The 576716-nt window shown below is 44.1% G+C and overlaps 12 protein-coding genes across 27 annotated transcripts; 7 read left to right on the top strand and 5 right to left on the bottom strand.

Moving 5' to 3' along the window:
* Positions 1-17450: 17450 nt before the first annotated feature.
* On the bottom strand, positions 17451-43050 carry LOC106731910 (NF-kappa-B inhibitor delta-like). 2 transcript variants are annotated; one of them, XM_089773300.1, is made up of 6 exons: positions 42928-43050; positions 36153-36204; positions 32806-32975; positions 30888-31004; positions 24774-24938; positions 17451-22604 (listed from the first exon to the last, which is right to left on the bottom strand). In XM_089773300.1, the coding sequence occupies exons 2-6, from the start codon at positions 36196-36198 to the stop codon at positions 22533-22535; spliced, it is 570 nt and encodes a 189-aa protein (XP_089629426.1). In that variant the 5' UTR covers positions 36199-36204; positions 42928-43050; the 3' UTR covers positions 17451-22532. The 2 variants fall into 2 exon arrangements, with proteins under 2 accessions (XP_089629426.1, XP_089629427.1); XM_089773301.1 differs by lacking the exon at positions 42928-43050 and adding an exon at positions 36644-37803.
* On the bottom strand, positions 40454-68633 carry POU2AF1 (POU class 2 homeobox associating factor 1). 2 transcript variants are annotated; one of them, XM_075909304.2, is made up of 7 exons: positions 68477-68633; positions 52193-52320; positions 50893-50935; positions 50524-50795; positions 48075-48346; positions 43768-43873; positions 40454-43074 (listed from the first exon to the last, which is right to left on the bottom strand). In XM_075909304.2, the coding sequence occupies exons 1-7, from the start codon at positions 68490-68492 to the stop codon at positions 42904-42906; spliced, it is 1008 nt and encodes a 335-aa protein (XP_075765419.2). In that variant the 5' UTR covers positions 68493-68633; the 3' UTR covers positions 40454-42903. The 2 variants fall into 2 exon arrangements, with proteins under 2 accessions (XP_075765419.2, XP_006111265.1); XM_006111203.5 differs by lacking the exons at positions 40454-43074; positions 43768-43873 and having other exon boundaries at positions 47893-48346.
* Positions 68634-149492: 80859 nt separating this feature from the next.
* LOC102452017 (uncharacterized) lies at positions 149493-165037 on the top strand. Its single transcript, XM_075909675.2, has 11 exons — positions 149493-149949; positions 153172-153293; positions 153715-153766; positions 154646-154689; positions 154808-155469; positions 159047-159152; positions 160385-160531; positions 160780-160840; positions 161564-161730; positions 163246-163354; positions 163813-165037. Exons 1-11 carry the CDS (start codon positions 149700-149702, stop codon positions 163824-163826), a joined length of 1734 nt encoding a protein of 577 aa, XP_075765790.2. The 5' UTR covers positions 149493-149699; the 3' UTR covers positions 163827-165037.
* Positions 165038-175990: 10953 nt separating this feature from the next.
* On the top strand, positions 175991-240984 carry LOC142820515 (uncharacterized). Its single transcript, XM_089773282.1, has 31 exons — positions 175991-176024; positions 178907-178996; positions 180002-180225; positions 181924-182088; positions 183618-183800; positions 185029-185149; positions 185718-185831; positions 186828-186996; positions 189166-189322; positions 189690-189878; positions 191192-191384; positions 191618-191757; positions 193391-193528; positions 195501-195721; positions 196297-196454; positions 198057-198284; positions 198860-199195; positions 202114-202512; positions 203600-203770; positions 205626-205783; positions 206767-206907; positions 208801-208939; positions 210405-210595; positions 212082-212207; positions 214773-214950; positions 231355-231509; positions 232450-232536; positions 233814-233960; positions 237515-237712; positions 239238-239347; positions 239841-240984. The coding sequence occupies exons 1-31, from the start codon at positions 175991-175993 to the stop codon at positions 240076-240078; spliced, it is 5298 nt and encodes a 1765-aa protein (XP_089629408.1). The 3' UTR covers positions 240079-240984.
* Positions 240985-248019: 7035 nt separating this feature from the next.
* On the bottom strand, positions 248020-251424 carry BTG4 (BTG anti-proliferation factor 4). Its single transcript, XM_075909642.2, has 5 exons — positions 251238-251424; positions 250106-250328; positions 249419-249556; positions 248728-248926; positions 248020-248488 (listed from the first exon to the last, which is right to left on the bottom strand). The coding sequence occupies exons 2-5, from the start codon at positions 250276-250278 to the stop codon at positions 248297-248299; spliced, it is 702 nt and encodes a 233-aa protein (XP_075765757.2). The 5' UTR covers positions 250279-250328; positions 251238-251424; the 3' UTR covers positions 248020-248296.
* A 19701-nt stretch (positions 251425-271125) lies between these two features.
* HOATZ (HOATZ cilia and flagella associated protein) lies at positions 271126-287788 on the top strand. Of its 3 annotated transcripts, none has more exons than XM_075909375.2 (6): positions 271171-271437; positions 273112-273150; positions 274879-274949; positions 280904-280963; positions 282782-282834; positions 287181-287457. In XM_075909375.2, the coding sequence occupies exons 1-6, from the start codon at positions 271290-271292 to the stop codon at positions 287194-287196; spliced, it is 387 nt and encodes a 128-aa protein (XP_075765490.2). In that variant the 5' UTR covers positions 271171-271289; the 3' UTR covers positions 287197-287457. The 3 variants fall into 3 exon arrangements, with proteins under 3 accessions (XP_089629438.1, XP_075765490.2, XP_075765489.2); XM_075909374.2 differs by lacking the exon at positions 287181-287457 and adding an exon at positions 287489-287788 and having other exon boundaries at positions 271180-271437; XM_089773312.1 differs by lacking the exons at positions 273112-273150; positions 274879-274949; positions 280904-280963; positions 282782-282834; positions 287181-287457 and adding an exon at positions 271498-273105 and having other exon boundaries at positions 271126-271465.
* Positions 287789-294251: 6463 nt separating this feature from the next.
* Positions 294252-312567, top strand: LAYN (layilin). 4 transcript variants are annotated; one of them, XR_012897694.2, is made up of 10 exons: positions 294282-294413; positions 297880-297925; positions 298496-298793; positions 301784-301941; positions 303113-303151; positions 303498-303581; positions 304819-304921; positions 307708-308363; positions 310014-310137; positions 311182-312567. XR_012897694.2 is itself a non-coding variant. In XM_075909352.2 (7 exons), the coding sequence occupies exons 1-7, from the start codon at positions 294332-294334 to the stop codon at positions 308066-308068; spliced, it is 1125 nt and encodes a 374-aa protein (XP_075765467.2). In that variant the 5' UTR covers positions 294252-294331; the 3' UTR covers positions 308069-312567. The 4 variants fall into 4 exon arrangements, 1 of the variants encoding a protein (XP_075765467.2); XR_012897695.2 differs by having other exon boundaries at positions 297880-298024; XR_012897692.2 differs by lacking the exon at positions 297880-297925 and having other exon boundaries at positions 294252-294413.
* Positions 312568-321119: 8552 nt separating this feature from the next.
* SIK2 (salt inducible kinase 2) lies at positions 321120-441761 on the top strand. 3 transcript variants are annotated; one of them, XM_025183679.3, is made up of 16 exons: positions 321404-321425; positions 338752-338868; positions 346597-346639; positions 348511-348574; positions 383639-383800; positions 406175-406299; positions 408598-408721; positions 409343-409563; positions 411156-411308; positions 417442-417606; positions 429756-429984; positions 430644-430928; positions 431081-431226; positions 433603-433716; positions 435336-435427; positions 437669-441761. In XM_025183679.3, exons 4-16 carry the CDS (start codon positions 348514-348516, stop codon positions 438249-438251), a joined length of 2460 nt encoding a protein of 819 aa, XP_025039464.1. In that variant the 5' UTR covers positions 321404-321425; positions 338752-338868; positions 346597-346639; positions 348511-348513; the 3' UTR covers positions 438252-441761. The 3 variants fall into 3 exon arrangements, with proteins under 3 accessions (XP_075765538.1, XP_025039464.1, XP_089629516.1); XM_075909423.2 differs by lacking the exon at positions 346597-346639 and having other exon boundaries at positions 321120-321425; XM_089773390.1 differs by lacking the exons at positions 321404-321425; positions 338752-338868; positions 346597-346639; positions 348511-348574; positions 383639-383800 and adding exons at positions 396608-397326; positions 397360-403066.
* ALG9 (ALG9 alpha-1,2-mannosyltransferase) lies at positions 435427-549340 on the bottom strand. Of its 4 annotated transcripts, XR_012897711.2 has the most exons (16): positions 549211-549340; positions 546123-546261; positions 545788-545922; positions 544759-544829; positions 543195-543283; positions 541888-542023; positions 541282-541369; positions 540101-540206; positions 531141-531263; positions 528644-528798; positions 525822-525951; positions 524404-524551; positions 519785-519914; positions 508655-508785; positions 436906-437024; positions 435427-436825 (listed from the first exon to the last, which is right to left on the bottom strand). XR_012897711.2 is itself a non-coding variant. In XM_075909429.2 (15 exons), exons 1-15 carry the CDS (start codon positions 549306-549308, stop codon positions 436994-436996), a joined length of 1710 nt encoding a protein of 569 aa, XP_075765544.2. In that variant the 5' UTR covers positions 549309-549340; the 3' UTR covers positions 435427-436993. The 4 variants fall into 4 exon arrangements, 3 of the variants coding, with proteins under 3 accessions (XP_075765544.2, XP_075765543.2, XP_075765545.2); XM_075909429.2 differs by having other exon boundaries at positions 435427-437024; XM_075909428.2 differs by lacking the exons at positions 435427-436825; positions 436906-437024 and adding an exon at positions 493934-495017.
* Positions 549250-558295, top strand: CFAP68 (cilia and flagella associated protein 68). Of its 4 annotated transcripts, none has more exons than XM_075909438.2 (5): positions 549250-549389; positions 550622-550689; positions 555056-555283; positions 556824-556890; positions 557962-558295. In XM_075909438.2, the coding sequence occupies exons 3-5, from the start codon at positions 555056-555058 to the stop codon at positions 558138-558140; spliced, it is 474 nt and encodes a 157-aa protein (XP_075765553.2). In that variant the 5' UTR covers positions 549250-549389; positions 550622-550689; the 3' UTR covers positions 558141-558295. The 4 variants fall into 4 exon arrangements, with proteins under 4 accessions (XP_075765553.2, XP_075765554.2, XP_025039469.2 ...); XM_075909439.2 differs by having other exon boundaries at positions 550622-550693; XM_025183684.3 differs by lacking the exons at positions 549250-549389; positions 550622-550689 and adding an exon at positions 552536-552691.
* A 2172-nt stretch (positions 558296-560467) lies between these two features.
* Positions 560468-568117, bottom strand: CRYAB (crystallin alpha B). Its single transcript, XM_006111206.5, has 3 exons — positions 567781-568117; positions 562175-562297; positions 560468-560818 (listed from the first exon to the last, which is right to left on the bottom strand). The coding sequence occupies exons 1-3, from the start codon at positions 567976-567978 to the stop codon at positions 560615-560617; spliced, it is 525 nt and encodes a 174-aa protein (XP_006111268.2). The 5' UTR covers positions 567979-568117; the 3' UTR covers positions 560468-560614.
* Positions 568118-573285: 5168 nt separating this feature from the next.
* On the top strand, positions 573286-576008 carry HSPB2 (heat shock protein family B (small) member 2). Its single transcript, XM_006111207.5, has 2 exons — positions 573286-573471; positions 575100-576008. The coding sequence occupies exons 1-2, from the start codon at positions 573378-573380 to the stop codon at positions 575549-575551; spliced, it is 546 nt and encodes a 181-aa protein (XP_006111269.3). The 5' UTR covers positions 573286-573377; the 3' UTR covers positions 575552-576008.
* The last annotated feature ends 708 nt before the right edge of the window (positions 576009-576716 follow it).

Here is a 576716-nt window from a genome sequence, read left to right as displayed (position 1 = left end):
ACCTTCACTGGGATGCTCAGAGAGTATTATATCCTTTCCTTTACAGATGGGGAGCTAAGCCCCAGAGACAACAAGGGGCTGTTTAGATATGTGCTTCCTTTTTAAGAGCAGAGACCTAAATCCTGATCTCCTTGGTCCAGGATAAAGCCATGACCTTCATTCATTCTCAAAAGTTCCTCAGCAGGACTGTGTCCTTCCCAAACATTTGGGCTGTGTCTAGACTGGCAAGTTTTCCCACAAAAGCACCTGCTTTTGCAGAAAAACTTGCCAGCTGTTTACACTGGCCACTTGAATTTCCTCAAGAACACTGACGATCTCATATAAGAAATCAGTGCTTCTTGTGGAAATACTATGCTGCTCCTGTTCGGGCAAAAGTCCTTTTGCGCAAAAGGGCCAGTGTAGACAGCTCAGACTTGTTTTGTGCAAAAAAGCCCCGATTGCGAAAATGGCGATCGGGGCTTTTTTGCACAAAAGCGTGTCTAGATTGGCCACAGATGCTTTTGCGCAAAAGTGCTTTTGTGGAAAAGCATCCGCGCCAATCGAGATGCTCTTTTCCGTAAATGCTTTTAACGGAAAACTTTTCCGTTAAAAGCATTTGTGGAAAATCATGCCAGTCTAGACGCAGCCTTGGATTATAGTGAGTATTTAGGGTCATTGTTAACAAGTAAAAAAACCAACCCTCCCCCCGCTCCGGCCCAAGATCTCCTTCCTGTATCTGTTAAAATATCACTAGAAAGCATGTGGCTACTTGGGCTGCGTTGACCAAGTTTTTGCCAAGTCCCCACATGAAGACACAATATTTGGTGTCATTTTTGAATGTGGCCATTTGCCAGAGAAAGCAAAGCTGGAGTCAGGTAACCTGCATTGCTACTGGGGTTCCTGGTCGCCATTTACTGAGATTATTAGTGAGTCCAAAGGAAGGGGATATGCTGTACTGTACACAGTTGAGTAACTGATAAGCTTTACTAGAATGTACCTTACTCAACGTAGTTAAGTGCCTACACTCAAGCCTTGTCTCCACTACCACAGGCCATCGACCTAAGTTGCACAACTTCTGTGACATGAGTAACGTAGCTGAATTTGATGTACTTTAGTCTGCTTAATGAGGTACCTTCACCACTGTAAGTCGACAGCTGACACTGACCAGGTCTACACTGACAAGAGAGGAAAAAAAATCTATGCAAGACATGTGACCCTTGCACTGATATTCTGGGGCAGCCCCACAGCAGGAGTTAAATGCTCCCATCGACTTCCTTTGCTCCTCGTGATAGCAAGATGTACCAGTGCTGACTGGGGCACCCTCAGCATTTGATTCAGCATGTCTGCATTAGACCTGCTAAATTGAGCCCCGGAGGATCAATCACCAGAGTGTCCATCCTCCAGCAAATGGAGACATGGCCTCTCTTCCATCAATTCCTCTTACTCTTCTCATTTTGGTGGAGTACCGAGTAGATGGGAGAGCACTCGCAGTAAACTGACTCCCTCTGGATCAATCACTGCGCCTTAATCCAACTTGTATTCACCATGACCTCACTGTGTAGCTCCTTTTTCCTCAGTCCCAGCGCCGGCCTCTCAGGGGCTCCACATGCATAACTGTAATACTTGTAAGTGAATACAACAATGTCAGCAACCCATATGAATCCAGCTGGCTCCCATTATTAAACAGCTGTGTTAGCTATAACTTTAATAGTGCTTCCTTCTGCCTCCTTTCACTTTTAATTGAATAAGTTTACAGTTGAGCATTAAAAAATTCCCCATAGCTTTTTTTGAATGCAAAGATTGAAAGTGCCGGTGTACAAATGTTCCCTCTAATTTTTTCCATCTATGTGTGGAATCAATTTTTTTATGTGCACTAAGGCGTGTCCGGATGTGTACCACTAGTAGTAGTGCTGGCTGTGGGAGCTCTGTTAACTCCCTAGCGTGGAGTAGGGCTATTTCAAAAAAGCATCCACAGTACCAAGCCCGTTATTTCAAAATAATAACCCCTGCTTTTCACGAGGAATAATGCTTATTTCAAAATAGCTATTTCGAAACAGCAGTAGTGTGGACGCTCCATTGCTACTCTTTTGAAATAACTCCTCCCCAGAGTCATTCAAAGTAATTACTCCCCAGCACTTCCTGGGGCTCTAAGCTGATGTAGTGCATCCACATTAAAGGCATATCTATACACCGGGGCTAAACTCAAAATAAGCTATGCAACTTGAGCTATGCTAATTGCATAGCCGAAGTCGAAATAGCTGATTTCGACTTTTGGCCTGCCTATATAGCAGTTATTTCCAAATAGAGCCCTCTTCCCCCAACTTCCCTTACTCCTCATACAATGAGGGTTACAGAGGTCGGAGTAAGAAACCCATTATTTCAAATTTATTTCAAAATAACGGGTTTGCTGTGTAGACACGCACTGCACCGAAATAACGCTGCTGGGTAAACATAGCCTAAGGGAGCCTGCCTCGGACTAATTTCGAGGCTTTCCTGTAGCTATTTTGAAATAGTTATTTTGGGAGTTAACTTATTTGGGAGTTAACTTATTTTGAAATAATTTCCTAGTGTATACATGCCCTTAAATAGCTTGGTAGCATTTGAATCTCTTCTGGATGGCTGCCCAAGTCCTCATTTTACAGGGAATACTGCTGGGTACCCTCAGTTTGCTTGGCAGATGATGTATGGCAACAGAGAGCTAGTTTCTGGAGATGTCCTTTTTCTCCCTGCTAAACTAACTAACTAACTAAATACACCAGCTTTGTTATTGCTTCACCCCCTAAAACCTATTGAGAGGGTTAAAACATTTTCAACAAAGCTGTTATCTGATAAAAAATGCTGCTCATGCAATGGAATTTTTCACTCATCAGTCATAGAATACACTGTCCATAGACTTTTCACAGACTGGGGTGGGGTGGGGAGGAGGGAGCGCACATTTTCCTGTCCTGGGGACTGGAATAGATTGATTTGTTACTGCTCGGATTTGCAGTGAGGTAAAGTTACATAGTGATAACCAAGATTCTAATATAATGAACGGCTGCTCCTTCTGCTGGCTGGTCTACCAAATTCAGTAGCACCTTTCCTAAACCTTGGCTTGAAAATGTTTGCAGTTTAGGCTAAAAATCTACACTTCTGTCTATGCAAGATTTTTATCCTTTGCCCATCACCATATTTCTGGAGCACCTCCTTTTAAGTATGTTTGCTGTTCCTGGCTCCACACACTTCCTCATGGACATTTGTTAGATTTGGGTCACAGAGGCTTGTTGAAATTAATAGTTTTAGGGATGAGTTGACAGTGTCAAAGCCAACAAAGGACGGAGATGCCCAATCGCCATTAAAATTAATTGGAATAAGGTGACCCAATCTGCTACTTGGTTTTGAAAGCGTTTGCCTGAATTAGTGATAGAAATGTAGCCGTGTTAGTCTGGTGTAGCTGAAACATAGTCCTGTTTTGCCTGAATTAGTGAAGATTAGTCTAATGGTCTTTATTATAGCCAATAAAATAATGCACAAAAACTTAAGAAAATGTAAAAATTCAGGGACTTAGTTATACTTCATTGAATCGTCTTCCTGGAATGGGATTAATAATTACTGACAATTTGTAATCCACTTACTTCAAGTCAAATTCCAGATAATTAGCGTCTGCCAGGAAATCAGCTTTTCTGTTCCAGTGCTACGGTGTGACAGGTGTGCTGTAGCACATCAATATATTGTCCTAGCAGTAGGCATCTGCCCCAGGGCTACACACTGCCATAATATTACATGTTTATTTTATACGGTGCATATCTCCTATCTGATTGCAGTTACACGGAATTTAAATAATAAAGATTAATTACTTTCCCCTCAGCAAAGGAATGGCTGTGTGCTGCCGGTAAATTATGTTTCTTGGTTATTCTATTATACACTACACTTTAGGAGTGCTGCTTTATACTTGCATGGCAGTGAGTGAAATCATTCCTGCCGATAAGCACTACAGCTAATAACAAGGATTTGTAGGATCAAGAGCCCCTTGTTATTAATTAATAGACATTCGTTATTTGCACGACATTAGAGCCTAGAGGTCCCAGTGGAGCTATGTATTGTACAAGAATAAGGTGAGGGACAGTTCCCGTCCTTAAGAGTTTACACTCTTAGCCCTGTTCTACACTAGGACTTTATTTTGAAATAACCCCCTTTAGGTTGAATTTATAAGCAGAGTGGCCACACTATCAAGCCCATTATTTCAAAATAACGGGCTACTTCATTCGAAATCTGTACTCCTGCTTTTCATCAGGAGTAACGCTACCTCTGAAATAGTTATTTTGAAATAACAGGAGTGTGGATGCGCTGGTGCTTCTAGTTCAAAATAATTACTCCCTGGAGTAATTCAAACTAATTACTCCCCACAGGGCCGGATTGAGGCCCTAAGCAATTATGGTGCCCCCACATATGTAATTCAAAATAAAAACAATACTATACTGTAAAATCTCATTGGGGGGGGGGGCGCTGCTTTGCTGGTGCCCTAAGCACGTGCTTAGTCTGCCTATTGGGTAATCCAGCCCTGACTCCCCAGTGATTCCTGGCTCTAAGGCCGAGGTAGCATGTTCATATTAACAGACCCAGCCTTGGACTAATTTTGAGGCTTCCCCATAGTGTGGGCATGCTCGTTAGTCAAATTGGTCGTTAAATTGAATTTAGTAATTTCGACATAATGTCCTATTGTAGACATGGCCTTAGGAAAGAAGACAAAGGGAATATTATCCCCATTTTACAGATGAGGAATTGAGTCAAGGGGGCTTTGCTGATATAGCAATTCTAGTTTAGCTCATCAGTGGAGACCAGGCCTAAGACAACAGAAGTTCTCCCCACTAAAAATCCCCAGCTTTGTTTCAGGGCAACTGAAAGATTTTGTTTCCGTAAAACCAAAGTCATTCATTCCAGTTTCTATTTACTTTACATTATATCCAACTTTAAACATTGGAATGAAAGGTCGTGAAACAGGAAATCAAAGTGTGTGTTCCAAAATGGACCTTAGCAAAGCCCTTTTTAAAATTTCTCTTTCCAAAGGAACTTCTGCTGAAATCAACATGTTTCTACAAAGTGTTTCGTTTCCAGCCGATAGGCATTGTCCAACAGAAAAAACCCTTTCAGGAGTCTAATTTGTCTTGTGTACCCCCAAATTTAACCTCACTTGAGCTTCTGGCTTACAAAAATCAGACATAAGAATACAAACAAGTGCTACAGCACATTATTACTGAAAATTGCTTACTTTATCATTTTACCAAATAATTGTACAAGTAAATACTTTGGAGGATAAATATTGTACTTACATTTCAGATTATATGCAGAGCGGCATAAACGTGTTATCGGATGACAATTTAGTTTGTCCTGACATCGCTAGTGCTTTTAATGTAGCCTGTGGTAACATTAGGCAAATAGCTAGAGGAGTTGCTATATCCTTAGCGATATGCAAACTACTGCTTGAAGGCACCTTTATGCTGCCCAAGTGGTGTAATGGAGACTTAGTGGAAATAAGAATCAGGCCCTGGATAAATACCTCTCAGTGGGTGAAATTCATCCTTTGTGCAGGGAGTTGGCATGAGGCCCAAGCTGCGAGGCAACGGGCCCAATTCTGATTCCTGCTGCTTTGCATCTTGTGCAAAGCGAATGCACTGGGGTGTAGGGCTGGAAACAATTGCACAAGTAGAGGGCAGTAGGGAACCAGGCCCTATGGGGCCATTAATGATGCATTATTAGGACTGATAGTCATTTATACTTGTGCCCTGTTAGGGTATGTCTAGACTACAGGGTTTTGTCGACAGAAGTTTTGTTGACAGATACTGTCGACAAATCTTCTGTCGACAAAGAGCGTCTAGACGACATCCAGTTCTGTCGACAAAGCAAGCCACTTTGTCGACATAACAGTGTGGACGCAAAGGACAGTGTAGATGCAATAACGCCTTCTATCGACAGAACTCTGTCGACAAAAGGCGTTATTCCTCGTAGAATGAGGTTTACATACGTCAACAAAACTGCTGAGTTTTGTCGATGTTATGTCGACATAACTCAAAGGCAGTGTGGACGCAGGTATAGTTTTGGCGACAAAACCCTGTAGTCTAGACACACCCTTACATTGTTCAACAAACACGGCAGGCCCTTGAAGTGGGGGGAAATTGCAAATAATATTCACTTCAAGGTGCCTTTCCCCTCCCCAGCTTGGGTCTCCTCATCTCCCCACACACTGGAGATGTGGTTCAGCTGGGACTCAGGCACAAGCCAGACAATCCCTTTTGAGATAGTGTGGGGAAATTCCAATAACTCCAATTGTGTCTAAAGGGGGGACTGTGAAAAAATCATAACTTTCTAAAAGAAAACTGCTGTAAGGGTTAAAAAGTTTTCCAGGCCTCTCTCCCTGTAACAGAGAGAAATCAAATTAGCTCTAATCAAAGACCCTTACAAATGACTATCTCAAATTCATGGATACTCCTAGTCTGTCACAATTTGTCATGTAAACCCTTATCTTTGTCACAGTTTGCCTTGTAGACTCCTCCACTCAAGTTCTCATGTGGCTTTGTGTACTGTAAAAACTTACTTCTAGCACTCCTGGGGTGAACAGAAGTCTCAGAGTACTTCTGCTGAGACTTTGATATGTTAAAGAAGAACAATCCACAACTGAACTGTCTAAGCATTCTGTATAAAGACTCCCTGAATCTGTCTGTCAGGGCTGCTGCTTCACTCTTGGAAGTGACAGCCTGCATGCATGCATCATAAAGTTTTCTCTTCTAAGTTTCTCTCCTGCCTCACTGATTTGACCTCCGGCCTCGGACCCTTCTGGGGTCTCTGTACCCCAGGGGAGCGAGATTTCCCCCTCAATTTGGTGTCAGAAGTGGGATGGCTTGGAACTCCAGTTGGAAAGGCTGATGATGGGGAATGGGAACGGACTACAGCGCGCATCTGGAGGGTAAGGGATCCATTTAAAATCCCCCGGTCCGCCTCCCTGTTCTCGTCACCAGCTGGACCGGCTGGCGGTAAGAGTCATCTTTTACTTAAAAATTTTTGTCAAGAGGCTTGAGGGAAACTTAAAACGAAAACACTGGGTATAGCCAAATAGGGGTTGGATTTTGTTGTTGTTGTTGTTGTTGTTGCTGACTGATTGGTGGCGAGTCCAAGCACATGGTTTTGAGTGAGTGAAGTCCGGAGTGGGACCGCAGCCGCACCAGTGCTGTCAGTGTCACTGCACAGCTGCTGAAAGCAAGGGCGGTTTCCCCCGGCACATAAGGAGTGTGAGTGAAGCTGACAGTTTGTGTGGACTCCCACACTATCCTTGGAGAGGGTAGTGCTGCTGGACGCCTGTACTATCCTTGGGGAGGGTAGTACTGTTGGGCTCCTGCGCTGTCCTTGGACAAGACAGTGCTAACATGGATAAGATTGCTCTCTCAAGTCTGTCTCCTACTGAGGGGAAAGGTTTCTCACAGCCTGGGACTCCCTTGTCTCAGATGATCAGTCAGCTAGGTATTGCCTGCAGGTTTGAAACTAAGGAGACTTAAGGAATTATTGAGCATTTGGAATGGCTATACTCAGGGGAATTCCCAGAATACATGACAATTAGAACTTTGACTTACAAAAGCTTGCTTATCTTAGAGTTTTCCTCGAGGAAAAACATCCTAACCAGATGGAATATTGGTGCCTCTGGGAGGATGTGGCAGTAAAAAAAAAAAAAAGAATCAGAGCATTATGGCTAGCCAAAAAGGAATTCTATTGAATAGCTGCAGCAAGAATTGGCTACTCTAAAGAAACAGCTTGATTCCCCAGATGTGCCATCTGCACCCCCACCCGCTTTGGACCCTTGTCAGCTGAACATTCTTTCCTGTTATCTCCCTGTTCTCTTGTAAACCTTATGGGACGTGACTTGTTGTGTAAATTGGGTGCAAACCTTCTCTGTAGAGAGGAAGGGATATTTGTTGACCTTTCCCCCTATCAGACCCCAAAATTTGATGGCATTACTACTCTCAGAGGAATCTGATGAGACCTCAGGACATACACCCCTCCTGGACCTCTCAGATGTCCCAGAGACATTGTGGGCAGCCCATGTGAATGAAGTGGGGTTGCTAGCCTCTGCAACACCAGTGCAAACAACATACAGACACAACAAGCCTTTCCCAAGGGTACCCCTGTATCTATTGGCTAGGGAGGCACAAGAGGGCATTAAGCCTGTAATCTCTCCCTCCTTAAACAAGGGATACATGTTTATACAACTTCACCATGTAATACACCTATACTACCTGTGAAAAAGCAAATCTATAGATTTGTAGAAGACTTAAGAGCCATTAATAAGTTTGTAATCCCTAGATTTCCAGTAGTAACTAACCTGGTTTTCTGTAATAGATTTATGTTCTGCCTTCTTTTCTATTCTAGTGCATAAGAATTCCCAATTTCTCTTTGCCTTTTCCTTTCAGAGTCATCAATTAACCTGGACATGTTTTTGTAAAGTTATTGTAAAAGCCCTACTCTGTTTTCTCAGTTTTTTAAAAAAAAGCTGACCTTAATTCTCTCTCTCTTCCCTACAGTTCTGTGTTAGTTCAGTATGTTGATGATGTGTTAATTGCTAGTAAAACTGAGGAAAGATGTAAAACTGATACCTCATATGTGTTAGTGTCTTGCTAAAAAGAGTCACAAGGCTTCCAAAGCCAAATTGTAGTTTGTAAAACAAAGAGTTCAGTACTTAGAACATTTACTTTCAGGAGATGGCCGCCAGTTAACACCTGAGTGAATCTCACAAGTTTTTTCCATTCCTCACCCTTTCACCAAAGTCAGGTTTACAAATTTCTGGGTACTGCAGGATATTGCAGACAATGGATTCCTAACTTTTCTGGACTCATCAGGCCCCTTACTATTCTACTCTTAATCTTAGCTCCTGACCCAGTGACCTGGTCCCCAGAATGTGAATCTGCTTTCCTTTCCCTTAAAAATCTTCTGCACAGTGGGCTTACCTAAATATAGCAAGCCTTTTACTCTGTTTTGTCATGAACAGGATAAAATTGCAGCTGGAGCTCTCTGTCAACCACTTGGACCCACACCTCGTCCAGTAGCTTATTTTTCTGCAACACTGGACTCAGTAGCCCGTGGGTTCCCACTTTGTCTGAAGGCAGTTGCAGCTGCTGCTGAATTACTTTAAAAAGGCCCAACCTGTCATATTAGGCCACAGCATTATCTTACAGGTCCCTCATGCTGTCTCTGCTCTCTTACAGCGACACCGCACTCAGCACCTATCTGTTCAGAGACAAACCCTGTATGAGAATGTTATCCTCTCTTCCCCAAATGTGGTAATTCAAAGATGTAATGTACTTAACCCAGCTACTTTTTCTCCTTTACCCTCTACTGGTAAAGCACATACCCATAACTGTGAAGAATTGCTTGAGCACTGTGTAAAACCTCCCCAAAAATTTGTCTGATCAACCGCTGGAAAATGCAAATCTTGTATTGTACACTGATGGCTCATATAAAAGAAATTCAGTTGGTAAACTAAAGGCTGGATATGCAGTGGTCTCAGATAATAATGTTTTAGAGGTTTTTTCTCTTCCAGGAATCAAATCAGCTCAGGCTGCTGAGCTCATCGCTTTAATTCGTGCTTGCCGTTAGCTTCCGGACAGTCTGCTGCCATTTATACTAACTCAAAGTATGCTTTCTCTGTCTGTCATGCCACAGGACAAATTTGGAAACAACGAGGTTTCCTTACCTCTTCTGGCTCTGCTATCTCTCATGGTCCCCTTATCTCCCAACTCCTTGATGCTATTCAGCTACCCACATCCCTCTCTATTACCCATTGCCCGGCCCGCACAGGTGCCACTGATCCTGTTTCTCTGGGTAATGGGAGTGCTGATGCAACCGCCAGACATGCAGCAGCACATGGACCTCTGACTCCCTTTCAGATTCTGGTCTCTCTTTCCCTCCCTGTTTCTTTGCAGGACCTGATAGAACTACAGCAAGCTGCTCAACCTGCAGAGAAAAACCTTTGGGAGAAAGCAGGCTGCTCCTTATCCCCAGCTGGGATAATGGTTGCACCTGATGGCTGCCCAGTCGCCCCAAAAATCTCTCACACGGCAGCTTGCTCAGGTGTCTCATCAAATGACACACATGAGCAAAAGGGGGGTGGCCTCACAAATCCCAAAACAATGGTACGCCCCAGGCGTGCACCTAGAAGCTGTCTAATTCATATCTAATTCATGTGTGATTTGTAAGCAGTTTAATGTTGCAGGAGGCCCACAGTCTAGCAGCCACACAGAAAAAAAAAACCTAGACATAAAATGACGGTTAGAAGAGCTTGCATCTGCAGGTAAAGGAAGCCCTCCCAGTACCTACTGATGTACCGTGCCACAACATCCAACCAGGCGACTACGTGTTCGTGAAGGAACATCGCAGAAAGAATTCCCTGACAGCCCGGTGGGAAGGACCGTTCCAAGTGCTGCTCATCACCCACACAGCAGTAAAGGTGAAGGAGGGCCCCTCGTGGATCCACGCAAGTCATGTATGCCGAACTGCAGATCCAACAGAGCTGATTGACCCCGTCACCCAGGACCCCTCCCTGGAGGAATCACCTGAGGACGAGGTTCAGCGGACCGAGGTGGCACTCTCAAACCAGACTGTTACCAAACCGGCCTCCACCAGGAGCTTCGAGGTACAACCTGAGAGGTAGGACTGTGCCAGAAAAGACCTACAGGTGAGCCTGGCGCCCTGTAGCTCTCACAAAGGGAAATCCATTCCAGTATTGAGTGAACTAAGAGACTACGAAATCTCGAAGAGTGCCTGCAGAGGCAAGCCAAACAATACTAACTGATTAAGTTTAGTTAAAAGACTGCTTTGCTAGTTGCTAGATAATTACTATATTATTATTATTATTATTATCCTTTCTACTTTAGAAATTTAAGATACTATACTAGGATGAGGATTGTTTTCCTTCTTTTAGTAGTCAGAATAGCCTTAGTATATAACTTTCCCCACCCTTTTTGGGAAGCCCTGCAAAAGGTTGTGTCCCTCACCAATACAAGTGACTGTTGGATATGTGAACAGCTTATAATAGGCTCTGAAGGCCTTTTACCATTACAGTTTATCCCAACTCCTGCCTCCCTGTGGACCAGACCCCTAAAATTCAGATTTACTGGTAGTCAGTACTCTACAGGAGAGCGGGAGTGGGTAAATGCCCAGAATGATAACACTGTGCCAAAAGTACATAGTCATGGGGGGGAACAGGCAGATTTGGCATAAAAATCTAATTGCCTCAGAGATTCCCCTTACTCAAGCATTACATCCATCAGGGAATGCTTCCCTTATGTTTCCCTTATGTTTTAAAAGCAATATTGGCACTGGTAAAGATCTGGGGGTGAATGGGCAGTGGATCATTTACCCAACTGATAAAGAAAACCTCCCTCTAAGATAAGAATTCATCCCAGCAAAAGAAAAATACCTAAGAATGTCTAGAATAACTTTGAGTAATACTCCAATAGGAGTATTAAAGGGGGGAATTGTGGGGAAATTCCAATAACTCCAATTGTGTCTAAAGGGGGGACTGTGAAAAAATCATAACTTTCTAAAAGAAAACTGCTGTAAGGGTTAAAAAGTTTTCCAGGCCTCTCTCCCTGTAACAGAGAGAAATCAAATTAGCTCTAATCAAAGACCCTTACAAATGACTATCTCAAATTCATGGATACTCCTAGTCTGTCACAATTTGTCATGTAAACCCTTATCTTTGTCACAGTTTGCCTTGTAGACTCCTCCACTCAAGTTCTCATGTGGCTTTGTGTACTGTAAAAACTTACTTCTAGCACTCCTGGGGTGAACAGAAGTCTCAGAGTACTTCTGCTGAGACTTTGATATGTTAAAGAAGAACAATCCACAACTGAACTGTCTAAGCATTCTGTATAAAGACTCCCTGAATCTGTCTGTCAGGGCTGCTGCTTCACTCTTGGAAGTGACAGCCTGCATGCATGCATCATAAAGTTTTCTCTTCTAAGTTTCTCTCCTGCCTCACTGATTTGACCTCCGGCCTCGGACCCTTCTGGGGTCTCTGTACCCCAGGGGAGCGAGATTTCCCCCTCAATAGCAACAGAGCAACTAAAACAGTCCCAACAAGCCAAAGGTCCTTCTGGCCTTCAGGGGCTTCTCTTCAGCCTACCCTCAGGGCCCTGTTCCCCGCCCCTTCCTGGGTTACCTTGAGAAGCTTCTGGCTCTGAGATAAAGCAGTCAGCTGCCAGGTGTGTTCCTCTGGAGTCCTGTTCACAGCCTCTTCTGGCCTCTGCTCCTTGCGACCTTCCCCACGCTGACATGAAGCACAAGGTTCCTGAAGAACTGAGCCCCTGAAGCACCCAGCCTGCTATAGACCCTGGCTCAGGGTCTTCCACAGAAGCCTGCTCATTCCCTGTGGTTCCGCTTCCCCTGGAGCTCCAGCCTCTTTTAGGCCCTAACTCAAGGCCTTCCACAGGGACCTTCCCATGCACTGTGGTTCCCACTCCCAGACTGAGCTCTCAGCCCAGTAAGCTATGACCTGCCCCCCCCTCCCCCCCTTAGCCCTGTTCCTCAGGCTGGAAACAGGGAATTAATAGTGGCACGGAGGTGGCTGGTTTCCTCTCCCCTTAAAGGAGCCAGTCACCCTATGACGGTTGTAAAAAGGCCGTAGTGTAACTGAGACACATAGCGCCTTAGACTGCAAGGCCAGAACGGACCACTGTGCTCATCTAGTCTGGCATAACACAGCCCAGAGAATTGCCCCAAAATAATTCCTAGAGCTGATCTTTTAGCCCAACATTGGTGTGAGTTAGGGAGAAGGATTCCGGAGTAGCCAGCAATGGGAAAGGGAAAGTTAGCTCCACAGTTAATCAGGGCTGTGCTCTAATGTTCCCTCTAATTTTTTTTTTGCATCCATGTGTGGAATAACTTTTGTTCTGTGCACTGAGGCATATGCAATTGTGCACTACCAGTAGAAACACCTGTTGCCAGCTGTTGGCGCTCTGCCAATCAGCCAGGTGGCATTTGAATCTCTCCTGAGTGGCCACCCACGCATTCAGCTTACAGGGAACGCTGCTCTGTTCTGCTCTCCCCTAGTCTCAAGAACCAGAGTATGCAGGCTCACTCCTCCACGAGGCAGCCTTTGGAGGAAGAATCTAGTACGTTACTCCTCCCTGTCGGGGAGTTATGCCCCTTCCACAGGGGTCCCTCTGGGTGGAATGTGGTGTTGGAGCCTGGATGAGCTCTAGAAGAATTGCAATCACAGGCCATGTCTCTGTTCCTGTCCGTTACAAATCCAGGGCTTAGAACTGACACCATCCATCATGTGTTTCTGCAATTCTGTGTATAATTTTTTAGTCCAAGCCTCGGATGGCAAACATGTTGCAGATTTTTGTTTGTGTTTTGGGTTGTTACATCTCCAGGTGCTCAGGTCTTTCATTTGTTGCAGGTGACTCATTCAGAGCAAGTGAAAACTTGCCGATTATTGACCTGCAGATGGACTGTCTAATAACATCAGTGTGACGGGCCGCCAGCAGCCCGCACGCCAGACGGCCCGAGCCGCCGGGAGCTGAGCGGGACACCGCTTCATCCTGGTGGTCATTGACTATGCCACGAGGTTCCCCAAGGCGGTACCGCTGCATAACACCAAAGCCCCCACCCTGGCCTCAGAACTGCTTAAAATGTTCGCGCGGGTGGGGTTCCCAAAAGTCATTTTAACCGACCAAGGTACCAGTGTTACCTTCGGCTGATGAACTATGCGTGTTGTTGCGGATAAAAACCCTCTGAACATCGGTGTACCATCCTGAGTCAGATGGGCTGGTGGAAAGGTTTAATCGCACATTGAAGGATATTTTAAGGCGAGTGGTACAGAAGGGCCCCCGGGATTGGGACCAGATGTTACCGGCCCTCTTGTTTGCCATCCAGGAAGTGCCCCAAGCGTCCACCGAATTCTCCCCGTTTGAACTATTACATAGACACCAGCCGCGGGGGATATTAGATATCTTAAGGGAGGACTGGGAAGCCCAAACCACCCGGTGCCAGGGTACAGTGCAGTATATTTTGCAGCTACGTGAGCAGCTACGGTGGGTTGGGGGCTATGCCAAACGAAACCTATTGAAGGCCCAAACCAGACAGGCACATTACTACAATTGTACGGCAGAGGCCCGCCGCTTTGATCCAGGAGACCAGGTGCTGTTGCTCCTCACCACCAAGGAGTCCAAGCTCTTCGCAAAATGGCAGGGGCCGTATGAGGTGATCGGCAAGGTTCGGGACGTGGACTATGAGATCCGTCTCTCGGGGAAACGGCGGAATACGCAAATCTTCCATGTCAACCTCCTCAAGAAATGGGTGGCGTGGGAAGGCCTCTTGGTGGCCCCCTGGGAACCCGAAGAAGATCTAGGGCCTTCCGGCAAAGACTGCACGACCGATGGGACAGTGTCACTGGGGCTGGACCTCTTGGAAGAGCAGCAGCAGCACATAAGAGAACTCCTGCGGGGATTCTGGCTCGTCTTGACGGCAGTACCGGGACAAACTGAGGTAGGGGTACACCGCATACAGCACCGAACCCAGGCGGGTTGTACGGGAGGCCTGCCGATAACTCCCGAGGAAAGTGTGGGGTATCGTACAACAAGAGGTGCAGGCAAAGAAACAGTGGGGAGTCATTGAAGAAGCCCAATCGTACTAGTCCCTAAGAGCGATGGGTCCGTGCGATTTTGTATTGATTTTCGGCAGGTCAATGCCATCTCTCAATTTGACGCCTATCCTATGCCTCCGGTGGAGGAGTTGTTAGAGTGACTAGGGCGGGCATGGTATATATCCACCCTGGACCTATCGAAAGGATATTGGCAGATCCCGCTGGACCCCCGAGACCGGGAGAAGACCGCCTTCGCGACCCCATTTGGACTCTATCAGTTCTATTGCACGGGGCTGCTGCGACCTTCCAACGGGTTATGGATAGAGTATTAGAGCCCCACAGGGGGTACACTGCTGCCTACATTGATGACATCGTGGTCTACAGCCTAACCTGGCAGGAGCACTTGGCACATCTAAAGTCGGTAATGCGGGCCCTACAGGCGGCGGGTCTCACGGCCAACCCCAAGAAGTGTCACTGCGCACAAAGGGAAGTGTCCTACCTCGGCTACACGGTGTGGGGAGGCCAGCTGAAGCCTCTGCTGGACAAAGTCGAAGCCCTACGAAATTACCCAGCTCCCAGGCCCAAAAAGCAGGTGCGGCAATTTTTGGGACTTGCGGGGTATTCCCGTAAGTTTGTTCCAGACTTTGAGACAATAGCCGCCCCCTTAACTGAATTGACTAAGAATGCAAACCCCACCAAGGTCCAATGGTCGGCCCAAACGGACCAGGCCTTTCGGGAGCTGAAGCTCAGATTAACCCGAGCCCCGGTTTTAAGGCAACCGGATTTTGAAAGACCTTTTCTTTTATGTACAGATGCATCCGAATGCGGACTAGGAGCTGTCCTGGCCCAGGAACACCTCGGTGAGGAACACCCGGTTTTGTACCCCAGCCGGAAGTTACTGCCCCGAGAAAAGAACTACACGACAATTGAGAAAGAGGCCCTGGCTGTAAAATGGGCCGTGGAATTGTTAAGGTATTATTTATGGGGTAATAAATTCAAATTAATTACAGATCATGCATCATTAGTCTGGCTGAATTCAATGAAGGATTCCAACCCCCGCATTATGCGGTGGTATCTGTCACTACAGCCGTGCCAGTTCGAGGTGGTGTACCGGGCAGGGACAAAACACCAGAACGCTGATTTCTTTTCCAGAGTGTTCAAACAAGATGGGGATGGGGGCGACCCCTCTGTAAGGGGGAGGTGGGTGTGACGGGCGGCCAGCAGCCCTCACGCCAGACGGCTCGAGCCGCCGGGAGCCGAGCGAGGCCGCGGGCAGAACACCCCCGCGGCGCAGGGCCACCGGAGAATGGCGGCAGGGCCGGAACCTACCGCCACACCTGAGCCAGCGGGGGGTCACCGGCCCCTCCCACGGGAGTGCTCAGGGAGGGGCCGTGGTGGAGAGTGACCACCGGGACGTGGCCGGGGAAGCCGCCTCGTCACCGGAGGGGTGAGGCCTCCAGAGTGCGTCTGGCCAGGCGGGCCATTTCAAAAGGGTCCGCCGGCAGAGAGGGAGGGGGCAGCCTCCTCTCAGGGAGGTAACTACGGACCGAGGCCCAGGACAGACCGGATGCATGCCTGAGACCGGCAGGCGGCCCGTCCCCGTCCCAGAGACTCCCGAGACGGCCCCCGCGGCTGGCGGTCAACGAGTCCCGGATCAGAGGATGACCAGGACAAACCCCACCCCCCGTGGCGAGAGCGACTCGGCCGGGACAAGACCCGCGGAAACCGGACAACCCACGGGACTTACGCGGAACAACCCCGGACCCGGACCTCAGAATCCCGGTAGGTGTTGAGGAACAGCAGGGGTGCTCCAGGGGCTGGGGGAAGGGAGGAAGCAGCCCGGGGCGGGGGCCTTCTGGCGACCATGGGCAGACGTGTTACAGGAGGAAACACCCTCCATCTTCCGCGTAGGGGCGACAGTGAGCCCCTGCACTTAGGGCCCCGGGCTGGGACCCGGAGAGAGGGTGGGCCCGGGTCCCCCTTTAGAGCACCTGACCCCTTTCAGAACCAGAACTGATGTGCGAACTGGGGCGGCCGGACGGCAGGGCCGGCCAGGGTATCACCCTTCTGAGGGGCAAGACTCGGGGCGCAAGCCCCCTCGCCCCCGCTAAGGCGGGGTATAGACACGGGGTCCGCTGAACCCCCCTCTCCTGCCCTGCAGGGAGGGGGTGATCGCACCCACCTTATGGGATGTACGACCAGGAATCCCGGCCGGGGCCTGGGTTAGAGGACGAAGGGGTTCACTGAGCTCCCTGCCCACCCGGTAGGGGGTGATCGCATCCCACGACTCGTCCACAATCAGAAAGAAATGACAGGAGGAGTCAGTTTATCCAACAGCTGCTGCTGGGCTTTTTTCAACAATAAGGAATGCTGGACTTCTTTTGCAAGGGCGGCAGGGGTGGGGGTGGGGGTTGCTTTTCAAATTTGTTTTAAAGAAACCACTATCGGCCAGATTCTCAGTTGGTATAAACTGGCGGAGCACCACTGGAGTTGCACCAGCTGAGAATTTGGAAAAATACAGAGGGCCAAATTCTACCATCCTTTCCCATGGTGCTCAGTGCCTTTACTGCTTGAAGTTATCAATTGCATTGAAATCAACAGGAACCTCTTAGGGTATGTCTACACTGCCACCCTAGTTCGAACTAGGGTGGCTAATGTAGGCATTCGAAGTTGCAGATGAAGCCCAGGATATTTAAATCTTGCCGGGCGCCGCCATTTTTAAATCCCCGTTAGTTCGAATTAAAGAGCCTAATTCGAACTACCTACTCCGTGCGCACGGAGTCCGCACTAAGGGGGATTTAAAAATGGCAGCTCCCGGCAAGATGCAAATGAAGCCCAGGATATTTAAATCCCGGGCTTCATTTACAACTTCGAATGCCTACATTAGCCACCCTAGTTCGAACTAGGGTAGCAGTGTAGACATACCCTTACAGAGTAATGTACTACTCAGGGAAGTTCAGACCTATGCAATCAGCAAAAGCCCCTAAGTATGTAAGACCTATTTTGAGGGCATCTGAAAGACTTAAATGTTGCACAGGTATAGTCCTGGCTCTCTGCACAGGCACCATTTTCACCCTAGAAGAGGAAAAATTGCTTTATTTTCAAATGGTTTCTTTACCTGTTATCTGGACAGCGGTGTTGCCAAACGGCTCGGGCTGTGATCCAAGTCCACGGATATCAATGGAATCACTCCCATTGATTTTAATAGGATTTGTTTCAGATTTTCCAATGTACGTGTATCAGACACCTATGACATGTCTATATTCCTAGAGGGACTGCCACTTTGCACCCATTTGTCCATCTAAAGTGACCTTAACATGGATATAAATGATAGTTTTGCTTATTTTAAAGCTTCTATTCAATGCCAGAATGGTGTAAAAGGGCCTGAGTGTAATTAAGAAGCCGGCCAGTTTTACATGATGGTGTTCTTAGTAGCCATCATGTTATGCACATACTCCAATGTTTAGCTTTCAGCAACTAGTAATGATTTCCAATAACATCATCATTCAAGAGGGACAAATAGTGCGCTAATGTTCAGAAAAGAAGGGCAGAAAGAGGCACTTTGAGAGCAACATGCTCTAAAAAATAAGATTCTGGCCTGAAAGGCTGCAAACCTATGTTCTGTTCCCAGCTGTTGCACTGTAACACCGCCTTGTGCCTCAGTTTCCCCACCTGTAAAATGGAGCCAGTGAAACTTTCCCTCAATTGTAAAGATGTTTGAATTACACAGATGGAGAGTACTATTGATATAAGAGCGATGTTTTCTTGTTTTTAAGAGTTAAACATTAAACATGTCAAAAATAAATAGGGGAGTTAATAATTTATACACTCATTAATTCAACAATAGTTTATTCCATGTATTGTATGATGGTACTCAATTCATTTCACAAATAAGAGTTTCCACATAAAAATCTGCAGGAGTGGTTGCCTTAAAGTGTGTTAAATGCAGTGTATTCACATATTTCTGATGGTAGCAAGTTAAATAACTACATTTATTTATTTATTTGCATTTACATAAGTATCACTTATCAAACACCCACACGTACATGCATTCATTCCCATGCTGGAGTTTGTTACAGCATAGCTTCAAAATGAGAAGGCATGCGCTTTGGCTGGTTTGTGCCTGAAATTATGCAAATATACGCAAATATACAAATTACTTTGTTTTTGTTTTTGGTCAGAGGATGTTGGCAGGTATGTGGACATGCTGCAGTGAAAGAATGTAACCAAGGAGTAGGAGGGAAAAAGTCTGAGGAAAGCTAAGAGTTACCGCAATCTGTAATCACAATCTCCATAGCTGTGTTTCTTAAAAGAGCTTTAATCTAAACCTGCTAAATATTTGGCCAATTGTTCTTTTTCAGACTCCTAAGCAACATATGTCCCAGTGCAAATCACAAGTGATTCCCAATATAACAGCATCATTCAAGAGGAACATGCCAATTGCTAATGTTCAAAAAGCAGAGGCTGAAAAAGTTTCTTTCAGAGATACATGCTCCAATAGCTAAGATACTGGGACTTCTAAGTAGATGCTTTAAAAAAAAAGTTACCTTTTTGTTTACGCGTGTTAAAAAATTACGCTACCCTGAGAAGATAGCGAGGTACAATCAAAATGCTTTGCAGTCAACTTATTAAATATATAATGAATGAAAACTACCATTTGTGGTATTGATTGTCAGAACGTCACCTTTACTCCCCCCTCATTTCTATTGACTCATGAGAGTCATAAGGTTCAGTCTACGATTGCATAGCAACCCATAAATCTTTCCATCGAAAGAATAGAAAGGATCCACTACAACACACATTCTGCTAAGAATGTTACTATGAATAGCCTCCATTCATGCTTTGGGCCTTGTTCCAGCAGTGAATGGGGCTACCCTATATTCTGTTCATTCCCCGCTGCCATGTTTGTCCTTTGGGTCCATTGGTAACCCTCAGACTGTTCTACGTTATACCATGGGACTGGAATGACACAGCATAAGCTGAGGATTTGAGAGACTATCGAGATAAGCCTTGTGTCAGCTTTTCACCCTCCACCGGGACCTATGCTGTGTGTTCTTTGGCTGCAGCTGAGATGACTCCAGCTTCTTGTATTTTAATACCTTCAGGACCATAATTCTTGCTCTGATAGTGTAAGAAATTTTGACTGAGCTTCCTAAATGTTGCTCACTATTCTGGGTAATTTGCTTGGTTTAGGTCACTGGTGGGCAACCTGGGCCACAAGGGCTGCACGTGGCCCTTTGGGATTCTACATGTGGCCCACGAAGCTGTGTGTTTACCAATGCCCAGGCACAAGATGCCAGATTCTGCTGGGTTTGGTCCATGCCGTTTTTTTCCCCTATTACAAAAGTGACATGCACTTAAACCAACGGTACTTGAAGTGAGGTGCCTGCTGATTGCTGAGAGCCATGCGCTCCCTCTGTATCCCATCAAAGCACTGCTCCAACCAAATCGGCACACCTGCAAGTTCTAAGTACGCAGGCCTGGCGAGCAAAACTATCCTGGGAGACCATCTTTTTTATGACAATCTTGCGGCCCACTGAGATGAAGGAGGGCCACTCACTCGCCTAGATTGCCTCTCGCTGGTTTAAGTAGATTGTTTTGTAAATAAGGTTTTAAACGAAATAAATCCCTGAATACAAAACCCAATGGGTCTTTCTTCCGACTCTTTGATTTGCTTTTAGAATCAGTTGAGGCATGGGAGTGACAGTCTCAGTTGGATGCTGATGATTTTGCCTTGGTGATTTATCTAGCCCATGAGTTAACATGTCATGATGTTTGCTAGCAATCATTACCTGTCTTCTGTAGGACAAAATGATTTCCTGCACTCTTTTAGCTGCGTGATTAGAGCTGCAAAATTCCATTAGTCATTGCACATACTGTAGTAGGATAATCCTAAGAGAAGATAAGGACTCAAATGTTCAGACAGCTCTGTTATATCTATAACCAGGGAAGAGTTGCTAAAATAAGTTTTCTGAATGCTAAAGAGAGCATGTGGGTTAGATCCTCAGCTAGCATAAATGCTAAGCTACACGAATCTGGCCTCCTGTGTTTGTTTTTGAGTTCGGCTTTGTCTGGACTTCCAGGCTATGTCTAAAATAGAAGGTTTTTGTGAAAAAACGGCTGGTTTTTTTTGCAAAAACCAATGGGAGCATCCACACCTCAAGCACGTTTTTGCATTAAAAAAAAATGCAGGACAGAGGGCTTTTGCCACTAGAGTTATTCCTCTCTCTATGAGGCAGAACTCCTTTTTGCACTACAGCTCTTGTGCAAAAAGGCAGGTGTGGATGCTTCGCAGAGGTCTCTTGCGCAAAAAGAGCCTATCAGAAGAAGCACAGGTGCTCTGATGGCCATTCTGTGAACAGCCATCAGAGCGATCTTGCTCAAGAGCGTCCATGCAGTGTGGACACTCTCTTGCACAAAAGCACATCACTTTTGTGATGCGCTTTTGAGGTGTGGCCGCACTTTTGCGCCAGAAGTTTTTGCAGAAGATCTCTTGTGCAAAAACCCTGCAGTGTAGACAGAGTCCCAAGTTTAAAGTGCTATTGCAGCAGCACTTTAATGCAGCAGTGTGGTCACGGTACCAGAGCTGGGAGAGAGATCTCCTGGTGCTCTAGATCAGTGTTGCTCAACCAGTGGTACGAGTACCTTTAGGGGTACTTGAGAGAAGTCTGGGGGGTACGTCAACACAACTGAAATTTGGAGAAAATGGAATGTTTGTTTTAAGTTTTACAGTGTTTTTTTACACCCAAATATTTCATCACCCGCTGGGCTACGATTAAGTTGTTTAAACAAATGTGTTGCAATGGTAGAAAAAAAAATGTGTCTGAAAGGGTTTTATAAAAAAAAAAAAGGTTGAGAAACACCGCTCTAGATAAACTATATCCGTGAAGGGAGTACATCTGCCTACGCGGGTGCTTTACAGTGCTCTAACTTGCTGTGCTCAGAGGTGTGTGTGTGTTTTGTCACATTCCTGAGCAAGGAAGTTATAGTGCAATAATTTCCCAGTGTAGACAAGCCCTCAGAGGCACACAGCAGAGCCAACAGCTTCTGAGGATCTCAGGGTAAGAGGGGGAGAGCCCAGTTCTGTGCTCCCACAAGGGGTGGGGCCAAGGGTGGAAGGGGCGGGGCCAAGGGTAACCAGCCCTCAGCACTGCCCGGAGCTCACCCTTAGCCTTTAGCACTGCTCAAAACACAGCGCGCCCCCCCCACACATACTCCACCGCTTAGCACTGCCTGGCGCTCACGGCCCAGCACTCCAGCAGCGGTTTAAAGGGTTACTACCACTACTCCTTCAAATCCCTTCCTGCCCCCCACCGGCTGGTCTGGAGGCACAATATCCCAGCTTCCAAGTGTGACTACTTTCATGTTCCCATGCAAAATACCGAGGACCAGAACTGACAGTAGCCTCATGACCAAGAGGCATTTTCACTTCAGATGTCTTAGGTTCAGATGTACTGTTGGTCAGACCGGTGAACTACGACAATGCCACGGAGTCATAGACTTTAAGGCCAGAAGGGTTTGTCACAATTATCTAGTCTGGCCTCTTGCACATGGCAAGCCACAAAATTCCCACCGACTCCTGTACCAAACCCATAACCTCTAGCTGAGTTACCGAAGTCCTCAAATCGCAACGTAAATTCTTCAAGTGACAGAGGATCCAACATTTAAACTAGACCTGCAAGTGATTCGTACCACGGTGAGCTCTGCTTAGTGACCGCAGCACATTTGCACCGGTGTTTGGTTTTTCATAGATTTCAAGACCAGAAAGGACAGTTTGTATTGACTTGCTGCATGACAACCCGTGAACCCTGTCACTGAGCCCAACAACTTGTGGCACAACAAGAGCGTATCTTTTAGAAAGTCATTCAGTCTTGACTTAAAGACTCCACCTTTTTCTGAAAGGAGGTGCATTAGCAGGAAACCAAGACAAAAGCCAGGAGATCTAGGATCTGGCGTTGCGACGGCAGGAAACAAACGCTGATGGGACCCGCCCTTTCTTCAGCAAATGCCTGACCTGCCACAAATATAAAGACTTAAAATACGTCATGTGCACTTGTGGATGGATGCGTATGTGGCAGATGCATGAGCCCACAGTCAATTAGAATTAGTTCCAGGAGACTTTTCACATAACCTAATCTTCTGTCAGCATTTGTTCTCATCACACAAGAGTTATGACAGTTTTCTAAGATCTTCAGAGCATCCATTAATACTGCTGTTATGCTCCCTGGGTCTGGAATTGCCAAATTAGGCATATGCTCTTTATGTGCACCCATGGTACACTGGAGACCCAAAGTCGCAATAACAAAGGAGTGCCTTCCTGGCATAATAGCTAGTTCTATTCACTCGGGAATGGAGACAGGCTTTCTTCACCTCCTACAACTATTGGGGGAAATGTGTGGCTGTGTCTAGACTGCCAGCTGTCTACACTGGCCGCTTGAATTTCTGCAAAAGCACTAACGATCTCATGTAAGATTGTCAGTGCTTTTGCGGAACTACTATGCGGCTCCCGTTCGGGCAAAAGTCTTTTTCCGAAAATCTTGCGCAAAAGGGCCAGTATAGACAGCAGAGATTTGTTTTCCACAAAAAAGCCCCGATCACGAAAATGGCGATTGGGGCTTTTTTGCAGAAAAGCACGTCTAGATTGGCCACAGACGCTTTTCCGCAAAATGTGCTTTTGCGGAAAAGCATCCTGCCAATCTAGACACTTTTTTCCGAAAATGCTTTTAACAGAAAACTTTTCCGTTAAAAGCATTTCCAGAAAATCATGCCAGTCTCGACGTAGCCTGTGTGTGTGTGTTAGAGAGAGAGGGGATAGTGTCTTGTGGTAACCCCCATTGATTTCAATAGACCACGGATCAAGATCTAAGGGTATGTCTACACTTGCACCTTCTTTTGAGAGAGGGATGCAAATGAAGACATTCAAAATTGCAAATGAAGCCAGGATTTAAATATCCTGTGCTTCATTTGCATATTTGTGTTATGGCGCTTTTTCGAAATAGCGCTATTTCGAAATAACAGACGCTATTAAGACGTGGTTATTTCAAGAGAAAACCCTTCTCTCGAAATAACCCTTATTCCTCATACAATGAGGTTTACCAGTTATTTTGAGAGAGGGGTTTTCTCTCAAAATAACCACGTCTTAACAGTGTTTGTTATTTTGGAATAGCGCCATAACGCGAATATGCAAACAAAGCGCGGGATATTTAAATCCTGGCTTCATTTGCAATTTCGAATGTCTGCATTTGCATCCCTCTCTCGAAACATACCCTAACTCTGGGAAGCCACTGCTGCAAGATTAGTTGTTCTTTATTCCGGCTGGAAACAACTATGACAACAGCGGAGTTGGAAGTCTCTCTACTCCTTGTGGAGTGGTGACAGTTTCTCTCCTCCTCCCCTGCTCCCATAGAACAAAGGTGGAAGGGGATGGGAGAGTTCCATTGGAATGCTGCATTTAGAATGCTAAGACTTTCAAAAGTGATTAGTGATTTAGAGTGACATTCCTAAAGGAAAAAACAGGATTATGTAGCACTTTAAAGACTAATAAACCATCTTGTTAGACTTTAAAGTGCTACATACTCCTGTTTTTTGTTTCATCTAGACTAGACTAACATGGCTACAGCTCTATTACTATTCCTTAAAGGAGCCTGATTTCCAGAGGGTAGTTGCTCAGCATTGACTGAAAATCAGGGCCCTTTAAAAGGTCTCAAGTTGAAACCCTGCAGATAGAAGTACCCCAAATCAACAGTCACTTTTGAAAATCTGGGTCTTAAAGCCTAGCTGATGGGTGGTAATTGCCAGGGATCTGGAGGATCAGCCTAGTGGACCACTCCACCAAAATTCCCTCTAATTTTTCCCTTCATGTGCAGAATAAGTTTTATTATGTGCACCAAGTCATGGTTAGATGTGCACCACCAGAACAAACACATACTGCTAGCTGTGGGCACTCTGCTAATCAGCAGAGCAGCATTTGAACCTCTCGTGGGTAGCCGCCCAAGCAGTCAGCATATAGGGAACACTGCACTCCACTCAGAATTGAATGAAAATCCATTGTTTCAGAGCCTTTCAATCTGGGAATTTTAGCAGTGAAATTTCACTTTAACCAGATTCTTTCTATATCGATGCATAATGTCTATGTTTCATAGGCAGGTAAAATTATAAAGTAGAAAGCATCTGTAATGTTTACCCGATCACCAGCCTTTCCTGACTGCGCCATGTGAATTGCCTGGTCGTTGTCTAAGTTTCGAACGCTTGGGTCTGCCCCATGGTCCAGAAGCAATTTGATAATTTCTTCCTGGTTTTTGTCGTGATGAAGAGCAGCTGCCATGTGCAAAGCTGTGTTACCATGAGCCTAGCACAGAGAAAAAAGAAAACACCTGGTAAGTCTGTTGTTTGGTTGTACCTTACATGTCCCTGCAAAAATATTTCCAGTTTCATAAAGGTACAAAAAAATGGAAAACTGTCAATTAGAGATGAAGAGGGCAGAGAATATTGGTTATCGTCAGGTATTCCCCCTTATCCACTAATTATATATGCGAACCAAAACACCACAGCTCAACAGGCCAGCTACGAAGCAGGACTCCGGCGGGAACCCTCCCAGCTGGTGGCTTTTGATACTTTGAGAACAGATACCTGATGGCAACAGACACCAGCAAAAGACACTGGACTAACTATGTGCCCGACAAGCCTGCAAACTTCTGCAGAACTGTCTTTTTGGCCAGATTAGCTGTTTACAAAAAGAGAAGGGTTTGTTCATATAAAGTGTTTTGTAGAAGGAAGCTGACTGGCTAAAGAAAAGTCATTTATCAAGAAACTCATTTTATGTAGACAAACTAAAATCTGGTGCCATGTGGATGCCCTGCATACAATTATGCTATCATTGTGCTTGTAGCATTCGTGGGCAGTAGCATAACAAAATAATGAGTCCGATTTCCATTTGCACTAACTCCTCTCCCCAGGATGTTGACTTGCACATTAAAAGCCTCCATCGGAAGAATGTAAAAGGGCTGTGTTGTAAGTGAGGATCAGGAACAATATTTAATAGGTTCTATTTGTGGCTAAAAACGTTGATCTGTCCACTGGGCCTTTCCAGTTTCAAGAAAAAGCAAGTCATAGGCTAGCCACTGGTTACTGCTAGTGCTCTTCCAAGTTCCGTAACACTGAGCAAATATCCTTAGCGGAGCTTACTGCAAAACTTTCAAATAAAAAGTGATCCATCTGGAAAGTGGCCCGTTTTCAAAGGGTTATGTCTGACCCTGTATCTCTATGTAACATTAAGAATGTATGGGGCTTAGGTACTGCAGCAATGGAACAATATCGCACTTGTTTTCTGCCCCGACTCTGGAAAGCACACTCTTCACTTAAGCATGCACTTAATTTTAAGCATTTGCTTAAGCCCCATGAAAAGCAATGGAATTTAGGAACAAGAGCTTTCTTGAATTGGACCCTTCAACATAAGCATTCTTAAAAATAAAAATAAAATAGTAATTCCTTGCCAGTTATTTAAATGGATTTTCCTGAAAAATGAAAGTAATTCCTTGCTGGGTTGGTAGCTGTCATGAGGATGAGTTTTGTAACAGGAGTGGAACTTCATCAGTTACCTAACAAGACAGGACAAGATGTGTAACACTGCATAGCCAGAAGAGAAATGTTAGTGTGACATTTAAAGGGTTAATAAAAAACTACATATGGCCAGGGATTGATTTATTTAAGATTCTACGATACTGTTAATAGGCTTAACTAGTCACATAACTTTTATTTTTCAAATCATGTAATCATGACAGGTGGCGGTTTGTTGAGCTTTGTATTATCATTTTCCCTGTTTATGCTTCTAATTCATTTCCCTCTGTTCTATTTATTAATTGCTGAAACAATAAATAATCATACTTAGCTCTGATTCCTTAATATGCAATTGCAAGTTATTTTATGAGCCCATTTAGAAATTTCAAGGTAATGAAATTGAAAAAAAAACCAACCACTGGCTATACATTATAACTGATTTTAGAATGAATAGTTAATATTTTTTGTTCTATTTGAACCACTGATGTAGAAGATACTTGGAAACACTCTTCTAAGTAGCAAACAAATGTGAAATTCTTAAAAGTTTTTCATAGGGAAGCCAGGTGTTTTTACAAGCTCTGAATCACCAGATCTGTTATGTCAACTTTACCAACCTATAAAGCAAAATGATTGCTCCTTAGCTATTTATCTGGTTTTTCCTGAAAAATGAAACATCTCTGTTTATATGCTGTAACTTTGACTACAATCTTGAGGCAAAAACATTGGTATCTTCAGAAACCAAGTATTAAGTCAGGCAAATAAGCATCTTAATCTTCTAAAGCCTGAGCTAACTCTCACTGGAGCCTTTGCATTTGCTGTAATGGAAAGTTGGATGAGGGACATTATAGGCCAAACGATGCCCACTCCTGAAGGGGCAAAAGGGATAAAGAACACAGGGAGCCTTCTCTCATATTGCACAAGGGCCTGATCTTATGGATTTGTGGAGCCAGCATTCCTCTTCACTTCAATGTGTGCACAGGAGACTGGAGACTCTAATGCACAGGTTCCCAAACGGGGGAGCGCCCCTCTGAGGAGGTATGAAGAAATTCCAGGGTGTGTGTGAAATGACCTAGCCCTTCCTCCCCCAAGAAAGAGCCCTGTCCATCCAGTAAAAAAATTCAGAAAATACTATGTGAAATTTCCGGTATTTTCTGTTTTTCCTAGCTTGGGCATCCTCCGGAACACGGACAGCTCGGTCTGGCTGGGGTGGGGGGAAGGATGGAGCCGTCCCGGGCAGACTTCAAAATGGCCACCTTAAAAGGGCAATGCCTGATCTCTTAAAAGGCCAACTTTTTTTTTTTTGCTCTTTTTTTTTTTTGCTCAAGACGTTTTGCTGCTTCTTCTGGGAGTGGGGGGGAGGGCATGAGCATTTCTCATAAATCAAAAAGGGGGCATGATGCTGAAAAGTTTGGGAACCACTGCTCTAATGCCAGCTGTTGCACTAGATTTCCCTCATGAAGTGAGGTGGGCTGGGAGGAGGCAGGATGATACCCCACAACACTCCTCACATCTTTGCATTAGCAGGGCTCCTGTCGAGTGCAAGAACTTGTTATACCTTGTAACAAGATGCACCAGGAATTGGTGCCATGTGCCGTTTCCCCAGCATTCCCAGAGGCATTCCATTAGCTCTCCTAGGGTATGTCTAAACTACATGGCTCCATCTAAAGCCTGCTAAACCCAGGGTTGTGAGTTCAATCCTTGAGGAGGCCATTTAGGGATCTGGGGCCAAATCTGTCAGTGATGGTACTTGGTCCTGCTGTGAAGACAGGGGAGTGGACTCAATGACATTTCAAGGTCCCTTCCAGTTCTAGGAGCTAGGCATCTCCATTGTTATCTTATTTATTCCCTGATTCAAGACCTTCATCCTAGGCCTCTGACTCCCATCTATCTAACTACCTACTCCTCTACTGCCCCATCCACCCACCCACAGTTAAGCCAGGACCCAGTAGAGTCTACGGAAACATTCCCATTTCTTCCACTAAGCTTTGGATCTGGCCTCTAGCCTATAGTATTTGAGTATTCACTTAAGAAGTCTTGTCCTGGATCTCATTGGCTAGTAAATTTTGTCCGCATATTTCTTTAGTAAACTGCTAAGATAAATGGGAGAAGGTCAAACAGAAGTCTAATGGGATGCTCTACACCCATGGTGGGCATCCGGCAGCCCAAGGACCACATGCAGCCCATCGGGGTTCTAATTGGGATTCTAGGTGTGACTCACAAGACATTTTGTTTACCATTGGTCAAGTACAGGGTTGCCAGACTCTGCTGGTTTCGGAGTAGTTTTCTTTCTACCAGTATTGCTAAAGTGGCATGCACGTAAAGCCAGGGCACATGACATGACGTACATTCTGATTGCACACAGCATTTCCTGCCTTGAGGGCGGGGGGCTGGACTCGATGACCTCTCGAGGTCCCTTCCAGTCCTATTATTCTATGACTGTGAAAGCCGGGTGTTCCCTCTGCATCCAGTCAAAGCCTTGCTACACTTCAGTTGGCACAGCCCTGCAAATTCTAGGTACGCCAGCGCAGTTCACAAAACTACCCTGTCCCGGGAGACCACCTTGGTCATGACAATCTTGCAAACCACTGAGATGAAGAAGGGCCACTCCTGTGGCCCACTCACTAGCCTCGGTTGCCTGTTGCTGCTCTACACTCTCACTTGGGTGCTTTAGAAAGAATGCAGGAGGCCCTGCCGGCACCATGAAGCAATAAGAGCCAAAGCTGAACAGCACCTGGAAACTTCTGAAACTCCCTGAAAAGAAATTAGAGCAAAATGAGGGCCAGGTGCAGGCTCAGATTCTTCACATTCTTCAGCTGCAGGAAAGGCAAGAGGACAACAATCTAATCTCTTTTTCTTGGAAGTAATGGTTGCCAGAGACACAGTGGAGCAGCTGAAGACTCCAGATGATCCTATCTACATAGAAAGAGCCCACAGGGATATTATCAGGAGTCAGTGTGAAATACCAGAATTGCATGGACAAGTTATTGACAGTGCAATGGGTTCTAGAGAGATAAAGACCGGGTGCATGAAGGGTAGAGGGAGAGACTGCTCTATACAGACCTTTGTCCCATCACACAGAGCAAAAGCATTTGCCACTGCCTGTCAAATAGAACCTGACAAGTAGAAACATGCAGATGTCCCTTGTACATCCACAAAGCAGAGTGCTTGAATGGACTGAACCGAATAACCTCTTCTCTCATGCTGAATCATATGGAGAACTGTTCAGTAAACTTGACAGGGAGGATTCCTCCATAAATCCACTTTAAAAACGCAGAGGCTGTTATGCTGGTAGATCACTCAAGATATGGCCGTGAACTTTTGCTGTTGGTTATAGAAATGTGCATTTTTCTGCCTGTCTGACTCATCCATCTATGAATCCATTTGTTTAAGAACTCCTCCTAAACAATAAGAGCTAGGACCACCACATTGGATATGCAGTCTCCTCTTATCATAACTTAAAGCAAGGTAAGTGTTTGGTTGCACCAGGACAATGGGATGTGCCTGGAATTCAATTGTTTCTCATAAAATGTCAAATGACCACAGGGGGGCAGCAAAGGCCAGAGATGGGGACCAGGACAGCTTTAACCCCATTTGACCAGCAGGGGGCAGATGTGGAGTAAGGGAACAGCTATCTACTATATATTTCAGATAGTTTGTCTGTTTGTTGTGTGTCTTGCTGGCTTAAGCTTGTGGAGCTCGCACAATGGGCTAAATATACTAGTGCCCAGCCTATGAGACTTTCCCCCACTGTCAGGTTTCAGAGTCCAGTTTCTAGCCCAAGCAGGAAGAGCTATGCTGCTGGTTTTAATCCTGTAGTGTGAACCTCAGACAACTGACCCAGGCTCAAGACGCCCACAAAAACCTGTCTGCTGGTCATGCCTCAGAAGGTGATGTACTACAATTGTTCCTCTTCCCCTTCCTTCTCTCTCTACTCCCTTGCTCTTCTAACTCCCCTGTTCCTGCCACCCGACCTCCTTCCCAATTTACAAAAAGACACAGCAAAACACACAGCTAACAAAGCAGAGGCACTTCCTCCCTGTATACCTCTGCTTCTCTGTTATATCCTCATCCCCATACCCTGTAGGTGCACTTTTACTGCAGTTCCAAAAGCAACATTTGCTGAATTTCCTAAAGTTCTGGCCTCATCCTCATGCCATTCATCTGCTTTGTGTCTTCTAGGCTCAGACTCCCAAAGTACTGAGGCATGTGCTTAACATTTAGCACATACCTTAATGCCCTTGGCGTCAAAAGAATTTAAGCAGGTGCTTAAAATTAGGCATGCGCTTAAGAGCTTTCTCTGATTAGGCTGCTCTTCCTGACTCAGAGAGTCTTAGCTTGTAAGCAGGGTGTATCTCTTCTCTTTGTTGGCACAGTTCATAGCACAATGAGATCCAAATCCCCATCCGGATATGTGACTTACAACAGCAATACAAATGATGTTATTATATTCATAGTGAAATGTAAAGCTTCCTATTCTGTTTCTCTCATTAGCTTCCGGCACGGTGCTTCTAGAAAATATTACCTGCAATGTGTTTTATAAATGGAAATGGGAAACACAGGTTCAAGTTAGCTTTGGAAAGTTGCATAGTCCATTGATTTCCTGTGTTTGGTTTGGATAGTTTGCTATGTTTGCATGCAAAAACCTTCTCCTGTGAAATCCAATTGGTGTATTGATTTTCAATTGAACACCCTGTGCATTGTGGTTCATGCAAATTATTCATCAAAGCCAGCCATAACTCACCTTACTATTGACAAAATCTTCAGACATGAAAGCATTTAGCTCTAAGAAATACTTGAGCAGAGCGATGTTCCCATCCTGTACTGTGTAATGAAGTACCGTCTTGTTGCTTTTAACATCCTGTTAAAAAACAACAACAAAGCTTTTGCAAAAGAGCATGTTATGTAAGTAAGTAGGCCAGAAAAGACAAAGGGCTAGCTTCTCAATTGAGGTAAATCAGAAGATCTCCACTAACTTCTGGAGAATTATACTGATTCAGGGATTTGGCCCTGACTATGCAACAGTAACGTACTTGTAGAATAAAGTATCTGAAAGCCCCCGGATTCTTATCCCATGCATCACTGGACAACATTTCAAGATTGTGAGGTTCCTTATTTCACTTGGTAATATAGCAACAGCACATCTCTGCTACAATTACTGTGATATCAACTCAGTACTGACATCCCATTCAGCTTATATATACAAAAATCTCTTTCACAAAAGGGTCCTGTAAGAATTACCTCTGTTATCATGTAATACTTTGTGTACCATGAAAGGAGGAGACGAATGCAGAGAGGAAAAGTGAGGGACTAGGAAATTCCCCCTCAAATAAATAAACAAAAACAATACCGATTGTTTATATACTATTTGAAATAGGGTTTTTGTGGTGTGTAAGTGATGCAAAGCACTCATGTTGGACAGGCGTAAATTTTGCTCTGCTTTAAGATTGTGAAGAGAAGATTTTAATAAATAATAAAAGAAAGACAAGAAGAATGCAGCCACAAATGTGTGCCTTTTGCTATAGCACAGCCTGGTTAGGAATACTTTAAGGCTACGTCTACACTGCAGGGTTTATGCACAAGAAGTCTTTTGCGGAAGAGATCTTGTGCAAAAACTTCTTGCGCAAATGTGCATCTAGACCTCAAAGTGCATTGCTTTTGTGATGCACTTTTGTGCAAGAGAGCGTCCACACTACATGGACGCTCTTGAATAAGAAAGCTCTGGTGGCCATTCACAGAAAGGCCATCAGAGCACCTGTGCTTTTTCAGATAGGCTCTATTTGTGCAAGAAACCCCTGCAGAACGTCCAGACATGCCTTTTTGTGCAAGAGCTGTAGTGCAAAAAGGGGTTATGCCTCGTGGGGAGAGGAATAACTATACCGCAAAACCCCTTCTTTTCTGCTGATTTATTTGCACAAAAGCACACTTGAGGTGTAAACGCTCCACCGGTTTTTGCACAAAAATGGTAATTTTTGCACAAAAACCTTGTAGTGTAGATGTCTCCGAAATACTGCACGTGACATGGCTGCATCACACTCTATGAAATCTCTGATACTGATTTGCAAAATTTTGCGCTTACATCTCAACTTGTTGGTATCTGGGCATCTCGTAACCATCCCAGTCTTCCCTACTTTTATTACTATTTGCTTTAAGTATGTGAAGTAGAGTTTGTTGAAAAACAGGTTGTTGGCGCTGCAATCATTTAATGCCCGAGCTTTTTCAGGGACAATTTTCAGCCAGCTCTAGCAAAACATAACCAGAACCTTCTGAGGCATGATCAGCAGACAAGTTTTTGTGGACATCCCCACAGAGGAATACCCTAAAGAGGGATTTATTTGAAGGAGGATCGCACACTGGCTGCATGGATAATATTCAGAATTTTTTTTGCATTGGGGTTCAGTGCCCCATTTACACACACACTAAAATGGCATTAACGGCTAGAACTGACAGAATTGTTACATTAAAACAAGTCCTGCTGTGAGTGCAGGAGACTGGTCTAGATGACCTCTCAAGGTCCCTTCTAGTCCTATGATTCTGTGATTCTAGAATGGGACTCCACTTTTGGAGACATCCATTCTGCCTCTGTTTCCTCCTCTCCTCCCCCTCCTCCATCCTGCTGCCACATTACTGCGTAACTAAAAACAAAAATGTTCACTCCTTACTCGGCTGTAGATAGAGGCTCCCATCTGCACCAGAAGGTGAATACATGATAGCACCTCTCCGCTTTGGTACTGAAGTTCTTTCTTCCGTTCTTCTGTTAGTGTAAGGTGACATTGCTGCTCTCGGAACAGGGAATTATGGGACAGAACAGCGCAGTGAAGGGGAGTGTGGCCTTAAAAAAACAAAGAAAAGAGGTTGAAATGGTTTCAATAAAATGTTGGTTTAAATAATGGGGAAAATAAATAAATAAGGTGGCTTTGGCCCTGTTAATCCTCCATGACATCACAGTTATGAGAAAAGCGGTTTCCTGAAACACACAAATAACCTGAGGTGCCCCAAAGACATACTGGCCTCAAGGAAGGGGGAACCAACAGAATGAGTCTCTAACCCAGATTTGAAATGCCTGTTGCACCAGGAAGCCAAAGTGAATCTGTATATGTTGAGAAGTGTTAACTCCACAAGTTGTTCTGGGAGACCAGGTAGGTAAGCGAATATCTTCATTAGATCAACTTCCGCTGGCGAAAGAGAAAATCTTTCGAGATCTCCAGAACTCTTCGTCAGGTCTTTGCGTAAGCTTGAAAGTTTGTCTCTCTCTCTCTCTAACAGAAATTGGTTCAATAAAATATATTGCCTCACTCAACCTGGTCTCTTTAAAATTCTGGGACCAACACTGCAGAGTATTGTATCCTGGCTACAATACTACCAACAACAATGTAAGTTGTTCTGTTAACTCAGAGCTCCCTCTTTTGTCTGTTTCATCTATGTGCAGCATCTTCTCTTAAAGCAGACTGAGTCTTTAGACTGTCTTATAACTGGCTTATACAGCATCTGGCACACGGGGCCTTGAACTGTGACTGGGCTTTTCGGCATTACCATTGTACATAAATAGTTATCATTGTCAGTCATGTGCACTGTCTCTGAATCTATGCCTCATTCATGGAGATTAGGTCCATCAATGGCTATTAGCCAGGATGGGTAGGAATGGTGTTCGTAGCCTCTGTTTCTCTGGAGGTGGGTGACAGGGGAGGGATCACGTTAGGATTACCTGTTGTGTTCCCTCTCTCTGGGGCATCTGGCATTGGCCACTGTCGGCAGACAGGATACTGGGCTGGATGGACTTTTGGTCTGACCCAGTATGGTCGTTTTTATGATCTTATTCTTAACTTTTTCCCCAATGTCATTACCTCTATTCTGAGAGAATTCAGGGCATATTTTCGAACATAAGAACGGCCGTACTGGGTCAGACCAAAGGTCCATCTAGCCCAGTATCCTGTCTTCCGACAGTGGCCAGCACCAGGTGTCCCAGAGAGGGTGGACCGAAGACAATGATCAAGCGATTTGTCTCCTGCCATCCCTCTCCAGCCTCTGACAGAGGCCAGGGACACCATTCCTACCCCCTGGCTAATAGCCTTTTATGGACCTAACCTCCATGAAATTATCTAGCTTCTTTTTAAACTCTATAATAGTCCTAGCCTTCACAGCCTCCTCTGGCAAGGAGTTCCACAGGTTGACTACACGCTGTGTGAAGAACTTTCTTTTATTAGTTTTAAACCTGCTACCCATTAATTTCATTTGGTGTCTCTAGTTCTTCTATTATGGGAACTAATAAATAACTTTTCTTTATCCACCCTCTCCACACCACTCATGATTTTATATACCTCTATCATATCCCCCCTCAGTCTTCTCTTTTCTAAACTGAAGAGTCCCAGTCGCTTTAACCTCTCTTCATATGGGACCCGTTCCAAACCTTTAATCATTTTAGTTGCCCTTTTCTGAACCCTTTCCAAGGCTAAAATATCTTTTTTGAGGTGAAGAGACCACATCTGTACACAGTATTCAAGATGTGGGCGTACCATAGTTTTATACAGGGGCAGTAAGATATTCTGTGTCTTATTTTCTATCCCTTTCTTAATAATTCCTAGCATCCTATTTGCCTTTTTGACCGCCGCTGTACTCTGTGTGGAAGTTTTCAGAGAACTGTCCACGATAACTCCAAGAGCTCTTTCCTGATTTGTCATAGCTATATTAGCCCCCATCATACTGTACCTATAGTTGGGGTTATTTTTCCCGATGTGCATTACTTTACACTTATCCACATTAAATTTCATTTGCCATTTTGTTGTCCAATCACTCAGTTTGCTTCTGTCTTGACTACCCTAAGCAGTTTTGTATCATCTGCAAACTTTACCACCTCACTGCTTACCCCTTTTCTCCAGATCATTTATGAATAAGTTGAAAAGGATTGGATTTTCTGTGTACATTTAACTCAAAGAAATGAATCGCAAATTGGTTGCGAGCATGATTCATGATTAGAGACTCTAAACCTTAGAACCCCGTTATGTTATATATTATACAGGATTTTGCTCTCCATTATGGTCCCAATTCAGGAAAACATCCCTATTCAGGAAGGGGACATAAGCATGTGCCTAGCGTTAAGCACGTATTTAGGTACCATTGAATTCAATAGCTTAAGTGCTTTCCTGAAACAGAGCCTATGAAGCCAACACTCTTCTTGATAGGCTGTGTCTACACTGGCGCATTCTTATGCGAAAACGGCCGCTCTTGCGCAAAAACATGCCACCTGTCTACACTGGCCGTGCGTTCTTACGCAAGTAAACTGACATTGTACTGTAGAAAATCAGGGCTTCTTGTGCGAGAACTCTGACTCTCCCTCTCAGGAAGAAGCCATCTTGCGCAAGAGCTCTTCCAGAAGAGGCCAGTGTAGACAGGCAACATGAATTTCTTGCACAAGAAGCCCCTATGGTTAAAATGGCCATCAGAGCTTTCTTGCGCAATAGAGCATCTACACTGGCATGGATGCTCTTGCGCAAAAGCACATGCCAGTGTAGACGCTCTCTTGTGGAAGAGTTTTTGCACAAGAACTCTTCCGCAAAAGAGTTCTTGTGCAAGAAGCTGCCAATGTAGACGTAGGCATAGAGTTTTGGGTGTACAAGACTTTGAATTTAAATATCTGGCCTCTAATTATATATTATAATTATTATTTGCTGTATTATGGTAGCCATGTTGGTCCCAGATCTTAGAGATACAAGGTGAGTGAGTTAATATCTTTTATTGGCCTAACCTCTCTCTGGGGGCGAAGGAGACAAAGTTTTCAAGCTTACACAGAGCTTTTCTTTAAGTCAGAAACTTTCAAGGTTTTCTTTTTCTGACCTAAACAGCTCTTCATGAGATTGAAAGCTTCTCTCTTTCACCAATAGAGATTGGTCCAGGAAAAAATATTACCTCATCCACCATGTCTCTCTGTTATAATTATTAGTCATTATTATGATGCCACCATAAAAATATGTAAAACCAAAATATGAAAGGGTTAAAACTCAAACCATCTTACCTTCAAAATCCTTCATTTCTAAATCGTGGGGGAAATCTAATGACATTAGAACCTAGAGGTGACAAAAACACAGGCGAATTTAAATTCAACAGAACAACAAAACATTGTAAGCAAAAACCACTCAAAGCATCCATAAACATTTGTAACATTCCCTTTGTCAACCGATTGGCAGGACTCTTTGTTGATGCCAGAATACAGAGTAATCCAATTATGCGTTCATGCACTGAGTTTCCAGATTGGAGTTAGCAATCTTTTCAAACTTCTCAATGTCCCAACTGTAAAACTATAGTTGGTTCTTTATTTCATCTTGTGTAGGAATTTTTTTCAGGTGCTAAAGGTGGCTGGAGTAAGAGAAAAAACAGCATTGTGCACATTTTCTGTTTCTTTATGATGGATACAGAAGGCCTGACTTGCTTTTTGTGCAGCATAAGGGCTTCTTACTGCTTGTGTTTTAATTGGTAATATCAGTACTTTTGATGATCAGAACTTACCCATTTTTGATGGATGTTTGGTTGGAGATTGCAGAATTGTGGATTGGCAGTTTTCTCAATCCTTAATTGAAGGGATACTGTTTGGGTTGAATCATTAACACATAGAGTTCTTCTTTTTGTCACATATAAGGAATTTGTGTTTAAAATATGTTTAATTCAAATAACTTTACATAGTAATAATTATAATGATAACCTGTACAGCAGGAGCAATGAAAAGCTGCAGGCAGATAGATAGGGGCCCTTTCAGACTATGCGCTGTATGTACACATAATGGCTGTGTCTACACTGGCCACTTATTCCAGAAAATCAGCTGCTTTTCTGGAATAACTTGCCAGCTGTCTACACTGGCCCCTTGAATTTCCGGAAAAGCACTGACGATCTACTGTAAGAAATCAGCCGCTTTTCCAGAAATACTATGCTGCTCCCGTTCGGGCAAAAGTCCTTTTTTCGGAAAACTGTTCTGGAAAAGGGCCAGTGTAGACAGCACAGTAGTGTTTTCTGCAAAAAAGCCCCAATTGCGAAAATGGTGATCGGGGCTTTTTTGCGGAAAAGCGCATCTAGATTAGCCACGGACGCTTTTCCAGAAAAAGTGCTTTTCCGGAAAAGCATCCTGCCAATGTAGACAAGCTTTTTCCAGAAATACTTATAACAGAAAACTGTTCCATTTTAAGCATTTCCGGAAAAGGGTGCCAGTGTAGACGTAGCCAATGGGTTTACTCTGCAGGAAGAGAGATTTAGGTTATATGTTCAAAAAAACTTTCTAACTTCAATAAGCTCTGGAGTAGGCTTCCAAGGGAGGTCGTGGATGCCCAATCACTGGAAGTTTTCAAGAACAGGCCTGACAATCACCTGTCCGGGATGGTCTAGGTTTACTTGGTCCAGCTAGTGCAGGGAGCTGACTTGAAGACCTTCTAAGGTCCGTGCCAGCCTCATACATTTCTATGAGTCTATGATACTAGAAAGAAAAATCTTTCCCCTAAAGGGCTTGCAGCCTGAAAGTCACTATTGGGAATGACTGTCTGACCAGTTAGCTCCTCAAATCACCTGGGTAAATATGGGTTCCCTTCAAATCGTGGTGATATCACAATCCCACTGGATCATAGAATTTATCAGAAAAAAACAAAGAGAAAAGATTTAATTTCTGGGGGTGTGTCTAGACTACATGCCTCCTTCGACGGAGGCATGTAGATTAGCCAGATCGGAAGAGGGAAATGAAGCCGCGTTTAAAATAATCACGGCTTCATTTAAATTTAAATGGCTGCCCCGATCTGCCGATCAGCTGTTTGTCGGCAGATCGGGGCAGTCTGGACGCGACGCGCCGACAAAGAAGCCTTTCTTCATCGGCACAGGTAAGCCTCGTGAAACCAGGTTTACCTGTGCCGATGAAGAAAGGCTTCTTTGTCGGTGCGTCGCGTCCAGACTGCCCCGATCTGCCGACAAACAGCTGATCGGCAGATCGGGGCAGCCATTTAAATTTAAATGAAGCCGCGATTATTTTAATCGCGGCTTCATTTCCCTCTTCCGATCTGGCTAATCTACATGCCTCCGTCGAAGGAGGCATGTAGTCTAGACACACCCTAAGGGAAAAACACATAGAACACTTCTGCTCCCTTTAATATTAGCCAACCTTACAGATCTTCTTTATCCATCATAAAGAGGCAAAGGGCATTTTTTCCCCTTTGCACGTCACCTCATCCATACCTTGAACTTTGGTAACTGACCTACCGAACCAGGATAACTACCGTTCGGTTTCAAACTTTCCCATCTACACACACATCATGTTAACCCAGAGCTTGGGCCTACGTTCTCGGAACCCCACTGTGGTGCAGAATCTAAGCCTCCATCAAGCTGATACTTTATTGCTTTGCAATGTAGATGCAGCCCACAAGATTCATGCTCCAGGAGTCCACCAAAAGTACCCTATAATCCCAGAAGCTGGCCTTCTTTGTCCTTAGCACAATCAAGTTTTGTGAACAAAGTTTCTCCGTCCTGCACCATGAACTAAGGGTTAGTGGGGAGGGTGCTGGGAAGTCTAGGTTATGGATGGTTGGATTTGGACCTACAAAACGCAGTGGAGATGCTGGAATACCAGGCTGTGATACTAAAGTTGCATTAAGCCCTTAGCACAGTCTTTAATACTAACTCTGTTGGGTTCTATTTTAGCAGCTATATATTTTAGTCAGCGCATCCATGTCAAAGTTGGCCAAGTGCTTCAGCCAATTTCCTTTAGCACACTCGGCACTGGGTTAACAAACAATATAAACTCAGGCCTTTTAACTGCCCTTCCCCGCCCCTAATGTGAACACCTGTTTATTTAGAGCTATGTGAGAAAAAGATAAATAAGAAGCTTTCTCCATATTATCCTTTACAGCATAACTTCATTTCCTAAAGGTCTGTTGACATTGGAAATGTTCATATTGTAAAATTTTCATGGTTAGCAATATAGCAAGCTAAAGCAAACATGCTTGCTTGTAATATCTGCAGCAGTATGCAAATGAAACTAGTAAAAGCAGTTAAGAATTTCTATGGAAATGAGGATCGTTTGGATTTAATGAGGAGTGCTATGTTTGACGACACTCAGCTCTGTTTACCTCTGTTACAGATAGTGGCGATTTGAAATGATGTTTCATACAGGCTCTTCATCTTACTGGAAAGTAACATTTTCCCTCCTTTGTTGGATAACTTCCCCATAGCTTCACATCTTAGCTGAGATTTTCAAATGTAAATACATGTACTGTCATGACTCATTCAGAACCCTCACCACTTAACATACAGGCATGAGACACTAAGTCTTTTATTGAATTTGGCCCCAATTTCAGTGACACCCAGAATCAGTGCCAGCGTTTCATAATGTGAATGTGATTTATCCAGATTAAATATTGACAAATAGCTCTGAGTTTCCTTATTATTAATCTCAGTTCTTTAAGGGAAAGGAAAATAAAGTTCAGAATGAAATCTTAAAAAAAAAAAGATTCAAGGATTTGCTAGCTTGAATGTATTTTGCAGCATTTATTTTAAGTGAAAAAAGATGCATTTCCACAAAAAAGGATTCTGTAGGTTTTACAGTTGCCTCAGAAACATTCTCTTCAGTGGAATCTTCTCCATCATATTCAGCACTTTATGAGACTGAGTGATAAGAATGTCGTCTGAAGCACTCTTTCAGTTACATATTAACTTCCTACTCGTGGATTAGGAGTAGGAAGTTAATATGGCTGTATTCGAGGGATGGCTAACCAGTGCTGGAATTCAAACCGACAGAACTAAAGTGATCCTGCAACATTCTTTCACTTACAAAGCCACGTCGTTAGAGGAACAGCCCTAGCTTAATCCTAGCATTGTGAGTCCCAAGACTTTGTCAGAGAAGCTACCTGGAGCGTCCGTTGGTGTGAATAGAAAAGGAGGTGACGGTTTCTTTCCAGTTCAGGTGCAACTGATGATCTACTAGCGGGCCACATTCCAATACACTCACCCATGTTGAGGAGTACATTGCTCTGTGAGAAATCCTGTTCAAGTCAATAGGATTTCTGGCAGCATAAAGCTGGTGATGTCCCAAAAGTCCTGAGATCTCCCACCCCGTGTCAGGTTGTCGCCCAATCACTGGATGCAAGCCCACCGAAAGTGTAAGGTGGGAGACAAAGGAACACCTATAAAACAGCGCTGGAGAATGGCGTAATCCAAGCACCATTGAGGAAGGGTGTACCACAGTCTTGGCGTCATTGAGGGCTTGCTGCCCCCGGCCTTTGCTCTTCTGCTTGAGGCCCTGTCTCTTCTAGGAGCACAGCGCCCTACCCCCCGCCCCTCCCCCCCACACACTTTTCCCAGGGGTCCAGCAAGGCTGTTGGTTCCCCTGACTGGAAGCCTGCTAGCTCCCCAACTGGTGGAACATGGTCTCTCCCGTGTGTAGCACCGGCATCTCTGCTTGTCTCTCCCCCCTCCCATCTTCTTCCATGGTGCAGCCACTTTTTGACAAGAGTCAAAAATTGATTGAGTCAGCCAAGAGCAAATGGGACAAATGCCCTCTTTTGCAAATGAAAAAGTTGGAATGGCTGGGACTGGGCTTAAAAAAGTGTCTGTCTGGGCCAAAATGGGTTATATGGTCACCCTCAATAAAGCACGACTCGGTTATCCGAATCTGGCCATACAACAAAACAGACAGAAACACAAAGGAAATAATGGCTCGGCAGGTGGCCCATGAAGTTTACTGCTGTCATTAACTGAGAAGATATTCAAAAGCACAAAGGGCAGTCAGGTGTCGTTGACTTTCAGTAAGAGTTGGGACAAAGAAGTGGCTCAAACTGATGTCAGTGGAGCTAGGGCAATTTACACCAGCTGAGGATCTGCCATGACTGCCAACCTCCTCTTTGTGCCTTTGAACAGCCACATCAGTAGCTCTTGTCCTTAGTTACAATTTTTAAAAATATAGCTGATTTTGCAAGCTGTATGTAGCATCTATGTATCCACGTGCCAAACCCTGCTCTAATTCAAAAAGACATGTATCTGGAGTAACTCTGCTGAGTTCAGTAGAGTTACTCCAGATTTACACTTGTGTAAATAATAGTGTAATTTGACCCAATGGGCTCCTATCATTGTTACATTCTCCCTCCCTGGGACGCCTCCTATTTGTTACAACCACTTGTTCCGTGAGGAATTGCAAACTCTACAGGGCAGGAGCTGACCCCAACCGTGTGTTAGTACAATGGGGCCCACATCTGACTGGGGGCCCTGGCACTATTGCAGTGCAAATAACAAACAGTAACAACAGTAATATGCCTAGATTTCCTCTATAGGTTTGGAGGTAGCAGCCAGAACATGAGTAGCAAGACAGTGACATGGTGCTGCCATCTCCTTTGAAATGAAGGGCTGACATATGTGTGGCAAATGGGAAGAAGACTCCTAATATGGGACTGGAAAGAATGAAATCAAGCCAAAAGATTTTTACCTAAGAATATTTTTACATGTCTCCATTTGTGGGAAGATCAATGCTACAGCAATTGACCTTCCAGCATGCGATTTATCGGGTCTAGTAAAGACCCACTAAATCAAACTCCGAGGGTGCCCCTGTCAGCACCAGGACATCTATTCCTCCTAAGGAGTAAGGGAAATTGATGGGAGCATTTCTCCTATCATCCTCCTGCTGCGAGGGAAGTGCCAAAGCTTAGCTTAAGGTATGTTGACACCACCTATGTTTTTTATTTAGCTGGGTAACACGGCAGGCCTCACTGCCCCAGCACCTCCTGCTGGTCACTCTGGGAATAAGCTCTTCAGCTCTGGAGCACCCCCTTTTGGCTGGTGTCACATCTGCTGTTACTTTTTGTCCTCCACCTCTGTGTTAGGACCCATGTCCCTCCCAGGCTGTGGCATCCTCCCCTCTGGGTACTGCCCTACCACAGTGCCCCCACACGCTGGGGCCTTTCCCTTCTGGGAATCCGCAACCCCTTATGCCCACCTTGTCTCAGTGACCCACTGCCGGTCTTCATCTAACCCCTGCCACAGAGGCAAACAACAGTATGAAATGGCCACTCATCATGGACAAGGGGGTGTGGACCAGCTGCCTTTGCCTACCCTGGCTGCCTCTCTACAGCCCTAGTAGCCTCAGGCCTTGCTTCAGGCCCTGAAGTCTGGGAGCTTGCCTGGCCAGAACTTCTCTAGCAGCCAGGTCCCTCCTGCTCCCCAGTGAGTCTGTGTCTCTCCTGCCCTCCAGGAGCCTTTATTTACACTGCCCTCAGCTGGACTCTAATTGGCTAATACCTGCCACAGCTGTTGGCTCCACAGCTCCACCCCTCTTCCAGGGCTGGGTTTTAACCCTTAAAGGGCCAGTGCAAGGAAGATGCCCCATCACAAGCTGGAACTGCAAACCTTAAGCCAGCCTTTCCCCGTAGTGTGGACCTGGCCTGAGAGGTTCATTTTGGAAACATCTCTCTCAGTTGTGTTCACAGCAGAGATGTTGGCTAAAAACAAAATACTCTTTCTAGGAGGTTGCAGTATAACACTACTACTTAAAGTCCAAATCGTCACAACATGAGACCCAAAAACCAGAGAGACAATGCAGGCTGCTCCTAAGACACAGAGCCACAACTCACCTGCTTGCTTTAGGCTGGGCTCTTTGCAGACTGATCGCTGCTAGACCCAGATCACATATTAAACTACAGAGCCTCTTAACCTGCAAACAGGATCATGAAACCCTGAAAATTGAAATTAGCATGGTTTTCCATATCCCATCCCAATACTGTGATTTCTTTGCACTTTTATATTGCTTGCAATTAAAATACGGAAGCTGTTCCTACCTGGATGACTTGTGGGTAACCATATGTGGCTGCAAGATGTAACGCAGATTGTCCTTTATCGTCCACGGCGTTGACATCAGCCCCTGTCAGTATCAAATCATAGACTATGGCTGGTTGCCTGGCAGTTACTGCAACCAACAGGGGAGTCTGAAAATAGCAGCAAAACAAATATAATACAAGACTCTGACAACAGTGAAACTAACAAACAAGAAATGGCTGTGGAGAGGAAGAGGGGGTCCATGCAGATCACATGGGAAGACTGAGCCCTCATGTTACCCAAAGATCTCCTGTTGGAAAGACACAAAGCTAGAGCTCTGTGTGGATATAAAATTTGTATAGTTATCTGCATCCATATCCACAAAGAATGAACTGTGGATATCTGCATCCATAGCCGCAAATGTGGATAGAAGCAGATATCTGCAAATTTGCAGGGTTCTAGATATAAAATTTGTGTCTGCATCCACATCCGTATCTGCACTCATGACCCATGGATATCCACATCTACATCCACAGATGCCTTTACCCGTGGATATAAAGCAGATATCCACAGATGTTCAGGGCTCTATGTGTAGCTCTAGCCATTGGCAGTGTTATGAGAAACATCGTGCTCCCATCCAAGCACTGAAAGAGGCAGGAACATGCTTGCATAAGGCATTTGCATGAAACAGTGACTAAATCCTGTACTGTCCACTATGAAATTCACCCTTGTTCACAAGGTTTATGACTCAAGTATGGTATATGCATTTTGCAGTGGGACTAAAACGATGCACAGGTTTAGTGCTGACACAGGCAAATTCAAGGCTGCTATTCGGGTTTAATGGGTTGCAGTGTCTGCATTACCTTTCCTCTGTGCTCCTTGGCATCTAGTCTTCTCAGCTCTCTCATACGCTCAGCGGCTGCCAGTGTATATTCCCTCATACCTTTAGCTGCATAAATATGTAGAATTCTAAGACAGTAAATAAAGACACTGATCATTGCCCATCCTCGAAGCACTCTGGCGATTAACAGTTTTACGGAACGGCCCTACCTGATCGGTAGTTTTATGCTGCGAATGCTGGACTCTACCGTAAGGGCATATTGTGTGCACCGAGAAGCCATTTAAAGATCTGATCTTGAAAACAGGCAAAGGGCTTGCTATCATGAGTTAAATCTATAGATTTCGATAGCAAGCCATTTTACTAAATGCTTACTGGCTCTCTTTCAGATGAATGCATTCGACTGGGACCAAGATTCACCCCTGTGCAGTACTTAAGTCCTATGTAATGGAACCTCAGTGTTACACGTAGTAATTCAATATTACATCGTATGCAGTAAATGCAGAGTAACAAAGAGCTTTTTTTAAATTATTTCATCTCATGGATAAATCCAGAATTTCTTGTCAACGTGGCTCTACATGTTTTTCAAAGCAAGTGGCTTGAAGGAAAGAGGGAAAGGGTGTTGTGCTGATTCTATTAAATCCACAGTACAATCAATGTACAAAACAACAGCCATATTCCTTACAGATCAGGGCTCGTTGGAGCAGACGTCGCTGATGGTGGGGGAAATGCTACACTTAGGCTGCAATTATTCTGCAGACTGGATGAAACTCCCCTCTGAAGCAGGCTAGCACAGACCGATGCACTAGTTGAGCCGCAGCTTTGAGGTTCTGTATCAGGTTGGGGAGAGGGGAGAGGATTTGGCCCTGTCTGTATTAGCGCTGTGACGTCAGTTAACTGGGCCTCCTTCTTCTTATGAAATATTGTTCTACATTTTTCATTGAGAAGAATATGTTGATGGACAAATGCTTGTTTGCTGAGGCGACTCTGTTCTCTCCAGCATAACTGCCACACATTTACTGCAACAAAAGACAGGACTATTGAACACTTTAAAGACTAACAAGATGCCTTAGGGTCATCGTCGGATTTGCAGTCAGCTTCAGTAGTTCCTGCAGTCCTCTTACCCTGCCTTTAGTCTAGATTGTTTGGGCCAAAAGAAGGACAAATGTGCATAGACTGAAGCTTTGTGGGCCCTGGGAGGCAACTCATGAACTGAAGCAAGTGGATCACCCCCCGGACCTCAAGAAAAAAAATATATTAAAAGGTGCTGACACATTAATTAACAGTCATAACGCCCATATGGGTTAGAGGTCCTGTTAGCTCAGCCAAAGGAATGAACTAACTGCATCTGCTTTCTGAAAATGCAGATGCACAGCTGTGGAAACAATCACAGAAACCAGCATCTGACGCACATGCAAATATATAGGCCCACATTCTCCGCTGATATAAGTGAGCACAGCTCCACTGACTTCTGGGATGGCAGCCTTTTACACCAGCAGAGAATTTGGTGCATTGATCATCGTCATAGATGTCTTTGTTACTTTTATTGAGAAGTGATGTGATCTAGTAGATAGGGCACTGGGCTGGGAGTCAGGAGATCTCAGCTCTATTCCTGGCTCTGCCACTGGCTTAGTCTGTAACCTTGGACAAGTCACCTTGTCTTGTCTATGCAGACTGAAAGCTGCTCAGGTCAGGGGTTGTCTCCTGCTATGTGCAGGTGTAATGTTTGGCATAATGTGTCATCACTCTCAGTTAGACCCTACTTTAGCACAAATAAAGAACAACCCAACTGCAGGAGCAGTTGCATAAGTAAGAATTACTTGAGAGAGGAAGGTTTTGAACCCATATTTGGCTCATGGGAGTCTCTTTTAGCATACAGTTAATCAACACAAAGCCATGTAATTAATTTCTGGATGTAGTCTTGCAAGCATCCTATCAAATTAACATTATTGATTTCCAAGCCACTATATTTATATTGTGTCAAATGCCATGGAGTACCTCTCTGAGCATGAAAAAAAAAACCACTCTAGTCGTATGAAAGTTACTGCAGATCTTTATTGAAAATGTGTTTTAATCTAACAGAACAACCCAGAAAGAAATTCATAGACAATACATCATCAGTTTATATACAACCAGGAGATTTTTTTACATACAGTGAAATGAAAAAAAGTTCCAAATAAATGCTGGCCACCAAAGACCTGATTCACAACTGCATCACCCCAGTGTTCTGCAGAGGTCACACTATTGCAACTGGAGTAACACAGTGGCAGATCAAGCCTTAGCTAATTAATTTCTTTGCTGGGTTTTTCTGCAAATCTAAGCCACCAAGATCAGTAAGCCTAAAGCTTCTGCATTTTTTGGATAACTTTATGACCATTTGCATGGTCTCTTGTTTAAGTCTTTAGATGTGTCAATAGTGAAACCTGCTTTGAAAGTCTTATAGACATTGGACCCAATTTTGCAGTCCTTACCCAGGCACAAATTGTAAAATTATTTGGAATATAGCCTGGATAGAAGAAGGAGTAGCGGGCACCAATTCTCTAACTGATGTAAGGTAACAACCCTTTGAATACCTTCATTCCAAAAACACTTCTAAATTCTATTATCATCTAAGGTTCCTGGGCTTTATGAAGCAGAAAAACCCAGAGAAATTGTGTTCATCGTCTAGGAGTTCCTTGTTTATTAAGGAAACAATTAACAAAATGTTAAAAATGGATACATCTTCCCACGAATACCTTTGGCTGTGGCAAGATGCCATGGAACACCAACAGTGATATTTACAATTGTTTAGAAAGGGCAGTATATGCTATTCAATTTCCAATAAATATAAACAAAAGGCAATAATGATGCTGTGTACAGCTGTGACTCTAAACCACTGAAATACAGAGAAACTTTCAATGTTAATAAGGTACGTTACAGGTCTCCTATTTCACATGGACTCTCTCCCATTTTAGGATTGTTTATCATCATTGTCAACTGAACTACTTGCTAAGGCTCAAGAACAAGAGACTGAATACAGCAGTGCTCATATTGACAGACACTCATCCTAATTTTGGAAGGCCCAGTCTTCTCATTGATATCCTGACTGAGGCCCATATCTTGTAATCCCATTGGGACTAGGTTCTGTCTCGTAGTGCAACACACAATATCATGGAGAAGTCATAAAATACAACTTTACCAGTTTTAAAAGGGAACATTTCACATACTGACTGCAGAAAACGCCTCAATCCAATTACCCCTCCCACATGCAGTAAGAACTCTGCATGAAGACCAGTCTGTCAATTTTGCAAGAATAAGTCAAATGAAATTAAGACGCAACAGTACAATTCTTTGCCTAAATAATGTTGTGTTCCTCTGTGGCAGATGGCCAATGTTCCCTCTAATTTTTTCTATCCATGTGCAGAACAAAATTTTGGCATGTGCACCAAGGCATATGCAGATGTGCACCACCAGTAGAAACACCTGCTGCCAGCTTTGGGCTGCTGTGGGATCTCTGCTAATCAGCTGGGAGGCATTGGAATTTCTTCAGGGGGGCCGCCCAAATGCTCATCTTATGGGGAACATTGCTGATGGCCTATTTTCACACTTGTACATATCTCACCTGTTCTGTTTACATTACTGGCTTTCAGACTGGCTACAAATAGGTGCCACCACCAGAGCAAACATATTCATAATCATACAATGACATTTTTCAATGATATTACCAATTAAAGGGCCATTCATTCAAGGCCCCACATTTTAGGTGGCCGTGTTCAAGAAGATGTACTGGGGTAGTTTCCTTTAACTGAACAAAGCAAAGATATATCTGTGACACAGATATACAGAGCTCTAGAAAATATGGCTTGCAATGTAAACCCTCTAAGACATCCTTATGATATGTGTAACCGTACCAAATGCTATAGTCAGACACAAAGGAGTTAGCAAATGTTACTAAAAAATCCATGTCAGTTTCAGCCCATGTTCCATATCGGAAGGTGAAATTCATTCCTTCCAAAAGGCCAGCACAAGAACAATGCGCTGCAAAGTTTCTACTAGGAAGAACTAAAAGCAACTTTGGCAGCATGTGAGTCTTATGCTAGTCCTGTGCACACAGGTACACTTCACCCAGAGTGCAAATCTCACATTCAGGGACCATTAGTGGTGGTTGACCAAAAAAAAAAAAAAAAAAAAAAAATCTTAAGAAGAAAATAAATAGCCCAGATCTGTTTTCTCTTGGACACTCAAAACTCATTGATTTCGCCTAGAGGTCTGGGTGAACAAGAAATGTAGTATCGGGCCCCATATACATGACTTTAAAGCCCTTCAACAGAGAGAGTGTGATTTAAAACATACGTATCATTGTCTTCATCTTCTAGAAGTAGCTTTTCAATGGGCACAGTGCTGATCACTCTCCGAGCATCCTCCAGTTCCTGTGGGGCTGGCTCTGGAATTGAAATGGGAAGTGGGACGAACTGTGGCCCAGGGAGGGAGGTGGAAGCTGGCTGGTACTGCAGGGTAGATGCTGGTAATGCAGAAATAGGTTGAGCCCATGGAAAGTAGGTAAGAGGGGCTTGCTGGTCTGTCGCCTCCAGCTGTGGCATGACAGCTGGAGTGGTGCTTCTTGGCTGTTAAGTACAAAGATACCAGAATCAGGACACTTGCAGTCACAGATAAAACCCCTTTTCCTGGCCCTGTAAAGTTTCGAGTTCAGTATGGAAACTTTCACAAGCTCACCAGAAAGAGGGGATGCAACTCGGTTAAAACCCCAGCTGCCAGCCAGCGCAATCTCAAAAGTTTTTCACCTGGTAAATGTACTTGTACATGCCACATTCCAATTACCTTTCCAGCCTCCCTTCCCTTTCGTAAGCATCCAAGTCGTCCTTTCAAGATGATTATGAATTGTGTTTTTTGATCTGCTACCCTCAACTGTGGGTCTCTGATGGTATTTCCTCATGACTGGAATGTGCCAAGGAAGTTGATGTGATGCTGAACATGTCCTTGTTTACACTGACTCATGGTCAGTGTCATGTCAGCTAAGTCAAGGTCACGTTTAAACACCATAAGATTTCCCCAGTGGAAGCAAGTTCCCTGGAGGCCTTTATGTAATAACAAAACAAAGCAAAGCAAAGAAACAAAAAACCTCCATACCCTTACTGGAAAAACTATGTTGAAATAAACAGAGGAAACAGCAGCTGAAAGACTCTGTCCAGACTCTCAAGGGGAGAATCTGTCCTAGCGGTTTGTTCAAATGACAGAGACTATTGCAGGAGTGGCCAACCTACAGCTTGTGAGCCGCATGCGGCTCTTCAAAGGAAAACTTGTGGCTCCCGCACCCCTGGCTCAGCTCCCACTCCCGTGGCTGTTCTGTGTTCCCCTGCTTTGACCTTTTTTCCTTGTCTGGTCAGGGCACCGCTTGGGGCAGCAAGATCTGATGCTGGGGCCAGTGGAAGCCTGTGTGGGCCAAACGTGGCTCTTAAAGAGGCAGTGGTTTTTTTTTTTTTTTTTTTGCTCAACAACTTATTTCCCTTGGATCTTTGCACTTTATCCACAACTATTTTAGCTTTTTGTCTGTAATGGGTTGGCCACCCCTGGTCTATTGCATAGGCGATATCTGATAATCTGTGCATCCAGACAGAATATTTTAATGTATGATCCACTGTAATTGAAACTTCGTGAGCACCATGCATTGAAGCTATAAGATTCCTTGTTAAGTTGGAGCCAATGGTAACATGACTTTCGTACTCTGCATAATTTTTCCTGAGCTGCAAATATTCTCCTATGGTAAAATCTGCCAACTGGCTTGGTCCAGCTCTCTCTGAAATCTATAGCAGTCTTACTACTGGCTTCAGTGAGAGTTGGAGGGGGTATCCTGAGAACAATGCTGAATGGTTGACAAGTTAATTAGGCAGTGAGTGCAGGAGGGCGTGAGAGAGCTTGGCAAAGGCGAGCTTTGTTAAGAAAACTGGATTCACTCCGATGTCAATATAGTCAAATTTTTTAATCCCTCTCAAACCACAATGATTCTCAGAACAGTCTCCCTAATTTCCAAGTCCAGGCAAAGAGTAAATCAGGACATCACATTAGACGGGTTATGAGGAATCAATCCTGTCCAGGTTAGACGAGAATTTGTAGCTCATAAAGAAACCGTATGAGAGACTCACACCAAGAAGAGACAGTTGCATGACCATTATAGGGAAGGTCACTAAGTCCAGGTGCACATTACAGTGAAAGGTCACCTTAAGGTATGCAATTCCAGCTACGTAAAAAACATAGCTGGAGTTGACGTACCTTGAATGAAGCTTCAGTGCCATCCTCACAGTGGAAGGTTGATGGGAGAAACAGTCTCATCAACTTCCCTTACTCTTTGCAAAGAGCAGGAGTTCCAGCATCAATGGGAGTGCCCTCAGCATTTGATTTAGTGGGTCTTTACTAGACCCACTAAATCAAATCCTGGAAGATTAACCGCCACAGCATCGATCTTCCGGGAAGTGAAGACATAGCCTAAAGCATGTTTCTCTACTCAATCTCACTTCTCGGTTCTGTTTTCCTTGAATATGAAATTATGGTAGAGGGAACTACTTCTGATTTTTCAGCACTTGTATAACTTTTTACTGACATCATCCTTGGCAATATAACATGAAGCAGGGATGTCAAGCGATATAAAGTATAATGCAAAAACAATGAGGAGTCCTGTGGCACCTTAAAGACTAACAGTTTTAGTTGAGCATAAGCTTTCCTGAGGATTCTCACAGTTACTTTTGGAAAGCAGTTTTGCCTTTGTTTCTAGGTATCTTTAGCTTACCGCAAAATTGGTGATCAGCGGCTGGGATGCATAAGTCAGAACCGAAGAGGGTCCAACAAGTGTATAACTTGGACACATTGGCTGAACATACATGTCTGCTGTGTACGGACAGCTGACTGCTTCATGTGACATATAATCTGGGTACGTTGTCCACTGTGTTAAGGGCTGTAGGGTAGCAGGAGAAGGCTGAGAGAGCCAACCAGAACACAAAGCTCCTTCATCAGTGAGTGGCAATGAAGAGGCAGCAATGTCCATATCAATGCAAGGCTGGCCTGCAAAATAAGAAGAGAATTGTACCACAATGTCAGCCAAAACATTGGCTTAAACCGAGCTGATGAACAAATGAAAATAAATATTGAGAAGCATTACCAATTGGTGAATAGGACGGAAGTGGCTGATGGGGCAAAACAACCTGGAGGACAAAGAAAAATATTCAAATATCAGTTATTCATGAAAGATTTGAATTCAGCATATTCTGGGAAACTCTTGCTGAGACTGAAGTAGTAATAAACACATCGTCCATTGCATCTTAAGACTTTGCTTGGTTGAAGGTACCGTGTGCCTTGTTATATGGGTATGACAGCAATTATTGAAAACTGTTTCAGGGTAAAATACACCTTTCCGCAGTGGGTCAGCACAAGAACCAGGCTCCATAGATGCTTGAGTGTCATTTAAAAGATACACGAGACTTTCTGTGGTTCCACAGGGTGAATTTCAGTGTCAGTGAAGATACAGTCAAACTGCTTCCCTCCAGGAGTTTAAATACCAGAATAAAGGAACCTAGGATAAGATTAGGACCGTGTTTCTCAAAGTGGTCTTTAGACCCACTCTGAGAAAGCTGCTACTAGGCCTCTCCGGTTTGTTTACTTACCGGCTCTGCAGCAACGGAGCCTCGCAGCTCCCATTGGCTGCAAACGGTGAACTGCAGCCAATGGGAGTCATGAGGCTCCATGGCTGCAGAGACAGTAAGTAAACTGGAGCAGCCTGGTAGCAGCTTTCTCAGAGTGGGTCTATGGACCACTTTAAGGCACACTGATTTAGCAAGTGGAGGGCCAGCGTTATTCTGGTCTGCTCTGGTAGCTTTTAAGGTTGTATTGCATGTATTATTTGGTACAGTATATATGACAGGTCACCTATATAACAAAGAGTTTTCAGCACATCACAAAATAGGACATTAATCTCCTTGGGGAAATCGCTCCTCAAGGTTTTAGTAGTTTTTTAAACACTAGATATTTCTGTGTCTCAGATGATACAAAGTACATTTGCATAAGGCAACTATCTTGAATCCTATCACATTTTAAGATGGGGTTTTCAAAGGATCCTAAAGGAGATAGGTGCCCAAATGCCAATGTCTTGAATAAGCTGATTACGCTAGTATAACTGGCTGTCTTGATAAAGAAGCATGAGAGACATAAGTGATCTAAGCACCGCACTGGGAACCACTCTACAGAGCGTGAGTCCTGGTTCTGACACTGAACTCCCTGGTGGCCTTGAGCACATCACTTAACTTCTCGGCCCCCTTTGTTCCCGTCTAAGGGCTTGAACCTGCATTAAAATAATTAAAAGTCTATTCAAATCAAGGGGAGCACAATATGAAGACAAGGGCTGAATGCCTATTCAGTCAAAAAAAGAAAGTGCTTTCCTTGTGCATTCTGTGGCTTTTTCTTACCGTGGTCGCTGCAGCTGCATTAGCACTATGGATGTTCCCACGTTTCCTCTTCAGTAGCTCCTTCACCGGCTCTTTGACACGGACACCTTGATAAGGTCGTGGCTCCTGCCGCTGCTCTGAAGCAGAAGCTGAGAAATATATTTTGGTCACTTATTTTTCTTCACCCCTCCACCAAATACCATGGCAGGACCATAATCTCTAGGAAAATTCCTTCCATGCAAACTATCTTATCAGTAAGACTCTTCGAGCCTCCTAGAGCAGGTTCTCCTAGGCTCAGAGTTAATATTGCTCCTTGATACTTGAAAGGAACAGTCTGCTTCCAGGCTTGTGCTCCTTATGAGTTGTACACATCCCGCTGGCAAAGCACTCATTCCCCAGCAACTCATGCAATGGAGGCCCTGAGTTTCCTCCTTAGCAAGGTCATCTGCATAGCATCAGGGCAAGCTAAAATGAAATGAGCAGGTCTGCATGCAGAATTCCCATTTGGCTACAATTGCTAGCAGAGAAGGGACAGGATCAGGCCCAAATATTTGTACATTGGTAAGAAAATTCTCTTAAAAATGCATGTCCGAGAAACTTGAGCAGAACACAGCAGACTGGGCAGGTTCTGAAGCCAGATCCAGCTATTCCTCCTACTTCCTCCCAAGGCAAACCCTCCATCCCCTGGCTCCCAAACTAGGATTGTTAGCAACCTGAGCAGGCTGGTGTATTATATCAGACTGAGCAGATATTAAATAAACTGTGATATCAGTCCAGTCATATTTAAAGCGTGTGCGGATGTGGTTACTCATAGAAAGTGACCATCACTCTAGAGTCCAATATGTCCTACCTGAAATATCAACAGTTGTTGCAGAATTATGCAGAGTTTGATAAGGGCCTGCATATTAGCAGAACTCTGACACTATTTCTTTTTCATATATATATTGGCATCCACGTATAAACACACAATGAGAAAATACCAGTAGACTTGTAGGCATTTTACAGACAGAGCATTCAAGCTCTGGGCGGGTGGGGAAGGAGTGGGAATGGGGTGCAAATCAGCCGATTCATTGCATCCCAGAAATGCCAGGAGAGAGAGGGAAGAGGAGAAGGAATAGGGGACACTCTGGGGAGGAGGCAGGGAAGAGGCTGGGTGTGGGTTTAAGGGAAGGGGAGGAATGGGGGCACTAGAGGGGAAAGTCAAAAGGAGAAAAGTCACACAAACAAAAGCAAGCACTGGTGAGGTGCATGCTGATTTCACACAACACCGCGAGAGCTGTGTGCTCTCTCTGCTACTTTTGCTGGCGATTTAAATTTGCTACTCATAATGGACCACTTGGGGTATGTCTAGACTGCATCCCTCTGTCGGCAGAGGGATGCAGATTAGGCAGGTCGTCATTGCAAATGAAGCGGGGATTTAAATATCCCGCGCTTAATTTGAATAAAAATGGCCACCATTTTTGGCGACTCAGTACTTTGTCTGCAAAAAGAGGCAGTCTAGAGGGGGATCTGTCGAGAAAGAAAGCCTTTTTCGACAGATCCCTTATGCCTCCTTTGAGCTAAAAGCCTTCAAGGTGTCAAAAAAGGCACAATAAAGAAGGAGAATCAAGTGCAATGTATTTAATCTTATTCTTGGGGTTATGGTTAGTGCACGTGCCTGACTGCAATCTTGCAGCCCACTGAGATGAAGGAGGTCCCCTCAGGTAGCCCACTCACCAGCCTAGGTTGCCTATCACTACTCTACAACATGAGCTAAAAGCCAACTGGCTATTAGCTAAGACTGTAGATCAGGGCTACTCAACTTTGGAAGCCCTGGGGGCCACAATGATACTCACAGCACATGCCGAGGGCTGCAACTTAAGTGTGGTTGCATATACATGCAAATATACATGCAAATATATGCAAATAGCTTCATTCACACTGACAGGCATGAATGCAAAGATTAAGGCAAGACTACACAACATGCAGGCCCCATTTAAGTCAGTTCTGCTGATATTTATAAAATGCAGTATTTACCTGAATTCCACCCATATGACAGCACTTTTAAGGTGCGTCTACATTGCAGGGCTAACTTGAAATAAGCTACGCAAATTGAGCTACATCAATTGTGTAGCTTATTTTGAAATAGGGAGCGTCTACACAGCACTTATTTCGAAACAGACCACTCTTCCTCTGACTTCCCTTACTCCTTGTAAAATGAGGGTTACAGGAGTCGGAGTAAGAAGTCCTCCAGCTTGACAGTATTTTGACACTATTTTGAAATAACTGCAGATGGAATGCCTCCAGGTGGATTTGAACCTGGGACCTCTGGAGCTTAGGAGCCTCTACCCTTTGAGCTAAAAGCCAGCTGGCTCTCAGCTGCTGATGTAGAGGTCTCTTGTTCTCATCTGTTGCTGTGGTCTAGGTGCCACCAGATGGGATAGTGAGTCACACTAGGTGTGTGGGTTACACAGACACGGACTAAGTTATTTCGGCACGGAGCTAGTTATTTCCAAATAGCGTTGTAGTGTAGACGTTCCCTTAATGAGCAATGATAGTCCAGGAATTTAACTACTAAAATGCATATCAATGGAAGACCATTATATTGACTGGCCGTTGTGGAGTGCGTTCCTTGTGGAGGCCATATTCAAAGGATCTCACCTGAGGGCCACGTGTTGAGCCCCACATAAACCCAAACCGCACTGCAGGCCACAAACAGATGGGTTGCGTGTGGCCCGCGGGCCACCTGTTGAGTCGCCCTGCTGTAGAGCAGACTTATTCTCTCTGCAAGTGGTCTCAATGCCACTCGATGGGACTGTACACCACATTCAGGAGGTGCATGGGTTACAGCTTCACAAATTAGATGGCTTTTAGCTACTAGGATCCTATTATATATCTAATTTATATCTATTAAATATACAATAACATTCCTATAAATGTAACAAATACATATAAGCCTCTATAGATCTATATTTAGACAGAGCCAAAATGTATAGTAGGAACATGTTATATCTATTATTGCACATGTACACTGCAAGCACAGACACCAATTCAGGAAAGCATCTCACTTCAGAAACACATTTAAGCAAATTCTTTATTTGAAGCATATGCTAAAGTACCCCTCCGCATCAGTTTTAAATCCAGCATTGTGCATTGCATTGTGAGGAGCAGGCCTGGCCAAAGGGTTTGCGGGGCCCAAGGCAGGATGCTGGAAGCGGGGTCCCAGGCCTGGCCAGTGGATGGTGAAAACTCAGCAGCGCGGGGGCCCCAAAAGCATGGGGCTCAAGGCATTTGCCTGGCTCGCTTTGCCTTAGGGCCAGGCCTGCTAAGGAGGTTAGCAGGAGTGTGAGATATGGTAGCTAACTGCTTCCACAATTTATTTACTTAAACAACGGTGTTTTTCCTTTGAACATTCCTGCTTCTCAATATGCTCCTTTGATTTTTTTTTTGTGCTTTGTAGCCAATACAATAGGGAGGGATCCCAGGATGTAAGCCAATAAATTGCTAAGATCCACTTTGAAAAGCAAAGCTAAAATGCCTATTACATTGTGTGGCTGAGTCAGAGGGAAGTACAATACTTCAGTAGCTGATATTATTGAGCCTTATCTTACATGAAGTATCTAGGGGCAATTAGTGGCAGAAGGAGTCTGTGGCGTATCAAAGCTCAGGAAGCTCTGATCGTTACAAAACTATTTGATATCAACTTCTTTAGCTGCCATATTTTTACTGAACTTTGATTTGTAAATACGCCAGTTGATAAATTCCCATTTCTAAAGAACCCGGCTGGTCCTCTCTTTGTTATGTATAACTAAATATGACTTGAAACCACATCAAATATTGAATTTAAAAATGCAGTTAAACTTAGAGGTCATGTATTTAGAGAGAGAACAAATTCTTCGTATGACAAAATGTTCATTATGTTTTTGTTCATCTCTGCTATATATATATGGTCATAATATTTGAGTATTTTAATTTGTGTGTGCACTAGAGATTTTTAAAATACAGATCTACTCTAGATTAGCAGTCAGTGTCCAGATAGGCTGTTCAACATCCTTATGTTTTAAGACCTTAAAGAGATTTAATGGTTATAGATGTTTTATATGTTAATACTTCCCGTCTCCCCCACGCTTTAAGATTAGCTAGGTGATGCTGGGATATTCATTGTAGATGAAATGCTCCCCCACTTGAGGGCCACCAAGAGATTTTTGCACCACTTAAACTCTGAAAATAAGGCTTACATGGGGACTTAAACTATGTACATATCTAATCCTTGTGTAGGTCTTCATCTAGCAACCAACATTCGTGAATCACAGCCTCAGTTGTACTAGTGAATCTAAGCACAATTTTCTTTCTTGCTAATTTCTGTTATTGGATATTTGTATCAAGAGTATCTAATTATTAATTGCTTGCAAAAAAAAAATAGATGAGAGAAAACATCAATGATTTGTTCTAAGGTCTGACACCCCTTAAAAAAGAATAGCACATCATAACTCCATTAAAATATAGTAGTATTTTTACTTATCCAAAATAAGTAACACATTTTAATTTATATTTCTCTCATCTCTTTGCTTCCTTTGGACAGGTTGTTGTGAATAAGTATAATTTCCACTATATAGGTATGGACCCAAGGTCAGATTCGCAGCTCAAGTTCTAAATGTCCATTGAATTCAAAGGAGTTATACTAATTTACACCTGCAAAGAATCTGGTACGTCTAATACATGTCACTGTATTTCCTCTATTAGTCCTAAAAAGAATCAGGAAAGGCCAGATTCCCACTGGTGTAAATTGTCCACTGACAACCCTTGCAAAGCTTGACAACAAAGTAATGAATTGACACATGATGGACCCGTGCTTTTAAATTTCAAAGTGAAGCAACTTTTCCAATTATTTATCTTTTGTAAAGCTACCTACATAAAGGCCTTGCAAGTTAATGTCAAGCAATATTTTTCAAATCTCTAAGCTTGTTATAAAACCATATTCAAGCCTTACTCGTGGATCTTCTGTATGTTATTAATGTCTTACCCCCTTAAAAAAAGGGAATCTAATCCAGCTGTTGCATTTCAGTGTGACTATTAACTGCATAGTTATAAACCACTCAATCATGCAATGCTAAAAGGCCCTTACAAATAGTGTGGTACCAGACATGGCTATAAATAAGTGCTTAAAATAGTCTCATTCTTAACTGGAAAGTAAGGACCAGAGTCTGATCTCATTTACATCAGTTTACTATTGGTGTAACTGCAGTCACTCACTAAGAAGAGACTAGGAGTGTATTAATACTGCATCATTATTCTTAGTACTAATAAAAGTGCATGGGATTCCCACACAGGGATCAGAACCTGGCTCAGGGACTTTACAAATAATTAAAGAAAACAGCCCTGGCCACTGACAACTGAGGAGTCAGTAGCTATAATCTGAAGAACCATCTGAATATTAAATAATATATTTGAAACTAAGAGCATTAAAAGAGCACTTTCTATTTTATATAGTTCTTTACATTTGAAAGTTATTTATTTTGTGCTTTAATGAATTTTCATTACAGACCAGACTGTGCTGCCATTATTCATGCTGTGTGAAATTCTGGCTCCCCCAAAGCCAGTGAAAGTGTTACAGATTTCAGTGAAGCCCCTTGAGTAGTATACTAGCTAATCCTTGAATAAGTGCAACGATTTCAATGGGACTACTTGAAAAGTAGGTTAATATGCTGCTTGACCAAGCTTTTTAGATGGGGTTGAAGGGCGAAGATGAGATTTACTGTAAAAGCTGATAAATATACCTATTCACAGTTTCCGGTGTCAGTGGGGTAACCAAAAACCTGAAAAATATATCAAAGTCTGCAGAACATATTTCAGTTCCCCCAGAGCCGAAACAAAAATAATGTTAGTGCAGCTGCTTTTCCACTACTCAAATGTATATACCATGTCTGAGCTTTATAGTGATACCCACAGAAAATGACTTTCTGCTTTGGTGCACACACCCTTGCGGATGGGGTGAGGGGGGATATCTGACCATTACACATTAAAAGTGACAGAAGGAATAATGACATTCCCCAAATTCAGGTAAGTTCCTGATTCAAGGAAACCTAGGTATTTCATTCTTCACCTTTTGGTGCAAGGTTTGTCTTAAAACAAATGTTCCCCATTGTGCAGTGTTCAGACAAAGCAACATTTTAATTGTTTGCTTATGACATGTGCTGTGAATGAACAAAGACACACATGAACAATTTCTATTAAAACAAATAAAAATACTTCAACAAGAGGAGGGCAAACAATGAGCCAGATTGACTGTGTGTTCCAGCTGCTTTGCACAACTCCTGTAATAAAAACAGCCATAAATCCTGCTTATATGGGCACTGACACCAGTTTTGCAGCTGCTTTGTGTGGTCAGAGCAGTGCAAACCAGCTGGGGTCAATCGAGAGCCCATCAAAATCAATGGGAACCTTTCCATTTGAATCAGAGCCAAATATCTTTGCAAGATATCCCAGTATAAATATATTTCAGTTCATTACAATTCTTCATTGACTATTCTTACACTAGGCACTATGTGTTTGTATATGACTTCTCCTTTCATCAAAGTCATTACCATTTTGTTGAACATTTGGTATTAATACGGACATGCACACACACAGGTGTTCTGGACTGCCACTCAGAATGACTGACTGTTACATCAACCTGAGCTAATGAGAATATTTACTAAGCCTGCAGGATCTTTGTGCAGAATGACAATAGAAAACAATGATCATACTGTTTCACTACAGATCTCTGAAGAATCTTCCCAGACTGGTTTTCAAAAGAATAAACAATCAAGCACCTTGAAGTCAGTTAAAATACAGTGACTTTAATGAACTTTGGATCAGGTCCCTTTACTGGTTCTCTACTAATTCCTCTCCTTTTCTGGATTTATGTTTTGGGGGGGAATCAGATCTGCTTTCTGAGTTGGGTTGTATCTGGCTCTCCTATTAGTCTTGGTATTGAAATCAGTAGGAATCTTGCCAATGGAGTTCTTTCAGATCAGGATCAAGTCTTGGATTGTGGGGTTACAAGAGCTCAGAGAACATACCGTGCAAGGTAGGTTGGCAAAGAAGGGAGAAATGTTGAGCAGATTAATAGTTCAAGAAGTGATATTGTAAAATTCTGGGCTTTCAATTCATTTGGCTCCCTGTCCTTTGGAATATTTATCTCAAGTATTTCCTTAGCTCCTAGCACCACATTATCGAAGTGCTGAATAAGAGGTCATAAAACTTTCCTTTGAATAAGAGCCAAGTTAACTCTGCAGTGAAGAATATGCTATGGTTTGGTCTATGCCACAGCAACAGCAAGGTTTTCTGTGCAGTCAATTCTGCTTCTTAGCAATCTACATATGCTAAATGCTGACATGCATTTTGGTGCTTTGAACCAGCTCTGAGAACATGATTGTTTAAAATATTCTTTAAGAATTACAACAAAACTAATTTTCCAGCATCTTGTGTCAAATCAGTCCTGATCTGGGAAGGCAATTAACAACACGCACCCGCCAAAAAATTTCAAAGCTCAAAACGCATGAAAAGTTTCAGCTCACTGAACTTCAGACTAATATTATTGCCCTGCACACACACATAAACTACCGATTAATTTAAACCTGTGTCCTTTTAGACTACTCAATATGATTTCCCATCAAGTCAACTTCCACTTTGAAATACACTGCATGCCTGACTGACTGCAGCAGCAAATGACACATGTCTCAGTTTCAGAAGATTTAGTGTTTCTTTACTTACACTCTGGCATGTGACAAGCTTATCAATTTATCAGAGCAACCAGTGTAAATATTTTTCTTCTCTCCTGTTACCTCTCCAATATAATCAAAAAACTACAGAGAAATACAATGGAAATCTTTTCTTATTTGCAGTAATATAGAAGAGCAAACAATAACTCAATAACCAAGAATTCCAGGCTTTCAAGTAACAAACTAGTCTTGAGTTTTTGGCTTGAATCTTGAAAACTGCATTGCACAAGGCAGGCTGCTGACACCTTTATTCTACATTGTGAACTTCGAACTTCAATTTTTTAAAAGAGATCACGCTTAGCCTTGGATACACAACTTTCATGCTCTGGCTGCAACCGTGATCTGCTTAAAATACTATAGTGAAGTGTCACCAGTAGTACCCATGTGGGTGAATAGTGTATCACAGTTGTTCATATCCATGCTTTATGTTGATTTTGAATATTTTTTAAAATATTAAGTATTCAAACTAATAATATTTGTGTATTTGTCACTTCTTTAATCTACTTTTACCTATCATGCAGTATTTCTGTCAGAGTTGAATTTTTTCGCGAGTTATCAATATATATTTCACAATATGTCTGCTTTAACAATAGACCGTACTGTTCCAATGGAGCTCAGGGAAAAGATTGACAAAAATATATCTCCTAAAAATTTAACAGCTAGGCAGAGGGCCCTTTTTTTTTTTTAAACAAGGCTTTATTTAACCAATTCCCCTTGTATTTAAATAGTCTTCCTAACCATTCAAAATTATTGATCATTAAGGAACTAGTGGTTAAGATTCTGGACTTAGATTCTTGAGATTGAGATTCAATTCCCAGCCACGCTACGAATTGTCTGTGTGACACAGAGCACGTCAACAAAGGCCAAATTTTCAAATGATATTTACATGGCTAATGATGCAGATCGGCATCTAGTGAGATTTTCAAAAGCATCAAAGCAGGTTAGTCCCTTAGCTCCCATTGGTCTGTGCCTCCCTGCATCGTTAGACCCATTTGAATGCACATAAAATAATACAAATAAATGGAACATCAGCTAAAGAGACGTTAAATTCCATCAGGTCCTCCCCACAATGTAGCTGTCAGCCTGAGAATTCCTACCAAGGAACCTCATCCTGGTGGCATGCCAATTAGCCCAGCTTTTATCAAGATTCACTTCCAAGTTCTCTGGCCCCAACCTTAATTCTGTCATCTCCCGGGTCAGCTGGTTTGTGGTGTTACTGAAGCCCCAGAAATGCAGTTCTCTCTACAAGCCATGAGAGGGCAACCCACGGAGGGGCTTTCACTTCTCTCTTTTCTTCTGCCCCATGTCCCACCAGGAATAGTCAGGAGTGAGGAACTAATAAGCACCTTCTACTCTTTGCTCCCAGAATCAGAGGTGATCAGGATTATGTCCTTTGAGACTGTAATAGTACAAGTAGGGTATCCGGTCAGCGAGATTCCCTCTAAGCTGCGCAGCAGCCCGGCCCCACAGCTGCCTAATCAGCCCTGCTCAGTCAGGCAACCCCATGCATAGAGCCCTGAGCCCCTGACTGGGTGGGGCTTATTAAGCAGCTGCAGAGACATGCTGAAGGAACCTTGCTGGCCAGCGTCTAGTTCCTTGCACAGCTCCAAGCCAGATTCTTTGGAGGAAGGTGTAAACCCCCAGGCTGTGCTGGAAGATTTTCTGACTGACCTCAGCAGACAACATCAGGCTCCTTTGTTGACGTGCTACTGGATAACAGCAAGTTTCAAGCAGAAATCCTCCCCCATTGTGTTGTCCTGACCCGCAGAACTGTATAGTGTCATCTGATAAATCATGAAGACTCTCAGAGGAGAACTCGCCCATACTGCATTAGATGGTCAATTTGTGGTCTCATTAATGGGCTTTCTGTCCGAAATTCGACGTTTTTACTTCTCCTGGAATGCTGGGGTGCTGAGACTGTCATAGCTGCAGCCTTGCATGTTGCGGCCTGTCTGCAGGACTCAACACACGGCACTTTCTGTGCTTCTGACACATTCCCGCTTTCCCACGAAGCATTACAATTATTGTTGTAAGTCACGCTGACAATTAGAGCTGGATCAGAGTGGATTATACCATGTGCTGCTTGCCACATTAGGGGCGGATATTTCAATTAAAAAAAAAAAGTAGTTTAAATGCGAAGTGCTAAGCAAACATCTGGGTAGATTGTTTGCTCTACAATCAAAAAACCCTAAGCAAGAGCAAAGGAACCAGAGTGCTGGTTCATTGCACAGTATAAGGAAACAAACTATTGAGACTTCTGAGCATAATTAGCACCGTAAATCAATGGGCCAAATATCTGACCTCTCTTAAAAGCAACAGTGTACTTACTAACAGTTTTTGCTTGGGTCTGTTCTTATCTCTTATAAAATGGTGTAAATCAGGAGTAAAACTAGTAAAGTTGGTGGAGTTATATTAGTGTAAAGCCATTGTAAGTGATACCAGAATCATGGCCAATCATAGAAATGTAGGGCTGGAAAGAACCTCAAGAAGTCATCAAGACCAGATCCCTGTGCTGTGGCAGGATCAAGTAGCTACACCATACCTGACAGGTGTTTTTCCAACTTATTTTTAAAAACTTCCCATGATGGGAACTCCATTACCTCCCTGAGAAGCCTATTCCAGAACATAGCTACCCTTAGAGTTGGAAGTTTTTCTGAATATCTAACTTAAATGCAGATATGGCCCATTACATCTTGTGCTACAATGAGTGGACATGGACAACAATTGATCACCATCATCTTTATGAGATCCCTTAACATATTCAAAGACTTATTAGATCTCCCTTCAGTCTTCTTTTCTCAAGACTCAACATGCCCGTTGGGTTTTTTTTAACCTTTCCTCATAAGTCAGGTTTTCTAAGCTTTTATCATTTGTGTTGCTCCCCTCTGGATTCTCAAATTTGTCTACATCTTCCCTAAATTGTGGTGTCCGGAATTGGACACTACTTCAGCTGGGGCCTCCCCAGTGCCGAATAAAGTGGATGGTTCCATCATGTGTTTTACATACAACACTCCAGTTAATAAACCCTAGAACCATATCAGTCTTTTTTGCAGCTGCATTGATGACTCGTATTCTGTTGGGGTGTGTCTACACAGCGGGACTATTTCAGAATACCAGAAGTATCCCAAAATAGCTACTCTGTGTCTTTTGAGCGCGCCCGCTATTTCGAGGTCTATCTCGAACTAGCAGACGCGCTGGTTCATCATCCCTGTAACCCTCATTCCATGAGGGTTAAGGGATGTCTTGAAATAGCACATTATTTTGAAATTTGGCGCTGTTCAGATGTGCAAATTTTTGAAATACACAATTTCAAAATTCAATCGAAATAAGATACACAGTTTGCATAGCACAAATTGCATATCTTATTTTGAGTTCAAGGTGCTTTGGTGATTCGGTATAACCCCCGATCCTATTCAGCAGTGCTATTATTTAGCCTCTTATTCCCCATTTTGTAGTCACACATGTGACTTTTTCTTCTTAAGCTAAGTACATTAACAAAGACAAATGTAAAATTTCATTTTATTGAATTTAGAGCAATTCTCCAAATTTTCAAGGTCATTTTGAATTTTTGACCTGTCCTCCAAATTGTTTGCCACTCATCCTAGCTCGGTGTCTGCAAGATCTTGGTTTTCTTGTGGTTTTAATGAAGGCACTGTGAAAATGGGTAAAAATAAAGTTCGGTCTATTCAAGATGGACTTTGAATTTTAGAGGAATTTTATACCACTGTTTCCTATCTGCGCTAGGCTGGTGTATTCTAGTGAACATGCTGATTACTCTTGATTTGCAAGAATCCTGTGTGATAACAATTAACTTGGATACCAGGAACATGACCCAGAGTAACAAAAGTAATCTTCACTTTTCTTTTACACTGAGAGCATCTAAGGCCACATGAAACTCTGAAGAGATTTAGGAAGCAACGTGTCGAGCTTGTTAAAGAGGTCCGCTGTTTCAATGGCTGCAAAGGGCAGCAATGTCATGTTTGAGTTGTTAAAGGTCTAAGCCAGTGCATGCTGAAGTCAATGGGAACTGGCAAAAAAACAAGTTCAATTTTCCAGAACACGGTAGCGTATATTACTGATGGGGAAACTGAGATACACTGATGGGAAGAAATTTACCCCTGGGTCTCACCCTCCCAATCTAATCCTTAGCTACAGCCCATACTACTGATTCTATTTTAGTAAAACAAGCTTTCCATTTCATGTCTAATGTGGTCATTCATAGAGCTCAACACCTGGTTTGTAAAGCACTGAAGTGCTTGATTCTGGTGCTATCCACCTTTCCCAGACTGGTGTTACCAAAAGTGGGACTCACAAGATTCAACACATTGTAGTTTCAGCTTTCAGAATCATCATATGCTACTTTCAGAATGGGTGCTAAAAACATCACATCTGTGGCTGTGTATGGCAAAGGGCTTTTAGTGGAGGCAAGATTGCCAAAGGTGCAAAGTAGAGTTGAACATAAAAATCGAGGGTGCTAAAGTGACTTAGGAGCCTAAGCAGTCTGTGGGACTTAGTGTCTCAAGTCACATAGGTGCTTTTGAAATTTTAAACTTGTGTGCCTAAATACCATTTTCTTTCAACTGGGGTTGAGTTCCTAATTTTCTCAGGCATCTTTGAAAATCTCACCCCTAAATCAAATAATAAACTAGTTGGGAGGGTCAAAAAAGGTCATCAAAATGTCAAATGTTTGAAACATTTCAATCAGCTCTGGTCTCACGGAAATCAGTTGTATGAAGGGCATGTTCATTGGGCCATAAAAGTCAGTTATCATTTCAAATGCACGTGACAACATGGTGTTTAATGCTGCATTTCAACAACCCGCAGTTGTCATTAACAGACAAGAAATAGTTGCAATGAAGGCTGGATTCCATTAAAATCTTTCAAAGATGTGGGAATCCCCTAGCAGTCATTTATCTTCTGCCATGAGATGGGCAATGGGTGAAGGAAGGACTTTCATACTAAATACCAGAGTTTTGACTCGAGTCCTACGACTTGAACTCGAGTTCGACTTACGTCGCCTAGGTGACTCGACTTGACTCCAGTTCATTGTTTGTGACTTGAGACTTGCTAATTTTGTTAAATCGACTTGATGAAAAAACTGTCCGAAAATGCTGATATTGATGGCTTGTACAAAAGTGACTTGACATTTTTAAAATTAAGACTTGAGATTCGACTTGGGACTTGACTCGAAAGTGACTTAAGGGACTCGAGACCCGACTTGAGACTTGAACTGTAGTGACTTGAGACTTGACTTGGACTTGACAAGGATGACTTGAGGACAACACTGCTAAATGCAATGCTGAAAACGTCTTTGTAGCATTGATGCACTGCAATCCCAATTCAGAAAAGATTTTTTTTCCCCATGCAGAGTGTAGTGACTTCAGAGAAACTGCTCCTAGCACATGCACAAGTCTTTGGAGGACCAAGGTTTAGATTGCAAGCTGTTTGGGGCAAGGTTAATCATTTTTGTTTGTACTGTGCCTAGCAGGAAGACTTCCTGAGTAGATTAAGTCTCCTCCTGAGTGGATTGGGATATAAAGTAATAACAAACAACTTCCCTCCACTCAGGCTGTGTGTCTTGTGTCATTCTTGCATTCTTTTCTTACTTCTAACTGCCTCTTTTACTTGGCTGTTTAGACACATCGACATTTTTAGTTCTCTTGTTTAAAAAAAAAGTGGGGTAAACAGTTTGAGCCTCTGTTATGGTGTGTGCAGGCATTTTGTTCTTGTTGTTATTTCTTTTAGTTTTCCATTAACACAGCTTCCTCATTTTTGTGTAGTTCCCCTTTTTTAAATTAAATGCTCCCATGGTGGGTGTCTTTGGCCTTTCCCCCCCTACAAGGATGTTAAAGCTTATTGCATTATGGTTGCTATTGCCAAGCAGGGTAGCTATGCTCACCTCTTAGATCAGAACTTGTACTCCACTCAGGAATAAATCAAGAATTGCCTCTTCCCTTGTGGGTTTAAAGATAAGTTGCTCCAATAATAAGCGAACCAAAGAATGCCACTGTAGCTAAACGGCCGAGTAAAAGAGGCAGTTATTCATGGTGTCTAGAAATAATTATCTCTGCATCCAAGGAAGCTGACAAATTGCTGGTCAAGGTGTGAGCAAGGTGTGTGTAGGGCCTGGAAGGGGCGGGGCCCCATGGAAAGGGCGGGTCCTTGTGTGGAAGGGCTGGGGCTGGGACCGACCAGCCGTCAGTGCTATGCGGACAGTGCCACCTCCCCACAGCCAGCTCCCAGTCACCCATAGTGCATTGCCTGGGGTCCTAGCAGTGATTGAAAGGGCTCAGAGCTCTAGTTACCTCTGAAATTACCAGGGCCTGGGGCAACTACCCTCTTTGCCCTCCACCTCCATCCATCCCAGCAGTGGGCCTGTCTGCATCCCTTCTTGAGGTGACATATCCTGCTCTCCTGAGTGCCAATCTCGTGCCCTAACCAGTAGATCATTCTAGTTAATTGCTAAAGCAATTAACTAGTTATCAAAATGACTTAGGGAAAAAGCAAGTTTAAGAATGTTGCAATGGTGCTAATATTTAGAAAGTATTGATTTCAATAAAAATTAAAACTGATACCGAGGTCTAACCTCAGCACCAAAAATAATCATTTCAAACATGTCGGCCATTTACAAAAATCTTTGTTGCCCCTTCCTTGTTCTAAGAGGCATCCCTTCAATCTGGCCCCCAAATCCTCTTGAGCAGAAGTCAAACAGAGATACATCTGCACTACCAACTCTTTGCTGGGTTTTAAAAACCTCCGCACTGAGGAAGCCAATTAAGGCAATTGCTGTTTCTTGTAATATGTTTTGAAATGTCCAATAAGAATTGCTATCACAGATTCTTGCATTGAGAACTGGAGGGGGTGCTCTGCAGATAGGAAGGCATTGCACAAGCATTGTAGTGCTTTGAAGTTGTCAAATGGGAGCTACATATTCACATTGTGGGACAATCAACCTCTAGTACAGCAGCCTGGCCACTTTCAACACAGGCCTGTAATTCCTATGAATCTTTAAAGCATTTGTGTATATACAAGGGAAGAACATACCCCAGCAATATTCAGTATGAATATCATTCCAACTCTGCTAAAGACAGCAAATTTTGATCATAGACCTATGTCTGTGCAATGGACATCTAAGATTTCCTAGCTACTAAATTACATTTGACTCTGATCTTGCTGCAGTTTTTTAGATTGCACATTCTGTGCAATATGCACTATTGATTCTGAAAAGAGAAAAAGATAATGAGAAGAAAAATGTTGCTGCAGTAGCTACCATAGTCTACTATATATTGTGTTACAATACAAACTCAAGCTGCACGAAAAAAAATATAGCTGGAGCTTCTTGCTATTTGATTTTGCAGTCCGTAATATACATTTTAAAAATCCATATTTTTACCTAAAGAAAAAATGACTATGCAATTGTCAAATAAAACAAACGAAAATATTCGAATGTGTTACAAAGAAAACATGATTGACTGTTGATTATCTCAGAATGATAGATACAAACAAAAGTCATCGTTGTTTACTCTTTGATCTCTAACCTAATGGAAAAGAAGATTCAACTTTGTTCCATGTTAGTCAACTCACTGGAAAACATTTAAGAAATTAACCTTTTCCGTTCAGGTATGTTGTATTATAGGTTAAGTGAATAGTTTAGTGAAAGATAGAGGATGTTCCTATGGTTGCAAAAAAACAAACATCATCTTCAGAAATATGCTTGCAGAAAATAAAAGAATTAAAAGAAACAGTACAAATTTATATGTTTGTTAGAAAAAGGACTGAACTACTTGAGGAAAGATGGGACAAAACAGAACAAAATTATTAAAAAAAAAATGCCTGGGTATAACGACGTCTATACATATAGCAACTTAGAGCCCATACTGCCTCAGCTCTGCTCTGTTCCCTTATCATTTATATCTGTCACTCTCTCTTTCAATACTTATGTAAGAAGTGAACTCATACAGTCAACAATTGTGTTTATCTTTAATAAAAGTTTAGTAACTAACGGCCAGATCCTCAACTGGTGTAAATCAGCATGGCTCCCATTGGAATGCCAATAGCTCCATTTACAATGGAGTTACGTTGTTTTACACTTGGCGAGGCTGTGACCCTTAATGTATGACTCATAAGCGGAGAGGTAAAGGAAGTTGTAACACTCCTTTTCCTGCCCAAAATCATTTTTGGTAAAAGTTGTGTCCATATGAAGTTAGATTAAAAAAAAAGTTATATCAGCCTTTACTTTAAAAAATGAAAACTGGCAAGTAACAACTGTTACCTTTGATACCGTGCAGCCCTGTGACTGTTTTTATGAACCACTCTGCCATTTGATTCAAAGTGATGAATGCCAAAACAGTGTTGCTGTCTTGTGTTAATATCCATGCTGGAATATTAGCATCACACATTTTAGTAACTGTCTCTCTCAAACTAGGTACTTCTTCGGAAGTAAAAATCTGCCATGCCATTCTAATAGTGACTTAGAGCTATTATTCTTATATCTACTGTAGCTACTGTATCTTCTTATATCTACTGTAATTATGAAAAACGAAGGCAATCAGAACTCACTTACATTTTTGCCAGTGCATATTCTGTGGCAGAACGGAGGCTTTTCTCTTTGAAGAGGAGAGTTTGGCTTTTTAAATCGCTAACTGTGTTTACTCCTTTTACAAGTGATGTGATAACTGGCTGTCAGGATGTTTCCTTCAGCTTTTTAAAAGCCCTACGTTCCCGCTGAGCAACGTGATGTCATCACATCCTCCAACCACACATACTTTATATTTTCCTTTGCTATGTGTTGTTCTTCACCACATTATGCAGTTTCTCCAAGACTAGAGTGCACTGGAAGATATTATGCATAAAAGACACGTTACATCACCTAAACATTTTTTAAACAAACACTAAGGTCCGGAACCTATAGTCAATAGGATTTTTGCCTTAGCAAGGTCTATAAGATTATCCCATAAGATACTAAAGCAGAAACATACGAGAATCTTTTAATACGGTTTTTGATCTTCTGTTGTGTTGAGAGGAGCATATGTAGGGACAGATTCCAGCTGGTCTAAATTAACATGGCACCATTGACTTCAACAGAGCTGCACCAGTTTACACCGGGAGTAGGATCAGGCCCTTCAGTGCTTAACAGTTTTAAAATACAAGCCTGAGCAATGTTTTCTCCGGTCTTCCGAGAATCTCAACTCCCCAGGGTCACTAAATCTGAACTCATGAGGAAACACCTGTAAACACTTCAAGCCTCATTAAACGACGACATCCTTCATTTAAAAAAGAAACTCTGTTTTTTCTGTTTTGTTTTTGTTGAAATACATCATTTCCTATTAAAAAAGGGATGGCTGCAGAAATGAGTTACTAACTACCCCAAGTGAATTGGGGTCTTAGAGTATAATGCATGAGTTAAGGAAGCGAGGCACCTCTCAGAATCAGGACCCTATGTTGTACTACTTTACGTGTGTAGAATTTGTTTAAAATTTAACAAGAAAAGATGATCAAATCACATGCAGATTATAAAGTTAAAATGTATCTACCTCCTTCAAATATTTTCTCAGACCTCTCAGTATTAAATAAAATAAATAAATACAATAAAAATTTTGTATTTGCTTAATGAAGAATAGCATCTACCACATTTTCTGTATCCCATAGCTCATGGTGGCATTATTTAGCCATATTTTGCATAGCTATATTAGTGTTCAACTCGCAATCATGCAATGTAGTATCCTCTTTACTGTTAATGCTTAGTAACAGTAGGCATTCGATTACCTAACACTGCATAAGTAGACATGTAAGATAGGGACTGGTCCAATGCTCATTCAAGTCAGGCTACATCTACACCAAGTCAGAAAACCGATGTAAGCTATGCAAATCTACCTATGTGAATAGGTTGAGATACCACAGGCTCTGCACTGCAGAAGGGTCGATGGCAAAAACTCCCCCGTTGACTTTCTTGACTCTTCTTCTCCTGGGTAGAGTAACATGGTAGATGGGAGAGTAATCTGTGATCAATTTGGCAGGTCTCCACCAGACCTGCTAAATCAACTGCCGGTGGTTCAATCTCAGAGTCTTGATCTGAGCTATAGTGTAGATGTAGCCTCAATGAGAGTCCCTGAATTTCAATGGGGTTTTGATTATGCCCATAGTAAGAAAAATTCCCACACTCTTGTTATGTTTCAGTTACCAAAAATGTATTGCAATTTCCCCTTCAGCTAATGGAATTTTGTATAGCATTGTAACAGCACTTAACTCTGTATTATATATCAAATATATATATATTGATAACAACACTAACCATTTTCCTAACAAGCCAAGCCCTTTCAAAACCAGGGCCAGATTATTCCTGCACAAGCTAATAAGAGTTCAGTTTAAAACCAGATCCTAAAATATGGTCTCAAGGAGTTGCAAGGAGAAGTCAACTATGGTTTTGCTTGAGTAAGGTATAGTCTGAGCAAGAGTAAAAAAAATGCAGAGTACTTTAAAGAAATATATTCTTGACCAATCCTTATAAGGAAATTACATTCTGATATTGCTGTTTTAAATATCATGTTCAGAAGCTTCAGGGGGTAGCCAAGTTAGTCTGTACAGGTAAACTGAAAAAACAACAAATAGTCTGGTAGCACTTTATAGACTAACAAAACATGCAGATGGTAGCACAAGCTTTTGTGGGCATAGCCCACTTCTTCAGATGACTCATCTGAAGAAGTGGTAGAAATGTAGCCGTGTTAGTCTGGTGTAGCTGAAACAAAACACAGGACTATGTATGTATGTATCTCAATCCATTAAGATCAACATACTATACTCTACATAGTCCTGTATTTTGCTGAAGAAGTGGGTTATGCCCAGGAAAGCTCATAATACCATCTACATGTTTTCTTAGTCTATAAAGTGTTACCAGACTATTTGTTGTTTTTTCAGTTTAAATATCATGGTAACTGAAATTCATATTCAGGTTTCTTTCAAGGAATAAATCAAGGATGGCCCAAATTTTCAAAAGTAGGCATGTAAGATGTACATGTATATCTGCACACATTCAAATTACTTGCACAATATCTATTGTGTATGATTAATTCTGAGATTTCCACACAGACATACGTGCTTATGCAACTTGCACAAGTGTATAGCATAGTACATATGTGTAAATTATATATTATGCACTCACACAAAGTTCACACCTACAGGTGTAATGTAATTTTTAAATCTTATTAAACTATATCAACCAAAGTTAAATACTTTAAAAACATCTTTATATTGATACTTTCATTATCTGAAATTGTACAGTTAAAGTCTTGTTGTAGTAAATATCTCAAATGAGGAAGTTGCAAAGAGCATGTTATCCACAGATAAAAACAGCCCAAACTATTTTGGGGTTTGATAGTCAGTCATCCATTTCCATGTTTTAACACAGTTATAAGATAAGCCTTTGATGTATTACTGAAGAGCCACGCCTCAAAACACAACCCCATACATTATCACCGAGACTTTATTTGAGTTTGATAGAAAAAACACAGTACAAAGCAAACTAAAGGATCTTCCAATTTACTACATGTAATAAAAATAGCTTTGCTTCACATGATGAATATTATTACTCAGTGTTTGGTAGCAAGTAGAGCTTGGATAAGGACTAGTTAACTGACCAGACAAAATGAAAGTAACACAGGTAGCACGAGGGAAGCAACCAGAAAATATGGCAAGGATTATATCTTCCGTTAAAACGGAAGACGTGTCTACTGCTTCCTATTCAAGTTCACGGTCTATGAGTATACCATCAGTTGATCCCACAGCAGCAATGACCCGAAGGCAGGAGCCATTTCTTTTGGATGCGCTCTCTTGAGCAGGCCTTTGCTCAATATTCAACTACTGCAAGGAGCGCCACATGGAGCCACACTATAAATCAACCAAATTATGAAAGTTGGTGGCTCACTTGCAAAGTGGACTTTCTCATTCTGTTAATGAGAACCACCTTGGAGTCACATATTCAGAGACTAAAAGGTTTACAAGCTCCACAATAATTAGATATTATAGACACAAAGCAGCCTAAGCAATAATCATTTGCATATTTTAGATTAATAATGTACCATATACAGAGCAAGGATGCCACTTTCCGATGGGCTGAGAATAACATTCCTATACAGCATATGTAATTGCTCTGTACACACCAAGAACCCATCACAGGCTTAAAATCAGGTCCACCTGGACAGTTCCTTGAACTTGTACAGAATCTTATTGTCTTCAGTGGGGCTCTGCATGGGTCCAGGGATACAACTACACAGACATGATAGGTCTCAGCTTCAAAGATCCCAACCAAGGGTATACAGAGGAAGTACTTGTGTGCAAACAGAATGATATGGCGCGGGGAGTAGGGGGAGGGGTGAGAAAAGAAAAGCGTGCAGTCACTACTTGGAAGCCCCATCTGACAAGACAACAAATTCTTTACTATGACAGAGACTCTAATATTCTACTACTAAGTCTATGGACAGCACAAGAACTACGTCAGTGCTTTCCCCAAATTAGTTCAGAATGGCTGGGTTGCAGTCCCACAAAACTTCATACAGTATCCCCAACTCTAAAAGGACCACTATACCGGAGAGATTACAATAAAATATTGTAAAAAATCATGCAAGCAGGATAAAATGACATGAGATAAGGCAGAAGTGGTATGATCTCAGATCAAAACACATCAGGAAATATGTACCCATAGCCTAGACTTCTGCTAGCCTGCTACTGTACCAGGTGCCAAGAGAATAGAAAAACAAGAGGAACTAAAAAGCTAAAATTGTACATGCTACACCAGTCCAATATATAGCAAAATAGCCTTGTGAAAATGTTGGCTACATCCCTGTTTTATGGGATCTACTATTTTCAGCTTTTGTTCTGCCCTTTGAACCTGAGCATTATTCCAAAGTTTATGAAGTAAAGGCAAAAACATGTTTAATTACTATTGTATTCCCTGGAAGATAGCTGAGTTCATTAATCCATTTTTGACATAATAAATTTGCCAGTCCAGTTGACAGATGTTCTGATTTTTTAAATCACATGTAAGTGTTAATCACTCTATCCCAGACGTACTATACAAAAAAGCATGAATGCAAAAATAGTAGTTTAATATTTCAAAATGTCTTGTGAACTAAAAACACAAACAGCTGCCTCCTATGATGTGATAACTAATTTAATAAAAGAACACCCATTTATTAGCTCACGTGTGTATTTTAAGGACTGTTACACTTAGAAAAAGGTCATTCCTTTTCATCAGTCATAGATGATTGAAAAAAATGACAACTTGACCATAGTTTGAACAAAATAAATGCAAAAATCTGACTGAACAATAATAGACATTCAGATGGCATATTATATGATTTGCGTGTCTATTATTTCTATAACAGTAGCACCTAAATGTTTCATAATATACTAAGAGACAGTCCAGGCTCCAGACAGCTTGTAATCTAAATAAACAGGACCAAACTTACTGCCCCCATTTTATAAAAGCGGAATCAAAGCACAGAGAGATTGAGAAAATCCAGTTTTCTGGAATCCCATACCAGAGCCAGCAGGCAATCCTCCCTCAAAGTCACTTTCGACAGGTGTATGTAGAGTCAATGGAGCCTTACAAACAGGTGAAGGGAAATCTGGTTCACAGATAGTGAAGAGCTATTTTGAATATACAAAAGTGGGGAAGAGCTTAAAGAAGTGATCTGGACAGTACTTTACAAGTTTTCGCACAGGGCCCTGCCTTGGATTCCTGCATTAAAAGGTACAGACAACCCAATAACCAGAAGCACAATGTGAAGGGCACGGCAAAGCAGCTTGTCCAGTATATAGTTAATTTGGTTCACGCTATTTGCACTGTGCAGAAAAAATGCATTTCCAAACAGGAGCTATCAATCTTCCAAAAATGCTCTTGTTCTCGAAACAAAGCAAAGGTCTAAGTGACGGGGCAACAAAATGGCAAATTGGAAAAAGTAATCCCGACTATATATACAATATGATGGGGATTAATTTGGCCACAACTACTCAAGAGAGAGCTCTTGGAGACATTGTGGATAGTTCTCTGAAAACATCCACTCAGTGTGCAGTGGAAGTCAAAAAAGCGAATGGAGTGCTAGGAATCATTAAAAAAGGGATAGGGTATGTCTACACTTGCACCTTTTTTGAGAGAGGGATGTAAATGCAGCCATTGGAAATTGCAAATGAAGCCGGGATTTAAATATCCTGTGCTTCATTTGCATATTTGCGTTATGGCGCTATTTCAAAATAACAGACGCTGTTAAAACACGGTTATTTCGAGAGAAAACGCTTCTCTTTAAATAGCTGGTAAACCTCATTGTATGAGGAATAAGGGTTATTTCAAGAGAAGGGTTTTCTCTTGAAATAACCACGTCTTAACAGCTTCTGTTATTTCAAAATAGTGTTATTTCGCCATAATGCAAATATGCAAATAAGGTGTGGGATATTTAAATCCCGGCTTCATTTGCAATTTTGAATGTCTTCATTTGCATCCCTCTCTCAAAAGAGGGTGCAAGTGTAGACATACCCTAAGGGGAGAGATGATAGAGGTCTATAAAATTATGACTGATATGGAAAAAGTGAATAAGGAAAAGTTGTTTACTTATTCTCACAATATAAGAACTAGGGGGAGGGGGGATCACCAAATGAAATGAATAGGCAGCCAAATGAAATGAATAGGTTTAAAACAAACAAAAGGAAGTTTTTCTTCACTCAGTGCACAGTTAACCCATGGAACTCCTTGCCAGAGGATGTGGTGAAGGCTAGAACTGTAACAGGGTTCAAAAAAGAGCTAGATAGAGTCATGGAGGTTAGGTCCATCAATGGCTATTATCCAGGATGGCTAGGAATGGTGTCCCTGGCCTCTGTTTGTCTGGAAATGGATGACAGGAGGGGGATCACGTGAGGATTACCTGTTGTGATCCCTCTCCCTGGGGCATCTGGTATTGGCCACTGTTGGAAGACAGGATACTGGGCTAGATGGACCTTTGATCTGACCCAGTATGGCCATTCTAATGTTCTTATATAAAGGTCTAATTCCAGCAGGAGCATGATCAAACCATTGTTCAGAATGATTTGAAACACAAAGTTATCAGGCAGTTTAAAGGGGTAAGTGATTTTTCAGGCTCCATTAAGTGATAGTTTAACAGATAATGCTGGCACGACTCCAGACAGATGTATAAGCATTGAAAGCAAAATATTACTTACAACAAAATTCTAAAACGAAATGTTTAGTTTCATCAGAAGCCTGGTGTAGGGAAAGTTGCTATGAGTCAAGGTAAGAGCCAAATCATCACACCCAACTCAGAAAGATTCATTATACGGGGAAAGAGAGACTTGTTTTGAGAGTGGTAATAAATTGCATGACTGTCTGGATAGTGCCAGAATTTACTGTGTGCTGAATGCCATCCCCGCTATGAGAAATACCAGCTCATGGCAAAATTTCCAGAAAAGGGACCTAGAAATGGCAAGAAAGGTATCACATTCCATCCAACCTGCATACAGCAGGAAGAAAAAGACGAATGAATTCTGCAGTCCATATTCCCAGAGTCCTGTGTGGATACAAAATTGGTATCTGCATCCACATCTGCATCTGCACAAATGATCCATGGATATCCACATCGCGCATCCACCAAAATGAGCTGCGGATACTTGCATTCACATTTGTGGATGTGGATACCTGCTTTTATGAAGCAGATATCTGCGGATTTGCAGGGCTCTACATATTCAGTCAATAGTCCTCTTTTTTTCTTGGAAGATTTTTCCTGCATAAAGGAGCAAGTGTGAACTGCAGGATTTAAATGAGAAATATTTTTTTTTAAAGTGTCTCACTCCTCCCCCCCCCCATTTTAATCTAGAGGCTCTAATTACAGTCAAGGTCCACTGCATTAGGCACTGCTCAAACACACAGTAATAAGTAGATATTCCTTCTAGGAGGCAGCTGTTTGCGTTTTTTAGCTCACAAGACTTTCTATATGGGTAAAACAGTGTGGCTAAGCACAAAGAAAATATTATTATCCTCATTTTAAGAGGGAAAAATGAAACAGGGAAATTAGGTGACTTATTCCAGGTCATACAAGAAAGCTGCAACTGAGTTAGGAACTACCGCCAGGTCTCTGGAGTCCTCTACATCTAGACTGCAGGCTTCTTGCACAAGAAGCTTTTATCGGAAGAGATCTTTGCATCCACACTGCAAAAGCGCATGGAAAAAGCGATGGGCTTTTGCGAAAGAGAGCGTCCAGACTTCATCAGTAAACTCTGATTGCTACGCACAGAGTGGCTACCAGAGCACCTGTGCTTTTTCCTCTTCCCTCTTCTTGCGCAAAAAACCCCCTCTTCCCTGTCCACACACGCCTTTTTGCGCAAGAGCTCTTGCACAAAAAAGCATTCTTCCTCGTTGAATGAGAATTACCAATTGCGCAAAAACCCCTCCAATCTTTTGATTTACTTGCACAAAAACGCACTTGAAGTGTGGATGCTCCATGAGTTTTTCTGGAAAAATGGCTGTTTTTCTGCAAAAACTCTGTAGCGTAGACATAGCCCCAGTCCAGTTCCTTAACCACAAAGTCATCCCTTCTTCCTGCCTATGATTTAGATAATATTCTGCCCCACCTTGTATTTTTACATCCATCATGCATTTTAGCACACAGTTTGTTTGAAAAACTCTATGAAGACCTAGACGTTGCAAATGTTTTTGATTTAATGAACACAAGTAATGTATCAAATCTTTTAAGTGCTAATGTAAAAAAAAAAAGATAGGTTGAAGCAAAATATCAGGTTGAAACAGAACTTAAATAAAATAGGAAAATCATTAAGAGTCAGGAAAAAAACGCAAGGGCAGGCTTTGGCGGGTGTTTTCCCATCACAGTAAAAAGCACTGAGGCAAAATCAACATTGTGATGTCCACACAAAAAAGACCTTTTAGTAGAGGCCAAATTAGTAGAATCTTACAGAATGTACAACTGCTGATGGAGATTAGCAAGAGAAGGCAAAACACAATCTTACTGATTTTCACATTTATTTAGGTGCATGTTGTGCCTTAAATTCATACAAAAAAACCCAAAAACAAGGTCACACCCATTAGCAGGCACATAAAGACCTGATCATGGACATTCTTCAGAGAATGCCTAGACCTCTGTGTAAGCAGATAACATAATGGCAACTGACCACAGAAATGAGGTGGCTTTGCAGGCCCAGGGCAAGCTGCCTGTGCTGCCCCAGGGGGAAGAAGGGGTGTTCGTGGCAGCCACCTGGCTCCTCCTGGGGTAGGAAGGTGGGGGACTCCAACCTACAACCCCTGCAGCTGATGCCTTATCCAGTTGGCCACATGAGGACCCAAGCCACTTCCCTACCTTCAGCTGCTGCCTTATCCTCCCTACCTTCACCTCCCCCACACACTCTACACTCCAGCCAGTGCCCATCATACACTCACACCCCCTGCCCTGAACCTCTCATATACCAAACCCAGACTCCTGCACCCTCACATCCCCAGCCCCCTACCATAACACTCCTACACCCCAACAGTGTGCCCTGAGCCCATCATATACCCAAATCCCCTGCTCTGGGCCCCTCATATATTCCAACCAAGACTCCTGCACCCCCACCACCCCACCCCTCGCCATAAGATTGACAGAAGACAGCCTGAATGTGTGCATGAAGCTGGATTTAACCGGTTATGATGTAAACATCAAAGAAATGTGTAAAAAGATGCAGCAGCAGAAGTCCCATTAAATCAAGTCTGTGAGTATGTTTTATTTTTGCTATTATTAATCATCATGTCAATTAGCAATAACATGAAGTTGTATGTTTTTAACCATGCAAATTGGCATTCCTATATGGTTCTTTGCTGACCACTTGTTCTGAATTTTGATATAGTTTGGCTCTTTGGTTTGAAAAGGTTGTGATCTCGACCTACAGTACCGTACAAAATCTCACTCACCCCAATTTAACTCTCTGAAACAATCAATTCTGATTCACATGCCAGCTTTCATGAATAACAAATGACGCATGCGAAGTCTATGTCTATTCAGCTCGAGGGTCCTAGTTCTTCAGATGGTACAAATCAGCACAGTGCTACTGATTTCAATGGGCCTATACCAGCAGAGGATCTGAGCCTAGACGGTTAGGGAACATCCGCTCCAATGCTGCTGCATACCAGCACACACTGAGAGCTGCTGCTCTTGAGTTCTTTGCCCAGCAAACTGATTTTACACTGAGAGAAGGGGGTGTTTTCCCATATGATTTAGGATGAGATTACTCACTGGTGAGCTACTGTTCACACAAGGAACTTTGTCTTTATTGAGGCTAGGTCCACATTAGGGGATAAGTTCAAGTTAAGACATGCAACTCCAGCTACTGTAATTGCATAGCTAGAGTTGACGTACTTTGATTTGAACTTTGGCGCCGTCCCCGCAGTGGGAGGTCAATGGGAGAAACACTCCCATTGAATTCCCTTACTCCTTGTGATGAGTAGGAGTACCAGTGCCGATAGGGGCGCCCTCAGCATTTGATCTTTATTATATAGCTAGGTAGATAGATTTAGTGGGTCCCTACTAGACCCACTAAATCAAACACCAGAAGATCAACCTCTGGATCTTCCATTATGTATAAATATGCCCTAAGAAGCCCTGTATGGACTGGAGACAGGTCACAATTCAATGAGCCCACTGGTACTGGATAACATGAAACACTGCTGGGATCCCCTAAGCAAGCAGCTTGTCTGGAGGCTATTTGCCAGCACCTCAAAAAATTCCCATGTAGGGGTCTGAGACAGATAAAGTTGGCAAAACAACTTTTGACTCTGAGACAATTTTGTCTGGTGCCTTTACACACCCACATGCTGAAATGAAAATTTCCCATGAAGGTGAAAGCAGATGCTGAGGCAGGGATTCCATGACCGAACCACACCCTTATGTGTCACTCTGCAGAGGAAGAAGAAATTACACAGTGCTCTGCTCACGCATACTTCCTAAGCCTCTGAAGCCATGAAGCAATGCACCATTCAGGGTTTATTTGTACTTGGATATTTCTGGATTCTGGAAGAAGGTAAAGTTACACACTCTGTGCAGGGACCCTGCTCCACACGGTGAAGTACTGCAGAACAGCGCTTGCGAGTGTTCAGTCAAATCCGCACTGCTGTCCTATTCTGCCACGTTCATGACCTTTTCATATATGCTGCTCACAAACATCAGTTTGAACATGTTATTGTTGATATGAATGTTTAGGGAAGAGCAGTCCTCTTCCTGGGTATTCATGAACAAACAAGAGTATTTGTTATTTGCTCCCTATAAGTTTCTGTCAATGTATTAGGCCTTGTTCGCACTCACCCCTGCTGCTGATCTAATCTATTGGAAGTTGACTGACTTACCCCTGCATCTTGTAGATGCTGTGGCTGCTCTACCATTGATGCTGGCTACTCTTCTTGTCCTAGTGGAGTACCAGCATTGACAGGAGAGAGTTCAGAGATTGATTTATTGCATCTGAAGCAGATACGATAAATCGACGGCCGGTGGATCAATCACAGCAGCATTGATCCCTGATGTTGTAGAGACAAGCCCCCAGTGAGCTGAAGCAACACCATTTAACTTAACTTAAATGGCCAATCACACACCTTGCTGATTTGCACAATTTGCAAACAACTGACAGAATGAAATAGTGCTATTTCGAAATAACAGACGCTGTTAAGATGCGGGTATTTCAAGAGAAAACCCTTTTCTCGAAATAACTGGTAAACCTCATTGTATGAGGAATAAGGGTTATTTCGAGAGAAGGGTTTTCTCTCTAAATAACTGCATCTTAACAGCGTCTGTTATTTCGAAATAGCGCTATTTCAGAATAGAGCCATAACAGAAATATGCAAATGAAGCACGGGATATCTAAATTCTGGCTTCATTTGCAATTTCGAATGTCTTCATTTGCATCCGTCTCTCGTAAGAGGGTGCAAGTGTAGACATACCGACAGTGATGTATTAGAGAGCTCTATTGTTAATTTAATTAATTCATCAGCAACGAGCAGTGGCTGCAGTATCGGTGGCAGAATCTCCCCCCCTGATATAGTGGTGTTTGCACTGGCGCTTCTTAGATTGGTGTAACTTACATTGTTCAGTGTGTTATGTTTTTAATAAACATGGATTTTTTGCTAGCATACAAGTAGAACATTGAAGACATGAAAGTAAGTGGACTACGTTACATGAAAACAAAGTGTTCTTCATCCAAAATTCATCCTACTATTCACATGAAGTTTGAGTGAAAACCATTTTGTGGAAAAATACCTCCTGAGGCAAATCCCAGAATTGTGTGTCCCTAATAACACATGCACTGACCTGTAACTGATACAGTGGAAACAACCCACATTAATGCAGAATGAACCATGCATACAAAAGTTACATTCATCCAAGACACTTGCCCGAGTTGTCACTATAGCTGTGTGGACCAGGCATGGCGGCAGTATCTTTCCACATTCATGCACATGCCCATCTTGGAGACCGGCACTGAGTTACGTTCAAGCTAGGCTTAAATAGGAAATATAGCAACTAGCACATTTTGAGTGGGTACCTGATGTGCTGCTAATAGTAAATCCTATGGTTTGTTCTTCCAGATACCACCCGTATTCCTTAGAGGGCTGTTTCTTACTTGCTCAGAATTAAGATGCATCTTTGTCACACACACGCTGCTCCTCCTAGAGGGATTACTGAGAGAATCACAAGAACCAAGCCTTTCTTTTGAGAAACTCTGACCCCAATTGTATGTTGAAGAGCTGCCTGGCAGCTTCCAAGGCAATGTGAGGACAGAAAGCCTGTGGCTGCAACTCAGCAAGAGTGTACAGTATCTGAGGCAGAAGAGCGAGAGAGACAGGGGTTGGTGGTGTCATGGAGGATCCACCATAAAGTTCATAGAATCATAGAACCATAGTATGTCTAGACCACATGCTTCTGGCGACAGAGGCATGTAGATTAGGCTACCCGGCATAGGAAAATGAAGCGGCGACTTAAATAATCGCCGCTTCATTTAAATTTAAATGGCTGCCACGCTGAGGCGATCAGCTGTTTTGTTGGCTCAACGCGGTAGTCTGGATGCTCCGCGGTCAACATCAAAGGCATTCGAGACCTCAGAAGGTCATCAAGTCCAGCCCCCTGCCCTAGGCAGGACCAATCCCAACTAAATCATCAAGTTGGAACCAACCTTTAAAGCTCTGAAGTCCTTGGAGTCTTGTAGCCCAGCCATGAGGGAGGAAGCATGGGTGTCCATGTAACAGCTTAGTAATCTTCAGCTCTTGGACTAGCCATTTATTTATAGAGCTATTTTGTGCCTTATTTAAACCGAATGAAGCTTTGAGGCAGGGTTGCGCCTACTCTTTTCTCATCCTTGCGCAACAATACCCCTCGCTGGGTCTTTGGCAAGGACTGAGCATGGGACTGTTTGTATTTAAAGGCGGAGTGTTTCTGGGGAGTAGGTTATTCCATAACCGGGTGAGCCAACAAACTCGCCAGACCCCTAAGGTAGAGGGAGAGTGGGGGCCGCACTCCCAGAAGGGATAGGGCCTTGGGTGGAAGGAGTGGAGCTGGGGAAGCCCCTCAGAACTGCCTGGAGTGTGCTCCCCCCGACCAGCACCATCTGGAACGTACCGCCTGAGGTTTTGCAGTACGCTGTGTGGTGTTCCCATGGCGATTTAAAGGGCCCAGGGCTCCAGCCACTGCCGCAGTAGCAGCAGCTGGGAGCCCCACGTCCCTTTGAATTATTGGGACCTGGGGAAGTTGACCCCTTTGACAGGCCTGCATGTAACTCTCTTCTGGGGGATCTCTTGTCTTGTACCTCCTCTGAAACAACTGGCGCTGGCCACTATCAGAGATTAGATGCACTTGGGGTCTGGATCATCCAATATAGTAAATCTTACATTACCATTAACCATGCTTCCATGAACAACGAGTTACATTAAAAAAAAAAGCTGATTAAATGCACAAAGTCTGTGGCTGATTCTGGAACAGAGCGGCAGAAATCCCTGAGGTCCAAACATGGGTAGCAAATGAAGTGTTCTGAAAATAACACGGCTCTAATTTCTTCCTACCAAGCATAAGTAATAGTTGGATTCATCTCTGTAAATTTTTTTTTCTGGTCGTGTTTTTTAACCCCTTTAATTGAAATTCATAGACTCATACAATACTAGAACTAGAAAGGACCTCTGTTTTCTCTATATTAATATGTTACCAAGCATTATTTTAACCCATTTAGCAAAGGGGCGTTGCTGGCGTTAAAAAAAAAAATCAGTGATCAGAAAAGCTTCAGTGTGCCAAATTTTCCTCCAGATGTTGGTGTAAGCATGGTAGAGGACCTGCATCATGCAAGAAAGGAAGCAGAAATGACTGTAAATATTGTCTATTTAAAAAGTGGTTGTATTTAGGGAAAATGTTAGTTTCAGTTGTCTTTTGATAATTAGGGCCTGACAAAGCCCACAGCTGTCAGAAGAAGGGATCCTAGACCTCAATTTAGTACATGCTTGATTTTAAACCTAAGTAATTCCACCGATTTAAATGGCACTACTCATTTGCTTAAAGTTAGGCAGGTACTTAAGTTCCTTGCTGAATCAAGCTCCTAGTACTGATTTAGGGTACCACTGCCAGCATTGACTTCAATGGAAGGCCCTTAATGATCATTATACAGAGTATTAATTTAGCAACGAGCAGTGAAGCATGGCTCCAGCTGTGCTCAAGAGCCCAACGGAGTAAAAGGAAAGGCTGTATTTAAGCACAAACTTCTACAGTTATTGCTTATAAACATATTTTTAATATATTTCTATTTGTGTGGATACAGGTGCCACCTGCTGGTCTCCTTCCATGGCCCCATTAACATTCTCTGGGTTTGATTGAATAAGGCATATTATTAAAAATAGACTGGACAAAGCATATACGGGGACATTTTCAAAGGTGCGAATGCCTCCCTTCCAGAGTTCAGCCTGTAAAAGTCTCCTAGACAGTGTACTATAGCAAAAGTCCTAAAATGTCCAGGAGGACAATGGATGACATAACTTAAAAGTATCTTTTACATCTCTAAGTTGTATGAACTTCTGCTTCAAGACAGTGACTGTCTGATAATAAAGAAGACATAGGCAAAAGCTTAAGTACCGGTAAGGCAGTCATACACAAGAGCCGAGTGGAAGAATGCCAAAGTACGAGTGAAGCCACTCACTGCCTTGGTGTTTGAATCTCAGAATTCAGTATGTTACTTCATGTGTTTCTACGAAAGTAAATTGTGATGAAGGTGGTTAGGATGATGTAAACCTTAACACAACATTTTTCATGCCTGTCCTTGAACAGAGATCTTATTTTTCTTACCTAATAGTTTAAAAAAAAAAAAAGACTGCTCCTAGGTGGATGGAGACTCTCTGTCTCCAGATCTATTGTGAATAAAATAACAATCTACCATAGAAAGACACTTTCATTAGACTCCTTATCTATGTTTACTGTAACTGTGATCAAATAGATTCAGTATGCTGACTGCAGCATTAGTTCCCCCTAGAGCAGGGGTTCTCAAACTTCCTTGCACCATGATCCCCTTCTACCAACAAAAATTATTACACAACCCCAGAAGTGGGGACCAAAGACAGAGCTCACCAAAGCCCCACCACCTGAGCCCTAGGCCGAGGGGGGAGGGGGGAGTCGGGCGGGGAACAAAGCTGAAGCCCAAGGGCTTCTGCTTTTTGGGGGGACATGTAACCTTAGTCCTGGGCAGGGAGGAATGGGGGGGAGGCTTGTGCTTCAGACATTCTGGGGCCCAGAGCCAACACCAGCCTTGGTGACCCCATTAAAATAGGCTCGTGACCCACTTTGTGGTTCTGAGCCATGGTTTGAGAACCGCGGTCCTCCCTAAAAGGTAGTCACATGGTACATGACAAGAATATAGCTGCACTGAACCTGGATGATATTTGCTTGGCCTTAAGAGATTGTGACTTATGGAAGACTGAAGAGATCTGAAATGGCTGCCCTAGGCAACTATTGCAAGAAAAGAAACTGAAACTAAGGGTCTCAAAGACTGTGGGAACATGCTTTCACTTATACCATGCTCAGAGCCAACTTCTCCTTAACATTTAATTGAACGGTCAAGCAGTTGGCGCACAGTCCAAAACTAGTGTCTCTCACTACAGTAACTCAGCCATGCCCCAGTTTGATTTAACTCCTCCCACACTACACTAGCAGATACACAGGTGAAAGAATGTCACAGGCACACTGAAGCCAACAACTTTCGTAGGGTTACCAATCCTACCCAATATTTCTCCAGATGAAATGCAGCCAATACATTGATCCACAAGATACAGCAAACGCCACACTTACCACTGTTTAGGGATCTATAGGATGCGCTCCACCACCATCTGTGTCATAGAAATCCTCTCTGGACAGTGCTGTAACTTGCCATCCAGCTGTGTGTATCAGCACGTTGTGAGAGACACAATGGGACTAGGAACTTCCACATCGTCACCATGCCCGATGAATGGCTACCTGACTTTGGGCTCTCCCACTGCCTTCGGAGCCAGTTTAACAGGTTCAGAGCCACGTGATGTATTGTGCTAAGACCAGGGCATCCAGGACAATCTACTGTGTAGCAGTGGTATTGTGAAGGTGCTGCATACATGCTGGGAGCTGCTTTTTGTGTGTTGGACTCCTCGGAGGTCTTCTCCAGCTGCATGCTGCTGATTCAGAGGCTGACTAGCTTAACACACTTTAGCTAAGAGTTGCTCCCCTCCCCAAATATAGCCTTCTTTGTCTTCTCTACATGGCTTGCTCTCTGCGTATACACCATTTGGGCTGTTCCCCAGGGCATAAGAAACTTTAGAAAAAGGAAAAGGCCTTCCAGCCCAGCAAGTTAATTGAACTTATGTGTCCTCTCTGCTTCAATTCATTTTACTAATAATTTATATTCCAGTTGTTAGGCACATGTTATGTGATGTAGTTCTACTAAAAAAGTGTGGAGTACTGTCAATTCCTATTGGTCATTGCCTTATGGGATCAAGCACATGGTTCCTTTTTTCACTCCACTTCCATTCAAAATGTTGGAAGGATGCCGGTTGAGGGATCTGACGAAAAACAATTAACATGGGTTTGTTTAAGGCCCATTAGAAAGGTCCAGTAAGTGGCACTGAGTTCCATTTCGATCAGTCTATTGTATTTCTCTGCAGCTGAACGTGCTATTTAAGGTGGGCTTCCAAATATAATGCAGATTGGACTCTGCTCTTGCCATTTCAGGATCCAGTTGTTTATCTTTGGAGAGATTTGGGGGTTTTTTTTCCTGTCACTAACCCTACCTGGAGTCTTCTTTGTCCTTCAGCTTTTCTTTCCCTGTTCCTGTCCTTCTCTTAAATTGTTTATTTAAAAAAAATGTTGTGCACTCAAATGGCAGACATCAGAACCGCAGCCCAAAGCCACACCTGCCTGCCAGAGCTGACTGCACTGCTAGCCTTAAAATATGACTCACAGGGAAGGGCAGGTCTTTATGAGGTCATGTACAGTTCACGGAGAGACTTAGGATGGATCCCATGAGTCCTCATCCATGTTCTCGCCAAGATGGCATTGCCCTATGGCTACATGTGTTTGCTCAGGTTCATCAGAAGCACCATCCAGTCTGACCCTTCCTGTATATTGTTGAAAACTCTTACAGTGCCCCTTCTACAGAAATTTAAGCAAGATACCACAAAGTCAGTGATACATCACCTGACTTCTAAGCATGTCACACACGGCCCGCTCTATAATACCTGTTTGATCCCTCTGATCCTGGCTGTCCCCTGATTTCTTCATGCCAGTCTGCACTTCCAGTACCCCCTCTATGCCCCTTTCCTGGTTTCACACAAATCTGCACAGTTTTCTCTCCCAAAAGTCTCTTTTATGCGATAACCTTCATCACGCTCACTAGCTGACCGCAGCCACTGCACAACATCATCGTATGTTTTGGGGGCCACATTCTTTGTGAGGCACGATAGCAGGGGGAGTGCAGCCAAGAGACACAGGCCCTTATGGAACCCAGTAAACTGGGAGAGTCTCAGATGGTTGGCGGTTGTGTAGGCATAGCAAGGGAGGACATTGCTGGCAGTATGTCTTGGAGCTGACCATGGTGCATTTTTCTGAGATCTACACAGCTTAATCCACCTGCTCCCACTGATCTCTGACCTTTTGTGGCATGCCACCATCTGTCTGACATAAACAGGGAGAGAATGCGCCCTTTATCTGCTTCATGGAAGCCACTGGCTTTCTTCTCTGTACATTTTTGCCTTGAAAGAGCCAGTATATCCTCCTACTTCCTGAACTGCAAACTGTTTACCCGAAAATTAAATGAAGAGCCTGAGTCCATGGCTGTCAAGATTATTTGTGACTGTTGGATCTCTATTGAAAAAAAATGACACTTTAATTAGCTGCAGCTGCCATAAGTTCCTACCAATGTAAAGTATCCCTTAGGGCAATCACTGAGCTGATCAACAGCAAGTCTTAGGGAGAAGGATATACATTACTATTACAACAGCTACCGCAATACCACACAGACAGTGTTCTTCTTCACACAGCGCATAGTCAACCTGTGGAACTCCTTGCCAGAGGAGGCTGTGAAGGCTAGGACTATAACAGTTTAAAGAGAAGCTAGATAATTTCATGGAGGTTAGGTCCATAAAATACTATTAGCCAGGGGATAGAAATGGTGTCTCTGGCCTCTGTTTGTCAGAGGCTGGAGATGGGTGGCACGAGACAAATCGCTGATCATTGTCTTCAGTCCACCCCCTCTGGGGCCCCTGGTGCTGGCCACTGTTGGCAGACAGGATACTGGGCTAGATGGACCTTTGGTCTGACCCAGTATGGCCATTCTTATGTTTTTATGTTCTTATGTTCTTACGGTGCAAGGATACCATGATAGCTCATGCCATTGGATTGTTGATACCGAATGTGGTATTAGAGGGGTAGCTCTAGAACAGGCAATGGAAATGACAGAGATCCATCATAAAAATGACAGCTTCCTCCTTTTTTTTTTTTTTTTTTTTTTTAAGATATTTCTTATTCAGGAAGCATAGAATGGAAAAGAATCATTAAGGGTAAAAAATTCTTCCTTCAGCAGCATTTAGCATGGTCCCTTATTGATTTCAGTGAGAGCCCTATAAGTGCATCCAAGAAAACTAACCCCTGGACTAAAAGTGGAGTGGGAAGCAAAGCCAAAGCAAAGGAATGTGTTACATACTAGATCAGAAGGGAAGAGAGGAGAAGGAGGGAGAGAGAGAAGGATCATTGACTGGTCTCAGGATAAAGTAAGGAACAGAGAGGTCTTGGGCAACCTGGACTTCTGCACAGCCCCCCCAAACCTCTTCTTGATTAGTGTGTTGAGAACAGGAGCCAAATCTCCTGTTTCACTCTGCTTTAAGCACTAACCTTAGGGAACAATCAGATATAAAGAATATTTAAGTGGGACTGAAATGGTGTCTTGAGCTAGTCTTCAGCAGATGAGGTGAATTTCACTCTACCAGCCATCAGCCACTTCAGTTCAAAGCATGTCACTTGGCTATCACTGCACTTCCCAAGTGGCAAGAGGTACTCACCCAGCTTTTTAGCCTCAATGTCTCACCATACAGGGAAGGCATAAGCACCACCCCACAGGTTACTGCAAAGAGCAACACGTACTTTGCACTGAAAAAAAGGCTTTTTTGAAAGTAAGTGGTCTGAGAATGCAGCGGAAACAGTTTGCAATTGTCAAAGAGTTAGGCTCTTATTACGGAAGACACAGATTTGTAGTTCATAACTCCTTCAGGCAGTCTCGTTAGCCTCCCTGCCTTTGCCAGGCTTTCTGCAGGGGAAAACAATAAGCCCTATTGCAAAGGCACTGAAACCATGGAACAACTTCAAAAAATTAAGTTAGAGACATTCTCTTTTGTTCTCCAAACTCCTGTAGAGGATACTGTACATCCGTTAAGGGTTTAGAGTCATCAATTTTACAAGGAAGCTAAGAACAGGTATTGCTGAATGTTGATATAAAAACAGTTACCCATTCTGTCAGAAACATCTTCCAGGTGATAACATTCTGCTCTCAGTTAAACTAATTCATCTCCAGGCCCATTATGTTTACGATCCTCTGCTATCTGGGTCAGTTTGAGAAAATATTTGTTAATCTGCTTTTTCAGAAATATATCTAAGTTTAAGCCTCTTATTTAACCCTGATAAATATTTAAATTAAATTTATATAATAGGTGTAAAAGACCTCCCAGAATGAATCATGTATGTAAAAGACAGGGCTTAAAGGAAACATCTACTCTGTATTTGAGCAAGTCCATGCATCTGTCTGTGTTCCATCCATCTGTGGGTCCATTTGTTAAAGAATTCCTAGACACCGTGGAGGGGCCGGACAGCTAACACAGGCTCCCCAGGAATGGAGCTGTCGCCCACATTAGAAAGGCAAGATAAGGGTCCCACTGGAGACAGAGCGGTGAGGTGGGTGTTGGTGTGGCTTAGGCGATTGGCCCTTTGCCTAAGAAGCATAGTGTGGTGGGTTTAATTCCCATTTTCTCTGCCCAGCCAGACAGCCAACATGGGCCACCCCAGGGATGGCATTGCCTTCCACAGAGCTAGGACCACCATGTTTGGTATACAGCTTCCTCTTAGTACCACTTTAGGAGTTGGCTGTGTCGGGCTATTTGACTATTTCACATGAAAGGGAGGGGTCAGTTATTCTGTAGAATGACCACAGGAGGGCAGCAAGAGGCCAGACATGGGGACCAGGACAGTCTTAACCCCATTGGGCCAGCAGGGGACAGGAGTGGAGAAAGGGACATCAATCTACTATATAGATTTGAGAGAGTTTATCTGTCTGTGTATCTCTCTGTCCCCCAGTTGCAGGACATGCATCCCTCCCCTGGCTGTGCCCGCTGCAGCAACCATGGACAGGCACTTCTCACCATTAAGTACTGACCTTAGGGCCAAGTCAGACATAAAGAATATTTAAGTGGGACAGAAACACCCTGAGCTTTTGTGATGAGAGGGCTAGGGTAGTCCTCTTTCCCCAGGGCAGCTTGCATACTGAACCCCCCATCCCCATCCCCACCCAGAAAAATGATTTCAATGTAGAAAAACAAAACTCATTTAAGTTAAGGATCCAAGCAATTCCTGGTAAATCTTCTAGATGGTATATAAAGACAGTGGTTTGTATGATTATATCAGCCTCTGAGCCACGTGGTATGTATAGCAAATGCTGATACACTTTTAATAGTCATAATTGAAATGGATATTTCCAGTTTCTATAGTTTCCAAAGCAGGATTCCTTAAGTTTATATTATATATTTCTCTCCGGCTGCACAAAGTGATCTATCTAAAGTTGTGAAATACTGTTTGGGATGAAATTTGCCTCTGTGCAGATGAACATATGCCAAGGCATATGTTGACCTTTGTTGTACACAGGTGAATTGCATGCCTAGTTCACAGAAACAGGTATAACATGTAGGAGCTATAGTTAATAGCTAGAAATATTTACAGTTCATGATTAGGGGTTATGTTCAAATGTGTCTGCATTTGTCTTAATTCTGGCTAGATACCATGGAGTATGAGACACTTAAGTTTGATATTCATAAAAAAAATCTGAAATAAGTATTGTAATTCTGACATTTTACATACAGAGCTGCTTTGAGGTTATCTGTATGACAGCAAGCCAGTGTTAAGACTGTAAGTGGACTTTTACAATATTGTTCAGAAACATTTATTTTTAAGGGGATTGTGCTGGTGATCAACAGGGATGTTTTGAGTTGAAAATTGGCATAGATGTCTATTCATACTTCCTCGGATACTGCACACAATCAGACACTCAGACCACAATGGGGGGGAGATGAGGGTCTATTTTTTACTCTAGGTTCATAGAATTTATTTGATAAATATTTATTGGCTAAGTTCCTTGGGAAGTTAGGGACTTTCCTTTTATAGGAATCAGTTGCAAGAAACTGTCTGATCTTTTCTTTTCCTTAGTGGATTCCTTATTGTGTAACATTTACATTGGAAGATGTTCAGGTGCATAGACTGCCTTTATATTATTGTGCCTGAGGATTATGGTGCTAATGCCATTTAAGTAACTTCATTATCATTTTATTTGACATTCTTATTAGCTGTCAATGTCTTTACGTACTTTGCCTTTTTAGATTAATGTGTTACCATGCATTATTCCAATTTATGTCATTTTAATGAGGGGCAGAACAATATTTAAATTGTGCTGTGCAAAGATTGCATGGACCAACAATCCTCATATTGCAGCAATTAGTCTGGATCTTCCAAATAATTACGTTTTATTTCTCTTGGGCTTAAGGACTGTGGTTTAACCCTTAGCACCCTGGAATCCTACATAGTTGAGTCCTCTAGACACTATAATAAATAATTATCATAACAATTCAATTTTATAGTCATTACCATAGAATAGCTACTGAATTATTGGAACTATTGTTCAAATAAGGACCCTCAGTATTCAGGTCACTAGGTAAATTCCTGAAGACCATATTCAGTCCTTACTCAGAGGATGATCTGGAATTAACCCATGGATATAAGGGTAATGGGTGTATCTATTGTTATGACACGACACAATAAACTATTGTCACTATAGATGTGGCAAGAAGCAATGGACAGACTGCACCAAAGGAGGTTTCTAGGATGCCCGGATGGTTAAGCATGGAATATATTGCCTAGCTGAAGAATCTCTATCATTAGAGGTTTTTAAGAGCAAGTTAGATAAACACCTGTCAGGGATGGTCTAGATAATATTTAGTCCTGCGATGAGTTCAGGGGACTGGACTAGATGCCTCATCGAGGTCTGTTCCGGTCCTACAATTCTACATCATCTGAAATTCACATCCTCTTCTATCGCAAAAGCCCCAGCATGAGATATGGAGAGTGCAGGTATAATGGTACAACATATATTCTTTTTTCTCTACTTATTTTTTCCCATAGTTAGGGAGAAATTTTAGTGGTGAATAGGCATACACAACTACATTTCTGTGAAAGTTCACTACAAAAGGCTTAAAGATGCAGGCCAATATTTTACAAAAAGTGATTAGTGCTTTCCAGTGCCCAACTCAAGATACCTAAAAGGGACCTTATTCCAAGAAAAAGGGCGTGCCTCACTTTCCAAAAAAACTAGGCTCCTTCAAGATAATAAATTAATTAAAACCTTCATTGGCTCAATTCTCAATATAGTAAATATAATACAGGAAAACAGTGTCCAAAAGACCTGACTGCATGGAAGTGAGCCAAGCAGCGAATGTGCATTACCATTTTGATGTTGATTTCTGGCCAAATACATTAGATTATCTGGCAATAACTATGGCATTACAAGCAAAGATGTTTCATGTAAACAAACAAAACAAAACACCCCCCAATGTCTCCCAAAAACCCAGTGTCCCAACGCAGCACCCACCTGGAGCACCTGCCAGTGGAGGCCACACAACCATAGGAGTTCCTGACTCAGTTTACCTGTCCCCAAAGCCATGCATATTTATCCTCTATTCCAACAACATGGCTTACCACCAGACTATAGTTCAAAGCAATTCATAAAAAGAGTCCCAAACATATCATTAAATTTTCACACCACTGCAGTGATTTAGACCACCAACATTTTGTCCCACAATGCCCCATGTATCACACTTTGGTGCCTTCAACCACTCTTGGACTCTGTCAGTCCTGCCCTGTCCTTGTACCAGGACAGCCACACCGCTGCTTCTAAATGGAGGGAGACCCCATTCTTCCCAGGGACAATCCTCAGGGCCTCTCGGCTAGGGAACCCCCTTACCAGGTAAACATCCTTCATTCCCCCCTGGCCTCCTGTGGTTCCCTGGTTCCACTGCTTCCATGCCTTCATCCCTTGGCTCTAGCGTGGAATCTGCAGGCATCTCCCCATGCTGCTCCTCATCCCCACAAACCGCTTGTCCTGGGATTTTCTGACTTGGGGATGCCAGCTAGCCGACACAGATGCACCATTCTAAAGTAGACATTTTGCCATTTCTCCCCTTCTCTCTTTCCCAGCCATGACTTGGTTTTTCACCCTATGGAAATGATTCACACACTATGTTTTTGCACATATGGTGGCTTTTTGGGAATAAGATTTTTATGCTGTTGACAGCAGTAAGCCTCAGAAAAGAGGATCTGCAGTATTACTGGAAGCTTCAGGGGGTAGCCGAGTTAGTCTGTACAGAATAAAGTTAAAACACAACAAATGGTCGGGTAGCACTTTATAGACTAACAAAACATGTAGATGGGATCATGAGCTTTTGTGGGCACAGCCCATTTCTTCAGATAACCAGAGTTTTGAGTTTAGGATGTGCAGACCCAAAATAAATAAGGGAAAAGGAAGAGGGGGAGGAAAAAAAGGAGGGGGTGGGAAACAAGAGGCAGAGGGTATGAAAATATCAAAGGGAAAAACAAGTAAGCAGAATTGGCAGGTATTAATTCGTCAATAACACAAAGCTAGGCTCCACACTCATTTGCAGGAGCCAGTATTTCTGGCTGATCAAATGTAACAGGATCTCAGAAACAAAAATAGGAAAAGACATTGGTATTTAGCTGTTCAGTTTACAGAGGAATAATGCAGAACCATTTTCCTGCAGGACATTTTCTCCCAACACAGAAAGGAATACTTGAAAAAAGTTCTGGCATTAGTTCTGAGTCTGTAGATTTCTAAAAATTTCTTTGTAATTTCATCTGATGTTGCACCCAGTAATGTTACCAGGAGGTGGGTAAGCAAACAACATGCATCTCCCTGATAATATCATCTGGATTTCTAATTCATATCTTCAGAGAATCAGATAGCCACCATAGTAAATCATATATTGCAATTTCTTTGTGCAATGGTCCCAAGGATGCATGCTTACTCTTCTAAAGCCAGAAAAGGTGCAATTCTCCGCGCTGCAGAGGACCGACCTAATTGCTGCACACCACTTAAATTGGATTTAAACCCCCACTCATTAAGTGAGTATAGTGGCTGCCATCTAACAGGAGTTTGATGTTGTATGTGAATTAAGGTGTTGGAGATGTCAAGCCACATCAAATGACTGCCTGACTGAGCCATATATATGACTCCAAAGTACTTTCACTTCCTCCAGCCCCCGCCACCTCCCCATGGAATTGCTGTGTCACCACATAGTGTTGTTGGTTTTGCTTTTCCGGCATTGGACAATAAACAGGTATTTTTCATGAAAATTCACCAATGTAGGCCAGGGTAAAGTTTCCTTCTCACCACAACACCAAGGTCTCGGTTGGCACACAGTTTCTGTCTCATTAATTCCCCTTTGAGTCATATCGCAGAACTGGTGTGTGTTCTCCACCTTTGCATTAGCCTTTGTCTCTAACTGAAATAATAATTATTTGAAAGATCGAAAACTGAATATTAAAGCGTCCATTGTGTTTTCTAAGATTAGACCAAGCCAGGTGATTTCCAAAGAAAGAATTTGAAGTTGCACTTATGTTTACAGAAGGGCAGGATTTCCATATTGCATAGTGCCCAGCACAGTTTGGATTACACATTAAACAATGGCATAATCATTTATGTTTTACCAATTGCAGGGGATGAGGGTTCAGAGCCTACGTTTTCTTAGTGTTCAAGTGCATAGCACAGAAATTGAAAAATAACAAATTCACACATGGCTCGACAAATAACCTAATATGTTCATCTGTATATCACAGCACCGAAGCTAAAGAGAAAGCTTTGGAAAGCATACATTTGATAGAACACATGTTTCCTGTACTTGTTTTCTTCTTGCTAAACCTGGTTCTCAGCACAGAGACTGAAGGCTGGCATCCTCCTTAACAGTGAGTGCCCCTGTTGCAACACCAAACACACCAACATTGCACGCCAAAAGGTTCTCTGGAATTCTGTGCCCAGTACTAGATTTTGCACGTACACCATCGGCACAATTCTGTGCTGGTAGAAACAGAGAGAGAAAAAAAAAACAACGACCCTGAGATTGATGGAGCTCTGCCCATTTAAACCAGCACAGATTTTTGATCTTATATCATGCTCCGGTTCCTCAAGATTATACCATGGCACCACACGTAATATCATAATTAACATATCGTTTATCTCAGATTCCCATCATCTTTTGGCATATTCCTCAATGCTTTTATACTTGATATGAGCTGAGGAACACAAATGAAACAAAACCGGCCTTTACCAGACTTTCATGGCTCCGTTTAATATTTTACAGTATGACGAAGAGTCCCCGCTGTCTGCAGAAAAGGGTTGATATTCAGACTAAGCCTGCATAACAGAGGACACATGCTCTTGTTTGTGTTTTCATTCATGACACAGGTTTCTCCTTTCACCCCATTCAGTTACAGGGACAGAGAGAAACAGAAAACATAAAAATGGGACCACATTACCAGAGGTAAGTCCTAGAGATAGGGCCAGTCTGGAACCTTACATCTGAACTATACAAAGTCTAGAATCATTTGGATTTAGAGCTGAACAGCATGGCTCAGGCCAAATTTACTTATGATCCTAAATAGTCTGCATCATTCCTGAACAATGAAAAACATCCGATCCAGATCCAAAGTATTAGCCCATCTGTAGCATGCACAAAAAGCTTTACATGGAGCAGAGGAAAAGTCTAGAAACAAAGGACCTCTCAAAATGGGTAATACAGCAGGGAGAAATAATGCATTACCCCACAGAAAGATAGTCTGTAAGAACTAAATGTATAGATGTGCACACAAGTGAGAACCCACGTATCAGAAACAGGAAAGAAACCTGCTATTTTTGGACTGCAGCAGTGCCAGAATTTTTTCCTGCTTATCAGTGATGACTATCATTTTGAATAAAGATTCTATACAATGATCCAGAAGTCATAAAGTAATGAATAAAATACAGTTGAAATGTTTCCACCTTATTGATATGAAACACTGACAATTTCCCATTGAAAACTTTAACAAAATAGACTCATTTCTGTAAGGTGTTTAGATTTAGATGGAAAAAACCCACCCGTTCCACTTAACATTTTTCAAATAGCTGTAATATTAAGCAATACTGAAGGCCGTGCTGTTTGATATGAAACAGCTTTAGTTTCAAGCATTTTTGTTTCATTTTTAAAGGCAAGATTAAAGGAATTTTCTAAATGAAAAGTCATTTCAAGTAAAAAGTCAAAATGTTTCATTTCAAAAAAGGCAAAAACAAAGCATTTTGAGTATTTGGAATTTTATAGTGTTTTTCCCCAACCAAAACAATATAGCAAAATTGACAAATCCACAAAACGTTTTGATGTCACAGAATTTGCATTTTTCACTGAAAGAATTGTCATTGAAAAAAAAATCCACCCAGCCTCTAGAAAAGGGGTCATTCCAAAAAGGAGATAAATGTTAATCCAATACAGCACTTAAAAACATGCTTAATTTTAAGCATGTAAATAATCTTAGTGATGTCAGTGGGATTTTACCTATATGCAAGAAGGTAAGCACATGCTTAAGTGCTTTGCTGGATGTTGTTGTCCGGACTGCAGTCAGACAATGAGTATAACTACATATAGTCTACGCTATCATACAAGTTTAATTAAGCAAAGCCTCTTTATCGGTGTGTATTTGATTTCCATTGTATAATCCAACTAGCAGATTCAACAGTATCTCTAATTATCTTTAATTCTTGGCCATTGGATGCATACTTTGTACTCTACCACCTGTAATGATTACAAATGACTGTGTCTTGACCATTTAGGATGATCCTACCTGTTAAAGCGAATGTAGATAAGAATAGTTCAGAAAAGTACGAAAGTGTACAAAAACCAGCAAGGGATAGCACCCGAAGAGATGGCCTTCTGTCTTCTTCCTGCCAATGGCAGGCGGAAAAGAAGCTAGAGAGCGCCATCTGTTGAATACTCCCAAATATCTGCAGTTGCTATTCCCTTTTATGCTGTGTGTAGTGTCCAGTACGTTTTATCAGTGGTAATGCCAATACTCGGCATTACCGTTCACAAAACATTAATCTAGTTTAATGTTTTACTACCACTCCCAAAATGACAGCATCTAAGAATCTTGCAGATTGATTGGACTGGTGTAGCGAGATTCCTGTTGGACTTCTTGGAATTATATGTTTGTCTCTCTTCTCTGGTGGTAGCAAGCTCTGCTCTGATTAGGTGTATGTTTGTATGTTTGTTTGGGTACGGGGGAACATTGGTAATGGTGGTGAATATTCTGGCTTTGGAAAAAAGATTTGTTGCAAAGTTCTTGAGGATTTTCTTTGTTTTTACAAAACTCCACTAGTTTTTAAATTTATAGAGCATCCATGAAAACACAATACATTCTGTGAAGAAACTCACTGGAAATAAAAATATGAAATGAGGTTGACAAAAACAAGCCCAAAAGTCCTAAATTCTAGTCACTGCCCACCTGCTGATGGGATTTGACTCTTCGGCCCAATTTTGTGCTTTCAGGCTAAGCTTTTTTAAAAAGCCTAAGGGAGTGACTAGGAGCTGAACAATCCCAGTGCTGTTTAATTAGGCTTCAATAAACCACTGCAATGCTTCCTCTAAACCACTGCATGTATCATTGCAAAGGATTCTGGGCGTTAATAGTAATTAAATGTGATAGCTGAATACAGGCATGGGAAATAGTGAAATTCTTTAACAAGTAGAAACTACGTATGGTAGACAGGAGGTTGTGCATAGAGGTTAGGATCATGGTGACGCAGTGGTGCCAACATACTGTTTCTGTCAAGACAGATTTGTACCTGCCTCCCTTCCTGAGCCTCTCCAAGGCTTTTCATAGTTAATCCTGGCTACTTTCAAGGACCAATGTTATGCTTCTGACTAAAGTGCTACTGGATATGGCAAGTGGGCATGCATACCCCAAAGACAGAAACTTATCTGAAGCCTACTCCGAGTGCTTTCTGCTTGCCCCTGCCCCATTTCAGCCATGGCATTCATCAGGCTAGAAGATTAGCAGTATTAAAATGCCTGTAAGGCAAGACAGGGCATGTTTTATGAGGCAGTGACATATTCCTGACTGGCTGAACTGGGTCTAACCTCGCAGTGCACTTCAGGCATAAATGGCCTAATGAAACAGTCTATCATGACTTACTGTGGACTTATGTTTGAAATATTTTCTGACCTCACAGTGCCCAAAAGCTTGTGAATAACTCAGCTTGTACATTGCAACATCCTCCACTGCCTCGGGTAACAATTCCTTATCCCTCAGTAAAAACACAAAACAGTTAAATATTCCATGACCAAAACACCTCCTCAAGGAGCAAAGCAGGTAAAAATGGCACAGCTTTGGGGGATATCACAATTCCAGGCTCTCAGTGACAAAGGTTGGACATTTTTCTCTCCATGTGAAATTCACCCCTGAACACCACACACCTTTGGCATCAAGGTGCCTGATTCCCACCTGAGTCAAACCCTTTGGAATCATTCCTACCCTCCAGCATAACCAAATTGTGTGAAAACCCAGCAAATTCAGGGTAGCCAACCATTGTGATTTTATTATGAAACTTGTGGAATCTGTCGTATTTCTGAAAGCCCCAGTGCCTGGACTCAGATGACAGGCGAGATTCTCAACCATTTTTTTAAAAAGAACATTTCTAGCTGTTACGGTTGCAGAGAAAAGCCTGAAAATGTGAAGTGAGCATATACTAAAGGGTCAAAACCTGAAAGCAAATTACAAGCACCCCAAACTGTAAAAGATCTTGTGATTTCAGATGCATTATTTGTGAATGTTTGTGGCTGGCAACATTGAATAATGCAAGTACCTTACTGGGCTTAGAATGAACCTGTCAAGCCAAGTGGAAAATTCCCATTGGAGGGGGTCTTATAATCTAGTCCTTCTTGTTTATAGCAATTCACATTACAAATCATAATAGCCTCTACCCACGGGGCAGCAACAGCAGCAGGAAAAGTGCTGAAAACCAGTAGTTAGTAGCCAGGAACTGAAGACTGGGGTGAGAGCCAGTATCAGGGTCAAGCTGATGGGCAAGCCAGAGTCAGGAGTCAAACTAACGGTCAAAGACAGGGAGAGAGGCAAGTTTTCCACTAGGGGGGAAAGCGGAAACTCCAGTTACGTGAAGAGTGTAGCTGGAGTTGACGTACCTTAGTTCGACTTACCGTGACATCCCCATTGCAGGGTGATTGATGGGAGAAACTCTCCTATTGATTCCCCTTACTCCTCGCGACCCAGTGGAGTATCAGAGCTGCTTGGAGCATGGGCTTCAGTCAATTTGGCGGATCTCCACAGTGTCGATCTCGCAGTAAGTGTAGACAAGACTAGAGTCAGGAATCAGGCCAAATAATCAGGGTCAGTGGTGGAATTACAGGGGTTGATTAGGAGTCAGAACCTAAGTCAGAGTGAAGGCCAGTCCCAGAAATTCAGAAGCAAGGCAATCACCGATACTATCTACAAAATCACACTGTTTCTGGATCTTTCCCGCTACACCCTATATAGGCTCAAGGAGGGATAGTTAAAATGATGGTCAGATTACTCAGAGTGGATCTTCCCAGAGTGGATTGTGGGGTCACAGGAAGTAACTAGATTAAAGTTACCTTTCAGCAGGAGTGGAGGAGGGAGAGCTGTGGTTGTTTACTAGCCCTGCAGTTTTGGGTTCAAGTCCACCAACCCTTATAACTGGTCCTAGAAGCAAAAACTCCCAGGTCACTTTGCCATTTTCACTATTTTGCTTTGTTTTTCTCGCTTGGTGCAGATGCAGGGTAACAAATCTGAAGCAAGATAGCCAGCATATAAACACAATAATAATATGAGAGGGGCATGTCTGGGGCCAAAGAAGTGACCCCTTTCCAGTCATTTCTGCTTTCTCCCCACAGACATTCATTTCAAATTACAAAGGAACAATTCTTCATTATTCTATTCCTGCATCTGAAGAGAGAGAGAGAGAAAGTGAGTGTGTGTGCGTGTTGTGCATACACACCATTAAGCCACCTTTGCATTTTTCCCATTCTGTATTTCCAGGCGCTGCTGTAAGCAACACCAATCTCAGCACTGCTCTAATTTATGTTCTGCTTCCTTAAGGCCCAAATGAGAAGAAGAAAATAGAGGCAGTACAAAGCAGTCTAGTCTTGCACCCATCATGCCAAGGATGAGGAGCAGGGATAACATGAAGCCTTTACACCAGCTCTATGCAAAGGCTGGGGAGGCCCTCCTTATGGGTGAGCATCTCCACAGCCTGGTTCTGCCCACTTTAAAACCTCTCCCATGATGCCAGAGTAACTGAGAATCGGGTCCACAAGGAAACATAGTGCAGGGTTTACCAAAGTGCTAAGGGATTTAGGAACAAAAGTCCCAGTGGAAGTTAAGATCCCACCCTTAGGCTTGTACCTACCTCTCCATTAGTATGAAGTACTTTGTAACCATGCATCTACCCCATCTGCATATTATTTAATAATCATTCACATCAGACCTAGCTGAGGATTAAAGGGCTTTTTCTGTTCAAAATAATATTGTTTCACTGCTAATACGCCCTTTGTAACTGTCAAGAGGTACAACGCTGGCCCTTTGCCAATCAGATAATGGTACAGCTGTGGCCAGAGAGGGAGAGAGAGAGATAAACCTGAGTAGGGGAGCAGGCTGGAAGAGAGCAGAAAAACATGCCTGGTAAGTGAGCTAGAATGGAAGAGGAGTAAGCCACTAAAGCCTGCAGTGACCCATGTAGGCACTGGGTGGAAATAAATGCCAGTCCCTTTAATATCTGCAATGCAACACTCTGTAGGTATCACTAGGAGTGGCCCTGGATGAGCTGCCAGTAATTGGCACCCTAGGTGAAATGCGCGATCGGCGCCTCCGCCTCCAAAGCCCTCAACAGCCGGTTATCTCGGTGCCCTAGATAACCGCCTAGGTCACCTGTATTGACGGTCCGCCACTGGGTATGACAAGAAAACCAGTGACAAGCACACAACCTATGTACACCAATTACATGTTCACTGTATCAGAGGAGTAGCCATGTTAGTCTGAATCTGCAAAAGCGGTGAGGAGTCCTGTGGCACCTTATAGACTAACTGAAGTGTTGGAGCATAAGCTTTCATGGGCAAAGACCCACTTCGTCAGATGCATGCATGCTTTGCCCACGAAAGCTTATGCTCCAACACTTTAGTTAGTCTATAAGGTGTCACAGAACTCCATGGTCACTGTAGTTATCCTGGGCCACCACTCCTCCTTTCAGGCACATTAGTCCCTTCTGGTGTCTCCTCATCCTGTGTGACACACAGGGACTTCCTTAGGATTGATGGGGTGCTACACAGTACTATTAAACTGGTGTTGGGATGATATTTTTAAAGAGGTGATTTTATAATCTTCAGCAACGCACTAATGAAGCATTTGTAAAGCAAATTGTAAACTAAGGTCCTGTCGACTAACACAATAAATTCAGAAACTCAGAAGATAGACCTGGGGTTTGCAAATGTCTGTTAAATGGCTTCATTACCCCGTGAATAGCTCTTTCACAGGTTCAGTGTTCTGCTAATAGTTCTGGCAGGCTTTTTCACTTTAAAGTGACCTAGAGCCTCTCTAGAGGAAGTGAAGCCACAGAACAGGGAGAGAAAGAGGGGGGTGGATGGACATTAAGACCCAGTGCCCCAAATTTTCAGGTGCCCTACACAGCTGCATATTCTGCATAAGGTTGGCCCTGGTGACACACTCCTGTGCAAAGGATGTGGACATGATAAACCAGCCCCCACTTCAATCCTCAAAATAGTGTAAAGAAAATGCCAAATCAGGTCAGACTTCTGCCCCCTTCTAGTCCAATGTTCAATCTCTCTCAGAGGCCAGTACCACCTACTTCAGAGCTTCACAAAAAAAACCTATTAATGGACAATAAAGGAGATGGGAGAAGTTTCCTCTTAACTTCAAGCAGTTAATGGCTGGATTGTGGCTTGAACCATGAAGGTTAATACCCTATGCAATGTAACCGTGGGCCTCATATCCACATTACTGGTGAATCAGTGTTTGAATCTTGCCAAGCTTTTGAGCTCAATGATCTCATGCCAATAAGCTCCACTCACATTTTGTGAATCACAGTCCAGTGCCCCACCTATAAGACTATTAGTGGGAAAAAAACTCTCTTAACCCAGGGGTAAGATATGCTGGTTTGCACCCTTCCAGAACATTCAAGTTCAACTTCAAAAACAACAAATGGTCTGGTAGCACTTTAAAGACTAACAAAACATGTAGATGGTGTTATGATCTTTCATGGGCACAGCCCACTTCTTCAGATGACCCGAGTTTTGAGTTTAGGATGCGCAGACCCAAAATAAATAGGGGAGAAGGGAAAGGGGGAAAGGAAAAAGAAGAAGGGGTTGGGAAACAAGGAGCAGAGGGTATGAAAATATCAAAGGGGAAAACAAGTAGGCAGAGCTGGTAATCTATAAGCACCTAAAGATTGGATAGTTAAAAGAAGCAGATAAGGATCATAGAATAGCAATTAGATAGGAAGGGTACTAACACAAGAATCTACACAGACAAAGAGCTGTTGGCACCTTCATTGAATGTTAGGTTGATAATGTCCCAGCCATCCGTTATCTCGATTGAGACCATCAGTGTGAGAATTGAATTTGTGGATGAATTGTAAATCCAACACCTCTCTGTGTATTTGGCTTGTAGAATTGGTTTGGACAAGGCAGCCACTGGGAGATCTTTTAAAGAGTGATTAGGTAGATTGAAGTGCTTTCCAATAGGTTTCTGTATGTTCCCTTTACATATATCTGATTTGTGTCCATTGATTCTTTTCTGTAGGGACTGTCCAATTTGTCCAATATATATAGCAATGGGGCATTGCTGGCATTTGATGGCATAGATCAAATTACTGGATGTGCAATTAAAGGAGTCTTTGATTTGATAGAGTATGTTGTTGGCTCCAGTGATGAATTCGCTTGTATAGATGTGTGGGCAGAGCTGGCACCATGGCTGATCGCAGGGCTGGGTTCCTGGATGCTTATGATGTGGTTGTGTAGCATGGTTACCAGAAAGAATTTGTTTCAAGTTGGGGGTTGTCTGTAAGTGAGAAGAGGCTTTTCCCCCAAGCCCTCTGAGAGTGAGGGACCATTTTCCAAGATTGTGTATAATGCGTTGGAGGGTTTTGAGTTGTGGACTGTAGGTAATGACAAGTGGAATTCTGTTATTTTTTCTTTTGGGTCTGTCTTGAAGTAGTTCATGTCTGGGTACTTTTTTGGCCCTGTCAATCTGTTTTTTCACTTCTCCAGGTGGGTATTTAGGAATGCTAACGTTCAACACAACTCAAACTTCTGAAATGCAAAATTAATGCTCAGAGAGCCGATAAGTCGAGCGTTCATCTCAATTAGAAGTCCTAATTGAAAAGAGAATACGTGATCATGAGGAATACAGGCTATACCTTGGGAGTCCCTGGGTCAAATGGCTCCATAACTGGACAATTAACAAAACCCTGCACCCCTTTCCCCCAAACATACAACATTTCAAAGGACACTGGTTTTAGAGCACTTAGAACCAAGCTTTGAACAGAAAAGCTTAAGACCTTCTTAGCTATAATCCTCCCTGTCCTAGACCAGTCTTCTACTCCTGCAGGTTTTTTTCCTGCAGGAGGGAGCAATCTAAATAAAAGGAAATTCTATGGTCTCTATTCACTCCAAACCACATTTTGATGTAGGGACAATAGTGTTCCTTGAAACATGCAGAGTAAATGCTTATGGCAGTTTCTAAAGCCATGCTATCCCATGCTGACATTTTAAGGAACTACAGGTTTTGGAAGGAAGCCATGTGATGGTGTCACATGTGCTTTTCTTTTCAGTTTGTAAACTGAGAGACAGAGAAGGGCTCTTATTGAGTAACACAATACGGCACAGTCTACCTCATAGTGTCAAGCCCTTCTCTCCCTGGGAAGAACAAACAAGCCAGCAGATGCAGGTTACAGCGCTGCAGAGTTATGGCTCCTGGTATTAGCAATTGTATCCGCTGCCATTCAGCTCGCTGGAACAAAAACAATTTGTTCCAGGGAAAAGCAATGCGTGTAGGACGCCGCAGCATGCAGCTCCCTTCTTAGCTGGAGGAGGTAATGCTGCACTGATCCTTTGCTAACAGGATTTTCTCAGTCCAGATCCCAGTGGAAAAATGTTCACATCACTGAAACCACCATCCAAACTTGGCTCCTATTGGGCCCTTGTTTCCAGCCTTACAAAGATTGTATAGGCCAGATAGACTGCAGTCCCCTTTCACTCCTAGAAGTGATCTCTCCAAACAGGGCCAGATTAAGATCTTTAGAGGCCCTAAGCACTGAAAAGATTATGGTGCCTCCCCCACCCCATATGCAATTCAAAATAAAAACAATACTATACTGTAAAATAAAATTTTATTTTTCAAAATGACACAAAACTGACATGTCTGCTGAAATTAAAATAGCTTCTTTCTAGATTTTCTGATTGCAAAATTCTGGAGAAGTTCATCGAAGCTGACTCGATGAAGCATGTCCGCTTCCATACACAATAGGGAAAGTGAATCAAGTCTGTCCTGACACATTGTTGTTCTCTGAGGGTTTTTTATTCTTTGCAACTGAGAAAAAGAGTGTTCTGTGAAGTTCTGATTTTTCCCATGACGACTACTTCAATGCTTCTTTTGAAATATCAAATATCAAAATTTTTCCCAAAAAAATCTCATTTTTTTTGGTGCCCCTGCTTTGCTGGTGCTCTAAGCATGTGCTTAGTCTTCCCATTGGGTAATCCAGCCCTGTTTCCAAAGTAGAGGTGAGGCTCATGCTGCATCTTCTGTGGCTAGACAGAAAATTTCCATCCAGCGATCTTCAGATATACAGGGAACCATATCTTTTCACCCTGAGATCCCCTGCTCAAATCCAGGCCAGGATGGCAGCGAAAGAGTTTTTAACCACATGAAGACTACTGCCATCCAAAGTTCAATGACTTTGACTGTCCTCAGCTCTGGAGTTGCATTAGTGAGGCTGGTTTAGAGACATGTACACTGTAGGAGTGTGTGCTGGGCTAGGAATGAATACGTTCCCAAGACTGCCAGCCTGCTCCTTTCACAAGCACTACAGTTATGTATGCACAGATGTGTTCTTATTTATATTACAGTCAGGACTGGCCTTATCATGAGGCAAACTGAGGCAGCCACCTCAGGTGCCAGACATTGGGGGGGTGCCACTAGGACTCAGAGTGTAGAAAATTGTGTCTGCTGCTGGTGCATATGTATTCTCTCTGTTCTAGAGAGGGTGTCATTTGAGGTCCTTGCCCAAAATGTTGTGGGCTGGCCCAGATTACAATAATGCCTAAAAGCTGCCAATAAGAGTAGGTGCCTGATATGCTAGGCACTGTACAGACACGTTGTAAGAGACAGTTCCTGTCCCAAGGAGTTTCCTGTCTGGGATGAAAAAAACAGTTATTATGTCCATTTTACAGGCAGAGAACTGAGGCATAGACAGATAAACAAAGAAGCCAGCAGATGATTACAAGCCAGGATTAGTGCTTTGCAATTCAGCCAGAGTAAGGGGCAGCATGTGATTGCACAGTCCCAGGAGCATACAGCAGAGAGGAAGAGAATCCAATTAGAAATAAGTGTCACAATTCAGTCTCGCCATGCCCCCGTTTGGGAAGTAAATTCGACTAGCCCCTTAAAGTTTCATTCCCCCTCCAAGTGGACAGCTAGAACAAGTCTCGGCCCATGGCCCAGTCAGTTGCACGGAAGAGGTCTAGCAGCCTAGCAGCTGCTCTTGTTTGGCCTCTTCTCAGGTTACAGAAATGTGGGGCTCTTAAACGGGGCAATAAAAGGGCCCTTATGAGCGGTCTCTGACTTGCACATACAGTCAAGCTTATGATTAAGCCCTAAATGGCTCAGCCAAAGTCACTTCAGAAGGGGACAGCTAACCTGGGACTTAAACTCCAAACCCCTGAATCTCAGCTCTGTGCCTCACCCATAAGGCCCTCCTTCCTCTTTGTATTACGCCACCTCTTTCTTTTGGTGCCCATGTCACACTCCCAACAACCGTGGAGCCTGTCTGCTGAATGGTGGCAGAATTCTGCGGCCTTGCAAGTTGCCTTCCAGATGGAGGAGAAATAATTTTTTATATGGAGGCTGGGTTTGTCATTAGCATGCTACTGTTTTATGGGTAAATAAAACAAAGTAATCACAGCATGCAGGGAGATCTCTCTTCTAGGGCCTTCAAGCCAAACACCAATGCCAATTGTTCCCAGGGATCAACTTCTGCCCCCAAAACTGACTTTCCTTAGGCTATGTTGACACCGGCAGGCTTACAGTAGTACAGCCGTACCAACACCTAACTTGTTCGCACATGGGGGGAAAAGAGCTTGTAAGATTACCTGCAACAGAACCATCTAGAAGTGACCCCATTCCATAACAATGCGCTTTTCTTTTCCTAGGAAGGGGAAGTCTGCCAGCACCAGAGACAGCAGCCTTGTGTTTCCACTTCCTCTTTGTCCATGCATTGCTCTGATCAAGAAGGCCAAGCTATTAAACACACGGAGCATAATAAAGAACGATGCTGGCCTTAAACAATAACTGCTTTTTGGTGAAATTTCAATGTGGAAGGAGTAAATCTTCTTATTATTTGCATATAATTATGCACAATGCCAGAGGACAACAAAAGCCACTGTGAATTCAAGATTTCTCAGTTAAAAGTTTAATCTGCTGAGTATAAAAGTTTTCCCTTCGCTTTTGATCAATGAAATGTCCAGCTTACGATGCTAAACAAATAGCTGTCCTTTATTCAAGATGAAAAGGATTCAGTGTCACCTGATGTGTTTATTACATATCTATTATCTCCAGCACAGGTCTCTGGTTGTTGTGGTTTACTGGGTTACAAATGCACCTGCAGTTTGTTTGTGTGATATTGTCTATATTTCCAACAGAATTCTTTAAAAAGAGAAAAAACAAAACCTGTACACTAGCAAAGAACAGCAAATAAAAGGAGCTAAAAAGACCTATCAAATCCTTCTTTTTTGAAGCATTACAAAGATTATTAAAATAATTGCTTTGGAAGACTGCATAAAGAACTTCTTCCCATTTTACAGGTTAATTGTCAGGGTTTTGCAATGAAACTACAAAAGGGTGAGAGTCCTGTCCAATCGAATATTCCCAAAACTTTGAATACGGCAAAACAGTCACCACCTAGTATCTAAATGAGCCAATAAGATCACAGCCAATAAGATACATTGGCACCACATCCATCCAAAGAGCACTTTACTAGTATAGGAATACTGGTATATCATACCAACAAAGTGCTGCTACTGTGTATGCACATTGTATTGGCAAAGTTGTTTGTTGTACCAGTATAGTAAACCCCTCTGACATTATATCGGTAAAAGTGAAGGTTAGCCAGTATAACTATGTCTAGATTAGGGACATCTGCTAATACCATTAGGTCAGTCCAGGATCACAGCACTTTACACACCAACTGACATAACTAAGGGTACTACTACACTGCACAGCTATTTTGAAATAAGCTATTCCAGGGAAGCCGCAAAATGAGTCCGAGGCAGGCTTCCCTAATGTAGACGTGCCATCTCGATTTAGAACCGCAGGAGGCACTGGGAAGGAATAACTTAGAATGGCCCTGGTGAGGGGCTATTTTGAAATAGCAGCAGTGGAGCATCTACATTAGGGAAGCCTGCCTCGGACTCATATTGAGGCTTCCCTGAAATAGCTTATTTCAAAATAAGCTTGGGCAGGGGGCTGGACTTGATGACCTCCTGAGGTCTCTTCCAGCCCTATGATTCTAGGGCCTTATTTCAAAAGAGCTATTTCAGAATAAGCATTATTGCTCATGGAATGAGGCTTACAAAAGTCAGAATAAACCATCTGTTATTTTGAATATTTTGAATGGCTGTGTAGACACTCACAGTTTTTTTGAAATAATGCTAGTTATCTTGGAATAACAGTGCAGTGTAGACATGCCCTAAGTTGGCAGAACTTTAGATGAGAAGTTCACTTTAGCCTTACCTATGCTCAAAAATAACTATTGCTTTATTTATACTAATAAAGAAAAAATGGGCTGATATTAGTGGAAGGGAAATAAGTTTTGCCGCTATAGGCAACTTTATATTGAAATAACTGTGTCCCCGTTAGATATTGTACAGGTATACCTCTATGAGCTGGAAAACAAAAACCAACCCAAACCAATATGTATGGTACAAAAATATGTGTGGTTCAAGCCTATACTTTTTTAAATTGAAGGACAGATACTGGAGCTCTTTTAGAAGTGGTGCAATTTAAATCCACTGGAGGAAAGCACTTTCAATGAGTGAAACTTACCCCTTCTTCAAAGCAATTGAATCAAGCTTTTGGCCCCCCCTGGGACTTAGTAAAGGTATGTCTACACAGCAAAGTTATTTCGGGATACCAGAAATAGCTACCCCGCGTCTTTTGAACGCGTCCGTTATTTCGAAATACAGCAGACGCGCTATTTCACCAACCCTGTAAACCTCATTGTACGAGGAGTAAGGGATGGCTCAAAATAGTGCTGTATTTAGAAATTCGGCACCGTGTAGACAGCACCAAAGGACGAAATAAGCTATTTCAAAATAGACTCTAAATAAGCTACGCAATTTGAATATCTTATTTTGAGTTTCAGGTACTGTGTAGACGCACCCTAAGGCTACGTCTACACTGGCAAGATTTTGCGCAAATACTTTTAACGCAAGAGTTTTTCCGTTAAAAGTATTTGTGCAAGAGAGCGTCTACACTGGCATGTGCTTTTGCACAAGAGATGTGCTTTTGTGCAAAAGCTTTTGTGCAAAAGTCGTTTTAGCCATCGGGCTTTCTTGCTCAATAAATTAACGTTGCCTGTCTACACTGGCCTTTCGCTCAAGAATACTTGCGCAAGAGGGCTTATCCCTGAGGGAGCATCAGAGTATTTGCGCAAGAAGCACTGATTTCATACATTAGAACGTCAGTGTTCTTGCGCAAATACTCGCAGCCAGTGTCAACAGGTGGCAAGATTTTTGTGCAAAATCATTTGCTTTTGCGCAAAATCTTGCCAATGTAGACACAGCCTAAGAGAAAGAGCTATGGATGTAAACCTCAGGCTGGAAATTTCACCCTTTGGCAAGGAGTGTGGAAGCTAGAGCACAGAGCCCCAAGGAGGTGTGCAGTTATGTTCCTTAGTTCAGGCCAAAGCTGAAGTTAAGACCATTATAACTAACCTCTGCTCTTACTGCAGTAAAAGGGTCAGATTTCCCACTGGTAGGCATCATTATTGAAATCAATAGAGCTATGTGGACTTATACTAGCTGAGGCTGTTGCCCTAGATTTTATTTATTTATTTTTCTGTTAATTTTACAACTTGAGTGGGTCAGGAATTTTCTAACAAACTGGGGAAAATGCCAGTTTGTCAAAACTGAACCTTGTTGTGGAAACATATCAGTTCTGACGGAATTGTTGTCAGGAAGGTTTCTCAGGGCCAGGGAGGGAATTTCTGGTCAAAATCAGAAAGAGAGAGCGCTATAAATCAGATAGAAACATAACTTGATCAGTGGCTCCTCCTCCAGTTTTTTGTGAACAATTTCAAAGGGTCTTGGGTCCATCCCAAAACAGAGCAGGAAAACAAAACTGAAATCTCAAAAACGTTCACTTAAAAGGTAAACCATTTCATGCCCAGTTCTATTTAAAAAGTGCACTAAGAGGAAAAAAGGTCCTGAAAGACTGAGAAATAATTGTGATACTTCAAGGAGGTCAGCCTCTGGAGAATTACAGATGGTAAGTCTCTCTGCTTTGCACAGGTGTGTACCAGATTTTTAGTGCCCCGTCTGCTTTAAGTAATTGTTATGGAATTATTGGAATGATAACATTGAGTGAACTGCATATTTATTCTGCAGACCAGCATTTTTTTTAACTGGGTAAATATTTAATCATTTTTGCGAACTCCTTACTCGAGTTAGATGTCAATTAGCCCCTTGACCCTGAATAAAGAGGAGTTAATTCCAAGTAACACCTGTGTTTTTGCATTCTCTCATTTCCCTACTCAAACTCACTTTTGGTGAAGTTAAACACCTTGCTGAACTGCAGCATCTTTAGACTCTGGTCCTAGATGGTCAAATGTGTATTTCTGAAGTATGCTGCGTGATCTGTAGCATGCGTACACCACATGCATAATTTGCATCTGCCTGGCTAGTGTGATTGTACGGAAGACAATACAGCTGCATTGATTTACTCCAGCTGAGGGTGTGGCTGAACATCTTTAACAAGAAGCAGGGTTCAGGGGAGCAGCAGGCTGGGGCCAGGACATGCTCTTTTCCCTTGCCATGGTGAAGCAGAGAACAGCAGGCTGGAGGGTAGGTGACAGGGCAGAGTGTAACAGGTTCTGGGCCATTCTAGCTCCCACTGCTGTGGTGAATGCAGGGGGGCCCAGGCCTGTGCTGGCCCTGTGTGTCTCTTCCATAGGACTGTTGAAATGGCCATCCCAAACTGTCCTACAGATAGGAGGGCTTTGCCTGAAATGCTTAGGAGGATTAACGTACTTGTTGATGAAGATGGGAGATATGCCTCGGAAGAATGAAAGAAGTGTTTAAAAAGTTCCGTTTACATGAAAATAACTGCAGCAACAAGGAAGTGGTACCAGAATTTGTTTGGCTGTGCAAATTACAAAGAAGGGTTACATGAAGGTTTATATTTCATGCAGAAGAATCGAGGCCATGCCCTGAAAGACATGGAATGATTTATGTTAATGCAGCATTAACTTACAGTAATGGGGAGATGTTGGCATTTTCATGGGAACAGATTGTTCAGAAAAAAAAAATGTGGCAAGAAACCAATCTAAACAATCACCAAGTTAAACTGGTTTGGCCTTAGAATCTAATCCTCAGAAAGTGACATAACCACTTATCTGTGCAAATTATATGATATGTAGAGAAAAAAACTCAAAGTAAAGATCTCTTAATATTACCAGTGAATATAGGTCTGTAAAACATGCCTATTTAAGAGAAACAGCTTCCAAATTTGTCATATAAATTATATTTCCAGTTGGCCAGTGTTGCATTGGGTGCAGGTGCAGTCATGGACTCTGTCTGGAGAGGGATGTGTACTAGATCATACATATTGTACCCTGCTTACTCTAAGCACTGTGTGTAGAATAGTTTCCATTAAAAAAAAAGTTTACCATGCAAGAAAGTGTAGCAGAAAACCTGGTGTAAATAGGGAAATTAAAGCTGAAAACAGTGTCCCCTAGAGAAATGAACACAGGATGAGATAAAAAAAGAACAAGTTAAAAATCACCTAGAAAAGTTAGTGATAGAAATGTAGCCGTGTTAGTCTGGTGTAGCTGAAACAAAATACAGGACTATGTAGCACTTTTAAAAATTAACAAGATGGTTTATTAGATGATGAGCTTTTGTGGGCCAGACCACTTCCTCAGATCTAGAAAAGTTAGGTGACTGCAAGACACCAGGGCCTGATGAAATGCATCCTAGAATACTCAAGGAGCTGATAGAGGAGGTATCTGAGCCTCTAGCTATCATCTTTGGAACATCATGGGAGACAGGAGAGATTCCAGAAGACTGGAAAAGGGCAAATATAGTGCCCATCTATAAAAAGGGAAATAAGAACAACCCAGGAAACTACAAAGCAGTTTGTTTAACTTCTGTGCCAGGGAAGATAATGGAGCAAGTAATTAAGGAAATCATCTGTAAACACTTGGAAGGTGGCAAGGTGATAGGGAACAGCCAGCATGGATTTGTAAAGAACAAATCATGTCAAACCAATCTGATAGCTTTCTTTGATAGGATAACGAGTCTTGTGGAAAAGGGAGAAGCGGTGGATGTGGTATACCTAGACTTTAGTAAGGCGTTTAATACGGTCTCTCATGATATTCTTATCAATAAACTAGGCAAATACAACTTAGATGGGGCTATTATAAGGTGGGTGCATAACTGGCTGGATAACCGCACTCAGGGAGTAGTTATTAATGGTTCTCAATCCTGCAGGAAAGGTATAACAAGTGGGGTTCCGCAGGGGTCTGTTTTGGGACCAGTTCTGTTCAATATCTTCATCAACAATTTAGATATTGGCATAGAAAGTACACTTATTAAAAGCGGCGAGGAGTCCTGTGGCACCTTATAGACTAACTGAGGTGTAGGAGCATAAGCTTTCGTGGGCAAAGACCCACTTCGTCAGATGCATGCATCTGACGAAGTGGGTCTTTGCCCACGAAAGCTTATGCTCCTACACCTCAGTTAGTCTATAAGGTGCCACAGGACTCCTCGCCGCTTTTCAAGATTCAGACTAACACGGCTACCCCTCTGATACACTTATTAAGTTTGCAGATGATACCAAGCTGGAGGGGTTGCGACTGCTCTGGAGGATAGGGTCAGAATTCAAGATGATCTGGACAAATTGGAGAAATGGTCTGAGGTAAACAGGATGAAGTTTAATAAAGACAAATGCACAATGCTCCACTTAGGAAGGAACAATCCGTTTTACACATACAGAATGAGAAGCGACTGTCTAGGAAGGAGTATGGCAGAAAGAGATCTAGGGGTTATAGTGGACCACAAGCTGAATATGAGTCAGCAGTGTGATGCTGTTGCAAAAAAAGCAAACATGATTCTGGGATGCATTAACAGGTGTGTTGTGAGCAAGACACGAGAAGTCATTCTTCCGCTCTACTTGGCGCTGGTTAGGCCTCAGTTGGAGTATTGTGTCCAGTTCTGGGCACCGCATTTCAAGAAAGATATGGAGAAATTGGAGAGGGTCCAGAGAAGAGCAACAAGAATGATTAAAGGTCTAGAGAACATGACCTATGAAGGAAGGCTGAAAGAATTGGGTTTGTTTAGTTCAGAAAAGAGAAGATTGAGGGGGGACATGATAGCCGTTTTCAGGTATCTAAAAGGGTGTCGTAAGGAGGAGGGAGAAAACTTGTTCATCTTGGCCTCTGAGGATAGAACAAGAAGCAATGGGCTTAAACTGAAGCAAGAGAGGTTTAGGTTAGACATTAGGAAAAAGTTCCTAACTATCAGGGTGGTTAAACACTGGAATAAATTGCCCAGGGAGGTTGTGGAATCTCCATCTCTGGGGATATTTAAGAGTAGGTTAGATAAATGTCTATCAGGGATAGTCTAGACAATATTTGGTCCCGCCATGAGGGCAGGGGACTGGACTCAATGACCTCTCGAGGTCCCTTCCAGTCCTAGTGTTCTATGATTCTCTGATCAAGGTCCTGAATTCTAATCCTGGTTCTGTGACTTACTCCATTCACAGAAAGGCAACGTGTCTTGCCCAAGGCTGTTTTTCCCTATCCAGGGGTGCTAGAAATATTTGGAGGGTGGGGGTACTGAGCTTCACCCTCCCCCCTTTTAGACTTGTGAGATTGGGTTGCCAACTCTCCAGGTTCTCATTCCATTGCTACAAAGAGCAACTGATCTGTCTGGTCTGGGAGAGTTGGCAACTCTTACCCCCACGGGCTGAGGCCACAGCTGGGGAAAACTGCGAAGCCCTAACCTTGCGGAGGGACCCTGGGGCTGGTAGGGCTGGCAGGTTGCAGAGCCCATGGCAGGGCCAGTGGCCAGTGGGACTCTGAGGGCCAACAGAGCTTGTGGGGCTGACAGGTGATGATGGGACTCCACGGGTCGGTGGGACACTGGAGAGGTCAGCAAAATCCATGGTGGCAGGACCTCAGGGAGCCAGCAAAGCATGTGGGGCTGGGAGGACCTTGTGGGGGTCACTCAGAGGCCAGGACTCAGGGCTGGAGAAGCCAGCAGTGGGGCTGGTCGCAGGCAAAGGGAAGCTGGGTGCAAAGCTTGCTACAGCCCCCCTATTTCCTGCATCCATGTCCCCATCTTCAAAATGCAGGCAATATTTGCCCACCAACACCCTGTGCATATGTGTGGTTGTGAGGATTAATTAGCCAATGCCTGCACAGTAGTTTGAACATGTAAAATGCTGTAAGGTTATGTCTACATCGTGTTATTTTGGAACAACATCAGTTATTCTGAAATAACATAGTGCACGTCTACACAGCAAGCCCATTATTTCAAAATGAATCCGAAATAATGGGTTTCTTACTCCGACTTCTGTACACCTCATTGCATAAGGAGAAAGGGAAGATGGGGGAAGAATGCTCTATTTCGAAGTAAGTGCTGTGGGGACAGCACCAAAAATCAAAATAAGCATAGCTCAAGTTGAGTTGCTTATTTCGAATTTAGCCCTGCTGTGTAGTCGTGCCCTAAAAGTGCTAAATGTTATTATTCCTACTAAATGCTTTATCAACATCATGCAAAGGCTGTCACGCTAAGCTGACGATGGTTATATCTTCTTTAGTTTGTAGTGACTGCCTTCTACCCAGTTAAGCCCTTCTTTTTCCTAAGCCAAAAAAGACCCTCATTCTAAAGCAATCACAAGGATAACTGACTAATAAGCATGATGCTACAAAAAGTGGAATCTACAAAAAGTGGACACTAGGTCACATTGCAAAGGATGGATATAAACAAATAATGCAAGTATTCAGGGACAAAATTATAAAGACCAAGGCACAAAACAATAGAGACCAGAGGTAGGTACCCTAGGTAAGCACTTGACCCACCACCTCCCACTTTTCTTCCTGCAAACCCCTCCCCCCTTAACTCCCAAACTTGCTCTTGGAACCTGCATCCCTCACCTGCACCCCCACGCCCTGCCCCAGCCCAGCGTCTGCACCCAGACTTCATCCCTGAGCATGCACTCACCCCTCGTGCACCTAAACTACCTCCTATAGCCTTCACCCTGCACCTCGTCTCCTGCTCCAGCCCAGAGCCTGTACCCAGCAACCAAACTCTCTCCCAGAGCCTGACCTTCATCTCATCTGCACCCAAACTCCCTGCCAGAGCTTGCACGCTGAACCCCTTCTGCACCCCAAGCTTCTACCCCAGCCCAGAGCCTGAACCCAAACTCTCTCCCACAGTCTGACCCCTCATGCCGCCTGCACCCAAACTCTCTCCCAGAGCTTTAGGCAGATGAGAGCAGAGAAGGAGTTGGCCTCATTCTGGGCACCACCAAAATCTCCACAAACCTCCTGGTCCATCCGTCACTGGAGATTGTTAAGAGCAGGTTAAACAAACACCTGCAAGGGATGGTCTAAATAATTTAGTCTTGCCATGAGGGCAGGGGACTGGACTAAATGGCCTCTTGAGGTTCCTTGCAGTCCTATGATTCTGTATTTTTAAAACACTGCAACTAATTAATAAATCATAATTGCACTGAGGCCTGGTGTTTCTCCACTAACTCCAATCCGACAAAACATTTAAGTACAGGTGCAGCTCTCAGCATGTGAGCAGTTCCACTGAAGTCCAGGGTAGTATCCGCATGCTTAAAGTGAAGTGTGTGTTTAAGTGCTGTAGTGCATTTCAGCCCTAATCAGGATCCCTGTGTAATTCACCCCTCTCTTGCCCCACAAAGTCCCCTTGCACAACCAACCATTCTTGTAACGGTATTTTAGAATAAATAAATTTGGTCCCTGGTTTTAAAAGTAGGTCTGAGCTTTGTTGTTAATGCTCTATTATCATTGAGCTTTGCATACACAAAACTCTCAGGGATTAGTTTATTCTACTACAAAAGAACTGAGTAAGTTTCTCAGCCTTGTTGATTAATAGGGTTTACTTCCTTATTTTTATATAAATACCAGATGTCACAATTATTTTTTTTAAAAACACAACCTTGAACAAATAAAGTGGCTGAGTCTCCTGCATGAAATCTTATGCAGATCATTTTCACGGTAATATAGAAACTCATTGTATTAGTAAACGGGAATGGTTTGGCCAAATATGTATCAAACCTCATAATGCAGTTTTAATCTCCTATGTAATGAGCCTCATCCTGCAGGATAACAGAGCCATTTTGTGACTGTGGGAAACCATAGTCATAACTGAGGCTAGGTCTACACTGCAGTGGTAAGTCGGAAAAAGAAACGCAATTTGCAGGACGCAAATTGCGTATCTTCTTCCACTTCACTGTTAAAAGAGGCTTTTCCGAAATTTGGAGCATCTACATACCAAATTTCAGAATAAAATGCTCTTTTAACACATCCCTTATTCCTCATAAAACAAGGTTTATAGGGATGGGGAAAGAGCACGTCTGCTTTTTCGAAAAATTGTCCGAAAAAGTGGGACACATTCCTTAGACACTGGCATCGCTTTTCCGAGATACCAGAGGTATCCCGGAAAAGCAGTGAAATCTAGACATAGCCTAAGTATCCTAGGTAGATTTCAACCAAAATTATATGAAATTTTTTGTTTTAATTTTTTAGTAAACAATACAGTACATCCGTAAAATGGGAACAATGTCTCCATTTGTAAAGAGCTTTGAGATGTATCAATCATAAGCACTATTCAGAACCTAGGAATTATTATTATCTGACTGTTAGGCTATGTCTACACTACAGAGTTTTTTCAGAAAAACATCCGTTTTTCTGAAAAAACTTCACTTACGTTCACACTGCAATCACATTCTTTTGAAAAAAAAATCAAAAGAACAGAGGTTTTTTTCTGACATTGATAAACCTCTTTCTACGAAGAAAAAGCCGTTTTCCAAAAGAACTCTTTCAGAAAAAGGCGTGTGTGGACAGGGAAAAGGGAGTTCTTTCGTAAGAAGAGGAAAGAGGGAAAAGCACAGGTGCCTTGGTGGCCACTCCACCCATAGTAATCACAGATTAAATGCGAGACAGTGTCCATTCAGCATGGATGCTGTCTTTCAAAAAAGCAGATCACTTTTTCAATGCGCTTTGGCAGTGCGGACGCTCTCTTTTGGAAGAAGATTTTTCAGAAGATCTCTTCTGGAAAAGCTCCTTCCAAAAGAAGCCTGCAGCCTAGACATAGCCTTAGAGTTAAGCTAATTCAGCAGGTAAGGCACTGGTTTCTCATTTGGGTAACTACAGGAATATAATAGCAGCCTCCAGGGGTGGACTGGCCCAGTGGGATACCAGGAATTTCCGGTGGGCCATCATCCGGTGGGCCGTCATGTCTGTATGCCATTGCCCCTCACTCGGAGCGGCTCCGCATCCATGCTGCATGCGGCACGCAGAGCCCGACCCGACACCTGCACTGCATGTCAGACATGACGCAGGGGGAGGGGCTTGAGGGCATGCAGGGGTGACATCATGGGGAGGGCCATTCTGAACCCATTTCCCAGGCCTATTTTGATTGCCAGTATGCTCCTGGCAGCCTCTGATCTTTTCCTGTGCTGGCATTATTTTAGTGCATGCTCAGGGTAAGCTTTTTGTTCGTATCTTAGAATATGATATGTTTTGAGAGATGGCCAATAGAAACTACACATCTTAGTGAATGGGTCAGGTCCACAATAAGCATTATAGACCCTGTCCAGATTTACCTAATGGCAGGGTTGTACTGCGGCCCTACACAGCCCATATAAGGGAGTAAGAGGGAATGAGAAGCCTTTAATGACCTGGATGAGAGGATGGATTGCACCCTCAGCAAGTTAGCAGATTACACTACACAAGGGGGAGAGGTAGATAAGCTGGAGTGCAGGGACAGGGTCCAGAGTGACCTGGACAGATTAAAGGATTGGGCCAAAAGAAACCTGATGAGGTTCAACAAGGACAAGTGTAGACTCCTGCACTTGGGACGGAAGAATCCCAAGCATTGTTACAGGCTGGGGACTGAATGGCTACGTAGCAGTTCAGCAGAAAAGGACCTGGGGATGACAGTGGATGAGAAGCTGGATATGAGTCAGCAGTGCGCCCTTGTAGCCAAGAAGGCTAATGGCATATTATGGTTCATTAGGAGCAGCATTGCCAGCAGATCCAGAGAAGTGATTATTCCCCTTTATTCAGCTCTGGGGAGGCCACATCTGGAATATTATGTCCAGTTCTGGGCTCCCCACTATAGAAAGGATGTGGACACATTGGAGAGGGTTCAACCAAAATAATGAGGGGGCTGGAGCACATGACCTATAAGGAGAGACTGAGGGATTTGGGTCTGTTTAGTCTGCAGAAGCGAAGAGTAAGGGGGTTTGATAGCAGCCTTCAACTTCCTGAAGGGAGGTTCCAAAGAGGATGGAGAGAGGCTGTTCTCAGTAGTGACAGATGACAGAACAAAGAGCAATGGTCTCAAGTTACAGTGGGGGAGGTCTAGGTTGTATATTAGGAAAAACTATTTCACTAGGAGGATGGTGAAGCACTGGAATGGGTTCCCTAGAGAAGCAGTGGAGTCTCCATCCCTAGAGGTTTTTAAGTCTCGGCTTGACAAAGTCTTGGCTGGGTTGATTTAGCTGGGATTGGTCCTACCTTGGGCAGGGGGCTGGACTTAATGACCTCCTGAGGTCTCTTCCAGCTCTATGATTCTCTTCCGACACCCATTCTCACAGCTCTCAGCCAGGCTATGGGGATCTTGACTTTCAGGAGAATGTTATGACTATATCCTGTATGTTTCCCACCTAGAGCAATAGGGCAGAGAGCAAATGGAACCATGGCCACTGCACATGCAGGATGGAATATCATGAACATTTTCCAGTGCTACAGTAAATTATTTTCCCTAATCTCTGTGCAACTGGGGAGATATTGAGGAATTGCAGGAGAACAGTGTCTTTGAGACACATTCCGTTCTGACGCTGCTTCTGGGGACAACATGCAAATGCCATTACTCCTGTATAGGGCTATGCCTAAAAGTGACAGTCGAGTCAAAATGAGTTTGTTTTTTCCTTTACTCTATTTTCATAGGCCTGACTCAGTGCCCACTAGCTTCCATGGGAGTCTGCCCTTTGACTTCATCAAGAGTAGAATATAAAGTGTGGGAAAAAGTCTGAAACCTAACCTCAGATTGCAGACTATTGTTCCCTGTGACTTTCATTATATTTGTTCAGGAGAAGAAAGATGGATTTAGGAACTTTATTTTCTTTTCCTCACATATCGATTGCTTTAATTATTAACTTTAAATATGCAAATAGCTAAAAGTCACGTCGCTCCGTTGCAGTTAATAGGAGTAGTTTTTTATAATTTGGTTCATCTTAATATTTTTATTGCAATTACTGGAATTTTATGTACTTTTTTAAAGCAAAGCTAGAATGTAAGGGTAAACAGATGTAGCTGTTGACCTTTGTCAAGTGAGAAAATGTACTTTAACTTTCTTCTCAAGCACACACACTTATTTGAGAGTAATGTTTAGGCCAAGGCTTTTCTTGGCACTGTGACCCCCTTCTGACAACAAAAATTGCTACGAGACCCCAGGAGGAGGACCGAAGCCTGAGTCCACCCAGGCCCCGTGCTATGGATGGTGGAGGCAAAGCGACAGCCTGAACCCCACTGCCCCAGCTCAGAGGCCAGCTCTAGACGGGGAGCCTAACTTGAGCTCAGCCGCTCAGAGTGTTGCGACTGGGCTCCATCCTAGGCAGTGAGGCTCCGGTTATGGCTTTCCCCGGGCCACAGAAAATGTGAGCTAGGCCTGGTGGCTCTATTAAAATGGGGCCGAGACCCACTTTGAGGTTATAACCCACAAATGAAGAACTGTGGCTCTACAGGGAGCATTGTCTGAATTCTCTGCTTAGCAGTGTGCAGATACAGTTTTGAAGCATTCTCTAGGGCTACGTCTACACGACAGGTTTTGCCAAAAGAGGCAATGCAAATGAAGAGCTGATTAGCATTTTCTCGTGCTTCATCTGCATAATCTCTTCCGATCCATTTTTGCGCAAGGGGTTTGCTCGTGGGGGGGGAGGCACTTCATTTGCATTGCCTCTTCCGGCAAAACCAGTAGTGTAGACGTAGCCTAGGGGTACTGGAAGCAAAGGCCTGGAGATTCTTGCCATTGGTAGCAGGGATTCAATGGAAGATACAGATATTGGGGGACACTTTCTGTAGTATTGTGTATACAGATCTTGTGGGACTGCAGCATTTTCTACAGCTGCAAAATCATGATATAGCAGACCCAGGCACAAACATCTTAAATGCCAAGCTAATTTTCATTTCTAAGGACCAAATATCAGCTTGGTTTAAGCTATCCTTAAAAGATCTTCAACGTCAAAATCTAGGGTATGTCTAGACTACATGGCTCCATCGATGGAGCCATGTAAAATAGTTTGTCCGACATAGTCAATGAAGCGGGGATTTAAATAACCCCCGCTTCATTAAAATAAAAATGGTCTCCACGCTGTGCCGACAATCAGCTGACCTGCCACAACTTGGCAGTCTAGACGTGGATCGGTCGACAAGGGAAGTCTTTGTTGACTGCTCCCTTATGCCTCAGGGCAGTTACCCTCTTTATGTCCCTCTCCCCTGCATCAGCCAGTCTGACTCTCATTGAAAAGCACATGCTTAAGTGATTTTTTGAATCATAGCTAGAAAGAGGGGCTGGAGAAATCAAGTAACTTTACTGACTGACAGCAATTCAATCTCATTGTAACAAATACTGACCAGAGTCACTTGTTTATTTTACTTTTTAAATTATCAGGTCAAATAGCTAGTTCAAAGAGGAATACACTAAATAGCAAGCTTAGTATTCAGCAGTTTTCATCCCTGGGAAACAATCACCAACTTAATAAGTATTTGGGTACAAAGGCCAAAGTCAGTTTGCAGTTGTCAGCATAGAATGATAAATCTGAATTTTACTACAGCAACAGAAAATACTAACCCTTGTTCGGCAGGTTAGAGTGAAGTTCATGCCAAAAGAAGCCTCACAATGCTGAGGTAACTGTGTAAGTCCCACTTAGTTCATATTTTGTGAGTTTCAGTGTGCATCAGCTTTGGGCTGAGCTTCTTCACAGAGGTGACATTCATCCCTAATACGTACCACTGCAGAATACTGATAGAAATGTAGCCGTGTTAGTCTGGTGTAGCTGATGAGCTTTTGTGGGCCAGACTATCTTTGTAATGGGTAAGATAGCCAGAGTCTTTGTTGAGCCCCTGCCGTAGAGTGTCGAATTTTAGCATGAATGCGAGGGGCTCAACAAAGACTCCGGCTAGTTTACCCGTTACAAAGATAGCCTCCCCAGTTATCACCTCTAATACCATTAGCTCACAGACATTTACCTTCCCCCCCTCCCCCCCGCATCCCCCTTCTGTTCTGAAATGTGATTTGTCCTTTTCATATGTGTTCATTTTTTTAACTGTATTCTTTGGTATATATGGTTGTGACAATTTTCTTCCACTATTTGATCTGAGGAAGTGGGTCTGGCCCAAGAAAGCTCATCATCTAATAAACCATCTTGTTAGTCTTTAAAGTGCTACATAGTCCTGTATTTTGTTTCAGGTACCACTGCAGGCAGTCACTAAAGAAAGGCTGGATTTTCAAATGGAAGAGAGCAGCCTGATCCCCCTCAGGTGCATTTTTTTTTTCAAATCTTGAAATTCCAGGAGGCAGAATAATTCAATTTGGAGATTAAGAAATGCAAGAAATTACAGAAATAAGAGTGACAATTATATTTATAGCAAGATACTACACACACATCTACTTACAACTGAACACCTCCTCCAGATAATCCTGTACGCTCTGCAGTATTCACCTTTTTTAACTTACTGCCTTTTAACATACCAGCTGGATTACTTTACCTAGAACTAGTGCCTGATGTTACGACCAATATCCATGAAGCACTATACCAACATTTCTCATAATACACTTTCCCTCCCCATTGCCAGTTCTCATCACATCGAAGGGAGAAACACTAAACCAAATATTGCAGAACGTTAAAAAAAATCAATTCAAGTTTGTTTCTTAAATTGTATAGTAGAGATCAGTGAAACTGTTATTTCTGCACTACAATAGATAAGTGGACACTTTATAACAATACTGGGAAAGAACAAGAAAATATCATCAGTAAAAAAAAATGCCAAATAGCTTTTCATTCAGAAAGAAATGGACATCTGAACTCAGTCATTCAATCAGTCCTATCAAAGACCTGTTCAGTTTTTCACAAAATTGGGCTTACTATGTAGGTACTGTAACTTTATCATCTCCTGCAATTTTATCATGGCTCTCCTGACATTTGGGCTATGTCTACACTGGCGGGTTCTAGTGCCAGAAATATGCAAATGAGGCTAAGCGTGGAATATCGCTGAGCCTCATTTGCATATCTAATGAGCCGCCATTTTTGCGGAAGAGGCTCTTGAGCCAGAAGGAGCGTCTACACTGCCCCTTCTTGAGCAAGAAAAACCCTCTTGCGCAACGCCGTTATTCCTGAAAATAATCAGTGTAGCGGCATTGCGCAAGAGGGTTTTTCTTGCGCAAGAAGGGGCAGTGTAGACAGCTCCTTCTAGCGCAAGAGCCTCTTCTGCAAAAATGGCGGCTCATTAGATATGCAAATGAGGCTCAGCGATATTCCACACAGCCTCATTTGCATATTTCTGGCACAAGAACCCGCCAGTGTAGACATAGCCTTGGTGTTTTTCTGAAATCCCCCCCCAGCTCCTTGAATTGTGTTAGTACATGAGACTCTCAGGAAGCAAGGGACACAGGTTGCAGGGTTTTAATAAGTTTCTAGCTCTCATAGTTATGGAGAACAGCTTGAAAACATGACCCCTAAAGACCTAAAAAAACTCAGGCTAAGAAGATGACTTTCTAATGTATTGAAAAAGCCAATCTCATTATGTTTGGGGGCCTGACTCATGATTTTTGAATGCTTGCGGCAATACTGAGCACATGCTATAACTGCTATTATTATAATACTGGTTGAACTGCCCAAAACTGGGACTTCCTGCTTGAGCAACATCTGTGGTACAGCAAGACCATGGATGTTCCTGGACCAGAGAGCCCTGGGCCGGGAACTCAGTCACAAGAGGGCAAGTGTCTCCAAGTGGGGCTGAGGCTGTCTGGCACCAGAGCTGTCCAGTATCAGGGCCGGGGCTGGCAGCCCAGATAGCGGCAGTGGGGCCAAGGCCAGCTGGCAACCAGGCCAGGGCTGGCAAAAGCAGGGCCAGAGCTGGTAGTCTGGCCTGGCAGCAATGAGGCTAAAGCAAACCAGCCGGCTGGCCGGCAGCAGCAGGGCCAGATGGCAGCCCAGTGGGGCTGGCGGTAGAAGGACTGGCCATGACTTGTCAGAGCCAAAGCACAGCTGGTGGCAGGGAGGGGCAGTGGTTTCAGGGGCCTGGGGCAGGGGACCTTCCCTGTTCCAGCAAATTCCTTTGTTCAGGACCAATCAGGTCCTAAGGGTGTTGGAGCAGGGAGGTGCAACCTATATTATGAATTTGTCTGGCAGTAGCACTTCAAGTACTAACAAACGTTCCCTCTAATCTTTTCCATCCAAGTGCAGATTTTTTTCCATCTACATGTGGAATATTTTTTTCTGTGCACCGAGGCCTGTGTGAAGGTGCACCACCAGTAGAAACAACAAACCCTGCTGTGGATGCTCTGCTAATCATCTGGGCAGCATTTTAATCTCTCTTGAGTAGCTGCACAGGAGCACAGTTTATAGGGAATACAGTCTCCTACCAGGGATCAATCAGAGCTTCACTATACGAGACACTGTGCAGATACAAAAAGATGGTCTCTGCCCATAAATCTTATACACCTCCATTTAGACCATCCTCTTATCTTTATTCTTCCAAAGGAAAAGAAAAAGTTCCTCTCATATCTTTATGTTAGTAATCCCTGCAGAACCAGTGTTCTTATTCACTGTGTCCAAAGCCCATCTACTCATTTTATTTCTTACAGGTTTCCTTTGATTGAATACACAGCACCATCTAGTGGTGAATTATTAAGGATGGGTAAAGTAAAGGTCCTGGAGTCCAAACTGTATTTCACATTTCTCACTTAGAAAACAAAAACACAGCACTGAAATCAAAGTCACCGGGAAAAAAAGCTAAAAAATGAAATCTACATAAGTCATCAATGAGCTGGTGGAGGAATTTAGTTGGGAGAGGAGTCCCTACTTGTCCCTTCCTGCCTTGAATATATCTTATATTTTACCTTGAATTATTTACCCCTGAACTAAATTCATTCACTTGCTGCCATGGAATAAATTTCCCCTTGACAGTGAGGGATAGTAAAGTTAGTATTCACTGCACCCTCCCTTTGAATCCTATTTCCAGCTGCCAGGTGACCACAGTCTCTTTGGTTGTGTCTACACTGGCCAGTTATTCCGGAAAATCAGCCGCTTTTCCAGAAAAACTTGCCAGCTGTCTACACTGGCCGCTTGAATTTCCGGAAAAGCACTGACGATCTAATGTAAAATCATCAGTGCTTTTACGGAAAAACTATGCTGCTCCCGTTCAGGCAAAAGTCTTTTTCTGGAAAACTGTTCCGGAAAAGGGCCAGTGTAGACAGCAGAGATTTCTTTTCCGCAAAAAAGCCCCGATCGCGAAAATGACGATCGGGGCTTTTTTGCGGAAAAGCGCGTCTAGATTGGCATGGACGCTTTTCCGCAAAATGTGCTTTTCCGGAAAAGCATCCTGCCAATCTAGATGCGCTTTTTCTGAAAATACTTTTAACGGAAAACTTTTCCGTTAAAAGCATTTTCGGAAAATCATGCCAGTGTAGACGTAGCCTTTGTGTTCCTTTCCATGCACCCCAATGGGTCATGTGGAAGACACCAAAATTATTTCGCATGTCAAGGTATTTTGGCAATGCTTCATTTCTCATTGAAGAAATTGAGTGCGACCAGGGGAGCGAAGCGGACAGGGGACTGCAGACAGGGGAGTTGAAGAGGGAGAGCAAAGCGACCCCACCGCCGAAGAGGCTACCCGGTGAGAGTACAAGCTGTGGTGTGAGTGTGTGTGTGCCTGACTGTTTGAATTTTACAGTTTGAAGTGTGAATTGAGTCTGATTCCAGGTGAGTGCTAGCAGTTTCAGTTTCAGCTTCTGTGGCAGTTGGGACTGAGAGCCTGCCATTGTTCCCTTGATTGCCTCTGATTAGCCTCAGGCTCAGCCTTCCCCTGTGTGACTCAGAAGGGGGCAGGCCTGACCTAGGCAAGCAGGCTTTAAAAAGCCAGAGCAGTGCGACCAGGGGAGCGAAGCGGACAGGGGACTGCAGACAGGGGAGTTGAAGAGGGAGAGCAAAGCGACCCCACCGCCGAAGAGGCTACCCGGTGAGAGTACAAGCTGTGGTGTGAGTGTGTGTGTGTGCCTGACTGTTTGAATTTTACAGTTTGAAGTGTGAATTGAGTCTGATTCCAGGTGAGTGCTAGCAGTTTCAGTTTCAGCTTCTGTGGCAGTTGGGACTGAGAGCCTGCCATTGTTCCCTTGATTGCCTCTGATTAGCCTCAGGCTCAGCCTTCCCCTGTGTGACTCAGAAGGGGGCAGGCCTGACCTAGGCAAGCAGGCTTTAAAAAGCCAGAGCAGTGCGACCAGGGGAGCGAAGCGGACAGGGGACTGCAGACAGGGGAGTTGAAGAGGGAGAGCAAAGCGACCCCACCGCCGAAGAGGCTACCCGGTGAGAGTACAAGCTGTGGTGTGAGTGTGTGTGTGTGCCTGACTGTTTGAATTTTACAGTTTGAAGTGTGAATTGAGTCTGATTCCAGGTGAGTGCTAGCAGTTTCAGTTTCAGCTTCTGTGGCAGTTGGGACTGAGAGCCTGCCATTGTTCCCTTGATTGCCTCTGATTAGCCTCAGGCTCAGCCTTCCCCTGTGTGACTCAGAAGGGGGCAGGCCTGACCTAGGCAAGCAGGCTTTAAAAAGCCAGAGCAGTGCGACCAGGGGAGCGAAGCGGACAGGGGACTGCAGACAGGGGAGTTGAAGAGGGAGAGCAAAGCGACCCCACCGCCGAAGAGGCTACCCGGTGAGAGTACAAGCTGTGGTGTGAGTGTGTGTGTGTGCCTGACTGTTTGAATTTTACAGTTTGAAGTGTGAATTGAGTCTGATTCCAGGTGAGTGCTAGCAGTTTCAGTTTCAGCTTCTGTGGCAGTTGGGACTGAGAGCCTGCCATTGTTCCCTTGATTGCCTCTGATTAGCCTCAGGCTCAGCCTTCCCCTGTGTGACTCAGAAGGGGGCAGGCCTGACCTAGGCAAGCAGGCTTTAAAAAGCCAGAGCAGTGCGACCAGGGGAGCGAAGCGGACAGGGGACTGCAGACAGGGGAGTTGAAGAGGGAGAGCAAAGCGACCCCACCGCCGAAGAGGCTACCCGGTGAGAGTACAAGCTGTGGTGTGAGTGTGTGTGTGTGTGCCTGACTGTTTGAATTTTACAGTTTGAAGTGTGAATTGAGTCTGATTCCAGGTGAGTGCTAGCAGTTTCAGTTTCAGCTTCTGTGGCAGTTGGGACTGAGAGCCTGCCATTGTTCCCTTGATTGCCTCTGATTAGCCTCAGGCTCAGCCTTCCCCTGTGTGACTCAGAAGGGGGCAGGCCTGACCTAGGCAAGCAGGCTTTAAAAAGCCAGAGCAGTGCGACCAGGGGAGCGAAGCGGACAGGGGACTGCAGACAGGGGAGTTGAAGAGGGAGAGCAAAGCGACCCCACCGCCGAAGAGGCTACCCGGTGAGAGTACAAGCTGTGGTGTGAGTGTGTGTGTGTGCCTGACTGTTTGAATTTTACAGTTTGAAGTGTGAATTGAGTCTGATTCCAGGTGAGTGCTAGCAGTTTCAGTTTCAGCTTCTGTGGCAGTTGGGACTGAGAGCCTGCCATTGTTCCCTTGATTGCCTCTGATTAGCCTCAGGCTCAGCCTTCCCCTGTGTGACTCAGAAGGGGGCAGGCCTGACCTAGGCAAGCAGGCTTTAAAAAGCCAGAGCAGTGCGACCAGGGGAGCGAAGCGGACAGGGGACTGCAGACAGGGGAGTTGAAGAGGGAGAGCAAAGCGACCCCACCGCCGAAGAGGCTACCCGGTGAGAGTACAAGCTGTGGTGTGAGTGTGTGTGTGTGCCTGACTGTTTGAATTTTACAGTTTGAAGTGTGAATTGAGTCTGATTCCAGGTGAGTGCTAGCAGTTTCAGTTTCAGCTTCTGTGGCAGTTGGGACTGAGAGCCTGCCATTGTTCCCTTGATTGCCTCTGATTAGCCTCAGGCTCAGCCTTCCCCTGTGTGACTCAGAAGGGGGCAGGCCTGACCTAGGCAAGCAGGCTTTAAAAAGCCAGAGCAGTGCGACCAGGGGAGCGAAGCGGACAGGGGACTGCAGACAGGGGAGTTGAAGAGGGAGAGCAAAGCGACCCCACCGCCGAAGAGGCTACCCGGTGAGAGTACAAGCTGTGGTGTGAGTGTGTGTGTGTGCCTGACTGTTTGAATTTTACAGTTTGAAGTGTGAATTGAGTCTGATTCCAGGTGAGTGCTAGCAGTTTCAGTTTCAGCTTCTGTGGCAGTTGGGACTGAGAGCCTGCCATTGTTCCCTTGATTGCCTCTGATTAGCCTCAGGCTCAGCCTTCCCCTGTGTGACTCAGAAGGGGGCAGGCCTGACCTAGGCAAGCAGGCTTTAAAAAGCCAGAGCAGTGCGACCAGGGGAGCGAAGCGGACAGGGGACTGCAGACAGGGGAGTTGAAGAGGGAGAGCAAAGCGACCCCACCGCCGAAGAGGCTACCCGGTGAGAGTACAAGCTGTGGTGTGAGTGTGTGTGTGTGCCTGACTGTTTGAATTTTACAGTTTGAAGTGTGAATTGAGTCTGATTCCAGGTGAGTGCTAGCAGTTTCAGTTTCAGCTTCTGTGGCAGTTGGGACTGAGAGCCTGCCATTGTTCCCTTGATTGCCTCTGATTAGCCTCAGGCTCAGCCTTCCCCTGTGTGACTCAGAAGGGGGCAGGCCTGACCTAGGCAAGCAGGCTTTAAAAAGCCAGAGCAGTGCGACCAGGGGAGCGAAGCGGACAGGGGACTGCAGACAGGGGAGTTGAAGAGGGAGAGCAAAGCGACCCCACCGCCGAAGAGGCTACCCGGTGAGAGTACAAGCTGTGGTGTGAGTGTGTGTGTGTGTGCCTGACTGTTTGAATTTTACAGTTTGAAGTGTGAATTGAGTCTGATTCCAGGTGAGTGCTAGCAGTTTCAGTTTCAGCTTCTGTGGCAGTTGGGACTGAGAGCCTGCCATTGTTCCCTTGATTGCCTCTGATTAGCCTCAGGCTCAGCCTTCCCCTGTGTGACTCAGAAGGGGGCAGGCCTGACCTAGGCAAGCAGGCTTTAAAAAGCCAGAGCAGTGCGACCAGGGGAGCGAAGCGGACAGGGGACTGCAGACAGGGGAGTTGAAGAGGGAGTTGGGCAGAGGGAGTGACTGATGGTGATGAAGACCCGAAGCGCTTGTGCCAGTACTTCTCCTGTCTCCTCCACCTGTGCCTGTATCCAGACAGAGAACCTGAGCATGGATGCCTCTACCCAGGTCCTGGTGTGGTCTTGCTGTAGTTGTGGCTTGCAATTCCCACTGAGTGATCTCCAGGCTGGGGGAGACAACCGTTGTGAAAGGTGCCTGCTGGTGGAATCTCTCAGGCAGCAGGTGGGAGAGCTACAGGAGGAGGTGGCCAGGCTGAGGAGCATTCGAAGCCATGAGGAATTCCTGGACAGTATTCCTGTGGAGTCCACGGAGGTCACTGTCGTAGGATGTGGGACTGTTGACCAGCCACTTATGGAGGAGGCAGTGGTGCAGGGTGAGCACTGGCAGCTGGTTACTTCTGGCAGCGGGCAGTGTTCCACCCCTGCTCCTAACCCTCCCACTGTGTTACATAACCGTTACACTTTACTTTCAGCAGGAGACAAGGAGTCACCCCCCACAGTGGAGGAGACCAGGCCTTGCACCACCAAGGTTGAGCAGTCTCCTGCCACCACTGCGAGGAGGAAACGTAGGGTAGTGGTGGTTGGAGACTCTCTTCTGAGGGGAATGGAGGCACCCATCTGTCGCCCTGACAGCTCATCTCGAGAGGTATGCTGTCTGCCAGGGGCCCGTATCCGAGATGTTACGGAGGCATTGTCGAGGATTATCCGGCCCTCTGACTACTACCCCATGCTACTCATCCACGTGGGCACAAATGATACTGCCAGGTGTGACACTGAGCGGATCAAGTGTGACTACAGGGCTTTGGGAGTACGGGTGAAGGAGTTTGGAGCGCAGGTGGTATTCTCTTCTATCCTTCCTGTCAAAGGTAGGGGCCCGGGCAGAGAGAGGTGCATTCTGGAGGTGAATGCCTGGCTGCGACGATGGTGTCACCAGGAGGGATTCGGCTTCCTTGATCACGGGGTGCTCTTCCAGGAAGGACTGCTTGGCGGAGATGGAGTTCACCTTTCCAGGAGCGGGAAGGCCTTGTTTGGACACAGACTGGCTAACCTTGTGAGGAGGGCTTTAAACTAGGTTTGTCGGGGGCAGGTGAGCAAAGCCCACAGGTAAGTGCTGAATGTGCGGTACTGGGAGATGGGTTGGAAATGGGGGGGACTACGGCCTATAATGGCAAGGAGAAAGGAGGGTCAGGGCACAACAGGGAGGCAAGATCAAATCAGTATCTTAGATGCCTATATACAAATGCGAGAAGTATGGGTAATAAGCAGGAAGAACTGGAATTGCTAACCAATAAATACAACTATGATATCATTGGTATTACAGAAACCTGGTGGGATGGGACGCATGATTGGAATGTTGGTATGGAAGGGTATGGCTTGCTCAGGAAGGACAGACAGGGAAAAAAGGGAGGAGGGGTTGCCTTGTATATTAAAAATGTACACACTTGGACTGAAGTGGAGATGAATGTAGGAGATAGCTGTGTAGAGAGTCTCTGGGTTAAGCTAAAAGGGGTAAAAAACGAGGGTGATATCATGCTAGGAGTCTACTACAGGCCACCTAGCCAGGTGGAAGAGGTGGATGAGGCCTTTTTTAAACAATTAACAAAACTATCCAAAGCCCAAGATTTGGTGGTGATGGGGGACTTCAACTATCCAGACATATGTTGGGAAACTAACACAGCGAGGCACAGGCTATCCAATAAGTTTCTGGACTGCATTGGAGACAACTTTCTGTTTCAGAAGGTTGAAAAAGCTACCAGAGGAGAAGCTGTTCTGGATTTGGTTTTAACAAATAGGGAGGAACTAGTTGAGAACTTGAAAGTGGAAGACAGTATAGGGGACAGTGATCACGAAATAATAGAGTTCATGATCTTAAGGAAAGGTAGAAGGGAGACCAGCACAATTGAGGTTATGGATTTCAGGAAGGCAGATTTTGATAAGCTCAGAGAACTTGTAGGTAAGGTCCCATGGGAAGCAAGACTGAAGGGAAAAACAACTGAGGAGAGTTGGAAGTATTTCAAAGGGACGTTGTTAAGGGCCCAAAAGCAAACAATTCCGCTGTGTAGGAAAGATAGAAAATATGGCAAAAGACCAGCTTGGCTTAACAAGGAGATCTTGCACAATCTCAAAATAAAAAAGGAGTCTCATAAAAAATGGAAACTAGGACAAATAACAAAGGATGAATATAGGCAAGCAACACGGGAATGCAGGGGCAAGATTAGAAAGGCAAAGGCACAAAATGAGATCAAATTAGCTACAGGCATAAAGGGAAACAAGAAGACCTTTTATAAATACATTAAAAGCAAGAGGAAGACCAAGGACAGGGTAGGCCCACTGCTTAGTGAGGAGGGAGAAGCAGTAACAGGAAACTTGGAAATGGCGGAGATGCTCAATGACTTCTTTGTTTCGGTCTTCACCGAGAAGTCTGGAGGTGTGCCTAACGTAGTGAATACAAGCAGAGAGAGGGTAAGTTTAGAAGATAGGATACACAAAGAACAAGTTAAAAATCACTTAGGAAAGTTAGATGTCAGCAAGTCACCAGGTCCTGATGAAATGCATCCCAGGATACTCAAGGAGCTGATAGAGGAGGTATCTGAGCCTTTAGCTATGATCTTTGAAAAATCATGGCAGACAGGGGAGATTCCAGAAGACTGGAAAAGGGCAAATATTGTGCCCATCTATAAAAACGGGAATAAGAACAACCCAGGAAACTATAGACCGGTCAGTTTAACGTCTGTCCCAGGGAAGATAATGGAGCAGGTAATTAAGGAAATCATATGCAAACACTTGGAAGGTAATAAAGTGATAGGGAATAGCCAGCATGGGTTTGTGAAGAACAAGTCATGCCAAACTAATCTGATAGCTTTCTTTGATAAGATAACGAGCCTTGTGGATAAGGGAGAAGCGGTGGATGTCATATACCTAGACTTTAGTAAGGCATTTGATATGGTCTCGCATGATATTCTTATTGATAAACTAGGCAAATATAACTTAGATAGGGCCACGATAAGGTGGGTGCATAATTGGCTGGATAACCGTAGTCAGAGAGTGGTTGTTAACGGTTCTAAATCCTGCTGGAAAGGGATAACAAGTGGAGTTCCTCAAGGGTCTGTTTTGGGACCCATACTGTTCAATATCTTCATCAATGATGTAGATATTGGGATAGAGAGTACGCTTATTAAGTTTGCAGATGATACCAAACTGGGTGGGGTTGCGACTTCTTTGGAGGATAGGGACATAATTCAGAATGACCTTAGCAAGTTAGAGAAATGGTCGGAGGTAAACAGGATGAGGTTTAATAAAGAGAAATGCAAAGTGCTCCACTTAGGAAGGAACAATCCGTTCCATACATACAAGATGGGAAGCGACTGTCTAGGAAGGAGCATGGCGGAAAGGGATCTAGGGGTCATAGTGGACCACAAGTTGAATATGAGTCAACAGTGTGATGCTGTTGCAAAAAAAGCAAATATGATTCTAGGTTGTATCAACAGGTGTGTTGTAAGCAAAACTCGTGAAGTCATTCTGCCGCTCTACTCTGCACTAGTTAGGCCTCAGCTGGAGTACTGTGTCCAGTTCTGGGCGCCACATTTCAAGAAAGATGTGGAGAAATTGGAAAGGGTACAGAGAAGAGCGACAAGAATGATTAAAGGTTTAGAGAACATGACCTATGAAGCCAGGCTTCATGAACTGGGCTTGTTTAGTTTGGAAAAAAGAAGATTAAGGGGGGACATGATAGCGGCTTTCAAATATCTAAAAGGGTGTCACAAGGAGGAAGGAGAAAATTTGTTCCTCTTGGTTTCTGAGGACAGGACAAGGAGTAATGGGCTTAAAGTGCAGCAGGGGAGGTTTAGATTGGACATTAGGAAAAAATTCCTAACTGTCAGGGTGGTCAAATATTGGAATAAATTGCCAAGGGAGGTGGTGGAATCTCCCTCTCTGGAGATATTTAAGAACAGGTTAGATAGACATCTGTCAGGGATGGTGTAGACGGAGCTTGATCCTGCCTTGAGGGCGGGGGGCTGGACTCGATGACCTCTCGAGGTCCCTTCCAGTCCTATGATTCTATGATTCTATGATTCATGGTCATACCAGCACCTGACTCAGCATCCAAACTGGGGTTGGGGTAAGGTCTGATCTGTGTGCTCAGAGGCTGCAGTCTGGAACAGGTCCATTCAAAATCCAGCCATGCACAATCCTGGCACCCACTTGTAGTAAGTTGAGGGTCAGTAACATGGAGTCAGCAGGCCTAAATAGAAGCCTGTAACATGAAAACAGCAACAGGCCTGCAATCTAATGAGCAAGACTTTGGTTCAGTAACAGGAGCCAAGAAAGAGGCCCTATTGATAACTGTGCGATTGTGTAAGTTAGGTCGAGCATGGAAGGACACAGGGAGGCACTGGGTACAGACTGTAAGCCAAAGGGGAGTATTGGAACATCTTAATAAGAAATGTCTTGGTACAAAAACTCCCTAAAAACTAATGCACAGACCGACCTAGGTTCAGGACCAGGTCGAAATTGACAGCATAAAGGATAGTAAGTAAGCCCCCCTTCCATAAGGTGAGGGGTGGTAACTAGGCAACAGAGGGTGGTAACCTGGTACATAAAGAAATGATGTAAGTTGTTTGTACCTGTCTATAAAAGGACACCGCAGAGGGTGCTCTCCGGCCGACCTTGGGGGGGGGGCGCACTAGGCGCCTGAACGGCAGGTGTCATTGCCTAAACTTACAGAGTGCGCAGTAGCTTCACTTTGACTAACTGCTGTTAATATCTGTTATATGGCAATAGGCCTGCCCGGTGTTGGTACCTTGTCAACACGGGCCATAGTGCCCAGTGGTGTCACATTGTACTGATCTCTGTTACCAACTGGTAGAGCTTCGCATTTGACAATAAACCTGCTCGACTGATTTCAAACCTTGCCTGCATCTGTCATTTCCGGGGCCTCTCAGAGATCTCTTGTGTTGACCCAAGTGCACGGGGTCTAACGCTCTAGATAAAGGGAGTACCGATTGTTACGCACGCAGCCGAAAGTTTAACAACGGAGTAGAGGTCCTGTCAGGAGCACGCCAGGACAACCCTGACCAGACGACGCTGACACTGACAGTCCAGACCACCGAAGGTACCGAGGTACGAAAACACCGAGGTACGACACCACTTTACAACTTTTAGCCCAGTAGTTAGAGCAAGGGATGTAGGAGACCCAGCTCAATTCCCCCCCCCCCCCCACCAGCAAGAAAAAGGATTTTAATGAGTGTTTCTCGCCTCTCAGGAGATTATGCTAACCACTGAGCTCTCAGTGTGAGACTCCTGCCATCTCTCCCTTTGAAGCTGTTCTATTATGAATAAATAATGAAAGAATGAGGATCAGGAGGACTGTACCTGGGCCTTCCACTTCCCAGATGGGGGCTCTAACCCAAGGCCTGCCCAAGTACATACCGTGCTAATATAGCAACATTTGATCAGGGAAAGATTTCGTAACCTAGCTGATGTGCTTCATGGACAAGCTAGATAAGCAGATACATTTTATTTGAGGATCACGTAGTGCATTGGGTGATTTATACTGATGACCATTCATAGAAAAATGGATGGTTCAGGGGACTGGCAATGGGATTTCGCAAGAGCGTTCTTGCCTACGGATGTTCAGTTCCAAGCTTGCTCAGCTCAATGATCAGAAGGTGCTGGTTCTGGACAGCAATCAGGTGCTGTCTCTGTCTAGTTCTTTGTCTCCAGCACAAAGCCCTCCAGTGCTATAGGGAGTTTCAACCAAGTGATCAGGGGCCAAATGGATAACCACTACATCTGTCCGCTTGTGCTGCTGTTGCCCATGCTGACCTATTCTGTGGGCAGAGGGCTTCTGTCAGCAGCGCAGTCAACACAGCATCTTTCACCAGCCAGCACCTTGGTATATAGGTGCTGCATTACAGGAAGCAGGCTACTGCTCTCCAAAAACCAGTCAGCCTAAGCTATATGTTTGATTTACGTTCTTACAGTAATCTGACTCTAAGAAACACATGCCTATTTTTGCCTGCACATTTGCAAAACAACCAAGCGGGCTTTCCCCTCAACTCTTTCCAACAAAATACCTGGCCACCTCTGACTGATTCATTCACAAACACACAGACAAGTTCTATGGCAAAGCCAGCAACTGAGCCTTTATTCTATGGCTTTGTCTACACTACAAGGTTTTTGTGCAAGAGCTCTTCTTCAAAAATTTCTTGCGCAAAAGCAGGCCCACACCTCAAAAGCACATCGCAAAAGCCATGTGCTCTTGCGCAAGAGAGCATCCACACTGCATGGACACTCTTGAACAAGGAAGTTCTGATTGCCATTCACAGAATGCTTTTTCTGATAGGCTCTTTTTGCACAAAAACCCCCGTTGAGCGTCCACACACACCTTTTTGTGCAAGAACTCTTGTGCAAAAAGGAGTTATTCCTCGTACAAAGAGGTATATCTACACTGTAAAAAGCCCTCTGTTCTGCCATTCTAATGCGTTCTACAGCTGGTTTTGCGCAATACCCTGTAGTGTAGACATAGAAAATAACAATGGTCCTGCAGCACTGGTATGTCTACACAACAGAGATGATTGAAGCTGCCGATCTTCCAGGGTTCAAATTCGCGGGTCTAGTGAAGACTCGTTAATTTGAACTGAGAGGGTGCTCCTGTCGATGCCGGTAGTCCTGCTTCCATGAGGAGTAAGGGAAGTCGAAGGGAGAGTGTTATCCTTTTAACTTCCTGCAGTGTGGATAGTCAAAAGTCAAGTTAAGGTACTTCAACCTCAGCTATGCAATTAACATGTCTTAACCTTATACTGTAGTGTAGACATATCCTCAGGGCAAATCTACACTACAGCATTATTTTGAAATAACTAATGTTATTTCGAAATAACAAAGTGAGTGTTCACACAGCAACTCTGTTATTTTGAAATTATTTCGAAATAACAGGGCTTTTTATTCTGGAAAAATAAACTCTCATTTCACAAGGAATAATGCTTATTTTGAAATTGCCATTTCAAAATAGCTGTAGTGTGGACGTGCCACTGCTGCTATTATGAAATAGCTCCTCCCAGGGCTATTCAAAGTAATTACTTCTCGGTGCTTCCTGGGGCTCTAAATTGAAGTAGCGTATCCACATTAGGGGAGCTGCCTTGGACTAATTTCGAGGCTTCCCTGTAGTGTAAACATGCTATTTTAAAATAGTTATTTCAGGAGTTGTTATTCCAAAATAACTTATTTCAAAATACCCTTATAGTGTAGACGTATGTCTGGACTACATGGCTCCATCAACGGAGCCATGTAGATGAGTTTACTAGACATAGCAAAATGAAGCGGCGATTTCAATAATTGCTGCTTCGTTTACATCAAAATGGCCGCCGTACTGTGCCAATGATCAGCTGATTGGCACAGCGAGGCAGTCTAGATGCGCCGTGGTTGACAAGGGAAGTCTTTGTCAACCTCTCCGGTATGCCTCGTGAAACGGAGCAGTCAAAAAAGACTTCCCTTGCCAACCGTGGCGCGTCTAGACTGCCCTGCTGTGCCAATCAGCTGATCGTCAGCACAGCGTGGCAGCCATTTTAATGTAAATGAAGCGGCGATTATTGAAATCACTGCTTCATTTTGCTATGTCTAGTAAACTCATCTACATGGCTCCATCGACGGAGCCATGTAGTCTAGTGTCATGGGGTACGTCCCTGGCATAGGCTGTGTCCCCTCCCTTATGGGCCTGTTGCCCGCTCTATCAGGGTGAATATCACCCTAGTAGTCCCTACACGAAAGTCCAGGTCCCTCTTTCAGGGTAAATACGACCGTACCAGTCTCACTGTAAAGTTCATGCTCCTCTACCAGAGTACCTATCACATTAACAGTTCCACATAAAGGTCATGGCCCTCTATCAGGGTACATACGGCGGCTGCTCGCTCTGTCTCCGGGTCAGGTACGGGCGGCAACTCCGGTCTCAGCTGCTGCAGAAACACTGACCCGGCCTGGACTGCTCCCGCCTCCTGCCGTCTCCCTGGCTGCAGGGCTCCCTCTGCTTTTATACCCAGCCTCTGCAGGAAGCATGCCCAGCAGGGCCAGAGGGGCGGGGCTTTCTCTGCCAGCTGGGACTGGGCTACCCCCTGTCCGTCAGTGCAGGGCCTGTCCGCCCCGTCACATCTAGACATACCCTTAGAGACTAACAAAAAAAAATACATGATATGAGCTTTCGTGGGCACAACCCACTTCATCTGAAGAAGTCGGTGGTGCCCATGAAAGCTCATGATACCATCTATATTTTTTGGTAATTTAGGTGTACTAGGAATCCCAAAACGTGTCAGCTACAAGTAACACCAGAACATGGTGCATGTGACCCTGCAAATGCACTTTTAGCTTTCCATAGAAACCATTTCTACTTTGTCGAACCTGTACCCTGAATCACCTTTTCTCTGGAATATTCATTACACAGACTTTTTTCCTTTGCATCCTAGGCTTAGAGTACAGATCCATTCAGATCCACTCCACAGAATATTTTCTTTAACATAAATCAGAGAAGAAAATTATTTGGAAGAAATGGTCAGAAGCATAGGTGTGCCTTACTAGTGATAGAAATGTAGCCGTGTTAGTCTGGGGTAGCTGAAGCAAAATGCAGGACAATGTAGCACTTTAAAGACTAACAAGATGGTTTATTAGGTGATGAGCTTTCGTGGGCCAGACCCACTTCCTCAGATCAAATAGTGGAAGAAAATAGTCACAACCATATATACCAAAGGATACAATTAAAAAAAAATGAACACATATGAAAAGGACAAATCACATTTCAGAACAGGAGAGGGATGCGGGTGGGGGGGGAAGGAAGGAAGGTAAGTGTCTGTGAATTGATGATATTAGAGGTGGGGAGAGTGGGATGTTTGTGAGTTAATGGTATTAGAGGTGATAATTGGGGAAGCTATCTTGGTAATGGGTAATGCCTTACTAGGTTTGTTTGCAATAAATTCTGAGCCAAACAATTCTCACTGGTGGCTTGGGCGAACAATCATGATTAGAGTCCTGCACGTTATACAAACTTTGTATCTGCATCTGGAAAAATGATCCACATCTGTGAATATGGATTCTGGTGGATATAAGGAAGAGAACTGCAGATTAACAGGGCCCTAATTATGGTCAGTGCTCGCTTCCATTGAGTGAACAGTCAGAGTTTGAAGGTGTTAAGATTTTCCCTAATCTATCTAAGCAGATAACCAAGCTCATGAGTTTATTCTTTCACATGTGTGCGAGAGTACATCTACACAGCAGGGCTAAAGTTGAATTAAACTACGCAACTTCAGCTATGTCAATTACTTAGCGCCAAAAGCTGACTTAAGCTATCTTTACAACAGGAAGTCAAAGGAAGAAAGAACACTCTTCCTTCAACTTTTCTTACTCACTTGTGAAATGAAGGTTACCAGGAGTCAGAGTAAGAAGTCTTCCAGCTCGACATTATTTCGAAATAAAGACTTGTAGTGTAGACATGCACTATGTCATTTCAGAATAACATCAGTTAGTCCAAAATAATACTGCTGTGTAGATGTACCCCTAGGATGTCACCAACATCACCTGTGAATTATAACTTTTGCAAATGTATAATATAAAGTGGATGTGTAAGAGTCTGTCTTCACTGCAAAAAAGATGTGTCCTTGACTTGGGTTGGCTAACTCATGTTAAAAAGTAGTGAAGAGGACAGCAATTCAGTTTTAATTCAGATTAACAGTTCAAGTGAAACCTTGTACATGACCCTGAGGTTAAACTCAAGTTAAAGCCAAGTTGCCATGTGTTCTTTACTATTTTAATCTGGGTTAGCTAACCCAAGTTCAAATACTTTTTTTTGCTATCTAGATATATCCTGAATGACCTTTTTAACATATGTAACACTTGTCCAGCTGTCTATACTAAACTCTTTAGGTTTAAGTCATTTTTGCCATACCAGATTCTGTGAGCTCACTAGAATGGAGCAAGTATGTGGTGAGCAAATTAGCTCATCTATGAGATACAGGGAAGAATCTTACCTACCCAGAGGAGGTCGCTGTTGCTTTACAGAAGATGCCTACAAACTCTAAAACATAGGATTCTTGTACAAGTGATTATTTTAGGGACAACACGGCATGATTGATCTGTGGAATTCTAACATTCTGCTACATCTACATTGGCCCAAAGGATCGCTTCATCGTTTGGTATTCCTGGCAAATGCAATCAAGAACACAAAAAGGAATCAGAGTGAAGACTGCTACTTTACATCATTAAATCAGGAAACAAAATGTGCCTACGGAGAATGCCACTGAAGGCACTGTAAAATTACGAGAAGTCTGTGGCACTTTATAGACTATATTATTTGGGCATCAGCTTGCAGAGGCTGGAGCCCATTTCGTCAGATGGATGAAGTGGAAACATATTCCCAGTTCATGCATCTGACAAAGTGGGCTGTAGCCCATTACATTTCTGCCCAAATACATCTGTTATTTTCTAAGGTTCCACAGGACTCCGCATAATATGTGCACTGTTACACACACAGAAAGGGGCAGGGCCGCCTGAGGGGGGGAGCAAGTGGGGCAATTTGCCCCAGGCCCCACAGGGGCCCCCACGAGAATGTCTGAAGTCTGAGGTCTGAGATAGGGCATGCCAGGAATTTCCCCCGAAATTGCTTTGCCCCAGGCACCCTGAATCCTCTGGGTGGCCCTGGAAAGGGGCCATTCTAAGAGACAAGACACAAGTCTTTGCTCCCTGTGCTGCACTAGGCATATTATTTTGCCTTTCTCTGAAGTATTAGATTTTGGCTACTGGCAGAACAGACCCCAGATGGGAATCACACAGTGGTCTGTCCCAGTGACACAAACCACATATTCCTGCTTGCTATGACAACCTGAGCCTGGTACTGGATAGTCACAAACCAGCACTGATGCAAAATCTGGGGTAGGACAGAATACACATAAGAATAATAAAAGCATTTTAGAATCCTACCGGCATGCAAACTGAAGAAAATGGGATCACCACGCTGGCATTATGATGCTGTTCACTCTGGGGAGCTACTCTAGAGCAGTGTTTCTCAACCAGTGGTATGAGTATCCTTGGGGTCCTTGAGAGACGTTTGGGGGAGGGGTACGTCAAGACAACTGATATTTCGAGAAAACTGAATTTTTGTTTTAAGTTTTCCAGCGCTTTATTATTTTTGTACTTTTACCACCCAAAAATTTCATTGCCCACCCAGCTACGATTAAGTTGTTTAAACAAATGTGTTGCAATGGTAGAAAAAGAATTGTGTGTGTCTGAAAACTGTAGGTATTGGGGGTACTTATTTTTTTTTTTTAAAAGGTACTTATATATATATATTTTTAAAAGGGGTACTTTAGAGCAGTGTTTCTCAACCTTTTTTTTAATAAAGTACCTTTCTGGTACATCAGTCATACAGGAGATATGATCATTGTTCAGTGCCAACCTTTTAAATCTGTAAACATCCACTTGCTTAAGATTTTAGTCCACAGCATGAAATGCATGTCTGTGCAGAGAGTCCAAAGAAGGCTTATGCATAGCTTATGTTGTAATTAAATACTGAGAGTTTAAATAGAGAACAGGTCTCTCTGCATGGGGGCAAATTTCACCCGCAGTCCCCACCCACAGTCTAAATCATAGAATCATAGAATACTAGGACTGGAAGGGACCTCGCGAGGTCATCAAGTCCAGTCCCCTGCCCTCATGGCAGGACCAAATACTGTCTAGACCATCCCTGATAAATGAGGAAGACTCTTAAGAAATCTTCACAAGGAGGCACTTTATACTCAGCTGCATTAAATTATTGGCAAAGCAACAACATTTATCAGGGAAATCCCATGGAAAGTCCAGCATGTACCATAAATGTGGGTGTGTGCAGTAGGGAAATTTGTACCAACAAGGAGCAAAGGAAATGACAGAAAATTTATTTTGCCTTAAATAATACAACTGCACCCTTCAGCAGCATAATTCAGCAATTCACATGGAGAGTTCTTGATGGGATCAACCATGAAATATATTACAGAGGAAAGATCTAAATTACAATTATTCACACTGGGACTCCATTCCTGAATGTGTAAGATGTTAGTCATGCCATTTAACGCTCCCAGACACAACGCTGAAGAACGCAGTATAAAAATCTATTTTAGAATACAGGCAGTCCCCGACTTACGCGGATCCGACTTATGTCGGATCCGCACTTACGAACGGAGCTTTCTCGCCCCGGAAGTCGGGGCGAGAAAGCCCCGTTCGTAAGCTGCTCCGATGCCCCTGGTCTGCTGGAGACCGTCTCCAGCAGACCAGGGGCACCGGGCGGGTTCCCGCGCTTCTGAGGCTTTGCCAGAGCAAAGCCTCAGAAGCGCGGAAACCACTGCTGCTGCCCCTTGAGACCCGGTGCCTGTGGTCTGCTGGGGACGGTCCCCAGCAGACCACAGGCACCCGGACTGAAGCCGCAGCCGCGGGGGGGTCCCTCGCCTCTGAGGCATTGCCAGAGCAAAGCCTCAGAGGCGCGGTACCCCGCTGCCGCTGCGGCTCTGCTCCCCGTGTCCCTGGTCTGCTGGGGGGGGGGGGCGCAGCTAGTGTGCCCCCTCCCCCCAGCAGACCAGGCTTTTGTTTTGGACTCTGGGGCAGAGCAGCTGGGGCGCTGCCAATTGGTCCTGCAGCGCCCGTGGGCACTACTGGACCAACCCGGCAGCACCCCAGCTGCTCTGCCCCAGGTCCTGATTCAGCCGCTGCTGGTCAGTTTCAGCAGCGGCTGAATCAGGATGTCTGGGGCAGAGCAGATGGGGTGCTGCTGGGTTGGTCCAGTAGCACCCCAGCTGCTCTGCCCCAGGCGTACCCAAGTCAGCTTCTGCTGAAACTGACCAGCGCTGACTACAGGAAGCCCCAGGCAGAGTTGCTCTGCCCTGGGCTTCCTGGAATCAGCTGCTGATCAGTTTCAGCAGCAGCTGACTTGTGGACGCCTGGGGTTCTTAAGTTGATTCTGTATGTAAGTCAGAACTGGCGGTCAGTTTCAGCAGTGTCTGAATCTGGACGCCAGTTCCGACTTACATACAGATTCAACTTAAGAACAAACCTACAGTCCCTATCTTGTACGTAACCCGGGGACTGCCTGTAGATTATGAAACACAGACAATGATGGGAGGAACCTGAAATCAGAGAATGAAAATGGATATCTACCTGGGTCAGATATTAATTTAATGAGCAAAGGAAGTTTTCTGTGTTTCATTATTTTTTAAAGTGAACAAAGATTTAATAATAAATAACAACAATACCTTAACACACTAAAAAAGCCAAAATTTTCATAAGTGACAAGGGGTTCAGAATGCCTCAGTTCTTGAGTGCTCAACTTGAGACTTCTTATAAAAGGACCATAATTTTCAGAGTGGGTTCTTTTCACTTTCTGAAAATCAGATCCCTTCATAAGGGGTCTCCACCTGGGTGCCCCAAACAGAGGCACTCAACATAATAAGTTCCTGGAAAATATCTTGATCCAAAATTCTTCCTCACATAATAAGTTCCTGGAAAATATCTTGATCCAAAATTCTTCCTCTAAACTTGAAACCAGCATTGAAGCATAGAAAAGAAAACAGTTCAGAAATTTCAGCCAGAGGCTTTGAAGGCCACATACTGCCTTCAGTTACACCCAATCAATCCCAGTGCAGATAATGTAATCACACCAATAATGAAGTAGCTGCAGTTGCCCAGGTATAGCTAATTAATTCTTTTCAGCAAGACAACGTCCATCAGCAGTAGCTTCAGAAATGACCTTTGCTGAAAGGCCATACCATGCGCAGATCTAAATTGGCATAGCTCTACTGTATTTTGCAAAGATGGATCAAACTTCTTTCTGATGAGAAAAGTTCCTTTCTCTGGGCAATTTCTTCTACAGCCTTCTCTGAAGTGTGTGTGGGGTGAATGTATGCCATTGACAGGATGCCAAAGGCAGGAGATGCTGGAGCATAATCAAGTGACTCACCTTTTCCGGCAAATCCTTTTGCAGAAATTCCTTCCTCATAGTTTAATCAAATGTGTAAAAATTAAAAGTTTACCAGATATGTGTAAAAAGATTTTGGTTCTCCTGGGTAAAGTATTATATCTCTAAAAGCAGAGGTGTAAGATAAGTATATAATCTTAGGAATAGGAAACCTGACTCAACATGCCTGCTTTTTTAAATGATTTTTTCTCTCAGTTACTTTTTATGTCGTGCCTAGTTAGTATATAAGCTCTTGAGAACAGGGACTGTCTCTTGCTATGTGTTCATATACCACCTATCTGGAAGAGGCTTTCTGTTACTATAACAAACAAACTTTTCTAATTTTCATTATACTCTCCCCAAGTCCACTCAATCTATAGAAAGAAAATTTACAGTGCTACCAACATCTGAATTCCTGTCTACTCTTCCTTTAACCTCCTTCCTTCATTACGTCCTTTCTAAGCTCCTGAACAATGATGGTCCTGCCTAAATCTCTGATGTCACTCTCATACAACCCACCTCATTGCCAAAGATTTTCTGAAGCTAACTTCCTGAATTCCCAATAGTATCCTTGACCCAGACTTTAGGAATGCTTGGAATTTTCTACCTTTCCTGGAGCACACAGTATACGGCAGTTTAAACAGGCAGAAAGCCATTCCAAGTTGTGGGACAATGCTGAAATACCCTATGCCTTTGAGCAGGGAATTTTTTTTCCTACCCCTGAGGTTCCCTTGGGCAAGTGTTTGGCTAAATGATTCTGACTGGCTGTGGAAACCAAATGTTGCCAACTGAAGTAGCTTGTGCAACTCCTAGAAAGCATTATACATGGCCTGTTTGCTCATTTTGCATGCTCAAACTTGCCTTCATAACAGATGGTGCATTATAACACTCCCTGTAAATTTAAATTAAAGCTGCGATTGATGCGTTAGTGGGCTTCCATGTACATCTCACCTCCTATAGTAAACATCTCTAATAATACATCATTGTGGGACCAAATGTATTGGAGATATGAGACTGTTTGCATAAAATATCATGCATCTGTTGGGGTAATGGGTGGCAGAAGCCATAAGTGGCTATATGCACAGTTACTTTGGTGCCTCAAAACCCACCTTTCAGATGCTGCCTAAAACTGTAGGTGCCTATAGTCCCCATGGCAAAGCATAGGCAAAACTGCCCGAGTCCTGATAAGTCCTCACTAATAAGCTCTGCAGAACCCTCAGAGCGTGCTTACAGTATTGGGCTCGCACAAGAGACAGCCTAAGGGAAGCACATCTGGAATTTTTCAGATTCAGGAAGGCATTTGTCTCCAGGTTCCACAGTCAGCCAGTCGGTAGGCCCTCCGTTGGGATGTGGGCAATCCAAGTTCACATTCTTCCTCTGATAGATTAAAGGCAGGAACTTGAAACCTCATGGCAGGTGAGTCTCCTCTATATACCGTAAAATCTCAAGTATAATGCGCACTTTTCCCCCCGGTTTTTAAGGGTTAAAACCGGGGTGCGAATTATATATAGGAGGTTATTTGTAAAGTTTTTACCTAACCATCCCCGCCAGGCTCCTGAACAAGACACCGCATGCAGGCAGCTAGACAGGAGGCCCCACGGCAGCCGCGAGCTCAGATGCCCTGCCCGCTGGCTCTTCACCTTGTCTGGGAGCCTGGCTGAGCTCGTGCCTGCTGTGGGGACCCCCTGCTCAGCAGCAGGATGCACCAGCAGCTGAGCAGGGGGCCCCCGCGGCAGGCATGAGCTCAGCCAGGCTCCTGGACAAGGTGAGGAGCCAGCAGGCAGAGCAGCTGGGCAGGGGGGGAAGGGGCCCCGTGGCAGGCGCGAGCTCAGTCCGGTGCACGAGCAGCTGGGCAGGGAGCAGGTTTCAAACTCTGCTGCTGGCTCCCCTGTGCTGTGCGCTTTTCCCGGGCGAGCCTGTAGGTGAGAGCGGGACCGTAAAATCACAAGTATAATGGGGGTGCACATTATAGATAAGAGCTCAGTTTATTCCAGAATTCTGACATTTAAAAGGTAGGTGCGCATTATACATAGGTGCGCATTATACTTGAGATTTTACGGTATCTGCTTTGATATTCTGGGTTAGGTTCCTTCTCTCTGCTTTTGGAGCTGTTCCTCTTTTTATAAATATGGAATTCAATATTCAAAAAACAGTTTAAGGAGAGACTTGAACTGGAATCTCTCCTACATCAGTGCCCGATTTGCTCCTAGAACCTGGAAAAACACTTCCTTTCTCTCCCTCTAGCCCAGTGGTTTTCAACTTGTTTCAGTCCACCGACCACCAGGCCAATCAAAAAATGTTCGTGGACCACCTCCAGCACATGTAGCACAGGACGAACACTGCAGCAACTGCTCAGCACAACGGCGGCAGCTACACTGACGCTCAGAGCCTCAGACAGAAGTTACTGGCAACACAACGCGGTTGCGTTCTAGATGACGCACCGTGTGCTTGTGAACACGGTGTAAAACAGCCTAACAGCGGCACCTGCTCACACCGTCTGACTTTGGACCAGAATGTTCCTGTGGACCACCAAAAAAGTAACCATGGACCACCAGTTGAGAACCACAGCTCTAGCCCAATGAACAGTAAATTATTCAATGAAAAACGGAATCGCTCCAATGGCAAGGACCAAGAGAGCCTGCCCACTCTGGAACATTTACGGAGAGTGCTTCAGATCCGCATTTAAGCCAAGCCCTGCTTCAAATCAGGCAGAATTTGAATTTGAATCCATCTCTCCACATTCCAGGTGAGTGCCCTAACCACAAAGCTATGGACTATTAAAGAGTGGAACGGGTCTGTCCATTACTATAGCCTCTTTTGACCAACACTGAGTGGCTCTGCCTTCAAAGCTCTTTACAAATATTATCCAATGAATATCCCACAAGGCTGGAATCATTATCCCTATTGTACAGAAACTCAGGTAGAGAGAAGTAAGGTGACTTCCCCCAGGCCACAGAGGAGTCAATGCCAAGACTGGAATTAAGATACAGGACTTCTGGGTATAGAATTCTGTGACACTGGGGTTCAGTGGGGGTGAGAAGAGCCGTTGAATAAAAATGGAAACTCTGTATATAATAGAAATCACATCAAGCCGGGAGGTTCTGCTCCACCCCTAGGAACACCTACTTTCAGTGCCTCTATGCTCAGTCTAATAGACCACATCTCTTTCTGTTCAGGTTTGACCTACTTATAATCTACCTGCAATACAATCCAGTTGCTCAGTCACACTAATATGGCTGATCTCTCTCTCAGTGAAATCGCTTTGTAAATATACTGGGCCAGGGGAAGCCTGTGAGTCAGCACTCACTTTGTTTTGTTAGTCCCTCTCGAGTTATAAGCTTGTGGAGCTCTATTTGTATCAAACATTGCGGTTTCACGGCAAACCGACAAGCAAGGCAGGCACTGCTCTGACATGTGGCTTTGAGCAAAGGTTTACCTGACTGTTCCTCAGTTTTCTCATATGTCAAATGAGGATAATGATTCATGCTTCTTTTGTAAAGAGCCTGGAGTTTAATGGATGAAAGGCAGTGTGTAAGAACTAGGTATTATTGTTATAAGCATAAAGGGCTAGATATTCAGGCTGGCTGTGTCTACATTGGCATCCCTTTCCGGAAAAGGGATGCTAATGAGACACATCGCAATTGCAAATCCGCGGGGGATATTTAAATATCCCCCGCGGCATTTGCATTTACATGGCTGCTGCTTTTTTCCGGCTTGGGAATAAGCCGGAGAAAAGCGCCAGTCTAGACGTGATTCTCCGGAAAATAAGCCCTTTTCCAGAGGATCTCTTATTCCTACTTGAAAGCTTGAAAGTAGGAATAAGAGATCCTCCAGAAAAGGGCTTATTTTCTGGAGAATCACGTCTAGACTGGCGCTTTTCTCCAGCTTATCCCCAAGCCGCAAAAAAGCGGCAGCCATGTAAATGCAAATGCCGCGGGGGATATTTAAATCCCCCACGGATTTGCAATTGCGATGTGTCTCCTTAGCATCCCTTTTCCGGAAAGGGATGCCAATGTAGACACAGCCCCTATGTCTAGACTACAGCCTTCTTTCGGAAGAAGCTTTTTTCGGAAGATCTACTTCTTCTGAAAGGCTGTGTCTAGACTGCAGGGTTTTTTAGAAAAAAGTAGCTTTTTTTCGTAAAAACTTCACCTGTGTCTAGACTACAGCCGCGTTCTTTCGAAATTAAATTGAAAGAACGCGGCTTTTCTTTCGATGGCAGTACTCCTCATTTCACGAGGAAGAACGCCTTTTTTCGAAAGTGCTCTTTCAAAAAAAGGCGTTCTTGAATGCAAACAGGGCTTTTTCGAAAGAGAGCATCCAGACTGCCTGGGTGCTCTCTTTCAAAAAAGCGGCTTGCTTTTGTAAAAGTACTGCTTGCAGTCTAGACACTCTTTTTCGAAACAGGCTTTTTCGAAAGTATCTTTCGAAAAAGCCTCTTTCGAAAGAGGCTTGCAGTCTAGACGTAGCCAAAGAGAGTGTCCACACTGCAAAAGTGCATCGAAAAAGCAATCTGCTTTTTTGAAAGAGAGCATCCAGACTGAATGGACACTCTCTCACATGTAAGCTGTGATTGCTATGGATGGAATGGCCACCAGGGTACCTGTGCTTGTTCCTCTTTCTTTTTCTTCCAAAAGAACTCCCTCTTCCCCAGCCTTTTTGCAAAGGAGCACTTTCGTAAAAAGGCTTCTTCCTCATAGAATGAGGATTACCAATGCTAGAAAAAAAAACCTCTGTTCTTCTGATTTTCCTGCAGAAGAACGCAATTGCAATGTCGACATTCCTCAAGTTGTGTCAGAAAAACTGCCATTTTTCCAACAAAGCTCTGTAGCATAAACATACTCAGTGGCTATAAATGCACTTAGTCTGATTTACATCACTTGGGATTTTGGACCCAGTGCTGAGTCCTAGTTTGCAATAAATCATGTTTATGCTGCACCAGCAAGCTGAGGATTCCCCCAATGGGATGTGGCAAGGCTGGGGGAAAGCCAACAGGTGCGGAGGAGCACGTGGATCGGACAGAGACATCCCAGAGGGGGAAGGTCTATTAATAGAGATTCTCTGTGTTCTAGTAAAAAGGAGAGGATGGAAGAGGATAAAACATGGGTAAGATCTAATGAGAAACAGTGTAATGAAAAAAAAAAGAGTCCCATTCCAGCACATCATGTAATGGCAGACAGCTAAATAGAGACAAATATTTAAAGTGCTTTTATACCAATGCTAGAAGTCTAAATAATATGATGGGTGAACTAGAGTGCTTTGTATTGAATAAGAACATTGATATAATGGGCACCATAGAAATTTGGTGGAATGAAGATTATCAGTGGGACACAGTCATACCAGAGTACAAAATATATTGAAGGACAGAATAGTGCAATGCTGGTGTGTGAGTGGCATTGTATGTGAAAGAAAGCATAGAATTAAATGAAGTAAAATCTTAAGTGAACCAAACTATTCCATAGACTCTTTATGGTTAGTAATTCCATGCTCCAATAATATGACTATAGCAGTAGAATAAAAGTGCTATCAGGCTTAACAACCAAGTAAAAGAACCAGTGAAAGAGAAAAAGACATCATTTAAGAAGTGAAAGTTAAAATCTAGTGAGGAAAATAGAAAGGAGCATAAACTCTGTCAAATGAAGTGTAAAAATATAATTAGGAAGGCCAAAAAAAGGAATTTGAAGAACATCTAGACAAAAAAAGTCAAAAGTTAATAGCAAAATATTTACTCCTTCCCAGAACACTAGAACGCCAAAATGAAATTAATAGTAGCAGATTTAAAACACAAAAAAATGGACATGGGTCTTCACACAACACACAGTCAACCGGTGGAACTCCTTGCCAGAGAACGTTGTGAAGGCCAGGTTTTTAACAGGGTTAAAAAAAAAAGAGCTAGATAAATCCATGGCTATTAGCAGGAATGGGGTCCCTAGTCTCTGTCAGAAACTGGGAATGGGTGACAAGGAATGGATCTCTTGATGATTATCTGGTCTGTTCATTACCTCTGGGGCACCTGGCATTGGCCACTGTCACACAGAATACTGAGCTACGTGGACCCGTACTCAATGGGGACCACAACCTGGAAGAAATCTTAACTGAACCAGGAATAACGGAAGTCTCTAAAGTGGGGATCCCCCCACAGGTGCCCAAACTGTAACTCTGCCCCGTGAATTCCCTTCCCCTGAGGCCCTGTTGCTACCCTCTGAGCTCCTGTCTGCCATCTGCCCTTTCCCTCCAAGGCTCTGCCCCCAGGCTGTCCCTTATCACCAAATCCCTAACCTTAGTCACACCACCCAAAGCCTCACTCCTGCATCACCTCTTTATTTGCTCTTAGAGCCAGTACAAAAAGTGATGGAGGCATGTGCCCTCTTCTGGCCTTCAAATAACCCCCAAACCTCACCAAGCAAACTCTCCACAGACCAGGCCACACCAACGCAAAGCAGCACCAGACCCTGCCAGAACAACAAATGTGAAACCTGCAGGCATATCTCCACTGTACTAGTGATCAGTATTTCCCACAACACATCTTTCAAGATCAATAAGTCCGACACATGCGAGGCACCTCACCCACTGTAGTAAATGCTCCAGTGGTTGAAACCAGACAGTAACTATGCTCTTGAATGAATTCACACAAAATAATGACCAAAAAAACCCATTCCATCTGCCATGGGTGAAGACTATTCACAAAACGATCATGCCACCTGTGACCTCGTAAATCCCAACCCTCAAATCCCACAACCTGCTTCAAAAGGTGAGCCTGGGTGCTTAAATTCATAACTTTGCTAAAAAAAAAAATCATGAATTTAAAAAAGACGCTGGATTTATGACTTACGTCAGCAATCTGTAACCAACTAACCTTTTTTTCCCCTCCAACTTCAGTGGTGTTTGTGGGTCACTTCGTCTTGAATGGACCCTTACAATATGTGTTAGCCAGTTATGCTAAACAATCTGTTCCATCTTGTATCTAGCAGTGATATTCTGCGTACCTTTCCCAGCCCTGAAGGAAAGCTCTGTGTAGCTCTAAAGCTTGTCTCTTTTACCCGCAGAAGCTGATCCAATAAAATGTATTACATCACCCTTCTTACCACCCTCAGGATATGTCTACACTATGCAGCTTTTAGCAACAAGGCTGGGTCAACACAGCCCTCTCACTAAGGGTGTGTCTAAACTACATGCCTCTGTCGACGGAGGCATGTAGATTAGACAGATCGGCAGAGGGAAATGAAGCCGCGATTAAAATAATCGCGGCTTCATTTAAATTTAAATGGCTGCCCCGCTCTGCCGATCAGCTGTTTGTCGGCAGATCGGGGCAGTCTGGACGCGCCGCGCCGACAAAGAAGCCTTTCTTGATTGGCACAGGTAAACCTGGTTTCACGAGGCATACCTGTGCCGATCAAGAAAGGCTTCTTTGTCGGCGCGGCGCGTCCAGACTGCCCCGATCTGCCGACAAACAGCTGATCGGCAGAGCGGGGCAGCCATTTAAATTTAAATGAAGCCGCGATTATTTTAATCGTGGCTTCATTTCCCTCTGCCGATCTGTCTAATCTACATGCCTCCGTCGACGGAGCCATGTAGTTTAGACACACCCTAAACGATGACACATGTAAATGCTTTTTGTCGGCACTTTTGCCGACAAAATACTTTTGGTCCCAAGTAGCAGGTTTTAGTTTCTTGGCAGGAGAGTGGCCCTGCCAATAAAGCCGCAAGTGCAAATGTAGACACGGCCTGTTTGACACAAAGGTATATTGTTCCCACCCGCAAAAAAAAAAAAAAAGAGTTGTAAGAAGGGTCTTACCTCATCTTTACCTGTGAAAGCTCTTGCTAGAAAGTTTAACAGCTACTGTGCCTTGATGTTCTTGTTCTACGTTTTGCTCCTTGATCTGCCCTTGCAATATTGGAGATAGAGACACATCTTCAAATATCTTCCCTAGAGAACAAAGATGGATTTTTGTTCCTGCACTGACTGGAATGTTCTGTCAAAAACGTAAAGAATAATATTAGCTACAGATATAATTTTATTTTCATAGATAAACAATGACAGAATGTCATTACGGTTTCATACCACTACCCATCATCACAGAATTGGATCGCCTTTAAGGTAAAATCAATAGCAATAACAAAGTCCCTGGTGGACTTCAGAGATGCTCTGGCATGTCTCTCTTTATGGAATCAAACCTCTGACTGGATAGAGTTTTTTTGTCATTTTTCTCTCCAGAGAGACTTAAAGGAACAAAGTTGTGTCAATGTTTGCTATTTTTTTCAGAGCTGAATGTCATACCGGTTAGATTACTTTTTGTGAAACATTAGAAAAAGGGTTAATAGAAATGTTTAGATTTAGGGTCAGATTTTCTTGTTCTTCTGTGTGCAGTTTAATCCTTTGGGCAAACTACCTGAAATCCTGGGAAACCATTTTTCCCTTCGATATTCTTTTAAAATCAACCACTCATTTTATTTTTATTTTTTATGTTGGGAGAAACATTTTTCAGTTTTGTATTTACACCTCTTCCTGCTCAGTCTGAATGAGCACTTCTTAGGAAAAGTCATTTCTTCATCAGCTGCAGTGATAGCTTGCTAGAGGGTGTGGTATTTTCATGCTGACGTCTTTCAAACCATACCTGTCTATAAAGGAGGCAGGGAGATACTAAGCTATGCAATACTCAAAAGTAGTTTCCACAGACTGTTGAGATTTGAAGACTGATTTTTATTCTCTCTCTTCCTTTTAAAGATAATAGGGAAGTTGGATTCAGCTACTGATGGCTAATTGCATTGGAGAATAACAGACTGTGTTATCAAACTCTCGATGCAAAACTTGGATTTACAGATTTCCTTAAAATCAAATAAGCACTTTTTTTCACATGCATGGTGGAAATGCTGCAAAAACTCAAAATGAGTTCTGAATTACTCACCAATCAAAACATCAGTGAAAGTGAAATCGAAGGTTTTAGCATGAGCCAAGGATCTCCATTACCTGGGGAAACTGCTAGCCCCGAAAACTATTCTCAACAGAGCCCATCTTTGCCAGCTTCTGGATTAACCGAATTTAATGTTGTGGGTCCCAAGAGCTGTCATATTCCCCGAGTAAAAACCCAAGTGATGTCTGCTCTCACTGGTAAGAATTAACATTTTTTCACATACTTTTAACTATTTTGTGTTCAGTATTGCATTTCTTTGCAAAGCAATACAGTAAGTTGTTATAAGATTAGTGGATTTTCGGTATGTGCAGTAAAAATGCCAAATGGAGAAATATGATCAGTTTATGTAGTTAGCTTATTTTTTGGTTTTGATGTGGCTCATTCCTAAAGGCAAAAGTACTTCAGTTTCTTGCAGACAGTTGCAGTAATATTCCATGATTTGTTTATCCGTCATATTTACTGCTCACTTATTTATTTTTTAATTATGTTTTGTTCTGCATGTAATAGTAATATAGGTCTTGGTGAATAGTTACAGAATTGCATACCAATATTTATAATGAATTACTGCCTTAACGAAATACTTAAGTTTCAAGGCTGCACCTGGGCAAGTAACTTGATGCCTCATCCAGCATTTTTAATACCTTGGAAGAGAACAATAAAATTAATATCAACTTTGCACTTCTCTAGTACTTTCATCCAGGCTGGCAAAGTGTTTTACAAAAGCATTTAATTAAGCCCTAAAATATCTGCCAGAAGCAAGTATGAGTCTCCCTGCTAGAGCTGTTTGAATACTAAACAACTGACTTGTAAGGACATTTTAATCACAGCTAATCTGTCACCTGCTAAGCATTCAGGCATTTTAAAGGAGTCACAAGTTTTAGCCAAAATCAACAATTCATCCCAAAGCATCTACATGCAACTTTCGTTACCTGATGTTCATTATTCTCCTGCTGAACATATTTCACCCTCTTAAACAAGGAGCAGAAACAGGCCACGTGACCAAGTCCTTAGCTTGTATAGCCAATTCCCAGGCCACTCCCCATCCCCCGTAGCCTCTGATCTGGTGGCATGTCAAGGGCAGGCAGGAGGTTATTCAGAGCTTACTGAACTCTAGCTATTCTCAGCTAGAGGCAATGGCCAGCCAGAGTAGAGCAGTGATTATAGGATGCACCTGAAAATCTAGTCCTTAAGATAAACTTAGTAGTGCAACCACCAGGTTTTATCAGATATGGCTCCTAATGCCACAGGATCACCTGAGTTACCGATGTCCCTGTCATTCTAGGCCACCATAGTCTTGAGGTTTAATCATGCCTCCTCTTCGGCTTTAGCCTCACATGCACCACAATGAGGTGCCCTTGGAGCCCCAGTAGCATCACCTCTCTCAAATCCCCAGTTTTTAGCAGCCCATGCAGTAAGTCTTGATATAAGAGGGTCATTCTGAACCTAGGCCTTCCATGTGGCACTGTGTTCTCTTTTGATTGGCCCACAAGCCAGAAAAACAATGGACCCTGCATATGGACAAGTATATGTAACAAAATATGATACTTTAAAGATTTTGATAAATGCTGGAGAAATAAGGGTCACTCGAAGGAGGGAAGGGTCCAGCAATGCCTCTCTCGTTGACATCGTTCACCATTGTTACTATTGTCTCTGCCTTTGCTTGCCTCTCCCTCTGCTGCTGCTTGTCACTGTCACTGCTGCCTTTGGGCTGCTTACCACTGTCCTTGCATTGTAACTAGAGGCCTCTTCCTCTAGTTACAATGCTGTGTTCTAAGGTTTCACCATTTAGCCCCGTTTCTGGTGATTTCACTGGGTACAGGGAGCACAATAACAAGTCATTTCCCCTGTATTCAAGATTAAAGTGAACTTTAATTCAAATGAAACCCAAAAGCACTGAGATCATTGATAAGGAAGCATGAAGTATGTTCTACAGCCTTAGCTAAGGGTACATCTAGACTACCGGGTTTTGTCGACAGAAGTTTTGTCGACAGTATCTGTCGACAAAACTTCTGTCGACAAAGAGTGTCCAGACACATTGAGTTCTGTCGACAAAGCAAGCTGCTTTGTTGACAGAATCCTGTAGTCTAGACGCAACCCTACAGGCAATAACACCTTCTGTCGACAGAACTCTGTCGACAGAAGGTGTTATGCCTCGTAAAATGAGGTTTACCAGCGTCGACAAAACTGCTGAGTTCTGTCGACGTTATGTCCACTTTTGTCGACAAAACTCAGTCGTCTAGACACACCCTAAGAGTCAGCATGGTAGAGGTACGTCTCTTTTGTCCTTAAGGTTGCAGGTTCAAACCCACCTGCTGATGATCGGCATCCATCAGCTTTACAGAAAGAAGCCAAAACTGATCACTTTGGCAAAGCAATTCTCTCTGCTGATCAGCTAGGTAAAGTAGATTTGTTGATGCAAATATGGCCTGCTCCTGACATCAGCCCCCTGAAGAACAGAGTTCATGCAGACCCTGTTTACAAGTGTACGCTCTCCATTTATGCCTTTAAGTTGTAAGCTCTTCAGTCAGATTTTTATTTTATTGATCGTCTCTCATTTACTGAGAGCACCCCTGAACTGTTAGTTAGAGCATGTTTATCAATACTAAATAAGGGTAATTCCCTGGCTGCTAAATTATTGAAAACTAGCTGGAGTTACCCGGCATTGCTCGGGAAACCCGAGGAACAAGATGTAGAAAAACAGTTGTCCATTATCTTTTTTTTTATGGTAGAAAAGTTGCACTGATTTCTATAGGGATTAAAATATAGGTCCACGTCATCCCGGGGGTGGGGAGGGTGCGACGTCATCCATGGGTGGAGGGGAGGTTATACGTGAGAAGGACAGCCCAGCTCGCGCCCAGGCCTGCAGGTGCTGTGGGGGGCAGGGCGGGTGCCCGAACCGTTGTGCGCATGGGGGTCGGGGCATTGAGTGCTGGCGCAGGGGAAGGGGAAAGGGTCACTTTTGTAACCTCGTGGGCGGGAGGGGGTGAGTCCCGGACGGCGCTGGGGGCTGCAGGCGGTGGGCACGGGACCTAGGGTGGGTGGGGTGGTCCCTGCAGCGAAGCACGGCAGGTTACTTTTTTATTTTTATAGCTTGAGCTCAGGCCTGATCGGGTCCAAAAGTACTTTAAAACCTTCTCCTGGAGAAAAGGTTATCCCATGCAAAGATTGGTTGTGGTAGCTCTTATAGTGTCCAAGTTATTAGCGCACAAACTTACAAACATTCTCCTTTATATATTCGATTCATAACTTCAGACTATATAGAACAAAATGGGAATTTTCCCCAGCTAACAAACCACCTGAAACCACGCATCTGAGCATCTCCTATAGGGCAGAACTACCTCCTACTGTCTCTACTGCCTTGTAGATTTTATTTTGTGACCATTTCTTTTTCAAATAATGTATATTGATTTTATTTCTAGACTCCTCACTTAGCACCATTCCTTCTCACAAGCAGTATGTTGGTGTGAGGGTGAAAATGCCAGTGCGGGAGCTGCTTAGAAAAGTCCGGCTTTCCAAAGGGATGGACCCCAGTGACATAGAGGTAAGAATCAGTGGGAGTTTGTAGAAGACACTACCCAGGAGTGTAACATGATGGTGAAGTATGTTATATCTCTCCTATCCATGGCTGGTATGCAGTGATACCAGCATGGCATTGCTTCCATCCAACGGAGTCACTCCTTTAGGTGAAGTGGGAAAAGATCTGCAGTTTGGTGCTATACATCTGAAATGCAAACATTACTGAGGGACCGGAATGGAGATTTTCCCAGGATTATGGTAATAAGGATCCTTCTCATCCAAAAGAGATCCCCATGTCCATGCTTGGCAAATTTTTTTATCCGCTGAAAGTTGTTAGTATCAGAACTATTTTGCTGATGTCACATTCTGTGAACTAGTTACATTTTTGTAGTGAATGTTACCATCTCAAAATATATTAATTTTTGTTTATTTGCTTATGTCCTTAGGAAGCACAATCGTTAAGAGCAACTGCAGGCAAAGGATCTTTTGCAACATCAGGTACAGAATACTGCTTGGGAGATTGGAAAGTCCACTTCCTTTAGAACGATGCCCTCTCACAAGCACAAGTACCCAAAGAATTGGGTCACAAGCAATGTTCCTGCTAATCTTTTCCATCCATGTGCTGATTTTTTCCATCTATGTGAGGAATAATTTTTCTATGTGCACCAAAGCATATACAAATGTGCACCACCAGAAGAAACATACAGCCCTGCTGCGGGTGGCATCTGAATCTCTGCTGAACAGCTGCACAAGTACACAACTTACAGGGAACACTGGTCACAAGGCTCCCATTCTCAGAAACTTCCGCTGGCTGCCTATTATTGTAAGGATATAAGGCCAGATTCTTATGTGGAATAAACTGTCATAACTTTTTTTTGATAGAGCTATGCTGACATGATGCTGTTGAAGTTATGGCTCTATATAATTCAAAGTTATATTCTTTAAAAAAACAAATAAAAACCCTCTCTAGACTTTGATCCAGTAAGTTTTATGGAGTGTTTCTCTCCTTCCACTTCCAAAACTCACCCAGCAACAGCTTACTTACTGTCCCTTAAAGCACACCTCATATACATCCACCCTCATATACACCCTCAAATACATCTATGGAAACTCAAATACACATTAATGTGCACACTTTTGTGTTCTCCAAAGTTCTTGTCAGAACTAGCTTTGTTTCTTATTCTCCATGGTTGCACCAGAATCACTGCAACTCTAGCAAGGGAGCAAATATGAGAGACACACTGCTATGAATGAAGCATGAGGCATTTTCACTCTGATATTTCCTCTCAGCCATGTATCCTGTGGGGAGAAAGATTTAACTGAATATTATATGCATTTTTTATAATGTAAAATGTTTTTTATTTTTATTTCCAATAGCAAGAAGAAGAGCTCACCCATATTCAGAAAAACAGCTTGGACAGGTATGCATGACACCTTTTATTTTGTGTTCTTTGACTCTCCAGGCAAATCACTTGTTAGTTTCTGAGGCAGAACAGGACAGCCGATGACTGAATTTTGCTTTTATTCTTGGTGTTTTAGAAAAAACAATGTCCCGAGCAAGCACTAAAAGGCTTGGAGGACCTTGATATCCTGGTTGAGGTATTGGAAGAAGATTTGAACAAGAGCCACTCTAAGCGAGAGTCTGAGAGTCCTCTGCTAGCTTGCTGCTCGCACAAATTCTCCCCTAATCTTCCGTCCTCTGGGTGGGAAGCTAAAGGCAACAAACAAACAGCTGTCAGTTCACTGGAAAGGAGCCAGAACCTGACCAAATTACAGCCACGCTGCCCATTTCCTGATTGCAACCCACAACTATGTGGTCAGGCAGAGAATTCATATTTGTCCAATTATAAAATAATGCAAAACCTGGGCACTCTGGACACTTCACTTCAGAGTAAAAGCGAGGAAGAGAACAGCTGGCCGATGCAGGATGCTTTTATGAGTCCCCACAGACATTTCCCGGGGCCTTCGGCACAGGACAGATCTTTCTGCCATAATCCATCTGGATACCATCCAGAGGAGTTCATGGAAGTTGGTGTAAACTCCCGGGACTGTGTGGGACATTTGAAGTCAACTTCTGTTTCCTTCGAACAGCAGGACCTTTCTGCCCTCTCTTTCTTCCAGTTCCAACTACACTGGGAGGAAAGTCTCCTGAGAAATATCCCAGTTGACAAGCTGCTTGCACTTGATCAAAATGGGAGCAGGTCTGTGACTGCTATCTACTATATATTTTAAAGAGTTTGTGTGTCTGTGTGTCCATCCATCTGTGAATCCATTTGTTCAAGGACTCCTCCTAAATGGTAAGAACTAGGACCACCAAATTCAGCAGGCAGCTTTCTCTTAACATAACTTAAAGCAAAGTCAGGGTTTGGTTGTGCCAGGACAATGACGTGTGTGTGGAATGAGATTGCTTTCTATTAAAGGGAAGAGAAAGGGTGGGAAAGCAGGGACAGTTATACTCATGAATGATCAAAGGAGGTAGCACACGCCCAAGCCCTGGGAAACAACTGCCAATCAGGGTGCATGGCCCCTGCTGCCCCAAGCCAGCCTGGGGAAAAGAAGGTGGGTGACCTCCACATCTGTTGCTGCCCCCAGGCAAAAGCCAGAGGGTGGTTTGTATGGTCTGGGGCCGGACGTAGGGAGAAGCCAATGGGCACCCTACACAGCCCCGGCTTGGTCCCAGGAAGAAGTAAGTGGGCTGCTGGCTCAGCCCACACTCACCCCCACCCCAGGCCAGCACCGGGGAGAAGCTGGGTAAGTCTTCTAAGATCTAGATCTAGATAGATAAATATCTTGCTTTCTCTTTTCTGAAACCTTGCCAACACTAGGGAGCCAATCCAATTTCAGTCACTGGTGTTATGCAAACCTTTCAGTTTGGTCTACTCCTGAACGAGGTTGACCTAAGGTTGTCACACAGAATGTGAAAAATTCACTCCCTTAGGAGACATAGTTGAGCCAAACTAAGCCGTGGTATAAATGCCAGTTTTCTTTTGAGAGGGTGGATGTACCAAAACAATGGAAAAACATTTGGGATGCTGTCCTGATTTCATCAGTCAGGGTATGTCTACACTACAGACTTTTGTTGGAAAAACGGCCTTTTTTCCGACAAAACTTGAGGAATGTCCACCCTGCAATTCCGTTCTTTTGCAAGAAAACCGAAAGAACAGAGGGTTTTCCAGCATTGGTAATCCTCATTCTATGGGGAAGAAGCCTTTCTGTGAAAGAGCTCTTTCACAAAAAGGCGTGTGTGGATGGGGAAGACCAAGTTCTTTCGGAAGAAGAGGAAATTGCGGAACTACTAACTGTGGTGTGTAACCTATCCTTTAAATCAGCTTCTGTACCTAATGACTGGAGGATAGCTAATGTGATGTCAATGTTTTAAAAGGGCTAGGGGTGATCCTGGCAATTAAGTCTAACCTCAGTACTGGGCAAATTGGTTGAAACTATAATAAAGAGTCGAATTGTCAGACACATAGATGAACATAATTTGTAGGGGAAAAGTCAACATGGTTTCTTTATGGATTGCTAAGTGGTTAAAAGTTAGGAAACAAAGGGTAGGAATAAATGTTCAGGTTTCAGAATGGAGAGAGAGTGGTGTCCCTCGGGGGTCTGTACGGGGACCAGTCTTATTCAACATATTCATAAATGATGTGGAGAAAAGGGTGAATAGTAAATTAGCAAAATTTGAAGATGATATTAAACTGCTCAAGTTAAGTCCAAAACAAACTGCAAAGAGCTTCAAAAGGATCTCACAAAACTAGGTGATTGGACAACAAACAGGCACATGAATTTTAATGTTGATAAATGCAAAGTAATGCACATTGGAAAAAATAATTCCAACTATATGTATAAAATTAACTGTTAACAAGAGAGAGACCTTGGAGTCACTGTGGATAGTTCTCTGAAAACATCAGCTCAATGTGCAGCAGCAGTTAAAAAAAAAAAAGCAAATAGAATGTTAGGAATAATATAAAAAGGGATTGAGAATAAGACAGAGAATATCTTATTGCCTTGATATAAATTTATGGTACGCCCACATCTTGAATACAGCATGCAGATATGGTCACCTCATCTCAAAAGAGATATCTTGCCACTGGAAAAAGTTCAGGAAACATTTCTTCATGCAATGCACAATCAGCCTTCATTACTCCTTGCCATAGGATGTTGTGAAGGCCAGGACTTTATCAGGGTTCAGCAAAGAACTAGATAAATTCATGGAGATTAGGTCCATCAATGGCAATGAGCCAGGACGGGTACAAATGGTGTCCATAGCCTTTTTGTCAGAAGCTGGTAATGTGTGTGGCAGGAAAGGATCACTTGATGAATCCCTGTCCTGTTCATTTCTTCTGGGGCACTTGTCGGAAGACAGGATACCAGGCTAGATGGACCTTCGGTTAGATCCAATATAGCCGTTCTTATGTTCTTACTTTATGCCCCTGAGAAATTGATATGCAATAATAACCCTTCTTAACATTAACAGGCTGTAAATACTCTATGAATAGATACTTTTTTTATTAACTGGCAATAAAAATGGGTGAAGAGATTACACCAAAACTAAGTGAACTGCTAGTGTGAGGGCAACAGATTTCCAAAGAATCGGGAGTGGCTGCGGTACTGGAACTGATTTGAAGGAAACAAGGTTATTGATCCTATTTCATTAGAACATGTGTTTAAAGAGCAAATGTTTGTTTACCTCTAAAAAAACAAAAACCAATCAGCCACAACCACTTGATTTCCTTCTCAGCTCAGCCAGTTCAAGATCGCTGATGTAAAACAGATGAGACCTTCTTTAAAAATCACCCAAACTCTGGAAGGATCTGACATCCTGATTGTCTTTAAATTCAGCCAAAGGGATCCAAACTCAATCTCGTTTTACAGGATTGCAACATTACATGAAACAAAATGTAGTAAGTGGACCAAGGGCTGCGCCGTAGATTAATCTTGAATACAGCAGGAAAATGATAGAAATTGCTCTTTACCTTTGTTACAATAATTGCACTGCCATTAGTTATAAACTACCCACTCTTGAATTTCTGACATCTTCTGTACTGCTTTTTTTTTACATTCCCCCCAAACACATGCACAAAATGTCCCATGACCAGGAAGTTAAAATCCTCATCCATTCCTATTCATGTGGGACTGAAAGGGCCAGATTCTCAGCTGTAATCTTTAATTGTGTCCACAAAAGGTGCAAAAGCAAGGTTGGGTAGGCTAATAACGATATGCATGTACTAGTCCATTCTAATCTAAAGCATAATTTTACACTGAATACTAGGGGTGTGATTCCATTCCCATCTTGCTTCTGCAGAGAGTTGAATTTCACTCAAGAGAAAAACATGTTGCAGTTGGAATTAGGGACTATCTTTCAGTTTTGACATGGAGGGTTTCTACACCACCCCCACCCCCACCCCGCATGGGAGGATGGGGATATGGGGTGCACACACAACCCCTGGCAGGGTGGAAGTTAGGGGAGATTTTCAGGGAATCTCTGAAATAGAGAGGATGGGAGACAGGTGCACAGGGAGCTTTTGGGATGAAATGGAAGTATGCAACTAGTCTCTGGTATGTACAGTGATCTTCACCTGTACACCTACAATGTTTATGTGCCCGCTCTCACTCCCTCAGTTAATAGAGAATAAAGAATAAATGACTAAAATACTGAACTGTCCCTGAAAAATAATTGTTCCTTTTGCTTTAAGATACCATTTCTCTGGTTCTTTTAGAAACCTCACCCCCATTGGCCGAATGTTCTAATGCATCATGAACCCTGTCCTATTGCAGGCTCCTGCACAAAGCTGTCACTCAAGGAAGGAGAGCACTGGCTTATGGACTTGCATGGAGATTTGCATCTCTAAACAAAATTGATGAGAAGGATGCAGCAAAACGGGTATGGCACCAACAGGGAAAGAAAACCAGGCACTACTTTAGCACATTAAAGGCTCTCTAAGCAATCGCCAAACATTGATTTTATAGTCCTGCACCCCCATCAGCAAAGTATAACCACTGTCACTTTACAGATGAGGGAAACTGAGGTGCAGCGAGGTGACATGATTGGCACAAGATCACACAGCAAAGCAGTGGTAGAGACAGGAATAGAACCCAGGAGTCCAGGCAACGTACCCCACCACTAGCAGACCACACTTCCTTCCCAGAGCCAGGAATAGACCCTAGAACAGTAGTTCTCTAATTTTATTTTTGCAGACCATTTAAAAATTGCTGAAGGTCTTGATGATCTTTCCAAATGTTGTTTGTACCATTAGCTAACTGGCGTAAAGGCTTTGGATAGAAGTGTTATATTCAAACACAACGGCTATGTCTAGACTGGCATGATTTTCCACAAATGGAAAAGTTTTCCGTTAAAAGCGTTTGCGGAAAAGAGCGTCTAGATTGGCACGGACACTTTTCCGCAAAAGCCCTTTTTCGCGATCAGGGCTTTTTTGTGCAAAACAAATCTGAGCAGTCTACACTGGCCCTTTTTCCCGAATGGGAGCAGCATAGTATTTCCGCAAGAAGCACTGATTTCTTACATGAGATCGTCAGTGTTCTTGCGGAAATTCAAGCGGCCAGTGTAGACAGCTGGCAAGTTTTTCCGCCAAAGCAGTTGCTTTGGCGGAAAAACTTGCCAGACTAGACACAGCCAACTTGTCTGGGCAAATGATTTCTATTACATGTTAGCAGTAGTGTGGGGAGAGTTGCCTCTTCCACTCTGCAGCAGCTACCAAGCTGGGGCTGGGAAGGTGGGGGTGTTTTTCCCCTGCTGCAGCAGCTGAGCTCTGCTGGGCAGGAGATAGAGAGCTCTCTCTCCCCTATGCCATCTGTCAGTGATATGGAGCTGGAAAGGAAAGGGCTTTTCCCTCTCTCCCCCTCTGCAACAGCTGCCATCATCTCACTGCCCTTTCCACCTGCCCCTATTCCCCACAATACCACAACCTCCCCTCACATGTGCTTCTTCTCCAGGGTCCAGGTTCCTAATTAGTAGAATCACAACTGTGCAGCTCCACTAATTAGATGGGTGGCCCTTCAAGAAGTCCTGACTCCCAGTGCTCTCCTCTAAATGCTAACCCATGCTGCTTAAAGACTTTTCATTTTCCCACTGTAAATTTTATTTTATTTTATTAGACAGCATTACATCTAGCTGCTGCAAAGAACCAGCACCTGATAGTCAATGATTTGGTTGCTCTGGGAGCCAATGTCAATGAACAGGACAGTTCAGGGAAAACACCACTCCACCTATGTGCAGAGAACGGGTACTTACGCGTTTTAGAAGTAAGTAAAACTTTAATTAGAGACACAATATAATTACACTATACTATGCACTGGATTTTTCTGTCTGCATTTTGCAAGAGACACATGCATATTCTGCCATGCAAAATGTGAGAAGTCTCTCTGTACATGAGAAATTATGCCACCAGAAATGAACTGGTGTCACTATTATTACTGTTTCATTGTACTGTAGCAGGACCCAGAGGCCACAATCACTAATTACAATCTCTGCATCGTCCTCATCATTTCAGGTTCTGAAAAAATGCAAAGAAAGCGGCATACACGTGGAAGTGGATATAACTGACCATTACGGTAAGAGATGTGATTTTAACTACAGTGAAGCTTACTGTAGACTCCACTGAGGCTCCAAATTCGGCTTTACTCTAGACTAAGTAATTTTAAACCCCAGAAGTTAGGTAGGAAAATTCTGTCAAGTTGGCAATATTTGCCAGCAACATCCCATTTTGTTGATCCTGCTGGGAAAGGGTGAATTCTTCCCATTCACTGACGTTGGTGCTTTACTATGCCACAGGGATTTAAAAAATGTAGAAGTGGTTCTTAACAGGTAGACACTCTAGGGCAGTGTTTCTTAAACTTTTTAAGACCAAGGAACACCAAACAATAATTTTTTTTATGGGGAACAAGGATTTTTTGTTGAGAAAAAAAAAGCTGGGGAGAAAAAGGGTCAGGAGGAAAGTTATCGAGGGGAAAAAAGGGTTGCGGGAAAGTTATTGAGGAAAAAAAAGGTCACCTGCCCCTTTAAGGGTGGCCATTTTGAATTCTGTTGTTCTCCGCGGCACATGTCCGACTGTCTCGTGGCACACCTGTGTGCCGTGGAACACAGATTAAGAAACCCTGCTCTAGGGAATAGGTAGACAGCCCTGAGGGAAGAGCCTTGGGAATAGCTAAGCCTGGGAAGAAAGCTTGCATTGAATGTTATCTAATTGTTGGTGGTTTTGTGAAAACCATTATACCCAAGCATTTGGATTTAGTGCCAAGAAAGTGACTGATGTCACACTGGTTCTTCCTATTCAGGTTTAACACCATTTCACTGTGCAGTTGTTGCTCACACGACATTAGCGAGGGAGTCTCAAAAAACCATCATCCACAGTGACATGCGCAAGTTTCTGCAGCTGCGCAAAGATCAAATTCTTGAGGGGATTCATATTTTGTTGCAAATGGGAGCAAGCCCTTGGCTGCAGGTGAGTCTCAATATCAGGTTAAATGACTCATTCACAGTGACGGCGGTGTGTATGTGTCAGAGGGGTGATTTCTCTCCTCAATTTTAGATTCTTTTATTTCATAGGAACCAAAATCATGTCAAACTGCCACTCATTTTGTAAAAATCCAGGGAAGTCAGGAGGTGATGTGTTTCCTCCAACCACATGCTACCAAAAGGAAGGACTTACCTCAGGAAGTAATGCCATTAATTTGGTATAAAGATAATTGCACAGGCTATATAGGCTTAATATCCATAGAGAAAACAAGATAGTTTAAGCTACGTCTATAAGCACAAAGGCTGAAGTTTCAGCTATGCATGGAGGTGGTCCAACCAAAAACGCACAATTTGGGGGAAGGACACGATGGTTGCTTTAATTTACCTTTGTACCCTCCCTATTCTGGGTTATTATGAGGGCTACTCTAATTTACAAAATTCCCCTTCATCACCAGGAATGCTTCCCTTACTGCAAAAGAGTCTCCATCTCCTCCTCTTACCCACACTCAATATCTGGGCTTTAGAAGTCTCCAGTTGAAGGAAGCTGCTGAATTTCATGGCCCTGTAAGCTGCCATAAACATACAGTTATATATAAGAGCTTAATGAAGACAAGGTGTTATTTTACTATTATTTATTCTAACCCATGCCAATGAAATATCAGCACCTCCCAAAGGCCACGCTACAAAAACAGAAAATATTTGAAATGAGGAAGAAGGGTTCTACACTATGTTTTTTCCCGCAAAAACCTCTTCCTCAAAAAGGATTAGAAGATAATATGCAAATGAGAGCACAAGAAATGCTAATGAGTGCTTAATTTGCATTTCCTCTTCCGCAAAAACGATGCAATGTAGACGAAGCCTTAGTGCATCTTGTCAAATTTTTGCGTGGGGTGGGAACCAAGTTTCTCCCCACTGCAAACACTTACTCAGCTGCTTAACTGTCTGCAGAATTGGGTCCAAGGATGAACTCCTGTCCCACTAAAGACAATGGGAGTTTGGCCATTGACTTCAATAGGGTCAGAATTTCACCCTGTCTATTTTTATCTTGCCAAGGACTAAACAACAAACCACTTGTACTTAGAAATAATAATCTTCCTCTGTCCTTCTCAGTCCCTTTTTGACCTCTTCCTTGACTGAATATGCCTCATAAGAGCCTCTTAGCTGCAAAGGTTCCTGGAAAGCTAGCAAGACAATTAATATACTAACAGTGTGAAGCCAATACAAATGATTATTCATTGTATGTGTATGCACAACAGTAAACGTGCCTCCTCAACACTTGTGTTTCTGAGGAAATCAACATGGTGGGGCGCAATAAAAATAATTACAATCCAGATTTTGATGTACCCCATTATTTTTTAATTAAGAGATGACTACACTTGCCATCTTCTGTCCCCTGAAAGTGGCCCCTACACATCAGGACCTGAATGTACCCATAGTGAGGAAATTAGTTTATGGCGATGAGGGAAAATGCTTAACTGTTTTGGATGCTTCATTTGTACAGGACTGTAGCTTGCTGAATGTACTAAGCGGAGTGACACTTCAATGTTTACAAGAAATTTCTGAGCTTCTTTCCTCTTCATCTTCAAATGGCTTTGGCCATGTTGTTAAAGGTAAATTGTGAGGAAGGCAACTGCACTGCAAAGTTAAGGGCTTCCTACCTCATCAGCAATAGCGTGAAAGCTGTTCATCTGTAGGATGGTATCTGCCCCTCAGCATCTCTGCTTATGGCCCTCTAACTCTCCTGTTCGATTGTCCCCTTACCTCCAAATTTAATAGAACCCTAATCTTAGTGACTTCTCCCCTCAGGCTGGGAGGAGGAGTGTTAAACTGTGGGTGGGTTAGTGCCCACCCACCTTCCTAAGACTCCAGTAGATTGCATGCCTTTATCCAGAGCCAATGTAGTCAAAGAGAAAGATGCCTACTAATTTCAAAAGACTTTGGATTGGGTCCAGAGTTTTGCACTGAAATCACCTTTGCCTGCAGAGACAAGTCAATGTACACTGTAGAATAAACAAAACAAGATTGCTACAATGGAACTGAATGCTTTGTTTGTTTGTTTGCCTTCTAGGGACATGCCTGTAGGCTCATTATCCCTGTCTTGTGTTCCAGGCTCCGCAGCTGTTGCTGAGGAACAGCCAGAGAACAGACAGTAAAAGTCTTAAATTTGTTAAAGCTTGAACTACTGATGAAAACACCTCCTCAGAGCCCAGGGCTGGATTAGTAGAAATTAGAGGGAAACGCTCCAAAGACATTTTAAAATTCAGGCATCTAACGTTAGGTGCCTGAAATACATGGCTTAGTTTTCCAGGGAGTTAAACACTCTCCACTCCTGGTGAAGCCAGTTCAAGTTCGGGAAGCTCAGAACTCCAAAAATTGGGCCATTACAATATAAGTGTCTAATTCTGAAAATGGCGACCATAGATCTCTGGAGTCCAAATCCCTCAATGCCAGTAGAAGATTATTCCCTACCATATGTGTTTAACTTTCAAAGGTGAGCACATGCCATGACATTTAAAGTCAATGGAAACTCCAAGAATAGGGACATCACATATTTTTAAGGCACGTGCTGAAAATTTTTTACATCTGAGCATGCGTTTTCAGCTAAGGGCAAGTTTTTTATAGATACAATCAGAGTTTATGACAGTAAAAGACTATAATATTTAATTAGTCTGGATCAACGAAATAAAAATTTCTTCCATATAACTTTATATATTTACTCACAATATTAAATGTCATCATTATACCAGGTACTTTTCAGATTAAAACAAATCAAACTGGTTATCACTGAATAATTGGGGATGTTAGTAACTCCTTCCTGAAAACCTCAAATCCTGTCTTCAGAGTTAGTCTCATTTTATTATAAACTCTGATTATGAATTAGCTGGTTTCTATGAAACTTCCTTGTTTGCTTCAACTGGAGCAATATATAACTCAGAAAAGGACTGATCACAGCAGTCAATTCATCTCTTTCTCTCTCTCATTGAAATAAACCGGAGAGTTTTTATTCATGCGTAACCATTGTAGGATCAGGGTTACAGATAACAAGTTATTGTTAATGTGATCTATGTTCTCCTATCTCAGTTATGTCTTTTGCCTTTTGTTCTTAATAAAGGGTTTCATTCCTCTCATTGAATATTTTTGAGTATTAAGCTCTGAGAGCTACAGTTCAATAGATGATGGATCAATCCCATGAAAATAATAATAATTTCAATTAGTTTAATAGTGATAGAGATGTAGCCGTGTTAGTCTGGTGTAGCTGAAACAAAATACAGGTCTATGTAGCACTTTAAAGACTAACAAGATGGTTTATTAGATGATGAGCTTTCGTGGGCCAGTCCCACTTCCTCAGATCATTTTCTTCCATTATTTGATCTGAGGAAGTGGGTCTGGCCCACGAAAGCTCATCATCTAATAAACCATCTTGTTAGTCTTTAAAGTGCTACATAGACCTGTAATTAGTTTAATAGGCTTTGGATGAGGCCTAACTTACCTTTAAATCATCTAAACAATGTTCTTATATCAGGATTTTATTATATTCGGATTTTATTTTACCCCAGAGTGAAGAACAGTCTGGAAAAGAATTAAAAGCTATACACCAGAACTCTTGACTACAGGCAGTCCCCAGGTTACGTACAAGATAGGGACTGTAGGTTTGTTCTTAAGTTGAATCTGTATGTAAGTCGGAACTGGCGTCCAGATTCAGCCGCTGCTGAAACTGACCGCCAGTTATGACTTACATACAGATTCAACTTAAGAAACCCAGGCGTCCCCAAGTCAGCTGCTGCTGAAACTGATCAGCGGCTGATTCCAGGACGCCTGGGGCAGAGCAGCTGGGGTGCTGCCGGGTTGGTCCAGAGCAGCGCTGCGGGACCAACCCGGCAGCCCCCAGCTGCTCTACCCCAGGGGTAGGCAAGAAAAGCCTGGTCTGCTGGGGGGGAGCACTAGCTGCACCCCCTCCCCCCCAGCAGACCAGGGAGACGGGGGTGGCGGGACCAGGGAGACAGAGAGCAAAGCCGCGGAGCACGCCCACAGCAGGACAGCCCAAGCGCACATGGGCTGTCCCACTGCGGGCGTGCTCCAAGGCTTTGCTCCCCGTTTCCCTGCAGACCAGGGAGACGGAGAGCAAAGCCGCGGAGCACGCCCACAGCGGGACAGCCCAAGCGTGCCTTGGCTGTCCCGCTGCAGGCGTGCTCCAAGGCTTCGCTCCCCATCTCCCTGCAGATCAGGGAGATGGGGAGCAAAGCCGTGGAGCACGCCCGCAGCGGGACAGCCTGGGCGCGCTTGGGCTGTCCCCCTGCGGGCATGCTCTGCGGCTTTTCTCCTGTCCCCCTGGTCTGCTGGGGGGGTACAGCGGCTTTGCTGGACCCCCCCCCAGCAGACCAGGGAGACCAGGAGAAGCTTTTCTCACCCCGGAGGACACAGGTGGCGACCCGCCGCCCGTGAGCTCCGGGGTGAGAAAAGCCCCGTTTGTAAGTGTGGATCGCACATAAGTCGGATCTGCGTAAATCGGGGACTGCCTGTATGTTTAAAATAAATTATTCTGTATAGTCAAACTCCCATTTCAATATATCCCCTAAGTGTTGGATACTGGTTGAGGTCTTCTTTCATCGTTTTACCCAAAATATTTTTTTTCCTTAATTTGATTTCTTTTCTGTTTCTTTTCTGATTTCTTTTCTGTTTCTATCCATCTTTACTATTGTTTGCACTTTAATGCTAGCGTGAATGAAGGATGTTAGGGACAGAGAAACCTGAATTTACCAGTGGAATTAGGTTCTTCTAGGGATTTGTAATATTTTGGAATTGTAGTTTGTTTTTAAAACGAAAAGATCATAGCAACTATTTTAAAAACCACTATATACAATAAATAGTCTTGATTTCTTTTATCATATGAATGATAGGATTCAGGAATATTCTGTGTCCCTTTATTAAACTGAGAAGTAAGAATTAAGGCCTGGATCTAACCCCCACTGAAATCAATAGAAAGACTTTCAACTGACTTCAATTGACTTTAAATCCTGGAAGACAAGTTAAAAAGTACAAATGAGAGCAGCATAACAACAGAGTGAGATTAGAATGTATGTTAGCAGTCCTTTGTACTGAACTCAAATTACTTGTGGACTTCACAGATGGAAATGTAAAGAGTACAGAATAAAGATGCACAATGAGAACATACTATGGTTCTTATCTCTATGGGATCTATTTATGTCAGGACAGAACTTGTACCATGAACTTTTGATTTGTATCACTTCTTAAATATTATTCTCAAAACTAAATTAACAATTGTACAATGTATAATTTATCGGCTGTATTTCAATTGCATGAAGATTCAGTGAGAATTGTCTAATGTGAACTGAATTATGTTTGACTATTTCTTGCTCAATAAATACTGATTATTTCACATTCATGTACTCACTGCATAACTATTGGTATCAGTGTTGTAATACATTATAAAGTAAAAGACAGGTAGGAACTAGGAAATAAGAGCATTTTATGCCCTAACGATCTGCTTAAATTAGGCATTATTTAGAAAGGGGTAATAACATTTGAATGCAAAAATCAAATAGTACTATAGATAAAGAGAAAACAAGCACCTGGATCAGATGTAATGCTTTAAATGCCTTTTGGGGAATTTTTGTATTAGGAGAGAGGATGTTCATTACGGAACTATTGCAGACATGCTATGACTTGAAGAAGGGTAGGATGAACAGCTGCATTCTGTGCACAGAGGCTTTATCTACCTACAGAACAGTGTTATGATGTACTGGACATATTTGCATTAGGCTTGGACAAAAAAACTGGCAGTATATATAAAAGCAAGGGTGAGCATCGTCCCCTTTGATTTACAGAATCCTATAGTAATTTTGAGTCAGTTCACTGGGTGTCTCCTTTCATAGAGATTTCCATTAATTAGAACTGGATTCAGTGTTAATTTCTTTCCTGTAAGAACAATATGTTGTGGTTCTCTAGGGATGTGGTAGAGTAGTCGACTGGTTGATTAACTGATTAGCAAAAGTTTATCAGTTAATGCTATCGACTACATGCATTTAAATGTAGAGTTGCAGCAGCAAACCTACCCTCCCCCCCACCGCTGCCGTTCTGTATTTAAAATACAGTAGAAGCCAGGCAGGCAGACAGCCCAGCTCAGTTTCAACTTGCACCGGGTCCAGGACCTACCCCCGCTGCGGCTCTGCATTTTAAATGTAGTAAGAACAGGGTGGGCAGGCAGCCCTGCTCAGGCCCAGTTTGAGCTGGTCCAGGATCAAAGTTTGGACTCGGACCCAGTGCGCACTGGAACTGCCTGCCCACCCAGCTACCTGCCCACCCGGCTCTTACTACATTTAAACTGCCGATCCGCCGCAGGGGTAGCTCTTGAACCCAGCACATGCCAAGACTGAGCACTTTCACTTCCCTTATCAACTAATCATGCAATTGATAAATATTCTATCCACTACACGATTAGTGAATTATCTGTTTCTGAACATCCCTGCGGAAATTGTAGGAGGAGTCTGCCAGGTTGCCCGAGGTCAGAAACTTGCCCTTCCTCCCTTCTCCTTTTCCACCACTTATTTTTTCACACTTGCTAACTGATCACCATAGGTTGGAAGGATAATAGGTGCCTATATAAGACAAAGCCCCAAATATTGGGACTGTCCCTATAAAATCAGGACATCTGGTCACCCTATCCTATGGACATAGCGCAGGGGTCACTTGTGTCTGTGTGAGAAAGGAACATCAGGGAGGGCCACCCAGAGTGGCAGGGAGGTAGCATGTGAGGGCACCCCATTCGGCAATTAAAATGTTGATGAGGGCACATGAGTGGCTGTGCACCTCCCAAGTGCTACCACAGATCTGCCCCCCCTCCACCCCAGCAGGAGGCGGGATGAAGGGCGCCCTAAGAGTAAGGTGGTGGGGCAGATACTGGCATGGCCTAGGGGATAGGGCATGGTAGCAGGTTCTAGTCCCAGCACCCCCTCCCTCTCCCCCCAGCAGGAGGCAGGGTAAGGGGCACTCTGAGTGCAGGGCTGGCCTTACCATGAGGCGAACTGAGGCAGCTGCCTCAGGTACCAGACTGTGGGGGCACCACTAGGACCCAGAGTGTAGAAAATTGTGTCTGCTGCTGGTGCACGTGTATTCTCTCTGCTCTAGATGCACAGAGATGGTGGTGTGCCATGAGAGGAGTAGAACAGGAAGAAGGCAGAATTGAGACTTTTCAAAATTTTGGCCCGGGTAAAGGGGCGTCATTTGAGCTCCCTGCCTCAGGGGCCAAAATGTTGTGGGCCAACATCGTGCAAAGAGATAAGGCACATTCTTGGCTCCCCAAACAGCTTGCCGTCTTCTTACGACTTTGAGACAAATACTCACAAGTTACGAAACAATTATGCAGGAAAGGGAAGTTGAGACGAATCGAGGGATTTCATGGAGGAGCGAGAGGGTGGTTGGCAAACAATAGAGACCTTATTCCAGGTATTAGATTCAGCATGATGGAAGATGCAATCTGGTGAATGAAACCAAGAAATGTCAGAGAAGAGATTCTGACCCCTATTCTCAGCAGCATGCAGCTCTGTTCAGCAACGAAGAAACCAGGCGGTTCCTTGATTTTTTAATCTACAGCAGCTGATTCTCTCCCCGCCATCCATATGGAACTGCTCACTATTTGGGACTAGCCAGAGTGCCATGTGCTCTGGCAAACCTTTTTCCCAGGCTCTTGGCAAAGAGTGTGGGAAGTGGTCATAGCGGAACAGGAACTAGCTATACCAGTGCTATGCCTGCTGGGGAATTCCTCATTGGGGAGATCTGGCAGCTTTCTGCCCCTTTTAAACTCTTCTCAGAAGAGATTCCAGATCCCTGTCTCTGTTTATCCTAAGGAATATTCTACGATTAGAACATCTCTAGTCCAACACTCTTTGATCTGGCAACATCCATGCTCCGGTATGATTTTAGTTATCCATATATCTAATTATCATGGGTGTGACCAAGTTTCCCATGGTCCCATAAAGTTTTACAGCCACCAGTCCTGGATGTCATTATTCTGTGCTGCCATTCAGCTCTATTGTACTGTCTTCTGAGAGCCTAGTGAGCAGTGGAAGTCTTGGAAATGCTGCTGGACAATATTGACCTCCTGTGGTCCGGCAAATTCTCTGGTTCAGCACTGGTCAGGTCCCAAGCATGCCAGACTAGAGAAGTTCAGCCAATAAAAGGAATATGTTCTGGAAAGCATGCATTGCAATGTATACAAAACAAGTGGCATGCAAAGCACTATGTGACAAGTGACCAGTGCCAAAACAAACAGCATCTCCTTGCCCTAACCAACTACAGTTGAAAAATCCCATATCCTAAATAAACAGCAGCAAAGCAAACATCTGTAGTTTGATTTTATTTTAACAATTTCCCGACTAGCACAGAGGCTTTACTTTTTTCAGCTCACAGGCAAGTCAGGAAAAAGGAGAAATTACATTACTTTAGCAAACCTTTTGCATAATGGAAAGTCACATTAATGATAACAAAACCTTCTCTTTGACACTTCTAAAATAACAAGCAACAGCTTTCTTTGAGGAGGAACAGTCTACCCATGGATTTCGGTGAGAAGACAGCCCAAGCATAAGCTCCCCCTATTCACTACTTTTCCACCCCAGAGCTAGCTGCACTGGAAGAGGACGGGTGGGATCATCTGCATGGAGAGTAAGAGGAGATAAGTTTCTGACCCAGTGAGCAGCCTGAGATCTAGGCTGAAACCCGTTCTGTTGAAACTGTCTCCCCCATCATCCCTAATATTTGTTTTTTACTTTCTTTGTGATTCAGGAAACTTGGAAACCAAAAGATTCCATTGAAGCAAAGTGTGTTTCTGCGGCTCCACAGAAGGAGCTGGAAGAAATGCACTGGGAATGGAACTGGCTGGCAGGAGGCATTTGGGATGTAATTTCAATTTCCTGAGCAAAGCTGAGACCTCTGAAGGGGGAACAATGCAAATGTTAGGAGGAAAGTCTCTTCTACCCAGAACAGAAAGCAAGTCTCTGGGCTTGAAGGAATGGCTAGGATATGATGGACCTTACTACAATCCCACACACACTCTGTCATGATCCAGTGCTTCCACATAGTTGATAGCCCACTGGCCATTCCCTCCCAAATCTCCCACAAGCCCTCCTTCAAGAATTCCTGAGGAGAGAGACGCTGCCCGGCTTGGTTCCATGGCACTCGAGATCCTGGCCTTTGTGACTAGGCGCTAGGATTCGACATGCAAATGCAAACTAGCTGCCTTAGTTACCAGCAGCTTCTCTGTGCCTTTAGCCGTTTAGGTACCACAGCCTCCCACTGAGATTTTTCCCACCTTTTTTTTTTTAATCACATTCTGAGCTGTGCCTCTAAGGGGGCAGTGGGCAGCAGTGTGGGTCTATCTGGAAGAGAGCTGGGAGCAGTTGCTGAAGAAAAGTGAGGGTGTTTTTACTTTCTAAACTAGGAGTCTCAAATTCAATTTACCTTGGGGCCAGTGCCAGTCCTCAACTCCTCCTACAGATTGGACGTCCCTGGTCCAGCACCCTCAGGACCTGACTGGTCCCAGATGAGGGATTTTGCCGGACCAGAGGAGGTCATAGCTGGCTCCCCTGTTACCTGCTCCTCTCAGCCCCAGACCAGCCGCTGGCCTCCTGGCTGGCTCCCCCTTGACACCAGCCTCACAGCCCTGCCGGTCCCCCCACCTCCTTCCCTACTATGCTGGGCAGCCCCGCTCCTTGTGCTCTGGGGTTCTGGCCTGCCAGGCAGCCCTCTGCAGTACGCTGAGCTCCTGGCCCTGCCTAACGGCCGCATTGGGAGTGCAGAGCGCCTGGCCCCACCAGGCAGCCCTGCTGGGTTGTGCCTGGCTGCCTAGTTGCGTTAAACTGGGCAGCCCAGCAGCGGGGAGCCCAGCCGCAAGCCCTCCACTGCGACTCTCTGGTCCTGAAATATCTGTGGTCCCGCCGGATGATGGATGTTGCTGGACCAGGAAGTCCTGGATTATAGAGGTTCAGCTTGTAGTAGGCCTGTGGGCACCCCCTCTGGCAGCAGCTTCAGGAGTGGGGGGTGGGTCTCTGTGCATCTTCCCCCCTCACACACACATCTCCCAGCACCACCTGCCGGCCCATGCACACACCTACATTCCCCTCCCCTGCCTGCCGCCCTCAGGCGATTTAAAACAGCCATCACCAGCAGCACAGCAGGTTATGTCCCTATGGCCTGGGGAAGGTGTGTGCAGAGTCCATAGGCCGCCACATGAACCCCCAGACTGGCCTCGGGTGGCAGAACGAAGCATGCTGCTGCGTCACTCCACTTCTCCATGGCAACCATCACCATGATGAGGGTGGGAGGCTGAGCCCTGCTATTGCCCCGTGCCAGCCTCCGGTAATCCCTAAGGCCGCATCTCATGGGGGAGGGAGCAGCTTGGGAGAAGAGGTGCAGTGCGGGGGAGTGGGCAGGGCAGCGGCAGAGCCACGGCTGGGCTTTGGGCAAGGTACAGACACCCCCATCCCAGGGACTCACGTTCCACCAGCAGTGCAGGCCAGATTTACTTTACGTGTCGACCAGCCAGGCAGTACGCAACTACGTACTGATACTCATGATAATAATAAAACGTACTTAATTAGAAAATACCGGACATTTATATGTCTGGTATTTTCTCAATTTGTTTCCTGGACAGAAAGCTCAAATACCAGACTGTCCAGTTTAAAACTGGACACCTGGTAACCCTAAATGAATTTGAGTCCACTGTTCTAAACTCTCTGTGATGCCTGAAATATGAAGATTATTTCTTCTTGCCTTGATTTTCCAGTCACCCAATTTGTCCACATTTTCATTTTCTGAGCAAACATTTCCCCCTTTTTCTCCTTTGTTTCAATGGCTATTCTCCTGCACTCACCTTCTGAGTCAGCCATTTGGGATGTGATGTCAGAGATATCATTTCTCAGGAGAGGAGGGTCTTGAAAATATTGTCCAATTTCTCTACCATGAAGGCTCTTTGGCATTTCTCTAGGCCCTGGGTGTCCTACCAGTTCTGAAGCAGTGGCTACTGCAATAATGAACTAGCCACACTCAACCAGCCAAATAGCCACATATGTTGGACACCACGGCCTAGGCCTTGTTTTGGGGTCACTTTGAGGAGAAGTCTGTTTGGGTGGGTCAACTCCAGTCTCTACTTTATGCCTTTGTTTGTCATTCATATACAACTATGAGGATCCTATAAGTCTCCGTGGAACTTTAATTTTTGAAAGCTGGAATGCAATGATGTATCCATAGTAACCACTACATTTCATGTGACAAGATAGCAATATGGGAACCCAGATGCCATTGTCTCCTAGTTGCTGTATGACCTCACCCAAACATTCACTAGGCTCAAAGATCTAAGCACAGAAAAGTATGTGTCACCAATGAATATGAAGTTTTTAATTTTAGGTATCATTCATTGTGAATATGTATATTTTATGGAAACAGCCAGTTCCCACTGCTGCTTACTAATGAGTTGTGTGTGAGCCCTTCTTCACACTGGTGAACACAAGTAACTGTCCTCCAATGGAAAAAAGCAATTTACAAATCTGACCTTAAACTACACATAGCTGGAAAATTTCTGGAACATCAAAAGAGTGAGACTAAACCACAGTTTTTACACTGCTTTACATACACAATTACATGGAAACTGAGAGTTAAATCTGCCACAGCTCCCTTAACTTAGCCTGTTTGTTTCTACCCATTACACTCAAGGGCTAAAGTTATGCCTGCTGTTCAGATCTCTCTTATATAATACTTTATAAGAAAGGCGGGTATATATACAGATATACATCTTTCCACAGTCTGTGATGAAGTCCCACTTTAAGCAAGCAAGAAATACCTGGCTATGAGTTGTTTGGCTCACATGCTAGGAAGACACTAAAAAACTCAGATTTTGAGATGAACAGAAATTAGACCCATGCACCCTAAAGGCTTTGTAAGTACTTCGGCAACCAGCTGAGGTTGAAAAATCGTTTTCTACTGCCTGCAGGTGTACGTGTTTGAGTCACCAGTAACGTGACCTTTTCATTTCTCTGGAACTGTTACTCACCCATAAAGGCATTCCTTCTACTGATCGAATGCCAGATAATCAGCTTCGCTGGAACCCTGCAATTCTTAGAACTCTCAGCCAGACATGTTGCCGCCTATGCTAAAACACACAGACACAGTTAAAGTCCATCTCAAGTATATTTACATAATAATGGACTTTCATTTCCCTGGTATATGAACTGTTGTGTGAAAAGAATGTTTCTGAAGTTTGCTGATATTATCAGATGCACTTTAGCACAGAAACTCAATGGCAAAACAGTGTACTGTGTATTGTAATTATAATCATGTAGCCATCACAAATGCATGTAGCCTTTACACCTCTGCATGAGCTAACCAGACACACAGGAGTAAAGAGGGCTATGCACCCACTTACAGTACTTCTTTTTCAGAGTAGGTGGGCAGTGAGCTCATAGAACAATGACTCCGCCTCCTCCAATGCCATGGCACACACAACTGAACCAAAAAAATGAGGGAGAGTAGTAATTTAACAGATAACTTCAATCCCAGGAATAGGAGAAGCAAGGAGGGGAGAGAATTGTGAATCGGAGTCATTATGCCATCCAGTGCTATTGTTTAGTGGTGCAACTTACACGCCATCCATGGCTCAGTGCTGTGCATAATGTGACAGTCAAGCCTTTAAACTTGTAAATTTGTAAAATATTTAAGCTTCTCCTAAATATTCCATCAGTTAATGTTTGCACTGCAAACAGAGTAGAGTCTAGCAGTAATTGGCCTCCTTTACTAAAGCCAGGGCCCTTGTAAACATTATATGGAAAATATAATTTACATAGTAAAATAATAATGTGTGTCAACATGGCTCAGAGATAGATCTCCATATGTGTCTCTTGAAGAGGCTTTTATCCTACCTGGAGCTATGTGAACAAATTCTCTCCTTTCTTTAGTAATCCTAATTAACCTTTTATATGGAAACTAGACCCTTACAAGCATGCTGACAGTCATTCTGTCTTACAGTTAGAATTACAAATTATTCTTGAACGATAATTCCCAGAAATGTAATAAGAATATTGCAGAAGTCATCTTTCTTTATATTTCACTCACATCACAACCTTACAGACACACTTCATCTTTCAGTTACTTGCCTTAGGGCTTGTCTACACACATCACTTCTACTGTTTTAATTATGCCAATATAATTAAAAGGGTCCTGTCCCCTCTAATGTGGACACAGATATCCATATAATGGTGTTTTTTATTACTAATGTCATATTCATAAAGGGAAGAGAATAAGCTACACCAGTACAAGATATTTTCGTATTAATACAACTATGTCTGTGTTAGAGATTGTGCCCAGTATAACTATTTTGGTTTAAAAAAAATCACACCCTAACCCAAATAGTTAACCCAAAGCAACAACTGTATTAAGAACAGGTCTTAATTATCAGCTCCACAGTTGAATAGAGTGGGCTAGTCCCATCAAAGTTATTTGCTCTACCCATTAAGAGATAAATAGAGCAGGTTTTAAAAATGTAATTAGTTATAGGTTCTCTCTTTTTTGCAATAACATATTGCATGTAAACATCTGTTCTGCTATCCTTTCCAAGGCTGGCCTTACCATGAGGCAAACTGAGGTGGCCACCTCAGGTGCCAAACTGTGAGAGGGCGCCACTAGGACCCAGAGGGTAGAAAATTGTGTCTACTGCTGGTGCATATGTATTCTCTCTGCTTTAGATGCACAGAGATGGGGGAGTGCTGTGCTGGAGGAAGGAGGGCACAAGAGACATAACAGGCAGGCAGGAGAAAAAGTGGCATAGGGGCGTCATGTGCCTAAATTTTGTGGGACGGCCCCGATCCTATCCATTTTCCTCTCCTATACTTTTTTTAAATGAAAAGGAAGTAATGGAACTTGAGCTCCTTGGATTGCATTAGGTGAGCTCTCTCATTTTATTTCTGTAAAGTATAAAGTCAAGAAAAATAATAATTAGAAATCTGCCTTTCTGTCGTTGAGAGAAATGTGCACAGTGTTGTAGCTAGGTTGATCCCAGGATATTAGACAAATAAGAAGGGTGAGGTAATAACTTTCACTGGACCAACTTCTGTTTGTGTGCGATACAAGCTTTCGAGTTTAGACACAGCTCTTTTTCAGATCTGGAAGAGTGTCTCTTCAAGAATAATTTAAATTCTAGTTGCACCCTGTTCCCAATTTAAACCAAGAAAGCAGGCGTCATGATGGTTATGTTACAGGGTACCTGTAGTCCTAAGAGTAAGAAAGCTGTATAAAGGTAGGGCCTTTTCCTCAGCGTGGGAGGGAAATGAAGCAGGGATAATCTGATGATAGCTGCTTCTTACTTAAGGCCCCAAGCCTGGAGCTCATAGAATAGGAAGTGTGTGAACTTCTGTATCTGGCCACCACAGGGTATTTTCATTAAAGGAGAGGAGACCAACAAGTTCTCAAAAGGAAAAGAGATGGGATAGAAATTTTGGACTGCTGATCTTTTTTAACATTGGTTGCCCCAGAAGGGATAGAATTTAGCAGGAGGATATTACCCAACCAGCAAGGAGAAACTGAGGCAGTAACTGCTCCCAACATGTGGCCGAGTGCTGTGGTGTCCCAAGTGCAGGCACTCAGGGCACTCCAAGACAGGACTGCTTTGCTGTCCCTCATCGAGGTAGACAAGCAAGCAGGGAACCCTGATTTTGGAATATTTTGGTTCATTTAAGATTTTTATTTCATTTGATTATACATTTTCTTTCATGTATAGCACCACTCCCCCATCAGCATAACATGTTCTGTCCTTCTGATATATTTTGTACCCTGGTATGACTGTGTCCCATTGATTGTCCTCATTCCATTCAATTTCTGTGATGCCTATTATATCAATATCCTCCTTAAATACAAGGCAGTTTAGTTCACCCATCTTATTTTTTAGACTTCTAACATTTGTGTATAAGCATTTTAAAAAGTTGGGACTATTTAGCTGTCTGCCATTTCCTGATGGCTACGTCTAGACAGGCATGATTTTCCGCAAATGCTTTTAACGGAAAAGTTTTCCATTAAAAGCATTTGTGGAAAAGAGCGTCTAGATTGGCACGGACGCTTTTCCACAAAAACACTTTTTGCGGAAAAGTGTCTGTGCCAATCTAGACGCGCTTTTGCGCAAAAAAGCCCTGATCACCATTTTCGTGATCAGGGCTTTTTTGCGCAAAACACTTCTGAGCTGTCTACACTGGCCCTTTTGCGCAAAAGCTTTTGCCCGAAAGGGAGCAGCATAGTATTTCCACAAGAAGCACTGATTTCTTACATGAGATCGTCAGTGTTCTTGTGGAAATTCGAGCGGCCAGTGTAGACAGCTGGCAAGTTTTTCCGCAAAAGCAATTGCTTTTGCGGAAAAACTTGTCAGTCTAGACATAGCCCATGTGTTTGAATGGCACTCTTTTTCATTTGACTGTTTCTTATCTGACCTTACCCATATTTTATCATCTTCCATCCTGTCCTCGTTACTAGAACATAGAGAATCTCTGTTAATAGACTATACCCTAAGCCTCATGTAGATAATGGGAATAATATTTCCTTTTTCTTCCTTCTCTGCTGTGGCCTTGTCTTGCTTTGCAATATAGTGATGTTGGCATAAGCATATTGGAAAAGCCCCATGTTAGACACAGCTTATGCAGACAGGAGTAGTTTTTCTGTCAGTACCACCACTTCCGTGAATGACTTTAGCTATGCTAATAGAATCATTCTTTTGTCTACCATGTCTATTTTGGGAGTTTTATTGGCATAGCTATCTCAGCAGTATGTATCTTTTTGTCACACTCCTGACTGACAACTATGTTGACAAAACTTTGTAATAGAGACCTGACTTTAGATTATAAGTTTCAGGGGCAAACGCTATCTCTTCCTATGTACACATATGACAAAGGGGCACTGTAGACACTACTGAATAAAAATGAATAATTTTAATCTGGGTAAGTAAGCCAAAAGCACTAACAGCACCAGAAGTCATTTTTCTCATCACTGCAATCAATCAATCAATATGTCACAATTGCTGTAAAAAGGCTAGTTGTCATATATCAAACATTTTAGAATAAAAGGGCTGTTTTCAGTTTCAATGTACATGGGATTTATTTGCTCAGATGCATTTGAAAATCCCTGTAGGTGCCCATCTGCATCTTTAGGCACATAAATACCTTTGAAAATCTGGCCCTTAGATTTGTCATGGCCAAAAGGAAGAGAATCCATTATCTCGTTCCGCTTGTTGCAATAAACAACAGAAATAAAACGTAAGGATGAACCATCCAAATTGTTTTGACAGTGTTTACAGCAATTAAATTATCACTAATTATAGTAAGTATGCAGTTGTTACTTAATTTTGTGGTGCAGGTGATCTTTTACCAGCCTATACAAGAGGCAATACTGCCACCTGTCGTGGAATCTTACTTACCAGATTAAAATCCAGTTTTTTCTGGACAATTGGTTCTGTAAAGTTGTCCATGCTGCTGTTTAAAAAAATGTAAAAGGATGCAAAAAGGCAAAGAATTGGGAGACAGCCTCCTGTACTGTGTTCAGATCAATGACAATGACTAGCCAAGGTGGAGGGGGAAGAAAGAGAAAGTAAGATAATAATGAATTATTGGTGTAAACAAGGTAGCCTTCCCTCAAACCAAACCATAAAGTTCATCTCTTGCTTAAATTTATAGTAGTTCATGTTGAATCCAGACTTATTTAAAATGGGGATTTATAGATTAAGGTTAAGAGGACAGTTATGAGTATCCGTATCCCTATAAAGTTCAGTTTGTAGTCACAAAGTTCAGCAACTAGGAATAAGAACCTTGGTTAGAATGGCGAGCAATTGCAAATAAAACAACTTAATGTTTGTCCCCAGTTCTTTGCATTGGACAGAATCCTGTTTCTGTTATATGACCCTGAGATCAGATACCTTCTTCCACGGATGTTTTATATTAATACATTAATGTGTCTTAAGTTTCAATCCCTATAAAATATTCAGTGGCTGAAGTGAAAGCTTTCCATAGTGTGTGCATGTTAGTAACCAAGAAGAAGGACAGATTATTTGTCTGCTCTGTGCCACAGAAAGATGGCCTGTCTCATTTTTATTTTATCCATATTCCTGAGCTTGTCTCTTGCAGAGGATCTGCAACTTCTTCAAAACAATGAGAATTGTGAAAGTGGAATCTACTGTGCAAGAAGAGAACAGAATCAGTCAGTCTGTCCAGCAGGTATTTCGAAATAGGCTAATATCCATTTGCTAGAAATCATTTAAATGCTCTCACAATCTGGCTTCTTGAATTTTTAAAAAATACCCTTCAAGCAAGTGAAATTCTTCTGATGTAGCATCTGATTTTTATCATGATGATTAGATAACAGAATCCATGATAATTACTGCAGGAATAAGTAAAACTCTCTACCTTGTATTCAATATTTCAGATCTCATTGGAAAGTCATCCCTTGTGGTCTACCAGGGTAGCTGGGCATGCACAAGATTTTAGAATGAGAAATTAAGTGCCTGTTAATTTGTTATAAAAAGACATGTGTGACTGTTTTAACATAGAGAAAGAGGCCTGCAAGAGCGGAGGTGGGGTATGCCAAGGATCTTTCTGTCATGTGGGGGAATAACAGATCTTTGACTTATCCCTATATTAGTGCAATTATTAAAGTGTTACAAGAGCATACATTATTCCCTAGCCTTTTATTGGGCCACATGGTAGCTGTAAATTTATGTAGTCAGTGGATTCAATGGAACTGACTGTGTAGGTTGTTTCTAGTCGTACAAGTATGTAACATACTTTTAAATGAAATCAATATTTTTAGATTTTTTTGGCTTCTTCAGAATATTCTTTCACGTATAGCATGTGCATTGAGAGTACTGGACAATGAGGAGTTTATTTTGTTGAATACTATGAGAATTTGGGGGTAATAAGTAGTTTTGAGGATGAGGAGTGTGAGCTGTGATCTGAGGGATAATTAGGTGTAAATGAGAAATGTGTAACATCCTGGCTTTTTCTGTAATAACAGCATTTGCCAATGAGAAAATTTCATATTGCATTGCAATAGTATACAGTTGTTAACACTGTAAAATGCAATGGACAAGCATTGTAAGTTGAACTGGGATATACTCAATTACATAAAAAATTAGAAATATAAAGCAATTACATTTACACTGTAACTACACTCTAATTAATATACCTTCACGATGAAGTTTTAATCTTTGTTTTTTTCTGAAGGTTTTTTCTGCCCTGAAGGCAGCATGCTACCAGTCCCATGCCCCGCTGGGACCTTCCGTTCTGCAGAAGGAACTCTGACTTCAGACACTTGCCTGAACTGCCCAGTGAATTTCTTTAATCCCACACCTGGCCAAGCATCATGTCTTCCATGTGGCTCAGAAGCTGTGCAACCCAAAGAGGGTCAAGAAACATGTGTCTGCCTTGAGGAAGGGCGTGTGTTTCAGGTAAAGGACCTGCCTCTTCTGATTGTGAAAGAACATTTTAAAGTAGAAGGGTTGAACTTTAGTCTTATTTCTAATAAAGGAGTCTACCGCCTTCTTAAATAACTAAATTATTATTTATCTACTGTATATTTTAGAGAGTTTGTCTGTCTGTGTGTTTGTCTGTTTGTTCAAGAACTCTTCCTAAATGGTAAGAGCTAGGATCACAAAATGTGGTATATAGCTTCCTCTTATTATAACTTAAAGCAAAGTAAAGGGTTGGTTGTCCCAGGAAAATGGGATTACCTCCCATAAAACCAAACAGAGAAGAGACAGAATCACCAAGCAGGTGAAAGGGGCTAGTAAAGGTTATTGGAAACCAAATTGACTATAGCCCTGTTTTGTTAAAACATAGCGAATGATAAGAGTTTACAGGGATGAAGAAAAAAATACACTTGATGGAATTCCCATTTTAAAAAATTACTAAAAAAATTAAATGGAAAAATTTTACATCCCTTTTTTAAAGAAATCTGAAATAAAAATACTTAATAAACTTAATAAAATAACACTATTTTTTACAAATACCATCATTTAAATAAAGCATCTATAGATTCCATTAATTTAAAAAAAATGTAATTGAGTTAAGGATGCGAGCAATGCCTGCTAGTTATAATTATAATTTATTATGTATTATATCATTTGATATTTTATTATTATATTGTACTTATTCTTTATTACAACTAAATTATTGTTATTTGAGTTCCTGCATCACTTGCAAGACCGTGTCAGACACTGAAGCCCTATGTGCTATGCACGCTACCCTCAAATAAGGAAAAGACAGACCCTATCCCCAAAAAGCTTACACTTTAAAACAATACAGTTTGGGATTCAATTTTATTTACAAATAACCTGCTGTGACCAAGCCACACTGAGAATTTTGACCACATCATGCTTAATCATAGTAACACTTTATGAAATACTACAACATGAAGGGGGCTTTGTTTTGTTTTGTTACTTTGAGCTGTAGAATTTTAATACTTGTGGAAGTGAGAAAATGGCAGTACTGGCTAGATCCGAGCATTGAGCATAAACTGTGCAAACTTCTAGACAGAAGATCTGCCAAAGCACACTAGGACCTCAGTTGTTTTGGTCCTGAGTGCTCTCACACACACACCTACGAATGCAAAAGCGGCGAGGAGTCCTGTGGCACCTTATAGACTAACTGAAGTGTTGGAGCATAAGCTTTCGTGGGCAAAGACCCACTTCATCAGATGACATGTCTCTCCTCGCCGCTTTTGCAGATTCAGACTAACACGGCTACCCCTCTGATACTTGACACCTATGAATGCAATTCAACCCTGCCTATAGCACCATCTGTTATTTCAGCTTTGGGCTCTCACATGACCCTGCCAATATAAGTAGTATGTGCTACTGGACAACATAATTCTCCTTCTTTATTGGCTGTACCCTTCAATCCTATATCTGACTGCTCATATGCAGTCCTCTTGTTTCCCTGTTCACATTCTAGAACTCTGCATTGTTCGGAGTTTCTCTTGGCTCCATTGTTCTGTCTCCTCTGATGGGGGATAAAGAGCATGTATTTGAAACCCAAAGTTTGCGTTTACCTCTGTCCAATAAAGTAGGATCCTGATATACATAGTTGGTGGAAGCAGTTTTGCCTAGAAGACCATGGATGCTGACTAAATGCCTTGCTTCTTACAGCTCAGTGATGCTCACTGTCCATGTGCTCCAGGTTATAAGACCTTAGTGGATGGGATGAGACATTGTGTTAGACAAGTGTATGACATTTGTAGAGATGCATCTTCCCGAAACCAGGAAGGACAGTGCTTTACTAAGAAAGAATGGATGCATTACTGTACAAATAAGGTATTATGCTTTTTATATTCGCTAAATCCTGGAATCTTGCATATCTTGGCTTACAGTTTTGGGCCTATCGAGGGGCGACCTTCCCCTTGAGCTTAGTCCTTCCCTACGACTTGTCAACTGGGTTCTTTAAGCAGGTCCCTCTCTAGGGGACATAATAGGGTGTCACTGCGGAAACCACTCTGGGTGTCCTTATATTAGCAAATAAGGTCTGCTGTCCAGTGTCTCTTCCTCTGCCCTCCTCCCCCCACTAGAGACAATACGGCCCCTGGTCCAAGTCAGTTCCCCAGTCTCTTTTACCAGGGTTATTACGGCCTGCCACTGGCCAAAGTCAATCCCTCAGTCCCTTATATCAGGGTCGATACGACCTTGAGGCCTAGTTTGCAGGGGTATAGGCCCCTCAAGCCCGCTACAGGAGGCAGTGGGAGGACCCGGGCCCTCCCACTCCTCTAGGTCCCAGCCCAGGGCCCTGTAGGCAGGGTCAGAGGCCGCTGCCACGCTCAGCGGGGAATCTACCTGCAACATGCTGAGTACCCTGGGGGGTTACTCCCCACCCTGGAAAACTTCCTACTGGGATTCACTGGCTGTCTCTCCCGTCGCTTCTCTGCCATCCACTGGCCCTCTTGTTGGAAGTTCTGGTCGCTCCTTCTCCCTGGAGATAGTACAGAGGCTCCTTCCCTGTCAGAGGTCTGCCCCGACTGAGCTGTCCCAGGGCTTTTTATAGTCAGGTTCCCCTGTGAGCATGCCCAGCAGGGCTGTAGGGAGGGGCTCTTTCACCCAGTAGAGCAGAGCTACCCTCCTGTTCCTCAGTGTGGGGTTGATGTACCCCAGGGGTGGGCAAAAGGGCTTCGCGGGCTGGATCCAACCAAGCGGGATGGACCGCAGAGGCCCGCCCTGTCAGGACGGGAGGAGGCTTCGCGCACTCCCCCACCCCCAGGCCAATCAGGGCCTGGGAGCAGTGGGAGCGTGCGAAGTTTCCTCCGCCCTGCCCCCTCCCTACAAACATGCTAATTGGTCTGGGAGCATCCTGATTGGCCTAGAGGCGGAGGAACGCAGGATGACTCCTCCCACTCCAGGAGCATGGGCAGCTCGCGGGAACCTGGGGAACAGCAAAGACACTCCTCCACCCCCAAACCAATCATGGTCTGGGGGTGGGGAACCTGGAAGTATCCTGGCTCCACCCCTTCCAGAGCAGCTTGGGGCCACTTCAAAAATTTCAGAAATTTTTGAAGTGGCCCCTGGAAAAAAATTAACACCCATCCCGATATACCCTGTCACAGGGCCCTAACCCTCTGACCATTCCCACACTGTGCATGAACAAAGCATCACGGGAGTTTTGATAGCATGATCTGAATCATTGCATGTTGCTCCTGTACAATCTGAAATAAGAAGTTCAGATTTCTTCATCATGACAAACCATAGGACAAAACTGCCCAATTTCCTTCAGCTCTTTTCTGTTTTTTTCCCAGGAAGTTATAATTAGTGTCCCAACATTCAGGCAGGTTTCATTCTTCTTCTTCATTTCTCTGCAGGTTTGTGCCCTTCCTGAAGACTATCAAGGCTATGACAAGGTTCTTGGCCTCTGCGTTTGTCGAGCAGACAATCTGAACAGTGTGTGTAACTCTCAGTGTAGAAGACAACAAAGAGACATTCTGCAGTTTGTCTGTAAGGAGGAAAATGCTCAGCTTTCTATCACTTACAGAAATGGCAGCCAGGTAAATGTGCTGCTCTTGTAACTTTTCCATTTAATCTATTTATATTAATTTTTAAATAATCAATCATCCTAATAATTAAAGAGCTTCCTCCTTTTTTTAAGGTGTGATGTCTTAAAATGTAAGAACTAACAAAAATATATTTTTCTTTAGATGTCAGATGTAGATTTTCATTTGGCCCTGTATAGCTGCTGTAGCTCATATGTGAAATTCATGTCACCCAAACTTATGAACTTTTTAGTGTTTGGATTTTTTTGAAAAGCCTGATGGAAGAGGGGGCTGTAAGTTTCCATTTCCAATCTATGCAGACAGTCGATTTGGCAAGGAGTATGCCTGCACTGAGAGACAAGTCTGGCCACTGAAAGACTTAACATGCTTGTGCCATCTGAAAACACATGCTACACTGCAGAGTTTTTACTCAAAAATGTCCGGTTTTGCGCAAAAACTCACAGAGCGTCCACACTACAAGTGCGTTTTTGTGCAAGAAAAAGTACAGTAGATCGTCAGAACACAGGGCTTTTTGTGCAAGAGTTATTCCTCTTTCTATGAGGAATAAGCCTTTTTGCACAAGAGCTCTTGTGCAAAATGGTGTGTGTGGATGGACAAGAGGGGTTTCCTATTGGGAAAAGCACAGGTGTTCTGAAGGCCATTCTGTGAATGGCCATCAGAGCTTTCTTGCGCAAGAGTGTCCATGGCAGTGTGGACGCTTTCTTGCACAAAAGCACATGGCGGTGTGGGCGCACTCTTGCGCAAGAACTTTTTGCAGATGATCTCTTCTGCAAAAAGTTGTTACACAAGAAGCCGTCAGTACAGATGTAGCCCCTGTTATGTCTCGTCCTTGGCTTGGTGTCTTTTACCACAGCACCTCAGATTTCAGAATATTTGCTACCTCTAGAAAATATTTTGGTTGGATGGGCGGTTACCAGTTTTGCCTGGTGGGCCATAAATGTGAGAATAAAGTATGTGAAAGGGAGGCTCCCTTTGACTTAAATGATACAATGTAGTCCTAATTTTTCTAAATCTTATTTTCATATATCATTTTAGGGGTGATGATTTTAAAGATGTAACTGATTTTATGGAAGGGCTAATTTTATTTCTTTAATGCATGTTTTTATATATATATTTGGATTTGTGTCGATATGCAATCTGTAATTATTTATTGTACTATGAGGACTGGCGTATGACTAAGACACTATACTAGTAAACCTCAAACTTCAACTTTTATTTGCAGATTGCCATTTCTTTAGAACAAATACAGGCAGTTCGACAAGTACTGCTTTTCCCTCTTAAGAACCCCTGCCTTACAGAGCACAGCAAGTCTTCCTATCCTGTGTATATGGTGGAAACAAGTGGTAAGGAAGGGGACGGCAGAATTCACAGTATTAAATGGGCGCTGATTCTGAATGGCCTTCATAAATGTAATGTTGACATAATATACCAAATGCACACAAATAATGCAAATGTACAAAATGCATCTGATTCTTTGTGCACCAAATATATATTTGATGCATAATGTACCAATTGCATTATTTGTGCAACCAAACACAGCTCCATTAGCATTATTAGAACTCTATCCATTCACTCAGGGGGTACATTTGAGCATTTGGGCCAGATCCTCAATTGGTGTAAATCAGCATGGCTCCTTTGATTTCAACTTAGTTGAATCAATTACCACTTGAAGACCTGGCCCATAATGCCAAAGAGAACCTGATGTCCATGGATGTGGCACATGCATTTTAGAGCATGGGCCCTGAATGAAATCACAGGCCCTAAAAGCAGTGCACTCCGAATACAGGTCTATTTCAATTTTTCTAAGCTTGATTTTTGAGATGAGATAAATTGGTCCTCCCCAGAGGGGGAGGAAATGAGGGTTCTGGTATGATACAAATGTAAATGACTGATGCTTTCATATCATTTTAGGAAAAGGGTTTTGGGGTGTGTACAATCCTGACCCTGAACTTCTGCACAATCTCATTGTGCCACTCAAAATTTCTTCTCTGTACGAAAGTGCACCATTGTCAACAGCAGCTTCAGGTGAGGCTATGCAGCAAGGCTGCAAAAAAAGTAGTTTCTGTAGGATTTGCCTTTTGGTTACCATCAATTCCCTGCTATTCTGAACTGCGTCCAAAGTGAATAAATTATATTTATATTCAAACTGAACAGAACTTATCATCATCACCACCACATTTCCTCGGATATTCCCTCATTCTAGGCCTAATCTAAAGCTTATTGAACTCAATGAAAAAAGTCTTCAGTTGACATCAAGGGGCTCTGAATCAGACCCCCTCTCCACTAGGGTATTGCCAAGCTGTTCTTTCCAGAGTCAAAGCCCACAGCTTTGTTCCTTACAGTAATTCTGATCTATGCTTTCCCTTTCTCACCCTTCAATTGTTACTCTTTTAAGTAACTTCTTTACTGGTTCCTCAAGCCTCTTGCAGAATTGATATAGGAGTCTCTGTCTCATAAATCTTATTTCAGCTGGAACTATTATTATTTTCAAAATATTAAGGTCAACATTTTCTAACTTGGGTGCCTGAAGTAAAGCATCTATACCCTTAGTTAGGCACTTAAGTAACAAGCCTTTATTGTCTAAGCACTACAAAACTCCAATTGCAGTTGAATGAGTCCTGCATCCCCACAAGAGGTGTGCCCACAGTCAGTTTTACAAATGAATACATATCCTCAAAATGTTGGATGACCCAGGTGCAGTAAAATACAAGAGAGTAGTTTTGTTACACAGTGAAATGCTGTAAGTGTTGAAAATCACACAGCTACTGCCTCACCTTTAGAATAACCATTTTTTAAAAGGCTGAAAGGAGAATGCATAGTTTCACTAAGTCAAAGAGCCGGAGTGCGGATCAACATTTATCTGGCACCCTGGCTGTGAATTTGGTTTGATCTGAAAACAAGATTTGGCTCTGTAAAGTTTAATTGTAAAACAATCAGGAGATTCCATATCCTGTGGCTATTATGTGTACAGAGAATCATGAGGATTAAGATCCTAGGCCACTGAGATCTGTGTTTTCACAGGAAAGCCTGGCAAGGAAGATGATCAATTTTATTGGAATCAAAGCCAAAGATCTTCAAACTCTACGATGAAAACCACATTTATGGGCATCTTAAATCCCACTACATGCATTGATATTAACGTTATCATCATGTTTATTGTTTCAAAAGAACATTATCCAGTGTACGAGGTGTAAGTACAAATGTTAAACCCAACCAAAGTTTGCTAATCCACATTTATTTAATCCATAGAAAATATGCTTGTTTTTTCCCCATATCTTTTTAAACAGATTTAAGGGCAGAAAAGTAGATGGCTGGGAGTGGAGTCAATTATTATTAAATCTGTATTATTTTTATAAAACTTGCTGCAGAATATATACTGGTATTTTAGGAAATATCTACACAAGTAATTAAAACTAAAGTGCAACTATAAAAGTGAGCAACGTGCATTTTGTGATGCAGTCTCTTTGCTTTTTGATTGGTGTGTTTGTTCACTTCACTACTGCGCAGCAAGCCAACACAAGTTTTGTGCACACTTGAGTACCAGGTAAGCCCTGCTTTGGCTTGGTGCTGGCCCTCTGCGTGGGTATGAATTTCACAGTCAGTGTTACAAGACTCACCATCCCGGAGTACCCCCTTGCAGCAAAAACTGGGATTGCAGACATCTGCTGCAGTTTAACCACCACAATCTTGCTGCAGTGACTTGTCCTCTGGCTGAGCCTTAAAGAGAGCTCTACCCTTTCACGCCCGGGTATGCAAGTCCAAACCAAACAAGACATGAAGTCATTGCCCCACTCTCCAACTGGCCCCATTCATCCTTCCCCAGGTTCTATCTTCTCTTCTACTCACCCTCTGGGCTCAGCTTCTCCAACCTTTCTCTCCCTGAAACCCCTCCTGGGCTCCGTTTGGTTGCTCCCTACTCCTGAGCAAGATTCTCTCAATTGCTTAATCAGCCTCGCCCAGTGCAGGACTCAGGACTCCACTCACAGAGCTGCATGACTGGGTGGGGTTGACTACGCAGCTGCGGGGCCGTGCTGCTGCACAGCTTAGAGGGAACCTTGCTCCCTCTGACCTTCTTACCTGGAGTCTTTCACATGCCTATGCCTGCTTTGTGCTCGTTGCTCCAGCCAGGAGAGGTGTAGCAGGGCAGGGTTAACTGATCAGAGCTGACAGGCCCAAACAGGCAGGCTGCCCTGTTACACATGGTTACAAGATGAACAGCACTGTAGACCCCTTTTAGTTCCTCTCAACTACACCCTTTAGATGACAGTACTGGTGTCCTGCGCCTCACCCTGGGAGGATCCACTCTTAGACTAGATCTCTGTGCTGCAGCCCCCTGATTCCCAACAGCGGTTAGGAACCTTTTTTGGGTCAGGGGCTGCTGACCCACAGAAAAATCAGTCGGGAGCTGAACACAAGTGAGAAACAAAAAACAAAAGTCCCTCACTGGTGTGGCCCCTGACTGAGAAGGAGAAAGACACTCCCTGCATTCGTAGGGCTAGTAGATTTTGTGTTCTCCAGCCCCATGGTGGGGCGGCAGGGGGGCTGGAGCACCAGCGCAGACTCCCCAATGCTGGGGGGGCCCCTGAGCCTCAGGGGCCAAATCCAGGCAAGCTAGGGCCCACATCCTGCCCACGGGCCTGAGGTTCCCCACGCCTGCTCTACAAGCTGCCCTTCCAGAGCCCGTGACAATGTAAGTTTATAGTAGCATGGATACTGTCTTCAAAACAAAGCATTAGTGACCCACTCCCTAAAGACACAAACCACACAGAGCAAAGAGTAAAACAGCAGAAGGCTGAGATCCTTGTGTCTGACATAATCCTTGAACTTTCTTTAACAGCCTTTGGAAGTATCACTCAACCCCACCAACTCCATCTCTGGCAGGAAGAAGCAGACTGCACTCCTACCAAGCTTTTCACTGTCACAACCAGGACAGCTTCTAATAGCTCCCTCCAAAATCCCTTCAGTTTGAGATTTAGAAACCCCTTCGTTCCCAGACTTTAGCCTTGTGAAAAGCAGACCATTCTAGCCGGCATGTAGCCGGACAGGTAGTTTCTTTCCACTGATGGCCCGAGCCTTATTTTTTTGCAATGATTTTATTTCCTGTGGGTTTCCACCTTCCTCTGTTGATTCAATGCCTAGTATTCAGGCAGATAACCTGAGGGGCATGTGATATTTTAAAAAGAACGATGTATAACTCCCTCATTTTTTACACTTACCTGTTCGTGTGATCTAGCCAGTTGCAAGGGGTCTTACAGTCATTATTGTGCATTAGCAAATTTCAGATGCTAACATGCACATTATTTGCAGAGTATTTTACAAACAGATGGTTTCAAGAAACACCTATTGTGTCTTCTCCTAGAAACAACCTGTACAACACAAACAATGAATTTGACTGGGGAGGATTCCGCAGCCTGGCAGAGGAAATCAAACTGGCCAACTTCCTCCTCTTCCTGTACCAGTTCCAGCATCCTGGCACCTATGTCCTTGGCCTCAGTAGTAACCAGCACAAAAAAATGGTTTGTTTCAGGGAATTCTAGTTTTTGTTTTTATGATGGTATGTTTAGTGGAGTGCCTCAAGTTCCACAAAATGGTTTGGAATCAAAGGAAACTTTAAAATTATATAATGAGTCTCTTTATAGATTTTACATACTTTCTGTTAAGTTAGTACAATGTGTGTCGGGGGGGGAGGGTGTAGATATGTGGACATATATGAAAACAGAGGCTTGCCTATGTGTGTATTTATGTAGCACATTTGAGTGTAAAGAAGTGGTGGGAGATGAAGTCAATGAAGATCTGTCCCACTATTTTAATTGTTCAGACGGCTAGACTCAAAATTGCCTATGTTTGACCTGCTCTTTCTACATGTGTGCTCATTCCATGAAGTATATTAGAGTCATGCCATATGGTGGACAGTGTTATGAAGAAGGGCCATTCTTCCCAACAACTCCCAGGCATGTAATACAAGTGGGCATTGCAAGAATCCCAAACCTTCTTCTGAAACCTGACTGGCCTGCTATTGTTGGATTAATAATAGGACTTCTCATTTTCCTCATTACCTGCCTGTTGCTAATTGTAAGTAAAAATATACAATACTTCTTTCCACTGCATCACTTCCAGATTTTGGAATTAGGATTAAGCTACGTGTTATAGAGACATGTTGAAATTGATTCCTGAGCAAAGTTCCAGCATAGCCCTATGCACTACTTAAACCCTAATGCAAGAGCTTAAGTAGTATTTAAGAGCTGCAGAGAAGGTGAATTTCACCCATGCTACCTAGTTCAGTAGACTAAGACCTCATGCTGCCATGACTAGTGCTGTCAATATAGCAGAGTGATAGAAAAAAGTGGGTAATATTAAGAGGTCCAGGGGTTATAAATCGTGTCTGTGGTTCTAGAAGATAAATGTGATTCAGCTAGTACCCTTACGTCCACACAGCTTCCCTCTTCCACAAAAGCCTATGCAAATGAAGTGCAGATTAGCATATTGCCATGCTTCATTTCCATAATTAATTAGGAGTCGTTTTTGCGCAAGAGGTTTTTACGCAAAAAGGCACCATCTACACAGTGCCTTTTTGCGCAAAACCCCCCTCTTGTGTTCTTCCTGAAAAAAATTAGGATGAACGGCTCTTGCGCAAAAATCTCTTGCACAAAAATGGCTCCTAATTAATTATGCAAATGAAGTGCGGCAATATGCTACGCTGTGCTTCATTTGCATAGGCTTTTGCAGAAGAGAGAAGCTGTGTAGACATAGCCTCACTCACATTCGCTGATACAAGGACTGTGCTAAACTGGAAACAATCATATGATCCATCCACTGGGTGGTAGAAACAGAGAATTCTTGTACCATTTACTCTCTAAAAATGTCCTGTGACACCATGAAGACAAAAAGATTTATTAAGACATAAACGTCTGTGGGTAAAACTCACTTCATAACATGACTCTAATTCTGATTAATCGGGTTTTACCCACAAAAGCTTGTGCCCTAACAAATCTATTAGTTTCTAAGGTGCCATAGGACTCCTAATTGTTTTTGCAGACAGAGTAACACGTCTACCCCAGTTCCAGAACCTATGAACTCATATGTCAGCAGGCTCAAACTGCTGATGACTGCAATTCCTGCCCCTGGACTCGTGGCATATATTAACACTAATCCTTTGTGGGGTATAGAACAGATCATGTGAATGCTTTGATTAGAACTTGTGGGCCATGTAATCAGCTGGTGTAAACCAGCATCACTCTTTGCCTTCGGTGGACCTATGCTGATTTACACCAGCTAAGGAGCAGGTCATACATGTGATGATGCCTGCTGTTGTTTGAGTGCATAACTATATCAAAACAATAAGATGTAACAAAGTAACATGCTCATTGTTTCATTGTGTTTTGTAGCATCTTTGTCAAGACCTGAACTGGTCCAAAAAAGGAACTACCTGCCCCCAGTTTCGAAGGCTGCAGCTGAAGTATAATCTTGACAAATATTCTTCCAAAGGATCCACAGTGATTTCAGTTAAAAAATGTCATCCCAGGCTGAAAAACAAAGGCAACTTGGATAAAAACTGTGACAATGCTGATGAGGCAGAAGGTCAGATAATAAAAAAATCCACTAATGAAGTTATTCAGGCAAAGAGCGGAATCAAATTTATTTGACATATTTGTGACAGATTCCTATTTCTAAGTACTGTATGTTAATTGACTAGAGTATTCTGACTTCCTTCCTCCCCTCTGAATTACTATAGATCACTGGAGATTGATTTTTGCGGTCATTTACTTTTCTATTTCAGATTTTCTTTAAAATAATAAATACTTTCATTTCAGCTTTCTTCCTAGAAACAAGTGAAACCTGGGAGTCTGAAGAACAGATAAACCTGGACTCATTCAATACCAATGTCTTCTTTGAAATTCTGCTCACCCAGTCTCTGTCAGTCACAGCCAAACTGAGTCAATTTAAAGAAGAGGTAACTCATTTTTTTTTTATCATTCTCATGTGTACATGCACAACCATGTGCAGTATTACCTGTAGTATTACTGCTATATTAGGTTATGACTATATGGCATAGTTTTCCTTCCAGATTCTATCTTCTATACCATGAGGCTGTTAATACATATGTACACCATTCATATAAGCTGTATTTATGAAGCATAGGCCAGAGTTCAGGGTATTTGCTTGGGAGTCAGATGAGTTTGGTTCTACTCCCAGTTGTGCTCAGGAGTTGATGTGATCTTGAACATCACTGCACTTCTGTGCCTCAGTTTGCTTCTGAAAAATGGGGATAATGATTTCTTATCTTCCTTTATGAAAAGGCTTAAGAGCCATAGACAACCCATAGAAGAATTAGAACGATATATTGATTAGGACAGATAGCTAATGCAGTGCATTATATTATATTAATCAATTTTATACCGGTGTAACACAGTTGAAAACAGTGGAGTTACACACACATAATTATGAAATAATATGATGGTGATTCAGTGCCACTGATCTGCAGCATGACAGCATGCAACTTTATGAATTAAGGACAGCAGGGGGAGCTAGTATTACAGTCTCTGTGTGTAGTGTAGCGAGAATTGTGTAAGACAAATGTTTGCAATATACTTGTACCTATAGATATTTTAAGGCACATGGTTCATTTTGATTTTAAGGCCACAATTAGCTGCACTAAAGAGTGGGAATACTAAAATGTTTACTACATAGAATTATATTTAGTAAAAAGATCTTGTGAAAAGAAAGGCACATAAAGAGGATACACCCTGAAAAATGCTTTTTGATGCAAGTTACCGACATGACTAAGAAGACAGCCCCAAGAATCCCTTTGCTCTGATATCAGTTTCTGAAGGTGGTCATGCCAGTAATACCATCATAGTGTCAGCCACTCAGCATTTCTAATACTGCAATGTCCATCTCAAGACAACCATTTAATGCAGAAGAATCTTAGAGGGGTATCCAGGTTAGTCTGTATCTGCAAAAACGAGAAGTCCCGTGGCACCTTAGAGACTAACAACTTTATTAGGGCATAAGCTTTCATGGGGAAAATCCAAATTCATCTGATGAAGTGGGTTTTACCATTAAAGCTTATGCTCTAATAAATCTGCTGGTCTCTGAGGTGCAGCAGGGGTCCTTGTCATTTAATGCACATTACTTTTTGAAATTTTATCCAAAGTGAGGTCCTGACTATTATTTATTTATTTGTACTGCAGTAGCAAGTAGGAGTCTTACTCATGCACTAAGAGGACACCACTGTGCTAACTAGTCCTACTCATGCATAGGACAACATCATAACACAAACATAGAACAAAAAGTCCGTGCCCCGCATAGCTTACAATCTCCCCAGACCAGGTAGCAAAATGTTTACCTTACTCTTCCGTTGTTATGGAGAGGGTTGTTTTGTATAAGCAGGAAGGGTTTCCAATCAAGATGAAGCCATCTAGTTTTAATATTTTTAAAGAAAAATCAGGTTCCTGTATGGAATGCAATTATTCAAATATGTATTTGTTTTGTGCTAGGAATTCAGTGGTCTTTGAGCCTTAAGAAGGCTCCAGAACAAAGCTACAGCCCTTGTTGGTTTATTTTCCGTTTTGTTTCCCTCTCAGCTGAAAATTTTGTATCACAAACTTATGCACGAAATATCATCACTCAGAGAACTTTGGATAATGAGGCTGTGTAGTCCAGAGAAGGCAGAGTCTTATGATAGTACAATGATGGGGAACTACATGAGAGCGAAACACCAGGTAGAGCTCAGTTTTCCTATGATTTATTTAGGACATAGACATAGAAAACCTCAACTTGGCTATGTGTATTTTCATAATATTAGGCATGGTCATGTGGATTCTTTAATTTTGGTTGTTGTGTAAAGGCATCATATTTTCATAAACTACTAGGCAAATATTTCTTAAAAAAATCTATGTCTGATATACTTAAAATTGTTGGCACGATTCAGCGTTAATACAGAGACATGCTGAAGGTTACTCACTTTTCTGGTGCGTGCTTTATTTTTACTCAGTGTCTGATGCTAATCTCGCCCCACTTGTGGAAGACCATAGTTTCTCCTGGGCAGACCAATGTTTCAATTTTAGAAATGTCATCCATGTGCATATAGAGATGTATATTTTGTGGCAGCATTTTCTTCCATCTGCTTCACAGATATTGTATTTGGCTGCATTATTCTGAAAGAAACCTGTGAAGAAAATGTAATGATTTTGCAGTTTATAAATAGAAACACACACATTCACACCTCCACACACACAGACACATATGTGTATAAACATGTTGTCCAAAGCTATAGAAGCAAAATGAACATGGTCCCTGAAATTGCGTGTTAAAAGTTCTAGATGGAAAGTTTGGACCAATATTTTAAATATCTCACCATTGTCTCAACAATCTCACTACATGTATATTACTTCAAAGAGACTTTAACAGCAGACTGCAAAGGTAAACCTCAGAACTGTCATTCATGCTTAAATTTGACACTTTACGAATGAGACTTAACAAAGATGCTAGATACCTTAACCATTACAAAGATAGCTTCCCCACTTATCACCCCAATATCATTATCTCATAGACACTAACCTCTCCTCCTCACCCCCCTCTGTTCTAAAATCTGATTTGTCACTTTTATGTGTGTTCACTTTTTTCTGATTGTATCCCTTTGGTATATATGGTCATGCCAATTTTCTTCCTCAGTCTGATCTGAGGAAGTGGGTCTGGCCCACGAAAGCTCATCACCTAATAAACAATCTTGTTAGTCTTTAAAGGGCTGCATAGTTCTGTCTTTTGTTTCACCATTCAAGTGAGGGTACATTAAGAACACTTACCCTCTAGGCAACCAACTGGAGCCAGAGCTGTCCTTACCCATATGTAGACTACACAGTTGTGTAGGGCACCAGAAAAATGTGGGCACCAAAATCTGGGTTCACCCACCCACCTCTTCTTATCCCTGTTCTGTGGCTCTGGTTCCTCTAGAGAGGATCTAGTTAACTAGTGAAAAAGCCTGCCTATTAGCAGAACACCAAACTTGTGAAAGAGACATTCGAGTGGTTATGAAGCCATTTAGCAGGCATTTGCCAGTCCCAGGTAATTACTGTCCGTTTCTGAATTTACTGTATTAGGCCACATCTAGACTTGCAGGAAGATTGACGCTGCAGTGGTTGATCTTCTTGCATTCAATTTAAATCGAATGCTGAGGGCAACCCCATTGGGGCCAATACTCCTCACTATTACAAACAATAAGAGAAATCAACGAGAGCATTTCTCCTGTCAACCTTCCGTTGTGGGACGGGCACCAAAGTTTGGCTTAAGGTATCGCATCTCCCCCTATATTATTTGCGTAGGTGGAATGGTGTATCTTAAGCAGACCTTCCCTTGTAATATATACCCTACCTCAGTCTACAAGATCTTAGTTTAAAATATTTCAGTAGTGTGTTGCTGAAGATTATAAAAATCACATCTCTAAAAAATTGTCACACACACCCCAGTCTTCTGTTGGGCATAGGGTTTAAAGGCACCAGTATATTAGTACTGGTCCCCATAAATCCTAACAATGGTTCTGACTGGATTTATTGGCCTTTGAATGCCCAAGTGGGGAGAGATACCCTCAAACTGACGCTTTGCTGCATTTGTTACCTTACAGTAAAGTACAAAGCCACTGCAGTCTCATTTCATGTCTTGAGAAACAGAGATGTCTGCATTTTATGTTACAATTAGGCAGAAGCGGAGATGCTACACAGAAAGCAACTGGCTACTGAATATGCTGAGATTGTAAAAAAACAACTTCACTTATTAAGCCATGATCTGAAATGCCAAGAAGAGCATTATGTCGCGTTTAATTCTGCCCTGAGAGAGGCGATGAGATTGGCACAGGTACTGACAGAGAAAGCGGCTTGTAGAGGGAGCAGAGCCTCGCGGTTCAAACCAGACGATCAACGGTAAATTATTTGCTTTACAACTCTGCATGGAAGTGATTTTTCTTTCAATGGACAAAGCAGTTGTGTAGTTTTGAGTCAGTGGGTTGGTTTATAATTCTCACCAGCATGGGTTCAATAATCATGAGGTTATTGAAATTATGTTGATAGAAATCAGGACTAGGAAACCTCAAGGAAAGGAGAGCTGAGGATATTTAGAAGAGCCCAGTTAGAATTTAAGGTCCAAAATTATTCTAGTCCCTTATCATGCTTCCTGAAGAATTCTTCCCATTTGCCATATCACCTCAGCTTCCATGGAACTGTCCTGTCAAGCCAGTCATCAGAACACTAGGTAACAAGAGTCTGAGGGGGCTAGTCCCAGTGTCAGAATCAGCATGGGAGTTTTAATAACATGATTTTGAAAGCAAGGAACATAAAAAAACCATGTTTCCTCAGTTCTGAAAACCCCTTTGTGACGGTGTTGATGTTCAGAGATGGATTACGTGCCCAATCCAGGAGTCTCCTGAAATGGACGCCGTTGAAACAATTTTAACTTACATTCAGATTACTAACATCCATCTTTCTCTTGGGCGTTTCAGGTTATTAGCCCAGATTGATACAGCAAGCAACAGAATGTCAAGTGCAATAATAAAGGAAAGTCATAGACTCAAGGCATGGGGTGTGCTGGGGGAAGGAACAGGAGCTCACCTTATTAATAAAGAGAAAACCAGGCTTTTCACCAAGGAGGAACTACTGGGTAACTACAAAATTAGTCTCTGTTCAAAGAGTTATTGCAGGTGGGCAATTGTAACCCAATAAATCAATGCCTCTTCTAGTGGTTGGTCCATATACTAAAACAACAGCCTACCACTGCTGCTGATTAATGCAGTTGCTCATGTATTTCAAGTGGGGGTAGCTTGTGCTTTTTAGAAGTAAACCTCCTCTCTTCAATTCCCACTAATGCCTCATGGATTTAGTGTGTTATGCAAGTGTGACCATCTATGGAATTTCTTCAGTTAAACATTTATTGCAACTGCGACATTTTCATTGTTCTTCCCTAGGCTTTTGATAAACACACACATCTAGGTATCAGTGTATAACTGTATATATAGGCAGTCCCCGGGTTACGTACAAGATAGGGACTGTAGGTTTGTTCTTAATCTGAATTTGTATGTAAATCGGAACTGGTACATATTGTAGGGGAAACTCTAGCCAAACATTTCTCCAGAGCTGTTTTATTCTCCCACACCTCACTTCCCTCAGTCCTTTATTCTCAAGCTGAGGTGTCTGCTGAGAAAAGCCGCTCCACGTCTCCCTGGTCTGCTGGGGGGGGGGGGGTCGCTAGCTTTGTGTCTCCCTGGTCTGCTGGGGGAAAGCAGCTAGTACGGGGTTGCCTCACCCCGTTTGTAAGTAGGGATCTGATGTAAGTTGGATCCATGTAACCCGGGGACTGCCTGTACTGTATTCTATACCAGTGGAAATGAAAAGGAACTACTCTGTAGCTGAGTTAATTTGTTCCTGTTTGTTTAAAAACAAGTAGTTTCGTGGCACCTTAGAGACTAAGTTTGTTTGTTTGTTTGTAATGTTGCTGGCTGTGTGTTGCTGTTATAAAATGAATTAAATATTATGATGCCTAGAGACCTAGTGTAGGCGTTTTTGCTATTATTTAAATCTTCAAAAATGTATGTATACTGCAGATTAGGACAAGAATCTAAGTGCAGAAATCTGAGATTGTTAGCCACGCTTGTTTGGTTTCATAAATCCCTTTAATCTCATGGGAGTCATGCATATGTATTGGGGGTGAGGGTTGGGGAGAACAGAGGTCAGGGACATTGGTAACTCTTTTCCAATATAGAACATTTGCTAAAGTCGATGGGAGGATCAGTCTTTAAGTCTTACCTCTCCTTCCTGACTCTCACCTGCATGTGATCTCTGATCACAGACAAACTATCACAAAGAAATAGCCATAGGTGTCTGATTGCAATCTTAGGATCAATCCAACTGTAGACATACAGGGTATGTCTAGACTACATGATCCCTTATGCCTCGTAAAACGAGGCTTACAGGATCGGTCGGCAAAGGCTTCCCCAGCTGACAGATCCGCGTCTAGACTGCCGCGCTGTCCCGGATCAGCTGATCGTCACCATAGCGCAGTGATCATGTTTATTTTAATGAAGTGGGGATTATTTAAATCCCCACTTCTTTGCCTATGCCGGGTAAACTAGTTTACACGGTTCCATCAATGGAGCCATGTAGTCTAGACATACCCACAGATTTGGAATTTCAGGCGCATAGGAAAAGCAAATGAAAACCAGATCGGATCCTCAATTAAACCCTATTTGTCACTGGTTGTTCTCAGGCTTGGATGGCTGTGTGAGGGTACGTGACGCCGTCTACGTGAATCCTATAACTGGACTCTTAACTCCCAACCCAGATTGTGTCATGCTGTTGGCCAGTCACTGCCCCATGCCTGTGTCTGGTGATCAGTTCCTGCACCCTGAAACCGGAAAGGTGCTTCCTGTGGCTGGTAATGTTGGATACGATCCACTCAGCTCAAAACTGATCTCTGCTGTTGACTCTGCTTCTGGTAAGGAACACATGGGGATAATTAATATATCCACTTACCCACAGAGAGAATGAAGCTGTGGCAGGGATTTTGGTAACGCCTAATATACTTACCTATTTTTTTCTTATGACAAAAGCCTTACATGTAGGTTGACCTGTGAACCTACTTGGCAGTAGAAGGAGATTTTGTTCACTGTGAATTGGGCCTTGCGAGGTCAGGATTTACTGAGCATGCCTGGCTTATATAGAGCAAAATGTTTAAATATTTTCTGTTTCTGATGCTTTTTGTCTCCTTTTTCTTTATTAAATTTTATAAAATATTATACGCTAAAGAACTTCTCATGGTAAGTGGTAAAAGCAGAAATTAAGTTGGAAAAGTGTATCAACCACAGAAAGGGAATTCACTGCCTTCATTCAATTCTTCTTCAGAAGAAAGAGAAAGTATGTAAAATGGTCATCCTTTGAAATACCTAGTATATGCCTCTATTCCCAGCTCAAATGCAGAGGCTGGATATTAACATGGGAAATAGTTCCCTTACCCATTGAAATGTAAAATAGTTTGTAACAATGTCAAATCTCTTCTGTTTCAATGTTTAGGTGAACTTTGTAAATCTGAAGTACCCATATTCCCCTACATTCCGTATCCTATCTCTCCGAGGACTGGGTTACCAGTGAAGACAAAGCTGCCTAACTTACAACCCAACAGAGTGTTTAAACTGGGAGGACTCATGCTCGATCCAGTTACAGAAATAGAAGTGCCAGTGCTAGGAGTTACAATCCATCCCCATACAGGGCAGAAACTGTCCTTGGGTGGGACATACATGAATCCTCTTACAAGCACAGTGACACCTCTTGAAATTGGAGGGCCTATGATTGAGCCAGAGGGAGGAAAGATTGTTCCAATACTTGGAGTCAGTTTGGATAATAACACAGGTAAATTTTCTTTGTGTTTCTTAGGATGGAAATCCAAAGTGAGACTGTTTCTTCCTCCTCTTTTCTCCCCTCACACACCTTCCCTATAGCTAGTTACTGGGTAGATGTTTGCAGTTACCTTAACTAAGAGGAAGATGTCCCATCTAACAGGTCTATAAAACGTATAGTTGCCAAAGGAACTATAGGAGAGTAGCCAAACTGTTAAAAGAAAACAGAGAAACTCAAATAGTCCATCCTGGTGACACAACTAAGCCCCCAAAGATTGTTTAAAACACCCCAACATCAGCTGAGAGTCACTGACTGTTCTGCTGTATTAAGTGACATACACAGATGCGGCCTATCAGATGCAAACCCTTACTTAGTCCGACTATTACCTCTGGTCCAGCAACATCCGTGGTCTGGCATGGTTTTAGTTGGTCATCGACTTATTGTGGGTGTGGCCAAGTTTCCCACAGTCCCATAAAGTTTGTTTACAGACACCTGGCTCTCAGTGTTCTGTGTTATTTAGCTCTAAATTACCCCTAAATGTCTTCTAAGGATACATCTACACTTGCTCCCTAGTTCGAACTAGGGATGCAAATGTAGCTGACCGAAATTGCTAATGAAGCGGGGATTTAAATATCCTGTGCTTCATTAGCATAATCTCACCCACGCGCTATTCCGCTCACCAGCTGATTCTAACCAGGAAGTGCACTCCAGGACGCGTTAGTTCAAACCAAACCCCTTGGTTCAAACTAACGCTAGTCCTCAAAAAATGAGCATAGGCTTATATAGGGTGTGTCTGTCAGTCCGACATTATTAAGCAGCATTGCAAGTGCTATTCCATTAATCCATCTCCGTGAAATAAAAATAGAGACCCACTCCCTTCAACATCAACCTCCTATGGTTCGGCAAATTCTTTGGTTCGGCACCAGTCAGGTCCCAAAGGTACTGGACTAGAGAGGTTCAACCTGTACCATAAGCAGCTGAAAAGCTGCACAGATTGGACTCAAAGCATCACAGACAAAAATCCTGCCCCTTCCCAGAATATTATTTCAGAAATTATTGACCTAAAACTAATGAACTGCCTCATTTTTCATAAAGGTGACTAAAAAAAGAAAAAGAAGCTGTGACTGACGATTAAGAGGTGCTGTAGCCATTAATTATACTAAAAAAAGCTAGTGAAGTTGATCTGATGCTTGGAGATAGTTCAGTTGCTCTATTAATATAATAAAAGCAATGTGAAATCTATTCTTTGGGGTGTTTGGGGCCAAAAGCTCTAGATTAATAGAAAGCATTTTCCACACACTTACTTTCTTCATAACTAATTTTATCATACTCAAAACCAGAGCAAATAAGTAGTGCTCACACCAAAGGCATTAGGCAGCCAAAGCAGAATTGTTTTTTTATTTAGTAAGGAGAGGTACAGTACTATATACATAATTTAGAGACAGATCTTTAGCTGGTGTAATTGGAATACATTGGCTTCAATGATGCTATGGTGATTAATGCCAGCTGAAGAGCTGTCTTTTTAGATAAAAAGGCAAAAAATATATAGTCAGAATCTGACTGCATTGCCTTACCAAAGATGCAGGAAGAGTTGGCTGGGATTCAAAGATATGTGTGAAAAATCTTTGTCATTTCAGCAGAACCAGAGAGTTCCACTCACTCTCTGCAGGGACACAGAATTTCCCTGCAGAATCTTGCAAGAAGTGTAAATTTTGTGTTTCATACCTGCTATTCCAGTGGAGTTAAGATTGACAGTTCTGGTCCATGATTAGAGACCGTCTACAGAGGTTTTGAGTGGGTGGGAGGTTATTCTCTTGATTGTTCACTTAGAAAGTCACTTCTTAAAAGCTGAACACTAATGCACCTTAATAGTTATCCAGAATGCTACATATCATACTGGCTCTGCTGTGCATATCACTCTACAGCAGTTATTACTGAACAAGATGAATAGAAATGCCAGATACACATCAAATAGGAAAGCCACAATTACATGTTTTTCTTTTTCTCTGTCTCCAGGGAGTTAGGCTATGCAGAACACAGGCCTTCTTGGCTTATTAGTACTATAGTATCGGACACACTGCCCATTGAAATGTGTTTGGGAATGTTGAATATATTTTCTGCACTGCTACTGGTGGCTTAGGTGATCTTTTACAAGTCATGTTGCATCTGTACCTAACTTTTCCCATCTATAAATTAAGTATAATAATTAGAGCTGGTCAGAATTTTTTTTCAAAATTATGTTTTAATCAAAAAATACCCAAGCATTCAAACCAAAAATTGTGAAACAGACTGGAAAAAATATTGAAAAAAGTTTCAAAATGTAAATGTTTCATTTTGACATTTTGCAATGAAAAAAAATCAATTTTTCTGATTCCAAACAAGCTTTTGTTTATATAATCTAGTTAAACTGAAAAAAGTTTGATTTTTATCAGTTCTCTTTTTTTTTTAAAGGAAACATTTCAAAATTACCAAAACTTGAACCAAAAAAGTTGTTGATTTTTCAATTCATAGACAGTCTCAGGATTTTGACTTTTATTCGTGATTCAAGATAGTAAACATTTTCAGAAATACCATTTCCTGACTACCTTTAATAATGATACTGCCTGTGTGAAGAACTTTGAGAACTCTAAATGCAAAGCACAATAGAGTGAAGTATTCTTTTCAAATGTATTAACATTCTCATTTTGCAAAGGCAGAGGTTTCCTAGAGTTAAAGCAACAGATACACTTAAAGTATTTTAAAGTTATACACTATTGTAAACAATGGGTATTTACAGTCAGCATTTTAGTCTATTTTACATGCTCAATTAGGACCTGATCCTCGTCTTGTTTCAGTAGATGATTTTTTTGCCACTGAGTTCAATGGAACAGGATCAGGTGCATCACGTCTGGGTGATGTTCTAATTTCTTTTCATTGTTCTTTGACTATAGGAGATTTGGTCCCAGTTGGGGGGCTGAAGGGACCTTCAGGAAGCCTATTGCTTCTTGGAGATTCTTTCTCTGAACCTCTCAGTAGAAAGATTGCTCGAGTACACGGAGCTTGTCTTAATCAAGAAAAAGTGCTGCCCCATGCAGGAGGTTACCAGGCGCTGTTGGAAGCTAACACTCTCATAGCCCAGATGCATGTGGTTAAAGCCCTGAGGCAGTATAAAGATTCAATTTGTGAAGATGTGTCCTTAGCAGCAGACAGGCAGGAAGACCTCAAGGCCGCCATAGAAGATATGAAAAAGTCAGGATCAATTAGACTCCATCATGCAATGCACTGTCTGCGAAGTTTGGAGCAACAACACGAAATAGCTTCAAACCTCAGCAGTAATGGTGGCAAACTGGGTACGTATTTTGCATAAAACCTACTAAAAACACTTGCTTAGAACAAAGGCAATCTGAGCCCATTTTAATGATTTAGAGCAGGGGCGGGGAGCCTTTTTCAGCCAGGGGCCTCTGACCCTCAGGAAAATCAGTTGGGGGCTGCACGCAGGTGAGAACTGAGAGGGAGAAAGACAATCCTCCCATTCCCCTCGCAGCCTAAGGGGCCCAAACTAGTACATTTTGTATGCTCCAGCCCTGTGGGGAGGAAACGGGGGGCTGGAGTGCCAATGTGGGCTCCCCAATACTGAGAGGGAGCCATGAGCTTCGGGGGCTGGGTCCAGGTAAGGGGGGGCTGCATCTGGCCTTCAGGTCTGAGGTTCCCTACCCCTGATTTAGAGGCAGAGTCTCTCCAATGTAAATGGATGAAAATCCTTTGAAGTCAATGGAGCTATATCCTGTGTCAGTAACAGAGAATTTGACCCGAAATAGCAAAAGCATTCTGTGCCATATTCGGACTAGAGTGGGATGAGAAACATATAACAAATACCTGCTGTCTTCAGCAAATATTTACTCTATGAGCACAGCCAGGTCTCAGGGTGTGTCTAGACTACAGGGTTTTGTCGACAAAAGTCTATTTTTGTCGACAAAGCTATACCTGCGTCTACACTACCACTGAGTTCTGTCAACATAATGTTGACGGAACTCAGCAGTTGTCTCGACGGCGGTAAACCTCATTCTACAAGGAATAACGCCTTTTGTTGACAGAGTTCTGTCGACAGAAGGCATTATTGCATCTACACTGTCCTTTGCGTCTACATTCTCATGTCAACAAAGCGGCTTGCTTTGTCGCCAGAACTGGATGTAGTGTAGACGCTCTTTGTTGACAGAAGCTTTGTCGACAATATCTGTTGACAAAGCCTCTGTCGACAAAAGCCTGTAGTGTAGATGTACCCTCATTTGGTTACTGTAGCCAAAATGACCAGATTCGTTGTGCATTCTTCAGCCTCTACAAAATAAATGGCTATTTCCATCAAGAAATAATTCCCATTCATCTTAGCAGCATGTATTAATACCTTCCTCTGAATTCCTTCTTTTCCAAATGAATTAGGGATTATCAAATATCCTGGCACAGAGATGTGGATTCCTGCAGTTTTTGGAATGAAAATCCCAGATCCTGGTGGTTCAGAGTTGATGGTACCCATCCTAGGAGTAGAATGTGATTGGAACACAGGGCACCCAACTCCACTCGCAGGAACCATGGAAGATTCAGATGGAAAAGGTGGAGGAAGAAACCGGATTAGACAACTGAAAGCCATAGTGAGGCAGTGGCAAGACTGCCACCAGTGTCTGTGTTACTCTCAGAATCAATAATATGCAGTGACAAAGAAAAAGTTACTGTATTCATACAAATTGGAACATGATATTCTGATGTGGCATGAACTTGACACAAAAATCAACTTCATCTTGATGGTAAAAGAGAGTTGGGAATGATATTGAGTCCTGCAGTGACCTTTTACCTCTGGAAACACATTCTGCCTTCACACCCTTGTACCTCTTTAGTACTAGTTGGTGATCTAAAAGGCCCCTCTTTAGCCTCTTGATTTGGGAAGGCTGGATATAAATCAGGGATGAGCAAATACCAGCCCACAGGCTTAGGGTTGCCAGGTGTCCGGTATTGGCCTGGACAGGCCAGTATTTGCGGCCTCTGTCCGATAAAAAAAAAAACAGAAAATACCAGACGTAAAATCTCCGGTATTTTCTGTTTTTCTCGGACAGAAGGTCACTGGGGACATTTCTCCCCTGCCGCATCTGGCAGGGGCGAGGGGGGAGTGGTGATCGTGGGGATTTAAAGGTGCAGTGCCTTTTTTTGTGTGTTTTTTTCTTTTTGCTCAACAACTTTGATCCCCCATTGTTTTGGGGGTTTATTTTGCTCAACCCACAGCTATATTTATCTGCACAGCTGTAACTACTGACAATCACTTCTGACAATTCCCAGCCAATGGGAGCTGCAGGAAGTGGTATTTCGGTTCGCACCACTTCCTACGGCAGCCAATAGGAGCTGCGATCACCAGTACCTGTGGTTGTGCAGGTTAATATAGCGGCAGAGGCCCGCTATGGGCTAATCCTGGCAAACCACCTCCATTTTATTGACCACCCCTTACATAACTTCCTTCTCATATGGGCCAGAGGGGCTACTAGAGATACAGCCCCAAGGGTTGGGGGCGCTACCCCTCAGTGCTCCCACAGTCCATGCCAGTTCAGGAACAAGAGACATTCACTTAGGAGCCGAATTCAGACATATACATGGCAGCTCATTGCTGCAGGCCTCGTTCAGAAAAGGGCTGTTTTATCAACAGGCCCCTTAAGATCATAAGTCACTTCCTTCACTCCTGGGGGCACTGTGCACCAAAAAAAAAAAAAAAAGGAAAATATCCATAATTTTTTTTGCAATATAACTGTACATAATCACACCCGTTTTAATTATTTTGAACACTGATTTCAAAAAGCTGTCAGCAAGTATGTCTGTAACAATACAGACACATACCAGGAGTAGAGAGTTAAAGATAACCTAGTTCTTTTTTCTTTCCCCCTCCCCCCCACTCAACCCCCAAGCTCAGCAGGGAGCCAGATACCTACAACCCCTCCTCCCCAGAGCCCAACCATGCCCTCCCCCAGCCCAAATACCTGCAACCCCGCTCCAAGCCCAGCTGTGAGGGCCCCCCAAAACTCCAGGGATCCAGAGAAAGAAACATTCTGATGCTTGGTCCCAGGCTTGCAGAGTTTCCAATGCACCAACCTCTTCTCCCTTCAGGGCATGCTGCCAACTGCAGTGCCAAGAACCCTTTAGCTCCCTCTCATTCCCCCCCCCCCAGCAGTGTCTTTCTACCAATTCCACCGGCCTCTAGTGGCAGGTAGTAGGACTGCAGCTATTTCTGGGGGGAAGAGGGAGGGTAAGAAGGAAATTCTGTACACAATGTTGCAACATTGTGTATTGCACAATGGAACAGAATTCTCCCAATGGTATTTTATGGTTTAATACATTTAAATTACTGAACTGGATGTACAGAAGCTAAATAGCTCACTCTTCTCATCCTCTGAATTCTAAAACATTTCTTTATCTTGCCTTTCTGCAGGTCTTGTCCCTATCGCAGTTGGTGCCAGAACCATAGATCCTGTTACAAGTGAGACTGGCCCAGTTATAGGTGCTCAAATTAATCCTTGGACAAACATTGTAATTCCTATCGTTCAGAGTCTAGGAGCATTACCAAGAGGAGCAGCAGACCCAGATCTGGTAATTACAGCCCCAACCAACCAGACTTACTCCCAGATTTGACAATTTTTAGAGATCCCTTGCTTATGCTTTCAAACTACAGGGAGAAAATTCTTCTTGCTTCAGTGTTTTTTCTATTAGAGGATGTGTGTGTTTGTCACTGCCAGAGTACATACAGTACAATATACAAATGTGTATGTACATGAATGAGCTTCCAGAACAGGGTGTTATTATAGTTGGAATAAATATAGAAGAAAATCCAGACATCACAGGAACGTAAGGGCTTTTTACAGGAATTTAGGGGTTCATTACCAGTTTACCAGAGATTTGGTTACCAAACATTTCTGAGCATTTTATCTGGTTTGGGGGCATTGAGTGGCATTTGGGGGAGGGGGCAGATAGTTCTATACTGAGAGCACTGGAGGCTTCTAGTTTCAGTATCTTCATTTCTGAATAGGTGTTTTGACAGTAGACAGACTTCTGTGACATCTTAGGGATCTACACTGTGGCAGACTGTATTAAGATCTGGAGCAGGAAACTGCAAAATCTACTTCCCGGAGTATATTTTCCCACAGTTCAATAAAGCTAATTTAAAATGTTTTTATAATACTTGACACTTGAAAATGATCAGAAAAAAATTAAAATTGTTGCTCCCACCGACCTTCCTAATATCCCATTGTTTCCCTTTCATCTGGACTTTATTTTTCACCTATCTTTGACAGTGCCCTTTCTCCATCTACATTGTACTTTGTCACCTCCCTAACTGAAATTCATGCTACTTTCATTACAGCTTTAAAGCATAAACTTCTAACATGAAAGCTGTGAACCTGCACAAACTTTCCATTGCAAAGCATTCATCTCCCTAAGTGCCTATATTGTCATGCTGGAGAATCTGTAGAAATCACGGAACAAAAGTTTCCTCACTGGCACAGAGAATCTCACATTGCATGGGTTTCTGATATTCCTTCTGAACCCTGAAAACCTAACCTGGTGTTGTTTTTCAGCTGAACATTCTGGAAAAGGAGGTACATTCAAGACAAATGTATTGGCGTCGCCAAAGAGAAAGGGAAGAAGAACTTCTCAAAGAGCTGAATTTTGTATTTTTTGATGTCCTTGAGGCTGTAAAGGAAGGAGAGGCACAGAAGGTGCAGTGAATCCTCTTTGTAATTGACTTCAGCTAATTCTTCTGTGGATTTTTTTTCTCAAGTGCTTAAGGGAATCCATTATGTGCCAAATTTCAAAATGTTTAGAAATACGGTTGCTTCTCTTTTTGACTCAACATGTCTAAATTTGAATTTTTCCAACAACATACCCCAATGCAGTGCGAGTCCAAATGTCAGTCCAAGACATTTTTATACCAATACACTATTTACACTCAATTACAAAAATTCCTAGTACAGAACAGTCCACTCCTGCAGATTCTCTTGTTTTAGTAGTAGTTGCCTGTCAGGGGGCAACCCCCCCTCCCCAGTGGGTGCTGCCCATGTTCGGGGCATAATTTAGAGTTCTCGGGCCTAGTCTCGCAGTACACTGCCCCTGTATTAGGGGGAATATGGCCCACTGGCCTAGTCGCTCAGTACACTGCCCCCATATTAGGGGAAATACAGCTCACTGGCCTAGTCCCACAGTACACTGCCCCTGTGTTAGGGGAAATACGGCCCACTGGCCTAGTCCCACAGTACACTGCCTCTGTGTTAGGGGAAATACAGCCCACTGGCCTAGTCCCACAGTACACTGCCCCTGTGTTAGGGGAAATACGGCCCACTGGCCTAGTCCCACAGTACACTTCCCCTGTGTTAGGGGAAATATGGCCCACTGGCCTAGTCCCACAGTACACTGCCTCTGTGTTAGGGGAAATACGGCCCACTGGCCTAGTCCCACAGTACACTGCCCCTGTGTTAGGGGAAATACGGCCCACTGGCCTAGTCCCACAGTACACTGCCCCTGTGTTAGGGGAAATACGGCCCACTGGCCTAGTCCCACAGTACACTGCCCCTGTGTTAGGGGAAATATGGCCCACTGGCCTAGTCTTTTATATGCAGGCTCTGAGGCCTAGTCCTTCAGCCGCACCCCCACTCTCCGGGGTCTAGGGCAGCAGGGGTAGGGGGGCCCAGGCCCTCCCTCTCCACCGGGCCCCAACCCAGGGCCCTATCAGCGGCGGGTGGCTCCCACCACTGGCTCGGCGGGGTCCCTTCCCGCAACGCGCCGAGCCCTCCGGGGCCTCTCCAGCTCCCTGCCCCGGGTCGCTTCCTACCCCCTTCCCCCGGCCCGTCACGGTCCCACCTGTCGGCGCGAGTCGGGTGGCGCTAGCGGCACTTCCCCGGTCAGCGTCGGGGCTGGCGGTGGCCGGTCCGGTGCTGGGTCGTGGGGGTCGGCCGGCGGCTCCGTCGTTGGGGTCGAGCCCAGATTGGGCCTGGCAGCGGCGCATTCAGCGAGCCTGGCGACTCCCTCTCTGGTGGTCGGGTCTGCGACACAGGAAGTTGGGCGCTAGCTCCAGCTGTGACGGCGGTCTGCCCCTTCTGAGCAGGGCTGCAGCCTTTTATACCTTGGCTCCCCTGGGAGCATGCCCACTAGGGCTGCGTGGGTGGGGCCCTCTCCGCTGCGTCACATTGCCTCACAGTAGCAGAGTAATCTCCAGCAAAAACTCATGCTGGATCTGTTTGAAGTCTCACTGAAGTCAATGGAAAGACTCCTAATAACATCAGTGAGATTTGAATCAATCAACCTATATGCAATCAAAGGAAGAAAAAGGGACTGGAACAACAGAGATGGGGAATGAGATGACAGATGTTAGGATAGAGCGTGTATCTATTCGCTAACGGAGAAGGTTAGGAGGAAAAGAAAGTCCAAAGTAAAGTCTTATTCTTTCTAAAGGTATTTTCCCAACATGACCATTACAGTTATACCTGTTACCTGTTGCTCTATAAGAACTTTTAGAACAAGTGGGTCTTTTATTTCTTCCCCATCATGGGAGGTGATATCGATGATAATGGTGAGGCTGTAATGTTATTTCATATTTTCTCTCCTGCTTCTTATAGATAAGGTACAAGGATACATTAAAAAACATTGAGGAGACCTGTCATCTCCTTGAGGAATCCTCTTTTCAGGAAGCTCAAAGAAGAACTGCCAGGAATCTGAGCAGCTTACTGAGCTCTGAACTATCTTTGTTATGTAAAGGTAGGAAGCAGAGGCTTTAGAAAGAAGTACTATCCTTTTACACATAGGGTACATCTACACTGCACGGTTATTTCGAAACAAGCTATTCCAGAATAGGTCTTCCAAAATAACTTATTTCAAAATAGCCCGTCTACACTGCAGGGAAGCCTAAAAAAAAAGCTCCACTAATGTAGATGTGCTGTCTCGATTTAGAGCTCCAAGAGACACTGGAGAGGAATAACTTAGAAAGGTCCTCGTGAGATGCTATTTTGAAATAGCAACAGTGGAGGGTCTACACACGCCTTATTCCGAAATAGCTATTTTGGAATCAGCATTATTCCTCATAGAATGAGGTTTACAGATTTCAGAATAAGCCATCCATTATTTCAAAATTATTTCAAAATAACAGAATGGCTTTGTAGATGCTCACATTGTTATTTCGAAATAACGCTTGTTATCTCGAAATAACGGTGCAGTGTAGACACACCCATAGTGTGAAATTCACCCCTGTGCAGTGGGCCAGAGCAAGACCAGTGCAATATTTAAGTCCCACTGGACCCCTCAAAATAGGGCTGAACTGGGACTGAACTCATGCCTATGTAAGAGGACTGTGGACCGCTTACCAAAACTGAGTGGGGATTTTTTTTTGTTGGCCCTCTCGCAGTAGCTAAAGAAAGGAGCTGGCCAATGAGACATCAAGGCCTTGAGACTGACAGTCCCCAGGGCCAATGGGGAGAGGCCAGCAATCCAGATCAGCCTGATTGACAGGCCAGGCAGACCAATGAGGGAGTCAGGAGCCGGGGATCCCATCCTCCCTGACTGAGCAGAGTTAAGGGGAGAGCAGCTACAGCAGACGGAGGCCAGAGAAGGTGAGTGGAGCTGGATGTAGAGCTGGGGAACAGGAGCAGCACAGATCAGCTGCACCGACGGTGAGCTAGGGATATGCTACCACGAGGAGCTGTGGGGCTAGAGCCTGGGGAGCAGATGCCTGCCATGACACAATACAGGTGCTGAGAGCAGGGAGCAGCTGGGGAGAGCAAGGGGGGATCCTAGGCCCAGTGTCGGGAGATGGTGCCAGGCAGGAGACCTTGCAAGTCAGACCCAGGGGAAGGGGGCTGGATGCTGGGGAGAAGGATCCCACCACCTATAGCCTGAGGGCATGTGGCCGCCACCAGAGAAGGCGTCTGACCCATGGCATCAACACAGCACAGCCAGGGCCTGGCAGGGAAGCTTGGGACGTGCAAGGGACAGACTGAACTTCCCTCAAAGACAGCGGTTTGTGATTTCCCTGTGCTATAGGCAGGGTTCCTTGTTTCCTTTAAACTTTCCCATTTTTCACCATATTTTTCTTGCTATTCCTTGCTGTTTAATAAATTGCATTTGGTTTGTACTCAATATAGTGCTCACTGGGCCAGGGAAGTGTCCAGTATGGCAAGAGCACTCCATTCCCAGGCTGAGAGTAAATGGTAACATTCTGTACTAACAGCTGAGAGAGATGAAAAAGAGCAAGAAGTGCAAGTTATACTGGTGATCAGGAAGGCGATTGAAAAAACGGTTCAATTTATTAAAAAGATGCAGCTGGAGGAAGGCCGACTACAAAGGCAGATGAAGGAGAAAACATGCCAAAGGAGCAAGAACTTTAATAGAGAGACAGCAGCGAGATTCAAGACCAGAAAGGTGAGGTCACTGTTAGGTTGAGTTAAATATCACTATGCATATTCTGCAGGAAACTGTGGGCTCCCTTTGAAGCACATTTTAAAATGAACCTATTCATTGTTAAGCCAGTTTTAACTCCCCAAGCTCCTCCCCTCTCATACAAGGTCTTCTCTTTTCTCCACAGACTAGGCTGACAAAGAAAGCAGCATGATATTAAACAAAAGTCATTTACCCTAAACAGCTGCTGCCCAGATTATTAATTTTAGACTTGTACAGAAAAATATAGCATGATGACGTTACTAATGATAAAGCCATGTTTCCTCTGAGATAGAAAATCTTGTTTGATAGTGAAATTTTGCTGGTTATGAGTCAAAACCCTGGTCTACACTAGGGAGTTATTTCAAAATAACCCCCCTCTTATTTTGAAATAGTAAGTGGAGCGTTCACATTATTTCAAAAGAACAGCTGGTTATTTCAAAATCTGTACTTCTGCTTTCATCAAAGAATAATGCTTATTTCAAAATAGTTATTTTCAAAATAGTTATTTTGAAATAGCGTAAGTGTGGACTCTCCACTGCTGCTATTTGGAAATAACGACTCCCCAGAGTAATTCGAAGTAATTACTCCCCCGTGCTTCCTGGGGCTCTAAGTCGTGGTAGTGTGTCCACAATAACGGAGCCTACCTCAGACATATTTTGAGGCTCCCCCGTAGGGGGGACATGCTATTTCGATTTTGTTATTTTGGGAGTTATTTCAAGTTTTGTTATTTTGAAATAATTTCCTAGACATGCCCAAACTGAAATTAGGCGTTAAACTGAGGAATTATCAAACAAGATGTTTTGTGTTCTGACTGGTACAGAACCTTTCTATGTTAGCAGTTTAACAAAACACATGGCATCATATTAATTAGAGATCATGATTACATCATGAAGAGCCATTTGCTGGGGATCAATTTTCCAAAAGCTTTCAATCATATGTTACATGTATGTAGAGATGATGTGTCAAATGCTCTTTGTAGCCCTGTCCAGTTACTATTTAAATAGACAGGACTCTTCTCTTTTTATTGATTTGCGCATTTATTCATCTAGCATCCATCTGGCACCTATCAGATTTCATTGTCTGGAAGCTTTTCATTTTTATTTTACCCCATTACTCTTGCTTATTCTGTCCAAAACTAACCTCCATGATGTTTACACCTTTCATTTGCTTGTAGGCTTTTGACATGTCCCCCGTCACTGCTTGGCTAACCTGCCATATTTATTTATTTCAGTCTTTCTCTTAAATTAGTCCCTTGAGAGCCCCTAATCATTTTTATTGATATTCCCTGAACTCTCTGCACTTTGTCTGGATCGCTTTGTGGTAAGATTATCGTAACCGAATGCTCTATTATTGATATGGTCACACAAGCTTTATAGATACCAGTGTATTTTACTCATAAGAAAAGTGCCATCTTGGATTTAGGCAGCTTGCTTGCCCATTGATTAATATTTCATAACATTTATTCTAGGTCATACTACATCATGTTGCTGAATTTCAAGAACATATAATGAAACAACATGTCAGTGTGGAATCTGCATACAGCAGACTGGAATATCTCAGGGACTTATTGGGCATCCAGGCTCTACAGGCAAAGGTTTGAGATAATGTTATGTATTACTCAGTTTTTCCGGCAATGACAGGCTCTTGGTATTTTCTTAGAATAAAGTCTTAGCATGGAATTGGACGCCCATAAAAACAAATCACCATATCTGAGAGTTGCAAGATTTAGATTTAAATTATTTTATCATGGACTTTGAAACTTGTACACTAAATACAAAATCAGTTAAGAAATGTAATATTTTGGCAGCAAAGCCAGAATGGCAGGCAAGATATCAGTTTGGATCTACTTTTTAAACAGGTGAACATCCTCCTTCTAAACTGGGGGGGGGGGGTGAGAGGAAACCTTAGGCCCAGGGACCAGACGTGGTCCCTGGCTTGCCTGGATCTGGCCCCCGAAGCTCAGCCCTCCCCCCCCAGAATTGGGGAATCTGTGCTGGCACTCCAGCCCCATGCTGTCCTACTGCGAGGCTGGAGCACACAATATCTACTAGCCTGGACCCCCTGGGCTCTGAAGTGTGAGGGGCACGTGGGGAACATCTGTCTCCTTCTCAGTCAGGGGCAACGTCTGCAAGGTTTTTGTTTGTTTGTTTTTTGTTTCTCACTTGTGTGTGGCCCCTGACTGATTTTTCTGTGGGTCAGCGGCCCCTGACCCAGAAAAGGTTCCCCACCCCTGTCCTAAACAAAGATACTCTTATGAAGTGTGGCCATGCCTACTAGAAACCTGGGAGCTCAGAGCCCGGGCACCTCACTGAACTCAGATGTTTCATAGCACTGCAGCCCAAGCCCCACAAGCCTGAGTCAGTTGACATGGGCCATCCACCAGTATTTTATTGGTGTCTAGACATACCCCGCGTGACTTAGAAACATAAATCTCAGTGACTGTTAATGGGAAGTGAGCGCCTAAATCACAGAAATGCTTTTGAAAATCTCACCTAATGTCCTAATTAAGGGCTGTGTCCAGAAAAAAATAGAGCCTGATCCAAACCCTGTCAATATCTGTGGGAGTCTTTCCATTGATTTCAAGGGGCTTGGCATCAGGCTCTCTGTCCTTTTGAATGGCCAGTTTACATAGTTCATCTGTTTGGAGCTGCTTTGGTAAAAGTTATGATCATTGGAGTTAACAGGACAGTTGTCATGTGTGGACATCCCCACCCACACTTCTTCTCTTTCCCTTATTTCAAAATTCCTTATGCTCTTTGGTCTCCTGAAGTTTCCCTTCCCCTTCCATTTCTGCTTCTTTTCACTCCTCATGCATCTGTCATCTATATATACAGCTGATCTCCAGTCTATTACTCTATGCAATAAGGTTTAAGGATGTAAAAGGTTAACCAGGCTTACCTAAATGCTTACCGGGTGTCAAGGGGTACGCCCCTAACAGGGGTTGCAGCCCCCTTCTACTGGCCCAGGCCCTTCCCTCTGGGCATATACAGTACCCCAAGTCCTAAAAGTCTCAGCCCCTCTCTCAGGGCATATACAGTCTCTGCAGTCTAGCTCCAGTAAAAGCCTCTCCTGGCCGACGTGTTTGCCCCAGTTGTGAAAAGGTGTGGTAGGGGGACCCGGGCCCTCCCTCTCCACCGGGTCCCAGCCCAGGGCCCTGTAGGCAGGGGTTCTGGCTCCTGCCTGCTCAGTGGGGAATCCAGCCGATACATACCAAGCGGGGTTTGCAAGTCCTTGCCCTGGGCTGCTTCCTACCACTCTGGCTTCAGCTGCCACAGGAACACCAGGGCTGTAGCCTGGGCCCTTCTACTCTCAGGCTCCCTCAGTCTTTATATACTGGCTCTGCTGGGAGCATGCCCAGCAGGGCCTGAAGGGCGGGGCCAGCTCAGCCAGCTGGGCCTGGGCTACTCCCAGCCCTGCAGTGCGGGGCCTGCCTGCCCCGTCACACCGGGTAACCAGCTGGATGGTCAGGTAGGACCCGGACTGCATTGGGCCGGAAGACGGGGCCCCAACCCCAGGTGCACCAGTGCAGCCCAGGTGGGCAGGTGGAACCCTGGCCCCAGCCATGCTGGAGCGGCGCAAGTGAGCAAGTGAGACTCCAGCCATGCTGAAGCAGCACAGGTGTACAGGCAGGACCCTGGCCATGCTGGAGTGGCCAGGGGGATAGGCAGGACCTCAGCTGTGGCTGCTGGTTGCCAATCCACCAACAGTTAACTGGTATAATTCTTAGCCATTTCACCAGTTAACTATGTTAAAGGGCATTTACATCCTTAATAAGGTTGTTATATTGCAGTGTTGGAGTGGAGAGTTTGACCATTTGTATGGCACTTGCAAATGCATCTCACATAAACAGTGGACATGAAACACATGAAATCAATTTTTGTCTTCAAACCCATTACAGGAATGAGGTCAGTATAAAGAGATGGGATCTGTGGGCCCGTTACCACTCAGCCACACACCCATTAGGAACCCCCAAAGCTTTTAAAATATTTGTGATTAGGCAAGAGTGTTTCACGGTACACACCTCCTAGTCCTGTTATAAACTGATTTGCATGTACAAGATTTGCATGGAGATATTAAGAGACTGGCTGCATTTCCAGTGGTATTTATGACTCACATGGGAACAGCAAGTGTGTTTGTCTTCGACCTGTGCTATTTTCAGGCTCTACTCTCTGGGACAGTACAATGCTTTGAGAACTACCAAGGGAGAAGTTTTTATGGTATTGCTGGTGTCCCCCATGGTACACGGGGAGTTGTCCATCGACAACTGATTCCATTGCTGAAGTCTCTGGCTCAGACACTGGAGGAAAACAAAAGCAGTGGTATGTCTACCGAGACACTGATTCTTCAATCAGGTAAAGGTACAGTCAAAAACTTCATTTGATTCCAACTCAAAAACTATTCCCAAAGTGAATAAGTTCTGATATGCTACAAACTGAATCTCCAGGTCCTCAGCAAGCAATTAAGCATGGGCTTAATGTTATTCACTTGAGGAGTGCCATGAGTACCACGAGTCAGATCTTTGATACTACTGAGATGTGTAAAATGAAGCATGTGTGTAAAATGTTTTCAGGATCAGAGCCTGACTTTGCAACCATAAACATCATTTATAAAAGATTGTAAAATTCAGATAATCTTTTATTAGACTATTCAGAAATTGAAGGGGATTGTGTGTACACTCTTCCTTGCAATTCCCCATCCTTCTGGAAATTTCGAGGAGCAAACAGTCAGCTTTCATCAAAATAATGTTCTTGCAATACTCCAGATAGTCAGAAATATCAAAATGCCATCAGCTAAAATTCAAAGGGGGAAAAAAAGCTCTAAATTTTAAACTAGATTTTCAGTCTCTATTGGAGATTTCATCGTAAAGACAGTAGTAGATTGTGCTCACTACTCGGGGGATGGCAGTTTCCTCTTCCACATTTTTGCAAGAGAACAAGATTTAGCAGCATGGTGACAAAGTACTTGATTTTTTGCATTTTTACTCAAACCCAAGGATGGATTTGGTTACTTAGACTATATAAGATCTTTGAAACCAATAGGAGCTAGATGACTTTAAGAACCTGGCCTTTTCCCTGTAACTAGAAGATTTTAAGGCTGAGAAATCTTGAATTAGGTAATCTGTGTGCATCTATGTCCATTCCACCTCTGTTAAAATTGAAGTGTAACCAGAGGGCTGCTGCAGAATGGAGACCATTCTCCAGCTTGTCAGCAAGAATCCTGATACAAATGCAGAAATCAGTGGCCAAGTTTTTACTTCCCTATATTTTTACTTTCCTGCATGTGAGCATTCAAACTATAAATTGTAATGGAACCAGACTTTTAGTTACATAAAAGTTCTAACTGTTGTTTATGGACAAACAGAGCTGAAATATACAAGCTGTCAAAATGTTGGATGCATTTCAGGATGCAAACATTTAGTCAATATGGAATATGCCTCTCTGCAAACCTAGAGACAAAAACATAGGGGTAGTTCCAAAGTAATTTAATAACTGTTTCTTTCCTCTGTTTTATTATGCCCCTTTCTCATAATTCTCATAATCCTTTCCAGTCTCGCAATAGGAATGATCAAATTTAAATGCAAAGATTTTTTTCCTCTTTTTTTAAAGAGCTGTAACAAGAATATTTTCTTCTCAATTCTTATCAGCCACAGTCTCTGCTAAGCTCATTAACTGTAAATTTGGGGTTGAATGATGAATTTTTCAAAAGTCTCCTCTTCCAAGTAATAGCTTCAGTCTAATCAGATCTAATGCAATCCAGTGCTGAGTCATTTATTTACTAGAAAGGTTTATGAATATTGAAGTAACTAGGAATGACTCGCTGATTAAGGGCCTGATATGTGTTTAAATCCTATTGAAGTCAATAAGGATGTGTCTAAACAACAGCTTTATTTCGGAATAACTAAAGTTATTCCGAAATAACATAGTCTGCATCTACACACAAGCAGTTATTTTCACATAATGTCAAAATAATGTCCAGCTGGAGGACTTCTTACTCTGACTTCCGTAACCCTCATTTTACAGGGATTAAGGGAATTCGGAGAAAGAGTGCTTATTCTCTGACTTCCTGCTGTGTAGACAGCACCAAAAGCCGAAATAAGCATAGCTCAAGTTGCATAGTTTATTTTGGATTTAGCCCTGCTGTGTAGACATACCCTAAGGGTGTGTCTAGACTACAAGGTTTTGTCGACAAAAGCAGTCTTTTGTCGACAAAACTATATCTTCATCTACACTACTGCTGCGTTCTGTTGACAGTAAGTCGACAGAATGCAGCAGTTTTGTCAACGGCGGTAAACCTCGCTTTACGCAGAAGAACGCCTTTGTCGATAGAGATCTGTTGCATGCAAACTGTGCTTTTTCGAAAGAGTGTCTAGACTCTTTCAAAAAAGTGGCTTGCTTTTTCAACAATACTGACCGTAGTCTAGATGCTCTTTTTCGACAGAGGCTTTGTCGACAGATACTGTCGACAAAGCCTCTGTCGAAATAGGCATGCAGTCTAGACATAGCCTAAGAGAGAAGCATATGCATAGAAATGTGGTTGCTCGCAGGCTGAAATTTAAGCACATGCTTAAGTAATTTGGTGGATCAGGACCTAAATGAGGGCAGCTAGAGCATTTAGTTCCTTTCTAATTTCTCTCTGTATCACTCCTCAAACTATTTGGAACACATTGAAGATTTTTGTTAAAATGTGGACTTAGCCCAAAAAGCCTTAAGATTTGTCAGCACTTTAGAAAGAATTGGTGGTTATATAAATACCAAAACTGCATTAAAATAATTAATACAAGAAGAATCAAATGGCCATTCCTCTTCCTTCCTAAGCCAGCATTGATTCCCATTACTGTAGCAATATTTCAATGAACTTGACTTGATTATTTCTGGCATGGATGAGAAAGCTGTCACATAATGTTTACAAGGTAAGAAGAGAGATCCGTCTTAGTTGTCTCTTGTTTCTGATTAAATTCAACAGCAGAGAGTGCTAAAAATTGCAAAGAGAATCAGAACAGATAAGCATGGGCTCACAAATTCCGTTCCGTTATAATAATCTAATGATTACCTTGTAACATCTGATACAACTGTCATCCCCATTAAGATGAATACCAAAGAAATGTAATGTTTTTGCAGATCAAGCACCATGGACATCTATGCTAGAACATCCTAAAAGACCTACCTAACTAGAGATGAATGCAAATGGTACTCAATCTGCACCTATCACATCAACTACATTGCCAAAAAAGGAGCAATGGTCTCAAGTTGCAGTGGGGGAGGTCTAGGTTGGATATTAAGAAAAACTGTTTCCCTAGGAGGGTGGTGAAGCACTGGGATGGGTTCCCTAGGGAGGAGGTGGAATCCACATCCCTAGAGGTTTTTATGTCCCGGATTGACAAAGCCCTGGCTGGGATAACTTAGTGAGGGTTGGTCCTGCTTTGAGCAGGGGGCTAGACTCGATGACCTCCTGAGGTCTCTTCCAGCTCTAGAATTCTATGATTCTATGATTTATCTATCCATGGCTCAATATCAATTGACTGGTGCTCTTCCAGGTCTTCTTCATATGCAGTGAATCACTCGTGATTATGTCATCTTCTCTACAATGGAAATTAGATTGAATGAGCCTTGTATCAAATGTTGGGACTAGTGCTTGCTAGTGCATGCTGTTGATGCTTATTTATATGCAATTATATAAAGGCAAATGTCTCAAACAAGATTTTCTTTTCTGATTGACAAAGCCTTAAAGTCTTCAGGAACTTTTACATCCAGGTTTGTGACCCTTGTAGGACTTAGACTGGTATGTACTATATTTTCTCTTGTTACAAAATTACATGTATTCTGTAAAATGACTTGTTTAGAGACATTTCTTTTAAGAGGTAAAACTAAAATGAGCTGATAACATATCTAGATTTCTTCACTTATCTGGTTATCTTCTGCCCCAGCCTGTTACTAGACATGCTACAGAGTACTGCAGACTGACAGATGTTAATATTTTGAAAATATTTCATAGAAATAATTGTGAAAGGGAGCGTGAATACGCTGAAAAGAGTCAGGAATTCAGACAAATTTAAAGGACTTTTACGTCTCTTTGGTTTCTCCTCAAGGTTTCTCTTCAAGCAACACCTTAAAGGCATCTACACCTCATTCTGAGGCATTCAGGACTGTAACAAACCAGGAAAATGCACCCACTGCCACACTATCATCTGCACTACCCCCTTTTTTCTTACCAGGGGGATCCCATATACAGCAAGAAATTCTGACCAGGTAAGAAGTGCTAATTCTTCTTTTTTAAAACCCTCCTTGCAATTTTAATTGGATATAGGTATTCTTGGCATTTTGTCCTGGAGTGTTATGTAGTGATGTTCCTTCAGGTCGCTGCACTACATCCTATTGGTAGGTGACATTTGTTCCCCATATGTAGAGTGTATCATAGAATCATAGAATACTAAAACTGGAAGGGACTTCAGCTTGCAAAGTTCTTTAGGGTCCTTCATGATAAAGGCTGCGTATGATCATTCTTGCCACATTTGATTTATTTCTGATGTTTCTGCAGGTTTCTTTTAGCAAAGCATGCCAGCGAACTGGTGGATTTAGAGCTGTCCTTAATGACAGAAGAAATCAACATGATCTGCTACTTTTATGAATCAGCCAAAGCTAAGGGAAAGGAAGAATGCAAAGAAAATTGGGTGAGACTGGTGCTGAGTCAGCCTGAAGTTTTCACTTAGATGATAGGAAATGAGAGATTTCTGGTTTCCTTTCTGAGAGGCTTTCATTTTTTTCATATCACACGACAGAGGTAGAATATCTCCCAAAGCCGATGGGAACCTGAAGCTTTGACCATTTCAATGCAAAACATAGAGGCCAATGTTTTAAAAAATAGGGATCTAAAATTAGGCTTCCATATCTACATATAGTCATTTACTTAAGAGGTCTGATTTCCAATTTGAGCCGCTGGGGTATTATGTGGACTTAATTTTTGGCTCATATGTGTTTAAAATCTTGGCTATGGTTTAATTGATTGTTTTCATTTTTGTGGTTTTAAACATTAAGCAGCTGAAGCAGAAGTGTCTCTTGTGGTTTCAGGGGATTAAGAGCCATAGAGAAATGGAGGTATTCTGCGAATGGAACACGTTTCTGAAGGAGTTAGCTGAATGCCACCAGCGTGCTGAACAAAGTCTCCATCAGAAGCACTGGGAAGAAATTAAGTTGTCACAACTCAGCCAGGATCTAGTAACACCCAAAGACCACTTACGTTCTCTAGATGAAATCCTACATCATTTATCACAGCTTGGTGCAGATTTGCAAATCTCAGAGTCCCTAAATGAGGGAACTAAAAAACAAGATGTGAGTTCAAGGGTCTTATTTATGTAACTGTAAGTAAGCTGTCACTTTACTCATTTTGTTGATCTCTGTAGCAAAAGCAAGTTCTGGTCTTGACTGCATGTGTCAGTAAAACATGATGGCTGTGTCTAGATGGCAGTTTTTCCGCAAAAGCTACTGCTTTTGCGGAAAAACTTGCCAGCTGTCTACACTGGCCGCTTGAATTTCCACAAGAACACTGACGAGCTCATGTAAGAAATCAGTGCTTCTTGCGGAAATACTATGCTGCTCCCGTTCGGGCAAAAGTCCTTTTGCGCAAAAGCTTTTGTGCAAAAGGGCCAGTGTAGACAGCTCAGATTTGTTTTGCACAAAAAAGCGCCGATCGCAAAAATGGTGATCGGGGCTTTTTTGTGCAAAAGCGTGTCTAGATTGGCACAGACACTTTTCCGCAAAAAGTGCTTTTGCGGAAAAGCGTCCGTGCCAATCTAGACGCTCTTTTCCACAAATGCTTTTAATGGAAAACTTTTCCGTTAAAAGCATTTGTGGAAAATCATGCCAGTCTAGACGTAGCCAATGGGAATTCTCAGCCTTTAGTTTTGCCAAACACTAATTTTATTTCTGATCCAAAAATTAGCCCAGTCACAGACAACAAATTTGGAAAGGTACTTTATGTATTGGTGGTACAGTGAGGGAAAGCCATCACAAGATAATCTGGTTTGTAGAATGAACTTTTATGTTTTTCACTTTGGATACTTTCATCATCTTAGTCTCTCTTACTCAACAGAAAAAGCCATCTTTGGAAGCAGAGCTAACTACAGACTCAGCAACTCAAATATTACAAGCTTCTGCAGTCAAAATAGTAAAGCTAGAGGTTAAGAAACAAGTGTGTCTCTATAGAGTATTGGATCTCTATAATGAACTCCAGGTATACCTGGTTAATTATTCCTCCACCTCACTACTCCACATGAGAAGTTAATGCCTGTTTCCTATGGTCTGCATGTTACCTTGAGAATATAAAGTGTTCCTTGAACATATTAAGAATCATTCAAATTCAGACCTTTTCTTGTCAGAGCTTGAAAACATACAAGAGACTTGATTCTGCTAGAATTCAGCTACAACAGGCTAAAACTCACTGCAGCTCACAGCCACAACATTTTCACAGTTACACTTAAACACTCAGCTCTCTGACATTCACTGGGGATGCTTAGTGCCCAATTGCCACTTATGCCTTTAAGTCTCCCCCAGAGTCTCAGATCTCTCAACACAGAATTTCCCCAAAATGCTTTCAGTCCCTGGCTCATATCTCCGCCCGAAACAATCCTGTCTTGTTTCCAGTTAGACTGGATGAGGCAGCAGGATTTTGTTGGGAGAATTCTGAGACAGCTGTTTGCTGACAAAAATGATGTCATTTTTATTGATGGTAATCTTACAATATATTTTAGAAATGTCTGTCTGTCTGTGTGACTCTTTGTTCAAGAACTTCTCCTAAATGGTAAGAGCTAGGACCACCAAATCTGGTATGCAGCTTCCTCTTATAACTTAAAAAAGGCCAGGGTTTGGTTGTGCCAGTATAATGGGATGTGCAGGGAATTCAACTGCGTCTCATAAAATGGAAAGGGAGAGGTCTGGCAGGAGGGAGTTTATACTGTACTGTAGAATGACTGTGGGGGGTACAAGGGGCCAGAGATGGGGACTGGGACAGCTCTAACCCCATTGGGCCAGCAGAGGGCAGGGGTAGATAAATGGACAGCTATCTACTGTAAGTTTCTGAGAATTTGTCTGTGTGTCTGTTTGTATGTGTGTGTCTGTCCCCCAGCTGGGAGACATGCACCCCTTCCTAGTTGTGCCCGCTGGAGAGGTTCTTCTCACCTGGCCCCATACTGCTGCAGTGACAGAGTGCTGGGGTTGTCCTCTCTCCCTGGGCCAGCCTGCATACTGAACCCCTCAACTCCACCCCAGAGCAATGATTTAAATTAAGAAAAACAAAACTTATTTGAGTTAAGGACCTGAGCAACACTGGATAAATCTTCTATTGTAATTATATTACCAGTAGTACCTAGTGTTCCCATAGGGCTACTCAGCATGTATTCACAAAGTAAAAAATTGTACTTGTTTTGGAGAGTCTATCCTATATAAATAAGGCAGAAAATAGTGAGAGGCAAGAAGTATTATCCCCATTTCACAGATGGAAACTGTGGCACTGAGAAAGCAAGTTGCTCTCACACAGTCCTTAGCAGAATTCAGATCTAATCCTGATTCCCATGCTTTAATCACAAAACCATCTTTCCTCCTTCCAAAGCCATGCATGTGTTTGGTGTAGTTTGCCAGTCATGTGCAGCGTTTGAGTAACTTCCTGCCTCCTTTTTGTAGGGCCATTGACATCTGTGCTTTTTCCATGTTTAGGAGTCCATCTACCCCTGTGCATGCTTGATGTGCACACAACACATAGTCTTCGCCCTAGTGCTCGTCAGTCAGACAGCGATGGGTAGAACATGCATGTCCGAGGCTTGGGGTCACAGAATCATGTACTCTGCCTCAAGCGTTACACAGCTCAGTGGTGGAAACAAAATCTCGAATGTAGCAGCACTTATCTTCTATATCGCTGTTTTCTCTCTTAAGAGACAGACCTGCCTAGAAGATGTGCTAAGGATTCTGAACACCTTACACTACGGAGCTACAGGAGAAATGGTGGCCCAAGAGGTGGCCCGAATGAATGAGAAAGAGCAAGTGGAGAAAGCTGTGGCTTTTCTTCAGAAACACCACAAAGAAGGGGACTTGCTTATTGGATTAAAGGAAGAGTCCGAGACTGAATTGAGGAATTTGCGGACACAGTTCAGACTAGAGCTTCAAACCCAAACAGAAGAAAAGGTACAATTGCAGTTGTGTTAATCTCTGTTTATGGTGCTATAAAGTAATTTGAAAAGCACATGTATTTGACCATTGTTTCAAATGTAACATTATTTGTGGTTTGCAAACACTTGATTTTTGCATTAGCCACACAAAAAAGGTAACCAGGATTATTCAGCCCTATTAAGTTTCTATGTTTAGTCAGAATGAATTCTGCAGGATCTTTTAACTATAGATTCTCTTGTCCTTCAGTAGAGGTATTTTATTTCTTTCTGTGACTGCTAGGTTCAAATTTTTGTAGACAGAATTTTAATACTTCAGAGCACTCAGTATTCTACCCAGAACCTAGTCTTAAAGAGTTTGCAATGTTTTCTTCCTAGTTGCAAGCCAAGGAAATTCAAGTGATCCAGGAGGCTGAAAGACAGAAGTTGCAAAATCATATTGAGCACGTGGCATATTTTGTCCTATCTCAGAGGCACTTGCGGCAAACAGTAATAGTGCTACAAGACAGCTGCAGGTTCCAAAAAGCAGACTTGTGGATGCAGACTGAAGAAGGAAACCTATGGGAACTTGATATAGATGTAAAGCCCATGTGTGTTATTAAATATGTGTTTATGTTTGAGAATTTGCACAATTTTTGTCAGGGATTGTTTCTTTTCAAAGAAATTGTAGGGGGCTAATTTTAGGTTACAGTATATCATATAGTCATTTCTGTAACAGCTTACACATGCCAAACAGCACCCAAAATCTTCTCAAAAGTACTATGATTCACTGTATATGATACTGGCATGACACTCAAGATATCTCAGGTTGATTCTCAGTTCTAGCATGCTTTGTGGCCTTTCACGTGAACTTAGGAAAGCTCTAATTTTGAAAAGGACTGGGACCTCACAGCCCCTGTTGACTGTACCTGGGGTTGTGCACGCTAAGTACTTCTGAAAGTGAACCCCTAAATCTATGATTGTCAAATGAGCTTCAGTGGAAGTTGAGCACCTACTTTGTTTGTTGAGCACCTACTTTGTTTGTTTAGATTTATGTCAGGCTCCTTTGAAAATCCCAGTCCAAGCTCCTAGGGTTGACACCCACAAATGGAGGTATCCACACTTTATCTATTTGAAGCCATTTACGCAAATGCAGTTCTTTACCTCATTTTGCCTATCTATAAAATTGAGACAATAATGCTTTATCCTCTTTGTAAAACATTTAGAGCTCTCTGGATAGAAGGTGCCATATAAGTGCTAAGTATTATTATTTGATTCCTACTACATTTGATAGAATTTTGGAAGATCCTGAAGGTCCTATGCTTTTCTATACATTCTCAGTGAGCAGGCTTCTAGAAAGTAAAATGACCAGTAAAAGGAACAGGGTTCTGTACTCACATTATATCTTATGGGTGTTGCGGAATATTTGAGGTAATGCGGGGTGGCTGTACCATTGTAACACATGGGCCTTTTCTGTTTCAGGAGTCACTGGTTGATGAAGATATGAAGGAGATCTTACAGCTAATGAAAGATGACATGGAGTACAAGATTTCAGGACTGGAGCTGAACCAAGCTGCTAGATTATTACAACTGAGAGAGACACAGTTTTTGGAAGTAGTTAAATGCCTGAAAGACCACTCTTTGAACAAGGTAAAATTGAAAAGAAATGATCTAATGACTAGGATATTTATCTGGCATTGCTCGAGTCCTTAACTCAGTTAATTTTTGTCTTTCTTCATTTAAATGATTACTTTAGGGTGGGGCTGAGGATGGGGGTTCAGTACACAGGCTACCCTGGGAAGAGACAACAAACCCCAACTTTCATAGCAGCAGCTTGGGGTCAAGTGAGAAGCACCTTTCCATGGCCGCTGCAGCTCCATCGGGCACAGCTAGGGGAGGGGTGCATGTCCCAGGGCGAGGAACAAAGGAAGGTGGAATGCCGCCCCTGGCTGGGGGGCAGGGCTGGAAGGGACGGTGTGGAGGTTGCTGTCTGGGAGGCAAGGGAGAAGGAGCTAGGGAGGGGGGCTGGGATTGTAGGGCCCAGCCACCCCCCATCTCAAGGGGGGGCACTGAGGCCTCCTAGCCCCAGTTCCTGTAACCAGATGACATCTGTGCTGGGCTGTATCCTGGAGAAGCAATAAACTCCCTCTATTCTACTGGCTGGTGGAGTCTGTCGTGCCACTACAGGGGTGCAGGAGACAGGAAAACCCCAACGCACCGTCACACCTGTCTTGTCTAATATTCTGGGACCAAAAGGCTACAACAACACTGCAGACAACTTACCGAGATATTGTGAGCCTGCATTAATTTAGTTTAACAGAGCGCATTGAGATTGCCTAGATGAAAGAAGCTAAACCATTATCTTCGTCACTATTGTATAATAATTTCCTTCTCTCCAACAAGATATTCTTTCTATGAATAAAACACCCACTTTTCTCTTTTGTTTCTTTCTGTGTGTATATTCTGCAGCCTCTGGATGAAGCAGACTTCACAGCCCATGATCTACAGAAATTCAGAAGGCAGAAAATAAAGGGACTGAAAGAACAGCTCAGAATCTTCCTGTGTGATAAAAAAGCTCAGGAGAATACCTCAAGCAATCTTGATCCAATGCAGGTAGAAAAACAACCTGTATCTTTTCAAACTGAATTACATAAGAACAAAAGAATAGCTATACTGGGTCAGACCAAAGGTCCATCCAGCCCAGTATCCTGTCTGCCGACAGTGGCCAATGCCTGGTGTCCCAGAGGGAGTGAACCGAACAAGTAATGATCAAGCGATCTCTCTCCTGCCATCCATCTCCACCCTCTGACAAACAGAGGCTAGGGACACCATTTCTTACCCATCCTGGCTAATAGCCATTAATGGACTTAACTAGATAAATTCATGGAGGTTCTCTTTTAAACCCTGTTATAGTCCTAGCCTTCACAACCTCCTCAGGCAAGGAGTTCCACAGATTGACAATGCGCTGTGTGAAGAAGAACTTCTTTTATTTGTTTTAAACAAAATTGATCGCACCAAATGCATATCCAGGGTGTGATGATATCTAATCAACACCTGCAGTTTATGTGCTATAGATTTATACAGTATACCATGTATATTTCCCCTTTCGCCTGTTCATTTGGTAACAGAGTTCAAATACTTGTGACAAGCTCTCTACTGCTCAGAATACAGTGGACCATGATGTTGCTTAATGCTTCCTTTCTTCCATACCCCTCCTTCACTGCTCTGGAAAGTAAGCCAGGCTTATAATAACTAACTGCACATCTGCCCTCAAAATGGGACTTGAATGGGGCATGTGCCATGTTCTGGCTAAATACACCAGGCTAACCTCCACCCATAGGGCCTTTCAACTCTGTGGCATTCTAGTCTCCTTAAAGAGAAACTCACAAGTTTTCTGTCGTTGGTTGCCCCATTTCTAGTAACAACCATTCTCACGCTAACTAGTGCAGGGGAGCCAACAGCCTCCACGGGTCTGTGGGCAAGGTGTGTGTATGTGTGTGCGTGCGGAGGGGGGGGGTTGGCTCCACACTCCCAGAAGGGAGAGAGCCTAAAGTGGAAAGGGCAGGGCTGGGGGGAGCCAGCCTTCGGTGCTGCCTGGTCCATGGTGCACACCTCCCCCACCATCCCTCAAAGCCACGTAGAGCATGCCACATGGTGCTCTGGTAGCGATTTAAAGGGCTTGAGGCTCTAGCCGCTACCACTGCTGCAATAGCGGTGGCCACAACTAGGGAGCCCCAGCCCCCTTTGAATCATCAGGCCCTGGAGCATCTGCCCCCTTTGCCCCACCCTGTCAGCAGGTCTGTGCTAATGCTATTTCCACTGGTTACTCCCTGCCTTTTTTGGCCCTGATTGCGCTTCTAAGTTCTTCACCATAGCCCAAAACATTAGGGAAGGTGAGGGGCTCCGACATAATCACTATGTTTAAAGAGGCCACCGTTTTTTTAAACTGGCTCAGAAATAAAGGGCCAAGCCAGATGAGTTTGAATAGAGCTGTATCAACCATCCTTGTGACAGAATGGTTAACGGGTTAGCTCAAAATTCCCCCTTATCTGTCCCAGACAACATGGTGCAGATTTGGATGTCACAAGGTGCTTGACAGAAAACTTTCTGCTCTGCAGATCAAAACACCCACATCGAAAAGAGAATATTTCCAAACGGAGCAGCTGCAGCCAAAAGAAACTCACCAGTGCAAAACATCAGGTGAAAGGGTAAAGCTACAGGATCAGCTGGAGCATGGAGAACTGAGGAACTGGATCAAGAATGTACGCTGTAGTCCCAACATTTACATTTTGCAGCACAAGGACATATGCAATGGAAATCCCCCATAGGAAGTTATTAGATGCATTTTTTTAAAGTTCTTTATCTCTTAGAAATGAAGGGTGCTGAAGATATTACTTAGATTATTTTATGGTTACCATGTTGTACAGATGAATGAAATTTGCAGAAAATAAGTGGGATACAGTAGTTGGTAATTGCCCATAAATAAATATGGACTGGTTTGGAAATTCATCCCGTGATAGTATGACAGATTTGAGGTCCAGATATAATATCTTATGGCAATTGAAGTATGCTATACAGAAGGAGTTTCTAAAATACTTTTGAGAGATCCTGGAGCCTTATTCCAGGGAAGTATCTTGTGAGTAGTGTTGCCAGATGGTTTAACAAAAAATACAGAACCTTCCCCCCCAAAAAACGGGAAAAAATTCTGTTGAGCAAAAAAAAGGGGGGGGGGGGCGGGAGACCAAAGTTGTTGAGAAAACAAAAAAAGCTGCACCTTTAAATGGCCCACGCTCCCCCATCTCCACCAGACAAGGGACCCAAATAACAGTCTAGACAAAAACCAGACACCTGGCAACCCTACTTGTGAGAGTGTTACAGAAAGTGAGATTGTATTTCCCAGAGATCTCACCCATTACGTGTTTTACAAACATGTTTCTCACAATTCTTGTTAGAAAATGATGAAAGAACACAATGAAACTGTGGCCTTCCTGCAAAAGGCTTTTCATGAAGAGCTGGAGACACTCAGAGGGAAGCTAGAGCAGGCAGAAAAGAAAAAAGAGAAACAGCAAGATCACGGCCCTTCCTCATCTGCAGCTGCATCTTCATGGGCCAAAGAGAAACCCAGCCCTGCAGAGGACCAGGTCCTATGTCTCTTGGCCGAGAGTAGGTCTGATTTTTCAATAGACAATTTAGCTGACCTATAACTCCTTGTTGCAAATGATATGCACTTAAGAGGTTATTGGCGCTTTTGTAATGAAATAAACATTCAGATCGCAAATACAATACAGGATGAATTAGATGTTATATGATCATTTGAAGAGATGCCAGTCTAGGCAGTAACTGGAAAACAAACAGCATTCTTGGAAAATATCAGATGTTTTAGATTTTAAATGCATTATGTAAACACAATTTAGATTGAAAGATACAGGTGGGCTTTCTGCCCAGAGGATGATCAGTTTTCTGCCTTTGGAGATCCTGGCAGAACCCACATTGCTAAATTTTAGGTGTGAGAATGCACAGTTATTTGGATGCCAGCAGTATCTAGGATACTAATCAATTAAGTATTTAAACAGGATGAGTTTCACTCACCTCCACAGAACTGAACCGAATCACCACATTTTAGAAAGGTTCCTTTTGCACCTGCCATAGGAGAAATTAACAGGGGCTTGAAGGGTAACAGAGTTTCACCTTCCTTTGAGTTCATTCATTAGGATTAGGGAATGAATCTCTCACAAAAAATTGCCTATGGTCCCAAGGACCACTATACAAGACACAAGGGCTGTGTCTAGACTGGCCAGTTTTTCCGGAAAATCAGCCGCTTTTCCAGAAAAAACTTGCCAGCTGTCTACACTGGCCACTTGAATTTCCACAAAAGCACTGACTTCCTACTGTAAGAAATCAGTGCTTCTTGCGGAAATACTATGCTGCTCCCGTTCGGACAAAAGTCCCTTTTGCGCAAAACTTTTGCACAAAAGGGCCAGTGTAGACAGCTGAGATTTGTTTTGCGCAAAAAAGCCCCGATGGCGAAAATGGCAATCGGGGCTTTTTTGCTCAAAAGTGCGTCTAGATTGGCCACGGACGCTTTTCCGGAAAAAGTGCTTTTGCGGAAAAGCATCTGTGCCAATCTAGATGCTCTTTTCCGAAAATGCTTTTAACAGAAAACTTTTCCGTTAAAAGCATTTCCGGAAAATCATGCCAGTCTAGACGTAGCCCAGGTCTTCTCTGTCTTTGTTTCTTCCTTAGGGAAGATATATCATTTGTTATTCATTTATCAGTTCCAGTGGATAGGAGTTAACATAATCCCATAGGGCACGGCTACATTACAGCGTTATTTTAAAATAACTCATGTTGTTTCAAAATGACAAGGCGAGCATCCACACAGCAAGGCAAGCCTGTTATTTTGAAATTATTTCAAAATAACAGGCTTCTTATTTCAGAATAATAAACCCTCATTTCATGAGAAATAATGCCTATATTGAAATAGCTATTTTGAAATAGAGGTAATGTGGACACTCATTGTAGCTATTTCAAAATAGCTCCACCCCAGAGCCATTCAAAGTAATTACTCTCCAAGGTAGTACATCCACATTAGGGGATCCTCCCTCAGACTAATTTCGAGGCTTCCCTATAATGTGGGCTTGTTATTTCGAAATAGTTATTTTGAGAGTTACTATTCCAAAATAACTCATTTTGAAATACCCTTGTAGTGTAGACATACCCTATACATACAAAGCAATAGCCCTCTTCTCTGTGTCACTAAGGATCTGGCCTGTACGTAAATAGAATAAGAGACTGGAAACAACTGCAAAGTACACAGGCCTCTGAGTGCAGCAGCATATACAGATTCAACTAACAATTATGAATTTAGACTGTACCATTCAGGATCCACCAGTTATTAGCGCTCCACAGAAGGATATTTTACTCCACTCTCATGATAGACTCTGACCCACTCCTGTATCTTTACTCTCTCCAACTGAGAGAACTGAGTTAACAAATCATACTTTGGTCATCTCAAAAATAGTTCCTAATAAAGTAACCCTAAATGAAAAATAGAAACATCATAATTAGATTATGGAGTAAGAGAAAAAAGAATGATGTAAAGCGAGTATGAGCATCTCTACAATTCTTCATTGTGAATTTCACTAACTCGTGTATGTTGGCCTCATAGATATCAAGATACTGAAGCAAACTGAACAGTTGTTGGCATCGAGGATTATTCTCCTGAATCCTCAGTTCAGATCACTTCTGTGTGGTAAGGGCTTTTCACAGGAGACTACTGTTAAGACAATAGGTCTGAAAAATATGATTCCCTGAGAGAGTCACTTTTTTGGTATGATTCCATCCAAAATCAATATCAAACTAATATCATACGGCCTTTGCATGATCCTTCCCTATCTCCACACAGTAGCAGGGGTGCAAACAACGTGCTATGTTACATGTTCTGCTTTGAACAGTTACATAAACACAGGAAGCTAAATTTTGCTTTCCTTAATTAATCAAAATTCCCCTTAATATGATAGGATACAGAATTTGGTCTTCTTATAGAAAATCATTTTAATATATTTAATATTTTAAATCAAATTACTTTTCTTTTTTCATCAATCAAAATGTATCATTGACAAATAGAATGCCTTTAATAAATAGCTACACAGAATTGACCAGAGTATTTTCTAAGCAGTCAAAGTAGGAGTTGTGGAAATAAGAGGTATTTATTTTACCCATTTTATTCATAACAAACACTGTGGAGAAGAGAATTACCTTCTCAAGTCATATTAAATTCTCTTTAGAACCAGTAAAGAGTTGCTCAAAATATTATCTTCATTGCACCAATAAATTGTTTTATTCCAGGATATGAGTTTCCTATTTGCCTCATGTACACAACATAAGATAAAATTATTTTTCACACTTACGTTTTTTATATTTGTGTAGATGATAAAACCAAATGTATGAACTCCTCTCCACTTCTCATTCTTCTGAAAGACGTGAATGACAAGCTCCAAGCTCATGCGATGGCCGCTGGACTTTTGGAAAGTCCTCTGCAGGATAAAGGTAAATTTCCTTCCCTTCTTTTTTTAATGTACATTTTAGCACATTTCATTAAAACATTTGGAGAACTCTTTTTGACTAAGCTTAGAGTTGACAACCATTCACATGTATTAGTATTTAACTCATCTTCAGAAGGGCAGATGTCTTAATGTTATTAAAGTACATTCTGTGGTGCAAGTATGGGTTAATGGTGAATATAATGGGGTCTGAAAGTTAGGATTAATTTCCTACTTTTGCCAATGATTTACTCTGTGACCTGAGGGAAATCATCTAACCTCTCTGTGCCTTGGTTGTATAGTAACATTTACCATTTTTATTGGATCAGAAGAAATGTATTTAGTTGGAAAGCTTTTTGCTCTTTGAGATCCTTGGATGGAAGGCATGATACATCAGATGGTTTTATTTCCTATTAAAACAGTGCTGCTATAAACATTAGAAGTGTTGTATGTTATTCACTGATCAACTGCATGCTTAACAAGCCTCAGGTTTTATACTAATATAGGGGTGCTAACTACAAAAGTAAAATGAAATTTAAATGAGTCTGTTGACATGCTGTTTTTCTCTGCAAACACAGGAAGTTCTTTTCAGGATATATTGGATGCTCTGATGACTCAAAAAGGGGAATTAATACCAGTTCATCCCCCAACACTTTCTGCAAGAGAGTTTGTAATATATCAGTATGGCATCTCCATTCTTCAGTTTCTCAGGCCTCATATCAATGTAAGTAATTTTGACATACTGGTATCCTACAAGAAAATATCTCCACTCTCAGAAGGAAATATGCATTTCTAGGAAAGCACCAATAAAACTCAGCAATAGGCCGCAGGAAACCCATCTATTGTAGGTAATGGATGGATAGAGAATGCTCAGTGAGTGAGATTCAAAGGAGTCATAGGCACATTTCAGCTCCAATAGCTTGGACAGATGGTCTTATGGCTACATACTGACCCAGATCTCAGGAAGTTGCATTCTGTGGCTCTGCCACAGAATCTTTGAGGAACCTTCATCAAGTCACCATTCTTCAGTTCCACTGTAAAATGGGTGTAATGCTTCCTTTGTTGTTTTGGCTTTTACACTTTGATACAGGGAATCTCTTAGGCCTGGTCTACCCCTAAAACTGAGGTTGACTTAGCTCAGGGCTGTGAAAAATTTCAATGTTCAGTGTAATTAGATCAACCCTACTGTAAATGCAGCTACCCCCTCTTGGGGGGGCGGGGAATTTACTAAAGTGATGGGGAAAAAGTTACCCTTCCATTATGACAGCACAACGATTGTGTAGCTGCAGCTGTGCTGCTGTAGTATCTGTAGAATAGACATAACTTTGTGACTGTGTTTGTACAGCACTAACACAGTGCGGCCCTGATCTTGGTTGAGGCTTTTAGAAGCTAATGCAATTCAATAAATAAATAATAATAATGGAACACTGACCACCAGACTCACTGGGCTCACTTTGATTTATTTAATTAGAAAATTGGCAAGATGAACACAGTGATATGCTGGGGACTTTTTAAACACACTCAATTTTTCATGCAGTATTTGTTGACTGTGCTTCTATTTAAAATCAAAGCTAACATTTAAATTAATTTATATCCCACTAAACCATCTGACTTTGCAGATCTGAAGTACATAAAAATGTTTACAGAATTATTTTTCCCTATAGGCTCCAGAAATTAACCTGTGTGTTGCCTCCAGCATACCTCTCAGTAACACCGTAGGCAATGCCTTCCAAAACTCTTTCTTTTATCAGGTATGTCAGCTTAGATCTCCATCAGCAACTTCAGTATTTTCAGAACTATTACATTTTTGGATAAAGGAACAAAATGCAAATACACTTCATATTCATCAAGTCATGGCACACTTGATTCCTTCTAGGAAAAGATTGCTTAACAAAAAAAACAAAAAATGTTGCTGCGAAAAAACCACCTCTTATCTGCCAGTGATATGCCCCATTTGAGGTAAAGGTAACCGAGCTCCCTAAGACTGTGGTTTTCAACCTTTTCTTTCTCAAGAAAGAAACCTTTTCAATTCCGATTCTGCCACCGTTACTCACAGTGAGCATCACCTTATTCTGCGCATAGCCCTAATTGAGTGCACTGGAGTAAATGTTCTATGAGTAAGGGGGCAGAAACTGACCCACAACTATTACTTATTTCTATTATGGAATTCTAAGGGAAGAAGTGAGGTTTTGTATCATTATGTAGCTGGGGGAGAAGAAATTCCCCAGAAGTCCTTACACCCACTAACATAATCTGAAAATGTGTTTCTCCGAAAAAAATATATAGGTACATCCTGGCTTGTCCTGAATAAAAGCCTTCAATAGTGGCACTTTCTGGCAGTTGTGCATATGTTTATCCTCAATGGACTCTAAGGGTGTGTCAAGACTACAGCAAAATGCAGGACAATGTAGCACTTTAAAGACTAACAAGATGGTTTATTAGATGATGAGCTTTCGTGGGCCAGACCCACTTCCTCAGTCTTTAAAGTGCTACATTGTCCTGCATTTTGCTTCAACTACCCCAGACTAACACGGCTACATTTCTATCACTATTCAAGACTACAGGGTTTTGTCAACAAAAGTGAACTTTTGTCGACAAAATATACCGGCGTCTACACTACTACCAAGTTCTGTTGACAGTAAGTCGACAGAACACGCCAGTTTTGTCGACGGTGGTAAACCTCATTCTATGAGGAATAACACCTTTTGTCAACAGAGTTCTGTCAACAAAAGGCGCTATTGCATCCACACTGTGCTTTTTCAAAAGAGAGCATCTAGACTCTCAGTCGAAAAAGCAGCCTGCTTTGTCGACAGAACTGGCTGTAGTCTAGGCGCTCTTTGTCTACAGAGGTTTTGTCGACTGTATCTGTAGACAAAGCCTCTGTCGACTCAAGCCTGTAGTCTAGACGTACCCCAAATAAACTGTCCAATGTCCATGAAAATAGCAGCCCAGCCACTGTAAACATCATCTCACGTCTCCAATGCTGTCTTGTTGTCTCTGCTCTGGATTTTTTTTTCCCCCTTCTCAGATTTCAGAGAACAAATTATTCATTTTAAGAGAGTATCTGAGCTGCGTGGGCAGCTTCATTCTGCTCCTGGTGCACTGCCTGGCTCACATCACTGCAGCTGACCTTAGCCAGGACTCCAGCCCCACGTTTCGGAGACTGTTTTATCAGGTATATTAATACACAGTTATTTATCCAGTTGTGTCAAGGCACTAACTCTTTGCAAAGATTTACCTCATTAAAACCCGGGTGCTTTTGAGCTCTTTCTGGTATTGCTTGGAATAATAAGCAGCAAAGAGGGAGATGGGATAAGATGCTTACCTGTTGACTGCAATGCAAACAAGTCTTCTGGTTTCCTGGAGACCATTAATGATATTTATCAGAGGAGTAGCCATGTTAGTCGGTATCTGGAAAAAACAACAAGAAGTCCTGTAATACTTTAAAGACTAGCAGATTTATTTGGGCATCAGCTTTTGTGGGCAAAGACCCCCTGCTTCTGGCAGAGTGAGTCTTTGCCCATAAAAGCTGATGCCCCCAAAAATCTGTTAGTCTTTAAGGTTTCACAGGACTCTCATGATTAATGACATTGTATCAATAATATATGGCAGAGATGTTGGATGCTGTCAACAGAATATTGGGAAAATAACCAAAGAACATTGCTTCAAACAACCCGGCACTGTATTGTAAAATAGCAGAAAGTACAAACACTGCAACACACTCTGTTAGGGTATGTCTACACTACAAAGCTAATTCGAACTAACAGCTGTTAGTTTGAATTAACTTTAATAGGGGCTACACATACAAACCGCTAGATTGAATTTAAATCAAACTAGCAGAGCGCTTAATTCGAACTAGGTAAACCGCATTCTACGATGAGTAACGCCTAGTTAGAATTAAGTAGTTCGAATTAAGGGCTGTGTGGCCACTTAATTCGAACTAGTTGGAGGCTAGCCCTTCCCAGGTTGCTCTGGTGGCCACTCTGGGCCAAACCAGGGAAACTCTTCTGCCCCCCTCCCGGCCCCGAGCCCTTAAAGGGGCACGGTCTGTCTACAGTGCTTGTGCCAGCTGCAAGCCTGCCAGCACCCAGCCAGCAGACCCTGCACCTGGCACAAGATGAGCCAGCCACCCGCTGCCACCCAGCCCTCCGCCTCTTCCCAGGACCAGGCTGGCAGCTCACAGGGGCCTGCCCGGGGCCGCAAGAAACGGGCACCCGCCTGGTGTAGTGCAGAGATCGTGGACCTCATCAAGGTTTGGGGGAGGCCTCCAGCATCCACGATCTCCACACTAGGCACAGGAATGCAGCCTTCTAGGGCAGGATAGCTGCCAGCCTGGCCACCAAAGGCCACATGCGAACCCAGGAGCAGGTTTGCATGAAAATCAAGTTGGTCCAGTGAGACCCCTGGCCCTGAGCTTAGAACATAAGAACGGCCGTACTGGGTCAGACCAAAGGTCCATCTAGCCCAGTAGCCTGTCTGCGGACAGCGGACAGCACCAGGTACCCCGGAGGGGATGGACCGAAGACAATGACCAAGCAATTTGTCTCCTGCCATCCATCTCCAGCCTTCCACAAACAGAAGCCAGGGACACCATTCCTACCCCCTGGCTAATAGCACTCCATGGACCCAACCTCCATGAATTTATCTAACTTCTCTTTAAACTCTGTTATAGCTCTAGCCTTCACAGCCTCCTGTGGCAAGGAGTTCTACAGGTTGACTATGTGCTGTGTGAAGAACTTTCGCTTATTAGTTTTAAACCTGCTGCCCATTAATTTCATTTGGTGTCCTCTAGTCCTTATATTATGGGAACTAATGAAGAACTTTTCTTTATTCACCCTCTCCACACCACTCGTGTTTTTATATACCTCTATCATATCCCCCCCTCACTCTCCTCTTTTCTAAGCTAAAAAGTCCCAGTCTCTTTAGCCTTTCTTCATATGGGACCTGTTCCAAACCCCTGATCATTTTAGTTGCTCTTTTCTGAACCCTTTCCAAGGCCAAAATATCTTTTTTGAGGTGAGGAGACCACATCTGTACACAGTACTGAAGATATGGCGTACCATAGTTTTATACTTCCTCTCCTCCTTCTTCCCCTGGCTTCCCGCTTCCAGCTCCCTTTTCCCCTGGTTTCCCCCTTCCCTCTCCCACCCTCTCTCTTCCCCTCTTCCACCTCCTTTTCCCAGTCTCCCCAGAGGTTAATCCCCTCCCCTCCCCCCAGTTTTGTTAAATAAAGAGTTTCTATTTTTGAACACACGTGTTCTTTATTTTTTACATCAGGAAGGGGGGCTAGGGAGGGTTAAGTGGAAGGAGGTGAGGAAGGAATGGGGCATGAGCCCCTGACGGGGAGGACTGGGATGGCTCTCCAGGCTCCTCGGGATGGAAGCTCTCCTGCAGGGCCTCCTGGATCCCGACAGCCCCCGATTGACCCCCCCGATGGCAGCCTGTGGCAAGTGCAGCCTGTCTGATGGCCGAGTGCTGTGATGTGCCACGTGAGGGCACTCAGGGCACTCCAAGACAGGACTGCTTTGCTGTCCCTCAGCGAGATAGACAAGCAAGCGGGGAACCCTGAGAACTGTCTGTCCGGGGCGGGGGTCGGGTCCCTTTAAGCACAGCCCTCAGCTAGCCTGAGGCAGCAGCTCCACACTCTAAATCCTAACCTGATGCCCTGCTGGCACTGGTTCCAGCCAGCCTTAACTTCAGTTCAGGGTGCACTCAATGTGGACATGCTATTTCAAATTAGCAAAATGCTAATTCGAATTAGTTTTTAGGTCTAGATGCACTCATTCGAATTAACTAATTCAAATTAAATTAGTTCGAATTAGTGCTGTAGTGTAGACAAACCCTGACTGGGTGGCAGAGTTAGAGACAAATATATTTCTTGCAGTCTACTGCTCGGGGCATGGGAGCCCGAGCTGTTTGGGAAAATATATTCACTGAATATCACTACAAAATAAGACCTGCTTATTGTCACTCCTGTCCCAGAAAATGTAACCACTGTCTAGATCTCCAAAGGAGCCACTGCAATAATACATGCCATTGGACTTCTCCAAAATAATTCTTGTTTGAGCTAGAACACACCTGTTTGTTTAAACAGCCTGATCTTGATGTAAAAATTGGCAGTGACATAGAATCCACCACAATCCTTGGTAATAGTTCCAATGGTTAATTACTCTCACTGTTGAAAATGTAGCCTTATTTTCAGTCTGAATGTATCTAGCTTTAATTTCCAGCCATTGGATCTTAGAGATACCTGTTATCCACACAGGTACCTCCTTGGGCACACAAACAGTGATGCGATTCCCCAAAGGACTGCCTGTAGACGGCTGTCTTTGGTGCTCAGGCAAAGGAAGGACCAGCAGCGTTACCCAGATCCCAGGATTATACAAATAGTTCACATGCGACTCTGCTGGTTCTGCTCATGCCTTACTTGATATTCAAGTCATGTGTGTCTCCTGAAGACTGCTAAAAGTGCCACATTAGCCCACCTTGTGTGTTTCATTTGAGATCTACACACATTGTCTCAAAGGACTAACTTGAAGCAAATAAACTCATTTCTTTTACAATGTGAATCTAGCTTTCCAGAGCAAAAAAGCTATTGTTCTACCCATTGCCTGTCTACTTTTCCTTCTCTCTTCCTTCTCCTTATTATTACTTGTATGAATGTTACCTTTAAATGTTTCTTGTATATATGCATTGAGGGTTTTAAAAATAATTTATCTCCATCTCTAGGCTCTAAAGGCCTGTCTCAGTGAAATGTTCTCCCTTAGACTACGGATGTCAGCAGTTCTGCAGAACAATAAATCCTCTGTGAACGTAAGTGAGATTCTGCTGAAGGGAGAACCATTCTGCGAGGAGAAATTAAACCTCATCTCTCAGCTTTTTGATGCTAAAGTGACATCTTCCAGTGAAATGGAGGCATCGGAGGAGGTAATTAGAAAGGCCATGAATCCTGGTATGTTTCAGAACATCTCCAACTTTCTTACTGCTTCACAAACTAGAATTCTGAATCAGGTCTTAAACTCACATTTCCCACATCATTTCTCAATAAGATCAGCCTTGTGCAGAAGACCACTACCGGCTCTAAGCACTGTTTAAGCTCTCAGGCAGGACTTTAGTGGTGCACAATTCTGGTTCTGCATGAAGGTGAATTTCACCCCCAATGCTGTACATATTCAGTACAATCACGTCTACACAGTGGTTCTTTTGCAGAAGACGATATGCAAATTGTACACTCATTTGCAGATCTTGTGTGCTCATTTGCATATCTTCTTCTGATCCTTTTTGCAGAAGAGGTTTTGCCATTAAAAAGCCCCATGTAAACAGGGCCATTTGTCAGGAAAAAAACCCTTTTGCGCAAGATCCCTTATTCCTCAAAAATTGAGGTTTACAGGATCTTGCGCAAAAGGGTTTTTTTCTGACAAATGGCTCCATCTATATGGGGCTTTTTAATTGCAAAACCTCTTCCACAAAAAGGATCGGAAGAAGATATCAAATGAGCGTGCAAGATATGCAAATGAGTGCTCCATTTGCATATCCTCTTCTGCAAAAAACCTGCAGTGTAGATGTAGCCTCAGTGTCCTGGTCAGTGCTGGGCCTGCTAAGAGGGCATCCTGCAGGTTAGAGTCAACAGCAGTGGACTCTGTACTGTGGGATTATTTAAAGCTATCATCACCTATATTTCAGAACTAAAGCAAGCAACAGTGTCCCAAAGGCTGGTAAATCTGTGCCACATCAGTGCTTAAAGAGAGAGTGTGACATCCTAGCATTCAGGTCACGCCACTGAACATTGAACACACTGTACATTATATGAAGCTTCCAACTCCTGCAGCTTCCTTCTGTTTTTCCATGTCAAATAACCTTTGCTGACCCGCATTAAGAATATTTGCTCAAAGACAAGACAATATAAAGGCCTCTTTCTATCCAGTTCGCTGCCAGCATAAATGACAGCTACAATAACATTTTCTCTGACATGGTTATAGGTTCTTATTAAAACAAGCTGTGGACTAGATCCTCAGATGGTCAGTTGCAGTCACTGGGAGCTATGCTGACTTACGCCAGCTAAGGTGCTGGCCCAGGGATATTTTTAATGGAATGGTAATTCTATTCCTCTGCTTACTTGGCATTTTAACAGAATGTTGCATTCTGAACGGACACATGTGCAGGGACTGACTAGAATGATTCATGTTTCATTAGACTTAGATGCATAGCAGGATTATGGAAGAGAGGATCCTTTATTTCTGCATCAATTCTGATTCAAAAGTTCTCAGAAGCTGATATTTTGTTTGAAAATGTTTTGAGTGGGGAGGAATGCTTCGGCCTCATGCACTACCTCCGGGCAGTGTAAAAAGTGATGTATTTGAAGATAAATTCTGAACACAGAGTCCATAAGGGCATTTAAAACCAGTTCTGACATGTGTCCTCGTTTTGTATTCCTATTGTCTGGTGCATACAGAGGAACAGGAAGCTCTTACTCTATACAAATCTGGAGGACCTGCTGGAGAAAGAGTGTTTCACCCATACCTCAGCTGACTGGAGAGCGAACAACTTTGCTGCGAGGACAGGGTGGGAATGATTTTTTTAAAAAGTTTTTAATAAGCGACATGTAAATAAGCTCAGTGTGCTGGTACAAAGAAGCCCTAATCCATGACCCTGTGATTCCATACTGTCCTCGCCATAGGATATGGAGCTGATCTTAGTCTGAGAGTCTCAGGCATAATGAGATGCATAAAGAATAGCAGGCCAAGGACTCTGCTGGTGTAACTCCATTGATTTCATGGTTTAGCCCTGAACTTGTGGCAGCAGTTTTGGACCCTGAATGCCAAGCCCATGTTACAAGCAGTGGCTGTGCTCTCTTCCTCTGGGAGTGAGAGAGTCAATTCAGTGCTGATATAGTACTTGTCAGTCTTTTCCTTTGCTTCTCTCCATCCTGTCACCACTCTCTCTCTCTTAGCTAGATTAAGTTTCTGCCAAATAGCCCTCAACCCCACTCTCGTCACAGAAGCAGAAGGATTGCTCTAGCTGTGGTATTTTCTACTGTCTGATTCTTTTTCTTCAGCTCAGAAGAGGAAAGCAGCTCTTATTGCAGCCTTTCAGAAATGGAAGATAAGTTGGATACATTAACTGAGGAGCTGGTGAAAGTTGTGGAGGAAGAACACCGTTTTTTAAAAAACGCTGCTGGTGAAGATTTGCTCTTTGATCGTCTTGAGTTAATTGGGTTGGAGAAAGACTGTTTGGTAAAGCAAATGGAAATTTTAGAAGGGAAAATAGCCAAACGCAGAGAGGTGTTTAAGTAATATTAAGAACAGCAAAGAAAAAATGGGTAACTTGCTTTTAGCTTGACTGTCTGCTCACCTTCAGTCTTTATACTAAGCAAAAAAAAAAAAAAAAAAAAAAAGACAGAGAGATGTTTATTCCAAGACAGGTGCATTGTTTTTCAAACTCACTCATTATTAAATCATATTTAAAAGCATGGATGCCATCTCAAAAAGTGACAGAACTTAAGGCTAATTGGCTCCATGATTTCTTCTGAAGTATCCCTTAACATTATGTAGTAATTAAGTAGTCACGATATCTTGGGGATTGTTATTGCACCATAAGTATGTCAAACTCAGTTGACTGTCAACTTTGAAAAGGAACACGGATGGGGTTTTGAAATTGAACTCCCATCAGTTCTGCCCTATGGTGCTTAATAAATGTACACTAATTAGTATGTCTAATATAACACTAAACTGTATAGCACTAACAACTACAAACATTGGATAACAGTGTCTCATTTATCCATAGCCCTTAAACTTACAAGAAAACAGTTTCCTGTCCCATAGAAATTCTAAACCTGGATGATGCTGAGTGCCTCTGACTCACACTTCAGTGGGAGCCAAGGACTTGATCCTCAAATATATTTAAGCTTTTCTGGGCCTGAGTGCCCTCCACTCCTTGCAGGATCAGCCCCTAATTTACACAGGTGTGGTAGAAACAAGAATCTGAAGGAAAAGGAGCAGATAGCATCATAGAGGAGATCAGTGACACAGAAGAATGATATTTTGTATGTGACTTGGAATGACGTTAATTAATTCTGTTGCAATGGTTGTGAATCACTGAATGTATCTGCTCTAATACCATCAAACTTCTGACATGACTGTATCCAGTTTTTTATATATTCTTAAGTGGATGATTTGAGTGTGCTGTCCTATTAAAATAGGTACCTGTAATAAATTACTGTTCCTAGATCAAACTAAACTGATTTATAAGTTGCATTCATTTCTGAAAAGACAAACAAAAGATTTTGAAAACAAAAATTAAACATATATCAGAACTGAAGTGGCAGGTGTCCAGTCTTTGAGGTGAACTGCAGAAGTGCCTGGCAAGCATTGCTTCTATATTCCCAGCACTACTGCAAGTCATTTTCCAGACTTAAATTGTTAATGTATTGCATAGTTTCCTAACGCACTGTTAATATACTGATGCTGCAGGTTCTTTATGAAGGCTTTTAAATGGAAATACTGCCCAAATTATACCAAAAATGTTGGTGTTTCCCTACCTTTTGTGGGGGGATCATATGGAGCCTATTAATCAAAAATAACTTTGTTCCAGAAACAATTGCATGACCACATATTCTTTTTAAGCCTAACTGAGAGTCAGGCTCCAAGTCAATCAATGCTTTGCACGCCAAATAAGAAAAAAAACAGCTTATTAAAGTGGTGAGGCAGGGCTGCAAGAATCAGTTCATCATGATAATTTAATCCCAAGGAACTATTGTGATCACCCCCACACACAGAAAGCATTCAAGGTAAATTAGGATTCTTTTGATAAAGATATGTGTTCTTGAGTAATACCACAGATTTCATCAACTGCCTTAGCCCTTGCTCTTCCTTTTTTTTGGTGCAAGGATTATTATTCTGTCTTTACTCTTATAACTGTTGTCTTCTCTATTGCCATTCCTATACTCTTAGTATTCTTTCCTGTTATACAGGAGACCTGCTTCTTCCTCTTTAAGAGCACACATTTTGAACACCCAGCCCTTTGTTGACTGGTGTATTTGAATTGGTACCTATCTCCAGCACACCACCATTGCTTTTCAAATTCATAGCTCCAATTCCAGCAAACCAGAGTGTTGCACAACTGTCAAAATGAAAGTGATGGAGTACAGGAAACCCTTGTAATTTGTGGACTTGCTATTTATGGTTCTGTGTATTTCAGGGACTCCTATCCTGGTCTTGGGAGGGTGAAGAGGCTGGGAGCCACAGGGTATTCCCTGTGACTGCCCAGTAGCTGTGGTGAGTTCTCCATGGCTCCCTGGAGCTGCAGTGAGTTCTCTGTGGCTCCTGCAGGGAGCTTATCGTGGGGGCTGGTAACCCTGCTCCCAGTATTCACAAATTTTGCCATTTGCAGAGGATGCAGGAATGCATCCACCATGAATGGTGAGAGTTTCCTGTACTACAGCAGAGTTGGGTCCCTGCGCCATATAAACTAGACTTTCTTTCCAAATTCTAGAAATGTCACTGATAGCATAAAAACAGCCATACTGCATCAGACCAAAGGTCCAGCTAGCTCAGTAACCTGTCTTCCAATAATGACCTGTCAGATACCCCAGTGGGAGTGAAAAGAACAGGTAATCATCCCATGACCCTTCTCCTGTCATCCTTTTCCAGCCTCTGACCCATCCTTGCTAATAGTCATTGATGGACCTAACCTCTCTCAATTTATCTAGTTCTTTTTTAACTCTGTTAAAGTCCTGGTCTTCACAACATCCTCTGGCAAGGAGTTCCACAGATTGACTGTGCTGTGTGAAGAAAAACTTCCTTTTGTTTGTTTGTTTTAAACCTGTTTCCTATTAAGAACTAGGGGTCACCAAACAAAATTATGTTATGGTGTCAGGGTGCAAGCCCCCACTGTGCCTCAGTGCCCCCTGACTGTCCTCATATAGCAAGTTACAGTCTGTATGGGTTGCTCACCATTGGCAATGGGATTATCTCCACAGCCCCGCTTACCTAAACCACGCTGTGATCCACCTCCAAACCCTGGGCCTTGCCTCCAGCCCCTAGCCAGGGGAACCTTAGCTGGCCTTCTCCCAGCCCTTGCTGGCTATCCCCAGCAGGTCTCCCTCCTGGAAGCTCCTACTTCCTCCACAGTCAGGCCCACACTAGCCTCCCTCTCCTAAGCACTGTGCTTCTCTCTATATAGCTGTCAGCTGGGCTCTCACTCGCCCTAACGGCTTCAGCTGGGCTCTCCAAGCCAACCGGGCTTCTCTGTATAGCTGCCAGCTGGGCTCTCACTAGCCTAAAAGCTTCAGCTGGTCTCACTGTTCCCAGCCCCGGCTCAGGGCCTGCGTCTTGGTCTTAAAGGGCCAGTGCAGGGCAGGTGCCCTGTCCCAGTCTTAAAGGGCTAGTGCAGGGCAGGCGCCCTGTCACATATGGGAACAAGTAAATAAATTTTTCCTTATTCACTTTTTCCACACCAGTCATGATTTTATAGACCTTTATCATATCACCCCTTAGTTTTCTTTTTTCTAAGCTGAAAAGTCCCAGTCTTTTTCATCTTTGTTCATATAGGAACCATTCCAAACCCCTAATAGGTTTTGTTGCCCTTTTCTGACCCTTTCCCGATGCCAACATATCTTCTTTGAGATGAGGTGACCACATCTGCATGCAGTATTCAAGATGTGGGCGTACCATGGTTTTATGTTGAGGCAATAAGATATTTTCTGTCTTATTCTCTATCCCTTTTTTAATCATTCCTAACATTGTTTGCTTTTTTTACTGATTCTGCACATTGAGTGGATGTTTTCAGAGAACTATCTGCAATAACTCCAAGATCTCTCTCTTGAGCAGTTATAGCTAAATTAGTTCCCATCATATTGTATGTATATTTGGAATTATTTTTTCCCATGTGCATTACTTTACATTTATCAATATTAAATTTAATTTGTCAATATTTTGCCCAATCACTTGGTTTTGTGAGATCTTTTTGAAGCTCTTCACAGTCTGCTTTGATCTTAACTATCTTGTCTTTAGTATCATCTGCAAATTTTGCCCCCTCACTGTTTACCCCTTTCTCCATATCATTTGTAAGTAAGTTAAATAGGATTGGTCCCAGTACGGGCCCTAGGGGGACACCACTAGTTACTTCTCTCCAGTCTGAAAACTTATTTATTCCTACCTTTTGTTTCATTGATTGATAACTGGTCTTTTGACAGGAGAGGACCTTCACTCTTATCTAATGACAACTTAAGAACCTTTGGTGAGGGACCTTGCCAAAGGCTTTCTGGAAATTTAAGTACACTATTCCCACTGGATCCCCCTTGTCCAACATGTTTGTTGACCCCCTCAAAGAACGCTAGTATATTAGTAAGGCATGATTTCCCTTTGCAGAAAACACGTTAGCTTTTCCCCAGCAGATTGTGTTCATCTACGTGTCTGACAATTTTATTCTTTACTATAGTGTCAACTAATTTGCCTGGTACTGACTCTTTGAATTGCTTGGGCCTAGATCCACACAGGGACTTACGCTGTGCACCATTGAGCACTGTGGCACCTAGGAAATAACAGGAACAACAATGTAATCCACAAAGCCTGAGTTAGGTATGTAGGGACCCTGTTTAAAATGAATGGGGAAGAGACATGCTCTTTAGAATGTGACCCACAGAAGCCAGCCTGCTGGGCAGAGAGTTACCTAACCTGCCAGTACAGGCTGCTGATGACAAGCATGTGTGTTAAGGCCTGCCCCTCTCTGAGATTGGTTTGGGCTGCAAGCAGGCACCTCTCTCTGCTAGCAATCCACAACCAGGAACTTTTCTCCCAAAGTCTGGTGTTTTAGATGCGTAAGCAGTTTGCTGAAGGAAGGCGGTAGTTGTGTACTTCACTTCACACAAAACAGCTAAAAGAAGAGCCCACTTTATAAATTATATCCCAGTGGTTAGGGCACTCAGAGGATGGGGGAGATCAGGGAGATTCTACTTATGTGGAGTCTCCCACTTCCTTTAATCACTGAGCCCCGTCAGTCTCTCCTGTTAAAGCTGTTTCATGGCAGATACACAACAAAGGCAGGGGTATCCCTGAGGGGGCACATGTTCCCTGAACTAGGGATGTTAAAATTAAATTAATCAACTAATTGAATTTCCATCGACTATTTGATTAGTTGATAAGGGCGCTTCTGCTTTGAAATATAGCAAAAGCCCTCCCGCGTTCTGCCTGTGAAGTGTACAAGAGCCCGGCTAGCCCCAGGCTCCATGCGGCATGTCTCCTTTGAAATGTACAAGAGCCCCAGCAGAGACTCTGGTACATTTCAAAGGTGGAATGCCTCTGCTCCCTCCCATGGATCTGGAGCTGAGAGGGAACCCGCTTTTAAGCTGGCTGCCTCCCAGACCCTCTTCCTCTCCCCTCCCTACCTCTTTCTGATTGAGACAGCATGTAGGAGGGAAAGCAACTAGTTGTTTACATCCCTACCCCATGGATGGGAGAGGCAAGTGGCTAGTCAGCAGCTGGCGGGGCCACAAGCGGGAGTGCCTGCTACCTGCAGCAGGGATCCACCCTGCTCTCCACACTCACCAGCAGGGGAGGTGGCAAGGGAAGTGGCACGGGAAGTGGCACAACAGTGGGGAGGGAGTGAAGCAGGGGCAAGAAGAGGCAAGGTTTGTCCTGGCTTCCCTGGCCTAAGAGGTGCTGTCATGTGGCCCCTAAACCAGTCACCCCAAAGGAAGGAGTGATTGAAGCATAGCAACTAACCCCTGGGTCTCCCTGAGCAGATGTCCCACAACCCAGGCTACAGTCCTTTGCTGCCTCTCTGCTCAAATCACACTTTCACTGTTTATCTATCATGATCCGCTCCAACAGGAGCACTGAGGCTATGTCTACACTGCAGGGTTTTTCCACAAGAAGCTTTTTTCAGAAGAGATCTTCCGCAAAAACTTCTTGCGCAAAAGCGCATCCACACCTCAAAAGCAATGTGCTTTTGTGCAAGAGCGTGTCCACCCTGCATGGACACTCTTGCACAAGAAAGCCCTCTCTTCTGCTGTTTTACTGTAAATTTTTTTGCGCAAAAACACGCTTGAGATGTGGATGCTCTGCAGGTTTTTCAAAGTAGGAATAAGATCTCCGGAAAAGGGCTTTTTTCTGGAGGATCGGGGCCAGTGTAGACGCTCTTTTCCAGCTTTTCTAAAAGCCGGAAAAAAGCGGTGGACATTTTTATTTAAATGCCGTGGGGGATATTTAAATCCCCCACAGATTTCCCTATTACGACCTGTCAAATTAGCATGCCCCTTTCAGAAAAGGGGCCAGTGTAGATGTAGCCAATGAGTTTAGGGGCATAAAACAGCATTCAGCGGGAGTTTGTGGGTCACACGTGAGCCCAAAATTATGTCTTAGATGTTTAAAGCCCTTGGAGTCCCAGCCTTTCTAAGGTAATGGCTATTGCCAGCATTAACACGTTAGCTTGGCAAAGCCTACATTATTTATTTGACTTTGCTTTACTTCAATTAGTGAGTGCAGCTAACAGTGACACTACAGTAGAATTTATATCAACACTGAATGATACACTACCTCAGACTAATGGGCCATAAACTTATGCATTCATCTACCCTCTGCTTTCTTCTAAGATTAGTTTATACATTAAACATAAAATGATCCTTGGAAAGAAACTCTTAAACAGGCACCAACCTATTCTAGAAAGGACAGCCTATTGCTAGCTTAAACTTCTTGTACACTGGGAAGTAGGTCCTCAGCTTAGTGGTGAAGAGCCCTGGAGGAGAAGTCAATGATACTTTAACTGAAAAAGCAACTTTTTGGCTTCCAAGTTAGCAATACTGCAAACTCATCCTAGAATCTGAGTGACATTATAGTTTCTAATTCATCCATCAGCACACAGCAACCTATAGGAATTTAGGTCAAATCTAGTGATGCTGCATAAGTCACAAGATAAATAAGTTTCCCTCGTGCAAAAGGAAGTGCTTTTTTTACTCTTCACATAGTTAACTGATGGACCTTATACCAGGGGATGTTGTGAAATCCCAAAATATAATGGGTTCAAAAGAATGAGAAGTTCATGGATTCTGGCTGCCCCTATATCTGTGATTGCCAGAAGCTGGGAGGGAAGAGAGAAGGCAGCAATTATTGCCTGTTCCATTTCTCCGCAAGCAGTGGCCCTTAAAGCAAGCAGAATACAATCACTGGATGGATCATTTCAGGCGGTATGGCCATTCTTGGGTTGTCCTGGTGGTGGAATCCATGAGTGCTAATGGAATTGGGGTGGAGGTGAGTAAGTGAAGAAGAAAAGCATTTGTCTATAAAATTGTGGAATGATACACTGACAGTGTAACACATGCTATTTCCCTTTAAGCAGATCATGCTACTTTCCCAACTCATTGGCTGCTACAATCCAAGAGCAACCTGTCCAGTGGAGCCAAGGGAGACAATGGCATGCAACTGCTCCTGCAAGCTGCTGAGTTTGCTCTAGATGTAGTCAATGAGGACTGGTTTTGGATCATTTGAACCTACAGAGACCCACCAAGACATTTTGAACAGTAGGAAAAGGCCAAGATCATTAATGGACTAAGTTGATGAAGGCTGGTTGGGGCACTACCAATTTAACAGCCAATGAAAGTGCCAACAGCTCTTTGTGTAGACTCCTATGTCAGGAAGGATACTATCAATTGACTGATTATCTCCTTCGTTTTTACTATCCAGTTTTCAGATACTTACTGAATCCCTCTAGCTCCCTGTCTCTCACCTCCCCCTTCCTATTTTGGGTCTGCACATCCTAAATTCATAACTCCAGTCATCTGCAGAAGTGGGCTGTGCCCATAAAAAGCTCATGATACCATCTACATGTTTTGTTAGTCTATAAAGTGCTACCAGACCATTTTTTGATTTTTTCCGCCCCTGTACAGACTCTGCTACCCCCTGAAGGATCAATGCAGTTTGGGGGTTGGTTTTTTGGCTGTAGCTGTGATTGAGAGAATGCAGATGCCTACCTTTCTATTGGGCCCATGCTCGGTCCCCCTCCACAGCATGTTTCGATACACCACAGCCCTGCCCACGGGTCCCAGAATCTCCAAAACCACCAATTTCTGTCAAGGTGTATCTTAAGAAAAGGCTGGTTTAGGATGTTTATCAAGTTCTCTCTCTCTCTCTCTCTCTCAATACTCCCCCTTTCAGTTCAACAACTTCAGTGGTGGAGGGAAGACATTGAATATTCAACCTTCACATGCCGAGCAGTAAGTCAAAGTGAAACATGTTTTAAAACCACAACTAAGTTTATTAGTCTCCATCTTTCCTTTTTAAATTACAAGTAGAATCAAGTTAGTTTTCAGTATCTTAGAGTAATATAAAATACATAAAAAAAGTTAGTAAAATCTTTACACATCAGGTATATAAAATTAGGGATAGAGAAATAGAACAGACAGGAGAAGGCAGAATTTAGTACTTTTTTGGTTGGATAGGTTTTTGTGAAATCTTCAAGCTTCTTTTTCGCATTTTACTCAGCCACACTAGCCAGGTTTAGAGTGGTGCAGACACTGCTCTATCGATTGGTGTTCACCCAATGATAACGATCCACACGAGGTCCAGCAAAAGCAATTGAGGGCCAGTAGCATTTGAAGCCCTTGTGCTGGGGATAGTAAGCACTTGCCTGATGTAATCCATTGGTTGTATAGGTCTTCTTGCGAGGATACCAAGACCATGGCTGGAGGGGCAGCTTGCAGTAGTCTCCAAACTAAACACAGGAATAGATTAGAGACTTGTGTTAGGCTTGGCCTCCAGGTCCGTCTCAAACATTATGGACAGCATAGAGATAGAGTCACTGCTCATCCTTACACTTTGTTGCTCTGGGATGACAGGAGGATCGAGAGAAATACAGGAGGCCTACCACTGCATCCTACAAGTTATAGGCCAGACATTGCCGTTTCCTCCTTTACAGCAGGAAAGAAGGATAGGACACAACCAGCATCTTACCTGGTACACACTATTTGGGTTGCTGACCGTAGGGATAGCTTTAGCTTCCTTGGTATAGCTCTCCTCATCTGAGGAGGTGCCAGAATAATAATCTGAAGTCACTTTGTCAACAGCTTCGCTGATGCGCTGAGAGATCTCTCGGTCCTCCTCAGCACCGTCAAAGTGAACAACTGTGAAAGGCAGATTCTTCTCACCATACCTATATTGAGGGGAGGCGTTCTATTTCAGTTTATAGCATAATTCAGCTCTGACGGCCCATTGCTATCTACTCACATCTATGACATCCTTATGTTAGAACCCCAGATTTTAGTGCTCTGCTAGTACATCTTTCCCGTGAATAGTTAGAGGCTACGGTTGCATGTTTGTGCATTAGCAAGATATTAGTTCAGGAGGGTCTGCTGTATTTCAGACAGAAGGAACACCTCTTGCAGGTAAAGTTGCTAACGAGTTCTACAAGTTTCAGTTTGAGCTAGGAGCCAGCACCAGTCCTTAGACAGGTTAGAAGGATGCACTTTCTAATCAAGTTAGACTAGTTATTGGATTATGAGAAAATCCACAGCTCCTAAACATCGTATGCTTTCTTGCCAATACATTTTTAGAACCAAGTCCATACTCGTTCTGTGGAATGCCCTGGAGGCAGTGGACAACAAGGAGATAGGTGACGATTACACAACTTAAGTTCAGACCTCACCTGCAGCACACATCAAATGGGTCAACCCATATGGTGATCTCTTTTGGCAAGCCAAGCTTATCAAAATCCACATGACTCTCAGAACAAGCTTTTTCCAGTACAGGGTCTCTTGTCTGATATTTGTTTATCCGTATACACCTAAAGAGTAATTCGGGAGTAGTATTACATCACAGGGCTTGCATTCACTGCAGTTAAACTCAATTTAAAAATACCACTACGCTTGATCTTAGGGTTTTAATAGGCACATAGCCAGATAACTCAAATCCTAACTCTGGGGTTAGCACAAGTCAGTTACCAGCACACATATTTTCGCTCATTTGTTTATTCTGCAATGTAGCCATTTCCACACCCACAGAGATTAACTTGAGCTAATGCTACAGTGAGAACCAGCCCTCAGTCATGGATGCGTACTCATCAAGAAATCATTTGCTTCCTTAAGTGTGCAACCAGCCTGCATTACCACATCTGCTCTGTTCCATGGAGATTCATTCCTCCTATAAAGCTTAGCCAGAACAAAGAGTTCTTAGTTAACCCTCTTCGGTTCATTGCATTTTCCAACATTCGCCTCATCCTGTAACTATTCCTGGAATACCTATTTATTCACATGGATGTTCCCAGAGCCTTACACTCTGTTTATTTCAAGACATCAACCCCCTTTTACCAGAAGCACTGGGCCAAGTCTGTTACCTGAAGGCTTGTCCCCTAGATGGATTATCTAGGTACCAGTGGTTCTTATACTTTTCAAACAGTATTGTCGTCAACTTAGCTGCAAATTTCTCAGTTTTGTGCTTGCTCAGTTTGTCTTGCTTCCTCACCAGCCTTGTGATGAAGAAGACAGTGGCAGCGATTTCGTCTTTCATTTTCTTTTTAATCTGAACTGCTAGAGGATGTGCTAGTTATTAGACCATCTCTGCAGAGAGAGAGAAAGAAAATAATGCTGAAGAAACTAGCTAACATTAGTGCATTAATTATATTTCATAAGGGCAAAGAGTGGAGAACCTAGACAAACCGTGCTAAAGAGCCCTTAGAAATCCTGGAGAGACCAGAAGAGTGTGCGTTTATTGAAGTGGTTTGTCCCACAAGATTCAAATATTAAGTAACAGCATGACTCAATTAATAGGCTGATTAAGACAAAGATACCTGATCAATTGCAGCCTTGTCAAGCCTAAGTGTTCAAAGCAAAATTCATGATACTTAAGTATTGAGATTTTTAAGAAAATGGGATTTTGATATTTTGGGGGTATACTAAGGTAGCTTTTCAAGCTTCTCTGCAGCTATGCTAGTTAAAAGCTTTTTAAAAAAGATGCAAGAGTTGTTACAATTCCAGCAGCTGGATTTTCAAACAAGTCTCCGAATATCAGAACTCATGAGAGAGTCACAAGTTGTCACCACTATAATTAGTGGTGTGAATTACTAATGAAGGATTTTAGCTAGACTACAGTTCTCAGTCTGGCTGGAGCAGCTGACTAGAAAAACCTTTACTCCAAGAATGAGCATTATTTCAACATGCTTATTAACACAAACAGTAGACTACAGGAGAGTTGGTTCTGAAATAATTTAGAACTACCTAATAAAATTGTTCCTGTTTACAGAGATGTTGCCTAGTTACAGATGTTAACTCACATTACTCATCAGTGTATTAAGCACAGTAGAAGACAGATTAGAGAAATAGAAAGCAAGCCAGTATTCCACCCAGTGTTGGCATGCTAGAGACCAGAATAAGCATCATATATTCATTCTAATACTTCATTAGCCCTTAGCCTACAGAGACAATGTGCTACTGAAGTCCTTGTCCATGCCACAGAACAGTAAATATTACCTTTAAAATAGACCTTGTCAGGTAGATCAGATGAAATCCCAGCTACTTTAAAACTCTCAGACACACTTTAAGAGCAATAAACAACTCAAAACACAAGCATGTTGCCTTTGCAAACCATATACTCAGAAGCTACCCCCACACATGTCAACTCCTGCCACTAACTACTCTTACAACCAACAGTGTCTTCTCTACAAAGTGTCTGCTTCAGGTATATATAAAAATAGAAGTCAACTGGCTGTTAAGAGCTTAACAACTGAACAGGTGTCATCCATTATGCTGAATTCAACTTGCTTTTTCCAAGGCTGTGATACTCTCTGGTTACTTTTTCCAGGCCTGGAGGAAGCTCGGTGTAACTTCTTAAGTTGTTTCTTCTACCAATAGCAGCTAATCCAATAAAAGATATTGTGTCTTCCCCTTTATCTCTGTCATATTTTGGGACCAAAGCAGCTACAACACTACAAACACTCAAGACTACTGTCAGTTTATCTGCTTTCAACCCACACTAGGCTTCCTTTCTGAAGAACATTGTGATTAATTCAGTATTTTCTTCAGTCATGTTTATCTATGTGACACCCAGAACTTTTAGTATCTGTGAGGAATATACGTAATCAAGAGCAGCAATACCAGACTCAATAATTAATCATGAATGTTGTTCTCTATAGCAGCTAGCACAGAATTGAAACAAGCTAGTTATTTTCCCTGTGCAACCCTCAAATTAGTCATGTCTTTGAAAAGTGTATTATTTTGCATTTATCATTAACAATAATGCATCATTCATTTCTATCAATATGTATATTTTGTGTTACTTACAATAACTGATATTTTCTGAAACACTTTTATAAAGAATAAAGAAGCACTCTAGAGATTAATTTTTAAAGGGGTTAGAAGAAGGCACTTTCTCAAAAGCAAGTCTTTCATTATTTAGGAGTTTGTATCATTACTTGCCAGTGGCACATGGGGAAGGAAGTCTGTTTATCTGTTTGGGACCTACTGTCATCTCTATGCTGTGCATTGCCCCTATCAAATAGCTAAAAAGGAAAGATTAAGGTAAAATCAGATTAGTATCCACATGGCATTTCCCTTGCTAGAAACAATTTAAAATAATGAAGGAACCTAGGGTCCCGACCATGCAAAGACCTATGCACTGCCAAACCTCTCACACAAGTGGTCTCATAGACATGAATGGGGTTTCAGGAATTTGAAGTGAAACATATTCCCTACCCTTTGCAGGACAGGCGTCTAAATCTCCATTTTAAGCATGGCTTTGTATTTGTGGATTTCTTTTGCCATCCACAAATAACTCCTTGTTTGAAAGCAGTGGCCTCTTCTACCACTTAAAAGGGCAGTATTTTCCATTTAAATTCCTGTCTTAAAGAGATATCAGTAGATAAGGGGAAGATAAGCCTCCACTGATATATCACTTTTCAGCCAGACTGATCATTCACTTAATGACCTTAAAACATGCATATTGCTTCAAAGAGACTTTAACTCCAGACTTCAACGAGAAGCTTCAGAATTGTCATTCATGCTTAAATTTGACACTTTATGTATGGGTTTAAACAAAGACTCTAATTATCTCACCCATTACAAAGATAGCTTCCCCAATTATCACCCCTAATGTCACTACCTCACAGAAACTTACCTTCCCCCCTCACTCCAACTCTGTTCTAAGCAAGGAAGGCTATGTCTACACTCACGGCTTCTTGCACAAGAACAGCCACTCTTCCGCAGAGCATCCACACTGCCCACCTGCTCTTGCGCAAGAAAATGTACAGTAAGGCATGGTAAAAGAGAGCTTCTTGTGCAAGAGCTATGCTCTTTCCTGACAGGTATAAGCTCTCTTGCACAAGAGGGCAGTGGGGATGTACAGCAGGGATTTCTTGTGCAAGAAACCCCTATGGCTAAAATAGCCATCAGAGGTTTCTTGCGCAAGAGAGCGTCCACACTGCCAAGGATGTTCTTGCACAAAAGCACATCTCCCGCATGGCAGTGTGGACATTTTCTTGTGCAAGAGTTCTTGCACTAGAACCCTTGCTCAAGATGTTCTTGCGCAAGAAGCCACCAGTGTAGACATAGCTTAAGAGTTTCCTCCCATGAGCAGAATGAATTTTGTGTTGTGCACCAGTACTGAGTTCATGTGGCTGGTTTGGATGTGCCACTGTGACACTCAAGTTATTAATAAATATCTCATAAACCTTTACCTTTTCTCTCTGCTGCCACATCTCCTCCCCTTGCTCCATCAGCTCCCCTGGTGCCTGCTGACCCCCCAACTCCTCACCCTCCTCTGCTGTGCTGACTCCTGCCCTTCTCACTGCCCTCAGCCCTCCTACGTCCCTCCACCAGCCCTTCTCTCCCCCCGTGCCCACTCCTCCTGTAGCCCAACTCTGATCATGTGAGCTACCCCTCCTCATCCCCTCTTCTAACACCTCCCTCTACACACCGGCCCTGCCTCTCTCCTCTGGTGCTGGTCCCTCCCCTGCAGGTGTCTGCCCTTCTGCTTCACCCCCAGAATCTCCTGGCACCTGCACCTTCCCTTACCCCTGCACCCTCCTGGTGCCTTCCCCTTCCCTTACTGCCCCTGCCTCCTTTTTCCCTGATGCCACCCCCTCACCACTCTCTGCCCCCATTCCCCTCATGCCCCTCTGTGCCCTCACACATTACTTGCTCCATCCCCACCTTTCTCATGCCCACCCCAGCACTTCCCTCTCTAGCCCCCAGTGCCCTTACCCTCTCCTCTCCCAGCATCACCCTGTCCCCCCTACCACTGACACCTCCCCTCCTGCCCTTTTCCTCATTGTCTGCACTTGGCCCCCTGCATTTGTCTCCCCTCCACCCTTCCCCTTTCTTCCTCCTCCCCCTCCACACAAGCCCCTTCCTCTCCCAACCCCTAGTTTTCTCCCTCCCCTATCTTCTGCCTTCCACTTTGCGGGGCCGAAGTCTGCGCTCGAGCCCCGGACTCCAAACCCGGAGCTAGGCCAAGTGGCGCAATGCGGCACCGAGCAGTTTTAAAGTCCCAGGCCATGACGTCATGTCACACCCGGGCGTCTCGCTGCTCACTTGGGAACGCCGCGCATGGCAGCAGCAGCAGCCGGCAGCACACGCCAGCAAGGGGGAGCCGCACTGAAAGCTGCGCATGGCAGGGACGGTCCGGGATTGGGGAGGACACTCTGGGGCCGGGGTGGGAGAACGCATGGGGGGGCCGGCAGGTGGGGGCCAGGGACTGCTCCAAGCAGAGCCAGGAGAGAGACCCAGCTCCAAATATTACTGGAGCAGGGCCCCCACCGACTCTGGTGCTTACCGTCCGTCCCGGCAGAGTAGTGCCCCAGAATAGTGGTGCCCTACGCAGCTGCATACTCTGTGTATGCCTAAAGACGGCCCTGCACAGATGGTATGGCCTAAGGACTAGCGCACTAGCATATGACTCAGGTTGGCTAGGTTCTAGTCCTGGCTGTGTGACTGCCCCTTGAGCAGCTCACTTCATGTGTCTATGCCTTACTTTCTCCATCTTTAAAATGGGGAGAATTATATTGACCTACTTCATGAAGCTCTTTGACACCTACACATGGGAAGTATTACGTAAAAGCAGGGTATTATTATCCCTGCTTTATGGATGGAGAAACATAAAGCACAGGGAAGGCAAATGAGTCTTCAGAAAGTCAGTTATCAAGCCAAGATTTGAACCTACATCTTTCCTTGCATACGTGAGTGTTTTATTCACAGCCCTCCTTCCCGGCCAGTGTTCTGTAATGCAGAGTCTAATCTTGAGTCATTCTTTCTCCTTTCTTGAGGATGATGCTTGACTGCAGGAAACAAAACGTATTATCATATAGATTTTCCCTAATTCACTACAGGGCTTAACCGGAGTCTGTTAGTTTCTCGTTGTGGAATCTGCAGAGAATTTAACTTTCAGTGAACCCACGCCTCATGGCACGTTACACACCAAAATGTGCACTGTGGGTGTAATATGACATTCACAAACAGGAACCATTAGGCACAATTGTCTGTGGCAAACTGGACATTGGGGTTTGAGGCCTGAATTGCATCCTAAAGATTAAAAATAGCTTTAAAGAGGGTGATTTTAGTGGGTAGCTTTCTGGGCTAAATGCCTCAGACAAAAATTGCAGCTACATCAGTTTCTCTTTCTTTTTAAATAGCTGCTGTGTGAAGGTTCCAAATAGAGGGCATCTTTTAATTGCATTAATTTTGCTGAAAATGACTGAAAAAACAGGCAGAGGGAGAACCATAATTATTTCCAGAGATGACAAGTTTTGGCACCTTGAGGCAATTACAAATAGTGGTTAAACTTTGGAGGAAGTTACCATTCCAGAAATGGTACTTCTTTTTAATGTTATGGGTGAATCTGGTAGTAATGCAACTAAGACTGATAATACAAGCTAGTGCCAAACCTATACAAACTCACACCGGTTCCCCAGTACCCCTTGATATTGATTGTTGGCCATTCAGGGTGTGGTCAACCTCGTTATGGCATGTAGGGAGTGAAATTGCTTACAGCCCTGAGTGACATAGCCAGGTCAATCTAATTTTTAAGTGTAAACAAGCCTCAGCTAATCAGGTCTTGGGTCCCTACACAATAGTTGACACATGAAATGGCATTTGTTTCATAGTATAGCTTAAGTCTACATCTACACTACAGCACAGATTGATGTTGATCAATCCACCAGCTATCAATTTAGCAGTTCTAGTGAAGGCCTGCCAAATCAATTGCAGATCGCACTCCCATCAACTCTGTTATTCTATCCCCCATGAGAAAAGTAAGGGAAGTCAATGGAAGAGTTTCTCCTATCGGCCTCCTGCTGTGTAAACCCTGCAGTAACTCAACTTAAGGTATGTGGACTCCGGTTACTTGATTCATGTAGCTGGAGTTGCGTAACTCTAGTCTACTTTCTTCTGTAGAAGTAGCCTCAAGTTCATTGCTCCACTGGGAAAAAAAGGAGCGAGGTGGGGGCATTTCAGCATTTCCCCAGTGGGGTGATGAAGAGATATACAGAGTTTTAAATTCATCCCTTCTGTCCCGGCCATGTGGATACTTTGTTTGTATAGTTAACAGAGGGCATCAAACAAGAAAGAATCAATGGATACTATAGTTCTTCTGAACCTGCACTACTGGAACCTGATAGAGAAGTAATTTAAACAATAGAACTATCATTTCCTATTCATATTATCTGGAACTACCGTGTTTTTTTCCGGGTGCTAGATAGAAGTGGGCCGTATATTGCTACCATGATGTCATGCTTAGCTCCTTTGTAAATAGCTTAGGGTATGTCTACACTGCCACCCTAGTTCGAACTAGGGTGGCTAATGTAGGCATTCGAACTTGCAAATGAAGCCCGGGATTTAAATTCATGTGTCAATTAAATTTCCATCTGTAGATGGAAATAATTATATAAGAACTAGGTATTATTATAATTTTGTTGACAACTGCAGGATATCTTTCTTTAGCTCTAGTAAAAAAGGCATTGGTACCTGAAGCAAGTCTTTCACCATAATGCTACAAAAAGCCACAGCATGCAGTGCAGTGACAAATGTGAAGACCCAGGTACCTTCAGGTCTATTGTAATGGAGTACTTAAGGCTGATTTAACACGCTCATTACGAACACTGGTTTTAGAGTTTCTAGTTCTCAGTTCATTCTTGGCACCCTTGGATGGCAAGTGACCAATATGAAGCAATTGACAAAAACCTTGAGGCTCATTTTAAAATTACCACTGTGAAAACACAGAAGTTGAATTTACCAGTTTAAAGTACCTTCATGTGCACTGATAACTGCAAACAGTAATCCATAATATGGAATTAAATAACCATGGGGAAAAGGATACAGGACACAGTGACTTCATTTATGAGTGCACTGCAATGTGCTTGGTTATCCTGCTAGAACATCTGCCTTATGCTCTCCTCCTATGTGCCTCGGCAGAGAGGGCCTGATCCAAAGCCCAGTGAAGTCAATGAGAAAATCCCAATGACAGCAATAGGCTTTGGGCCTGGCATGCAATGGGAGTGGCATGTTTGGCGGAATAGGGCACAGAGCAGAGCCAGTGCCCCCAGAATGGCAGAACAATAGTGACTGCACCATAGCAGAAGTATGCAATCAATCTCTTCTATTTCTCACAGCCCTGGCTTGGTAACGGGGTCAAAAATGGAACAGAGGGGAGGAGAAGGGTGGGCAAAAGAAGGAGAGACTGGAGCAGGGAAAATTTGTAGCAGAAAAAAAAGCTAGGGTCAGATGGAGAAGCACGTTTGATATTATCACATTCAGTACTTAACCCAGGCAACCAATTAACAAGGATTCGTTTCTATCCAGTAGAAAAATATTTATCCTCCCCATGAGGATCTTTATCTTATTTTAGGCATCGACAAAATAAATGGAATTGCATCGGGATCCTTTCAGGATTAGGTTAGGTCATCCCTGTAAAAATTCAACATATTTTAATTTAGGATAAGTATTTATGAGAAACTGATAATTAACGTCTAAACGTTACAGAGGATAAACAATAATGCAGGGGCCAGCCCTACTCCATTGACATCAATAGGAGTTTTGTCATTGGCTTCAGTGCAGGATCTGAGCCTAAACCAATAAGGCCATGGTCACCAACTAGTAGATTGCGATCTACCGGTAGATCTCGGAGGCTCTAAGAGTAGCTCTTGAGCCCTCTCTGAACTGCGCACCTGCACAGTACATTTACATTAGATTTCCTCATTTGAGGAGCAGCTACTCACTGAGCAACAGCACTGGTGAGTAGCTGCGAGGAATGGTGGGAGTTTTTTTTTTAAAGTAGAAGTATTGGGGATAGCAAGTGATGGAAAGGAGGAGAATAGAGAGGGCGGGGCTTCAAGGAAGGGATGGGGCGGTAGATCTTGGCTTGGTCTGTCATTTAAAAAGTGATCTTGGATGTAAAAAGGTTGGAGACCACTGCAGTAAGGTTTCAGCAATCGTTCAGGTGCTGCCTTTGAGTGTCCCCATTGGAATACAGCTTGGTTTTGGGCTGGTGAAGCACGTCAGTTGGTGAAACTTTGAACCGTCTCCTGGCTATTACTTTCTCTGACTTGTCCAGACAGGCCCTGAGAGTTATGAAATAGTGGAGCAGAATAATCAAATGCCTGGATTCCACACAAGGACAATCAAACAGAGGCCCATGTTCCCTCAACCCGTCCTTCTGTTCAGCTATTTGTGCTGATATTTAATGTGCAAACTGTAAACAAACTCTGCACCTGAGAAACCAAACCAACAGAGCAGACAGCAATGGGACTGTTCACAGAGTAAGCTACTACTCATTGGGAGTCAAGGTGGAAACATCAGGCCCTATATTCTGCTAAATTCCACCACTTTATAGGTCATGTGTCAAACACAAAAGACAACGAAGCCAGGTTCTTGGCAACTTTATATTCATCATGGTGGCTCAAGATATTGAGCTTATCATTGATTTAGATAAAAGGTGCTAAATATTTTTGATTCAACACTTCTAAAATCAGCTGCCAACATGGTAATACAGAAGCACTTTGTGTTAATTATATCACTGAATGGGAGCCAGAGAAGTGCAGAATTTTTCAACATATTGGTTTCCCATTTCAGCAACAAAGAAAACTGCCGTTTCCAAATTAGGCATATTCATTGATTTCAAATCGGTTCCCTTGTCATTGATTTACTTTCAAGAGAAGCAGTCCTAGTTTTCTGTATTTGGATAATAAAGAGCTAAGAAAATAAACTTTCAAAGAGAAAACTTGAAAAAGAATATTCCAATGAAAGATCCGAGAAGTAAAGAATGATCACTAGCCAGATATTTTGATTAATAAGCCATATGAGATCAATGAAGAGACATTTGATCCCTTTACAAAAAAATTATTTCCTGAAATCACTGTCAGAAAAATGTGTATTCCGCTGTCTGGGCACATAAAACCTGATCCAGGCCCCACTAAAATCAATGGGAATCTTTCCATTTACTTCACTGGACTTTGGATCAGACCCCTAACTCAGCACAAACATTCTTACTTAGATTAAATTACGGATCTCCCTGATCACCAGGCAAGCCTAGGCATGAACTACAAAGGGAAAAGAGTCAGTCACAGTTTCTCTAGTAACTGCAGGCCAAACCAACTGCTAGCACTATTTTCCTAAACACACTTACGGTAAGGGCCATCTCAGTAGAATTTTTGCAGTTACATTATTTTACAGATTCCATTGCTAAAGACTATGGAACTGACACAACACCTGTGTGCAACTTTCTTTTAAGAACCTTCCTCCTGCCTATTCTGAATGGTTTTTTTTAAGAATACATTTTTTTCGTGTAGAAGCAAACTTCATATATGTCTATTTATCAAGGCCTCTGCTCATACAGGTGTGATTGGTAACGCACGAGAGATCCCTACACCAGGTAAGGTATCTGACTTGTAACTAGTGATCTCGGTATAAAATCAGTTAGCAAGAGTCATTCTGGAGGAAAAAATCCTTGTTGGTTAAGAGGTGAACCGGCACTTTGCACTTGTTTGTCCTGGCTGCATTCCAGCCCATTGTTCAGACAGAACTTGACCTGCCTCTAGATATGATGAGTATGTAATAGCATTACCTTCACCAGGTGCTGTTTGCACTGTGAGAAACAGGATGCTGCAGAGTAGGGTAACTTTGGCATTGTTTGGCAAAGCGGTGCTAATGAAAGCCACATTCATTTAAATCTTCTCAACAGTCTCTATGCAAAAAAATCCTCATGTAAGCAGCATAGAAAATTATTTTTAATTGCAGTCATAAGACGAATATTTTAAGATGCTTTAGATAGATTAGATTACCAAAAATAGCAGACTTTATTATTCAATATGCATATAGAGGTATGGACAAGCTAATGACATTGATCCATATGGGCCTGTTCCAAAGCCTTTTGAAGTCAAGGGAAAAGACTCCCATAAACAGAACATGTTCTTCCCCATGTACCATGGCCATGGCTGTAAACCTTTGGGTTCAAGGCATGTTTGTATTCAGTATCTGTGAGTTGCACTGACTTTCCTGTGATTAGAAGGGATTGCATGAGGTTTATATGCAGGCATGCAGCAATGCCCAATGGCCTCTAATGTTATTTCAGCTCGCACTATAAAGTAGGGGGTCAGCGATGAATAGTGGTGGATGCTCGTGGGCGTGGCCTGAACTCATGATGTACCACATATTGCAAGGGCTTGAAATGTGAACTTCAGTGTCTGGAAACTAAAAATGCAAAGAAACTTTTAAAACAGTAAGACAAAGGGTTTGATGCTGGTTTGACTCAGCCTAAATTAAACAGCAAAGGAAAGAACACAGAGTTGTCAGTTTGCTTTATTTAAGTAGGGTTTTCTTGCTGTGCTCTAGCGTTAGCAATTTTTCCGCTAATGTAGTGATTTGGTGATTATGCCTATTAATTCACACACACACACGTACACATTTTCTCATGATTTGGTGATTATGCCTATTAATTCACACACACACACACACACACACACACACACACACACACACACACACATTTTCTCATTTCAGGCCATGAATTTCAAAAGTGACTAGTGATTTTGGCCATCCGCCTCGAGACATCTGACAGGGATTTGATTTTCAGAGAATGGGTGCCTAGCACTGTCTGAAAATCAAGGCCTGTTAAGACATCTCAACTTGTGCACTCACAACCACCAGTCACTTTTGAAAATGTTATCTTGAATGTACGTCTCCGGTGTCCACTTATCCAATGGATCCTACCTGCCAAGCATCTCTCTTCCAAGCATCGTTTCTGCTCCTGCAGTACTACCTCCCATATACTATGGGGCACTGCAAAGCTAGAAACCCTTCCTTACTGCTTCTCCTCCTACTGGGGAAAGAAGAGAGAGAAGACAGAGGGTGCAACCAGCACCATGCTGGCTTTATGCACCCGCCTCCTGCCTTGAGTGCCTTAGCAGCAGCAGGTTTGGTGTGCATGAGGGATGGAGAGACAGAGTCGGATGAGCACACAGTATTAGGGAGCAGGGTAGGATGAAGGACCTGGGGGAGAGATAGGGTCAGAGAGGGCACAAAGAAATGCAGGTGAAGGATAGCAGTCCAGTGACGAGACGGGAGAAATAGGCAGGAGAGGGTTAGGGGAAGTGTGGAATACAGAAGACCAGGAGCTGGGCAAGAACAGAGACAACAATGGGAGAGGGTGGGAGATGGGAGGTTGGAACCAAGAGGGAGGGAAAGGGGAGAAAACACCTGAAGTCAAGAAAGGGAAAGGTAAGCCCTGGAGTGTAATGCATTTATCTGAGCTCCCAGTACTGGCTGATTTCTGTTTCTGCAGGAAGCTAGGCTATGCCCAATGATCTGAGGGCTCTGTGTGCACATTGGGGGGGTCTGGCTGACCCCTCAGAGCCGAGGCATAGGTAGGGTTGCCAGGTGTCCGGTTTTGAACCGGACAGTCCAGTATTTGAGCTTTCTGTTCAGGAAACAAATTGAAAAAATATAAATGAGAAAATAGAAATGTCCGGTATTTTCTAAATAAGACGTACTGTAGATTGTGATGTAATGTCAAGTGTGTCCGGTATTTTTGCTGAAACCATCTGGCAACCCTAGGCCTAGGGGAGGTTTCTGTGAGTAGGGCAGGATGCATAAAGGGCCAAGGGGCCCACCAGGTGAATCTAGGAACTAGTCTCAGAAATGATGGTGAGTTAAGAATCATGTTGCAGGCCATAGCCCAAACGCTCCCAGTTTTAACTCCTGGAATGTAGCTACTCCATTGAAGGAGAGCGGTGATACCTCCGTCTGTTCAGAATGTGTTCCGTATTTGTTTTATCCATGGAAACTTCTTGCACAATAAAGCCTCCCATCATAAATGTCAAGCCGTCCATTTCAGAGCAGTGACCCATCCTCCATTCACAAGCCCCACCTGAGTGTCCATGACGACAGAGTGTATACAAAGGTTGCAGGCCTGGGGCTGCCCCACAGCCGATGCTGGGGACAGTCTGGCTGAGAAGTCTCATGGATAGAGATGGGAGAATCTGCTACTATTTGGGGATCACCCCCAGAATTTCCAGTTTGCATGTTTGTCTTTTCACACAGTGCTCAGAATCAATGGATGGAGGGGATAGATGGCGGGGCTACAGGCTGTGAAAAGGAGGGAAGTGTTTAAAATGAAGAAAACATGCTACCGGCACTTTTTTCCTGCTTCAAATCTGTACAGGAAGTATTTTGTTACAAATGCAATACTCACTGCCAGTGTTATTACAAGGTAAGCTCCTTATAGGCAAATCCTGACATTTGTTCTACATGCTGAGGCTGAGGCATTTCTGAAGGAAAGCTTGTAAAAATATTACTCTTTGGTGGGCCAGATCCATTCATGGTGTAACTCCATTGTGTCTCCCATTGCAAAACATGGAAGTCAGGTAAACCTGTGTAAAACATTGTATCGTATTATAAATTGTATGCATCTTTCTAAGGCACAAGGTATAGCCTATTATCATTTCAAATATGGCGTTTAATTGGGCAGAACAGATAAATGATCGGTAAAATAGAATTTGCATTAAAGATTAGGCAACATTGCAAATTACATAGTGATAGAAATTAGCAAGCAAATGAAATGAATAAGCATGAAGGACTGCAAGTGAAAGGAACAAAGGGACTGTATCACCTGCACTTTGCACAGAGTATGTTCATTTATCTGATGAACATAGCTTAGCTATAATTACTTAGGATGATACTTTATGCTCTACTAAGAAACACGCTGTAGTGTAAATTGTAATAGTAACAAAGTCATAGCAGTCCAATGCCCCAGTGCCACTTGAAGAACCATCTCTGCTTCTTCAACATCTGGAAGAATAGGGGGAGACCTATGTAGGGTTTATCAGGTTTAGGGGTCAGCAAATTGAGAACTGGTGAGGTTCTACTCTTTATTATTGCTGCTGTTAGTCTGTCATTACAATTATGATCTAAGGTTGCTAAGAACCTTTTAACAGTAAGTGGTACAATTCTAATATATTTGGCCAACTTCATGCCTGGTGTAACACTAGTGACTCCAGTAGAATTACAACAAGGATGAATTTGACTCAGTAAGTTTCAAAAATTCAGAATTCATTTGCCATAAATCATATAAAATGTTTACATTCAAATACTTCACTTTAGCTCAAATTTTGCAGCCTTCTCTTTCTGTGGGTGCATTTACGCACATGAGGAAAACCATTAACTTGTTCATGCTTATCATCATAATTAAGTATTGAACACTCAGGTTGTTATAGTCACTGTTTTCCATGTTGTATATTCTTCTCACTTAACTTACGACAGTTCACTGATTCTGTATGTCTTTGCATTATCTCCTTTGTGGTGAGTCTACTTCATGTTGGTATTACTGGGGCAAATTCATTTCAAGAATAACTCCTTTGCTGTCTGTGGAATTATACCAAGGATGAATATGGCCCAGTGTTTCAGTTCTCATTGTGAACTGTTTGTATTACAGGAGCATCTAATGAAGTTCAACAAGTGATCAAATAATTATTGGGAACTTTCTCTCTTTTTTCTAGGTTTAGCTGCAGTGCTGTCCTCGTAGAAGTTGTGTTTGGTTTGTAGGCAGTGTAGTTAGCTGATTGTATCCATCTATTTGCAATCACTAACTTTACTGCCATCAAAACAAGACACAGAATTCCCTGCTACAGTCTCGGCACAAAGAATAGCATGTCTTATAACTTACTGATCTCCAGCTCACAGAATAAATCATCATATCTTTCATTTACAACTTCATTTTTAGAAAGTCAGCTTTCATCAAAGACGGCATTGTTGAAGAAGCCAGGTGAAATGTCTGGCAAAACTCCCATTGACTTCGGTGGATCCAGAATTTCACCTATTGTGTTTGACTTAGCTTTTCAAAAATACCTCAAACATTCAATTATTTATGTATCAAAATTTGGCCAATGAGCATTTTAAGGGCAAAGAAAACAGACAAAAGAATTCAAGTCCAGTTCATTTGGCTTTAAAAATTCTCTTAAAGATATGAACATATGATATCAGTTCTTAGTTACCTAATTTAAAAGCATATGGATAATTCTAAAAATGCTTAGAGCTCAGATGTCATGTTATGCTGTAAATACATCTTCACCATGTTAGCATATATCCCACTATCTACTTTGATGAACTTCTAAGAATTAATTATAAAGAAATATCAACTCAACTGGATAGTATAAGATTCTGCCATATTTCAGTGGCAAGACCTGCTCTTAGTAAAAGCAGATGTTTGAAGTGAACTGTCTTGTATATTAGCCTAGTTACCAGGCAGTGTAGTTAGCTGATTGCCAAAGGTAACAATCACTAACCACACAGCCAGGTAAAAAGGTATGTAATGCATCTTGTTGTAAGTCTGGATTACTGAAAGTGTTTGGGCAGCAGAAAAGTCATTGTGTAGAGGTGGCTCCTTTGAAGAGATGCACAATGCAGGAACACAGGGCCATAACAAGGGGGGCAAGTGGGGCGCTCGCCCAGGGTGCATCATAATCAGAGGTGCAAAGACGCAATAGGTAAAAATAATAAGCTGCAAAAGTAAAGCACAAAATGCGTGCTCACCTAAGGAGAGGGGGCACATAATTAATATTTTGCTCTGGAGTCAAAAATACCTAACTGCGGCGCTGCAGAGACAAAGCATTGAAACATAATGTATTCCCATCACACATGCAAGTGACATCAATCTAATTGTCAACTCAATATTTTATACCTGTTCAGCTGGAATAAAGCGACATATTCAAATGTTTTATACCGTCGGATGCAGAAAGAAAATGCAGAATCTAAAAAGATCATTTATATTTTGTAATCTGCAAATAGATGGTCTGGTTCTGATTCACAGATTCCAAGACCAGGATGTACCACCATGATCATTTTGTCTTACCTCTTATATAACACAGGCTAGAGAACTGTCCCCAAAATAATTCCTCGGGCAGATATTTTCAAATCTTACTGACACCAACCTTACATCTGCCTAACCTTCCTGATTTCAGTGGAGTTATTCACTATCTACACCCATTTAAATGAAATTAGAATCAAGCTTTTAATTCTTTTAGGAGAGTTGCCTCCCTCTTCACTCTCCCTTTGGAAGTTCCTCCATAGCAAAACCTCTTGCCTTAGCATGGGCCTGATCCTATGAAGTGTTGAGCATCTCTGGAATGTTATAAAATATCCTCAACTTCTATACTTTTCATTAAAAGTTGAGGCTGCTCAGCACCATGCAGAATGGGGTCCTATCTGACCAAGAGGGCATGTGATATGCCTGTGCCCATATAGTATACTAGCACATTTTCCCAGCATAATTCAGGCTCTTAACTCAATTAAGTTTGTGCACTTTCCCCGCACTCCCTGACAGTGAGGAAGGGAAACAGCCAGCAATGTTCCCATACAAATGGGGGGAGGGGGACTTCAGTCCCCTCCCTGCCCTCCTTAAAGGGCACGCAGGGTCGGTGGCTCAGGACTTGTGCAGTCATGTATGGAGGGGGGGCGGTGAAGGGCATGCCCCTAGCCAACCCCTTTTACATGCTTGGTGATGCTGTCTCTTTTCTCTTTATGAGAAACAATCCCCTTCCAAGCACATCCCATTTTCCTGGCACAACCAAACCCTTACCAGGGCTGGCCTTACCATGAGGCGAACTGAGGCGGCCGCCTCATGTGCCAGACTGGGGGGGGAGGGGGCACTAGGACCCAGAGTGTAGAAAATCGTGTCTGCTGCTGGTGCACGTGTATTCTCTCTGCTCTAGATGCACAGAGATGGTGGAGTGCCATGAGAGGAGTAGAACAGGAAGAAGGCAGAATTGAGACCTTTCAAAGTTTTGGCCCAAGCGAGGGGCCATGGGGGCATCATTTGAGCTCCCTGCCTCAGGTTCCGAAATGTTTTGGGCCATCCCTGATCCTTACCTTGCTTTAAGTGATGATAAGAGGAAGCCGTATATCAAATTTGGTAGTCCTAGCATTTAAGAGAAGTTCTTGTACAGACAGACAAACAGACAAACACTCTAAAATATACATATTTCTGAAACTCACTGTGAAGTTGCTAGCTTGAGTCTGATTGTTCACAGGGGCACGATTGGTGAGGTACTATATTTTTCATGTGAATCATCTTTCTTTGTCTTGTTAATATTTTTTCCTTTGATCTTTTGTAAAGTAGCGTATAAGTAGAGCCCTGTGTGGAAACAAAATTTGTATCCACATCCACATCTGTATCCACAAAAACGAGCCGCAGATATCTGCCTCAACATCTGTGGACGTAGAGACCCATGGATATAAAATGGATATCCATGGAATTGCAGGGCTCTATGTATTAGATGTCCCTATATTTTTGTTCCTCTGTTTATCTTGTCTACAGTTATTATGCAGCAAGTTGTAACAAACTGTAACTATAATATACAGAATGGTATAATAAAGTTTTTAATGTATTTGAATGAGGGGGATATAAATTAAATGTAAAAGGGTAAGAAATAACACTGTCCTACAGTGGCTGGACCTTTTAAGTAAAATGGATTGTGTGCCTCTGGGCCAGCACCATAATGACTCAGTTAAGAGTCTTGGGTGGCACCTTAGGCTATTAAATGAGTAGAAGATGGCTCCAAGCAAGGGGAAGGCCTCTGGAAGAAGATAGGAGGTCGGCGCGGGGGAAGATAGGTACAAGAGTGAGTCCTAGAACAAGGGCTCTAGGGAAGCAGCCCTGGGACCTGTGTTTCTGGAGAATTGAAAAGGAGAGCCAGAGCTGGGAGACTGACAAAGGCTAGGTGTGTGTCAGCACCACAATAGAAATACACCTGGCCTACGTCAGCTGATTCAGGTTTGTGGTTTGGCCTCCAAAGTTATACAATTGCAATATAGAGTTTGGGCTCCAGGCTGGAGCCCGGTTTCTGAGATCACAAGGTAGGGAGGGTCCTAAAACCGAGGCTGCAACCTGAGTGTCTACACTGCAATTTTATAACCCCATAGCTTGAGTCTGCTGACTGGAACCAGCCAGGGTCTTTCATTGCAGTGGGAGAAGAACCCTAAGAGACCTGCGGAAGACTCTCCAGATGGCCTTTCCAGGCCAAGTCTTAGAAGCCAGGAAGAAGCTGCAGAAGGATTTCAGCTGGGATGGATTTTTTGATAAAAGAGCAGGTGGGGACCAAAAGAAAGCCTCAATGTGGCAAAATGGGCCAGAGCTGGTATGATATGGAGTGTTGCGAACAAGACATTCTTCTACTCTACTCTATGCTGATTAGGCCCCAATCGGGCTGTGTCTAGACTGGCAAGTTTTTCCGCAAAATCATCTGATTTTGTGGAAAAACTTGCCAGCTGTCTACACTGGCCGCTTGAATTTCCGGAAAAGCACTGACGATCTCCTGTAAAATCATCAGTGATTTTCCGGAAATATTATGTTGCTCCTGTTCGGGCAAGTCTTTTTCTGAAAGACTTTTGCGCAAAAAGGCCAGTGTAGACAGCATAGTACTGTTTTCCGCAAAAAAGCCCCGATCGCGAAAATGGCGATCGGGGCTTTTTTGCGGAAAACCGTGTCTAGATTGGCCATGGACGCTTTTCCGCAAAAAGTCCTTTTGTGGAAAAGCATCCTGCCAATCTAGACGTGCTTTTCCGAAAATGCTTTTAACGGAAAACTTTTCCGTTAAAAGCATTTTCGGAAAATCATGCCAGTGTAGACGTAGCCTTGGAGTATTGCATCCAGTTCTGGGCACCACATTTCAAGAAAGATGTGGAGAAATTGGAGAATGTCCAGAGAAGAGCAAAAAAAAATTATTAAAGGTCTCAAAAACAGGAGCTATGAGGGAAGACTGAAAGAACTGGGCTTGTTTAGTTTAGAAAAGAGAAGACCGAGAGGGGACATAACAGTTTTCAAGTACCAAAAAAGGTGTTACAAGGATGAGGGAGAAAAAATGTTCTCCTTGACCTCTGATGATAGGACAAGAGATAATGGCATTAAATTGCAGCAAGGGAGGTTTAGATTGGACATTAGGAAAAACTTGCTAACTGTCAGGGTGATTAAACACTGGAATAAATTGCCTAGAGAGGTTGTGGCATCTCCATCACTGGAGATATTTAAGAGCAGGTTGGATAGACATCTATCAGAGATGATCTAGATTGTGCTTGGTCCTGTCATGAGGGTAGGGGACTGGAATTGATTATCTCTTGGGGTCCCTTCCAGTTCTAGTATTCAATTATTCTGTGTGCTGTTGAATTGTATTTTGTACTCTCATGGACTACATGTACTGTATGTGGAATAAACTGACTGTGTTTGGAGCTTCCAAGGAGTGTGTGCATTATGCAGAATAATAAACTGATCCTGGAAAGGGTAATAGTGGTTACAAGAGATCAGGTGGTGGAATCTTCAAGGAGGCTGAGAGGGGAAGCTGAGGCAGTTACCTGCCATTGTTGTACCAGCTGCAAAGAGGCACTTGGAGGGGAGCAAGTATTGTGGCAAGCTGAACAAAAGTATAATTCTAAACATTTCAGTTGTAACAATACCTGTCTTCCATTATATAGCAATGCTGCCTTTCTTAAATAGAATACTCTGGCCTATATCATCCAGTCCTTAAGCAAAACTCCAGTTGAAATAATTGGCTCTATTAACACTTCAGAAAAATATCATACTTCATTGGAAAACTAGAGTTCCGTGTAATCACAAAACATAACACAATTCTACTGTGCAGAACAAATGAGTGCTAGATTTGTGGGGTACTAAGTATCTAATCATTTCATGGTACTTAGCCAGAGGTCTATGAAACCTGCAGAGTATGAAGAGGTCTTCCAAGAAGTACATCAACTCATATATTTGTCTAGTTTTAGATCAGGCTTACATAAAAAGCAGTAGCGAGGTCAGTACAAACTAAAATTTCATACAGACAATGACTGATTTATACTGCTCTATATGTATATTCCATTTAATTTATATTATAATTAATTTTACAGTAATGGTGTGTTGTAACACTTTTGTGTTTTTGTCTGAATTTTTAAGCAAGTAGTTTTTAAGTGAGATGAACCTTCAGGGCACACAAGAAAAATAAGACTCCTGACAGGCATACAGAAGACTGAAATGGGTAATTAGCATGGGAGGTGGGTAAAAGCCCAGCAGGGGAAAGCAAGCCTCAGCCCCACCTCTTCCACCTGAAGCCCCGCCCCTGAAGCCAAGCCCCACCCACCCCTGCTTGATGCTTCCTGGCCACATGGAGAGCCAGGGCTGCCATGCTCAGCCACAGCCCTCCCCAGCAGCCAGGGAAAGCCGGGTTGAAGGGCCACAGCCCCATCCTTCCCTTGCAGCCAGGAGAAGCCAGGCTGCTGGGCTGTGGCCCCATTATTTCCCGGCAGGAGGGGAGCCCAAGCCCCAGTCTTCTCCGGGCTGCTGGGCCGTGGCCCCATCCATCCTCACTAAGGGAAGCCAGGCCACCAAACCAGGCTGCCATTCTGTAGCACCAGCCTTCCCTGCCGGTGTCTTCAGCCGTGGGCGATTCAGCATGTAGGCAGTTTTGGGAAGGCTGTGTCTTCCCCTGCCTATATTACTGACTGCCCACGGTATTTAACTGATTTAAATCTGGTTCCTGCATTGGTAGTAACTGAAAATTACCAGCTGATAGTGCTATGCTGCCCTACTTGTGAGATCTAAAGTTTTAATTCTAGAAGCAGTATTCTAATCAGGCCACATCACATATGAGAAACACCTGCCTGCCCATAATGTGTCCAGATCAGAAATGCTCTCTAAGGGTATGTCTACACTGCCACCCTAGTTCGAACTAAGGTGGCTAAAGTAGGCATTCAAACTTGCAAATGAAGCCCGGGATTTAAAGCTCCTAATTAGGACCACTTGCTCCAGACCCTAAGTGGCCTGGGGGCAGAAGCAGCAGGGCCTCCACGGACCAGATCAACCCACTTCGTGGGTCGAATCTGGCCCACAGAGGCCCTTTTGCCCACCCCCGCCCTAGAAGAATAAACAGGTGTGTGGGTCAGGTACTTCCTTGATGGGGAGGAGGCAAACCTGTGCTGCTCTTTGCCAGTGCTAGATTAATACACAAATGCACTAGGCCCAGGCCTTAACAATCAATTGTTTTTAAAAGAAGATGAAAACAAGGTCCCAATTCACCATTGGCCTGCCACAGGGTACCCATTTATCACAGTAACAGGTGGGGATGAAATGCTGCCTCCTGGAAGTTTATTCTTTCATGCTATATACGTGCAAATGACAACCTGAGGTGCAGCGTACCCTATGTTTTTAGGGACCTATGTTTTTAGACTAGTCTCTCAGGACACCACTTTAATGTAAACTAACTTTAATGTAAAATTCCTGCTCCTCTGCCACCTAAGCCAGTGGTGGGCAACCTGTAGATCACTGGGGTTCTATGTGTGAGCCTCAAGACATTTTGTTCCCCGTTGCCCATGCACAGGGTTGCCAGATTCTGCTGGTTTCCCTCCACGTACGTTTTTTTTCCGACCAGCCTTACTAAAGTGAAACGCGTGGGCACATGACGTGAGGTGCATGCGGATTACACACAAGACCCACAGGGAGAGCCGTGCGCGCCCTCCGCATCCAGTCAAAAGCCCAACTCCGGTTCGGTCGGCACACCCCGCAAATTCTAGGCATGCGAGCGCCGTGAGCAACACTACCCTATCCCGAAAGACCGTCTTGGTGACGACAATCTTGCAGCCCACTGAGATGAAGGAGGGCCACTCCTGTGGTGCTAGCATAGGCTGCCCATGGCCGGCCTCCCTAGGCCCTAACATTAGATCTGCAAACCTAGCCTGGCTCGCCCCATTCCCTGGGTCAGTCCTAAGCTTTGCAGGTGACCTGGCCCCAGAGGGGAACGTGGCCGCGCTGCTGGGCAAGAGCTGCCACCTGCAATTACACGGCACGTCCTGGGCAGGGCAGGCGGCGCCCTGGGGTCATTTGGTTTCCTACAGCGGAGCCGCAGCAGCGCCAGTGTCTCGTGGCCCGCCCAGGGACAGAACCCGCTGCAGGGGCCGCGTGCGCGTGAGGGGCGGGGCGAGCCCGGGTGCGAGCGCGCGGACCCCGACACGGCTCGGCGCGCATGCGCCGCTCGGGGCAGGTGGCGGCGGCGGCGGCTCGCGGGCTCCATGGAAACGGCGCCGCCCGGGCTGCTGGTCTTCGCCGGCTCGGCCGAGCGCGACGTGGCCTTCGCCAAGGCCTTCTGGAACTCGGTGACCCTGCAGCCCCCGCTGGAGTCCCGCCTGGGCCCCGCGGGGCCGCGCCCGAGAGAGACCCGTGAGAGACCCGGCGCCGCCCCTTGCGCGTGGGGCCCCCATCGCCCTCCCCCCTCAGCAGTGGGGGCCCCCATCGCCCTCCCCCCTCAGCAGTGGGGGGGCCCCCCGCATCGCCCTCCCCCCTCAGCAGTGGGGGCCCCCCGCATCGCCCTCCCCCCTCAGCAGTGGGGGCCCCCCCGCATCGCCCTCCCCCCTCAGCAGTGGGGGCCCCCCGCATCGCCCTCCCCCCTCAGCAGTGGGGGCCCCCCGCGTCGCCCTCCCCCCTCAGCAGTGGGGGCCCCCCCGCATCGCCCTCCCCCCTCAGCAGTGGGGGCCCCCCGCATCGCCCTCCCCCCTCAGCAGTGGGGGCCCCCCGCGTCGCCCTCCCCCCTCAGCAGTGGGGCCCCTGCATCGGCCTCAGCACTGGGGGGGCGCATTGCCCTCCTCCCTCAGCACTGGGGACCCCCCACACTGCCCTTCTCCCTAAGCACTGGGGACCCCCCACGTCACCCTCTTCCCTTCTTCCCTCAGCATTGGGGGAGCACCCTCTTGTCTCTCCCTCAGCACTGGGGAAGCACCTTGCATCACCCTCCTACCTTCCTCACTCGGCACTGGGGAGCTCCCCCCCACATTCTTCTTCTCCCTCCCTCAGCACTGTGGGGACACCCTCCGCATCCTCCTTTCTTCTCCCTCAGTACTATGGGGTGCTCCTTCAATGCCCCCATCTCTCTTCTCTCCTCTCAGCACAGATGAAGCTCCCTGCATCCATCCTCCTCCCTCTATCAGTACTGGGGGGAGCCCCCTCTCGCATCCCCTTTCTCAGCACTGGGGGAAAGAGACTCCTCACATTTCCCTGCTTCTTCCTCCAGCACTGCGTGGGGTTTTATGTATTTCCCTGATGTGAGCATTGGGAGATGCAAGTGACCCTCATTTCCTTCCCTCTGCCCCATACCATGCAGGGGTGGTCACCATTCTTCCCTAATAGTGAAGCTAACTCCTGATTATTGCTATTTATTTCTTATCTCCCCGGGGCTGCCCTGAGAGCCCAAGCCTCTGCTCCAGAAGCCACCTGTATTTTAGCTATGGCCTCCCTCCCCTCCATGTATTAGTGGGATGACCCCCTTTAAAAAAATCCTCCTGTGCTGGGGTACCCAACAACCCAAATCCCCTTTTCCAGCCTTGCATGTATTGGGTGTGTAGCATATGCCCTTGTTTCCCAGAGTTGTTGGCATATGGAAGCACTGTTCCCAGGCAATGATTTACGATTCTTTGCTAGTCCTGCAGCTGCAAAGGCCTAAGCTAGTGTTCAAATACTTGCATGATTAAAATTCAGTATGGGTATAGGTGTTGTCAGGATCAGGATCCAATTTGTTACTGGAGGAGGGTGAAACACTCTTTTGGAGATGTTTTCAAAAGGAGTGTTTTTATGTACCAGTGCAAATGCCAGTATAGACTTTTGGGATTTGGTTTAAAATGGGTGTATTTTAGTTTAATTGAATATGTTTGTTTAATTTTAGTTTAATTAAATATGTTCCTGATTGCCTGAGCTAACGAACTAAGCTTGGTTATGGTGAAATCAGTGTCTATATGGCTTTTTCTACTGCTTTTTCTAAATTGGTTTAAAATCACCCCTTAAACCATTTAATTCTGTGTGTAGACAAGACTTCTTTCTTCTTTATATGGTGTTTGTTTTTAGAGAGAAATATTGTTGTCCAGCTGCCACCAGGCACTAACTGTGAGTATAAAATACCAAGTGCTCTCATGTTGCTGAACCTTTGATACCTTGGGTTTTCAGAGGTGGGCTTTTGGGGGGGGGGGTAGGAGGGAGGATTTTGCCAGGAAGTGCCTCATAAGTACTGAGTTACAGTAGACTGCCCTCTTTCCAATTAGTGGCTAGAGTAAGATGGACCAGTGATTAGCATGCTATCCTAAGATAGTAGAGACCTGGGTTCAACTTCCTACTCTCACAGACCTTCTGTGTGACCTTGGGCAAGTCATTTTATCTCATTTTGCCAGAGTCCCATGTGTTATCTATAACCACTGACTTGCCTCACAAGGGTGTAGTGAGGATATTATGTTCAGATAATGGAGGCCAGATATCTATCTGGGAGAGGTCTAGGTTGGATATTATGAAAAACTATTTCACTAGGAGGGTGAGCAAAGCCGCCCAGGCAAACGAGCCAGGCGGCGGCTTTGCTCGGGTGTCCCTGGTCTGCTGGGGGGGTCCAGCGGCTTTGCTGGACCCCCCAGACCAGGGGGACAGGAGCAAAGCCACGGAGCACGCCCGCAGGGGGACAGCTCAAGCGCGCCCGGGCTGTCCCACTGACCAGCAGACCAGGGAGATGGGGAGCAAAGCCTCGGAGCACGCCAGCAGTGGGACAGCCGCGGCGCGCCTGGACTGACCCGCTGCCCGCGAGCTCTGCGGCTTTGCTCCGCGTCTCCCAGGTCAGCAGACCAGGGAGACAGAGCAAAGCCGTGGAGGACTTGGGCGGTTCCGCCACTCCTGTCTCCCTGGTCTGCTGGGGGAGGGGGGTGCAGCTAATGCCCCCCCCAGCAGACCAGCTAGTGCCCCCTCCCCAGCAGACCAGGCTTTTCTTGCCTACCCCTGGGGTAGAGCAGCTGGGGGCTGCCGGGTTGGTCCCGCAGCGCCGCTCCGGACCAACCCGGCAACACCCCAGCTGCTCTGCCCCAGGCATCCTGATTCAGCCGCTACTGGTCAGTTTCAGCAGCGGCTGAATCAGGACGCCTGGGGCAGAGCAGCTGGGGTGCTGCTGGGTTGCTCCAGTAGCGCCAAGGAGCCGCGCTACTGGAGCAACCCAACAGCACCCCAGCTGCTCTGTCCCAGGCGTCCCCAAGTCAGCCGCTGCTGAAACTGACCAGCGGCTGACTACAGGAAGCCCGAGGCAGAGTTGCTCTGCCCCAGGCTTCCTGGAATCAGCCGCTGATCAGTTTTAGCAGCAGCTGACTTGGGGATGCCTGGGTTTCTTAAGTTGAATCTGTATGTAAGTCAGAACTGGTATCCAGATTCAGCCTCGGTTGAAACTGATCAGTTTCAGCAGCGGCTGATGCCAGTTCCGACTTACATACAGATTCAACTTAAGAACAAACCTACAGTCCCTATCTTGTACGTAACCCGGGGACTGCCTGTATTACCTGACTGTATAGGGGCCTGTGTAAGGATTTACTTCTTCAACTCAGTTTCCAAAACATGAAACCAGAGGAAGTTTACGAGTCTTGGGAATTAGTTCATAATTCTACAATGATACCTGTCACTTCCACTTGCTACTGGCCATACTGCATTTCCGTAATGATGCTATTATCATGACTGCGAAGAAGTTGAGTCTGAGACTTCCATATCACATGATTGGTATAAGTTCTTAGCACTAGCTATTCAGAATAATAATTCAAGAGCTTGTCTAGCATTAGTTTTCTGTGTAGCCTTTGATGCTTTTATTTTATTTAGATAATGAACAGATAATCCTGGAAGCTCACAAACGTCAGAAAGCTGAAGAAAAAGAAACATATCTTAAGAAGGTAAGATTTACTGATTAAAAGATTCTGATATGTGCTTGGTGCAATTTTTTTTAGTTTAATATATATAAATAAATGTTGAAATACATGAACGTGTGCTTAGTATATAATGTGCAAGCAGAATAAGGTTTAGACTGGTTACTTATTTTTGATATATATCCACACGCAAGGTACTTTAATAGGTACAGTTAACAAACCTGAAAACAATTATAAGCCAAAGCTGCTGGGAGGAGTGCAAATCTGGAGAGCGTGTGGGGGCTGGGAGGAGGTTTAGAATTATAGGAATTGCCAGACTGGATCTGATCCTTGGTGTCTCTACTTCCTCCTTCTGTCTTTGGCAATAGTCAATACTAGATGCACAATCAGAGGAAAATCAGGAAACTCCATTGTGGAAAATTATGTAATAAACTTTTTTTGCATTTATCGACAGTATAGATGGTAAATTAGTATTGCATATGTTCACTGTGTGGATCCAATTAACAGGAATCTAGATCAAAGGCAAATAACATTCAATATTGTGATAAGGTTACTAGCCTTACTCTGTAATTACAGTATATTTTCCCTATTTTAGTAAAATGCATGGAGAGGTTTTTTTTTTTATAATCTTATATTTTAGGCCTGGGAAATAGGCCAGAAGAAAGCAATCAGCTATAGGTGTGTGTGAAGGTGCTGAGGTCTGCATCGCTTTCTTGCAACTCAGCAATCCTCCTCTTTCCAATTAATAATCCTGCAATGCATTTAATCTATTTGCACCCATTAGGCTTATCTTTTGGAAATTGGATTCAGAGGGCAGCAGTCCTTTTTCAGTGATTATTTAGTTCATTTTTAAAAAATTCTGCAACTAGATAAAATCAAGATTGTGCAACTGCAGTAGTAGGTGCAATTGAGAAACATTAATGAGCAAATTATACAGCTGCAAGACAGAGTACAAGCCTCCAATAAATCCAGGAATACAGTAGTTAATCTTTTTCAGATCAATTCACAAGCATTTAAATTATTAGACAATGGTACAATTTTCCTTTTAAATCCACCTGCTAGTTCTTGAGTTGGATATAATGTTCTTGCTCTATGAGGCCGCATCCAGTTGCAAGCATAAAATATGAAAGGTCAGATCTGCCATTGGGGCCTGAGAAGAGACTTTTTCCCTCAGTTAGGTATAATGTAAGAATTTTCAAAAAAGCATCAAGTCAAGATATAATTGTAATTTCAGAAACTCACAGTGAAATGCATTGTTTAAATAGCCAGTTAATGTAAATGAAGTTGAAGTAATGTTTACAGTAACATAGCTTGTATCTTTTAATAAATATGTATTGCACTGGATTAATATGCAATTCATTTATTCTCATAGTGTTTGTAGAGAATTGCCAAATTATCTAAGAAATTACAAGCACTGCAGGTCTAAGGGAATCAGTCTAACATAAGAAAACTTAACCTATTTGAGTAGATCAGGAATATTGATAAGTAATACGGTTTAGTCTGGTCACTCCTTCTCTTTCGTTATTGGCCCCAGACTGCAGTTTTCTACCTCATCTCTGAATTAGTGCTATAGGTCTGCATGTTACCGTTGCATACTTTGATAGTGCTGTAGATCACATCAAGAATGTATTCACTTAGAGCAGTGGTTCTCAAACTTTTTGACCTGCGGCCCACCCTGCACAACACAAACCTTTCTGTGGACCACCAACCAACCACTCATAACAACAAAATGGGCGCAGGAGCAGGCTGGGGGTATAGGGTCTGGCTGGGAGGTAGAGTGCAGGAGGGGCTGAGGGTGGGGGGGAGTCTGGCTAGGATTCCAGCCAATGGGAGCAGTGGGGAAAAGCCTCCAACTGAGCAGTTTCTTGTGCTGCCATTTCCCCAGCTGGGGGAAGAGGAGTGGCAGTGCAGGGAGCTGCTTCCTCCTACCATGAGCTGGATCTGACCCGTGAGGCTTGGGGTGCCCCGTGCTCCTGGAGTGGGAAGCCAGCCTTGCAGGGTGGGGGTTGTGGGATCAGAGTGCCAGTGTAGGCTCCCTGCCCTTCCCCCCCGCACCCATAGCACAATCCTGACAGTTCTCTGGGCCATGCTCGCAGATGTGTGTAGCATGTGGGAACACACACACCCCAGTGGCATGTCGCAAAGAGATGCACAAGATGGCCCCAGCAGCTGGTTGCTTTTAGAGGCATGAAGGGGCACAGTAGGCAGGAAGCCTGCCTGACGGTCCTGCTGTGCTGCAGGCCAGTTAGGGCCTCCCAGCCAGTCTGCATCTGGCATCCTCTCGTGCACTCCCAACTTCCTGCCCCAGGTCACAACCCAAACCCTCTGCATCCACTCTCAGACCTTGCTCCCTCCCAGACCATTCTCCTTCTCATATATCCCTCACCAAGATCTTCTGCATCCTTTCCTACAACCATACTTCACACCTGTCCCTGTACCTCCCCAAACACTCCAATCCTCTGCCCCAGGTCACAACCCTGTCCTTTACCCAAACTCTCTCCAGGCTCCACATCCCCTCCTGGACCCCAAACCTGTACCCAGAGCTTCCTTCTGTACTGAACTTGCATCCCAGACCCCACACATCCTCCATTAATATCACAGAAAAGTACAGCCCTTGACCATTTCCCAAATTCTTGGAATGCCCCCCTAAAAAATTATTGCCTACCCCTGTGCTGGGCCATTGTGTTTTGTCCCAGCAGGTTCAGATTTAACGGCTAAACTTGAACAGAATTGGCTTACTCTTATTTAATATTCTCTTTGTTCATAAAGCTGCCTGTGGGGGAAAGGGAATTGAACTCAGCTACCATCTAGGTTTTTATTTCACCTAACCTGGCTGCTGCATAGCAATACAATCCCTTTTGTGTGTGTATACTGAGGTCCCTCTCTTTTTTTTTTACAGCCTCGTATATTTAGCTTTCCTTTCTAGTAAAGGAAAATAAATAATAAAATGTAAGTCCAAATTCCAAGACGTAGGTGTTACATTAGGGCATCCGTTCCCCCAAAATGGACTAGTTTTAGTCTTGGATCTTTTCTTATCTGCTGTATTTAAAAAAAAAAAAAAAAAAAAAAAAAGTGTGTATAAATCAGTGGTAACGTATTCGGCTAGGTTTAAAGTTGGTTAAAATTTGAAGCGGTATGTTGAGCAAGTGACTTTTTTTAAGGGCTGGAAATTATATAAGCAGGAACCTCAAATTGTGCAGAGGAAATTGTGGTTAGACAAAAGAATCTGAGCTGGCTTCAGGAGTTTTCTTTAGGCAGCTGGGTATTAATATTCTGGCAGAGGCTATGGGTCTGTCTTCGTTTCACAGTTCATTCTGGCTTTTATTTGGCTGTTGCTTCCTAACCCCTACAGGCCACAGAGAACAACCCTCTTCCCCAAGTTAGAGATGCTTTAAACTCAATCTAGCTAATCCACCAGCTTTGCAGTGGGCCCCCAGAGTAAAGCACTCTTGTGTTTGATAGTCCAGTAGTGCTTTCCCACAACTCCCCCATGTGCCAAAAAAGGCAGACAAGTTCTACCACACCTAACTGAGTAAAATCAGAGTGGCTCAGCTCACTGCAGCACAAGGAGTGATAGATACTTCCCCAGAAGTCATAGTGATAGGCACAGGGGAGCACAGTACCAGTAGGGCAGGGTTTTGCAGTATGGCTATTCATACCTGGTGTAGGCAAACAAAGAATGATGGGTTTTAGGGTTACTTTTGCAGAGAAGATGTAAGCTAAATGAATGTTTCTCAATCTCAGGGGGTCGTCCAAGCAGGGATGGCATAAGACTTCCTGGGGCTCAGGGCAGAAAGTGGAAACCCCACCACCTGGGGCTGAAAGTAAAGTCTGAGCTGCTTAGATTTTCAGGACCCCTTATGGCATGGTGTCCCCGGACAGTTGCCCTGTTTACTATCCCCTGTTGCTGGCCCTGATTTTTATATGCAGTTAAACATTTGCTGTAGCACAGATGGGCCATGGAGTTTTGTTGAGGAGATCCTCAGAAAGCAAAAGGTTCTGAACCTTTACCCTAAATGATCCCTTAAATAATTTTGAGCATCCTCTTCCCTTTCTTGGAAGGAATCCCTTGTCTCCGTTTCAATCCCATGTGATAGTGCTAATGTATTCCTATGTTTAAACCCTAAATTAACACAGTAAGCATCTTGGTTTTGCTGGTTAAGCACCTCCAGTGATGCTTATTCCTATTTCACCTTACTCTGCTCCAATATCTAGATTTTCTATTTTGTTTTGGTTTTTTTCTGAAAAATGCCTTGCTCTGTTTAACATTAGCTACTTGGTTAACGGAGAGTAGATTTCTGAGTCATATTTTTACTAATGATTAGACACAGTAGATGAAATACTGGTTTGTTTAATATTCAGATATTTACAAAACCTTGAGTCTTAGCTCCGTTATTGAAAGAAATAGGAAATGACATGGACACTGAATAAAGAGGTTTTCAAATCAATTTTCAGTTCCTTAGTTTTGTACAAATTGGATTTTAAGCTGGCCAAAAGTGGTTATGAAGTGAGAACTCTTTGGTATTATTCTCATTCTGCAGTTTGTTCTTGTCTGGCATCAGTGGTGGTGATTTCCCAGAATACTTATTGGAATGTCTGTTTCATAACATAAATGGCTAGGAATTTCTCAGAACAGTTTAATATGCTTCTTGCCCATCTTAAACTGTTCCTACTTCCCTCCCCCCATATCTGAAGCTTAAAATCTGTTCTTCAGTTTCAGCAAGCAAAAGTTCAATAGCATTTGATTACTGTGTGTTTAGAAATATTTTGATTTATATGGGAGCCTAGAACTCCAAATATTAAACTGATCAGAATAGAAATGTTGCACTGTTCATTACATTTCTCTACTTCTGCAGCTGGTATTTTAGAGAGAAAATGGTTTTAACAAGTTCTGGGACATGAACTTACCTTTTTGCACTTTAGAAGAGCCAAGACTGTTAATTAAAAATAAGCAAAAAGTGCTGCATGTTTCACTACTCTAGATGAAATGGAGATCACTGGGAGACTTGCAGGACATCAGTGGAGCCAGGGTTTCTCTTGCTTGCTTTTTAAAACACTTCCTTAGAATGGGAGAGAATTGCTTACAACCTATGGGTCTCAAGCCAAATACGGTTCAGTATGGAACCAAATATGTTTTTTATGTCATTTCCAAAATACATGCAACTTTTTAAATTAAAATGAAAAATTCAAAATTTAAAAAAAGTGAAATTACTCATGTTGCTTGAATGTGTATGTGTGAACCTAAATTTGACCAGTTATGATATAAATGTCAAAGAAATGTGCGAAAAGATGCAGCAGCGGAAGTCCTATTAAATAAAGTCTGTGAGTACAATATTTCATTTATGCTATTATTAATCATCATATCAATTATCAGTAATATTAAAGTTGTATATTTTCAGTCATACAAATGGACATTCTTATACGACTCTTGTTGATGACTTGTTCTGAATTTTGATGTTGTTTGGCTCTGTGGTTTGAAAAGGTTGCCAATCCCGGGCTTATACCAAAGAAGTACAGTGTATTGTCACAGTGAAAGTTGTCTTCTGCCTTGGATGTGACCTGTTACATCTCTCAAGCTAAACAGGTTTGGTATGGATTATTTTGGATGGGAATTTGGAATAATCCTTATTTTTCAGTCTTGTAGAGACATAGGGAGTATTGTTTGCTAACTTTTGTTTGTAAATGTGTTTACTTCTACACTTGGAGTGACTCATCTTGGATCAAGAGACCAGCAGTTTTCTTTAGATATCCCTGAATAATTGTAGGAACACAAAGTCTGATCTCAAAATGCTGAGTTTTCTGGATTATGGAAAAATGCTATGAAATAACTGCTTAATGAATAAAGTATCTCCTAAGTGATTGATACAATTTTATTCTAGCTTTCTGCTCTATTGAGAAATTGAAGGTTTAATCTGAAGCTGGGAGATGCAGTTGAGTTAAAATTTCTCTGAACTTAAAATGGTAAATATGTTTTCTCTCAGGCCAAGAGAAGGGATGAAATACTTGGTTTACTGTGGAAACAAAGAGAAGAGAGGATCATAGTAAGGCTGATTATTTTTCATAATTATCTCAAGAGCAGTCCTTCCTTAGCATTTTTTTTACAATACGCCACATAACAATATATTCTGGTGAGGAGATACTGATAAAGGTTATCTACTCCAAGAATAGTTTTGGAAAACAGATTCATTTTAGTCTGAATTTAATGGACTTTGGGAAAACAAAGTAAAATATGTCCACTTCCCCTCATAATCTTAAAAAATAGCAGGGAAAAGGAAATTGGCATAGCATGTATATGTGGTCAAGGAGTTAATTGGCCAGATCTTGGGGCTGCAGTTAATTTTTGTAAGGCTATGTTTTTTCTAGCCAGGTGCCCAAATTGTAGCCAAGTCTTTTTTTAGAGGCATCATGATAGAAGAGGGTCTTCAGGAGGGAATTAAACATGGGTTTGCAAACTAGTTCAGAAAGGATGTTTCATACATTAGGGATAGTATGGAAGAAGATGTGAAGATACTTGTGAGAGAAGCAGATAGCAATGTGAGCCTCAATGCTAACAGGGAAGTAATAGAAAGAGAGACAAGGATGGATAAGTGCTAGGCCAAAGAGACCTGGAAAAGAGCTTGGATTTGCAAGGCAGAATCCAAGGGAGAGATTTATGAAGATACTGTCAAGTCCCTGGGCAAGGTGCTTGGCCGGTGCATTTTGCTAGTTATTTGCCTACTAATAATGGAAATGAAATTAAATGTAAAACAAAGATAAAATACAATGAAAAAAACTTTAAAAACAACAAATAGTCCTGCAGCACCCCAGAAAGTAACAATGTAGATAGTATCATGAGCTTTTATGCACATAACCCACTTCTTCAGATTCACAGGAATATTTAATTTTCTCAGTTAAGTCAGCTAGATGTAGCTTTATAGTCTGCCAATTTTATTTTTAATTAATTTTATTTTTCATCATCTGTTGTCTTTCCAACTATAATACCCTATTACCAAAGATTTACATAGAAACTGTGAAACTGGGTATAGTTTTTGGTATTTTATCCCACTAGGATTTTTTTATCCAGTTTTGTGGAGGTTGGAAATCCCTTTAGCTTTGTTGTTGTTGTTACAATTAGCGTGAATTAGATTTATTATTTTGGAATGCTTTTGTGTGGATTAGCTAGATATTTAGAGACACAGAAGGAACTAAAACAAGAGGGTTTTCTGTATGACTAAAAGCCATTCTCTTCCTATAGAGGTGAGTAGCCAGGAACTAAGTAGAGATGTATAAGTTCAGTGACATTCTAGCACAGAAAAGCAAAACTGCAGATTTTAGGCAGTTAAATGAAATGTTTAATGTAACAAAAAAGTGACTTGCAAAGCAAGGCATCATAGAATACTTTAATATATGAAATCTTCATTTTAGGAGTAAAATGGACTTAAGAGCAAAAGCGTGCTTTTTATTTTTCCTTCATTTATTTCAGGATTGTAAAATCGTTCAAAGTAACTTTCACAAAAGTTCATAAAAATCCAGAAAAATGTATATCTGTTTTATAAGACTATTTCCAAATTTCGGTAGTTTTAAAATTAGCTTGGTACTGGCACTGATCAAAATGATATTTCATACACATAAGAGCTGAATTGCTACAGGTATATATCAGAAGGTGACTGTTAATGAGGATCTCTTCATCTGTAGCTTTTTGCTTTGTTTTTTATATGCTAGAATACTCAGACTAGCTATTGCACTAAATTACAAAAGCATATGATCTGCCTGTTAATATTGTATTTCTGTGATTGCTGATTTTGAAAGGCTGCATTATATAATCTAAGTATAGGATGAATGAAAACAAATAGTAAATAATATCTTTCTTTACTTTTTAGAAAGAACAGATTTCTTGTTCACATAAACCAAAGACTGAAAATCATCAAGTAAGGTAATGTAAATGTTTATTATAAGGATATCACTCTGTGTCAGCAATATTGCCCTGGCTGAAATCTGTTCCCAGTATAAAGCCCTGTTTTTGTGGGTTGATTACTCTGCCACAGAAATGTTCTCTGGGTCATAACATTTTCTGGTCATTTTTACTGTTCTGAAAAAAGTTAATCAGATTTGCCTTATAGGCATACCCATTATGACATGCTTGAGAGAATCACAGGCTAGTGAAAAATCCTTTTAAATTGACCAAATCTATCCTCTCAGCCAGTGCTTGATTGCTAGTGCTTTCTCCAGTCTTGTTTTAAATACCTCTGGAAACACAGGACTTAAGACATGTCACATAGCAGAAATGCTCCAGTAATTTAGTAATAGAGTTGAGGAGGAGATGGAAGCTGAATTATGACATTAGAGCTGTGGTGTGGATTTTCAAGAAAAATATTAATATTTTGGTCCGGGTGCAAAAAGGTTAATAGAAAAAACATTTCTAAGAAAATGTTTACAGATTTATTTACCAAATAGGGAGACCAGAGAGCAAAGGCAATTGAATATGGGTCTTGGACAGGGATGGGCAATAAAAAACCAGCAGCCCACGGGGTAGTCCCTGGCGGCCTCCACCACTACATTTACCTGCACCTCTCCAGGTATCGGACGATCACAGCTCTCATTGACCGCAAATCACCATTTGCAGCCAATGCGAGCAGCAGGAAGTGGTGCGGCCTGGGATGCTACTTCCTACCTCTTGCATTGGCTGCGAATGGTGATTTGCGGCCAATGAGAGCTGCGATCGTCTAATACCTGCAGAAGTACAGGTAAACATAGAGGTGGGGGCTCGCCAGGGACTAATAATAATACAGAACTTGCAATAATACAGAACTTGCTTTTATCTATCCACCCATCCCCACTCCCCTCAAATATTCTAAAATCCCTAATGGATCAATATATACAATTTTTTTTCTGATACATGTCCACACAGTCCAGGGTAGAGTTGAGCTAACTGTGAAAAAGCTTTGCATTTTGTTGTACAACACATGCTGCATCTATGTATCCCTTTCTACAAGGGAATTTCATAGCATCAGTAAATAAGAGCTCACTTACTGATGTGTATAGAAGACAAATTAATACCCAAAGGAATTCAATTTGGAGAATTCTTAGGTCACTATGTATGAACACTGGAGAGCTCTCAGGACAAAGTACAACACTCTTACAATGCAGATGGGAGTCTTGTGCCATTTCTGGAACGCAGTCTGTAGAGTGTGTAGTACTGAGAGGAACCCTGCCCATGGTAGTGAGGGCAGTTACTGCTGAGGGTTTGGGGTGCACTGCCCAGCCCCCTGGCTGGTGGTTCCTGGGGTGGCTTTCCTGACTGGCCATCCGGCCTGGCTCCCCCAAAGCATCTCCTCATGGGGTGAGAGGCTGAGCCGCAGTCTCTGCCCCCTCCATCCCCAGTGACTCCTAACGGGAGAGTTCTTGGTTGCCCAGCCCCCCTCCCAGCATCTCTTCATGACGGGGCTGGGGTCAGACCATGGTTCTTGGCCCTCCCCCAACATCTCCTCATAGGGGAGGTGGAGTCAGGCTGCAGTTCTTTCTCCCCCGCCCCCGCAGCCTCTCCTTGAGGGGGTGGTTCCAGGCGGTGGGCACAGCAGTTTGGCCAATGGCTGGTGAGGTTCCTCCCTACTCCCCATCTGCTGCTGAAGCTAAGGGCCATGGCGGGGGGTAGTTTGGAGATAGGGGGGCCACTTACCCATAGCAGGTGGCCAGTAATGTGGAAAGCCCCAATCCCCAGCTGGCCACCTTGTTCCTGGTGCAGCCATTCCCTGTGGTCACTGAATGACTATCCCTCCTATCAGTCCCCCTCCCTTTTCATGGTATGGAAAACATTCAGATTCCAGGCACATCCCATTTTCCTGGCACAATCAAACCCTGACCTTGCTTTAAATTAGGATAAGAGGAAGTTCATACCAAATGTGGTGTTCGTAGCTCTTACCATTTAGGAGGAATTCTTGAACAAACAGACTTACAGACAGATTCACATTTCAAAAATATATAGATAGATTTGTGCTCTGTTTCTGTGGTTTGTAGGTATCAACGTTGATTGTGAATTCCTCAGGGCAGGGGTATCAGTTGCCTCTTCACCTTTCCTGAGGCTGAAAAATGAAATATTACTCTGAAAAGCTGGTGTTCCTCCTGTAGAATGTTCTCACCTCAGCATTTCCAAGATGCATTTTGACATGTTTGTTAGGCAGCGCTCATGCAGTTAAAGAAAACAGCTGATTTTGCTACAACATTGCACTTTATTTCTAAAACCCATCTTAAAAATCTCATCTTTGGAAAAGCTGACCTGGTATCAAACAAACCTTGATTCAGCAATTTCTCCCTTTTAATGAGTTTGAAGTAGTGTAAGTCAGAGCATTTTTCTCAGACAGATGTTTATGGCCCACAGAGAAAACTGAAGTTTAATTCAGCTTATTGCCATTGTAAAGCCTTTTTAAAAACATTTGATTTAACTCTGCCTTCACAGAGAACATTGAACTACTAAATGCATTTAAGCAAACACATCCAGAGTGGAAGCTCTAGACCAAGGTAGGCAATAAGCAGCCAATAGACCAGACACAATTTGCCAGGATTAACCCCTGGCAAGCTGTCAGATGCTTTATTTTTCTTAGGCTACGTCTAGACTACATGCCTCTGGCGACAGAGGCATGTACATGAGGCTACCAGACATAGGAAAATGAAGCGGCGATTTAAATAATCGCCGCTTCATTTAAATTTACATGGCTGCCACGCTGAGCCGACAAACAGCTGATCAGCTGTTTGTCGGCTCAGCACTGTAGTCTGGACGCGCGGGTGTCGACATCTCAAAGGCATTTGTCGAACACCCAGGTAAACCTCATCCCAAGAGGCATACCTGGGTGGTCGACAAATGCCTTTGATGTCGACACCCGCGCGTCCAGACTACAGTGCTGAGCCGACAAACAGCAGATCAGCTGTTTGTCGGCTCAGCGCGGCAGCCATGTAAATTTAAATGAAGTGGCGATTATTTAAATCGCCGCTTCATTTTCCTATGCCTGGTAGCCTCATCTACATGCCTCTGTCGCCAGAGGCATGTAGTCTAGACGTAGCCTGAGTGTTCACAGGTACGGCCGCTCACAGCTTTTGTTGGCTGTGGTTCGCTGTTCCTGACCAATGAGAGCTGCGAGAAGCAGTGGCCCAGCTTGTACCACTTCCTCCAGCTCCTATTGGCCAAGAACAGGGAACTGCAGCCAATGGGAGCTGTGAGTGGCCATGCCTGTGGATGCTCAGATAAATAGTGTCTGGCAGGAGCTGACCTTGGTCAACCACGTCAGTCGTCAGGTTGCTTATTGTCCACCCCTGCTCTAGATTCATATCCTGTTTCATTAGAATAGTTGTATTTTAATAGTCTCTTAATGCTTGTCAATGAAAATGGTCATATTAGTTGCACTAATATTGTGTAAAATATGTAAAGTCTTTACTGGCTGAGATGCTTCCTCTTTCCAGTGATAGCTCAGATGGAGAGGGGAAAATATTTCCTGTTTCCAGGAAGCTATGTAATATCTAAATCCTACTCCTGTTCCTTGGGAAGATTCACTCCCTAAGTCGTTCTGCCTTTGGTGATATCCTTAGTGAATCTCCTTTCTCTGACTCTGTTTGTCCCCATGCTGACCTCTTCAGCTCCCATGCTTTGTCTGCTTGTGTATTTATATAACTCTTCACCTTCAAGTATTTTAAAATAGAAATAGCAGTCTCTCTTTTCCTTCCAGCCTAGAGAGGAAATAGTTTGAATATTTCTCTGTGGAGGGTTTTTTTTCATAGTCTTGCTTAAATAAGAGCTTATCAACACATAAGTTGTACTGCCTAACCATAATGTTTTAATTATAGCAGTACAAGCCTCCTCATGTGGATGATGATTTACCAATATAAAGCTGCTTATAGCAGTACGGTTTGTACCCACACTGGAAAGGGAATAAGCTGTACCAATATAAGACACTCCTATCCTAGTATAACTTCCTCCAAGCCAGGATTGTACTGGTCTGTTCCTATGGCAGTTTAAAAAACTCTCACCCATTGCCAACATAATTGTTCTGATGCAAAATATGTGTATAGATCTTATTTCTTTAGCAATTTTGTGGATGTGTCCATTGTAGAGTTTATAGAAGGAAAGCCAAGTCAGAAAGCAAACTCAGTCAGTGTAGTGTGGCCCATAGTTACTCTCTCTTGCATGAAATATTAAGGCTGGACCCTAGATAGCCTTGGTTCAGTTGCTATGAAAGTTCTGCCTGCCATACTCATGAGTCTCCCCATTCATCAGCTGTTTTGTGATTCCAGTAAGGTGCAGATGTGATGGTGGGCCATGTATGCAACTCTCTCTCTGTTTTGTGGGCTGCATCCACACCATGTATATTCAGCCTGAGGATGTCCAATGGGCCACAGCAGGTTTAGAGCTTGGCAAAGCTGAAATGTTTTGAATTAAAAAAAGACGACCATTGGAAGTGTTTATTCTACAGCGCTGGATAAAGAGACAAAAAGGTGTGGTGGTGGTCTCAAGCAATCAGCATAAAACCTGCAACTAAAGTACAGGAACTACATCACCCCTATGTTTGCTGTAGCTGACCTAGTTCTGTTATTTCCAACAGGGCAAAGATAGCCGATTCTAATATTGAGGATCAAGAAACAGTAAAAGCCCTTAAATAATTTTGTTAAGTTGACTGACTTGGCGATTATCTTCAGAAGGATATCCTGCTAACAGGCCTATTCTGCTTTGGGATTTAAACCACATACGTTCCTGCTTTGATTACATTTCTAGCTCTTCTTATTGAGACTTGGCATTCTCTGCCCAAAGCTACAGATTGACTTGTTGGAGCAGCTCTTCAGTCCAGCCATGAATTTCTTTGAACGGTTAAAAGTCAAAGCAATAAATGTTTAATACAAACAAATGAATTTTAATGGCAAATATTTTATTTACTTTGTACATTTTATTCTATGTCCATCAGTAGTATCATGATTTTACAAATGCTAATTGTTTTTTTTGTTTTAAATCAGCCTCGTGTTTTCCCTTTTTCTTGGCACTCTACCACCAAACTAAACACATTGATTGATAATCATGTATTTGATTAAAAAGTGGGGGATGCATAGGGTAATTATTTGTAATGGTACTATAATATCAATTTTATTGGCCTTGCTATCATAGAGACTATACATCTCTCTAAGGCTTACTGTCTCTCCTAATATTAGGAAAGTACAATCCTTATTGAGCTTTATTCCTGATGATTCAACACTAGGTTCTAATTGAATTGATGAATAAATTCACTGAGATTGTGAAGCACTGATACATTAGTTTGAATTCAGCTCTTCTGCAACAACTCAACACATCTCTTTGAATTTTCTCCTGGTCTGCTGCAGTATTTCTTTTGGTAGCTGACACTAATGTGCAGAAAGACACATTCACAAAGGGCTTCATTCTCTCACTTGCTCTATGCGAGCAAGAAGTGGAAGTCCTAGTTGCAGTAAGATCTTTTCCGAGATTACCAGCATAAAGAAAAATAAGTGGAAAGACCACACAAAATTAATGAAACATTTTGTAGGATGGGAACTAGAATTTCCAATATTCACATTCCCTGTTCATCTAGAAGAGGATGATTTCACACCCTTCGATCACCTGCAAAGAAAGGCAGGTTCTATAATTTCCTCAGACTCTGTGCTGTGAATTGGTCAGCACTGCTGTGCATCACTTTCAGGACACACACAGATTTCCTACGCTGGCTCAGACAATATGCATTTAACAAAAGACAGAAAAACTGCAAATATTGTTTACCAACAAGCTCTGTTGAATGTTTGAATCACTTTCCTTCTTTTATTAATATAAACTTATTTTTTCCTTCATTTTTTTGAAAAATACATTCATTTAAATAAGAACATATGAATCAAGCATGTACCTTCTCCTTTTACTTTCCAAACAAACCCAAAAACCTATTACTTCACTTAAACATGCAAGCAACATCAGGTATATCTGCTAGTAACAAAATAAGGAAGAGGCTGACACTCCAATACCACAGTAATGGGTAAGGTAAAAAACCTGAATCTACTAGAACTTATGTGAACTGAAAACGATACACACCTGTAAGAGAAACCTGGCTAGAAATAAATGAAAAAGATCTGACAGAGGCTAATATATTCTAGAGAGTGTTGTATCACTTGGTAGTGAGTTATTCTGACAGTTCTTTGGGTGCGCTGGACTTCATTGTGCTTAACTGAGTATCAGCTCTCTGACATCACCAGCCTATTACCTACCCATGCAATGCCCTGTGGGCTAACCCAGGCCTCACTTCACCCTCCAGGTTAACAATAAGTGTACCTCAGTCTCCAAGCTCCATGGAACCATTCCCCCGTCGTATCTGGCCTCTTCTTTACTGTACATTCCAAGAATTACTAGCTCAGCTGGTCCCCAATGGATGGTGTACACACCAAGATTACTTATTGGCATAACAGCACAGTACGGTAATTGGAAATATCCATAGTGAAAATGAGAATACATGCATCAAACAGAGCTGCAAAGATTCAAGTGAGTACAGGCAGTCACCGAGTTATGCGGATCCGACTTATGTCGGATCTGCAGTTACGAACGGGACTTTTCTCGCCCCGGAGGACTGGAGCAGCGGGACGCCCAGATGTGCTGCAGTCCTGCCGCCCCCGTCCTCCGGGGCGAGAAAAGCTGCTCCACGTCTCCCTGGTCTGCGGGGGGGGGAGCCCCCTCCAGCAGACTAGGGAAACGCGGAGCAAAGCCTTGGAGCACGCCCGCAGCGGGACAGCCCGGGCGCGCCTGGGCTGTCCCGCTGCGGGCGTGCTCCAAGGCTTTGCTCCCTGTCTCCCTGGTCAGCAGACCAGGGAGACGGAGCAAAGCCGTGGAGGACGCGGGCGGTCCTGCCACCCGCGTCTCCCTGTTCTGCTGGGGGGGGGGGTGCAGCTAGTGCCCCCCTCCCCCCCCCCCCCCCAGCAGACCAGGCTTTTCTTGCCTATGCCTGGGGTAGAGCAGCTTTTGGTAGCTGCTGAAACTGACCAGGGGCTGGCTACAGGAAGCCCAAGGCAGAGTTGCTCTGCCCCAGGCTTCCTGGAATCAGCCGCTGATCAGTTTCAGCAGCAGCTGACTTGGGGACGCCTGGGTTTCTTAAGTTGAATCCGTATGTAAGTTAGAACTGGCGTCCAGATTCAGCCGCTGTTGAAACTGATCAGTTTCAGCAGCGGCTGATGCCAGTTCCGACTTACATACAGATTCAACTTAAGAACAAACCTACAGTCCCTATCTTGTACGTAACCCGGGGACTGCCTGTAGTAAGAAAGATTATTGGTGGAAAAAAAATCAAACAATATGCATTTTCTAGAGACCAAACAAACTTGTCTACAGCAGTTTTATCTCAAACCAAGCCTTTTGCAGTGTTTGTAGCTGAGGCTGGTTTATTAGCCCATTTTTCATGAATCCAAATATGCCATCTGTTTACTTCCTAGGAGCAGTATAACCAGATGCTTTCCTTCCTTCTCCCTTCCCCCCAGCTATAGTACAGTAAACGTTTTGAAGTGCACCCCCTGTTGATGCTATTTTGCCTCTGTTCTCTTCCTGTTGAATCTTATAGTCCTTCATCTGTGTTTTGCTCCAGCTGATAACTGGGAACACGACAATATGCAGTGTACATTTCAACAGATAAATGGGTAAATATCTCAGACTGGATAGGAAACTAGTTTTCACCTCTGCTGATTAGCACCTTGATACAAACTGTAAGAACATATTTCCAGTGATATGTATGTAAGTCCTTCTATTGTAGTAGTGCATATATTTTATGATGATATTCATAATAAGGATGTTAAATTTAGATGAATCAACTAATCGAATAATTGGTGTAATCTGCATTGACTATTCGATAAGTCGATAAAGGTGCCTCCACCTTTGAAATGTAGCAAGAGCCAGCAGGGCTCTTGCTACATATCAATGGCGGAAGTACTGTGCGGAGCATGGCCAGTGGGGGACTCAAGCAGTCCCCCGCTGCCCCCGAGCTCCCGGCAGCGCTTTGCTTTGAAATGTATAACAGCCCTCCCGGGACTCCTGTACATTTCAAAAGCAGGGAGCACGGGGCCAGCAGGGACTGTTTGGATACGTCTACACTCACTGCATGCTTATTTCGAAATAAGCTATTCCAGAAGAAATACTCCGAAATAGCTTATTTCGAAGTAGCATGTCTATGCTACAGGAAAGCCTCAAAATTAGTCCAAGGCAAATGTCCCTAATGTGAACGTGCTACCTCGATTTAGAGCCCCAGGAAGCACTGGGGAGTAATTACTTTGAATGGCCCTGGGGAGGAGCTATTTCAAAATAGCAGTGGAGTGTCCACACTATGGTTATTCCAAAATTGCTATTTCGGAATAAGTGTTATTCCTAGTGGAATGAGGTTTACAGATTTCAAAATAAGTCATCCGTTATTTCGAAATTATTTCAAAATAACGGAATTGCTGTGTAGATGCTCGCATTGACGTTATTTTGAAATAACTGTGCTGTGTAGATGCACCCTTTGAGTCCCTACCTGGTGGCACCTCGCTCCTGGCGGTGCTCTGCTTTTGAAATGTATAAGAGCTCTTCTGGGGCTCTTGTACATTTCAAAACCAGGGAGCACGGGACTGTTTGAGTCCCCAGTTCACCCCAGGCTCCCCGCAGCGTGTTTGCTTTTGAAATGTAGCAAGAGCTCTGCTACATTTCAAAAGCAGAAGCACTGCTAGTTCCTCACTGCACTCCTGCCCCTTCTCCCCAAGGATCCTGCTCCCCACTCCTTACTGCCTTTCTCTGATAGAGGCAGCAAGAGGTGTGGGGAAGTGACTAGTTGAGTCACTACTCAACTATCCAATATACATTTGCTTATCGGATAGTTGACTAGTCGCTTACATCCCTAAGTTATAACCAGTGTGACATCTTTTCCTTTGATACCTTACGTGACATTTTTAGCATACCAGAATCAGAATTTTCCTGTAATCTCCTTATCAGTTGACATTGAGAGGTTTGGGGGTCACGTTACTCAAGGGCTTTTGATTTTTCAGTGCTTTGCTAGCCAGATTCTAAATGTCATAACTCTTCTGAACGGTGATGGACTTGTGAACTGAGAGCTGGTAAATTTCATCAGCATTAAATTCACTTAAAGTGTAATGGGAAATAAATGTTTCAGTTATGTTAAATAAAATATGTTGTTTAAGCAGATGTTGTAAGGAGAGGGAGCACAACCTTAACGCTGTCACAAAGACTACATAATTAAGAGAAAGGGTTATTTCATATGTTTTAAAATATTAAAGACAAAAATTATATGAGATGTTTAAATATTTGTACCTCTTGTTCAAAAAATTGATTAATGTTGCATTCCTTAATGACATTTTTCTGTCAAAATCAGCAGAATTTTAATTATTTTGCACCAGCTGCTGCAGTGGGCTGCTCTGGTTGTGTATCTGATTTGGGAGGGAGTAGCATAATATCCAGTCACTTGCAATAATTCAGCAAAATGCCTTGTGAATGCTGCCACTTCAAGGAAGGCATGCTGACACTTATTCTTTGACCTCGTTAAGAAACTCTTTGTATATATATTTTGGAGAAATGGTCATAGAGGAATTGGAGGTTATTTTATCTATAGCATGAAAATATTCAACAGCTTCAACCAAGTTTATTTTTTATATTTTCTAGAAGCCCAGTAATTATTTTGGTCACTTCATTGTTCATGAAACAAACAAAATCTTCCAAAACAGGATTTCCTTTTCTGTGTCAAAAAGACCTTTCCAAGAGCAGATATTCTAATGGAGCTTCAAGGAAGTGAAGCTTTGGCTGGCACGTGTCTCATTTGAGGAATGGAGCCCAGGTTATTAGCAACATACACACTTTGCTTTTCTAGATATTTAGAGCAGTTTCAGAGGGTTTGAGGTGGTTAGGTGCTTATGCTGCCTTAATGACATTTTGAAGAATCTTAAAAATTGAAAGGATTTAAGGAGTTATCTTTTAAAATTCCAGGACATTATTTTTTAAAAAATGTGTTAATATAACATTGAAGCCATAAAATTGCTCATGAGAATACAGGTACATAAGTGTTTGAACATATACTGGATCAGGGCCTTAATAACCAGGAATCAGGAACTGCAAAAGATACCTTTCCTAGAAGAACATTAATTCTGCTACGTTGCACATCCTGTGTAATTTTATGACATGACATAACTATAGAGGATGCTTAAGGTAATGCAGTTAGAACCCTAACTTTTGCATTTCCTGACTGCTGGTGATTTGGAGTGCAAAACTTGCAAGTTTTACTTAAAGGTCTTTTAAAAATTTAATATTGATTTTTGAATAATTGTTTCATTGAAAACTTTCTCTAACTGGATCCAAAAAATGAGTTTCAGTTTTAATTTTCATTATTAAAATGGTTAATTCTCAATTTTTTAACAATTCTCCCCCCCAACACACACACATTTCATGTTTCAGTGTCCCTCTGACAATAGTGTTTTTGAGTTTTCCTACATTTTATCCTTTGTAATTCTCTGTCCCTGCAGCACCTGGAAACCATCTCAGACATGGAGGATTTAAATGTCAGTTGAAGAATAATTGGGGCGGGAAACAGATGTACACCAACTTCCCAGTCATCAGGAAATGACAGGGAGGAAAATGCAAGCTAGGCATTTATTCCATTCAAGTGAGTGTTTAAAACAAACTCCCCACATATATTATTTCTGTCCTGGGGGGCTGAAAGCAAATACTTAAAAGTGCTCAAAGAACAGCCCTCAACAGCTCTGACAGAAGGTGCTGGCTATAGCTATTAAGGGTAGGGGAGCTATTGATCTAGCTTCCTGGGGGTTGGACACATTTCCCCTTACCCCAGGTCTTTCAGCAACGATCAAGCCAGTGCTGAGAGTCTGCAGAGGAAATGCAGCATTTTGGTATTGGCATGATTTGAAAACAGCCTTATCTCCCATATGGGAGATTGAAGTGGGGGACAGGTGTAGGAGCTGGGTGTGGAAAGAGTGTAGGGGGAGTTGGGGTGAAAAGAGGGTGTGAGGAAGACTGGCGCCTGTGTCTGGGAGTAGGTTGCGAGGAGGTTGGGGGTGTATGGGGATTGTGGGATGTAGGGAGTCTGGGTTGGAGGGTGGCTAGGGGCGTTGTGTAGAGGAGGTTGGGGTGTATAGAAGGTGAGGGCAGAATGGAGGGGTGTACAGTGTGTGTAAGGGAGTTGGAAGATGTAGGGGACCATGCGGGAGGGGCGAGGTGTGTGTAGGGGAAGGGGGCAGGGCCTGGGGGCTGCACAGCCAGGCTGGGAGAGCCTGCCAGCCTCCCTCCCCTTGGCCGGTCTGCGGCTGGGGAGGCGGGGCCGGCTCCGCCCCGTCCCGCTCCCTCCCTCTAGCCTAGCGGGATCCCGGAGCGCCCGCTCGGCTCAGGCGGGAGATGCGGCTCCGGGAGCGCGGCGCCCGCGGACATGGGGCTGGGGCAGGCGCTGGCGGCCGCGGCCATGTGCGCCGCGGTGCTGGGCTGCGCGGGGGCGTCCCGGCTGCTGAGCGGTGAGTGGGACGGGGGCAGAGCCCCGCGCTCCCGGGGATGGGGCGCAGGCAGCACCCCCCGGGATGAGGCTGGGGAGGGAGCGCAGGGAGCCCCCGGGATGGAGATGGAGAAGGGGGCGCAGGGAGTCCCTGGAACGGGGCTGGGGAGGGAACGCAGGGAGCCTCCAGGATGGAGATGGAGAAGGGGGCGCAGGGAGGCCCGGTCCCAGGGATTTTCCCAAGGAAAGTGGCCCTATTCCGAGGCCAGGGCACTGAGCGTGGCCGGGACCCGCTTCCCACGGGGCGCAGGACTGGAAGTCCAGGCACTGCCCATCGCCTGGCAGCCGTGGATTTCGGGGTCCGTGCACTCGCTGCTGCGGCCGCAGCGGTGGCGGGGCTGAGGCGGGGGAGCCAGAGGTGCAGCCAGCGTGGGGCTGGGACCAGGCAGCGCTTCCCTCCCTGGGCGCTGTTACACTTCCGTGATTCTTCTCACTTCTTAGGCTGAGCTCCTCCAACCTCCCGGGGACCTTGCTGCTCCCCGCCTCCCTGCCCATTCCCGGGTTAAATGCAGCCGAGCCACTCTTGCCATTGAATCCCCCCTCACATTGGTCACCTCCAGATGCATTTTCGAAAGACTCTGGATTTTCTCAATTCTGTCTTGTAAAGTCCCTTCTGGGGACCAAACATAAGAACAGATAATGTCCTACCATGAGTGAAGGGGCCGGGCGAGATAATGTCTGGAGGCTGCTGTCCCATGACTCCGTGACAGGAAGGGGATAATTTTCAGGCTTCCCAGAATTAGCAAGCAATAAAAATAGCATGTTATCTTTTCCTATATATTTTTGTGCAAAGCATGGAGCCTAGTAAGGCGCTCTCGCTCTCACTCTCGCTCTCCTCTAATGTTTATATGTTTCCATCCATGTGCAGAATAGATTTTGTTCTGTGTACCAAGGCGTGTGTGGATATGCACCACCGAAAGAAACTCCTGGTGGGTGCCCTGCTAATCAGCTGGGCGGCATTTGAATCTCTCCTGGGCCCACTGCTCATCTTAGCGGGAACACTGGTGTCCAGTAATTGCCATATTAGATCAGAGCAGTTGTTTCAGAGAAAGGTGCAAGAAACCCCCACAGTGGATGGGTATAGCAAGACCTGTCCATAGGGGAGGTTTCTGCCTATCTCCCATAAGTTAGTACATATGACCTAAAACATGAAAATTGGTATCCCGTATATAATATTTGTTTATCGATATACTGTAGAAGTTGTCATTATGCATATAAATATTTAATGCTTTTGGAATCCTACTGCACTTTTGGCATCAATAATATCTTGTGGTAGTGAGTTCCAGAGGTCAGTTATACGTTGTGTGGGAAGGAAAAGTATTTCCTTTCATCATTATTAAATTTGTTACACTTCAGTGTAATATCTTTGTTCTTGTATTATGAGATGGTAAATAGGCACAGCTGATTTACTTTTTCTATACCACTCATTCTTTTGCATATCCTTCTGTGTGTGAAAGATAGCAGTAGTCATTTTGAGGGGTCAAAAAGTTGATTTGTGGCTTTATAAAATAACTGGGGAACACAATTATCAGACTATAAAGGTGGGGGAGCACATTACATATATGACTGGCTTAGTGGAAATTTGACTATAATGGAGCCATGTGTATTTTTCAGTGAGAGAGTCATTATTTTGGGGAGTCAATAAGTCTCATTTGGTTGAGCTTACGAAGACCTTACACACTGCTCCACACTGTCTGTCTGCCTGTCCACAGAGGGGAAAACATCTGAACTTCACATCGGATCAGTTCCAAACAGGGAATGTTCTAGGCCTCAGCGATCAGAATCCTATTGATTTGGGCAAAAGCGAAAAAAGGGGAAAATAAGAGCACGTAAAGCCGGCTACCCAGCACAGCCACAAGCACCTCTGTAATTGTTTATAAATCTAAGAACTGATGGCAACAGTTATCACCATCCAGCATAACAGTGCTCCATCTCATCTCTGCCCGTCCTCCCAAAAGAGTTTAGTATAGTGACTGATGGGCTTCTTTCGGGGAGAATAATTAGTGTTGGGAAGGAGGAGGCTTTGCAGACAGTGTCTTACATAAGGGGGAAATGGGAGATCCTGGAATGCTGGAGGGAAGAATAAGGGGGCACACAAGGCCCTGGGTGGGAGAGATTAGGAGTCCTTTATATGGGGAAAAGAGGAAATAGGGATGCACACAGTCTCTGGTGGTCTTGCAGGGAGACCCTGAAAAAGAGGGTAAGGGAAATGAAGGGATGCTGCAGGAATCCCTGATGTGTGCAGTGAGCTCTGTGTACTCAAACTGAGATGTGTGATCTCCTGTATACTGGTCTGGAAATGAGGACAGCTGCTGGAAATGGAGACAGGACTAGTGGCAGCCTCATGACCTGAATACTTTGGCTCTGTGCCTATTGAAGTCAGTAGGGTTTGGACCAGGCCCTTTGTGCATTGTGAAAAGCTGGGGAATTTTTATCACATTCATAAGTAAGTTTTGGGTGAAAACACAAGAAAACAGAGTCTCATTCTGCATTGGCTAGAACTATACATAAATTGTTCTGTGTTGCCTAATCAATAACATGCCCTACAGTGAGATCACTGTTTGGACAGTTAACTTGCAGCGTTGTCTGGAAAGTGAGCAACTATATTAAAATTTCCCTTAGCTAAAAGAAAAGGCAAGTTTGGGAGATCAGACACAGATGTTCTGCTGGTTCGTGAAAATACTTGCTTGGAGTATCAAAAAGGAACCTTGTAGTTGGTAACTTATGGTATCTCTTCATGGCTCCTGCAGATGTATAATGATGATGTGCAATCTGCACTCTCCCTTTTTTGCTTTCACCACACTCCGTAGGAGCAGACTTGGTCCTCAGGGCTAGTAGACTATCTCTTCTTTTTAACCAGTGCTGTCTGTCTGTAAAACTAGAAACAGAAAAGATCTAAAGACATGTTTTAAATGAGGCTTTTACTGCAATTCTTGTTTTAAATTCTTTGACATATTTTAGCAGTCACTGTAATTCTAAATAGGTGAGTGGATTTAAATCCCCCCAAAATCCCAAACCAGAATAGATTTAAATTCCCATTGCATTGGTGGGCCTTAGAAAAAGGTGTAGGAACACCAAAGGACAAGCATATGCCACACACACTTCCCTGTAGGAGCACTGATTTACAATGCAAAAGTGTGTAGCATTCAGTCCTTAAATTGTGCTTATTTAGGACTACATAATTGCTGCTAAACGTTGTTTTTCTACTGTAGATACACAAGTTGCTAAACTAAACATATGCTGCGTGTTTGTTCTTACATTATGAATATTTATTTTCAGAGTTGTTTGTTTCTGCAATTTAAATATAAGCGTGTCTGTTCTCTTTGATCTTCACTTTCTTTATTTCATGGTCAAAATAAGCCAAGTTGTTACATGCATAGGAAAGAGGTTGGCTCATGACTGAAAACAGTCATTGTTTACTTCTTTAGAAGTCTGGAACATTATGCTCTGGAAAGCATATCCTGATTAACTGCGGTGAGTTCCATGAAGCTATTATGCACTTCCCAAGTGGTAAAAAATTTTTATTTCTGGATCTTTAAGCACATCTCAGGATCTGAGTGAGTTTCTAACCAGGTAAATTATTACAAAAGGGTATGGTTGAATCCTATTGCAGGCTCCCTCCTTTGCCCCCCTTCCTTTCCCCACCCCTGTCCCCAGCTAACAAAGTTGGCCATGTGAATTAGTTCTCTGGTACAATGCTTTAGTGTAAGAATCTTCTCCCCCTCTGTAAGGAATTGCTGAGGTTTCTTCATTGCAGAGAACTTTTGCTGGGGCAGTGGATCCCAGGAACTGAGAAACAGTGGTGCCAGAGGTCAGTCTAAACTAGTGTATGCGACAAGAAAAGGTTGACAATGCTTAATAATTCCTTAGTCATACAAAAGTTAGTGTTTCTTTCTTTTACATATTTGGAATAATTTATGTAAAAAAAACCTACCACACAATGCAAAATTCCACAAGTATTAACATCATTTGCTTACTCTTTGTGCTAATCATCATCAGCAAATACATGCAGTTTCAGTAATGGTCTTATTTTTATTTCTGTAGGGCAGACATTTTGCCGGGGTGGAACTCAGCGACCATGCTACAAAATCATGTACTTTCATGATGCTTTGCGCAGGATCAACTTTGAAGAAGCACACCAGGCATGCAGAAGAGATGGTGGACATTTAGTCAGTATTGAATCAGAATCAGAACAGAGACTGATTGAAAAATTGATTGAGAGTCTCTTGGCTTCAGATGGTGATTTTTGGATAGGACTTAGGAGAAAAGAGGAAGATGTGGACAATAGCACAGAATGTCAGGGCCTGTACTCATGGTCGGATGGCAGTATGTCCAAATTTCGGTAGGTTCCTGAAGATACAAATTTTAAAAATATATAGTCATAAAGGCTCCGTCTAGACTGCATTCTTAAATCGGAAGAAAATACACAATTTGTGCAATTTTTTCTATTTAATTTTGAAACAGGCTTTTTTGAAATTTGGCATATCTACATGGCACCAATTTTTTTTTAAAGTGCTCTTTTGAGCAATCCCTTATTCCTTGTAGAACGAGGTTTACAGGGATGGCGGAAGATCGTGTCCGTTTTTTTTGAATTTTTTTTTTTCAAAAAAGCAGATGCATTCCTTGGACGCGGTGTTGTTTTTTCGGGATACTTCAAGTATCCCGAAAAAAGCAATGCAGTCTAGACATAGCCAACGTCTTGAATAAAATGTATGTAATACAGGGCAAACTAAAGTTTTGAAATGAAATTTCCTAAACTTCAGGGTTGCTTTTTTCCTCCTCAGTGATAGTACTTACTTTCATTGACTGCAGCAGGAATAATTCTTATCTTTTTGAGGGGGAAAAAGCTTGGGAAGTGGTAGTAAGAATCTTTGCACTACCTGACAGGTCTTTGGTCTCATGGCAAGCAAAACCATAATGCTCACTGTAATTATTCTCTTATAAGATGGTGAAGGGACAACTTGTGCCAGTTTTGCAGGAGATGGTCTTTGTTTTGGTCTTCACCAAGAAGTCTGATGAAGGAATGCCTAACATAGTGAATGCTAGTGGGAAGGGGGTAGGTTTAGAAGATAAAATAAAAAAAGAACAAGTTAAAAATTACTTAGAAAAGTTAGATGTCTGACAGTCACCAGGACCTGATGAAATGCATCCTAGGATACTCAAGGAACTGATAAAGGAGGAAACTGAGCCTTTAGCTATCATCTTTCAAAAATCACGGAGGATGGGAGAGATTCTAGAAGACTGGAAAAGGTGTACCGGTAGTTTGGAATAGGAAGCCTAGTCCGAACTACCTAGTTTGAGCCCCGTGTAGCCGCGCTGCATGGGGTTCGAACCAGCGGGGTTTTAAAAATGGTGGCTCCCCGCTTATGCAAATGAAGCCTGGGAAATTCAAATCCCGGGCTTCATTTGCAAGTGCGGTATGCCTACATTACCCTCCTAGTTCGAACTAGGAGGGTAGTGTAGACATACCCCCAGAGATGGTCTAGACAGTACTGGGTCCTGCCATGAGGGCAGGGGACTGGATTTGATGACCTCTTGTGGTCCCTTCCAGTTCTAGTGTTCTATGATTCTGTGATACATTTACATCTTCCAAACATCATTTAGTTACCATAGAGCCAAAAATATGTTTAGTCTCAAGTCTTGCTTAGTCCTCCTTTGTTTCTGATCTTAAATCACAGCTTTCTAGGTGAAGAGTGGACAATTTTATACGAGAACTCATCCTTATGATGTGTGGTTGCCTGAGGGAGAAGCAGAGTAATACACACTCCATAAACACTGCTAGATTAATGAAAGTTTTTGCAACAAGATGCCAACACTGCCATGAATTTGTTGGTTCTAGTTTTGCCAAGGGTGCAGTTTCTATTAAACCTTTAATTAAATGTATTTAAGAAATATCAAAGCATGGATGCCATTCACTAATTATCCTGCACATTCTGTAGCATTTACTTTGATTGAACGCATCTATTTCATTAAATAGTCCAAGTGTAATTAAATATTTTATGGCAATGCTTAAATATACATATGGCAATGTCTTAATTTGAGCTCTTCTTACTATGAGTTATGCACTGAAATAATCTGTTTCTGCAAGAGCTATGCTTTGGAAGCCGCATTAAGAAAAAGTCTTTGCTCTTCCTTCCCTTCTTATGATGAGTTTATTTACAGAGTGAAGGAAAAGCAGATGTTGATCTTTTCCAGCAAGCAGAAGAGTGCATTGTATAACTCCTTTAGGAGGGAAGAGGTGATAACACTGAAACCAGGGGGCAGGAAATGCTGCTGTTACATGCAAACATTTGTGAGGAACTGCTGGTCAAGAGACAGAGTATATTTCACAAGGTCTGGGCTGTGTTTGGGGGAGTTACAAAAAGGACAAAATTTGTGCCATCTTCTGATCTGAATTTAGACCCCCAAAAGAAAAATATTTATTAGCAATTAGCATGAGGACAATAGACTTTGAAATGTAGGTGTATTAAATAGTTTGAGGAATAGGTCATCTGATGTGTTTATTTATTCGACAGTGAGTTACACACAACCTGTCACAGATGTGCTGGGAAAAATCGGAGTTGGTCATGAACTCAGAAAGTATCATGTGGTATAATGGAAAACTTCTATAACGTGACATTTCCTTTCTCTAGAATTATTCCAGAGAAGCCAGTGACCTCTGCCCCATTGTCTGAACTTTTGTTCTCCCTCTCCAGTGGCACAATTTAAAAGTGAAGCCTGAACCTCAGTTCTGAATGGCTCAGCTTTTCTCAGTTGGTCATATGTCCTCAACAGGGAAGGGAACGCCAGTAAGGATTTGAGGTCACACTCTGTGCAAATAGGCAACTTGGATAAGAATTTATAACAAATCTCCAAGCAATGGTCCTCTCTTTATGCTCTAAGGACAATGAGGGTCGTGGAACACTAAAAAGATACCTGGCCATCTGTAAGACTGGATGATATGCATCTGCTTTTAGTGCTGTTTGCCGGGCCACTTTAGTCCAATAGTGTCATATTTTTCCCTGCGATCCAAAAACTTGGGAATGTTGGTTATGGGGGTATAGTTCCAGATTCCCTGCTGTTAAAATGGGCATAGCTCAGTTGACTTCCACTGAGGGAGCCAAGCCAATTTGTACCAAAGGATCTGGCCTAAAATGTGAAAATGTGAAAATAAACTACCGATTGCTGAATTAGTACTGTGTGTGTCCAGCTGATGAGAGGATACACGTTGAATAGTATTCAGCGTTAGTTCGGCTATCTCTGATGTTTGGAATCCTGTGCTGTATTCCACATCTGAGCTTCTGCAGTGTCATTGGAAGTGCATTGTCTGATGTGCTTGGTTTATTTTTCTAGGAACTGGTATATAGATGAGCCTTCCTGTGGGAGTGAGATCTGCGTGGTGATGTACCATCAGCCCTCTGCCCCAGCAGGGGTTGGAGGTTCCTATATGTTTCAGTGGAATGATGACAGATGCAACATGAAAAATAACTTCATTTGCAAATATTCTCTTGGTAATGAGTTACTCTGTATCATGTAAAAATGATTGTACTCAAACCCTACGGGGTTTATTGCTTGTAAGGTGCATCACTTGTGGCTAGTTAGAGGCATGGATCACCTGTGCTGGGAAACAATTGATAGAAGTAAGGATGTAAAAGCCTATTTAAAATGTTAACCAGTTAAAGTATATGTAGATGCCAACAGTTATCATGATAGCCAGAATATATGTCAGCCATTGCAGCAGTATCGGAATGTTTGTTTTGCTACACGACAGACCATTGGATGAAAAGTCACAAAAGAAATGGTTAAATTCTTTGGGGCCACAGTATGTTGCCTGCAGAATCATCACTTGTAGCATGAGGGTGTAGAAAATGCTGAATACCCAGCACCCTGCCACTATGGGGGCACACACCCTGTTGTTCATCAGAGTAGGGTAACGGAGGGGATGGGAGATTGCTAGATACTGATCATAACACATGGCTGTGAGCAGCATAAATTCTGCAGAAGAGAGGATTCTATAGAAATATAATTGCACAATGCAGTTCTGAAGAGAAATGGTCCTGTCTCCAGTCACAAGACTGCCCATCAGCCTGGGCAGGGTGGTGGAGACATAGCTGATCTCCACAGCGGATAAGTTGGCCAGGCCCAGCCTGCTTTACCATGGGTTGTTTCGGCCACGCTGAGCCAAGCCTGCCTTACGCTGCTGGTTGAGGGCTGCTCCTGGCAGGTTGGGCACTGGTTAACTGGCTACTCCAGTAAGCATGCTGATAAGGCAAATACCCAGGTAACCGGGTAACTCTTTCCATCCCTGGGTAGAAGGCAGATATGCATTTGAATGGATGAAAGTCCTGTGGACAGAAGGGACACTTCTCAGATTCTCATTGGTATTTAGGCTTTTAATTTCAACTGAATGCAATGGAAGTTAGGAACCTAATAGCTTTGCGGATCTGGGCCACTGTACCGAATGTCCCTGGCTAGGTACTAAGAAATGTCTAAACCGACTGGCTTGGAAGTTCTCCTGTTGAAAAGGTCTTTTTAAAAAGTTCAGCTCTGAAGTGGTTTCTTACGGGGTGGAAAGAGGATGCTATAGTGAGGGCCAGTGCCAGCTTCCTTTGCTATATTTATTTAACCTGGTTACCCAAATAAATTGCGTATGGAAATTTAGTATGTGCTTCTTCCTTTTAGAAACACCAACTGCTGCCTCAGATGAGAAATCCCAAGTGGGTGAGTTACAGACATGTGTAATTTTTGGTAAATATCTTCCCAGAGGATCTTTACATTTACCTTTAGTAATTAAAATTGACCAAAGATGTTGCCCTTCACTTCGTAGCTCCCTTCTGTAGAACTCAAACCCAATATCCTGCAGCCAGGTCAGTTATGGTATTGCTGCCAAATCTGGAGTCCACCATCATGCTATAGAGCCCCGAGTGAAAAAGAATAAGACCAAAACTTGCCTGTGTATCTGGCAGCATCCTAAGTCCATTGTCCTCATCTCATTTTTAATTACGCCCTGGAGTTCATTCAGTGTCTACCCACTCTCTGCAATATTAACCACTCGCTTTTCCCCCAGATGTTGTCACAGGATCTTTGAAGCCAACATTCCCAGAAGAACGCATTAAGGAAGATGCTAATGAAACCTTTAAAGAAACCAAAGGTACACAATATGTACAACAGCTACCATTATCCTCTGCAGCTGTGCATACCTGCAGCTCTGCTGATCTCCGTGTGGCTGCAGGTGCTCAGCTCCTCTGAATATTGAGCCTCTGAGGTTAGGCCTACACAGCAAAAGCATGTACAAACTAGCATACTTTTGCTAGCTTCAACCCAGTTAGTGTGGGCACAGAGCACAGGGTAATATGAGTCCATCATGGATCCTGGGTATGTACTTGGCGCTGAAACCCATGCTGCATTGTTGTCATTGCTGGGTTTTTTTGCACTAGCTACATTCAAACTCTCTCAGGTAGCCTAGCAGATGCTCAGCAGTTCTTGCTGTGTTGACAAACCCTGCTCTTGGTGTCCGTCCAAGGATTTAGAAGCCTAAATGTAGATAGCCACGTCTGGTAGTTTTGCCCCGAGTCTTTACAACTACAGAACTGAACAGGTTGTTTTGTCTGTCAAATTATTTAGACTAAAGCTGTTAGATGTGGAAACACAACCTTCAATTAATGGACTTGCATTTCAGTGATGCACATTTGAAATGTCAAAGACGTCAACTTGTTACCACACAGACTTCTTTCCTTGCCTTTATAGTTCACGTGCCTTTATCTACGTGAGGAAAGAAGTCTAATGAGGGTAGGGAGAAGGAAATGTACCTTTCAGTCATTACATAACTCCCACTCTGAAATCCTTATGATGGCTGTTGACAAGCCTTTCAAAAGACAACACATCTCATTAGCTTATTCCATTATTACTTTCACATGAGTAGAGAGAGTGAGAAAATGTTAAATAAACATTAGTAAAATAACAGTTTGGTTTAGATCCTGCCATTTCTCTCGTATATTTTCAGACCAAACCTACTGAAATACCGATCACATCCTCAACTTGAGATTTCTTATACAGGCCATGATTGGATACTGGACTAAAAGACCACCAGTTTGATCCATATGGGGAATTTTTATGCTCCACCATCCACAGAGGATGGGGAAATTATGGTTACTATATATAGAGCCCCAAACTAGGAGACTCAAGAGCAGCTTGGTCTGATTGGCTGAGCAAGAGGATTGTCCTTGAAGTGTTGACATTGAGGGTGGGTAACTGCAAATACATTCGAAATAGGAATGGGAAAAATTATTATTATTATTTGGTTGTACTGCCTTTCATAGGAATAGCCAGTGCATGCAAAATACATTTTAAATGGATTAAAGTTGAAATTTCATTTTTTTCCCTCCCAGAACCTGTTTTGAGTCTTGCCTACATCTTAATTCCCAGTATCCCGCTGCTCCTTCTCCTGATGCTCGTTACAGCCGTCTTCTGTTTTTGGCTTTTTGCAAAAAGGCAAGTGACATGACTGTGCAAAGAGTGAACCTTTATAGCTCATCAAGCTGAAGAGTCCTTTAGCTCCAGGATTAGCTAGTTTCAGAATTTTCAATTGTACCTTATAAAATGCACTGGAGAGAATTGGAGGGTATGGGTATGTCTACACTGCACGCTTATTTTGAAATAAGCTACTCCGGAATAGTTATTCTAAAATAGCTTATTTTGAAATAGCATGTCTACACTACAGGGAAGCCTCAAAATTAGTCCGAGGCAGGCTCCCCAATGTAGACGTGCTGTCTCAATTTAGAGCTGTGGGCGGCACAGGGGTATAACTTAGAATGACCCTGGGGAGGGGCTATTTCGAAATAGCAGCAGTGGAGCGTCTATACGCACCTTATTTCAAAATAGCTATTTCAGAATAAGCGTTATTCCACGTGGAATGAGGTTTACAGAAGTCAGAATAAGCCAACTGTTATTTCAAAATAATGGAATGGCTGTGTAGACACATCATTATTTTGAAATAACACTAATTATCTCGAAATAACTGTGCAGTGTAGACACACCCTTTGTGTCCTGGCTAGTACATATGTAAAAAAGCAGTAAGTGTATGTTCAAGTGACAGACTTTATGTAGAGTAAGTTTTTAAATAAATCATATTATGCTATTTTATGCATTGTGATCAAAATCATACATTAATTGTGGAATAGCATAAAATAAGATGATTGATTTGAAGTGTTAGATTTATTAAAAGGGAAAAGAAGATTTAATGCAGAATTACAGATTGGGAACTCCCTTTCAAAAGTACCAAATAGTGTTAATGCAAATTTTCAAATATTATGTCCTTCTAGCCTTCTGTTTTCACAGATCTCCCCCTCATTTTCCCATACTTGCAAACAGTCTCACTCTACCGTCAACATTTGCTTACCTTTAAATCAAGATTAGGACTGTATTTAAATTAAAACATTTTAGAAAACTAGATTCAGGACTCCATAAAAAGACTCCCACTGTTTTCTCAGATGCATCCTTAAATGAGATGAGATCAGCTACTCTGGTACCAAAGTAATAATTAGTAACACAAGAGGTGTAATGTATGTAATAGTATAACTTTTACTATAATTGTATTGACTCAGCCTCTGCCCTCCAAGGGTATGTCTACACAGCAGCGTTATTTCAGAATAACAGACGTTATTCAGAAATAACGTAATGCACATCTACACAGCAGGCCTTTATTTTGAAATAATGTCATGCTGGAGGACTACTTACTCTGACTCATGGTAACCCTCATTTCATGAGGAGTTAGGGATGTCAAAGGAAGAGTGTTCTTCCTTCGACTTCCTGCTGCGTAGACAGTGCCAAAAGCCAAATTAAGCTATTTTGACTTAAGCTACACAGAGATCAAACTTCTTTTTTAGCCCCAGAGATGATCTCTGCAAGTGAGGGTAGATGGAAGTTGTCAAGTTGCAAGTGGGGGTAAAGCATGCACTAGCATTGCCAGTGGTACAGCTGGAGTTCTGACGTTTCACCGGCGATAAATTCAATTCACCAAAAAAGACCCTTTTTCAAATCTCTGTCTGTCTGCTGATACAGTGAAATGATTCGGGTACTGGAACAAAAGCAGAAGGAAGTTGGAGGAAGAGTGTGCTTACCAAACAATAATTGGGAGATTGGCCCAGGTATAAGGGTGGCATGAGAGAAGGAGCAAAATCAGGAGTGGGAAAAAGAGAGAGGAAGAAACAGTAGTTGGGATCGCTCCTATTATTCATGGCTCTTAAATTGCTCTGTAAACATGAATGAAGCTGCTGTTACACAATTCTGAGATCATTTAAACTCTCTAGTGGAGGAACTCGTTGCATTCAGGCCCATTGGCAGGTGAGACTGCTAGAGACTTCCTAAATTTTGTTGAGGATTGGGAGGATGAATAATCACAGCGCAAACGCTTCAGCACCGTGGCCAGCACCTAGCTGCTATAATCCCTATGGGCGCCAGCTAGGTTAGTATGCGGAGTAGTCCTCCTGCCTATTGCTGTGACAGGTGTGGATCCAGAACAGGGTACCATTCTGTGAGAGCTGGAAGCTGGAGATCACATTCTCTGCTACTCCCTTCATGTGAGGTCAGGACTGGTATATCACAGCAATGTGGCACAATAGTGAAATGGCATGGCATGACAATATCAGCAGTGTTGTTGCATTAATGCAGGGCTACTCGACGTGCGACCCACAGCCCATTTGTTTGTGGCCCTCTGTGCAGTTTGGGTTTACACGGGGTTCAACGTGCAGCCCACGGGTGGGAGCCAAAATGAAAACGTAATCAATAGAATGGTCTTCTGTTGCTATGCGTTTTAGTTAAATTCCTGGTTTGTCATTGCTCATTAAAAGTGTTGTCATATGGATGGAAATCAGTTAAATATTGCATTTTATTAATATCAGCAGAAATAACTTAAATTGGGCCTGCATGTTGTATAGTCTTGCCTTAATTTTGCTATTTCATGCCCATCGGTATGAAAGAAGCTATTTGCATATATTTGCATATATATTTGCATGTATATGTAACCACACTTAAGTTGCAACCCCCGGCATGTGCTGTGAGTATCACTGTGGCCCCCGGAGCTTCCAAAGTTGAGTAGCCCTGCATTAATGTGTCCAACTACAAATTATAATTAAAGTGCATATTCCTGAATCTAGGCTATTAATGGCCACTTTCCAGAAAAGCTGTCATTAGGTTTCTTGTTTGAAAGCTGCAATGTCAGACTCAGCTTCTGAAAAAGAACAGACCAGGAATTCAGTGTCTTTTCTTTCTCCTTTAAGGAGACGAGAGCAAATGGAGGCAAGTCCAAAGGTGCAGGATGCCTGGATCTCTCCACACAGGAGGAACAGTCCAAATTTGGAGATTTACAATGTAATTAAAAAACAGATGGAAACAGATCTGGCTGGGACAAGGCCAGAGATTAAGAATTCTTCATTCCGCACGTGTTCTGAAGATCACGCATCTGACAACCTCTCTGGAGATTATGACAATATGGCTGTGAAGACTTCAGAGAGTGGCTTTGTGACGTTAGCTAGTACTGAAAGTGGCTTTGTGACCAATGAGATCTATGAGCTGTGCAATGATCAGGTGGGACCAAGCAAGGAGTCTACCTGGGTGGAAAATGAAATTTATGGCTATTAAAGAAACTGGAAATGGATGTAGATGACACAGCAAATGAAAGCACCTGTAGCTTCCACACATCATATTGAACAGTGAACACAAAGATAATGTGTGTGGCAGTGCATTCTGGTTTCAGGTCACCCTTGTGCTTGTTCTTTTTAAAGGATATGTTATTTTAAACCGTTGAACACACGAGAATATATGCAGCTTGCCTTGCTTGCATGATAGGTCTTGGTCTTGGTTCTTTTTTCTATTGGAAGTACAATATTTCCAGAACGTCAGACTTCAAAATATTTCTACATCTTTTTAACTAACAGTAAGTCCAAGTCCCAAAATCTTTCTTTTTGTTAACTGACCTCATCTACCCAGACGTTTCAAGACATATGCTGGCCGTCCTTGGTTTCTCCTAGCTGCACCTGAGAATAGTGACAGATTGGTAATTTGTTTCCATCTCAAATCATGTTTTAGTTACATAGATTCCCTCTCCAGATGGCTTAGAATGTTGCCAGTCAGGCATTTTCTTAGGAACTGGCAGTGTAGCTCATGGTCCTTTCCCTCCTTTCTAGGCAGGCTAGCCATTCAGGGTATCTCAGACTGCCCTTAAATGATCTCATCTATTTATTTAACTAGAAGGACTCAGCATTGCTCAGGTCCTTAACTCAAATAAGTTTTGTTTTTCTTCATTTAAATCGGTGTTTCCCAATTTTATTTGGCCACGGAACCCTTTTAAACTTGAAAGAATTTTGCGGAAACCCTAATAACAGTCTCATATATGGAGCTGAAAAAGTAGACCACAAATAAGTAAGGATAATAATAAACAAATGCTAAACAGGGTCATGAGAACACTATTTAGTTTAATTGCACATATTTAAAAACAAAAATCACATAATATTAATTTTTTTTTAAATCATAAAATGTTGTTGTAATGGAATTTTCTCATGGAACCCTTATTTTCACTTCACGGAACCCCGGGATTCTGCGGAACACCATTTGAGAAGCACTGATTTAAATCATTGTTCTGGGGTGGAACTGGGAATGATGGGTTCAGGCTGTCACAGGGAGAGAGGACAACCCTAGCCCTCTGTCACCATAGCAGCTTGAAGCCAGGTAAGAAGCCTCTGTCCATGGCTGCTGCAGCTGGCACAGCTGAGGGAGGGGTTCATGTTCCCCAGCTGGGAGACAGACAGACACACAGCCAACTCTCTGAAATATATTAGATAGCTGCATCTTTTTCCACTCCTGCCCCCTTCTGTCCCAATGGGGTTATTGCTGTCCCGGTCCCCTTCTCTGGTCCCTTGCTACTCCCTGTGGTCAGTATACCGTATAAATGTCCCTGCTAGCAGACCTCTCCCTTTCCATTTCATGAGATACAATCAAATTCCAGGCATATCCCATTGTCCTGGCACAACCAGACCCTTACTTTGCTTTAAGTTATAAGAGGAACCTGCATACCAAATTTGGTGGTGCTAGCTCTTACCGTTTAGGAGGAGTTCTTGAACAAATAAACTCCTAGACAGACATATGTCTGTTTTTAAAATATAAAGTAGATAAGTTTTTTTAAAGAGCCAAATAGATACAAATTTTCAAAAATCTCAACAGATGTGTTGGTGTTATGTGGTTGATCATTTTGCCTCACTTACTCTCCTGGCAAGAGAACGGCAAAATTGTGACACAGGCAGCACCGTCTCAATGTTGTACAGGGGAGAAGGGCCATTGAAAAGCATTTTTCGATTGCAGCAGCTTCTGAGGCTATTTAAAATGCTTTGCAATGGTACTTTTCCCCTACATAACCCAGAAAGAGCTGCTTATGTCACTGCTTTGCCATTCTTTTGCCAGGAGAGTAAAGTAAAGCAAACCTCTGTTGATTTTGCTACCCAGAGTTGTGCTGCTGTGCTCTTGGTGGCAAGTTGAACATTGGTTACTTTATTGTAGAGTAAGCAGCCAGTTACTGACTGATGTATTGTAGATGTTTTCCCCCTGTTTATGCATGTGAGCTGTGCTGGATGCTAAGAAGATTGATACAATAACTCCTCTGATTGAAGACTGATGACATATTGATAATCTCAGCATGGATGGGGTTTTTTAAAAAGGTGAGTGAAAGTTATGGGATTAAACAAATCATTCTGAAGTGTAAAGTAACACATCACTACCATCAGTTATAATTAAAGTTCTGTTGACAGTCATGGAGACTGTCTGCTACCCCAGCACCAGGTAAGAAGTAATGTCGGGATAGGCTGCATAGTTGTGAATTTGCCACTCAGATGAAAGGGAATGATGTTGGTGTACTACACTTTTTGTGAACTTCTGTTTTGAACAGCTTTTCAGAAAACCACATTGGATGCTGTCGGTTTCCCTGCAATTTTTGGAGAGGGTTGGAAGACTTGTAACTTCTGTGCCTTAATTACAGTGATTTGGATTCCCCAGCTTTTTTCTGCAGTGGTGAATTTTAATACTTCCTCTTCTCACACCTTAATGAATGCATTTCTCAATTCCTCCAAATCTGCCTGGTACTGGTTTTATTCTCTTTCCTTTCCCTTTCTATGCTGTTTTATTAATTGACAGGTTGGATCACAGAGATCTCCATGAGACTAATCCAAGACCTCTTTTTAGTTATGCTAATGTTGCATTTTGGTATTCAACCTAATATGAACTCAGGTGAAACCAGAATTAGCCAGTCTGATATAGGGATGTGACTGGGTAACCAGTTACCTAACTGCGTGATGCTTACTGGGTAACAGTTAACTGGTTCCCTGGGAGTAGTGCACTACTTGCAACCTGCTGTGGGCAGAGGGTTGCCCCATCAAGCCTCCACGTGGGGCTGCCAGCCAGCAGCCCACCCCATGTGGTTGGACTGGGAGGTGGGAGCCAGCCCTGCCCAGGTTTGGGAGTAGAAGCCCCCTGGGATCCCACTTAGTCGGTTAACTGGTTAAATGTTAGGTTAGCCGAATGATTAACCGGTTAGCTGTTTAATTGGGATTTTACATCCCTAATCTGATACTGAAAGCTGGGAGTGAAGTGAGGCAATGCCATTTACTTAGGGTAACAAATTTACTGTTTCTTTGAACCTTGGTTTGGTAGAAGAATTGTTTCCACACTCAGTTTCTTATCATTGTCTGTTTCTCTTTTATTTATAGCACATAAGTTTCTAAGCAACTCGGAGAAGTCCAGAGTACATCCAAGCCAAGGAGATGGTATGAGGAAACCTGCCAAAAGTCTACGCAAGTTACCCTATTCTGGAGTTTGTATCCAAATCACCAACAATCCAGGAGTATTTAGACCTGAGCAACAGCGTGATTGTAAGGGATGTGCCAACAGCTCTGTGATCTAAACTAAATTCCTGCTTTATCAATGAGTGAATGCATTACTTTTTTGAGCTGTTGATATATAAGTATGAGGCGTTGGTTACTATGTGAAGCCTAAAACATGAGCTGTGAGATTAACTGAATCCATCTTAGCCAGCAACCGGTATGTTTTTAAAGCCTTTTGAAGCACAATACAAGATTTTAAAATCATCTTTTGATCAAAGAATCAAGATAATATATTGGAAATGAAGGAGAGCGTTGATTTGGGCATGTTCCTTGCTCCTTCTCTCCAGCCTTTTAACCCATTTAATCTCTTTTCAACCTGAGTGGTTAATGCCAGGTATTGCAGATAATGTGGAAAGAGACTAAAATAAGTGTGTGACTTGCACGTTCCTTACACTGTACTTGTCTAGCTCTGGATTTCATGGAGAGGGGTGCAAACTGTGTGGGAGAACTGGATGCTTGTGACTTTGTATTACAGAACTAAAAAGAGCTCCTTGTCACACACTGAAAAGGCATTTTAGGGATTGTAACGAGCCCGGGAGTCAAAAAATGACCCAGGAAGTACTCCCATTTCCTATGTATCCAACAACTAACACAGTGAAATCTGATTTACTCCATAATGGCAACAAGTTTGTTTCGGTCCTGATGCAACTTCTGCTACATAATCATGGGCTATGTGGTCTGAAAGCTTGTTTCTCTCACCAATAGAAGTTGTCCGAATGAAAGACACTACCTCACCCATGTTGATAAGCCAAGAGAGAGGCATTTTCCCAAACAAGCTCATTTCTACCAACCAAGCTTTACCATGCTAAACCATCCAGCACAGCAAGTCTAGCGGTATCTGTTTTGGGAGGCTGGCAAGCTCTTAAGAAAGATGTGTAGGATCCGAATCTGAACTCAGAAGAGAGCAGCACCAATGACTTTGGGTTGACTATTAACTTGATGAGTGTGTTTTGCTTGTTTGTATGCAGTCCTTTGAATGTTTGCATCACATTATTCAAGGCTTTGTGTGCTCCATAAGAAGCTTGACATAAAGCAAGGTGCCTGTGTGACCCAGTGCAGTGGTCTGGACCTCCGATGTCAGCTTCACATAAGTGTAAAATGCAGATTCATATTTAGTGTAAAAATAGAGATTCATATTTAACTAGGTACAAAAGTGAATATGCTCACAGCAGGTTTCCCTTTGCTTTTGAATATTAAATGCCATTTATTTTATGCTGGTCTTTCATTTCATTGTCTGTATGATGCAGAATGTGTGGTGAGGTTTTTGGTTTTGTTTTTTTGGAAAATGCCTGGCTATTCTTTATGAACTGGCAGGGGGAAGCAAGAGGTTATTGCAATTGTAGGCATCTAGGGAGGTGTTGGGGGAGGCTTGGGTTTGTAAGATAAGCATACTAACTCTATGCAAAAATGAGGATTATCTGTGAAATATATTACTGTTGATACTGAAATGTGCATCATTAACATATTAGGTTAACACCCGTTGGGATGAATTAAGGGACAGTTCACTCCTAAGATATTTTTCCAGGTTGTCTGCATACTCAAGCCGATGACTTTCCAATGCCTTGTACTTGGTTCACATTTGTAAAGTTTTGGACAACCACCTTAAGAGCACGAGACATTCTTTTTTAAGTGTCAGTCTAGATTTGGCTCACTACGGGTATGTCTACACTGCATTCCTCTTTCAAGAGAGGAATGCAAATGTAGACATCTGAAATTGCAAATGAAGTGGGGATTTTGGTTTAAGGATTATTTTGGAAGAAAGGTTTTCTCTCGAAATAACGGCGTTAACAGCGTTTTTTATTTCAAAATAAGGTATTTCGAAATAGCAGCTGTCCGCAATTATGCAAATGAAGTGCAGGATATTTAAATCCCCACTTTATTTGCAATTTTGGATGTCTACATTTGCATTCCTCTCTCGAAAGAGGAATGCAGTGTACACATACCCTACTTCTGCAGCAAAGGGAAAATTCTGTAGCTGTGAAAGGAGGAAGTACAGTCTTGACTACAAATAGCGGGCTTCTGAGATCTTGTTTAGAGAATTCTTGTACAGTTTAGTCCTGCCAGTAACACTTCTCATGTGAATATGTTCATTGGGTTGGATTTTGGAATGTATAGCTGTGGTCTGAGTGCTACTATTTCCATTCTTGTCCAGGTTTATCCAGAGAGCTGGTTGCCCCAGTTTGGGATTAGTTGTGATCTGTTGGTTCCTGCATTCTCTCATGTCCTGTCATGCAAGTTTAACATGCTTCTTTTCATGTTCTTTTGTTGTAAGTCTTCAATTCCTGAGGGATCCTGCAGCATTTCATATTGTCTACACATACTTCAATTTGATTCCAGAGTTATTCCCAAATGGAGCTTGTTTCTTACACCTGGAATTTTGCCTGACTTTATCTCACTGGTCTGATGAGGAACTGGAAGTTTTGAATAGCGAACAGGGTATTTGGTGTCTATTTTAGAAGAGAGGAAGGATGGTCCAGTGTTCAGAATGCTATCTAGGTTCAGTTCTGTGCTCTGCTGCAGTCTGACCTTGGGCACGTTACTCAGATTCTCTGTGTCTCTATTCCTCACCTCTACAGTGGGGATAATAGCCCTGCCCTACCTCACAAGGGTGTTGTGAGGCTAATTACATTAAAGATCATGAGATGCTCAGAAAATGTGGTAATGGGGGCCAGATAATTTCTTAATATTACACTTCCCTTTCCCCCACAGACATCTTGGAAGCTATTGAAGATACGTTGCTACATAAGGACTTGGAAGAGTATTTGACACAATATGTGGTAGGGTTGAGCAGTTTTGGCACCCAATACTGTGTATGGCAAATGCTGCTGCTTATTTATATGTCTCTTATTTATCCTTTTCAAAATTCAGTTTTAAAAAAATTTGTAAATGCCATTAAACCCAAGGCCTGCTGTCTTATACTGGTGGTGATAATACCTCACTCTCATGTAGAACTTTCCATCCTCGGAGCTCAGTGTAAAGTCTGCATCAGTGCCCTTCTGCTGTCTGCCACGGGAGCTTTGCCTGATCGAGTTCCTGACTTCTAAACACAGAAGAATCTGTACTAGAGAATAGGGATGTGAATGGATAAGTGGTTAACCAGTTACCCAGTAAGCATCACCCTGTTACCCAGGGGCTGCCCCACAGGGCTGCTGGCTCCCAGCCTGCATGGGCTCACAGGCTCACAACCCTGAGTGGGGTCAGAAGAAGCTGGGCTAGAGCAGCCCCTGCCTGTGGCATGGGGGTCACTCTGGCCTGGCCATGATGGGCCGGAGGAGGAGTGGTACACCTGCCCAGCGGGCTGGAATGGCTCCCCTGCCTGGCCCTGTTTAAATGTTAAGTTTAACCGGCTAACAAGTTATATGGATTTCATATCCCTACTAGAGAGAAGGCAGCAAATACCACATGCCATAGACTGCAAAGTGATGGCCATTATGTGGTTAGGCTATGGTCTCTAAGGGTGCATCTACACAGTACCCTTACCTCTAAATAAGCTATGCGATTTGCTCTACGGAGATTATTTCGATGTTATTTGGAAATAAGTCACTATTCCAAAACGTCCCTTATCCTTCACGCAATGAGGTTTACAAGGACGTCAGAATTGCAAGCCTGTTATATTTCGATATACCGGGCTTGCTTTTAAGACGCGGGCTAGCTATTTTGGTATACCGGAGATATCCCGAAATAGCTTTGCTGTATAGACGTAGACAGAGAAAATATAGCTCCAGCCTGCCCTTTTCAGTATCTCTTAGGTGAGAGCTGTTTAATAGTCTGCACTTGCAACTGTTATTGGTTGCTCAGAAGAGTGTTCCTAGTTAAGAGTCGGCACCAGTGTCCCAGAGAGAGGCTTCCGTTAGTTTGGTGAGATTCAGCAATCAACATTATATCCCTTTTTTATGTATATGTACATCATGCTCTGCAGTAGATGCCATGTGCCAATCAAATGATTGTTTCCTGGCTTGGAAGAGCTTTATCTAAAGGCATATTGGCTATAATACAGAACTGTACAAAATAAGTAGGATGGAGCACTTTAGGACAATTTCACATGACTGGAAAAACTACATTTGCTAACTCTGCTTCCACTAAGAAACCTCTAAGGAGCTTCCAGCCTTCAGATCATTAATCCATCTGGTTTTTTTTCTTGATTAGAGATTGGGTTGGGGAGGGAAAGTGATATAAGTGAGGAAGAGAGGTGTAGTTATGGACATATACTGCTCCACAGGTGAGTCTCTCTGGCCATATGAGGAAATATACAAAAACTCATGCCGCTACATCCTGTCATCAAACAAATCTGGCTCTGAAGCATCTGAAATGTCAGTAGCTACTTACAGAGCACATGCAACATTTATTTCTTCTGTTGCACTTCAAAAAATATCATGAGACTGAAGCAAAACCAGTTTGAAGGAGTCTCTAGGAAGCAAAGATGCGCCAAAGGCTTTGGCAGAACATGTTTATATGGGAATGAAAAAACAACAGAAGTGAGTGCAGGACGTTGCTGTGAGTTGACTCTGCCAATAAAAACACTCAGGGAGCCAGTTCTGGAGCAGTATGCCTCCAGTCATATTCATTGCAAACATTAAAATATTTGTAAGTTGCTATAGCTGTTTCTGTCTGTTCATAAGTATTACAGGTCAAGTTGATAGAGACATAGGGCCTGTCTTGGATAGCCTGCAATCTGGGAGAGTGCCTGCCGGTCAGGATTTGGTGGCCTGCCATTGACTTCAGGGGTCCAAGTTCAATCCTTGCCAAAATATGGCCACTTCCTAGTGAGAAAATGATAACCTGCCAGTTGACTACCAGTGTGGATAATGCTAGGCAATTGCTGATGATTGGCACTAGGAAGGGGGTAGCCACTGACTGGTGATAGCTAACTTCCTGGGATTCATTAAATGAATTAGTGCATTATAGTAAGCAGCTGTATATGTGTATTCATTTTTTTATTCTTCAGATCTTGAAATATTCTGTTTTTAGCCAGACCATAAGCAACTTTGAGTCCTTGAAAAACAGGTAAAGAGAGTACAAAGCTCAGGCAATGTAGTAAAACTTGGGTGTGTATGCTCTTACATCCCTATTTTGGTAACTAAATGAATGTCCTTATTGTTAAAAGAACTAACAACTTGCAGCTCTCATTGAAGTCAGTGAAAGTCTCTAAGTGCATTCAGCACCTCTGAAGTTCAGGCCAGATATTTAGGTGTTGAAATATGGTTTTAAGTAGTTAATTTCAGTAAACTAATTTTGAAACATTTTGCCTAAATATTAAAGCTCCCTACATTCATTTTTTTTTATCTGGAAGGGGAGCGAATAACACATCAGCTGTGTTCTTTCCTCATTCTGAAATCAAAATGTTAAATATGGTGGTGACAGTAACTGACAAGAACAAGTCTCCTTGAACTTGTCACCACCTATCTAGCATGCCATTTGTGGAGACCTTTCAAGCCATTGGTGCAGGAACAAGTTAAATGTTTCAGTGCCAAAGTGTTCCCTTTTCCTTCAAGTTTAAGGCTGCTTTCAGACTGGAAAGAGGACAGGTGCTTGTGTCAGAGATAAAAAAAGTTTCTTTGATGTTTAACAGATGTGATTCCTGCACTCCTCTCATAGCTGCTGCTTGTGGGACAGAGGCAAAAGCTTAATGGAAAACGTACTTTCTTGCAGTCAGATATGTTTGAGTTCACCTTTGGGCAATCAACCCAAGTTATTTGGAAAAGGGCAGGCACCAGCGAAACCAAACATGAAACTAGTGAAACACTCTCACCTTCACACTTATAATTAATGAAAGTAATATAAATCTGCTCCAAACCATTTCATAGACACAGAATATCCAAGTTAAGAACAAGAAGCTAGATGGTAAATCATCCTTTCCCTCTCCCAGGAACCAATACAAGATTGTTTCATAGAACAGAGGACACCAAATGAAATTAATGGGTGGCAGGTTTAGAACTAATAAAAGAAAATTCTTCTTGAAACAGCGTGTAGTCAACCTGTGGAACTCCTTGCCAGAGGAGGCTGTGAAGGCTAGGACTATAACAGAGTTTAAAGAGAAGCTAGATAATTTCATGGAGGTTAGGTCCATAAAAGGCTCTTAGCCAGGGGATAGAAGTGGTGTCCCTGGCCTCTGTTTGTCAGAGGCTGGAGAAGGATGGCAAGAGACAAATCGCTGATCATTGTCTTCGGTCCACCCTCTCCGGGGCACCTGGTGCTGTCCACTGTCGGCAGACAGGCTACTGGGCTAGATGGACCTTTGGTCTGACCCAGTACGGCCGTTCTTATGTTCAGCCTTGTTTTAAGCATCAAGCAATTGCACTTCCATTGCTTTTGGGATGAGAGGGTTCCGTAGCCTAATACATTGCTCTGATTAAGCTGCATATTAGGGAGAAAAAATCTTTTTTCATCCAATCACTCTTACACATACAGCACTGCTACACTAAAAAAATGCCTTCCCATTGATGTTTCCATTCTTTAACGGTAGGGTTATGTCCTTCCCCTTAGCCAAGTTATAGATATTTTGTTCTCTTTTTTTGAACACAGTGCTCACTGATGATGTGATGCCTACAAGATGTGATGCCAAGGTTCAGACATGGTGGGATCAGGGCCTGGTGGAGGATGACTAATTCCCAGTCTTGTGACAGGGTCTCTTCCTGTAAACAGCCCAAAATTGCATTCGCCTTTTTCGTAACCCTGTTTCGTTGCAAAAAATTCATCTATTTTGTTCTTTGGTGTCACAATTGTCAGTTGGGTAAAAGTGTGATTCAGTTAAGGAAAAGGTATGTCATCTCAACTATCAAAACAAGACATGTGGGCATCTCTCTACCCCGCTGGTCAGTTCTGTTCCTCTTTGTCTTGAGTTAGAGACAGGATTCCAAGTACTCGGTTATAATTTGGAGGGCACATAGGTGGCCTCCTTGCTAAGAATAAAGTCCCCCACACAACTTTCTCCTTGAAGTATATACCTATGAATATTACTGCCTAACAACTTAGAAATATAGTTCTGATGCTTTGTATCCCACATTCTCCATGTTTGGATCTGTATAGCAATTAACCATCAATAAAACCTCACTGCTTGGGCACTGTGCCTTATGGGATGATGGACAGGAGTTATATAACTTGCCCAAGAATACGCAACTCATTGGCTGAACTAGGATTAGAACAAAGGAACTGCAGGTCCATGTCTAATCCACCACTTTAAATATTAACAATATTTTAGTTTGCTGTTATTTCACTATGAAGACTCAATGTACCATAAGCTATCGCAACTTGTGGCAGATTTGACACCACAATTAACTTGGTTTCTTCAGGCAGTGAGGATGGACCAAATGGGTCTGCATTGTCTCTACTGGCAGAGGGCAACAACAAATATTGGTGGCAATGAACTAACTTTTTCTCTCTAGGGAACTGCTGTGACTCTATACTGCACTATTGTACTTACCAGAGCTTTCCCATTTCACCTAGTAAGTGAATGCTCTAATATGATGATCTCTTAATTAGGGAAGCATATTCCAGACTGCTCATCAGTCCTTGAAACATCCACAGTCTGATTTTTAGCAGTGGAGTTCACTAATGAAGGTGAAAATTTCACTGCAGCACCAGTGCAAAGACCTGAAATATGTGGATAGAACAGTTCTAAGATTACCCTGGTAAGACCACTGCAAAGGCGCTTTCACCTTGTATGGGATTCAGTCTGATTCCCTGCCTCAGGTATGGATTCAACTGGCTCTGAAAATCTTGGGAGAAGTGCCTGTCTTCTGACTTTATCTTTGAAAGTAGGTGCCTTTGGTTTCTTCTTGCTTGAAGCTGTTAATTAGTTTTGAATGAGTGTGGGGGATTAGTGGACTATTGAGCCTTCTTTGGCCAGACTTCTCTAGCAACTCATTTTATCTTTTAGCGCAGCTCATTTTATCTTTTAGCACAGACAACTGTTGGTGTCATTGCTGCGATCTCTTCATATGCTGGATTTATCCTAATTTGTAATATGTGCAGAGGAGAGAAATTAATCAGAAGATCTCCTTTGACACCTTAAATTTATAACACCTACAGTGATCTATTAATATACATAGGGCAGTTGTCCACTAGAGGGCACATGAGCTTCACATTTGATACTCTTGGATCGTTAGTGAAGTTGACTTTGAATATAATTCCTCAGTATTTTGTTTTGAGATCACACAGGTCACTGTAAAAAAGTAAAAGTGTGTGCAAAGTACTTGGTGGATCACTTCGTTTGAAGCAGAACAAGATGTGAATCGGGGTAGCAAAACCATCTGCAGAAAGGCTGTTCTCTCAGCTGCAATTTTTTCCCTGGATGTTATTTTGAAGTTGTATTTCAGAACTTTTCATCAGCAATCAAAGCCTCCAATACAGCCTTCAATGTCGCCGTTGGGCCGTAGCTGGCCCATTGGAAACACTGCCCAACGCAAGAGCTTCGTGCTCTTACTGACAAGGAGGGGTGTGTATGTACTGGGGGTATTTCCTTACAGATGTGATCCTCGCCCAGTTGAAATGCTGCTGTCATTGGGAAGTAGGTTATTTTGCTTCAGAAAATAGTAGCTTTGAAGGTGAACACCAGTTTCCCCATTGTCCTTTGTTAAGGTGTGAATTTAGTCAATGTGGAGGATCCCCATCCTGCTGACTGAGCAAGCACAGGCCCAACTTGGAGGCTTTGGGTGGAGAAGTAAACAGTGTAGCTTCCTTTTTCTGCTAATTAATGATTTTTGGCAAACCTTTCCTCAGTACAGGTACACACAGTAAATACATCAGTACATGTGCCACTGCTGATGCAGAGGGGAGAGTAACATAGCACATTGGACTCATGACACTATGTGGGGCAGGGATGATGTCTGTTACAGGTTTGTACAGTACCTAGTGCGTGGTGCCCATCCAGGCTAGCCTAATACAATACTGGACATCCTGGCCTCTGTCTGGAGCCTGGGTAGTGGGTGAACCTAGTACTGGGAGAGGCAATTCCCCAGCCCCATCCCTGCTGCCCAAGGCCCGCCATGGGAGCCAACCCCACGTCCCATAGGGACAGGCCCCTAGTGGCACATGGCCCCTGCTTCCTGGCCCCAGTCTGTATAGGCATCGCCTTCCCTTGCCACTTTTATCCACGGGAAGCCGGGCTTCTGTCAGCCCTCAAGCCATCTGCCTGGGGCGAAGTGGCCCTGGCTGGGGGCTCCTGAGTGGGGGTGAGCGCTGGGCAATGTGTGTGCATCTGATTGTGTCCTAATCCCCCGAAGCTCCCTGGTCTGGTGCAGGGTGGGACTGGCCCAGCAGCAGGGCAGGTCTGGGGGCCCAGCTCGCTCCATGCCCCCAAGGAAGGGGGCGCAGGCCCAGGGAAGTGACAGGCACAGAGGTGGGCAATGGGCGTGGAGGGAAGGGCGGGGGGTGCAATGAGGGGGTACTGCCAGCAATGCATATGGTAGCATTGGGACGGTGCATTGCCCCCCCTTGACCCCTTCCCGATAACTGCTGAATGGGGTGCCCCCTCGCTGCACCCCTGGGGGTCCTCTGTGCACCCCTCCCCCACAGGCCTCAGTCCCACTGGGTAGAGCAGCTGTGGGAGCGGAGGCAGCCAGGGCTAACTAGAGCTGGGGGGGGGGAGCGTGTAGGTAGCCTAGTCCCCCCCCCCCCCCCCCGAATGGCCTCGCCCAGGCACAAGCCGGCGCGGAGGGGGGGAGGGGAGGCGCGCTCCTGGGGACAGCTCTGAGGAGAGCCCCGCTGCCGGGGGAGGGGGCGCCTCGCAGGGAACAGCCCCAGGGGGCCGTTGCTCCTCCGGCGGCGGTGGCTCCGGTTGCCATGGCGAGACCCCTCCTCCGCTGACGCGCGCGGTGACGCGCGGAGCAAGGGGGGAGGGGGCGGGGCGGCGCGGCTGGAGGGCGCCGCACGGCCGCAGACGGACCGAGCCGCCGCCGCCGCCGCCGCCCCCCGAGCCCAGCATGGTAATGGCCGAGCCCCGGCGGCCCCCCGCGCTGCTGCCCCGCGGGCCCGGGCCCGTCCGCGTCGGGTTCTACGACATCGAGGGCACGCTGGGGAAGGGCAACTTCGCCGTGGTGAAGCTGGGGCGGCACCGGATCACGCGCAGCGAGGTGAGGCGGCCGGGCCGGGGGGGACCGGGCCGCCCTCGGGCACCGGCTCGTGAGGAGGCGGGGCCGGGCCAGACCCTTCCCCTCCCCCCGCCACGGGGGCCGGAGCCGAGAGGACGGAGGTGGCACCAGGTGCGCCCTGCCCTCCCAAGCCATCCGCGCCGCCGGCCCGCGGCTCCCTTTGTCCCGCCGCGGGGCCGGGGATGGAGCCGCCTCCCGCCCGCGGGGTCCGGCTGGGGGGGGGGGGGGACTCGCCCTTGGAGCTCGCCTCCCTCCCAGTCACCGTGACAGCAGAGCGAGCTTCCTCCGGCCCCCTGGGGCGGCCGCAGCCGGACAGGCGCGAGCCGGCGACGGGGCGCTGGGTTTGCCTTGGAGCCTGCACTTGCCTGCCCCTCTGCGGCTGCCGGTACCGGCGCTAGCAAGACACGGTGGCTGAGGATCCCCCCCCCCCCGTTCCTCCTGGGGCCAACTTGCGCTGGTGGCGGAGCGAAGCGGTGGAGAACAACGCCTCCCCGCGCGGGTCTCGGGATGGTCAGCTCAGGAGGAGCGGTCAGCAGGTGGCTGATCTCTTTGTCTCATTTGTAACTGCAGAGGGGCTGGGGCGCAAACCATTAGGTGCAAGGGAGCAGGCGATTATTTTACTGTCATACCTGAGGTGCCAAGTGCAAGGGTGCTGGGGCTACGAACTGTCTAACCTGGCAAGCCCCAGCACAAATCAAGCACTGCAGCTTTGAATCCAAAAGGCTAAATTGTTCCTTATTCTGCTGTCCCGTTTGCATTCCGGGTAGTATCTTCAGGTGTTAGGGCCAGCTTCAGTACTTCAGTTTGAAGAATGATTCCTTCATATCCCATTCCCCTGAATCAGCCTGTCTGGGTACTAAATTAAAAACAGTCATCTTTTCAGAAATGCAAGTTATCCATTCAATACCAGTTTCAGAAAACCATAATTATTTTATGCATTATGTATAATTATACTACTAGTCTGCTTTGGTAAAAAGGTAGTTAGATATATTTTTAAAGTATTAAATATCTGATGGAAGCAGCATGTGTGGATCTCATTGATTAATCATTGTAAAAAAAAATATGTTCAGTTCCTATACATGGATTTAATTATGATATATTTCCTATTTTTAATAAACCTTTTCCTTTGATGTGATGTGAATGATCCACATAGACAAGGAAACTGAACAAAACTACAGTATGTCAAAAGCACAAAGTAAACCAATTAAAAGCTGTAAGTTTTCACTCACAGTGATCTTAAATGATACAAGTATCAATAGACAGGAGGCAGAACTACATTTTTAACTCCAATGGTAATTTGACTGTTAAAATTGTTGAAGGCACATAGTAGTGGTCACTCTTCAAAACTGTGCACAATATTAGTGACCGTGAGGTCCCTTCCACCCTTGCATTTCTGTGCTTTTATGAAAATCCAAAGCATTAAAGGAAATTTAATCAAGTTATGGCTTAAACTGCAATTTAAGAAGTAAAGGCACCAAGTCAAATGCTTTTTAAATCCTTTCCTTGCTACAAAAGATGACCCAAGTTTGGAAGTTGGAATTTTAAGTCATGTTGAGTTACAGTGTTAATGTTTCACTTATAAGGCAGTAGATAAATCTATTTGTTTTCTGGTCTTCAGTCATCTGGTCTCAGTGACACTGCTGTGTCAATCATAACTTTTCATTGTAATTCAGATATTAGATCTGTGTTCGGTTTTATGAAAACTTAAAATTTTATATAAAGTCCAAACAACTTAACAACACTCAGTTTGACTCAAGTTAGCTTAAAAAATGCCTGAACTAAAGTCCGTTCTAAAAACTTTACTAAAGGTCAGTAGAAATAAGTTTACATTTGGTTAAATAGATTTGCATTTTGGTTAGGGCTTTGAATGCTGTGTTCAATCTGAAAGCTGTTTTTATAGTTCACGTTGTGAATTGCTACTACCATGATGGGGGTTATTCCAGGACTGTGAATGGCAGAGTGAAGTTATGAATAACAGTTGTATTTCACATAATCCAGCTCAAATTAAACCTATATATTACCCATAATTTTTGTAGCAGGTTTTCTGTTTCCAAAATTTTGAGATTAAACCAGGTTGTACACTCTTTTATTTATTTATTTTTCACAATCACTTCTTTCTACAACAAGACATCTATAAGCATAGGGTTTGGTTAGTAGGTGCAGCTAGCTGAATTGCAAGGGAGAGGGACCTTATTAACTCTCACTAATGGAAAAGGAAATTAACATTCTGAACAAGTACCAGTACTGTAAATCAGTGGACCCCAACCTTTTGGGGCTGCCGGGTGCCCGGGGTAGGGGCCAGGCATGCACTGCGTGCCCGGGGCGCAAGAATGGCTTGGGCTGGCCCTGGTCACTAAGCGAGCGCCATGGTGCCCGCAGGCACTGCGTTGGGGACCACTGCTGTACCTTGTTCAAATTCAGGCCAGTGAGTTCCACCAGCTCTGCAACATGTGTACACGCAAGACATTGGAAGGGTTCTTGATCTGCTGAGGCTTCCAGTGATTCTTCTAGGAGGGAGAACATTGAAACTCAGCGTGTAGCTAATAACAGGTATGTGTATTTCTGGAGTTGCTCTGTGCTCATCTCACATTTAACCTCCTATATTTTAAGACTATCTTAAGTTTGATGTAGAGATGTAAGCGACTGGTTGCTCCCCTCCTCCCCCCCACACCCAGGGACTATAGAATAGTTGACTAACTGATAAGAATTCATGAGGTTAATCGACTATTCAGTTAACCAATATTTAACATCCCTAGTTTGGACAGGGCATGATGGAGAACCATGGAACCATGGGGGAGCTCCCAGCTTAACATGCCTGTGCCCTACTGAGAACCAGATTTGGGCCAGGCAGGAAGAGAGCCTGGTGGAGTAATCTGGGCCACTAGTCCTTATCCTGGAGCTCCATGCCCCACAGCCCGCTCCCCTCCTTCCATCCCTACTCCTCACTTCCATCCTCCATTCCTACACCTCCATCCCCCTGCTTCCATTCCTGCACTCACCCATCCTCCCTAACCCCACACTTTCTATCCCTACCCATACCTCCTTCCTCCATTCCTGCGCCCCCATCCTTCCCTAACGCCTCCCCTTCTGCGCCCCCCACTGCCCATCCCCCTGCCTCCATTCCTATATCCCTCTTACCCCCACCATTCCCCCTTACTGCACCACCCATCCTCACACACACATTATTCCCCCTTGCTCCCTCGCTACGCACACCCTGCCTCCTTCCATGAATTTGTCAAGCTGCATGCCCCAACCCCCAGGAACACCACTGTGCTGGGCAGCACAGCCCCGGCCACTGCAGCAGGAGCCACAGCCTACTCCCAGCCCAGCCTTTCCAAATACACTTCTTGGGGCACTTTGCTCCTTGGTGAGCTCAGAGCACAGAGTGGCCGCTTTAAAGTGGCCAAGACCTGCTCAAGACCTATGGTGTGGCCAAGACCTGCCCAGCTTGTGGTGGACCCAGGAGAGCGTGCCTGAGCCAGTGGCCTGGTGTCAGGTTACTGGCACACGCCAGAGTGGCTTGCTCTAGGGGAGACCTGCGTCGTGGCCCCCAAGCACTGTGCCCAGGCCGAGGCACACAGAGCATAGACACGTGGCAGGCAAGTGGGCTGGGCAGGCTGGGAATGGGCCTTGGGGGGCATGCGGGTACGGAGCCACCGTCCTCTCACCCCCATTTCTCGGAGTGGTCACTTGGGTAAGGCTCCTGGGGCAGGGCCCCCAGGGAAGGGTGAGGTGGGATGCAGAGTGACGTTATGATGTCACTGTCATCCTGTAGGAAATTTTTTTGATAGAGATTACTTTAAAAATACAGTATCTGTGAAGTATATAAATCTGGTTTACACGCAGAATCCATCCTATGTGTGGGATCCTACGTAATGGAATTGTAATGAAATGCTGCAGGCCTTAAACTTACTTGTCATTAAATTAATCTAATACAGATAAAGGTCAAATTAGACTGAGGCAGAATGTGTACATAAGAAAAGGTGGTTCAGAATGTGGAGTGTTGCAAACTAGTTCTAAATTGAGTGTGAAATCATATAACTGCAACCTTAATTTTGCATCTGTGCACTCAAGTGAAGTAATGTGAAAGTTAATAGAAATGTAGGGATTGGTATGTATTCTCAGCAATGTTTGATATAGTGCTGTAACCTCCCCGTAAGATCAGTCAGTACTAGATGTGTGAGAGGAGGCAGCTGCATTCTTGGTAGGTTTTTGCATGCAGTACAGATTTGATCAGAGAAATAGATTTGAGCATGACACGAGAAGTTATGTTCAGGAGGACAAAGGAAAAAATAGGAGATGACAGATCAAGTGTGCATATGCATGATGCATTAGTTCAAAACACAAGAGCCCTCCCCCTTTGTTGTGACCCACAAATTGGTTTAGCTTAACCTGATTTAAGTGAAGCTAATAGTGATGTAGCTATGTTGGAGCAAACCCGTATTGAAGAAGCACTACATTATTTCAGTCAGGCATGGGTGCCATCAACAGTCGATTTAGTGGGTCCTTTCTAGACCGGCTAAATCAAACTCTGGGAGACTGATTTCTGCAGGATTGATCTCTTGGTAAGTGGCTTACTCTAGGCTAGAATGTTTTACACTATCATGGTAAGTCTATCTAGGAAGTTTGCATCCAGTAATTGCACTAGTGCAAATTTCTCTAACCTAGACCGGGCCTAAGGCTTTAGGTTGACCTATGCAATTTAAATGGCAGCTGCAAAGAAGAACAAATGGGTTTGTGCCTTACACTTTGTATCTCACAGGTCTCAAGGATGTTCAACCTTTTCCTAACATTAGAACTTTTTTGGAGTGACTGGAGGCCAATTGAAAGTAAGGATTATTGGACTAACTTTTTTGTTTGATATCTGTTTAAACTTAGATGCTTGACAGTTTCAGTTCCCTGCCCCGTCTGTCAAAGGCAGAGAAGGCTCCCACTCCAGTTCTCTAGTCATCTAGCAAAACCAAGGAAGGAAAAGCTTGCTATTCCTGATATTTTGAACTTTAAAAAGCAAGTACAATTTCAAAAAGGTTTTAGGCTTTTATTCATCTTAAAATAGGAGGGGGAGAAATGTAAGCCATTTTTACCCCTTTTTTGGTCACCTTTAAACTGATTTCACGAGTAAGGGTAAATAAATGTTTTAAAGCTATGTGTGTTACAGGGTAAGTGTGAGTCAAATACACCGTGATTTGCAATCTTAACTGTAGGAGTATGCTAGAATCACGTAACTTGCATAATTGTCTTTAATTTGGTGTGTGCTTTGAGTGGTGACGTGTTGCCATAGATAGAGATTGACCATGATAGAGAAATGAGAATTCAGTTATTCATCAAGAAAACCTTTATGCGGTATACTGGAAAGATTAGTGCAATGTTATGACATTTCTGAAAGAGATTAGTGTTTGCTCATGACTTGTATATTCATATTCATTGAGAGGGATGATTTAATAGTTCAGTATTTTTGGTGCAAAAATGTAAAATTGAAATCTTTGCTGCAGTTAGAAGCTGCATCTCCAGCTTTAACAAAATAGACTTTTACCATGTTTCATTCTAATCAAGATACTGTTACGATTGATTGCTGGTGAAAATGAGCTCAGTGCTAAGTTCCTATTCATATTCATGTGTAGTTGCATAGTGTTTCCTAGTGATTTTTCTCTAAATCTTCAGGTTTCAAAAATGTCTGAGGTATCTAATCTACATTTAAACATTTGGAACAGAGGAGCCAGATGTCTATAAAACTCTTTCAGATTAAGAAATGTTTAGCCCTATATTGCTTACAAGGTCAATCCTAATACAAAACTTCAACCTGCATTAGAGACTACGCCACAGAATATTTATTAGTAGCATCTCTTACTGCATCTTTATTTCCGGAAAACTGTAAGCACTTAACTATAGCCAGTACTACATTATGAGATTATTTCAGAAATTCAAAAGAATGAAGTAGCATGTAGCTAAATAAATAAAAAAAATTATAATTACAGTTTTATCGGAGAGATAGTGTGGCAGTTGTCATGTTGAGTGGTCTGTACACTGAAAAATCTTGGTTTTTAAGCATTTGACTGAAAACGGAATGTATATGTTCATGGATTTTTAACAGGTTGGTAGAGTTTATCTATTGACCAACCCTCACAGTAGGTGATAGAACACTGTAAAAAGCTGAAGTTCACTTAACTCGTTTTGTGGGGGCAGCTTTTTATCTCCATCTAGAATGGAAAGAAAATAGCAAGGAATTCTCAGGAAAGAGCATTAAGTCAGAGGAGGTGCTGAAGTGAAACCCTAGAAACAATCAGTAGTAAGAAGAAAACTAATACTGAAGTCTCTATGTTTTTTATTATGTTGTTGTTAATACCTAAATACCTAAATCACAAGCAGAATGAGAGTTTAGATGATAATTTAGGGTCTTTGTGTTTTTCAGACTGTCCTACTCCGCTTTATACCAGAGTTCACTTAATACAGCTGAGCAAGTCAGCCATTAGTCTATAAAGAAAGTAATTGCATTTTTAAACTCAAAATTAGGCCTAAGGAAATGTAGATCTAACCAAGGAAATTTGTAAGATGTTCATTCCCACTCGGGCACCTGGCATTATCAGAAGACAGAATGAGCTAGATGGAGCTTTGGTCTGATCTAGTATGGCCATTCTTATGTTCTAAAGTATTACATTTTAAATTACCATAACTGAATTTTTCAGATCTTGTTTGAATGTTTATATTATTATTATATTTGGAGATAAGTTCACCTATGTAAGTCAAAAACCTGATGATGTTAAAAGCTTGCTTGTTTTCTTTACACTAAATTTGACGCTGATATTTGCAAGTTATATAGTGGAGGGTTCAGTGTTAGCGATAGAATTTTTGCAATGAACAGCTATTTGACTGTGGGAAATGTAGATCTCTTTAATAAGGTTGTGTACCATGCTGGTCTCTAATGAAAATGCATTTTGCTTCAGAATTGGAGAGACTGAATTTTAGTTTGATTAGTGTTATTTAGAAGCCATTAAAACAGATCATCTTCGATTTGCACTAAAATGTTTGACTTGAAGACTGAATTTCTTGGAGCTGTCTGGCTTCCTGACCTTCAGACGAAGGAATTATTTTCAGTCTTTGCACTATCTTCTAAGGTAGACTGAACATAAGAATGGCCGTACTGGGTCAGACCAAAGGTCCATCTAGCCCAGTAGCCTGTCTGCCGACAGTGGCCAGCACCAGGTGCCCCAGAGAGGGTGGACCGAAGACAATGATCAAGCGATTTGTCTCCTGCCATCCTTCTCCAGTCTCTGACAAACAGAGGCCAAGGACACCATTTTATCCCCTGGCTAATAGCCTTTTATGGACCTAACCTCCATGAAATTATCTAGCTTCTCTTTAAACTCTATTATAGTCCTAGTCTTCACAGCCTCCTCTGGCAAGGAGTTCCACAGGTTGACTACACACTGTGTGAAGAAGAACTTTCTTTTATTAGTTCTAAACCTGCTACCCATTAATTTCATTTGGTGTCCTCTAGTTCTTCTATTTAGGGAACTAATAAATAACTTTTTTTATCGGCCCTCTCCACACCACTCATGATTTTATATACCTCTATCATATCCCCCCTCAGTCTCCTCTTTTCTAAACTGAAAAGTCCCAGTCGCTTTAACCTCTCCTCATATGGGACCTGTTCCAACCCCTAATCATTTTAGTTGCCCTTTTCTGAAGCCTTTCCAAGGCTAAAATATCTTTTTTGAGGTGAGGAGACCACATGTGTACACGGTATTCAACCAATACTGGTTGTATTGTTAGGAGATTTTTAAACATCCACAGCATGTCCTCTCAATGGGGAACATTTGGAAGATGAGGAAGTGACAGAAAGTCACATAGAATGCACATTAATTTAACATTAAACTATAATAAATGTTACAGGAGGACTCAGTTCTTCCACTTGCTTTTTGCATGGTTTGGTTCCTGAAGATTCGTCTTTGGGGATGAAATTCCCCAAGGTTGGTCTCAGATCAGAGATTATTTTTGTTTTTCAGTTGATTCAGATAGCAGAAGAGACTTTGCTAATTAAATGTAAAAATGCCTTTTCAATTTTAAATAATTTTTAAATAACTTGAGACAAAAAGATGCTAAAACAATGATTATACATTTACTCTTGAGAAATAACAGAAGCATGCGGTATTGATTAACTGTTAGTGAGATTGCAGGTAAACAAAGACCCTTTTTACTCTCTCTCAACTCGTCTTTTTGTTTTTTTCCTTGTTCTTTCTTTAGCTAGGACTGACTGAAGAATAGGTTCACTACAGTTTTCAAGACAGCTCAACTGAATTGTATCTTTTAAAAACTTTTTTTTGGACATATACTTTTGCTAACATTGGGAGCTAGTAGGAAATTTTGTTGACAGACTTGAAAGCAGAAACATTCTCTGTTGAAATATTTATGTCCTTCGGAGTTCTATAATCCTCTGTAGAAATTCTGTATTTAAATACAGGAACAAATTGTGGAAATGCCAAACTCTGTTGGAAAAACTAGCAGAGCTTGTATACTACAAGTTCACTTTTTCAATTCAAGGAGCTTACATGCTTCACTGCAGGAACTTGTAATTGCAAGCCATATACATGGGGGAGGGGAGGAAGGGAAATACAAAAGTGTATATTAAAGAGAATGACAGCATTTTGAATGAACTGAAAAACATGAAACAAGAGTTAAAGAAGGCAGAGTACTTCTGCTTCCTCCTTCGGGTTGTCCAGACCACTGTAATAGGTACTTAGTGTACTCCATCACTCTGACACTGCTTCACTACAGCGCCCTTTATTGGCTTCCCCTCCCTCACCTTTCATATCAGACATAAGTGCTCTCCTCTTTGAGTCCCTATACAACTTAGCTCCTACCAACCTCTGTACATGAGTCTTGTTGCACACAAGATGCAGGAAAGCAATAAGAGAAAGTTATTTCAGCTACGATTAAAGGGAGCCTCATAAAAAGGGGTAGAAAGAGAATGAGGGGAAAGTGTGCAGTGGTTCAAGTGCAAGGTGAAAGGAAAGAACAGAGGGGAAATGGAAAGTACTCAGGAATTTCTTGATGGATAAAAATTCTGCAATTTGTGCATCTACTAAGGAACAGAGTGAGAGGAAGGTGTTAGTAAAGATAAATGATGAAAGCATCAAGATTGATATTGTGTAAGATACCGTGTGCAGGGGAGGCATGGAGAAATTAGACTATTAATGTAAGTATTGGCAAAATTAACAAACAGTTGAGAGAGGATGGTTGTTTTCTTGAATTTGGGTTGTCTGGTGAATGAGTACTCTAATAAACTGGTTAGGCTTACCTAAAATATGTGATCCATTATTCTGACAGGATCTGGATAAAATGAAGAACCAGTATGGAGTAGAGGTCATGCTAGAAATTGTGGGTAACTTTTTTTTTTTTTTTTTTTTTTAAGGGAAGCAGTGGTTTCATTCTTCTTGTTGAAGGAAAAAGCTGAGTGGTGCTAGAAACAGTGCTCCCACTCCAAGCACACCTGCCCTTTTTATAGCTTATGAGAAAATATAATTGACCAATTCCAGGTTTGCTTGAGATTGCTTTTTCAGTGAGCTACTATAAAGTAGAGGAAGGGGAAATTTGACACACAAGGGATAATGTTTAAGCAAGTATTTCCTAAGATGTATTTTAGAATTTGGGTTTTTATTTTTGCCATCTGTTTTTTTATTATTGTAAAAGCTTATTATTTTCTAGGAAACTTGTTTTTATCTTAATTGTTTTTAACAGACTGAATTCTTGTTTACGTTCTTGTTTATTCCTACATTGTGTATGTTCTTACCAAAAAAAAAAAAAATTTGCCTACGACTCTGTAATTCATTTCCTGGTCACATATAAAAGCAAAGTATTTGAGAAAGTAATACAAATGGTAACTGAGGCCCTGATCTGGCAAAGACTTGCATAGTTGGTTAACTTTGGGTATTTGGGTAGTTCTCATCAAGTGAAATGCATAATATTACTTTCATCTATTTACTTTTTCTTAAAGAGGAAAAGACATTCCTGGACGGTGCTGGGGGCCGCAGGCAGCGGGCACAGGACCTAGGGTGGGTAGGGCGGCCCCCGCAGTGCAGCGGGTTACTTTTTGATTTTTACAACTTGAGCTCAGGCCCGATCGGGTCCAAAACTACCTTAAAACCTTCTCCTGGATGAAAGGTTATCCCATGCAAAGTTTGGTTGCGGTAGCTCTTATAGTGTCCAAGTTATTAGCGCACAAACTTACAAACATTCTCCTTTATATATTAGATAAACAAACAGCCCTTGTAACTGTTTTCCATAGACATCACAACAGAAAGGGGTCTTGAGGAGGGATGTGAAGGAGCACATGTAAGAGGCATTATGGAATAGGTCAGGATAACTGTTCCATGCATGAAGATTTATGTGGAAGAAGTGGACAAACAGGCAGTCGAGGTTCGCTCTGTTAGTGTGGTGATGGAGAGAGATACAAGTGCAGATGTTAGAGTGCGAGAGCATTGTAAAGGGCCATCAAAGTGAGATGAGCTTGAATTTGATGTGGAGATGATGGTATGTGAGAGAGTATCACGTCTCCATCGGTGACTAGTTAGTACTGAATGTTTTAGAGGCAGATGTCTGAGTCCCCATAATAAATAACCTGCATGATGGAGAGGTGATTTCCCAACTCCTGTTAATTAATGCTGGGCATATGTTCTAGAGCATGTCTTTATATTCCTAGTATATCTTTTAGACTAACAAGCAAGTACTAGTTAGGCTAAAAGATATGCTAGGATTTTCCATCCGTGAGCGGAGTGAGTTTTGTCTTGTGCACCAATATTGAGGTCATGTGCTCTTGTTCAGATGTGTGCTACTGTGGCATCCAGGCTATTAACAAATATCGTGTGGGTGTGTATATATGTATATTATGGAAGAAAGAATACTAAAACAAGGGATAATTAATAAGGGGCACGACTTTAAATGTTTATTTAATATGAAGTCAAATAAAAAGAAAATTAATACTGCAAAGTTTTCAGTATGTGAAATTAGTCTCAAGGCTGCTCTAAATCTGCACTGTCCACAGTTCCATAGAAGTCACAGGAGGCCAAGAAAAAGCACACTGCAACACTGCACTAGTTTTTCCTCCAGAATGCCCCTATTCCAGTAGCTTGGGGGGCACCACAAAGCCATTTCATCGGCTCCAAGCAAGATAGGGAGTCCCCTACCTACATTGGGAATAAGAGCCAAGTAGTGAAATGAGATCACTGCCTTTAGGGTACCTTTGTGCCACTGGAGTGCAAAATGGTTCTAGAGCACAAGAGAATCAAGCGTATTATTGATTGTTTTATCTGTATTGTGAGGCTTCTAAGGATACACAGAGCACTGTCAAATAATAAACAGTATACATAAATGTTGTTTTACAAACATTAACCCATATTGCCTGACTTTGGAGAACCTCTACATATAGTAGAAACCTGGCAAGAGACTATCAGGGAGGTTATAATATTTAAATAGTTGGTATGGCAATATATAATAATTTAAATTACATATCAATGTATGCAGGCACACTACAACCTCGGTTATTTTAAAATATTGTGAATTCTAAATAATAGACACTTTGCCTTTTGCAGTGAATAGTTTTTAATGTAATGAGGCTGTTTATGTGACTATACGCAATGCTAGCTAACATGTATTGATAGATTGGGCCATGGGCCTCCTAACCCAGCCATCTGATCCATGTTTGCAGACCCTGACATTCCAAAGGCCCCTCCTTGTGATGCAGGTGTCTGTAACATGCCGTGCATACCTGTATGTCTAACTAACAAAACCAACAACCAGTGTTGCCTAAGCATTTGGCCAGTCAAGTATATAATCAGTGTTATGCAGTTGGGCACACTTTACCAGTGCCCTTCTGAGGGGGCTACCCAGTTCCTCCTCCCCCTCCCCTGCCGAAGTGTCTGAGCCACACAGCCCTGGCCCCCAGAGCAGCAGCAGCCTGCCCCGTAGGCACTGAAGTCTTCAGTATTTGTTTCTAATTTTAGTCACTGCCTTTTCCTCAGAACTTCTTAGTTAAAAACAAATTGAACGGCTATAATAAAAAAACACAGTGTTATAAATATGCTACTATTGATTGTTTACCAGGACTTTTTCTTTCCTTTCCTTTCCTTATTTAAAATAAAGAGATTTCCAAAACACTCTCATTTTACTCTATTTTTTTTTCTCAGTTTCAGAAAAAACCCTACATTTTCTTTTTCTCTCTTCATCTAGTTTAAAGCAAAACCCAGGTATTTTCCTGATTAGAAATGAATAAATGGCAGAAATGAATGACTGGTTCATCTAATCTGGCATCCTGCCTCTGACAGTGGCTAATTCCAAATGAATAACAAAAAAGTGGAAAATTTTCATCATACCTGTGATCAAGGAAGGTCCCAACATGTGAAGGACATCAGTGTGATTGTGTGCTTATAGAAGTCTGTGCTGGCAGAAATGGGGCCTAAGTATCCTGGAAACAGCCACCAGCCTGCCCCCCATGTGGCCACAGCTCTAACCCACGGTGCATCAACCTTCCTGCCCATGGTCCCAAACCCTGGTGACAGCAACGCCCCTGCCCGCGGCTCTGATCCCCGGTACAGCAACGTCCCTGCCCGCGGCTCTGATCCCCTGTACAGCAACACACTTGCCCATGGCTCTGCCCCCTAGCAGCAGCAATCCATCTGCCATCTGGCCTCAGCCCCTGTGGCAACTGACCCCAACACTGCCCTGGGCCCATCCCCGCCCTCACCCACCATGCAGCCCCAGCAGTGGTGGCAACCACGCCACTCACCTTCCAGGTCCAGTGGGAAGGTGAGTGCTGCTGCACACCTCTGTGAAGGAGGTGAGCAGGCTTAGAATTTTTTGTGCGCAGCTGCGCAGGCGCACACCTTAGCGAGACCACTGCTGATAGCCTCATTAGTCATATAAACACTCTTAAAAAATTATGCTAAGTTCTTGGAATGAAATTATTACTGTATTTAATAAATTTATCAATTTTCAATGTAATTGAATGCTGTACTTGTACACTGAGAAATTAGAATTTAGGTCCTCTACTTTACACTGCTGCTTTATATGTGGTTCCTTGTGACCCCATCACTGTGACAGCTGAGCACATTCCAAGATTTAAAAAATTCATGTCTCTCTCCATCTCCCTCCCATCAGCAGAACAGATCTCTTTATTGATTCATAATATTATATAATTATTTGTTTTGTTTGTTATGAGTGAGCACATATCTGTATAAAAAGAGGTTTATTGAGAGGAAAACCAAGTCATATGAGTTTAGTTCTTAATGCAGTGATGCCCTAGGTCCGTGATCACCAACCCATCGATCGTAATCGACTGGTCGATCTTGGACGCTTGACCAGTCAATCGCAAGACTTTGGGGGCCCCCCTCACTGCTCCACACCCCCAAGATGCAGGCCGCACTGATGCTACCTCCAGGGACCACGGAGGTAGCATAGGCTTCCTGCAGGGTCAGGGGGAGTTCTGCAGCTGCATACCAGGTCCCGGAAGTGCGCAGGCTGCTCTCCCTCCTGCCCCAACAGCTGGCGTGGTACCTAAAATGCCAGTCCATCGTGTGCTGGGGACTTTGTTCCCCTGCTTCCTTCCTGCGTGCGGGTGAGGGGGTGGGTATCCAGGACTGCGCCTGCTCACGCAGCATGTGCTGCCGTGAGGAGTGGAGGAGTGAAGCGTGCGCTGCCCGAGCAGTTGGGGCTGGCGTGGTCCAGGACTCTCCCCATCCCCCCACGCGGGAAGGCAGCAGGGGGATAGAGTCCCCAGTGTGCCTGGCTCCAGCTGCTCGGGTGGCACGTGCTGTTGTGGGGAGTGGAGAAGCAAGGCATTACTGCCCCAGCGGTTAGGGCTGGCATGGTCCGGGACTCCCCCCTACGCAGGAAGGCATTAGGCGTGCGATGGGTCAACATTTCAGGTACTGTGCTGCTGTTTGGGAGACGGGGGAGCAGCCTGCACACTTCCTGGGCTTTGGTGTGCAGCTGCAGGATCCCCAGGTATTGGTTCCTGTCCTCTCCCCCCCCACCCAGCACCCACAAGCACAGTTGGAGCCACATTAGTGAGGTTTGAGAGATTTGGAGGGGTTGTGTTTTTGTATCTCACTTGTGTGGCCCAGACTGACTTTTCTGTGGGCCAGTGACCCTGACTCAAAACAGGTTACCTGCCCTTCTCATAAATAAAGAGGATGCTGAAACCTTTTGTGTTTGACATAATAATTTATTTTAAAATGAAGCCTGGCCAACAACCCCCAATTGGGGCCAAGTCCTCATCTGGCCACAGCATCGTAACACTCCTGTACCCCCAACCCTGACTCCAAATCTGAGCCTCTCATACACCGGAAACCCCTATCCTGAGCCTCACATCCCCAAACTCCTGTATCCCCACATCCGCAGTCTTCTCTCACAACACTCCTTCACCATTCACACACTGCAAATCTGTGTCCTGAGCCCATCATGCTCCCAACCTCTCTGTCCCTCACACCTTGAACCCAAACTTTTGCACCCTCACATCCACAAGCCTGTGGCTCGCTCAGCACTCCATCCCTCCACCTGAGCTCAGCACTCCCCAGCCTGGAGCCCCTTCTCCACATCCTCCTGCATCCAAATTTTCTCCCGGAGCATGCACCTCTCACTCTTTCCTACACTGAAATCCCTCATTCACACCCGCACTTTCTGTCTCAACTCAGCGAAGGTACGGCTAGACCGCAGGAGTTTTTCCAGCAAACATGCTCTTTTGGCAGCCCCTGTATTCCTCGTTCCATGAGGAATGAGGGGGGCTTCCAAAAGAAGGGGGTTTTCCAACATTTGGCCCTGTCTAGACGGGTCAAATGAATTTCTTTTCTTTTTTTCACTGCCGAAAAAAAAGCGGCAATGTAGCCATATCCTGAGAGTGTATAAGGGCCAGGGATAGCAAGTGATGGAGAGAAGGGGAACAGAGAGGGCAGGACCTCAAGGAAAGGGTGGGGTTTTGGGGAAGGGATGGGGTAGATCTTGGCTTGTCCTGACATTTAAAAAGTGATCTTGGGTGTAAAAAGGTTGGAGACCACTGCCCTAGGTCATTCTTATTTAGGCAATAATGTCCATTTCCTGTATATTGAAATCGATAGTGCCTATATATTTTTGAGGACCTATATATATCTCTTGTGCTTGCTAGCTGCTCCCTACGATTCCTTTGAGTCACGATTCCTGGGAAATGCATCTAGTATGCAGGATCAGAGTCTGGGGTAGCAAAGGCAGCTGTAGTTGAAGATTTTACTAGTTTGTTTTGCAAAAGAAAAAATACTGACTTGTTTTAGTTTGGGAACTTATCTTTGCATTGTGTCATATCGTGATACAATACTTCAAGACTACAGACTAATCAGTTTAACTTCTGTGCCAGGAAAGATAATGGAGCAAGTAATTAAGGAATTAATCTGCAAACATCTGGAAGAAAATAAGGTGATAGGTAACAGCCAGCATGGATTTGTAAAGAACAAATCATGTTAAACCTATTTGATAACTTTCTTTGATAGGATAACGAGTCTTGTGGATAAGGGAGAAGTGGTGGACATGGTATACCTAGACTTTAGTAAGGCATTTGATATGGTCTCACATGATCTTCTTATCAAAGAATCAGGCAAATACAACTTAGATGGGGCTACTATAAGGTGGATGCATAACAGGTTGGATAACTGTTCTCAGAAAGTAATTATTAACGCTTCACAATCCTGCTGGAAGGGCATAACAAGTGGGGTTCCGCAGGGGTCTGTTTTGGGACTGGTTCTGTTCACTATCTTCATCAATGATTTAGATGACAGCATAGAGAGTACTCTTATTATCATCTGAAAACTTATCAATCTGGGAAGAGTTGCAACTGTTTGGAGGATAGGGTCATAATTCAAAATGGTCTGGACAAACTGGAGAAATGGTCTGAGGTAAATAAGTTGAAATTTAATAAGGACAAATGCAAAGTTCTCCACTTAGGAAAGGACAGTCCATTTCACACACACAGACTGGGAAGCAACTGTCTAGGAAGGAGTACTGCAGAAAGGGATCGAGGGGTCATAGTGGACCACGAGCTACATATGAGTCAACAGTGTGACACTAAAGCAAACGTGATTCTGAGATGCATTAACAGGAGTGTTGAGAGCAAGACACGAGAAGTCATTCTTCCACTCTACTCTGCACTGATTAGGCCTCAATTGGAGTATTGTGTCCAGTGATGCACACTACATTTCAAGAAAAATGTGGAGAAATTAGAGAAGGTCCAGAGAAGAGCAACAAAAATGATTATAGGTCTAGAAAACATGAGGGATGAGGCAAGGTTAAATGAATTGGGCTTATTTAGTTTGGAAACGAGAAGACTGGGGGTATGTCTACACTACCACCCTAGTTCGAACTAGGGTGGTAATGTAGTCAACCAGAGTTGCAAATGAAGCCCGGGATTTGAATTTCCCAGGCTTCATTTGCATGTTGCCGGGCGCCGCCATTTTTAAATGTCCGCTAGTTTGGACTCCGTGCCCCGCGGCTACATGTGGCACGAACTAGGTAGTTCTACGAGGAGTAATGGTAGTTCGGAATAGGAAGCCTAGTCAAATCCCGGGCTTCATTTGCAACTCCGGTTGACTACATTACCACCCTAGTTCGAACTAGGGTGGTAGTATAGACATACCCTGAGAGGGGACATAATAGCTGTTTTCAGGTATCTAAAAGTATGTCACAGGGAGAAGGGTGAAAAATTGTTCTCCTTGGCCTCTGATGACAGGACAAGAAACAAGGGGCTTAAAATGCAGCAAGGGAGGTTTAGGTTGGACATTAGTAAAAGTTTCCTAGCTGTCAGGGTGTTTGAGTGAGGTTGTGGAATCTCTATCACTGGAGATATTTAAGAGCAGGTTAGGCAGACATCTATCAGGGATGATATAGCCTGTGACTGGTCCTGCCATGATGGCATGGGACTAGACTTGATGACCTTTTGAGGTCCCTTCTAGTTCGACTATTCTGTGATTCTATAAGACATCTCAGACTGTTTCATCTCTCAGCACTGCTTCTGGATTCCCAGGTATCAGGCTGCACTTGCTCTATTTATGACTTCAGTCCACTTGCTCACATGCACAAATTAAAGAACACTTCAAATCTCTGCTCTGCTGTGTAAGCCCCTGCTGATACTGTCTGCACCTGTAGACAGTGCTAAAGAGATATTGGTAAGCAGCTGAGTAAGTGAATTATCAAATTCTAAGATACAGCAAGTTTCATAGGATTTTGATGTCCTGTTAACAAGTAGGCAAAACTAGAGAAAAGTGGTTTAAAGAATTTTTTTGTTCTTTGGATACAGGTGGCAATAAAAATAATTGACAAATCTCAGTTGGATGCTGTGAACTTGGAGAAGATCTATCGAGAAGTGCAGATAATGAAAATGCTTGACCACCCGCACATAATAAAACTCTATCAGGTACAGTTGCCAATTCTCTTGCCTATTTCCTCCCTTGTGTGTTATTATGCGTTCTACATTGGTGACATTTTATGGGCTGCTGGTCTTTGTACGCATTCAGCTGGTATGTGGCTGAGTTATTTCGGATGTGTTTTTAATCTTTGTGCATGCACAGCATATTGGCCTAATTCATTCGGTTAGTTCGCATTCATGTCTTCCTTACGCAGAAGAACTCCATATAGGTGCCTGAAATCTAATTTTTAAAAAAACTGGGTGATTTAGTTTTGGTGAGAGATGCTAGACTGAAGTACCTGGAAATTTTGACCTATTTAGAGCAGGTACAATATAAGCAGCATCAGTCAAGCTTTGTTCACATTACTTTGCCTATGTGCCTGTAGCGTAAAAAAGACCTAAATCATAAGCCCATGAATCAGAGGAGCTAAGCCGACTGCAGCTCTGCCTTTCAAATGTAGTAAGAGCCGCCTGGTTCTTACTACATTTAAAAAGCAGAGGCACAGCGGGGAACCAGGCATGAGCCAGGATAGCTGAGTTCTGGCTCATGCCCGGTCCTCTGGTGCACCTCTGCCCTCCGCTGTTCCCCTGTGGAGACGGTGATAGAGGCAGCAGGGGGGAGAGAAGTGACTAGTCGAGTAGTGACTCAACTACCCAATAAGTCTAGGTTTATGGGATAGTTGGCTACTTGACTAGTTGCTTTCAACCCTATAATTGTGAACAGCATTTTTGTATCTGCTGCTGATGATTTTCAGTTGATTTATGGGATATGTAATAAAACTGGGTAGACTTGGAGTTAAAGGTGAAATTGCCCTTTACTTATCTTGTATTCTGCTAATTTTCAAGGCATTCAATGGTTAGTCCTTCTGATCTAGTCAGGCATGCCACACACTGATGCTGATCAAAATCTGTATGAAATTATTAATGACTTGTAATGCCAGCTTGTCTCATTGGCATCCAGATATTTTCTACTCTGGGTAAGGGCAACACTAGAAGTATTGGCAAGAGGTGAACTCAAAAGTGGAGGCCAATGCAGGTAGAGAAATTCTACTTACCTTATCTTCTCCACAGCAACCCAAAAGCTGGAGAAAGCTCTGGGATAGAGGGGGACTAGCAAGAGAATGGGTCTTCCAGCTTATCAGACACTTACAGCTAAAGGCTGATGTGAAATCTGGATCCCCCAGGGGTAGCACATTGTGAAAGGAGTCTCAGCACCCTCTTCTTCCCTTGTGGTGTTTGGAGGGGTTGGCTTCTCACCAGGTATTGCCTCTGAATAGTATGTGCAAGTGATGGGGGCATCTTCTCACAGGTTATTTACTAGGTTTAGTCCTCTGGCTCTCAAGAATATAACATTTCTACATATGCATGGGCGAGACTTCAGGAAGTGGGTGAGAGGGAGGGGAAATTATGAAGACAGGTTCAAGAAGAGAAATACAGTACAGAGCATTTTGGTGTACTAGCATCATGGACTACTAGTAGATAAGTCCCCACTTGGAGGCAAGATTCCTTCATTGTACTGGTCCTGGGGCTATGTAGCTACACACTGCCCTTTGCACAGGTCAGGTTGTAAAAGCACAATGTAATTTTTAGTCTTTGGGCCAATATGGTAACTTTTTTTAAGCCTCATATTTTCAGTACAAATGCTTTGACTATGTAGAGAGCTAGCATATAGCGTGTCTCCGTCAGTATATGATCCCAGTGTCTGAGTGTGCAAGAATGGCATTTCAACAGTTGAATTGAGCTGTTCTATGGTAGCTCAAATTTCTTTGTCTAGTATGTGTCCATGTCACTTCCAGTCTAGGTACCCACCTGTGCCACATGCATCAGAGCATAACCTTTAGGCAGTGGTTTCCATTGGGTCACAGGTGTGCTGTGCATGTCCTCATGCATGCTGTCAGTCTAAAATAACAGAGTGGCTGCAACCCTCAGTTTCTTCTCACTGCCCATGGCAGAGACCGAACAAATAGTGTCCAATCCCTTCTTTTTAGCAGAATTTTCTCTTATAAATGAGTTCATAATTCTTTAAAATTTTCTCTATTAACATACACCACCCTGCTGAAATAATTTAATGTAATTTTTTCCCAGTATCCAGACCTAAACTGGCTAAATCAAAACGTTAGCCTTCAAACTGTGGCAGTTCTATGACATTTACAGATGGCCACAGCATCTGTGTTTGTCATCTTGGGGAGAACCATGTATTAGACTCCTGCTTGGTATGCCATTCCTTTTCCACTTCAGCAGTTAAGTCTGGAGACTCTCAGATGAATTTCTATTAACTCAGACATCAATGAAAGAGACTTCAGAAGCTGAAGAGTGAAATTTGACATTCAAGATCGATCTGGTCTTTAAGTTGAAGACAGCCAGTGGCCCTGCAAGCTGGCACGCAACATTCAAGTTCAGAACTGGCAAAAATCTACAACACATCTGGCAAGGATCAGGAACCACTGAAAACTATCTTGGTGCCAATTTACCAGCCCTCCATTGAGAACCAAGGCAAGTGAGATCTGTACACTTGGATAGACACTGCTGACTTCACTTATCTCCCTCATCCCACAAGGAGAGACCCTCACTCTCCTCTCAGCAGCAGAGTGCTAAGCTTGTTCATTCAATAGGGGCAAGTGATGACATGACATTTGGCGCTGATATACATCTCCAAACTCACAATATCAAAGTCAGAGCAAAGATCAGCACTGCCTCTGAGAAATTTCTGGCTTTTCTATACCTTGTCAAGACTATTCAGCAGCTTTTTTAAAAGATGGTGTCAAGGCTATTCCCTGCTTTGTCACTTAGGGTATGTCTACACTACAGCGCTATTTCGAATTATCTTAATAGTTAATTAAGTTAAATAGTTAATTTGAATTAAGCTAATTCGAATGAACACATCTACACACAAAATCTATTTCGAAATAGCGTTTTGCTGTTTCGAAATAGCTCATCCACACTGCGTGGACCCTGAACCGAAGTTAAGGCTGGCCGAAACCAGTGCTGGCAGGGCATCAGGTTAGGACTTAGTTTGTGGGGCTGCTGCCTGAAGCTAACTGAGCTCTGTGCTTAAAGGGACCCTACCCCCACTCCGGACAGACAGTTCTCAGGGTTCCCCGCTTGCTTGTCTACCTCGATGAGGGACAGCAAAGCAGTCCTGTCATGGAGTGCCCTGAGTGCCCGTACTCAGGACACCACAGCACTTGGCCACATAGAGCCAGAGCTGCCCCTGGACACACCGGTGTGTCTCATGGGGTCGTTGCCATCAGCCCAGCTATACTTGCTGCAGGCTGCCATCTGGAGGTCTATCGGGGGGCTGTCAGGATTCAGGAGACCCTGCGGGAGACCCCGAGGAGCCACCGAGGGCTCTTGCCCCATTCCTCCCTCACATCCTTCCACTTACCCCTCCCTAGCCCCTCTTCCTGATGTCAAATAAAAGACACATGTTCAAAAATAGAAATTGGGTTTATTGAACAAAATGGGGGGGGGGGGGGTGGATGTACCTCTGGGGAGACTGGGATAAGGAGGTCGGAGAGGGGAAGAGAGGGCGTGGGAGAGGGGAGGGGGAAACCTGGGAGGAGGGAGCTGGAAGGGGGAAGCAAGGAGAAGAAGGGGGAGGGGAAGCTCAGGGCCCAACGTTGGGGGGTCTCGCCAGACCAATTTGATTTTCATGCAAACCTGCTCCTGGGTTCACATGTGGCCTTTGGTGGCCAGACTGGCAGCTATCCTGCCATAGATGGCTGCATTCCCTCCGTCTAGTGTGGAGATCATGGCCATTGGGGGCATCCCCCCCAAACCTGAATAAGGTCCATGATCTCTACCCTGGACCAGGAAGGCGCCCGCCTTCTCCAGCCCCTGTCAGGCTCTTGGGAGCTGGCAGACTGCTCTTGGGGAACAGAGGAGGGCTGGCTGCCAGTGGCTTGCTGGCTCATGTTTTGGGGCCACTGGGTAAGGGGCCCCAGTGGCCACTGCTGGCTCTGGGTTGGCTGGCTTGGAGCTGGCACAGGCACTGTGGCCAGGGTCTACCCCATTAATGGCCCCGGGGCTAGGGGAGAGGAGAGTAAGTTTTCCTGGCTGTGCCCAGAGTGGCCACCAGGGCTCCCTGGGAAGGGCTGGAGGCCCCCTATTTCAAATTAAGTGTCTACACAGCACTTAATTTGAAATAGCTATTTTGAATTTGGCGTTACCCCTCGTAGAATGAGGTTTACCAAATTCGAATTAAGCGCTCCGCTTTTTTGAATTAATTTCGAAATAGCGGTTTGCATGTATCGACACTATTTGTATAGACGGCTGTTATTTCGAATTAATTTTGCAGTGTAGACATACCCTTAAGAGTGCAGAAGGCCCACAAGAGACTAAAATTCCCTGCCACTAACTTCTTGTGTTAAAACTCGTAAGGTCACAGATTCCCTGGCCTTGGATTGGTATTGCTGCCACCCCCCAAATGCGAAAACTACTTTGAAATCCCAGGAAGGTATATATAGGAATTTCTTTTTGTCGGGGTATCCTCAATCTTTTTAAACCCTCCATCTTGAGAGAGCTTGAAAACAGTAATTTCTCTTAGCAGTTTGACTTTGCTTCTTAGGAATATGCGTGCAGAATCGTCTGGTTTCTAGGAGAAAACTCTTGAAAGTCAGGAAGAAGCAGTTGGGAGCTTCTTCTTGTGGGGTCACCCCCAAGCTCTTTAACTCTCCTTTAGGAGAGAGCTTGAAAACAAACTGTAATCTGAGGCTTACTGGTTAAGGTGCTGGAGCAGCCCTTGCTTGCGGGGCACCCTGGCCCATATCAGATGGGCTGCTCTGGCATCCTGGCTGGTGCAGCCTCTGCCTGTAGTGGGGGGAGTAAGGGGATATATACAGGGGCTGTCCTGGCTGGGCTGGAGCAGCCCCTGCCTGTGGTGGAGTTGGTTGGGGGTCTTCCAGCCTGGCATTGGGTGGGGAGGCTGCTCCAGCTTGGCAGGAGAGGTCCCCCCACTCACTCCCCTTTTAATTGGTTAACTGGTTAAACAGTATATTTAACTGCTTAGCTAATTCAACAGGATTTTACATCTCTATTGGTTTTACTGGAAGAAGTTGCAGAGTTGCATCATAAGTTGTTGGACATCCTCCAAACTTCAGCCTCTTCCAAGATGGCTCCGTCCCTTAAACAAGGCTCTCCTGTACCCAGCCAAGACCATCTGGCAGACCCCAGCAATAATTTGAGAATGGAACTTTTTATTTTCTATCCCTTTGCCAAACTTTCTGGTGGTAGAGGCCATGAATAAACTGTCCAGACAACGCTACTCCGGATCCACCCCATCCAACAGGGACTTAAATAGACTGAATCTTTTTGATCATAAAGGTTACTCCTCAGTGACCTTTCGTTTGAGGATCACAAACTATGAAGCATTAATGGACATGCAGTTACTCCAACTATCAAAAATATCTCAGTTTATTGAACGTATTCCAGAAGACAGAAGGGAGCAATTTAAAGCCATAAGATCCAAGGGATACCTTCTAGCCCACACCACATAACAAGCCTCATTAGACTCTGCAGACATAGTGGCATGTTCCATTGCCATGGCCATAGTCATGTAATGAACTTCCTGGCTCTGGCTCTTGGGTTTTCCCAAAGAAACAAAAACTGCCATCGAGGATCCCCATTTAAAGTCCCCAGCTATTTGCAACCAGATTGGGTGAGTCCTTGCACATATTGAAGGACTCCCTGGTGACTCTGAGATCCTTGGTCATGTACACATCTCTACAAAAGAAGAAACAAGTGGACGTACTATTTGGCACAGAGAACAAGAGCTGTGCCCTACACCCATCCTATAGTCTATAGGGCTAGTCTGCTTGCTTGCCTATTTGATAATTTGTTCTCTTATAGGTTATTATTTTGTCATAGATGCATCAATTTGCATTAGAATATTTTGGTTGTCTGTATTGGAGTATTATAGCTATAACACAAGGAACCTACAGGTCACATCCTCTATGTTAAGCTAAGGCAAGTGATCATACACATGTGAGGGATGTAAAAGAGTAGTGGAGCGGTCAACTACTCGCATCCCCCAACCCTTACTGCCTCTGTATTAGAGGCAGCAAGTGGGGAGGGAAGCAGGAGCTGGCGCTGTGGGGAGACAGCTTGAAAGCCAGTTTCCCCCAGCACCATCTCCGCAGTGCCGTTTGCTCTCACTACCCCTGCACTGCTATCTCTATCAGAGGTAGCAGTGCAGGGGGACCAGGAGAGGCTGCTCTGGCAGCAGCTCCTATCCATGGCGGCTGGAGCTGGCCCCAGACAGGGGCTGCTGCCAGAGCAGCCTCTGCTCACGGCGGCCGGGGCTGGCTGCAAATAGAGGCTTCTGGACTTGGCTTGAGCTGGAACTGAACAAACCCAGCTCGTGCCAGCTCCAGGAGCTACCCCTGCTGCTACTCTGCAGTTTAAATGTAGCAGGAGCCGAGCTGCCTGCATGCCCAGCTCTTACTACATTTAAAATGCAGAGCTGCAGCAGGGGTGGCTCCTTCTGAGCACCTTCCCTTATTGACTAATTGTGTAGTTGATACAAATTGCATTTACTACACAATTACACAATTACCAACCTCTTAACATCTTTAACACGTTTGAGACTTTACTCTAGATATATGATGTATGCTGCAGCGCATCATCACCTGTGTTTGTGACCTTTAACATTGATAAGTGGGCAAATTAAAGCAAATATATAGTTAAGGCCAACCAAGTTTATGGCCTTTTTCAGACTTAACAGGTACACCACAAAGAATATGGAAACAGCTGGTTAGGATAGAAATATCAGAGATGAGGATGAACTAATAGTCACTAATTGTTAAAAATGTTATAATATTCACAGACCTAGCCTATAGAGCGAGTGTACCCTGATGTTTTTGTGGGTGAGGAAAAGTTTGGACATAGAAAGAAGGCTCATAGGCCTTATAAGAGGGGCAACCCACTGTGTTGGATAGGTGCAGTTCATTCATTGTTAGTGTGTCGTCATTAGTTCTTAATTTTTAACTTCACGTGTAAACTAGCTTCTATAGTCTTTCTGTAGCATTTACCTCTCACTCAAAACTGGAATTTCACTTCTGTTGTTTTTATTACCTTTTTCATTTTTTTTTCATACTAACATAATGCTATGGAGTTTCATGTTATTGGTATTGCAGGATAAGATTTTGATCTGAAAGTAAATAATTATATATTACAGGATCTAAATTTTGGCCCTAAATTCCTGGTCAGCAATATTTTTAGTAAATTTAGGCCAACTTATTTCATGGATGACGCTTCATATGTTTTTGTACTTGAAATATCATGTAAGAAATATATTTAACTCAATTTGCAGATACCAAAAAAGAAGACAAAAGAAAAAAAATCCTTTGCATTCATATTGAGAACATGATCCAGTAGCCTTGTGTAGGCCATGGGATTGCTCACATAAAGGATCAACCCTTTGGTGACAGAATTATTCCGCTGAATAAATACAAAAGGCTTGATTTAGCTAAATCTTGTTTTGCTTTAATTTCATGTTAGGGGAAATAGTCTGGCACTTCCTTTTAAATCAGCTTGTGATTCATAGAATAGAAGCAAATGTTAAGGGATAAAATTAGTAGCTGGCATAAGCAAGATTCACCACAATTTCCTAAATGAATGGCAAAAAAGAAAAATGAGGGAGAGGGAGGAGTGGAAAGCAGTTAAATTAGGGACTGGAAGGAAGCAAGGACAATCACAGACAAAGGTACTGCAACTTTTAATTTTATGTTTGCCTCCTAGATATGGTTGTCTTTGGCACGTTAGAAATACATTTGGTAGATAGGTAAGTAGATAAAATTAACAGTAGCATGTCAAAAACATGGAGTCTTTCTAATCTATCTACATATAATATGCGAAATGGGGACCAAATCCATGGCTTTCTAGTGTAGAAAATATTGAAGTTCTCTGCATCTTCTAGGTGCTGGATTAAAATCCAACCAACTGTTACATACGGTTTTTCAAAAAAGAAAACTTCAGGCAAAGACACTATATAGAATTAAATAAGGACCCAGATATGGTTGGACTTTCTGAAGATCAGCCATTGTGCTCTTTCTGGAGAGCTGGATCAGATCTCTTGGGTAATTTATGTTGGTTTTATCATTTTTCTATTAAAGGTAAATGAGACACAAGGTGGGTGACAGAATGTCTTTTACTGGACCAATTTTCGGTTGGTGAAAGAGAAGCTTTTGAGCTACACAGAGCACGTCTTCAGATGTTACCTCACCCACCTTGTCTCTTGAATATTCTGGAACCAGCACAGCTACAACAACATGTTAAACAAAGATATATATTTAAAACCTACAAAGAAAAGCATATTTCTTCAAAAACAGTTGTTTGCTAGAATCTGTTGAAATTATTTCAAGGTTGTAAATAAATAAAAAGCAAGAACATCATAATTAAAGGAGGCTCTACTCACAACTTACTCAGGTTGGTCTGTTTAACAAATTACAGTGCTCAGGTTTGTTAAAATAGTTGAGGCCCAAATTGACTGCTGCTCAAATTGTTATAACCTGCTGAAGAGAAAAATCCTAAATGACTATTTTTATTTTAAATGACAGGTTTACAGTCTGTCTTTGGTCCAGCTACTTGTGTAATGAGCTCCTGAGAGACAGTTTAAAAGACTGAGCTAGGGTGATGCTTAAGAAGAAAAACTGCAGTGTAGTAAAGGAAGTTTCCCCTTTGGGGACAGATTTCTTGGCAAGTTCGTGTCCTGACTTCTCAGGTGGAATCCTCTTGTTAGGAACAGCAAAGAACTTTCAATGACAAATTTAGAGATGTAGATTTTTGCCCAGTATTTCCAAATTGAGAGCAGGCTATTACTGTGAAAAAGCTTGCTCAGACAGCAGCAGGGCTATTGATGGCTCAGAAAAGAAATTTCAAGTTGTCTGTAGCATTTCCAGAAAAGTGAAAATAGGAATATGATGGTTCTATTACTGTACTGCACAGTTGCAGTATGGTATCAGTGGAATCTTATGCTTTATTGGAATAGCCAATCTTTGCCACGTGCATTTCATTGTTTCTTTCTACTGTGACAACTGAGGGCAGCAAGGGCTCTAGGCTTCTTCCCTGTTTGCAGATGCTAACTATCCTCCAGCAAGTCAGAAGAGGAGCTCAGTAGAACAGTCATTGAGACATGTTAACTCAAGTGCAGGGTCACCTTCAGGCCAAGTCTGTCCAGTCCCTTAGTATTTGCACTTGTCAGTTTCTCATAGTTTACTATTTAGAGCTAGGGATTTGTCTTCTCCTTATTAGCATGCTTACTGGGATAACCAGTTAATGGACGCCTAGAGCAGCCCCCACCTGCATTGCAGTGTGGTGGTCTTGACGCAGCTTGGCTAGACCTGCCTGTGGTGCAGGAGGCCCACATGAGTCTCCCACCCATAGAGATCTGGTTAAACGTATACCTATTTGGGGCTAAGAATTGAATTTCAGTTGTCATTTAGACTCTGATTTTAGCAAAATACATAAGCATGCCGCTAACCTTCAGCACATGAGTAGCCTTGTTGAAGTCACTCACATGACTAAATTCAAGCAACTGTGTATGTGCTAGCAGGCTTGAGACCTCAAGTGACTTCCTCCGAGGCAGAAATAGCTGGTTGTTTTTTGTTTTTTTCCTTCTTCAACTAAACTAATGTGCAATTTCTCCATCAACAGGTGATGGAGACCAAAAGCATGTTGTACCTTGTGACAGAATATGCCAAAAACGGAGAAATTTTCGGTAAGCAAGAGATTATTTTAATGATAAAATACTGGATTATTTACTTCTGCATGTTGTTATTACAACTAACGTAATCAGTTTTTATAAAATAAAAACGCACCACCAACGTGTGGAACTCGTTTTCAAGGCCACAAGAAAACTGAGTTTAAAAAAAGAACTATGTAAGTTCATAAAGGATCAAACCATCAGTGGCTGTTAGCCAAAATGGTCAGGGGTGCATGCCCATGCTCTGGGTGTCCCAATTGCCAGAAGCTGAGTCTGGACAACTGGGGATGGATCACTTGATAATTGCCTATTCTGTTCATTCCCATTGAAGCATCAGGCATTGTCCACTTTTGGAAGACAGGATACTGAGCTAAGTGGACCAGTGGTCTGATCTAATATGTCCATTCTTTGTAAATTGAAGCCTCGGGGGCATTCTCACATTCTCATTTATTTGCCAAAGAAAAGTTGTGATGCTAATTGAAACGGTTTCCCTCATTTTATGAATTGAAATAACAGAAAAATATTTCTTAAGAATGTAAATGATTAATGTAAAGTTTCACAAAATAATGTTTAGGAAATGTGGTATCCTTCTAGCAGCAGGCCCTCTCGGAGAATGACAGAGTCCGCAGCCGCAGGCCCCCGAGGTATCGGACTTCTCACCCTAAGGAATATATGAAGATGAACACTTTGAAACATATATTTAACAATTAAGTCATTATACCAATAAGAAGTATATTAAAAATGTAACTTTAATTGTGAGTTTCAATTGCAAGCAAAACTCTTCCTTTTAGGAATGCTTTTCTGGCTTTGTTGTGTGCAAAACTAGTTTATAATTGAAGACAAATCTAATTTACATGCAGCATCACTGTTAATGTTAAGCATTGCAAACCCATTCAAATGTTCTTGTCCCATTGCAGAACAATGATAGTTCTTTACTTGTTTTAATATGTTGAATGTGCATTCACTTGAAGAGATGGATGCAAGGAGAGTGACAAAAATACGTAACAAAATTGTGATATTAGGAAATACAGTCGACAGGCCGAGATCAAATATTTCTTGAAGCAGTTCTTTTGGCTTGCAATCTTATTTAAAGTTGGTGGAATGTATACATTTTAGGAAGATGATCTTATCACAGAGATCTCTTGAAATCTTGTTGTACCTTTGTTGAAAATGTTCAGTTGCTGAATATAGATATTCATCTCTTAGTTCTCTTTTCTGAATTCCTTTCAGAGTTCAGGTACAAATTTGTCACAGAGACTCACATATAAGACAACATTTGATGGTGTCAATAATAACAAAAAAAAATCATTCATTTGGTAGTGCCTTTCTGCATCAGATTGAGATGTTAGGCTGCGAATGGTGGAAAACTCAGATGAAATGTCAATACCTTGTGCTATTGATTTGGACTCAGTATTGTATCCCATTGATCATCAAAGGATTGTATCCCATTGATCACAAATCTTTTGAATAACTTTAAGAAGTTGTTCAGTGTTATTCCTCTCAACATCTAATGTAGCATTGTGTGCTTCAGTTACAAGATTCGTTTTGTGGATCATTTTTAGCAGCTTCATCCATGTGGACAACATTAAAATGCATTCAAATTTGGATGTATACTTCTGAATTAACTTAAACTCAGTGTGAACTTGTGCTGTGAGAGTAAGAGACTCAAGCTCACTTAAAGCCTTTCTCACAGAGTCCAAATACTGTGCAACTGGTTTAATGCCATCAATTCGTGCTGACTACCTAGTTGTCGACATGCCGTGAAGGGAAACAGGCAGATGCTCCTTCAGAATTTCCCACTTTCAAGGACTGCTACTGTAGAGGTTGTATAATTGCTGGATTGTTCCAAAGTATGTGATTGTTTCCTTGCACGATTCAGCTCAATCAATGCCAACAAGATTTAGTGATTGCCACAACTGGAGAAAATACAGTTTGGATTTTGCTCAAGAAGCACTGCTTGTACTCCATTGTATTTCCCAGCCGTATTGGATCCATTGGCCAAGACAGACTTGAAAATTTAATTTTGAAGCCTTCCAGAATTTCTAATACATGAGCGGTGATTTCTTTTCCAGGTGGTTTGGGGTGTTTTTGGGGGGAGGGGGTGGAATTTTCAAACAAAATGAATAGTTCTTCAATTGAAACCTTTGAACTGCCTGCAATTTTAACATATCGAACAACCAACGTCATCTGTTCTTTATGAGAACAGTCTGGAGTTGCAAAGTACTTTTCAATTATTATTGATGCAAGTTGTATCTCTTCAAGAATTGTTGTTTGCACAAATGTGTCTCAGCTCAATAAACTTGTTTTGTATTCTGATAGGTAGATAATGGACTTGCATGTGTTTTCTGTTCTCTTGTGATTCACGAACATGCTTAACATGGCTTGATAAGTGGGTCATACTTGCTAAGAAGTTCAAATATACCAAAAAAAGTTTCCATTTGTAGGGTCACCGATATGTTGACTAGAACCAAACAAAGCCAATCCCCATTCAGAAAGAAAATGAATGACATTCAGTATGCCCTCAAGGAGTTTTTTCCAGTTAGCCATTTCTGAGTTTATTTTACTCAGGAGTAAGTTTTCAATTGAACTGTCAGCTAGGGCTGCTCTACTAGCTAATTTCCATGTAACAAAATTATCTTTGTGATACTGAAGATTCATGTGCAGGTATTCGGTCTTTCAACTTCCTCCAACCTCTATTGATGTGCCAACCAGATGGATCAGACAGTACTGATGCATTTGAAGTATTACTTTTAAAAATGAAACCGGGTACACAGTACAGAGCCTGTTTTTCCATGCTCCAGCACAGCTAGTCTCTTAAGTAGATCTCTCCACTTGAAAGAGTTTTTGTCAGCAGATGAGTGGGAAAGCATGTATACAGCATCTTTTGGTATATTACTTGGAAGCTGAAAACAACTAACTTTGAGAAACAACTGCCTTTGAGCAACATTGTTCCTATCAAGAAGTCCAAGATCGGGTTCTGATGCCACTGTTGTTATGGTGTATCCTGTGCTAGTAATAAGTTCCCCTGCTCTTGCTATGCAATATCTCTTGAGGTCCTCATTTTCTGCCTGCACAATCTCTAAATCTAGTGTAGATTCTGCATCTGTCACTACTGTTGGCATTTCTGTGTCTTGATTAATGATCTCATTTTGAGGCAGTAGCACTGAAATGTCATTTGTGGGTACAAAATTTTCATCATCAGAAGTAGAAGTGTCACTGTCAATATGGTCACCGTCGAAAGGCTGGGCATCTTTTCTATGAGAAATAATGCTATTGGCTTTAAACTCTTAATTGCTGCTTCACTCTGTTGCTTTTGCTGTCGCTTACTTGCTCCACTTTCAAATTTTCGCTTCATTTTTATAGAGGGTTTCTTTTAAAACACAGTAACACAATAAATTAATTTGCTAAAGGCTATTGGTTATCTTTTAATTGTATATACTTCGCAATTAATATTGTATAACAACAGTTTGGGGGTGTTACTTACTATAGCCCTTATAGCAGGGGTTCCCAACCTTTTTCGGTCCCCGTACCCCCTTTGCTTTTAGTAAACCTTCCTGTACCCCCTATTCAATATGAAAGGAAATAAATTCTAGACTCTAGAATCCACAACTTTTTTCACTAACACTACTACTTTTGGAATATTTCAATTAAGATAATCTAGTTATTTACCAAATATTCCCCGTACCTCCTTGACAAGTTTCTTGTACCCCCTGGGGGTACGCGTAACCCAGGTTGGGAACCCCTGCTTTATAGCCTTATTTCAAAGTCTTGAAATTTCATCTGCTAACATGTTCCCATTATTAAATTCCTATAACAGTTGGTGCATTATTATGAATATGGGGTAGTTGCCAGATTAGATATAAAGTTTATTAAAAAGCTAGAATTAAAAGTTTATTTTCACACACAAAAAACATTTAAAGGTGAATCTAAAATTGGACGAAGAGGTAGCTTATAGCTGAGTCCGATATGGTTGTGTACAAAGACACATAAGAAAAAACAAGAATACAAAGATCTATGCAGAGATAAACATCTAATTTAAAAGTTAAACTCACCCTCAGACCAAGCAAAACCACTTTCCAGGAACATAATTAATTATGACTTTTTCAAAACATCTAAACTATCCAAAGATTGTAAACAGCGTTTCATAACGTAGAATCACCAATCACAGAAGCTACTCCAGTCACGCAGATGAAAACTCAGATGTGACTGAAATTGGCAAAGGCCGGAGGTCACACAATGATTTAAATGATTTTTTTGTAGAGTGGGTGTGTGTGTGTGTGTGTATGTATAATAGCTTCTTTTGTTGTCTCTGGAATAACTGCAAGATTTATAATCAATGGAAATTACTTGGTAGAAAAATGTCAAAATCAGAGGCCCCTTTGTCTCCTGAGGCCCGAGCCAAATGGCCCTCCTCTGATAGAGCTGTTGGATTGTGTTCTACCTTTCGTAGAATCATAGAGATGGAAGAGACGTCAGGAGGTCATCAAGTCCATCCCCCTGTCCAAGGCAGGACCAATCCCAACTAAATCAACCCAGCCAGGGCTTTGTCAAGCTGAAACTTAAAAACCTCTAGGGATGGAGATTCCATTACTTCCCTAGGGAACCCATTCCAGTGCTTCACCACCCTCCTAGTGAAATAGTTTTTGCTAATATCCAACCTGGACCTCTCCCACCACAACTTGAGACCATTGCTCCTTGTTCTGCCATCCGTCACTCTTGTGAACAGACTTTCTCCAACCTCTCTGGAACCTCCCTTCAGGAAGTTGAAGGCTGCTGTCAAATCCCCCCTCACTCTTCTCTTCTGCAGACTAAACAAACCCAAATCCTTCAGTCTCTCCTCATAAGTCATGTGCTCCAGCCCCCCTTTCTTAGCTAACTTGAGAAGCCTGTTAATAAATAGCTGTTCCCCACTTGGGTTCTTGTAGACTGTAACCAAGTTGCTCGTTAAACCTTCTTTTTAAGCTAAATTGCTTGAGCTCTTAGAACCTGTTGTTATAAAGTTAATCCTTTGATCATTTTTGTGACTCTTCTCTGAGCCTGCTCAAATTTATGAACATCCTTTTTTAATTGTGAGCACCAGAACTGGACAAAGTATTGGAGCAACAGTTGCACCAGTGCCACGTACATAGTTATAATAAATCCTATACACCCGCTTGAGATTGTCTTGATTGCATTAGCCCTTAGAATGTGGGCTGAAATCTGATCTCATTTACAATGGTGTAACTCAGCTGAAGAAAGTTATCAGATTTAGACCAGTGTAGAGCAGGAGATAAGATTTTGGGCTTATGCTTACAACATAAAATGCCAGATATTCTTGTGTCACAATGAATAGCGGCCCAAACCATATTTAATTTAAGCTAAAGCTTTCTTATTTCTATCCTTTTTCAATCATCAGACTTACCTTTTTAACATGGATCCTATGGGGCATGTTTATTCATAGCTGTTCATAGTCTACAAGGCATTTAAGTTAAATGTGACCTTGTTTTAGTTTTTGTCTTTGAGTACTGATGTTGAAACAGGGACATAAATTCAAATGAAATTTGGCATTTTGCTTGTTGTGATACTTTTAGAAGGAGTTGTTTTGATTGTGTTGGTCTCTATCAGAAAGAGGCAGCAAGGCGGGGGGGAGAAGAGAGGGTGTTTCAAAGCAGCAGCACCGTGTAGAGCCTGGTCTGTCACTTTGAAATGCCGCCTGCAGCCTCTGCCGCTGCTGCGTTGAAGTGCCTCATGGAGCCTGATGCCGGGGCCCTCATGGCGTTTCAAAGCAGCAATGTTGCGGGGAGCGCACTGGACTGTTTGAGTGCCCCACTGGCCCCGTGTTCCCTGCAGTGCTTTCACCTTTGAAATGTAGCAACAACCTTGGGGCTGTTGGCTACACTTCAGAGGTGGAGGCACCCTTATTGACTAATCGAATAGTCAATGCAGTTTGCATTGACTATTTGATTAGCCAGTTAATCAAAATTTTATATCCCTATTCTGAAGTTATCTGAAGAAAAACTTTTATCCCAGAAGGTGTTAAAATGACCTTATAACTGTTCTCTTCATCTTGAGGGTATAGTTGGCATTTCACAAAACACTTCTGAGGCATCTGCTGTCATTTTCCCCTTTACAGATTATTACTGCCTTTATATAGCTAGGGAAAGGATTTTTGATAGAGAATGACCTTATGCTTTCATCCTATAGTTTCTGTTCTTCTGCTTTCTAATCTGAAGAGCTTTGCTGTTGAAAGAAACCTAATTTACTGAGAGGCTCCAATATGACAATTAGTTATGTAGAAGACAGTGTTTCCTCTGGCCCCACAGGCTGTTTACTGTCCTAGTCTCAACAGTTTTCACATGTGAAATCAGAAAGCAGTCCTGTTGTTAGAATCGTCCAATGAATAGAATTTCCTTTGCCTCATATAAAACTGTGTGTGAGCCATGAAGTGGAATGCTGGGGTATAGAGCATTGTGAGCAGTTCTTTCACAAAAGCATGGGGTTTTTTGTGTTTTTTTGTGTGTGTTTTTTTAATACAATACATCTCAAAAAGGCCATCTGGCCTTTGCATGGAAGGACATTCCTGCAAGATGTGCTTTTCACAATGATTCTAATAAAGAATCTCCATCATTTCAATGGGATAACAATATTTGAAGAAACTTTTTCTCCTCTTCCAGACAGTTGGAAATATTTCAGTGACAGATGAATTCAGTGTCTAGTAAAGGCCTCTAGTTGTCTATGAACATTACAGGAAGCAGAGGGTTGGGAGCTTTATTTTAAGTTACTAAAGGATTGTGAAAAAGAAGGGGCTTCCTAAAGATACTCACATTCCTGGACATATGTGGCACGGTTGTGTATGTCTTCATAAGGGGTGAGAAACTGACGAATCATAAGGTGAGGTAAGCAATTAACAGGCAGTCAGCAGATTCCAGGCCAGTGACTAAATTACTGAGGGTTTTTGTTTTTATATCTTTGCTTCTTGATATACTCTCTGTTTGCAAGCCAACTTTGTGCTTGTGGTTTATACCTAAAAATGGTGATTCTCTTATTTTCAGTGGTGACATTTTGGGAGGCTGGCAATGGAAACTGAAGATGGCCTTCTTCAATTAACAGAACTTTTGCACGTATAGCTGCTACCAGCACAAGAGTGCTGATTAAGTGGCAGGTTTTGAGACTGAGACTAACAGAGAATAAAGGTTTACTTTCAGTAGTCCTGTGTATTGGTGGGTTGGCCTATTGCCTCATAGTTGCAGTGGGGTCAATTTAAGGCTTGTCTACCGTTGAAATGTCATAGCAGCACAGCTGTAGATGCATTACTGTATCATTGTAATACAGTGATGGTAAAGATTCTTCTGCAAATGCAGGATCTACTTCCTCAAGAGGTGGTAGCGAGCTCTGGTGACCCACTATTATGTACCATTAGAACTGTTTGTGAATTTTGCACATCTCTGGGTGAATTATTTGGTTAAACCTAACTTTTCATTGTAGACCAGACCTTGGACTTGTTATATCTTTTCTACGTGCTGATACTTTGGGCTCCCCTAAAGTGGCAGAGGTCTAACAGTAAAGTAAGCAAAACAGTGTTTGCATAGTGGGTGTTTAGGTCCCTTCTGGTCATCCTGGGTTACAATGTAACACAGCTGTGCCTGGTAACTTGTATTGTGTCCTCCTAGAAGTCTGCAGAGTAATCAGCCCATATAGGCTTCTTTAGGATATCAACATTTCAGTGTAATGAGAGTTTAGATTTGCCAGTCTGCAGCCATCAGAAAGAGCTAGGGCTATTCTTGTGCAAACAAGATGACGCTGTCACTCAGCTAGTCTGTTTCCAGTCACCTTTAAATATGTTTATTGAAATAGTGCTCCCAGAGGTCTTAAAAGATTTAGCAGGTAGAATTTAACCTTGCAGATTTTGGCATCCTTTTCTCTTGGGTTACTGTTGAGAATATTTTGAGTACAGGCTTATTTACAGTAGCAGCTGGCAATTTAGTAGATGTAATGGGTTTAGAAAGGGAATAGGGTGAGAATGTGACATTTCTATTTGCCTGTGCTTCCACAATAGCAGAATAGTGTTTGGTCTCAGTTGTGATGGGATATATTCAGTGTTCTCAGCATTTAGATCATTGATCTTTTGGAATGGGAGAAGATTCCTGGATGCAGAGGTCAGCCTGCTGGAAAAGACAGAACTAATCTTGCTGATTTGGAAATGTTGCTTTTCTTAAGCAATGATTGTTGATGAAGAATAACCACGTTGTGTAAATCGGTCTGTGCACCTTGTTTTCCTGTAACTGGTGTGAGATTGAGTTAGTGTCTAATGAACAAGGAACAGGATAGGGGAGATTGAGGATTGCCAAATTGAATGTGTAAAGCAGGTTCTCTGGATACACAGAAATGGAATTAGAAACACATTAGATAAGGATTTCTACATCTTCTTATGAAACTTTTTTTAAATGTTTGGTGGCAGTCTGGGGTTATGTCAGTATATTCTAGGGGCTGAAATTAACATCCTCCTTAGGGCACAGCTGAAAATATATTTTGTGAGTTCTGCCAGAGCCCCTATAGGATGTTGGTTCATATCACAAAACCAGTATATGTTTGGTATGGGCGATGGGCCTTGCCTGGAATAGCAAGAGGCAGCAAGAGCCACACTTCAGGATTTAGATGTGTTAGTAAAGCTGTGTGAAAGGCTCAGAGCTAAAATGATGAAAATGGTGAATGGAGCAGTAGGTCAAGGCTGACATGCATCAGCAAAGCATAGAACTTAGAACAGCAAGATACAAAGACAATATTATTGTTACTGTTTTCTTTAATTAAACATTTGATTTGTCCTCAATTAGAGGTGTGCAATAGGATATTTATATTGTTCCGTGCTATTTTATTTATTATGAAAAAGCACAGATGAATAAACATCTCATTCTCTCTTACAAGTGTCATCAGTTAAGGTCCCCACTGCTTTGTGAAATTCATCCTGTTGTTTTTAAGTGGTTCTAGTTATACATCCTGCTGGATGACCATGTGCTATTAGACCCCTTCTCTAGAAAATATTTAAACCTATTAGACTATATTCAGTGGTGCTTAATATTGTTCAATACTAACAAGTTAGGGAATGGTATGTTTGTGTCAGTTGCCTTCAGCTCCTAGTTCTTACCACCACCCCAACCTGCTTTCCAGAAACCCTGTTAGTGTGATGGTTAGCAGGACTACACTCAGAAGTCGACCCAGCTATGTCATTTGGAGATGTGAAACATCTATACCCCTGAGCAATAAGTTAAGTTGATCTAACCACCATGTAGACAGCACTAGGTTGAGGGAAGAATTACTCTGTTGACCTAGCTATTGCTTCTTGGGGAGGTGGATTCATTGTACCAACTGGAAAAACCTTCCAGTCACTGTTGCGATTGTTTACATTGCAGTTCTACAACAGCTCAGCTTGTAGCTGTGCAGCTGTGCCGTTGTAGTGTTTCAAATGTAGACAAGCCCTCAGACATACTAGAGACCTGGTTCTCTATTCTGTTGCGATTTATTTTTCATCATTTGCATCTGTGCAAACTGTTTGTAAAACACTACCATTCTGATCTGGTAGCATGCTACACCTACTTTACATTGGAGTAAATGACTACACAAGATGCAAGGCAATGGAGAATGAGGCCCCCAATGTTTTTGAAGCTTCAGAAGGAAGAGATCAGGAGGGCAGAAAAGGGGGTTGTTAATCGGGGAACCTGTGACCACTGGGTTGATTGAACAGTCAGTCAGATTGTTGCTCTTTAGAGTATCTCAGAAACTTTAAAACGTTTGCCTTTCTGCATTTTGTTCAGTCATCCAGTTGCAAGATGGGGAAACAAGGGAGGCCCTGGAGTTCTGAAGCTGACCCTTACTGCAACCCTGCAATTGCACAAATAATTACCTGTCTCCTTTCTTGTTCTTTGCGATCATTGCACTTTGGTACTATGGTTGTGGGCACCATAGAAGAACTTAGAATGGATGGTAGGTAAAAAGTGCTTAGTATGTTAGGGATCTCATCCAGATCTTGGTTCTGAGTATTATTACTATATATATAAAATAACTGTCAGAGCTCTGAAAGAGTGGCAGACACACAGAAACCTCACTTTGACATTACTGTCCAATTATCTTTTGGGTCATTATGTCCTCAGTGACCTCTTTCTGTACACAGATCCCAAGTGAGATCTGTTGTCCAGAGTTCAGATCTCAGCCTTCAGCAAGTAGACTGTCTCATCAGTGCTGCCTGCCTCTTTGAAGAAGGGAGGCATAAAGTTCACTCTAATAGTAATAGACTGAACCTTTTTTCCAAAATAAATTAACTATAACAGTCCCTTTGTTTTTGTTTTTTTTAAAACTAGGTTTTTACTACCAACTCTGGCTACAGAGAGGAAACATACAGAACATAACATCGATTAGATCTTTAAATGCATCACTTCTATGAGATATATTAGGACATTACACTTATTTACAGTACACTGTGTTACCACTCAATGAATGGCTGAAAGCTGCTTTTTCTTGGCTCCCATGTGTGCGGTGAGTCGTTCTGGCAGGAATGTATTTGTCTAGCTTGGTTAGTTGTTCCTAAATTCTTAGGAGATTTTGAGAGTCAGCACAGGGGGATCTGACATAATATTCATTGTGTCGTTTCATAATATTCATTGTGTTGTTTCAAAGTATTTTATGCCATTTACAACTCTGTTCATTAACACAGGCCTGTTTGTTATAGGATCCTCTAACCTCAGAAATATTTCTGCGAACGACATAGACCTCTGTTCGCCCGAGCAATTGCATGTTTTGTTGTGATTTGCACTGTGCTTTAAATCCCATCTGGAAACATCCAGTGAAGGAGGGGAGATTCTGCTCCTCTAACATTCTAAATAACCCTTGTGCCCCTTCTCTCTGCCCCCCCCCCCCCCCCCGCCATCTTACGTAACACCACAGAGCTGTTGTGCAGCTGAGATGTGATTGTGCATGTGATACAAACTGGCCGCCTACACTTTATGCTTTCATAAGGAATTTTTATTCAAAATTAGCTACATTCGATTAATCTATAAATAGTTATGCTAGTGACAGCCTTGCTGGTAGCATACATATTTAGAATTTTAGAATAAGTAATTCATGCTGTCTGTGTTAAGGGCCTGGTTCATCTGTGCTGAAATCAATGAGAGTCTGTACATTGACTTGGAGGTTGAATGATGCCCTAAATACTGTTTGCTTCCATAAGCCTGGACATCTGCATAGCTGAATTGTATTTGGTAATGGAAGCCTTCTGCATTTATCATTCCTGTTACTTTTCTATGATCTTGACTATACAGAAAGCAAGTTCATGGAACTGTATGCATTGGGACTGAAATTATTTGATTCCTTACACCTCATAGAAACTACAGGAAAAGATGCATATGTCTAGCACCTGGCAGGTCTAAGAGACAGGTCTCTTGGTGTCTATAAGAAGAATTAAGGTGTGTTGGTTTTTTTTTTAATAATTTTTGCATGATCACTTTCTCAAGTTAAATCTTCATAAATAACGATAACATTGTAAATATCTGCTAACCATTCTTGGTGATAGATTTTTAAAAAGAATATCATCTTAATACTCCCAAACGTTCGCTTAGATAGGCAGAAAATCATTTTATATTTGTTTGCTTCTTTCGCTATCTGTGCTTATACAATACCAATAATTATGGTCTGTGAGCAACTAGCTTGTCTTATCTCAGGGTATTTTTGTAAGCACACCCAACTACATAAAGCTAGGAAGATGTCTGCTGTTAGAATGGCCTCTTATATGTGTGGATTCTAGTTTTGTACTGTATGGGAACATTTTTCTACTTCATACTAGGAAAAGAGAACCCATATTGGCTCAAATGTTTTGTTATAAATATATTCCAGGTAGTTAGCTGACCAGTATGCTTACAAAAAACTGACACTTCCTGGAGCCTGCTGAGTGGGCATCCCTTCTCTCTGTCCCCAGGTGACATTGGGAGGGCCAGAGCGGTTGTGTGTGAAACCCCAGCCATCTCTAACTCCCCCCCCCTCCCCCGCCCCCCCACTGTGCTTCCTGAATCCTCCATTTAGACTTCTAGGTCTTTACATTATTTCATTGTTTTGATTTTTTTTTTCTGTCTTTGGGACTGGAAAACGTAGATGTCACAAACATTTCAGGTGAAATTTGGGCCTTAATTGGTTGACTGTCAGGACTTCCTTTGATTTTTAGAAGTCTGCTTCCATACCCAGCATGTCCTAAGATTTAAGGACTCGAATTTTGGAATAAAAAGTGCATTCAGCTCAAAAAGGCCCCTTAGCCCAAACAACCATGCATAGAGCTTAATTAAAAAATAACTTGGAAGCATTGAGAGAAAATGCTGATGGATGCTATTATAATAAGAAACTAGATAAACATACCCATTTCTATGGAATTGCTATGACATCTAAGGGGACATTGAGAGAAAGATTTTTCTGTTTCCTTCATAATCTCCCTTTGCGTCTGCAGTATTGGAGAAAGTCTGTACAGATAGCTCACGTTCACGTATAATTTTTAGTTACAACACTAAGGTTTGTCTAGAAGTCTTTGCAGTGATTTTGGGATTAGAATTTAAGTTAATACATTAGGCAGTCAATATTTTTGTTGGTTCTGCTATTAGTGTTGAATTTTTAATTAGTAAAAAATATTCAGTATTTGATAAAGATTCTACTATTGTGCCCTCCATTCTAAGAGTTCAATCACTTTTTATTATTTCAATTTCTACAGACGTATTTATTGGTCAAGAGAGATGGAAGTACATATAAAGAAGAAAAAAGTGGTTCTCTTTAGAAAGAGCATGGAGCAAAGAATATTTCTTTCCTCATGTGGCTAAGGCCTACCTAATCTCGTAGAACTCATGAGCTGTTTTTTTCCACGATGGTGATGCTCTCTGGATTTTAGGGTACGTCTAGACTACAGGCTTCTGTCGACAGAAGTTTTGTCGACAGATACTGTCGACAAAACTTCTGTCGACAAAGCACGTCCAGACTACATTGAGTTCTGTCGACAAAGCAAGCTGCTTTTGTCGACATGGTAGTCTGGACGCAAAGGACAGTTTCCATTCAATAACACCTTCTGTCGACAGAAACTCTGTCGACAGAAGGTGTTATTCCTCGTAAAATGAGGTTTACATACGTCGACAAAACTGCTGAGTTCTGTTGACGTTATGTCGACAGAACTCAGCGGTAGTGTGGACGCAGGTATAGTTTTGTCGACAAAAGTCCACTTTTGTCGACAAAACTCTGTAGTCTAGACACACCCTTAATGTCTGTCTTATTTCCTGTAAAACTGTGACACTACAAAGACAACTGTGTTTTTATTACAGTGAAATAAATAACATAGTCTAGTAGCACCTCAAAGACTAACAAAACATGTAGATGGTATCATGAGCTTTTGTGGGCAAAACTCCCTTCTTCAAGTAGGTTTTGCCCATGAAAGCTCATGATCCCATATACATGTTTTGTTAGTCTTTAAGGTGCTACTAGACTATTTGTTGTTTGTTTTTCCTGTTACAGACTAACTCGGCTACCCCTGTGGAGCTAATGAAATACATGTCTTTTTGGGGTACTAGATACATACTAAGGATTTGTAAATGGCTTAGATACCTCTAATACTTACATTTATTTGATTCTCAATGACCTCGCTTGTGAATTGTTAGGTTTACATAATTTTGTACCTTAAGGAAAAACAGCAAGACACAAGTGACATCAGCATACAGCCACCACAGTAATTCACTTGCTTTTGCATGACCACATTACGACACATGCATCAGTGGTGAGCGTCTTCAACAGAAATGCTTGTACTGATTTTAACGATCTGTGTCGAGATAATGTGGGATGGCTTCTGGCAGGCAGCAGGTGTCAATCTGAGCAACATAGTGTCTGCATTGATACTGTGTTGAACAAACAACATCAGTTTGTCAGGAGTGGGCAATGATTTTCACAGGGGGGCCCTGCCATGAATTTTGGTAAGTCGTCACAAGCTGCCCATATCTACTATATTAATAGAGAGGCTGTTTGCCTGCAGGATAACACTCTGGGCTGGTGCTGAGAGTTGTGGTACAGAAGAGGTGAGGAGTTGGGCTCTGGAAGGGAGTTTAGGTGCAGGAAGGTGTTCTGACTTGGGGGGTAGGGAGGTGAGGGTCAAAATTCAGGCTTTGTCTGGGAAGCCACCGCGTGGGCCCAGCCTGCAGGGCACCCAGGCAGGTTGCCTTCCTGCCATGGCTTAGTGCCAGTCATGGAAGCAGCTGCCTGCTGCTAGCATGTTTCTGCATGCTCCATGGGGGAGGGCAGCAGCAGGTCTTGGTGCACTTGCCCGCACCTGAAAGCACTGCCCCATCAGCTCTCATTGGCTAGTTTCCTGTTAATGGGAGCTGTGAGGGTGGGGGTAGCATGCAGCATTGCCTTTCCCTGCACCAAGGGCTCACAGAGACGTGTCATCAGCAGCCATCCACTTCCAGGATCAGCATGGCTCTACAGCAGGCAGGAAGCCTGCCTGAGCGACTAGCAGTCCTGAAGGCTGGACTAAAATGTAAGATAGGCCGGAGGCAGCCCGTGGGCTGTATGTTGCCCACCCCAACCCAAGTGCAATTATTCTGATGGAGATTAGGAGTTAGGTCAGCCTAGTGGGTGAGTTACATTGGTGGGAGCAATATTTCAGTGGCGATGCTTACAGAGTTAGGTCAGTGTAAGCTACCTTGTGTCAATCTCATGCTGTAGCGTAGCCCAGGGTTTATTGTATACAGTAATAGAACTATGTCTTTGGATACAATATTGATTAACATTAATAACAATGTTATTGAAGATTTAATATTGTTTATAGAGGTGTTTTTTCCCATGAGCTCAACTTTTTTGCTAGGTGTTATCCAGGGATTTTTCAATGTTGATTGGAATTTCTATATGGAAATGTTATTTCTCTTACTCTGAATGTTTTTGTGGTTTTCATGACTTTGAGAAGGAAAGCAGCTAATCATAAAAACATGTTGAGATTTCAAAGGGAGAAAAAGGTTCCCTGCTGTTAGTTCTGCAGGTTGCCAGAAAAAGGAAAATCCACTATACTGATAAGTTGCTATGGAAGGGAAAGGTTCATTGTTTACTAAAGACAAAAAAAACAGAACAACCTAGTGCCAAAAACTTTATTCTGTGTTTGTTTAGCATCATGGGGTCTTGGCCTATAACTGTGACTCCCAGGCACTATCTCAGAACAGATTAATAATTAAAGGAACAAAGAGAGAAAGATGACAGTAGTGTTTAAGATCACTAAGAAGTACAAGAGAAATCAGATCAAGGGTGAAGAAAATATGTTAAAACTAAGTTCAGATATAGAAAGTTCTTTGCTGACTATGGCTCATTGGTTGAACTGTTGTCGTAGATATTTTCTGTTTTGTTGTTCACTTCAAGCCTTTTATGTTCAACACCTAGGCATTTGCAATCTTTGTTTTCTTTCAGTCATAACAAAGCTGTTGGGGGAGGGCAGCTTCCTGGAAGCAGAACTTTTGTCATTTGACAACATCAACAAGAAAAATTTTACCCAGAAGCAGTTAGTATAAATTTTTGCTGCGATGTTGAGAACCTTGATGATTTGAGAATAGAGGAGGCAGAGGCCGAATGATTTTACCATCTCATTTGCTTCGCAGTTTCTGCTTTGACTGAGACTGAACTCACTAAGACTTAAAGTCTATTCCAGTTTTCTGGCGTGTATTCTCTTTTCACCTTTAAATCTTTATCATTAGACCGCAGGTGTCAGTGCCAGGATGTCATGTGTCTAGAAGAACTCTTATGTAAGAACAAAAAGGGGAAAAAAAACAAGGCTGCGTATGCAAAAATCATCAGAGAGAATGAAATCAGATTTTTCAGGTGAAAGCTTTTCCTTCTTTCTATCAAATGCTTTAGTGGCTTGATTCAACTTCCTTCTTTTAGCCTAACAGTATATGACACATCTTGCTTTTTTTCATGCTCTTAGGTTATACACGATAGCTGATAGTGGAGTGCTCTTTTGGGGCTTAGTATCCATCGTGTCTTGCATTTAGCCGTGACCACTACCTTGGCCAAAATAAACATCATCCTTTTGGAGTTCTGTTTTTTATGACTTGTCTTTTTTGATTAGGTGCAGTCAAATCAAAAGATCTGAACAGCGATTAGTTGGGTCTTTCAAATGAGAACAGATTCCTTTAAAACTTTGAACTGCAGAATTAGTAACCAAAATAACTTTTGACGACTTTGTTTTACAAATCAGATTTTATTGAAGATCCTTCAGTTCTAAGTCTTGGATGAGGTAGTATAAATGGTACTGAAAATGCCTTTTTTAACTTGTCAGCAGGTGGTAAGCATTGTCTTGTTCATTTTTTTCAATATTGCAAGTTCTCAGCATGAATATCCATCGGGTGCATCTCATCGAGACGCTTGGGAATTCAGCCAAAACAGTGCTGCACAGCATTATACTTTAATTCATGAAGAGAATGGTCTGATCTTATCTCTGGTCTAAAGTAAGTCTCCCAACTCCTCCTTATAGGCAGTCAAAACTTTGCACATTTAGCAGCAGTTGCAAACACAGCTTCTGCCAGTTATGGTCACTGCTGGAGGAATTCCTTCCAGAGCAAAATCTAGTCCGTTTAAGTGGTGGTAAATTTTATAAGCTGGTAAGAGATAAACAGACCTAAGAGAGTCTTAAAAATGATTTATGAGTAAGGAAAAGGCTTCAAATATGTTTAATGTGTTACAGACCTACAAAGTGGGTTTTCAGCAACCACTTCTGCTGCATATTTGAGGTATTTTTACAGCTGTCTCTTCCTTACCCTCCACAGAATCCTGTGCCTAAAACCTGAAATGTCTAGGAATACAGATATTTTTCCATCAACTGTTCATTTTTATAGGGATTGATACACTCCACCTCATCTGATATAAGCCTAGGTGCTGGCTGCTTGGACTAGTAATAACAACCCAAATACACGATTTCTGTTAATCAATGATCAATTGTTTTATATTTCAAAAGAATTTAGACTCTTGAAATATGAGTTGATTTATTCAGCCTAAAAGTAAGCTAGCTGTTGACCAGGCATGGGATTGAGGAATGTTTGAGGTCATTCTTTTATGGTTGGTTGCACTGCTGCTAATGTAGCTCAAACCGTCTTGATCATTGTGGTCTATCTCAGGATGGTATTCCCCAGTACTAGAAAGATTCATAGCATAGTTTGGAGGCCTCAAATGTGACCAAATATCCTAGGATATTGAGACTAGCTAATTCTCTGATTTATGTCTAGTTGACATATAAATCTTACAGCATGAAGATTCACTGGAACGTGATGCTTTTGGCTGAGGTTTAGGAGAACAGATTTTCATACTTGACCTTGGAAACTCTGTCAGCAGCTAGATTTTTGGATAGGGCTTTTTTCTCAAACAAGTATCAACAGCATTATAGTTACTGTATCATGTTGTTAATTTATTTGAACATATCAGTGAATGAAGTGCATTAAAACCCCCAACATTCTACCTGTCTCTTATGCTGGAGTAGCTCCTTGTCTTGTAACCCTTTATAATAAATTAAGAAATGCCAAAGAAAAATACCTCTTGAAATATTCCTAAGGGCTGGGATTTTCAAAGGTGCCTATAACTGGTAGGTGAATTAGGAGTTAGGTACCATGCTTCCTTAGTCTCCTTTGATGTTCCTAACTAAAGAGCATTTATGTATGAGGGAGCGAGGTATTTCTATACATTACACAAACACTACTTGTCAGCCCTGTGCCTAAGGCTTATCCACACTAGGCGAGATTTACCAATATTCCCATAAAAATATTCCTGTACTGGTAGAGTTCCCCAAGTATGGATGCAGCTGTACTGGCAAGGTTGTTTTGTACAGTTGTACTAAAAACACCCGCACAAGCAAAACAAGATATACCAGTAAAAGCACAGTTTTTTGAGTCTATAGCAGGGGCTTCTGCTGGTAAAGTTATTTCATGTGAGAACACATCTTTTTACATCTCTGACCAACAGAGTTGTGCCAGAAGAATTCTGCTGTGTAGACATAGTCTGAAAGACAGGTGATCCCATTGTCATTTTGCCCATAGAAGGGGATTTCCCCCTTCTCGCCAGGTTTTAGTTAAAGTATAGTGGCATGCCCTCTGTTACCTTATTTATACTATGGTTGTCTATGTTAAAAATAGATTATTCTGTCCCCATTGGCTGTTGACCCAACACCACTCATCTGTACTCCTGCAAAAACAAAAACAATCCAAAAAATACCCACTGCATGGGTGCAGCCAGTGTTCATATAAAGTGACTGTTTGGCTCTAAAATGCCCCTGTGACATGGCCAAGTATCTGCACTTTTTATTAAGTAACATCTTACTGAATTTGGACAGAGACTAATATTTGGACAAATATTGTGGACAATATTTCCCCCAAAGGAAGGAGTAAAATCCAGAAGCAGAAACTCAATTTATAAAAGATGAACAATGAAATATTATTGTGTTGTGAGTATGCAAATAGAAGGAGAGTATGACATCAATAGCCCAGTAACCTTTATTTTCCTGAACACTCCTGTTTTCGATTATTAGGGGGAAAAAAACCCTAGTAATTTATGCACTGCTAAATCACACTGACCTAAATTCTGTGCTACTCGCTTGGGAAACCCAGGTAAAGTTGTATTGTCCTGGAATTGAGCTTTGCTGAGATCAAGAAAACCTATCATGTAAGATCCCATTAGCCTGTAGATGAGTAAAAATTAGTTTGTAGATATTAAAGCCTTTGAGCAGCTTCTTGTATAGACTGAGAGAGCAGACATTGAGTCACCTAGAATATTTCAAAGAATGGAGAATATAAGTAAGCTGTAAAGAATCAAGTCAAAGGTGATGAGTTTGTTCCTACTATACATTCATTATTCTGACCTTTTAATCCAAAATTGGAGCTTCTTAAAATACATGAAAAAGACTTCAGTGTTTTGACCTGAAATAGGTGTACAATGGATTGCTAAACTCAGAGGGAAGTCTTTGACTAATGGTAAACTTTTGATCATGTATTTTAAAATTAACAAATTAACTTAAATAGCTAGCTTCTGCTCACGTCACTATAATAGTATTTCTTAGGCTCTAGAAACTTCTGTGGCTTCTTAGCACTTAGTCATAGCCAGTCTTTTGTATGGAGCAGAGATGAAAGATGTGTTCATATCAGAGCCATGCCATATATCACAGTGAATCTTACTCCTTATCAAGTAAATCTTTGTTCACAGTCTTCTAATCTGGGCATAAATAGGCATTCTGCCGATTTAGTTGGAGGAAAAAATCATAGAATCTAGAATCATAGAAATGTCCCCGGAATTCTTAAGTCATTCCTGTTCCATATTAACATAAGGCAGAAAATGAATAAGGGTTATGGTTAGTATTCTTATCCTGTCTTGCTCGGAAAGGATAGGCAGGGAAAAAAGGGAGGAGGTGTTGCCTTATATATCAAAATGTATATACTTGGACTGGGGTTGAGATAGGAGACAGACTTGTGAAAAGGCTCTGGGTAAGGTTAAAGGGGTAAAAACTTAGGGTGATGTCATGGTAGAGGACTATTACAGACCACCTAACCAGGAAGAAAAGAACTAATAAAATCATCCATAGCACAGAATATGGTGGTGATGGGGGACTTCAACTAAACAAGTTCAATTTAGCTAGAGACATAAAGGATAACAAGAAAACATTCTGCAAATATAATAGAAGCAAGAGGAAGACCAAGGACAGGTAGGCCCATAGGTCAATGAAGAGGCAAAAACAATCATAGAAAATGTGGAAATGGCAGAGGTGCTTAACTTCTTTTTGTGTTGGTTTTCACAAAGAAGATTGGTGACAATTGGATGCCTAACATAGTGAATGCCAGTGAAAGTTAGGTAGGTTAAGAAGTTAAAATAGGAAAAGAGCAACTTAAAACTTATTTAGAAAAGTTAGATGTCTTCAGGTAGCCATTGCCTGATGAAATCCATCCTAGAATACTCAAGGAGCTGATTGAGGAAGTACCTGAGCCATTAGCTATCATCTTTAAAAGTCATAGAAGATGGGAGACATTCCAGAAGACTGGAAAAGGGCAAATATAGTGTCCATCTATAAAAAGGGAAATAAGGTCAACCCAGGAAACTATAGACTAGTCAGATTAACTTCTGTGCCAGGAAAGATAATGGAGCAGATAAAGAATCCGTCTGCAAACATCTGGAAGATGATAATAAGGTGATAAGTAAGAGTCAGCATGGATTTGTCAAGAACAAATCATGTCAAACTAACCTGGTAGCTTTCTTTGATAGGATAAAAAGTCATGTGGATAAGGGGGAAGCAGTAGATGTGGTATACAGGAGGCCCCCACTTTATGACGGCCCGATTTATGACCTCCCCCCGCACTTACAACCTTTTCTGTAAGTGCAGAAGGTGCCGAAATCCCCTGACTTACATCCTCGGTCCTGCATTTACGACGCCCCCAACTTGCGACATTATCCCAATAACCGATCGTGTCGCAAGTCAGGGGTAGCTTGTACCAAGACTTTGGAAGAATATTTGATACAGTCTCACATAACCTTCTTATCAATAAACTAGGGAAATACAATGTAAATGAGGTTACTATAAGATGGGTGCATAACTGGTTGGATAACTACTCTTGCAGAGTAGTTATCAATGGTTCACGGTCATGTTGGAAGGGCATAACTAGTGGGGTTCTGCAGGGGTCAGTTTTGGGACTGGTTCTGTTCAATATTTTCATCAGCTATTTAGATAATGGCATAGAGAGTATGCTTATAAAGTTTGCACATGATACCAAGCAGGGAGGGATTGTAAGTGCTTTGGAGGATAAGGTCATAATTCAAAATCATCTGGACAAACTGGAGAAATGGTCTGAGGAATAGGATGACATTCCAATAAGGTCAAATACCAAATACTCTGCGTAGGGAGGAACAATCAGTTTCACACATACAAAATGGGAAGTGACTGTCTAGGAAGGAGTACCGCAGAAAGAGATCTAGGGGTCATAGCCACAAGCTAAATATGAGTCAATAGTGTAACACTGTTGCAAAAACAATCAATCAATCAATTCTGGGATGCATTAAAAGTGTTGTGAGCAAGATATGAGAAAAAATTCTTCCCCTATACTCTGTGCTGATTAGGCGTTAGTTGGAGTGCTGTGTCCAGTTCTGGGCACCGCATTTCAGAAAAAGATGTGGAGAAATTAGAGGAGGTCCAGAGAAGAGCAACAAAAATTATTCAAGGTCTAGAAAACTTAGTCTATGATAAACGACTGAAAGAACTGCGTTTGTTTAGTCTGGAAAAGAGAAGACTGAGGGGGGACATGATTTCAGCTTTCAAGTGCTTAAAGGGGTGCTGCAAGGAGAAGAGAGAAAAATCATTCTCCTTAACTTCTGATGATAGGACAATGGGCTTAAATTGCTCCAGGGGAGAAATTTTAAGTTAGGAAAATCTTCCCAACTGTCAGGGTAGTTAAGCACTAGAATAAATTGCCTACAGGGGTTGTGGAATCTCTGTCATTGTAGATATTTAGGAGCAGGTTACACAGATATCTGTCAGGGATGTTCTAATGATGTTGCTTGGTCCTGCTGTAAGGGCTGAAAACTGGACTTGATAGTCTCTCAAAGCCCCTTCCTATTCTAGTATTCTTTGATTCTATCTAGAAAAACCCTTCAGCCTTTTGCTCTGTTACGATCTCTGACCTTTTCTATTGAATTGTTTGGGACACAGAGTAATTCCCTCTTCCTTATATTTAATGTTAGACTGATGGTTGTGAGCAAGGTCTGTTTGTTCCCCTAATTTGTAGAGCACCTGGTTTCAGTAAATCTATTTTCCAGAGAGCCCAGTGAGGCATTCAAAAAAATGCGACTGTCTTCCATTAAGTATTATAAATCTTTCTTTGTTCTTTTCAAGCTCTGCAATGAAACAGTCTAGGTTAAGCTTCCTTGTAAGAATATTGTATGTGGACTAGGGATGTAAAAAAGTAGTCAAATAGTCGACTACCTGATAAGTCTAGGCTTATCGGGTAGTCGAGTCAACTACTCGCATTTAGTGGAGTCAACTACTCGCATTTCCCTCTCTCCCTTGCTACTTCTATATCAGAAGCCAGTTCTCCCCAGCGTCATCTCCATGGTGTGGAGTCAGGAGGGCAGGGGAGGCAGAAGTTCAGTGGCGGCTCTTACTACATTTAAAAGGCAGAGCTAGAGCGGCCTGCCTGCACGCCCAGCTCCTACTACATTTAAACTGCAGAGCCACAGCAGCCCCTTATCAACTAATCATGTACTCAATACAAATTGTATCGAGTACATGATTAGTCATTTACTTAATATTTAACATCCTTAATGTGGACAGGCATCAGAGGGGTAGCCGTGTTAGTCTGAATCTTGCAAAAGCGGCGAGGAGTCCTGTGGCACCTTATAGACTAACTGAAGTGTTGGAGCATAAGTTTTCGTGGGCAAAGACCCACTTCGCGCATCTGCAATGCTTAGAGGCTGTCATGCATCTGACGAAGTGGGTCTTTGCCCACGAAAGCTTATGCTCCAACACTTCAGTTAGTCTATAAGGTGCCACAGGACTCCTCACCGCTTTTAATGTGGACAGAGTCCCTGGCTGTCTTAAAGGAACTTTGTAAACCTGAGCTATTCCAAATGCTGTGGAAACAATAATCCATACTAGAAAACTTGCACTGTATGAAGACTTTGTATCTTAAACTTGGCAGTTGTCTTTCCGGATGGCTATAGAAATATACTGTGACTGGCTAACATGCTGAGTATTCGTTTATACAATAAAATATATGCACCATATTAAAATGTCATTAGAGGAAGAGAGTTGGCCCTGGTACTAGAAGACAAGTTAATCTAGAAGGTTTTTTTATACATGTTACTAGTTTTGTAATGGTGGTACTAATTATTATTCAAATGGGAAAAGCTACAGCCTTTACAGCAAACTCTGAGGCCATGTCTACACTGGGGGGATAAAGTCAACCTGAGACAGCATAGGTCAAATTGACACAGCATCCCCACTTTCCCATCAACTTCCCTTGCTCCTCCGGACCCATTGGAGTCAGCAGGGGTGCCAAACCCCAGGAGATCAATTTGCATAGCATTGATCTTCAGGTAAGTTGAAACAAACCCTTTAGAAAGCCACAATCCCTGCCATGAAGATTTGTAGAATGAGAAATTTTAAATACAGTGTGAGGGAATTGCCAGCTGTGAAGATGGAACTGACTTGCTGTCCTAGACCTGGCAACTTGACAGTTCTGTTTGTTTTACCCAGTGTGTGTCAACAAACTACAGTGTTTAGACCCTGTATTTTACAGTATTCCTACTAAGTCATTGGTTTGTCCTGGAGAGAAGCCACAACTTAAATTATTATCTTCCAGACAGTCCATCCAAATCTCTGTACAGCAGGTTCCAATTGTTGCAGAAAAATGTCTGTGCTGAGTTTCAGCTGTCCTGAAATGGTCACCTTGGCCCAGATGCTGGTATCACTCAAATCCTGACCAATCCTATTTGAAAATTACTTATCACACCCAAATCTCTACAAACACTGAGAGTTTTAACCACAATGATAAGCTATGATACTTTGCACTCATTGGTGATTGAAGGAAATATCCATCAATACAAACGAGCAAACTGGTTTCTACCGTACGTTTAAAAAAAAAAGACAAATTGGGATGCAAAGGGCAAATATATCTTTAATGCTAGCTTAAGGATTTGTGCTGGAATCATAAACAAAATCCCAGTAGGCCAGAGCTGTAAGAACAGATGACAACATTTTAGATTTAACTTCTTTGTTACAGCCTCTAAGCATTGTAATAACTGGTGGCATGGCTGCAGCTTGCCCTGGTCAGCTGGCTTGGGTTTGTAGGGCTCAGGTTGCAGGGCTAAAAATTGCAGAGTAGTCATTCAGGGTTGGGTTAGACTGCAGGTTCTGAACCCTGGTGATGAAGGTTGGCCACAGAGCCCTAACCTCCACAGTGCTATTTTTAGGCCCGAAGTCCAAACCTGGTGAATTCCCAGTCAATTGATCCAGGCTTTGTGATAGAACTGAGGGATTTTCAGTGAAGTGTAGATCTTTTCTATTGATTAAGTGAATTCATCTTATTAAAGGGTTAAGAGAGTTGTGTTGAATGTTTGAAACCTGACTGCCTTGATATCATGTGATTTACTGAAGTCATTTTATGATTGTGATCATGTTCAGCATACAGATATGATGAAATCACAAACCTTAATAGCCAGGCTTTTGTTTGTTCCTGCACTTCACTAAATTAAACCTAACGAATGAACTGTGGCTTAGAGAGGAAGGTTAGAGACTCCATGTATGACTTCTGATCTCTTTTTGCAGATCAGGTCCAGCATGTTTTATATGAATATTTTTGGGTGGTGTTAATGTCAGTGCTGTCTAATTGAGATCTCTAGCCTACCTCTGCCTGGAGAGTAAAGAACTGCAGGTTCCCACAGCACTTGCTTGTAAGGTAGTAGCAAGAGCAACAGCAGCAGCAGGTGAAATAAAAATTTCAGTGATCTGGGATAAAAATAATTGTCAGTCCTTGTGGGATGAGGACCTTGTTTCTCTAGCCAATGGCAAAGCCAAAACTTTACTGTCCTGTCCTTGTGCATCTGAGTTCCTAGCTGCCACTTAACTCAGTCCACTAGATATAACACAAGCTTTGGAAGCACTCCAGGCTGTACATCATTCTGACTTCTCTGATTCATACATTTAAATACCCTATGATCACAGAGGAGCTTTATATTTCATGTTCCTCTTTCTGAAGCCCTCTTTTTAATATACTCAAATACAGGCAGTCGCCGGGTTACGTACAAGATAGGGACTGTAGGTTTGTTCTTAAGTTGAATTTGTATGTAAGTCGGAACTGGCGTCCAGATTCAGCTGCTGTTGAAACTGACCAGCGGCTGACTACAGGAAGCCCGAGGCAGAGCTGCTCTGCCTCGGGCTTCCTGGAATCAGCCACTGATCAGTTTCAACAGCGGCTGAATCTGGACGCCTGGGACAGAGCAGCTGGGGTGCTGCCGGGTAGGTCCCTGCAGCGCCGCACCTTGGCGCTGCGGGGACCAACCCGGCAGCACCCCAGCTGCTCTGCCCTAGGTGTCCCCAAGTCAGCTGCTGCTGAAACTGACCAGCGGCTGACTACAGGAAGCCCGAGGCAGAGCAGCTCTGCCTCGGGCTTCCTATAGTCAGCTGCTGGTCAGTTTCAACAGTGGCTGACTTGGGGATGCCTGGGGCAGAGCAGCTGGGGTGCTGTCGGGTGCTGCCGAGGTGCGGCGCTGCGGGGACCTACCCGGCAGCGCCCCAGCTGTTCTGTCGCAGGCGTCCAGATTCAGCCGCTGTTGAAACTGATCAGTGGCGAGAAAAGCCTGGTCTGCTGGGGGGGGGGGGGGGGGAGGGGCGCGCACTAGGTCCTGCCGCCCGTGTCCTCCGCGGCTTTGCTCCGCTGGCCCCCCCCAGCAGACCAGGGAGATGTGGAGCAGCTTTTCTCGCCGTGGAGGACGCAGGCGGTGGGACCGCGGTGCATCTGAGCGGTCCCGCCACCCGCGTCCTCCGTGGCGAGAAAAGCCCCGTTCGTATGTAGGGATCCGACATAAGTCGGATTCACGTAACCCAGGGACTGCCTGTACCTATTCATTTTAAGTAGGTCTTGCATTCCCAACAATTCCACTACAAGCTGATAGTGAGTTCTCTAGTGGGCATATTCTTCCATCTTGTCTACAGTGCAGAAGCTGTACATTGTCTGGGCCTAACAGATCCAGAAGGAGATGGAACTGGTTGCTTCTCCAACAGGGTAATGGCATTCCTATTATAAAAGACTCCAAGGCTACATCTACACTGTAGGCTTCTTGCACAAGAAGCCTTTTGCGCAAGAGTTTTTGCACAAAAACTTCTCGTGCAAGAGCATGTCCACACCTCAAAGCGCATCGCAAAAACGATGTGCTTTTACACAAGAGTGTGTCCACATTGCATGGATGCTGTTGTGCATGGGCGCTCTTGCGCAGAGCACCTGTGCTTTTTCCCATAGGGGTTTCTTGCACAAAAAGGAGTTATGCCTTGTAGAAAGAGGTTAACCTACACCAGAAAAAGCCCTCTGTTCTACTGTTTTACTGCCAATTTACTTGTGCAAAAGCGGATTTGAGGTGTGGACGCTCCTTGCAGTGTAGACGTAGCCCAAGAGAATGGACTGTGGTTTGAGGGAAAATATGATTAGGAGTACACGGTTGATTCATTAAATCCAGATGGAGAGATGTACAAAGTATGTCCTTGGCTCCTGAAGCCTGATTGAAAGCCCGTTTAAGTCAATTGAAAGACTCGCATTGATTTTGACAACCTTCTAATCAGGTTCTTAGTGAGTACTTTTGAAGATCAATATATTTCAATACTATTAATTTTTCTTTTAGTTTACTTTGACTTTTCCCTTTGTTTCCACAGTCATTGTCCCGGAGCAGCCAAAAATATTTTTTCTCCTTTTTAAAATGTGTTGGGTCAAAATCTTGCATAAAATTTAATCTTGAATTTGGCACTTCCTGACTGATTATTCATAAATCCCTTTAAAATCAGAGTTTGTTTATAACAAAAATGTGGCATTCTAATGCAACCTTGTGTTTCACAGCATAACGGGTATCGTGTCAGTTTGGATAGAGGGAGGTATAGAGTTCCTAATACATTTATTATTGTAAAGAGCTGTGAGATAGTAAAATGATCAAGTACGCTAAATATTCTATGCTAAAAGAATTTCAAAGTTATTTTAGGAGGCGCGTGTTTACACTGAGAGAGAAAGCTATCTGGGTTTAATTTTCTGTGTAAAGAATTGATGGAAGGGTGACTGCACTAAACAGTTATTACACTGAGACAATAAACTGAGTAAATAACCACCGTTTGGACGTGGCTTTGTGATAAATAATTTCTGTCCACATTTTTTCATTGCTCAGATAAGAATGTGATACAAAGGAATTGTATGTGCTTTAAACTGTGCGTGTATTAAGGAAATCAGAGCACAACTCTCCAAATGTGCTGGCCTAGAGCATTTGAAAAATGCAAGAGGGTCCTCAATGACTAGGCATGGTGAGAAGCTGTTTTACATCTTGCCTAAAAGATGTCATCTCCAGCAACACCACCAGCATACCACTTTCTACAACGTTAGGGTTTCCCTTGATTTTTCCATCTCGGTATTGACCAGGCCTAATTTGGTTTAGTTTGATGAGGTATGGTCAGATCCCATAATATGATACGGCTACACTTAAAATGCTGTTGCAGCACAGCTACACTGTTGCAGCTACACTACTTCAGCTAGACACTTGCCTAGCCCAACAGGAAGGGTTGTCTTGTTGGAATAGGTAATTCAGCTCCTCAGTCTGGGTTGGTGGAAGAAACCTTCAGTCTATATAGCACTCTCTACACTTAGGGATAGATCAGTTTAATTAGGCAATTCAGGGCCTCAAGTGACATAGTTAAAGTGACTTAATTTTCTAGTGTAAATCAGACCTTCAGAACAATTTTTCTGCTCGTGGAGGAAGCAGTTGTAGTCTTGTAGATTGTACATCTGCTTGGGAGACAAAAACTCTTGACTACTAGGTTGTCATGTGCATGTAACCCTACCTCTGTGTCTGCCTCCACATCTGTAAAATAGGAGAAATGATATTTATAAGGCCACTTTGTGATAAGCTGCTGTAAGAGTGAGGGGGAGCACCCCTCTTTCCCTTGTTTTCTCACAAAAGAGCTTATCGCAACTTACGCCAGAGTGCACATATCTCACTGAACCACTGTAAAACTTAATTAGTAAACATTTGTACGTTTCTTTAAAAATGTGGAGCACTTAGTAGCTTGATTTCAGCTACCCAGCACCTCTGAAAATCAGTCTTTGGGGATCTCAATTTAGTCTCCCAAAATTTGCAGCTGCTTCAGGGTAGATAACAGAGTAGCAATTTACCCTAGTTCAAACAAAATTCTTTGTGAGCTGGAACAAATCAGCCTTCCTGACACGCCCTGTCTTACGCTTTAGCCACAAGACTATCTTCCCCTCCTGAGTCACCCATTGTACATGTAGTCCGCAGTCAGAAGGGTTTGTACAGCTGATTATTGCATATGTAATACTATACAAAAAATAGGTGAAGAGTTTTTTTCTTTTTATTTCTATATAGCTATCTAATATTGATTCAGATTCTCTACCTCTAATTCCCTTACCTTCCTTCTCTGGGAGAAGGGAGATTGTAATATAAATACATTAATTAATTAAAAATTCCAATATTCAAAAAGGAGCCCCAGTCTGAAATAAAGGAGAACCTTGCTAGTTTAATTCCTTTTTATAGGAGACCTACAAAGGATTTTTATTTAAATTGAGTTTCGGCACCTTTTGTTTACTGCTCTATGTTGAAAGTTTTAATTTCTAGAACAGGTTTATTTCCTTGATTGTTTTTACCTTAGAATTAACCAGACAGAAGTGCCAAGAGAGAGAAGTGCCAGCCTCGGGTTGCCAGGTGTCCGGTTTTCACCCAGACAGTCCGGTATTTGCGGGCTTCGTCCTGTTAAAAAAACAAAACAAAAACAGAAAATACCAGACATGTGCAATGTCCAATATTTCCAATTCTCCTGGGACGACAATTTTCCCCTGCCACATCTGGCGGGGATGGGGGAGTGAGGAGCATGGCAGAGTCTAGCAAAGCGGGGGCAGGAGGGAGCACGTGCCAGGAGAGACCTCTGTGACCAACAGAGACCAGGAGCTGGCCAAGTGATGCCTCCCTCTACAATGAGAGCTTAAGTAGCCAGGTCAGGCGGCAGGAGCAGCCACTTTAAAAGTCAGACTGTTCCTCCGTGCCTGGCTCTGCAGGGGGGAGGGGCGAAATTTGATTGGGGCGGAGGCTCCCAATGCTAGGGATACCTGCCTCAGTGGGAGGGAGAGTGCACTAAGATGGGGGAATGCTGGGGCGGGGCCTGGTTCTGAGGCAGGGGTGAGTGCATTGGGATGGGAGGATGCTAGGGGGGCCTGGCTCAGATGCAGGGGTGAGTTCATTGGGATGGAGGGACGCTGGGGGGGCCTGTCTCTGAGGCAGGAGTGAGTGCATTGGGATGAGCAGACTGGGGGGTCTGGCTTAGGGGGAGGAGTGGGTGTATTGGGGGTTAGTGTGTGGTCCCAAACTGGAGGGAGTGGTGCAACTTTTGCTTACCAACTTTGGTCTCTTCCCTCCCCGCCCTTTTTTTGACAGAATTTTTTTCCCTGTGTTTTTGTTTTGTTTTGTTGGGTTTTTTTGGTGGTGGGGGTGTTTGGTATTTTTTGTTAAACTATCTGGCAACCCAACTAATTTCAGAGAAGTGCCTTTTTAAGGCTTCCAGAGCATGCTTTGTGGAAGGCTCACACTTTAATTGAAGGGCCCAAGAGGATGTACTGTTAACAAAGTCCATCTTTTTAATTTAAAAGTTTTGTTATTAAATGAGAACTTAAAGCTCAGAATTTTACAGTATGGATATGTCTACACTGCAGCAGAGCGTGTGCTTCCCAGCATGAATAGACATACACTAGTATAGCATGAGCTAGCATCCTAAAAATAGTGATGTGGATACTGCAGCTGTGGATGAGACTTGGGCTAGGAACCTGAGCACAGAGCTAGGGGGTTGAGTGGACTTGAGAGTCTGAGCTGCAGAGTGTCTACATTGCTATTTTTAGCTTACTAGCTTGAGCCTAGCTAGCACAAGTCTTATCTACCGGCATTGGGAAATTATCTTCCTACTGTGTAGATAGATGTACCTTAGAGTCTTGTGGGAGAGATGAGACATGAATTTCTAATGTTAAAAATAAGCAGGCAAAAAAATATTTTGGTTTCATATAAACTACCCTTCAGGCCTTCTTTATACATCACAGCCCCAACCCAAAGGCATAAGCCTAATTGTCTTCCCGTGGGCTGCCTTTAAAACTGGATGTTGTCTAACATCCAGTAAAAAGACCCAGTTTACCCAGAGGCTCCCTAGACCTATTTGCTTTTTGGCATTACAGTGCCTACCCTAGGGCAATCCTGTTTAACCCATCAGAATTACATAAGCGCTTTGACTGAAATTCATAAGTAAAACCATTAATCAGATGTTCCAGACAGATTATTTCAAACACAGAAGCGGGGCTCAGAATCTCCATTACATCATCCGTATTTGTTTGCATGTTAAAGCAGTAGATTTGACCTGCTAACTGAATTTAGACAAAGATGGTTATGTCAGGTGTAGTGCTGATTAATCCTGATCCACAAGACCATCTTCAATAAGAAGGTATTGGAAGTGGCTCCATAATTAAAATTGCAATAAAGACAGGGACTAAAATCCCTTAGTAAAACACGAGCCCTTCCTTGGTCATTTCAGTTTAACTTTCTTTTTCTTCCTAAAAGATTCTTTTCATAAAGGAAGAATTTTAAAATGTGCACTTAGCAGTTTTTTTCTTGAGACTCTTCTTCTCTCCTTGTCCATTTTTATTAGAATAAGCTAGGCCACACAGCCACCAAACTCCTCTCTCTACACAGAGAGTCAACTGAGCTGGAGGGGTAGATTAGCCAATTGAGGCAGCATTCTGAGAAATGCTGGAGTAGATAGGGCTGTGCGGGGTCAGGGAGAAGACTGTAATAGCCGATGAAGAATCATTTGGTGCTAGTGCCTTGACTATCCAATGCAGTGAAGAAATACTTGAGCCTTGAAAGACTTAACATGTCAGTCTTCAAGACTGAAATCAATCCATCACAACGGGTGTGTCTAGACTACAGGGTTTTTTAGAAAAAAGTGGCCTTTAATAAAAAAAAAAAAACCCCTGCATCTAGACTACTGCTGTGTTCTTTCGAAAGTAAATCAAAAGAACGTGGCAGTTTTTTTGACTGCAGAAAACCTTGTTTTACGAGGAATAACGCCTTTTTTCAAAAGTGTTCTTTCGGAAAAAGGCGCTATATAATGGAAACTGTACTTTTTCGAAAGAGAGCATCCAGACTGCTTGGGTGCTCTCTTTCGGAAAAAGTGGCTTGCCTTTTCGTAAGTACTGGTGGTAGTCTAGACGCTCTTTTTCGAAAAAGCTTCTTTCGAAAAAGGTGTGGGGTCCAGACGTAGCCCATGTGTGAGGGAGGGCTTTTATTCCTGCTTTAACTATGAAAATCCAGGCAACCTAAGCAATACTTAGTCCTGTTTAACGGCGCATCTTAAATATGTAAACTCCAATCTTTAAATGACCATTTCCTGAGGTTTCCACTGAAGCTGCCCTTAACCCTCAGCTGAAGACTGTTGGTTCTTTGGGAGTTGCTTGTGTCAGCTTTCATTGTACTATGGTAGATGAGATAACCATGAAATACATTTTCCTAGCCTGCTGGTGCCAGACTTTTTCAGTTATGATGCTTGGCTTGTTGGCATAAGCATGTGATCAAATTGAGCTATGAGTCAGCATTTGCAGGCAGTTGATGCTGGATTCTGATTGCCCTGTGGAATTTTGTTTTGATTTGGCCTAGGAGGGACTAGCTGGCATTGAACCTGTGAAACCTATGAAAATGGCAGTGGGCTTCTGGTAAAGGCCATAAGTAGGGCCCTATCAAATTCACAGCCATGAAAAGCATGTCACGGAGCAGGAAAATGGCCTTTTGTGTGTTTTTTACCCTATACTGGATAGTTTTCACAGGAGTAACAGTGCTTCTCAAATTGAGGATCCCTACCCAAAAGGGAGTTGCAGAGGTGTCAGCAAGGCTATTTTAAGGAGATTGCAATATTGCCCCCCTATTTCTGCACTGCCCTCAGAACTGGGCAGCCAAAGAGTGGCAGCTGTTGGCCAAGCAGCGGCCATGCAGAATCAAGGTTGGCAATGCCACAACATGCCACCCTTATTTCTGTGCTACTGCCTTCACAGCTTGGCATCTGGAACGTGGTGGCTACCAACTGAGGACCAAGTTCTGCTGGCAGCAGTGCAGAGGTAAGGGTAGCAATAGCATATCATGCCATCCTTACTACTTTGTTGCAGCTCTCAGTAGTTCTGCCATCATAGCTGGAATCCTGGCCCGAAGCTGCCACTTTCCAGCTGTCCAGCTCTGAAGGCAGTGCCACTGTCAGCAACTACTCAGAACGAAGGGTACCAGTACTGAAACCCCTCCCCCCACATAACCTTGCGACACCCCTCCTCCCAACTGTTTTTTGGGTCAGGACCTTTACAAGTAGAACATTGTAAAATTTCAGTTTTAAACAGCTGAAATCATGACATTTATTATTTTAAAATCTGATGACCATGGAATTGATCAAAATGGACTGTAAATTTGGTAGGGCCCTAACCATAAGATGAACTTTGAACCTCAAGCCCGGACAGGAATATGCCATTTATCATGCAAGGTGAAACAAGAACAGGACAAGGAATCTCTAATTAAATCTTCTTAATTATTCAATACTCAACACTTCATCACCAGACTTAAAGCTTGTAAAGGACTTCTAATCAATCACACTTTATCTTCCAAACTCTTCACAGTATGAAACAGCAAAGTTAAGGCTTTTCCCTTCCTAAACAAATCAAAGCAGCTCAAAGTTCTGATGCAAGATACAACAGATTCAAATAGCCCTACTGCAGGGAATTTTCTGAAAGCACAATGACATTTTGAAAACATTCAGCAAGCAGTAGCTTCCCCAAACACACAATGTGAAATGATGAAGGCACTCAGTATAACAATTAAAATATGCTGAAGCTGAATATTACCAGGCCTATGCCCTCCACTGTATTCACGGAAATTGGAGAAACTAGCCTTTCATCCTATTCTCTATAGCAGCTCTTAAGATCAGCTAGGAAGCTCTGGCTTTTGGTTCCTAGTGTTGAAACACCACTCAACCTGTGGCAGGACTTTCTTGGGTAGAGACTTCCAATTCTGTCACTGACTCCTCCGAATGGAAACACCAGAGAATGTGTCTAATAAACTTGAGAGCAATCTGTAAGAAGTTCTTATATAGTCTATCTGATTTTTGAGTTTTATCTGGTTTTATTGTTCCTAGCTAAAGGGCAGGGATTTGGTGTCAACCACTATGGCTGGCTAGGTTTATGTAATTGTTTTTAAAAACATGTAAAATAACATTTAGGTCCTTAAAAGATAGGTGCTTTAAAATGAATGAATTCTCCTTCACCACTAGAGATGCAGGAGTGAATTGAAGAAACCCAGCGTCATGATTGGGTGTGATTCTATACATGTTCAAGGCATTTACTTTGTTACTGAAAGCTTTACAGATGGTCCGTAATCCAGATTTCATGAACAAAATATGGACTTTCCATGGAACTGATGAGTGCACAATCATTGATGCTGAACATTTCTCCCTACCTGCCATATTGACTGGCTGGTTCACTCCCCATTTGGCAGTGCCTTCCTAATAACTGACCATTTCCTGAGCTACCACGTGGTTCCGTACGTCAATAACTTCCCAAACGTAGTTCTCCTAGAATAATAGACTGCATTTCCTCCCTTGTTTTGATGTTGAGTACTCATTAAAGGCCAAATCAAAAACCCCTGGCACTGATGAAAGGCCAGAGTAAATACCCTTGAAATCGGTGAAGTTTCTGTGGGTTTACAAGTTTTGTAACTGAGAACAGAATTTGGCCATGAATATGTCTTAAGTGTGTGATGGTCTTTCACCAGCTGTGTTACTCCATGATATTCCATGTCGCTTCATAACCCACTAAACTATAATTTATGGTTTGTAAATTAGATTTGTTTTACAAATTCTAAATGCCTGAAATATTGCCAGAGGGAAATGTTTAGCAATGATGGTGGGGGGAGGTCTGTGTCTTTTAAGTGACTTATGCAACCTGCGGGATATAAAAGCCTTTTGGTGGTGGTGGTGGTGTTTTTTTCCCTGCTAAATTTCCTCTCCGGCCATAGCACATGAATCCCACCAAATGGAAACCGACTGTCTCCACCATCCTCCACACTTTGCAAACTTTATATTTCATTATAGAAACTTAATAAGCCATCATTTATCATTGTGATGAGTAGCAATGGAAACAAGGGTCAGGTTTATCACACAGCCTATGGTGATATTAGGAACCAAACTATCGCTTACTTTAAAAATATGAGATTATATTGATTGTATCGTCTCCTTTGATTTATCCAAGCAGAAAACAGTAGAGAATAGTCAAACTTTCTCTAAATCCATTTGACTTATTTATCATCCTGTTCAGAAGAATGAAAGAGGAGCCAGTTGTGGTATTTAGCCATTGGGATATTACACCATGATTTCCTCTTTGTTGTTGGCCACCTCCCTGAGATATATTTCTACTTCTCCAATCCCTTTGGAATTATTTGCATCTTGAGAGCTCTCGGGTGGAGCAGTCTCTATACAGCTGCATCTGGTGATCCACTTTCTGGATCAAAGCACCAGTGCCTTATGCTTCTGCAATCCTCTGTTAAGCAGGGTTCGCTCTCTGCTCTCTCCACTTGTGGCGGGCGCTAATGGTAATAAATGGGGGAGTAGTCCCTGTTGTCTTTGAGTTCCCAATGACTACTGATCATAGCAAGCAGCAATTATATCCAGTGTTTTCAGCACATGCTGTGTTGGTTTTTCTTTCCTTCTGCCCTTCTGGCAGCTGTGGAGATAGCAGTACTATCATTGTTTATAGTTAGTATGTGTTTCTTCCATTGACCGAACTACTACTTCTTGGAAAGATGGATTAATTACATTGATTGGAAAAAAGCCCTTTCATGAACGTAGGAACGTAGGAAAGATCTACATTGTAGTATTACAGCACAGTTTAGACATACCTAGAAATTTCTTCTTCAGGTGACTGTATCTTCAGGTGGCTAAACTTTGAAGCAAAGCTGATATACTATAGTGATGGAAGCCAATTTATTGCAGCTGTCCTTCTGTTTCCATGGAAATAGTTCTTCTTTTTGACAAGGGAATATCAAACCAAAGCACGCCACATTGGAGAAAGGGACTATTGAGCTATGTCGCACAACATTTTTTTTTTCAGACTCTGAAGCCATTTGGCAGAGGGGCTTGGGTAAATAACTATTGATGTCTGAAATTGCTAACATCCTCTTATTTTTGTGTGGTAAATGTTTGAAATAAATTATTTTAATCACAAGGTTATCACATTTCCCTTGAAACATGCATTATTTTCATAGATTACCTTGCCAACCATGGCCGTCTGAGCGAGCCTGAGGCCAGGCGCAAATTCTGGCAAATCCTTTCAGCGGTGGAATATTGTCATAGCCGAAAGATTGTGCATCGTGACCTCAAAGCTGAAAATCTTCTTCTCGACAACAATATGAACATCAAAATAGCAGGTACTTGGAATACAGTTGATTCTGAATAATACCTTATTTGTTCCCATAGCTCCTGGTCTGCTCCAACAAATCAATTGCGGTTGCTCAAGAGATTCCACTAACAGTAAGAAGTGGAAAGGCAAAAGAGGGCAATATATTTCATCATTTTGCATTTGTTGGTAATTTGTGCTGTCGGCAATAAACACCAACTAAAAATAACCCCTAGTTTAGTTCCTTTTTGTTTCCAGGAAAATGGAACTAATTTGTAGAATTGTGTGGTATTTTTCTTCTAAGGGTTGGGGGTAAGAAGGCTCATTGTAGTGTCCTGACACCTCATTACACTACCAGATGTGCAGGTTAAAACAGAAATAATCAAATAACTTCTTTCAACATTGGAAAGCTCAAAATGGAAGCCTATTAATTTTTTTTACCATGCATGATTTCATTTTAATAAATTTAGACACAGCAGATGTTATATGCAATGGGATAATTTTGCTGTTTATTACCTCATTATAATTCCAAGAATCCTTCCAGACTGTTGTTATCCCTGATGCTCTGCATGGGGAAGGGCTGGGTGACACCCTGATTTGGTAAAGTGTTGAACTTTTGTCATTCGCACTAGCTGTGTGAGGGAGGTAGGAGGAAAAAGAGCCTCTTCAGTAGGGAATTGTTGGGAGTGAAGTAAAATTGCCAATTGTCTGACAAGAAAATGCATAGATACTCAAAGTTACAAATGCACTCAACAACTTTTTGTTTTAAATTGGCTTGTTCCTTTTTATGAAGTATAAAGAAAGTGTCCTGAAAGATTTGTTTTTCTTAAAATAATTATAATAATAATAATAATTAATAGAGGATTCTATTTGTTTTTATACAAGAAATTCAAGACCTGTTGTCAAGGCTGTTCCCCACTCTGGCACGACAAATGCAGAAGTGGGGGCCCACAAGAGCACCCTAAAACCTTGTCTCTACAGGCTTTAGTACAAAAACTTCCCCCCCAAAATCCTAATACCTGGACTTCGGGGAATCTGCTGCCACCATCAAGTGCTTTTGAACCCACAAACAGGGGTGGACACTTGAAACCAACCCCGGGGTACCTCAAGCTCTTTTTACCCCAAAAGAGCTTGAAAAAGAGGAAAAACAAGCTGCAGTCTGAGATAGCTGACCCCTCAGTCAGACAGACCTTCCAGGACTCAGGAATCAACCAATAACGGTTAATTAGAAAAAGAAAACAAACTTTTATTATCAAAACAAAAAACTACAGTTGCAAGCATGGTTGAAGTGGCTAGATGGGAAAGAGCCACCAATTAATTTAGATACTCAGGGAAAAGGCCCTGGGTTAAACTTAGTTACAAAAGAGAGAAAAAACACTTTTAAAGAAAAAAAACATTTTAACAGCACAAACCTCAGTTCCAATTCCCAAACCAGAACACAATAAAACCTGACAGACTAGCTAAACTTTTCCCTACTTACACCTTGTCCGAAGTCCATCCTTCCTTGGAGAGAGATGGGCCTCCCATCTCCCTGTTACTTGGGAGAAACCGCTCTGTCCCAGACAAAGGAAGGAAAAGATTAAAATTCCTTTGTCCCAGTTTGAGATCCCTACCTGCATTGTTATTGGCTGACCAGATACCTGGCTAGGGACAGGAGACCTAGTTAACCCCTTAGTCCCCAGGTGCTGGTCAACCCCCCCATACCCTGGTTATGACACTGTCTTCGCTGGAAGATTCTGATGGCTGAAGAACCAGTGAAATGGAAACATCCTAAGAGCCAAGAGAATGAAAGGTGAAGGGCTAAGAGGGAAAGGGATTTTTAATCAAATTAACACCTATTTAACCTCAGTGGTTTAACAGAATTTTTGGTAAATGAAGCCTTTGTTAAAGTTTCAGTACATTCACCCTTTAATAAATTCCTTTCCCCCCCCCCCCCACATCCCCCTCCTGTTCTGAAATGTGATTTGTCCTTTTCATATGTGTTCATTTTTTAATTGTATCCTTTGGTATATATGGTTGTGACTATTTTCTTCCACTATTTGATCTGAGGAAGTGGGTCTGACCCACGAAAGCTCATCATCTAATAAACCATCTTGTTAGTCTTTGAAGTGCTACATTGTCCTGCATTTTGCTTCAGCTACCCCAGACTAACACGGCTACATTTCTATCACTTTCCTTTAATAAAGACATTAGAGTTTCCAGTAAATATCCCTGAGACCCTTTAACAAAACTGGGAAGAACCAGACTTAATATTCCTTATGTTTCTGTGGTGGTAAAGCAATCAGGAAAATCTCTTAAACCTTCCAAGCCTTTATCCAAAAAAAGCAAAGGAGGAAAACAACGTAATTTAAAAAAAAAAAAACAGAAATTGTGCATCACCTTTTAGAAGTGAACTGCTCCATGAATGAGAGTGCCATTGAAGATATGATAGAAAGGGAAAGATTATTTTAGTGCATGTCATGTAAAAATGGGTTTTCTTTAGAGGTGGCTTCTAGGCAGTAATGAAATGATGCATAAAATATCTACAGGATATACTTCAGTAGAGATGATGATGAAGAAGAAGAAGAAGATGCTGATTAGTAATAGTGGAAAACAAAGCAGAGATGATTTGCATAATGAATATGCAGATATGTAAATGCATTGTTACCAGTCTGCCAAAAGTTTGTGAATGGGTTTGCTAGTCTGCAGTATAAAAAAAGGTTGGGAACCACTGCTCTATAGAACAGCGTTTTCTCTCTAGCTGAAAAAACAAAAGTTGAAAGATGAAATTTTATGCATCGTCTTGATCATTGTCACACATCTTTGTGGCAGTATAAAAGGTAAACCCCAAAGGGTTCCAAAGATAAAATAAGAAAGGGGGGCTTTGTATAGGTGTTCCTTTACGATTTTGCAAAGACAGACCGAACTCTAACCACATGCCAGGATAATGGGAAGTATGCTCCAAAGAAAGGGGTTGCCCCTCTGTTTTGTTTAAATCACAAAGATTTTGTCAGGAAATTCTGGTGATCTGATATGCAGCATACTACCATTAAATGCAAAGTTTCAAAGTTTCTTTGAGCCACATCTATACCATTTAGAACATTCCTGATTTCTCTTTCCTTGTGGATTTAAAACTTAAACATTGAGTAGTAAGCTACACTTCCCTTTTCAGTGGTTTTAGTTTATTTAACTTCAACGTGTGATGCCTGCACAGACTGACTGCCTGCTCCATGCCACTGGTAGGATATTTCTGATTGCCAGTTTTAAACATAATAGAGGACATTTTAAGTAAAAAAAAGAATGAAAGAATCTTTATTGTTATAGTTAGGTTAAATCTCCATGAATGTTGGGGATATAACAGTCACCATTGGTTTAAGATAGCAAGAACAATTAAGCTTCTTTATGAAATATTAGCAGTTTCTACCCAAAACAAAGGCACGTCCAAGGCCACTCACGAATTTGAATTCTTTTCCTGTTCTTCCCCATGCCCACCCTTCATGTTCTTTTCTTTTTGCCAGTCTTTTCTACTATAGCTTGCCATATTCCATCATGATTGTTTTTCAGATTTCCTCCCCAGGGGCCTAAGCTGCCTTGAAGGTTATGCTGTATTCAAAGAAGGTCTCTTTTTCATAAATGTCCTTAACAAGGCAGAGAAGCAAGGTCTTTATCTTCCTGAACATTCCAGCATAAACATGACAACTCGCAAAAACACTATTTCAGAGGCATCCCAGGAGCCCTGTTAGCCAAGGAACGGTTAGAGATAAGGGGGGTGTTAAAAAGTGGGTAATTGGGTAACCGTGTAACCCCTGACCATTTTACGCATATCTGCAGTGTGGGGTGGCAGCCAGCTCTCAGAGCTGGCTGTTGGCCTGTGTTGTTGCCTCTGATACAGAGCTAGCAGTATGGGGTGGCAGCGGGCTCTGTGGGAGCCTGCATGTAACTGGTCACAGTAACTTATAAGTCCAATAAGCTTGGGCTTGTCAGTTAACTGTGTAAATGGTTATCCTGTTACTTCCCTATTAGAGAGAGACATTGGCTGTTCTAGCATAGGGAATTTCACAGTATGAATTCTCCAGAATTCAACAAATAAAAGCAAGGTGAAATGATAAAATTATTAGTCAATTCCATTTACTGTTTATGTAAGGTCCTATCTCTTTGGGTTTTCTGTAGCATTATCATTGTCATAATGCTGTTTACTGTGCTGTCCTCTGGATAAGTATCCACAGTAACTAATCCCACACTTCACAATTTTCATATACTGTACTCTGATTCTTGTTTAGAGCTGTCAAACTCCGGGTGGTCCCTTTGTCCAGCAGTGGCTCTAGTGATAGCTAATCAGAAGACAGTCAGCTGTCAGTAGGGACCTGATGGTTTAAAAAAAATACCAGACACACTTGAGCTCAGATCTGGGGGAACCAACTGGGAGGGATGCAGGGCTGGCCGGGAGGGGGGCAGGGGGAGCGGGGCTGGCTGGGAGAGATCAGGTAGGAGGGGACCGGCTGGCAGGAAGCACGGCTGGCTGGAAGGGGACTGGGGGGGGAGGGAAACCGGCCGCTGGGGAGCGGTGCTGGCCGGGGAGGGGGAGCAGGGCTGGCCTGGGTGCGCACAGATCCTGGGGTGCTGCCCATCACGCACATGGTCCCAGCGGGATGCATGGGCGAGTCTGGCCAGGGGCTTCCATCCTGCCCCGCCCCTGCCCCCTCCTGTCTACTGCATAGTTGTGTACTGCCTGGCTGGTAGACACGGTCACTCAGAGTGAGCATATCTACCAGCTAGGCAGTATGCAACTATGTACTGATACTCATGATAATAAAACTTAATTAGAAAATACCGGACTGTCCGGTTGAAAACCTGGCACTTGGCAACCCTAGCTGTCAGAAACATTATAGTGATCGGTGCCCAGTCACCTCTTTCATTTATTCCACAAAGTGATGGGTAAAACCCTGCAAATGTGCTAATATCCACTTTAGATCCACGGAAGTGAATGAGGATAGCCACAGTTCATTTTTGCAGATACAGATGCAGATACAAATTTTGTATCTAGAACTAGGAATGTAAAATCCTGTTTAATTATTTAACTGTTTAACTGTTTAAGGGACGGTGGATGTGAGGGCTGCTCCAGCAATGCTGGAGTGACCTGCCCACTGGGGTTGGGCTAGAGTAGCCCTGCTGTAGGTAGGGGCTGCTTTAGCTCAGTTGCCGCCACAGCTCCCAACCCACTCCTTCCCATATGGGGGTTGCCAACTCCCACCTTGCTGGGGCTGGGAGCTTGCAGCCCCACACGGGGGGGTCCGCCAAGGCTAGAGCAGTCTCAGTCGTGGGCGAGAGGCTGCTCCCAGGGACAGTTAACCATTACCTGTTAACCATTTGACTGGATACCCGTTATCATCCCTGTCTAGAACCGTGCAAATGTATGGAAATTCGTTTTATATCTGCAGGTATTCACATCCACGGATGTGGATGCAGATAGCTTCACTCATTTTTGCAGATGTGGATACAAATTTTGTAACCGTCCAGGCCTCTAGGGATAAGCAGTGAATTTCACCCAGCACTTCACCCCAGACTGCATGGTGATATGTTGTGTCAGAGATCCTTGTCCTTTCTCCCTTCCCCAGTGGGTTGTTTTGCTCAGATGGATGGAAGTTGCTGTGTTCTTAACTGCCTCTAGTCCTCAAATTGAAGAAGAGACATAGGCAGCCAGGAGCCCAATTCCCCTAGCTTGATCTTCTTTGATATGAAATAATGTACATTTTTTAAACAGAAAATTAAAGCAATTAATTATTCTGAGAGCAAGTTCTGCAAAGTCAGAGGAAAAACAGGCCCAGCTGATCAGAGGAAAACCAGGCCCAGCTGATATCTAACTGCAAGAGTGTTTCTGTTGTAATAGTATTGAACTTTTTATACTAATCCTTTCACAGAGGGAAGGTCCAGTCAGTCCTACCATGTAGGAAATCCAGCCACACATCCAATTCTGCCATATAAGAACAGTCAGTTGCCCAGCTGCATGCTTCACCGTAGCTTGCTGGTGTATCTCACTAGTTAAGTTGCTGGTAAATCTGCTTCTTAGGGTTCTTATTCTGAAACATTTTCTTTTTAATGGTGGAATGTACATCAGTCAAATGTAGAAATAGTAACATTGCCCTCTGTGATGGTTCAGCTCAATGATGAAGACACTCAGCCCCAAATAACCTGTTCCCAAGAATGTAGGCTGAAATATTTGTGAGGTTGTCACATTTGCTGCTTAGGCTATCCCCTTCCCCGAAAGGTAGGACTGCAAGTTACAGGTTTTTGCTTTAAAGTTGGTCCCAAAAATGATGCAAAGAGATCCAGGGAATTTTTCTCTACAGGGGTCTTTATGTAAGATATATAAATATAAAAATCCCAACTCAAAATGTGTCCTAAATAACAAACGTTGACAAGGCCCTCCAATTTAATTTTATTTTATTTAAAATTACCAGGGAATTTATCATATTACATTCATTACAAAAAAAATTGAAAATGGGTGTAAAAAGGTAACATCATCTGGGAAGTATCTGGGTTGATGGAAGAAAAGTACAGGCTGGGTTACATACAAGATAGGGACTGTAGGTTTGTTCTTAAGAATCTGTATGTAAGTCGGAACTGGCATCCAGATTCAGCCGCTGCTGAAACCGACCAGCGCTGACTACAGGAAACCCGAGGCAGAGTTGCTCTGCCCCGGGCTTCCTGGAATCAGCCTCTGATCAGTTTCAACAGGCTCAATCTGGACGCCAATTCTTACATACAGACTCAACTTAAGAACCCCAGGTGTCCCCAAGTCAGCTGCTGCTGAAACTGATCAGCGGCTGATTCCAGGAAGCCCGGGGTAGAGCAACTCTGCCTCGGGTTTCCTGTAGTCAGCGCTGGTCAGTTTCAGCAGCGGCTGACTTGGGGACGCCTGGGGCAGAGCAGCTGGGGTGCTGCTGGGTTGCTCCAGTAGCACCACTCCTCGGCGCTACTGGAGCAACCCAGCAGCACCCCAGCTGCTCTGCCCCAGGCGTCCTGATTCAGCCGCTGCTGAAACTGACCAGCAGCGGCTGAATCAGGACGCCTGGGGCAGAGCAGCTGGGGTGCTGACGGGTTGGTCCAGTAGCGCCCAGAGCGGCGCTGCGGGACCAACCGGCAGCGCCCCAGCTGCTCTACCACAGGCGTCTGGAGAAAAGCCTGGTCTGCTGGGGGGGGGGGGGCGTTCTAGCTGCGCGCCCCCCCCAGCAGGCCAGGGAGACACGGGCGGTGGACCGAGACGCACCGCGGTCCCGCCACCCGGGTCCTCCGCGGCTTTGCTCCGCGTCTCCCTGGTCTGCTAGAGACCAGCAGACCAGGGAGATGGGGAGCAAAGCCTCGGAGGACACTGGCAACAGGATAGCCGCGGGAGACCAAAGCCGCAGAGCCCGCGGGCAGCGGGCAGCCCCGACGCGCCACGGCTGCCCCGCTCCCGGTGTCCTCAGAGGCTTTGCTCCCTGTCTCCCTAGTCTGCTGGTTTCCAGCAGACTAGGGAGACATGGAGCAAACCCCCTTCGTAACTGCGGATCCGACATAAGTCGGATCTGCGTAACTCGGGGACTGCCTGTAACAGATAGAGAAGTATTGAAAGTAAAGAATTTAATGCTGTGGTTGACTTCATGAACTGTACATTTAACAAATTACAAAACAACAACAAATGATCTGGTAGTACTTCCTAGACTAACAAAACACGCAGATGGTATCATGAGCTTTTGTGGCCACGAAAGCTCATGATACCATCTATATATTTTGTTTGTCTAGAAAGTGCTACCAGACTGTTGTTTTTTGTGTAATGTACCCTGTACAGACTAACACAGCTACCCCCCTGAAGCTTCTGTACTTTAAAAGTACTTTCCTTATATTGTGTGTTTCCTTACTTTAAAATACAGACTTGTATATACACTTACACTAATTTATTAACATCAAACCTGCATATATTGGATTTCCTTAACATAAGCTGTATTGTCATGTACTTGAGTGTGCTAAAATTTGAGTGAAAACCAAATAATTAGTTTTATAGAACCTGACAAGCTTTCTGGTAAAAATTTGAAAACAAAGGGCCTTCTGTATTGACCAGATAACATGCCTGCATCCACAGGGATGGGGTTAGGGCCACTGCACTAGGCCTTCTCCTTCAGATTTACACACTGCATTATTTGTAAGGGTAACCCACACAATCTGATTTCTTCTAACCAGAAACTGTTTGCCTCAGAAAAAAGTCAAACTAATTTTATTCTTAGAATTTCACTTGATTTTGAAGGGTCTTTGAAGGTCAGAGCGTAGCTTGTGATTGTTCACTCTGGCTGCACCAACTAAAATCTATGCGCCCTGTAAAGGTCAGTGCAAAATGAGCTATGATGAAACAATGAGAATCTCTCTGTGTCCTTCCAACCTATGAGAGCTTGGATTAAGATCTTTTATAGGCTGATTATCTACAGAGATCACATCAACTTGATTGCAATTGTGGTTGAACCAAATCAGGTAGGAGTGACTATTATTTTGAAGTAGAGTGCACTGCTGGCTTGTCTTGCTGGTGGACAGTAAAATATGCATTGACGTCAGAATGGCTGATCAGTATTCAGTTCATGAAGTGGGTCAGGTTTGTTTCTACCGCACTCATACCTTTCCTTTATCAGCACCTCACAATTATCTCCTTCACTCATATTACCATCATAACAAAAGATTCGTATGCCTCCACGAAGCCAGGCATATTGAATTCTGTTGGTAGTTTTTAAAAAGTGGATTAATTTATCTCTGAAGCTGTTTGCTCTGAAGCAGGAGGATTTTTAAAGCTGTGTATTACAGCCCACCTCAGAATGTTGGATGTAAAGAAAAAATGTAAGAGAATCTCTTATTTCAGGGAAATGGCTTCCATTTCTAAGTTTGAAAATTGGTTTAAAGCCTGACTCCATTGTGGGTTTTTTTTTTAACAGACCCTCATTTAATGAATGTAAACACTAAAATTGAACTTCTTAGATCAAGATTGTTTTTTCGTTTAAGTAGCTTATTATTATTTTAAAGATGTAACAAGGAAAAGAAGCAAAATGCTAAGATCATTCAGACCAAAATTTGCAGACTGCACAAACATAAAATTTATACCAAGAACAAGGCTGTAAATGATTGTATAATTGAAGCAAAGACGTAGGCCGGGGTGATGGGCCTTTTTGGGGTAGGTGGCTGCTGACCCACAGAAAAATCAGGAGCTGCCCCTAGGGTTGCCCTGTGTCCGGTTTTCACCCGGACTGTCAGTTATTCGGGTCCCCCATCCAGTTTAAAAAAAAAAACCAGAAAATACCAGACGTGAAAATTCCAGTATTTCCTGTTTCCCTCGGACGGAAGCCCAGCAGGGACAGTTTTCCCTGCTGCATCTAGTGGGGGCAGGGGAGTGAGGAGCGTGGCAGAGGCGTAGCAAAGGGGGGGGCAGGAGGGAGCACTTGCCAGGTGCGTGCTGCTCTGGCCCACATGACCCTTTCAGCAGAGACCTGGGAGCTGACCACATGATGCCTCCCTCTACAAATTTTTTTCCTGATTTGCTTAACAACTATAGTCTCCCCCTTTTTTTTTCCTCAACAGATTTTTTTTCCTGGTGGTTTTTTTTGGGGGGGAGGGGGGATTGGTAGGGTCTGGCAGCCCTAGTTGCACCCAAAAAACAAAAAAACAAGTATACCCTCATTTATGTGGCCCCTGACTGAGGAGGAGGACTTTCCCCTTGCACACCAGAGACTATGGGGACCCAGGCTAGTGATTTAGTGTTCTAGTCCTACGGAGTGGGAGGTTGAAGCACCAGCATCCAGCCCCCGGTCCTGAGGTTCCCCACCCCTGATGTAGGCAAAAGGTTAAAAAGATAACGATCACTCTTTAGTATAATCTCTGCCTTTATAGCAGGTCCAATTGCAACCCTCCTAAGATTTTCAGGATTTTATATGCTCTATTGAACGTTTTCAATAGAGAACACTAATAGTCTTTAAATCTGATTGCTAGATCTGAAACAAGAAATACTAACAAAATTCATGTTATATTAAAGGGATCATCTTTGATCCAGGATGATGTCTGATTGTAGTGGAACAGCAATTACAAAACACAAAAACTTAGAAATGGAGGAAAACCTATTATTTGTTTTTATATTTACTTGAATGCTGGTCACTCCAATGCTTTTATCAAAGCAAACCAAAAAGCAACATAGTATACCTTAAATCTATCTAAATCTGTGTAGTTTTGTCCAAATACCTTTTTTAACAATGGTATTAATATGTAGGTTTTATTTTTCAAAATTAGAAAAAATATAGAAATGAAGATAAAATGAGGGATATTTTTTTTGTATTACGAAGATATAGCCCGAGAGCTGACACTGAACTCATGACACTTATCCAAACAGTGGAATCTGTTAGATTTTTAAAGATCTGAGCTAGTAGGTGTCTGACTTGGGCTGTACCCTCTTACCAATGCATACTATTTTTCAACATTTTACTTTAAAATCAGAGAGAGATTTGTGGCCTTCAGAAACTGAAGCAGGAATTGAGGTTGTAGACTAGGTGATAACCAGTGTGTACATGGCAACTCTATGCTCAGTGTTGTTCAGAAAGAAACCTTGGGAATTGTTTGGAGTTAGCAAGCTAATGGCTCTAGAGTGACCCCAAATAAAAGAGGAAATAGTGGACACTTTCGTCCGTCTAATCTTGTTCTTACGATTGGTATTTTCTACCATTAATCAAGAGATATGCTTGATGGATCTATACAATGGTTCTATCCATGACACAAACTTCCCCACATATCCCAGTTTGTCTGTTGTAGAGAAGAGGCTTTGCTACCCTGACCACTTGGTCACAGGATGTCTAAGCATCTGGGGTAGTATAAATTCTGGATATGCGATGCTATTGACCAAATGGGTAGCAGGAGATTAGAGACTTACAAGGGCCATGCTGTGTAGTTATAAAGCCTATTTGCTCTTGGTGTAGATTTAGTGAATAGTAAACAAAAACATAATGTATTTGGTTATGTAACGTAAATACTTTAGAATTCTGAGAGAGGAGAACTTCAAGATTTTTGAAAATCCATCATGCCCTGAAAGAAACATTTTTTTACACATGACCAATCCAATGTAAAGGTCCTGTATCTTTTGTTATTCAGAAAATCCATGTTACAATTAAGTAACATTTATTTTAACTGTCTCTAGATCTACAGAGCTTTGGTCCTATCTGTATTCTTTCCTGAATTCATTAAAATGCTTACTGAAATATTAGCACTGCACACAAGAGAATCTCCTATATGGATCTCTGAATTGATATAGATGACTAATGTAAATTTTTCAAGCCAAGGTTGGCAGGAGGCATTCTGGCACCTTTTGGAAATCTTAGAGCCTGAAATTATATGAATTTAGCAACATATTCCAGTAAGTACCCAGAGTGGAAACCGCTAGCACATCAGAACATAGTCTAAATGAATTAAAAAGAACAAACTTCAAATTAAAACTATGCCTACACTACCCGTGCTGCTGCACTCGTGCAGACTTCTCCTACATGAGCAGAAGAGGATTTTTCATCAGTGTAGTTAATCCAGCTTTCCAAGATGCAGGAGATGGGTGGATATCCAATCTAGCTGTGTCTACACTAGGGCTTAGGCTGACAGTCTGAAGGGCATGAAAGTTTTCACAGCCCTGGGCAACGTAGCTAGGTTAATTTAATTTTTAAGTGCAGACCAGGCTTAATTTTTGCCTTCCTTAGAAATTGCAACAGCACCGTGTAAATTTTCCTGCAAGACAATTCACTGTAATTTTACCCTGTTGAAACTACTTGTGGTCTAATATAGAAAATTCTTAATATGGCAACTGAATAATACTGCAGTTCTGGCAAAAGACTGGTATGTATCTGCAGTGCTTAAACTGTGAGATCTTAGCTGATCTGACAAATTCAAGATAAATGAGGGGAGAGTTCAGACTTAATGACACCTATACAGATGGCAAAATGCTTCCGAGGGAAGAAATTGCCTCACATCCCCTGAAGTATTGTCAAGGTTGCTAAGCCAATAATGTGTGAAGAAAAACTGTGTTAAAGTGAATTACATTTCACAACACAAATCTGGCTGTGATAGGAATAAGGCAAATGAGAAACAGTGATTGGGTTTATTTGTTTTTTCCCTTATACTACAGTTTGAGCCTCACTAGTCTGGCACCCTCAGTACCCAACCAATGCCAAACCAGAGAATTTGCCGCACCACAGGAGGTCAATATTGTCTAGCAGCATTACCAACACTTCCACTGCTTACTGGGCTCTGAGAAGACATTTAGGGCCAAATTAGAACTAAATAACAGCACAAAATGCTGAGAGCTAGGACGGGTGGCTGTAAACTAACTTTATGGCACCGCAGGAAACTTGGCCACACCCATGATAAGTGGCCATCCCACGAAATAAAATGATGCTGGACCACAGATGTTGCTGAACCAGAGATTGCCAGACTAGAGAGGTTCAACCTGTATTTTTTATTAAGTGCTGATCACAACTTATTTGTTATAGTTTGGTCTCAGAGATGGAGAAAAAAAATTGCAGTGTGAATTTTATACGCTGTTCTTTGTGTTCAGATATACAGCTGAAGTTGATGTTGATCCTTTGCCCTTCCAGCTAACAGTGTACCATAAGGCCATTGAAAAGACACTCCCCTTGGGTGCCTTCAGGCCAGCTTGTCTAGTTTTTTGCATGGTTTCAAAATATAATGATGTCATGTATCCACAATACATGCTATGCCTCTGATCTTTATATGCTTTTTCTGGAAGTGTGTGTGATAGGGGAGACCCAGGACCTCTGCCTAAAGAAGAGATACTTGTGACTCCAAGGCTGAATACTTGGCCTCAGCACCTGTTTCTCAATGTGACTCCTTGAAGTGATTCGATGAACTTGGACACATTGAAGATTTCCCTTTTTAGGAGCAATGCAACCAGCAAATGTTTGCAGTGATACAGTAAAGCCTTTTCAAAACAAGATGTTATTTGTGAACTTGAATAAAGTATTTCAGGAAAGTGGTAATGCAATGCCAAATAGCATCTCTCTCTGCTAACTTGCCATTTCCTCTTTGCTTAGTTAGGTGAGCCTCTCTGGGTACATCAACACAGCCAAAAAATAAAAACAAGTGGCAGTGAATCCCATTTCCTGGGTTAAGACAGGCAGTTTCTGGCAGGAGAGGAGCCTCTGAAACCCAACGAAAGGGGAGGGACAGACAAATATCTACCCAGGTGCTGACAAATATCTAGCCTGCCATTTTTAATCTTGCAACGCAGGCCCCACTAGCCCAGATCAGTTGACTTGGGCTCAGACTGTCTTCCACAAGTGTTTTGCTGTGCAGATGTACTCTTTTTGAGTATGTCTAGGGAAGCTTTTGTCGACTGCTCCTGTAAATCTCGTTTCACGAGGCATAAGGGAGTGGTCGACAAAGGCTTCTCTTGTCGACCGATCCATGTCTTTGCTGCTGCGCTGTGCCGACGATCAGCTGAGCCGGCACACCACAGTGGCCATTTTTATTTTAATGAAGCCGGGGATGTTTAAATCCTGGCTTCATTGACTATGTCAGGTAGTCTAATTTACATGCCTCATTGACTGTCAGGTAGTCTAATTTACATGCCTCTGGTGACCCTTTGACCTGACCTGCAAGACAGTCAAACAGCGCTTTCTTGAGTCCAGCTACCCTCTCCCTGCCCATTGGTCCCAGATTGAATTACTCCATTTGCTGGAAGAGCAGACTTCATATTGCCCTCTCACTAGCATCTTAGCTCTTTCCTCCAGAGTGAGTCCCAGTCATGCTACATTCACATATGTGCCCTCCTCCGTTGGGTTCAGGTAGCAAAGGGATTGTTGTCAGACATAATTGTCCATCCACATCCAGCAGGTCCCTTAACATGTCTATAGGACCAGCATTCAGTTAGGTATATCTCCATATATTATATTATACAATTAACTATCTCATAGAGCTGGAAGGAACCTGAGAGGTCATCAAGTCCAGTCCTCACAGTATGACCAAGTAACATCCCTGACAGATTTACCCCGATCCCTGAATGGCCCCCTCAAGGATTGAACTCACAATCCTGGGTTTAGCCAGCCAATGCTCAAACCACTGAGCTATCCCTCCTCCCCTGCAAATAAATGAACCCCTTCCTAGCAAAGTGGCAGCAATGAACAAACAGTGAGAGGGAAAACTATGAAGTCCCATAGACACTTCATAAAAATAATGGACATTTCCCATATTTTCTGCAGACCTCTATCCATTTGACAATACTGTGCACAACACTGACACAGAGAAGATGATTAATATGTAATGACCAACAGATGGATGCATGGATTTTAAAGGCATTGTGGCATTGTGATTATCTAATTTGACTTCTCTCATGGTAGACACTATAGGATGTTACCCAGTAATTCTGCATATACTTAGTAATTTGTGGTTCCACTACAGTGTATCTTTTAGAAAGAAATCTAATCTTGATTCCAAGGTTCTTAGCAATGGTCAATCCACCCTATGCTACATTTCAGTTTTATGAGATGGTCTGTTTGATTTATAATCAAGATGGCTCATGCTATATACCTAATCCAATACTTAAATACCAATAGAAGGGAACCCCTACAGTGTTTGCACATGCAGAGTTTTGAAGCAAGAGCAAATTGTTTTCTTCCATAAAAATGAAAATATTCTAGTATTTGAATTCTGGTAGAGCCACCTGTGTACTAGGGCTGTTCAAACACACACGGACACACAATCTGTCATGTGAAGTGCTATCCAAGAAGATAAGTAGTATATGAAATAGAGAAGAGCAGTATAAAACACAATTGAAATCTATACATTTTCCTACACACACAATAAAAAGCCATAATCCTCAAATACCCCTTTGACTTAACCAGTGTTAGCTGACTATATTCTTGTAGACATTTTGACAGAGGTTGAGTCTGCAGCATAGAGATGAAGGCAGTAGTAGCCTTCTGGATCAGCTGAGGGAGAGCAGTCCATTCATCAGGGCATTGTGGAAGAAGGGGCAAAGGCAGCCCATCTATTGACATCTTACTCTTGTTTCCTAACAAGAGAACCCTGGGATGTGTCTAGTGTTTGTTTTGTTATTGGTGGGAATGTTGACTACAGTTAATCTGAGGGGGGAGTGACTTAATGCAGTATCAAAGAACAAATTCTAAGGTGTTTGATGGTGGTTGGTGGTGTTTGGTTACTAATAAAAATGCCATCAAATGCTTACCTTTAATCTTGTCCTTCTGTCAGTCTGGGTCATGCCATTTTATATGTCATCTATCTTGCTGCTAACAGGCTTATATAAAAAGAAAATAAATTTGTGAGAGTTGCATGAGACAATGATAAATAGGTAGGGAAAGTTGGATCATGTGGTTACAGCTAAGCAAAAAGGCTCAAGGCTAATGTTTATAAAAGGAAACTGGACTTGGCAGTTCTCCTTGAGTCCTCAGGTGTTGAAGTCATTGGAGTGTGGTGTTCCCTGAGCATATCATGTGAATCAGAGGGGATAGAAAGGTCGCCCATAATCCACTTAATGAAACAGAATCTAAGTGTAAGTGGGTGGAGCAAAGCAGCATTTCAGGAATATCACTTGGTTTCTGCGCTTGAGAATATCCAGACAAAGGTTCTAAGGAGAGAGACACTGATTTCCGCTTTATGCGTAGGAGATGATCAGCAATTTATCGTGATGGACTCTGATCTAAGCTGTTACTAACTCAGTGTGTGATCTTGGGCAAGACCGTTAATCTCTGCCTCAAATCCCTTACCTGTAAAATAGGGATACTTCTCCAAACAACCCCTATAAGGCAGACAAGCTCAATAATAAATGCTTCTGAAATTTTTGGCTAGAAGGAATTATAATACTTTTATAGTATTAAATTTCATTTAATCAGGAGTAAGGTCAGTTCAGAACTAGTCTGAGTGTAAGTTAATTTAGACATTTACTTCCTGTGTCTGTGTCTAGTATCAAACCCAAGATAACAGTGAGAGAGTAGAAGGAGAAGAATAAGGCAAGTAAGAAATTAAAGGGATTGTGTTTGTAGTATGACTGAACTACACATTTCAACTGTTCATGTGGACCAGATATGCCACAAAACAGGCCATAGTAAAAGACCAGTTTATAGGATAAATTCCCTTTTGAATAGTTATACTGGGTGAATATTTACTTATTTTTGCATCACCTTAAAACATGTTTCCTGCTGTAATAATTCCAATACTGTGGTCTACAGAGAGCTGACTGGCCACATGGCATTCATTAGCTTTCTTTATTCCCAGCTACTATATTTAATTAGTAGACAGCAAAACAGTTGAATATTTTGCGGATGTTCCTTTATACACAAGTAATAGCAGTAGCTGCTACTGGTGCTACACAGTCATTAATAGGAGTGTAGGGGGCCCAGGAGACAGTCTTTATATTAAGATGTAATCTACGCTATGAAAAATGTTGCAACTACCCTGATCTTACAGAAATCTTGTTTAAAAATCTGTGTTGACCTATTGACTAAGATTTTTATTCTGCCTCTCTGCTTGGTTCTGCTGAATTTCATCAAAAAAACCCACACTTGATTGATGTGTTATAGTACATAGAGACAATTAAACAAACTCTGAGGCTACGTCTATACTACAGGGTTTTTGTGCAAAAACCCGCAGAGCGTCCACACCTCAAGCATGTTTTGCACAAGAAAATGTACAGTAGAACGGCAGAAGAGAGGGCTTTTTGCGGTGTAGGTATACCTCTTTCTACGAGGAATAACTCCTTTTTGCGCAAAAGTTCTTGAAGAGGTGCTCTGATGGCCATTCTGTTAATGGCAATCAGAGCTTTCTTGCAAAAGATTGTCCATGCAGTGTGGACACTCTCTTGCGCAAAAGCACATTGCTTTTGCGATGCGCTTTTGTACTGTGAACGCACTTTTGCACAAGAAGTTTTTGCGGGGGATCTCTGTCTGTCTATTCAGTGTGGGAGGCTCACTCCCAGCTACAATATAGACACACCCTAGGGGCATCTTGTAGCTTTCTGTTAGCAAAATGCACATATCTTTACACTGAAAATAAATCTTGCAGGTCTAACCACATATGTGCCACTCCAGATCAAGAATAAGTTAGTTTTACTTTGAAGAGCCAGTGCCTCTTCCTGTGGAATTAGCTTGTGTTTTCATATAGGTAACAGTCATACTGCATTGCTGTGCTTATGACTTACAAGGTCTTTAAATGGTTTTAGCACAGGTCATGTGAGGCAAGAGCTGAGTTCTTTCCCAAACATACTACAATATGTGCAAATAGAGCAAAATTAACTGATATCAGTGGTGCTTGTATAATGTCTGCTAACCACAGTGTTTATCAGTGCAGCTATCTGCTGATCACGGCCACATGGTATTCACATGCCTCTGAGGTATTCAACAGTTGGTAGGACTAAATCAACAGCCTGATTACTGTATATCAACACTGTTGACTTTCACAAAATTCCTCAAGTCACACCAGTGTATAGTTACATATTAAAAGCTCAGCTACTTAGAAGGGAAAGCTTTATCACCTGAAATTATATAACCTGAAATCTTTTATCATATGACTTACTATTCTGTGAAAAAATGAACAGGATCATTACTTCAGGGAGATGCTAAAATTGGCTAATACCAAGTTAGACTAATACTGAGTGTACGTGGAGTTGTTTTGAATGGTACATGGGATAGTGGGCCTTAGATTGCCTGTGACCTGCTAATGTTACATGTCTCAGGGCCTATCTACATTTAAAATGCTACAGCGGCACACCTTGGCTGCTGCTCTACTGTAGTGCGTAAATGTGGATGCTGCCTATACCAATGGAAGATATGCGCCTGTTGGTGTATATAATCTACCTTTGCGAGAGGCAGTAGCTACTTCTTTAATCACATTAGAGCGGTCTACTTGGTGAACAAAGTCAGCATAACAATGCTGCTCAGAGGTGTGGGTTTTTTCCACACGTGACTAATATAGTTAAATTGACTTAGTTTTCTAATGTAGACCAGCATGACAGTCTGTATAGTCTACTCTTTTTATTGGAGAATGATAAATTTTGTACAAAATGTGCCTTGTGAGTTCTCAAAGTAAAGCCATATCAAAGGCACCCCAGATTGGAGAACAATGGAAACACAACTATTAAACAGTCTAGATTGTACCCTGACTCATGTCACAACCAGGCCTTAGTTTCCTACAGAAATACAGCCCACTAGTTAATATTGAAGCTGGGTTTTGTCAGGAAGGCTTTTAAACAAAAAATACGTCCATCCCACTCCCTTTACTGCTATCCCTTTCATCTCAGAGTTTTTCTTCCTCTTTGTTCAAGTGCCAACAGTGTTTTACTCCGTACAGAATGGTCCGTGGCCCAAGGACCTAATGCTTCTGGTGGTATCTGGAAAAAAAAATCTCCCTCACAAAGCAAGGGAGAAATCCTGGCCCCACTGAAGTCAGTGTCAAAACCTTCTCTGACATAGTGGAGTCAGAATTTCAAAAGCAATGAGCAGAAGCATTGCAGTGGAGGTTTATTTTTAAAGTATTTGATCAAATAGTTAACTCCACGGTGTGTGTGAGCACTGAATGGCTTTGTTGAAGGAAGGGGTTCAGAGAGAGAATTTGAAACTGTGTAGGAGGAAGAGGGAGAATGATAAAAGAGAATATGGTAGAAGGCACTGAGCCACGTATGAATGAATTAGAAAGGGGGTGAAGCGTGGACAGAGGAAAGGGAGAAAAAAAGGAAGGCTAGAAGTAACAGCAGAGAGGCAGATTCGATCAGTTGTGTTCAGTGTTGAAGATGTTCAGAAAATGTGTGTATGGAAGTCAAGCAGCTAGAGGGTTAACATGTACTGTGGCAATGGACACACAACATTCCCTACACGTTGCTTTATTTCTTTACTTAGTGGCACTTTGAGCATGGGTCTATTTTGTCCCTGCTGTCCTGAATTAGTAATTCATTAGTTAAAGAACTGGCTGTCCACTGCACATGCACGGACAAGGTGCATGGCACATAACTGCTCTCTTTAAAGTCAGAGTTAATAGCTATGCAAAAGCAACCTTTCCAGAGACAAAGTCCAAATCACCAGTCAATGCCTGCCAGGGACATCAGCTTAAAAATTACACTGAATGCTTTTATACCTACTGATACATGTAACTGCTATGATGACTGTAACTGTGAGAGAGTGGAGCAAATGGACTTTCTCTCGGTTTTTTTCCAGTTTGTGTTGTCTTCTAGCACTTTATTGTCCACCGTTGGAACACAAGATATTGGGCTAGATGATCTAACGCTGTATGGCTCCTCTTATGTTTGTGTTAAGTAAGTTTTGATGCTTCTTCAGGCCTTGTCTACGCTACGAGATAAGGTCAAATTTATGAAGATTGATTTTTTTAGCACCTGATTTTGTAAAGTTGTAGGTGGACTGTGTGCAAGACTTCCATGTTGTGTGTCCCCAGTACGGGGCTACTGTTGACTTTGACAGTGATGCACTGTGAGTAGCTATCCCACTGTTCCTGCTGCCCCTTTGCATTCTGGGTTAGATTTCCAGTGCACGATGGAACCAAGAAAGTGCAGCGGGAGGTTCTGTGTACATGTTGTCAGCATCCTACAGAGCACTAATTTCTCCTCCTTCCCTCCCCCACTTGAAAGCAACAGCAAACAATCTTTTTGTTCCTTTTTTCCCTTTTTATCCATGCAGATGCAATAGCAGGGTAAGCGTGGAATCCGTTCAGCATCAAAGTACTATGGCAGTCATAGCAAACATCTTGTGCCTTATGTTGCAGTATGTCTAGTCTAGAGCCTAACCAGGGCCTGCTGGAACAAAGAATAATCTGAGGAAGGAAGGTGGATTTGATTTAAATCATGATTTGAATCACGGGTCAGGTAGACTCAATTTAATCATGGTTTTCTACATAAAAGTGCATTCTTGCTGGTTCTGATATCCTTAATACATATTCTTCACAATTCAGAGATAGATGTAGGTTTCATTATTAGAAGGTATGCACTATACATTTTTAAACAGTGTTTCCTTTTGAAAACTTTTCAGGTTAGTTTTATAGCTATATCAAAAAATGAATGATTGGTTCTTTCGTTTACCAAAGGTAATTGAAGCAAATATTTATGAAGTCATTAGGAGGCAAGTTGTCTCCAATTCAACAGGTTAATCATTAATATTTGGAGGATTTTTTTGTCTTGCTGTATTAGGAGGCGAGCATCTCCAGACAGACATTTTAAATTGTTTTATTTAATTAAAAAATAATGATATATATTCTGAATTTTTTCTTCGCCAACATAATATTTTAACAAAACAAACATATGCATTTTTTTAATTTAAACTTTCTCAAGTTTTTTAAAATCAAGTTTGCTTTTGTTTAAAATTGCTTTTAACTAAAATAGCTACATGAAATATTTGTAAAATTAAAATGAAATTGACAGTCAGCCAGGTCAACATGAGAAACTTAAAATACTGGCTTCTGTTCATTGAACTTTTTGAAACTGCACTTTTAGAGAGAGCTAAGGGATTGACTCTGTGTATACAAATTTGTAGACCAGGGCTACTCAACATGTGGGGCCGCATGAGGCCTGCAGCCCATTTGTTTGCAGCCCACAGCGCGGTTTGGGTTTACGTGGGGCTCAACACGTGGCCCACAGGTGGGATCCTTTGTACATGGCTTCCACTGGGAACACTCTCCACAATGGCCAAGGCAGCATTTCCCAACAGATAGGTTATTGGACTAGGACTCAGGAAACCAAGGTTGTGTGTGTTAAGCAGGATGTCCGACAGACTTCCTGAGGCCCTGGTCAAGGTAGGAGGTGGCCCAGATTCAGGACCCCAGAAGGGGTGGAGCCTTGGGCAGAAGGATGGGAGCTAGCCTCCCCCAGCCAGCCCTTCAGTATTGCCCGGGGCTCCAGCTGCATTTCAAAGGGCCCAGGGCAACTGCCTCCTTCTCTCTCCCTTCCTCTCCCATCAGTGATCCTGGACTTATGTTCTGCCACTGACCAGCTGTGTGCCCTTGAGCAAATCACTTTCTCTCTCTGAGCTTCTGGTTCCCCTCCCTTTGTCAGTGTAGTCTGTTTAGACTTTAAACCCTTCAAGGCACTGATGTGTACATACAGTGCATAATGGAAAGGAGCCTTGAGGTATTAGTGTTATAATAATAACCTTTATTATAGTCAGTAATTTATCTGCTCTGTTTAGTATTTTTTTAGATAGTGGAAAAATATGATAGTAAAACTACATAAACTGGAAAATAACTGTGGGGAGAAGTTGTGTAGAACCTGAAACTGTTTTTTTACTGATTTATTATGAATTAAGTCTCACTAAGCAGTTACCTGGGCATTTTGGATTTTGAATTGTTTAGGATTGCATTTAAGATTTAAAAGTTCCAAAATGAGGTCACTTTTTTAGACCATGAAGAACACTTTTTAAATTGCGGAGTTGTCCCAAAGTGCGTGTTCCGTTGTGAAGCCCCCTTTTAGCAATAAAGATTTGTAGAAGGGCCAGTGACAGGGTTTCTCACCAATACAAGGCCCTGTGTGTTTTCACCTACTTGCTATTTGTGGAGGCTTTTGGAACTCTGGCTAAATTGATGCCATAGTTGTCAGTGTTTGTTGTACCCCAAGGAGCCTCTCAGATTCAGTATTGAATCTCAGGCATGCATATGTGAGTAAGAAGCTCAGCACACACAGCCACTCTCTCGCTTAATTAGATGATTACATTGTTATAATCCCAGATTTACCCCAATGGTAGAAATTAACCACTGCATTTTGCTGGTTGAGGACAAATCTAGTTATGCAGTTACTCTTATGCAGTTCACCTGTACTGTGAATGAAAAACAGTAAGGCTGTGTCTACACTGGCATGAATTTCCGGAAATGCTTAAAACCAGAATACTATTCCATTTTCAGTTTTTCCGGAAAAGGCGTGTCTACATTGGCAGGCTGCTTTTCCGGAAAAGCTCTTTTTCCGGAAAAGCGCCTGTGGCCAATGTAGGCGCGCTTTTCCGGAAAAGAACCCCGATTGCCATTTTCGCGATCGGGGCTTTTTTTCGGAAATGACTACTGGGCTGTCTACACTGGCCCTTTTCTGGAACAGTGTTCCGGAATAAGGACTTATGCCCGAGCGGGAGCAGAATAGTTTTTCTGGAATAGCGGCTGATTTTGTACAGTAGAGCATCGTTGCTTTTCCGGAAATTCAAGGGCCAGTGTAGACAGCTCGCAGATTATTCCGGAAAAGCGGCTGATTTTCCGGAATAAGTGGCCCAGTGTAGACACAGCCTAACTGTTTTGGGTTGCTGCAGGAAATCTAGAGTTATGAAAAAAAAGTGGGCTTTTGGGCCCAGTCAGTGCTTATCAGCACCAGGTCATTGGTGGATGTAGCTGTTAAAATGTAGATGTGTTGAAATATGTTTATTTTCCCCCCTTATAGATTTTGGGTTTGGAAATTTCTATAAAAGTGGTGAGCCTCTGACCACCTGGTGTGGAAGCCCCCCGTATGCAGCTCCGGAAGTCTTTGAAGGACAGCAGTATGAAGGACCTCAACTGGATATCTGGGTACCTTTTTATGTATTAGATTAAAACCACCTGTTAGACATTTTTAACATTGTAATCCCCTCTGAATTTTCATTTAGGCCACAAGACAAGCTGTTCCCCTCTGGCTTTTTTTCCTAGACCAAGTCATGCAATGACCTGAGGGCCCAATTGTTTTGAAGCCTAGGAGATTGTTTGTAAAGTCATTTTGAATTCCAGATTGACATTAAGGTCACATGGTAGGTGCACATCAAGTCATTGCAAAAAATAATTTAGCTAAATCAAAAAGCTGTCACTATTCCTTGCTGAATGTGAGACTCTGAATAGGTTCTTTGCATGAATGTCCCTGCTTCACTGCACGACTTCCTTCTCCTGCAGGGAGTTCAAGATGTAAATTGTTAATGAGTCTGAGTCACTAACTCAAAGCTGCTGGCTGCCCTCTCTCTGAGTTGAGAGAGAGAAGCTATGTGCCCCATGCCATTGTGCTGCAGGCAAGTGCATATTGTTGAATTTGTGTGTGTGTTTCCCTGGCTGTTACTCTAATAGAAGAGGACAGAGAGAACAATCAAAATGGCATGAAATGAAGGAGGGAGAAAAACACACTGAGCAGAGTTCCTTGCTCTCTTCAGTGCACTGTCAGACATGTGACTTTTCATTCTTGTTTTTAATCTGGTTTTAGTGGTCTGGTCTTGATGATGATGTGTCCGTATTCTAAAGCACCCAAAGATACAGTACAATTCATCAGTCTGTGCTTTGGTGCCAGAAGCGCACTTGCTAATACTGCATACACGTGAGAGATGCAGATTAATTTCTGAGTAAGCTCAGTTTGCAAGCAAGGGACTGCATAGACATTCACATTGCAGCTGCTCATTTACAGAGATCCATGTTGTTTTAGTAAATAAACACTGTCCTTCTAAACACTCATTTTTAATGAGCAAAGGTTATATTATCCTGCAGCTGCCAAATGAATCCATTATTCTCCAACCTTGCACAAGGTTCAAAATAACAGGAGCGGTGTTTGAGAAAAGTGAATTGCACAGTTTTGGTAAAGCTGTTTAAGGGCTCGGCTAGGAATGGAAATTTAATTTTTTAATTAACCATGTAAACCAATTGAATTTCAATCGGTTACACGGTTAAACACTCCGTGGGCTGCCAGACCTCTGAGCTCCCGTGCTGGCTGAGAGTTTAATTTGTAAGGTTAACCAATAAGCTAATGCTTAGCGGTTGACTGTTTGATTGGTTAAACTCTAACATCCCTAATCTCCACTCACTATCAAAAACATCACAAGTGTATTCACGTTGTAAAGTAAAACATCAGAAAAACAGTTTCCTCCTTCACATAACCTGCCAAGACCTGAGTTCAGGATACTGCCTGTCTTCTGCTACAGCTGACAACTGCTACAGCAGCTAAATGGGAATGGTCTCTAAAAAAGCTTTGTTCAAAGGAAGAAGACCATCCTCAATTCAGGATTTGGCAGATAAATGGAGAAAGACAATTAATTTTAATATCTATCGTTTTAAAATTGCAGTATACTGACACATTTTTGGTGTGTATTTAGAATGTTTTTGTCCTTTTCCTTGAGACACCTAGTGCCATGTCTTCCCATACAGACTCATGTCCCTAGGGCCTGGTACAGTATTGTCATTTAATTCCATATGGCATTACCTTCTTCTGCAAATTTTGCTTACTGATTGCACTTAGATTGCCCATTGACACACACCAGTTCAGAAATGAAACTGACAGTTGGCTTCAAGCTATTGTTCTGGTCGCGTATCTCTTTTTCACGTCTTACGTAATCCCTCTAAAGGGCCTTGCTGTGCAGAATCACTGCCGTCACAGTTCATGTAAACATCATGGGGTTATTCCCTTAAATCTTTGCAAGCCACTGAAAAGGAAAGGTTGAGGTTTCTGTGTTGTGAACAACTGGAATTTGGGGAAGGCTTTTCGTTTGAACATACTCAGATGTAGTCAAGAGTGACTTTAAATCTTGAGGCAAAGGCTCATTTTTCATGTACCGTTCAGTCACCGGTATGGAGCTTTGCACTCGCAGCCAGAGTCTTTAGTTCAGTAACCACAGCAGCATTGCCTACGTGTAAGCCAAAGGCACTTGCAAACTTAGCCATTTTGGGTTAGCTGAGGTCTTACAGTTTAGGGATTTTCAGGTGTATGTGACTCCTTTTTCTTTAACACTGTTTCTGCAGAAAGTAGAAACAACTTTTAATTTGTTCAGTGATAGCCTGCAGTTTCACGAGCAAATCTCAGAGCAGAGAGTGCTTGTGTGGCTCTGAATGGTAATAGCAGAAATGTTCTCTGTCTTGCAGAGCATGGGTGTAGTTCTTTATGTCCTAGTCTGTGGAGCATTACCTTTTGATGGACCTACGCTTCCTATTCTGAGACAACGGGTTCTGGAAGGAAGATTCAGGATTCCTTATTTCATGTCAGAAGGTAATATATTTGTCCTTATGCTTTGGGGATTTTAAGTTCTGATTAAACGAAACTCTTAAACTGCAGCTGGGGGACAAGACAACTAGGTCATTACTGAGCAATGAATATGATGGTAGAGGAAGAGGAGAGTTCCATTTCCTACTTGGGACTAAGTCAAACAGCAGGTACTTTTCATTCTCCAAGGCAACAAAACAAACGTTCATTTTAGTGTGAAAAGCAAACACAGGGAAAAGAAAATCACCATAATTTTAACATAATGCAGATTGGGTTTTCCTGTGTCTTTTGACTGCATCTTTGAAACAAAAGCAAAACACAAACAAGCAAACCCCAAGAAAAGTGCCACAAACCACATAACCAGTCCATACACCAAGGATGTGGTACACTGACATGTTGTTGTTGTAAAACTGTCGTATCTTTTCCTTGTATAACTGATCCGATTGTTGGGTCTTTCTCTGTCACTCTTGATCATAGACAATGAGGAAACATTAGGTAGAAGTAACTGTTTTCTGTTGTTGCTCTTCATCGAGCAGTTTCAGATTAATACAGTATGTGCGCACTGTAGTCTCTTTGCCAGGAGTTTGTAGATTGTTCCCTTTTCTTACTTTATTTTTATCCCAACAGAGTGTGAGCATCTGATCAGGAGAATGCTGGTCCTAGACCCAGCCAAGAGATTGTCAGTTGCTCAGATTAAGGAGCATAAATGGATGCTAATAGAAGTTCCTGTGCAGAGACCCATTCTCTATCCACCAGGACAGGAGAACGAGCCTTCCATCGGAGAGTATAATGAGCAGGTTTTGCGGCTGATGCACAGCCTGGGAATAGACCAACAGAAAACTATTGAGGTAAAAGAGACCTTCCACTGAGATACAACCCCAGAGGGAGCCCATTTGCTCTTCTTAATTAATCTAGAGTTTACCCATAATATTCTTTTTGTTACTCTCACAGCAAAGTCAAGCTGCTGCTCTAGTACCAGCTGCACAGACCATAGCAAGGGAAGGCAAGTTATGGAAGATATATTCCAGCATCTGGGAGGTTTAAGAATCCTGCCATTTGCAACAACTGCTCTAGCCACCTTTGGCCGCAAGTCCTTGTAACTGATAAATAAGAGAGATCAAAGGAATGGGAATGTCTCTTAAAAAGGTTTTCCTGGAGGCTTATCAGCCGCTAGGCTTCTATGGTGCAGATACTGCCAGTTATAGCAAAATGTGTGAGGCTTCTGTAAAAACTGGGACCTGGGAAGAAGTCACCTAATTAACTTTTGTTTGTGCTGGGCCTTACAACTGGAACTGTGCCTCCAGAGGAGAAAGGTTAATGAATTCACTTCATGCATCCCAGGACCTCCAGAACTGGGAGGTGGTTCACTGATTAATTATTGGCTGGTATTTTTATGTGAGCTAATATGCACTTGCAAGCATTTGGGGTTGCAATTTCTTATAGCGGATCACAGAACAAACTGCAGTGCCTGTGAATAATTCTAGTGGGACTTTCCAGGCTGCAGACCTTGTAAAGTAATAGCCCTGTAAAATCTCCTGTTGGGATGCAGAAACTTGCCTCTTATAGGCTCCCTTTCCACCTCCTCCCCCAAATCCTGTGTTGACTATAAAGCTGATTCTTAGGCAGAAAAGCAAAGCAGAGGAGCTTTGTTGGTTTCTGCTCCATTAGATTCATGGGATGGTATTGGGGAAAGCATTGATGGCCTATGGAAAAGGGCAAAATCAGAAGCAAAGTAGCATGTTCTGACACTTCTGAGAGAATGAGGATGTGAAAGTCAGAAGGAAGCATAAGAGCAGCAAGTGCTGACTGTCTTTCTCTCTTGGATTCCAAATCGCGCCTCTTACCAGACTGCTCAAAAGACTCCCTCAGGACTCCGCATGCTCATTTCCTTAGAACGGATGGTATTTTTAGCAAGTGTGGAGGCTGCACCATTAACACTTCCTGCCGGAAAGGGCTGAGTCTGTGCGCTGGCACCCCCGAGCTCAGTCCCAAGAACCGGTGAGGATTTGGAGTTGCCAACCCTGTATAGCGAGGTCATGGAGCTTGCTCCCCTCAGAGGACTGAGAAACAGTTTTAAAGGGCTCAAAATGGCATGGGGGTTACAGACACCAACTATCACTGCAAATAGGAACTCAGTGAGCACTAGTGCTGGATGTAGGCGCCCACATGCAGCTGCAACAACCTGGTCTTCTTCATTTAAGAACCATTGAGCCTCAGAGGTGACATGCTCTCTGCAAGGCCATATTGGCTTGAAACTTTCCCCAGATGGACACTTGCTTGAGTCCCCCTCACCCTTTAAGTGTTTAGTTTTGATAAAAGCAAGGTTTTTCTCCTACTTCCTTATTTTGTGGTTTTTGAGGAATGGAGGCTCAGGTTTCCCCTCCCCTAGGAGAGATTCACATTGTCGGCTGCATTTAGACCCTTATGTTTCTCTTTTCAGTCTCTGCAGAACAAGAGTTATAACCACTTTGCTGCTATCTATTACCTGTTAGTGGAGAGACTCAAGTCACATCGGAGTAGCTTCCCTGTGGAGCAGAGACTTGATGCTCGTCAGCGTCGGCCAAGCACTATTGCTGAACAAACTGTCGCCAAGGTAACCCCTCATTCCCGGCAGAGATGGGACTGATGACTGCACAAAATGTTCTTGTTTCAGAAAGCCCTACATTCCTGTGAGCCCTTTGTCACAGGACCCCTCACTTTCCCGTGTCTGCAGAATCCCAAGCTTTTCTGAATTGCATTTGTCTCTGCTCAGAACCATCATCTGATAAGACCATTGTTTGTGATGCATCTTGTTGGAGTTGTGGCTCATGTCAAATCATGTGAGACACTAGGGACCAATTGTCTGTATGTCTGTCTAAGCAGCGGGATGGGAATCTTTGGAAACGGGCCAGTTCCTAAATGGCTGGCACCTGGGGACAGACTAGTTTTCCTGTTTCATTTTGTGAGTGCTAGGGTCACGTGCTTGGAGAGACAATGTTCCCTCTGTTTTCTATCCATGTGAGGAATGAATTTTATTATGTGCACCAATATGGAGGGTGTGGCACTGTGGGGTTTATAGTGTGGGAGGAAGGTGGGCAGAGGGTTAGAGTGGTGGGGGGAGGGCTCTCTGGGGAGGGCTGGAATGATGGGCTTGGGGTGCAGGAGGCAGCTCACAGTTAGGGCAGAGGATTGGGCAGAAGATGCGGGAAAGTGAGGGTTCTGGCTGGGGATCCCAGCTCTGAGGTGGAGCTGTGGATGAGGGTTTGGAGTGCAAACTCCCCCAGGTCTTGGGTCAGAGGACACTCCCTGCTGGCAGCACCTCCCAATTTGCTCCCCTCCCTGACCATCCCCTACCTCTCTGCTCTCCAGATCCTTGTGACCGCACACCTACACATACCCTTTATAGCCCATTGCATGGCCTCGCGGCTTAGAGGGAACTTAAGGTCTGACTGTACCAGAGCTACTCCCTGCAGTGACTCACCCAAACTTCATGGCCTGTGTGTGCACACTGAGTTCTCCTTCTTGATGTAGGATCTTGCTTCCTACCTTAGGTGAACAGACCATAGCAAATTGGAGTGGCCTGACTTTGTACTCGGGGGCTTATGCTACCAAAGATGATTTCACTTGTCCTCAGGGTTACTGGAGACAGGGAGTTTTAGCCTTAATCTCCAGTTCATTGCTTGAGTAGTTGTTTACCCCGAATATTCCAAGGGCAGCTTTTGGGGAACATGCACAGGAAAAGTGTGCTGTTGTGCTAATTTGTAATGGGAAGTTTTTGCTTTACTGAGGATTTGGCATTCTTTATTGTCATCTGAAGAAGTGAGTTTTGCCCACAAAAGCTCATACTATCTGCATGTTTTGTTAGTCTTTAAGGTATTATACTATTCGTTGTTTTTTAAGTTTTTCATTTTACAGACTAACTCGGCTACCCCTCTGAAGCAATTAAAAAGTTTGTCTTTCTCCATCAGCTCAGCAATTCTGCACACTTCTCTGTGCTCCAGCCACCTTGAATGTAATTTGCTCATGAGCAGCTAAATTTACAGGGGATTATTTAGAGATGAGTGAAAGGAGTTAGTGTTAAGATGGGGACTGATGAACTACCTGTACACTTTGTTCGGTGTTCTTACACCTTTTTCTCTCGGGACCTTTTGTAAATTAACCTTAGCTTTCCCCACTGCTGCTGTTCAGCTGTGCATTCTATTTGTAGTTAAGTCTGGAGAAGTGAGATGATACCCAGGACAAATCTCTAGCATTGCTCTGTCTGATTTAGTTATCTAAGGCACATGGTAGCTAAGCAGCAGATACCACTGTCTTCATGTACAGTAGAACTCCAGTTGTCCGGCATCCAGTGGTCCAGCACTCCTGCTAGTCCGGCACCACCTGGAACCTGGAAGTGCTCCAGGCAGCTGGACAATTGGAGCTGCTCTGCCTCGGGTTTCCCCAAGTCAGCCACTGGTCAGTTTCAGCAGCGCCTGACTTGGGGACGCCCAGGGCAGAGCAGCTGGGGTGCTGGGTTGGTCCCGTAGCACTGCCCCTCGGTGCTGCTGGACCAACCCGGCAGCACCCCAGCTGCTCTGCCCCAGACTTCCCCAAGTTAGCCGCTGCTGAAACTGACCAGCGGCTAACTCGGGGAAGCCCGGGGCAGAGCAGCTGGGGTGCTGCTGCGCTGCCCCCCCATCCCTCCCACCCCACCCCAGACCCCTGATAGTCCCCCCCCTTCCGATAGTCCAGAATATCTGATAATCTGGCACCCCCTGGATCCTAAAGGTGCCGGATTATCGGAAGTTTACTATACTTAGTATCTGAACAGTGTGTACACCTCACACTAAATGCAATGTTTTTTCTGTGAAGACCAGCATGAGAATCTCCTGAGACATGTGGTCAGGAGTCTGGTTTTGCTAACAGTCCTGTAGCACCAGTGGCTGAATACTGTAAATGATTCCCTTTGAGGTTTTCCAGCACCTCTGTGTGAGTAGAACCAGTATGATGATTAACTAATAGATGTGAATTTCAAAGATGTCACATGCATTTTATCACACTCACAAGGGGCAATCTACTCAGTATCTTCTTCATTTATGCTTCCAAAATTGATGGATTCAGTACAGGCTCTGAGGAATGCTTGCTACTTGATCACTTTATTCCCTAGTTACTTCCTCCAAACAAAAAGGTCATGGACAGTTTATCTCCCCCCTCCCCCCCATTAGGGATGTGAACGAGTAGTTGTCTAGAGTCTAGACTACTGTCTGAAAAGCCAAGGCTTCTCAGTTAATCTAGTCGACTACTCACATTTCCCTCCTCCTTTCTGCCTCTGTCAGAGGCAGTAGGGTGCAGGTGGGAATCAGGAACCGGTGCTGCCTCCCGACCCCGTGCTGCTGCCACTATCATAGGTAGCAGTGCGGGGAAGAGGGGGAGACATAGGAGAATGCAGCGAAGCCAGACGTGAAGTCCCAGGCCACTGTGGACAGAGGCTGCTTCGCAACAGCCTCTCCCTTCCCTCCCTCAGTAGCCTCTGTCCTTGAGGAGCTCAGACCTCTGTGGACAGGGGCTGTTCCCATTCCGTGCTGCTGCCTCTGGATGCGGGGTAGCAGGCAGCTGGTCCGCGAGGGGAGCTGGCTCTTGCCTGATACAGAGGCAGCAGCATGCGGTGGCAAGGGATGCACTGTGACCGGGGCCGGATTGCACTGGCTGCCAGCCCCAGCCCAAGGGTCTATAGCAGTGTTTCTTAAACTATGTTCCACGGAACACTGGTGTTCCGTGAACAACTTGCAGGTGTGTCGCGACCTCTTCTTCGTTTTTGTTACTTCTTTGTTTTTGTCTTTTTGTGTGTGAAAACAAGTTTTTTCTGAAGAAAATGTCCATAGGTGTTTCGCATAAAAAAATTATTATTGTTTGGTGTTCCATGGTCTCAAAAAGTTTAAGAAACACTGGTCTATAGAATAGTCGACTAACTGCTAAGAATTCATGCAATCAGTCGACTTTTCTATTCCTCTCTATCTAACATCCCTAATTCCAATAATTCCCTTAGAGTTCCTTTTACAGTGTTTCTTGTTGTTTCATTAAAGAGCAAAAATATTATCTTTAATGCCTAGTTGAAAATAATTGACCTAGGATGATTCATACTGTCAGCTTTTAGTGGTATTGAATATATATACGTGCTGTCAAGTTGTTGGTCCTCAGTGTACTGTTATGTCTACTTGTGTCTGCGTCTCTAGCTACCTGGCTTCTTGCATTACACTTTTCCAGGAAGAATCAGAGCAGTGATGGTGCTCTGGGAGCTAATTGTAATACATTTTGTTTTGCATTCTCCTGAAGAGGAAGGCAGAAACTGTATGAGCTTTGCAAACACAGGTCAGATACAGCTAATCCAAATGAACACATTTGTAAATCCCTTGATGGTTTAAAAGTCATCCAGGCTAGTGTGGAGATCTCTAGCACACAAATGGTTGGTGCTTGCAGTGTTTGTGCTATGGAACTTTACTAATATTCCCACCAAGGCTGCCACTTGTTCAGCTGTAGATAGGGGAGCCCTGAGGTAGAAACGGCTATGCACTTTATAGCCCAAGGGTGGGCAAGAGTGCCTCTGGAGCCGGATCTGGCCCATGGCTGCCCTACCACGTCCCTGCCCCCAGGCCAGATGAGACCTGGGGATGGGGGAGCGTGCAACGTCTCCTCCCGCAAGGGGTACAAGGCATCAGAGGGAACCGCCAGCTCTTTTAAAACAGCTGGCAGTTCTCTCTAGCCACTGTGTGCCTCTGGCAGGGCAGGGGCAGGTGAAGAGAGACTTTGCCTGCTCCTCTCTGCCCCCAAGCCCTGATTGGCCTGCGGGTGGGAGGAGCACGCAAAGTCTCCTCCCCCTGCCAAGGGCATGCGACAGCTAGAGAGAAACGCCATCTGTTTTAAAATAGCCGGTGGTTCTCTCTAGTCACCATGCATCCCTGGCAGGGCGAGGGACTGATGGGGCTGGGGACAGAGAGAGGCAAAGACTTCATGTGCTCCTCCACCTTCAGGCCAATCAGGGGTAAAGGGGAAGCATGAGAAGTCTCCTGGCCTCACCCCTTCTGTCTGAGGCCCTGCCTCTTCTAGGGCCACCTGGGGCCACTTCTGAAATTTGTGAAGTGGCCCCTTTTTTAAAATTATTGCCCCCACCTCTATTCTAGCCTTTTGAATACCATATCAACATGTGGATGGTAAAACATGAGAAGTTACTAGATCCTTGTTTGTGTTTAGGATTCCCATGATCTCTCTGATTAATATTTTTGTGTGGAACTTTGTGTTTTTGTAAACACTTGATTTGCTTGCTTGGCCCATGCATGTGTAATGGCATGATCAGTCTGTGCCTGCTACGCACAGCCGTGACTGATGATCACACTACATACCGGGCTGGCTATGGGAGAGTTGCCTCTAAGTTCTTCAGGGACAGTGGAAGAATTCAGTCAACCTAGCTCCGATGTTGCTGTGAGGGGTGGTCTTATTTCCAAGCGTAGCACAGTGGCATATCTAATTCCCATGCCTACTAACCCTCAGCTGCTTACTGAGTGAAGTTACCTTTGGCCAGGTAACATTTGGTTAAATTCAGTTCTCATCCATGGCATTCTGAGTATCGCATGAGTCACACCGATCTCAGCCATAGCACTAGTCACTTTAAAAGAGAACACCCACCCTGCGGATTATGCCATTTGTCTCAATTCCAAGAGAAGGGAAATTCTGGCCCCCCTGAAGTCAGTGCCAAAATTCTCATTGGCTTGATGCACCCAGAATTTTACCCCGGATACTCTGAGAAGTTGATCGTTCTTTACTCTTTTCCAGGATGGACTTTGTATTTGACCATGTGGATCTTGTTTTAAATTATTCTAGAAACCTATTCCCATTATAAAAAAAAATTGAATTCTGATGAACCTGTAACTCTTGCTCTACCTGTGACTCATTAGTACAGCAGATGGAGTCTGACAAATGAAAAAGAAAAATCACAAAATAATCCCTTCATATCTTTAGTATGCTGTATGAAGCAGTCTTCTGTTTTATTGCCACAGTAACCCAATGTTTGCATAGGTGCAATGTTCTCTATATCCTTACTGTGTTCAATGTTATGTAGCAGTAGCAGATTTACCTGGCATTGCTCAGGTGTGTAACTGAAGAAATGGTTGGTTGGATTTTGCTGGGAACTAAAAGGAGGAGCAGTGTGGGGTATGGGGGCGAACAGCAATACAGAGGCAGCAGAGTGAGTGAGTGAGTGAGTGAGTGAGTGAGTGAGTGAGTGAGTGAGTGAGTGAGTGAGAGAGTGTAATCATTAGGATTAACTGATGAGCCCAGACTTACCGGTTAATCAGATAAACGACTACACACTAACATCTTCAGTGAAGAGATGCTGCTTGTTCAGAAACGTACATTTTTCTATTTACTAAATAAATTCTTAAGTCTTAAGCCTGCAAGGCCATGTTTCTGTATGAAGGTCAAGGCAGTAAATCTCACCACCTACTTTTGAGCCGTACTATGGTTTTAATATTAATGACGTTTGTATGCCAATGACCTTGAAGGAATTTAGCTCAAGCACTTCTCTCCTTTTATCAAACATGACAAAAGCCTCACTAGTACCAACCCTCCTGCCTTATCATGTAGTGACAAGCAGAAAAATCTAGGCTCCTCAGGGGAGCCCCTGCCACCAGCTTCGTGTTTGCAATTATCTTTTTGTTCTCATTGTTCATGATTCCTCTTTGCCCTAAGACTGTTTTGTTTTTTATATCTCATAGACGCAAGCCGTGGTGCCCCCTGTGAGCCTGCGTTCACAGAATGTAAGGCTGCTGAGGTCTCCGGGCCTCCCCCCACCCTCAGCTGCAGAAGCCTTCTCCTTTCCCCCTGCTAGCTGCCAAGTAGAATCAGCATTTATGGAGGAAGAGAGAGTCGATACCCCAAAGGTACATCTTATACATTACCTTATCATGTAGTGTCATGAAAGTGATGGGGGTGTTGGTACTGTTAAATTATTGCCTAAAAGTAGCATTTGATACCGGAATGATCTGTATGTTTTTATTAACTAATTGAAAGATGAGGCTTAAAAGCCTTGGCTTTTAGGGCATGTCTGTTTTCCAGTGCAGAACCCCTAAGAAAGGGGTCAGATCCTCAGTTTTTAGAGGATGGTGTCACTCTATTCTCTTCATTGGATCAACCTTGATTCATTCCAACTGGGATTGCTAAAAGTTATATAGTGTTGAGTAGAATAAGCTGCCCTCTTTATATCTTGTCTCCCTGTTTGCCTCTGAGGCATTTACAAGCAAAACTTACTCATTCTATTTGTGTATGGGTGATGTGGGAAAGACTGATCAGAAGACAAGTAAGGCACAATGATTTCTTTTATCAGACGTTATCTCCACATGGGGCATAAGTGTGTGTACGTCACATATGCATGCCCATATCCCATACATGTAGGTGAGAAATGTGACCAGTTCTAGGTACAAGATACGGGAGTTGATCATGCATCTTTGACAGCTTTATCTGTCCTGTTACCTTTAATCGGGCTCCCGTGGATTTTAGTCCAACATTCCAAATCCCATAAGCTGGTTTTTTTTGTTTGTTTTTTGTTTTTTAACAAATCAACTTCCATGGATACGTTTTTTTCCTCCTCTCCAAGTGTAAAAATTGGCCTGAAAGATAGTTGCTCAGGCCAGGAATTTTACTTGTGCAACTGACCTAGTGAAGATGGTGAGAAATATACATATATACTAAGCCTGGGTCTATACTAGGGCTTTATTTTGAAATAACTCCCCTTTGGTTGAATTTGTAAGCGTATTTATAAGTAGTCCATACTATCAAGCCCATTATTTCAAAATAAGGGGCTGCTTCTTTCAAAATCTGAATTCCTGCATTTCTTGGGGAATAACACTAATTTCGAAAGTCATTTCAAAATAGCGTTCATTTGGATTCTCTGGTGCTGCTAATTTGAAATAACTGGTTCCCAGAGTAATTCAAATTAATTACTTCCCAGTGCTTCCTGGGGCTCGAAGTCGAGGTAGCACATCCACATTAATGAAGCCTGCCTCAGACTAATTTTGAGGCTTTCGTGTAATGGAGACATGCTATTTTGATTTTGTAAAATCAGGAGTTAAGTAGTGTTCCCTCTAAGCAGCCCAGCTTCACAGGTGATTAATCAGCCCTGCCCAGTCATCTCCCCTGCACAGAGCCCTGACCCTCTGGCTGGGTGGGGCTGATCAATCATCTGTGAAGCTGGGCTGCTGCGCAGCTTAGTGGGAACACTGGAGTTAACTAAATTCAACTTACTTTGAAATAGTTTCCTAGTGTAGACATGGCCGGAGTGTAACAAGGGACAGTTGGATGCTGCTTGAACATCCTAAAAACCTACCTTTATACTGAATCCAAGACTGGAAACTTTCACCTGAAAAAGAGTTTTTTCTCAGAAATATAGATCTGAGAACAAGACCTAGAGCAGAAGCCTGCATTACTAGCTAAGGCTATTAGAATTTCACTCTTCCTCCTGCCTTATTAAATAAAAAAAAATGGCAGATACAAGTGCTTCAGTTTAAATATGGTATTTATTAATTTTTTATTGTAGTCCATTTCTTGAACAGTAAATAACCAGCAGGGACATTGATACTGACAGAAGGTATTAGCAAACTGCTGTGTCTCAACAGGAGTACAGCTAATACTCGCAGCAAGGCTATTTCTGTAACTAGAATTATATATAAAATCTGCTCTGGAGTAGGGATGTTAAATTTCGATTAATCAGCTAATCGAGTAGCTCTTGTACATTTCAAAGGAAGAGGTGCAGCTTCTGTCCCTGCTGGCACTGTTTCCCCTGCTGTGCCTCTGCCTCTCTTGCCCCCCTGCAGAGACAGTGCTGGGGGGGGGGAGCCAGCTCCTGCCCCGCCCCCAGCACCAGCTCCTGTCCCTGCCCCACCCCTCCCCCGCCTAGGCTTTTTGAATAGTTGACTAGTTGCTTACATCCCTACTCTGGAGACCATGTTATACTGCAATCCCATTTAATGGATTTTGTTTCCTGAAATCAGAATGGATGGTTTTGTGTAGACTTCCTGTATGTCCACAGTGAAGACTTAACTCATCTCTGCTAATAGGATGTGACAGTCCCACAGCTATACAGGTGTACGGTTACAGCAGTTGATGTATTTTGCCATCAAACTACATGTCTCAAGCAATACTCTGTAAGGAGGCAGAGAGATGTGTAAACTGGCAGCACTGAAAAAACTAGAGTCTGTCAGACTGTGCCTTGTTCAAAAATGTGTTTGTTCACATTAACACACTCATATTTTTTATTACATTGTAATTTTAATCTTGGCAAATTATGTTCTGATTCAAACCATGTTTTAGTTCCTGCTTGTCCTTCTGAAGGATTTTTTCCTTGTTGGTGGTTAGATGTTGACAGTAATACTTTGGGCCTTTTTCATGTCACTGATCTGAATAGCTCTGAGTGTGGTGTGGTTCCTTTACAGTGGAAACGCTATTGATTCACTTGAAAGCAAGTGGCCATCAAGTCAGAAGACTTAAAAGAATCAGTTAAAATTAGTTGAAAGTTAAAATATTTTGCCTTTCCCTTCAGGTTTTTTGTTTGTTTGTTTTATAATAAACATAGCCTGAATAGAATCTGCCAGCACACAGACTGCTTTAGACTAGAGTCATACCACACTAATCTCAAGAATATTGCATTGGCTAGATATTACAGTCCATATCCACCAGAGATTCTCAAACTGGGATCCACGTGCCACTGGTGGCCTGCAAAGACACAACTGGCCATGTGTTGCTGGCTGTCCTCTTCCCTGTCAGCTGCTAAATTCCACTACAAGACAGCAAATATGTTAAATACTTTCCATGTAAGAAACTATTATTGCTAAAGGGATATTTCAAATAGGATAAGCAGGGTTTTTACCTTGTGAAGGCAGACATGCCAGAGACTGCACAAAATCCTCAACGGTGACAGTTGATAACTTAATCTGTGTATAGATGCTCCACAGAATCACACATAGGAAGGGAGGTGTCAGAAGGACTCCCAAAACTTGACGTACAATATAGAATTTTTTTTAAAAATATTGGATAACGGAGCCAGAGCTGCTGTTTGTTAATGCCGACATAGCTTACTGCAAGCACAAATTATATATAGGTGTTCATCTCAAACGAACGCTGGAATTATTTCCCTGCACTCAGCTGCCGGTAGGACCATGGGGTGTGTCTAGACTACATGCCTCCTTCGACGGAGGCATGTAGATTAGCCAGATCGGAAGAGGGAAATGAAGCCGCGATTAAAATAATCGCGGCTTCATTTAAATTTAAATGGCTGCCCCGATCTGCCGATCAGCTGTTTGTCGGCAGATCGGGGCAGTCTGGACGCGACGCGCCGACAAAGAAGCCTTTCTTCATCGGCACAGGTAAACCTGGTTTCACGAGGCTTACCTGTGCCGATGAAGAAAGGCTTCTTTGTCGGCGCGTCGCGTCCAGACTGCCCCAATCTGCCGACAAACAGCTGATCGGCAGATCGGGGCAGCCATTTAAATTTAAATGAAGCCGCGATTATTTTAATCGCGGCTTCATTTCCCTCTTCCGATCTGGCTAATCTACATGCCTCCGTCGAAGGAGGCATGTAGTCTAGACACACCCATGGTGAAATAGCTACAAGTAGCTACTGCCTATGCTGAGAGGCTGTTTTCTACACAAATACTTCAGGCTGTTTGAAAACATACTGGGTTGTCATGCACCAAAGGACACTTGATTGTAGATTAACTGTTTTGCCACACATTTTCCCCTAAAATATTTCATAAAAAATCAGACAGCAGTCCTAAATACCATTTTTATGTTAGATGTTTAACTAGACAATCCTGCATCTGGACTGGCAATTAATTAGATTGTGCATAAATTTAGTGCTGCTGAAAGTTCAATGACTACCATTAGTGAACACAACAGGGGAAAAAGCCACTGTGTCAACTTTCCTATTATAACTCTGTCCATGCATTAGGGATGTAAGCGACTAGTCGCTCCGCCCCTCCCCTCTTTCTGCCTCTCTCTCAGAGGAGGAACAGGATTAAAAGCCGGTTCCCCCCAGTACCATCTCTGGTATGCATCTCAGGGACGAAGTGGGGAACTGGTGGCGCTTCCGCCTTCGAAATGTAGCAAGAGCCAGCGAGGCTCTTGCTACATTTCAAAGGCAGAGGCGCCCTTGTCAACTAATTGAATAGTCGATGCAAAGTCCATCGACTATTTGATGAGTTGATTATTCTAAATTTAACATCCCTACCATGCATCTCAACCCTCCTACTCCAATCCTGGTCACTGATGGTGGGTTTGCTAGCTCTGGTCTGCCAATGCTTGTAAAAATGAAGGAACGTTATCCAATGTATGAACAGGAGCCAAAATCAGAGTCATTAAATGTTTTTCCCCATTATCTTACTTTTTTTGATGTCTCAGTTTTCATCCCACATGGAGTTGGACAAGCCTGAGATGTTCAAGAAAGACATAAAGCCATTTTCAGTATTCAAGTACTAGAGGATTTACTCTGTGTTGCCACATCCTTGTGGGGGCTCAGGGTAGGAGGTGGGGGGTGCAACAGTTAGGGCAGGAGTCAAGGCAGGTGGGTCTGGCAGGCCCATGGCAGGGAGTTGAGTGATGGGACCTCAGGACAGGGGATAGGAGGTGCAGGAGTCAGGGAAGGGGATGGGGGCTCAGCGCAGGTATGTGTGCAGGATTCAGAGCAGGGGGCTGGGAGGTTGCAGGGGGGCACTTACTGGGAGGGTGGCAGCCTCCTCCTAGGGGGCCAGTGTTGTGCTGCCCACTCCCCACCCCCAGCTAGTGGTTCCTAGACGGCAGCAGTCTGCACACTCACTCCCCCAGCAGCTTCTCCTGGAGAGGTGACAGCTCTTCCAGGCGTGGAGGCTGCACAGCCCAGCCCCCCTGCCAGCAGCTGCTGGCGGGTGGGGCTGTCCAGCTCCCAAGTGGCCAGCCTGCCCCCTCACACCTGTCTCAGCAGCTCCTCACAAGAGGATGGAGCTGGGCTGCCCAACTCCTTCCCCCCCAGCAGCTCCTTGTGTGGGAAGGTTTGGGTCGGGGCTGCTCTGCCCAACCCTGTAGGTGGTTCTGGGGGGCTGTGGCAGTGTGGCCAGCAGGGCTCTTTTCCCTCCCCTCCCTCACACTGGTCTGGTGATGTGGTTGAGGGCTGGGAAGGAGGAGCTTGGGATGGGGGGACCCTTACCTACTGCTGCCCAGCTGGCCTCCTGTTCCTGATGCAGCCACCCCGCTGTGGTCAGTCTGACTGTCCTTTCTATCAGCCCCTTTCCTTTCCATGTTATGGAAAACAGATTCCAGGCACATCCCATTTTCCTGGCACAGCCAAACCTGTTCTTGCTTTAAGTTAGGCTAAGAGAAAGCTGCAAACCAAATGTGGTGGTCCTGGTTCAGTGTTTAGGAGGAGATCTTGAACAAACTCACTTGGGATGGATGGACAGCTTATTCTATACACTCTTAGAAGAGTAGAAGGTTAGCAACTGTTTTCTCTCAATAGTTTCAGAAATGCATGAAATGAGAGTCAGAAAATTATTTGATAAATATTGAACCTTCTTACTCAACCTGCTCCCTTTCTTTATTCTGAGGCAGATCAGCTGACTACTAAAATAAATGTGCACTGGTTTTGTTACTGCTGCCGTAGCAGCTTAGCTTACTCAGTTAACAGAAGGCAAAGTGGATTCTCTTCTGGCTTGTGCTGTGGCAGCAGAATTGTTAACAGGCCCATTAATTGAATGTTACATGAACTAGGGGGGAAAACAGCTTAACTCTCAGATCCCAGATTTAGAATCCTGCAAATCTGCAGATTTCCAATGTATATTCATGGGTATCTGCATCTGCAGATGTGGGCGCAGATATCTGTGGCTAATTTTTGCAGATGCAGGTGCAGATACCCATTTTTAATCCATGCAAGCCTCTACCCAGACAGTTTACAAAGCTGGGATATGAAATGCCATCATTTGGCATTGGGAGAAACGTGAAGCATTTTGCAATGCTCCTTCTCCTGGTATAGAAGCCAGCTGAATTCGGGAAAAGCTAGCTGAAACCTAGATCTCATTCTATATCTGACTTGTACCCAGAGATATAGATGTGATTTTGATGTTACATCTAGACTACAAGCCTCTTTCGAAAGAGATCATCTAGACAGACACAAGAGTTCCGAAAAAAGTTCTGCTTTTTCAAAAGAGAGCACCCAGGCAATCTGGACGTTCTCTTTCGAAAAAGCCCAGTTTGTGTTCAAGAACTCCTTTTTTCTTCATGGTAAAAGTAGATTTACCGATTTCGAAAAGAGGCAGTGTTCTTTCGGTTTAATTTCGAAAGAACGTGATGGCAGTCTACATGCAGGCGAAGTGGGTTTTTGTTTTTTTTAAATGGCCACTTTTTTCGAAAAAACTCCGTAGTCTGGACACACCCTCTGTGTTGATAGATAAGCTGCCAGGGCCTTCCCCATGATTTGTGCTCACCAGTTTGGCACTGGTGCATCCCCAGTTTTGTTCTGTTTCCTGATGACAGCAGAATAAACATGCATTGGGAAAAGGGGGGAAGAAATATAATAAATAGGCACTGTTTTGACAGCAGATAGGATGGAGTTTTCAATTGTGTTAGCTCAGTCGAGTTAGTGTAATGTAATTGAAAAGCCTGCTTATTGTTCTTTAAGATGTTATCCACCTGAAACAGGGTAGATAACAATTGACTTTTAGAATACAAAAATTTTGGGTTTAATTTTTTTAAACCATTTAAAATGAAATCTAAATTTAATACCAAATATGTTAAGGCCTAAGCTACTTATACTCTCAAAATATATTTAAATAAATATTCTAAATCCACAAGCCTCTATCAAAAACTTTGTGCTAAAGATGGCTTTTGTATACAAGGAAAGCAATGGAGGGAATCTTATTTTTGCAGTCAAGCTTTAGCAATATGTCACAATAAGTCACGCTAAGTAATTTAGGAGACTGTCATTTTCAGGAGACTTAAACAAGTAGGAACTTAAGCTCCAGTCACTTTCACTTACGCATATTAAAAACGTCTCCAGGCTGATCAGAAATAATCAGTTTAATTCACTCACTACACTTAATCTTTCTAGTTAATAAATTGTGTAGTTGTAAGTGTGAAACATGTATTAGTAAGATAAGTTTAAATATCCAAAACATACAAAGTAGTTTTAATAACTATAAACTTTGGATGCTGCTTTGTGTGTTTGAATTCCAGTTCCCATTCTAATGCAGCTTTACACCAATCATGAGCAAAATATTAATTTAGCAAGTAGCAGTAAATCATTCACCATTTTCAAATCTACCTAAATGTACAGTTAAGGATGTGAAAATAAGCAGCTATATATATTGCTTACATAAATGTATATAGTTGGTGTACTCTCTTAAGGCTTGTCTGCACTACAGAGAAGATTGAAGCTGCTGCAATCAATCTTCCAGGGTTCAAATTAGTGGGTCTAGTGAAGACAAGCTAATTTGAACTGAGAAGTCATTCTTGTTGGCACCCTGCTCCCAGGAGGACTAAGGACAGTCCTCAGGAGGATGTGTTCTCATTGACCTCCCACTGTGTGGATGGCGTCAAAACACGGTTTAAGATACTTCAGCTCCAGCTACATCATTAATATAGCTGGAGTTGTGAACCTTAAGTTGACTTTCCCCTTCAGTGTAAACCAGGCCAAAGGCAGCAAAAAGATTTACCAGATCTAGTGGTAAAGGCTTGATTTAGTTGTATATCAACATTTTAATGGTTATAGCAGTGAGAATGTGCCTCTTTGAAAATAACTGAAGTATACATGTAAAAGTTTATTAAAATCTGGGATTTAAATGAAGACTTTCTTCTCGGTGATTTAAATCACAGAACACTAGAACTGGAAGGGACCTCGAGAGGTCATCAAGTCCAGTCCCCTGCCCTCACGGCAGGACCCAGTAAATAGCTCATTTAAATCAATTATCCTGGGATGAAGACGTCTAGTTGGCCATGTTGTAGCTACAGAGGAAGTCTAGGCTACAAAGATCTAGCTAAACTGCTTTCCAGCCAGTTAGCTTGGATTTTACCTAAGTGTTGAGAGATTTTGCAGTTTTGCTCATTTAACTGAGCTGAAAACTATGTACTTTGTGCCTGTCAAGACAGAGCCATGGGGCCCAGCACTGTGCCTTCAGTACAGATTTAACTGCTGGGGCTTGTGTCTTGGCAGTGCCTGAAGCAAGGCCTCAGGTGTCAGAAATGCTTTTCTTTCCCAGGCTCCCTTGTGGAGGGGAGGCTGAGTTATGTCATGCACTCTTGACCTCTGCAGAAACAGCAGCAGCAATCAGTCGCATCCCTGCATTCGACATTGCTATCTGACTCCCCAGAGGCCCTGCAACTAGCAGTTACACTCAGGGAGGAGGCACACAGAGACTGGTCATTTATCTTTTCTCTTGTGTTTAATAAATAGGAAGTTATGCTAGTTATACAGAATCCCCGTGTATAGTGGGAACATCTGCACTGTGCTAATGCTGCTTAGCTTAGGGCCGTGTGCAAAACTTTCACTCGAGTTTACAGCACTGCATGGAAAACTCAGTCAACAGGAATGACCTTCCCCATATTATTGTATAAATTACAGCAGCTGGGGATATTTAAATTTTTCCTATCAAACAGAAGCAATGCTTCTGCCACATGGTGTTGGCATCTAACATCTGAACTCTTCTGTTATGGTCACAAAATTGCATTAGTTCAGTATTGAATAGCACCAGTGAGGCGAGCATACAAACACTATCCCCCCTTTTTTTGTAATGCAGGCCCCTGTAGACTCTTCAGTCAGGGCTGAGGAGAGATACTAGCAATTCCTGCATTTAAAAACAAGCAGCCCATAAAATCAAAGCCACTGGCAATGATGGCCCTTGTAGTTAGTGTTATGTGCAACCATGCCAGAAAAACAGTCCCAGTGTCATTCCTTGGGTCAGCAGGAGCACATCTCACCCAGCAATCCTCAGAGTACTTTAAGGAGCAGCACTGATGGACTTCAGAGTGCCTCCGGCCCAGTCCATGGTGGAAAGAACGTGCTTGCCAACTTGGTGGCTTACAGAAGTGGTGTGAAGGAAAGTACCAGGATTCCACAGATTGAGAAATAACCTGTTTCTAGCACCAAGCTTCTTGCTCAACTGGGTTTTCAAACAGGCTGGAAATGTTACGCAGGAAACTTAGGAATATAAATTGCAAAGGATATCAGGTAGTGTCCAGAATAAACCTGAATCCAAATTACTCTAGGTAAATCCCAAATGCATTCTTCCCTGTCTAAGTTTATTCCTGGAAAATATCTTATTTAGCATCATGCAGCTATGGAGGTTATGGACAAACGGGTATCACCCCAAAACATGACTAAGCTTCTACCCAAGCATGACTGGAGAAACAAGAGAATTTCAATTTGACACTGAAGTCTCCTTTCCATGAGTCCAGGAACCACAGAAATTAAGTAACTTTCTTAGAAACATGCACAGATATCTTTAAGCCTCACCATGCCGTCATTTCTCTTCTGGAGGGGCGTTGTGTATCCTTCACCTGGACATAGCTGAATGCCTGCCCTTTCCCTGGGTCTTGTCCCAGCTGATTTATGGGGATGCTCCCATTCTAATCCTTATCAAGGAATAGGCATTACATTCCCAGATGAAAGACAGTAGGTAGTGAAAACCTGACTGGGTTTTCACTAGAAAGCAAAGTCCACAGAGATCTGTGGGCAATTGGCCCAGCCCCAAACAGCTCAGCAGTTAACTAATTATGAAGTTAATGTGATAAGACTTAAGTTCTGTAGAGAACTCTACATTATTTTGTAAAATTGCAACTGCTTAAATGTCTGGGGATTAGCAAAGAGCTGGGGAGGTAATTATCTGGCTGGAGGGACTTGAAATGAAAATGCAGAAGAGAGGAAAACTCAGAAGCAGATTATCTCAAAGGCCACCGGCAGTGGGTAGAAAGCTCCCTCTGAAGGATTTGGAGATTTACAGCACTGTACATGATAAAGGCAAAAGCTTAATATTAAATGTTCAGTATTAGACTGGAATAAAGGATTAAGTAATTTCTCCTATAACCTCCTTAAACCAAGAATGAGGGAATGTTATTCGACGATCCATGAAATGTCAAACCCAAGAGTCTCTTCATTCTTTCTTCTGTTGTCCAGAGATCCTTACAGAGCTAGACAATGGGTTCCTGAACTGCACTTGACAATTATACCCTAGTCAGCTTAGACATCAGAACACTGGCAAATAATTTATTGAGAGCCACGTCTGAATTGTAGAAATCCAGGAGCCTTAAGGTCTGTCTACATGGTATGCTAGCCCATACTAAGGGGGCCTGAAGTCTAATATGTACTATTAGTGTGTTTTATACTCAGTGGTACATGTAGATCCTTCCGGTGTGCCCTAAGAGTTCCCTAGGGTACATTATCTAGTACTATTGAAACAGTACTACATCAGATTGCTTGAAAAGCGGGGGGAAATGAGGGACTCAGGGCAGAGTGGCTTGAGTTAAATCATATTGCAGTCAATGCAGAACTAAGGAATAACTCTACTATTCCTGAGGGAGAGTTGTCCAACCTGTTAAAAATTTCCACTGAAATGAAAGAACTTACATAACTCCCCGAGATCATTAGATAGGCAGTGCTTTATTACCCTAGCAGTTAGAAAGCTTTTTCCTAACGTCCAACCTAAACCTCTTGCTTTAGTTGAAGCCTACTGCTTTTTGTCCTATCCTCAGTGGTTAATGGGAGCTGTTTTTCTCCCTCCTCCATGTAACAATTGCATTTAAAACTTACTGATTTTTTAAACAAAGGAAATGTCTGTTATTAATGAACTGAACTAAATGTTTCTGATCACCATGTCCATCAAGATTTTAGTTCTAATAGATCTCATCCTGTCTCCATTTTTATTCATAGATTGAGAGAGAACACCCTTTCTTGAGGTTTTCAAGCTCTGTTTCTCAGTTTTGAATGAGCTAGAAATTGAACTTGAACTAGTTGAATAAAGAAATGGAAAAAATTCTCTGCACCTGCAGAAGAAGCTAGTTGCTGTCAAAAGCTGATTTAGCATTTCATCGAACTCTGGTTCCTGCTGCTTAGCTAGTGACTCACCAGCTCTGTGCTTTGATTCTCTTTAAAACTTTGGCTGTAAATATGTACTGTTTAAATTTAAAAATAGAGTAGTCTGTAACATAGGTTGTCATAAATGAAATTAAGTGGGCTTATTTTGAAAAATTTATCGCATTTAAATTTTTAGAAGCCCATTTAAATAAAAACTAGGGTTTAAAAAAAAACATTGATTTTATCCAATCTGATTTTGCCAGAAAAAAAAAGTGAAGTTAGGCCAGTCTTGCTAAAGGAAGCTGCTTACTTCAGAGCCAGAACTATCATATTGCATAAACAGAGGTTCCATTTTATTTCTATTCAGTATTAAGGAATCAAAATGTAAATTTGAACAAACTGATGTAGTTCATTTACTCTTGCAAGTGCCAGACAGTCCCACATTAATGGGACTGAGCAGACATAATGCAAGAAGAGTAGCCCTATATGCAAATGACCAGTTGTAAGCATTGAACCAAGGAAAGTCATGTTTGTTTTTTCTTTGTGAAATACACTTAGGTGACCTTACTGTTTTGCAGCTTTACAGTGCAGAAGTAAATAGGGAAAACTTGGTCTTATGAATGCTTATTTGCCAGACTTCAAATTATTCTGAAGAGAATAAATTCCAAATGTAAATATTTTGAGGCTAAGCCTGAAGCAAGTTTTGAGTTAAACTCCTGACAAGAATAAGCATTAGGGAAACTAGGTAACAAACTTTACTTGAGAGATTCCAGTTGTAAGCTAAGAAATAAGGTGTGATTCTGCTCTTGGAACCTCATTTTGGAACTCTGAACTGTTCTCTGATTTACATCAGTAGATCTCAGGAGTTTGCTGATTGCACTGAATATCCAGGCTGCCTTGAGTCCATCTCGGTCTGCCTTTCGTAATGTAGGGCTGAAATTTGACTTTTCAAGGAGCCTCCATTCTATTAATGAAATGCTTTCTTCCTTTCCCTGTGGCATTTAGGTAAATGGCTGTTTGCTGGATCCTGTGCCCCCTATGGTGATTAGGAAAGGCTGCCAGTCATTGCCTACCAGCATGATGGAAACCTCTATTGATGAGGGTATAGAGACTGAAGGGGAGTCTGAAGATGATCCTGCACAGGCATTTGCAGCCCTCCAAGCAACCCGCTGTGGGAAAAGACGTCACACTCTGGCAGAAGTGACCAACCAGCTTGTCATGATTCCAGGCACAGGTATAGATGTTGTAGAGGTGTCTGCAGAAGTTTCATTCAGTCTCTAAGAACCCAGCTGGATGGAGAACACTAGCTTCATTTGTGTCTTAATTTAATTATCAAAAAAGCAGCTTTTTGTTTACTATTTGTTACTTACTGGAGGCAGATATGATAAGAGCAAATTTACAGTCTACAACCTCATTCAGTCTAATGGCAATGTAGAAAGGATAGAGGGTGGCAGGAAACTTAAATGAGTTACACTTTTAGCATAATTAACCATCCTCATTTATTTAATTCCCAAGTGCCTAGAAAGAAACACTAGTTTCTCTGGCGGCATGATGCCACTTAGAGGATGCAGCTCTGCCAACATTGTCTATATGATCTTGTCAGCTCTCCCATGTTAAACAGAGTCTGGACAGTACTTGAATGGGAAATTCCTCAAGAACATGTGGGGAAGGAAACAAGATTAGTGACTGCCTGGCATTCTCCCAGAGTCAGTACTGATCTGATGTCTTAATGATTCTAGAGATGTGTTTATAAGCACATCTAACCATGCAAGATCCCATTGCATTTCTCCAAGAGTTAGCTGGAAACAGTGTTGGCAGAAATGGCCCAAACCTGTGGCACTTTGAATAGAAAGTTCAGTAATTAAGCAATCTGGCTTTTGTTGTTTCTCACAGGGAAAGTCTACTCCTTGGATGAAAATCCATCTTTGGGCAGCATTGACTCAGAATATGAAATGGGATCAATTCAGAGGGATCTTAACTTCCTCGAGGACACTCCGACCCTGAAGGAAGTGGTGCTGGCCAACCAGCCAGCACCCAGAATGACGCCCCCTTTCATAGGGCTGAGACCTGCTAATCCAGCCATGCAGGCACTAACCTCCCAAAAACGAGAGGCCCACAACCGCTCACCAGTCAGTTTCCGAGAGGGCCGCAGGGCATCTGACACATCCCTTACACAAGGTAACTTTCACTGTTTTCCTGAAAAATTGTGTGCACATGTACTACCACGCGTGTTTTAATCCCAGTGTGACTCAGGTGGGGTATGCTAAGAGTTCAGCTGGCTGTGCTAACTAAATAGCTTCACGGATATTGTTCTGTTTTGAATTATCCAGGAATTGTAGCATTTAGACAGCACCTTCAGAATCTGGCACGAACCAAAGGAATCCTGGAGCTGAATAAAGTCCAGCTGCTATATGGACAGATGGGATCAGAAGAAGAGCACAACCTAACATCAGCTGCTCCCCACTTGCAGAATCTTGTAAGCAGCCCCCCTCCAGTGTGTGAAGCACTGCTAATGTGTTTGCTGTACAAGCCACAAGCAGCAACAAGCACCTCTCTAAGAGCTGCTGCTGTAAGAGACAGATAAAGAGGAGATGCCCTGGGGTACCTAGAAGAGACATTGATTTAGAGTTTACATTTCCTCCTCCCCCTCATTTGTATAATGGAGAGGACAGCAGGCAGTGAGCTCCTGTGGATTAAGGTTTGCCAGTGTTGTGGAACCAGCAAGATGATATTCTGGGCTTTTCAGAGCCAACAGATTGTTAGTGTCAGTGCATAGGAATTGTGTTTTAGATACATATAGAGCTGAATTCTGCTCTAACAGAACCGACCTCTGCACGTCATTTTAAATGTGGCTGGTGGCATGTCACGTGGCCAGCTTTGGCCTTATATTGTCAGACCAAATCCAACTACAGGTTGCACCTCCCTTACCCGGGACTCTCTCGTCCGGCACCATCCAGGGTCTGGTATGATCATAGATGTTCTGAATGAGAGTGCCCCAGAGCCAGAGGGCCAGCAGCTGGGAGCCCGGCAAGTCTGGTGGTGGTGGGGCCACGGCAGCAGCGGTGCTGGGGCAGCCTACGCAGTGGTGGAGCATGATCGGACCTGCCCGGCAGTGGGGCTGGGACCATGGCAGCCCAGGAGGGGAAGCCTGGCTGGGGCTGAGTCAGCCTGGGCAGTGGCAGGGCAGCAGTATCGTGGGTGGCGGCAGCAGAGCTGCATCAGCCTGGGAGGGGAAGCCAGGCCGTGGCCATGGCAGCATGGGAGGTGAAGCCGGTCTGGGGCTGTGGCAGTCCAGCAGAAGCAGCACAGCCGGGACCACATGCTATCCAGCGGGCAGCAGAGCCATGGGGCTGGGGCTGCAGCAACCCAATCAGGCTTTGTACCGCCTGGCTTGCAGCAGAGCCAGGGGCTGGGACTGGCCAGCAGGCAGCCTGGCCGGCCAAAGGAGCCAGCAATGGGAGGTGAACTGGGCTGAAGTGCTGGTGTCAGGGGACCTCCCCTTGTCCAGCAGATTCCCTCATCTGCGACTGGTCAGGTCCTGAGAGTGCAGGACCAGTGATGCCCAACCTTTAGTTGCTGCCATTGTCCATTATTTTCCTGTTTGTAATAAAACAGGAGGCAGCAAATCTAAATAAGAACTTTCTACCTTGGGCCCACTTGCTCAGGCAGGGTGGCCAATAGAACCCATTGTAATCCTTGCAAAATGCTCTAGCGCCCCTGCTGGCTGAAACACTGATAATCCCAGTGCTGTGTCTCACTTTGCTGTGAGATTGAAGAGCTGTTCCTCGCTCTGAAAGCCAAAAGAATGTGTCATTAAGTGTGACATGTCAGAGCTCATGGAGCAGTTGTGGTGCCAACCAACAAACCTTTCCCTCTCCAGCCGCTGCAGCAGCAGCTAACCTGCCTATTGGAGACACACACTGTGTGTGTAGCTCTTCTTTTAAGTTCTAACAAAAGCCTTTTTAATTTGGTTTTAAAACCTGTAAAGATGGGCAGACAATCACAGGGTCACGATCACTTCGTCCTGGTGTCACTGGGATCTGAGGGCAGATGAGTCAGACAATACCTGGCATGTCTCCAGCCTAGTCAGTTGTGTTCTTTTTCTGTCATGGCAGAGGAGAATTCTAAACAATCCTAAATGAGCAATGAGCCCTGCAGATCACGTGGCATTAGAGCCCCAGTCACTGTAGCTGTGAAGGTGTGTAAGCCGCTCCCTGAAGAGTTTAAGCAGAAAACATAGTTACTGTTTGTTAGGGATGTAAGCGACTAGTGGACTATCCAGTAAACATAAGCTTATCGTATGGTGGACTAGTGATGTGACTAGTTGCTTCCCTCCCCCCGCGCCCCTTGCTACCTCTATCAGAGAGAGGCAGCAAGTGCTGGGTTGGGGGGAGGAGCTGGTGGAAGCCTGCTTAAAAGTTGGTTCCCCCCAGCGTCGTCTCCACAGGAGGCAGGGGAGGTAGAGACACAATGGGAAATGGTGCGAGTGGGAAGTGAAGCAGTCTCCGCTCGCACCTGTTCTGCTGCAGTTCTGCCTTTGAAATGTACAGGAGTCCCAGTGGGGCTCTTGTACATTCAAAAGAAGAAGCCCTGCTGGCCCCAGGCTCCCTGCCACACCTCAGCCTTTGAAAATGCACAAGAGCCCCGCTGGCCCGCACTCCCTGGGGGGCTTCTGCTTCTGAACTGTAGCGAGAGCCCAGAAGGGCTCTTGATAAGGGCACCTCTGTCTTTGAACTGTAGCAAGTAATCAATTAGTCGATGGAAATCCCACCAGCTACTCAATTAGTTAATCTAAATTTAACATCCCTATTGTCTGTGGTTTTTTCCCCATATTCTTGTCTTCTCTTCCCAGGAGGAAGCTTCTCAGCAGCAGGAGAGTGTATCTGCCTTCCCTAATGGTGTGCATCCCCAATTATTATCCAGACGGCAGAGCTTAGAAACACAATACTTGCAACACAGACTGCAGGTATGGTGCCTTCCTCCACAGTGGCAAGCCAGCCATCGACGGTAGACACCAATCTAGCCACTGAATTATTTTCAAGGATAACTAATGAAGCAACAAAAAAATCATATTATACAAGAAAAATAGGTGCAATGAGGTTCCCTTTGGTTGCTGCAGCTACTGGTTTTCCACTTTCTTAGCCTGTTACTAATTAGAGACAAAATAGGAGTTGAACAGCAGTTCTTGTCATTCCTCTTGGTTACATTCCTTTAAGGGAGATGGACCAGATTTGGTCTGGGAAGTGATCGGAGGAATCTCTGTCTTTTTTCATCGCAATGTTTCTCATTTTTATTTGTTTCCTTTTAAGAAGAAGCACTGCAAATGTTTCCAGCTTATATAATAAAAACACAAAAGTTTTAAGATGGTTTAAAATCAATTACAGCTATCAGTCAGTACCTAAACAATCATATGTTGTAGAAATAGACCAACATTTTCAAGTGTGCTTGGGTTCTGAGTAGTTAAGATAATTTTGGGTATCGAACTTGAGTGACATTGGGCTTGGTATGTCAGCAACCATAGGCTTCAGTTGTAGTTAAGGGAAATTAGTCTGAAAGCTGTTTGGGGAAACGCTGCCTTTTAGACACATTTACCTCGCACAATAGGATTCTGATCCCTGATTGGGGCCTCTAGAAACTATGAGTAACTGGTATTGCTGCAACCCTAGGTGCTAGATAGCAGTAGATGTGCACATTTTAAATGTTGAACTTGCAGAGAGAACGTGGGCAGCATTTTCAAACCTACACAGCAGCTGTGGGCAATAATTTTTGGTGGGAGGCCATGCCAAGATTTTGAAAAGTGGTCAAGGGCTGCACTTTTCTGTGGAGATATGGGGTCTCGGATGGAGGCCGGGTACAGAAGGGTGCACGGGGGAGGGGACTGGGGTGCATGAGACAGTGTGAGGTCGGAGAGGGTTGTAACCTGGGTCAGGAGATTGGGGTGCAGGAGAGGATTCTGGCCTGGAAGAGGGGTGTAGGAGTGGGTGCAGGGTCTGGGAGAGGGTTTGGATGGTGACCTGGGGGAGAGAGTTGGGGTGTGAGAGAAGCAGGCTCTGGCTGGCCAGCACCCCCCCAAGGCAGACTGGGCTCCCTGCCTGCTGCAGCCCCAGATCACTTCATGTGGTGCTCAGCTCCTGGGGGGGGGGAAGAGGCTTGCGCTGCCCCCATCCCCCAGGCCAATCTATCAGCTCCTATTGACTGGTTGTTTCCCGCCAATAGGAGCCGAGGGATTGGCTAGGGTCAGTTCCTATTGGCTGGTTGTTTCTGGGCAATAGGAGCTGAGGATTGGGGCTGGGGTCAGGGAGATCACACAGCCACCCCCTCCCTGCAGAGCAGAGAGCTGCTGGACTGCGCTTTAAATCTGCAGCAGCTGCGCCTGAAGGTCCCAGGCAGGGTGGTCAGCAGGCCAGATCCAGTGGCTTCGTGGGCGAGATCTGGCCCCTGGGCCGTATTTTGCCCAGACCTGCTATATGGTATGATAAGATAAACAAGTACTACTCCCCCAGCTGCAACTTTGAGGCAGTTCAGTCTGAGACACGACCATTTCATTTATCATTTTAAATCCATTATCTTTTGGTACTGTTTCAGAAACCTAGCCTGCTGTCAAAAGCCCAGAATACCTGCCAGCCATACTGCAAAGAACTGCCCCGAAGCCTGGAACAGCAGTTACAAGAGCACAGGTGAGAAGCACCTGGCACTGCCGCCTGTCAGAAGACAGGACGCTGGGCTACATGGACCTTAGGTCTGACTCAGTATGGCTGTTTTTCTGGTTCCCCATCGGGGTAGATGAGCCATTTGCATTAAACTGCCCCCCAGCAGTATTGGGAAAATAGAAACATTCTATGGGACCGGCAAACTCTCTCTAAACTAAAATTCAGTGAACCTAGTACTAAGGCCCTTCATTATTGGTATTTACAAACTTTTGCTGAAAAATCCCTATCTTTTATTCAGGTTTTGCCAATTTCACCCAAATTATGGCTTTTTTGGGAGGTGGGATTTTCTTTTTTATTGGGCCAGACTGATGGGCCAGCTGGGGCTCTGCCCAGGGAGGATAGCAGGGGGGTTACTCACAGGGTGCAGACTTCTGCTTCCCTCTTGACCCTTGGCCTGCATTGTAGCCCTGTTCACTGGACAGGGAGATGGATCTCAATAGGACCATAACAGTTTAATTCAACAGGTAATGGTGTGTTCTTAGCTTTTAGTGTGCAGAGAATTGGGGTAGTGCTCAGAGCTGTCCTATTCATGCACTTCTGTATTCATGGTTTCCAGTGAAAGTTTCTATACACTGTATTTCAATACTTATGGTAATTCATAACAGGGACGATGTGTTTCACCACCAGTCATTTGGGTATTTCCTGCCTTTTTTCCATGACCAGATAATTTTATCACAAAGAACATGAGAAATTCCTGTAAGTCAGGCTTTTAAAGACTTCAGAAGGGACAGTCAATTTAAAAATGTCACGTCTCTAAAAATATCTGGCTGCTTGTTGTAATATCTAAGGTTACTACAACAGAGTTTAGATTGGAAGAGACATCTTTGTTCCCTCCACCCTTTTCTTTTTGTAATCTGTTTTCTGTGTATTCCGTTGCTAAGCTCAACAGCACTTAGAGAAAACTGATACAAAAGCAAAAAAAACCAAACAAACCACAAAGCGTATACAAAGGCCATCATGACAGTCAGCTACAAACTGGCTCTGGTTGTTGTGTGAAAGAGCCACACAGTTTAAGATTACCAGGGCTGGCCCCACAGCCAGAATTAAACAAAAGTATCACAGTCTTCAGGAGACTGAACTGAGGAGTGCCACAGGCAGAGAACAGGAAGAACAGAGGTGCACCAATGTTCCATGCCCCTGCAATGGCTGGGATTTGATTTAGTGAGACGTCCAGATAATCCACACATACTGGCAGAAGGACCTGGGAAAGATGGAGGGCATGAAATCCTCACTTGCTTTCTTGAAATTGGTACTGTCCTTTATATCTGGAGTGAATGCCAAGAGTGGCTGCAGAGTCGAAGAGCAATGGTAACTCCTGCTTGAGAGCTAGGACTGACATCTTGCTGACCGAAGCAGCTTCTATGTCTTAAATAAACAGAAGGTGGTGTGTAAGGAAATATACATTACCTAAAGTAGGTGAGCTGGAAAGATTCTTGTCTGGATACCTCCTTTCCTGAATGCTGTAGAGACTAGCCAGGAGAGGACTTCATATTTCTGGATGACCTGCAGATTGGCTGACTGGAGATCCCACTTTTATGATATTCCTGGAATTTGCCAGTGGTAGCTATGAAACAAGAGTGCTTGTGTTAAGTCCTTCCTATTTGTCAGATTGGAAAAGATGCAGGTCACAAAATAGGAATACAGTGGAACTTCACTAATTTGCACTGGTAACTGGGGAGACTAGTCGTCAGTTGCCCAATTCTGCAGTTTAGCAAGTAGAAAAAAATACACATTTTTGTTGACATTGGAGTGGTCATTAGTTAGTAAATAAGAATTTCTGATCAAACATTCTAACATTTTTGGTGGGGGCGGGGTGGGGGCTTTTTCAATCACTCCCTCCTGCTGCATCACAGTGCACAAGGTTCATTAGTTTGCCAAGTGAAGTCTAGTTTTCATTGTTTTAGGCTAATATTTCATAGTCCACTTAAATTTTGTCTATACAAGAGCCTTCGCTGCATCATCTCTGCTGTTGCACCTTTGCCAAGAAGCAGAGAGACATGTTCAGTGTGCAGATTAGCAAAGTGACAACAAGGTTCAATTGTAAATGAAACTAGCCATTTAGGAATTGGCTCTGAAAGGTTATGGAACCCAATGTACTTTTCACCACCCTCCTCTGCTATTGCTGTTTAGAGTAATTAGTGGATAGATCTCACTAAATATAAATATTTCAAAGAATGAAAATAATTCCTGTTGATGTCATTCATTCAGGCTGCATCAGAAGAGACTCTTCCTCCAGAAGCAATCCCAGCTGCAGGCTTATTTTAACCAGATGCAAATAGCTGAAAGCTCATACCCAAGGTCAAGTCAGCTGCCGCTTCCGGGCCAGGAGGAGCAGCCGCAGCAGCCACCACAGTTCAACCTGGCACAGCCCCTGAGCCCTGTAATGGAGCCTTCCTCAGAACAAATGCAATATGACCCTTTCCTTAGCCAGTATCAGAAACTACAGCTGGAGTCACTGTCACCATCCCAGATCCACAGCTCACCTCCGTTGCCATCGCAGATACATGTGCAACAGCAGCCCCCACCACAGCCCTTACAATACTCCTATCAGACTTGTGAATTGCCAGTCATCACCTCCTCTGAGCCAGACTACCCAAACCAGTGCCAGTATTCTATGAACCCAGCCCAGCAGAGCAATGTAGCATCACCCGACAACCAGAGGAGCTCAGCATCTCATGAGTCTCAGTCCAACTATGAGGCACTAGCCCTTTCAGAACTGCCAGGACTTTTTGACTGCGAAATGATGGAGACTGTTGATCCCCAGCATAGCGGCTATGTCTTGGTGAATTAGCCACTCTGGCAGTGTTAACTTACGAATGGAAGACAGGTGAAGTGAAGGAAAGGCATGTGAATTTAAATTTTTGTTCCAACCCTAAAATTCATGGCTTATTTTCCGATCCTTGACCTACTCGGGGATGTAAAAGCCACCTGACTGGTGCTAGCGGGGGATGGCTAAAAGCTACATGGCTATTGGTTCATCCTGGCAGTACCATGCCACAAATCTGGTGGCAGGGGCTGGAGATGGATAGTGCAGCTGGGTCAATCAAGAACCTGTTTGCGGAGAAGGAGATCACGGATGTTGTTTTAAAAGGAAGGAAAACTTCCAAAAACTGGATACTCGTAACACCCATCCAGTACCAGATGAAATCTGTTAAAGATCTGTAAAAGAAAGGAGAATGAGTGTGATGCATTGTACTTCTTGGCAATAAAAGCAATATATTTTTCATTGGAATTCAGACTTGAGTAACCTGAAGGCAAATCAAGAACTTTTGAAACTTTAGTGCAAGGTGAATTTAAAGGAAAGTTGCACTTTGGTTCTAAGCTACTGATGTTGAATTAGTCCACAGTAAGTCTCAGAGAACACAAGGTGTTTTTCCAACAGACTCCATATCCTCCTGAAAGCAACAGCATTTCCCCAAACTTGCCAAAAAACTTCTAATTGCCCACCATGGAAAGTTTCTGGATCTTTGACAAAATGATTCTCTGACCTAGTCAAAAGATCACTAGGTCTGCTATCTGGCACTGCAGTGTTTTTTAGAGGCCTCTGGATGGGGTACAGAATACTCCAAAGATAAAGGATCAGTTAACTGAAATGTGAAACAGCCAAGAAATACCAAGAGGAGGTCTACAGCTGTGGCAAATGACGACATCAAAAAGGTCAGCCAGGGTAGCATTAGAAATCAACCCTTTTTGCGGACAGCCTCTTGTCGAGGTCTCTGCCATGGAGCAGCTCTGGTCACTGGAGAGGATACATTGGCCCTCTGTTGCTTTTTAAAAATAACTTTTGAATTTACAGTCTGCGTTGCTGGTGGTTTATTAAGCTTTGTATATTTGGACAAGGATTTAGGTTTTAGAACATAAGGACAAAACAAAATGAGCTTAAAAACCCCATGTGAAGTGATAGTGCTGTGCCTTTTTGGGTTCTTTATCAGATTATATGCTTTTTTTCTGAAGAAAGTAGCCAATACCCCATTTATATCCATGCTAAAGCCAAAGTCACTTCAGAGCATGTGTTCCACCGTGTGGAATAGTGTTTTGATTGCTCATCTATATGTGAAATGTTAAAAGTATTACAGCAATATTTAGTGTCAAGAACTGTTGCTATAATAACTGTTTCAGCAGATACTCACTTTGAGCAAGCACTTGAGTCTCCAACCCCTTGCAGTTCACAAAATGCCAGACACAGCAGCTGGGTTTTGGACCCATAGAAAGGGATATGGGTAATCACCATAATTTGGGTTTTGTCTCCAGTGGTTGACTACTATGAGACATTAAAGGAGAATCTTCTACCATATAGCTGTAGAGTTCATGCCCTTTGTGAGCAGATGAACACACTAAGCACAACACGGGTTCTTTAAAGCACAAAGACCAGCAGAGAAGCAGGTACTGCTTATGAAAAACACCTTCTGTTGTCTGGAAGTTTCCCTTTTCACTAAGTTCAAAATAAGGAAAGATTAAATATGCTAGTAGCCCCACCTGTATCTATCACTATACAGTCGCACACTTGCAACGGTGATTTTGCTCTCAAATCAAAGTCTTGTTGTAAGTTCTCAACCTCTCCCTCCCCCCCAAAAAACCAGGATATCACTTTCCAGTGTCCCGTGGGCAAGTTCTCCAGTCACTGTATAAACCACCAAAGCATTGACCTGAAGTGGCGGTAGCAGAAGAGAGGGTTCCTGATATGTTGAGACAAGCCTCGCCAATTTATAATCACATTTTTTACTTCAACTAGTTTCATGTCATAAACTTCAAAGATCAGACTGTAGAACCATTTCTTTCCTTCACCAGAGCATAAGCAGTCAGCACACAGAGCAATAATTTTTTACATGACCATGATTAAAAAAAAAAAAAAAAATCTAATGACTGCATATCACAGTCAGCTTTAAACAGGAAAAAGTTCAGCATTGCTGCCAGCAATCACCTGATTTCCCAGTATGCTAAAATCTGACTGACACTTGGTATTGATATGTGCCATGTAATATTGGTCACTAATCCACATGCAGTGCAGTCAGATTTGTTCAATCATGGCTTGGTATTTACTATACCGTGATTCCAAAGCCACTGCCAGAGGGCAATCTGAAATCCCATATAAGATAAAGCATGGAATCCCAACCTAGATGTTGTGAGCACCTACCCCTTTCTTTATGGCTCCGTGGCAGAGGTCCACTAATGATTTTCTGTTGTAACATGGGCTCTTGATCTAAAGACTGTTTTAAAGAGACTTAATGCATTGGGCTTGGGAATCTCTTAGCAGTGTCCCACCCTCCATGGACATGCCTGTCTGAAGGGTTAACCAGCTATACAAACTTTATTAAAAATGTTCAAAGAACAGCCCCCAGGTCTTCAGTGACTAGTAGAGAGTAAGCAACTGGCCACAACACTGCAGGGGAGCAAAGGGCCAGGCCATTGAAATCTAAGAACCTCACCAGGGCAGGTGGCCACATGCAGGAAGAGCAAACGTGTGGAAACATGAGGTCAAGCTGAATACCCAGAGAGCGATGGAAGGGAGAAGCAAAGGATGGATATGAAAATGCCTCTGCGGTGTGAGCAAGAAATTCAAAGGCCCAGTTCTGCACAGAGAGTTGGGTCACAAAATACAGACTGCCCTTTTTCTTAACTGCTTCCACAACAGACCCCAGAACCCTGTACGTAGTAGGCTGACATGCAGCAGGATTCAGATGCACAAAGATCAAATCACAATAATAGTTCTGTTCTCAACTCATTTTGATAATTCCATTACCCAAAATTCCCAACTAGTCTAAACTGCTGAGTTTTTAGAATGTAAGTATTTAGGGAGCTAAAGAGTTTTGAATGTGATGAACATGAAGTAGAGTAGTTGATGCTCCCTCAACTAAAAGCCTGTTTAACATTTACGCAATTTTCTTTAGAATAAAAAATTTCTAATGCCACACTAGACACTTTCTTGGGCACCACACGTATTCATCCAACTTTGAAGTGGCTGCTTTTGTTTAAGTCTCTCGTGTCTAATATTAGAGAAGTGTGGATAGTTAAGTATTACCTTTATTATCTTGTAATTCAAGCTCCTCTGAAGAGACTTTGGTGAGATGTATATGGGGTAAAAATTTCATATGGAGAAAAGTGCAATATGTGTGTGTGGTACGTTCTTTAATGTATTTTTTTAAAGAATTAGAGGGTTTAGTCTTCGCTTTGGGATAAATGCACTAGTTTTGTGAGCTCCAGTTGAGCAAGTTCATCTGTAGTAATTACATGCAACTGGTATACTGGACTCTGTAAGGCAATTACAGTGTATTAATACAAAATAAAGAATATGTACATTTCATTTTTAAATCTTTAGTGAGCTAAAATGGCATCAAAAATATTCTGTTATAAGCTTAGCAACCACCATGGGAGCATTACCTTGAAGTTATTATTCTAATGGCAGGCTGCAGCTGAGCCACCAAGACACTTACTTTTCAATATTTTCATGTTCCTATTAGCAGTGTTGGGTTCTCTGGAGTGTCTTTTTAAAGATAATGCAAAACTACTCTGCTTAGTTCATATAATTGACCTCAGAAGACAAATGTGCAGGAAGAAAATGTATTAATAGCCTCATGTGATTTTTATGGGCGTGTCTACACTGCAATGTTCTCCCGGAAAAACGGCTGTTTTTCTGCGAAAATTATACTTGTGTCTACACTATTGCGTTCTTTCGACAAAGTCGAAAGAACAGAGGGATTTTTCCAACGGCAGTAAACCTCTTTACACGAGGAAGAAGCCTTTTTCTGAAAAAGCTTTTTTGGGAAAAAGGGATGTGGGGACACACAAGAGGGTGTTTTTTTGAAAGGAGAGGGCTCCAGGAAATAACACAGGTGCCCTATTGGCCACTCAATCAGAACTCTATAGTTCCTGTCTCCTGGCAGCTCTTAAAGCGGCAGGAAGCCGGCCCTGGGAGCTGCACCTCACCACACGGCTCTGACTGCCACCCACATTGTGAGCAATGGCCCAGCCACAAAGCCCCCCGAAACCTCCCTGTCCCTCACAGGGAGCACCACCAGGGTTCCCAGGACCCAGTCAGGGACACCAAGCGGCATGCGCCCTCCTGGTCCAGGGCAGAGAACCTGTCCCTCCGCGCTGTGAGGGGAGGAGGAGACCCTGCAAGATCTCCGCACCCAATGATGAAATGCCAACATTTACGAGGCTCTGGCAAAGAGGCAACACACCCCTCCCCCGACATTAGAACAGGTCCAGAGTAAGGTTAAGGAGCCAGGGAGCGCAGCTCTCGCTCCGGGGCAGAACCGCACTACTGATCTTACTACTAGGACCTCCACCAAACCCCGGGGGGTGGTGAAGCCCTTTCCCCACTCGTGGTGGTGGACTCGGGGTTACAGACGCCCATTGTTGCCCGCCCAGGGCTCCCTGATGAAGAGGAGGAGGAGAAGGAAGAGGACACAGCCAGCCCGGTCACCCTGACCTGGAAGCAGGTACCCAAGGCCCTGGATGTCTCTCAGGCATCCTCTGAGGGCAGGGAGGGATCAGGTGAGCACTCACTTTTCCACACACACAGGGCGGGGGAGGCAGGCACAGAGGGGATGGGGTGCGATGGTCGCTCACCCTGGACAGCATGCTGCAGCCCGTGCATGTGGAAGCATGTGCAGGGCCAGTCTGTGACACACGGCCTCAGGAGGCAACCCCGGAGCACCCCAGGCTTCTGCTCACAGGCTCAGGGAAGGCCCCATATATGTCTGACCCTTGGAGGGTCCCCACTGTTGGAAGCAGGCTAGGCACAAGGGCGCATGCACGACCCCCTTCAGACCGAGGAGTGCCACACAGCACAGGGGCACATGGGGCAGGCGAGGCCCCATCTCCTGCGGATGGTGCTGCTAGGTGCAGGTGTGTGTGTGGGCCCCATGGAAGGCCAGGTTGCTCCAGGCCCCACTCCTGCCCATGAGATCCCAGTGTGGCCGGACACTTCCCTTGCCTGCTTGTCCATGGAAAGCGGGAAGCATGGTCCTCTAGGCATCTCAGGGCTCCTGAGAGGCAGGGCCTGCTGTGCAGGCCACACATGGCCTTCCTCCTGGGACTGCCCCGTCCTCTGGCCCGAGGACTGTTGATCACAGCTCACAGAGGAGGGCACGCCTGCAGGGACAGTGTCTCCATGGATGACTGACCACCTCTCCCTCTTTATTCTCCACAGCTGGACCAGCTGTTGCTGAGGGGCGATCCACGCCATCAGAGGCAGCCGCTCAACCCCGGGGGAGCTGCAAGTGCCAGAGGGTCCGGAAGGGCCTCACGAGACAGCACGTGGGCGTCCTGTGCAACTTGCCGCAAACCCTGGCCATGAAGGTCCGAGATGACACCGAGTGGAGAGCTTCCAGACGGCGATGGCAACCCGCTTCTCCACGGGAATGGGGGGCCACAGGTGGGTGTCCCATCGTCGGAGGGCCGGGGCAAGCCAGGCACCCAGCTCCGTGAAGGTGGCCTTCCGCATGAGGAAGTTTTGGAGCCACTGCTGTGTCGTCCCACCGCTCCATGACCAGCCGGTCCCAGCGCTCGGAACTGGTGTCCCGCCTCCAAAAGATCTCTCCACTGTGGGGTGCGGTTGCCAGGGCCTTGCTCCCACACAGGGAGAGGGTCTCCGTGATAAGCTCAGTGTCCTGCTCATGCAGGGCCATGAAGGCAGCCTGCACAAACTGCCCCAGAAACTGCAGCGTGGGGCCATGGCAAGAAGTACGCTGTGGCATCGAAAAGATGGACAACCAGGCCGCACACTGCTAAAGCTTCGCTGGCCCTCAGAGAGGTAGCGAGCCCGCAGCAGAAGCAGAGAAATGGCTGTCCTGGGGGTCCCTTTAAGCACGCTCAGCTAGCCTTAGGCAACAGCGTCTGGAATCAACTGCTGAGCTCCTGCCCTGCCTGCACTGGTTCCGGGCGGCCTTCTATGCGATGTAGTGTCCAATCAACATGGACGCGATCTTTCGAAAAAGCAGATCGCGTTCTCGTTGTGCTTTTGCTATGTAGATTCTATATTTTGAAAGACGTTTTTTCTGGAAGATCTCTTCCGGAAAAGTTTCTTCCGAAAGAAGCTTTCCAGTCTAGATGTAGCCTATATCACATGCAGCCTGTTTAGTATGGCCCTCATCTCACTGTCACTCACAGGCAAACTTTATTTAATGCATCTGGATCACTGACCGACTGAATAGATAACTTTCAATAAAGAAAGTAAGTCTTCCATAATAGTTTCTTATTACAAGATTAAAAGCATAGGTAAGTCCAAAACTATTCAGAGAATAACGATCAATAAATCCAAATGACTTGAAAGCAGCATTTTAGTGCAGGTTACATAATCTAGTTCCTAGACTTCCCTGACTTTAACTCTTCTTTCTTACACAGTGTTGAGCAGTAGGACTATATCTACACTACTGCAGAAAGTCAACTTAAGCTATGCAATTCCAATCTATGTGAATAATGTAGCTGGAGTTGACGTATCTTAAGTTGAGTTATTATAAAGGGTGGAAAGAAACAGCCCTTCATTTACTTCTCTTATTCTTCTCAGCCTGGGTTGAGTAACAAGACAGATGGGAGACCCATTAAATCGATTGCTGGTGGATCGCTCTCAGAACATGGATCTGGGCTGTAGTAGAGATGTAGCCTAGAACAGACTGTGGCCATATATGTTTGCTGCTAACATTTGATAGACTCTAACTGCTCCCCTCTCAAACTCATTGTAAAAGAGAAGTCATGTGGGTTTGATCAGAAAAAGGATTCAATGTAAAAGATGCTTGAGAAACAGAAAAACAATTTCACACCCAAATTAGAAGTTAGTTGTTTTGCAGGGTTTGAAATAGAACAATTCCTATTTACAGGAGTTTTGCAATTGTTTCCCTCCACACTAAACACAATAAAATGAATAATGTCGAATAGTATAGGTTTGTTGTTTCACTTCAAAACCTCAACTTTGGAAAAATCTGTCGTTTGGAAGAGGCAGAAGGATAAATGAAACCCATCAGTTTTGCCAATCTTCTAAATGTTCTCCAGTTTGGAAAAGTCAAAGCAGAGGGGGAAATAACACACTCACCTCCATTCATTTGCATTTGGTGGCACAACAGGAGGGGAGCGGGCAAGAAATAAAGTGCCATAGTTTATAACAACTTTAATTTTAAAAAACTAATGACCTTTTCTGGTAGAAAAATTTTTTGTTGTGAAATCCCTCCCCTCCACATATACAACTCTTCCCCCCCCCCCCCCCTTTTTTTTTTTTTTACAGGAAAGATTTCTGATTGGAAAATTCTGCCTAGTTCTAATCAACACATATTATAGTTAAAACAAGTAGTGGTAAGAGTAATTGAGAATAGTTCCCTAGAAGGCTCCTATTCAATGTATAGGATTAGAAACAGATAGTTAAAACCATGCAACCCTCTAGCAAGGATGAGATTATACTGGTATAAGAAATGGTTATAATACAATTCATTTCCATAAATATATAGGTGTAAATTATACAGATAATACCCTTAGCAGGATAATACCCACTGAAAGGGGCTGCAGATTTAAGTATTCTAAACCAATATATCACTTGCTAGTTATGTAGGGAATTACAGCAAATCTGCATTACTTAATCCAATTTGGAGGAGTTAGGGTTCAAAGGACAATTTCTCCTCTTCTAGTAGGGAGTTTGATACCTTGACTGTTCTGGGGGTTAAGTAGAGAACTGTACTCTGCAGGGGTATGAATCTCATACCTTTCACCAGCATTAAAGAAACATAGTCATTAAGAGAGATGCAAGCAAAAACCACAAATAAGAGCTAGTGGCAAAAGGTGCCAGATACCATTTCTGGGCACTGCAGAATCAGAAGCAGTAGCCAGCTGTTGCATGTAAAGTTGTGTATTTAATTGGAACCTATCCTCAAGTTGTTCTTCCTTTTCACAAAATAAGTTTCATTTACCTGAAATTGGAGACTATGGCTGGGCCGGTGGGGTGGGGTGGGGGGAGAGAGAGGAAGAGAACCTGGGGAAAACAGAGGTAAGTGAAAGAAAAACTAGGGAAAAGACACAATAAATGTGTTGTGTTGTTTAGTTCCTGTCAATTATTTTCCCTGAATCTTTTCCTCTAATTTTATGGGTGATAGGAGAACTATGGCTTAGAAAAATAAATTTAGGAAGGTTTTCTTAAAATCTTACCTTGCCACTGGGTTAACCTCAAAAGAAACTTTTTCTACTATAGCTAGAATCAATTCACTAGGGCTGAGAGAGATTGGCTGTATGTTGCTGCTTTTATAGGATACACCTGGCAGTCCTATGGAGCTGCCCTGATAGGGGCAGGGACTATAAAAATGAATCACGGCAGCCCGCTGAGAACTTAGAAAAAACTACATTAGAGGAGGAAACAAACAATTGATCAGGGAAAGCTTTATAAAAAGCAAAAAACCTCAGAGGGTAACTCTATATAGAGACAAGTGCTAAGGTAGGGAAAATATACAAACAATATCATAGGTAAAGTCCTGCTGATCAGCTGAGGATACAAGTTTTGTATCTGTGCTGAGCTTTAACCAGTGGTTCTCAACTTGCTTTCCTGTGTTACTAAATGGAACAAAAGTTTATCCTAGATTCAGCTAGCTGGGAGAAGGATGATGGTAGGGAAAAGTTTCACTGACACCTACTAGCATTTTATCTGCTTCTAACTTTCCAACAGCAATAGTCTTACAAACCTTGGGTAGACGTAGCATCATGTTTTGTAAGACCCTCTTTGAAGCCTGTTGGGGCTATTAAAGTCCTACGTACGTTGAAGAAGCACTACTAGATGAACACAAATTCAATGGGGGGAGCCCACTCAGAACTGACTGCTTCTAGAAAGGCTGAGCTGTTGCACCTGTGTGGCCACATTAGCTGCAGAGGGTGGTGCGCAAAGATAATGGGCCCCATTTGGGGCTGATACTTGTGGTGCGATGACAAAGAACTGGGTCTCATGCACGCTGTAATGTGAAGGTAGCATTTTGGGTCAGTTTTGGTTTAGAATCGCTCTCTCTAGCTGCCAGAGCACTTTGTTGCAATCCAACTGCTAGGAATTGCAAGGCAGTGTTTAGAACAGTGACTGGAGGATGGCTGGGTTTTAATAAATATTTATCCCCCACAATCGATACCTGCAGTCCCAAAACCAAATCTTCCTTCATCCTCCTCCAAACCCAATACCTCCCCCCCAATCTGAAACCAAAAAATGCAGGATGAGAAGGGCTGTTTGCTACTGTTGCCTGCGTCACTCCCTGCCTGAAATGTGAGTGGAAGCGTTGGCCAAGAGTTCAGAGCAAAGCCTGCATTAGGAAACTGAGGGTCTGGTAATGGACATGGTGGTTCCCGAGATAAGACGTACTTTACCACAGACAGTCCCTAATCTACTTTTCACAGTCCCTATTGCGTGTTTCCCTGTTTGTAAATACGCATCCTAATAAAATATGGGCGATGCCTTCGCTCCTTGGCTCGCTGTGGGTGGTGACTTTCTGCAGCCCCCTTCCCCTGGGCATAGCGTCACGCAGCATGCACTGATGAGGTGTTATATGAAGGGTTAATGGGGCTGGCATGGAGGCAGCAAACCTGACTAAGCCAGTGCCTTAGTTACCATGATGTGAATCAGAAGCCCAAGTAACATGCAGAACACTTCAACAAACGGCGGCCTCACGTAGCTTTTCCCAACAACTTTTACATCAGCCTGAGAACTTCAGGGCTAGACCCAAGTGCTGTGAGTCCCATTAGAGCCAATCGCTCCCCTTTCAGGGGTATCAACTGCTAGCTTTAAGTCAGGACATACACGTTAAACCTGTCACCGCTGGAGACCAGAGCAGCTCCACTCCGGCGCCTCAAGCCTGTGGCACTTGCTTTTCCATCATGCCACCAGCCCTGGGGTAACTGAGCAAAGGGCTGGTGCAGGTGCACAATCCATGACTATCACGCCCCTGTATGCACAGGCTGCGGGGGGGGGGGGGGTATCAGGTTTGCTGATTGGAATTCATAATCTAATCTGACCAATTCATAGGTCTAGCCCTAAGTCAAATGGATCGAGCTGAGTCTCCATTCCAGGCCGGTACACAGAGGGGCATGAAGGGTGCAAAAGTGCCCCCCCTCCATGGTGCCCCAAGTAAACATGCTCCGGCTGGCCAAGGGAAGGCAGGAGCGGGGCACTGCCCGAGCCTCCCTCCTCCAGGCTCTGGCCGGCAGGGGAAGGCTGGTGCTGATTTCCCCACTTGTCTGGGGGACCATAAGGGGTGCACTCCCTTGCAGTCCACAGTTATTAAAAAAGCGCACACATGACCCCACAAAGTCCTGCATACGGGCCTGCCAGTCACCGCCTCAAAAACACCAATTTTCCCTTTGACTAGGCGGTTCCCAAGGAGTTGGAATCCTAAAGCTATTCAAGATAAGCTTGGAAAATGCTTTTGCCTAGAGCCTTTATCAGGAATGCAGTGACGCGGGGAAGGGAAGAGACCGGACAGGTGGGTGTGGCTGAGGGAGTATGAGGAAAGTCATGGGGAAGACAGACCTGAATGACCCACTTGTGCAAAAGTCACAAGACAGAGACTTAAAAACCTTCCCCGTAGCAGCTTTACAAAAGCTTTCTGGCAAAATCCTGTCCTGTGTGCCCAGAGGCAGACGTGTGTTCACAGATCAGAGCCATATGGCGTAGCACAGGCTGGGGCTGCACAGGAAAGCTAAAACCGTGGCCATGCGGCAGCTGCTATTTAATGGTAACTTCAGTACTTGCCGAGAACATTAGCCCAAACCGCGACAGCACTCCTCCCTTCCCAGCTGGCACTAGATGATGGCATGGTACAGTCAAACGAAAACAAACACCTTCGAGCCAGAACCCCACACGTGCAAGGTTGCACAAGAGAGTTCAAAAAACTTTAATTTTTAAAAGCAGGAATTAAAAGTATCCTCTTTGCCTGTCAGCTGTATTGGCAGAGCTGCTGAATGAAATTAGTACTGCCTGGTGCTGCTGAGCGCTTTCATGTACCTTCTGTAGGGCTACAGTTAATCAAAGGCACAGCCACTGGTAAACAGCAGCTGAACTGGTTGACTCCCAGTCCCATGGCACAGGGAGAGGGGAAGATGCTGCATCTGTACCTTGTCTGTCTGCAAGCAGGACACACGCTGGGGGGAGGCACCAGAGTGATATGTGCCCAAGCTCTGCCTGTAGAAATACTGCTCACCACACTGCAGATGTCCAAACTATGACCATGCATGCCCTGGCAGGCTCACCAGGCTTGGGTCCCACTTACAGATGTTCAGCTACGTCCTTGGGCAGGGCTGGATAAAGGCACAGGCTCATGGCCTGGGCGCCTGTTATGCAGTGATATGAGAATCCAAACCCCTTAATATACCTCCCTGTTTCTAGCCCTCCGGGTTGTGCAGAAAAACATGATCAGAGTGTAACCACAGCAGCGATGTTTGCAGGCAGCAGCCACGAAAGGGAGAAGCAACAACAACTGTAGACTGGCAAACAGCAGTAACGTTCCTGTCTTTTTCCACGTATGTGCGGAATAAATGTGGTGTGCATCAAGGCATGTGTGCATGTACACCACCCATCGAAACACACGCTGATGGCTCTGGGCATGCTGCTAATCAGCTGGGCGATATCTGAACCTCTCCTGAGTGGCTGCCTATGCGCTCAGCTTACAGGGAACACTGGACAGCAGTCTTGGCGCGCAACCACAGGAGCATGCTGCAGCTGGTTGAAGCAGGTGGAGGGAGGGGGTGTCCACTGGACTCTGGGATTGGCTGTGCTCCTCCCCTCTGGATTTCTGTTTTGGAAAGTCAGAGCATGAAGAGAGAAATGAGGCAATACTGCCCAAGCCCCCCACCCTAGCTGCACCAACGGGGGAGATGGGGGGGGGGGCTCCTAGTCGACAGTGCACAACACGGGCCTCATTCTTCCAGGCTTTGGCAAGCAGCAAAAGTGGACAACGCCTGCAACATCATCGCTGGACATCACCATTAACACTACTGACCTGAGCAGGACATCCCTCCCTGAGAGCTACTGCCCCAGCCTGCCTGGAAACTCAGATGCTCTCACTCCATTCATGTGCCTTCAAGGCTTTTTCTTAACCAACCCAGCGAAAGCTGCACAGCCCTCCTCCCCCGCCCCTATTTTTTTTAAAGGAAAGTTGAGACTCTGAAGCTTGTGACAATAGCTTCAACATTGCAGGTTGTCCAGCAAGCCGGATTTGAAACTTATCTGCAATAAAAAGCCAGTCTAACTACAGCATATGGGATACAGTTTCCTTTAGTTCTGGGAGGTGCTTGCTCCATGAAAAGCAATTCAGGGAAGCCAGCAAGTCCTGGAGTAGATTTTATTGTTAGTTAAAAATGGGGGTGTCTCCCAATTCTTGAGTTTTCTGTGTGTCTTGAGCGCAATGAGTCTATACCCCTAACATGAAGAATGTGTCACCTGTATAGCTGCCACTCAACGTTAGACAGATATTTAAATATGGTGGTTGAATAAGACATCTTTGTACCAAAAGGTAATTTAATGGGGTAATTTTGAGAAAAGAAAATGTCATAACATGGTTTTATGTAACAATCCCTGTCGAACTGACTTAACAGCAAATAAAGACTACAGTGTTATGATAAGAATCCATGTGGTGTTGGCTTGTGCAGAAGGAAAAAATGAGGCACATTGTGAAAGACTAATGGGAGGTTTGTTCCTAAAATAATCAAAAATGGACATTTACTTATCTGAGAATTATATGCTGCGCTCTGAAAAGGTTAGTCCCGTTTGGGTAGCTAGTAAATGCTTCGCTGCTTGTATCCTAGAGGCTGCCATGGAGAAGGAAAGCTAAGAATGTCTTCCATTGACGTCAATCGGGTAAATAATACTGTGCATTGAAATCACTGAGTCTATATTACTCTTTCAGCAGCCCCCCTCTGAACACATCTTGCAGCAAAGACCTCTGGAAAGCCCAGGTCTCTGATTACACAGAAAACGTGCATTGGAAACAGCAAAGCTCCAATAAAATGGTGCAGTGCTCTCTAAAACTGGGGGTAGCAAGAAGGGGGGCATAGGTCAGCGAGTCATACAAGCACCGCGCACCCCAGTCGTCAGGGCTAGTGGAGAAGCTGTTTTCTTCAACTCCCAGGGCAGCCTGGTCTCGTCCAAGCGACCGGCTGCGGCTGCCTCCCCAGTCTGATTTTGCCATTGCTGTGCGAGTTGGAATGCGGTGCTCCATGTCATAAACCAGTAACGAGCAGGCAGCATAGATCCCTTCCTGGATTCGTTAGGGCAGGGGGCCCTGTCCCCTGATGGGCCAATATTTGTAACAGGGATCCCGGAAGATACAGGGCACTGAAGTGTTATGGCCCAAGGGACTGAGCAGGGGCCTAGGAGCCAGGCATCTAAAACTCAGATCCCAAACGCAACTCTAACTGCAGCTGTGACTGCATCCGTTCAGCCCTGCAGGAAAAACAGCGGATAATGTTGCCCCACTAGAAGAGGGGTGCTTGAATTCGCTAGTTAATACAAAGCCTAGAGGGAGTTTGGTGTAACCCAGGCCTGCCTCAGGCAGTCCTCTGTCATGCCCCTCTTTGCCATGGCTCAGGGCTTGCTACTGCATTACAATAGCAACAAGCAAACGTCCCTGCCCTGAAGATCCTAATGTCCAGCTGGAGGGGCCACAGGCAGGGAGAGGACATGACTTGCTTACGGTCAGTGTCAACACGAGGAATAGCACTGAGGTCTCCCATTTCCCAGCCCAGCGGCCTAACCACTAGACCATACTGCTGCTCAAGCCCCCAGCTCCACTGTGTTAGGTGCGAGTAGGGGGCAGAGGGGCCCAGCCCACTGACTCGGAGACCGTGGTCCAGGCAGTGGGGATAGATTGGCAGGAATGCGCCAGCCCCTCTTCCTAACCCTCAGCACGTTTGGCTTCATGCTTGTTGCACTCTCCTGGGATACACTGGTCCCTCTGGTGTGCAGAAGGGCAAGGCCCTGGTTTAATGGCCAACCAGGGAATGTGACTTTAGCCCTGCTCTTTGGAAATTGTTCCTTGGGGCAGGAAGAGAAGGACATTATTAATGGAGCGAATTAAGGCCCTGGCTCCGGCTGTGCTGCACACATCACTGCATGAAGCATTGCTCCGAAGATTTATGAATTATTCGCGCTAATCAAAGCCCTGCCACGGCGTGGTCTAGGGCACAGGCAGGGCAGCGGCCGCCTCGCGCCCTGCTCAAGGTGCCGTGTCATGATTGAAGCGCTGCCTCCGGCTCCAACTTGATGAGCGTTTCCTTGGAGCGGTTGCCATGTCAACACATCTGTCTCCGCCGCAGTTGCCACTTGTGGAAAGTTTAAGGTAATTTAGCGCAGAAAGGAGGGAAGAGAGAGAAGGGTTTAACCCTTTCCCAGTCCCTGAACCACTTCCCTCTGGAGGAGGCAGACGCTGCCCTCTACCGGGGATAGTTGCTGGGGCTTCTCAAGGATTGGAGCTAGAGCCAAGAGGGAGGCTCAACAAGCTGCTTGCCTGCCCCCCCCCACTCACCCGGGGGTGTCCAGAGCTGCGTGCGCATCAGCCCCAAAGGCTGCAGAAGATGCAATGCAAATGACCCGGCATTTTCTATGTGCCATTGGCCTCTGAGCATCAAGGAAAACAGTCCAGGGCCCCTATTGCTCTGAGGGGTATAAAGACACACCTGCAGCAAACCCTTCCGAGGGCCCATTTCAGTACATTGCACCCCGGGGGCTGTCCTCCCTGAATCGCCTGCTCTTGCAGCCTCAATGTGCCCCTCTCACAGGCTCCGCACTGTGCTTTTCCACCCGTCCCCCACGTACACCCCGCTCTCACAGCCAGAGGACAGCGAGCCAGAGGCTTGGGGCGCAGAGCAGATGGACTCCTTGTTTCCAAGGGCCCTTCTGACGGACTCAAGGCCAATAAGCCACAAGGGACTTACTCTGTCCTGGGAAGATCTGACCCAGCTTGGGGTTCAAATCTCAGGTCCTAGGGAGTTTGGGTGGGAATCAGACACACCCGGGGAGATGGGAAAGACGGAGAGGAAGTGGGGACCCGCCTCTTCTAGAGCTGCACAAGGAGAGGGACTGTTAAGAGGGAAGTCTTAAGGCCAGCAGGGACAGAAGAGCCTTTTGCATGGAGGCAGCCCCCACCTGGCTCCTCCTGCTTTTTTTGTGCCCGTCCAGCACTGAGGGGGGTAGCACCTCCCCCACCGGATCTGATAAAGGGAGCTGTTTATATTGCTCTGCCTGTCCCCCGCTCCGGCCCCCGTTCCGAGGGGGGACCGCACAGCTGCTGGCTCCTTGCAAGTACAAGGCTGACATCAGCCGTTGTCAAGGGAACAGGTTTTGATAAAAGCCTGTGACGGTTACTTTGCAATTCAACCCACCGGCTCCCTGACACCCCGCAGCACTGCCCTGCCCAGGACTCCCCTCCGCAGACACCAGAGAGGCTCCCACAGGCTCAGCGGGGTCTCGGCTAACTGCGAGCAGGGGCCGGTGCATCAGTCCAGGCACGGCTGCAGCGACACCGCCCAGGCCTCGAAGAGCCGCTGGGGGACCCACCGCCTGATTAGAAACGTTCCTTGAGCAGGAGCACTGGCTAATGGTGAGAGTAGGGGGCTGGCGGCCTGCACTCCTGGGTTCTCACTCACAAAAGAGGAGGGGTAGGCTGGGCGTTAGGAGCCCAGCTCTGGGGCAGGTGTGGGAGTCACGACTTCTGGGCCTTATTCCCAGCTCTGCTCAGTGGACGCTTCCCCTCACTGTGCCTCAGCCGGCTGTAAAATCGGGATAATTACGCTGGCCTTTCCCTGGAGGGAAGGGATGGTCTGTTTAATTATCGCCTGTGCAGCCATGAGGACGGCTAGAGAGCTACCCTGCTCCTGCACTGGTTCCCAGCCGCTGGGCCGCGCTAATGTGACAGCAGATGTTCTAGAGTCACTTCCTATGTTAAATGGTGGCCCATCTACAGAGAACGTTGCCTTTGCTTACCCCTTGAAGGAGCTGAAGTTAGAGAGGCCCTAAAGGGACAGGAGGTTTTTCCCTTTGAAATACTGTCTAGGAGAGGAAACACCCAGGCACCTGGGCAAGATTCAAGGACGAATTACAGTTTTCCCACCAAATCTCTAATTAGCCAGCACAAGAAAACAAAGCGAACCAAGGGATCCAGCAGGCAGAACAATTTTTTCCTAATCTCAGGTTACTCAATAGTCAATATTATGACAAACTTCTCTTAAACAAACACAGATCCTGAGCACTCTTCAAAATTGCGTCACTTTGTCTATTTACATTTCTAGTCTAACCCGAGCACTTTTCAGCCTCTGCCTCCAAGAATGTCTCAGCAGCCAAAGCTCCTCACCTTGTTTTAGTAAGACGTATTGAACAGAATCACGTTTCTGATGAGCTGCCAACAGTCTGATTCAGCATCATCACTTTGCAAATTTTATAGATTTGTCAGTTTCCCAGGGGAGTGACTGCTAAACGTGGATGAATGACGACAGACTGGCCTGCGAGACGCTCCCTGCACCAAAAGGATGAGGGATTCAAACGCTTGTGTGTCTCATTGGCAGCTTTAAGCAGCCCTTTTTGTAGTGGTGACAAGAATTTTGGCAAACCGTCACTTTCTAAAAACACCAGCAGAACCCCACACGTGCACACAGGTTTCTAAACCAGCAGCGATCTGCTTGCCTCTGATGTCAGCATTTCTCACGTGCTCAGCACAGCTTTGGAGCCGGGGTGACTTCGTTCCTATTTGTTTCATTGTGGTGATTTCGAGCAAGACCTGAAGCTTTTGGCTTAGGGCAAGTAAACTGTCAGCATCAAAGCAGAAGATTGAGACTTTCTTTTAATAATGCAAAAATACCCCACACATTGAGGCTGTGTCTAGACTGGCAAGTTTTTCCACAAAATCATCTGCTTTTGCGGAAAAACTTGCCAGCTGTCTATACTGGCCGTTTGAATTTCCGCAAGAACACTGACGATCTCATGTAAGATCATCAGTGTTCTTGCGGAAATACTATGCTGCTCCCGTTCGGGCAAAAGCCCTCTTGCGCAAATCATTTGTGCAAGAGGGCCAGTGTAAACAGCACAGTGCTGTTTTCTGCAAAAAAGCCCCAATCGTGAAAATGGCAATCGGGGCTTTTTTGCGGAAAACCGTGTCTAGATTGGCCACGGACGCTTTTCCGCAAAAAGTGCTTTTGCGGAAAAGCATCCTGCCAATCTAGACGTGCTTTTCCGAAAATGCTTTTAACGGAAAACTTTTCCGTTAAAAGCATTTTCGGAAAATCATGCCAGTGTAGACGTAGCCTGACTGTTTTTGCACTGTTGGAAGTCAATAGGCGAGAGCGCCGGTGTGACTGACAGATGACTGACAGACTTCCCCAAACTTCTGGGAGCTCATCTCCAGAAATGCCAGCCTTTAAAGGGAATCGTTGTATACGATTTCTTGGAAACCACAGAACTGATTTTTTGCTCCTAAAGAATTAACTATAAACTGTCTAAAAATAAGCATGGAAAAAATAAGAAGGTGGAAAACGAACATCAATGCCTGGAAACCTTGTTAGAGTGATCTTTGTCCTGCCTGGAATTCACTGCTTTTAGCGAGATCTTTGGGGAGGGAGGGAACCTAATGTACAAGTCAGAGACCTCCAGTAATCGCCGCAGTCTGTCTGGATTAGGGATGTAAAATCCCCCATTACATTAGGGATGTAAAATCCCATTTCTTTGCTAACCAGTTGAACACATTGTTCAACTGACTAACGGGGGGGATGAGCACCCCCATTCCCACCCCCCTGCAGGCAGGAACTGCTCCAGCCCAGCCCAGCCCATCTGCAGCCCGCCGGCCACAGGCAGGGTTTGCATCAGCTGCACTGGAGCAGCCCCTGCCTGCAGCAGGCCCACAGGCCCTAGAGATTCCACGGATGATTAGTCAGGCACAGAACGAATTTAACCTTCCAACAGGTGCTCGCTTATATAATGGGGTTGTTAGAACCATTTTAATATCCCCATAGGAAAGTGGCTAGCTGCTGTGTTACACTGCCCAGAGGGCCAGTTGTGTTTTCCTTAGTACAGCCGTCTGGAATACTTTAGAGGACATGTGCAAGAGAGGTCTGCAAGCTAATGCAACAGTCTAAATCAGTGGTGGGCATCATGCGGCCCACCAGGGTTCTGGGTGCGGCCCATGAGGCATTCTCTTTACTGTTGCCCACATGCAGGGTTGACAGATTCCACTGGTTTCCGTCTGCATCGTTTTTTTCCTACTAGTATTACTGACGAGACGGGCATGAGAAGGGAGGTGCGTGCTGACTGCACACAGCGTGGACTGTGAGAGCCCTGCGCTCCCTCTGTACCCAACCAAAGCGCTGCTACGGTTCAGTCGGCACACCCTGTACATTCTAGGTAGGCAAGCACAGTTAGCAAACTACTCTGTCCTGTCTTGGTTACAGCAATCTTGTGGCCCACTGAGATGGTGGGACTCTTGTGGGGTCCACTCACGAGTCTTGGCTGCCCATGGCGGGTCTAAATCAAATGCAGGTGTTTTCAATGGGATCCTTGCTACACAGTGTCCTTTACTGAGGCAGGAATCATAGAATCATAGAGCTGGAAGAGACCTCAGGAGGTCATCAAGTCCAGCCCCCTGCTCTAGGCAGGAACAATCCCAACTAAATCAACCCGGCCAGGGCTTTGTCAAGCCGAAACTTAAACACCTCTAGGGATGGAGACTCCACTACTTCCCTAGGTAACTCATTCCAGTGCTTCACCACCCTCCTAGTGAAATAGTTTTTCCTAATATTCAACCTGGACCTCTCCCACCACAACTTGAGACCATTGCTCCTAGTTCTGGCATCTGTCACTACTGTGAACAGCCTCTCTCCATCCTCTTTGGAATCTCCCTTCAGGAAATTGAAGGCTGCTATCAAATTCCCCCTCACTCTTCTCTTCTGCAGACTAAACAGACCCAACTCCCTCAGCCTCTCCTCATAGGTCATATGCTCCAGCCCCCTAATCATTTTGGTTGCCCTCCGCTAAACCCTCTCCAATGTGTCCACATCCTTTCTGTAGTGGGGGGCCCAGAACTGGACACAATACTCCAGGTGTGGCCTCACCAGAGCCAAATAAAGGGGAATAATGACATCTCTGGATCTGCTGGCAATGCTCCTCTTAATGCAACCTAATATGCCATTAGCCTTCTTGGCTACAAGGGCACACTGTTGACTCATATCCAGCTTCTCATCCATTGTAACCCCCAGGTCCTTTTCTGCAGAACTACAACTTAGCTGGTTGGTCCCCAGCCTGTAACAATGCTTGGGATTCTTCTGTCCCAAGCGTAGGACTCTGCACTTGTCCTTGTTGAACCTCATCAGATTTCTTGTGGCCCAATCCTCCAATTTGTCTAAGTCAATCTGGACCCTATCTCTGCCCTCAAGCGTATCTACCTCTCCCCCTAGCTTAGTGTCATCTGCCAACTTTCTGAGGGTGCAATCCATCCCCTCATCCAGGTCATTAATAAAGATATTGAACAAAACCGGTCCTAGAACCGAACCTTAGGGCACTTATTAGGAATGATATAATAAGCATCAATAAGGCTACTATAAGGTGGGGGCTTAACTGGCTGGATAACTGTTCTCAGAGAGTAGTTATTCATGGTTCATAGTCATGCCAGAAGGGCATAACAAGTGAGGTTCTGCAGGGGTCTGTTTAATATCTTCACTGACGATTTAGATGCTGGCCTAGAGAATACGCTTTACTAGGTTTGCAGATAATACCAAGCTGGGAGAGGTTGCAAGTGCTTTGGTGGAGAGGGTCAAAATTCAAAATGATCTGGACAAACTACAGAAATGGTCTGAGGTAAACAGGATGAAGTTTAGTAAGGACAAATACAAAGTGCTCCACTTAGGAAGGAACAATCCATTTCACACATACAGAATGGGAAGTGACTATCTAGGAAAGAGTACTGCAGAAAGGGATCTAGGGATATAGTGGACCACAAGCTAAATAGGAGTCAACATGTTTGCAAAAAAAGCAAACATGATTCTGGGATGCATTAACAGGAGTGTTGTGAGCAAGACACGAGAAGTCATTCTTCCACTCTACTCTGCGCTGATTAGGCCTCCATTGGAGTATTGTGTCCAGTTCTGGGCACTGCATTTCAAGAAAGATGTGGAGAAAGTGGAGAAGGTTCAGAAAAAAGCAACAAAAACGATTAAAGGTCTAGAAAACATAAGCTATGAGGAAAGACTGAAAGAATTGGGCTTTTTTAGTTTACAGAAGAGAAGACTGAGAGGGGATACAATAGCGGTTTTCAAGTATCTAAAAGGGTGTCACAAGGAGGAGGGAGAAAAATTTCTCTCCTTGGCCTCCGAGGATAAGACAAGAAGCAATGAGCTTAAATTGCAACAAGGGAGATTTAGGTTGGACATGAGGAAAAACTTCCTACCTGTCAGGATGGTTAAACACTGGAATAAATTGCTTAGGGAGGTTGTGGAATCACCATCACTGGAGAGATTTAAGAGCAGGTTAGATAGACACCTGTCAGGGATGATCTACAGTGTTTAGTCCTGCTGTGAGGGCAGGGAACTGGATTCAATGACGGTCCATTCAGTTTTAGAATTCTAGGATTCAATACACCAGCTGTGCAGGAAAAGCAATCACCAATCACCCAAGCAGTGAGTGAGCTTCACTGGGTCACAATGACCTATTTTGTGCAGAGTGGCCAGTCCCGGGTCACGCCTCCGAAGGTTAGGCTTTCACAATTAAGCAACGAATGGTCAGCACAGCCTTGCCGAATACTGCAATTGGCAATGCTCCTGCCATGCTCACATTGTTTGAATGGGCGTCTCAACGGCTCCCAATAACCATCCAAACCCTCAAGATCTGGGTTTTGCTGGGTTCAGCTTGACTTGGATAATCCTCTATTATGCTTGATTTCAGCCCAGCTCTTTGTGTTCACCCCGCCCCTAACTTCAAAACAATCGGATTTCTCAGGATGGCAGTATACGTACAGAACACTCCACATCCAGAGCCAACACAAGCCTGTCTAAACACTAAGAAATATGGTCAAAACATTTCTCAAGACTAGAGGCAGCCGACGCCAGTAGCATCTGACCTAAAGCTGCCAACATGCAATTCAAATACCCAGTAGGTTTGGAGCCAAGAGTGGCTGCTGAACTTGTTTTCTTTTCAGTGGTGCCTTTCCCCAACTTTTTCCAGATTAGGTCCCCACCCACAGGCAGGTGCAGCTAACGTGTTTTTGGGGGAGGGATTTGCTTTGGCTGATGGATTTCAGAGACATCACCACAGTCCCTGCAGCAAAGGGTAGAAAAGGCCCCAGCAAAGCCATACAGTACAAAAATACATCAAGCAAAATCACTTTTTTGGTAGCAAAAACTATTTCCATGAGGTTTAAAAACTGTAGCAAGAACGAGCTGATGGTCTCTAACTAAAGACTGAAATAAGGATGGAGTCATAAGTAATTTGCCTACCTCCAGACAGCTCTCTTTTCCTTTCAAAGTCCCTTCCAGCTCTAGGAGATAGGCAATCTCCATTCATATACACATTCCTTACTGCCCCAGCCTAGCTCAATCCAACAGACACACATTTCTTAGGGCCTCCCTGCAGAATGAGACACAAACCCCATAGAACAGTGGTCACCAACCAGTTGATCGGGATCTACTGGTAGATCTTGGAGCCTTTGACAGGTGATCCTGGCTGGGAAGCTGTCAAGTGTTGGCCCTTCATCGGCCCCTCTCAGCACTGCAGTGCTGCTCCTGTCCTCCACCTTGGAGGTGCCCCTGGGAGCCTCCTGCTTGCTGCGCAGGGCATGGGAAGAAGAGGAAGGGGAAGGGAAAGGGGGGTGCTGATGTCAGCGTGTCCCTCCCGCCAGCCCCGTACCCCATCTCCGCAGGGGGCAGGGTTGGAGAGAGGTCGCTGGCTGCTTTTGGTGCAACACCAGGTGAACCTGCCGTAGTCCCCTGCACCACCACCCAGAAGCCACCTGTGGTGCCCAGCTGGAGCCAGCATTCCGAACCCCGCCCCAGTCCTGAATCCCTCCTGCACCCCAAGTCCCTGCCCCCAGCCTGATAAAAGCAAGTGAGGATCCAGCCCGATAAAGGCGAGTGAGGATTGGGGAAGGAGGATGGAGCAAGCAAGGGCGGGGCCTTGGAGAAGTGGTGGGAAGAAGGCAGAGCAAGGATATTTGGGTGTGAGGTAGATCCTGGATTGCACTTAAAAAGTGATGTCACGCTTAAAAAGGCTGGAGATCACTGCCATATCCCAAGGGAGATGCTGATTTCAGGGGAGGGGAAGAAACCACCTGTGTTCTGGCATCACCAGCTTTACAGTGATGTTGTCATTGCATCAGGAAAAGCCTGGTTATTTGTGGGACTAGTTGGACCTAGCACGTATTTATCAGGCCTCAGGGGAAGGAAAAATGCAGCTGCCCAAGGTACAAGTGCTTCCACTGGGAGCAATCTCAGAATCAATTGACAGGGAGGAAGAATGGTGCAGGGGTTAGGATGCTGGCCAGGGACTTGGGAGTCCCATTTTTGCTCCCTCACTGCATGAGCTTGAGCAAGTCACTCAGCCTCTTGGCGACTCACTTTCCCCCGTACAATGGGATAACAACACGGCTCTACTACACAGGGTGTTATGAGGGTGTTCTACACGCTAAGGTACTGCGGCCATGACGGACACAACAGTACCTGCAATAGACTGGAGAGCAGTAGGTCCCCACCCTGGCTGTAAAGGGCCTCCTGTTGGTATCACAGCTCTTGGCCACTGACAGAGCCAGGGGACTGAAAGCTTAGTAGCCATTCTAGGTTAATCACAACTCTGCCAAGCCAGAGTGGAACAGGAATGACTAACAGGCCAGACCCTACACACAATGTGCAGAGCCGTCCTGGACACATAGCCCAGGGCTTCCGCCTTTTCACACTTTGGGTAGCTTGTAGTGTGAAGTCGCCACGGATGGAAAGTGGACAGACAGACACTCCAGAGCAGCCGTTCTTTGTTCAAGCAGAGCCACGCACGCTTAATTGAAATCAGACCCCAAGAAAAACGATTTGAGGCATTCAAGTGGCATGATGGGGGGCTTGGCGCTGACCCCAGAAGCAATGTCCAAAACACAGAGAGACAGCAGCTGATGCTATGTTCAGCCACACTGCTCCAAGGCCTGGGATCTGGGGAGCCGCTTCTCCGGAAATGTTACGCCCCATGCTGTGCTCCATATTGCACTGCCCAGGGGACAATGCCACAGCTCATCTCCCGATAAGGAGCAACAAGGGAACAAACAGGGTGGGTTGGGATTCCTAGCTCATGAAAATCCTTAGCACAATATATGGACCAACCCTGGCGGATAGCTTCCCAGACAGCAATGCTGCATAAAGGCATGAAGACTGAGGTCCATGATGCCCTTGGACTTAGTTGGGGCCCAATACATCACTGATGACAGGGGTGTTGCTGTTGACAGCCCTACTGGAGATTAGCTGCAGGGAGGGCTACAAGATCGCTACTGACACAAGACACAAGCCCTACTCTTAGAAGCTCTTAAATCCTACTCTTAGAAGCTTTCTCTAAACTAGTGGTTCCCAAACTTTTCGGCATCACACCCCCTTTTTGATTTTTGAGAAACCCTCACACGCCCCCACCCCTTCCCCAAAAATATAGCAGCAAAACTTGTTGGGGAAAAAAAAAAAGAACTGACCAGGCCCTTTAATTCCCAGGACCAATGTAGAAAAAAAGGTGCTGCGGGAGAAGTTGTTGACCCCTTCCCCAAAAAAAGAGCAGAGCAGGCATTGCCCTTTTAAGGCAGCCATTTTGAAGTCTTCCCCGGGATGCTCCCAGCCAGCCCAAGCTGTGCGTGTTCCAGCAGATGCCTAAGCCAGGAAAAACAGAAAATACCGGACATTTCACATGATATTTTCTGAATTTTTTTACTGGACGAACCGGGCTCTTTCTTGGGGGGGGGGGAGGGTGACTGACGGGGAAGGGGGCTTGGTCGCCTCATGCCCCCTTGGAATTTCTTCACACACCTCAGTGTGGGAACCTATGGTCTAAACCCCTTCCTGTGTTGCATCCTGCTCCCACTCCCTGGATAATATCCAATAATCCAGCACAGCCTGAGGCTTCGCTTTGCTGCAGCGGCATTGGCTCTCTCCTGATCCCATGCTCCTGCACAAAGCACTCCTCTCTCCCCACAGCGCCCTGGTGTGCTGAGAATGCAGTCGGGACTGGCTCCATTCTGCCGCAGTACGTGTCAGCCCTTGGAGGTTTTCAGGGAGCATTCTGGCTCCAGCATGAGGCAAGCAGAGGAAGGACCAACAGACTTAGAAATAGGTAGTATCTCCAACATGTGCTCATGGCAGCTGGGTATTAACTGGTTTCACCTTCCATCTCAGCATGCCAGATGTTGCCCGGGTAGAGGTGTGCACAATCTGTTCAGTGCAATAAAGCAGCTCATTCTCTTCTCTGCACATCTGGCATTGCAATTCCATCCCTGGGAGGAGAACACCTGAACCAGCTTCATAACAGTTCAGCGTACAAGAGGCACACTACAGCCACAGGGGGAGAGCAGAGAACGAGAGAGACAAACTCTTGACCCTGCAGAATGTTTGCTTCAACGCCTAAAACCAGAAAACTTACCACTGAGGTTGGTTTAATGAAAACTGAAGCCTAGTGGAAAAAATAGGAAGGAAACAAGAAAATCATGCCCACCCTTGCCTCAAACACAGACTAAAATTGATTGTTATTATGCCAGGGGAGATCACTGTGATTTGACTTCCAGCACAAAACAGGCAAGAAGAGAATGTCACCCAGCCATTCTTCCATCTGGCCCTATCACTTTTGATTGAGCTACAGTGTGTCTTTCAGACAGTGATAGAAATGTAGCCGTGTTAGTCTGGTGTAGCTGAAACAAAATACAGGACTATGTAGCACTTTAAAGACTAACAAGATGGTTTATTAGGTGATGAGCTTTCGTGGGCCAGACCCACTTTGATCTGAGGAAGTGGGTCTGGCCCACGAAAGCTCGTCACCTAATAAACCATCTTGTTAGTCTTTAAAGTGCTACATAGTCCTGTATTTTGTTTCTTTCAGACAGACGTCCAATGTGGCTTAGAGATTCCTAATGATGAGGCATGCACCACACTCCTAGGGAAGCTGCTTCAATGGCTAATTAGCCTCCCAGTTCACATTTTGCCATTTGCTTTTCAGTTTGAATTTTTCTACGTTTCAGCTTCAAGTCTTTGGCTCCTGTTGTGTGTTTTTGCGAGATTTAACTGCCCTCTAGGGTCAGAAACCATCTTCCCCTGTAGGTACTTCTAGACTGAACGAGCTTTGTTGTATCAACAAAAACATGAAGCCAAACAGAACGCGCGTCACGAGTCCCTTGGAGTCTGCAAGTGTCCAAGGCCAGGGAGACAGGCTTGTGCTTGTAGGGTTCACGCTAGCATGCTAAAAATAGCAGTGGGGATATTCTCGCTTGGGAGGAAGCTAGGGCTGCTTCTTTGAGTGTGTGTTCATGTTAATACCGATCATGTGCATGGTAGCAGCAAGATTTTTCCCATAGTTGCATCCCTCAAGGTCAGCCTCGAATGCCCCCTGGAGTCACGTCTTTATGGTGCTCAATATAGACCCTGACCAGAGACAGCTTAGACAGAATCGTGACCTTACTTCCCCCCGTTCTCAACCCCCTCTTGTGGTGTGCTCAGGGGTTCCCTTCACCAGTCCTCAGCCGACCGGGCCCCTAGTGTTGGATGCATCGGACCTGGGATGGGGAACAACCTTGGGGACCACAGGACTCTAGGTCTACGGTCGCATGCAGATCTCGCTCTCCACATCTAGGTCAGAGGGCTGAGAGCAGTGTGCCTAGCCTGCCAGGCCTTCCAGGCCCACTTACCGAGACAGTGCGTGTCAGTTATGGCTGACGTCTCCATGGTGATGTTCTAGAGCAGGGGTGGCCAAAGAAAAAAATGCGACTCCTACACCCGCGACTCTTCAAGGGGCAGCTGTGTGAAAGAGACAGAGCCGCTATGTACGTGCATCCTTCAAAATGGCCTCCGTTAAAAGGGCAATGCCTGCTCTGCTCTTAAAAGGGCATCCAGGGCTTTTTTTTGTTTTGTTTTGCTCGATCAAATGCGGTGGCCATTTTTTTGTTTTGTTTTCCCTTGGCTCTTTGCGCTGTATCCACCACTATTTTGGCTCTTCATCTGTAACGGGTTGGCCATCCCTGTTCTAGAGCAACAAACAGGGTGCATGCTCCTCTCCTCTGTGGCAGCAAGCTTCGGTGGGTAGGGCTTCTGTCTAGAACACTCAATACACCTGCAAGCATCGTACCTCCCAAGGGTACAAAACGAGCTGGTGGACCATCTCAGCAAGTCATTTCATAAGCCACGAGTGGTCCCTTTGCCTGGATGCCGCAAATTCAGTCTTCCAAAGGTGTGGCTTTCCCGAGATGGACCTTTTCGCCTCCTGGCACAACAGGAAGGGGCAACATTTCTACTCCTTCCAAAACCACAGCCAGGGCTCCGGCATTCCTCCTCCCATGGAGAGGTCATTTCCTATATACCGGTTCTGCCCATACCACGTGTTCACAAAGGTACTCCTCGAGATCCGGAGGGAGTGAGTGTGGGTCATACTGATCGTGCCAGCCTGGCCCCGCAGCACTTGTACACATCCCTGCTGGACATGTCCACGGGAGCCCTGCTCACCCTGACGCAAGGTGACAGCCACCTCCAATATCTGAACCTTGGGTCGCTGCACCTCACAGCACGGTAGCTCCATGGCTGAACCCAATGGAGCTGTCCTGACCAGGTAAGACGAGCCTTTCTTGGCAGCAGAGTCACCTGCCTCGCCAAGGGGAAGAGATTTTCAGTCTGGTCAGCGCCGTTCCACTGGCCCCTGACATTAGCCTCCGTGATACTCAACCTCCTCCATAGGAAGCAGCAGGGGCTTTCACCATCATTAATAAGGGTTCCCTTAGTTGCCATGTTGGCCTTCTATCCAGGCACTGAGGGCCATTCTGTGTTTATGAACCCTCTGGTCAATTGGTTTAAAAAGGACTCGAGCGGGTTTGCCCTTCGAACCACTGGTGTCATGCTCCCTGATCTGCCTCACTTACAAAGCGGTGTTCCTGGTAGCGATAACCTCTCCCAGCCGGTTGCTGAGGTCAAGGCCCTAGCAGAGCCTCCCAACACCATATTCTATAAGGACAAGGTTCTAGTTTGGTGGCTGCAAGAACATTTTTCCAAGACAGCTTTCATGCAAAAGGAAATGCAGATGAAATTTGCATCGTGTTTTTAAGTCCTGGCATGACACAGCCCTGGCTGGGATGATTGAGTTGGGGTTGGTCCTGCTTTGGGCAGGGGGTTGGACTCAATAACTCCTGAGGTCTCTTCCAGCCCTAGGATTCTATGATCATCATAAGCAAACAAGCCAGGGTCTAGCCAAGTTAATGTAACTTGAAGTGGCAGGATCTGGTGGTTAGGATACGAGACTGGGGCTACGTCTACACTACGGGTTTTGCCGGCAGAGGCAATGCAAATGAAGCGCCGATTAGCATTTTCTCATGCTTCGTTTGCATGATCTCTTCCAATCTGTTTTTGTGCAAAGGGTTTTTGAGCAAAAACAAGCGGTGTGAACATTCCCCTTTTTGCACAAGATCCTTATGCTTCTCGGACAAATCCAAAAACAGATCGGAAGAGATTATGCAAATGAAACGTTGAGAAAATGCTAATCAGTGCTTCATTTGCATTGCCTCCTCCGGCAAAACCCAAAGTGTAGACATAGCCTGGGAGTCATAAAACCTGGGGCGGGGTCTAGTCCTGGCTCTGCCACTGACCTGCCGTGTGACTTTGGTCAAGTTATTTCCCCTCTCTGCACCACTCTTTCCCCATCATTTGTCGGCCTTTTCCATTTAGTCAGTGAGCTCCTCAAGGCAGGAAGTGTCTCTCAAACTCTGGGTGTGTCCACACTATAAAAAGTTTACAAGCAGCTGTCGTTTTCACACACAAGCCATGTGAAACACCAGGAGGATGCTTCACGGCCACTTCGAGGTATTGGTGTATAAAAACTATCAACAGCCTTGCCCACCTTAGAATTTTAACACGTGGGAAAAAAATCCACCTTCTTTCCTAGTGAAGACAAGGGTTAAGTGTTTGCATGGAGCCACAAGATATTACTATAATATTGAAACCACCTTCTTTTTCACTCTTCTTAGGATTAGTAAATTCTGCCTCTCCGCCAGGCACCCTTAGAAAAAACCCTAAGGCAGGATGCAGAAAGGGCCTGGTCTGATGCCTGCTGAAGCCTCCCACTTATTTCGATGAGCTCTGCCCATGTGCATGTTAGGAAATAGTGCAGCATGGAAGCCAAGTTTTGGCTAGCCAGATACAAGCCTCGGTACAGTACAATTTCCCAGGGATGCATTCAGAATTCCTTAGAAAAATGATGTCTCGACATCACCCCGGCCACAGCTAGTTGTTGTGTAGGAAGGGGACATGCATAGGGCATGCGTTCTCACCTTATTTGTCTCACTTTTATGCCCATCACCTTTAGCTCCATAAAAAGCTGGCCCAGGATCCCCTTGTGTACAAAGCACAGACCACAAGGGCAGTCCCTGCCCTAAATTTCCAGAGCATCACTGTAAAAGCTGGGAATAGTGACCCAGTGAGGCAGCTATATCTGCCTTTCTCCCCCCACTCCCCAGCAACATGGGTTCTTTTTCTAGCTGCTCGGAGCAGAGCCTGGCTTCAGAACATCTAAAGCATTTACAGCATTTGCACGTCTTGCCCTCTGATGGAATTTAATACAACACATTCAAGCTGCATGCTCCTTCTCGTTGATAAACTCAGGGGCGTCTCGTGAGCCAAACCAACTCCATGGGCTCACAGGAGTTTTATTACATTCCTCCCAACAGTGCAAAGCAGCTTGGGCCTGAGCTGGAATGATGCAATGGTTTCTATTTACCAAAACAATCAGCCTATGAAAGAGCTGGCAGGCTGTTTTCCAATAAGCAAAGCAGCTCCCTCTGACACTTTCCCGTGCCTAATCAGACAAAGGCACATTCCCTAGTTAGAGGCCTTTTGGCTGACATTAGAGCATGCAGCTTGAATGGAGATTATGAACAACACAGAGACAAATCTTCAGATCCCCGAGAACAACAAGCCATCAGACCAACTCCACATCCACTGCTGAAATGTTAAATCCAAAATGACCAGCACTCAGCAATCCAGCGTAGCGCCTGAGAAACAGAGCGCACTTGCACCTTCTTGAGCCATTATAATTATAAAGCCAGTAAAAGCCAGCATGCCAGTCTGAGGGATGCCTTTGGGTGATGCTTCTGTGAGGCTACCCAACAGCCATAGGATGAGAAGGCAGCAAGAGCAAGGGGTGAACAGGGCCCAGACTTTGAAAGCAATGCCTTCCAGGTAGGAATAAGCAATTGTGCTGTCCTTGGAGGCTGTTTGCTCAAGCTCCAGCCAGGTCTCCAAGCCTCCAGTCGGGGGAAAGAAACAGCCCAACATCTACAAAACAGCCAGGAACTGATGAGTCCCCATCTCCCTGGCAGAGAGAGGATAGGACTGAAGAGAACACCTGGACGTGCATCTCTACGAACCTGCCATCCGGCGTTTATGGGCTTACGGCCTGATAACATTGTAGGGTGTCAAAAGGGGATGGGCAACAACCCAGCAGGACTGAGCCAAGCGTGACTAACAGAGGAGCAGTGTCAATGTTATTGCTTGAGGTTTATATTGCAGAAGTATCCTGAGGCTCCACATAGCATTAGGGTCCTGCTGTGTTACCAGGCACTGTACAAACACCTACGAAGCTTTAACAGGGCTGTAGAGGGTGACATCCGTAACTAAGCATCCACCTAAGCACCATGTTTGCTGCGGCTCCAGTCCTTCCAGGAGCACAGTAATCATCTTCACTGATGCTGGCAAACTTGGCACCGGTACATGCCACCGGTACACGCCTCTCGAAACAAGTGTCTGAGATGTTTCGCCAAAGGATCAATGCCCACAAAACAGATATTAGACAGGATCACAAAGAAAAAACAGTTTCTTACCATTTCAACCAGAAAGGACACTGTCTCAACGACTTAATTACCTGCATCCTGCTCCAAAAGCCTTTTAAATCTGCACTTGAAAGGGAATCCTCTGAACTGTCATTCATGCTAAAATTCGACACTCTACGTGTCGGTCTCAACAAAGACAATAACTATCTTACCCATTACAAAGATAGCTTCTCCAATTATCACCTCTAATACCATTAGCTCACAGACATTTACCTTCCTTCCCCCCCTCTCCCGCGCATCCCTCTTCTGTTCTGAAATGTGATTTGTCCTTTTCATATGTGTTCACTTTTTTTTAATTGTATCCTTTGGTATATATGGTTGTGACTATTTTCTTCCACTATTTGATCTGAGGAAGTGGGTCTGGCCCACGAAAGCTCATCATCTAATAAACCATCTTGTTAGTCTTTAAAGTGCTACATAGTCCTGTATTTTGGTCCTCCCTTTAGGACTCTCATGACTGTCTTTATGCACCTCTATCGGTAACAAGGGTGTTAAATATCTGCAGACTCCTGCAGTGAGCTGGCTGCTGAAGGAAACCCCTCCCTGAAAGCAAGCTGCTAATCTGCATGTCTCCTGTGTTGCAACTTGTACAAAAAGTGCATTGCTGGCCAGGTTCCCAGCGCTGGGAGATGTCAACAGCTTGAATGGGTCCACGCCAGCACTAAGAAAGGCACATCTCATGCACATCAGGCCCTGTTCCGCTTGCTGTAATTTGGACCCATCTGAGCCACAGTTTCCTGCTGATGTTGAAGTACCAGATGCGGCCTCTCGAGGCATCGGGCTGGAAACAAGCATTAGAATTACACCTCTCTGCGCTTCCCTGGCACCTTCCCACCAAGAAGCGTCAAGAGCTTTGCACATGCTAATGAATGATGCCTTCACCCTCCCTGCGTTGGAGGCACCAGCCCCACGGTATGTGAGTTCCCAGAGGTCTGGGAGACCACAAGTCTGTGGCAGACTCCGAATAAGAACTCTATTGCCGGACTCTCGGGCTGCTGCCATCTCGTGAGCAAGACGCCGGGGTTAGAAAGAGATGCAGCTCCAGAAAACTGGCTCCCCTGTCAGTCCCATCAGTCTGGCTCTTGTTTTCTGTCTGCACAGCACCAAGCACCACATGACCCCAAATGTGACCTTGAGATGCTACTGTAAAAACTCCACCACCTAAGACCAAACATCCGTCAGGTCCTATGGGATTATACTGCACAGTATGTTTCTTATAACAAACAGTATAAATATTATAATCCATAATAACTATAGGGTCTATGCATATGCAAATCCATTAGTATTTGCATGTAGACATAATTACTCATTATACAGTCACACATCAATTAAATCTAGAGTCACTTGAGAATTTCTAAAACATCCACCAATAGTTTGTAAACAGCTGTCAGTCAAGGGTTAGGGACCCCCCCCCCCAAGATGCCAAGTTAAACAGAAATGTGCCACCGCTTTTCTTGAGTGCTCCCCTAAATCTCCTTCCGAGCAAATTAATCTACTCCCCTGTGAAGAACAGAGCAAGAGAGAACCTGGCTTTTTGGTTTTATTTCCTGGCTCACAGACCGCTAGCAATGGTGCAGAGCCTCGGGAACAGGCATTTGCAGAGCAGCGGCAAATGGAAAGCAAGTTGTATAAGAACACAAAAGCTGTGTGGAACTGCTGGACAAACAATGGCTACTGCAGTCTGCCCCGTGGCTTAACGAGAGTTTACCTCACCCAATTATAACAATTTTCAAGTCAGTCAAATTTGAGCTCTAAATATTTTGGCAGCCTCATTTAAACTTACTCCCCAGTTGCACTGTGGAAATGTTAAACCACTACAAATATTTTTGGACCTTTAATTCCTCACCCAAAGGTATAAAAGCAGGTTTTGAAGAGATTCCATCATTCTCCTAGCAGTTTCAATGGCTTCCAGGATTTTCAAGCCTCTCTCAGGTTTCCTCCCTCCTTCTCCCCATGCCTGATAAGCCTCGCTTGTAATTTTGGCTCAGCTAGTGGAGAGCAAAAATTTGCAAGACCTTTGACTTCACATAAACATATCTCAACATAATAAAACTGCAGGGAGAATAAAACACTAAAGAGCAAAGAAAGAACCAGAGACCATGCAAGCTAAAGCAATATGTGAGCAGACCAAGAATGTACCGGCTGAAGCAAAGGGAATGAATCCTCCCAAAGCTGATTAACACCTTGTTGTAATGATGCTTTATCCAGGCTGCTCCACACAGGGCCAGCCTTATGAATGGGCAAACTGGGCTCATGCCATAGCCAGAGGGTGAGGGGCAATTGGGCATGGATGTTGCTGGGCAAAGGGGGTGGAGGGTACTGGGCGGGGGCAGAGGGGCAGTGTGGCAGGGCAGGCTAGAAGTGCACTGCCGGGGTTGAGGACACAGGTGGGAGAAAAGTGCAGGTATTGGGATCAAGGGGACACGGTGCAGAGGTTAGGGGCAAAGAGGGCACAATGCAGGGGTTAGTGGTAAGGGAGGTGACTGGTTGGGGAGCCCATGGGTGCCATGGGAAATGGGTGGTGCTCTGCCCACAGAGGTCAGGGGCACCAAAACACAAGTTTGCCCAGGGCACCATTTCCCCTAAGACCAGCCCGAGGTCCACAGGACGCCTGAGCAGCGTCTGCCTACGGAGGGACAGGGCGCCCCTCAGGCTGGGGCTGCTCTGCTCGGTATGCCAGAGGTCCAGGCACCACAGGAAGGGCTGCAGGCCCCTCTTGTTTAAAACTCTGCACTCAATTGACTAGGGCAGTCGATCGGGATCTCCTGGTCGATCTTGGAGCCTCTGACAGAGGACCCTGACTGGTTTGGCCAGGAAGCTGTCAAATGCCAGCATTTCAGCTGTCCCTTCCCCCACTGCTGCCCATCTCCTACCCTTTGCTTTGGAGCTGCCCACCCCTCGCGAGCCTCCTCGTTGCAGTGCAGGGCGGAGAAGGGCGAGGAGAGGGCCCTGATGTCAGGGTGCCTCCTCCCACCCTGTAGCCCATCTCCACAGAATGGATGGGCGGGGCACAAGGCTTGGGATGGAGGGAGTTTACTGGCTGCTTTTGGGAGTGGTGCAGGGCCAGAGCAGGGGTGAGCCTGCCTTCGCCCCACTGCACCACCACCCAGGAGCCACCTGAGGTAAGCAGTGTCCTGCTGGTGCCAGAATCCCAAACCCTTACCCCAGTCATGAACCCCCTGAGCCTCTTGGGTCCAAACTCCCTTACAGAGCCTTACACTGAACCCCCCTCCTGCATCCCTGCCCCACGGTCAGCTCAGAGCCCCTCTGACACTCCAAATCCCTTAGCCCAAGACCAGAGCCTCTGTCCCTGCCTGGTGAAAGGGAGGAAGAATGGGGGAGGGAGGGAGGACAGAGTGACCAGGGGTAGGGCCTCAAAGAAGGGGCACGAAGGGGGTGGCACAAGGTGTGTGGTTCTGAGGTAGATCCTGGATTGCACTTAAGTTCAAAAAGTGATCTCGTGCTTAAAAAGGTTGGAGACCCCTGCACTAGAGTGAGGAACGCAGACACTCACTAGACCCTGGTTATCAGAGTAAAATAGTGCACACAGACACGTTTCCTACCCTGCCCCCAACCCCAGCCTGCATGAATCAGCAAGGCTAAAGCTACAGAAATTGTTCCTTCATGCACAGTCACATGAAAGAATAATCTAAGCTGCTGCTTATATCTTTAGGAAACAGGAACCCAGTGGCCCTGGATAGAAAAGGGGATGAGCAGTGTAAATGCACATGAACAGAATCAATGATTGTAGGAGTAAAAGCCACTTCTCTCATGGTAGGTTTCCAAGAGCTTTACTGTGTGTTACACTCTCCTGAGCCAGTCATAAGAATCCCTCAACAGAGATGCCAACCTAACACAGGGCACTATAAAGTAGTGGATTTATAGGACAGTTGTCCAAAAGGAAGAGAGAGCAATGTTCCATCATCGAGCCCTTTTCAGCCTTGTCTCCCTGGGTTTTAAAAGGAGACAAAATAGCCTAATACAAACCACCCTTCACACCAGTGCTGCACATTCCACACTAACGGCATGCACTGCTACAACTCCATCTGCACAGCCACCCCAGTGTCTAAATATCCAGGCCCTCAGGACCTGCTCTCTCAGCCGGGAGAAAAGTCTGCATGTTGCAAAGCAACGAGGAGCATTGAAGGAGGATTTTTTTTTTTTGGCTTCAAATTCAAGGACATGAAGATGGATTTTACTTGGCTTGGTACAGAACACAATTAAGGGCACTGGCTGGCAGGAGAAGAAAAGCTTCTTATCAAAGTCAAATATTTGACTTTGGCAAACCAACCTCAGACGACACAGACATGGGGACCAAAGAACTTCCATAGACAGCACAGATCTTTCACGTTTCTTATCAATGAAACAGAATCAAGGACAAGAAAGCCAACTAATGTCTACACCAGAAGACAGTACAGTACACTAGCTAGGGATGTTAAATATCAGTTAACTGAATAGTCGATTAACCTCATGAATTCTTATCAGTTACTCGACTATTCTATAGTCCCCCAGGATGGGGCTGGCAGCCAGTGTGCTGCAGCCCCACTCCCGAGGAGCCCCCTGCCATGCCACGTTGCTGCCTCTATCAAAGGCAGTAATGTGGGGCACCAAGCAGGAGCTGGTCCGCGAGGGGAGCCAGCTTAAAAACCAGCTCCCCTCGTGGACTGGCTGCCTGCTGCCTCTGTATCAGAGGCAGCAGCATGGGGTGGCAGTAGCCCCTATCCAGGGGAGGGTCTGAGCTCCTGGACCTGGTGCAAGCTGGAACTGAGCCAGGCTGCCTGCATACCTGGCTCCTAATACACTTTAAATGCAGAGGTGCAGCGGGGGCTGGTCCCAGACCCGTCGCAAGCTATTGGCCAGCCTGCTCAAGAATTTACTGGCAGCAGGGAGGGAATGCGTGTATTCTATAGCATTAACCAATAAGCTTTTGCTTATCAGTTAATCAAACTACACTATTACAACCCTAATATTAGCAGGTGTTTGACAAGATACCTAGACGCGATATGCTGATGCTGATGGGAGACATGAATGCCAAGGTAGGCAGTGGCAACACCGGTGGGGAAAAAGAAATGGGAACACATGGTTTAGGCCAGATGAATGAAAATGGCGAACTCCTTGCAGACATGGGTGCCGTTAATGAACTTGTAATTGGAGGCACACTTTTTCCACACAAAAATTGCCACAAAGTAACTTGGATATCACCTGACAATCGTACACAAAACCAAATCGACCACTTCGCAGTACGAAGGAGATGGCGAAGATCTCTGGAAGATGTGGGTGCTAGCTGCGGAGCAGACATCGGATCAGAATGAAAATGAAACGTTCGGCAAGAAAACGACAGTCTAGCACAAGAACCAGATTCTATGTGGGGAAGCTGAGGATTCAAGAAACTAAAGAAGCCTTCCAGAGTATCTTGAGCAACTGCTCTGAGGCACTCCAAAGCAAGGAAGGAGCAGAACAAACTGTGAAGGGGGTCTAGAGCTTAATGAAGGAAGCAATAGTGGAAACATGCGAGGTGGTATTAAGGCGACCTTTCATTAACCGGAAGAAATGGATCACAGATCTGACATGGAGAATGATCAAAGAACGGAAGGCACTCAAACAACAAGTCAGCCAAGCAAAAACAAGAGGCCAGAAACAAGCTGCATCGTCCAGATAGCACGAAATCGCTGGGGAAGTAAAGAAAAGTCTCCGCAGGGAGAAGAGAAATTTCATAAATGAGATTGCAGAAAGCAGAGGCAGCATCTAAACAAGAGGACTTGAAAACCCTGTACAATACAACTCGAGTCTTGAGTGGAAGGAAGAGGATCCCAAACAGACCGGTCAAAAACAAAGATGGTCAGCTACTTACCTCCGTGGATGAGCAGCTAGCCAGATGGAAGGGGCATTCTGAAGAAGTGTTAAACAGACCACCACCAACAAATCCACTACAGCTAGAAGTAGGAGAACCCCTAGACATCAACACTGGGGCAATTACAAAATGCCACAACTAGCCACCTAACAGCTTTGGGGACTGATGATCCAATGGTAAAGCAAACTCTGCTGCGGGAGAGAAATACCCAATGTGTGCCATGCAGCTGGGATGTCACTACCATGAAATTAGTCACATGATGGCAGTTGTAGGAAGTTTTCCCCGGTGTCTGGTCACATGACTAACCTACAGCGGCTGGCATGAAGGCTGAGATGCCCTGCCATCTTGTATGTTTGTCCTGATTTACTGCACTTCCATTTTTCACACACCTCTTTTCTCGGATTCCCTTCGCCCCACCATTTAAGCACTCCAGACAGAGTTAAGAAAACAAGATATACTTGCCAAAGCAACAGTAGAGCTGCCATTAATCCATCTCTCAGGTGAACTGTGCCCGGAGACACTGCCGCTGTGTAGGACCCAGTGACTGCTCTGCCAGCTCCCAAACTAAGTACCAGATTCTCCCCCAACTCCTATGACGGCCATCTCCAGCTCCCTGGTTCCCATCTCATAGACTTCAAGGTCAGAAGGGACCATTATGACCATCTAGTCTGACCCCCTGCACAGTGCAGGCCACAGAATCTCACCCACCCACTACTGGAATAATCTTCTCACCTATATCTCAGATGCTGAAGTACTCAAATGACGGTTTAAAGACCCCAAGATGCAGAGAATCCTCCAGCAAGTGATCTGTGCCCCATGCTACAGAGGAAGGCGAAAAACCTCTAGGGCCTCAGCCAATCTATCCTGGAGGAAAATTCCTTCCTGACCCCAAATATGGCGATCAGCTGAACCCTGAGCATGTGGGCAAGACTCACCAGCCAGACACCCAGGAAAAGTTCTCTATAGTAACTCCTATCATCCCACCACTGGCCTATTTACCACCGATAGTGAAAGGTCAATTAGTTGCCAAGATCCTGTTATCCCATCAAACCATCCCCTTCATAAACCCATCTAGTTTAATCTTGAAACCAGATAGATCTTTTGCCCCCACTACTTCCCTTGGAAGGCTGTTCCAGAGCTTCACTCCTCTAATGGTTAGAAACCTTTGTCTAATTTCGAGTCTAAACTTCCTGATAGCCAGTTTATATCCATTTGTTCTTGTGTCCACATTGATATTGAGCTTAAATAATTCCTCTCCCTCCCTGGTATTTATCCCTCTAATATATTTAAAGAGAGCAATCATGTCTCCCCTCAGCCTTCTTTTAGTTAAGGTAAACAAGCCAAGCTCCTTGAGTCTCCTTTCATAAGACATGTTTTCTATTCCTCGGATCATCCTATGGCCCTTCTTTGTACCTGTTCCAGTTTGAATTCATCCTTCTTAAATATGGGAGACCAGAACTGCACACAGTATTCCAAATGAGGTCTCACCAATGCCTTGTATAACGGCACTAACACCTCCTTATCTCTACTGGAAATACCTCGCCTAATGCATCCCAAGACCGTATTAGCCTTTTTCACGGCCATGTCACATTGACGGCTCATAGTCATCCTGTGATCAACCAGGACTCTGAGGTCCTTCTCCTCTTCCGTCAATTCCAACTGATGTGCCCCCAGCTTGTAACTAAATTTCTTGTTATTAATCCCTAAATGCGTAACCTTACACTTCTCACTATTAAATTTCATCCTATTGCCTTTGGTGAATGACTCTGGTGCGTGCGGTTGCTTCATAAACAAGAACTGCAACCCTAAGAACCTCTGGGGAAACATTCCAGCAGGAAAGGAGAAACAAACACCAAAACAAGAGCAGCAGCTTGCCTGGAAGAGCAAATATTGACGGCTTGATTGGAAGAAGCCAGCTCATTCCCCTTGCTGTCGGGGACTTTCTGGCACAGAAGATTGTGTCTGCAGCTTAGTAAGAACACTGCGATTAGAATAAGCAAAGACTATTTCTGGAAAATGGTATTGAAAGAACATTATGGCAAAAAAGGTCAATTCACAGATAAAAGCAACCCTAAGCCTGTCCATATTCAGATGTTAGGATCTCCCCAAAAGTAATGTATTTATTCCTCATAAAACCTACAGAAGGTCAGATCTTCCTATTATCCTGAATTACACAGATGGGGAACGGAGTCCCACTGAGACTAAGGGGACATAGGAAGCTTGTAGCAGAGTAGGAAACTGAACCTAGCTTGCCCGAGCCCTGAGCATTGGACCAGCTTTCCTCTCTAACTTGTTTCTTTTCTTGATGTGCTTAGGAGAGGCTGAACTGTTTAGTGTTTGTCTGCAGTAGACTAAGCTTCTTAGGACACAGACCATCTCTTCTTAGCACTGAACACACGGTCAAGCATCAATATGTAATGTTGAAGTATCTTCGTTTAACCCCATATGAGGAGAGGCTAAAGAGACTGGGATTTTTCAGTTTAGAAAAGAGGAGACTGAGGGGGGATACGATAGAGGTTTATAAAATCATGAGTGGTGTGGAGAGGGTGAATAAAGAAAAGTTATTTACTTGTTCCCATAATATAAGAACTAGAGGACACCAAATGAAATTAATGGGTAGCAGGTTTAAAACTAATAAAAGAAAGTTCTTTTTCACACAGCACACAGTCAACCTGTGGAACTCCTTGCCAGAGGAGGCTGTGAAGGCTAGAACTATAACAGAGTTTCAAAAAGAGCTAGATAAATTCATGGAGGGTAGGTCCATAAAAGGCTATTAGCTAAGAGGTAAGGAATGGTGCCCCTTGTCTTTGGTCCACCCCCTCTGTGGCACCTGGCCACTGTCGGCAGACAGAACACTGGACTAGATGGACCTTAGGTCTGACTCAGTATGGCCATTCTTATGTTCTAAGTAACTGAAGGAGAATTAACTGAGACATTATGCTGAGCATCGGGACCAGGTGCAAAGTCGCACCCAGATCTCGGCAGAATCATTTGCTTGTTTCAGGCTCCATAGAAACCTGTCGGTTGCTAGCGAACCTCTTGCTTTGATGCTCACCAGCTGTCCCAAGTCAGCTGGCCTGAAATGCAATCGGAGCCCGGGCCTCTCTCACGCTGCCACCGCCATGCAAAGCAGACAGAGGAAGCAAGGGCATTTGGGCGGATGAGACAGACTCCAGTAGCAGCAGGAGCTGCCTTCTCACAACAAAGACTCTGACGCAGGCACACCGCTATCCCTGTAAATCATTAACGCAGCAATTGACATTTAAGATGCCATCCAAATAACCTTGAATCCTCTGGAAATATGGCACCCAGCAGCGCCCTGCCGCCTTTTCTTTCTCTGTGTTTAGGAGAACTCATTGCAAAGCTGCGTAATTCCTCTCGAGCTAGAATTCCAGGGGCTCGTATGGCATTTTTATTATGTCAAAGACGACCCAAGTTATACAGCGTGTATCACTGTCTCACGTACATCTCCCAGGCCACTTCAAGGAACACAAACTTTAGAAACCGGAAAGGCTATTAGGGCTTGTCTACATAAACACTTAGGGTATGTCTACACTTGCACCCTAGTTCGAACTAGGGATGCAAATGCAGGCATTCGAAATAGTCAATGAAGCGGGGATTTAAATATCCCATGCTTCATTAGCATGATCTTGCCAGCACACTAGTTCGAATCACAGCTGATTCGAACCAGGAAGTGCACGCTGGGACGCGTTAGTTCGAACCAAACCCCTTGGTTCGAACTAACGTTATAACTACCATGTCCCAGCGCGCACTTCCTGATTCGAATCAGCTGTGATTCGAACTAACGGGCCAGAGAGATCATGCTAATGAAGCGCAGGATATTTAAATCCCTGCTTCATTGACTATTTCAAATGCCTGCATTTGCATCCCTAGTTTGAACTAGGGTGCAAGTGTAGACAGACCATTAGTTCCTAGCAAGTTGAGGCTAGCCTGCCATGAACTAAATACCCGTTTGACTCCAGCTGCCACAACAAAAAGTTCTGTAATATATTTTGGTCTATCCCCTCTATGCAATGGAAGTGAGCATGGTTATTCCCTACAGCCCACTCATGGCCATTTCAGGATTGTTCATGACAGGACATGAGCCAAGTTTGATTAATTCCAGGGATGGGAATTTCACCTCTAGTCTGTGATCCGGTTATTGCTGGGAAGTTTGCAGCAGAAAGAGAAGCGCATTTTAGGAATATTTTGGATTCTGTCTTGGCCCTTGCTCACTAAGGCATAACTACTTATCTTTGGCTGCCAGAAAGAGAACAAACACCACCGCAGACTTTGCAAGGCAGGGAGAAGGCAGGCTAACTGAAGTCAAGCAATTAATCATTATTTTCCTTCCAGTTACTAATCTCCCAATGCTAGAGTAAATGAGATCCAAGAATAATCCCCATTAGCGAGCAAAGCCTCCCAGTTTGCTCGAAAAAACGGGGTTGTTTATTCTGCAGGAAGGCAGGTGGATGGATCCTTGTTAGGATTTTCATTTCTCCTGTGTGCTAATCAGAACGAACCCCAGCAATACTTGTCCCCTCTGCAGTGCGTAAAGGAGATTCCCTGGGGCGGTGGGACAGTGCGTCACAAATTTCCCTATTCCCGTTAGCAACTCCATCTCCTGCCTCGATTGATTTTACTATCAACAGTTTGCAGGTTTCAACGTCTTTTGTCCGAGGAAATCTGCCGAGCACAATACCAGTGCTTCAGCTCCACGGAGGGAAAGGGGAGGGTCTCTCCCAGCTGGGCTGCCATCCAACCTGCACAGGAATTCGACACAAAACAAAAGGTTTCACTGATTTCCAGGACTTCAGGAAGCCAGCGTGCTCTCCCGAGCCAACTGAGTAAGAGATGGGAGACTCAAAGCTAGCCACAGACTCGCCTCAAGTTCATCATGTTGCAGGCTGGGCTCAGACCAAATGGTACGGCAAGCTGCGTGCTGCTTACTCATCCCAGACACCCAGAGCCAGACACAAACTACTCGCTCGTTTGAAGAAACTAGGGGAACTGTGATCTGAACTGGTGCAGCTCACTGCAGCTGGGTCCTGTTCTCAGAGACAGACACACGGTATGTCTAGACTGCATCCCTCTGTCGGAAGAGGAATGCAGATTAGGCAGGTCAACATTGCAAATGAGGCAGGGATTTAAATATCCTGTGCCTAATTTGCATAAAAATGGCTGCCGCGTTTTGCCGACTCAGCACTTTGTCGGCAAAAAGCGCCAGTCTAGAGGGGGATCTGTCGAGAAAGAAAGCCTTTTTCCAACAGATCCTTTATGCCTCCTGCAAGAAGGTTTACGGGATCTGTTGAAAAAGGCTTTCTTTCTGGACAGATCCCCCTCTAGACTGCTACTTTTTGCTGACAATGTGCTGAGTCAGCAAAGCGCAGCGGCCATTTTTATGCAAATTAGGTACGGGATATTTAAATCCCTGCCTCATTTGCAATGTCGACCTGCCTAATCTGCATCCCTCTGCCGACAGAGGGATGCAGTCTAGACATACCCACACATCCAGGCATCAGGAACTCGGCAACATTAACTTACGCCTAGGAGCCTCTCTCAGATTGGTACCTACTGAGGAAAGGACTTTTACAGCAGCCACAGAAAGAATCTAGGTGCAGCTAATTATGAAGAGCCAAGGCACTGACCTGAGGGATGCAAATTATCCTAGTGGGCATGTAGCCCTCCCAAGAACAGCTGCTCTGCTCATCCTAAAGTGCACAGTGAATTCTGCCCTCTTTGTGCTCACTTGAGTGAAAGTGACAGGCCCAGACAAAAGAAACCCGTTACTACAGTGACAAGGGATAAACCACCCCACTCGAGGAGCAATCAGTACCCCCTCCCCAAGATCCGAGGTTTGGCACAAAAACACCTTTCCTAGGCCTCTGGGCTGTGTCACCCTGGAATTTGTCGTCTTGGATGCCTGGCTCTCCTGAGCACAGGGCTAGGTGGCTGACTCGGCCCCTTTCAGCATCCTAGAGCATCAGGCTCACTTTACAACCCCGGGATGCATTACACCTGGTGGCAAAACCCCGTCCCCGCCCCACGGCTGGGTGTCGGGAGCAGGGGAGGGACAGGAAGGAATTCAAGGAACGGGACGCTCTGCAGCATTGCACCTTCTGCTAAGGAGAGGAAATGCCAGGCGCCAGGCTGTTCGGCTGCTGCTGGAGGGCAGTAACGGAGCTCCCCATGTCCTGTGGGATCCCAGCCAGGGGGAAATGAGGACGCAAGCATTGCGGCACCACTGCAATTATAACCCTTGCTACTGAATTCCCAACCCCCATCCCAGGTTTCTGCACAGCCAGAGAATCCTCACTGCAGGACAGGAATCTAACCCACCCCAGCTCCCAGGCCAGAAAGGTCCCGTCCCTCACCCATTTCTCTTCGAAGAGGACCCCCTCCAGTAGGGCCTGGCTAGACTGTCTCTGGAGCACCACTTCTCAGGCGGCCTACTTGTAACTCAGCGGGGTTCATGTCACAGCTTTGGCCATGTGACAGTTTCTATGTGAAGGGATGGTCGGGTTACCAGGTGGCTTCAAAAAAAAAATACCAGACACACTTGATCTCAGATGGGGGGGGGGACAACCAGCCGGGAGGGGAGGGGAGCGGGGCTGGCCGGGAGAGGGTTGCGGGGAAGAACCAGCCGGCGGGAAGCAGGGCTGGTTGGGGGCAGTGGGGCTGGCTGGGGGAAATCGAGGGGGGGGACCGGCCAGCAGGAAGCAGGGCTGGCTGGGAGAGATCAGGAGGAGGAGGGAGGGAGAACTGGCTGGCGGGAAGCAGGGCTGGCCGGGAGGAGGTCGGGGGGAGCGGGACTGACCCTGGCGCGCACAGATCCCGGGGCACTGCCAGTCCCACGCATGGTCCTGGCAAAACACGAGCGAGTCCGGCCCTAGGGATCCCATCCCGCCCCTGCCCCACCCCCCCGCATAGCTGCGTACTGCCTGGCTGGTAGACACACTCACACAGTGCGAGCGTGTCTACCAGCCAGGCAGTTTGCAACTACGTACTGATACTCCTAATAATAATAGAACGTACCTAATTAGAAAATACCAGACATTTTATATGTCCAGTATTTTCTCAATTTGTTTCCCAGACAGAACCCTCAAATACCGGACTGTACGGTTCAAAACCGGACACCTGGCAACCCTAAGAGATGGCAAAGGCAGCTAAAACATTAACCCTCCTCTGCCCCATTCCATGTAACTGGGTGGTGATTACTGAGGGGAGGGGAAGAAGGAGGAAGAGCTGCCAGCCATTGCAAGCAACCAAGACTGCTGGGGAGTGTAGGGGAGCCTGCACTGCCTTGCCTTGGCGATAAAGGGTGGTGTCTTCCTTGTCCGAAGTGTGGATTTCTGGCCAGTCTCAAGTCTGCTGCACCAAAGCAGGCCAGGCCCGAGAGTCAGGAATTGTTTTGCATAACAATGCAGATTAAGCCTGGCACTCAAGACCTCGTCAAGAACACAGGATAAGCGGCCTTGTACTCGTACTTTTGTTCTGATAAGCAAAAAGTACAGCTGCAGCCATGAAACTGTTAACTGCGCACACAGCAGCAATGTCCTGAGCAGCAGGATGTACCCCGAATAGGGGCACTGGGCATTTGACATATCCTACACAACATGTAAATAGTATTAGAACGACCAAGTCTTTCTCTGCTATAAATTGGGCTAAATAAGAACAATCGATGGGAAGGAACGGGCAGGATTGACCCATACGTCCTGCTCAATGTAACTAGACGTGATTAGGCTCTTCACACCGGCTATGTCAGTGGTGGCATTCCAATGGGTGAGAAAAGATGGACCCATGTCTCCTGCCTGGCACTGGAGGTAGCATACGGGTGAAGTGTAAGTGAATTAGGCTTCATTATTGTATATAGCACATCTTTTAGTGATTGCTTTTGCATTGCTTTGCGCTGTATTAATTGCTTTAGAATTTATAGGAATTAAAATTTAAATTGTATAGTAATTGTGCTTAAGACGTGTCAAACTTAAACAACTGTATTAACTGCTTATAGCATGGGTTCCCAAACTGGGGTGCGTGAAGAAATCCAGGCGGGGCACGAGGCGTTTTGCTGCTATTTTTTGGGGGGGGGGGCATGAGGGTTTTGCAAAAATCAAAAAGGGGGGCGTGATGCCGAAAAATTTCGGAACCACTGGCTTAGAGCTTGCAAGAAATCAGAAAGTGGTTAAGTAGCCCTGGTGTGTACTGGTTTCCCTTGGATCTAAAATAAATCTAATCATACGACAGGGAGAAATTAATATGAAGTTTGTGGGGCAGAACCCGCCCGCAAATCTCTCCCTCAGCCTCTCCTCTACACTCCTTCTCCCTACCCCGACACACCTGCATCTCCACCTGCAATTCCTCACCCCACCCTCGCACACCAAACCCTATCCCAGCCAGAAACCCTCCAGCACGGTCTCTTTCTCCTCTGCACCTGGAGAGATCAGTAACCCCAGGGTTTGCTCTCCCTTGACACCTGGAATCAACACCTGATCTAAACAAAGACCTGACCTGGATGGGCCAATACATTCCACGCCCTAATGACACAAAAAACTAAGCACCAGGTTCTTAGAGCGCACTCTATTAGCCTCATTTAGCATGGACACTAATAGATAATATTTTTCCCCATTTTTTTCCTTGTCTTGCCCTCCCCATCCCCTCTCTTTCCCTCCTGTTTATTTGTACCCTGAACTCCTTAACTTCATTCATCTGAAGAGGGTTGTGCCCACAAAAGCTCATGAGACCATCTACATTTGGTGTTAGTCTCGAAGGTGCTGCAGGACTATTGGTTGGTTTTTAAGTTCCCTCCCTCCTTCCTAGTTAGGCCCTTTGTTCTGCCTGAAACCTGATGAAAGGGAGTTTAGCCTGTGAGTTACTTAGAATTCCCTCACCTCGGTGCCACCCGCTGCTACTGAACAGCCCTGGGCTCAGTCTCCTGCCTGGTGAGTTACCCACCGCTCTCTCAATTATTTAGGGCCTGCTCACAGGCAGGGCAGAGCGCAAGCACAGCCTGGGAGCTGCAGCCTGGGGTGCCTTTTGCAGAAGAGGCGATGGCCAGGAAAGCAGAAGATGCAATAAAAAAAGTGCCCAGCAGGGTTTACGGCCTCTTGGCTTTCTACTGGAATAGCTGGACTGAGACTGTCAGGTTTGTGTTCATCTATGAACACAGCCAGGCCCCTCTATGCTGCTTGGCGTCATGTTCCTGCTTTGGAGCAGGCTCTGTTGCTTGCTTCTCTTCTGCTCCATGGCAACCTCCCCTTGGATGACGGCTAGAAAGGAGCACGGCGGCCTCCTCTCCCATGTTGCCCCAGCAGAGGCAGCAGCTTCAGATCAGCAAATAAGTTACCAGTCGCTGGTGCCTGTGACGCCAGCAACTCATCCCCGTCTACACTAAACAACTCCAGAGTCACAGTCGTCACCCCTGGGGCTACTCTGCCAACAGCATGGGAGGGTAGAAGCCAGCAGGGTGGGGGGGCAGAACAACATGCACTTATGTTGGTGCTCGATTAAACACCACAATGGCAAGGCCCATTCACCCTAAGCTTCTGCAGTTGCTACCGCTGATCAGCTATGGCTGAGAATGTGGCAGACAAGACCTCAGGGTCTGAGGACAACGGCGACCCGACAGTCACTGCTGAGGCCCCAACCGTGTGATCCTACTGTACAGGTCTGCGGAGAGCTAGGCCTTCTTTAGAGGAGTGTTTCTCAACCAGGGGTAGAAGTACCCTTAGGGTACTCGAGAGACATCTGGGGAGTATGTCGACAACTGAAATTTGGAGAAAACTGAATTTGGTTTAAGTTTTACAGCTCTTTATTATTTTTGTAGGTTTTACACCCAAAAATTTCATCACCTGCCCAGCTACAATTAAGTTGTTTAAACAAATGGGTTGTAATAGCAGAAAAAATATCTGTGCTGAAAACTGCAGGTACTGGGGGTACTTTTTTTTTTTTTAAAGGGTACTTTATAAAAAAAAAGTTGAGAAACACTGCTTTAGAGGAATGGGGAGGTTGGAGGGCTGCAGTGCTGTGGTGCAGGTGAAGAAGTACAGAGTGCTTAGCAGCTTCTCTAGAGGTTTCTGTGTTAATATTTGGTTAAAACTCTGACTATCCCATTCTTTGGATCCCCATCGACCCTGCCCCATCTGGGTGAGACGGGTCAGTGCAGGCTACCTGGATTTTGCGTCTTAAGAGTTCAGCTCTATGCCAGTAACTAATGATGATGATAAGAGTCCTGGACAATGAAGAAAAGCTTTGTCCCCGGAGTAAACATTTAATGAAGAAAATGCAGGATCATCAAAAGCCAGCCCCCTTAGGGCTTAAAAGCACTTGGGTCTAACCAAGGTAGCAAGCTGAAATAGTAACAGCATGGACCGGAGGATGAGGGAGGGAGGAAGTTGGGTATTGCTCTGTAGAGTCCTGTGCAAATACAAAATTTGTACCCACATCCACATTTTGTATCCACAAAAATCCACACTGACCTCTGTGGATGCAGATACCCATGGATATAACACAGATATCTGTGGATTTGCAGTGCTCTATTGATTTGTCATGTAGGGAATATTTATTATGTGTATTAGGATAACACGTACGGGTGCCAAATGCAATTGGGGCTCCCTTGTGCCAAGTCCTGCGTATACACACATAGGAATAGGCATCTCCCTGCCTTGAAAGGCTTACAACACCCATTGATATCACTGTTTCCATTGATCAGGCCTGAAGCAGAGGAGACAGACGAATGGGAGAAACTCCAGGGGGTAGCTGAGTTAGTCTGTACAGGATAAACTTAAAAAACAAAAACTGGTCTGGTAGCACTTTATAGACTAACAAAACATGTAGATGGGATCATGAGCTTTTGTGGGCACAGCCCACTTCTTCAGATGACCGGAGTTTTGAGTTTATCATTAGCCCCGTTTTACAGACAGGGAACTGAGCCACAGAGAGACTGCGTGACTTGTCCGAGGTCACACAAGGGCAGGAGTAAAGCAGGGGAAAGTCATTCTCGCCACGGGGTCATCCTCCCTCTGGCGGGGCAGCTGCATTTGATGCTGACATACTATCGCGTACCTGGCAAGGGTTCAGCGTAGCTGTTTACTGCTTCTGTGTTTTCTTTCCAAAAGAAATATCTGAGACTCATCACCCTGCTGAAGTCACAATCAATGACTGACTAGCACAGCCAGCAACTGGGGGCTCAGGTGGGGAAGCAGCAGCAGCAGGGGCAGATTAAATCCTGAGAGGCAAAGTTTTTTTTCATGCCAGCATTCCAGTGAAGAGCCAGAGAGAATCAATGATACTTAGAAGCAAACCTGTATCTAAGGCAGCAGTTTCTAGAAGTCTAATAATAGGGCTTGGACTTGTTCATTGCATGATTCATACAGTATTGCATAAAGCAACCAGTCCCCAGAATGGGTTCCTGAGAAGTCATGAATTAAAAAGGGGACGGAGTTCAGCTGCATTCGGGTTCCCTTAAGGTGCCATCTATCCCACTGTTTCTCAACCTTTTTTTTTTATAAAGTACCCCTTTAAAATATTAGAAGTACCCCCTTTTTCAACAACAACAAAATAAGTACTCCCAGTACCTACAGTTTTCAGACACACCATTTTTTTTCTGCCATTGCAACCCATTTGTTGAAACAACTTCATCGTAGCTGGGTGGGCGGTGAAATTTTTGGGTGTAAAAAGTACAAAAATAATAAAGTGCTGTAAAACTTAAAACAAAAATTCAGTTTTCTCCGAATTTCAGTTGTGTTGACGTACCCCCCAGACTTCTCTTGAGTACCCCTAAGGATACTCGTACCACTGGTTGAGAAACACTGGTCTGTCCTGAGTGGGGTGTTCACGGAAAAACCTTTAAGCAAAACTGGAGTTTGCAGATAAATCTGAAGGTAAATATGCCCATCATGCTGGCTTCCTGCTTCTGGGAACTGAAATAAAAAACCCCACGAGAACACCGAGGGACAGCCAGGCCCATCTTTTGGCTATGCAAAGCCCTCCTGATCCACAGCACTTATGACTTATCTGTCTTACAAGCCTTATTGAAATCACAGTCCCACTGTGCTTGCATGGTATAAACGCAGCATGAGAAACAACCCCAACCTGGAAGCATTTGCATTCCAAGTGGACCTCAGGCAGGAGAAGAAACAGAAGCTCAGAGAACAGTGACTTGCCTGAGGTCACAGCAAAGCCAAACTTAGAACCCAGCTCTCCTATGTTCCAGTGCCATACCCTAACCATTAGCCGACAAGGCCTCTCGGGGTGGAGGGGAGGTGCTGAGCATTGGGACATATGCAGGGGTTTAGGGTACAGCCTTCAGCACCCAGCATTATGTGATATAATTGAAAAACGCAACGGGTAAGTTGGGACGGTATCAGGAACATCAACGGTCTGAGGAGAGATTCTGCTCCACAGTCACAGGAGAACAGCTGTTCTCAGCCACAGAATTAAACAAGCCAGGGAGCAGCTGTTCAGGGTTGGGCTGAGATCTTCTTGCAAATTTTTTAATCAGTGTGGATCTCTGCCAACGTGAGTCACAGGTGGTTCTGTGCTCGTCCATCAGGGACTTAGCACTCCCTGCTTTCCTCCCAGGGAAGGGCAGCTTCACCTCATGCCCACTGGGTCACTCGGAGCATTCTGGGACCCTCCTCTGCCCTGACGCGCTGGACAACGACGATGACAGATGCTCAGAGCTTCAGGACTAAACTGTAGGGATCTTTCCACATGTCCTGCACCGACTAAGCTGGGCCCAGCACTTCCGAGTCACAAAGGGTGATGCCTCAGTATTTCACAGTGGAATCCACTTCCTGTGGCACTCAATGGCTCTGCTGGTTCTCTTAGCCTCAGCTACTATGTGGGGAAGGAGCTCGCGGCTGGGGTACATGAATGGGGAAGCATCTTTATAGCTTACTCTAAAGCAGCATATCCTCTAGCTATAGTCCAGTTTGCCACAGGGTGCCTCATGCTATGGAAACCCCATAGGGGTTCCCCAGTCGCATACAATGCAGGGACAGGCACCGCACGTTCCCCACTGCTCACCGCAGGCAGGAAGAGCACTGTGCCCACGTCAAGAACAAAGAACAATTAAAAACAGGAATAATTAGAACCGTCTCTTATTTACACCCTGAACGAAGTGAATCACGTTCTTCCGGATGACATTAGGAGTCCGCCTTTTAAATAATCTTAACATGCTTCACGAACGTAAGCAGCATGGCAGTGACAGAGCTAAAACTCCCCAGCCTGACATCTAGCCATGAGCCCATGCCGTCCCTCAGAACTGAGACTACAACACCGTAGCCCCCACCCCCTTCGTCTCAGTGTGCTGCCTCTCTAATAATACAGCTGCAAGAGCACCTCAGTCTGTCCTGGGACACCTCCCAGCCGAATGGCAATGGCACTTGCTCTCACAAGGCGGCTGGAAAGGAATGGGAGAGGGGAAAGCAGAGGGAACACGTTGGCCTGGGCCCTTGTTGTTATGCTGTTTTATCCCTCCCATCCAGGCTGACCTTTTTGGCGGCTCTGTAGACACAGCTGGAGTTTGTGAAGGAGACAGATGGGGCCCCATTAGTGCCTCATCATGCAAGCGAACAGCGACGTGCCATTATTCCCAGGGACACGCACTGCATCTCAGTGGGGCCAGGATGACGTTCAGAGACTGAAGGCAAATGACATTCACAGCTGTCTCCTCCAGAAACGAGAGCTTGAATAAAAAGGAGAATTTAATTATCACAGCTGCTTTCCGGTAGCGGTGCTGATCCCTTCCACGGTGACTAAATAAATAAGCTACCTATCTTCTGTAGTCTGCTTGGCACAACATGGAACCCAATACTTGGACTGTCTGTTGTTGGAGACCATAAAGCACGCTCTCTAAGGTGAGCCGCAATCAGAAAGGAGCCGATCTCCCCTCCCCATTGGAATGATACCAGGACTCTGTTCATCAGCTCCCATTTAGAACTGCTGGCCCAGGGTTACAATAAATGCAGCTGAAGGACCTTCCACTGCATGAAGAAGTGGCATGTATATTTATACCTTGGCAAAGTCCATGTTGGAAATAAACTAATTTTTCTAGCTATTTACTGAACTTTTCTATAAAGTGGGTCATAAAGTATCCTCAGTGAAGGCATTTCACTCCCAATGTATTCCAAATTCCTATCAGTCAGTAAAATCAGCTTTCAGAACAGTTCTGTACAAAACAAAACAGCTGCCAACGCACCTCAGACCTATCCTGGAACATCTAGTCCTGTACTCACACAGCTCTGCCAACTGCACCTGAATCCTGACCTGCAGCACTCCCTAATGCCATTCCTGAGCTCCCCACACAGCTGTGTGCACCTCATCCCAGACCCACAACACGCCTGCTAATCCAGCCTCTGACTTCTATGCGCATTCAAGTCACAAATTCTTCTCAATAAATGAAAAGAACTTGGACAAAGAGAAATCCTCATTAGTAAACTGAAATTAAGAGTCATGCCCCTGCAGGTCTGCACTGGCCCTTTTCTTTGTAATTCAGCAAATATGTATTGAGTGAAGCACACATAACATTAACGAAAAGCAAACATTACCCTTCTCAGTACCCTTGGATCACAGGGACAGTGCTACAGTTTATAGAAAGGAATTGCAAACGTCTTGTTCATTTTCAGTCTGATCAACACGTCCATCGATCTGGCTTTGGGAGTATATTTCATTTGAGTACTGGTAGACGTGAAACAAAGGACCTGAATGGAAATGAACGTAAACTCACACCTTAGGGCACAAGAAGAAAAGCTTACTTTGCAGAACCAATTATTTCCATCATTGTATTTCGGAACATGCATATCTCTCTTCCCCAGCATTTCCCTAGTCAATGCTTCATATCCTGGCAAACTGCAAAGGAAAACTGGATGATCTAACACAGAATTAAGTTACCGCAGGGTACATACTAGAGAGCTGTTGGCACATAACTTGACTGTGTTGTGAAACACAAAGCTAAAAAGGCTGCACTAGTGGATGAATGAGGCTGTGTCTACACTTGCTCAACCCTCACCTCCTCCCCGAACGTCAAAGTTTTGCCGCAGCAAGTGCATGTGAGAATGCTGCTTTATCAGGAGAAGAGAGTGAAACCCACTCATTGAGAGTACAAGTATTTTGCCAGCAAAAGCGCTGACAAAAAGCATTCACATACGCTGAGTTTTAGAGACAGGGCTGTGTCAACACAGCCTTGTCAATAAAAACTGCATAATGTAGACATACTCTAAGTCTTAACTACAGAATACTCAAAAACAACAATGGTCCTGTAGTTGTTTTTAAAGTTCTTTTAGTTACAGACTAACATGGTTACCCCTCAGACTTTTAAACATACAGAACACCCAGAGATTGTTTTTGCACCTTTTTTTTGTCCTCCCAAATACCCAGATCTTTTAGCACCAGTTTATAAATAGTAGAGAGGGTCATAAACCACTGCTGTGAAAAAAGGGGCAAGAATAACCTATTGCTTTTTCTTCTTCACCCCTGCACATCCACCATCACCAGTCACGATGGACTCATCACCTCTCAAGCTCACCAGGTGACCTCTCTTTTCCCACTCACCACCCCTGCAAATATGAACGTGTAATAGGAGTGAAGCCAGGCACCACTGATAGCTGACACATTACTGTAACATCTTGTATTTCAGACAGCCAGTCAGAATGCGGCAGAGAACCATCCATCTCCCAAGCCAGATTCCAAGAAGTTTTTTTTCCATCCAGAATATCTATGCAGTATCCTTCCTCATCCTGAGACTGGAAATGAGACCAGAGTGTCACATCCAGATTGTCCACCTGGCAGGACAGAGCAATACACAGTAGGGCATTGGGTTTGGCTTTGGCCCCTCCATCTCTGCGCCCTGGTTCCTGTGTGCGAGTTGCTGAACCTATAGTGACTAGCTGAAGATTGGGATTTGGGAATCAGATGGAAGTGGTTTAATAGTTTGCAAGTTTAACCGTTTCCCCCTAAGGCTCGCAAATCACAGGACCTTCCATTTTTTTTAAAAAAGGGGGGTCCTAAATTAACCATATGAAAACTGCCCAGCCCTCAAAGTTTAATTTTATTAGGGTCAAAAGAAAAAAAATTTATCGCCACCAAGACAAACGACAATTTTTTGTGAAGGAAAAAAATCATTTTTGGAAACCTCTGCAAATTCACATTTCCAAAGCAAGATAGTTAGTTTATCCTGAGAGAGCCAGAGGGTGTTAGGAAAGCCCAGCAGTCAGTATTACGCTTTTCCTCTCATCTCTACACCTGCTCCACATTACCCATGCAGACATAAATGATGCAGCGTCGCTTCCTCGGGGCAGCTCGCTCTAATGAACGTGTTTATTTAGAAATAATCTTCTCCTTATTGATTGTTATTTGCTTAAATGTCAGCGCTGTGCAAAGCCCAACAGCTCTGACCTATGAATTATTAACAGAGGAAAGGAGCCTGAACATTTTCCCATCAGCAAGTTCACCTGTTGCTAGACTCCTGCTATCAGCAGTGCTACCTTTTCAGAGCAGATGGCTTCATGTGGGTGTTCTAGATGTCTCGGCACTGGACTACAGTGGCAAAGGAGCTTCTGGAGGCTGCTGTGCTAGGTGGATGAGAGAACAATGCTCCAGCAGGAAAAAAAAACCAGGGTAATTTCTGGGCCATATGTGCTGACAGCAGTTGTAGGACTGCTATGCTCTTCCTAGTCCAAGGAGGGATGATTTGGAAGTTTAGCCACTGGACTAGGATGTAGATTTAATTCCCATCTTTCCGACTGACCCCCTGTATGAACCGTGGGCTAGTCCTTGATCTCATTGTGCTTCACCAGTAAAATTGGAAAAATAATGCCTCCTTTCTCTATTTAGGTTGCAAACACTTCAGGACATGGGATCGACCAAAACAGGGCAAATATGAGATCATCACCTGTAAGCCTACCCGGCTTTACCTTCCAACAGAAGGGAAACCAACATCTGTTAACATGACCTGGGTGCAGTTCTCCATACAGGGTAGTTGCTGCCTTTTTCTAGGGGATGCTGATCACTCCTATTTAATGTCAACTTATTGGGGTCCATGAAAACCATGGAAGAAAGGATGGAGCAGCCATTTGCATTGAAAACCGATGCTTCCTGGACCATTTTTTCATAGTAGCATGACAGTAAAGGCTGGGATGGTGAAACAGTACCCAAGAGAAGGCCGCAATGGACCTTGTCTCTATGCACTCGTTTCAGTATTCTGTTTATAGATGGAAACACTAAGATAAAACAGATAGGATGGCAGTTTTCATTTAGGCTTTGTCTATGCCAGTGTTTCTTAAACTTTTTAAGATCGAGGAACACCAAACAATAATTTTTTTTTAATGTGGAACACCAAGGATATTTTGTTAAGCAAAAAAAAAAAAAGGTTGGGGGGACGTTATAAGGTCACCTACCCCTTTAAGGGGGCCATTTTGAATTCTGTTGTTCTCCGCAGCACACCTCCGACTGCCTCGCAGCACACTGCTGGGCCATGGAACACAGTTTAAGAAACACTGGTCTATACTTAGCGCACTTTAAACTTAAAGCGTGGCCATGGTACAAGTGTAAACCACCTCCATGAGGGGAGAAGCTAACAGTGCTGGGAGCTGTCTGGTTCACGCTGGCGCTTTACAGAGCTGTAACTTGCTGTGCTCGAGGGTGGGGAAGGGGGGTGGTTTCACACCCCTGAGCCAGAAAGTTACAGTGCTTTAAAGTGCTAATGTAGACTTCATCTGAGATTCACTGACACAGCACAACAGAGCCTTATTAAAGGAAACGTTAACATTTTGGGTGGGGAACCCATTAAAAAGGAACAAATGGGAGCATTAAGCAGACATTCAGTGTTGACCTGCAACACTGCAGTTTTGTCTCCCAGGCAGATTTGGGACAGGGTACTGTAAAGATTGAGATTTTTAAAAACTCCATTGTTATACGAAAGACTCTAGGGGAGGGACTAATTGCACAGAGTAAAAAGCACCCCTCTACAGAGGCCAAGCCCAAATCCTGTCTACCCATGTGTCTCACACAAGCCTTCAAAACAGGATTTAAATATTGCACAGGCTTTGTGCTGCTCCTCTGCTCAGGGAGAATTTCATCCTCAAAGTATCAATCTCCCAGGCAACAAAAAGACAGGCAGGGGTGTGTACCCATCGTGCTTTGTACAGTCTAACACGTGCCTTCCGTGCAGTGAAGTTCATTAAAAAATAACTTTCTTTACCAAAACGCAGAATAAAATAAAATACTTGATACCATTTCACACAGCAACATCTACTTGCATTTCAATGGCATGTCAGCTCAGCGTGACAGACACTCCATATGCCTTGCTGCTGTGCACAATGGATACATTGTCAACGGTATTAAAGGAACCAGATCTAGAGAACAGGTTTATCCAAGTGTGCCGAATGCTCAGACAAACCCAGGTGAAGGGTGACTTTTACCTAATGTAACAAGCTCCTCAAGTGTGACATTACAGAAAAGCAAAGAAACACATTTAGAGTCAACGCAGGTGTCAATGTGGCAGAGTCCTTACATGAGAGCATTAAGGCTCTGAATTGATGGCTTATCCAACATGTATTCCCGCTTACTAACTACATGAAATCTACACATCCACAGCAATGGCTATACAAACTTATAACAAGACTCCTTGATGTCACGCATCTGAAGGGGTCAAGTACAAGCTCCCACAGTCCTGTAGCAGGAGCCCAAGAAATGCTACCACTTAGCCAGGAGATTCAGAAGTGATTAGTGATTTTCAAGGGACCAATCTGACGTACCTTGAAAGGGCCTGTTTCTCAAAACATGCGGAGCACCACATGCAAATGGTCACCTCTCTCTTCTGGTCCCTGCTGCAGAGTTCCCTTTTTTCCTTTTCAACAAAGAGTTAAATAAAATCTCTGGGAAAGCAACTAGCCAACCCCCCAGCTGTGCAGGAGGAAATCTAGCCGAGCAGTGACATGAGCATTTCATCAATACTCATCCCTAGTGAGTACAAGGGATTGAGCAGACAAAGGGAAGTGCAGTGTCCTCTCCTACATTTCAAATGTAATTTTCCAGATTAAATACATGCATGGTTCTCTCACTGTCACACTGTTTCCTTTCCTGGCGTCTCCAGCTCTGACCCAATAGTGTCATGTTAAATCAGAGCCACATTGCTGCACTGTCTGCCCTTTTGACCTTGCTACAGCAGCTTGTTCAGCTGTTAACCTGCAAACATGCTGAGAGATCCACCTGCCCAACACAGCTACCGGGGTATGCTTTCCATTACATAGGCTCACTGTTCGACAACCGCAGCTCCCCACGTCAGCACTGTGTCCCCACACAAGGGCAGACCCCTTCATAGATAGAGCCACTCTCATATACAGCCACAACTCATCTGTTCTCTAGGGTGTGTGTGTGTGATTCACACAGGATGAAAGGGCCATTTGCATGCAGGGCACCACGCTTACACACCACTAAGTTTCATTTTACCCCTCAGAATAGGGCTTAGGCTAGGCACAGAGCTTGTACTGTCTGTCCCTCTCTGCACAGAGGACAAGTTCACTGACATTCCCCCTCTTGTGCCCCTGCACAGGTTTCTACACAACTGATGTAAAGGTCATGTTTAATCAGGTTCATAATATAGTACGTGGCTGTAAAAACTTGGGTAGAGTTTAATACTGCACCATCAGCCTGGAGAGTCTTTGACAAAAGGGAACTTGAACATATCCTTGTAGATTTGGGAAACTGAATCACAATCATTAATCATTTTTACCCCCATAAGCAGCTTCCAGGCATTTAAAATTCACAGGACATTATGTTTCTTTAAACACACAGACATACACATATATACACACACACACACACACACAGAATAATAAATAAGATTAATAAAAGCCCTGTGCTTTCACAATATCTAGGACCACAACAAGGAAAAGAGAGCTCAAGGCAAATGAAATCACATCCCATTAAGACAGATAATTAACAAAAAAAAAATCAGTTTGTTTGAAAGTGCAAGTTTCTCCTTGGAAAGTATCTCCTGGATCCTAGGAACCCCGAGTGATCCTAGGAATTTTTCTCTATGGTATAGACTGTCTTGTTTGCTGAGATTCTCAGCATTTCAGAGTCACTGCCTCTGCTGTGTTGCTGGGGGGTTTCAAATGCTGTTATCTGCAAATAATGTTTCTTAGGAGTAGGCAAGCATCTATTTAACAGATGAGGACTACAGAAAGAGAGAGAGGCTGTGGATTTTCCTGGTGCCAGACAGTATCCCGGCACACGGTCTAACATAGTCATGTCTTGTTATTTAGTTTTGCTCTTCAGTAGTCTAATAAATAATAATGCAGGCAGCAACAGGGATAATATATTTGTAGGTGGCTGCTGGATTTTCAAACTTTCTTACCAGTACATTCTGGAAAAAGGCTGTGCAGGCAGAGCAGAGAGTAACAGAACTGAGAGCAGATGATGTACTCTTTACAGCTGGAGGCTTCCAGAGTGAAATCACCAGGTGGGAAATCTTTATTAGAGAACCTTACAAGCATTTTTTTCCCCTAGGAAGGTTTAAGCAGGTGGCCGACAAAGCTGGCTGATCATTTTTGGTCCACAGGTGCACTGCTAACCTCCTGGTTTTTTCCTGGCTTGCTTTGCCTTCCGGGGCTTAAGGATGGTGTAGTTTGCATATGACGTGTGTCGCTCAGACAGGAAAGGGACATAGAAAGCACGCAGCAGCTTGGAAGACCTGAAACCAAAAGGGAAAAACAGACCAGACTTAAAGTGATCATTTAGAAAACGTATTTTGAAGTGCCACAAAAGAACAGCCGATGCCTAGTACAGGACCTGGGACTAGGGCCGTGTGTCAGGAATGTGGGGAACAGCAGTGACACAGACACACTGAGCTCCATTCTGCCTTTTCCTTCTCAGTACAACCAAAGCTGTTTTGTATCAGGATTACCAGCTTTACAGAAACCAGACCTGTTAGTTCAGAACTCTTTCCCCTTCTCCATTCCTGCGGTAATGGCAGTAATTATGAAAAGATGGCTTCTCCTTGGTGTGAAGAGCCAGAAGGCAGGTAGTTCAGCCAAAATGAGATTACTCAGAGATGTTATTCCAAAACTCCCTTTCCCCGGAAAAGCACAAGGGAGGCATTAAGAGATAGTAAGTTAGCTGCTTTGCTTTTGGCTTTTCCAGTCTCCTAAAGGCTACTCGTTTTAGGAAGCGCGCTCTTCCCCCTTCTCTAACAAAGCAGTGGAGATGGGGGAAAAAAGCAATTGGCTCTAGGGTCTTGTTCTCCAGCATATCACTTTTCTGCTGCAGCATCTCAAATTAGAGAAGGGCTGAACCATCCTATGTCCTGCCTGGTGACCTGCTGCAGGCTATCAGTCTTCAGGGCATGTTTACCCTGACCCTCTTGGGCTGGGGAGTAGCATTTAGCCCCAATACTTTGCTACAACTGCACCAATGGAGCACTTGTGAGAGAGAGGCTGGATGGCTTTATCAAATTAGTATCCGTTCATCTGGCCGCTAATTGCTGTTGCACTACTAACTTGGTATACTTTAAGTGTATGTATTCTTCCACTGAGCAGATGTCAATTTCTTGGTTAAATAAGGAGTGCAAAAATAAGATAATTTCCTTAATCAGCAGCGCTGAAAATTCCACTGAAAAGCCATGCAATCTTTAGCAATCTCTTGAAATTGGTACTGAGGCCAGGGTGTTTCATTCTGAACACCAAAGCTCATTTCCAGACTTATCTCTTTCCGATTACATTGCTGGGAAACCATCAGCCTTGATAGATGTATAACTAAATGCCATCAATGCAAATGCCTGCCAAGAAACAAAAGGCTGGATAAGCAGCAATAACGGTCAAATCTGTGATTTATAACATGCTGAGAGGCCAGGGCCAACACATAGATCCAGGGTGTGTTATCTGGACGCTCCTGAGATGCTCTATAATTCGAGTAGCTTGCTGATAACCCAGCAGTGATTATGGAATCAAATGGAATGCTACAAGTGCTGCCTGGTGCAGTACTCAATTCACGCTGTTTAAGGAAAAAGTGGCTGCAGGAGAGGGGGTTGCTTTTGTTTAGAAGCAGCATGAAACATATTTCTAAACCAAAAATGCAGCAGGAAAACAATGTGACAGCAACGGCCATTGTGAAACTCCAAAGGCGCTTGGAAAATTCAGTGTGTCACACTACTTGGGATCTAATGGAGGCCACCAAACACATGATCTCTTGCAGCTTGGAATACAGGTTTCCCGCAAGGAAAGGTACTATTTATTATTTGTATTAAAATAAGGCCTACAGGATCCAATCAAGATCAGGCCCCATTTTCCTTGGTATTTACAAACAGTGAGTAAGAGACAGCCCCTGCTTGAAAAGCTTGCAAACTAAATTGACAAAGCGTAGGGGAAAGGAAGTATTGTTATCTCCAGATGGGAAACTGAGGGGCTGTGACAGGGTAGTTGCCCTGCACTGGAAGAAAAAGGGTTAAAAATAGCCCTGGGAGAGGGCTGTCCTGGGAGCTAATTAGAGAGAGGCATGAAACAGCCAATCAGAGCCTGGCTAGGCCCTATAAGAAGGGCTCCTGGGCAGGAGGAACATTCCCTCCTGCTCCAGCTCTGGAGGGAAATGGACCTGGTTGCCTGCTAGTACAGGATACCTTGGACAGAGCAGTGCTAGCGGGAGGCAGGGTGAGCCAAGGGAGCTCAGGTCTGAATAAACCCCAAGCAACTGTGACCCAGACAGGCACTAGGGCTGCAGAGGAACAGTCAAGGCAGGAGAAGGCAGCAGGTCCACACCCTCTCGCCAATGATGAGAGGCCATTTCAGACTGTGGTTTGCCTCTCAGGCAGGGGCTGGATGACCACGAGCAATGGGTCACTGAGGCAAGGTGTGTATAGGGGGTTGCAGCTTCCTGGCAGGAGAAGCTCACAAAGTGTAGGGCAGTGGTCCCCAACCATTTGAGGTTGCCAGGCACCAGGGGGCGTGGCCGTTTGCCCGCAGGGCGCCAGAGGGCGGGGACACTTGCACACCCGGGGGCACCCCCCCATAGCCATGCGCCAGGGGGCGGGGCCCCCCCACGCGCCATGCACCCGGGGCCAGCGCTCCCCCCAGGCTCCGCACGCCCAGAGCACGGGTGGCCAATCCGCGGTGTTCCCGGGGCCAGCGCTCACCGTGCGCCATGCGCCCGGAGCTGGCCCCGGCACCATGCATGCGCCATGTGCCCGGGGCCAGGCCAGCACCGAGCACTTGGCGGGCGCACACAAATGCCCCCGCGGGCGACATGGCGCCCGCGGGCACCGTGTTGGGGACCACTGGTGTAGGGGCACTGCTGTGGGGCAGTATCCTGAAGGAAGGGCGCCATGCTCTGGGAAGAACATGGGTTTGAATGCATGGTGGAAAACAGACATGCAGGCAATAGCACGTGAGACACCACCAGGATAGGGTGCTCTGAGGCTGGGCCCATTCCCGGAGCAACCGGCACCACAGAGGTGAGTCAAGACCTGACACAAATACCAAAAGACTTGTCCAAGCTCACAGAGGCAGAGCAGGGGACTGAATCCAGTTTTGCCTTCATCAAAAGGCCACACCGTCCGCTCAACACCCACCATCCCTCTTGTCTGCTTCTAGCCAAGCACAGGGGCTGCCCTGTGGGATGTAAAATGATGTTTATGTCATTTCAGAAGGGAGAGAATCAAAAGCTGCGTTCATTTACTGCAACAACATTTGGGCCCTTTGCAAATTATAAAGCACCCAGCGTGTTCCCAAAATAAAAGAAACATTGGGAAATCCTAATTCCTTGTAAGATCCTGAGCTGCTGGAATGGAAATGTGTTCTAAGCACAATCACTTAGCAGCAAATAGCTAGAAGGAAGAAGGTAATTTTCACATTTTTTTAAAGAAGGAGCATTCTTCCCAGCTGTCATTTCTCTGTGTGTAGAAACTGAAGTCTCCTCCCCACGCCCTGAGACAATAATGGCTGGAGGCAAAGGCACCTTCTTCACGGAGCAGTCCCTGCATTTCCTTCTCTGCATCTTGGAGCTAACCAATGAACGCCATGTCATCACTGTGCTTTGCATTGGCATCTCCCCACCACGCCTGGTAGCCCACTGCCACCCAGGCCAACAGCAACACAATGCTTGGCATGCACAAACACTGAGATCCCACAACCCTGAAGCTTCGAGCTCACTGCTGAGCGACTTTAGTTTCACTTCATTTCACTCAAGAAAAAGCAATTTCAAGCTGTTTTGTATGCTTGTTAAAAAACAGGAGCATGAAAAATGAGAGTGAGGAAACTGGCCTGCTGAGCCAAGAAAGTAGCAAAGACCCGCACACCAGCACAATCCTCCAAGCTCTGGGCTTGACTGGGGTAGGGAAGAGCGCCCGGTGTTATAATGAGGTCATTTCTTTAATTTGCCTTATGGAGCTTTGCTACAGGACAGAACAGGAGGCGGCACTCTTGGCTGCACTCCTGTGCATAGGGTCCACAGCACTGAAACGGCCTCAAATCACACAGCCTCTCCCTTTCTCGTGTTATGCTGACAGCAGCTTGACAAGAGAGCCTCTTCTTAGTGCCACCTTGACACCATGGGAGCCCATTTTGTCCAGTGGTTGATGATAGAGGGTCTGATTTTTTTTTAAAGCAGCAACACTCAGTAGCTGAAATCCCCAATGAGATTACAGTTAGCATCAACATACGGAAGGGACCCCAGGAGATCAAGTCCAACTCCCTGTGCTGGGGCAGGACTTACACCATCCCTCACGAATGTTTGACCAACCTGTCTTACAAACCTCCAGCGAGGAGGATTCTACAACCTCCACTCAAAGCCTATTTTAGAGCTTAACTATTCTTAAATTGGAAAGATTTTCCTACTGTCTAACCTAAATTTCCCTTGCCCATTACTTCTCATCCTACCTTCAATGAGCATGGAGAACAATTAATCACCATTCCTTTTATAACTGCACTTTAACATATCTGAAGGCTGTTACCAGCTCCTTCCCACCCCCTCTTTTCTCAAGAGTAAACATGCCCAAATTGTTTAACCTTTCTGTGACAGTTCCCTATCATGCTTTATGAAAACTGGCTTATGAATATAAATAAGCATAACTCAGAGATGCTTTGGACAAAATACCTCATGTAACCTATCAATGTTAATGTTACAGTCGGGAGGATCTGTATAGCCTACTTTGATGCATGTAGCATTCCTGTATGTAAAGTTAGAAATATGAAGTATGAGACTGTTTATATTTTTAAATATGCTAATGAGAGCAATTACTGGTCCTTCCCCCCCCTCCCCCCCGAAATAGCCTTAACGACTTAGTCACCTCAGGACAAGCAAGGCTGTTTACAAGTTACATTGATCAAGTCCAAAGGTGACTGGACTAGTAAGACATGAGACCATACCACCTTGTACTAGGATTCCGTTCTGACCCTGGTATTTTTTGAAGGAGGAGGAAATATAGAACAAAAGATTCCCAACCTGGGAAAAAGACTATTTAAGCAATGAGAAGCTATCAGTCCTTTGTCTTTGGCTGGCCTGGAAAACCCTGAAAGGATAACAAGGGGCTGGAGACCTAGGTCAGAGTAAAAGAGTCTGTCTCTGACCAGAAGATTATGCCTGGAATAAGAACAGCTTTATACAGTACAAATCTGCTTACAGCAAGTTTTTTAGTGAATTAGCAATAGCTATGAGTTCACTTTTCATTTTAATTTAGTAACTTACTTTGATATGTCTGTTTTCACTTGAAGCCTCTTAAATCCTATCGTTTCTACTTAATAAAAACACTTTTATTTTCTATCAGGCCTAGTGTAAATAATTGTTACCTGGGAAATGATCAGTGTGCATCTCTCTCTTTCGTTGATAAAGAGGGTAAACATGAGCTTTCCCCTGTATAAAACTTTTACTCAGAGAAAGATGGATTTATTTGAGGTTTGATTCCTTTTGGAGGTTAGTTTCCTGGGTGCTGTGCTCTCCAACTGCATCATCCCTGAGCTGAAGTAGTTCAGTGTAGAGTCTGACAATTACCTCCCATAACTTTTCTATGGCATTCCTGTTAATACGCCTTAGAATATGAACCTTTTTTGCTACTGCATCACATTGTGGACTCAGATTGAATTCATAGTCCACTATAATCCCCATATCCTTTTCATCAATACTACCACCTAGCTGCTTAGTTCCAATTTTGTAGTTGTGCATCTGATTTTTATTTCCTGATTCTTTCCTAGAACAGATGACTGGTGCTGGGGGAGGAGCTGCAGGGAGGACCACCCAGAGGGGCAGGGAGGGAGCATGTGGGGGGGCACCCCATTTAGCAATTAAAATTTTGGCAGGGACATAAGGGGTGGTGCACCTCCCAAGTGCTACCATGCGCCACCGATGATTCCTAACTTTTCTTTATTGAACTTCATATGTTAATTTCAGACTAATTCTGTCATCTGTGAGATGCCAGTAGAAATGGCCTCCCCGTGTGGCCATAAACCATGATTGGAGGACTGTCTTTCAGCAAGTCCTGCACTCACCTTATAGTAACTTCCTCTAGACCACATTTCCCTAGTTTGTTTATGAGCATGTTCTATGAAATTGAATCAAAATTGTATCATCGAGATACATCCTGTTTACTGCTTCCCCCCATCCTGTAGGCCAGTAACCCTGTCAAAGAAGGAAAGCAGGTTGGCTTGGAGTGATCTTTCTCAACAAATCCACTTTGGCTATTCCTTATAACTCTATTATCCTTTAGGTCCTTACAAACGGATAGTTTACTAAACTGCTCCAGTATCTTTTCTGGTATCAAAGTTTGGGAGACTGGTCTATAATTCCCCGAATCCTCTTTGTTCCCCTTTTTAAAGACCTCTACTATGTTTTCTCTTCACATGTCCTCTGTGACTTTGCCCATCCTCCATGAACTCTCAAAGATGATTGTTAACTGTTCCAAGATTTCTTCAGTTAGTTCCTTAAGTATCCTACGGTGCAATTCATCAGGCCACACAAATCTGAATACATCTCCTCAGTAATTTAAACATTCTTTAACCTGTTTTTTTTCTTTATTTTCCCTATTCTGCATGTCTCAGTCATACAGAAAGACCATGAGAATGTCCTTATGCCTATCCTCTACAAGAACTATTCCTCCCTCTACTCCCTTCCACCATTCACCTTTCTAAATTTTAGAGGTGTCAGACTCATGGCCCAGGGAGCAGAAGCAACCCACAAAATATGTTTAAGTGATCCCTGTGGCATATATCTAAGCTTTTCATTTGAAAACATAAGTACACTGCTTGCCCTAAAAGAGGGCGGCAAAAACCTTCCCAATGGGACCTAAGTGTAAATTGCTGCAGTATCTACCTGAGTCTACCGACAGAAACACCAGCTTAGAAAAACATCAGTAACTGGAGCCTGATGGAACCTCAAATGGGGGCAATACCTAGCAACTGTTGGAGGGAAAGAGTTAGAGGGAGATAAGAGAGGGAAGACAGAGGATGGGAGAGGAAAAGAAACCAAGCGCAGAATGACAGGCAGCTCTTTTCCCTGGGTAATGCTGCATGCAACAAAAATGTGCCAAACAAAATAAATAATGGTCATATTCTTGAAGAAAGGCCATATTCTACTCTTGATCTCTTTGCAAAGCTCTCACTGCCCTCAGAAGGAAATCCACAGTGAACCTTGCGGAGGATGGGTGGGAGATGTTGGAATGAGAGTACAAAGTCCTCAGTCTATGTTCCCTCCACCCCAACGGCATGGACCATAACTGAATGTGGAATTCAACGTTCTCTACGGAGTGAATTTGACATCAGGCCTCCTAGGAACTTTAGATCAACGTGGTGTTTGTGCCCACCAGAAACATGGGGGTTCTAATACACATTTGCTAATGGAGGCTGCTGGATCCGCAGGGCTGTTGTGTAGGATCTCATTAGCAGGATTAAGAAAGCAAAAAGGAGAGCATTCACGCTGACTCCAGCTACCCAGCCTGAGGATCCAAGCAAAAACTAAATGAGGAACCCTTTAAAAAAAAAAAAAAACCCAATGGCTTTGACACCAAGAAATTACTGCTTGGCTCCTAAGACGCTTTCCCCAACAAGGCCTGTCTCTTCCAACTACTTACTTTTGAATAGCAGGTTGTGGCACTGATGTATCTGGCCCTCAATTACAAGCTGAGCTTTCATGTTCATTAAGCAACAACCAGTTTCTAGCTGAAAGGCACTTTGTACAATATGACACTGAGGCAACAAGGCTGCTCTGTGTTAAATAGCCACAAGAGCTAAGGCAAGTCTCAGAGGCCAGGTCTATAAGGAAAGCAGAAGTTGTAATTCCTGGCTGGCGCAGTTCCATTAGAAACTTAATTTAGACAGGGCTCAAGCATTTTCACCATCTGTCGCCTAACCCAGAGCTTCTAAGATAATTGATGACGTATGAAGAATGGGGGAAAAGAGATGCAACTGAATCTATACCCTTGTCATATACATTTGGGTTTGTGGGTGTGGCCTGGATCAGCACAGAACTCCCATTCAGCAGGCCACTAGCTAGATCAAACCTATGAATTGTTGCTCTACAGTAGAGGATCAAGGGTCTAATCCGATGCCTGCTGAAGTCAACAAAAAGCTTCCACTGACTTCAATGGGTACTGAATGTAGGCCCACAGTGTGGCTACATGACTGCTCCTCTCCCCCCTTCAGAGATCTGTCTTGTTTTGGGGAAGGAGATTAAATGCTTTTTTGCTAACACATGTGGCAGGCTGAATTTCTCACCTCAACTGACGGTCAAGTGCCTGCCAGACATTGCATTTCGGAAGTTAGCACTAGTAGGAAGAAGGCAAGGTAACGGAGCCACAGGAGGCTGAGAGGAAGAAAGGAAGCAGAAGTGCTCTGCCATGGATACAGCAGTTGGGATGTTCTGATTATCTCTGCACACAAGGGAGTTCAGAAGCACATGCCCGAGCATGACCCAAGCTCTCTGTGCCCTACTGCAAACCTATTAACATTTGCATTTCCTTACAGTGTAGAAAATTCCCTGTTGATTGTAAAAAAGGAAATAACTATATTTATTAAAAGCCTCATACTTAATATTGAGTAAAAGCAGCATTATATAGCTTAGGGAGCCTCTTACCTATCAAATAAGACATATACTATTTTAGCACAAGATGACAGCCCAAGATGGGTCCCTAATTTTGCATTAAGACTATTTTACAATGGAAAACACAAGGGCAAGAGCAGGAGTGCCTGAAGCTAGTAGACGGCTAAGCCTAAAGAGCCAGAAAATATATGCTTCTCAATTGGGAGCTGTAATATATTTCTCCTTTCCTATGCCAGAATGGCAGCACTCAGCCAATACAGAATTAAATGGACCTGGACAAAGCAGCTGCCTGAGTAGCATAATTAGTTGGTGGCTCGGAGTGCTCTCTAATTCAATTAGCAACACCATTTATCAGAGAGAGCTGAGATTTACATTTGCACTTGCTGACGTCAATGTGAGAATCGCAGCGAGTCCCAGAAGCCTGCAGTTCAGTAGGCATGAATTGAGCTGCTGGGGTCATTTATTTTCAAAGAATAAGAGCTAGAGCGGGGAGGGTTTTTAATGTCCCTCGCTCCATGGCTCTGCGCTGCAAACCTGTAATCTGAACGGACTTGCTGCTTCCCTCACAGCTCAGCTCGAGATGAGGCTTTTTGTATTTTTTAAGCTGCATTTTAATCATGCCTTTTACACTTACTTCATGTTTAGCGAGGGCTGCTTTGGAACGGTTGGTGTGGAACCAGGTGCAGGATTTGATACACACGTACTTGTGCCGGGCTGAGGCTCGGAAATGAGCAGTTTGAGTTTATAAAGGACGCTCCTGAAGCACCTTCTCTGACCTCACGCCATTTCTGTGCACATGTTCACACGAGGGCTTTCTTGGACCGACAGACCCGTGCTGCGCTCAGTCGTGCAAGATTTTACACACGTAGAGCATAGAGGTGAAACGTACGCAGCTCCTCTCTGGAAACTCCTTCTAACCGTCCCCAGTCCTGCTTGAGGCAATCATTTTATAGCCAGATGTTTTTAAACCCAGGCTGTCAGGAAAACACCGCCCTTTAGCAACCTACTATAGAAGATAAGGCTGAGCATGGCACACAAGTAGCTCTTCACACAGCTACCTGAACTTTCCCTTCTCTGGGGAGCATGTGCCTTCTGCCAGTTCCAAGTCCGTTCAAAGTAGGCCTGCAGGGGAGAGGTTGCATTAGCTGCTATTTAAGCTTTCTGCAGGGGCATTCATCTGTCCTGCTAGAGCTTCTGTAACACTGCTCCTCCTGCGTGGCTAAGTTCCCAGTTCTCATAATTACCCTCTCAACTGTAAAAGGGGCAGCACAAATTGCGTGTGTCACTTCAGACAAAAAAACAAAAAAAATTCTGTGCCTTCAGGAGCAATTACCACAGCTTCTCATCACCAGGGAGGAAGCCAACACCCAAGACGGCAGACCTATGTGATCTGTTGCACAGCTCCCATCAGCACTAATTCTCGAGACTGGTTAGAACACATGCACCGCATCCCTGGAATAGTCCCTACCTGCATTGCTCTGGTACCTCAGAGACATTTAAAGCTGAAACAAAGAATGGCGGAAATGAGAGTCTTGCTTTATTGGCAAGATCTGCTCCCCAGCGGGGTTGGCACTCAGCAAGAGTAAGTCTATTGTGTCCTGGGGCAAGCAAAGGAAAGGCCTGCGTAAGCAGCAGGCAGTGTAGTCTCAGGGAACAAGACCCAGATCCGGGAGTGCCCTCTTTGCAAAGGGGAAAGCGGATGCTCCAGTGTCCAGCAGAATGTAGGGGCCACAGCTGAGCTTGCGAGATGAAACGGACTCCACGTCTTGGAGACATTCAACCCTTGGCAGATAGACCTACACTCCTTAGTGATTAGCTCACTAGCCACTTGGTAACAAACCAGGTCCAATCCTCCTGAACTGAGCTAGTATCCAACTGGAGAATGAAAAGCAAAAGCATGGTGCTTTCTAGTTACTTGACTGACATGTAGATGCCTTTTATCTGAGCCAAACAATACTATCTATCTAAGGCAGGGGAGGACAGCTTGCTGCCCATCGGGATTCTATGTATGGCTCCTGATACATTTTGATTATCATTGCTCACAAACAAGGTTGTCAGATTCCTCTGGTTTCAAAGAGTGTAGGTTCCCCCCTCCCACCACTATTACTAAAGTGGCACATATGGAAAGCAAGGGCACATGACGTGAGGTGCGTGCAGACTGTACATAACATTGGCTGAGAGCTCCCTCTGCATCCAATCAAAGCGCAGCTGCGGTTCAGTCGGCACGCCCCACAAATTCTACGTATGTAAGCACGGCTAGCAAAACTACCCTATCCTGGGAGACCATCTTGGTTACAACAATCTCGTGACCCACTGCGATGAAGAAGGGTCACTCATATGGCCCACTTACTAACCTAGGATGCCCACCGCTGATTTAGAGGAACATGTCTGGTCCCCATCACTGTAGTGTCTGAGCACCTCACAATCAGGAACGTATGTATCTTCCCTATATCCCTATGAGGCACAGCAGTGCTATTCTTGCCATTGTACAGATGGGAAACTGAGGCACAGAGGCTAAGTGACCTGTCCCAAGCCATACAAGAAGTCTGTGGCAGAGCAGGGGTTTGAACCAAGCTCTTGGAAGTTCCAGAGAACACTCTAGCACCTGGACTAGTCTCCTTTCTGACAGGCTCATGATTGGGCAATTAAGATGTGAAAGGTTTACAAGTTGGCAGGACAAAACTAAGAGCTTTAGAAACGCATTTGCAAAGGCTTTTCTTGATAGCAGACTAGAACCTGGTCAGAGTAACAAGGTCCTGATCGCAGCTGGGGCTTCTAGGAGCAAAAGCAATAAATCATACCCTGCAAGAGGAACAGAGCAGATTAGAGCTAGTAAGCCTTGTTCATCTTTCTGCTACAATTACTTGGCTCAGCTTTGCAGAGCCCAGACTTGAGTTAAGCACTGTCCTAGTCAGGTAGGCCTTGGTTTAGGGCAGAGTTCAGTATGTTTCTATCAGACTGAGCCTTTTGGGTTTTGCCGTACTGTCTGCATCAGGACCCTCTATGGTGCTCAGAACAGCGTGTGAAGTGTTTCAGAATTCCTGGAAAAAGGCTGCAATCAGTAATGAACACCAAACTCGCAGGGTGCAGAACTGCCAGCTACTCCACTCGGACCCTTGTGACTGCGAACCCCTCTGCCACCCATTCCCTCTTATTTGCACCGTGCACTCCAGCCACCCGGACTCAGACACTCTCAACTCCATTTAAGTGGTGGGAGGACACCCTGACAGAGCGCATCCTGAACCAAGTGAGCCATCAAGGTGCACAGCAGCAGGCATGCAAATCCAACCTGCTGCTATGGCAACCTAGACTTCGCCACACAAAAGGCTCTGCACCTCCTTTCTGCTCAAGCTGTGAGAGGCTGATAGGAAACAGTGTGGAGAATTTCAATGCAGCAGGAACACAAGCAAGAGAAGGGAAGCTGTCCAGAGACGCACATGGGGCCAAGACTCCCGCTGGCTCGACTATTTCTCATCCCTTTTCAGTATACGCTATACAAATGACTAGGATGACTGCAGGGCCCTTCCAAGAGAAAAGAGCTCAATAAAGGCAGCGGGGACCTGTGTTCTGGGGTGATGGAAGCCAATTTCTCCCCCGAACCCCAACCCTTATGTGCTTTTGGTCTAAACACTAACTTCTCAACCAGGGAGTGCACAGCCTAGGCTGAGGCGTATGTAGAAGTGCCAAAAAGAAGAGAGACTGTTATTCTACCTGCTTCAAGAGGCGCCTGTCCATTCTTTATTATTCTGCAGTTTTATCTGATTGATTGCTAAAGAGACCGTGATGCCACGGTTACCATGCTCCACAGCTCCCTGAGTCTCCCATTCCTGCACCATGGCACCCCTCTCAGTGGAAACAGCCTAGCACGCTCCCTCCCTGCAAGCTGGATTCACCACACAGTGACGGATCTGATGCCCATTCCGTGGGCTGCCATGCCATATGTCTAGGTTGGTTATTTGTCAGAGTGTGCCTAGCCCTTGGGATTAAAACAGGTCCAGGTCCCTTCTGTTAGAGCAGGTACTCCCAGCTGAGCCAGATAAGGTGGCAGAGCTGTATCTGGGTTATAGAGGGTGTGAGAGAGTCCAGTGAGGGCCACACTACAAGGTACACTGCAGAGTGAAACTGCAGGAAGAAAGGCTCCCCTGCATTGGGCCCCAAGGAAGGGACAGTATCTCATGGAAGATGGGCTGTACGTAGCTTAAGACTAAGTGGCAAATTTTTGGGAGGGGAGGGGAGGGAAGGGAAGGGAAGGAACATTGTTAATGTAATTTTAAAAAAAAACCAGACCCTTTGGAAAAAGTACATTATTGCAGTTTCCCATCACCCAACTACGTTAGTTTGGAAAAACTAGCTGATCATCTGTCTTGTGCTCCCAATTTGCCCTTGCTAGAGAACCCATGTGAAAATAAGAGGTCACGGGCTTCTGTGTTGCTGTTTTTAATGGATCTACCCAGCAAACCACTCTTCTCATCCCATGACCGTTGCTTTACCGTACCTTTAAAAATAAGGTTTTCATTCTAACTTCTCCTCCTCCCAACAGCTTTCTAACAAGTCTTGTTCAAATAAAAAAGAAAAGTAAATTTCAGCCCACAGTGGATTCTGAGTTTTCGTTTTTAAACTGACGTTTAACCCATTGGGGTATATCACCCTATAAAGCAGTATCAGCCACATGCACCAAAGATGTAGTAATACCAGGCACACTCCCCATGTAAATACCCGTCCCTGTGCCCAGAAAGATTCCTTTCTCCAAGAGGATCATTTCAAGATAACTCCACCTAGTGTATTTCTCCTACTACAGTTTGGATCTCTCTGGTCCGACACCATTGGGACCTGAGTGATCCCAGATGATGGATTTTGCTGTCCCCCTGTAGATCCCTATAGCCCTGGCCTGACCATCGACCTCCCAACCAGCTCCCACCTCTCGCTAGTCCCTGCTGTAGTGACAGCGCCCGCATCCACCCCGCTGCTGCCGCCTCTGCATGCACTGGGCTCTTGCTACAGTGCCCAGCTCCTGCTGTCATGCTGGTCAACCCCACAGCCTCTGTGCACCTGGCTCTCATTGCCCTACTGGGCAGCCCACTATTGCGCATGGGACTCCCACTGCCCTGCCAACCTACAGGGCTCTCAGGCACTAGATCTCAACCAGGACACTCTGACTCTGGAACATTCACATCCTGCCAGACCAGAGAATCCCAGTTCAGAGAATTTCAACCTGTAGTACATAGATCGCTTCTTTAATATGGAGAAAAGCAAACCAAATAATTCATGCACCTGTCTGCCTCTTTTCCTCCTCAAACTTGTGAAAACACTTACCTGGAAGTATCCAAGAATGGTTTATAGGCAATGCTGACCCATTCTTCTTTGTTGGAAGAGTATCTTGGCTCTCTTGGTGTTTCAGTTGCTCTATCTAAATCTACCAGGTAATGGCATTTGGAAATGTCAATCTGCAAAGAGAAAGGAAACCTTGTTTTGTATGTAATGAGGCGCATTCTTCACTTCCTATCCTAAACCACTGCGTAAACACTCTCATGCATTTTTGAACCACGACCACATTTCACCCTAAAGCTGGCTGCATTTCAGTGGTGGATTAAATGCTCTTTCAAACAGGGAAAACCTGAAGTGTTTCAGATCTACTGAGATGAAAGGTTCTATAGAAATCTAAAATGCTATTACTATTGCTGCTGCCAGGGGCTGCTTCTCTAGAGCAAAGAATATGTACCAGTATGAGCACTTTCTAGGAAGATGAATAAGGAACTCGAGACCTTCCTTAGCGGCGAGGAGTCCTGTGGCACCTTATAGACTAACTGAAGTGTAGGAACATAAGCTTTTGTGGGCAAAGACCCACTTCGTCAGATGCACGTGACATGCATCTGACAAAGTGGGTCTTTGCCCACGAAAGCTTATGCTCCTACACTTCAGTTAGTCTATAAGGTGCCACAGAACTCCTCGCCGCTTTTGCAGATTCAGACTAACACGGCTACCCCTCTGACACTGAAGACCTTCCTTAGCTCACTTAATATCATAACCCAAAGTGAAACAAGCATTCAGCAATGCAGCTCAAATACGTGCACAGAGCAATCAGAAATGTAGCTCCCCATGAGCGTACAGGGAAAGAAGTGTTTTTTGGGAGATCAGAGAAACAATAAATGCGGATTCTGGAAAGTGTACAAACCCAACAGTTAACCATTCACATTTACTGTTTTATTGCAGTAGTGCCCAAAGACCTAAGTCAGCATCCCTTTGTGCTAGCCACTATAAAATATTCAGGACAACACAGTTCCTGCAGAGAAAAATTTACTAAGTTAAGACAACAAAGTCTCGATTCAATGAAGCCAACTGAAAGGCTCCCATTGACTTCAGTGGGTTAGGGATCAGTTTGTATGTGAGCACAACATCCACCATAATGCCATGCATATGACAACTCATCTTCAACCAGAAAACATTGCGTCTGCCTGCTCTCAAGAAACAAGATTCTTGCCCTTAAACACTCATGCAACCAAGCATGTGCACACAAAAACGAGTCAGAAGGAAAACGGGGCTTGCCCTAGGTCAGGATTTCTCAAAGTGGTTCACGGACCCACTCTGAGAAAGCTGATACTGGACTGCTCCGGTTTGTTTATTTACCAGCTCTGCAGCCACAGAGCCTCATGACGCCCATTGGTTGTGGTTCGCTTATTAAAGTCAAGGGGAGCCATGAGGCTCTGTGGCTGCAGAGCCAGTAAATAAACCAGAGCAGCTCGGTAGCAGCTCTCTCAGGGTACGTCTACACTACCCTCCTAGTTCGAACTAGGAGGGTAATGTAGGCATACCGCACTTGCAAATGAAGCCCGGGATTTGAATTTCCCGGGCTTCATTTGCATAAGCGGGGAGCCGCCATTTTTAAATCCCCGCTGGTTCGAACCCCGTGCAGCGCGGCTACACAGGGCTCGAACTAGGTAGTTCGGACTAGGCTTCCTATTCCGAACTACCGGTACACCTCGTTCCAAGTGCGGTATGCCTACATTACCCCGCTAGTTCGAACTAGCGGGGTAGTGTAGACATACCCTCAGAGTGGGTCCATGGACAACTTTGAGAAACACTGCCCTAGGTCAAGCAAAGTAATTATTTGAGGTCTAAAACCTCACCTCAAACATACATCACCTTTTCAGTTTAGCAGTGCTATCACAATACACAAGGAAACACCAGGGAAAGAGAGACAGAGACAGAGAGAGAAACTACAGGCAGCAGCAGCTGTAGCCAAACTAAACAGAGCCTTCAGAGGGGTAGTTGAGTTAGTCTGTAACTGGAAAAACTTAAACAACGAATAGCCTTGCAAAAGCTCAGAGACTAACAAAATATGTAGATGGTATCATGAGCACAACCCACTTCTTCTGATGAAACAGAGCCTGATCTGAGAGGCTCACAGGAGAGGGATTCCATCAGAATGCATCTGAACAACCCCCTTCCTTAACTGTTCTGGACGGCTGTTAAACACCAACCCTCATGATTCACTGGAGCCCCCTTCAGTAAATGTTAAAATAGGCAGGGACTGAACTCTGCACGGAGAGTGAAAGGACTAGATCTTTAGGCCTCTCCTCAGGCAAACTCGGCCAGTCAAATGAGCCAGGGAAGTGGGAATACTCCATTGTGGGTAGCTGTGTGTGTGTTGCTGAACTGGCAACGGTGAGTTACCTCAGAAATTACTGTGGGGTAGATATGCCATGGTGGGACAGGCCAGGCTAGCTCTGACGGGGGGCAGAATGAGGTTCCTGGCAGCTCTGCTGTTAGCAGGAAGGCCCAGGGAAACTGAAGTGACCACTGAATGGTAAAGGGAGACAAACCCAAGAAAGAGGATCTAGTGCAGGCATGTCCAAAGTCCGGCCCGTGGGCCAATTGCGGCCCGTGTTCCGGTTTAATACGGCTCCACAGGTAATTTGGCAATATCTATCTTTTATGGCCCCCAACGAATCCATATGTATTAAGATGAATACATTGTAAAATCTCAGTTAATGTCAGTTGGTCTAAATCAGTTATAAATATATTTGGACACAACATGTATACTTGGTGTTATGTTCCTGTTCGTATTTTTTGAACTTAAAAGTTGACAGACAATCTTTATTACCAATAATATGTAATGTACTTTACAATGTTCCTGACATATATTTCAGCTTCCTGGATTTTTTTTTCATCTGGCCTTCAGATATGAAAGGCAGAGTGATTTAACACCTGTTTAGATTTGTCATCCATGTGATGAAATGAAAAGTATGCTGTTTGCAATAAACTTTGCATAAAATAGTTAATTTGCGTTTAATTTTAATGGTTCAAAGAATGTCAGGCAAAATGGTCAGCCCTCACGCATGTTCACTTCCTAAAATCTGGCCCTCTTTGAAAAAAGTTTGGACACCCCTGATCTAGTGCCTCAAACTCAGAGACTGCAGGGACCAAGGTTCATTTCCCAGCCCAATTAGAGACACCCTATCTGATCCTGGGCAAGTTACTGACTTGCTCTACGCCTCAGTTTATCCTCTGTAAAATGGAAGCAGCATCTCCCTATCTCACATGAGGATACAATCCATTTGTGGAGGTGAGATTCACAGATCCCACCATGGCGCGCAGCTAGACGGGTGTAACAGGGCACACTCCCCTCTCATAAGCCTACTGCATGGGCCTGCACTCTCTCTCTGTTTGCAGTCAACTCTCAAAAAATCTGCTAAAACAAAGCAACCCCTCTGGGGTACAAGTCCAACAGGGCTTCTCTCGATGCTCTCTACTGCCCTTGGTTTGTCCCCACTCTGGAATAGAGTGGTGCTCCAGGATTCCTTCCCTGGAGGCAATGTCTTTGCCCTCTCAGGGTCTTTCTGGCCACAGCTCTTCAGCTGAGTCGCTATAATTCAGTCCCTTCCCCATCTGGGGTGCCTTGCTGTCCAGGCCACTTCGCCCGGGACTCAGCCCCGGGATCCTGCAAATAGCAGCGATCTGCAATGGCCCTTTAAAGCTGTGTTGCTGCTAATGTTCCGCTTCCCCGGGGCTCCGGCACGTTCTTCACCCATAGCTTAGGGCCCTGACACAGCAGACTGGAGCACCATCTTCTCTCCTCCAGCTCTAGGAAGGAACTGCTCTTGTTCTGGCCCTGCAGTTCTTGTACTGATTTACTGACCCGATTGTCTGCTTCCCACACAACTGCTCAAGGCAGCTCCGAGGACCTGTCTACTGCCCTTTTCTGAGGCGGCAGGACCACAGGGCCTCCAGCAGGGGTTGCCAGGGCTTAGTCCACCCCATTGCAAGGGGGCTGAGGTTCGTCAGCAGATAATTGCCCCTGGTGTTCTCCAGGATAAGCCAGCGTCTGACCCACACCTTTGGCAGCGGAGGAGGAGTTTCCACAGAGGCTGTGGAAGTAATTCCGAAGTAATTTCTCCAAAATGTCATCTCGCACACCAGCACCCAGCTGTGATAGTTGATGGGAGATGGACACCGTCTCCTTAGACCAACAGGATCCTCAAACAACGTGAAACCCAACTGAACAGTTATTCTTTCCTGCTTGCCTCCAAAATGGGGCAAGAACATCCAATCCATCTGTCCAAATAGGATGCTCCTGCTGCAGAAGGAAATGTGTTGTGGGCTGGCATCACAACCAATTCCTCACTGTTGAATGATTTACACCTGTATTGCACTCTTCCTCAAGAAAAGAAATATTAGAGTTCAGAATGCCTAATTCAGCTATACTGCACAGTTATAGTTCACCACCGACAAAAACATATTAATGTTTATTGTTGAACACTGCTGCGTAGCTTAGCTAACACTGTGGCAGCAAACTAAACTCTCGAAGTTTCCTAACTTTTGATTTCTTAACTTTTAATATTTTTGAATTTTCTGGGCTAGATTTTGGGAGTGATTTGCTATGCACTCCACTCACTGTTCTTATTTAGCATCACCTCTCAAGATTCTTGAGAGTTTCCAGTCTTGCTAACTCCTTATTTTACCATGAGAGCTACAGTATTTGATACAATATTAAAGCCCCACATGCGGGAGTCAGGTAACTGTGAGACTCTCAGTCTTTACTTAAAAAATATTTCTAGGTCTCATGGCTAGAGTCTTGGAAGCGACAAGAGTGTAGTCTAAAGGCTCACAATGCGTAAAGTAAATAAAAAGAATCCAATATTTACTGTTTTGAAATCACATTTTTAAGATAATCTCATGATTGTGGGAGATTGACTTGTGATTTTTTTTATGCTGCCACCTGCAAGAGCTCTTTAATAGCACAAAATGTCAGGCTGACATGTCCATTCTGTGCTGTCTAGACTGGTCTCCAATAAGCATGCATGTTGCCATTACAGTTATTATTTGCAACATATCTGGTTTTATGCACAGAGACCATGGCTGCCCAATCGATCTCACATGTACACAGTAATCCGTTAACCATATAAAACGGCCAGACATGTACTAATCCACTAGCATGTTCAGCTGGAGCTTAAGTGGATTCACAGGAAATAATAAGCATCTCTGGCAAGATACGCATATAGCCTGGCATGACTGTGCTACAACCTGATGGGGTTAAAGCCTTAATAATACCACTTTGCCTCATTGCTGATCCTCTTCACCACACTGCCTGGCGTGGACATCACACTGTACTTCCAGGGTCCCATGGACACAATATGGTTGCATTCATGCCTTTATCAGCAATCGATGATGCAAGCAGCAGCTTTGCCCTTACAGAGACGTCTGGCAACCCTCAGCTGAATGATGAAATTGTATACACGGAAGCAACAAAGCTGAATTACATTTGTGACCTCTCACTAAATGAACTGCAGGCCGTGTCCTCAGGAGGCCTTGGTTATGTCAAGAGCCCCTTCCTGCTGGGAAGACCACTCCCTGATATGAACAGGCTGTGTTGCTCATTGTGCTGCTGCATCTTTTCCATGCTGCTGTTCCCTCTTGTGGCATCTCCTAGTGGCTGCTGGCAGAGAAAGGTTGGCCAACGCAAACACGAGCTGTCAGCCATGAACATTTTTGAGCACCGTGACAAACTTTATTAAATAAATAATCCTAACTCACGAGAGATGCTCTATGGCAATTAGTTCAACAATTCGTTACACTGTGCAGAAAATTAAACATAATGGGAGTGCCTGAGAATCACATCTCCTGGGTTCTGTTCCTGGCTTTGTGACCTTTGGTATGTCATCCAACCTTCCTGTTTTCCCCTCTGTCAAACGGAGCTGGCAATTCCCAACTATCTCTTGGGAAGGCTGTTAGACTTCATTAATTTAATTATATACAGTTCTCTGAGGTTCTTGATGCAAGATGCTATAGACACAAAATCAGCAGATGCAATCGTTTGGCTGCTTTGATTGAGGAAGCAGCAGGGAGCTTAAATATAGTTTATATCGAAATACGTAAATTGCCAGAGACTTCCTCAAGCTGAGTAAAATCGGAGTCAGAATGATGTTTTGAACAATTAAAAAAAAATCTACAGTGCATGGTATCATTCTGACGAGGCAGCTGGGCATTTCCACTGTGACGGAGCATGAGGGGAAGGGGAAAGAGACACACAAAAGGTAAGAACGTGAACTTTCAAACAATAACAGCAACAGTTCCATTGTGATTTACTGCCATCATCAATGCATGCACCTGATGGGATGAAGATATTTAAAAGGCTGCTCCATATCTGGGCACCATCAAATCAGCACAAAACAACAAAACTGACGAGCCATTGAAAATGGCAGGAGATTCCCCCAGAATGCCCTGCTGATGTCTGAACCTGCACATAAAATCCCACCACTAGATGGACAGTAGGAAAATTAAGCAGTCTCTTGCTCCATGGTCCCACTAATACAAATAAGGGCACCTTGCCACTGAAATGTAAACAATGTGCTGTGGAGACAAAGGGACTTCTCAGGGCATTTTGTGCTGGGTCAAAGTCCTACTGTGTTTATCTGTCTGTACAATTTGATAAAGACCTTACAAAATACAGCATCCAAGCCAGAACCGTTTTGATTTATTATCCAGTGCAGAATGGTACCAGGCCACAGTCCTATTGCTGGCAACTGAGGAAAAATATTCCCCACTTGGGGGGCATAAGATACAAATCCCTGTTTATCTCTCAGAAGCTCTGCTTAGATTCTACACTGTCACCTCATCGCTGTCCCATAGTACATAAAGAGGAATCCACAGCAGGCTTCTCTAAACACAGATACTCCCCCTCCTCCCCATGGATTCAGGCAATGATTTGAGAGGGTTTATTGTAGCAACTTGCCTGAGCAACCAAGGTGGGTTGGGCTGGAAGGGAAAGATCAAGGAGTCAGTGGAAGAAGGCCTCTCTCTAAGGTAGGGCTTAGGGAGGATAAAATTTTTCATTAATCAAATGCAAGATAAGATGTGCTATGTTGTATTGTCAACAGCAGCTCCCCATGAATTAACTTTCCTGAATAAACTTGGTTAGAAGCAGTGAAGACCAGGTAAATATCGCCCCTGAAAGCTGGATTTCTTTTTAGGTTTTAGTCCCTAAACCTGTCTCTTTCTAGGATTTCTGCAGTGTGCTGAGTCAAGTGTTTCTTGCAAACTTTGTTGAATGTTTTAGAGTGACTTTTCTGGAGAAACACTAGGGCTTGTGGTAAATTTTTGCTGAAAACAATTTAATTAAGGGGAGACCAGATGGCTCAGTGGCATAACACTTGCACACCAACTGAAATTACACTGCAGGAAACTCAGCTAAGAAGAATATTGAATCAACTTCTTCAATTGTCAAATGGGAGAATTCTAAACCCATAGGGATTTTTGCTGGTTAGATATTTTGTTTTTAAACGTACACAGAGTCACTCAGAGAAACAAACTGCTGCACAAAACAATCAGAAAAGACCAAATTCTAACATACCCTTTTCCTGGATGATCTTTCGGTGGGCCTGAAGCTTCCAATGCAAAAGTTTCTTTGCTACATTATAAAACTCCCCTCTACAATCCCAAATGGTTTTTACTTTAGTCTTATAGATTAAGATGAGGCAAAGGTTGCAAGTAGACAGCACAGGACCTATGCATCCTAATTGAGGGCTAAAATGGAACAGGCCCTTTCCACAGAGAAGAATTTCACTCACAGTGAATAGAGCCTGGAACAAGTTTAAATGCACAACCTCCTCCTCAAAAAAATTTTTAATCTGGTGCAGCTGCTCTGTAAAATGATGCAAAAGAACTGAGTCTGACCACTTCCTGAGTAGCAGCAGGAGACAAAGCATACTTAACAGGTGGAAGGCATGTTACATCATTTTGTAATAATCCTCCAGCTGCATTGCTTTTGCTGGCTCATGAATGGAACGGAGGGGATGCTGGTCTGACCATACAGCACAACACAGAAGCTTGTTGGCTCTTACCGTAGATAGAGCTGAGTTAAAATGTGTCCTGCAGAACCTAGAGGTACCCTATCCAAACAGCTCACATCAATATCACTAAACAGGAGGATAGCTTAGTCTTTGGATCCTTGATCCTTTACAGAAGATGGCCAGGCGCAGGGGGAAGGTGGGGAGTAAAAACAAATTGCAAAGAAGTCTTCTCCAAGATCAGCAACTTTAAACAAAAGTTCAGCTTTTAGGCCCTGTCTATGGGACCTGCCATACTTCTTTGTAACAGATAGTAAACTTCCACCTTAACACAGTTTCAGAGAGAAATGCATTAGGATCTGACAGGACAACTTGCATGAGTAAGTTCTACTTAACACAAGTAAAAGAAACAGAATCAGATGGCTGGGTCTTATCAGATCCTTAATGTCACTATAACAGAATCCTATAACATGCTTTATGATTTCCAGGCAATCCAGCAACAGGAACTTGCACTGGAATCTTGCCAAATGCACTAAGTTCTTTATCTTGTTCTTGGCTTGTATAAGCTTATGAGATATGAGCTCTCTCTTGCAATTTATTAATAGGCTCATATCTCCTAGTGCATAATTCTGGCTGCTCTTTCCAATGCTTGCTGTCAGTCCATCTGTCCGTCTGTCTTTGGAATCTGGGCAAGCTGCAACTCCTGGCAGCTCATTTAGTTCTAGAGACATCCGGGTTCTTCTGATATTATTAGCAGCTGTGAACCAAAGGTTAGTTTTAAAGCCCCACTTAAAATTTACGTCAAGTAGCTAATTTCTGTATTTCTCAAAGTGGATGCATTGAATAAACATATCCCAGTCCTCCTTCCTTGCATCAGAAATAACAAAATTGTAGGGTGACATTAAGAGACAACCATGAAACAAAAATGTGTTTTGTTTCATTAGTCACAGGCTGTGCACAAGCCAGCTGTCTGTGCTAAAAATATGCCAAAGTTAAAGATTTTGTAAATTAAATGCATTGCAGTAGACAGCTCCTCTCAGGTGGGAATCCGCCTCCTTCCCATTTCAATAACCATGTAATAGATCTTGAAATAACAGAGCCTGAATCCTGCGGATTGGTTCTTGCTTTGTTACCTACACGATCTCCTCTAATGTTGTATCAGATTTAACCCTACTCTCAAGATAAAATCTGTAGACTACCATAGCGAACCAAGCTCCTCAGCTGGTGTAAAAGAGCAAGTGTGCTTTGACTTCAATGTAGTTTACAGCTGATCTGCTAGTATGAGTGCCTCCCAGAGAGTCATGAGCTGCACCGAGAGCACCCTTCAAAGTGCTGAAAATGGAGGAGGAAAGGCATCATCTGTTTTTCGGCAGTTCGTCTTATTCACCCCTTTTGACAAGAGAAAGGATGGTCCCATAGCTAGAGCAGTCACTAGGGATCAATTCTTGACTCTGTCACAGACTTTGAACAAGTTATTTAGTTCCTCTGTGCTGCCGTTCCCCACTTGAAATGCAATTTGCCTTATTTCACCTTAACTCACAAGGGTGTTATGAAGAAGATAAATACATTATTAGTCATGAGGCACTTAAGATATTTCAATAATGAGGGGCAGACAGGAGGGACAGATGGATAGGCAAACATTTGTCATAGGCATTCCAACTCATAATGGTCAGGTGAGGGAGAAGAACTGTGTGTATTTCTCTATGCTCCTAATTATACTGATCTCAGAAAAAAGGAATAAAAAAAACCATTTAGCTTGGCACTCCCTTCTAAATAATATTTCATCTAAACAGAGGTAAAAAGTTCAGCTGAGCAGCTTCCTTACTGCAACAATATATACGACCCTGCAGTTAGCTGCTTGCAAACACACAGCAAACCAAAATCTCCAACCTGAAGCAAAACTTAACTGAAACATGCAGATTATTACTCGGATACTATGGAACCCTAATAGAGACAGCCAGGACTGGTAGCTATGTCACCTAAACACTCTAAGCTGTGCCTCCAAAGAACCTTTGGGGAGGGAGGAATGGGGGAAAAGGCCTGGTCCTCAGAAAATTGCTTCTGTACTGACTTGATCACCTAAAAAATTCTACAACAGGCCAGCTGGCAAATGGGCTTTTTTTTTTTTTAATTGACACTAGTCAACTTGGAAAAGGAACAAATATACCATACTGATGCAGGTTATCTTAAAGATTCCTTTTGAAATGAGCATTACAAGGGTCCCCATTGTTTCATGTGAAGTGCTGAACTTAATTTCTATCTCTCGTTACAAACATCTTGGGCAATTTTACTTAGTTTTAACAGGTCCCAAAGCGCAAAGGAAAATGCCACCCACTGCTCTGTGACAAATACATTTCATTGGTGCGGGTGGGGAGGGGGAAGAATTTTAAAATACTTAATTCCTCTGAGCTGATATCTGAGATCAGAGACTCCAATGGTACACTAGATCAGGAATTGTAACTGCCGGTAATTTTCTTGTTTGTTTACCACTTGAAATGAAAACTAAATGGAGATGATTTACAAACAGAATTCAGACATTTTAACAAACAGATTTTGTTTTGGGATATTCCCAAATGCCACTACAAACAGTTTTTTGTTGTGGATTCGTACAGCCCCAGCACAATGGGATCCTGGTCCATGATGAAGATCCCCGAGGTAACCACACTATAGTACCATTAATACTAATGATGCTGATAGGGTTGCCAGATGGTTTAACCAGAAATACCAAACACCCTTCCCCACAAAAAAAAACCATCAGGAAAAAAATTCTGTTGAGGAAAAAAAACCAGGGGAGTCCAAAGATCCCGAGAGTTGTTAAACAAACAAACAAACAAAAAAAACAACAACAGAGTGACCCCTTTAAGAAATACTTTTCATGCTTTTTGGCCCTAACAGGCTGCTGTCAGCTGTCCGCCATCTCATCTCCCTGCTCCGGGCCGGACAGCTCCCCTGCAGAACCAGGTAAGCACCCGGGATTTTCGCCTCCTGGCTGGGGGAAAAAAAAAATCAGAAAATGCCAGACATTTTAGGTGTCCAGTATTTTCAGAACTTTTTATTAGACAGGAGGCGAAAATATCGGCCTGTCTGGGTCAATACCGGACACCTGGCAACCCTAGATGCTGATGATGAAAGAAAAAGACGATGAGCATGTAGTCCTTACATATCTGGATGGCTCTTCTCTGTTTTGGTCATTCATGTCTGCAGGAATGCTCCTTGTAGCCATTGGTCCCTTGGCATACAGCTTTGGTAACTGGCCCCTGAACTCTGATGGGATGAACTGGAGCTGCCAACTGCAGGAAACAGAGGGGGGAAAACTGAAATGAAACAGAGAGCCACCACAATTTTGTAATGAGAAAACAAAAAGCTTATCTAGAGGCTTTCCAGCTAGAAAAGCAGCAAAAGGTTAGATGTATGCACTGCACCTGCCCCCACCCACCAAATTCAGTTGTACCTAGGCAACATACCCCCATTTGCAGAAGGACTTAAGCATATTCTTAAAGAACCACCAAAGTCAATAGGAATATAATGGGCATATATCCTCACTTTTGTAAATTTCACTTACAAGATGCACTCAAACTTAACAAACAAGTGGATCATAGCGTGGCCAACAGTGGAAACACAAGAGGAACTCCCATATATTACTGTAACTCAATTTACACCACACACAAAGGAGAACGCAAACCCGCCCATGTCCTACATCCAGCCTTCTTTTCCCTATAAATTATGGCAAGTTTCCTTAATGATCAAAACAGTTACAAGACGTGGTGAGCGTAGATCAGAATGCTGTGTCAGAGAAATGCATTTTGATTGCCATTAGTACTTAAGACAGTGTTTCTTAAACTTTTTAAGACTGAGAAACACCAAACAATTTTTTTTTATGGGGAACACCAAGGATTTTTTGTTGAGAGGGAAAAAAAAAAAAAAAAGGTTGGGGGGGGGAAAAAGGGTCAGGGGAAAAGTTATTGAGAAAAAAAAAGGCATGGGGGAAGTTAGAGGGGAAAAAAGGTCTCCTGCCCCTTTAAGGGCAGCCATTTTTAATTCTGTTCTCCGCAGCACACCTCCAAATGCCTCGTGGCACACTAGTGTGCCACGGAACACAGTTTAAGAAACACTGACTTAAGACGTCCCAGAGGCTTACTGTCAGGGATCTAAACTACATTCCGAAACAAAGGACTGAAATTGGCATCAGACCTTTTCCATCCACATTTAACTTTTGAACTGCATTTAATATTTGCAAGTCAAATCATTTTGGCCAGTCTGCTAGACCAGAATCCAATACAGCTAGGTGCAAGGCACTTCAGCTGGTGAAAGGAACCACTTTGTTCAGAGCACTCAAACAAACACTGAAGTGGTTTCATGGAATGCAGGACTTCAAGCACAGCTTGAATTTCAGGCCTTCCAGGACTAATCCTACTACTTATCTATTGCAACTGCTTCACTGGAGAATCACCAACTGTTATCCATGATCCTGACAAAGCAGTGAGATGTTTGCCCATGAACAGGAGTCGACAAATTATGGAAAACCCTACTCGCCAGACAAAAAGGGACTCGCCACCCTCCCCCACAAAAAGTGTTTTTTTAATGGCATAATTCCTAATAAGAATAAGAACAGTAATTACTAATAAGTTATTAATAAATATCACCCAGGTTATTAATAAATATCTTATAAACCTGCTGCCATGTCTCCTCCCCTTGCTCCATCAGCTCCCCTGGTGCCTGCTGCCCCCCAACCCCTCACCCTCTGCTGTCCTGACTCCTGCCCTTCTCACTGCCCTCAGCCTTCCTGAGACCTGCCCCCCTCCGCCAGCCCTTCTCTCCGCCCTGTGCCCACTCCTTCAGTAGCCCCACACTGATCTTGTGAGCTACCCTCTCCTAACACCTCCCTGTACACACCTGCCCTGCCTCTCTCCTCTGGTGCTGGTCCCTCCCCTGCAGGTGTCTGCCCTTCTGCTTCACCCACAGAATCCCTTGGGACCTGCACTCTCCTCGTGCCTCCCCCTTCCCTCACTGCCCCTGCCCCCACCCCCTTTGCTCTCTTTTTCCCTGATACCCACCCCCTCACCATCCTCTACCCCCGTTCCCCTCATGCCCCTGTGCCCTCACACATGCCTTGCTCCATCTCCACCTTCCTCATGCCCACCCCTTCTTTCAAGCCTTCTCCCAGCACCTCCCCCTACACCTCTAGCCCCCAGTGCCCTTACGCTCTCCTCTCCCAGAATCACCCTGTCCCCCCTCCCACTAACACCTCCCCTCCTGCCCTTTTCCTCATTGTCTGCACTTGGCCCTCTGGCATTTGTCTCTCCTGCACCCCTGTCCCTTGGTGCCTTCCCCTTTCTTCTTCTTCTTCTCCTGACCTCCTCCCCTCAGCACAAGCCCCTTCCCCATATTTTTCCCCTCCTCTCCCCACAGCCCAGCCCAGCCCCTTCCCCTCCCCAGGGGCCAGCTCTAGGTTTTTTGCTGCTCCAAGCAAAACATTTTTTGCACACACACCCCCTTTGTTGTTGTCTTTTACACGTTTGCATTTTGCAATGGTTTTTTTTTTCTTTTTTGTCCCGGCATTTTAGCCCTATAAATAACTAATAGCATTTTCATTCGTTTTTTTCCATAAAGGCAAAGGCGCTTCAAGTGAACTCCCCCTTTCACTCGCTGCTGGATCACAGCAGCCTTTTCCCTGCCCTGTCCAGCCCCTCCCTATGGGCAAGTACCCTTCACTCCCGAGCCACAGGGGGAGAAGGGTGCAGGGACAGCACAGAGCCAGAGGGTGCAGGGAACAGTGGGGGAGTAGGGGGGTGGCTCAGGGAATGGGAGGCACAGAGCTAGAGGGATGCAAGGATCGGGGGTAGCAAGGTGCGGTGGAGACACGGAGAATGGGACGCAGGGAACAGGAAGGGCAGAGGGATTGGGGTCTAGGGGCAGTGCAGGGAATGGGCAGCACAGAGCTGGGGGGGGCAGGGTGTAAGGGTGGTGCAGAGCCAAAGGGTCACAGGGAAAAGGGAGAGCAGAGGGTCCGGGGTGCAGGGGAGGCGTGGGGAATGGGCGACGCAGAGACAAAGGGAGGCTGGGGCTGTGGCAGGACTGGAGCCAGCGGGGCGGGCATTGGCTGTGCCGCACGCCGCAGCCAGCTCCCAGGGACACACGGCCAGAGACGAGCTGCCATGGCCCTTTAAAATCAGCAGGACCAGGTCACGCCAGCATCCTGGTGTCCCGCCCCCCCTCCTCGCGCCGCAGCTGCACGCAGGCAGCCCGGTGGGAAGAATCGCCGCACTTCTCCCCTTCCCAGCGGCGCTCTGCTCCTCCACTGACCAGCAGACTGGATGAGGCCGTGCCGCCCGTAGTGTGGGCTTCGGCCAGCCCGTCACAACGGCCCATCGGGCCAGTCTGCCCCTGCACTCACCAGCTGGAAAAATCTACTCACCATGGGCGAGCGGGCGAGTGCATTTGTTGAGCCCTGCCCATGAACAACACCTCTGAATAGACAGTACCGTCTTGCAGTACTACAGGTTGGGTGGAGAGGTGGGGGGGGGGGGGGGCTGTGGGGAGCAGTTGAGGGTTTTTTTACTCTTTCCACCTAAAATTAAGGGCCATTAGCTAAAATTATTTGACAAGAGTAACTGGCATTTTTGGGACACATTCCTGAGGCAATATACTGGGTACTAACTCCCCATGCTATTTGGAAGATAGATACAGAAAGCCAACCGATCTTCCACTTCAAAAGCTTGCCTTATGCAATCCTGCCCACTTCTTATTCAGAGGCAACTCATAATGGGAAAAATCCCCTCCTCCCTTTACAGAGGTCCAAAGATTTTTCCAAAGCAAAGGCTTCACTTCTTAAAAAAGCTCATTGTTCCTGAGCAACCCTACATCAACAAACCACTATGTGCCTGGGGGCTGCAAGAACATTCAATTTCAAGCTTCCAAACAGAATGGCTGTGAACTACAGTAAGTGAAAGCGCATTGCTTCAGCATGATGATAACAGCCTTGACAGGACCCAAGGAAGAAGCTGCATTGTTACCAGACATGCACATGGCTCAAAGAATTAATACATTTTAAACAGTCTGAAAATCTGAAAAGCTAACAGAAGAGTTGTTCTTGCCAAGGTCACTGGTACATTTGACACAAGTCTGAAGGCCTGGCATTATGGACAGCTGGTGAGATGAATTCTTGTCAAACTATCCTACAAACTTTCTATCCTACAAACTGCATCCTGAGAAGCATACTCTTAAAGCTAATGGTTTCATGGTACTTCCATGTAGGCTGAAAGTGTGCATTAACTACATTTGATGCTTTGGGTAACCAATTGAGATTGTGTATGTACCTTGTAGCCTTGAAATGGTATTTCAGTGTTGTAATTGTTGCCGTTGGCTCTCCATAAAGTTTAAAGAAATGCAATCTGTAGTGTAACTGGAGTTCCTATGTTTTTAGGGAACCCTGGACAAAACAGGGGAGTCACCAATAGCCTGGTCCCTAAATGTAGCCAAGCAGACATGGATAAACAAGACAGAATTTTCAGAAAAGGGATTCAATGGCTAAAAGAACTGGGGAGAGGAGCCATCAATTGAATCGGGCAGTTAAGTCTTCCAGTCATGTAATGTCACATAAAAAGGCAAGTTTTGTTTCTGAAATTCCTGCCATGATATGCGCATCTTGCTCTCACTTTGGCCCCAGTTCAGCAAGGGACTTAACTTCAAACACACGAGCTGACTTCAGTGGCATGAGCTTTAAGCCAGGCCATGCTTCAGTATCTTGCTGAATCAAGTTCTTTATGAAGAGCAACTTACTTATCTGGCAGGAGAAAGCTGCTCGGAAATCGGTACCACTCCTTCCCCACACAAACATTAACTGGCCTCCCCTCTGGCACTGTGTGAATAGTCGGCTCAGTGGCAATCCTATGAAATTCCGGATACAGGTCCAGAGGTCCATGATAGCCTAAAGAGGAGGAAGGTGATGAACAAAGAGTGAAAAGGTGGGCGGTATTCTCACGGCTTGATTTGTTTATATTTAAGCATCCCATCAAAATGCTAGGAGCTTTTCGAGTACATGCCCACCTACTCAATTCGCATAGCTAAAGAGTGCCCATCCCCCTATACCACCCCACTTGCAATATTATAGCAAGGCATGCTTCAACGTCAGCCGCACTTTCCTCACCAACCTGCCAAAATCATGAACATTCCTGTGCTTGTTTAATAACACTTTGATTTTATTGTAGGCCTTTCCCCATACCATAGGTTTCCACTGTTCAAAGAGCTTAGCTTAGTTAAGAACATAAAAATGGAAATTCCACAAGGGCTTTTGCTAAAGTAATAAAAGTTCATATCAATCACAAGCCAAGGTTTGCTAACCTTGGTTTAATGAATATCAAGTGACTGCTGGATGACTGTAACTGAAATACTGCATGATCACCCCGAGCAAAGGACGGGCATGTAGAAAAATGAATAAATATAAAAATAACACTATAGATAAATACTCATACAAAACCTCAAGTTCTTTCAGGGCCTTCTTTAACTGGTAGCTTCATAAATACATAAAATAAACTACACTAAAATGTAGTTAGAGTCCAAATCCCATTTCAGTACCTTGCTATAACATGGCACTTTTATCCCCACTCTCCTGTCACTACTACATATTGCTTCAATCCTGCAAATAAAAATGCCCAGGCTTTAATTTACTTGAGTGAGAAGTTCCACTGAAGTTAATGGGCCTACTCCTGGCCCCAATCCCAGAATGCACATACACACACTTAACTTTAAGCACTTGCTTAAATCCACAGACATCCAGGAAGCACTTAATCATATTCCAGAGCACAAGCTTTACATGCTGAAGAGCTCTATTGAGTATTGCCCCACACGTGTAAAGATATGTCCATGTATAAGCACTGGTCTACACACAGACATGTTACTGGTATAACCAGGTTGATTAGGGTGTGATTTTTTTTCTGATATAATTATATCCACATAAGCCCTAGTGAGGAAACAGTCACACTGGAATAGAGGTACCTTATCCTGGTACAGCTTATCACCTGAGGTGGAGGGTTGTTGCACTTCCGTTACTACATCATATAGTTAACAAAAAAACTTTTATGCACAGAACAAGCCTCAAGTGTTTGCAGGATCAGGGTTTACATCTCAAAGTGAAGTCCTCACTGGACTGTCTTGCAACTGTCTGAGTTCAAGAACAGGACCATCCTAGAAACACTAACCTTTGAATAAAGCCACAGAGCGCGAGAGAGACAACAGCCCAAAGATAAAAACCGTCCCCAGAGCCAGCCAGTTGGAGGACACTGTGTAGTGCTCCAGGCGGTAACGCTGGAATGCGAAGTGGTAACATTTCTATGGGGGGGGAAAAAGTATTAATGTCATTAAACCTATGAGGTAGATGAACAGAAATTCAGCCCCCATGGCCTTGGGGAGAAAACCAGCTGTAAAAGGGAGAGAGCAGGTGGTACCAAATAGAATGCCAAAAGTGGTTAAGTTAAAGAGACAATATCAACTTGAATTCTTTGGAAACTAATTTTTTTTAAATCTATTTTCTACTAAATCCTTTGTAACAGATGCAGCTTCCACCATCAGTGCATCTGTCTGAGCCCGGCCTCAGTTTCCCAGACTTATTTCCTCAAAAAACTGCATGGAGATTCCCTTCTTGGGAATTTGGTTTATTTAAAGAACTGTTCAACTGAACTTATCACGAACACTTTTCAACCCTCTTTCCCAGGAGTACTTCCTTATGGAGCGTCACAGGCCTCTCCAAACAGGCCTCCTGCCTAGAAGTTGCTCAAAACCTGTCCAGCTGAGACTTCTACTACAGGCTGAACCTCTGTGGTCCAGGACTCTCTGGTCTGGCAACATCCATGGTCTGTCTATATACAATACAATGATGTGCCGGACCAGCGCATTTGCAGTAGTGTTTAAATATAGCCCTGCCTGACACTTTTTAAAAATCCCTCTAAGGGTTTTTCTGTTCTTCTGACAGGTCTTTTTAACAGACCCAAAAGAAACAGTAGGCAACATACTCAGACTCTGCCCCCCTGTCCCTTTCCTCTCTTGCAGGAGGGTTTATTCACTTCGGGCATGTCTACACATGCACCCTATTTTGAAATAGGGATGCAAATGAAGACATTCGAAATTGCAAATGAAGCCGGGATTTAAATATCCCACGCTTCATTTGTATATTCACGTTATGGCGCTATTTCGAAATAACAGACTCTGTTAAGACACGGTTATTTTGAGAGAAAACCCTTCTCTTGAAATAACCCTTATTCCTCATACAATGAGGTTTACCAGTTATTTCGAGAGAAGGGTTTTCTCTTGAAATAATCGTGTCTTAACAGCATCTGTTATTTCGAAATAGCGCCATAATGAATATGCAAATGAAATGCGGGATATTTAAATCCTTGGCTTCATTTGCAATTTCAAATGTCTTCATTTGCATCCCTATTTCGAAATAGGGTGCAAGTGTAGACATACCTTTCCTGTCCTAAAATGGTCTCTATTCCTCTTGCATCATTTGCTTTTGTCTGAGAACGGCTGTAGGATTATTATTTCACGCTCAACGTGTATGGGGAGCAGGGAAGCAGTTTAAATTCTCAGACAGCTCCTACCTACTGGAAGTAAATCAAGTGGTGTTAAAATATGCAAAGCAGAGACACACACCAGAGTATCCCACAGCCATGTTTGGCAGGCGTCCCAAACCACTGCCTTCTCAGGGGCCTTCCTACGGCCCACAGCAATTCTCAGCCAGGGCTATAAATTTGCCAGTAGTACAGGGCCTGATCCTGAGAGCAGGCAGCTCAAGAATTACACATGAGCAGAGCCTGGGGGTGGGAAGTACTGCAATAGCGGGAAGTGCTGCGGGTCAGGACTGTGGGGCATTGGCAGGGCTGGGTAAGAGGACAGCACTACAATAGCAGAGGGTGCTGCAGACCTGGTTTCAGGGGCACTGGCAATAGGGCCTAAGACTGAAACAGCAAGAGATAGTGTACACAGAATGGACGGTAATGGCAGAACCAAGGGGAGCAGCTTGAATAGTCTACTATAGAGACTAATGACTCTGATTCATGAGGATGTTCCAGGAGTAATAAACGAATAATTTCACCTCTGTGAAGTTTTCTATTGAGCTGGAACATTTGACTCTACAAAGTGTTTTAATCTACATTTATTAAACCCTTTTATTTTAGCTTTTTTTAAAAAGCAATTTCCTAACATCTAAACAACACTACTTTCCTTATAAATAAGGGAATGATGAAAATTGTGTATTTCAACAGGCACTTCTGACTCGCCCAGCTGCAAAGGTCAAATGTCATAGTTTAATAATGCAATCACATTAGAAGTTTGTCCAGGTTTGCATCAAATGAGGAGTCTTTCAGAACATTTGGGCCACTATTCTGGATTGGGCCAGGGTTGTTCTCACCATGTGAGAGATTTCTAACAACAGGCAGTTGTGATGTTGCAGTGGTAACACCGCAGAACACCCATGAAATGTCATGCAGATTAATATTTGGAAATAGATCTTGACAGCCTAGATCTGGTGTTCAGGCTAATCCAAGATTTTTACATCATTAGCACATTCTATTCAGGCCTTTATGCCATTTAGGGAGGGAAATCTCAACAGTTTTGCTTCTGCATCACTGCTTTACGGGGATAAAATGATTCTGCACAAGTTCTCAACCAACCAGAACTAGAGGATTATGTTTAACCAGCTGCTTTATAAAACACAGCAAACTCGTACACATTTTAACTTTAGAACTGTTGTGTTTTTTCAGTCCCAGTGTCTCATGATCAATCTATTATGTGCCACATTCTGAAAACTCAAACCCCACTAGCTAACAATCAGAAACAGCTGACTACACATTGTGCTTTTGGAGTTGCACTATGAGCACTGCAGAACTATATGGATTCTATTGCAGCAGCAGATGTTCCGCAGATGTTGCTAAGCCTTCAAGAGCAATGATACAGAAGTAAACAGGTAATTAAACCCCCTTTAGGTACCAGGCTATAAAATGCAGCACTTCCCACTGAAACCCACCTGAAGGGCAGAGAGAGCCACAGCTCCACAGAGACAGATGAGAGGATATATGGGAAACAGAAACCGTTCCTCTTTGTGGGGTTGACAGAAGAAAATCATGATCCAGATGTACATAGGAGCTAGCGTAAGCCAATATGGGCGACCCAGATTCTGGACTGAAAGAAGCATAAATGAGTCAATCAATCAAGGCTCATGAATCTAGTAAAATAACTATGAGCATTTTCCTGAGGTCTCATTAATTCTCTCTCTCTCCCTCCCCGGAATGTTTCTTTGTTCAATCCCAAGCAGCATTTCCAGTCTCCATGTCACAGCCAAAACAGCAAGAAATCAGTAAGGGGTGAAAGCTTGCTTAGTGGATTTCTGTCCCAGAATGCAGGGAGGCCAAATTTCTGTCCCAAAATGCAGAATGCAGGGAAGCGGAAGTGGAATCTGGATAATAAGCCTAGAGCCAATTGGAGGAGAGGAGACAAAATCCATCATGAGCTAAAGCTTCTAAGCAGGAAATCAAAAATTCCTGATTTTTGCTTTGTACTATGCTAGCACATCCAGGCATCAGAGATAGACTCCTAGGAAGCTTACATTCCTAACTGATGAAGTGGTTATTTAGGCACTAGTATTTCTAAAACCCCTGTTCAATACAAAACTAACAGTGCACATAACGTCTCTCAAGTACCCTCTGTGTAAAGCAGGAAATAATTCATTCAAAAATAACAATAATTACCCTGAATTTTAGTCTGACAGAGGAGGTTGTTCAATGCAACTTTAAATCCTCTCCTCACAACCCTCCAAAAACAGCAGTGTTAAACTAATAAGCACAAAGACATCTCACAGACATCAAGAACAAAACACCCAGAAGAGTGGCTCCTGCCATTAGGTACACAAGTCTTAGGTGAGCAGCAGGAAACCTGCATTTATAGGAATTCCAACTGAGCTTTTACTGGCTTCTGACAATGTCATGCACATTGAAGGAACAGACACAAGCAGCACCCTCTAGTGTATGCTTTCAGGAAGACTGCATTACAACACAATTTCTTAACAAAATTCCAAACATGATCCGAATCCTAACAGGAAATGCTGATCATGATGTTGCTCTCTGCCCTAACGAGTGCTAGCAGCAGCCAGGTTTGAGGATGTAACCACTGTGTTTTTTCCTTCTCCTATTTTCCCGCTGCCCTGGTATTTTAGAAGAGCATCTTGCCAAACTGCATGAGTTAAACGGACATCTTTTGATTTAAGAGAAACCCAGTATGAATTGGACAATGTTTTGGGGTTTTTTCACACTAAAAACAATGGAGTTCAGTGGCATCTTAAAGATTAACTGATTTATTTGGGAACAAGCTTTTGTGGGCAAAAACCCACTTCGATGATGAAGTGGGTTTCTGCCTACAAAAGCTTATGCCCAAATCAATCTTTAAGGTTCCACTGGACTCCTTGTGTTTTTTGCAGATACCCCTCTGATCACAGTGTAATTTACAAAGGACTAAGCGATCACTCTGAAAGTCAAAGGTCACACTATCAAAATGGTTTCTACTGTCCTTAACATCTGTGAATCTAAAATCTGCCAAAATGGGGTTTAATTGTATAATTTTATAGACATTCCTACTAGTCCCTCTAAGCAGAGATAGCTAATAGAACTAAGAATTTAAACTTCATTTGTTCCCTCATGAAGATAAATATTCAATTATTTCACTGGCACAGCTGTGAAATAGTAGATTAAAGTACAAGAGACTTATTTCAAGAAGAAGTTTTTCACAAATCTGCCCTACCCGGGCTCAATCCTGCAAAGTGCAGAGTGCCTTCAGCACTTCCTACAAGTACTCACATCTCTGCTTCTTTCAAGGTCATGCTCCATATGGTCAGCAGCAAGGGAAGGGGGTGGCTCGTAGGGGACAGAATGGTTTATGAAGAAATAATGACTTGAAAAATCCTAACTAGATCCAATTCCGCCCCCCCTCCTCAAAAACCAGTTCTCTCAAAGCTCTCTTCTGAAATGTCCTGGCAGTTGCATTTAAAATAACAGTAGAAAAGTGCAGAGAACTGAGGGCTGACACTACCAATAGAAGATAAGATGGAGATAACTTTGAGGGATTCTTCTTCCCCCTAAAATTTCAGTCAGGGTTATTCCTGAAGCATTTGCATCTGTGGCTGAAGAGCGTGCACTATACAATTTGTCATACTTACTTGGCGTACTTCAGCCTTGACAGCACAATGTTCTTCAGAGGAGAGGGAGGCATGAGGAATGAAAGGATCATCCTTAAAGAGTCACGACTGTGCGCTATTGTGAGCTCAGGTGTAATTTGCTGCCTCGGTCTGCTGACAGCACCCATTACAGGGTAAATAGGAACCATGCTGTGTTTCTGTAAAGAGTTCTCTGGCCCTGATTTTACTTCCAAGAAAGAAAAGCTGACTATGCAGCAAATAGGCTCTCGCCTAATTTTCAAGGATCTGGGAGACATGGGCTGTGGGGAGCTCAGTTCTCAAAGACCACAACACTCACCATGAAATTTCTGTAGCAGACATTCCATTAGAGAGGTCAGTGGCAGGGCGAGCAAGGCCAAGGCAAATGCCACGTTGAAGTTCAGAAAGCCATTAATAAAATAGAAGGACCAGGGCTCAGTACCTACAAGGGGGAAAGAAAGCAAAGATAATTAGTATGAAAGCCTAAAAGGACTGGATGTTGCAGCAGGCCCAGTCTCTCTCCACCCAGGCCACAGTTAGCGAGTAGCAACTCCAGACGTCGATTCTATGTAGCTTAAACCAAAGAATGTGGTAAGAAGCATCTTCCAGGGATGTTAGCAGGTAACCAGTTACCCAGTTAGTATTGGGATCTTACCAGGTAATGGTTAACTGGTACCCAGGGAGCAGCCCCCACGCACAGCCTGCTGTGGGCAGAGCATTGCTCCAGCCCCACCAGGTCTGCACAGGGCTGTTGCTTCCAGTCCCACATGGGGCTGTCAGCCCTGCACAGGGCTGCCCCTTCCAGCCCCGCGCAGGCTGGAAGCCGGCAGCCACACAAAGAGCCAGAAGCAGCTGGACTGTAGCAGCCCCTGCCCACCCCCGTTTAATCAGTCAACTGGTTTATACTTAACATTTAACCGGTTAACTAATTAAACAGGATTTTACATCCCTAGTATCTTACATTAAGAAAAACAGTGTGGCCTAGAGGATTTGAGCAGAACTTAGGTTCTCATTCTGCTTTACCACTGATTTCTGAGTCACTTCCACTTTTCCACCCAGCTATAAAATGGGTATAATAATGTCAGGAGGATATGTTGATACTCAGCCCTCTAGCATGCACTATTACATTGCTGTCTCCATGCAAATAACTTCATTGTTTCTCCCTTTGGGAACTACTTATTCTTAAACAAAAGCACATGCACAACATACTGTCTTTTCCCTTCCCCTTATTAGTGGTTAATCCTCAATGTTACACCCACTGCCTGCTGTTCATGAAGCCCCGGGACATTCTATCAGCCCCAAAAGAATGGGAGCCTCTCAAGACGTAAATGCACGGTACAGCTGCCATGACGCCAGACAGCCACCATTCCATTCGGAAAGCCTATGCTCTGAGAAAGTTGCAACTAAAACTGACAATGCCAAGAGACGCCGCTTCTCTAACCTGACACCCACTAAAGCAGAGAAGCATCATAAGCGAGAGCCCGCTACAGAAGCCCTGGATGTTAAAAGATTGCTTCTGTCTGGAGTGATGCAGTCTCTCAGGCTGCCAGAGCTATAAAAGTTATTTCAAACAAACAAGAGAAAAGAGCTTGCATTCATGCTTTATCCACTTGGGACACCTACTATAAAGTTCATCTATCTGCTAGTTACATACATCTTCAGTCTCTAAAAGTTTCCCTGGGTCAATTTGTTTTTCCTACAGTTTAAGCTTTAAAAATAGGACACAAACACATTTATTCAGTAAACAGCAGCAAGTCAACCCCTCTTACTGACACGACACGCTGTTGGCTGCAAGTTTCGAAGGATGCAAACTGACAAATTCCAGTTCAACTGTCATTCGTTTGTACTCTTAATTCAAGATGCTTAAAATCCTGAACAGTGGGGAATGCCAGTTCCTCTCTGTACGTTTACCATTTTCTTGGTATGATTAGCACAATCAGTCAGTAAATGACACGCGGGGGCTTTAATCACAGTGCTGTTGTGACATATGTCACATGCCGTGGCAATTTCCTGCAATCAAAGCCACTTAAAAAGGGTCTGTGTTGAAATCAATCAGACAACTGAAAAGCAGCAAGGAAAACCTGACACCTCTGCAGCCTGTACAACTAAATATGATTAGAAGTTGAACTGTAATGTCAGAAACAAGGAGCAGGAGTTACCAACGCAAAGCCCAAGCAATTCAGGTTTATTTGGGAATCCTACTTTCATCAGCACAGAAGCACTCGCAGCAATACGCAATTCACATTTTGTGGTGATTTCTTTTTAATTGGAGAGCTTATCAGAAATTCTCCTCTAGCCCCAACTCACCTACGTCATTGCCTTCGAAATCTTAGGTGAGTGTTATCCTTAGCCTGCCAAAGCCCAAACATGGGACACCATGTGTGACAAAGACCCGAAAGGATGAACACACAAAAATTACCCATGCAGCAAATTTGCAATGGCTGTGGGATTCCTTCCTCCAACATAAATAACCCTTTCCATGACTTCTGTTTGACGATTCTTTATTTCTGATGGCTATAATTTTGAATAATAAAAGTGAAAGGGACAGCAAATGTATGCAGAACATAGATAACTTTGAAACTAAAGTGCCCCCTTTGAACGCCAGGGCATTCAAGAGGTATGCAAGTAAGAGAAAAGCCTGTAACATAGAAGGGAATTAAATGTAAACAGTATTATTTATATTACCATAGCTCCTAGGAGCCCTAGTTGTAAGACCAGGATCTGATGATGCTAGATCAGGAGCGGACAAGATATGGCCTGGGGACTGGATGCAGCCTTCCCACCCGCGGCACAGAGCAGCACTGCTCAAGCTGCTCCCTGTGACTCTCTGTGCTGCAGAGGGAGGGTTGGAAATCAGTGCGGGGAGGGGAGAAGATTTGACAGCTGACCTGCTTAGGTAGGCACCTCTCAGCCAGAGCCTGCCTCAGGCACCCCGTCCTTTCTCACAGCCAACTCCCTCTGAGACCCTGCACCCCACTTCTATGCCCGCTCCCCCCTGGGCCAGAATCCTCTCCTGTACCCACACCCTCTCCTGGACCCTGCCCCCCAGATCACTACCCAAATACTCTGTACCCTCCTCCCCGCCCCAGGTCCCAACTCCCTCCCAGAGCCTACACCCTTTCCTACATCCCTCCCCCAGGCCAGAATCCTCTCCTGCACACACATCCCCTCCCAGACCCCTGCACTCCAGATCACAACCCCCTCTCAGACCCTACACTCCTTCCTGCACTCCAGTTCCCTACTCTAAGCTCCCTTCTGCATTGAACATCCATCCCAGGCCCCACACCAGCTCCACAGAAAAGTGCAGCCCTTGACCACTTACCAAAATCCTGAAGTGCCCCCTCAACAAAAATTATAGTCCACCCCTATGCTGGATGCTCTATGGACACAGAAACAAAAAGACAATCCCTATCCCAAAAGACCTTCCAATCTCAGTATAAAACAGGACAAACTATGTTGCTTCTGTCCTACCTCTCTGAACTGAAGTGATAACTGAAGCCTGTTAGTTAACATCCAGCTAGCACATGGCAGCTTGCCTCAGTTTCCCCAGCTAACTGCACCCTACATTCTTTGTAAAGTACTTTGTGATCTACTGATGAAGAGATAGTTAGGAGGTAAGTGTTAAACGGTAACTGAAATTATTATACCCTGTAATAGGGAGCCTTAAAGGGAAATTCTGATTTCAGGGGGGCACCCACATTTAGGAAATGTGGGAAGAATACTCAATATACCAAGAGCAGTGAATAGACTCCCTGGGAGAGAACTCTGTATGTAAACAAGGATTTGGTTTCTTCCCAGCCCTGTTGCTACTGGATTCCATACTGCAGTCGCAATGCTGATGTGGAAGGTGTAGTAACATACCAAACAGAGAGCCGCTACTTCAGTGCTGGATGGAGCATCTTGGGCAAGCAGGGTGGGAGGACAGCTCTTCTCCAAAACGCCCTTCTTCTCTGCAACAGGACTGTGTTCCTTTCCAGTGTTCTAGCACATCAGTGGGCAACATTCCAGTAGTCTCCCCTCCTGGGATCTGCCTTAATAACCCTCTAACACACACACGCAGTACCTCCCAGGAAAGCCAGTCCACCTTCCCACGACTTCCCTGCTGGTTTAATTCATCCCTCTGTTCTGTATCCCATGAACCATCTTTTAGATGGCCACAGCCCACCTTCCAAGGCCGGGGGCAGTATCCTTCAAACTCAGGGTATGTCTACACTAGCCCCCTAGATCAATCTAGGGAGGCTAATGAGGGTGACCGAAATTGCAAATGAAGCACAGGATTTAAATATCCCGTGCTTGATTTGCATATTCCCGGCCAGTCGCCATTTTAGAAATTGACTAGCCGGAAGTAACTGCCCGCATCTACAAGCAGCAGTGAAACAGGATTCTGAACTAAAGCCCTAACTCAAATTATCTGGTATTCCTCCTGCAATGAGGTTTACCTGTAGCTATTTCCAGTGGAGAGATGCCCTGTTCTATCCAGGTCCTCCAGAGAGAACAGGGCCTGCCTATTATATTCGGTGTTTCTCTTCCCAACAGGCCTTGCTTTAGTCCATAGTCACAGGACCTTGGGGAAAACCAGGGTCAGATGCAAGTTGGGCCGAGGCTCCCCTGAGAGAGGCACAGCCACCTCATGACAGACTCCAGTGACAACATACAAGATAAATGGCCGGGAGCAGTGTTTTGATGCAGAGGCCCTTTCCGTAAGTTTGCTGCAAAGTGACTGTACTGCCCTCTTAAGGAGTAAGAGCTGGAGCCTTTCTCCTTGTCCAAGGACACATTTACGGCCGTGGCTCAGAAAAGAAAGCCTAATCAAACAGGAATAATTGTATCACGCAGGCTAGTTAAGTGACCCACTGATGCACGGTTTTATGTAGAAACACAAGCTTGAGGTCTGGTCACTGGAAGGAGGGGGGGGGGGCGCCTCTCACATTTACACATCTCTCTGCCTCCCAGTGCAAAATGTCTTCATCTGTGTCATTCAGAGAGGCTCAAGGTGACTGGAGACAGCACAACATTGAAAAGGCCACTACACACAAGGCCTGCTCCTGTTAGTGTCCTTTGGGATGAAGCTACTACCCATCTACAGAACAGTGGGAATAAGCTTCCCTCCTGTCATTTTCATAAGACTAAGAATTAGAAGGTTTCTCCCAGGTCATTCAAGCAGAAACAGAAGAATAAACCATGCAAATCATATGGACTCATTGCTCCACATCCAGATTAGCAGTGGTCTATTAAGAGAGAAAAGCTGCTGCAAGTGGAGGAAAGAGAACTGTGCAGTGGTTTTAGCAGGGACCACTGATGCAGCAGGCTATCTATGAGGAGAACCCACAACAGAGATTACTGGCCATCCCAGAGGCAAAAAATTTCAGCCTCCTGTTCCAATTCCGGGGCCACTACAGCTTTTAAACTCAATGAGCCAGATAAAATAGGCTTTTTCATATTACTCTTTGTACTACTGTAGCATCATGGACCTTAACTCCACTGTACGAGGTGCTGAACAAACAGATGCAACTCTAGTGAATTCATTCAGGGCTGAACCTAACCCCAAACGCTTCCCAAGTGTCACCACATGACAAGTCACAACAAAAGCTCATCACATAAATGGGACAGCACATCAGACAAATCCACGGGGCCAGGGTCAATTTACTGCTCAGCTAATTATTCTCTCCAACTGTTCATCTTTTTAGAGCCTCAAGAATACACATCAGTGATATCCGCATATAAGCCACTGTCCTCACGGACACAGGACTCAGGATAACTGACAGTAGAAATATTCACTACATTGTGTGCCTCCATCAGAGGGGGGGAAAGGGGGAAAACCTGCTCTTCTTACCTGCAGGATTGCAGCTTGTAAGCAAGGAAGATACTCTACCATGTTCAGATACCACGTTTATAGATGTGGCATCAAAATGCAAATAGAGCAGGCAGCAAATTAAAGGAGAATGGGGGTACCAGTGTTCCCTTTCATATATGTCTGCCCAGAGTGTAACAGCCTCCCCCTCGGGTACTTTGCACTGAAGGGATGTAGCCTATGCTCACACAACAGGCTACATCTCTCAAAGAAGGAAGAGCTACGTTCCAACTAACCTCCCGACTGGCCCATATCAGCTTGACTCAGGCTCATGGAGCTCAGGCTGAGGAGCATACAACTGCAAGGGGGAAGATTCCCAGAATGCAGGCTCCTGCCTGAGCCCAAACATCTACACTAATTTCACAGAGCCCAAGCCCTGTGAGCCCGAGTCAGCGGATATGAGCCAGCTAAAGGTGTTGAACTGCAGTGCAGACATATCCTTAAAGTCCCAGCCACTCCACGACAGACTCCAGTGATAGCAGAAGATGGAAGGCAAGAAACAAGGAGCCTAGAACAAGCCTTTAATCCTGATGCTAAAGATCAGCTCCTAGTAGATTTTTATCCCCTTTCCACAAAAGCTGGGAAAATGCAGAAAAGGCTCAGCACATGCTGTCAGTGTTGGCTCTCCCTGGGTGGTGATTTTTCCTTACAAGTAAACTTTGTAAAGCTTTCGACACAGATAGCAGGACGCCCGCCTGGTCACACAGCATTTGGCAGACATTTCACCAAGCCTCTTCTATTCACATGAAGCATCTCTGTGCACAAACACTTCAGAAGGGATCGGTTCCCAGAAGACCCTGGAAATAGCTTGCACGCTAGCGTAGGAAGGTCAGGATGGGCCCATGCCAAACCCAACCCCAGCACTAAAAAAGAGTCTTAAGTTTCCATTACATAGGAGTCTCCAGAGGCAAATGGTGAAATGGGTTGGGGGCTCACCAGTCACGTGACACCTTCCCCCCCCTGCCCCAGACCGGGGAATGGTCGGGATAACCCCCCTCTGCTCCAGGCCACGCCTCTCTCCACCCCTACTCCCGAGCAATGCAGCCCAGAGGACAAGCGGTGCCAGGGGCTGGTGCTGGCAGCAGAGATCTGTCCCTCCCTCCTCTGCACTCACTGGCAACAGTGGGAAGAGGTGCAATGGCCCCAGCCCGTTTCTAGGGGCGCAGGGGCTGCTAAATGAGCCTTGGGGGAGGCTTCGCAAGCCGCACTTTGAGGAGTGGGGGGAAGAACCGCATACAGCTCGTGAGCCGCAGATTAGCCACCCCTGGTCTAGATCATCCCTGACAGGTGTCTATCTAACCTGCTCTTAAATATCTCCAGTGACGGAGATTCCACAACCTCCCCAGACAATTTATTCCAGTGTTTAATCACCCTGGCAGGCAGGATGTTTTTCTTGATGTCTAACCTAAACCTCCCTTGGTGCAATTTAAGCCCATTGCGTCTTGTCCCATCATCAGAGGCCAAGGAGAACAATTTTTCTCCCTCTTCCGTGTGACACCCTTGTAGAGACTTGAAAACCACTACCATGTTCCCACTCAGGCTTTTTTCCAAACTAAACAAGCCCGATTCATTCAGTCTTCCCTCACAGCTTATGTTTTCTAGACTTTTAATCATTTTTGTTGCTCTTCTCTGGACCCTTTCCAATTTCGCCACATCTTTCTTGAAATGTGGTGCCCAGAACTGGACACAATACTCCAACTGAGGCCTAATCAGTGCAGAGTAGCGTGGAAGAACAACTTCTCATGTCTTGCTCACAACACTCCTGTTAATGCATCCCAGAATCATGTTTGCTTTTTTTGCAACCGTGTCACATTGTTGACTCCTATTTTGCTTGTGGGTCCACTATGACCCCTCGATCCCTTTCTGCAGGACTCCTTCCTAGACAGTTGCTTCCCATTTTGTATGTGTGAAATGGATTGTTCCTTCCTAAGTGGAGCACTTTGCATTTGTCCTTATTAAACTTCCTCTCTCATACTGGACAGCACCCAATGCTTCTGAGGAAGGTGTAAGAACTGCCCACTAGGCAGGCAAGCACTAATCCTGCTCCTCGGTCCCGATTAGGTCTCTAACAGAGAGTGGCCTAAAATCAAAAGTTTTATTACCCTCCCAAAGTTTCTGTGATCATTAATTATGACAACTTGGGATGTTCTTGATGTTCAATCTATTTTTAGATATTGCTAAAGTGTAGGCCTCAAAATCTTCATGAGTCAATCAGTTCCACAGTCTAATTCCACCTCGTGTGAAGAAATCTGCTTTGATCTGTTTTGAATTTTTGCCACCTTGATCAAAATCTAACCCCATCTCTGCCACCGACTTCCTTTGTGATCTTGAGCAAATTGCTTTCCCTATTCTGTCCCTCAGTCTTCTGATCTGGATTTTTATCATACCAACCACAAAGCAAATGGGTGTTATAGGCTCCCTAAACAGCTCTAAAGAAAACAAGAGCTATATCTGACTAAACATTATTATTGTTCCTCTTCCACAGCCAAGGTCTATCATTTGTCAGGAGCAATTCTTATGTCTGAGAGAAATAAACAGCGATCAGAGGAAAGCCAAAGCCCATCTGACTCCTTAACAAACAGCAGCATGCAGAATTAATTAACCTTTTGTCTTTCTCCAGATTCCTGCAAAAGCCCTTGTGGTTAACCCTCTTCTGCTGAATGGCAGCAAAGCTCATGCACTACCACAGAAGCAGGAAGATTCCCCAAACCACAGCATGGAACCCATGAGTTCATGAAACACTGATGAGAAGTGAAAGGGGTAAGAGGCTGCAATCTCTGCATCACATCTGGGAGAGATGGGAAAGCCACAAACAGGATTACATTTGATACCAACATTCCCCCAGCACTGTCTTGCTTTGGTTTAAGAGTGTAACCAACATTATTCAGATAGATGATGAGTCATGCAGTGCTTTGTTACAAACAATCACTTTGAGTAACACTCATGAAACATGGAGAGGAAAACATAACTGCACCTTGGGGAGCATGTGAAACTTACAAAATTGGGCACAAATAAAATACAATGTTGTAAAATTGAATCTCCAACAAGTTCGCTGCTAAAAGTTCTTTACTGTGAAGCGTAGGCTGCTGTGACATCCTGTGAGGTCTCTGTGATGCACCAGGACTTCAAAAGCTAGAAACTCACGGAAAGCAACTTAGTTTAGCATTCAGCAAAACAAACAGGAAATATAAAAATATAAAACGTGGGCAGCATTCCTGATTCAAGAGAGACATCCAGTGGCAAGAGACAGGAACTGCCTCACTAGTGAGCTCAGAGGAAAAGTCTGAAGGACGTCCTTGCATCCAGACCGGATCACAAACACGTGGGTTTGTCCCGCAGAAATTCAGAGCATTAGTTTTCAAGTTTATCTGCCACAAATGAAATGAGCCCTCACAATCCATCCCAATAGTTTGTCATAACACACTCACCATAAAGATCGGGTCCATGAGATGTGAAAACGTTGTATAAAACTATGTTGAGAGGAGTGATTACCAGCTTCCCGTAGTAATAACTATCAACAATCACCAAGGGGACCTGAAACAAAGCATTTAAAATGCATGTAATACTGGTGGCTTTCCCAACTCCCAATCAACAAGGGCCTGATCACTGTGTGGTGTCCATATTTGTAACAGAATAAACAGCCTTCCAGCTCCCATTTTTTTTATATATAATGGAGATTGCCTATCTCCTAGAACTGGAAGGAGACCTTGAAAGGTCATCAAGTCCAGTCCCCTGCTTTCACAGCAGGACCAAATACCATCCCTGACAAATTTTTGCTCCAAATCCCTAAATGGCCTCTGCAAGGCTTGAACTCACAACCCTGGGTTTAGCAGGCCAATGCTCAAACAACAGAGCTATCCCTCCCCCCATACTGCACAAATGCTAGGTACATGATGCCTGGCTCTGACAAGGCTCCTACAGGACAGTCATAGCTTTTCAGTGCTACAGCTTCTTCCAGAAGCACACAGGGTTACGCAGTTCTTCATGCAGCATGAACTGGAGATGCCGAGAGCAGAAGGGGAGTTTGGTTCCTATGCCCCTGCTACTCCCTTGCCCTGCTAAGACTGGACAGTGAAGGTCAAAGGCAGAGGTTTTGAGCAGCATCTCATTAACCACACCAGCCTTTAGGGTGGGGCATTCAGCAGCAGCACCCAGTATTGGCATGTGCTGCTTTGAGCACCAGGATGCATGTTTTTTCCATCCCTCTGCATCAGGTTACAAGCACTGTATCTGCCCTGCACCCTCTCTACAGGCACACGAGACTGACTTTCAAGTTCTGAGTTAGACTGATTCAGCTAGAGAGGGGAGGAACAAGTAGAAACTAAAAGGCCTCTGGGAGCAGCAAGGGGAAGTCAGTCCTCAGAGGTGATGTGCTCATTGCATGGAAGCTACACAATTTCTCTGTCTTTGAAATCACCTGTAAGAATGAGAGGCGTGAACTAGGCACAGAGATGTTCCTAAGAGCAGAGAGTGAGAATATTAAGCTGTTAATAAGAACCTTAACAGACACCGAGCAATTCTTCTGAAAGGATGTTCCTTGCAGATGAGCCCTTCCTCTGCTACAACTCCAGCCCAGCTCCTCCTGTTGTGTTTTACTACAGGAACTTACCAAAAACAGGATCAGGGCAACCAGACACCAGTTCAGGAAGCTCTTCCACCTCCGCTTTATGATCAGGAAGTCAAAAGCAATAGGCAGCCTGGCAAAGACAATATTTGCATCAGGGACACTCTTCAATTTAGTAATCACATTAACTTGCAAGTCCTTACCTGCTCTCCCCCCTCCCACAGGCCGAGGAAGACAGTTAATGGGAGGAGGAACTCTCTCCCATTAGCTTCAAGCCAGGAACTTTCTCCCTGCTAGTCTTTCATCAAATGGTTCCTTTTTCCAAGGTGACTGTTTCAGTCAATCTAACAGGACAGTTGTGAGCAGCTTAGCAGCAGGGATCAAACCTGAGGCCTCTGGATATTAAAGCATGACCCATGAAGGCCTAAGCTAGAAATCCAGGCTGGGCTAGCCCATTCCGTAGCAAGTACATTAACCTCTGTACGTGGCCCACTCCCCATCACGGCACTACACTGAGAAGATAATATACAAAGGCCACCTAGACTCTGGGTAACATGTACCATGTTATGGGAGGGTTTTCCTAACGGTGCCACAGCCTCCCAGCCAGACAGGTGGGCACTCAGCCTTAAAAAGCACAGAACCTCTCCTTACCCAAGAGCCACGCTGAAGGGCCAACCCACAATGGCTCCAGCTGCCACTCCCAGCACGGCTATAGAGGTCTTATCCATATACCAACCCGTCATGGCAACTACTGTGGTATACATACAGAAACTGCTGGGGAGAAAGGCTACAAAAACAAAACAAAATAGTGGTCAGTAAGGATTTCACATAGGTAAAAACACTGCATAGGGTCAACTTCATGCTCTGTAATAGACAGAGCACAGTCTGCTGTCATCACTGGGAATGAAATCCTAGCTATGCTGAAGCCAATGGCAAAATTCCCACTGGTTTTGACAGTACCAGAATTTCACATCAAAAGGCCTCCAGTAAAGAGCCTTCTCACTCTATTCTGCCAAGATTAAGCTTAGAAATATTTCCTCCAAGATCCCTTTGCTCATAAATGCCAACATTCCACAGTGACAGCCCAGCCAGAATGCCAACATTTACAGATGTTTGATTACCCACAACACTTGCTCTATCATCTGTGTCCTTTCTTAATCGTGAAAATTATATGTACGTACTCACAGGGCAAAGAGAGACTGAGATTGCCTGGACATGATCCTCTAGGAACCAAGTGGAATTACAGGGAAATAAACAGGGAATGAATGAGAATTCCATGAACAGTGATGGAAAGCCACTGCAAATAAAGGCAGTGCAAAATTGAAGATCTCAGATATCATCTAGCTGTGATACTTCCTCTTCTTCTGAGGCCATATCATCAAATGCAAGAAGCCATTGCTTGGAATGACTTCCAACTACCATTTTTGCAAAAAGCATCCTTTCACATGCACGCAACACCTACCTCCAGTGTTTTACAAGACTGGATTGCAGGTTACAAGGGTTGGTGTGGCAGAGAACATTTAAATCGGGGGGAGGGGAAATCAAGGCACATTATAATGCCAGGCTAACACAAAATGTCACCTTTTCTCTCCCTGGTTAATAGTGGCCCATTGGCCCACATGGAAATATCAAAAACATATAAGGAAAATAGTCCCAGAATGACTAAGACTCAGTTTGAGAGCAAGGGGATTTGAAAGGCCTGGGTCATTCCACTGAGACTGGGGATAACTACAGAAACAAATAAAGACAGGAAACTTTCAAGTTAGGTGGTACACATCTGGAATAACAGCTGCTCTTTGGACAGACATTCCATTAGAAAAGTCTGCAGAAAAGCAATTGTCAAGCACAGGGCATAGAGTTATGGGAACATTTTAAGGTAATGCTTTTAAAAAAAACCTGCATTTGAACTTTTCTTTCCAGGCTTTCCTGGAGCTCCACCTGCCGTGGAGCAAACCTACCTGCAGCTGAGCAAAACATGCCAGTGCTGAGAACTAAGAAGGCTAACATCAGCCGACTCACATGCAACCCAAATTTCTTACATACGGCCCTAGGGAAAGCAGAGAGAAAAATCAGACATAGAGTCATGGAAACATCTCCTGTGAACACGAGAAAAAAACTCTTTGCACGAATCAATAGCTATTCTATACAGAGCTGAAAGCCACTCTTGGGAATCCCAAGCTGGATGGCTTTCACTCTTCAGCCTCTACAGACAAACAGAGGGAGGGATTATGGATGATCTAAACTTGGATTTTAGCCCCTTGTACAGCTATACCAGTTCAAACTCCTACTGTACAGATGGCTTTCACTAGGGTAAGTTGCACTTGTACGAATCTCAGGAAGACAGGAAATGCCAGACTCAGTCAGACCTGTGGCCCATTGAGTTCAGTATCCTGTGTCCACATGTGCTTCACCAAGGTACAGTATTTGAACTAGGGGTTTGCACTGGTACAGTTACACCAGTAGTTGCTATTTCAGAGTATATCAGGCCTGTTATACCAGTCACAGAAGCTAGCCATGAGCAGCCCATACCAAAGGCTTCCCAGAGTCATGATCACTGCCATACTCAAGACTGCAGCCAATGGAGATGCCAACTGGGATAACGACGGCTCAAAGAGAAATGGCAGGCAGAGACTTCCCATATAGACCAGCTAATTGCATGTTCAGGCTACTGCTTTATGGAGGTACAAACTCCACTGAAGGAACCCCTCAGATGGGAGCAACAGTGCAAGGAGACAGGAATGCTACTGAAATTTTAAGCTATCCAGTGCATCTCAGCTGAAATCACCTACATAAAATCAAGTCCCCTATTTCCCCCCTCTGACACACCCAGTACAACTCAGCTTTGATTTTCCTACCCAGGAATTCTGCTGATGTCAATGGGGGTATGTCTACACTACCACCCTAGTTCAAACTAGGGTGGTTAATGTAGTCATACGGAGTTGCAAATGAAGCCCGGGATTTGAATTTCCCGAGCTTCATTTGCATAAAGCCAGGCGCCGCCATTTTTAAATGTCCGCTAGTGCGGACCAGGTAGTTCGGACTAGGCTTCCTAGTCTGAACTACCTAGTCCGTGCCACGTGTAGCCGCGCGGCACGGAGTCCGCACCAGCAGACATTTAAAAATGGCGGCGCCCGGCTTTATGCAAATGAAGCCCGGGAAATTCAAATCCTGGGCTTCATTTGCAACTCCGTATGACTACATTAACCACCCTAGTTCGAACTAGGGTGGTAGTGTAGACATACCCTGGGAGAGCTGTGCGCACAGCCTGAGCCAAATGCTGAGTTGAAACATGTTCAGTGGACCTCAGAGCAGAATTTGTCCACAGAGGCAGAATTCTAATCAATGTTTCTCTAGGAATCTTTGCTGGATACATATTTTGACAGCTTTCAATGTGAAGCACTATAATCCACGTCAGGCATTTTTATATGGGTTTTAGGTATATTTTCATCCCTCATTGTCAGTGGCAACAACCATGTTGTTCATACTGGGCTATTTGCTAAGCCACTACTTTTGTCTACTCACTTATAAAAGTAAAGCTCACAAATGCAACTCAGGAAGGCCAAGAGACATCGCAGGAAATAAAAGACAAGAACCTAGAAGAAACATTCAGAGTCAGAAACTGAATTTATAGAGGGAACCAAAGTGCCTGTTGGTAAACAGTGGAGCAAAACTAGAAAGGCTAAGGCACTATGGAGTAACTACTTCCATAGCGAGAACCCCACAAGATCTACTTATTAAACGATGGAGCCAAAGTCCATGTAACGTGGTGCATAATCCTACACCCACTGAGATCAATGTCAGAGTTCCCACTGACTTGAAAGGCACAGAATCTGGCCCTTTGACACCAAGTCGTTTTTGGCAAAACGCTGAAAAAGAAATGACTCCACTGAACTAGGCCTTGGGCTAGCCTGCCTTCTTTTTCAAGTCCTGAGAAATGAAGTTTTAACTTCAGCACTACAAAGGAAAGCTATCCCAAATATTCACGTGCTCTGTCTGCCTAGTGAAAACACATGCACACAAGAGCACCTAAGGGGTGTGGCAGATAGGTACCCTAACAACATGTTTTTTATAAATGCTTCTTTTTCACTCTCTCATCCCTGCAGGTTATCAGGTGTTGTATGATTAGTGCACCATACTGACATTTGTATTTTGATTTTTAAAATTAAGTGTTTAAAAAAAAAGATACTAACCATGGCAGGGACGCCAAAGCAATAGTGGATGAAATTTCCAGAGCATACTAGTAAAATCAGCTATACATCTTCCATGAAGTTTAACAACAGGCTTGTGACTAAACCCCCTTACACTGCTTTGAAATGCTCAGTCTTTATGTCATGGTCTGCGATCTGGCCTGAATATGTTCAAGATGCACCTTTCACACATCTTCTAGCCTGTCTTCGGTTCACAAACCCTACTAATCATACTCCTTCTGCACCCATGTAGACATCTATGTGCATGCACAAGCACACTAAATAAGAATTCTGATGCCCTGTTTATCAAACAACTGCTTCCAGATGATTTTTTACAAGGAAAATTTTGACACGAATGATTTACCTTATTTGTCTGTAGAACTCTAGCATGGAATAAGGCTGGCAATGCATGAAGCCACAGGTAGGCATAGGAGCGTATGGCATAGACTGGAGAGTATTCCCAAGTCTGGAACCCTTTCCCATATACGAGGTAGTGCATCTACAAATGCCATTAAAAAAATACAGGTTAAAAGGAGGACTTGTTTTTGCTTTAGCCATTAGCAAACAATCGCATAAATTGACTGATATGTTGAGGATACAGATCAGCATGAGGCAGCTGTAGGCAAATTCATAACAAGAATCTGTGCAGACCAATTACAAAAACCCAAATTCCTCTAGTAAGGAGGAGAAGCCACTCACTGGTTCCCAGTAGTTAAACGTCTCATCACAATCAGAGATGTTACTCAAGAGGGCAGCGCAGAATCGGGCTGAGATGAGACACTTGAAAGCTGTGGATCCTTCCGGTGCCCAGACCTGGCTTGCCTTGGTCCCGGCTGGCCTAATAAAGAGTAAAGAGTGCCAGGACTTACTGGACTGGATGATATCAGATAAGGTAACAGGATAAAGAGCAGCAAGGTGACAAAGAACAAAATAAAACACAGAAAGGGAGTGAAGATACTCAGGGAAGCAATGAAAAACCTGAAACTGCATGTTTGTACTCCCTCTTCAGAATCCTTAAAACACACCAGCGTCCCCTGTAAGGTAAATGTTTGGGTGGCCACCCAGCTGGGATTCAGGTTCTGTCCAACTGATTAGCAGAGCGCCCACAGCTGGCAGCATGTGTTTCTATTGGTGGTGCACATCCACACATGCCTCAATGCACAGAAAAAAATGATTCCACACATGGATGGAAAAAAATTAGAGGGAACACTGAATCATACTGTAAGTCTCCAGCTCTTTACATCCTCCTTTCAGATCCTCCTTTACATCCTGCTTCTACTCACGGCAAGCATCTTGTTCATTACATTTAAATTCAAGTTGTATTATCCTTCCACATGTCGAATAAATGTTGCTTCTTAGACAGTTACTTGGTTTAACTGACCCTCACCAAACCTGGGACCCTTTAGAGACATTTTCCTCACTCTATTTTATGTATGTATATGACCCTATCACTTTTGTATCAGAACAATTCACAATCCTTAATACATTTATCCTGACAAAAAACAGGATAAACATTTGGGCTATGTTTGGAATCATCCACTTGGATGCAAGTCACTGCTCTGCTGCAGTCTTCCTTTGGCAAGTCACTCAGTTCCTCTGTGCTTAAATCCTCCCCACGGCTAAGTCTAGACTCGCGGCTTTTTGCGTGAGTAATATGCAAATTAGGCTAAGCGTGGAATATCGCCGAGCCTCGTTTGCATACCTAATGAGCCACCATTTTTTTCAGAAGAGGCTCTTGCGCAAGGACTGTCTACACTGCCCCTTTTTGCACAAGAAAAACCCTCTTGCGCAATGTTGTTCTTCCTGAAAAGTAATAGGTGTAACGGCATTGCACAAGAGGGTTTTTCTTGCGCAAGAAGGGGCAGTGTAGACGCTCCTTCTTGCACAAGAGCCTCTTCTAAAAAAATGGTGGCTCATTAGGTATGCAAATGAGGCTCAGCGATATTCCACGCTTAGCCTCATTTGCATATTACTCGTGCAAGAAGCCGTGAGTGTAGACTTAGCCATGGGGAGGATTTAAGCACAGAGGAACTGAGTGACTTGCCAAAGGAAGACTGCAGCAGAGCAGAGACTTGCATCCAAGTCTCCAAATCACTGGATCATCTTTACACCCCTTGAATCCCCATCCCAGCATTTACTCAACCCTGCCCTGTTTAGGCAGTGAGGTTGTATGGCATCTTGGCACAAAGTGCTACACCTGCGTTTTAAACCATACTGAGGAAATGTACATGGCCAAAGGCTCTACTTGTTGGGTGTTTTGTTTGTTTTCATTACTACTGTTATGCTTTGCTACAGATCAAACCTAGTTTTGATGTCACGGAGTCCATCCTATTGGGGTCCTTGTACCACACACGCCACCATGGCATATCAACAGTTGTACGTGAAGGATGCCCTGAGTCCAGACAAATGCGACCAGTTCAGCAAATACTCATTGAGTCCTTCTGGTACAAGAAGTGCCTAGAGCTAGGCTGTGGAGCAACCATTCTGTAATGTTAAACAAGTCTGAGCAAAGCCATTGCTAGTGTTTAACAATCCCAACCTACATAGGGTTGCCCCATGAGGCTTTGGAGTCTGACAGGTCTCTCCCTTTATAGGAAGCCTATTTGGGTAGGGTAATATCTGTTGGTCTAAAAGATACTACCTCACCCTTGTTACTCTAACATCTTGGGACAAACACAGCTACACCACTACTGCATGGATGTTTTCAAGATATCTTCATCAAGCACCAAGAAGGTTATTCTATGTGCCCTCTATCTGCAGCTCTCTCACCAGGTGGTAGGGTGCCTACTCTACACCTTGTCCATGCCATCCCCAGAGCAGATTCCCCCCAAGATGATGGACTGGCAAGCCAGGCTCCCCCTTCCCAGGTTGGGCGCCGGGCTGGCGGGTTGGGTTCCCCTTTCCTTAGGGAGGGTGACGGACTGGCACACTAACCTCTTCCCCCCGCAGTGGGATGGGCTGGCGGACTGGGTTCCTCCTCCCACCCCCGCGGAGTGATGGGCTGAGTTGATGGCCCACACCTCACCCACCCACCCCACCCACGTGATGGGTTGGACTGGTGGGCCTGGTTCCCCCTCCCAGGTGTTGGGCTGAGCTATTAGGCTGGGCTCCCCCCCCATAGTCCAAGCCATGGCCGATTCCAACCACCCCCTCAGTGACTGACTGGCTGGCTAGCTAGTGCCCCCCCCCCCCGGTAATGGACTGGGCTAGCGGGCCGGTCTACTCCCCCTCCCCCGGGTAATGGGCTGGGCCAGCGGGCCGGTCTACTCCCCCTCCCCCGGGTAATGGACTGGGCTAGCGGGCTGGTCTCTTTCCCCCCCCCCCCCGGGTAATGGGCTGGGCCAGCGGGCCGGTCTACTCCCCCAGGGTAATTGGCAGGGCTAGCGGGCTGGTCTACTTCCCCCCTCCCCTGGGGAATGGGCTGGGCCAGCGGGCTGGTCTCCCCCCGGGTAATGGGCTGGGCCGGGCCAGCGTGCCGGTCTACTCCCCCCCCCCGGGTAATGGGCTGGGCTAGCAGGCTCTGGGCTCCCCCCCCCCAGGGTAATGGGCTGGTCTCTCCCCCCCCCCAGGGTAATGGGCTGGGCTAGCAGGCTGGTTCCCCCCCAGGGTAATGGGCTGGTCTCTCCCCCCCCCAGGGTAATGGGCTGGGCCAGCGGGCCGGTCTCCCCCCCCGCCGGGTAATGGGCCGGGCAGGTGCTGGGCTGGCGGGCCCAATCCCCGCCCCTTGGGGACAGGCCAGCAGCGCGCGCCGCCCCCCACCGCCAGGCCCTGCCCGCGCGGCACCTACTCCGCCTTGGCCTCCTCCGAGCCCGGCGCCTCCTCCCGCGGCCGGGCCGGCTCCCCGCCGCCTCCCCTCGACCGCTGCCGGGCCCCTCTGGCCGCCATGCCTCGCTCGGGCAGCCGCGCGCCGGGCTCCCCTGCCGCTCGCGGGGACGCGCGGGCTGAAGCCAGCGGCCGCCATGCTTAGTGAGGGCACCGCCGCCCCAGCGCGCGCGCTGTAGCCGCCGCGACACGCGCTCTGCTCCCCTGAGCCGGGCTTCGCGCTGCTGTCGCGATGGGCCCGGGCGCGGGAGGCAGGGGAGCGCGCGGTGCTCACTGGGCACCGGGGGGTATGCAAAGGAGAGCGCCCCGCTGTGCACCAAGCGTGTGATGCACACTGGGCAAGGGGGTGTGCAAAGTAGATCGCCCCACGATGCATTGAACGTACAACACTCACTGTGCAAAGGGGGGGTGCAAAGGAGAGCGCCCCGCTGTGCACCAAGCGTGTGATGCACACTGGGCAAGGGGGTGTGCAAAGTAGATCGCCCCACGATGCATTGAACGTACAGCACTCACTGTGCAAAGGGGGGGTGCAAAGGAGAGCGCCCCTCTGTGCACCAAGCGTGTGATGCACACTGGGCAAGGGGGTGTGCAAAGTAGATCGCCCCACGATGCATTGAACGTACAGCACTCACTATGCAAAGGGGGGGTGCAAAGGAGAGCGCCCCGCTGTGCACCAAGCGTGTGATGCACACTGGGCAAGGGGGTGTGCAAAGTAGATCGCCCCACGATGCATTGAGCGTACAGCACTCACTGTGCAAAGGGGGGTGCAAAGGAGAGCGCCCCGCTGTGCAACAAGCGTGCGGTGCACACTGGGCAATGGGGTATGTGTAACGTAGATCGCCCCACGATGCATTGAGTGTGCAGTGGTCACCGTGCAAAGGGGGAGGGGGTGCACATTGAGCATGCAGTGCTCACAGTGCAAAGGGGGGGGAGAGTGCAAAGGAGAGCACCCCGCTGTGCATTGAGTGTGCAGTGCTCACCGTGCAAGTGGGATGAATAGGAGAGTGGCCCCCTGTGCACTGAGCATGCGATTATTATTGTGCAAGGAGAAGTGCACCAAGAGTGGCCAGCTGTGCAACGTTTGCCAGGCTCTCCGTGCAAGGGGGGGGTGCATAGGAGGGCACCGTGCTGTGCTAGTCTCATTGTATACAGAGGTTGTATGTTCTACTCTAATAGTGCAAGACAACTGTGTGTTTAACTGGTTAACCGGCCTGCCGGTGCAGCCCTCTTGCATGCAGGTTGTTCCAGCCAGGCTGGGCTGAGCCTGCCATGGGGGGCGGGCTGCTCTGGTTGGGCACTGGTTACTCCAATAAGCATGCAGATAAGGCAAATACAAGTAACCCGTTAACCCTTTACGTCCCTACTGTCAACTCCAGTACTCCACCAGGACTAGAAGAATAGAAAGGAGAACAGGCCCGTCCATTGAAACATAGAAGACATTGCAGTAAGTAGGTCTACTGTAGCTACACTATTTGAATAGCCAAAGTTGCATAGGTTAGATCGATTGGGGGGGGGGGGGGGAGGTAGCATAGACAAGGCCATAGTGCAGGGGTGGGCAATAATTTTCGCAGGGGACACTTCATGAATTTTGGTATGTGGTCATGGGCTGGCCCCACAGAAGGGGTAGGGCTTTGGGTGGAAGGGGAGGGACTGGAGGCTATAGAGAGCGAAAGTGAGTGTGGAAAAGATAGACTTTGTGACACAGATTGAGGGAGCGGTGCAGAGATGGGAGAGTATGTGCGGCAATGTGTGTGTGTATGGCACAGGTACAGCGGCACCAACTGCAAGTGTGTGACAGACAGTGACATAGAGTTTGTGTGCCTGGCTGCTGCTGGTTAAGTTTCTGAGAGAAGCCATGTGCTGACTCTTTAAGACAGGGAAAGCACTCCTGCTCAGTTGTTGCTCCCCTCTCCTGCTCTGCAGAGATGAGGTATTGGGGGGGGAAGCCTGTGTGTATGAGAGAGAGAGAGAGAGAGAAAGCAGGAGCATTGAAAGCTTAGAAACAGTTCAGTGCCTCTTAAGACAGGCACTTCTCTGAGTCACTTACCATCCATCCATGCTTCAAAGTGAAGCAGTGCTGCTGTGTGTGACTCTCTCCCCAATCCCTGCCCTGCAAAGATGGGGTGCAGGGGCAGGAAGACACCCTGACTTCAGCACTCCCCTCTGCACAGCTAGCAGGAGAATCCTGGGAGCAACTCTGCTGCAGGGTGGAACAAGGTGGGGGAAGGGGCAGCTGACCACAGCAGTTGGCTGTAGGCATGCACCCTCTTCTAAATCAGCTGGGTGTGGGGGAGAGAAATGCTTGGACTGTTGGCTCAGGCCCCTGGGCCTAATTTTTGCTCACCCCTTCCATAGTGACTCAGGTGCTTGTGGCTACTTAAAGTGTTTGTTTTCTTCCACTGCGCAGTTTTTGTTTTTTGCGCAGTTTTTGTTTTATTAATTGTTTATTTGTTTTCTTTACAAAAACAACTGGAACATTCAGCACAAAACTCTCCATTCAAGTAATATTGTTAACATGATAGCTGTAAACAAACCAAACTGTACTACAGTTCCCTTCTCATTGTAACTTTAATTTGGCCACCTGGCTTTTGAGGAATATTTCGTAGCCTCCTTTCCCAGTTCATTGGGTAGCTCAGTATGTTACTGTTCCTGCTATTAAGTGTATCTCATAAAACATGGCAATTAATTATTTGCATTTCCAGAATATTCAGCATTTTAAGTTGTCATCTAAACATTATACCAGTATGCATTTTGGATTTGGTTAAACAATAGTCCTTAGAGGGAACGTTTCAGCCTCAAAGCCCTGTACATACATTCACTTTTCAGTGTAGTAATTGTTGTATAATACAGAAGTCATCTTAAAATCATACATGTTTGGCCTTAGATAAATAGAGCTTTTCTTCGTATAGGGCCTCATCCAGTGTCCCCTGAAATCATTGGGAGTCTTTTAACTGATTTTAATGGGCTTTGGATCAGATCCAGAGTTCGTTATTTTGAGAAGAATCACCCTATGTGAGGAGTGTAGCATGGATCACTTATTTTACTGGGACAGTGTGTTGACTGTAGAAGGCCTTGTAATGAATATGGAGGTAGCTACTGAGCAATAATGGCTGATTTGTTTGCCCATGAGGGTAGCTTTTATACACCTATTTAATGTTTAGTCATTGCTAAATGTCTAGTTGCATTGCTATGGCAATATCTACTCTCAAAAGCTTTCAGTAAACAGAAAGTGTTACCAATGTCTCACCTCACAGCTTCATGGTAGCTGGTGACATCAGCACTAGTTGATGATGAGGAATGAGCTCATAAACAGGACCAGATCAGTATTTCTGGCTGCCTCCGCTCCACCAGTCCAGTCTAGTTACTGCACTCACATCCACACAAGTGTGCTGAGGTTCCTGTGTGGAATTTTTGCCTAAGACTCCTGACGAACTGCATAGCTAAGGGTAGGACTCGGGGTTTGTGATTCCAGAACAGTTGAGTGCCATGGAGGAGAGTCTTATGTCATTGGGCCCATCAGAGTCCACGGAGACTGAGGTATTTTTTGTAAGGGGCTAGTATCCTTGTCTCCCTTGACTCCTGATCTCAGCCTGATCCTTTATAGTGTTCTTTTGAAAACATTAGGCTACCTGATTCTGTTCATAGACTATTTTAGAATTATTTCCTTTTTAAATTCACCCTCCATGCATTCTTCAGATTCCTTCTTAAACAGGGCTGGCCCACAACATTTTGGCACCTGAGGCGGGGAGCTCAAATGACGCTCCCATGCCCCCTTGCTTGGGCCAAAACTTTGAAAGGTCTCAATTCTGCCTTCTTCCTGTTCTGCTCCTCTCATGGTACTGCTCTGCTACCTACATATGCACCAGCAGCAGACACAATTTTCTACACTCTTGGTCCTAGGGGCGCCCCTCCCCCCCAGTCTGGCACCTGAGGCTGCCACCTCAGTTAGCCTCGTGGTAAGACCAGCCCTGTTCTTAAAGCTTCCTTCTTCCAAGAATCTCAGGGTATGACAGCAAAGATATTTCGAAATAACAGCCATTATTTCAAAATAACTTTCCTAGCATCTACACAAGCCAACTGCTATTTCGAAATTGATTCGAAATAGCGGAGGGCTTATTTCAAAATTGGTAAACCTCATACCACGAGGAATAGTGCCAATTTCAAAATTGCTATTTCGAAATAAGCGCTGTGTAGACGTTATTTCCAAATAGACCTCCAGCCCTTCTCAGGGTGCCCTGCTGGTCGCCCTGGCAACAAGGTAACTTCTGACCTGATGCCCTTCCCGACCCATTTCCGGCTGGCCTTAAATGCAATTCAGCTTCCAATCAGTGTGAACGCACTATTTTGAAATAGTAAAAAGCTATTTCGAAATACATTTTGTGTGTAGACACGTTATTTCAAAATAACGTATTTCGAAATAATGCTGTAGTGTAGACATACCCTCGGATACTAATCCAGAGGTGGGCAATAAAATGGTAGCAGTTCACCAGGGTTAGCACGGGCGGGCCACTGTCACTCTATTTACCTGCACCCCTGCAGGTATGGGCGATTACAGCTCCCATCGGCTGGGAATGATGATCTGCAGCCAACAGGAGCTGCAATCGCCCGTACCTGCGAAGGCACAGGTAAATACAGCTGTGTGAGGGCCTGCCATGGGCTGACCCTGGCGGACTGGATCCAGCCCGTGGGCCAGCATTTTCCTTCCCTTGTACTAACCCATCTCTGAAAAGTTTAGCTCACAGTTGGATGGGGGGAGCGGCTCAGGAATCGTTAAGCACTCGAGTGAAGATCAGTGCAAGATCAAGGCCTTTGGGCCTCCAGCTGTGTTCACAGGGTGCCCAGGTATTGGATTGTGTCTTCCTTTGTATCTTGTGTGGAGCTGAGTCTATTGCCAACACCCTTACAAATAAATGGTAACAATAATGTTTCATTTTCTATTTCCAAAACCTCTTTTCTCTATAAAAGGGTCCAAACATTGGGATGTTTGAAATCTTCAGCCATATGCCAAGGTCCCTGCCCTGAACGCTGTGGATACCATCTGTGTATTTTACAGTTCTGAGGATGCTCTTGCTCATTAATTACAAAGACTAAAATTCTCCAGGGTTGAAATTCTGCTGCCTGAATTAAGACCGGCCCTCCACGCCACTCTTATTCACTTTTATAAGGAAAGATCCAAAGACTTCTCCCTGAGAGGTAGAGGCAGAGCCCTGGCAGATTCCAGCAGTCTGTGCCTATAAAAACTATAATTCCAATTGGAAGGAGGACGGTCTAGCCATATATGTTGGTACTTAAAGCTTTCTGTGTGGATTCCACAGCGTAACAAGAATTGATTTTATAATAGCAACACAGTTACTGTCTGCCATTCTATTTTGTATAGCCTTCTACTTGCTATTCTGTGGAAGGAAACTTTGTTAAGAATCACTCGAATAATAACAGTAAAAAACTTCAAATAGGAAAAAGGTATGGTCTGGGCAGATGGCATAGAGTTTGCAGATCACAAATTCTAATCCCAGCTCAGAGAGCTCCTTGTGGCCTTCGGGAATATGAGAATAATACTGTTCTGAAGGGTCTAGAGTAGTCTGTGAAGCGTGGTGAATCTGAAAAGAACTAAATATTATAATCTCAGTAAGGAAGATATTTTACACACACACCACCATTTTTGTATCAATAAAAATAATGGCATGCTCTTGTGCTAAGTGAAGGATTGGAAGCACCATGCCCAGCTGCTGGGAGGGTAGGGAACATCTTTTCAGTTTGGCTTTTCAGAGATCAGGGACGTGCCCAATGTGGTTTTGGGTTTCTGTTCCTAGATGATGTCCCTGTCGTGTTTCTATAACCCTCACCATGGTTCCTTGATGCATGCCACCGGCCATGCAGAAGTGTGGACAGACTGGAACAGCACTTCCAAGTTCAGTCAGTATGGCTGGAGATGCACCACCAATGAGGACGCTTACTCCAACAAAACCCTTCTGGGGAACTGGAACCAGGAGCGGTATGATATCCGGAAAATCTCACAGCCCAAACCGCTTCCTTCCCAGGTACAAACTTTGTTCCTCCAGTCCTTTCTAGTGGCCTCTACAAGTGAAATAGCGGATACTGTCAGAATTTCCATCTGTACAGTTTCTTTCATTCACTGTATGCCCTACGCCAGTGGTCACCAACCAGTCGATCGGGATCTACTGGTAGATCTTGGAGCCTCTGACAGGTGATCCTGACTGGTTCAGCCAAGAGGCTGTCAAGTGCCAACACGTAGCTGCCTTTCCCCGCACTACTGCGCAGCTCCTGCCCTTTGCCTTGGAGCTGTCCCCTCAGGAGTCTCCTGCTTCTGGGCAAGAGAGGGAGAGGAGGATGCTGATGTCAGGGTGCTCTCCCTCCCACTCTGTATCCTATTTCTACAGAGCAGAGAGGGGACACAACAGGGCTTGGGATGGAGGGAGTTTGCTGGCTGCTTTTGGGAGTGGTGCAGGGCCAGGGCAAGGGTGAGCCTGCCTTAGCCCCACTGCACTGCCACCCAGGAGCCACCTGTGGTCAGCAGGGCCCAGCCGGAGCCCACATCCCAAAACCCTACCCCAGTCGTGCACTCCCTCATATACCCCAAGTCCCTGCCCTTGCTTCAAGCACCCCTGCATCCCAACACCCTCCCAGAGCCTGTACTTAGCATCCCTCCTGCACCCCAACTGCCTGCCCCAAGCTCAGAGCCCCTCTCGCACTCCAGATCCCTTAATCCAAGACCAGAGTCTGCACCTCAGCCCCAGCCTGATGAAAGTGAGGGAGGATGGGGGAAGAAGGGAGGATGGAGTGAGCCGGGATGGGGCCTCGGAGACAGAGCACAAAGGAGGTGGGACGAGGGTATTTGGGTGCGAGGAAGATCTTCGATTGCACTTCAATTCAAAAAGTGATCTCATGCTTAAAAAGCTTGGAGACCACTGCCCTATGCTGAACCTATTAGCAGGGAGCAAGAATTTGAGAAATTCCCTTTGTTCCCTAACACCCAACCTCTAATCCATCCCTAAAAAGGCCCAGACTCACTCAACTCTCAGTCCTTTGACCATTCTCAGCTCCATTCACCTCATTTTCACTTGGCTCCTGCTGTTTTTTCCTTTGTTGTTAATGTCCTGTCCCTAAGGAGTGACTTAAGGGCTGTTCTCCAACTGTTCTCCCTCCTCTCCTGGTTACTCCAGGGTATTGGTGTCAGTAGGGCTGTTTAACCACAAAGTTACTGTGCAAATTCTGCCCTTCAGTTACTACTCAACAGAGCCATTGCAGTCATTTTGTGTCATGGTCGGAGCCACTCATAACTCAGCAATGTTTCCCAGGCCAGAGCTCTGCCTAGTTGGGACTTGTGGGTCTTCCCCCTCAGCATATCACTGGACTCCTTGGCATTCACATGACCCAAGCTACAGGCATGTCAGTTGTGCAGTGGCCTGACATTACCCAGAAGAGGTACTGTATTATGATTTCAGATGCTTTAGTGAGACGGCTATTCCTTTAACTGATTGACAAACAGCATGGGTTTGTTTGTTTTTTAGATGTTTGTTTATTTGTTTTGCAGCACTAAACATGGGCTTTTCTTTTCAGTATGATCACTACTTTGAATCCATATATTCGTCAGATTACAACAAGGAAAGGCATCACGGCTCAAGAAGTAGGTGCACAGAACTACAGTGTAGTCAGTTTGATCTGTACAGTAGCTTAAAAGATGTTTTTAAATGACAGTCACGTGCACAGGGAAGAAAAAAGAGTTTCACTCGCTGTTGAGTCATGCCCCTCGATTTAAATGGGAGCTCATATTTCCAGTCCCCCCGGGTCTGTGGTGTTTGTATTTCAGGTGCTCGCTTTATAGTCTTCAGACTGAGGCTAAAGTTCCTAATCCAAGTTAAATGTGCTGCTTTTAGTCCAGAATCCTTGTTGTTGCTCCTAGCTTTCTTTCAAGACACTTACAAACATCTTTGCAGAAGACAGCTCATGCCCCGGTTCAGTCTCATTTTCTGATTGTGATTGAAGGCTATGAAGATGTTTCGCTCCAGTTAGGGACATTTTGCTAAACTCTCACCATTCACATGATGTTGTAGAAGGGACTAGAGGAGTGTTTGTATGGGTATACCTTTTTAAAGCAGAACATGCTTTCAGTATCATCAGATTAAAGCATAATGGATAAAAATAATGACATTATGGGCCACATACCCTTTTGGGAGAGATGTGGGTTGGGAACTGGATTTACAAGAACAGATCAAATCACAACTCTATCTAGTCTAGTTCCTGCCTCCTGTGTGTGTCAGAACACATCTGGCCTGTAGTACCCAATCTGTGGTCCCATCAAATCAAACTATAATTCTGTCTACTCTTATGTCCCATCTTTGTCCATGGCCAATACCTGATGCTTCAGAATAAGGTGGGAAAGCTCCATAATACTCCTGTAAAACTGGCAGTGTTTAAAGAGCTGTTGAGTGGATTATTTGGCTTTCCTGTCCTAGGCTGGGATAGCACTTAGGTGTTTTCAAAATCTTATGCCGATAAAGCAGTGTTTCCAGGAATAATGAGAAAACCCAAGTGGCCAAGAGTGCATAATATATGGTTGTGTCTTGCACTGCCTTCCCTGCAACCCGTGTTCAGCTTCACTATAGGCTGGTAGAGGTTGGGTCTGCCTTGAGTATCTCACAATAGCCTTCTCATTGCTTTGCCTTTAACTCATCTCTTTTCTCCTCTCTGCTTTCAGGATTTAAACGAGAACCTCATTGGTTTCCTGGACACCAGCCTGAGCTGGAACCCCCTCCATTCAAACCGACTGCACGGTCCCGCTACATGATAGATTACGAACCTCCTCAAGGCAGAACAGGAGGCAGAATTTGTGAAATGCTTGGGAAAGAACTGCAGGGGGCGCAGCAGAAGCAATAGGAGAGAGGCTGTTAACTTGAGATCTGCCACGTGACTAGAACGACTCCAACAACCTATGTGCTTCTAAGGAGCCATCCTTCAAGTCACAAAACATTTCTGATATTAAAACATAGCATTGAAATGACAAGTAAATGCTTTCCGAGGCTTGTGCCCTATTGATTGTCATTCTGTATGTTATTTCTGCCTTCTGGCATTTTAATTTTTACTTGGTACAGAGGACTCTGACATGGGTTCCTGCGACATAATACCAAGACAAAAGGACCCAAGAATGTTTTAAATATGCAACCAGGTGTTGTCAGCAAGTGGACACTTATAAACGTGACTAGTTATTTTTTCACAAAATCTGATTAATTTAATTTTAATTTTGTTTCTATCCCCATAAGGCCCAAGGGAATGTCACATTTGACATCGAAATCTATCACTTCTGAAATGTTTTTGTGTGTTTAGTGAGGCGAAGATAATGAACTATCTGAGAAAATGAACTTTAGGCCGTAATAGAAATGTCACCACTCACACATCACAGGACAAATCTGCACATGGCAATTCTCTGCATTCCGCTCTGTGCTAGAGTTACAGACTAAGGCGGATCAATGCTACCGCTGTTTTCCTTTTGCCAGCATCCCTCAGGGTTGAGCTGCTAGTGGCAATTGAGTAAAACTCTAAGCATTTTGTATCACTGTACAATCAGCTGAACATTTTATACATCAGCTGCTATTTATTGTTTGAAGGGCAGTGGCTGCATAGTTTCAGAGTGATGTGATTTGTACCATGAGAGCAGGACATTTCTCTCTGCTGTTGCTGTAACTGTGTTTACAGCAGCTTTGCCATTGTAACCTGTGTCTGCTCTGAATTAATTGCTGCCTTTGGACATTATTCACAATGCGTGCTATTATGGAGGTTTCAGATACAGTTTTCCTGCCTTAAGTGTTAGCTAATGCCCATAACTAGAGTGGGTTGAGACCATCCTGGAGTTTTCAAACCAATTCAATTAATTTCCCCAGAATGACTTTTCTGATGCTTGTAAGACATAATTAGGAGGAATCTGGGACTTGGGGAGGTCTGTTCCAGACAGAAATAGTGTGGAAAAATCAATCATGCAACCAAGGTGGTGGCAAAATATTCCTGCATATAAAGTGAAACCAGCAATGTAATGTGTTCCTTAGTGCCTCAGGTTGGGGGAGACTTTGGTTTCATAAAAGCCTAATGTAGTCTGAGCCCTGCAATGCTCCATCCTTGAGCCTTGTATCCATCCATCTTCACCCTGCCAGAAACGGGCAGTGCCGGTGGGGTTCAAAGTAAACTCCTGTCCTCTCTGAAACTCGCAGCTTGCAAAGTGCTCTAGAGGCAGCTCTTCTTAGCTTCCCCACTACCTGTGTGCCTCAGAGAGGGAAGAGAATGGGAGTGTGGGGCCATTGTGGGAGGTTCAATCGTTACCCTCCCAAGCCTGCGTCCAATACACAAGCTACTGAGGGGTCCTGAGAGAGGCTTTACTGCTCGGTTCCAGGTCTCCAGACTCTGCAGAAGGAAGATTCACTTAAGTCCCAGTAAGCACAGCAATCCCTTGGGCCTAGCCTAGAGCAGGGGACTGATGTGCTTGTGTTTCATGCAGCTGTGTCCAGTCACCCTACCAACACCATTGTGCTACTCATATATGTGAGCATGTAATACTGCATCTTGCCATTTTCAGCTCTCTGGATTTATTATTCAGGGATCAAATCCTTCAGTTCTTACTGAGTCAAATCTGCCACTCAGGTCAAGGGTGCCGCAAACATCAAATAAAATCTTTAGGATTTGGCAACAGAGGTATATGAAGAAATTTTAGAGCTGACTTGGCTATGGGGATCACAATAGACTAGAGGGCCTGTCTAAATCAGGATATGTGTGCTGCTTCCTACAGACTGGATACAAATCATATCTTAGATTGTAAGCTGCTTGGGGCAGGCACCATCTTTTGGGTTCTGTGTTTGTATTGCCCCTAGCACAGTGGATGTCTAGTGCATGATGGGCTTCTAGATATTACCACAGTACAAATAACAATAGCATGCATGTACACTAGAGCATGGGTTCCCAAACTGGGGCGTGTGCCCCCTTGGGGGGGTCTGAAGAAATTCCAGGGGGAGTGTGAGGCGACCTACCCCATCTGTCAGAGCCCCCCCGCCCCCACAAGTTTTGCTGCTATTTGGGGGGGGGGGGAAGCGTGAGGGTTTCTAAAATATCAAAAAGGGGGCGTGATGCCAAAAAGTTTGGGAACCACTGAGGCACAGTCTTACCAAGCTTTTCTATACTAGCAGTGACGCCACATCCAAGTCAAAGACAAAACCACAGGATGCTTATTTATGTTTTATTTGTTAGCAAATGAGCTTGTTCTCTCTCCTTAGCATAAATAAATAAGTATGGCCAGTCAGTACAGCGTGTGCTGCTTGCATCCAATGGAAAGGTTTTCCTGGATGGAAAAGTCGGTTTCAAACAGCTTCCTACTTCCTCTGGGCCCCTGCGATGGCAGATTTCTCCTCGCGGGTGATGGGAATGGTGCGCTCGGGAACATCACTTTGTTTCCTTGGTCCATTCACTGTCAGGACACCATCCGAAGACAGGGATGAGGTGATGGACAGGGGATCCACATCCGCTGGGATCCTGTACTTCCTATTGAACTCCCTGGCAACGAAGCCATGCTCATCCTTATCGGAAGGAAGGAAAATAACAGCCTAGGTTTGGTAGGCCAACTCCATTCCAATTAATAACATCCCCTCCCCCGGGAGCTGAGGTCAAGTTTGGGAATCTCCCGCCCCAAAGGAAAAAGTTTCAGAAAGTTCGGAACATCCCCATCTCGGGACACCTTGGCAAAGCAGCGGGGCTAAGCTGAATTCAGACACTGCATGGTGCTGTCCAGGCTTAAGCTGGACGCAGGCTTAAGAACCTTGTAAGCTTCATTTCCTGGTGGGGCTTCCCAACCTCATTTAATCACATTGCCCTTATTAGTCCGAGTTCTACTGTCGTGCCATAAAACGTTCCAGGCAGAGCAGTGACTGGTACCATTCCCCAGGGTCTGTGTATATTACAATGCACAGATTCCTAATCATCTGATCTCCAGTACAGCTCTCAGTTGCTGCTGGGGAGTTTTGACTTCACCCTCCTCCCAACTGTTGCATAGGTATTAACTATTAAGGGCCATATCTCAGTGGAGACTGCACTTAGGTCACCAAGGGCAGAATTTGACCCTTTGGCTACGTCTAGACTGGCATGATTTTCCGGAAATGCTTTTAACGGAAAAGTTTTCCGTTAAAAGCATTTTCGGAAGAGAGCGTCTAGATTGGCACGGACGCTTGTCCGCAAAAGCACTTTTTGCGGAAAAGCGTCTGTGCCAATCTAGACGCGCTTTTCCGCAAAAAAGCCCCGATCGCCATTTTCGCGATCAGGGCTTTTTTGCGGAAAACAAATCTGAGCTGTCTACACTGGCCCTTTTGCACAAAAGGGACTTTTGCCTGAACAGGAGCAGACTTCCTTTCTTACAGTAGGAAGTCAGCGCTTTTGTGGAAATTCAAGCAGCCAGTGTAGACAACTGGCAAGTTTTTCCGGAAAAGCGGCTGATTTTCTGGAAAAACTGGCCAGTCTAGACACAGCCTTTGAGTGTACAAGCTACAGTTATAGGGCTTTGTCAGAGTAACATTCTGAATAGCAACATCATTTGGTTTAATTATTAACTATTCTGTTCCTTATTACCTGATTTGATATTCATTAATTAATCTCCAAACTGGTGCTTTCTTATCCTTGTCCTCTTGGCCCCTTTCCCAACAAGAGAGAGGTTCAGAAATGCTCATTTGATGATTGTTTTCCCCTAGCAATAGCCTCTGCCTTGATGTTGCCCATCTGTGATAGGTCAGGGGGCTGCACTCAGCATCTTCGTTAGGATAAATGATTAATTAAAGTGAACAGAAGTTATTTCAGAGACTCAAGCACCAAGGCAGTTTTGCCATCTTGTGGGATCCTTGCGTGACAGAAACGGGGCAATTCAGACTTTGCCAGAGTGGATATACCTGGCGCTCCTCGTGTTTCCCATGGACCTCGATCACATCCCCCAACACCTTGACTTTCAGCTCCTCAGGAGAGAAATGTTTCACGTCGACATTTACGGAAAACTTGTCCTTCTCCAGTCGCATCTGCAAACCAAGGGGCTGGTTAGAAAAGAGCAGCTCCAATGCCGGCTGGAGGTGCCACCCGGCACCCAGGCAGGTCAAGAGAAAAGTGCCTATCAATTTTAATGATGAAGGACCAAACCCTAGAGTAGGAGGCCATTGTCCAACATGCCCTGCCCCGAAGGACTGTTTAAAGGCAGCAGGAGTTGTCTAATTCATGGGTTCCCAAACTGGGGGGCGTGCCCCTGTGGGGGGGGGCGAGAGGCGATCCAGCCCCCCCAAGTTTTGCTGCTATTTTTGTTTTTTGGCCCTGGTCAGTTCCTTCCTCCCCCCCCCCAACAAGTTTTGCTGCTATTTGCGGCGGAGAGAGGGGGTGTAAGGCTTCTCAAAAATCAAAAAGGGGGTGTGAAGCCGAAAAGTTTGGGAACCACTGGCCTAATTAGTTTCAGTCCATGCCAGGTTGTCTTTGTCTGCCTAGGTTTCTTTATTGTTGCCCATCACTGTAGTATCTGAGCACCTATGTCTTGTCTTGACTAGCAGAGGATAAATACTTTCTTGTGGAGTGTGAAAGGGGCACACTGTTGACTTGGACTTTTAGGAATTGATCAACAACTTTGCATTTGACCAATTGTTATTAGTTGATATTGTTTGTTTGTAATTCCTTTTGCGGAATTATTTGGAATGATTATTATTACTTTCTGCTCCCTTTCTGGATATTTACAGGGATCTTGTCAGTGATAGAGTGTATTTTCGTATAGTTCAGTTCAGATTTTCTCCTGTATCGTCAGAGCCTTGACTGATCTAACGAAGGTGTCATTGGCAAATTTTGCCATGAAGGATTCACCTGCTCTTTTCTAGATCATAGATAAATACATTAAACAGTATTTTTTCCTGGTATGAAACACTGAGTCACACCCTGCTAATCTTTTGCCTTATTTCCTTTACCAGGTGGAGTAAGTATCTCATTCTATTGGGTGCCCCAGGCAGGTTTTCCATTTCTGATGTGTACCTGTTTGACTTGAATAACCTCTTAGTCCCTGTCATTTAGATAAGCTGTTTTCTCTTTTCCTTTCTGATTACTTACTTCTTTTTTTGCTGCAGGATGTACATATCTTCTGAGACTGTTAGGAGATGCTTAAATAGCCTCCTTGCTGACTCTCAGCACTTTGGTTTCCTCACTTGGGACTCAGAATCTCTCTGCTTCCTCAGTTGTTTGAGTTTCCCTTCCTAAAATTTAGTTTTTGAATAAGATTCCTCCATCCAGAATGCTGAACCTAATTACACTGAGCTCTCTACACCTGGGAGCTGAGCAACAAACAGAAGTTGGTTCAACCGGCAATTATGTCTCAGCCACCACATCAAGAAAATGAAGAGGAAAAAAAATATTTGCCCCTTATGTCTTTCAGGGTACGTGTATACTGCACGGCTATTTCAGGATACCGAATAGCTACCCTGTTATCTACACAAGCCACCTGTTATTTCAAAATATTTTTTGAAATAACGGGCACACTATTTCACCATCTCGGTAAATTTCGTTACATGAGGGATAAGGGATGGCTCGAAATAGCACATTATTTTGAAATTTGGTGCTGTGTAGATGCATCAACTATCAAAATAAGCTATTTCGAAATAGGTTCGAAATAAGATACGCAGTTTGCATAGTGCAAACTGGGTATCTTATTTCGAGTTTAGGGTGCTGTGTAAACACACCCTCAGAGTAATCCTAGATGTTTTTTGTCCCTCTGGGTCTGATCCACAGTCCAATGAAGTAGAAGATGACCTATGTTTTCAATGGGCTTTGGAGGAGCTCTAAAGTAGGCACAAACTCTTCAGCTAGCAATGGGACATTAAAAGGGTGGTGTTCCTTTAAGACTCTGCTAGGTGTGTTAGTCATTAGCTTGTCACACAGTCCCTGCATTTCTCCTCTACAATTTAAGCTGCTGTTAATGCTCTTGGAAACTTTAGACACCCAAGGCCTGTTCCCGATTTACACCAGGCTGGGAGAAGAATCAGGCCGGTTGTTTACTAACTCCCCACTGTGCTTCAACTAGGGCATTGCTATCATAGCAGCTGTTTTTGTTTTTTGCCTCCCACTCCCAACTGCAAGGCCGAGAGGGACAAAAGGACACTTGTTTGGCGTGCAGCAGTTCAGAGCTTGCGCTGAAGGACATTTTCACAGGAATTTCTGCATGGTCACGAGTGTTTATGAAGCCCCAGGCAATACGAACTTGGAGCTCTGCCAGCTTCTGCTGTGATTGGTTTGTGAAATTCCCTGGGAGGAGGGAGACTCAGACAAAGGTTCCGAGTCTGAGGACTAAGCAAACTAATGCTTAACAAATGACAGTGGGAACCACAGGGAGGATGGAAGGGGGGAAAGGGCAGAGAGGATATTAAGGGTCAGGGAACAGGCAGCGTGGAGGGAAGAATTTTCCTGGCTCTTCTCTTACAAATTAACTACCAAGCTTCCATGCATCATTCTCCTCTGTGTTTAGCTTCTTCTGGAGGAATCCCAAGCACTTCTCTGAGCTGAGATCACAGAGGAAGATGCCTAAAGGCCCATCAGCCTCTGAGGATCCTTTGCATCAGCTAGGTTGCCACAAAGGGGTTGTAATGTAAGGCAGGCAGAAGCTGCCTCTACTACACATTACCCCTGGCAAAAGGAGCTGTTATGCTCTGGTACTGCCAGTTCTGTGCCACCCCTGCAGCAGCCCCAACCTCCTAGAGATACTGAATCTCCCCTTATGGGGCTTTGAAGCAAGGGCACAATTTGAACTGCACCGACGGCCAGCAGCACTTGAGTAAGGAAGGCATGAACCGTCTCCCCTGGGTTGTGTCAGTGCTGGGATGAATCTGACCTCAGGTGCAGGGAGCACATGGTCGGAGAAGGGAAATCAGCAGTAGATAAGCCCACTGTGCTGCTGGAACTAGCCAGATCTCATCCTCAAGAGACTTCCTAGGAGTCCCTCCAAGTAGCCAAGCTACAGCAGGGATGGTGCCACCCTCTGCAATGAAAGCAAAGCTGGTTCCTCCCATTGGTTTGATCCCTCTGAGAACTTTCCCTCTAATTAGTGCTCTAAGCACCAGGTGCCAAGTCAAAAGGTATTTGCCCCAGAGGGATCTGATGCCTGAACGAAATACAAATAGGGGCAGACTTGCACTTACTACCATCTGAGTGGTGCCATGTGCAATCAGCCACCCGCTGACACTGTTCCTGGAGCCGAATGGGCCAACAGTGACCTATTCTGGGGTGCTGGAGTCACAGCGATCTCCCAAGAGGCTAAAACAAAATACAGGACTATGTAGCACTTTAAAGACTAACAAGATGGTTTATTAGATGATGAGCTTTCGTGGGCCAGACCCACTTCCTTAGAAGAACTTCCTCTGGCCCACGAAAGCTCATCATCTAATAAACCATCTTGTTAGTCTTTAAAGTGCTACATAGTCCTGTATTTTGTTTCAGCTACACCAGACTAACAGGGCTACATTTCTATCACTATTCTACATCCAAGAGGCTAGGGAGAGTTGTTCTGTACTAAGGTTTTCCCGGTCTTCCTACAGCACCAGTTCCTGGATGAACGCATTCTTAGCATTTCTGGCTCATTAGAAATATGCAAGGAATCAGCGAAGCGGAGATGCAGTGGAGCAGGGAAGCATGGGCGGACTGTTTTCTAGCTCAAGCTTGATACTGACAAGAAGATGATCCTCCGGGCACAGGGGTATCATTTACAAGGCAGGGATGGAGGGCAGAGGATGGATCCATCTGCACCTATCTTAAAATGCAGTTTTACTCTGGGCCCTTGTTGTGCGGCACCATCAGCCCCACAAGCATCGGCATCTGAGCTGATTGTCTTAGGAACAGGTTTTTGGACCAGACTGCTGATAACATCTGTTGCTCCTGGGAAAGGGAGCCAAAGATTCGGATGCTATTTATTTCTCATGTGGTAGCATGGAGCAATCTCAGTCAGAGATCTATTGTGCTAGGTGCTGTACAAACCCAGGGCTCCTGCAGCACCACAGTCTCAGCGGTAAGGCCCTCTATAGACACCAGCCAAAGTTTCGTGCACAGAATCTTTGCGTCTGAGCATTAAGCGTGAGCCCAGTGTGACTCAGGTCTAAGATTTTGCTGGGCCAACAGTAGCAACGAACACGTTTTTCCTGGTACACCGAGCGGTTTTTCTCCATAGATATCAAAAGAGGAAGGACACGGAGCCAACCCATTATGCCAACTTAGGCACTTTGCAGAGCAGAACCCCAGTCTGCTTGCCCTTCTAAGACTAGAGCCTGCCAGAAACCTGTTTGCTCAGTTCCTTGCAGATAGGTATGATAATCTACTATTTAACTAATTAACCCTTTGTGCAGACAGCGGAGACTCTATGACTTTTCCAATGTCGTTCCTAGTCTGATTGCTCACAATTCAGTTGCTTCTCAAATGCCGGCCAGCTCACAGATCTAACCTGCAAGAGGCATGTAAAATGACATGCGCTCTTGTACGTTACGATGTCACTCATAAGCCAGCGAGTCAGGCACGAAACCCTTGGGGAGAGGGATGCAGATTTGGAAGTGAGCTCCATACCTGCACACCAAAAGCCGAGGAAACTCAGGTGCTGCCTTTGGGCTCCATGGAGAGAGGCGTACTCACACCTTAGCGCCCCCTGTTGGTCACTCCACAGAGCAGCATTGGAATGGTGATAGCGGGGATGGAGATTTCACCTTCCTCGCCAGCATTAAAACACGACCAGTAAAACAGGGCCCAAGAATGAGGCAGTGGGGTAAGCAAGACAGCCTCATCTTCTTTAGCAATTAGGTCAGGGAGACTCCGGCATCAAGAGGATGCTCAGGATTTGATGCCTGGAGATCCTCAACATCTGTAAGTCTCTAATTCTCTGTGACTCCACAGAAGTAAGGCAGAGGTAAGGGAGCTTCCAATGAGGAATTGTGCTGGGTGAAAACTGGGACAGGCAAGAGGAAGCATAACTGAGGTGTTACCGCAGGGGGCAGGGACTCAGAACTCCTTTCCCCAAGAGGGAGCGGGGTGTTATAGTTAGGAAAGTGAATTGGGCATTCAAAGCTTCTGCGGTCTGTTCTCTGCCCTGCCACTGGCTGCTGTGAAATTTCAGGCAAATCACTCTGCCTCTCTATCCCATGGCTACCAGAACATGCCCCTGCCTTACCGGGGTCTGTAATGCTTAATTAATTGATATTAGTGATGCATTTTGAGGTGCTTGATTCACAGATGCAACTGAAGCATGATAAGTATTGTTATGACATAAAGGGTTTCACACTGGTGTAATGCCAGGCAGCGCCTGTAGGACCAAATCCAGCCTGGTACAGGGAGCAGGGACACAAGATGACCCCGTCTGTTGCTCCCTCCCCCAGGTTTTTTCTAATCACAACCTGTGAGCAGCTTCCCAGGGGTTCCCCAGGGAGGCAGGCTGGGCTCTTGACTCCAGTCCCAGCCAGAGGCATGCACAGGCAGACAACAAAGTATGGGAAGAGAGAAACATTACCTCTGAGAATCCCGTCTCTAGCCAGCTGGGTGTCCTTAGGAAGGGGGATCTCAGCAGGAAGGGGTTGAGAGCGCCCGAGGTAGGGAACAGCTCAGACTCTAAGAGATGCTCTCCGAAGCTCTGGTCAAAGATTCGTGTTGGCGTCAAGAAGGAAAACAAGGGTCTGCGGCTGAAGGGGTGGTGAATGGCGATATCCATCTGTGTTTATCTGGGAGAAGAGTAAGAATTTATGTGCAGCAGAGTTCTTCAAGGACTGGTGTGCCAGGGCTTTTTATACCCGCTGCCGTCCAAGCCTCGCCCCCACTGAACTCTCTGGAAGGGTGATGTCAGGAGTTTTATTATCCCAGCTCCAGTCTGCTCCATTCAGCAGTGGCCAGTCAATTATCTAGGGGATTTGAATGCGCTGCTAAGGAGGAGGGGAGAAAAAGTCTAGTGGGTCAGCAATAAGCAGAGCTGCCCAGCCCCACACCCCCACGCACTGTTTATCATCAGGCTTGGCTGATGTCGTTGCTGCTTCAGATGCCAGGAGGAGCAAAGCAGCTCCTATCTTTGGCTCGCACAGAAAGTGACAAGGGCCCGTTGTCTTCATCGTGTTCGGAGTCTAGTTCCTGAGGTTACACACGACTCTAGAGATGGCTCTGCCGAGCGAGCCTTATGGAACAGCAGCTGCGGGCCTGCTTTAGTCACAGGACTCACCGCCAGAAAAACGCCGTTAGATCGCTCTGTCCATCCCAACCTCCCGCACAGCTGGTGTGGGTCTGTCTGTCCTGCCTGTACATGCCTTGTGCATGTCTGTATTTCCTCATCCCTCTTCCTCCCAGCTGGTGCGGCTGTCTGTTTTGACCTCTCCTGCCTCTTCCCACATGCCACCTCATGTGTTTCTGTCTTTCCTGACCCCCCTATCTCTCAGATGGTGTGGATCAGTCTGTCTTGACTCCCCCATATCCCAGCTCATGGTGGTCTGTCTGTCCCAACCTGCCTCTCCCACCACCAGGACAGAGCTGTTCCCTCTTGTGTTAGCAGGTTTCCAATTTTTAGTGTTGTCTCTATTATGCAAACCAGGAATAAAAGTAAGGTCTGAATCTAAAATGTTGATCATCCTCTAAGCAGTTTTACTAACTGGCTTCTTTCCTTCTTTCTCTCTCTCTCACCACACAGGGGGGTACCTACAGGCAAGGCACCCAAAGGATAGAGGGTCAGACATCTGGGCAAAATGTGTGTGTGAAGCTTCAACCTCTGCTGAACTGTGCCTGTTCGAAGGGTGAACATAGGATCGCAGCCCGCTGTGTGTCAGTCCAGCACTTCCGTCTTTTCTTCAGTGCTAAAGCCACTTTGATCGGAGATTTGGAGGAAGATGAGAGCAGTGGCAACTGGTGTCACCCAGAGGGGCAAGGAGGAGGCACGTGGGAGGATAGCAATAAAGATTTAGGTGGGGACAGCACATCTCCAGAGTGCTACCACGAGTCCCCTGTGGGTGAGAGCTGAGCACAGTCTAGGTGTTCAGACTGACCTGTTACATAAATGGAACCACCTATATTGAGAATGCTCTGAAAATGCTGTTAATGCATCACCACCCTCGCAGACATACAAGCTGTGATCTATCTATCTATCTATCTATCTATCTATCTATCTATCTATCTATCTATCTATCTATCTATCTATCTATCCTCATATATGCATCTATCTGTTGTGAGCAAGACACAAGAAGTCATTCTTCCGCTCTACTCTGCGCTGATTAGGCCTCAATTGGAATATGGTGTCCAGTTCTAGGCACCACATTTCAAGAAAGATGTGGAGAACTAGGAGACAGTCCAGACAAGAGCAAGAAGAATGATTAAAGGTCTAGAGAACATGAGCTATGAAGAAAGACTGAAAGAATTGGGCTTGTTTAGCTTGGAAAGGAGAAGACTGAGAGAGGTGTCTAAAAGGGTGTCACAAGGAGGAGGGAGTAAAATTGTTCTCCTTAGCCTCTGAGGATAGGACAAGAAGCAATGGGCTTAAAGTGCAGCAAGGGAGGTTTAGGTTGGACATTAGGAAAAACTTTCTACCTGTCAGGGTGGTTAAACACTGAAATAAGTTGCCTAGGGAAGTTGTAGAATCTCCATCTCTGAAGATATTTAAGAGCAGGTTGGCTAGATATCTCTCAGGGATGATCTAGATGGTGCTTGGTCCTGCCATGTGGGCAGGGGACTGGACTTGATGACCTCTTGATGTCTCTTCCAGTTCTAGTGTTCTATGATTCTATGATTCTATACGCATCTATCTATCTGTGTATCTATCTATCTATCTATTTCTGCTCCAGAGAGCTGACAATCTAAGTAACATTTATTGAATGAAACACACTGTTATTGTTCGTATGTTATTGTTCGTAATGGTCAGGGCTCGACAAATCAGTGAATCTACTCACCCATGGTGAGTAGATTTCAGCTGGTCGCCCCGTTCACCGGCAGCGCGCGCATGCACAATGCGGGTCTGGCGCATGCGCAGTGCGGGGCTGGCGAGTAGATTTCGCTGCGGTTTGTCAAGCCCTGGTAATGGTGATAGCCCAGCTTCACAGACAGGCTCCGGGACACACTCCTCCTGCAATCTCCCTGCTCCCCTTTGGGAGATAGATTCTTATGAGTTTTAGCCAGCAGCTGCCAAGAGCACAGTGGAGAGAGGACCAAAGCCACATCCAAAGGCTCTCCAGTTCCCTCTCTTCCTTCTTTACTTTAGTGACTCGGTGGTGTGCATGCAGCTGCTTGGGATGGATGTTGGGAATGAATGTGCAACACCCAGAGAAACTCCCACAGCCAGACCCAGCTGTGGTTCAGCTCTGTGCCATATCGCTCCAAAGCAGACAGCACCCAAATGAGGCCAAAAGGAAAAAGGAGAAATGCTGCCTGGGCACAGGCTGACCCAGGAGCCTTTCTCTGGTGCAGAGCTGTGCTCTGATCCTGTTTCATTCACAAGTGAAGAAAAGATGGAAGAGAGCAAGAAGGGTGAGACTCCAGCCCTGCCAATGCCTCCCCGTGGACCTGCAGCTGCCGCCCCTCAAGCCTGATATGCAAAAGCCCTGGATGTGTTTCTCCTGGTACCTCAGCCAGGTTGGCATCCAAGTTTGCTGGTGTGCTACCCAGCCCTGCCCACTGCTGAGCTGCGCCCCATTTGTATTCATAGAGCTACTAAAAATAAAAAGTGACTCATATAAGCCACTGGGTTAAACTGAGCACTGAGTAAGTCTGATTACTAAGGCTAATGGAGGAACATGCAATGACGGGACGGGCGCAGCCGCCCGACGCCTTGCCAGCTGCCACCAAGTGTGACATCAGTGTTGTATTTCTGGTTTCTATCCTTTCTGTTCGGGCGCCTTCCTTTTCTCCTTCTTCCAGTGGGTTTGGCTATATGTGCTGGGCTGACACCTTCCCAATGGCGCTGCTGGGAACTTCCTCCTGACAGTGCCCTTCCCCTGGTCTGCAGACTTGTGCTCTGATAGGCTGGTCACCAGACGTCTCCACACAGACACTTGACTCTCCGTCGGCAACCCCAAGGGAAGGGCGTCCGTCTGTTACAGGTGGCCGTCTGTCACCTCGGCTGGGTGATGAGGGGGTTTTCCAACACACCTTGCTTAGGAATGGAGAGGTAGCTTGTCCACTCCTTGGGGCGGGGACAGTGGTTTTGTTCTGTGGCTGTACCGCACCTAGCGTGGTGGCGTCTTGGCCCATGACTGGGCCACCTAGATAATAACAGGGAGCAGGCAGCCCTGCCTTTGAACTTCACTGGCTCCAAGTCTGCGCTCACCTACAGCAGCTGTTGTAAATTCCATTGATGACAACAGAATCACCTCTGCTCTCTCTGAGCTAGTGGACACAATGGCCACATCCCGTGCTCTTGCCTCTGTTCGGTCCAGGAGGAACCATTTTCCTCCCAGCTCCGGGATGTAGCTACAGTCAATCCGCAGTCAATCCTGCGGCTGGCTCTTGGCAAGAGGGACAGCAGGCAAAGGGGGCAGCAACAGCCCAGGTTGTAAGTGTCTCCTTGGATTATTTATCATGTAAACAAGAAAGATGTGATGTTGGAGCACCTGCTGCTCTGTGCCTCGGAGACTTGGAGCCTTCAAGGCATCTCCAGTTTCAGGCCACAAGGGTCGTATATGGGGACTAACCCATTCAGGACTTTAAATACGGATCTGGGCCAAATTCAGCCCCCAAATAGCTGAGGCCCGTCTATCGTAGGCATTTCCATTGCATCAATCCCTGTGATACTGGAACCCTGACATTGGAGAAAGGCCAGGGATCATTTTAGCTCATTAGTATTTAGTGGCTCAGTTTGGAGTGGGCAGCGTGGTGGGGGCAGGGAGAAATGTCCACACTATTTAGCACATACACACAGAACTTTACACCTGCTGAGTGATGAAGCGCCTCTGGAAATCAAGCTCCCTTGGATTTTGTGAAACAGAGAACGACTCCCGAAGAGGTGAATGAGAGAATGGTCTTGCTGCTTCCCACAACATGCCCCAGGGCCTAGCACAGTTCGGACCCCTGGGCTAATCAAGCCCTGGTGGAGGCTAGAACATTCGTTGCAACAATGTATCACCCTAAGTACCCAACGGTCTGTTTGGATTCCAGTCTAGATGTGTGTGGTATGTGGGGTACTGGACAAAAATGCAACCCTGTATAAAGCATTTCCCAGCATGAGCTAATTAATCGTCGCGGGGGAGGGGGAGTGGGGATGCCCAAGCCCCTGAGGTCCTGGTAGGCAGGTTGGTGTTATTAACCCCATTTTGCAGATGGGAAGAGTGACTCATAATGAGGGGCGAGGCCACAGAACACATCATTGCTCAGAGATGGGATCAGAGCCTCAGAACTGCTGGCACCCAGTCCTGCATTCAGCACCTAGTACGTGCCCTCCCCTTAGTGAACACCTCATCCGGGCTGGCTTGAGCCATTCCTGTGCCCCGGGCAGCGGGTGCGCGATGCATGCGCGGCTCCACCCCTGGGTGCACAGCACATGCGCGGACCCATCCCCCCCCCCGGTGCACTGTGCCCCATAGCACTGCCATTAGGTGCCACGCGGCTGCGCGGCGCCCCTTAGAGCTGCTATCAGGCGCCCCCTATAGGTCAGCGCCCTGGGCAGCTGCCCGGCTAGCCTCCGCCTTAATCCAGCCCTGCACTTCATGTAACTCTGCCTAGGCAGTGTTTCCATTCGCTCACCTTCCCTGGAACCCCCTTCAGCCTATGCCTCCCAGTCCCAGTCCTGCAGCCTCTCCCATTCCACTTCACTGCCCGGCACACCCAGGCCCCGGGAGCAGGGAATCCTAGCCCTCTGGCTTCCAATCCAGCAGGACAGCACATTTTGCTTTCTGGAGCCTTAAACTCAGCCATCCAATAGCTGCAGCCCCTCCCTGTCTGCAGACTGTGGCTAGTACCCAGCAGGAATGCAGCGAGGCCCTTTCCCTCATCCTCCTGGCTGAGCGTCCCTCGGCCTGTGTGTCTATTTCGGTCCGTATCTTTGTCACGCACCTCCCTACGGAATTCACCCGATTAAAACGTTACGATCTGCAGCCCTCTCACTCTGAGAGGCAGCAAGCACACGGACGGTCCCTTCCCCGACAGACTATGGCCGAGCGGACTCTCCCCCATGCCTACCCTATGAGCCCGGAGTACGAATTCGCCAACCCCAGCAAGATCTATGACCAGAACTTCGGGGAAGGTAAGAAAGAGTCTGGGCTTCTCCTCTGGCTACACTTCCCCATTCCTGCTGCTTTTGCTCACTCCTACTGCAGGGGACTGTCCAGAGTCATCCCCTGGGACATCACTTCCTGCAGACACAAGGTGAAGGAACTAGAGGTTCTGGGGGCGTTGCTGCACCCTCTGGTTTGAAGTAGATTCCATTACATAAAGGATTTACAATTTGATTCACTGACTCTCAGCACCTCCACTATACAAGCTATTCCAGCAACCCTGCAGGGACACACAAGTGTGTGTGGGGGGGGCAAGGAATCAAGAAAACTGAGGGCCCGGGAAGGGGCAGAAGGCATCAGGAGAAGCCTCATTAGGAGCCAGGAGCCATCATGCTCTTGATCTTTCTCCTACTTCATTCCATGCTTCATTCCCACTTTCCTTGCCTCTCCCTCCCCTTTCACTATTCATGCACCACCAGCACCCGAGGAACAAAATCTTCCCCTTTGAGCTGGTCTGCAGGGCGGAGGAAGGGCCTCTGGATGGCCTCAAAAGCAAACCCATGTGCAGGGGCGGATATACGGCAGGGCGAGCGGGGCGGCCGCCCCAGGCCCCGCGCTTAAGAAAGCCCCGCGCATGCGCCGTGGCAAAGGGGGGCCCTGTGGAATTATGCTGCCCGGGGCCCCGCAAAACGGTCATCTGCCCCTGCCCATGTGGCACCGCCCAGGCCAAAGGGGTTCTATGTAGTTACCAGAGCAGGGTCTCGCTCTTTTATTGCAAAGTGGCACCTGAAAATGGTTAGGAAAAACTAGTCCTGTTGCTCCTTAATTAGCTGAAAGGCTGCTTAGCCAGCAAGCCCCCCTGGCCCTCGCCTGGTGATGCAGCAGCTGCTGCAGACCTTAGCAGCAGGGAAACTTCCCGTTGCCCACTGTTCGGGAACAGCCATGGCAGAATCTGTGTGGCAGGAGCTGGAGCTTTTGAAAGGGCTGGGGGTGGTGGGGACTTTGCAGCCACCGTCAGCCCAGTGAAAAGCTGAGCTGGTGGGTTCTGGACAAAGCAGGAGCAGCAGCAGCCAGACGGGAAAGAATGCAGGAGGCAGCAGAACCATTCACCGGGCTCAACGTGCCAGCACAACAGTGTGAAAAGGCCAAAGCCCCAAGAGCAGCCGGGTGTCATTTTCACACAAAGGGGTTTAGTTTTTCCTGTCAGTTTCTCTGCACTCAGCCTTTTCCACCGCCAGCTCTGGCTGTGGGCTACTCTCCTTGCAGCACCCACCCCACCCATCACAACTCTCTCATGGGCTTCTCCTAGCTTAAACCCCCTGATGAATGTCAGTCTCCGGCACAGCTGATGGCTGCAGCTGGTGCGTGGCATGGAGGTGGCACTCAGTGCAGTATATTGCATGCAGTATTTCAGTGACACATGTGTGAGCAAAGCTCATAGACTCAGACTTTAAGGTCAGAAGGGACCATTATGATCATCTGGTGACTCGGTTTCCCTTGTTCCACAGGAATTGTGGGTTTGCACCGAGTCCACACAGCTGCCTGCCAAGTCCCAGACTCTGTCAGTCCTACTAATATTCCCCTTTTGGGCTCGCTGGTGCTCTCTTCCACCCCAGGAGGCTGAGCAACCCTGTGTTCTTCATTCTGTCTCTTTCAGGTTTATCCCCTGAAGAGATTTTAGCCCCCACCTTGTATCATGGGTACTACATCAGGCCTCGGATCAATAAGCAGCTGGACCGAGGGATCTCGGAGATCAACCTCAATGAGCACAAATTCCAAGTGTTTCTGGATGTCTGTCACTTCCTGCCCGACGAGATCGCTGTCCGCACCGTGGACAACCTGCTGGAGGTGACCGCTCAGCACTCCCAGAAAGCTGACCGCCATGGCTTCGTCTCCCGGGAATTCACCAGGACATACATCCTCCCACTGGATGTTGACCCCCTGCAAGTTAAAGCCACGCTGTCCCATGATGGTATCTTGAGTGTAGAGGCTCCCCGAACGGGGGGGGAGGTGAAGGCCAGAATCAAGGATGTGAAAATAACTCACCAAGAACTGCCGCCAGCTATGGAAGAAAATCTGGATGAAAGCAAGGGACAGACTGAGCCCTAACCCCCCCTGGGGCTGTGCTTCAATTGTGGAGAGATGTGATTGGGCAAGATCCCTATTTCTCAGCACCAGTGCTTGGCTTTGGGGGAAGACCGCTGTCTGGAAAAATGGTGCTAGAGCTGAAGAGAGAGAGCATGTGGGGAGGGGGTGGGTGTAACTGAAGGTTCTTCCCAGCTCAAGCACTGCTCAGAGGAAGATGGTATATGCTGCCATCTCTGCTGTTATCCAGAAATAGCATGGGGTCAGTTGCTGCCATAAACTGTTGTGCTGTGTTGCTGTGGGCTGTTACCCAGCTCTGCTGTGTTCCACCCCAAAGTGGGCTGCATTTCAGTGGTGGGTGGAGTAAACCAGGGCATCATTTTTAAAACTGTCACTAACATTTGTGGAGAGTTTTGGGGGCAGAAGGGGCCGTAAGTACAGTATGTAAAAACAACAATAGTAAATCTGGCTCTAGTCTCCTCTCATTTGCTTTGAATACCAATTGCTCACATCGTCGTTATTCTGCCGTGAAGAATCTGGATAACTCCTTAGCCTTTCCTAATGCAATGAACCAGGAAATAGTTCTGGGCAAGGTATATTATGGCACCAGATGATGTAGAGTTCATTGGGAGTTCACTTGTGAAACCAACATCAGTGCCAACCCCGAGAGTGACTAACCCCAGGGAATCACATTCACAGCAACTGGGTGTGCTTTGCAACCATTGTACCAGTCCCTTTTGGGTTCCCAGAATAGATCTGGTGCTGTAGCCCTTGCAGGAAGTGTCAGGGATGTGATGGCTTCCAGTAAGTAGGCACAGACTAAAATATGCCAGGGGATCATTATAAAAAATAAACACTCATCTCCAGGGTTGGCTTTAGGGGTTCTGCTGAGCTAGGCAAGCTAGCCAATGTGCTCATCTGCCCTATTTGTTTCGGTCCCTGAGAAGTTGTGCCCACCCAGACCCATCCTACATCCTTTGGGGGAAGTGAGCTTGGAATGTTTCAAGGTCCCGTGCACTGTTGAAGATACAGAGGTCAATTCGGTGAAATTAAATCGGATGGATCTGGCTGTAGGTCTCTCTTCTGTAGCCACCTGCTTGATTAACCCAATGCTACAGAACACCAGGGGAAAGTCTCCTAACTCTAATGGTGTCAGAAGTAGGATTGTGTGTGTTACTCAGACTGCTGC

The sequence above is a fragment of the Pelodiscus sinensis genome, chromosome 25 (assembly GCF_052426305.1).
Source record: "Pelodiscus sinensis isolate ZL-2025 chromosome 25, ASM5242630v1, whole genome shotgun sequence".
Taxonomy (NCBI): domain Eukaryota; kingdom Metazoa; phylum Chordata; order Testudines; family Trionychidae; genus Pelodiscus; species Pelodiscus sinensis.
This window is presented reverse-complemented; position numbering and strand designations above follow the sequence as displayed.

Coding starts and splice junctions, on each gene's coding strand:
- LOC106731910 (XM_089773300.1), bottom strand. CDS start 36,198: ATGTCATTAGATTTCCCCCACGATTTAGAAATGAAGGATTTTGAAG. Junction 31,005..32,805: donor GAGCCTCTATCTACAGCCGA/GTAAGGAGTGAA, acceptor GTTTTTTAACAG/GATGTTAAAAGCAACAAGAC. Junction 24,939..30,887: donor AAGATTTTGTCAATAGTAAG/GTGAGTTATGGC, acceptor TCTCTGTGCTAG/GCTCATGGTAACACAGCTTT.
- POU2AF1 (XM_075909304.2), bottom strand. Junction 43,874..48,074: donor GAAGATGAAGACAATGATAC/GTATGTTTTAAA, acceptor TTACTGTCTTAG/AATTCTACATATTTATGCAG. Junction 43,075..43,767: donor CCAAGGAGCACAGAGGAAAG/GTAATGCAGACA, acceptor TGCTATTTTCAG/ACTCCCCTGTTGGTTGCAGT.
- LOC102452017 (XM_075909675.2), top strand. CDS start 149,700: ATGGTGGAAATGCTGCAAAAACTCAAAATGAGTTCTGAATTACTCACC. Junction 153,294..153,714: donor TGGACCCCAGTGACATAGAG/GTAAGAATCAGT, acceptor TTATGTCCTTAG/GAAGCACAATCGTTAAGAGC. Junction 154,690..154,807: donor CAGAAAAACAGCTTGGACAG/GTATGCATGACA, acceptor TTGGTGTTTTAG/AAAAAACAATGTCCCGAGCA.
- LOC142820515 (XM_089773282.1), top strand. CDS start 175,991: ATGGTTATGTTACAGGGTACCTGTAGTCCTAAGA. Junction 189,879..191,191: donor TTACCTGCCTGTTGCTAATT/GTAAGTAAAAAT, acceptor TGTGTTTTGTAG/CATCTTTGTCAAGACCTGAA. Junction 193,529..195,500: donor ACATGAGAGCGAAACACCAG/GTAGAGCTCAGT, acceptor TGTTACAATTAG/GCAGAAGCGGAGATGCTACA.
- BTG4 (XM_075909642.2), bottom strand. CDS start 250,278: ATGAAAGACGAAATCGCTGCCACTGTCTTCTTCATCACAAGGCTGGTG. Junction 249,557..250,105: donor TCTAGGGGACAAGCCTTCAG/GTAACAGACTTG, acceptor ATTACTCTTTAG/GTGTATACGGATAAACAAAT. Junction 248,489..248,727: donor ACCCAAATAGTGTGTACCAG/GTAAGATGCTGG, acceptor TCCTGTGTTTAG/TTTGGAGACTACTGCAAGCT.
- HOATZ (XM_089773312.1), top strand. CDS start 271,290: ATGGAAACGGCGCCGCCCGGGCTGCTGGTCTTCGCCGGCTCGGCCGAG. Junction 271,466..271,497: donor CCCGGCGCCGCCCCTTGCGC/GTGGGGCCCCCA, acceptor CCCCCTCAGCAG/TGGGGGCCCCCATCGCCCTC.
- LAYN (XM_075909352.2), top strand. CDS start 294,332: ATGGGGCTGGGGCAGGCGCTGGCGGCCGCGGCCATGTGCGCCGCGGTG. Junction 294,414..298,495: donor GGCGTCCCGGCTGCTGAGCG/GTGAGTGGGACG, acceptor TTATTTCTGTAG/GGCAGACATTTTGCCGGGGT. Junction 304,922..307,707: donor TTTTGGCTTTTTGCAAAAAG/GCAAGTGACATG, acceptor TTCTCCTTTAAG/GAGACGAGAGCAAATGGAGG.
- SIK2 (XM_075909423.2), top strand. CDS start 321,276: ATGGTAATGGCCGAGCCCCGGCGGCCCCCCGCGCTGCTGCCCCGCGGG. Junction 338,869..348,510: donor ACATAATAAAACTCTATCAG/GTACAGTTGCCA, acceptor CTCCATCAACAG/GTGATGGAGACCAAAAGCAT. Junction 435,428..437,668: donor CAGCAGTTACAAGAGCACAG/GTGAGAAGCACC, acceptor TCATTCATTCAG/GCTGCATCAGAAGAGACTCT.
- ALG9 (XM_075909428.2), bottom strand. CDS start 549,308: ATGGCGGCCAGAGGGGCCCGGCAGCGGTCGAGGGGAGGCGGCGGGGAG. Junction 546,262..549,210: donor TCGGAGGAGGCCAAGGCGGA/GTAGGTGCCGCG, acceptor ACTCTTTATTAG/GCCAGCCGGGACCAAGGCAA. Junction 543,284..544,758: donor TGTGAGCTTTACTTTTATAA/GTGAGTAGACAA, acceptor TGCTTTCCCTAG/GGCCGTATGTAAGAAATTTG.
- CFAP68 (XM_025183683.3), top strand. CDS start 552,732: ATGGAGGAGAGTCTTATGTCATTGGGCCCATCAGAGTCCACGGAGACT. Junction 552,783..555,055: donor CAGAGTCCACGGAGACTGAG/GTATTTTTTGTA, acceptor TTCTGTTCCTAG/ATGATGTCCCTGTCGTGTTT. Junction 556,891..557,961: donor AAGGCATCACGGCTCAAGAA/GTAGGTGCACAG, acceptor CTCTGCTTTCAG/GATTTAAACGAGAACCTCAT.
- CRYAB (XM_006111206.5), bottom strand. CDS start 567,978: ATGGATATCGCCATTCACCACCCCTTCAGCCGCAGACCCTTGTTTTCC. Junction 562,298..567,780: donor TAGAGACGGGATTCTCAGAG/GTAATGTTTCTC, acceptor CTTGGTTTGCAG/ATGCGACTGGAGAAGGACAA. Junction 560,819..562,174: donor GGAAACACGAGGAGCGCCAG/GTATATCCACTC, acceptor CCTTCCGATAAG/GATGAGCATGGCTTCGTTGC.
- HSPB2 (XM_006111207.5), top strand. CDS start 573,378: ATGGCCGAGCGGACTCTCCCCCATGCCTACCCTATGAGCCCGGAGTAC. Junction 573,472..575,099: donor TGACCAGAACTTCGGGGAAG/GTAAGAAAGAGT, acceptor TGTCTCTTTCAG/GTTTATCCCCTGAAGAGATT.